The 576,716-nt window shown below is 36.6% G+C and overlaps 8 protein-coding genes and 6 non-coding genes across 18 annotated transcripts; 6 read left to right on the forward strand and 8 right to left on the reverse strand.

Moving 5' to 3' along the window:
• Positions 1-26,723: 26,723 nt before the first annotated feature.
• Positions 26,724-42,758, reverse strand: fam204a (family with sequence similarity 204 member A). Its single transcript, XM_042736730.1, is given in 10 exon segments — positions 26,724-26,996; positions 27,417-27,526; positions 36,999-37,062; positions 37,064-37,086; positions 39,399-39,501; positions 41,769-41,820; positions 42,093-42,110; positions 42,113-42,179; positions 42,398-42,561; positions 42,564-42,758. Coding segments are annotated over 10 exon segments (717 nt in total). The 5' UTR covers positions 42,628-42,758; the 3' UTR covers positions 26,724-26,944.
• Positions 42,759-68,844: 26,086 nt separating this feature from the next.
• Positions 68,845-73,651, forward strand: LOC109049802 (probable E3 ubiquitin-protein ligase TRIML1). The gene is made up of 5 exons (XM_042736732.1): positions 68,845-69,284; positions 69,385-69,479; positions 70,595-70,848; positions 71,732-71,865; positions 72,341-73,651. The coding sequence occupies exons 2-5, from the start codon at positions 69,387-69,389 to the stop codon at positions 72,883-72,885; spliced, it is 1,026 nt and encodes a 341-aa protein (XP_042592666.1). The 5' UTR covers positions 68,845-69,284; positions 69,385-69,386; the 3' UTR covers positions 72,886-73,651.
• An 83-nt stretch (positions 73,652-73,734) lies between these two features.
• Positions 73,735-80,611, reverse strand: LOC109049801 (hyaluronan-binding protein 2-like). Its single transcript, XM_042736731.1, has 14 exons — positions 80,434-80,611; positions 79,697-79,829; positions 79,518-79,604; positions 78,836-78,943; positions 78,635-78,751; positions 78,365-78,475; positions 77,124-77,295; positions 76,740-76,834; positions 75,997-76,059; positions 75,496-75,691; positions 75,082-75,224; positions 74,343-74,477; positions 74,117-74,262; positions 73,735-74,014 (listed from the first exon to the last, which is right to left on the reverse strand). The coding sequence occupies exons 1-14, from the start codon at positions 80,491-80,493 to the stop codon at positions 73,850-73,852; spliced, it is 1,731 nt and encodes a 576-aa protein (XP_042592665.1). The 5' UTR covers positions 80,494-80,611; the 3' UTR covers positions 73,735-73,849.
• A 4,174-nt stretch (positions 80,612-84,785) lies between these two features.
• On the forward strand, positions 84,786-318,548 carry atrnl1a (attractin-like 1a). 3 transcript variants are annotated; one of them, XR_006156248.1, is made up of 31 exons: positions 84,786-85,503; positions 102,949-103,032; positions 103,270-103,383; positions 104,369-104,497; positions 105,765-105,973; positions 108,543-108,717; positions 109,295-109,382; positions 122,151-122,406; positions 124,188-124,371; positions 128,783-128,937; positions 140,058-140,142; positions 140,333-140,544; positions 143,474-143,592; positions 143,683-143,799; positions 144,510-144,642; positions 146,670-146,857; positions 150,672-150,885; positions 152,040-152,228; positions 158,995-159,213; positions 159,307-159,444; positions 178,096-178,189; positions 187,787-187,839; positions 198,656-198,750; positions 200,240-200,318; positions 201,176-201,333; positions 216,239-216,300; positions 227,734-227,812; positions 270,129-270,236; positions 299,486-299,594; positions 317,480-318,186; positions 318,239-318,548. XR_006156248.1 is itself a non-coding variant. In XM_042736733.1 (30 exons), the coding sequence occupies exons 1-30, from the start codon at positions 85,250-85,252 to the stop codon at positions 317,602-317,604; spliced, it is 4,224 nt and encodes a 1,407-aa protein (XP_042592667.1). In that variant the 5' UTR covers positions 84,786-85,249; the 3' UTR covers positions 317,605-318,547. The 3 variants fall into 3 exon arrangements, 1 of the variants encoding a protein (XP_042592667.1); XM_042736733.1 differs by having other exon boundaries at positions 317,480-318,547; XR_006156249.1 differs by lacking the exons at positions 128,783-128,937; positions 143,474-143,592; positions 143,683-143,799; ... (15 more) ...; positions 317,480-318,186; positions 318,239-318,548 and having other exon boundaries at positions 140,333-140,397.
• On the reverse strand, positions 110,112-110,182 carry trnag-gcc. The gene has a single exon. It is a non-coding gene; the product is annotated as a tRNA-Gly (tRNA).
• Positions 110,373-110,443, forward strand: trnag-gcc. The gene has a single exon. It is a non-coding gene; the product is annotated as a tRNA-Gly (tRNA).
• Positions 112,977-113,047, reverse strand: trnag-gcc. The gene has a single exon. It is a non-coding gene; the product is annotated as a tRNA-Gly (tRNA).
• On the forward strand, positions 113,297-113,367 carry trnag-gcc. The gene has a single exon. It is a non-coding gene; the product is annotated as a tRNA-Gly (tRNA).
• Positions 119,324-119,394, forward strand: trnag-gcc. Its single transcript has one exon. It is a non-coding gene; the product is annotated as a tRNA-Gly (tRNA).
• trnag-gcc lies at positions 123,247-123,317 on the reverse strand. The gene has a single exon. It is a non-coding gene; the product is annotated as a tRNA-Gly (tRNA).
• A 14,051-nt stretch (positions 318,549-332,599) lies between the features above and the next one.
• apcs (amyloid P component, serum) lies at positions 332,600-334,256 on the reverse strand. Its single transcript, XM_019067216.2, has 2 exons — positions 334,102-334,256; positions 332,600-333,334 (listed from the first exon to the last, which is right to left on the reverse strand). Exons 1-2 carry the CDS (start codon positions 334,157-334,159, stop codon positions 332,664-332,666), a joined length of 729 nt encoding a protein of 242 aa, XP_018922761.1. The 5' UTR covers positions 334,160-334,256; the 3' UTR covers positions 332,600-332,663.
• Positions 334,257-334,719: 463 nt separating this feature from the next.
• gfra1a (gdnf family receptor alpha 1a) lies at positions 334,720-417,365 on the reverse strand. 2 transcript variants are annotated; one of them, XM_042736734.1, is made up of 10 exons: positions 416,838-417,365; positions 416,000-416,302; positions 415,397-415,480; positions 405,773-405,910; positions 348,487-348,838; positions 346,648-346,757; positions 345,774-345,908; positions 340,526-340,731; positions 337,733-337,776; positions 334,720-337,003 (listed from the first exon to the last, which is right to left on the reverse strand). In XM_042736734.1, the coding sequence occupies exons 1-10, from the start codon at positions 416,875-416,877 to the stop codon at positions 336,859-336,861; spliced, it is 1,557 nt and encodes a 518-aa protein (XP_042592668.1). In that variant the 5' UTR covers positions 416,878-417,365; the 3' UTR covers positions 334,720-336,858. The 2 variants fall into 2 exon arrangements, with proteins under 2 accessions (XP_042592668.1, XP_042592669.1); XM_042736735.1 differs by lacking the exon at positions 405,773-405,910 and having other exon boundaries at positions 416,838-417,357.
• Positions 417,366-419,927: 2,562 nt separating this feature from the next.
• ccdc172 (coiled-coil domain containing 172) lies at positions 419,928-426,874 on the forward strand. Of its 2 annotated transcripts, none has more exons than XM_019109599.2 (8): positions 419,928-420,248; positions 420,417-420,502; positions 421,650-421,766; positions 422,040-422,205; positions 423,219-423,320; positions 423,426-423,528; positions 425,382-425,469; positions 425,693-426,874. In XM_019109599.2, the coding sequence occupies exons 1-8, from the start codon at positions 420,170-420,172 to the stop codon at positions 425,720-425,722; spliced, it is 771 nt and encodes a 256-aa protein (XP_018965144.1). In that variant the 5' UTR covers positions 419,928-420,169; the 3' UTR covers positions 425,723-426,874. The 2 variants fall into 2 exon arrangements, with proteins under 2 accessions (XP_018965144.1, XP_042592670.1); XM_042736736.1 differs by having other exon boundaries at positions 426,361-426,874.
• si:ch1073-126c3.2 (uncharacterized protein LOC555816 homolog) lies at positions 426,719-429,305 on the reverse strand. The gene is made up of 6 exons (XM_019109601.2): positions 429,157-429,305; positions 428,959-429,047; positions 428,703-428,817; positions 428,274-428,386; positions 427,208-427,322; positions 426,719-427,034 (listed from the first exon to the last, which is right to left on the reverse strand). Exons 1-6 carry the CDS (start codon positions 429,206-429,208, stop codon positions 426,859-426,861), a joined length of 660 nt encoding a protein of 219 aa, XP_018965146.1. The 5' UTR covers positions 429,209-429,305; the 3' UTR covers positions 426,719-426,858.
• Between the last annotated feature and the right edge of the window lie 147,411 nt (positions 429,306-576,716).

Genomic DNA, 576,716 nt, shown 5'->3' on the forward strand with positions numbered 1-576,716 from the left:
TGTCTCTTGCTGGAGCGAAAACAATCCGCTGGCTGTTCCCTCTAGTCGGCATTGTGACCTTGCCCTTGGCCATGCTGGTGATGGCAGCTGGTGTCAAGGAGAACAGCGCCAGAGTTCCCGGGACCTCTGTCCTCCGCTTTACTCTGCGGGCTCCTCTCGCAGGTGCGTCGCGATCGGTGGGGAAGAGGGGGAGATTGGGTGGAGTGTTCCTTCAAGAGATGTGCCAACTTCTTCTACGCTTGTTTACCTCATAAACAAAACACTGAAGGCTAGAACTTATCTCTCCTTCAGTCTTCTCAATCTGATCTTGGCTCTTCAAATAACAGTCTGATCCTTTTACTAATAGCTAACTCTTCCCCGGAGGGTTCATCTTCAGGTCCCAATATAATAACATGGTGGAAGTGCATAACTCTGAGGGAGCTTACTGACCAGCTTTTAAGGGCATCAGCTTCAAAGCTGGAGTACCTGAACTAAAGTTTAAGTTAAATTAGACTTGCTTTTGCTGGAGGGCAGGATTATCCCAAAATTAAAATAACAAACGCTATTTTGCGCATCTCAGCGCCACGCAGTTGAAGTGAGAGTTCCAGAAGAGACAATGGGACATTCTCATCCTTGCTGTTTGAGAGCTGTTTCCTTACTTGCTTCATTCTGTTTGGGTAAACAATGCCAACCTGGTGTCCACCTGCTTTGGACCAGTTGAGAAATTGACATTTCCTGAAAAGCTCCATGAACTTTGACCTCTGAGGGGCCGGAAAAGGGGTGCGGTGTGGCGATGCCCTCCTGTGTGGCCAACTACCATTTAACCCCCTAATTGTTACAAGGCAGCTCCTGGCGCTCTAATACTTGGTTTCCGGAAATCACTCTTAAACAATCAAATAAACGCACATGCATGGAATTCGCCATGCCTTTGGGCCAGGGATAAACGGTGTAGCCTAAAACAGTCATCTGGTGGTGCTCAAAAAGGAGGAAAAGCTTCATCTAAACACTTTTCTAGAAGTGAGACATGTTATTAAGAATCTGATTAGTAAGTGAAATGGATCAAATAACTTAAAACCAAATAACTGAAATACAGTTGATTGCGGTTCTAAACAAGAACCCATATCGAATGATTTCAATGGTCACGCTACTCAGGAAGTCACAATAAACTTCTTAAAGCATGATACTCATTTAAAAAGGGAATTAATATGATAACATGGGATGCAGAAGCAGGTAGAAGTCAGAATGATGGATGAAGGTGAGGAAGAAGAAGACTATTTTTTCACAAGCAGCTGGAATTATATAATGTCCAGTGCTTTTTGCGAGGCTTTTGAACTTTATTTTGGCTTTGCTGTCACTGTAACCAAGCAAAAATGATTCCTGATATGATAATTGAGTCTTAAGTTCACACACTATGCATCTTCACACACAAGCTTTGAGAGTTTATTCATCAAAGTTCATCAAGTGTTTCAGCTTCACACATTGATTTTATCCACGTGATCACAGTTTAATTCATTCATACTCCCTGACCAGTGTCTGCTACGCAAATATCCAACACAACGCAAACAGCATTTCCAAGATGTGCTTTGTCAAAATCATAGATACTCCCATTCTGTGCCAGTAAGTAATTTAAACACAATAAACATTTGAGTTCGTGTAGAGACATCTAACTACTCTTCAAAATGTTTGACATGTCAACGAAGCAAAAGTGGATAAACATGTTAGGACTTTAATTAGTAAATGATGACTAATGTGTATTAGTCACCGTTTATTAGAAATGTAACCGGAATGTTAAATGGGCTGAAAGGAAGCAGTATATCAGGAGAGGGAGATGATCTGTCTGTCCGGATGATTTGCAGACGCTTTATTAGCATACAGTGCAAGTTCCTCTGGAGGACATAGCACTTGTTTTTCTTCATTCGCTGTGTTTTCTTTTTCTTTCTTTGCCCCTGTGTTAAGGTTTATCAAAGAGTTAGGTTTCCTGTGATATATCATTTTACCACCAAAGATTTCTGTACAAACAGAGAACGCAAACACATGCGAGAGACTAATGTCTTGAAATATGTTTCACATAAGCACTTGTGTTTATAATTTTAAAGTGCAGTTTCCGGCTTAGATGGGCTGTGAATATGCTGTAGCAAAATGTAAATGAACCAGCACTTCAGCAAAAATAGAGCAATGACCCTATGACAAACAACAAGGGAAACTCATAAATGCACACTTTTTTTAAATATAATTACATATATTTTTTTATCTTATACAAATACATATAAATCTATAGCAATTTTATTCCCAAGTATAAATATATATAGGGTAGTCGACAACTATATATTTATTAGTATTGTATAATTTTCACTTTTAGAGGAAAATAAATACATGCACATTCTTGTTATTGAAATTATTTTTGTAATTTATTGTTTGCACCAATACTACTACTACTACTGCTACTACTATTACTACTACTAATAAAGTTTTTATATTCATCATCATTGTGCATGCTATTGCTAAGTTTTGTAAATGTGGTAGTAGTTTTATTCATCATTATTATTATTGGTAGTAGTAGTAGTAATAGTAGTAGAGTTATTAATAAATATAAGACTTACAGTATGCTTTTTTTGCTTGAGTAAATGTTTATTTAATTCAGTTTCCCCTGCCACACTTCAGGTTTTCCACTGACTTTTAGCCGCAGCCTGGAGTACGCATGTGAGCTTAGAGTGTTCCTCAGCGCTTCTGAGATAGCGACCTCGGCCTGATTGCTTCTCAGGATCAGAGCGAAAAGCAGCAGCCAGTCGAGCTTCGCTCAGTCCCGCTAAGCTAACCACACAAACTGCCAGATCAGAGGTGTCTCCAGCAGCCCTGGATTACACAGGAGGCCAAATTATATTTCACTTCATCTACTTTGTTTATTTCTTCCTCTTCTCTTTATCTGCCCTCTCCAACCCGCCGCTTCCAATCCGATCCTCCTTTCCCGTGCCACTGCTGCCCTAAAACTCAGGTGTTATTTTTCAAAAGGGGATCTCGGGAGAGTCGGAGTTTAGTGATGTAATGAAACAACAGCCAGATTCCAGGCAAGCTTTTAGCACCAGCAGATTGGGTGGGGAGAAAGTTCTGAAGAGACTCCAAGGTCAATTGCTGTGGGAACCGACACTATTGCCAGAATGAAAAAGGAAACGGAGAACGTATCAAAGGCTGCTACCTCCACGGAGGCTGGATTCAAACTCTGTCTTTCACCTCTCTCAGCGGACACTATCATATGTCTGCTGCATGTTGATGGAGGCCTTGTAATGTATATGTGGCATAACTGGGAGCTTTAATGCATTTAAAAATAAGTTTGCATCTACCGCATTTAATTCAATGTGAAATTGGAAACTTGTTTCCAAATACAAAATTAAAATGTAATTGAAACTTATGTAACCACATAAGTTAATATAAACAGATGAATGTGGTATTCTTCACAATCCAAAAATAATTCTGAGCATGTGAATTCTTCCCCTAAAGGAATAAAAGAGAAAGAGATTAATGGAGGATAAAGAAGTTAGGCATATTTTGGTTGCTATTTGCAATTAATTGCAGTAATAAATCTAGTTATACATTACACTTATAACCAATATGGAAAATCTTGATAAATTGCTTTTTCTTGTTTTATTTTAGTTGCAACTGATTAAAATAAAATAAAATAAAATAAAATAAAATAAAATAAAATAAAATAAAATAAAATAAAATAAAATAAAATAAAATGACAATTGAGTATATTAGACAACCTGTCTCCATATGCTGCAAAATCTTTTTTTGTTTTACATTTTTAAACTTCCAAAACAATCCATTGATCTCAGCTATGGCAGAAGCAGAGACACAAGCATTTGGTGTGTGTGAAAGTGGTGTGTTAAAAATAAATAAATAAATAAAAACTCACTTTTTCTTGTTGTTTCTCGATTCAGACAAAGGCTTTAATAGATTACCATGTGCCATACCATGTTCTGTTTTATGTGCTTTTTCTGTATATTTTAAATTTAAATTATTTTATAGTATAAATATTAATTAATCAATATTAAATATTATAACATATTATGTAATTATAATAAAAAAATTATTGATTGCCAAATTTATAAAATTTACAAATATATACAAACTACATATATATATATATATATATATATATATATATATATATATATATATATATATATATATATATATATATATATATATATATATATATATATATATATATATATATATTACATACCTTAACAAATATTTACGCTTTTTACATTAGAAAGTGTGAAACTTTCAAAGCAATGATGCTGCTAATATCAAAAGGAGAATGCTAAATGTGAACTATACCCACGCTGCTCTGCACTAAATGTATGTCATGTAAAATGTGAGCCAGCACTCCATATCCCGCTTTCACCGGCCACTGTCTTCCACCGGTTCCTGCCACACTGGAGGTCAACGAGATTAGCCTGAGAACGTTAGAGGAAGCCCGGGATGGCCTGGTGTGGAGCCTCCCCTCGCTCTGCCTCCATCTCCTCCTCTCCCCTGTGATTTAAATTCAATCGCTGAGTGCATCGGCGCGACACAGCCGCCATTAAAGCAGCGTGCTATTTACACATCATAAGCCAGTCTATTACATTGACATCCCAAGGAGCGCACTCCAGCCCCGCGCGAACTCATCCTCGGCCCACAGCCGGGCCCCCTCTCTGTTTGCTCTGTGCTCCGGCATGCTGATTGGGCGATTTTGGAGTGATATGACATTCCACTACTGCAGGACGACGTGTTAGGTCATCTCTCTGAAGTAGTCAGGAGGCATTCATTATTTTGGGCGAGGGAAAAATTCAGAAGAAAGGTCAACTAAGAGATGAGGATGGTGTGGGTTGATTTTAATAGAGGTGCCGGTCGGGGAGTGTTACACTTGAGCAAGGAATATATTTTCCCCTTGATACTGTATATCCCACATTTACAATATATCCACACCATCTCATCCAAAAACAGTGTGTTTAAACTGTGGAAAGTGAGGGAAGCAAATGTTTGCTTTTATATATTTTATTCGATATAACAGCACGATCAGTGTGACCAACTGCGGTGAGAACCAGCACCAATTCAGACCTTGAAATGTTCCTCCACTCCTGTCCGCTCACTGCACCACTAAAGACATTAAAAATATTTGAGCACTTACAATCAGATGGCTTGAACTGTGTGTGAGTGTGAGTATATTTGTGTGTGACTGATGTTTATATACTGGGGTGCCCTGAGGAGAGTGAACTCAAAGCGGCTTAACGTTGTGGAGTGAACCCTTGCTGAACTCAGAGCAGGTGGGGAAATATTCTCTGTCTCAGTGTGTCTCTTGTACTCCAGGACCTGCTTTAAATTTTCTAGTGATCAGTAGAGCTTTATCACTTTTCTTACTCACAGGCTCTGTGGTTAAATCTGGCTATGAAAACACAATCATGGAAATGACATGTAGATGTAAAACATTCCTACTGTTGCACGAGCGCAGTAGGGAACAGTCTCAAAGTTAATATTGCATTTATTATATAACTATACATTAAATATAGTTTATTGAATTTTTTAATTCATATGTTTTTCAGCAAGGAATAGATCAAAAGTGAGTTAATATAATGTAACAAATTAGTTACAAATCAGACTCCGGAAAAAAGTATAATGGTTTAAAAAAAAAAAAATTAAGCAACAAAACAATCATTTCTTTTTTTTTACATATTTATTTTAACTTGATAACACTGATTATGATTTTTGAGCAGTAATTCAGCATATTAGAATGATTTCTGAAGGCTCATGTGATTTGAATTTGATGTGAATTTAGCATTGCCATCACAGGCATAAAATAAAAAATATTTAAATTATTATTATTTTTTTTAATAATTCAAATTAAAAATATATAAATTATTTTAAATTTGAACAATAATAATTCATTATTACTGTTTTTACTTTTTGATCAAATAAATGCAGCCTTAGTGAGCATAAGATACTTTTAAAACATTTAAAAATCTTACTGACATATATGTTGGGTTAGACAAATATTCTTTGGGACATTTTTCTTATTTGTCTAAAAATATCAATATATATTTTTACACTTTTTCAGTACAGATCATCATCACTTACACATGCCTACATCAAGTTACATGGATGAAGCCCAAAAGACCTATGATTAGTTTGGAAAGATTTTAATATTCATGAAGGATGGAATGTCCACCCATGGAGAGAGTGTTTTGCTTTGGTTACATACTGACATTTTGGCTAGCTTGTGAATTTATTAATTGAAACCAAAAACTTAATGTAAGTTAATTCCTGCACACCTGCGTTTGTATTTTTTGGGTCAGAAATTTGCTTAATTGGCAATTTTTAGTTTCAACTATTTTAATTGTTTTAAAAGAATATATAATAGGTTAAGAATCAAGCTTAAATATTTCTATCTACATTTTTTTTTACCTTATTTCAAATACAGATGACTGTGAATTTTGTGGCCCTAAAAACAATGTATATCGCATACAGCATTTATTGCTTTGATGATTCAATTCACTGAATTCATTGCAGCTTTGATTTTATAAATCTATCATCACAACTCAACAGTTATTAACACATGTTGAGATTTACATGTTATTGCAACTGCAAAACTGCACATCATGCACCTAAAGAAAAGATCCAGGCTGGCATCATGTCAAGCTGATGTGTCACCACATTTTAAGGACAGAAATACAGACCAGTTATCATGTTGTTAATGTAAATTACAATCGACTTTTATTGGTTTACCACTTACTATGAAATTTCCCGTCTTTAAAGACGGTCATAAAAATTATTATAGTGTACTGCAAGTGCAAAGTTTTTATTTGAGGAAAAGAAACCATAAATCACCAACAAGACCTCTTTCGTTCTTCTTTTATGGGTAAGAAAGATATATAGGTATGGGGGACAAATAATACATAATAAAAAAATGTTTACTGGTACAAAAATGCTACTAACTTATATAAATACAAAATAATGATAATAATAATACAAATAAAATAACTAGCAAAGAATTTAGGCTTATCTGTTTTTTAAAATTGAAAGAGAAAACAATGAAGAATATTTTGCTGCAAATTCACTTCTCACTAGATTTTAATTTAATATGTAACCAAGTGTTTGTTTCATTTGTTAGACTTTCTGCTGTTGCTTATGCATTTCCAAAATAATAAATTTCAGTCAGACATATTAAAAAAATGTCAATTGTACATTTCAATGTTCTTCACATTTATACACAAAATCATTTTGGATCTGCGTTGCCACATGATGTCCAATGTAAAGCATGGGTCCTCATGCAAAACTGATCTAAAGCTCTTTAAGTAGTTGAGAGTTTGCAGGGAATCTCTTCATGGTTATCATACCCCATCTAGTGGCTGGAGCTGGTTAGACTGATAAACTAAGACTACTGAAAGCCGCAAAGCTCTCTCTCCTCTCCACACTGCCTGCCCTATGTCCTTATGCAAGCATGCATGAGGAATAGAGCCAAAGATCAGTCAGCTGTCAGTCAAAAGCTATTATCACACATACAAGTCAAAATGACAGAATGAAAAAGAATACGGCAATACAAAAAAGGTTTTTACTTAAGAAGTATGAGAAAATGTAGAATATCTACAGCTTTTTGTATAATAAAGCAACAGCACACAGTGTATATATGTAATAGCTTGAGATAGACTGAATGAAGTGGAACCTGCTGTGTGTGCGGCTGCGATTCTGATCGTAAATATGGTTCATGTTATGCAGACAGAAAGATGTAAGAATGTGTGAAAGCGCTGCCCTATATTGCCCCCTTGTTTCACAATGCTATTATCCATCTGAAAACGGATCCCCGGCGAGCTTCTTTTGCGTTTTCCCTCTCAAAGAATAAGTGCACAAAATCGATCTCAGGTCTTGCGAGCAAAGCTGCGTCTTATAAGGTTACAGATGGGACCATTTAATTCACATCTAGGGGCAATTCACACACACATGCTAGTGAAAGAGAATATCCAGAAGTGCTCCACCTGTTCCTCGCTGCTCTCCCGTCATAGCGTTTTCTTGTCTTTCCCTGCTTGAGATAAACATCTGTGTGTGACATGGCCTTCAAATTGACCATGTTAACAATTCTCTTCCATACAGTAAGCACGTCATGTTGAAAGGGGGGATTTCCTCATCTGTTGTGACTTTGGCTGTCATCAAAGGGGAACCATGTTACAGTATCTGCTAAATTTTACCCTCTTCTACCATTTCAGTGTGTGTCTCCCAGAATAAGTATATCAAAACAAAACGAGGAGGTCGGGTTGCATTGGTGCCTATGGTACTGGAAGTTTTACTGTTCATTCGTGAAAGCAGAAACAGATGAGCTACAGGTAATATCACTGTCACTCACAGGTTAACACAGACCTTTACTGCAATGGAGAACAGATACAGAGAGATGCAGATGCTTGTATGCAGTGCAGAACTGTTTCTCAGGTCATTGTGTATTTGGTCATGTCATCAAGTAAAAAAAAATTATAATAACAATAATAATAATAATAATAAATATTTTTATATAGGAATTTGTAAATCTTAAATATAAAGTTAGAATTTTGAATATAGAAATGTAAATCAGAAAATGTATTTATACTTTTGAATATGTAGTTATATAAATATAAATCTGAATATATAGTTATTTCTAAATATACAGATACACATCTGAATATATACATTTAAAATCATTAACGAATAGATGTACATCTGAATATATACTGTTACATTGCTGAATATATAGATTTAAATAAGTCTGAACATATAATTATAATTCTGATTATACAGTATACAGCCGATGTAAATCCTAAATAATTATTATTACTGAATATAAATGCAAAAACGTATATTAATACACACACACACAGACGTGCATGTGAGTGTGTGTGTGTGTGTGTGTGTGTGTGTCTTAAATCTATCTATATATGTGTGTGTGTGTGTGTGTGTGTGTGTGTGTGTGTGTGTGTGTGTGTGTGTGTGTGTGTGTGTGTGCATAGGTTTTTGCATTAAAATATGAAGATTTCAGATGCAAAAACCTTGAAGTCCCATCTGAGATTTCTTTTAAATGAGCATTTTTATCATGTTCTTATGAAAATAACATTTTACATTTTTGAGAATAAGGCATTTAATAACTGACTAATAACCTTTTCAGTGCAATTATAGTGAAATTACTGAACCTAAACATAGGAGCCTGATAAAAATATTAATTTAAAAGAATAAAAATCTCAGAAAAACCTCAAATAGACTTTTTTATAGAGGTTTTACAGATTTACACACTCACACACACACACACACACACACACACACACACACACACACATATATAGAGAGAGAGATTTAAGAGACACACACACACTCACATGCACATATGTGACACTCACATGCACATATACTTATTCTCAAAAATGTAAAATGTTATTTTCATAAGAACATGATAAAAATGCTCATTTAAAAGAAATCTCAGATGGGACTTCAAGGTTTTTGCATCTGAAATCTTCATATAATATATATCCAGATTTACATATACTATATAAATATATATATTTATATTCTACACAATTTACTGGATTTTACTGTATTAATAGATAATTTAAAATATAATATATATAATATATATATATATATATATATGTGTGTGTGTGTGTGTGTGTGTGTGTGTGTGTGTGTGTGTGTGTATACATAAAATATATTGTGTGTGTGAGTGTGTAACAAATTATAACCATAAATCGAACTTTATTTGAAATTAAGTATACACCTCATTTGAAAGGAAGATCAATTTATGTTATCAATAATCATAAAGTTTCCCTCACAATGGCATCCACTGAGCAGATCACAACATACGACGAGCTACACAAAGAAATATGACGTTTAAGTCAGGTTATATGATGATGATGTTAACGTCTTATCTCTCTCTCACTAAGGCAAAAGGCCACACATAAATCACGAGTTCAATTGAAAAGCTCAGCGGCTCCATTAATTCCAAGGCCATATCCTCTCTCTCTTCTCTTGAATAATTGATCCTTTATAAAACCAGCTATTAAAAAGAGACTCGCCCATGAGAGGGCTTTGAGGGAGAGAGTTGTTTCAGGAAATCGAGGAGAAACGTCAGTGTAGGAACACCCCTTTCCTTCGGACTTGATTATGGATGGTTTTAATCTGACAGAAAGAGTTGACAAGCCTGGTGATGCAATCCCTGAAGAGAAAGCCACCATTCATTAGTCGGCCCTAATGTGATTGAAAGCACTTGTGCAAATAAACAGGCAGTTAGAACCGATAGAGAGGAATCTCAGAGCCCATGCCGGTACCAGACAGTGACTAATTCAGTTCGGCCCTTTTATCTTAGTAATCCCATGCAGCAACGTTTGCAGGTCCGAGAGAGGACTTATAAATTACATCTAATAGGCTTCAAATCAAGTACTAATTAAAACTGCATTAACCTTAATGAATCGGAAAAATGGAGACCCCAATTTATTGAAGTTGTGTTTATACAAGCGAGAGCTTCAATAATACATGACGCAATCTTGCTCTATGGGATGAACTCTTCTTCCTAATGCAAACCTCCTGTGTGTGTATGGAGCGCAGATGAGGACGTGTGTGTGTGTGTGTGTGACGGTAAGTTTGGGCACTTCTAATCATTACTGGCCTTGTTAGAGGTTAACTTAGCAACATTAAGGCATCTTTAGCATCAGGAAAACACAGATGGAGTGTGAGTGTGCCAATCAGCATCACAGGTGCTCATAATTGTCTCTCTAATTGCTTCATTATTTCTTGTGGGTCTCGGGCCCCTGTTTTTTTCCCTCCTCTTGTTGTGTGGCATCTGCGGTTCCATCACTTCAGCATTTGGCAGATCCCTCTCAAGTCTCAATGAGAAGCCTCTCTAGAGTTTCAACATGTATCTGCATGTTTCCTTGATTTCCCCCGAGAATGTCTTTTATTTATTCGCTGATTCTCCCCTCAACCCCCTTTAATAGAAATTCCCGTGGTAGAGGGTATGATTGTGGTGTTTATGACAAATTGTTAAATATGTCATTAGAAAAACAGAGAAAGAGAAAGGGATATACATGGAAAGGGAGAGAGAGAGAGCAATAATCAGGAAATTCCCACATCAATTATGTCAGTCAAAGCGCTGTTTTAGTGCATGGTTTAAAAAAGAAAACACAGCGTCTCGACTAGCAATGGTGTAATTATACAGGTGAAGAAGCTTCACTCCAATCAGGTCTGACTCTTAACAAGTCGATGAAAGAGTCAACTTTTCTTACTGAAACACAAATAGAAAGGTATAACATCTATATGATGGATGGAAGGATTTGTAAATAGATGGATGGATGCATGGATGAATAAAAAAAAACATGGAAACAAAAATGGATTGGTGGATGAACAGATGGATAAAAAGGTATTGAAATGATGGATGGATGAAAAATATAAAAAGTGGATAGCTGGATAAAGAAATTGAAGGATGGATATTAAAATATTTTTTAAATGATGGATGGATGGATGGATGGATAAAAGAATGGATGGTTTAATAAAAAGATGTTACAAAGGACTGATGGATGGATGAAAAATAAAAATGGATAGATGAATGAAAATATATAAAAAATGATTAAATGAAGGATGGTTAAAATATATATAAATGGATGGATAGATAAAAGATATAAAATGGATGGATGTATTAAAAACATAAAAATGGATGGATGGTGGATCAAAAATATAAAAAAAGATTGGTTGAATAAAAAGATAACAATAGATGGATGGATGGATGGATGGATGGATGGATGAATGGATGTATGAATGGATAAACATATATAAAATGAAAGATGGATAAAACAATATTAAAATTGATGGATGGATGAAAAAACAAAAAAATGGAGTGATAAATAGATGAAAATATAAAAAAATTGATGGATAAAAATAAAAGTGCACAGATGGATGAAATATATAAAAATGAAGAAATGGATAAAAATGGATGGATGGATGTAATAAAAATTAATTTATGGATATATGGATTAAAATATTTAAAAAAGGGTGGATATAAAAAAACTGGATAGATAGATAGATAGATAGATAGATAGATAGATAGATAGATAGATAGATAGATAGATAGATAGATAGATAGATAGATAGATAGATAGATAGATAGATAGATAGATAGATAGATAGATAGACACCTAACTGTCTGCTGGCTCACTCAAATGCAATTATAAAGCCACAGACTGAGTACGGCTCCACAGAGAATACTTTATACCTTCTCACAACAGACCTCAGTCTCCGGGGCCACACTGAAACTGACAGTATGGTCAAAACAGATCATGAGGAGCCCTCATCCCATTGGCTCTAGGAGAAGTGGCCCTGTGCCTGTGGAGTTCATCTCTGGGATACACTTTCTCCTCACTTTAGAAAAACTCCAGTCACATGACATGAGATCCCCCAGAAGGCCTAACCACCTTCTGCCCACCCACAGAGCCAATGAGGCAGTCATGTATGCACATTCATGCCTCTCAAGTCTGGACTTGTGTTGAGCGGGACTGGACCAATTATCTCCGCTCGACTGGGAATAACCACCGACTATGTCTGAGACCCATGAACCTGTGCAACCACTGGTCAAAAGCCTAAATGTAGATGATACAATACAAAACATCACTGTCATAAAGTTACAGCACTACTGTATTTGGTGTTTGGACTGGATTTCAGTGGATTATCAAAATATTACAAGATAAAATTATGAACTCAACACAAAATGTAGGCTCAGATTCCATGCCATTCCTGCTGTATTACTTTCTTTCTTCTTTGGGGAAGAACACACACACATATTATAAACATACCATATATAATTGTAAAAAAGTTTCTTTGATGAATAGAAAGTTCAGAAGAAAAGCATTTATCTGAAATAGAAATCTTTTGTAGCATTATAAATGTCTTCATCATCTTTTGCTTTTGAATGGTATAGTGTGCACCATATTTTGTATGTCACAAAAGCTTTTCTTTAAGATAAATGCTCAACTGTTTTAAATATTGCTAATAATAATAATAATACATGTTTCTCGAAAAGCAAATCAGGATATTAGAATGATTTCTGAAGGATCATGTGACTGAAGACTGGAGTAATGATCCTGAAAATTTTAGCTTTGATTGCAGGAATAAATTAGATTTTAAAATATAATCAAATAGAAAGCAGTTATTTTAAACAGTAAAAATATTTCACAATATTACTTTTATTACAATTATTCCAAGCAATAATAAAAGGGACACATTTAATTTATAATTTGTCTTCAATCTCATTTTGTTAAAAAAATCGTGAATCGAATCAAATCGTGACTTGAGTGAATCTTTACAGCCCTAATAAGTTCTATATATAAGGTATTTTATATGTTATAAATTGTCACTTTTAGTTTCTTTGTAATTATTTGTGAAATTTACTAGAGATTTCTGAGTGATTTTTTTAATGGGATTGTAGATTTGTAGAATAATAGTGAATAAATGATGAGAAAATTTACATTTTGGGGTTTCCAGTTCATTTAACATCGAGTATATAGTTTCACCAATTATTATTGCACTAATTTTAGTACACAAACAGAATTGCCAATAATTTCACATAAATGACCCTTTTTTAAAATATAAATTTTATCCATAGGGAAAAACACCAATTAAGATGACTGACATTCCACATTTTCCTCTTTCGCTTTGCAGAAAACGATTTTTTGAGCAGCCAGTGTTAAACTACCACAACGGCTGTTTTTGTTTTTCCTCCACAGTACTTTGACAGAGACGCACTGACTGCTAAAGCTAAGTTAACACATCTTTTCCGATCTCCCCCAGGAGGTTTGTGTCTCTCGATATCACCCGGGACTGACTAGTCATAATCGGCACTGCAACTTTCACACTGTCCAACCCTTGGCAACAACAGTAAGTCCTCTGCCCTCACCCTCACTTAGATCCATCTGTGCAGAGCAGCCTGTGGGGAGGAAAGAGTTAATTAAATTACCATCCATTTTTAAAAAGCGCAGTGTCTGCGTCTCCTGCCAGATGATGAGGGGCATGCCTGAGCCTGTCGCTCTCTCCGTCTGTCTCCCCGGAGCTCCTGCCTGTCACACACACTCAGGTGTGTTTCCAGAAATGCATCTTTCACATGCACTTAACGCAGCGACATCCGCACTTTCACAACAAGATGCAAGTCACCCAGATTAATGAGTACAGGAAGAGCGAGGAGAGAGTTCAGCAGGCCAAAAACGTCTGATAGTATGATTGATTTGATGTTGATTCTGTGTAAGTTCAATGCGACAGTTCAGCTCATCAGTGTTTTGAAGTATTTAAACGTTGCTCATTAAATTTTACCATTCCAGCTTTAACCCCGGAATGGATTAGGGTTGTGAGCGAGTTCTTCCGAGAGCCGAGATTTTCTGAGCTAATCAAAATAAGTGTCGTCAGGAGAGAATTCTGGGGGGCCTTTAACGAGCCCTTCATTATATTTGACCTGATTTTCTCCTTACAAGGACTTACAACAAACAAGTGGTGAGAAATTTCATGTTCCTGGCAGCAGACTTGGCAACAAAACAAGAGAAGGGTGGAAGCGATTCCTTTTCTTCTAGCAATTAAATGGCTTCTTGATCAGTTTTCTGGGGAAAAGGAGAGAAGGTGGTAAACAAATTAAAAGAGCCATCCATGACTAAACCTATCCCTAGGATTGGGAAGGGAAAAAAACCTGTGTGAGCTACATCCAGAATTTGGAAAATGCCAGTTGCATTTACATTGGAGGCCAATTATTAATTTTGATATGTGTTACCCCACTCACTCTCAGAGTTAAATTAATGAGGCTTGTTATCGTTCGCATTTAGACGTAATGGACAATAGATGAATTGTGAGTGTTTACTCTGCTGGAGCGGAATCCTATCTTAGGCCTTTTGTAATGCATTGCCAGTGAGCAAGAGATTAACTGTGTTTGTCATTCTTCCCACCGCTGTTTTATAATGCAAAACATGGAAAAAGAGGAAGGAGGGAGAGAAAGAGAGAATTAAAATGACCATTTGAAATAGCTACCATGGTCAGAGGAAACCAGCAAAAAACTTCTGAGAGCCAATTACTGAAATTCTTGATCTAATTAGCAAAGACTCTTACATGGTTTGAGTAACGACATCAGACAGAGAGAGAATTGTTCAGAGAATACTATTAAATACCAATCATATGAAAAACTGGAAAAAGGCTGCTTTAATGTTCCAAATATATGACATACACCCTAAATATCCTTGCTAAAATTGAACTCAATTCAATTTGAACTTAATTCAATTCAGAGCGCTGATCGTTTTTAAATGATTTGGAGGCCAATCAGCTGAGAATAGCTAACATAATTAGCATAATTTATACAAAGAGCTGTTAAAATAGAAGAGAGCATAACACACTTTAACAGCGCATGATCATATTTTGACCTACTTGAGTCTGTTTATTCAACACAAGGAGGCTATTAACTTCAAGGTTTTCATCAAGAAATGATGGTTTTGGACGACTGGACAGTTAGGAGATATGCTAATGAGCGCTTTTAATTCATGCCAAATGAGGACTCTTAATCTTAGACGTGTTTGTCATCTTTATCCAAGCATTTTATATCAGGTATCTCTTTAAAGGATATGCAAGATCATAGCCAGCCTTTTCTTACTGTAAATGAAAAGGCATACAACGGATATCCTCGGAAGATAAGCCAAATCCAACAACAGCGAGCTGTCGATTCTGAGTCCTTACATAAACAAAGACAATGCGATGATCTGATTTAGCATCCTCCTTTCCTATGACGAAACAAGCTCACTGGGCAATCAATTAAACACATTTGATTCTCTTTTAAACATGTAAAAGTGACTGTCAAATCAATTCTATATTCAAAAAGGATTTAAAGGATTTGCTAATATTGATTTCTTCCTTTCAAAACGCTAAATAACATGAAAGTGCGTGTCTAGTGAACTGTAAATAATATGGGAGAATGATATAGATGCTATTATAGCACCAGTATCAGAAAGGAAAGCTCTGGCTCCATTTGGTTTCCATTTGGTTTCACTTTCTATGGCTGACTCAAGTACGGACAACTAATCCTCTTTTTGTTAAGCATAAGGGTTGCCAACATGCCCAACTCAGGTACTCTAAAGCTTAGATGTTTTCAAGGGGTTTTCCACATTCTCAAGCGTAATGGTATTCAGTTTGAAGCTGGAAAATCAAACCACAATGAAGACTTGAACAAAAACGTCTGGGTTTGTGATCTTCACAGAGACACCAGCTTCATCTGGTAAGAACGCACATTTTCTTCTCAACATGTTCAAGCTGTCTGAAAAAGCCGCTGTCATCCATTTGTCCAGTAAAAAGCTCTTTCTTTTATATCTCTTTATACTTCTTTTTTAAAAAGTTTTTGATAGGAGTCTTGCTCACCAAGACTGGATCAATACAGTAAAACAGAAATATTTTGGATTTCTGAAGGATCATATGACATAAAAGACTGGAGTAATGATGCTGAAAATTCAGCTTTGCCATCACAGGAATTACATTTTTAAAATAGGAAAATAAATTGTAATCATATTTTAAAAGTATACAGTTTTACTGTATTTTTACTGTATCAGATAAATGCAGCCTGGGTGAACTTCAGAGATTTATTTCAAAAATATTTAAACAATCCTAATTATTTCAAATTTTGACAGGTCATGTATATTCTTCCATTCCATCCAAATGAAAGTGTGCTGTCAGTGTGTAACATTCAGAAAAGTGGTTTGTGTAATCAGACTATCCTGTCTGTTAAGGTCAAAGAAGCCCCAGTGAGCATAATAACAGATGCCAGACACAAAGGCATTGTTCCCCAACAAGGATAACAGCAGATATTAACCAAACACACTAGAGTTCCTATCAGGATAGAGCGCCTTGGATAACACAGAGTGGGCATCCATTTAGCCTACTTATCTAAAGTCTCTAATTACTTGGGTTTATTTGATAAACAGAAGAAGAGGAATGCATAAATGGTTCGACTACATCCAATGGGGATTAATCTGAACTCCTTGAAGAGAGAGAGACGGAGACAGAGAAAGAGAGAGAGGGAGAGAGAATACATCTTTTGTGGAATCCTTCATTTTGCTCTTTAATCATGCTCTAATTAGGAACAGTAGGGCACCCAGTTACACTTGGCATTTTAAGAGATTGGCTGCTTGAAGAAAAGACTGTGTTAGTCTGGTCTCCGGAGAAACGTGTTGGAAAAACACACTGACAATGGCATCTCACTCTGTTTGGAGGGTTTGGAACTTTGGAATATTGGAAGAGCATGCTGTAGTGTTTGTGTGTTTTTTAAAATAGTCGCAGTTTACAAAAAGAAACAAATGGTGCCAGGATGTATACCAATATTAAAGGAATAAATGAGTCACCCTAAAATTAAATTAGTGCCATTATTTATTTACTCACCTTCATGTCATTTAAAACCTTTCTTCTGTGAAACACACAAGGAGAAATTTAGAAGAATTTGCATCATGGAGATAAATAAAGGGTTAGTTCATTCAAAAAATAAAAATTCTGTCATTAATTACCCTCGTTGCATTCCAAACCCGGAAGAACTTCAATTCATTTTCGGGAACACAAAAGAAAATATTTTTCTTGAAATCCGAGAGCTTTCTGGCCCTGCATAGACAGCAATGGAACTGACACATTCAAGGCCCTGAAAGATAGTAAGGACATCGTTATAATAGTCCATGTGACATCTGGATTGGTTCAACCGTAACGTTATGAAGTTACAAGAATACTTTTTGTGCGCAAATTTTGGTAATAGTTGACGGTAGTCATTCACTTAGTATATGGGAAAATATACTATGGAAGTCAACGGCTACCGTCAACAGTTTGGTTACCAACATTCTTCAAAATAACTTATTTCGTGTTCAACAGAAGTAAGAAACTCATACAGGATCAGAAAAAGTGGAGGGGGAATAAATAATGACAATTTTTACTTTTGGGTGAACTATCCCTTTAACGAAATGCATTTGCAAATAAAAAAATCGACATCCTCTTGAAGAGGCAAACTTGTACTTCTGTTTTGAAGTCATTATGCAGCCCTTTTCCCTTCCTCCCCCCTTCTACCCGCTTCTTTCCTCACCAGCTAAAATAAAGAGGTGGCTTCACAGGCAATCTCAGCCTTGTTTGTGTAAGGTAATTACTACTCGTCCTCCCATCCCACCAGTTCTGATGATGCATGAAAAATAACCGTTCCCCTACTTCAATCACAGCCGAGGACAGAGACAAGAGAAAAGGGGAGCTGAGAAAAGTGGAGGAGGGGGGTTTGGACCAGGAGACAGAGAGAAAGGGGGAGTCTGGGAGCGATGCACACTGCTCCCTCCTCATTTCTGATTAATTAGTTGGAGTTGGTAATCAGTTTAATAAGGCTGGAGTTACTGGTGAGAGGTCCCCTTTGGCTGGGACTCGCTAAGCTGAACGGGGAGACCAGGGCCCTGCCATTCTTCCGTCAAGTAAACACATAGCCCCTATTTACATAAACAGTTGTTTCTTTTCTCTTTCTTACTTTGAATGTGCGTGCGTGCGTGTGCGAGCGTTCGCATGCATGACCCTGCTTTATTGGGATGACCTGCAAGCCTCGCACTACTGCCCGAGTCACTTGCAACGAGGGGGCAAGGCAAATTCATGAATTTTTCAGGGGATTTATGCACTAATTAAATCTGGGCTTTCCAAAAGAATGGCGGAGCAGAGCGCCGGTACTGGTTCCTGCATACACAACAGAGGCCTAATGCTGTTAAGCCTCATGACGTCAGATATTTAGCATTCAGCCTTCTAGTTTGTTTGTGAACAAGCTTAGTTTAGAGAACCGAGAACTTCATTTAGTCCACTTTTTCCTTTCAGACAAAAAGGATTAATGCAGGCATGCATTATATCAGTTATAGCAAAGCTAATGAAATAGGCCTGTTTCTGTGCCTGCGCATCTGTCATTGGACTTTTAATAAGTCCTAATCTGGAAATACTTAGTTGGTTTAAGGACACCAAGCCAAAACTTTGAATTTGTGCCTGTTGATTTTTAGCTACGCAGACTGTTAATATGTTCTTAAATGGTCAGATTTTGGGGAAATAAATTGGCTGCACCTGTAAATACAATAATTCTATACATATATTTATCTGAACTATACTGCCCTCAAAAGTTTAGGTTTGGCAAGATTTTTTGGTAACACTTTAGTATAGATACCAATTCTGACTATTAACTACTTGCTTAATATCATGCATATTATTAACATATTGGCTGTTTATTAGTACTTATAAAGCACATATTCTGCATGAACGTATTCTACATAGTTAATGGTTTGTTAATAGTGAGAATCTGACCTTAAAATAAAGTGTGACCGATTTTTTCATGTTTTAAAAATAAGTCTCTTATGCTCACCAAGCATGCATTTATTTCATAAAAATACAGCAAAAAGAAAAATATAGTGAGATATTATTAAAAGCTATCTATATTAATTTTTATGGTAAGCCTGAATTTTCAGCAACTATTACTCACATGATCCTTCAGAAATCATTCTAGTCTCGAGCACCTATTCTGAAAACTGCCTAATATTTTAGTGAAATTCTTCTTTTTTCTCTCTCTGTATTCTTTGATTAATAGAAAATTATACAATTTGTAACATTATAATTATATTTATTTTGATCAATTTAATGTGTCCCTGCTAAATACAGTTGAGGTCAAAAGAGCCAGGGGTGTAAACCTTTTGAACAGAATTAAGATGTATACATTTTTCTTATTTTGCCTAAACATCTTTTTTTTTTTTCATTTAGTACTGCCCTTCAGAATCTACAGAAGATACTTACATGTTTCCCAGAAGACAAAATAAGTTGAATTTAGCCCTGATCTTTAAATTTAAAAAAGTTTTCACCCCCTGCTCTTAATGCAATTTGTTTCCTTCTGGAGCATCAATGAGTGTTTGAACCTTCTGTAATAGTTGCATAGTTGATATAGTTGCATAGTCCCTCAGTTGTCCTTGGTGTCAAAAGATGGATCTCCAAATCATACAGTCATTGTTGGAAAGGGTTCAAATACACAAACATGCTGGAAAACCAAAGAATTTGTGGGACCTGAAGGATTTTTCTGAAGAACAGCAGGCAGTTTAACTGTTCAGGACAAACAAGGGACACATGAAAAACTATCACAAAAGAAAAAAACAGCCGTGGTTCATTCACATTAAGAATCAAGTGTATGTAACTTTTGAATTGGGTCATTTTTATAAATTCAGCTTATTTTCTCTTGTGGACTACTGTACATCTTTTATGTGAAATATCTTATTCAGGTCAGTACTAAAAAAAATTAAAAAATAACATGCATTTTATATAATCCCTCTTATTTTGGTTATATAATTAACATTTTGCAGATACAACAAGGTGTATGTAAACTGTTCACCTCAACTGTAAGTATGTCTTCAAATCATATTTTTCTTTCCAAAAAAAAAAACCTTTTTAAACTGTAATTATATATTTATCACAAAAAAGAAGGAATGATTTAATGAAATAGTTAAAGGACAATAAAAATCATCTCATGAAAGTTGATAGAAGTCAGGGAGAACCACGGACACCATGAACTTCAATTGCCTAGAAAAAATCGACTAGGACAGTAGGGAGCATTTCAGAAAAATTGATTGAAATTAGATGAATGAAGATGAATGAAAAATACTTTTGTCAAAAGACCAAAACAACTTAATACAAAAAAAAGTATAAAAATGGAAACGGTTCGACATGAGGGTGATTAAATGACAGAATTTTCATTTTCCGCTGAACTATCCTTTTAGAAATCACCAACCTTTCTATTGTAACGATCAGCTTGAATATTCACAGATACACCTCTGCAAGACTTTTAATTTAAAATAATGACTGCGACATATGAATTAAGCAATCCGAGTTACACAAATGATTGCAACTATTCAAAACAACTGAATTACGACCCATTCCCTCAGGACCAGCTCTTTCACACCATGAAATATGTGATTTGTGTTATTCAGTTTCTACCTCAGAGAGAAAACAGAAAGTTCAGCATAGTTCCTACCCAAACTTGTGGTGCAGAGCCTTTGATAAGGGACTACCTCATAAACTCTGCAGTTAATGATAGTGTGCAGTTACAAACACATATCCAGTCAAGTAGCTGATAGTGCAAAGAAATAATTTAAGCTGTGTTAAGTGGCCTATTGTCATTCAAATGATAAATTATGCTTGGCAGAGGTTTTAGAATGGCTTTTACAAAGCATTGCTATTGTTTGTGCTGGGACAAGGTTTTAGGCAGCCAGAAGTGAGGGAATTACTTTAGAGAGTTGTGCAAAGTTCCTAAGGGTTCGGAGACAAATTGGTTCAGCACTCATCAGGTCTACGCTGAAAGTAAGCTCAGCCCTCGACATGAAAATACTGATGCTGCCATAACTCGGAGGAGCGTGGCTACACAACACCGCCACAGACTTACAGCTACTCCAGCAAATTTAATGACCCAGTTGATTATAATACATGCACGTTAAATTGTTTCGCTTGCTGCCAAGTGTAATTTTCAAACATTCGTTAGAACTTGCTGATACACCGGCCTGCCTGAATTTGTTTTGCCAAGTATTTTTTTCCTTTTCTTTGTTTCTCGCGACTTGCTTTAAACCTGTTTGATGGCATCTTTTTCATCATCAAAGGCTATTTCAGTATGCGGCCCAGCCAAAACATGGTTCAAGTTGCTAGGACAACGTGGTCAGTTAATGGGTTATTTCTAATCAAGCTAACTTTTGTAATTATTAGCTTGGGAAAGGAATACCTTTTGTCTACAAGCAGACACTGAATCTCCAATGAAAAAGGCTAAAGGTTTCATTGGGCTTCCGCAGCAGCGTTCACTTCACTGTACACGGCTACAAAGACAAATCAAGCTAATGGTAATTACGTCACTTAAGATGATTTGGGCAGATCCCCAGAAGGCTTTTGCGAGCGCTTAGTGTCCATTTGTAAGACAGGGGCATTTCTCTAGTTTGGTCAGTGGTGTCAGAGCCCTGAGGGTGAAGGTGAATCATTACACAGGAACTGCAGCGGCTTGACCACTGAGCAACTCTATGGCCGTTCTCACAGGGTCACAATAAGTTTTTGTGGTTAAATGTAAAAAACCTTGAAGTTAAATTTTCCAAACTTAAAATGAAACCTTTGTCTTATTTCTTAATTAAATTATAGGTCAACTAGTGTTCCAAACGATACTGAAATGCAGTACTTTAGCTCTAGGTTCACAGATTATATTGCATTTGTGTGCATTGGCTATTTTCACTAAAAAGAGCTGTGTAATATTCATGAAGATTCCTTAATAATTAATTCTGATAACACGCAATATGTCATTATTTTTTAATGATGAGAGAGCATTATGTCTGCGCATTCAGCATATTTGTTCTAGGGAACATTTATTTCATTTAAAGATACCATAATTTTAATTGGAAGTTCATTTCCAGTTTGTTTCAAGAGTTATTTTTAGATGATAATAAGTACAATTAAAGTGCTTTCAAAGTAAAATACAATTTTCGGGTTTCACATGTTGGCATATCAATATTCAGCCAAAGCACAGCTTAGTTTTAATTATACAGAAATTGCATTTGTACTTTTTTTTTTAATCCGACTGATGTATATTGTCTACTTGTCCTCGTTACCAGTGCATAAAGTAATCTAGATAGCTAACAAAAACTTTCAAATATAATACAATCTCATTTTTGCCATCAAACAAATGTTCATAATTGGCCTCCACTGACATTGCAGTTCATTTTATATTAAATAAATGACAAACATTAAGTTTCAATAAAGGTCACTAGAGACATACAAATATATATGTAGATATTTATGCAAACTCTATAAATATATCCATCCAATTCTGTGAAATAAAACACTTCATCTGTACTACCTTTCTGAATATTTCTGTCCTCATCATCCAAAATGTGCAGATAATTTCAGAAAATATCCATCTAATGCTTTTGTAATACTGCCACTAATGTAACATAAACAGTCCAACTCATTTTCTTGAGCATGGAGGTTCATTTGACTCTGTAATGAGCCTATTTTTTCTTCTCCTGACTGATTAAGAATCTTTTGTCTTGACACATATAATTATTTAATGAACGCAGCGCCAGAATAAATGACATGTCTTTTGTGTTATTATTCTGAGCATCTTGACAAACAAGGCCCGCTGAGTGACCTCCTGGCCTCTTTCAAGAGTGATGATTACACTAATTAAAACTGCAAAACATCTGCGAGGGCCGCAGAATTAAGCAGGTCGTTAAATCAGCGGAGGAAAATATCAACATCCTCACAGACAGCTCCTCTTTTCCTGTCTTACAGTGAAACGAATGCTAGCAGTGGTCGCACACCAACACGACAAAACGTTTAATTGGTTCGAAGCTAAGTTCTATTCTTCTCCCAAATGGATTGGTGTTAATCACACTGTTCGACATGCTAAACCGCTTATCTAGGGAATCTCGGCTGCGATTTTGTCCTCAAGGTTCCACTTGTTGTATTTCTGTTTACATGTTCTTTTCCTCAAGTGAGGCCGAATGTCTCCTTCATGGCAAAAACCTGGATTTCAACGCACCGTAGCCACGTTCATGGATCTAACAGGATTGGTGTCACAGATTTTTTATGTTATTCTTTTCCTAACAATAACCATTTTCCCCCCTTAAGTGTTTCAACATGTGCATCAAGAGTTTTCCTCAGCGCTTCACAACAAATCAACACGGGTCAAGGTGCAAGCCTGGCCTGCAGTAAAGAAGTGCTGCACTAGCTGCAAAGCTACACAAAGATGTCGAAAAGCGGATTGTCCTGCTTTAAATGCAACAAACACACAGCTCAAGGCTTTGTGCCATGTTCAAAGAGATTAATAGACTGAGATGCTTTTGATAGGGAACCGAGCCGTCAAGCAACCCCTCTAAGCGTAAGGACAGTCATGTTCTCTGAAAACCGGTCTCTTGAACATTCCCTCATGGTGAAATGGTTTATGTATGCTGCTCGAGACTAGCTTCTCAGCAGATGCATGTTCCTTCCGGACTCCTGGAGGACATGGGATTACTGTAAATGATGTACAGGTTATTTTCAAAAGGCTGAGGAGATTGGTGCAGGTTCTGCTCACACAAATCATTGCTCAATTTTTACTGGAACAAATCATTCCACGTCCCAGGTTTCAATAATTTCGGCATTGGTTTTAAATGACCAAAAGGATGTGAGGTACTGTACCATGAGAATACTGAACCATTGCAGGACTAGATTTAAAATGAAAGAAAATTAAAGAAAAAGCTAGATGCACAGATTTAGGAAAAAAAAATATTAAAAGCAACATGTTAAAAATTACGTTAGTTTTATTCTACATAGGGCCACTTATTATATAGTATAATTTATATTTGCATTAACTTTAATCATCACTTACCACTTCAAGGCAAAAACTGTCTGACAGTGTGTTTGTCTCTGGCAAACACTGTTGGAAACATTCTTCAGGCTGTTGCGCAATGCAACAATAAAAATATTCTGCACAAGCTTTGCGTTGTAAATGTGTGTGAATTTCAGTCCAGTGATGTAAGGCCTGGGATTCTGAAATGGTGAAAAGATGTCATCTTTCAGCAGATGAGACATTCACTGTGAAGACTTCTGCAAGATGAGTGTAATTAGCATCTCACAGGTGATGACACGTGCCCTCCTTAAAGACAAAAGACCAAGATGACTAATGGTAGTCTGATGAGATGCGGTACAGCCCTGGACATGTTCTAAACACATTCGGAGATGTTTGTGATATGTGGAACCATGAGTTATTGAAGTATGCATAAATCAAAGGAAAGTTTCATAAAAATACTATAATGCTTTGCAGAACAACTGATTACAGAATCCCAATTTTAAATAAATAAATAACAGATGTAATTGATATGAAATGTTCATATACTGAAGACTAACACTACACTTTAATACAGTAAAACTGTAATATTATGAAATATTATTACAAATTATAATACCCATTTTCTATTGTAATATATAGTAGTCAACATTTGAAGTGGACCTAAACCTTTCAAAGTTGTTCTTAAACCTAAATGTGTTCTTGTTTTAGGACAACTTTGATTAACTTTTTTTTGATCCACTTCAAATGTTGACTACTGTATTTTGAAATATAAATATTCCTGTGAATGCAACACTGAATTTTCAGAAGCCATTACTAGAAGTCCATTTTAAGTCCTTAGTAACTAAGTAAACATCATTTTTGATCAATTTAACACATTCTTGCAGACTCTTTTGAAGCGTATTTCCCTTCAACAAATCAGTATGTATAATAAATATGTAATACTTATAATAAAGTAAGCAAACAATCCAGTGGGATTGTGAATTGTTTAGCAAGTGGACACTTTGCTATCCCATAACCATTGCAAATTCATTTGTCCCCCATGTCAGGCACTTTGAGTACGTCAGAAACAAAATGAGGCATCAGTTTAGTGTCAGAGATTTGTCACGTTGCATCGTATTATGCCTCACATGTACATCATGTACACAGAATCACTGATTATAGTGGGTTCTATTATCCTTTAGATCCTTGCATCCGGTGTAGACACAGTATAAGACCTCGTATACTAGTGATCTAACAACCACAGTTTGACTGATATATTAAAGAAGGCATTTACAACAGAGAGGTGCTTTACTTTCAGAGAGATGTCTCCGTGGTAACTGGCAGGGCTGAAACCACACCCCTTGCCTTAAGGCAGCACTGACAAGTTTGTGCTACAGTTGTCAGTTTGTCTTTTGTCAGGGTGGGTATGTCAAAGCCCTAAAATTACAGATGTCTCCGCCTCAGGCCAACACAGCATAAATCAAGGGAGTGAGTTTCCACATTCCCTCTAATGACCTCACAGACCGAGCCGTGGAGGTGGGAGGGATGTTTAAAAAGGAAGGTGCTTGGCATAAAGAATCATCCTGCTAAAAAATAATAAAAATTTTGTCATTATTCACTTACCATCATCATGGATTTTATTTGATGTTATTTTCAACACAATGAAAGCAAAAGGAGAGATTTTAGCTAATTAATAACTCATCACATATCCTCAGAAGTCTTAGGAGAATAGAAATATGAAAATAGAAAATAGGAATATGGATTACTTCTATTATGTTGCACTGATATTTTGTTGTGCATTTTTGGAGCTTGACAGCCCCTTGTGCTGATTCACTTTCATTTTATGTAAAAGAGCAGCATGAACATTTTTCAAAGCTTCTTCTTTTGAGTTCCTTTGAGAATAACATCTATACATTCTATCCAGAAAGAAATACATTTCATATTTGGAAAGTGCAGTCACCTGGATCTTATCTAAAAGACAGGCTTATAAAAATGTGCACTGCCCACAGGAATCTTCTGTGATGCATCATGGGTTGAGTGCGTTGTCATACACACCGTTCTCCATCTCGTTCTCTTTCTCCCTCGCACACAGTCATCTTACACTCGAACCCGACTAAACTCCTCGTTTATGACTGCTCAAACCTCCTTACAGCCGACAAATTTCATTTTGCCCGGGCAAATCCTATTGCATATTATCCTGTACATTGCATTAGGCCCCTAATCTCTCCTTTCTCTTCCCTCACTCCATACCTCCGTGGAAGAAAAAAAGCGGCTCCTGATTAACCCACTTACGGCAGTAAATAAATGGCGTGCGCGGCTGTACGTGCCAGATTTAATTATGAGAAAAGAAATGAAAATACATACAATAACCACCAATCTAACAATATTGGTGTGCTTATGGAATTTATTTAGCTACATAAAAAAATTACCCACAAATCTGAATGAATGACAAAAGAACTGGTTTAAAAAAGAAATAAAAATGTTAAATGACAAAAGGAAACTTGAATGCAATAATATTGTATTATAAAACGATTACCTCTATAAACAATTAATCAACATGCCAAATCTTTACTCATCTTTACAGAAACGTTTCAACTGCAGCGAATGTCACATGAATCCCATATTGCTTTTGGTTTCCCATCTTTTCTTTGCTTCAAACCTAAAATAAAAAAAAAATGCAGTGAAATCAGAGTCAAAATAATTAGGATTTTTAGAAAAAATAATAATAAAAGCAATATAAAGAAAAACAAATCAAAGCAGGAATACAGATTTGTTTGGATAAACATGGTTGCATATAATTGCAGTCAATGCACAAACTGAATCTGAAAAGTATAATCGTAGCTATAAGCTCACAATGGGCATTCAGAGACCCTCTAAAGGGACTGACTGACCAAAAAGATAAGCAGCATCCGCATACTCATTAGAAAGCTCTAGTGAATACACATGAGTTAACACACAGCAGCATGTCCAGGAAAGAGGGGACATCTAAAGTGTGAAATGCAGAGTGACTTAATGAAACTGCAGGGTATCAGCACCAGGGACGAACAGAAGAAAATAAAAAAAAAAGCAGACAACAAACCCCCAAGCGATTTGCTTCCTCCTTTTTCGGGCTGGCTGGGAAGCCTCTGCTTCCTGTTTGGTGCGGGCGAAGTCACGGCAATCGGCGGCTTGTGCGATTTTCACGGCCAGCTATTGAGAAGGAGACAGAGACAAGCTCCATTAGCTGGAGAAAATCAGTCTGCCTGGCAAACCTCACCAGTGCTGCCAGAGCGTCAAGGTGGTGCTCGATGAAGGCATATCTTGATCACTCCGAGGAAGGCAGCACGGACACACACATGCTCGAGTTTCGAAAATCAAAAAAGAATTTGCGGTTCATAGATAGAAGTAGGACACCCAACCCTCTGGTTCCACCACTCAGCATGGATGTGCATAATTAATGTTATTATCTCATACACTTAATCTGTTCATCTAAAGAGGACCTTTAATTCTGAAAATTGCAGTGCACGCACTTAGGACGGCAAAATGAATAGAGGAGGGGGAAAGGCGCATGTCGGCAGTATCAGTGAGGGGAAATGTGTGTGGTGTGGCTAGATTAATTCCTATAGCCAGAGTGACACAGAGGGCTCAGGAAACAAAAGGAGAGTCCGGGCCTCTTCCATCACTCCTGGGATGGGTTTATTATTGGACCGCAAGAAACTTTGATAAACACTTGGACAAATCGCAAACCCTTTTTCTTTTACCCACTGCTTTTCTCTTGCCTCCTTTTTTTTCAGGAGGGGATATGAGGGTAATTCTTTAGAACGGTGAAATAACACAATCAGAGGGAACACAAAAAAAACTCAGTTCGTAATGAGGAAATGTGCCACCATTTGTAGGCTCGAAAAAACCTGGAGAGAGCAAGAGAGTGGAAAAAAATGTTTCAATTATAATTAAGTGGGATAAACTTTATTAGAAAGACTGAAACTAAAATATCTCCTAATGCATGCTGGGATTAGGCAGGTCAGAGCGAGCAGGAAGGAGAAATTAAACTCTAAAGGCTTTTTATCGCCATATTTCAGGAACCAAGGGTGTAAAATGTTCTAATTTGGGATACATTAAAAGCCATAAAGGTCTTTCAAAAAGATTAATGGTACTTTGCTTGGATTTAAGATAAGGCCTTTAGCAGGCTGAGAGAGCGGGGTTCCGGCTGGGCCCTCGAGGCATTCATCTATACAGGCACTTGGAAGATTTGTAAAGGCGTCTGCATAACCTGAAGCTAACACACTATGACAGTTTTTTTAAATCCTTGCCATTTTTTTCCAGGTTTTAAGAGCCATAAATCATGTTTTCTAGCAAGACAGCGGAGAGAGGGAAGTTATAATGGGTGATCATGCCCATGTTTAGCGCAGATCCACTCGCAGATAATTCACACCAGGGTGTTGTTGGAGAGGAGCATTTAAGCAGAATAGATGAAAAAGCGATTGCGAGCAGAAAAGGAGCACAGATCGCAAATAAGCTTTATTAAAAAATATATATATATATGCACTCCACATGTACTCCAGCTTTAACCAAATTTTTCCCCACCACCAAAATAAAGCCCCCTTCGCTCTTCCAACCGGGACTCCCCGATTTTCACACACAGTACTATATTCAAAGCATTAAAAGTCTTTAATTTTTTTTTTTTTTTAATCAGTCCGGTTTGATTGTCTTTACCAGGGCTCAGCATTAATGTCAAGCAAGTTACCTAGGAGACAGAACAGATCAAAGAGACAAAAAGGGAAAAAAAAAAGCTCTCCAATGTCTGATTAATCAAGCCTTGCAAACAGCTTATTTCTTTTAGCCTGCATGCAAGTATGAAAATGAGATTGGGAGCGCAGTACATTGTGCAGATTTGTTCATTCTTATCAGAACAAAGCCGGCGGCAGCTTATTTCATGGATCACTGGCACTGTCATCAGTGTAGCGCAGAGCAGGTGACAGCACTTCTTTCTGTGGCAAGAACAAAATTAGCAAAAAGTCGGCACAAATTAGCCTCTCATATTTTCCGTAATATGACATTATTTTTCATTTACTTTTTTGATCCACTTTTCATGATTTTCCCTCCTTTTTCATCCTTATCCCCCCTCCTTTTCCCTCTCTTGTGACTTAGTGCCAAATCCTTTCACATCAAATGCGGGCACAGAGGAAAAATGCAGGGCAGGAAAAAAGGAATGAAAATCACAATCCAAAAAAGAAAAAAAAAAAAGAGTGGGCTGGGGGGTTTTGGGGGATAACATACACAACAAAAAGTGCTTGTGCTCTTTGTTCTAGGTAGTCACACTAAACCTTCCCATATTTTTGTAAGAATTACATTCAGTGCATTTCCATTGTCATTTACCTACCTACTCTCCTCTTTAAAGGTATTGTGTGCCATTTACGCCAGTCCTCAGCAAAACCTTATTCAGTGCTGGGTTTATTTAGCGTCATTAATGACGTGACCTTTGAAAGGTCTGTGAGGGATGAATTAATTCTGAACAGTCCTGTAACTGCAATGTTGGGCCACTAGGTGGGTTAAGTCAACAGTGGTGCAAAACACACTTGGTAATGTATAGTATATCATCGACTGCCACAGCAGACGCTGTAAAGAAGAAACAAAACAAACAAACAAACAAACATGTAATATATAACTTTACAATGCTAGTCTGTTATCTGATTTCAAAGCACTGTTCATTACTTATAGCGGTCTCATTTTTGAGCCTTCCACAAATATATGAAAACAACAGTTCCAAACTTAATGACAATACCAACTTGCAAACTCAGAGCAGACAAAGCTTTGAAATATACTATGATATTATTCTCTTCTCGTCTTCTACAATAGTTGTCAAACATAACATTCACTCTGTAAAATAATTAAAACAAAACACCTTATATAAGACTGGAATAGGTATCCAGTTGTGTGGTTTGTACTTACAGTACTTACTAAATGGTACTAGCTATTATTTAAATTTCCCTCCTTAGAAAATTCATAAGATGTGGATATGACTGATTGACTGACTAATTAAAGTTAGGTTTAACAGATTTTCAACCAGCTTTGTATTGTTACACTGTCGGTAGCATAAGTAAATGAACAATGTGTATTATTTCTCTGTCTTACCTGTGCAAAATGGTGAAAAATTGTCAGTAAATTTTGGAAAATTTACAGGATTTTTTGGAATCTTCCAGGGATTTTTGGAAAGTTACCGGAAATTTACCAGATATTTTCCACCACTTTGCAACCCTAACCAAGATGCACCTGTTTATTTGTCAGCAAAAGTCTGCAGGATGACATGAAATGCATCATCTGGTGGAGTTTTGACAGCCCCGAGATACTTGTGAAAACTACTTTTACATTTTTGCATCAAGTATAATCTGATCGAACCCCTTGCATTGTGGGTGCTGAAAAGGACATTTTTCCCCACAGCAATTTTTCTCAGTTTTCTCTAGCTATGTAGCACCAATTTACCATATAAATATAATAATAAATTCCACTTACATGAGAATATTGCAGAATTATGTCAATTTTGGTGCATTGGGAATACTTTTTACATTAGAGAACTAATTACATTTTCTCACATTGTTTGCCCCAATATTACCAATAAATCAACAACATTATTGTAATTTTGTTCTACCATGCCAAATGGGGTCAGTTTAAACAGATTGTAATAATCATGGCTTGCATTAAAACAATGGCAAGGGAAATCTCAAGAAAACCACTGCACTGCCTGAATGAAACAGGCCACGCTCCCATGACAATACCCTGTGTCATCTACACTAAAGCGGAGGAGACAAAATCCTCTCAACAAAAGTGACATATTGAGAGTCCTACATTTGATATCCTTGTATACAGTGAAAGATCCAGTTAACATAGCTTATCAGTCTCAAGGGGGTGGTGGGGGAAATAAGACAAGGAGTTCCTGTAATCTTGCCACCAACTTGACAAACAGCATTACAAGACATACAGAGAAGCAGCCTCTCTGAGGGGGATCTTGTTGGAAAAGCTCTCGGTATAATGCGCTTCTCTATGTTTCAGCCCCAATAATCTGATTCCAGATACATTAGACTGTCATCTTCAGGGAACAAGGGAGTGGAAAAAAAGTCTGAAAGTTCGCTGGCTTTGTGTGCATTTCATTATCTTCCCTCTTCTGAGCAGGCAAGGCTTATTAGCAAGCTTTGAACTCACACTTACAATAATGTGCCATCAACAGTTTTATAAGCTAATTAGAAAAACAGTTTAATTAATGACTGACTGGAAATAAAATGGCAATCAGGAGAAAAAAAAGGAAACGAGGGTGCTAAGCTTCCACTACCACCAATTAAGGGCTAATTACAAACAAATTATATATGTGTTTTGCTGTGGGCTTTAATTTGAAAAAAAAAAAAATGGTCTTTGGTTTTTAATTAAAATGGTTTTAATTATAATTGATTAAATGGTAATTAATTTCTACATTGAAAAGTATGCTTTGTCTATCAAGTAATTAATGAAATACAATAATCCAAATGAGATTCCCCAGCATTTGATAAAAGCTTAGGACCCATTTCAAAACCCATTTCAAAATTAATGGGCAAAAATTTAATGTGAGTCATCTGCAGATATAATAAAAGTTCATTCTGTGATAAATTGCTAATGCTGAAAGAAAATGGAACAAAGAGGAGAGTTTTTGCTTAGCAGTTTTCTTGTTGCCAGAGGGGCCCGCACAGGAGGAAGAGCCGTTCTTGTGTTTCGGTACAGATTGTGCGTTATAGACGGATGGAAAAGGCTAAAAATACCTAATCATAGGCTTTCAAAATCAGAAGAAAGACATTAAGATGATTAATAATTGGCTGAAAAAATAAATAAACAGACATGCATTATGTTTAAAGCAATGAGCATGTCTGTACATAAGCTGTCAATCTAGTGCATTTTAATTGGATTGAATGAGTTTGACCTAACTGCAATAATGGCACTTCAAACAGTATGACACTCCTGTAAAGAACACAAAAAGACAAACTTTCAGAGATCCTTGTCATTAGAGATCCGTATGTTTGTAGTTACTGAGACATGCTGTGTTTCAAAAGCATATTAGAACAAAACCCCAGCTGATTGGTCAGAGATGAAGGCTGATAAAGGAAATGACAATGCAACACATTTAATGGGTATACTAAGGCCAGTTCTAATGCATAATAATCTAAAAAGAAAAGTGAGCATCTAAGTCACATACTGAAAGGCGTATACGTGCCCGTGTTCATGAACTCCCGCTCACTCACCCGACTTTATCTTTTTCGCCCCTCCATCAACTCCTTTTCAGACTGTGTCTTCGTCTTTTAATCATTTTCATATAGTCTTACTCCTGGAGAACTTGAAATGGACACAGTACCCCCCACCGCTGCAGACTAGAAAGTCTGCGTTTTGAAGTGGTAATGCGGAGCTAATATTTGTGATCAGGGCAGAGAAAAACTGTAGGAAATAATAAAGTGTGACAGTCCTTTGTTTAGTCTTGCTCAGTTCGTCTTTACCACTGAGACTCAGACTGCAGCTCTTGTTTTTAAATGTGTTTAGAAGGCTAAATGAAACCCCTTAAAAATAAGTTGGCACAAGAAATGCATTCAGGCAAAAAAGCTGCTCAAAATCAAAACATCGGAAAAAAAAACACGAATCTAAAAGTCAGAATAAAAACAATGTTTCCAAACAAACAAAGCTTTGGCATAATCTTTGACATATAAACTAAACTATGTTAGAAATTTGAATTATTATTATTATATATATATCATTCATTAACTTAAACATCTGACTTATGGTTATTGCTTATTATTCTCCTGTATTAGGCTTTTTGTTGTCCCTAAATCTAAAAGTGCATTTAATATAAAGCTGATACATTTAATAAATACTCAAAAATGTTCAGTAACAGAATACAGATATCTGAACAAATATACATCTAAACACACACACACACACACACTCATAAAGCTGATACATTTACACACACACAAACACACTTTAGTATACACACACACACACACACACAGAGAGAGAGAGAGAGAGAGAGAGAGGGAGAGAGAGAGAGACAGACAGACAGACAATAGTGTATTTCATACTTTCATTAAGCTAAAATATTCCTAGTTTTAAAGGTCAGTTTGCTGAAGCATTTTGAACCGGTACCTGTATCTTATTATTGTTAGAGGATATGCAGGGAAGAATTTAATAATTCTGATCAATTGAAAAGCTTTTACCTTTTAGGCAAATGTATAAAACACTTTGTGAATCAAAAACAAAAAGACTTAAACCTTCTACAGAATATTTGAATACTCTTTTATGAAAGGAAAATCTCAAAGGAACCTTTACTATCCACGTTTGTGTTTAAACACCCAGACAAAGATGAAAGCCCACATATCACACACTTTTCAGGATAACTTGAAAGAAGGTTTTAACAAATTTGCTTTAATTTGCAGATTAAAGGAAATGGGCAAAATATTATCATATGATTAAAAAAAGCTAACTAATAATTCCTCTGCATTTAAATGTTTCCAAACAGGAGATTTTTTTATATAAAGCATACAAACATTTTTTTTAATTTTTTTTTATAATGAATGATAAATTTTTTTTGATCAATAAAAGACTTTTAGCCCAGGCATAATTTATAAAGATCATTCTGGAGGACAAATTAAGGGGTTTAAAAAATATCACAAGACCTTTAGTATATCACTGTCTCATTGATTTCTTAACACTTTAATTTAACGCTGTATTAGCATGTAAACACATTACAGAACATATGATATTTCACATATCAGTATAGACACAAATATTATTAGAACCTTGAAATTGAGGCTTGCCACAGTTGGGATTATTGACTGTTTAGTTCATTGCATTATTTCAAACAGCTGTGTCTGCAACAACATTTATCCTGGGCATAGTGTTCTGTGGCCGCACGGAGCGCTGTGATAATGAATACTAGCCGGATTAGAAATTAGGGCATAAAATTATTCTCTAATATCCGAATTGCCCCCAAGGACCCTTGAAACGGGTCAACATATTTCTGTTTATCTAGAGTTTGTGTTTCTGTTAAAAGAATTGTTGCATGATAGAAGGTTGTGTTGTGATTACATCAAGTCAATCAAGACAAAAAAGAGCACAAAAAAGAGCTGCAGCCTAATTGCTAGCACATTGAGCTCTGGTGCTCATATGGGTGATTCAAATTCAAATCTGGCTTGCCACATTTCCAGATACAACTCCGACCTTTCTCTTTCAATCATTTCCTGTCCTTTCATTACTCTCCTCTAAATAAAAGTGGTAAAAGTACACACCACTGTTCAAAAAAGATGGGGCTGGTATTTTATTTATTTTGGAAGATTATTACTTTCATTCAACAAGGATCCATTAAATTAATCAAAAGTGACATTAAAGATCATTTTTGTTCATTATTTGAATTTTGATCAAATAAATGCAGCCTTTGCAAGCATAAGAAACTTCTTTGAAAAACACCAAAAAATCTTAGACCACAAACGTTTAAATAATAGTGGTAGCCACAGTGACACATAAACATACAGCCATAATGTATGTCTACATAAACAAATATTGCAACTCATGCAACTAAATCTGAAACCCTACAAATTTCAGAAATGATCTTCCATATGTGCATCCTGTTCTATCATTGCACAATGCAGAATGATGTTAGCCAGAAACTTTGGATAAATAGAACATGCAAGTATCATCTCATCTTGGCATGTTCCCAGAAAATCTTTCATACCCACATCGCCCTGAGAGACGCTGAATCAATCTATAGAGCATTAGGGACATGTCCAGCAGATGACAAATGCACATTACCTGGTGAAAACTGTAATTTACAGTCTTTAGAGGAGAACAAATAAAGCAGCTAACAGTGGCATTACTGCGCAGCGACTGCCAGTGTTCTGTCAGAAGCAGACTTCAGCTGTCTGGCTGAGCGAGAGATTCGAGGCTGCTAAGTCTGCTCAAATCCACTGATGCTGTAAGAAGCTTTCTGTGACAGCATGGTCCTGGTAAGTCAATCAAAGACCAAAGCCATGCAGTTTGTATTTGTGTTTTTACCTGCAAGCCATGCCGAACTAATAATGCAGCCTGCTATAATTACTATAGCAGTGTTATTTGATAAGAGGCACTAACCTTAAACATTTCAGCACTGTCATTTGCAAGCATTTAGACAGCATGATGGCATCTTTGAAATTCTTTACCTGCTTTTGAAGTGTAGATAAACTCTCTGTGAAGGAATGCTTAAATCTGCCGTTCTCAACCAAACAAAAAAACAAAGGCTAGGGCTGATATAGCCGTGTGGCATCACAATGAAGCCCATGTACTGATGAAATGTCTCCAAGAATGGTTTCCAAAGAAACTGTAATTATGTCTCCGTCTACCTGGGAAAGAAAAAGATAAAACCACTGGTGTGGTGTCTCAATGAAGCAAAGACTCTCAGAGAAAACTTGCGTAAACCAAGTGGCATCTGAGCTATTTAATGGTTCCCAATGGCGCTACGCTTGTAGGAGCTGATTATCACCCTTGCTTTAAAGATCAACAATCAACAGCATCAAAATATGAAAGTGGCGGAGTAAATGGGTGTCAATTTTTTGCATTTACACCAAGAGAAACAGAAGCTGTAATTGATTACGTAGGAAACTAATATTTGAGGTTAACACGATTAATGCTGCTCCTCCCAATTAAATGGATGGAAGAACTTTATCGAAGCATGACCCTAGACACAATAAAACTGTAAAATCATCTTAATAGAAAATTAATTATTGTAGAAACTGAAAACACATTTAAGAACCTTGCACTAAACCAAGTTACTGTAGCGTAAATCAATCCGTTCTAAAAAGAAAATTATCACAAAAAAGATTTACAGAATGAGTCCTCACAATAGGCTTAACCTAAATATAAAGGTTTATAACAGAAGATTTAATTAGTTCCAATATATCACCGCCTAAATATAAAGTTTATAACAGAAGATTAATTAGTACTTTATGCAATATATCAATACGATGATGTGGATGCTGGACCACTTCTATACTTAAGAAATACTCTGTTTGAGGGTGGAGGGACACAAGAAATATAAATGATATTCGCAAAATAATTGTGTTTTCTTAGTATTCCCCAAATGCATAGGTAAGTGAATTGATAGGTAAGTGAAAATGGTTTTCACATTCCCAAACCTTTTTTTTTATTAAATTTTTAGGTTTGACAGTTGAAATTAATTTCATTGAGTTATTGTTGAATTAAAGGTTTGGGACATTTCAGATTCCATTGAATCAAAGTTGCGAAGCTTAAAAAATATGCCCGCTATGTAAAAAGGTTGCTTTTAAGCAATTACAGCTGTGCTGTTTTCGAAGCGCTTTGATCCTACTTACGTACACTCGCTAAAATGTGTCTTTTTAAAACTGTCGAATGCTCACTTTAAAACTGGCACCTTTGTTTTAGCGTCGGGTTTGAAAGCATGTGTGTGAAACCGGAACAAGTTCTATAGACTTTGCTGCACTTCAAAAATTCGGGGAGGGCTTGTAGTGTGCGTGCGACTTTTCTGCGCATGTGAATGAATGTGTGCTTTGTAGCTGTGTGCTGTTTGTAGCCTCTGTGTCTTTGCAGGCAAAATGGCCACAGACCCATTAGCTCAATTTGTCACAGTAGGAAGCGCCCCCCGAGATCGCTTATCTGGGCAACATACCTCTCGAGTAGCAAGTCTGTCACTCAGTTCTTCCGCCTTCCCATAGTCCCCTTCAGCGATGGCTCTCTATGCTCTTTTCCAGGCCTGACTGAAGATGAGAAGGAGGGAAATAAAATGAAGTGATTTTCAAACAGAAAGAGAAGGATGAGAAGAAAAAAAAAAATCAAAGAGTAACTTAAAAACTCCCCCAGGCATTCTTTTTAATATGATTGCCATTACAACAAATATGTAGATTTCCTCTCATAAATGAAAATCGTTGGTTGATTAAATATTAGGCAAAAAATCTCTCTAGCCACAGGAGGTTACCAAACATAAATGTTGGTCTTTAATTAGATATTTCCATCAAAGCAGCAGGACTGGTGAGCTCTCTGTCTGCTATTATGGATCTTCATGAGAGAAATCCCAAAACAAAGACACAACATTCTCATATTCTACAAATTTCACCATTTCTAGACAAAGACTGCTCTTTATAAATTCTAGACATGTCTGTTGCTCTTATAGTCCATACACAGGAATAAACCAAAAAATAACCTCCTGATGTAATTTATTCCTGAGCTGATGATTATTCCATACTGTGTTTTCAGAAATGGCCATATAATATTCATTCTGCTTAGGTAAACATTTCAGAGGGACTGTTCCAATCAGCTTCACTCACAACTCTATTAAAATGTATTTTCACAGCATATGCTCAGCCCTTTAATAATGTTTAATCCAAAATAGATATAGCCTTTGAAAGTGAGGGAAATTGGGGCAGCTGTCTAATTTAACGGGACAACTGGATATATATAATAAAAACAATATTTTAACTCAATAACCCAATATTTTAACTTGCTAATGCAAAATTATTTGAGCTCAACATTAAACGATATGGACAATTGAATTAGCAGCGTTTTCCTACTTAAAACAAATTACATTTGCCAACATTCTGCTTACATGACAATTTACAAATTAAAATAACGGCAAAAACTGTTTTGAGTTAATGCTACAGAATGATAAGTAATATGCATTAGTGCAAAATTGGCTTGAAGTTACAAATGAATTAGTTCTGTTTACAAAGCTTTGCACTTAAAGAGACTTATTTATAGAAAATTTAATCAGGAAATTCCTGCATGACAAAATTAAATTATGAGCCAATGTACAAAGTCAGCTTTCTCGAATCATTCCTCATTCTCTCACATATTCTGCTCTCATCTCACAAGGAATAAACTGAATTCATATACTGTAAAAAGACTTACTGCTTTAAATGAAACTGAGCTGTGCTATATCTAAATAATCTTTATTTATATTATTTTACAATCCTGTCAACAGTTATTGATCAGTGTTAATATCTATTGCTGATTTTTGTTGTATATTTGTGTTCTTTATTGTTGTTTTTGTTGATAAAAGTTTTCAGACTCAGCACAATACAGGTACAGTGTTGATTTTACCTTATTAATATAACTATATATAATTTATTATATATATATATAATATATATATATATCTATATTTATATTAATATATATATATAAACAGCTTTTTCTGTTTAATTTCTCTAATTTATTTATTTTTTGTAAAAAATATTTGAAAATTCTAGTGAAAAATTCTCAAAATATATATATATATATATATATATATATATAAATTTTTTTATATTTTTTTTAAAGTGGACAATTCTCATTACACTCATATGTCAATATCCAGAATTATCACATCTATCAAAGCTAACAATAGATTGGAAACATTTTTCAAGATTTTAAGTAGTCAAAATTTCTCTAACAGAGCAATCACTCATTAACATAAAGTTTATGTCTGTAATATATCCAATACGGAAGTGCTATGAAAAAAAATAAATAAATGTGAAACTCCTGGAGGCTGATATTGAATCACAATTTCAATGTGCAGGGTTCAAGAGTGGGTAGAGAATGTTTATTATATTGTTTATGCTGTTCTACAACATGTGATGGCCTTTCAGCATCTGAGTGGGAAAAAACTTGATGTCATATTTGTTACAGAAGCTGTCCAGTGTATTGGATTTGCAAACGTTCCTCTCCCTCTCACTGAATTACAGCATTACAGAGAGCTCTCGACTTCATTGTGCTGTGGCTTTCAACGGAGAAATCCACCTCATAAGAAATATTAAACACCAACCAGAACAGACAGTGCAGCTACATCCTCATGTCAAGATTAAGGTAATCTCATCATTAAATATAATATGATCTATTCTGTTATGCTCAGTGTCATGCAGAAGAAAAGACACCTCCTCACTCTGTCTTTCACATTTGATAGAGGAAACAATTACGAGTTACACATACAGTAGGCACTGAACAGAGAGGCAGTGGGATAAAAATGCTTTCAGCATCTGAGTGGAATTAGGACACCCACAGAGTGGTAGAGGAAGATGGCGGAAATCATTGTTACCGTGTGAGGAGGTCTCCTACAAGGAGGCGGCTTGAGTCTATCATTGATGCCAAAATACTGCATGAGCTCCTTCCAGTGCTCCTCCTGTTTCTCTTCAGGCTCGCTGGGCAAAGACACAGGATGACAAGTCTTTCTGTTTATTTTTATTATTATTATTGTTATTAGTATTATTCACTCCAGTACTAGGCATGTATACTTTGTGAGATTTCTGCACACATCACTTTTTGGTATAAACGGTGGATTATGGAGCCAGTCAGTATTTGGGAATATATACAGGTCCTTCTCAAAAAATTAGCATATTGTGAAAAAGTTCATTATTTTCCATAATGTAATGATTAAAAAATTAAACTTTCATATCATTTTAGATTCATTGCACACCAACTGAAATATCGTCAGGTCCTTTTATTGTTTTAATACTGATGATTTGGCATACAGCTCATGACAAACCCAAAATTCCTATCTCAAAAGATTAGCATATTTCATCCGACCAATAAAAGAAAAGTGTTTTTTTAATACAAAAAAAAAAAGTCAACCTTCAAATAATTATGTTCAGTTATGCACTCAATACTTGTGGTCGGGAATCCTTTTGCAGAAATGACTGCTTCAATGCTGTGGCATGGAGGCAATCAGCCCTGTGGCAATGCTGAGGTGTTATGGAGGTAGCGGCCTTAAGCTTCATCCAGAGTGGTGGGTCTTGCGTCTCTCAACTTTCTCTTCACAATATCCCACAGATTTCTTATGTTCAGGTCAGGAGAGTTGGCAGGCCAATTGAGCACAGTAATACCTTGGAGTTACCACTGATGAGCAGGTGCCAGGTCGTGCTGAAATCTCATCTCCATAAAGCTTTTCAGCAGAGGCATGAAGTGCTCCACCTAAAATCTCTGACTAGCTATGTGCATTGAACCTTCTTGATAAAAACACAGTGGACCAAACCAGCAGCTGACATGGCACCCCAGACCATCACTGACTGTGAGTACTTGACACTGGACTTCAGGCATTTTGGCATTTCCTTCTCCCCAGTCTTCCTCCAGACTCTGGCACCTTGATTTCCGAATGACATGCAAAATTTGCTTTCATCCGAAAAAAGTACTACACAATCTTCCTCAGGGTCCGGTCACCTCTTCTCGTTGTGCAGCGTTTATTTGCCACACTTTTTCCTTCCCACAGACTTCCCACTGAGGTGCCTTGATACAGCACTCTGGGAACAGCCTATTGTTCAGAAATTTCTTTCTGTGTGTTGAGGGTGTCAATGATATTGGACAGCAGTCATTACCCATGATTGCGGTTTTGAGTAATAGGAGGCTGGGAGTTTTTCATCCATCTTTTGCAGGTGTTTTAGAGTTACTAGTTGATTGATGATGAGGTTTAATAGCTAGCTTTATGAGAACCTTTTCATGATATGCTAATTTTTTGAGATAGGAATTTGGGTTTCATGAGCTGTAGCCAAAAATCATCAGTATTAAAAAATATAAAAGACCTGAAATATTTCAGTTGGTGTGCAAGAAAATCTAAAATATATGAAGTTTAATTTTTATCATTACATTATGGAAAATAATGAACTTTTTCACAATATGCTAATTTTTTGAGAAGGACCTGTATATGGGTGTTCATTGAAATAGGCAGGATGTTTTAAATATGAAGAATTTTTTTGTACTAAGATGAAACATTTTAAATTTGTTTCCCCTCCTTTTGCCTCGAGGCTGGAATGATTTGAACAGAGTTTAAAAACTGAGCATCACACAGCTGCTGATTTCATAAAGGGTTAGAAAAAAACCTGAACTTCATACACTAAACAACTATGGATCACACACACTACCAGACTTTTCAAGTGGTTCCAAACACAACAAACTCACGCAGAAACATGCGCCTTGTTGCTTGGAGATGTATAACATTATGAAAACAGTATGTGCTCTAAAATTGGCTCAAAATCCCAAAAATGTTTTATAATCTCCAATTGGATAGAATCAAAGTCTAAAGATTAAAAAAAAAAACTAGAGTCTGTGCCCATCATACGCTACGTGATTTTCAGCTAATTCTGTCAATTGCACATTAAAGATCACATTGCATTTACTTTAGATATGCGAATAGCAATATTTCTTACATCAGTCAATGAACAAATATATTATTTCAGAAGTAGATCTGAATTTAAAATCATCATATACAATACAGGCTACAATGTGAGATGAGGAATACGCCATGATATTATTTTGAAGTATTCAGTACATATTCACATGTGTGAAGAACATGTATTTAAGCTTGTTGTTTACACAACATCTCTCATAGTCTTTCTCATGACCTGCTGACTAATGCAGTGATGTTTTGATGGAATGGTCTATTATGGAAATCATCATTAACTGTCTCGAAGCAAACCATAATTGCCTATCATATCTTTTCTGCTCAGCGTCACAATTCTGTGTCCCACCTGTTTGAGGTGTAAAATATTATAATATATTGCACATAGGCATGTGCAAACATAACGCATATGAGAAAGATTTTTAAATTGTGCTATTCATCTCCACAAGCAATGACACCTGTTAGTTCTACTGCAGTAATACTTACCAGACACCCATGTTGTGGTACCTAGGCAGCAATGTAATTGCATGAGAAATTCCTTTCAAACACAAATCAGCACAGCTGTATGAAGAATTGTTATGTTTGCATTGAAAGGAATAAACAGTATACGGTTATAATGACCTTTCTTGTGGCGCCTTCCTTTTTCCGCTTTCTTTGTGTTTCCTTCATTCTCTGATCAACTTTTGCTCGCTGGAGCTCTTTGAACTTCTGCAACAAAAACAAAAACAATGCTTTTAAACAATGATACTTGCATAATGACATTACAATAAATTCTGAATGAACCAAATGCAACTTGCTTTGTTTATACTGTAGTGATTTTAACTGTCTACCGCCCAATTAGATACATAATAAATCATCTGATCACTGCATGATCTGCACTCTCTGACAATACTGCATCCATGCATAACTACAGCAGATCCACGTACTTGCCACTTATCCAAGGAAACTCCAGGAAGACAATCATTCCCAAATGCATCATTGAGCAAACCAGTTTTTGTGTCATTACATTCAACCTGTACACACGCTGAATGTGGCTCTGTGTCTGACTGAAGTGAGAGCTGCTCGCCTTGTGTGTTTTCTGCTGTTTCTCTTCATCAGCATCCTCAGAGCTCAGGTCAGCCTCACTGAGACCCGGCGGCAGATGTCCACTGTACATATTAAATCTGGCAAATCGTCAAAAACGTTATTATCTGCCACAAAACGTTTAAAGCAAATATATTATTAAATGCGAAGGGTGATTTAACAATATCATAATAAATCAGAGAAGTACACCAACAACTGCATGACGCTTACCGTTGCCTTCTGTATTTCCGCTTTTTGAACATAGAGCTTCATTATTGGATCGGCGGAGGAGCAACAGCTGTAACAAAAACGCTGATTGGTCACTTTGATCTCATTATGACATGCGATCCTCCCCTTTACAAAATAGTGGAGGCTGCCGGTCTGTGTTATGAATAATAATTCCCGGCTAATATTTCTGTTAAATCGTCAATTTGTCCAGCTCTATAATAATAATAATAATAATAAATAAATAAATAAATAAATAAACTGAGTTATTATTATTATTATTATTATTATTATTATTATTATTATTATTATTATTATTATATTTTAAACCTGATCTAAATAGACAAATAGAGGGTGGATAAGTGTGCTTTTTACCCATGGTCTTTTGTCAAATTATAATTTAGAAATCAAATAAATATGAAGATGATACATTATATCAAGTACTGGTCTATGTTAAACATTTATTCCTCTAAAACTTTGTAAGGTTTGTTGTTTCTGGCGATAAATTGGTAACAGCTTAACAACAAAAACAACTGTATGCCACACACTTTTTTCATTTGTGAAAAATAAATAAATATGTAATCTACTGGCCTCAATAAGGTAATTTAACCAAAAATAACCACAAATAAAAATATTTTGCATATTGCAGTAGCAGCACATTTTAATGTAGAAATGAGTAAACTTATTCAAACATAGTTCTGTGCCAGTTCAGTTATGATATATACTGTATGTGTGTGTGTGTGTGTGTGTGTGTGTGTGTGTGTGTGTATGTATATATATATATATATATATATATATATATTTTTTTTTTTTTTTTTACATAATTTATTTTTTTACAAAAACACAATTGCTCATGTTTTCCAGAGTGATAAGAATGCTTTTATATGAGCAATGTCTCCCAATTTATTCAGACAGCTGAGGGCATCACCACATTATCATTCAAATGATTAGCATGCTAATCTTGTTTAGCCTGTGGCATTGGCAGACGGAAAACACTGATGCTTAAATTGCTTATTTATATCAAATAACATCAGTTTTCTGTTTTGTTGCTAAATAGGGGTGGGCTTTGTGCCTAATTGCAAAACCACCTATTTACTTAAATGATTTATTTAGTGTGCACAGATTCTGAGGCAACAAGCTCATTTGTATTGTCATAATGTCAGAAATTTTCATCAATATAATTTCTGCTTGTTATGCCTCCAGCGGGGGTGCCACTAGTTTTGAATGTGCCCAGCAATTTATCTCTCTCGCTCTTTCTCATTTGCTCTCCCTCTCTCTCTCATTTGTCCCTTCCACATTCTCTCTATCTTTCTCTCTGCATGTGTAACCTGTAGTGAGTGAGCAATGCTCCTCGTTTCTGCTCACTGCCCCTTTAGTTGAGTGCATGTTCACCTTGACTTTCTTCAAGTATTTTTCACTTCTTTGTAAAACCTTAAAACATTTTAATTCAGTAAAGTGAAGTGACGTGACATACAGCCAAGTATGGTGACCCATACTCAGAATCTGTGCTCTGCTTTTAACCCATCCCATGCACACCAAAGTGCACACACACACGTGAACACACACACACGTGAACACACACACACACATACACACTCATGAACACACACACACGTGAACACACACCCGGAGCAGTGAACAGCCATTTATGCTGCGGCACCCGGGGAGCAGTTGGGGGTTTGGTGCCTTGCTCAAGGGCACCTCAGTCGTGGTATTGCCAGCCCGAGACTCGAACCCACAACCTTAGGGTTAGGAGTCAAACTCTCGAACCACTAGGCCACGACTTCCCCAGAATAAACTATAATTCAGTATAAACTATTATTCAGATGTCAGAAGACATGTAGATTGTGTATAAAAGTTTTTTCACCAAAGTTTTGATCATTTTGAGGCCTAAGGCATTCATGTATCTGATATGATACTGTAGGCTTTATAGGGTTAAGTATATGTTGGTTACTATGTCCCAAAAAACATCAATTTCATCCAACATCAAGAACTTTAAGTACATATGACATGATAGGGCTTAAGTCAGCAAGATATATTAAACGTCACTCTACACAGCCCATATCCATAACTGATACCACCCGCCCCACAGTTAATACCAATTTAATTATATATGTGACAACTCAATGTCAAAGGCAACTAGAACAAGACATTTTAATTACAATTTTTTTTTTATTTTATTTTATTCATTGTTTATTACAAGACATTTTTTTTTCACTATACAGTGGCATTTTGTTCAGTTTGGGCTCCAGATCATTATTTCTGTCATTTATTATTTATTTAGAGTTTGTTGTTTCAAACTTGGAAACCCTTATTAGTTTTGGTTAAAGAGGTGGTAAGTGTGGTGAGATAAACTAATCATCTCAAAGCTTTAATTATTAGTATCTTACTGTGACAGGCTGTTTTTTTTTTTTTTTAAGCCAGCCGAGTTGAACCACAAATGAGCAAGCACATGTCTGAGGAAAGAGTAATAATTTTAAGTCATCTGGATCTGGCTTGGGGTGGCAGAATTCATTAGAGCAGATTAGCTGAGTGTGTACAAAGTAAATGAGATATCTAATACTAGCCAACACGGAGGTCCAGGGATTCCTCATTTAGCTCTAAATATGAGAAACCATGTTAAGAGGCGATTATGTATAGCTTGACTTCTGGACTGGCTATATGCCTGTTTTCCTGTGCATTTGGCCCGATGGTGTGCACTCGTATTTAATGACCCTTGACTTTTAGCCTCCATGTGTACAGTGTACAAGCCGTTAAAAAATTACGGCCAACTCCGAAGCACGAGGGAGGAGGAAAAGAAGGATGACACCCAGATGAGATTATTCACTGTTAGCCTGACAGGGCAGCCAGCTGAATTGTTTTTGAGAGAGAAGCGGCGGAAGCTAATTATGAGTTTAAGAAGAAGGTTGAAGGAAAAAAAATAATAAGATTACAAAGAATAATTTGCAGATATAATTACACCAAAATTGGGTACACACAATCGTCAAATACATGTATTGCTTGACCTGGGTGAGCCAGTGAAATAAATCCTTCTTCTATAGCCTTTGTTAATTTGTTTTTATCATCTCCAAGTGGTGTTTGTGCAGGCAGTGCAATTTGCATGTGTAATTCCACTGTGCAAATTGACAACAAGTAGATAATTCTGGGAAATGGGCTAGTTGCAAGGCCCTAGCTATCTTCCTGTGCCGATTCATTTTGAGGAACTGCTGAGGCATGAAACTCATACATCAACTATTTCCTGACAATGCTCAGACTTATTGTCCCCTAAAATGTCATTACAGCCATTATTTATGGAGTTAATTCATTTATTAAACCATATTTACGCAGACAGAATGTCACATTGTGTCCATCGTCCAGAATGACGCCTTTAATGATGATTATAACACATTTTCTCTTTTAAATTCTACCTAGAAAGGGAAAGCACAAAGTGGTTTTGTTTTTAATGTCAAGGCTTTAAAACACAAATCTTACAATACCTGAACATAGCCAGACATTTAAAATAGCAATATAGCCTATATGTGATATAGAAATTAGTGTTTGAAGGATTACAAGATAGCATGGGGTTCTGTATTGAACTACAGTACAATATACAATGTATTTGGAAGTAATTTAGTGTTATATGTGACAGGTGCTTCTTATGTTTCTGTTAAGAATGCACATGCAGTGTCTTTTAAATATACGTATATACACAGCTCTCTGGAATGCTTGATTCTAATCGGTAGCATTGTCAGATATTTACTAATATTTGTTAACCACAGTAAGCCTACTCCCTGAGTATCAGCTCAAAAAAATGATTAATTCAAGAATTAGACATCTGGTAGCCTGTATAAGTCCACTTTTCTGAGCATGATTCTAAAATAATTTAAACTCAAATGAAAATTCATATATATATATATATATATATATATATATATATATATATATATATATATATATATATATATATATATATATATATCGCCCTTTTAAGAGAAATAGTGTTATAAATAATGTTTCAGCTGAAAAACATTTGTAGGCCTAATGCTCATCCACTGCTCATAGTTTAGATTAAAATATATCACATCAACTCGGGCAGCTGCATACATTGTAACTGCAGAAGTTATAATATTTCAGTGCAAAACGGTCCTGACAATTACATACAAACTCCTTGCACCTCTCAAACTACTCTCTTTTGGAAGTTAAAGTCTGCACAAAATCAAAATTGACACTATTTACTTTGTTAGTGCACATTGCTAGTCTTGACGTGAACAGTTAATCCCTTGCAAGTTAATCCACAAAAAAAAAAAAAAAATGTTTGTCTTGGTAATCTTTAATTAAAATCAGAAAATTTGCTTCTGCTGGGGATTCTTCTCTGATGACATCAGAGTATCCTTAACCACTTCCCGTCCAACCGTTAGCTTGCTGCTAGCAAGAGATGGTGAGTATGAGCGCTAAAATTAAATCAGACCATCTATTTAATATTCTGTTTCAGCTTGAAATACGTCACAATTCTTAAGTAAAGTCAGTAACAACTTCCTGTTGTTTGTTGTTTGTCAGAGGTAGTGGAACTAAAAGCAGCAACAGTGGAGTGAGGTATTGAACTTTAGTCGCTATATACCTCACTGGCGATATCAACCAGCTAGCATTAGCTCTTACTAATCACACCATTAACAGTTTGTGGAAAATAACCTTGTATCTCTACTATAAATCAGGTAACTAGGCCTAGTGGATCTTTACGGTTGTTCTATAGCCTAAATCTTGGAGAATGCTGAGTGGTTATACACTGTTTAAATTTTGCACTAAATATGACAGTGCTCCTAATGTGTAATTGTGGAGCAGCAGACATCTCCTGGTGCGTCATACATTTTAATGGTACATATCCGCACTGGATAATTCCACCATGCCATTCTCATTTATTTTATTTTCTAGTTTCACCTGTCACCTCGAACTACTTATAATGGCAGTAATAGTGAGATGTATTTGATCCATTAAGCTGTAATGATTCGCTTGCGTGACATTTTAATTCATATAAGGAGTTTGAAGAGGGTGGCAGTGTTACTGGGATTAGATGGTTAGTGCTAAAACAAACTAATTTGAATGGCAATATAATACTTAAAGGCTCTACAGGAGGTTCAAATATGATTAGTTGGCGAAAGAAAAAAGTCATATTTGTAAACATTATATTTCATTAATTCACAACCCTGCAGGTAGCTATATAGTAAAAACTGAAAGGAGAGAGAAAAAAAAAAAAACATTATCCAAAGGTGATCCAAAATGGAATTACACAGAGAATTGTTATATACATACAGTTTTGTCTCATCCTATGATAGTATAACAAGGTGAGTAACAGAATGTATGCCTAGAACTTTACTTCTTTCTTAAAAGGCAGGTTCAGCGCGGCTGCACTCAATGTGATTTTTGACTTGAAGGTTTGAATCAAAGAATCATGGTGATTAATATTCATGTTTTGCTAACTCTTGGAGTGTGCACGCTTTGGTATTTATACTAAAGATAAAGAAACAACTGGAGTATTCATCAGAGAGTCGAGCAAACAATGCTTAAAAGATGACTGAGAGATGGGTTGAGAGACAAAGACAGAGAAAGAAAGAGAGAGAGAGAGGTGAATTTGAAACACTCCACTGAACAGAAACAAGGTTTATGGGCTAAGCCAGCATAAACACATTAAGCAGATGAGATTCATCAGTGTTCCAGTGTCAAATCCACACTGCCCAAAGGTCATTTCTGAAAATCAGTAATGTACATGTCAAAAACCGAATCCACCCTCAAAGTGTTACACACTGGGAAAATATGCTTGATTAAATATGCTTATACCCAACAGGGAAGCTTCTCAGAACTTTGGCTAATGTTCTTGCAAGGTTCTCTCAATGTTATTAATAAATTTTAAGTAACATTAATAGATTGTTCATTCAAAATCTGGCTTTTAATAACATTCTTAAAACATTACACAAAAAAACTTAATACTTTTTCTAACATTCACATAACCAAGAAAGAAAGAAAAAACAACTTAAACATTAAAAACGGGATGTAGCCTAACTTAATAGGTACATTAACAAAACATTTTTGGAAAAAGCAAATAAACATTTATCTATTTTTATTTTATATAATTCTTCAATATGTGCACAGATTTTTGTAATAACGGCTCATGCAAATGTCAAACATCTTTAACTCCACAGTTAAAATATAGCGGTATCTATTAAAAAAGTACAGTAAAGTGAAATCAGTGCAGTACATTTTATGAATGCGATGCATTTCAAATGCATGCTGTGCCAAAAAGTCATGATTTTCAGACTGGCTGAGTTTGCCACCATTCATCTGTAATTAGTTTAAGCACAAAGTTGCAAAACCAGACCATTCCCAGATAAAATCGTACATTTAAATTGAATAATTTATTCCCTTTTTCATTGCAGGACTTCCAACACATTTATCTGTTGTCTGTTTCTCTATTTTAATCACACTTCCTTGCCTTTTGGACAGCTTCACTGGCTTATAGATTAGTGTGAAATGTACCCCCGTTAGAATCTCTTACACGCTCCAATCAGATGAGCGCAGATTTAATCAGAGTGAATCGTCCATCCCACCCGTGAGGGGCTGCCCAGATGAAACACACCTTATATTCATAACTTCACTTACATGCCTGATTATGAAGCGGGAGATAGCAAGGTAACTCTCATTCTCTGCTTTTTTTTTTCCCCAGCACAATTTTGCCTCCAAACTTGAATAGTTAATCATAGCCCCTTTCTTCATCAGTCGAGAATCAAAATCTGAACAGAAGAGGATATATATCATTAAAGATGAAAAAGAATCACAAATTGAATTGGCCTTCCGGTCCAGACATATTGTGTCAAATTTCACTTTCAATACCTTTAAAAGGATTTTTTTTCCTCTTTGCATTAATTTCCGGCTGCTCTAACTATCATTTTCTAAGAAAAAACGTTCACGTTCCACTGCTAATTTGTGTGCATGGCTCTGTAATCATGCCATTAGTTTCTTTGACATAAAATAATGCCTTTGAATAATGGGAAATATTACCTGATGATTTAATTTAAGAGATAAGATCGAGGGTAAGAAGCTTAAATGCCATCTTAAATTATATGCAGACCTTGGAAAACTTTCAACGAGTCTCATTTGCATTAGCTTAGTGTTGGGTTCACACTGTGCCTCACCATGAGAAGCCTGAACACACCTTTAAAATACTAACGGATGGAATAATAAGAACAGTACACTGGATATTAAGCAATTAGTAAAGTATTTACCCTCTTAAACAGCAGCAGTATCTCCTTACCAGTATGATAATATCTATCTACTCTTTTTAGTTATAAATAGGCCCTTTTTCAGTTTTATGAAAGCCCATTTGCCCTTTTCAGTGAGCTTACGGAAATAACATTTTAAAGCCTCATATACATACAGTATGTCTTGATTATGCTATCTTCCAAGGTACCTTGTTTTGACCAAATTCTAAGACAGAATCACATGTATCTGTGACAAAGAAGGCAATCCCACAATGCATTGCAACAAGTTCAGTGAAGAATTTAAAAGATGACAAGGTAAGAGAAATCTTGATTAGAAAGGGCAGTGTAATTAAAAATATATAGTAAAAAGTGTAATTATAATATATAGTATAATATATAAAGTATATAAGTAATAGAAGTAATAAAGTAATAAAATTACCCAACTAAATTGTTAAATTAATTAAGTATCAAAATCTGAAATCACTTACAGTGATTTTTAATTCCTATTACAAAGCTTTCCTATGTCATAATAAAATCCATAATTTATAATTCATTTCTGCTCATAACACAATTATTTCTTTTATTGCAGAATAAGGGCATCATTTTGTGCTCTTAGCTCAGGTGGAGAGAAAAAAGGACTCTCAAATTCTAGAAAATCTCATGCCTAAAGAGAGAGACTGACAGAGAGAAAGAGAGAGGGAAGGAAGGAAAGAGGGATGCCTTGCTCATTACACTGCTGTCATTTACTCTTCATCCTTCGTACTCTTTAGTGGCATTAAGACGGGATGTAAATTTGACAGTTAACGCTGTTAGAAAATGGCTAGTTCAAGAAGGGCAGGAATTAGAGATGGGCATTAGGCTCTGATAAGCTGCTTTCCTCCACTGCGGCAGCTGCTTAACATTCATGGGAAAGTCATCATCAAACAACGTTATCGCAGCTCTGTTGACGGCTGAGGAACATCATCACTATGATAATTTTTTTTATAGCTGTGAGCCAGAAAAGCCCCCTTTTATTTCAGCGGTGTGTTAATGAGATAGGGCCTTGTTGGTATGGGCAATGCAAACTTGCCACTCTCCACCGTTTGTTTGAGTCCCTCTGCCTCCAACGCTTCCCCTTTCCTCCCCCTCCTCTTGCTCTCTCTCTCGTTCTGCCCATCTCTCTCTCTTTCTCTCTTATGTGCACAATACAGGAGAGACTATTTTATAGTGTGTGTTCAATGAAAGGAGGACCTTTATGGCCACGTATACAATCACAGTTTGGTGCGTAAACAGAGATATCATCTCTCAAACTGGCTTTCAAAAGTACAAGAAGCCTTTTCTTATCAATATCCTTCCTTTTCTTTTCTTTTCTTTTCTTTCCTTTTTTTTGCTATACATGAGGGGCATAATGTATGAATGCCAGTTTTTCTGACACTTTAGTCACAATGCAATTGCCATATATTGCCTATTCTGTTTGGTATTATGAGCAAAAATGTTGGATAATCCTACAGTATACTTGGGCTGCATTATTGCCCTTTAGCATCTTGGAGATGGAAAATGTGCATTGTCTAATGTCAATACTGTCCAGTATGGATATAAAGTAGAAATACCTGCAGCATAAAAATCAAACCATTCTTTTGTTTTAATTTGCTAATGGTAGTATCAGACATAAGGGCAGTACAAATGGATTCTTGGTTTCTTAGATTCACACAGATCCTAGTACTCTGCAGAGAGAGACATGCACACACCCAGCACAATGAGTCTCTGTCTGTGTTGGGGATACATGGGCTGCCTACTGCAGATACCAAAATCAGATTTAGGATTTATTACTCAGCTTTTGTTTGTTGAGTGGTTTGGGGGAGATTTAGGCACTCTTGATCTTCCAGAGATCTCTGTCAAGGGGGAACACAATGCATGTAGAATCTGAGTGGATTTAATTAGTTTTTAAACTTTGAAAACTGCAGGGCTTTGTGGTTCTGACGGCAAACATTACTGATTCAGGAAGAGTTTTGTACTTCTTAAGTGGTCTTTAAGACACTGGGATCCAGTGTCATACTGTGTGGCTGCATTGTAGTTGCAAATAAGTACACTTAAAACTCCACCAGCCTATTTTCAACAGTGACACTTGTAATACCTACTGGTGAGACAGCTGTGAAGACTCTCAGGCCAAATTTGGATGTGTGTGGAAAGTAGATTTATCAGCTAGTTTAAAAACATGTTTGGTGATCCAGACTGAATGTGAACATGAATAATATTGTGAATGTGCTGATCTCATAGCCACAAAACACACATTTTGCGCTCATTGTGCAAAATGTAGATCAAGTGCAAAATGTGTGTACTTTCCCATGCTAAACTATTAATTTCAATGAGATTCAAAGTTGGAGCTTTATCAGAAATGAGATATAAAACCCATCTCACTATGTGGTGTAGTGTGTCTCACCAATTGTAGGCAAGTGTAGGCATTTTCTTATAAAGCAATCCTAATCATTTCCTTATATTCCCTAAAGAGTACTAGAACAATATCTTCACTAGTTCACTAGTGTATTTTGTGCATGGGAGTGATGATTCGATGCCTTTGTTCTCATATACCTTATAGTACAAAAGTTTGTTCCAGTTCATGAATTTGATTGGCCGAGTGGCGTTCTATGGTTAAGAATTTACATTGTTTGTATGACTCTGTTTACACATTCATTGAATTAGTGGTGACGATTTTTCAGCGACTCTTTCTGCAGGTTAAATAATTGATGCCAGTAGGTGCTGACAAGTCTTTATGAATGATTCACTGAATCATTAATTCAACTGATTAGTTCAAAATACACTGATTCATTCAGGAATGAAACAAGTTCAGATCAGGTGCATCCAAAATTACATACTGTCTGAATTTTATTAATGAAATCTGGATGTAGGCTTCTACATACGCCATATTGTAATTGCCATGTGACTTATGGGATGTTAAATTGTCCATCTGTTTTATGAAGACTAGGAATTCGGACATACTCTATACAGTATGGAAATAAGCATATAATATGTCTGTCAGTCATTGAATTATTCACTTAACCAATTTGTTCAAAACACTGATGCATTCAGAAAGGAAACGCCACTACTATTGCTTGGAGATGTGCAAAAATGAATTCTGCTGCAACTCCGATTTCCATTGGTGAAGCAAAACAGACCAACTAACTGGCAATATGAATTTTATGGTACTTTATTAATTTCCTTATTGAACTGTTTTATATTAGTAGTTCTATATTAGTTCTATATTAGTTCTATATTAGCATGGCTATGATTCAATTGTAGGAATAATGATGTAACCTACATTTTCAGAAAACAGCTTAATTGAAAACAGTATGGTAAGGGACGCTATTATTTGTTATTGTGCCATACATACTCTAATGTTCGTGATAATTTACCCGCTGGAAATTAGCCTAATTAGCATGTGTGGCATATATCCAGATTAAAGGAAATGCCATTGTGATTCGAAAACTCCAGAGATGCTGATTCACGATCGGCATGGAAACAGCTCCTCATTGTTCATTACTTGAATCACGCTACCCCATGAGTCCTGCATTTATCATAATGGTGAAGATCACATAGAACATATGCAAAGAATCATCAAGGCACAATGCTTTGACAGAAGAGGAGGAAAGCAAAGCAAACAATTGTAACAGCAGTTACTGGCTTTGATTTCTCTGGTGACTGAATAAATAATAGCCTGCTTAGAGCTGCTGTTTGTTTTCCGTCACTCCACGCGAGCACCTTATTTTTCTCATGGCACCATTTTTCTCTTTCAGGATTTGTTCTTTTCTTCAATTACAGCCAAGAACCCGGACCATTGAATGAGAGGCCTACAGCTCTTTGTATTGGTCTCAAGCTACTTAAGGGGTTTGAACATGAAACGCACACCGCTCAGCTTTATAAATGAATTTAACTTTATTCCTTGCAGTTCCAGAGTATATGAAAGCAACACCTGTAAGCCTGTAAGAAAACTGCAATAATGATTTTTTTTTCAACCAGCGTTCAAGTATTCTGGAAAGGAGTGGTGGATTTACATAAAAGTGAATAAACAATGGCATAATGCACTGGTTTTCAAATGGTTTTGCTTCAGGAACCAGATTTTACATTGGACATCAAGTGAGGATCCAACACATTGCAAAAATGATTTATGATACAAAACTGTATTTTATTGGTTTCATGCTCTTGGCAGCCAGTAATTCAGCTTAGAATACATTGGTGTCGGCACAAACCTTGCTATGAGTTAACCTGTTTTTAATATAGAGTTGTATTTTCTTTCAGTTTGCGTAGTTTTGTTTTTAAAAGGATGAGGACATGTCATACAGCCTAATTTGACTAGCTTCTTCTATAAAGTAACAAGAATTTGGATCAAAATACAGTTGGACAACAAAACATTTGAAGCATTTTTACCTCCACCTTGAATTTTTAGATTTTATTTCCATTTTATTTCCATTTTATTTTCAGCTTCTCTTCTCTTCTCTTCTCTTCTCTTCTCTTCTCTTCTCTTCTCTTCTCTTCTCTTCTCTTCTCTTCTCTTCTCTTCTCTAATTTAGTTGTAATATTTTATGGATATAGTATAATTTTAAAATGTGATGCTCTTAAATTTCTCTATACACAGTGTTATTGGTTTTTAGTAGCAATTTCATGTTTAATGCAGGCAAGTTGTAAAGGTTACAGTGTTTTATAATATACCATGCAGTTAAAACTAAAATTAATTTCTGGATGGTTTTCTTAACTTTTCTGTAATTGTAGTTATATACTTTACATTTTTAGATACTGACTGTAGTTTGCGACCTAAACCAACTTTAAGAACAACTCTTGTTGTCATAAAGAGTTTCATTCCAGCTACATTCATTCTAGTGCATCTGACTATCAACAGTAGAGATGATTTACACATCGAAAACAATGTTTCTGTGAGATTGAACTGAAGTCTCCTTCTCGGGACAGAAGAGGACTGTATTAGCACATGGGGCTTGATTTGTTTCAGTGCGTCTTTGTTAAGTTTCTTTAATAACCTTGTGTAAACCTAAACCCTCTGTACTCAGCGCTCATTAAGGCAAGCTGGGAGTAATGCCCTACTGATTGCTCTCCCTGCATCAGCGGCAAGGCGAGGAGGCTTTAACATGCGCGTGCCTCTCACATGGAAGGGAAACCAATAGGGGTCACTACTCCGCATTCCACAGAGCCATTACGGGGTGAAGCGGTTCCACCTGGGCCTTCGGAGGACTCCTGGAGTCAGTGTGTGTGCATGCGTAGTAAGTTATCGCAGACGAGGACAGAGGACTCATTGTTGACAAAGGTGGTGGGCACCAAATCAGGCCCTCATCCATTTCAGCGGTAGGCAAGCGCAGCTCATTCCGTAATGATTTTGATATCGGAAAACGAAGTCGAGCCATTGACCTTCAATAAGGGAAAAGCCTTAATGGAAATTCCCCATTTTTTCTGCACTGTTCCCATAAGCTGCGGGAGCATTATTTCAAGCCCATTACTTCCTAATCACATTGTAAAAATCCTTGCGCCTTTCATCTATCCCACCCCCTCCTGTATTTTCGATCCCTTCTTTTTTCCCCCTTCCCTCTCTCTTTTGCACTCGCTCTGCGTTGGTGTTCAGATTCTCAAGTATGAATGGATTACTCCAAAAAAGCTGCTACTCAAATTTGAGGTCAATTCAAAATCCAGTAGAGAGAGCGAGAGAAAATAGAGAGAGAGGAAACAAATAATGTTGCATTATTCCTCTATCCATAGTGACCTGCTTTTCAACAGTTCCTCATCTCCCTGTTCTGAGCTGAGGCTTAGTTCCCATTGATAGAAGGTAATCTGCAGCACAATTTCTCCTCTAATATATTTACATTATTGTGTGGGCCTAAAAACAGTCTTTCATGGCTCAGCGAGGCTCGGGTCGTCTGGAGAATTAGCCTACAGGATTGAATCCTAAACAGATGTCAAACAGAAGAGGGTTATAATGACACAAACAGCAATGCCGCACACTTGGTCTAATTACGACTTCTAATCAGACTGATTTTCGAACGTACCAGTGGTGAGTGAAGTCGTCGTCGAGTGCGCAACTCGTCTCTCAAAACCGCTTATTTAAACATGCAGGATTCGACCCAAACTCTGTGTACGCTCATTGTTCAGGAATGACAGTTAACGCAGACTGATTTAGTCAGAGACAGTGATAAAGCCAGGCTCAGTTTGCTCGCAGTCATGGAAACTAGTTATAATCTAGAGAGGGAGGCAAATAGAGAGGCAAGCTGACCTCCTCGGTATCAGCAGGTTATCCTGCCCCGCAAATATTAAAGTAAGTATGTCTGCTCTGCCAAGAGGCCTGCACAATAGGCACATTTGTACAGGGAAACTGGATCTGGTGGACGGGAAACCATAAACTGACTTGGCAGACTTACACAACAACTGGATGTCATTGAGTCGGAGAGACCTCTGCCCGATCTGGGGGGAACCGAGGGAACGCGTGAATGCTATCTTGGCTCTTAGCTGTTTTGTTTTCTATACGCCGAGTCTAATATTAAGGATTCCCGAGCTAATGATAAGTTAATGTGCGCAATTAGGAAGTCATACCAATAACACAGCTAAACGTGTGTATGAAAGTGTCCGTGTGTCGGAATGTAGACAACATAAACATAAACAACGTCGGAAGGCGAGTCATTTTCCGTAATGTATGTAATAAATAAGACTCAGATTGTTTATCCAGCTTTATTCAGCACGTGTGAAATTAGCACTTGAGGAGAAGCGGCGGATTCGTGAAATTTATTATATCTGTAAAACAATCCCTTTTTTTCTGAGAAAGACGCACCTGCACGCTGTTTAATTTCTTAAATCCCAATTAGTAAATGTTTCAGTTCAATTAAACGATTGTGTTTTATTAGTTATATAAATTTGACAGAAACAAATCGTCTTTTTGAACCAAATATGAAATGTTTGTAATAAGAAAAGGGCCCCCTCGGAGAAGGGCAAAGTGCATTAAAGCTAACGAAGTGCATTACACACATATTGTAACAGAATTGGCCCAAAAAAGAGAGAGGAAAAAAAATCACTTTTAACTTGTCATTGTACTTCAAGGTATATAGGTTTTTCACTCCTTAACTTTGAAGTAGGCTGCAAAATGTGCAGGTAGAGGGAGGATGACATCTAATCATCAGCAACTTCAAAAAGCATGCTGCCACGTAGCACTCCAAAAGCTAATGTCCCCGAGACATTCAGAATGTAAATTATTCAAACTCATTTAGCGTCGGCAAATTGGTCTAAGTTCAATCAGAAAACAGACTGACACTGAACAAGAGGAGCAGCCTAATTGTACTTGTTTGTCGAATGAAAATTTCATTTGGGTGGAAATGGAGGCTCCCAGCAAATTCTTTTAAGGTGAGCTCCTGGTTGTATTATCAGCTAAACACAGTAAAATCCATAATCATATGGCGATAATGAAAATGGTGCCAATGTTAACATTCAGGCTTTCTTTGCCCTGGGCGAGTGGTGATAAAAATTAAGTACCATAGTCCTCTGGCAGGCACATTGACACCCAGGCTGGTCTTTAGCCTCTGCCATGCATTTTTGCATTTTAAAAACTTTATCAAAGCGCTGTTGCAATGTGGAAAATGTCAACGCGAAATGCTCTGAAGGCAAATTGGAATTTCATTAATTGTAAAATTATTGCTTTTGACTGATGTATTACTATGCTTGTTAAGAGCTGGGAGTGGAACAGACCTGTCCCTGTCTCTGCGGCGCACTCCCATCCCTCTCAGACATGCTCAGAGACCAAACTTTTGAGATCCGCTTCCGCTCAGGATGACCAGTTTGGGAATGGTGTCAAGTCGAAGTGAATCAGTCTATCCAGGTGAATTTGCTTGTCAGCACAGGAATGATGTGTCTCTTGAACCCTTGTAAAATAACTAAAAGACATAATGTTTGCAAAGAGAAGCACATCACAATAGTCAAATCATTTCATATTTTCCATTTTGTTGCAGCTGATTAGTGAGATTCTAATTTCAGATTTTTTTTTCTTTAATATAAATATAGATTAAATAAATGCAAAAAATCAAAAATATAAACATGAATGTTTAAATTATTACAAATCTTTTTTGCTTATGCTTTTTTTAGGCTTAGAATAATGTGAAACCTACCTCAAAAGCATTTTCTGTTACTCTGCAGGAATAATTATTGATTTTTCATGTCTCAATTTATTTTCACAGAACTGTGATATTCCATTAAATGTAGAGTTTATGATACTTCTGTTATGTAAACCGCAGGAAAGTACTTACTGGCCAATATAAAATACTGCTCACTTGGTCGCAATCAATCATCATAAAATAAAAATAACATAAAATTACAGTTGTATTGTCACTGGACTAATTATCAATTAAATGTGTTTATTCTGGCAGAACTTATCACAGAGAAAGCTGATATAACTCGGCAACCTAGATAATTCATGTCTGATTTATTTAAAAATAATTTAAACCATTTGTCTAAATTAGAATTATGAAATTATTTCAATTAGGATTTGCTATTGCATTTCAAACTTATTTTACTGTAAATCTAATCCTGTCCCTTGACTTGGTGATAAGAAGACTATTCGAGGAATATTCTCAAATCCAGAAAATATGTGGAATTTTGCAGTCAGCTTCTGTCCTCTAGTGGCTGTGTGACAGAAGCACAAATTGTCAATGTCACTGAATTTAATTTCAAAAGTAGCATAATGTGCACATTAACATGATCATTTGTACACAAAATGTACAATATTGTTCATACCTAGAATAATTAATAGGCTAATATGCAGTCATTACAACTGATTCTCACTTCCTCAACTTGGATGCAAAGTCAAAATATCAATTAAAGTTATAAATTAAAAAGTAGTTTATCATTTAAAGGTGCTACATACACCATGTCAATTTGTTTAACATGCCTAATTCTTTTTTGTGATTTCCTTAATCTATCCACTCATCTAACGCTGTTTACAACATTAGAGCAGCATATCTCTCTGTGTGTTCTGCTCTCACTGTTCTCTTTCTGTAAGAATAACCTATGATAGGGTTAGACGGAGATCTGCAGTCCTTCCCATGGTTACTTTCTATCAGTACTCTCTTTGTGCAGCGGACAAGTTTTAAGCAGCGATCAGCCAGGCACGCGACCCCAGCTCTTGACCCGCTCTAATTAAATACTGGATTAAGCTGGAGGAAGAGGCCCGCGTATATTTCAGGTTAATGTCTGTCTGTTCAAAGCCTTTTAAAATGAGCTAAGTGATGCGTTTAACTTTAGGAAGCTTACCTCCTCCACATTGGGTGTCATGTTAGTCTCCACAAAGACTGTGTTTGTTAGGGATGTTGAGCAGTTGTACTGCACACAGGACTTCAAGTGAGGCCCGAGAACATGGAGCGAGATCTAGAACCCCACATGAGTCTATTATTTTCAACAAATCTGCTGAGTCATTGTCAGCAATGCTCATGTATAAAGGTATAAATTGCATAACTTCTAGGCTCACCTATAATGCAAGTGATTTAATTTGATCTTTTAGTGTAAATGTAACATTTATGCATGTGACAAAAGTCTGTGAGATCAGATTTTCATTTGTAAGTGTGTTTGTGTATAATTCTCTGTTCATCAGTTTGTTTATTCTGTCAAGATGCAACTAGGCCTGAAATATTGGACTGTTTTAATAGTGGTAAGTTTCACGAAGCTAAAGCAGGGCTGTTCAATGTGCAATTGAAGGTCTGGACAAAAAACTATATATATTTTAAAAAGCTGTAACACTTAGTAAATGTGCTGGTATAGTTATATAAAACATGCAAATGACCTCAGGAAATGTTTCATTTCTTTTGTAAAGCTCTTGTTCCAATATAAAGCCAACATAATGCAATAATACGCAAATAAATACATGCAAATTTTGAAATAATAAAATTGCTTCTGGACATTTGCAGTGTTTTGTCAACAGTGCGCACAATGCAACCATGGAATTGCCTCTGAGCCTTTTGTATTATTGTAAATTACTAATTAAATGGCAATGGATTTCTTTGAGAAATTTGACCTATTAGCTGAAATTGAAAGCTTTTTTATTTTAATGGGTGTAACATGAAAGGAATTTGAATATACCTGTAAATGTATTTAGTTTTATTTTTGTGTTGATGATAACATTTTAACATATACCTTTAGATTTTAGAATAGGTTTCATGATCAAAATATTGTAAAATGCTAATAAAATAATAATAATTTTAATAATAATTTAAAAGACAGGCATTTCTTGTGTATGCTGTTGAAAACATTAAGTTGATTCAATTTACAGATCTTGTAAAAAAAAATCAACATTGATTTATAAGTGTTTTTGCTAACCTTTTCAACCATTTAGCATTAAACATTATTTCAACGTTGAAACAACACTTTTCATTATTTTAAAAAAGAAAAATGCAAATATACTAAAAAGACTGATGAAAAGAGGAGAAAACCAGTACTAATATAGCCTATATTCAAATCTTTTTTAACTACTCAATACCACCTTTACTAGAATTATTCACGTTGGCTTATTTATTGTGTAAAACTTATTCTGACTTGTAGAATTTATATTAGATATTCTGTTAAGGGAATAGATTTTTCCCTATAGATTTTTATTATAACTGTGGCATGTTGTAGCTACTGGTTCTAAATGTGCAGGCGGGTGTTTCTTCATAACAAATGCTATATTGATTAAGTGACGTGACATACAGCCAAGTATGGTGACCCATACTCAGAATTCGTGCTCTGCATTTAACCCATCCAAGTGCACACACACAGCAGTGAACACGAACACACACACACCGTGAACACACACCTGGAGCAGTGGGCAGCCATTTATGCTGCAGAGCCCGGGGAGCAGTTGGGGGTTCGGTGCCTTGCTCAAGGGCACCTCGGTCGTGGTATTGCCAGCCCGAGACTCGAACCCACAACCTTAGTCAAACTCTCTAACCATTAGGCCACGACTTCCCTGTTAATTTAAAAAAAAAAAAGTCATTATTGGCCTGCATGATTAGGCTTATAACAAATACAGTTAAGAACTATGGTATATGGCCTTCAGATATTCCAAAACATGGCATAGATTAAATCATTAAGAGCCTTACGAACTGTTAAGGAGTAAGACATAAACATTATAAGAAAATGTTAAGTTAGATAGACTTCCCATGGCATGTTGAATTAGAACATTCTGTCAAACTATAAGTGCCTAAATAAAAGGCTATAAAATACATTACATATATACCATATGTAAACAAGTAATTGTTAACTATGATGTTACTTTATTGCACCAACTTTGCATGGATGACAGCACAAAAGACCATTTCACAAAAATAAATATCCTCCTGAGACCCAGCTATGGAGTTTTTGCCTCTGGAGTGGACATTATATTTTAGTGAATTTCTCTGAGACCTCACATGTCACAGTTTTAAGCACATTCAGGGCAAAATGGTATATCAAATAATTTTGTTATATATGTTATAACATAGTTAAGACCCATTCTTAAACAAAGTTTGGTATAGAAAAATCCTGAAACCTAAAAATGTATTGATTTAAAAATAAAAAATAAAAAAAACGTTGTTTTTGCCTTTTCATGTTTATTCTTGTCATTTTATTATTAGAAAAAGTGAGTCCTGGTGTCCTCTACAGAGGCCATAGCATAACATATGAATAAAATATAATTTTTCCAAAAAGTTATTTTACCTTTTTTTTTCTTATCCTCTAAAACAATGTAATGACATGAAAAAATACTAAATTCACAAAGCTTTTTATTTCTGGTTCTCATAAGCAAACAAACAAATAAATAAACCTTATGAGTGAGCATGACCCGGGACTCTACTAAAGCAGTTCACACTTTAAACCCCCAGTGTTTAAACCAAAACTACGCCCTTGCTGTGACCTTTGGATTATTAGAGCAGATCTTTAACCGCTGAGCCACCACCACCCTATAATCTCACTGTTATTTTAGCATTTTAAACAAGTTTTTAAAAGGTTGCAATCTCAGCTTTCACAGCTAATATTCTTACTCCACATACCATCACGGACACAAATTACCGCTGCATATTTTTGCCGAGCAAGATTGGCAGTGCTAGCAGTGTTCATGGGATTCAATCTGGCCTGAAAGAGGCATTTACTGTAGGTATGAATATGAGACCGCCATACCAACTTTCTATTCAGGATGAAACAATTACCTTGAGCCAGACCCACACACACTTCTCTACAGATAAATAGGACTGATTAATATCCACTTTGCGATTACTGTAGAGCCAAAGCTGCTATTCCAAATTAAATGCTTATCATATTTGAGGTTTTTCAGCAGAGCACAGACAGTGATGAAAGCAAAAAGAAAAATGATCTTTAAACAGTGGTTTAAGATTGTGCTTCCGATAAGTTGTTTCACAACAGTTTTGATCAATGAAGCGTGGATTCAATATATTGCCTATTTAGATTCTGGTGATTAGTTCAACTGGACCTTTAATGCCTCTTAAATTATGTGCACTGCAGTAATCTTTCCAGTACTTTAGTGTATTATTAATATTACTAGCAGAGTTACCTTGTAATACATGTTTATGGTGAGATAGAGAATAGGATAAATTAATAGCCTACTTTTTTTTCTTTTTATTTTGACAGGGAATGATTTGGACTAAAGAAGAAAAACTAAAAATGAAAAACTGAGAGGAGAGGAATCAATCCCTTTTATTTCATATATGATATTATAATTTATAAAATGTTCATCACACAGCATCTCATTTTTGACACAGTGGGATAGTAGTGTGAGAATCCTCTATCTATCGTGTGTTCCACAAAGCACTTGAGTGTGTTTGTAAAGCAAAAGGCAGAGTGTCACTCACACCTCTTGGTATTCCTGTCGACAAAGGATTTTTTTAAACAGAGGAAGTTTTAATTGTTATTTTTTTTTTTCAAGTGTGTGGCGTGTGTAAATATAGATTTTGATATTTTAACACTGTTTGCACACCATTTCATATGAGCATTTTTTTCTGGGCCTAAACTCCATTTAAGTTTTTAATAATACTTTAAAATGGTCCCCGTTCAGGTAAACACAATCTGATTACCGTGAATGATTGAAAATGTGCTCAGTGATTGGTTTGATTTATTCTTTTCCTTTTTTTTTTTAAGGTTGTGTGAGTAAAAATTCTGATAAAAGAAATCTGTAGATGTAAGCAACTTGATCTCATGGTAATTCGTATGTATTTTACATAAAAGCTGGTTCTAAAAACGTTTTTACAGGCACTAAACGTTCAATGCTGATGTATTTTCAGCATCTAAACGTACAAATACGTCCGTATTTTCAGCATTTAAACTGACTTACTGACAAAAGCTAAAAATAAATCCTTATGAACATTGAAATCGCGGCATTAATTGTAACGTCCACCTCACAGGTGTGGCATATCAAGATGCTGATTAGACAGCATGATTATTGCACAGGTGTGCCTTAGGCTGGCCACAATAAAAGGCCACTCTAAAATGTGCAGTTTTACTGTATTGGGGTCAGTATCTGGTGTGACCACCATTTGCCTCCTTCACATAGAGTTGATCAGGTTGTTGATTGTGGCCTGTGGAATGTTGGTCCACTCCTCTTCAATGGCTGTGCGAAGTTGCTGGATATCGGCAGGAACTGGAACACGCTGTCATTTACGACGATCCAGAGCATCCCAAACATGCTCAATGGGTGACATGTCTGGTGAGTATGCTGGCCATGCAAGAACTGGGATGTTTTCAGCTTCCAGGAATTGTGTACAGATCCTTGCAACATGGGGCCGTGCATTATCATGCTGCAACATGAGGTGATGGATCTTGGTCATTCAAAATGCCGTCAATAAAATGCACCTGTGTTCATTGTCCATAACATACGCCTGCCCATACCATAACCCCATCGCCACCATGGGCCACTCGATTCACAACAGTGACATCAGCAAACTGCTCACCCACACAATGCCATACACGCTGTCTGCCACCTGCCCTGTACAGTGAAAATTGGGATTCATCTTGAAGAGAACACCTCTCCAAAGTGGCAGACGCCATCGAATGTGAGCAACGTCGAACTGCAGTCAGGTCGAGACCCCGATGAGGATGACGAGCATGCAGATGAGCTTCCCTGAGACAGTTTCTGACAGTTTGTGCAGAAATTCTTTGGTTATGCAAACCGATTGTTGCAGCAGCTGTCCCAGTGGCTCAGATGTTCTTGGAGGTGAAGATGCTGGATGTGGAGGTCCTGGGCTGGGGTGGTTACACGTGGTCTGTGGTTGTGAGGCCAGTTGGATGTACTGCCAAATTCTCTGAAACGCCTTTGGAGACGGCTTATGGTAGAGACTTGAACATTCAATTCACGGGCAACAGCTCTGGTGGACATTCCTGCAGTCAGCATGCCAATTGCACGCTCCCTAAAAACTTGCGACATCTGTGGCATTGTGCTGTGTGATAAAACTGCACATTTTAGAGTGGCCTTTTATTGTGGCCAGCCTAAGGCACACCTGTGCAATAATCACGCTGTCTAATCAGCACCTTGATATGCCACACCTGTGAGGTGGATGGATTATCTCGGCAAAGGAGAAGCGCTCACTAACACAAATTTAGACAGATTTGTGAACAATATTTGAGAGAAATAGGCCTTTTGTGGACATAGAAAAAGTCTTAGATCTCAGCTCATGAAAAATGGGGGCAAAAACAAAAGTGTTGCGTTTATAATTTTGTTCAGTGTATGTGTTTAAGGGCTATATTTTCGCTGGAGGAAATGCTGTGGTGTGATGATGAGGGCGAACGGAGCGAAAACTTTACAGTACTAGATGGGGAACCGATTGCTCCCCTATGACATTCTGTAAACTGTATTTATGACAAAGAACTGCACAGATGGAGATATTATAACAATCTAAACACACACCTTGTCCTCTGTTTCTCGCTCTGCACCGCAGCAGTCTGCAGATTAAAGAACGTGCTGAAAGATGGGGAGGAGCCAAAGTCTGCCGCCGTTTTTATTCCAATAATCCCTAGCTATCTCATTTTTTATATGAAAATTAAAGGGGACTGAGGCGATCACGAATTTGTGTACAGTTTATGGAGCTAATCGCAATTTTTTTTAGGGGGGCTGAGTAGAAATTTAGGGAAGGCTAAAGCCCTCCTAAAAATGGCCTAGCGACACCCATAATACCTATGTATAAACAATGAGACCAAGCTGATATAAAATATTATTTTGTAATGGTAATATGATCGTGAGTGTACAAAAAATGTTCACGACAGATAGATAGATAGATAGATAGATAGATAGATAGATAGATAGATAGATAGATAGATAGATAGATAGATAGATAGATAGATAGATAGATAGATAGATAGATAGATAGGTAGGTAATGCAAACAACAGCTTGAATAACAGCTGAAACACTTAATTATAAACAAAGTGACGCACAAAGCACCAAATTCCCTTCTGTATTAGAAATTTAGGAAGTAAGGCCGCCTGAATAATTTCGAAGTCCTGAGCAGGTCTGTAGAGTTCAGGGCCTAAAACTATTCTTTGATCGTTTTAGATTTCTCTCCATAAGCAGTCCTTTGTGTCGAGTGTGCTACTTTGGACAAGTGCTGGCCCACAGCTGCCTAAATGAGGTTATTCTGTTTCTCCCACTCACTGTAAATTTCAATAATTTGTTTGAGAGGCCTCTCTCTCTGTCACTTTTTATCATATTATCAATGACCACTCAATTTTCCCCCCGGCTGCTCATATAGCGTGGCTCACCCTGGCCCTATTACTGTTCTGTAATGAAGTGCAATGGAGTAGTAATTGGTTCACATTATACCAGATCAGGTAACATTAGCCTTATTTCCTTATCGCAGTGAGCCCTGCTGCTGCCTCTCAATGAGAAACTCAACACAGCTTCCCCTTGCTTTAATGCACGGGTATCATCCAAATAACATTTCAGCCCATCCAGCAACCCCCTAGTCCTGCTCCAGTTTTCTGTTTCAAGATTGCTCTCCGCATTTAGCTAAGCGATTGCTGCTTGTCTGCCGGTTCCTTCTGCTTGAAAACTCCCCAAAAGGCAGCAGCCATTAGAGATGCAGATACAGCGGATAGCTTTTCCCGGCTCTGGGGGAAGTATACAGTAAGTGAGACGGTAATATAAGCGAGAGGCTGTAAGATGAGTGCGGATGCATACAGTGCCCGGCTGGCGCTGTTTTCATTCAGGCCTGTATGGGCATCCTTTGTTCTGTTATTTATGTTGCTGCCTAAACTAAACAGGAAGGGCTGCTGGATGATAAAACGTAAATCATTTAACACGGAAAGAGTTTCCTATCCGCGATTAGCACCGCGTTTCTCATATGTTGTCAGGTTGAGCTCTACTGCTCAACAACGACGACGTTGACCACAATAAATCTCATCTATGAATGTATGTTGGATTTCATGTCTAAAAAGACAAAAAAATTACAAACTTAACGATTATTAAATTACTTTAAGAGGGATTACTTTTTCGCTTAGTAATGTTTCGGTTGAGGTTCTATCTCATGGCTACAAGGGTCTATGTTAAAAAATGTCTTTAAAATGTTTTGTGTTGTATTTGTTAAGTAAAGTGAAATCTAACATAAGTATAGCATTACGTTTTGGTGAGCTACCATCGAGTTTTCAATGAAAGCGTTGTACTGTTCCCTTTTTGTCAAGTGCATTCAAAATTTAGATTACTGCTGTTAACTCTGTTAAACCACATTTTGTTGAAAAAGCAAAGACACCTGCTACATTTTAGAACCTCTTGTTTTGACTTTGCAGTCTAATTGTCCTAAACTTGATAGCAATTTTGTTTTAGCCAGGCTTAAAATGTTGATTTGACACTTTTAAATATGTGGTTGCAGCTGGTAAGGACCTTTTCTTTATTAAATCCTAAGAGGTTTACAAAGCACTTAACCTCACCCAGTACAACTACACACTCTGTACATATTTAATGAACCGTCCTCTGCCAAACATAAACAGGTGTCAAGTGCAACACACACACACTTGTGTTGATGTTTACAGGTACAGTTTACAGATAAACAAACATATAACATTTCATGTCTGGTCACCAAAACTGACTTAAATGCTCAAATTGTTAAAAATTAGAATAGTTCATACTTTTCAACATGATTTGTTGTAACTAGGCTACATCACAGGATGATAGTTTGAATGGAATGACTATGCAGAAATCACAATTCTTAATTCATTTATATGGATTTGTTTTTTATTGTCTAATTAATGACCCATTTATTTTTTAAATATAAAAAAAAAAAATTTAAAACCTGCTTTCTTCATGTGGGCCGCAAGTCAACCACCCTTTCTGTATTAAAGCAGCCTATAGCATGCACTCGGAGGAATATGGAACAGGATATTGGATAACAAGGTTAAAATACAGGAGCAAATATTCTCTTATTAAAGTCCAACAGCAGGGATTTAATTTGAGCTGCCTAATAGACAGTGGTTTAAAGAAGGACCAGAGTGGAGGTAACGGTGGGGTCAAGGTTTTGCTGTCTAATGGTGGAGATTGGAGAAATTAAGGGACTTTATTTCCACAGGAAATTCTGATGAAAGGTGGATTATGGATCACAGTGGTCTTCCCAATCCACCTCTGAGTCCAGTAATGTGCTCAGGCCTGCATTTATTAGAGCACACGTAAAGCTGGCTGTGCTTTATTGTTACACAAGGAGCAAGGCAAGGACAAAGGAAAACAAGTCAGATCATACTACATTTATGTGTTTTTAGACTGCCAGACATACTACAATGTTGTTGTTAAATGCCTGTCCACACTCTTTTAGACCAATGAAAACCCGAGTAGTGGGTAAAATTTATAGTGCATTAATATAAAATGAGATATAACTTTGGCTCAAGTTTCTAAAATGGTGCCAAAGAGCAATATATCCAAAAGGGAAAACATTTTTTAAATGTATTTACATTTACTAAAATTTTCAAACATCTCACATTTTATTTAAAATGTTATTTATTTAATCCATTTTTAAAAATTTATTTGTGCAAAATACTTTATAAACTAATGAACTTATTAATGAAATAATGCAAACTATTGCACAAACTTTTTTTATTTGATTGTTTGTTTATTCTTTTTTTTTTTTTTTTTTTTTACATTTAATCTAAATGTATACTGTTGTACAAACTGATGTTATTATTGCACAAACAGTTTATTTATTTATGTACAATATGCTATTGTACAAACTAATGGTACTACTAGAAGGGAAAGCAAACTGTACACATTATTTATTAATTTTCTTATTTTTTTTATATATTTACAAAATGTATTTACAATATATTATTGTACAATTCTATTTTAGTTATTCCGTACATATTTTCTATTTTCTAAATGTATTTATACAAAATATTATTTTACAAACTTATGATACAATTGAAAAATGAATGCAAACATTTATTTTATTTACTTATCTATTTTTACATCTTTTGTATTTGTGCAAAATACTAATGTATAAATTAAGGAATGCAAACTATTGTACAACACAAAATGTTACTGTTGCAGGGATGTTTTACGTTTCATGGATTGTGTCAGTATGAGATTATAATCTTCATTTTTATCAACATCAACTTTAGCATTATCTTCATCTGTCATAAATCATTTTCTGTCATAAATATTGTAAACTAATCGATTCTCCCAAGGTGTCCAGCCATGTGCAAGCTCTGCTGCCATCTGGTGGATTCATCTGTGAGCAGGAGCTTAAAGATGAAGATTTTTTTACTATTTGTGTTCAGTTTTACTTTTTTATTCTTCTGTTCACTCATTCTGTTCTCTTCTTCTCACTGTTCTGAATTGTAGGCCCTCCTGCGTGCTACTGCATGAAGGCTGTAACTGACCTTCTCATTCCTGCATTTCCCAGAATCCACTTGTACTTTGTTTCACTGTGAGTAACATTAATAGCCACACTGTAGAAAATATACACAGGCTGTATTACAGGGGCCTGATTGTTATGAATCCACATGGGACAATGTCTCACTATCCACTTCTTTAAATACCACCTCTAAAAATGGCCTGGAGAGGAAGTGGTATGTGAGTGTCCTGTCACAGGTGGCGAGCAGCATTGCAGTGACAGATGCGTCACAGCGACAAGTCAAGGTGAATGCCATTTATCTCTGGCAGGATCGTGACACTGTGACCCACCCATGTGATCTGCTTTCACTATTAGTGAAGCATGAGCTCCTTAAAATCTCGCTTGCTGGAACATCTACAGAGTTGCAAATAACCCCCTAAGGATTTGTGAAAGTAACATAAGGACTGTCTCTCAGTCTAACAACTCAGTCCAGCAGAGTGACATGAAAGCTCAGTGTCAGGTAAGTTTTGTTCACTGTTATTTTTAATCCTAAAAATGTCAAAGTTTGCCTAAATGCTCATGCATGTTTTTTTCTTCTTCTTCTTCATTTTCTCAACAAGACATGCAAAAAAATAACCAGGATCGTCTCATGAGGCAAAGGGAAGCGATCAGATGCAGACTGAAGAAACTGAATGGCAAGCAAAATCAAATCAAAGTGAGTCTAGTGTGTAAATTAAATCAAGTGGTTCTTCTTATATATATTACAAAAACATATTCCAATATTTTCTTGATCTTATGTAGCCTACACTGTAAATCTTATTTAAGATTATTGGAGTAGGGTTTTACAAGAAAATGCTATTTTAGTCTTTCTACATCAATATTTCAAATTTAATTTGATGTGTTCATTGTCGTTTATGTGTAATTATTTGTGAAATTTACTTGCAATTTCTAAATGAAAACGTCTTCAAAATAAGTATATAATTTACAAGTTTGTCTTAAGTTAATAAGTATATACAGTAAGTATATGGCTATTTTAAGTATTAAAATATATCTAAGTATGTACACTACTGTAGAAAAGTTTAGGGTCAGTAAGGAGTTTTATTTTTATTGAACTGTATCGTATTTAGGAAAGAAAAAAAGAAAGAAATTAGTTCTTTTATTCAGCAAGTATACATTATACTGATCAAAATTGACTGTAAATATATTTATAATGTTACAATTGTTTGTAATGTTATAAATTCTGTTTTAAATAAATGCTGTCCTTTGATTAAAGAATCTGAAATAAAATACCATGTTTGTTTTTTTTGTTTTTTTTTTTCAATTTTTTTTTTTTTTTTAATCTAATATTAAGATATTAATATTTTAAGTAAAGTGACGTGACATACAGCCAAGTATGGTAACCCATACTCAGAATTTGTGCTCTGCATTTAACCCATTCAAGTGCACACACACACACACACCGTGAACACACACCCGGAGCAGTGGGCAGCCATTTATGCTGCGGCCCCCAGGGAGCAGTTGGGGGTTTGGTGCCTTGCTCAAGGGTACCTCAGTCATGGTATTGCCAGCCCGAGACTCGAACCCACAACCTTAGGGTTAGGAGTCAAACTCTCTAACCATTAGGCCACGACTTCCCCATATATAATTATATTTTTAGTATATCAGTATACGTCAGTATACTTTTAGTATATTAAAATATAAAACTTAAAAGAGCATAAGAGACTTCTTTCAAAAGCGATAAAAAATTGACTTAAATAAAAATGAAATACAATTAATCTATATTTTACCGGATTACCCAATTGAGTCTAACCATTTCCCCATCTTTCTCAGTCAAAGTCCTCTGCAATGAGAGAAAGTATAGTGAAGAAGTATGAAGCAATGCGGAGAGTTCTGGAGGAGGACTGTAGGATCTCTCTGTCCCTGCTGGAGATGGAGGAGACGGCTGCAGTTCGAGCGCTGGAAAACCTCATTGAGGCAAACGGCGTCCTGCTCAGAGACATTGAGGTTCAGCTGAATGAAGGGATGATGGACAGTGACATACAACTTGGTGACAGGGTGAGCCTTTTATCAGCAGAACAATTGGACAATAGACAGACCAGTTGTCATATTTTTGTTTTACCTTAATCTACCTTGGATGGTATGTGCTGTCATGATACAGAAATATCATGAATAGACCAATAATTCAAATGACCAACAATAGCCTACATGGTGAAACCTACCATCCCTGCAACATAATGCATTCTCACTATATATTCCTGCCTCTCTCTCTCTCATAGGCCACAATGTATGAGGAAAGGTATGTATATTTATAACCACACTTAAGAGAGATTGTTTTGTCACTAGTCAGGCATTCTAGCCTTCACTGGCACATTGGAATCTGAATGACTCATCTGCAAAGGCATTTTGATTGTAGAGATCATGTCTGCCAGCATCCAGTTCATGTTTAGGTTTATTTAATGTGCCTTTATGAACACTGTTTAGCTTACTTGAACAAACATTCTTAAATTATTTCATTCATTCTATAGCTGAATGGGCTCATTGAGTTTACATGCACAAAAATATTCTGATTCCAGTTAATATTCTAGTTTTGAAAAATCTTAAGACATCTGCACTGCAGTATCCCTGTATTAATCTGAATTTTAGACCTTAATCTATAATTCAGTGAGGATTCATTAAATTACAAAAGTGGCAGTAAAGACATTTATAATGTTACAAAAGATTATTACACAATATTATTGTTTTTATGGTATTTTTGATCAAATAAATGCATTTTGGGGAGAATTTAACTTGTTTTTTTTAAAAGGTATGAATATTTTATGAATGGTATGTTTTGAATTATTTTAAATGGTAGTGTAACCAAACAAATAGTAATTCTAGTTACTAACCTTAAACTCAATATAACCCTCGACCTTTTATATAAAGGACAGGTGTTATCAGATCTCCTTTCTGTTGGTTTTTGTTGGTGGGGTTGCTGGAATCGACAGACCCAGGTCTCATTAAACTTGATGAGGCCAAATCAGATCAGCTACTGGGCCTCACCAACAATTTACTACTGTTTATCCGCTCACAGATCCCCATCGCTAAGAGGCTGCTGAAGAGCTGTGAGTAACTGTCAACAGCACATAAAATTGATGATCATTTGCATGAACAATTTGCAACAAATGAATGTTACTTTTTTAGTTCCCTGACAAAAAACTTTCAGTAGAGTTCCATATTCTTTCAAATATATAAACCACGAGGGGACATTCACACAGAAGGTGTTTTTGATTTGTTTAGTTTTTTTTTTTTTTTTTTTTTTTTTGCTTTGAAAAATCACAACCCATAGCCAGTACAATAAGGGAAATAACTCAAAGTCTCAAGACACTTTAAACTTATTTTAACTAGACTACCTTGTTTGTAGAACACCTTGTCATGCACAAGATACTGCAAAAGATGCGAGACACAACATCAAAGATGTCTGTCTAGCGTGTTCACGTTGAAAAACAATGGAAAAGGAGCACAGTGGAATGGAAAAAAACATTCTTTGTGAACAGTTAGGGTAGTTTTGAAGGTAGTAGACTGATCTTCATTTTGCAGATTCCTCAGAAGTGGTCCTGGACCCTTCCACTGCCCATCCCAAGCTGATTATTTCATCTGAAGGGAACTGTGCCACTTTCACAGATGTATGGCAAGATGTCCCTGAGCATGAGGGACGCTTTGATACCACCCTTAATGTCTTAAGCATCCAATGCTGGGACTCTGGTCACCATTACTGGGAAGTAGATGTGAGTGGAAAGATCTACTGGGAACTGGGTCTCACCTACCCATCCATCTCAAGAAAAGGCCAAAAGGAGGACTGCTGGTTGGGCCGACATGCTGAATCTTGGTGTTTGGAGTACTTTGACGGAGACTACAATGCTTGGCATGGAGGTACTGCTCATCCTTTACCCATTTCCACCTGCTTCCATCGGATAGGGATCTTCTGCAGTTTTCCTGGAGGTCTGGTGACATTTTTAGGGGTGGATAGCATGACTCCGCTCTACTCTTTCTGTGCAGGGACATTTACAGACTCTCTACATCTGGCTCTTTGTCCAGGTCATGATCTTCAGGGGACAAATTCAAAGCCTATTAGGATCTGTTGATCATGTTGTAGAATTTAGAAGATAAAGTAGGCCTTCCTAGCACAGGGTTGTTTGATTTCACTCTGCCTTTGTGTAGATTAGATTTGTTAGTTTGTATTTTCCAAAGCTAAAAATGAAACGTTATGAAATTTTGTAGAGTAACAGGTGATTCAGTTGCACTGCGAACCTTTAACAAATGTGATGGCATTCATAATCATTTGGAAGAATCAGCACTTCAAAATGGTATGGTAAAAGATATGCAAATACATTTACATGCCATATGTACACTACCTTTCAAAAGTATAGGGTTAGCAAAAAGAACAGCTCACCATGACTGCATTTCTTTGACAAAAATACAGTAAAAAAAGGCAATATTGTGAAATATTATTACAGTTTAAAATAACAGTTTTCTATTTTAATATATTTTCAAAATGGATTTTATCCCTGAAATGGCAAATTTGAATTCCAGCATCATTACTCCAGTCTTCAGTATCACATGATACTTTAAAAATCATTCTGATTTGCTCAAGAAACATTACTTATTATTATCAAAGTTGAAAACATTTGTGTTGCTTAATATTGTGTGGAAACTGAGATACATTTATTTCAAAAGTCTTTTAAAAGTTCAAAAGAACAGCATTTATTTGAATTAAAAAAAATATTGTTACATAATTAAGGCTGTTACTGTCCTTTTCAATCAATTTAATTCATCCTTGTTGAATAATAAAATGTATTCATTTCTGCTGTCTTCAAACTTTTGAACCTTTTAGTGTAAAGCTAACAAGAACTGTAACTGGAAGATATTTGTGTATTTTAAAATTATATAAAAGTATTTATCCCAATGTCACACACTGAAAAAAAAGAAGAGAATAACACAATGACACAAGATGTTTTAATTCATCAGAAGAATTATCTCAAACTTTCCTGGTAGATCAGAGTACACAACAGAAAACACTGTGGCCATGGCTAATATTTCATGGACATGCTACTGTGGGACACTTGTTTTTTTATTGATCCAATCCAAATATTTAAGGACTCTGGTATAGACACCAGGCTTGTTCTTCTCCCCACAATTGTCTCCCCAGCTCACTATACCGTAGATATAGTGTGTTTGATTTCTCTCACAGGTTAAAGGCCCACCAGAGTCACCCTGCCACAAAGAGAGTTGAATAGTAATGTCATTATTGTTACAGCAGTGCCATTTCCTTTTAATTATAGTAAACAACATTATACAGTTAAAATGATGACCCACCTGACAGGAGTCTACTCCTCCCTTGAGATAGCCAGCGCAAAACATGCCGTCATCCAGCAAAGATCCATATACTTTATTGCTGGAACAAGCCTCCTGAGAAATCAGCAAAACCTGTGCATCAAGCAAATGCACAGACCCATACTCTGCTACAGACAGGAAGGAAAAGAGAACAGATTCAGTCCTTTTATAGTTCAACACAAATTCAGAAACAGACATGGAAACATACACGACTCTGTGGCTCCCCATCCAGAAATTCTGCATTCTGTTCCATCTGCAAACGGTTCTTTGGGCAAGCAGGCGGCCTTCACAAACTGAGTTTCCTTAGCACATTCTCCATTAGTAGCTTTCAGTTTTAATAGAGCTGTAGAAAATACAAGAAAATAAAAAGTATAGACTTTAAGTAATTTGCTTGTAGATTAATTGCATGGAATCTAAAAAATAATGTGAACAAATTAACTTTTCTTCTGAAATTCTTATTCTTATCAGGCCTTTATTTTTAAATTCTCATTCCCTTGTCCTTGTCTGTGCTTTTTTGATATTTTTCTGATTTTATGCAGGGGGTTTTCCTGTCTTGTGTGTTTCTGGAAATTTTGCCTAAATAAAGAATCCTACAGCAGAGCTTTTAGATCAATTGTTTTCTTTGTATGAGACACCATCAATACATTATGGGTAGCCTATTCTCCAATACCCAGTTGTACACTACTTATTGCAGTGCATTATGGGTTTGAATAAGTACACTACATTATTTCAACTAAAAATGGCTGACACTCAAAACAGTGCACAATACTATAAGCTGATGGGGACCATTTTGGCCACAGCAAAGGAAACACAACCTTCAAAATAAAAGCCTGATGAGTTGAAGAACAGAAAGCACTAGAAAATCCAAATGAAAATAAAATGTAAAATCTATAACACTGATCATTATTAAAAATCCTGTGTGTGCAAATGAATGTCTACATACTCACCAATATCATTGTAGACAACATCAGGGGTTTCCTTGAACTTCTCATGGATGATAGTTTCTTCAACCAACACAGGCTGATCTGTTTGCTCCTTTTGTATCAAATTTAGTCCTCCCAATATAACTCTGTAATCATGCTTTTTATCACTGTACACACAACAAAAGAAAAAAAACTAATATGGTTCATTTTAGTTTTAATGTGAAACTAAATATATGTTAGGAGAAAATTTTCCAGTTTATTAACCACAAAGAAACATTTAAGGATACTGAAATAATGCAGATAAGAAGTCATATTTAATATTAAAAGCTCTTAAACTCATTTAATTAAATGCAGTGAAATATAAACTGAAGCGGTTAATGGTGATCATGGATTGAATTATGTACTTTAATACTGTAGCCTACTAAAGGCCATACTTACATACAGTGGGCAGCAGTCAGCACCCAACAAGGCTTGATGAGGGTGCCTCCACAGATGTGTCTGTACTCTTCAATGGATCCTTTAGGCCTAACCTGTACTGTTACTTGCCATGGATGGGCTCCAGGAATAGCTTTAAGACCCCCGTAAATCCGGTTTAGTTGTTTTTTCGGCTGAGGTTTACCACAGGTAAGAAAATTATTTGTTAAAGTATAGTTCTTTGGTAATGTGGTTGGTGGGACAGGGGTAGGGATTTTGTGGGCTGAACTGGTGCTCTCTGGGGTTATGCTGCCATCTGGTAGGTGACATTTGTGGAAAGTGCAAAGTATGAGGATTTGTATAGATTAGAGTTTTTGTTTGAAGTGGAAATTATTTGGATTATTTTACAATTTGGTAGGTGATTATTATTAGCTGATGTTCACTAAACAAGTTCATGTTAAGTAACTTAAGTTTTAGATGAATTGATGATGAGGAGGAATGGTATGGTTGGTTGGAGAGTAGTTACTTTTGATGGAATACTGTCTGTGAATGCAGCTGTGGTGGGTCGAGCTTCAGCAGTGGTGGACACTGTATTTATGGTAGTTGTTGTTGTGGAAAAAGTGCAGCATGTGAGTAACAGCTAAAAATTGAATGTTAGATCATGTAATTTAATACATCTACTGGGTCAGAGAGGGTTCAAAGATATTTTGATTTTTTTATGGTGTTTTTTAATACATCTACTGGGTCAGAGAGGGTTCAAAGATATTTATTAATTCAAATGACTTTAAAGGCCAAACTATATATCGTTGGAAAGGTCTAAGACTCCTAAATAGATATTTAACCAATGTTTGTTTTTGTTTTTTTTTTTTGTTAAAAATTATGTAGGAAAAGTAATACATTAATTTATGACAAGAGTGCACCCTCAAAAATCTACATCATAACAGGAGTTCTGACCTTGTCAAAAAAAAAGTCTTCTTCGTTGCCTTTTTTCTCTGTCACACTTTAGAAATAATCAGAAATGATATATCAACTGAAAACTTAAAATCTCAAAATTCATCCTTTAAAACCCATTTTAAAATCAGACATTGCATTACCACGAAAATGGTACATCAATATCATGTTATAAAATGTTTTTGTTCATGAATTATGAAAAATTTAGTTTGGAAAGTGCACTTTCAAGTCTATGTTCAAAAATGTGAGTGAGAGAGAGTTCATTATGTAATAGTATTAGATTAGAAACCGCACTGTGTGTTTATCATCAGTCTTACCAATTGTGGGACATTTTCTGACATCACAGTGATCCCATCGAAGTCTCTTGTCCTTCTTTATAAAGCACCATGGCTTCTTATCTCCATCAGGGTTTCTGTAATGATTTGCAGTTGAGTTGAGGGTTATGATTACAAGTCCGCTGCTACTCAAGCCCAGCTGTGTAAGAGTGTTTTTGTGCATATTCAGTGTGTGTATATTTAGTGCAGTCCAAAAGTCTGAGACCAGATTGAAAATCTTGCATTAAAATAAACTTAAACATGTTAGTTAAAGTTTTAGGATTCAAAAAAAAAAAATGCTAAATGTTTTCACATACAATGAATGCATTACTTCTAGGTCAATAATTAATGTGAGTCCTAGGCTTTTAGTCCCCACATGTTTGTAACCTGCAGAAGTTATGCGGTCCCAAGCCTTCAGTAGATGCAAATGCCACTGAAGGAAAAACTCCTTTATCCAGAATGAACTCAGAGTTCCAGTCGAGACACTCATCCCCATTTTCTGTCTCAGACACCTTCCCTCTGTATGACTGTCCATCCCCCTCATAGCAGTCATCAGGGCCTGAGGATACAGTCACAGCATAGTATGATTGTGTCTTCATGTTGTCATGTTGTGAGAAAACCATAAAACAAAAAAATATCACAGAAAAGAACCTTTGAGACAATGTGTCAAATAAAAGTTCAGATTCATGCATCAACTGTTATGGCCCACAGAAAACCACATGGTATTAATGAGTAAAAATAAAAAAACTTGAAATATATGACAATAATAATTGTGTAAATTCAAATTTAATCACAAAAAAATTATATTAACTCGACAATTTTTATGTAAGTTGTTGCTGTGGAAAAAGTGCAGCATGTGAACTAACAATTAAAAGTCAATGCAGGTTTAGCAATGTTAGTTCATGTGATTTAATACATCTACTGGGTCAGAGAGGGTTCAGAGATATGATTCTTGATTTATTCATTTAAATGAGTGTTTGACATTTTTAAAGTCATTAATCAATTTTACAGCTATTTTTGTTTTAAGGATATACACTCCCTGACAAAAATCTTGTCGCCTATCCAAGTTATAGGAACAACAAATAATAACTTGACTTCTAGTTGATCATTTGGAATCAGAAGTGGCTTATATGAAATGCAAAGGCATCTATAGTACACTTATTTTACCAAAATAAAATCTTATCATGCCTTGACAGAAAGGTCAGACTTTGCTTTTGCCTTTCATATAAGCCACTTCTGATTCCAAATGATCAACTAGAAGTCAAGTTATTATTTGTTGTTCCTACAACTTGGATAGGTGTCAAGGTGTACACTTTTTAAACATGCAATTTGTTTCTTAAATATTTTTCTTTCTCTGTAATGTGAACTGAAAAAAAAAGAAAAAGTATTAAGAAATATGAAAAAAACAAAGTAATAAAAAACAGAACACTTTTTCTCAGTAACAGACAACATTTGACATTTTATAGTTGTTATTTATGTATAAAGTGCCAAAAGAATATAAAATGTTTATATATTTTTCCTCTAACGTGCTTTACATTTCTAAAATATGTTTTTATTTTCATTTTTCTTTTTAATTAAGTTTTTAATATAAGGAGAGAAATACAGTGGCTCTGTAATTATACACTCACCTACTTGACAGTATTGTCCACTGTAACCATCAGGACAGATGCAATCAAAATCACCCTCGTCTACAACACATCTGCCGTTATTCTGACAAGGGTTTGGATTACATGGGGCAGCTAAACAAAAAGACAAAAATCATAAACAGAACATATACAACCCACATATCTTCATTTCACCAGTTTTACTCTTTGGTCTGAGCATTCTATAACCAAATCAGTTTGTTTGTTCAGAAACAGTGGCTTGGTGCAGCATGAGTTCAGTGCTGTATGTCTTACTTGATCTGCAGTTTGGTGGTGCAAATGGTGGAATACACTTGCACTTGTAGTAGGGAGGAGTAGGGGTCAGAAGACACAGTCCTGTCCCACAGGTTCCCATGTTACAAACCCTTTTCCCTAAAAGAAACATCAAATGTTTCTCAAACCTCAAACCTTCTGTGGTCTATATAAATGAGCAGGTGGTGTGAAGTGAACTCTTACCTCTATGGCATCTTCTACCTACAAACTGCTTTGGGCATTTGCATATGAATTTATCTCTCTTTTCTTCACACTCCCCACCGTTCAGGCATGGATTTGGACTGCATTTTCCTGAATAACCAAAGGGGGAAATGTTTATTTGCCTTTATTTTAGCTGATTTCAGTTTGATAGAATGTTTGTAATTTTTTGACAATACAATACAATAAAAACAGTAATATTGTGAATACTGTAAAATTTTTATTATTGGAAGATATTTTAAAACGTCATTTATTCCATTAATTACAAAGTTGAATTTTCAGTAGCTATTACTCCAGTCTTCAGTGTCACTGGATCCTTCAGAAATAATTCTGATATGCTGATTTGGTGCTCAAGAAACATTTCTTATTATTCTTCTTATTATTATTATTATTATCAATGCTGAAAAAACATCAGTGCTGCTTAATATTTTTGTGGAAACCATGCTATTCTTTTCTTCAGGATCCTTTGATGAATAGAACAGCATTTATTTGAAATCAAAGATCTTTCGTAACATTAGAAATGCCTTTACGGTTACTTTTGATTAATTTAATGTGTCCTTACTGAATAAAAGTATCAATTTCTTCTAAAAAAAAAAAAAAATGCTAACCCCAAAAATATACAGTAGTATACACAATATGAGGAAGAAATCTGTTTAATGAATCATACCTCTTACACCTTGAAGCTCAAACAGCCAATCGTTTGCATCGTCGTCATCATCAGAGTAATCTGAGCTTTCAAACTCAGCCTTCAGGCCTGATATCATAAGTTGTTTATTGGACATTTGGACGCAAAGACATATAAATATGGATATGTATTATATTTCAACCCAAAATGTGACCACTTACGCGCCAATCTTTGTTTGCCTCTCCTTACATTATGTTTATCATCAGGCCTCCTTTCTTTATCTCGTGGTTGGTGTTTATCATGTTTTCCACGTTCCTCATGTTTCTCTTTCTTCAACTGTTGAGAGGTAAGAAACTGCTCAGAAAATGCATTATTTTATCGAGATCAGTTAAATGTGATTAAAATCTTATATTCCAACATTAGACAGTATTAATACATATTTCATACTGTAATTTGACCTCGACCATGACTTGACCAATTAAGGTCAAAGGGTCATTTTTTTTTAATTGAGATTGATACAACATCTGAAAGCTGAATACATTGTGAGTTGTTAGGATAGGACAATATTTGGCCGAGATACAACTATTTGAATATCTGGAATCTGAGGGTGCAAAAAAATCAAAATACTGAGAAAATCACATTTAAAGTTGTCCAGATTAAGTCCTTAGCAATGCATGTTACTAAGTTTTGATATATTTACGGTAGGAAATTTACTAAATATCTTCACGGAACATGATCTTTAATATCCTAATGATTTTTGACAGAAAAATCTATCATTTTGACCAGTACAATGTATTGTTATTGCTACAAATATAGCCGTGCGACTTAAGATTGGTTTTGTGGTCCAGGGTCACATATAACATCACTTAATTTTCATCCAGATTAAAAATCTGTTATGTACAAGAATGTATTTTAAAAATAACATGGGGTATATCAGCATATAACTGTTCATACACACCTGTGCAGGAATAATGACAGCACAGAGAAAGAGGAGCAGCAGACACAGCTTGAGATTCATGCTGACCGTTGGTCTCTGAAGGAGTGACTGCAGATCTGCTCTAAATCTTACTTCGCATCGGTGTCCTTTGAGTGTGTGGGTGTTTGTGAGTTTATGTCTATACAAGTGTGTGTGAATGGTTAACAGGCATACAGGTTTATGTGGGTCTGTGGGTCTGTGTAACGGACAAAAATCAAACCACTTATTTATTGATTTCAAAAGTCTTATCTTTAGTTTATCTATACTTAGGTGCAGTCTGCTACAATTTATTTTGGTCATTACATGACTTATACTTTCTATACTTTCAAAATACATTAAAATGTGACTGTTGCATTATTAAGAGATGCTAAATAATTAAATAAGCAGTAATCATATCAGCAAAAAGTCCTGAAGAGAATGTTTCTGGATTATTTGATATGCTGGCAGGTCATAGATCATATTGACAAAGTGGGATACTGTTTGTTTCATTGCAGACTTTGTCCGAAGTGTGGATTGTGAGAGGTCATGCTTTCAGAAGAGGTTTTCAAAAGTAAAAGGCAAAAAGTTTAATATAAATATATTACCACATGATAAGTACAGTTTCTTTTTTTCTTCTTCTTTTTTTCTCCATGTCTTTGAAAGTTGACAAAAACTATATACATTTTTTATGATGAAACAGTTGTGGAAGATATATTGCTTGCAATAAATAAATAAATACAAGTATTTTGTCAGTTAATCATGTCAATTAATCATCAATGAAAACAGATGGTCAACAATAAGCAGGCGTAATTAGCTATGCTAACTATTGCAAGACTTTGTCCTCGTTTGCTTCTGACCAACATAAGCAAGCAGAAAAAAAGAAAAGTCACCCGCATGTCGTTCCAAACCTCTAAGACCTTTGTTCATCTTCGGAACACAAATTAAGATATTTTTGTTGAATTCTGAGAGCTTTCTGACCTTGCATAGACAGCAATGCAACTGACATGTTCAAGGACCAATAAGGTAGTAAGGACATCATTAAAAAAGTAGTCCTTATTTTTGTTTTCTTTACACACAGAAACTATTATCGTAGCTTCATAACGTTATGGTTAAACCACTGATGTCACATGGACTATTAACAATGTCATTTCTGGGCCTTGAACATGGTAGTTGCTTCGCTGTCTATGCAGAGTCAGAAAGCTGTTGGATTTCATTAAAAAATATCTTAATTTGTGTTCTGAAGACAAATGAAGGTCTTAGGGGCTGTGGATTTGCACGTGCTCTCTCTCCTTAGGAGTTTGGAACGACACAAGGGTGAGTAATTAATGACAGAATTTTCATTTTTGTGTGAACCATCCCTTTAAGAGTAACACAAAACTCCTCATTGCTTTCTTTTACATCTGGACAATCTTAATTAAACAAATCATCAATGTACCAAATATATTCTTATCTAAATATATTGCCATATTCTCAAACGTCCAATATATTCTCTGTCGTCTGTCTCTACTTTCATTCTACTAGTCTCATGCATGTTAAAAGTATAGTGTCCCTACAGCACCTTCATTATCTCACCACACGAGGGCGCTAGAATATCTCTTAATATAATAGCTATGATTCATATGAAAGCACTATAAAAAGTCACCACTAAATAACAGCTTATGAGGATGAAGAGGATGTAACATAACACCTAAAATTTTAAATTCATTTTTTATGTTAGCCATTAGAATGCAAACATCACTCTAACATATATTTATAGGGTACTTAACATGTAATTCTAAATAAATAAATGATATAGCACCTACACATCTTTATTATCTCCTGGTGAAATACTTCATAGACAGCCTAGACACATAAACATACACACTGCCAATTTTCAGTGTTGTTTTCATCTCCAGCTGCACATAATTTCTGCATCAGTAACATGATAAAGACTATGATGAAACAGTGCAACCTAAAATAGTTTCTCTTATTGTGCAATAGATGATTGTTTAGATCTATTGACAGTGATGTATGTGTGTTTATTCTGGGTTGCTGTTTTCTAAATGTAAGTTTAATAACTAAATAAGATCAAGTAAATCCATGAAGCTAGAAAGGATAACTTTATAGTGATTTCATGAACAGAGAGACACTGAATGTGAGTGAGAAAGTAGAAAGATAAAAAAGGAGCTTAGGAACATTCTTGACTAAAGAGCAGGTCAGATGTTTGAGCCCCCATTACACAGGCAGGCGGAGGATTCTGCCCCTCACAAGCTCACACGAGTGTGTTCTGCAGTCAGAACAGATGGTAGGCTCTATTGCATAATCGGTTTCTGCTATAAATCGTTTACAGAATGTGCTATCACATGTTTATCCTCCTAGTCAGTGTTCCACAACCACTTCCATTGCAGGTGCTTTGGCTGATGTATTCACTATGACCTACTTAAAGTTATCCAAGAGGGAAAATGTAAAACAGGGCAAAATAAACCAAAACTGTCTCATGGGCCTTGTATTTTAAATTAAGCACATTTAATACTTGTGAGACTGACAAGCCATTTCAGTTTCTTTTTATTAGCTATTATGTATTACATTGCCGTTTACGGGAGGACTGAGACTTGTGTTTGCTGTCATTCTTCAATATGTTTCGCATGTGCTCATGACGTACTTTAACATCTAAACTGACATGAAATTTGCTTAATTTTCAACTGGCAAACCTTCAAACGGCAGTGATGTTGTAACAGCCCATAAAGTCTGGTTTTGCTTCCCATGCCCTGAAATCAACCTCAATTATTTTCCATATCCAGTGGGACAGTCAGGTTACATAAAATGGTACAAATATGGCTAATATCAAAGTTTTTTCCCTTATGAACACAAAGGATGCCACATCTCTCTGTTTTCCTTGGTTTCTATCAACAGAGCCAATTTAATTTTCCTGAGAGAGAAAGAGCAATTCTCCTGAGATAATTTTATTTCTCTCCCATTGTGAGATTGCAGAGGAGAGTATGACCTTCTGAGAATGTTGTTGACGTCAATAATACATCTTTATTTGTCTATACCTGGCATAGAGTCATTTTCTGTTGTCCTATGATCACTGCAAATGATTCCCCGCGAAAGCACAATGAAACTCACTTCAACGTCAACAAAGTAAAGGAACAGAAATAATATTTTATAACACTGTATGTTTGCTGCAAAAAGATGAACTTCAGCAATTAAGTTTTAAATAATTTCATTATCTATTTATATGTAGGCCTACTTTATTTTGTGAACAGATGTATAGAATTCGTCCAGAAGAGATGATGACATTACCTCCCTGCATACAGGAAGTCCAAAAACTTGGACAATATCTTCAGTACTCCAGAATTCTCTGCATCTTAATTTGGATACGCCTGTTTACATGACAACTTCTAGTTCACGTAATTGTTTCATCATCATCTTTAAAAAACAGTATCACTCATGCTTCTAGGCCTATGTTTTGAGGTAACTTAAAAGGTATTTAACTCAGATAAGTGAACAATAGGTCATTTTGCAGATTAACAGTTACACAATTTCAAAATAAATTTTCTGGAGGCTTATCCAGAAATATGACTCATGTTTCTCAGGAGATGTTAATGTTTGTTTGAAACATAACATTCCATTTAGACTAATGGTTTACTGGCAGTATTAGTAGTAATGTATCTGCTAGCCTTTTACTTATTAAATGTCATGAACACTATTAAATTGTTTTTATTAATTGAAATAAAAATTCAAAATATCAATTAATGCTTGCTCAAATAATAATAAATATCACTGCTACACTACTCTAGATCATGTTGCCTTAAGAAGGGAGAGGAGAGATTGCTATACCTAAATTTTTTTTCAGATTAAGAGAGAGGAGAGAGAGAGAGAGAGAGAACAACGTTTATAGTATATTTGAGAAAATATTGACAAAATCTTAAATTTGTCTAATCCGTAGAATGAATAAAGCACACAGGTTTGGAACAACATGGGATGAGGAAATTATGACAGAATTTTATTTCTTTCTTTTTTTTTTTGTGTGGAATATACCTTTAAGTTGTGACCTTAACAAAACAAGCCAACAACAATGCATGGTCTTTTAAAGCTTCAGTAACCCCGCCCCCCCGTTTCAGTAAGCCCCCCCCCCCCAAAAAAAATATTGTATTGCACAAAACCAAACTTTCATGATGACTCGAATGACGCGACGTTCTGCACAAAATAAATGGCGTGTTATCGCTTTAAATGTAAGACGACTAGTATCCTATCCTACTATGGTAAAGGATCGGCTCTTGAATATTAATTGCATCACGTGACCGACTGGAAGCGCTTGAGGAAGGTTACCAAGCAACATCAGCGTAATCTACTTAATATTCATAAGCTAAACCTTTTCCGTAGTGAGTTTCGTCGCTGGCTCTGAGCTCAGCAGGAGCAGCAGCAGCAGCGGGGACCTGCACATTGTTTTGGATGCGAGTTGCGCTGTCATTCTCCTCCGAGTGCGTCTGGGAAACAAAGGCGAAACGGCAACAGCAGCACGGCTTTTTGTTTCTGCTGAAAATGATGCTGTTATTTTTGCGACTACGGAGGCACAGTTTAACATAACTGCACATCTGTATCTCTAATGTCGCTATTTCTAAAATGACACGACAAGGCTTTTTTATTTATTTATTTTTAAATAACGCGCTAAAGTAGCTGCTTTACCTCGAGAACTGCCTGGAGAAAGTTACGTTGCATATCAGATATAATAAATTCATGCATTGTGACAATAACAACAAAATACAAATGGTAACAAAAACACGAGGAGTGGAGAATTCTCAGTTTAAAAGCTAATGAAGACTGTTACCTCATCTCAATGCTTAGATCAAAAGAGAACAGGGGGATGGATTTTGGCAGAAGAAGAATGTCTCCACGCTTCTCCACGAGGACTCACGAGCTCAGGACGTACCTGTTCGTGTTTATGGTGTTTTACCTTTTAGTATGCACTGAAGGATCCTATTCTAAAACCTGTGATAAAAACTGCGTCTTTGGAAGATGTCTCAATGGAACTTGCGTCTGTGAACGAGGATGGGCTGGGGATCAATGTCAATACTGCCAAGGGAGATTCAAGTAAGTAACCTTTCCTCTCCGTGTAACAGGTTCATTGTTTGCAAACATCGTTTAGGCTATATGTGGCGTTAGCCGCACCTTAACACGGATTGCAAGGCGTTGGAAGAGCAATCCTTCTTGTTTAAAATGTTTGCTTTACTGTTATTAAGTGCTTAAAAGCCCGAGATATAGGGGGTTGGGTTTCTTTTCTAGTCTGCAACTTCGTGCATCTTAAGTAGGGTATCTTGTAACCTAGATATGTGCAAATTTTAATTTGGTACACATGCATTACAAATATTGCTTATTACATGCTTATTACATAATGCCATTATTGCCAGATACTGATTCTTGAAAGGTTATAACAGTTGGTTTATAGTTAAGTCAGAAGACGATATGCAGATCTTTTCAGCATGTCATAACTAACAAAATTGACACATTTGTATCTAGCAAACCATCAAACACAATAGAATTGATTGTATGTATATTAAGATATTTCTTTCATGATTCTCATCAGGTCTAACTTGAAGTTTTCTTCTGGTGTGCATTCAGAAATTTGTGTGGGAAAACTCTTTAGACTGTCCCATATTAATCTTCACTCAAGGTGCAGACCTTGAGTAACGATTAATATAAGAATAGGTCTTTGTACCTACAAAAGCTGGGAGAGCGCGGTGAATGTTGAGACTGACCCATCTTAATGAAAGATCTCTTTAATATCTCATTTGTTTCTCTAAAGCATCAAGGAGATCATATGGAGAGCAAATGAAGACTCCTGCGAAACCGACCAGAGTAATCTCATATCTCCTGTTTGCAGAAGAGATCTCAGTAATGTTATAAACTACTCAGATTTTTTTCAAACAGGCAATATCTGGAATAAATAACTTTTTTCTCAACACAGGATTGTCTGTTCAGCTTTCCACACATTCACTTTATGGCGCTATACTCTTAACATTTGTCCACAGTTGTTCCATTTGTGTTTATTTCATTTCTCCCATGGGATTTTAGAAGAAAGAGCTGAAACAAAGTTGATATTTAAATGAAATATAATTGAGAATGAATGAGCACCTCTGAGTATTCTTATTCTCAGCGGCTGAAACTAAAGGTTTAGAATACATAAATGCACATTTAGTGGTTAAGTAGTTGAATTCAGAGGTATAATTACATTGGTGTTTGAAAACGGTTTCCTCCTTGAGTTCAAATACATTGAGTTCTAAGGGATAATGATGTGGTGTGTTTAGAGTGTTTGAACTGGCCCTGTGCTCTCTCTCTGAAGAATCAGCCATGCTGATTATATTCATTCATGTGTAAGTAAGTGGCATGTTATCTTCTGCAATCATAACTTCTGGGTTCAGGCGAAGTGTGAAAGTAGGTGCAGACAGAGTCTATATCTCCTTTGTGTAGTTTTCAGCAGCACTTTCAACAAAATTTGGTTACTCTAATGCTCTATATCTAAAAATAGTCCCTGGAACATTATGGGCAGTGTCATTTAGAGTGCCTTCTGGGAAGGTGAGGAGCTTATAAAAGAGCTTAACTGAAGAATCTGACCTTGTATTTCCATTATCTTTGACAATCTCCACAGATGTCTGTTTCATTTCAAAATGCCATGTAATCTGTCAGAGAAGTGCTTTTCAGTAAGAGATTTAAGGAAAAGTGCACCAAAAAATGAAAGTTCTGTCATTTACGTGCTCTCATGTCATTCCAAAGCCATATGAATTTTTATTTCACTGTGAAACACAAAAGGAACTTAAAAAAGAATTGTATCCTTTTTTGCAGCTACAAAGAGTGGGGATTCTTTCAAGCTTTATAAAAGGATTTGTGTGTAATATCTAAAGTGTTTTCAAATTCCTTAATAACATCCTGTGAGAAAAAGTCCAAAATTTAACTTCTTTACCATGCCAGCGCATATCATTGTGCGTGGTTATAGGCCTTGAAGATACAGTATGTTTGTTTTTTAATGAAAAGTGCAATGTAAATATGAACAGGACTTTTCTGCATAGAGATTTCATGGCTTCATGCCTGATATGGATTTAGAAACATGTTATGTTTGTTTCTCTGTTTTAGAAGGAAAAATGAACAAGCTGCTCTCCATTTATAACTTATTTACTCCATCAACATACTTGCTTGTCCCGAGGGAGTCAAAAATAGCTTCATACAGATATTTCAGAATGATTCTCTTGTTGATGGTCTTTACTGTGGGCACAGTATGCCAGGGGACATCATGCATTGCCTTACCTTAGGCCTTATTTTAAAAGAAAATATGTGAAATGAATCCTTGGACCTTCAGGGGTCATAGCGGATGGTAAAATTTTGCAAACCAAATGCAATTTTCTCTCATTTAGGCTACTAATATTATTATTATGAAGGTAAATTTGTGTCAGTATCATTGTGAGCAAAACAATAGCCTAAATTCCCAAAGATAATTATCCTTATGATTTCTTTGCTTGTTAAACGCATGTTGTTGCAGTAACACTTGAGGTCTGTCAGTTATCGTCAGAGTTCTGCTCAAGTGTAATTAATATTTTTTTTAAGTATACATGAGGAGTCATGGTTTGTTGTTATGTTGTGTCTCTTTCCACAAGTCATTATTGTAATTCACAGCCCTGTAAAGTAACCTCAGATGTATTTTTGAGGGTTTGTGAATGTGTGGATGGATAGTTTACATGTCATTTTGCGAGTGGTTGAAGACTAGTCAGATGTCACTCACAGACCTTTCATGTGAAACTGTCCTTTAGTGACAGTGTCCTTCTGCTGATCTCTCAGAGTGTGTGTTGTTTATATGACCATCTGTCCATCACAGGATAAACTAATCCATCTGAAAAAAAAAGCCTGGAAAGGACATTCTCTAGCCTCACCTCAAACTTTCCCATACGCACACTTTGACTTGGATACCTTTTGCATAGCGGTTTGCATTTGCAGTAGCCATTGAAAAACCTATATCGATCAAGTAACAGAAAATATCACATTGAATTAAATGTGAAAAGTGAAGCATATTACATATTGCCTTGAATTTAGTGTTTTGATTGCAGACTGACTGAAGACCTGTGTCTTTTTGCTCTCTGTCTTTGTACCTCTGTATGTCAGTCACTGCTGATTCTTTGATATCGTTCGCTCAGTTTGTCTCACTGTGTCACATAAGCAGTTTTTTTTTATTTTAGCAGGTGCTTGTGGTCTCCTCTGTTAGGTAGTGCACACTTGTACTCTTGTGCATTTGAGTGTATCTAGAATCAGGTTTGTGGAGTTGTGTGTTTATAGCCACATTATATAAACAAAGAACCATTTGGTTGTGCTTTCAGAATTGAATTGTGAAAATCTGTTTAATTCCTACATTTCAAATTGAGGTAGCAAACAGAATGCATAATTGCAATATTTTAAATTAACGGTGAATATACAGAAAAATTAATTGACTGTTTAATATTTTCAAATGAAAAAGTAGTCTGTCAACTCAAATAATTATTGTACATTGTCAGAAAAGTAACAAGAAAAACAGTAAATAAATTACAATGGAGAATGAATCTGTTTTTTTTTTTGTCATGGTATAGAATATAGGTTATGAAACACCTGCTGAAAATGCTATTTTTAGTCTTGTATAGTGAATAGTGTGTCTGCAGCCTATCTGTCAGCAAATAACATGCACACAATTTTTCAAGTGCCCACAAAATGCTGCCATTTATTGGTGAATCCAATATTACAGAACTGATATCTGAATAGATAAAACTGCTTAAATGTCAGAAATATATATCTATAAAATAATTAGAACTCAATCTTGTCATAAGATTCTACCATGTGTGAGATAATTTTCTTTGTGTGTAAAACTCTGTAAAGTTTATGTGTGTGTTATACTGCACTACAAGAAAACAGGATTTCTGTGCCTGAGACATGCTGTTTCAGCAGTCCAGCAATCAATAATCATTTCAACTGGTCAGGTAACCTCAATTTGACAAGGAATTGCCAATCTTACCAGTTAATCGGGCCAGACAGTAATGATTATGTCAGTGCTGATTTAAACAAGGGTTGATTTCAGTCAATCTAATGAATGTTCTGTTTAGCTACAGCATCTGTGGAATGTTGCTGATTACCACAGAAAGTCATTTTAAGCTTTTCCCTTCATTTAAAAAAGCAACGAAAAATTTCAGTAGTGCACCTGAAACCAGACAAACAACAGTGAGATGCCTTTTTATAAACTGAGACATTATCTTTCTTGTTAGAAAACCACATGGCTACTTGTGTTGCATCACATCGCATTAGAGTAAAATGCTACAGTACTGCCAGAAAGGTACTTATATCCCATTCTCATGGTTAAATAATATCTGACTGTAATGGGATGAAGGATTAAGAGGTATTAAGTGCAGGGTGAGGTCACTACTGAAGGCCTTTGACCTGTACTGTGTTTGCTTTACTGAGTCTCTGGTGTGTCTTCCAGTGCTCCTGCTGGGCTTGTTTTGAACGTCTATGCTGGAACACATCCTCTGCTCCATTCCTCCCATCCTCCCTATCCTCTTTCTATCGCTCTCATCTTCTCTCCTCAGCCTCGCTCTTTCTCCTACACTGCAGGGGTGACATTTTAAGAGGGTAGAGAGAGATGGTTCACATGAAGTTCAGCAAAAAACTGCATGTGAATTCTGCATGTAATTATCCTTTATCTAGTTTTTCACTTGCTCTCTTCTCTTTAATAGTGCTCTCTTTCTTTAACATATCAATTTCTGTCATTCACCCAGATGGCTGGAAGCTATATGGAATACAGATTCTGTTCGCAAGGGTTTTGTTAGCAATATAAGATAAAGCAACAATGTTAATATGGGTGGACAATATACTGGTAGACATGATTAACTGGTAGGAATTTTTCAGCTGGTTAAGATTTTAGATTATCGTCTCTATCGTGGTTACACGCTCACGTGACATTGGTGTGCGATGGTGTCACGAAAACTTATTGATTGCATGCGTTTTTAAACATTGCAGTTTAAGAACAAGTGATTTTAAGCTACTGAAATGCAATCAGCAGTGAAAGAGAACTTATTTCGCTATAAGCGTGAAGACGTTGCTCATAGAGCATGGCAGTATTGAACAGAGTTATTTTTTGCTTTTTTATTTGTTTTATTTGGTTGGTTAAGCACACACTTTTGTGTGTGTAAATGTGCGTGTTTTTGAGTTTTTTATTGTTTTTTGTGTTTTGTGTGAAAAAAAAGATGTGACAAAAAGAACAGATGTGTAACATTATATTGGATCCAGGCAGCTCTTAAAGTGACAGCAGTCTAATATTCCTGCTGTCTGTCATACATGTTAATCAAACAACAAAAGAGAGAAAATCTCTCACTGCTTTTGACTAAATCACTTTAATAAAAAGAAATATGTAGCCTATTTAATTAACACAGTGAAGAATATGCAATGTTTTTATACATTTGATTATTTTATACAATGTATGTAGCATTTCTTTATTATTTTTTTGCTACTGTAGTTTTCTGTCCTGTTCCTTGTCATTACTTTCTTTTTATATTTAATCGCTGACTGTCTAATTGTCTTCAGTGAGCTTGAGTTTTTTTTAGGCTACCATTAGTTTTTTGTGATATTGACACTGGTGACAAGAACTATGAATTTTCTATGGAATCACAAATTTTGATATCGACCTTATTTAAAGCAAATTAACTGTGTTGTGATTTATATCATGACCGTGAAATAAATTATAACTAATATTGTGATATAAGATTTTGGTCATATTGCCCACCACTAAATGAGAATATTTTAGCAATAAGGTCCTAAAGACTTTGCGATCCTTATATCTATCTACATGGTACTGTTCACTGAAATGTATACTTTTATTCAGCACATAGATGCATTTAATTGATCAAAAGTGACAGTAAAGACATTTAAAATGTTACAAAGCATTTCTATTTCAAATAAAGGCTGTTCTTCAGAACTTTATATTCATCAAAGAAAAGCAATTGTGTAATGTATAATTTTCATCCCTATTCACCCATCATCTTTGTTGTCTTCACCCTTTGGCCTTGTGTTTTGTCTTTTTTCACTTTCTCACTGTTTTTCTGCTTCATACTCCAACTTCTTGTAAGTGGTGGAAATGACCGCAATCTGACACAGAGAGCATATCAGTCAGCCAGTCAGGATCCATGTGGGATTGTCCTCTGCTCTATGATATCACCTCGCAGGCATGATTCCGAAGGCTCTGTGCAGGGTGTGGTGTTCTGGACGCCACAGCGTGCTTTGATTATTTGAGTTGAACTCTGGGTCTGCTCTTGGCAGACTGCAGAGAAGCATCAGTGCACATGAGCTCTAGTGTACACAAGCTGTGTCCGATTCCTCACAGCAGGCCCAGATGAGCAGGGCTGAGAGGCCAGATCTGTTGTCTATAGGGACGCAGCCCCTCATCCTCCATGGCAGTTGTACAGTTCTGGAGGCGCCCAGTGTTTAGCGACTCCCTAGTACATTCATATAAGAAAAACATGAGAGTAAACACAAATCCCCAGGCAAGGGTGTGTTGGGAAGACTTTGTGTGTTTGTGTGGAGAAGAAAAAGTAAGTTTTTGCATGTCTGAGTAAGTTTAGGGTTTGTTTGTGGGGTTTTTTTGCGGTTGAGACTGTCAGGTATGCTTGGTTGTAGGAAATTATTTTGGTGGGTTTATCACACCCTTTGCTTCCTGTGTTTGTCATCTCAGATGTATACTCATGTTCTTTATTATCTAGAGAAAATTATTGCATGATAACTCTATGTTGTATTTACTGCATAATTTCATATTATTTTTATGTAGATTTTAAATTAGAGAGTACTAATACAAAATACCAGTGTATCGAATTTGGCATAATATCTATTTATTTTCATGCAGATAATAAGTAAACTTTTATTGATTGATTGTTATTTTAAAGCCTTATTGGCCATGCCTGTTGTGCTGACAGTGGTGGAGTACTGTAACATTTGTGGTTTAAGGTATAATCAACCAACCATCAACCCTTGATTCTCTAGATTCTCTTAAATTCTTTGGCATTAGAGAGCCATGACCAGTGACAGTGAAGTCAAAATAAAGATTGAATCTAATATTTCTGGGTAACTACAAACAATACAACACACAAGTATATAAAATTAGTTATCAATTTACAATATGTTTGTTTACATTAACATAGTTAGCATGAACTAATAATAAACGATACTTTTATAGCCTTTTGGTAACTACTAATAACATATTAGTAAATGTTGGAATAAACATGAACTTAGATTAATAAATGCTATTATAGCCTTTTGGTAACTAACAAACACTGAATTTTAACAAAACTAAAAATTGTAAGTAGAAACAAAAACAGAGATTGAAATAGTATTTTCTTTTAAAATGTACTCCAATCTTTAATAATAGATAAATAAATTAATTAATTTAAATTAAAAATCACAGTATATTATTTATAAATTAACATTAAATAAAAAATGCTGCTCTCTCTTTTAGTTCATGGTAACTCATGTCATTCCAAATTTGCATAACTGTATTTTTTTCTGTGGTACATCAAAGTAGGGATGCAGCGATTAACCGGTTTTTAACTTGCGCAAAACAAATGCAAAGTTAAAATTGCGGTGGATGTTCTTAAGATTAAAGTGATGTGTTTATCAGAATGAAAACAAAATTACACCAGCTGTTTATGACACAGGAACCAAACAGCGATTCTTTATTTCCATCAGAGAAATGACTGAAGTTGATAAAGTGGGGTTATTTTGGGTACACAATGAATGACATTTAAATATTGCCGTAAAAATTGCTACTAAAGAGCGAATACACGGCTTTAAACTATTTTAATGCACGACGTGAAGGCAAGACTGACTCAAAGCTATGGAGCATTCTGCCTGCTTCAGATCAGACAGTCATGAAACAGTCCGGTAAGATCACATTTATTTGAATTAATTAATTTCAACATTTAGCTACTTATTTTATTTGATCGGGAGAGAGAGAGAGCGAGTGTGTGTGTGTGTGTGTGTGTGTGTGTGTGAACCTGCATCAGTGCGTCTCTCTACAAGCGTGCGTTTAGTTACTTAAACAGTGATTTTACCCCCTTGTTGCTGATGAATATAATGTAACAATTCAGTATCTAAGCTATTTTATTAATAAAAGTCGAGGGGAAGCGTTCACAACAAGTTGGTGTCCTCCTGAATGCATGTATGTGTGCGCAGCTAGATCTCCGATCTTACAAACCAAAATAATAGACTGTCTTAGGCCACATGTAAAATCCTATGAATTATTTTAAAAATTATTAAAAATAATACGTATGGATTACAGTTGATTACAATAATAGTTCAGCTTATTCCCCTCATTATTAATAGCTATAAAATAAACTTAATAGTCTTATATTAATAATACTTCATCAACATTGTTATTTATTACCCCTTTTACAGTATTATTCATGAGTCAAAAACCAACAAGATTGTTTTTTTCCACCATGTTTCCAGTTCTCTGCCTCAGGTCCAAAAGAAATGTAAAGAATGTACAAACTGAAAACACTAAATGCTTTTGTGATCTTCTTTCATTAGTTATTTTCAAAAGGGAAATACTGTTTACAGAGCAGAGGTCACCTTTTTAATTCCAATTGAAGAGATGGACTTTTGTTTGTCTTTATTATTACTATTTTGTCCTGTATTATTGGTTACTGTGTTATTTCTGTTTCAAAAGGCAGCAATAAATAACACTTTAATATCTAAAGAGTTTCCATGTGACTTTAAACATTAATCATTTTGTGAAATGAGTAAATGCATAATAATCGTCATAATCGTAAAACCGTGATTATTTCTCAGACAATAATCATACCAACAAAATCTATAATCGTTGCATCCCTACACCAAAGATGTAACAGCGTTTACTTTATATGGGAAAAGATGCTGTGAAAGTGAAAAGTGATTAAGGCTGTCAATCAGTAACATTCTCCTTAATGTCTGCTGGTGTATTTGTTTTGTCTTTGAGAACAAGAACGTGAGTAAATGATGACACATTTTCAATTTTTTGGTTGAACTATTATTTAACTAATGATTGAGTTCCCTGTGGCCTCTTTTATTATTTATATTAGGCCACATTGGTCACAGAACAATCTCACATGCTGCCTCATAAAGCAGTTTTAATCCTGTAATCCCACACAGTACAATCACAGTGGCAGGTCCTCTCATTAGGGAGATGGAATGGCAGACTTCAGCACTAATCGCTGTGATCTGTGTTTGTGATCCAATGCCCAGCAGTGCTCAGTTTTTTTAAAATGCCACAGTGTCTGTTCTGTGTGATCCTGTTGGTTGAGTTACTCCTGACTGTTGTCTGAAGATGACATAAATGGCAGAGCAATATACTGTATGTTCACAAATCTATAAATAACCCCAAATCATGCAGCTGAAACATTCTGATGTCACTTTTGGGCTTGCTGATGTTTTGTACACACTGGAGCGTCAAGCTCTGTTTTAGCTCTTAATATATAATTAATGTCTGTTCACCACAAACTAAGGCTTCACAGGAAAACATAGTAAATGTTCATTTACACTTAGACATAGTCTCCTTCTAAACCGCTCCAGACCTCACCCACTAATTACCACTTTTACAGTCTCTCTGTGTCCGCGTCAGAACACTTCTACTCCAGTCTGGTTTTTATTTATAAGATATGTATGCTTGGATAATTTTAACAGCCTGTTTGTCTTTGTTGGACTAAGATTCAGTTGGACACAAGTGCTCTCAGACCTACTATAAAGTTTATACTTTAAGTAGGCTACTATACTTTATACAATAAATATTGTTTTAAAATCAGTGTGATGACATTATTGCTGCTGAGCCTTCTGTGTTGAATGAGTAAGTTGGTCTTCTTTTGATTTCAATTTAAATCAGTTTAGTTCTTTCTTGGGGGGAGGGGAATTACCTCTTGTTTTTGGCTACAGTTGGAGTTCCTCTGAGAAATCTCTTCCTATCCTATACATACATGCATACATATATAGGCCTATATCAGTGTTATTTTAGAATTATTTATATATAATTCAATTTTTTTTATTAAAGGGCACCTATTATGCCCCTTTTTCAAGATGTAATATAGGTCTTGGGTGTCCCTAGAATGTGTCTGTGAAGTTTCATCTTAAAATAACACAACAGATCATTTATAATAACATCTGGAAAATTAGATTTTTCGGGTGTGTCTAAAAAAGAGCTGTTTTGGTGTGTATCACTTTAAATGTAAATGAGCTGCATATTCCCTCCCTGTCTCCAGAAGAGGGCGTCGCGTATTCGTCTTTTTGCATTGCATATCTACAGCAATAAATAGCCAGTAGACGCAACATAACTGAAAGAGAGAGAACCAGTGTTCAGCCGTATATATGGGAAGCCAAATGCACTGAAAGTGGGCCGAAATAGCGCAATATTACAGAGCTTGCGCCGTGCTGACCTGTCATCGGTGCGGCTCAATGGATGGAGCCGCGCGACTGCGCTACTTACAAACATGGAAACTAATCTCACAAGTGTGGCGCTGACCAATTCAAATACTTCATTAATGTACGCACACAAATACGCCATAAACACTAAGCACTATAACGACATGACATTCACAAAGGAGTCTGAAGTGATACACGTATTTAGGTAGATTTTGAGGCACATTACCTTGAAAAATGAAAGTGACCCACAGTGTCCTCAGCAGCTCAGATGTTGGGAGAAAATGCAGACTCTTATGTTCAGTCTTATATCCAAACACAGAGCACCGGGATTGCTTGAGAGACATTGTTGACGTTACAGCTGCTCAAGCGCAGAGAAAATGGAGGACAGCGTACAACCGCTGAGGGCGGAAACTATAGCAATGCAGGGCTGTCAATCAACCCCCATGGCCTGGCCCTACTCAGTGTGACATCACACTGCATGAGAATCAAAACGGCAGGCCTAGTGAGACTGACTTGGTTTAAAGGGGATTAAAAAATGAGGAGTGGATGGATTTTTATTATTGTAGGGTGGTTGTGTTCAAACACAGCCAACACACATTTATGTCCAAACACTATGTAAAAGTGTATTTTGCATAATAGGTGCCCTTTAATGTTTAGAATTAATAATTTGGAATTATTAAAATAAATATTAAATATATTTTCAGTTTTCATTTCTAACAATGTTTTGTGTTTTTTTCAGTTTTTTTTTTTAAAATATTACTATTTAGGTTTAATTTATTTTTATTTAATTTGTAGTTTTCTAGTTCTATTCAGGGCTTCAACTTAAACTTATTTGAGTTAGTTTCTAATTTTCATTTAATTACAAATTTTCAACTAACATTTATATTTTATATTCCATGTATTTAAATAAATGTTTTAATAGTTGTAGTTTTAAATGGAATTCTGAATAAAATATTACTATTCCCACAAAAATACTAAGCAGCACAATTGTTTTCAACATTGATAATAATAAGAAATGTTTCTTGATCACCAAATCAGCATATTAGAATGATTTCTGAAGGACTGTGCTACACTGAAGACTGGAGTAATGATGCTGAAAATTCAGCTTTTAAATCGTAATAATAGTTTGCAATATTACTGTTTGCACTGTATTTTTGAATAGATAAATGTAACCTTGGTGAGCATAAATGATTCTTTCAAAAACTTATTTAAAAAAACTTACTGTCCCCAAACTTTTAAACAGTATTATACAAGTCTTGATGATACATAGAACTAAAACACTTGACCTTCCTTAGTGGCCACACTCCATCTGAATCAGTTCATGAAATCACAAACATCTCAATAATATCTGCTACTCAAACTTCTTACAAAAACTACTACTACTACAAAAAAAAAAAAAAAAAAAACGAATCCTGTCCGGACAGTGGAAAGAGAAATGTGAGTGTATAACCTGTGGGAATGTTTTAGTTTTATCCTGCCCTGTTGAAAGGAAATCCATTCTGTCTTTGAAGTGGTTTGATGGGATAAATTTGGATTAGTGTAGTGCTGAGGAGGCACTGATATTCAGTCGTTGATTCGAGCTGAGAGGGCTCTGCTGTCAGCAGAACTTTATTGATATCAACTGAACAGTCTGTGCTAGTTCAAAGCATCATGTAGCAGGTGCTCTGCTCTGTGTAATCTGTGTTTGTAAGTGCTGGCACAACCACTGAGACCTTTTGTGGGCCGTGTTAGTATGTGTTTAACTGCCCTTAATACAAATAACATTACAATTCACTGCTCTCTTGTTTTCCCACGCCTCAGGGAGTGGTTGTTTCACTATTACAGCAGTATTTTTTGGCTGACGGGAACTGCTTTTCCCAGCAGAAGATAAAATAATGGAACCCCAGTCACTGGGAAGTGAACTCGCAGCAAAAGTGTTGCAAAATTGCTGGATTACTTTTTCCAGTAAATGTAGCACGTCTACTATTCGTACAAACAATGTCTTTCTCTCTTTTATCTGTATTGCTACTATTCACACATTCATCTTATGGCTTTGTTCACAGCATCAGTGCAGAGCTTCTCTGGCCATGTTAACATCTTAAACACACCCAAAAATTAATGAATTTTGTCATTATTAATTCACACTGGCTTCATCCGAATATGCATACTTCCCTACTATATAGTAAGTAAAAAACTAAATAGAAAAAGAGTAGCATGTCGGAATTCACGGTACCCAGATGACTTATTGTTTTCCGTGATATTCTATAGAGCACATCCAGTGGATACTTTACCATCACATGAGCGTATGGGAGAGGATTTTTCGTGTGTGACAGTAAAACAACGCAACAGATGCCATAGGTCACATGACAGTGACAACATGACTCAAGTACATCTGATTACATTTATACTTATCACATTCATACCATATAGATTATTTTTTTCTTTTGCAATATAAGCAATAAGCACTTAATCAAAATAATTTGTGCTTTTGGATGCAGCAATTCATGCAGTTGTTCCAAACCTGTGTTTTTTCTTTCTTCTGTAGTACTTCTGTCTGTGAAATTTTGAGAAACGTGTCAGTGTTTTTGTTTTTTTTTGTTGTTGAAGTGGGTGTTAGTGGTAACAGGTTGAGTTTGTATTTTTTATATTTTTTTTTTTTTTTTCCACAGAAGAAAGAAAGTCATGCAATTTTGGAACGACATGTGGGACAGTAAAGATAGAATTTACATTTTTGGGTGAACACTTTCTGTAAGCTAGCAAATTGCTATATTTTCCCATAGAGGAAACAGTTGCCAACTATAAAATGTTATTTATAAAATGTACACTAGTTGATTCATACCAGTAATGAGTTGATGAATGAGTAGCACAAATGGAAGATCAGGCAGAGAATATAAATATAATTTCACAAGTTTCCTCAGGAAGCAGAGGTTGGGTGTGTTTCTTCTCCAAACTCAAATGCCAGTACCATTTAAAAAAAAAAATCCAGGTTGAACTGTCAAACCTGACCATCAAAAGCATAGCTCTTTATTGGGGATAAGAATGTGATTCATTCAGTCTGCAATGTGCAATAGCTCTTCCCTGATATGAATCCTTTAGCAAGCAAGTTGCTGTCAAATGCACTGCAGTATTAAAAGAGCCCCTAAAACAACTCTCTGTGGGTTTCTGAAAGATTAACTTTTTCACGCTTTGGTCTATATTTAAATGTGTGTTCAGTCATGAGACCCTCACGCTCTGATCTTTCACATCAAGCTCTGAGGCATTGTAGACGAGCAGTGAAGGACCATTTAAGGCTTGGCCATTGTGAAGTTCTATTAACTTTCTCTTGACCTTATTGTGGTTGTAATGTAAAAGCCAGTGGGGTTTTCATCCCTGGCTCAGTAGATGAATGAGTGGATGGTGGGAAATCGACGAGCCGTGACTACACGTCAGAGACCTACAAATATCAATCTCTGCCCTTGCTGCCCCCATTGTCTCTAAGCATGAGTGATTTTTCATTTTTAATGAAGGACAGTGCCAGCAGGTCAAGGTTATTAAAGAAAAATGACCAGTCCTTTCATTGTTAGGTCTCCATAGTGCCTCTGTTGTATGTGCAAAACACACACAGTTAATATATTTAATCTAAATGCAGGATTTATTAAATCTTGTAGAAAGGGTGGTTGCATTTCACACTTTCAGATCTGTCTGCAATCCAAGTCTTGTAGTGTGAAATTTGTTTTGACTGGAAGTGACAATGGCGATGACAGACAGTTGGGTAGTATGCCTTTGATCTTGCCTTTGATAATTCACACGTAACAATCATCACTCACATGATTGAGAACTGATTTGCGTGAAACGATTGACATGAATGAGAACCGATTGAGAACCCCAAACCACCAGAGGGCACCCTTGCTCTCAGTGATGATTCAATGACAGGGCTGTGCGATATACACACTAAAGTATGTCAAAATGTAAGTCTTGGCAAGTTTTTACTTAAACTCAGTCTGTTGTGTCTTGTTAATGAACATAAACAGTATAGGGAAAGTAATGGAATGCTTGTCAGTATGCTTGTCAGGTCTTAAAGTGGCAGCAGCCTAAAAAACCTCTTGCACTCTCTGTAATTTAATGGCAATTAAACAACAAAAGAAAATGAGAGAATCATTCCCTTTACTTAATAACTTTAGTAAATAAAAAAAGAGAAAGAGTAGATTAAGGGGTTGGGGTAATTTTTATGAACACACTGACAGTCTATGACCAACACTAATAACCTGTCAGTGACCAGGATTTAAAATCATGTGGTGTGTGGGCAGCATAAAATGTCACAGTGTTGTGAATCTGACCAATAAAATAAGACACATGAAATATTTTGTGACTGTATAATGTATACTATAACTGGAATGGAACAACCAAACCTAGAGAAAACATTTTCAGAAAACCCCCACCCACAGTAAAAACTGAAGTATTTGTGAAGAAAGGAGTGAGTGTTTTTAGCATACATCTTTGTCTCTCTTAACATAAATGCTAAAAAGGATTTACTGTTGCTAGAGCTGTCAAGAGTGTCTCTAATAAAAACATTTACGATGTAGTACAGGGCATATCAGACACTTGTTAACCACAAAAATGAAAATGTTGTGTCTCCAAGTGCTCATTTAATTCAGCAGTTCCCATCCTACAATAAACACATTCTAAGAATAGTCCTGTCACCTCTTGTAAGAGTGACACAGTCTCCATTTAGAATGGCAGTGCTGTTGTAGTGTAACAGTAGTGCTTTTATAGCTCACATTTGGACTCTGCATTGTCTTGAAGATGAGATCATCCCCTGCTGACGGACATTCACTAGCCCTTTTGTCTTAATCATAATTCAATAATGCATACACATTTGTTGCATAGTTTGTGTGCATTTATGTATATGCATTTTTTTGTATGTATGCATATATCAAAGGTCTCGTTGTTAGGTGTAACCCTGCACTAATATTTCATTAGTATTACAGGATTTTGATCATGCTAATTCTTTATTGTCTGAGACAAGACAATTGCAAAATATTTACTAGTATATCAAATTCCATGTCATGATTAAAGCTACAGTCCTTCGTTTAGAAATTACTAGCCCTTAATTCACCACATAGTGTATAAGAAGTGTAGTTGTAAATGAGGTTTTTGCAACTAATAAAGAAAGATTGTAGTGCCCTTCTTTATTAGAATCAAGTATAGTTGAAGGTAGATATACATTCTTACAAAAGTAAATTCTGTTTCTTTTTATGTTCATTCCAAACTGTTTCAACAAACACATCACAGTTGACTTCTTTACATTGCTGGCTTAGCGGTGAAATAACTTCAGTTGATTTTGTCTGTTTTTGCCAGATGTGGTTTGCGTTTGGGGCACACTGTGTTTTTAAGTGGTTTTGCAAATGTTTGTGGGTTAACTGGGAGAAAAAGAATGGGATATAAAGCACTGTTTTCTGATAAGCATGGGTTTGTGGCTTACTTGGCTCATTCTTGGGCAGTTCAAGACATTCACAGACATTAATGTTATGGTTATTAAAGCTATTTCAACTATTGTGAGGAGACTCCAAGCAGATTTAAAACTATCCCAGAGATACTGAAGTTTGATCTCATCCATTTTGTTGTCAGAGGGTGTCTCTTTGGGTTGCTACATATTTCTTCCTTGTATGGTTTAAAGGCCTTGTTGTTTTAATAATGACTTCTGTTTGAAAGCGGCCTACACTTGCTTGTTGCTCTCGTTACACTTGCTTGGGGTAAAATACTGTGCATAATAGGTTTTAATTTATTATATGGAAGTAAGTCACATTGGACAATAGGAAATATTTCAGGAGAACCCAGGTATTCCATCCTGTCCCAGACAGCAGTGAAAGTAGGTTACATTTTATGACACGAGTGAGTGGAGGAGAGGAGATCAATAAGACACAATGCTTCAGGAAAAAATAAAATAAAAATCTAAAAGTTCTGAAACCTCAGTATTAAAATCATATTTTTCATTTTTATAGTATATAAACAGTAATCAAGCTGTGGCTAAATGGACTCGGCAACATAATATAGGCTATGTATTATGACACATCTTTATTTTTGAATGGGGAGTCATTTTTTTGTCTACATTGAGGTTGAGAGTGTTTAAAACAATTTAAAACAAATAAAATAAAAAATGTCATATTTTCCTAAAAGTTTTTTTCCCTGAAGTTTCAGTGTTTCATGGGTGGTGGTTATGAAATAGCCACTGTACTGCAAAACAAGGGTTATGGGTGATTCACTTCTGTAGAATTCTCAAAACAGAAGTCATAATGTTTGTATTGAATTTTGTGGTCATCACTGAAGAAAACACTGTGTCCACTGCATTTAGGATTGAGTGATTTGTTGTGCCAGTTGTTCATTACGTTATGCTCTGACTCAGTGTGGCTGGTGCTGCTGGTGATCTTCACCTCTTGCGCTGTTTGTGTGATAAACATGGGTTTTGGGGGATAAGCTGATCTCTTGATTGATGTGCAGTTGCTGTGACTGGCTCTGTAACATTCTGGTCTTGGCCCTCCTCCACTGTCAGACAAATGAGTATATTTTGCTTCAATCCATGGGGATTATGAGCCTTGTTTCTGTGCTGGAGGAGGAGGGATGGAAAATGAGAGGAAAGAGGATGAATCAGGAGCAGGTGGTTGTGCCAGTGTCACATGGCCAGTTTGTTGGCGCACGTGGATGGCGTTTCATGATGTGACATTGGACACTGTAGAGGATTTTAAATTGGGCAGGCTGTGTAGTCAAGATGTCAAATGTCAGTCATAATTATTGCCAATGTTTTCTCAAGTCCTAATATCACACACTTCAAACAGGAAACAGGAGTTTCCAAAGCATTTTTAAGCATTCAGCGACCTTTTTTTCAAATGTTTGTATAACAATCTGATTTTATAGTTTGATTTTACATATTCTATGATTGCATATTTTGAAGACTTTACAATTTTTATGTTATTATTCTTCTATAGTTTTATTATTTTTTTAATATGTAGATGTTTATCTTAGAGAATAAAAAAATATATATATGCACATGTGCACAACTGTCTGAATTCACATATATACTGTACAATATTCTCTCTAAAATTTGTTATGTCAACTGATCTGTGTTTTTTTCTTTGTCAGGTTGACAGAGTCATCAGGATCGCTCACTGATGGACCAGTTAACTACAAGTACAAGACTAAATGCACTTGGCTGATTGAAGGATAGTGAGTACCACTATGTCAAGCTAATCTCTCAGTCTTTGTTATTTATATTTATTAATTACCAAGTGTTTTTGTTCAAAGCAACTTATAGAATATAATTTAGAAATCAAATTAAAAAAAAGGTTGGAGCTAAATTTTAATTTATTTATGTGACACATTTGTGCAACAAATGTTTAGGTTCAAATACATTTGTAATATTATTAATTATTAAAAAATAACATATTTTCTGCTTTATTTTAGCACAAATGCTGTGCTCAGGTTGAGGTTCAACCATTTTGCCACAGAGTGCAGTTGGGATCACATGTATGTCTTTGATGGAGACTCGATTTATGCACCTTTGGTAGCTGTGTTTAGGTGAGTGATACTGGAATCAAAGTCAGTAATACACACAAACTGATATAAACGTCAGTTCATTTCAAACATAAATGCATTTTGTTGGCCTGAGACAATGCATATAATCTCATAATCAAATCAGACTACGTCACCCATGAAGTTTGCTTAAAAAATGTTTGCTAATCTTTCATTTGTGTGCCTTTTTAACCTTAGCAATACAAACATTTTTTAATTGAAAGAATAGCGAGGGTGTTAACCTCTGTTCACCCACTAAATTTTGTTTATTCCCTGGTTCATCATTTAGCCTCATCTGCAATCATTAAGGAAACAAATGATGAATGCTTTAATTAAAATGACTAGAATGTAGAGTAATAAATGGCAGGCAATCTAAATAGCAGGATAAATGTGCATTTCTCAAAAATTTACTGCTGATTTTTTGGAATTGCTGGTGACAAACTAAATTACACTTGATTCTACAAAAAAACCTCCAGTGATTACAAAAAATGGAATGTGCAAATCACCCCAAAAGAACTCTTTAGTGACTCTAAAAGTGAGTTAGTGAGATGAGATCTAACTACCTAAGTTGGGTAGCACATTAAAAATGAAAGCAGTCTGTTTGCTTCACTCTATTTTCTCTGTCCTTTCTCTGTCTCTTTTTCTTTTCTTCTTCCTCTCAGATGTTATCTCTTATGCCTTTTTAATGGGATAGACCTTGTTTTCAGATGACCTGCTGTGTACTTTAGTGTGTGTGTTTGTGTTGGTGTGCAGTGTCTGGTCCATTGCATCTCTGTGGTTGTCCACTTTGTTGTGCTGAAGCACTGAATGTGAGCTTATCCTCTTCCTTATTAGTAGAATATTGCACAGTCAAGAGCATGCAGTGGAGGTTTATCCTGCTCCCGATGCTGTTTGCTTAGCAACAGCTGTCCTCATGCTGTGTGGAATATGTGAACACAAAGGAAGGAAGTCTTTCCTGTCTCATTTGTGTGTCATGCTCTTACATGTCCAGTGGCCTGGTTGTCCCAGAGACTAAAGGAAATGAAACCGTTCCTGAGGTGGTGACCACATCTGGATACGCATTGTTACACTTCTTCAGTGATGCTGCCTACAATCTTACAGGATTCAACATCTTTTATTCGTGAGTATGGTTATACAGTCACAATGCTTTAATTTTATATATATATATTGATGCTGCCTACAATCTTACAGGATTCAACATCTTTTATTCGTGAGTATGGTTATACAGTCACAATGCTTTAATTTTATATATATATATACACACACAGTGCCCTCCACTAATATTGGCACCCTTGGTAAATATGATTTTGATCTTTCATTCAAAATTTCACAAAATTCTAACCTTTCATCGAAGTAAAACAGTTGAAAATGGGGAGAGATAAAAGTTTTTCTCCAATGCGTGTTGGCCACAATTATTGGCAACCCCTAGAAATTCTTATGGGTAAAATATGTCTGAAGTATATTCCATTGTCCATTCATTGTGAATATGAGGAACACAAAGGCCAAATTCCCTTAATCATCCATCACAAGGAGTAAAACCAAAGAATATAGTGAGGAGGAGAGTTTGAGTGGCCAAAGACTCTCCAAGGATCACAGCTGGAGAACTGCAGAGATTAGCTGAGTCTTGGGGTGAGAAACCTATAAAAAATATCAAACAGCCCTTATATCACGCTTATATCAGCTGTCAGACATGACTGGAACTTCAAATGGCACTGGCTTCTATGGTCAGCTGAAACTAAAAATAGAGCTTTTTGGCAGTAAACCCACCAGATGGGTTTGGTACAAGGAGGGATAAAAAGTACCCCATGTCCAGTGTTAAATATACTGCTGGATCTTTAATGATTTTTCTGCCGGAGGTCCTGGACATCTTGTTCAGATGCATGGCATCATGAATTCTATCAAATACCAACAGATAAAAAATCAAAACCCAAAGCCTCAGTTAGAAATCTTATAATGGGCCGTGGTTGGATCTTCCATCAGGACAATAATCCAAAACAAACATCAAAATCAACACAAAAATGGGTCACTAAGCACAAAATGAAGCTTCTGCCATGGCCGTCCCAGTCCTCTGACCTGAACCCTGTAGAAAATGAGTGAGGTCAGCTGAAGAGAAGAAGCACCAACATGGAGCTGTGGATCTGAAGGATCTGGAGAGATTCTGGATGAAGGAATGGTCTCTGATCTCTTGTCAGGTGTTCTCTAACCTCATCAGGAATTATAGGAGAAAACTTGGAGCTGTTATCTTGGGAACAGGACGTTGCAATAATCGGGTGCCAATAATTGTGGCCAACATGAACTACAGTAGAGAAAGCATTTATTTCACAATGTGATCCCCCCCCCACTTTCACTTGTTTATATGATCACTCTCCCCCTGCTGTGTTTTTCAGGATCAACTCCTGTCCTAATAACTGTTCAGGTCATGGAAGGTGTACAACGGGTAACTCCATCTCCAGCAGTGTTTACTGTGAGTGTGAGCGATACTGGAAAGGTGAGGCCTGTGATATTCCCTACTGTTGGGATGACTGTGGCAGTCCTGACCGCGGATACTGTGACCTCACCGGAGAAAAGCTCTGTGTCTGCAATGATAGCTGGCAAGGTGAGGGGCATGTAATTGTTTAGATGTCTTTTATGTCTTTATGTCTCCAAAACTGACATTTTTTTTTGGATCATGTTAATGTTCTCATACACTACTGTTCAGTTACTGGCCAGTAAGATTTTTTTTTGGAAGAATTGAATACTTTTATTCAGCAAGGATGCATTAAATTGATCACAAGTGAAATTAAAGACATATGTAATGTTGTAAAATAGATCTATTTCAAATAAAAGTTGTTCTTTATATTCATCAATGTATTCTACAAATGTATCACAGTTTATTTTATTTTTTTTATTTACAAAACAATTAAGCAGCACTACTGTTTTAAAAAAAATATTAATAATAAATGTTTCTTGGGCACTAAATAAGCATATTAGAATATTTTCTGAAGAATCATGTGACACTAAGACTGGAGTAATGATGCTGGCAATTCAGCTTTGCCATCTCAGAAATAAATTATATTTTAAAGTAAAAAAATAAAAAAAAAATAAGAAGTCCAGGTAATTTAGATTGTAATATTTAATTTTGTAATTGTTGCTTCTTTCAAAAACATAAACCTTTTTATAAGGGTAGTACATTTTTGCATTTTCCTTGTATTAAGTTTCCAAACTCCATGTGACTGCAAACACGAAATATTCTTTAAGAAGCCTCCTAAATAAACACACTAGTGACAAAATCAGAATGAGTCTTATGTTTTATGTCAGTAGTGCCACCTGCTGGTTATCAGTGATATGTTGGTTAATTTTTTGATGCACGTTCAACATCTGGTGAAAGTAATAAAAAAATAGCTATGGATATTAGTAATTACACATGTATATAATTGGAAATATAGATTTTATTTGAGCACAGTTTCAATTGTATTTGGTTACTGGACATAATGTTTCGATATTTAAAGACCTCCTGTTGTGAAAATCAAGTTTTTAACGTTGTTTACAATGTCTGTCTGGTGTTTTAACACGCTTAAAGAAAACCATTTGCAAACGTCGATCGTTTCCTATCGTTAACAAATCCCAAAAACCTGCTGGGCGGGGCTTTTCAACGTGGTTTTGCAGCGTTGCGCATTGTAGCCAATCACAGACATACCTGATGATTTTATGAACGCAACGGCCAATCAGAATTTTGTTTAAGTAAGTCAGAATCCGCTCACCGCTGAAAAGGCCAGAGATTTGTCCAAGCATGAATTCTAAACGGTCGCGAATCCTCTCTCGTTATAACAAACAAGGTGCAAATAAGATGTAAGTAGGATGATGTGAATAAGAGAGTAATTGGTCAGTTTAGAGATTCAGAAGTGACAGATTTTCATTCATATAGCTAAGGGGTGCGTTCGTTGCGCACTTTTTTGGCTATAATCCATTCAGAATATATTTACTCAGGGGTTCACTCTCAGATAACTGTTTATCTAGTATTGCCACTTGACACTGTGTAGTGTTTAACCTTAGTGCTTAAGTTAAATGAGTGGAACAGTGGAGAAAGTTCGAGCTGGTGTGATTGAGTGTTGGCGGGAACTAGTTAACATATTCATGCCTCACGTATGCTAAGTGAGGTAAGGATCGATGTAGTTAATGTCATGGCATAAAAACGTTATTTGCATGGGGAAAGCGTTTAAACGTAATTTTGATGAACAAAGATGAGTTTTAAGATAAAGATAAAACTGGTGACTGCAGGGGATTGTAAAGTACTTGAATAATTTTTGAGGTATTTTATTCAGATGCTAAGATGATTCGCAGTTGTGTAATATTGGGAAAAGGCTGCCCTCTCTGGAGTGATGTGAAGCTGCAACCTTATTCTTCGTTTTAGAGAGGGGCTTTTACTAACCCCTAGATGGCAGTGCTGGATCATTTTTAAATCAGTCATTCAAAAGTGTAGCTGCTTATTTGTAGTGATTCATCGTATATGTAACAACAACGAACAATTGTATTATTATTATTTTTTTTGTTTACTGCTCCTTTTATTATTACCATCTTTATCACCATTTATTCAGCGATTTTTAACCACACGCACTTGTGATTAGGTTTCTGGTGTTTGATTTATAAGAGCATTTGTAATTCAAGGAAATAAAGAGCATGTTTGGCTGAGGTATTTGACTTGTTAACCATGTTATTGAAAATACATATCAAGTTGACAGTTCTGGTCCATATCCCTCAGTGTTTGTTCAGAGTCTTTTAGTTATTTTCAACTGCTTAGTGCTTATACACATTTTCAAAACTTTTTTTTGCATTGCATTGCATTCAAAATATCACAAACATATCTCAGAAGCAAATTTCAAACACCTTTGGCATTATATTAATTCCTGTTAGATTGTTTTGTGTTACATAGAGAATTGTGTGTTGTGTTTTATGAGAACTGAGTCAAAGGCTGAGAATTGGTGTATTTTTGTGAATTAGTGTGGTTTTGCAGAGTTGGTTCTGGTGTTTGAGTGTCAGGTTTCAGAAACTGTGTGAAAAGTAAAGATTTTGTGTCTAAGCAGTTGAAAAAAACTGTAAACTAGACACACACAGCTTCTGTGAACACACACTTATCTGTAGTTTAATCTGCCCGTCTAGTTTCTTATCTGACTTCTTTCTCATCTCAGGTCCAGATTGCTCTTTAAAAGTTCCTTCGGCTGAGCCGTACTGGTTTCTGCCTAACGTGAAGCCTGATGGACAGTCACTAGGTCGGGCTTCCCATAAAGCAGTGGTTCATGGGAAGCTAATGTGGGTGATTGGAGGGTTCACCTTTAACTACAGCTCCTTTCAGATGGTTATAAAGTAAGTTCTGCCGCCTGGCGACATAATAAGCCAATATCTTGTACTTGTTTTCATGCATCTGCATGCATCACGTCACTTGTGTATATAAGAATAGTTCATGCACACTTATGTTTAATTATGTGATGTGATCTTTAAAAGCAATTTTTGACATTCAGGTTTTGATGTTGTATCACTAAAAAAATAATTCTAAAAATATGTATCACAGTTTTTACAAAATTATTAAGTTGCACAACTGTTTTTACCATTAATAATAATAAATGTACCAAATCAGCATATTAGAATGATTTTTGAAGGATCACGTGACACTGAAGACTGGACTAATTGCTGATGAAAATTCAGCCTGGTTAGCACAGAAATAATTATATTTCAAAATATACTGAAATAGCAAAAAAAGGTTTATGATATTTAATATGAATTGTAATATTTTTACAGTATTACTGTTTTGATTTTGATAAACCTCTTTCACAATCTGTACTGTATACATTACGTTCCCCTTGTTTATCAACTTGCAATGAATGTGCAGCACTTTCTCTTTCTTTCTTTCTTCCTTTCTTTCTTATGTTCTTCTGTTTTGCAGCTATAATCTAGAAAGTAGCACATGGGATGTAATACCAATCAATGGTGGCCCTCTGCAGCGCTATGGACACTCTCTGGCTCTTTACAAGGTAAACACACTGCTAATCACGTTGCATAACAATGCCTCGGTGATTTACATTTGAGAAGATGTGACCTCAGTCAATGTTGTCCATAATGTTACAGGCCAGGGTCAGATAGTGTTTAGATACATGTTGCATCGAGTTGCATGTTCTTTCTTTATTTTGTAGCAACAGTGCCATCTACTGTTAATGTAGAGTATTTTTTATCAGGTAATGTAGTAATAATTCCATTATAAAACCCTGACAGTTTATGCTATAGTGCTATTTAAAAGAGGGTGTTAACTGATATATAGTGATTTCTTACGTGCTCTCTTTTTCCTGGATGTTATGCTTTCCTCTGTAGGAGAGGTCAGCACTTAATAGTATCCCAGGGTAAGCTTCAGAGTGATTTGATGTTAGAGAGTGTTAGACCGATGATTTAGCATTATAGCTTTTAGCTTAGCAATGTAGCGCTTAGCATAGCTGTTCATTATTTACTGATAAGCAGTATTTTTTGTGTGTATTAAACATGGGCACTTGATCAAATGCATTCTTTGTGTTAAATTTCGTTTTAAGTTGTGTTAAAAATATGACTTCCTCTTTCCAAATCTGACTGCACTCAGTTCTCTTTGTTTATTTTACTTGTTAAATGAACAGGCTGTCATAAAAACAGTTAAAGATAGCTAAGTATGAATTTGGTACAGTAAAGTGGTAAGTTTTGTTTTGTCTGGACTGACAAAAAAAAAAAAAAAGCTGTGCTGCATTGGCCGGGAATCGAACCCGGGCCTCCCGCGTGGCAGGCGAGAATTCTACCACTGAACCACCAATGCTTGCATGGAAGAACTTGCTGCGCTCACGTGGTCATGTGGGACTGAGGCACACATGGTGTTTAAAACCAATGCGATGAAAGCAGGAGCGCTAAAAGAAGAGTGCACACTGTGGAATGTGTAGTGTGTAACTGAGCATGCGGTGAATGCAGTGCGTCATGGCCACGAGAACTCCCACTGCTTTTTCATGTGAGCATTGGTGGTTCAGTGGTAGAATTCTCGCCTGCCACGCGGGAGGCCCGGGTTCGATTCCCGGCCAATGCAGCGCATCTTTTCTTTTGTCTGTCTAGAAAAATTTTATAACTTTTCTGGAACTTTAAAATAAGTACTTAGCTAAGCCTGTGTGTTTAACAAGAAGAATGGAGAAAGTAAAGAAAAAATGGCAGGATAAAGGAAGATAAAAACATAATGCATTTGATCCCCATATATCCCCCAATTACCCATGGTTTTCATCCTAAAAACAGAAAAAAATGTCTATTATTGTGACAGTTTATTAAAAAAAAAATACATGTTGAATGAGAGGGTTCACATACTTTTTATTTTTTTTCTTTGGACAAAAAAATTAATAAATGTAGTGTAAATCAAGTCTGGGTGTGTGACCTGAGATATTAAATCAAAGTCAAATCAGAGTCGTTTATTGTCAAATGTACAAGTACCATATATGAAGTACAATGAAAATCTTACTTGAATGCTTTCCCACAGACTATAAACAAGATAGAATACAATAGACATTATTGCTTCCATATGTACAAAAATATGCACCAGAATAGACTGGACTCATTTACACATATAAAGCCACTGTCATACCTCTAGGGAAGGTTTTTTGTTTGGATGAGCTTCATTTCTTTTAGATAATGAACTATAACACTTAATAGTATCCCAGGGTAAGCTTCAGAGTGATTTGATATTAGAGATTGCTACACCGGTGATTTAGCATTATAGCTTTGAGCTTAGCAATGTAGCGCTTAGCATAACTCTTACAATTTTTATTATTTACTGATAAGCAGTATTTTTTTGTGTGTATTAAACATGGGCACTTGATCAAATGCATTCTTTGTGTTAAATTTTGTTTTTAGTTGTGTTAAAAAAATGACTTCCTCTTTCCAAATCTGACTGCACTTAGTTCTCTTTGTTTATTTTACTTGTTAAAGTGATAGTTCACCCAAAAATCAAAATTATGTCATTAATGACTCACCCTCATGTTGTTCCAAACCCGTGAGACCTCCGTTCATCTTCGGAACACAGTTTAAGATATTTTAGATTTAGTCCGAGAGCTTTCTGTCCCTCCATTGAGAATGTATGTACGGTATACTGTCCACGTCCAAAAGGGTAATAAATACATCTTCAAAGTAGTCCATGTGACATCAGAGGGTCCGTTAGAATTTTTTGAAGCATCGAAAATACATTTTGGTCCAAAAAATATCAAAAACTACGACTTTATTCAGCATTGACTTCTCTCCCGGGTCTGTTATGAGCGCGTTCACCTCACATCCAGTTCGCGAACGAATCACTCGATGTAACCGGATCTTCTTGAACCAGTTCACCAAATCGAACTGAATCGTTTGAAACGGTTCGCGTCAACAATAAGCATTAATCCACCAATGACTTAAGCTGTTAACTTTTTTAACATGGCTGACACTCCCTCTGAGTTCAAATAAACCAATATCCCGGAGTAATTCATTTACTCAAACAGTACACTGACTGAACCGAGCCAGATAACGAACGAAACATTGACTCGTTCTCGAGTCAAGAACCGGTTGCATCGGTTTTCGGATCACCGGTAGTGATGGGAAGTTCTGTTCTTCTCCGCGAACCGGTTCTTTCGGACAGTTTGATTCAATAAACCGGTTGCCGAAGACGGTTCACCAGTTCTTTTGCGCTCGACGTAATGACTTCATTGGCGATGATTGCCCTTGATTGAAGCCTTCGGTTTACCCGCGCTCATAACATTAGCACAGAATCGGTTCAGAATCAATCACCAAAAGAACCAGTTCAGTTCAGACGCGCTGTGTGTCAGTCTGAATCACGCCATGCGCAGTATCATCAGCTCCTCGGTTCTCGAATCGGACGCGTCTGACAGAAACGGTTCTTGACTCGAGAACGAGTCAATGTTTCGTTCGTTATCTGGCTCGGTTCAGTCAGTGTACTGTTTGAGTAAATGAATTACTCCGGGATATTGGTTTATTTGAAAATCAGAGGGAGTGTCAGCCATGTTAAAAAAGTTAACAGCTTAAGTCATTTGTGGATTAATGCTTATTGTTGACGCGAACCGTTTCAAACGATTCAGTTCGATTTGGTGAACTGGTTCAAGAAGATCCGGTTACATCGAGTGATTCGTTCGCGAACCGGATGTGAGGTGAACGCGCTCATAACAGACCCGGGAGAGAAGTCAATGCTGAATAAAGTCGTAGTTTTTGATATTCTTGGACCAAAATGTATTTTCGATGCTTCAAAAAATTCTAACGGACCCTCTGATGTCACATGGACTACTTTGAAGAGTTTTTATTACCTTTCTGGACGTGGACAGTATACCGTACATACATTCTCAATGGAGGGACAGAAAGCTCTCGGACTAAATCTAAAATATCTTATACTGTGTTCCGAAGATGAACGGAGGTCTCACGGGTTTGGAACGACATGAGGGTGAGTCATTAATGACATAATTTTGATTTTTGGGTGAACTATCCCTTTAAATGATCAGGCTATCATAAAAACAGTTAAAGTTATCTAAGTATTAATTTGTTACAGTAAAGTGATGAGTTTTGTTTTGTCTGGAATGACAAAAGAAAAGCTGTGCTGCATTGGCCGGGAATCGAACCCGGGCCTCCCGCGTGGCAGGCGAGAATTCTACCACTGAACCACCAATGCTTGCGTGGAAGAAGTTGCTGCGCTCACGTGGTCATGTGGGACTGAGGCACACATGGTGTCTAAAACCAATGCAATGAAAGCAGGCGCGCCAGCATAGAGAGAAGAGAAACCAGAAGTGTAAATCAGAAAAGGGAAGAACTGGAGAAATGAAAAGAAGAGTGCACACTGTGGAATGTGTAGTGTGTAACTGAGCATGCGGTGAATGCAGTACGTCATGGCCACGAGAACTCCCACTGCTTCTTCATGTGAGCATTGGTGGTTCAGTGGTAGAATTCTCGCCTGCCACGCGGGAGGCCCGGGTTCGATTCCCGGCCAATGCAGCGCATTTTTTCTTTTGTCTGTCTAGAAAAAAGTGACGACTTTATTGGAACATTGACATAAGTACTTAGCTAAGCCTGTGTGTTTAACAAGAAGAATGGCAGGATAAAGGAAGATAAAAACATAATGCATTTGATCCCCATGTATCCCCCAATTACCCATGGTTTTCATCCTAAAAACAGAAAAAAAAGGTCTATTATTGTGACAGTTTATTTAAAAAATACATGTCGAATGAGAGGGTTAACAATTTTTTTCTATTTTTTCTTTGGACAAAAAAAATAAATAAATAAATGTAGTGTAAATCAAGTCTGGGTGTGTGACCTGAGATATTAAATCAAAGTCAAATCAGAGTCGTTTATTGTCAAATGTACAAGTACAATGTATAAAGTACAATGAAAATCTTACTTGAATGCTTTTCCACAGACTATAAACAAGATAGAATACAATAGGCATTATTGCTTCAGTATCTACAAAAATATGCACCAGAATAGACTGGACTCATTTACACCTAAGCTGCGTTTCCACTGCTGGAACTTTACCCAGGAACCAGGGACTTTGGGCTGGTACTCGGTGTGTTTCCACTGCAGGAACCTGGATCTAAATAAAGTTCCGGGTAAAATAAAAGCCCCTTTAGAAAGTCCCTGCTGGCGAGGTATTACTTTTTCAAAGGTCCAGAACTTTCGGGGGTGGGACTTGGGTGCTGAGCATGCTGATTGGTTGAGTTCACGCAGCATTGTGATTTCAACCACCATTTATTCACATAATTTTCAAAATATTACTGTTATCGTGTCATGAAATGTAGTTTTAAAAGTATTTCAGGTGAGAATGTAGTTGTGTAAAACTCAAATCCGCGGTTTATTTATAAAGACAGTGCCTCAGATCACAGATCACACTCTCAAGTCGAACTCGCAAAGTCCGAACTACCGAGGATACAGGTCCGAAATTTGCATACTTTGTATTGAGAAACACGCGCAGACCTACGTCACCAGACTATTTGCCTAATCTACACGGTACTTTAGACCGCGGTGGAAACGCAGTGGGTATGGGGGGAAAGTGGTTACTGGTAAAGTTGTTGTTGTTAGTTTAGGTTGGTTCGCGGCACTAGAAAGCCACTGTCATACCTCTAGGGAAGGTTTTTTGTTTGGATGAGCTTCATTTTGTTTAGATAATGAACTATAACACTTAATAGTATCCCAGGGTAAGCTTCAGAATGATTCGATATTAGAGATTGTTACACCGGTGATTTAGCATTATAGCTTTTAGCTTAGCAATGTAGCGCTTAGCATAACTCTTACGATTTTTATTATTTACTGATAAGCAGTATTTTTTGTGTGTATTAAACATGGGCACTTGATCAAATGCATTCTTTGTGTTAAATTTTGTTTTTAGTTGTGTTAAAAAAATGACTTCCTCTTTCCAAATCTGACTGCACTTAGTTCTCTTTGTTTATTTTACTTGTTAAATGATCAGGCTATCATAAAAACAGTTAAAGTTAGCTAAGTATTCATTTGTTACAGTAAAGTGGTGAGTTTTGTTTTGTCTGAGCTGACAAAAGAAAAACTGTGCTGTATCATCTGGCAATCGAACCCGGGCCTCCCGTGGAGCAGTCGGGGATTATTTAGCGAAACAACCCTAAACCGTTTCTTGTTCATTCTCAATGGTAGTGCTAAACCACTACAGATGCAATATATTTTTGGCCACTAGCGCTCTTGTGGCGGTCTTCTGTGTTTCGGCACCCCGGGAAGTTTGAATTCACCATTTTTCTCCCGACACAAAGCAGTGAAATTCAACGCATTCCCAGCACATCTATCAAAGGTAAGATACTTTGTGACATCAGTTTACGTTTTATTACTGTTAATGCTGAAATCACATTAAGTAAACTTGGTTCGTTTCAACACTTTAATTTTAATAATTTTATTTATTATAGTTCATCGTAGGTTGATTTGTTTGCACGTCAAATTATGAATGAACATAGCTGTAATTTACGTTTCTATGTATTGTTTGTCATCATTAACACGTCATCTGTTGATTACAAGCTAAATTATAAATGGGCGTAAGCATTATTTTAATTTTTGTTATGAAATTACACATATTCCACAGTTCAAAATTTTTTTTCTGATAACCATAATTTAGCCATGGTGTTTTAGTAGTAGAATATAAAACGTGTGTGCGTAATAGAATTATTGCTTTTTGTAATATTTCCAGAGTATTTGCTTTTGAAATATTGCTATTTTGTTGTTCTTGTAGAGACCACTGTCTCTACACTGCTTGTGCCTTTGCTGTCATCTTTTTATGGTACCTATGCAGGTCATCAGTCAGATACAGGTAAATATTTGACACATGAACAACACAAAAGTGGTTTCTGTGGGTCTTAAAATATCTTCATTCACCTTTACACAAATTAAATCTTAAATTCATAAAATGATGGCATTAATTGTTGGATGCATAGCAAAAAGTGATATAGTTTCTTCCTCTATATTTTTTCTTGATTTCCAATACAAATATCAAAGCATCTTTTAATCAAGATATGTTTATTTTATTTGCAATATGTAAAATGAAGTCTTGAAAAATATTATAAAATTTATTCTTAACTCATTCACATATATTTGCTTTTGTTTTATCAGAACTTCCCTTTTAAGGTGATTTTTACTGAGGAAAATTGCAGATATTAGTTTTTGTGGTTACACTTTATTTTACAGTACATGTACTTACATGTACTTACAGTGTATTTATCTAAGAAAGTTCTGGTAATACAAGGTAACTGCATGGGGTAGGGTTAGGTTTAGGGGTAGCTTCAGGGTTAGTACCTAGTTATTACATAGTTATTGTAATTACTATAATAAGTACGTAGTATGTACATGAGGAACAGGACTGTAAAATAAAGTGCTACCATTTTTGTTTTAATCATAAACTCACTTCAAACAAGACTTTGTATTTCATGTGTTTTTGTATCTCCAGAAAATGTATCTTGACTTAGAAATCTTTATGCATTTGCACTGGAAAACAAGACAAAAATAGTGAGGAAGAGCATCAGTTTTTGCAGTATGATCTTAAGGTACAGTAAAAGAAATTTCCATGATCTAGTGTTTGGGAGCAGAGTGTTTCATGCGTTTTAGTAAAATTAATTAAATATCTGTTGGAAGTTGTATTTTCAAACTAATTTTGTTTTTCCCCAGACATTTACATTTACAGAACATATTTGCGTATTGTTTCTCCTCATTTGTTCTTCAAATTGGTTTTACTTGGTCTTGAAATGGTTTTAACTTTACCTTCATAAAACCTGCAGAAACTCAAACTAAATATTCAACTTGTTGCAGACACCACCGGTACACTGCCTGTGCCCTCACTATCCTCATCTCACAATGAAGGAGGCCATTGACAACTTGCTTAATAAACACCATGGGAAGAAGGACATCCTCATTAATATGCAGCAATGGTCCACAATTCCTCTAATGATCCAAACAACAGGCTCCTTCCGACCACAAAACTGCACATTTCACAGTATGTCAGGCACCTGGCCCAACTGCTGAACACTAGTTCAGCTTTTAACTCCAGAGAAACTTCTTGGGAGACAGCAACTTTGGTTCTCACTGACAAAGGTAGTGGAACAACAGGTGTACCAGTGGAAACAATGAAGCCTGCAGATGAACCAGCACCTGCTCTGACCTCACTCCTAACTCATGAGACTATTGAGAGAATTGTGGAGTGTATTATGGAGAAGCAGCTGCAACCTGAGCAGAAGAAGCAGCAAACAAAGACTTGCATGTGGACATCCAAAATCTTGCTATGACAGCGGTTGTTCCTCTAGGCCCTGTCAGATACTTCTACTGTTCCACAAAGGTTTTTAATGCTTCCAGTGGTGAAGGACTAGCAAACCCCAGAATGCCATTCCAAAATTTTATGGAAATGGAGTTCTTTAAGAGTGAACTCGAGGACACAAAGAACGGTTGGAGGAGAGAAGACATAAAAACGCAAGAGACCTGAAACTGAACACGTCAGTCGCTTGTGCAGATTGTGTAAAATGGAACTGAAGCAGGGTCCAAACAGTCCTCACATACACACAGGCTTTCCTGGGGCAGCAGGGTAATATGTTTATTGCCCTGCTAAAGTCTTTTCCATTTACCAACCTCAGGGCATGCAGAAAGAGATGACCTGGAACGAGTTTAAAGAGTCTGCATTTTACAAGATGGAAAGACAGAGATGGGTAGCAAAAATTTTTTATAAATAAATGATATTTCTTAATCTTTTGTCCCTTAGTAATATTTAAATCATGTATTTACTGTATATTTTGATTTGTTTATTTTTCTGTGAGATTGTAATATCTATATGTTGTCAGAATTAAATTTTTCTTTCTACTGTATTATTGATATTTACTTATCTTATAAAGTGCTTAAAGCATTTAATAAAAATATAATTGAAAATTACAAATTGCTTCATGAGTGCTGTGTTCCACTTCGTACAACTAATATTTTACCGTTTCTATGGTTTTGGAAACATTTAATTGATCATTTAACTTAAGGGTGTATTCACACCAGGAAAGTCCACTAGTTCACTTGCTTTGGTCCATGTATCCATGTAATGTTATACTATTATTTTACTGTATTTATTTTAATATTAATAATTAATTAATAAACAGGCGAGAATTCTACCACTGAACCACCATTGCTCGCATGGAAGGAGCTAGGGCTGCTCGATTATGGTAAAAATCATAATCACAGTTATTTTGGTCAATATTGTAATCACATTTATTTAACACGATTATGAGGGGACCATATGACCAAAACTTTATATGAGTGATTTATTTTAAGAAAGTTATGCATATCAAATATATATTTCTTTTTTGTAAATAAAGTTGCTGTGACATCTAAATTGTAGAGACCAACGGAATTTCAAATAAACAAACAAACAAACAAACAAACAAACAAACAAAAAGACCTCAAAATTATTGAAAATTATTGAAAATTATTGAAAATAATTAAACTGTCAGAAATAAAAAAGCAAAGGACAAATACAAGAGAATAAAAAGATACAAATGAAACAAACTGCTTTAATGTTTTTTTTTAATGCAAGTCTCAAGCAGTTTAAAGCTTACTACAGAAATGAATAATCAAATGTAAAATAAAACAGCAGTCTTCAATGTAAGAATTTAACTTTTTTTGTTTCTTAAAGCTACAAAAATCCTTCACTCCAGAGCAGTGTGTGAATTTGAATTTGTCTTTTGTTGTTTGATTAATAAGCACACAGTCGCAGCAGGAAAGTAGCCCGCTGTCTCTTTAAGAGTCGCACAGATCCAATTTACCGTTACCGTTAAGGTATACATGAATAATCACTAAGCGCAGCATTTTAACACATTTTTGCATGCGTTTTACCATTTAGGCGCTCACCTTGAGCTAAAAGATGACTTTACATGTCCGTGTTCTGTTCCGTCTCTGAGCGCATAAATCTTCCTGAGGAGCAGCGCAAGTTCTCTTTCACGCTTTTAAAAACATGAATAAATATACTTCGATAAATCAAGCACGTCCCATTTTGGAATTGTCCTGTTACATGATTTTACTGATTTGCACGGGAAATTTGACTTTTATGGAGGAAGGAAAGCGCAGCGCTGCAAAAGGAGGTGGAATGGGGCACAATAGTCATTTTATCTTGATTATTGTATTTTCATCATCTATGGAGGCCAAAATTGAAATCAAAACCATTTTTTCGATTAATTGCACAGCCCTAGAAGGAGCTGTTGTGCTCACGTGGTCATGTGGGGCTGAGGGACACATGGTGTCTAAAACCAATGCGATGAAAGCAGGAGCGCCAACACAGAGAGAAAAGAAACCAGAAGTGTAAATCAGAAAAGGGAAGAACTGGAGAAACGAAGAGTGCACACTGTGGAATGTGTAGTGTGTGATTGAGTATGCAGTGAATGCAGTACCTCATGGCCACGAGAACTCCCACTGCTTCTTCATGTGAGCATTGGTGGTTCAGTGGTAGAATTCTCGCCTGCCACGCGGGAGGCCCGGGTTCGATTCCCGGCCAATGCAGCGCACCTTTTCTTTTGTCAGTCCAGAAAAAATTGACGACTTTTTTGGAACGTTAACTTAAGTACTTAGCTAAGCCTGTGTGTTTAACAAGAAGAATGGAGAAAGTAAAGGAATAATGGCAGGATAAAGGAAGATGAAAACATAATGCATTTGATCAAGTACCCATGGTTTTCATCCTAAAAACAGAACTTTAAAATAAATTTAAAAAAAGGTCTATTATTGTGACAGTTTATTAAAAAAATACATGTCGAATGAGAGGGTTCACATACTAATTTTTTTCTTTGGACAAAAAAGAAATAAATGTAGTGTAAATCAAGTCTTGGGTGTGTGAACTGAGATATTAAATCAAAGTCAAATCAGAGTCGTTTATTGTCAAATGTACAAGTACCATGTATGAAGTACAATGAAAATCTTACTTGAATGTTTTTCCACAGACTATAAACAAGATAGAATACAATAGGCAAAATAGCTTCAGTATGTACAAAAATATGCACCAGAATAGACTGGACTCATTTATACCTAGATAGCTACTGTCATCCTAGGTAAGGTTTTTTGTTTGGATGAGCTTCATTTTGTTTAGATAACGGACTATAACTGGATTTAATTTTGGCTGAGATGCATGCTGTCATGCACAACTGAGATGTATGTTTAATTTAAGAAATGGGGTGAAGTTATTCCATACACAACTGTGAATCACATTCTTTCCGATGAATTTTCCACCACAGGGTGTTCGTTTTCACCGCCAGAGCCTGTGATAATGTCTGCAGATTCATAAGAATATTTATACTGCTAATGGTTTGTAAGATACGCTCACTGAGTCTGAAGGAAATAAGCAGGAACTTTCTCTCAGTCCACAGTGTAAACTGGTTTCACTGGTCTGCTTTTAAGATAGTATAATACAGCAGTGGATATACCTTTACAGCAGTTTAGTGGCCACCAATACATCATACTTGTTTATTGTGCATATGTAGGCTACATCTTTCTCTCTCATGCGCAGTGCACATTATGTTTTAAATTGGCTGTTTTCATTGTGGCAAAAGGTCCCTGGCAAATGGACAAATTAAAATCATTGTTTTGTCCAAAATACACATGACTGTGTTTCTCTAAGCTGCCATCTGGCAGATGTCTTTATTGTCGAATGCACTTTGATGATAGGAATGCAGTAGAAGGCTAGTGAATGTGCATTTGCAGAGTATTAGAGGTTGTGCATGCTTTTGTGTGTGTGTGTGTGTGTGTGTGTGTGTGTGTGTACATGCATATGCGTTCAGTCAGCAGAATATGAGATGGCCTTTTGCTTACTGTTTCATGAATCATATAGCGGCTGTCTGCACATTTATCTGAACTAAAAAATGTGCAGATATCCTCAAATTCTTCTTTTCCATTCTAATAGTCTTTAGGCTAACTGTTGGCTTCGAGTATCAACAAAGAACAAAACACAGGGTTGCATTTATACATACTGTATGGCATGTGTGTATACACTGCTGTTCAAAAGATTGTGATCAGTAATCAGAAATATATATTGTGAAATATCACTGCAATTTAAAATAAAGGTCTTTTTTAATGCAATTTAAAATATAATTTATTCCTGTGATGCAAAGCTGAATTTTCATCAGCCATTACTTCAGTCTTCAGTGTCACACGGTTCTTCAGAAATCATTCTAATATGCTTATTTATTATCAATGTTGGAAACAGTTGTTCTGCCAATTTCTTTTTTTTTTTTTTTGGAACCTGTGATTCTTTTTTCAGGATTTTTTGATTAATAAAAAGATCTTATTTTAAAAAGAAATCTTTTTTTCTTTTTGTTTCATCAAAGAATTAAAAACAACAACAACAAAAAACTGTTTCCAACATTGATAATAAATCAGCATATTAGGATGATTTCTGAAAGATCATGTCACACTGAAGACTGGGGTTTAATGATGATGAATATTCAGCTTTGCATCACAGAAGTAAATAATAGTTTAAAGTATATTAAAAATAGAAAACTTTTTCAGAATATTAATAATTTTTTTCTGTATTTTTGAGCTATTAAATGCAGCATTGACAACCATAAGAGACTTAATTGTTAAAATAATTGTTTTATATTTGAATATATATTTAAATGTAATTTATTATTGTGATACAAAACTGAATTTTCAGTTGCAATTTCTCCATGTATCGTGTCACATTCAAAATTCTTATTATCAACAGTTGTGCTGCTTAGTATTTTTGTGGAATATTTTGTCTTTGATAAAATGTGAAAAAACCCCCAGCATTTATTTAAAATAGGAATATTTTGTCACATTTAATAAAAGTAATAAATTCTTAAATCTTACTGACCCCAAACTTTTGAATGATAGTATATGCAATTAATAAAAAGTACAAAAAAGATCTTTTGTATTTTTCATGTAATGATTACAGGACAACTGTAGTTTAATTGGAGTTCAGGAGATTGCTCTATTTGGCCTGGGATCAGCTCATAACCTTTATAAACTTTGTGAACACCACATTGGGATAATAAAGTGACTACTTTTCCGTAGTTATACGCTGAAGTTTGAGTCTTGTTTTTGTTAGTTAAAGAGATGCAGCAGTGTCACAAGGCTTGAGTTTGTTTTCCATGGAGTGTATTGATTGGCTGTTTACACAGGAGAATATGTGCTACTGCAAAGCGTGTAAATTGGTCTCAAACTTTTGCTCAGCCTGTGGTGATGTAATACCTCATGCTTGCATAAGAACTCATCCTATCATCTTAATGTCTCTGCTCTGTCCTTTACAGGATGATATCTACATGTTTGGTGGGAAGCTGGAAGCAGGCTCCGGGAATGTAACAGATGAACTGTGGCTGTTTGATACACGTAGCCGGTCTTGGTCCCTTAGAACACCCAGCCCTGGGCTGCAGGTCCAACCCTTCGCTGTGGAGGGACATACTGCTCACATAGTTGAAAACAGGAATGGAGAACCCATCATGGTGGTGCTTTTTGGCTATTCACCCATTTACAGCTACCTCAGCCTTGTCCAGGAGTACAACATTCGTAAGTACCGATATGTGCCTTAAAATAGATTCAGAATTGCATTATTGAGAAAAATATGTGTAGTTTCACAACTGGCTTTCGCATTGATGGCAGTCCGATGCAGACAATTTCTCTGGCTTCCAGCAGATGGCAGTGTATTATAACATTTAATTAGTGCTGTGCTTTTGTGATGACATGGCGAGTTGACATGGCCAGTCTCATTAAAGTGAAGATTTTCCACTTTCTTTTCTTGCAGTGGTATTTTCTACTTGACTCGACACAAACACACACCCACTCAAACGCACACTCATGCTTTAGGTCATTAAGAAGTGGTGGTACATACCTGAAGTGCACTGTCTGGGATTGAACAATGATTAATGTGTCTGAGCTCTGTTGAGACTCTACTTAAATCTCTCTTTCTTATGCTTTGGCTTTCCCCCTCTTACTCTGTCTCTGGTCATACTCTCTAAATGAGTACATGAGCTGATTAGAGCTAGTGAAAATGATGGCAATCGCACCCAGCTACACATCTGTTAAAATTGATGACATAAAGAACTTGGTGAAAATAGAGTGATGCAATATTTGAAGAGAAGTTTTCTTAAACTTTAGATATAGGTATAAATACAGTGATGTAACAAGTCTGGAAATCAATGAAAGGCAGAGACTGCTTAACCCTGGGATCCTCTGTCTCTGTAACACTTGTGTAATTCACACGTTCTACCAGCGAGCAGCTAACCACAGTCTTGAAATCAGACTAGAATGCTAAATGTTACAATGTTAACTTATGTTCAAAGTTAGTTTTAATGTATGAATGCGTTTTTTATTTTCTTAATTTGAAAGTAGCATGTTAAAATACATTGTTGCATTGGCCGGGAATCGAACCCGGGCCTCCCGCGTGGCAGGCGAGAATTCTACCACTGAACCACCAATGCTCACATGACTTATTTGTTTGCTGACACGTGGTCTTTCGTTGCTACTGCCATAATATTTTCTCTTTTTTTTTTCTTGTCATTTTACATCCATCATACCCCTCACTAAATTTTAGACATAGATTTCTTAGATTAGACAGATTAACTATAGAGATTTTAATTTTCTTCCATGTATGGTCAATGAATAGAACATTAAAATTCGGTGTTTTATACTGCATTTGGGCATGTAATGTTACTGTCAGGAACTGTGCCGGAGGAACGGATGCAGAGACGTGGATCAAGGTGACAAGCATTAATGCAAACTAGAACAAGGGGTGATCCACACTAGGAACGGCTGAAGACACACATACATAACATTATAGACCTGACAAAGACAGAACACACAGACTGGGACTTAAATACATGGGGTAACGAGGGTGATAACAAGACACAGCGGAATGACATGAACACAATCAAGCACGGGAGAAACTGGGTCACGGAGCACATGGGGAGGGAAAACACAACAAAACAGGTCCATGATCCTGACAGTTACTATAGTAAAACTTTTTTTCTGGACCTGGAGAATGGTATTATTATTATTATATTCTTTAAAGCACCTTGTAAATGCCACGGCTCAAAAATATGCAAATCATTGAGTGCTGTGATATATGGTATTACCATCTGTCACTATGTACTGTGTTACTACTGCTGTATATTTTTGAAAGCTTTTTACACTGACTTTTATGCTAATAACTATGATTTAAAGAAAGATTGTTTTCTTTCTTTCTGTTGCTTTCTCAAAAGAAAGTTTGCTTTCTCATGTTATGCTGCGTTGTACTGTTAGCATATATTGCACATATGAGTTGCTTAGAGTAAAGTCTAACTCTTTATCAGGCACTAACTCCTGGTCGGCGGCAGAGACGAATGGGGCACTGGTGCAAGGAGGAAATGGCCACAGCAGCGTTTATGACAGCTCTTCGCATTCCATATATGTCCACGGAGGATACAAAGCCCTCCCTGCCAACAAATATGGCCTAGTGGATCATTTGTACCGCTATCAGGTCCACACACACACCTGGTGAGTATCCACACTGTATACATGTAATACTATGAAAAGTCTGTATGCCTGTGTATCGTTGCATGACTGACTAATCATTTCAGCCACTGCCCCCTCAAAAAAAATAAAAACAGATACACGTAAATCAGACCTTAGCACATATGTAAGCAGGAATCACATCTTCGCTAAGCCGATGAGTGTGCTGACCAAGACTTTCCAACATGTGTGAAATATGACAGCATTTACAAATAAGCTAGTAGTGACACTATAAATGATGCCAGGTTGCTGTTGCCAGGCTGAGTTCTTTGGAGGTTTAGTCCAAGAGGAACGATTCCAACATGCCAAACAGGTGTTCTATCTTTGTTTAATAACCCCGCTAAAAAACAGCCAAAAATGGGATAGTTTAGCCAAAAATTAAGGAATGAATGAAAATTTTTGTCATCATTTACACACCGTCTCATTGACTTTCTTTCTTCTGCTGATACAAAAGAAAACATTTTGATGAATGTTGGTAACCAAATAATTTTGGCTACTATTGGCTTAGGTTGTATTGACAAAAAAACAGTGACATTTCATAAAATGTCTTCCTTTATGTTCCACAAAAGAAATAGTCATACAGGTTTGATAAATCATACAGGTCAGGAATAAAATGAGGGTGAGTAAATGATGACAGATTTTAATTTTTGGATAAACTATCCCTTTAAATCGCTGGTGTGCTGGTTTTAAAGGCAGGGTAGGTGATTTAGTTCAAAACCATTTTTTTTGTTATGTTGGTTGAAAGTCTCTTCACATCCCAATAGCAGTCACTAAATTAACTGATCTAAATGTGTTTATATGTATTTATATTGTCTGTGGAATGCGTAGTATCATAAAATGTTCTTCCAATCATATCCCTCAGTACGAGGGCTATGATAGGCTGTCCTACATGCCTGTCAACATATGTATTTGCATACCTCCGTGCACACATGATACGTCATCAGTGTGTTTCAATATGCCATTGCAGACCAAGTGAGAATGGAAGGCGTTATTATTGTAATACTATGCACTTTGTACTGTATGTTTTCTCAACGGTTAATGAGACATGAAGTAATCTGACAGCATTGCATTGAACCCTTCATCAGCGCTGCCTCTCATGTTGCTGGTCAGCCTCTGGCCTGCTTGTGTGTATTCATGTGTTTTGAAGTAGGTGTGGCTTTGGAGAGGGATTTGCAGGGAGGGTGGGATCTTATGCTTACAAAGCTTGATATTGCTAGCCTGTCCGAAATCACCTACCCTACCTTTAACTGGTCAGCCATACTAGGTTGGCTGGTTTTAGAGTCGGTTTGGGTATTTTTGCAACTTGCCAAACAGCAAAACACCAGATTGACAAGGCTTGGAGACCTGCTTAAACTAAGTACAAGTGACTTCAACTATCTAAGACCTTTAAATCAAGTTTAATCCAAGTAAGATTAGCTAAGAACCAGTTTAGGCTGGTTTAAGAGTTAGGAAGTGTGTAATTTGTACACCAAATGGAATTACTGTTTTTGGTTACACCATTTCAAGCTGTCCTTGTTATAGTGTAATTATATATTTAAGTAATATTTTGGAAGGGTGTTAAATGGATGGTAGAGAAGTTCTTTGGTGTTAACATTCAGCTGTCACCTTTACTCTCTTTTTATTTGAATTATCAAGGAGATCAATTTGAAAAAAAAGGAATATAGGCCTATATATTTGTAAATATATGTATTTTTCAAGCGAGATGGCTTATTTCTTTAAATTGGAAAAGTGCACCAAATATAGGTGGTTGGAATTTAAAAAAGTACAGAGTTATATTGACATGTTACATGTAATTACATGCAATGTGTAACAAGGGCACTGTAAAATAAGAAACCTTACCCTTTTTTTTACCCTTGTTTTCTTCCCAATTTCCAGCAATGTTCTTAAATCTGGTCCTGTCTGGCCAGTCAAACAAATGGATTGTAGCCACTTTTGGTGCTGCTAATGGTGCAGATATTACACTCTTTCCCTTTAAACTCCAAAACTAACTTGGAAATGTTATGACATTTGTTATTACTAATGTAGTGTTTGGACTACAGTTGAACCCAGTGGTACCACCAATGACTTTATGAATGCTATGGAACACTTCTTGAAGCTTAGACAAAGCACAAAGTAGTGGTAGAAGTTAATTTGAGGTTTCTTTCTCATGTTCATTCCTTTTCACATTCAAATACGGTTCTCTTAAAAGTTGTCGGCTGCACAAAGAAAGCTTTTGTATCCATTTCTCCTAGAACGTCTTCTGAGCTTGCAGATGGAAGACATTAAAAAAAGAGACACATGCCCAGTTTTCTTTTTCCTTTGCCTTTATATTTACCGTCTCTTTGCTTGGCCTAACAGTGAAACCTGTCTCTTAAAGCTCTCTTACCCTTAACCGCATGGATCTCTCACTTGCACACACACACACAGAAGTCTGACTGTGCGTTCCTCACTCTGGCTTTTGATTGGCAAAGTAAGTGAAAGGAGCTGCACAATGCATCAAACAACGCTTCGCTTACAGGGCTCGGGGTGTTTGACAGAGTGTAGAGAGGAGTGCTGAGTGGATGCAGAGTGACACAGAGTGCTTATTCTCACACATAAAAAAAAAAAAATGAGGTTGAAGAAGATATGACACATGAGATGGAAAGAGAGTGGTGAAAGAATTTAGGAACCCATTGTGCCTTTTTGAAGTTAAAACTTTAGTGAAGATTTTAAGATAGTATATTGTATATTTTTGTACATTTTTGTAAACTAAAAAAAAAAAAAAGGTTATACATGATTGACGCTTAAGGCAGGCGTACACGGTGCGATACTTGCTGTCGTACAAGCTTGCAGGAAATTTTTTCTCTCGTGAGAAAATCACAGATGCTCGCATGATTGCTGCTCGTACAGTGTGAGAATAATTACGGGCCGATCCGAAAATGATATGAGCATTTTCAAACAAGTAAAAAAAAAAAATCGGATGCTGTCTGTTTAAATTCGTGGCATATGTGCGGTTGAATGAGCCGATTTGGCGATCCATCTGAAGTTGACCAATCAGAAGATGAAAAAAAAACAAATTATGTATATAAATAGTCTATATAGTAATTTTAGTTTAATTATACAGCTATATTTTTTATTTGTTATTCTGAATTGTGCCAAATTTGCCATTCAACTTTATGAATGAATATACCTGTTGTACTTCCGGCAAAACGAGCAGAAATTCAGAAATGGCTTTCTCACCTTGTTTATGAAGAACAGAAAGTCTATGCTTTTCAGCCAATCTCTTTGCCATGTCTTCGTTTCTTTTTTTGGACATCACAATAGCTGCCACAAAGAAAACTATTTCGTTCACAGAATCAATATTTTTATGACTGCCACGAAACGTAATGCTTACGTCAGTAAAATCGTAGTAAATTCGTGGCGTGTTTGACTGCCTCCGTACGATTTTCGGATAAACTCAATCGTGACATGTGCGAGGGCTCACAATGTTCCGACCTTCAGAATCGCACCATGTGCGCCCACTTTTAGGAGCTGGTTCATTTTCATGAATCAAAACCATACAGCAAGGCCTGTGTAGTCTGATTCATAAGTGAACAACTTATTTAGCGTGATCTGTGTAGTCTGATTCAAAAACATACAAATACAACCTTGTACAGTCTGATTCATAAACAAATGACTCTTAAGAGCTGGTTCTTTTTAGTAAATCAAAATCTTACAGCAAGGCCTGTTTAGTCTGAATAGTGAGTGAACAACACTTGTGAGTGGGTTGTTTTTAGAGAATTAAAACTATCAGTGTGACAAGTGTAGTCTGATTATTGGACAAATTTTCATTTTTTAGATGATTCAAAAACATATAGTATGACCTGTGTAGTCTGATTTGAGAAGGGATTTTTCGTAGGAGCCAGTTCTTTCTAGTAAATCAAAACCATACAGTGCAGCCCATTTAGTCTGATTCATGAATAAACAACTTTTATGAGCTGGTTCTTTTTAGAGGATCAAAAACATTTAGCTTGACCAGTGTAGTCTGATTCCTAACTGAATTTTTAGTGAATAAAAAACAGTTACCAAAATAATCTGAATTTCTTACTGTTCAGTTTTTATTACTGACTTGAAACAAACCAATAATTGTTGCTATATTATGCTGAAAGTAAAGCCTGTGAGACTTTAATCAATGTAAAAACTGTCTGGTTCTTCATGTGACACAATGTGAGTTTTGTGAGTTTGTGACTGTGTGTGTACAAGTGCTCATGCATACGTGTGTGTTTCTGTGTGTGGGTAGATGTCTCTGTGGTGCCATATTACTGATGGCGTCCGTCTGCGTATCTGACCTAGCCTGTGGAGAGCGACCTTCAGACCAACTGTTCCATCCCATAAGCTAAACACTCACCCACACACTGCATTACAATAGCCAATGAGATGTGTGTTTGCCTCTCCCCAGGTTTATTCTGAAGGAAAGCGGTCTGGCAAGATACCTCCACTCCACTGTGCTGATCAGTGGAGTTCTGCTGGTGTTCGGGGGAAACACTCATAATGACACCTCACTCAGTAATGGGGCCAAATGCTTCTCCTCTGACTTCCTGTCCTATGACATCGGTATGAACCACCTGTGACCTCCTTTCTCTGATTACACTAGTACTTCCTTAAAGGTAAAGTGTGGAATTGCAATAATAGTGATTCTTCCCAAATTCCCAGTTGTGATCTTTGTAAAAAATAATAATAGTGCCATTGTTTGGAATTTTTTGCACTTCATATTTAATTAAGCTTTATAGCATACAAAACTACCACACTTTGTATTCATTTACCATACACTTTATGATTTATGACTCTTCAGAATGAATGGATCCAGGGGTTTTCCTGTCTCAAAATGAGGCGGAGGTGGTAGGCCTACCATTCTGATCATGTGCACACAATGATCAGAAACCAACACTTTTTACACGCAAAATATTTTAGGTGTTAAAAAAAAGACAATTATAAAGTTACGTTTTACAAAAACAAACCTGTTGAACATTTAATTAAATACAACATACCAGCTAAAGCCCTTTTGTAGTATAGGTGAACATAGACATAACATAAGGTTGTTACACACTTCATGAAATTGAAAATCTTTATCCACTCCTTATAGTCTACTGGTCCACAGCTCCACATCGCTTGGATCCAATATACATTTATCCACGTAAAGTGTCTTTCTAGAAAACAAAACATTTTCTTACAACCTTACGTGAATTCTCTGGGAGACTACATCATGAAAGGCGATCGCAGCAGGGTAACAGGTGCATTAGAGCTAACATTAGCATGAAGCTAGGACATAACTCTTATTGTTATGAAAATACCCCAAATCTAATGAAAATAACATTCAAACCATATACTATCATAAGTTTTAATAAAGTTTTAATAATTTTATTTGTAGCCTAGTAGTAGCAGTATGTACATTTTGCTGAACAATAGTAATATATTTATGCCGCAGTGTCTTCAAGTTAAACCGAACTTTTATTTTGACGAGTTGCTGTGAATACCTTTACAGTTCTGTGTGTATATGATAAGGCGCCAGTTTTACTCAAATGAAAAGGTAAAATACTCATGAAGTGACTCTCAAAGCAGTTCTGGAGATATTGTTCATGTATTTATGTGTTACGATTATGAGACGACAGACTCTGAAATCACAGCGAGTGTCACACGCGGTTCAGTATGTGTGTAGTAACCAAAACCATGCATCTCCGCCATTCATTCCTTCATTCATTCATACAGAGATGATCTCATAATTTGAGTTAATGCTCATCAGATCTCGTAAATCAGTTGAAGATTAATAGAAATGATGATTCTGTGTAAAGAAATATCAAGTAAACTTGTATAAAAATATCAGTATTTTCCCAAATATGAACTAGAAGCTCTAATGGACGTGACTGCCTGCCTGAATATTGTCGATAACCAGAGGTGGCACAAAATTTGGCGGAGGCGGCCTCCTCATACTTCTCTATGCAGGAAAAACCCTGGGATCCAGTGACGTGTTATGAGAAACAGAATGCATGCACACTCAGTGGTACAGTTACCGTAAATTGTTATGTTCAAGCTGCTGCAGTGTGATATTACTGACAGTTCATTACAGAAAGCTGATAAGCCAGTGGAGATCTACTGGAATGCACAGTTGAGTCATAATGGAATTTCCCAGAATATTGCTGACAAATGCAAGTGAGACTCATATAGGAAGCAGTGGCTGCATGTGTGGTGTCTGTAATCAGATCTTTGGTGGTACCCTCATGGCAGACCTCCCAGTGCAGAACCTTTAAATAGTGCACATACCACCTCATCAGTGCTCTCACTTTTCACTTTTTGGCTCTGTTCCAAAACTTAGTGAACTGCCTATGTAGACATGATTTTAAGGCATTATATGCTAAAGACATGAAGCCAGTTTGAATGGTATAATTATAAAAGAACTGTTCTTCCTGGTGAATAAAGTGTCATAAATGAATGTCTCGTCATTATAAAACTCCCCTTTCACTCAGTGTCTGTGAAGTGGAGCAGCACAAAGTCCCACCAGTACTTGTTTAAGACTATCATCCACAGACGACACATGGTTTTGGGTGCGGAAAGGGGCACTTTTACTGCTTTATAAAAGAAAGCAGCACAGCACAACAGTTCATGTGCTGGTCCTCGCCTAATTAGGACCCGAAGTAGATAAATATCAAGTGTGCTTTTTAAAACAGTATGCGACAACAGCGGGAAACTTTGTATATTCATGCAGTGTGAGCATGTCAAAAGAGTAAATCCGATCAGAAGCTTGTGACATATATACACATATCAACCCGATCACTTTATTTAGCGTTCGTGTAAACACTATGTTCGGATTTGTCAATCAGAATTAATTCATTCCGATGGAAGCAAAAAGTGTCCATGTAAACGTACCTAATGTAACCAAACTCTGTTGAAATCATTTGCACATACTTTGCTGATGCATAAAAACAATGTATACTTTAGGCCTTAGAAGGCAGCTGTTTATGTAGGCTGCATATAGTACAGCAAGTCGGCTTGCTAGGTTTTGGAACAGAGTGTGTTGCTGCAGTCATGCAGATCATTTGTAAATCTGTAAGCACACACGCAGCTGAGGGGCTGTTAATGTAGGTTTACAAATATCCTCAGTATGACCTTTCTCAAGGCAAGACCTCTGTGATGGATTGCTTCTGAAACCTTTGACCTCTGTGGTATAATGTCTGGCCATAGGCATCTGTCTGAAGGTATCTGGTGGTACACATTCATTTCTTCACTCACAGGGTGGTGCTGTGCCACAGAGCTTTAAAAAAATGTATGAAATGATTTTTGCTTGTAGACTTCAGGTTCACAAATCTTTCTTCTGCAGAGTCAGGCACTGTAAATGTTGACGACACTTTAAATAATAATTTATAATGGGCTGATTTGGAGAACAAAGTGTGCACAAAAATGTTTTACATTGCACTTACCTTCTTAAAATATTAAACATCAATTAACATACACAATTTTTCTCCTGCAAGCCAACAATGAATTTTACGACTGTTGTTTGATATTCTCTATGGCTTACGTTGCCCCAGTAGAGCATGATCCACACACTATAGGTTTACTATGGCCTTTGGCAACTTTGGCTAATGTGGGTTTTTGAATAGTACTTTTACGAGGAATATCAGTGAATGATTTAAAGTGTTCCTTTTAGTGCTGACAGTAATATTTAGCCATCATTAAATCCTCATAAAAAGCAGCGAATGCCAGCAGGCCAGATGGTGTCTGTTATTTTATGAATATCTTTTACAGTACCTTAGACCAGGGGTTCTCAACCTGTGGGGCAACCAGCACCTGTCAAGGGGTGCGCGGGACGTTCGCTTGAGGATTTATAAATATGACTTAGCAAATTTTTAGCCATCCGCTAGGGGGCAATCTGACTCTCACTACTAGTTGACAGTTAGAGCAGAGTTGGCTTGAGTATGAGTTACGCTTATTGACAGTGTAAGATGATTTACGGTTAGCCATGTCGGAAATCCAACCACGGATTGGCATGTTGTTATCTCAGAAACATGCTCAGCCATCACATTAAATCAGGTAAACTGGTTATATATTTAAGTTTCAGTATAATTATGCGCGCTATACCAGGGGCTGTTCTAATCCCTTTTTAGGTAAATTTCAGCCCCCCATCTGTCAACTTAGACCCCCAAAACTATCTGAACGATCAGGCCAGTGCTGCTTCCTCAAGAAAGTATTTCATTCTCGCGTATTTTAAGTCTTGTCAGTTTAAACATTAAAGTAATTTTAAGCCATTTAAGCAGAGTGAACTCACATTTATTGTGAGTGAAATTAGACAAACTTGGGGGGGTGCATGTCCTAAAAGGTTGAAGACCCCTGCCTTAGACAAGGAGGTTGTGGTGACAGGGGAGGGCAAGAGAAAGGATGCAAGAAAGTAAGAGATTGTGCTCGTTCTTAGCGAATTCCTCCCACAGTGTCATCACTTCCACCTGGTGCTGCTCTACTGCAGTATGTTTGCACATAATTTTGCAGCTCAAGTAGTAGCAACAGCTTGTGGACTCATTGGACCTTGCTGGTCCTGTTCTGGTCTTAGGGAGTGGTCATTTTTGGCTTGAGTCTGGGTTGGCTCTGTGCGCTCAAGCCACTTTGTCTGATTGCACAAGTTCGCTTGGACAGCCTTGACTGGCTTTACGCATACTGGTCTGCCCACATATCTATCACTACCACTAAAGCACTGGCCTAAAATCTGCTCCACTCACTTTATTCATTAAAGTAGCAAATTAGGTCATTTTCTAATCACCAGCAGGCTTTCTGGAAATGCTCCTGGAATTGCTCATAACTGTTGGTCTTCTGTTCTTCCCGTTGAGGATACAGAGGGCAGCCCTTCCAACCTGCTGCAGTGTTATGAAACACACTGAAGTGATGAACAAACTCTTTTCGTGACTTTATACCTTGTAAAATGCAATTTGTATTTAAATGACTGTTTATTGGACTGATTATGTTTGCATTGAGTGCAGTGATTGTGCTCTTTTAGAATTGCACTACTTTGCAAACCTGCTTTTTACTGCAGCTGGTACTCTTCTAAATTCTTTATTTATTTAAGTTTGAAATGACTTGGAAAACCTGCAGAAACTAATTACTTAACTTTGCAAGCAAAGTAGTTCATTATCACATTTGTGTTGTAGTTTACTTATGTGTTTTAGTTGACCATAAAACATGAAGGAATAATTCACCCCAAAATGATACATCCTCAGGCCATCCCAAATGTAGATGAGTTTCCTTATCGGTACAGAATTGGATATATTTAGCATCACTTGCTCACCAGCTGATGCATCTTGAATGGATATTTTCATTTTTGTGTGAGCTATTCCTTTAGGCATTGTTAACTCAATTTAATTAATTGAGATAAGATTAATGTTAAGATTTAAGAACTCAACAGAGACACAGAACTCAACAAAAAAGTTTTCTTCAGAAGTCTACTTGTTCATATATTATATATATATATAAAAAGAAATACAAGGAAACCAATTTCCTCTTTTTTTGTGTCAGTGTAAAAACTGTAACAGACAACGTATTGCTGGGGCAACACTAAGCCATTTATTTGTTGCATAAAATTCCATAAAAAAACCATAAGAACTTTTTGGAATTGTGTTGTCAAGACAAAAACTTTTAAAAGAGTAAAACTATAATAAAATAGTGGATATGATGCCAACCCAGGAAATCAAATTCAAAGTCTTCTGTTCCTAAGGCTGTATAGAAGCACTTTTCCCATCTTCAAATTTAAGATTTGGCTGGCCAGAACAAAAATATTTCACTGGCTACATTTGCACCTGACACTTTCTACCGTTTTTACTGATCAGATAGATTTCTGATTTATTAAAACAGTCCCACATAAATGTGTCTCTACAAAAGGTAAGTGTGCAAGTGCGATTTTTTTAGTTCCCGTGCTATATGCAAATTTAACAAAGTTCATGTCAATGAAAGCACCAGATATGTGCTGCATTTTATTCATCATCAGCTAATTTCAAGATCAAAAACCCAAACAGGCAGCATCATCACTGGAAAGATAAGTTAGTGTTACTACTATGAAGATGATTGTATGTTGAGTGTTTGCGACTTGCTTTCAGTTTCATTTGTGGCAGTTATCTGGCTATGATTTCTCATAACACTCTCTCACATGTTATTTTAACATTTTGGGAGGAGTAAAATTTACATATGTGGTTTCAACAACCAAATGCGTTTACAATTATACAGTTTCACCTGGAATTGAAATCCGCCTCAAAAGTGTTTTGGAAGGCATTTTCACCTGGTCTTCTCACAATCATATAGCTGTCCAATCAGAGAAAACACATAAAGTGACCAGAGGTAAACAGGTGATCAAGTAAAAAGGCATACATTAAAGAGCTACATATAAGTTTGTTCTAGCTAACTTCTTTGAAAACAAAAAAAGTCAAAACGTCATCTCTTCTGTTTTTTTGTCTTTACTATTGTTTCTATTGCTGTGAACCCAGTGGTGTCTTGGGTGAAAGCCGTACCGTCTTAGGACTTTGGTCACTCATAACTGTTCAGTATTCAGTTTTTCAGCATTAATCAAGTCATATTCTGACATCCTCATTAACAAACAAGAATTAAATTTTGTTGTGAAATCCCTTGTGCTAATGTCTGAAATGTTGTCTATGTCAGTTTTCAGACTGACATTGTCACATATCCAAAATAACTTTCCATTTTGGTTACTACTCAATTTGCATATTTTACTAAACAGTATTAACTCTTTCCCCACCATTGACGAGTTATCTTGTCATTCAGAAGATAGCGATTCCCTGACATTGACTAATCTCTCATGTAAACAGATGCATAATATAAATAATGCGATCATCAGCAATAGCATATAAATGAACACTGCATAATGTTATGACTAAAATGATGATCCAGGAAGTGGTATAATGCTGTGCAAGCTTTGGAGGTGTTGATGGAAGCGATTTACTGGATTTATGCTTTGATAATCATACTGAATATTATCCAGATGTAGTTTTTGATAAAAATTAGATTTTTCCTCACCTTTTTGCTCAAAATTATAAATTTTTATGAAACCTACATGTATTCAAGTGTTGATTAAAAAAAAGAATACTTTAAGCTAGAATAAAACTGATTTTTTTGTTTAAGTAGAGGCTTTGATCTATATTTTGATGTATTGCATATTCAAATATTTATACACCAAAATATACTGTAGGCCATCAATTGTAGTGAAAATCATCAAAGAGTTAAGTGAAGATTAATGTTTGCCAAATCATAGTATGTGGGACATAGTACAAGATTTTTACTGTTTTTCCTTTTCATTTTTCATAATTTAGCTATATGCATGACATGTAAACAAAAACAGTATATGATATGATGGTCTGTACCAAGTTGTGGCATACTGTCTAACTAGAGCGCATACAGTACCCACTATAAAGTATGCAGTATGTACTTTCCCAGTATGTGAATTGGGCCTTAATTTACTCTTCTTTTGTTTGCATTAATGAGCTTTTTAATGTTATTTAATTCCCAACTGTGGCAAGTTCCCTGTCCTGTCCTCAACCCTCACCTCTTTTTGCTCAAGAGCACACTCCATTTCTCCATTAATTTATCTTTCTTTCTTTTTATTTTTACTCTTGACTCAACTTTTGAGGAGAGAGAAGGGGCATTATTAGCTCTTTTTATACAGTTTTTCTTGCAGTGAGGGACTGGAATTCAGGATGACACAGAAAGCAGTTTTCATTTGCGTACCCTCTTGCCATGTCTTCCCCCACTCTCGTACTTCTAATTAGATTCAGGGAAAATGAACCCTAATTAAAATTGTAGCGCTCTGGCTGAGAGGCGTTGTGAAGCTGTTTTTTTCTGCACAGACCTTTTGTTTTAATACAACCAGCAGACTAGGCAGCAGATTGCCTCTGCACAAAAACATATTTTATTAAGCTTGCAATTAAAACAGGTTTGATTTCCATCCTACTGCATCTCCTGTTCTCTACCTCTGCTCTATCTGTTCCTGTTATCCAGTGTTTCTTCGCTCTGTTTCTTTGTCTCCTGTACATTAGCAATGGGATTTGAGCCAATATCCTGTGAGGAAATGAAATCTAGGCAGAGCCAACGATGACTATCAGGAGCGGTTTTACCATTTGAGAGTATATGAGTGTCACCTTTAGATCTGTAGAAATTTGGACCTGATTTATTGAAGTAATGAATTATTCCAGCCAGAAGACTGTGGGGTAGTGTACAATGTTTGAACGAACTGTGATGGACGAAGACAGTGGCTGTGTCTGAAAGCATTTATGCATGAAGGTAGTACCTCCCTAAACTGATTTCGGACAAACCTCTGAAGCAGTATAATAATTCAGTGATCTGCAACGATTTCTTTTAGCTAGAAATGACTGCAAAAATAGAAAAAGTTGGTCAAATCATACATTTACACTCAAATTGACCACCAACCAAAACTTTCAAAAGCCATCTTTATTTCTTAGCTCTGCTGTCACAGAATTGAATGTTCAGTGCAATATCATAGGCAGTGACGTATACAGTACATCTATGCTGCATTCAAAAATCAATCAGATGAATGCATCCCAGGAGACAGGATGTGACATGATCTTTGGATTCAGAATGTGTTGCAGTTCATACATTCCCCGGGGATGTTCGGAAACATAAGTTTTGCTTTTGGTGAACACAAATTAAGATATTTTTGATGAAATCTGAGAGATTTCTGATCTTCCACAGACAGAAATGGAACTACCACATTCAAGATCCAGAAAAGTAGTAAGGACATTGTTAAAATCAGTGGTTCAACCTTGATTTTGAAGCTACGGCCTTGTCCTTTGAAGCTTTTGGCCTTGAACGTGGTAGCTACGAGGGTATCTATGCAGGGTCAGAAAGCTCTCGGATTTCATCAAAAATATCTTAATTTGTGTATCTGAAGATGAACCAAGGTCTTACGAGGGTGACGAATTTAATTACAGAATATTCATTTTTTTGGGTGAACTATCACAGTTGATGGAAATAGAGTGGTATTTCAGTTCACTTTGCACTCTAACTGATTGCTTCCACAGCAGTTTATAAGACTGCATTGACATCAACATGTCAAGGTGTATGATCCGGTTAAATGCCAGATTGTTCCCATCATATTACTACTGATTAATCCACATATAGCAAACAATGAGAAAGAAAGCCCAGGTATAATGAACAAAGTCTTCCTGACATTCTAGGACAATGTGTTCTTTATCAAATCATGTCCGTTCATGTCACATCCAGTGTCCATTAACTTCAGCTGTAAAACCACCATGTCACAGAGTGTCCCAGAAGGTCAGAGATTAGCTAAATCCTCTTTGTGTGGCCATTTGGTCTAGTTTCTGAGGTGAAATTTTGTGTGTATTCTTGTGTGATCTTAGTTAAACAGCAGCTCGATCAGTACTGCACTCAAGAGAGCGGTTTGCAACATACTGGCCATACTGCTCCCTGTTTGCCTGAGAACTCTGAGGGGTAAATGCCAAATTTACATAGTAATGCTGTGAAAGTCTGAAAGTCTCCCTATATCTGACAAACCCACTTCAGGTCTTGCAGTCTCCACTAATGAGCTGATGAGTTGAATCAGGTGTGATAGAAGAGGGAGACATACAAAATGTGCAGGGCAGGGGGTACTCCAGGACAGGTTTGAGAACCATTGCTCTATAGCATTAAATTACATTTAAAATGTTACAAAAGATTTCTGAAAAGACCTGAAAAAATGTATCATGGTTTCCAAATAAATAATGAGCAGCACAACTACAAACACAGTACATATAACATGATTTTAAATTGTAATATTTTGCATCAATATTATTTTTACAGTAATTTTGATCAAATAAATGGTGCTTTGGTGAGACTTCTTTCAAAAAAATTAAAAAAAATTACAGACACCATATTTTTGGACAGTAGTTTTGTGTATTTATATTTATTTTTTATTGTAGTGACAGAGTAAAATTGGGGTGAAAAGTGAGTGCTTTATAATGTTCTTTTGACATCAGCAGCTCTGAATATCTAAGACAAGGTCTTCAGTATTTAGTGGTTTATTTTTCTTGTTTGCAGCCATAAAGGCATCTTTGTTCACTATCACTAGACAGAACTGCAGTATGTTGTTGTGTTGGGGCATCTCTGTGATGCAGTGCTGTGCTTGAGAGCATGTAATGCGTGGTGTTAATCTCTGATGCTGTCATTAGTGGTGCTATAGGGAGGCTGTGAGATGTTAGATGTGACAGTTGTTTCTCTCTCTGTTTCTCGCTCTTTCCTGTGATCTGTATATTGCTGTTTTCTTATATAAGAATCACATGCTACACAACATGTGCACAAGGTGTTAACAGTGTGTATATATACTGTATGTTTTCTTGGCACATCTGTCTGCATATGTATTTTGTGCATGCACGTTAATGCGTTTACAAGCAGGAAAGCCTGTAGAATGTAAAGAGAGTCTTTGGTTTCCTCTTCTTGTTGATTGTTGATCTCCTTGTGTCCTCTTTTGGAAGACCAAACAAAGTAGCTTTGCTTTCACAACGAAACACAGTGTCTCCACAACATGGCGCCGGCAGCAACATCGAGAATAAAAGTTACATCTTCTTTCTTAGAGTGAACATTTGGGCGGCGTTATGCAAATCTTCCCACATTATGACATAGACATGTGGGGGCTTGTTTGAATGAGCCATTTTAGGTAGGAGTGGTTGACTCTTAACTTTTATAAAGAATATCTCTTTGGATTTGAGACTTTAGTCTTTGCAACTTTACAGATCTTCTTTATGAACCAAGAGCTTGTAATACTCCAAAGAGAAAGGAAAAATTTAAATTGCATCATATGACCCCTTTAACTGACCATGAGCACAGCTAATTTATGAATTAAAGAGCTTGTAACGAGCTGAGAGTGTGTCCGATCTGGCAGCCTGGAAATAACATATGCCAGAGAGCTCAAGTAACCTGGACAGACATGTACATCTCAAAACAAATAGAAGTCTCTGTCAGTAATAAGGTTTAGTTTACATAGAGTATGGAGTACACTGCTGCTTTCACTCCTGATGAGTAAAATATCTCTGCACTGATATTAATATTCTGGCTGATATAGATAATCTACACTGTTAAAAACAGTTATTTAAATTCTACAAGTGAGTTTAGGCATCACAACATTATAATGGACAGTATAAAATGTTATGTTGTTATTAATTTCTCTGTGTTTTGAGAGATTGTGTTTTGTAAGATGACGGCAAGGCAAAGGTAATCTGTTCAAAAAAATTTTTAAATGTAAATATATAAAATATAAATACTTTTATTCAGCAAGGATGCATTAAATTGAAAAAAGTGACAGTAAATCATTTACAATGTTACAAATGTTTTTAAAATATATAATTTGAACTTTCTATTCATCAAAGAATCCTGAAAAAATATTTCACGGTTTCCATATATATATATATATATATATAGATTTAGAGACCAATTAAATTTCCAATATAAATATATATTGTAACAGTTTATATCCAGTAACTGTTTTGGTACTGACATATCATGCATCTTTACATCAGATATTACTAGGTATATCTATATCGAATTACTAATAAGGTAAAGAGGTAATGGTTTAGACATGTAATATAATGTTCTCCGTTTATCTAATAGAATGTGATATTATTTTCAACTTTAATTTTTATTTCATTTATTTATTTTTTACTTTGTTTGTGTGTGCTTTGTAGCATGTGATGAGTGGACAGTTCTTCCAAACCCCAATCTTCATCGTGACGTCAATCGTTTTGGACACACAGCAGTTGTCAGTAATGGGTAAGTTCTTGATGTGGTCTCTTTCCATTTGTAGATACCATCGGTATATGCACTCTTCCTGTACCCTGGTTATTTTTTCCACTGAAGTTTATTTAGTTAACAACTCATTTTGCCTCGTTTCCTTTGGAAAGATGTTTTGGCAAGACAAACAGTACTAACAGAAAAGGTGTGTGTTTTCTCTCCCCCTCAGCTCAATGTATGTTTTTGGTGGTTTCTCTGGTGTGATCCTGAACGATGTACTGGTGTATAAACCTGCCAACTGTGAGGCCTTCCTCGAGGTGGATCTTTGTCAGAGCTCTGGTCCTGGTGTTCGCTGTGTCTGGATAGAAGAACGCTGTGTACCCTGGGACTCCAGCCATGCTAATGACACTTTGCCTGCTTCCTTCTGCCCCGCACGCACCAGTAAGAACCTATCATCGTAAAAGCTTATGTTAAAACACTGTCTACAGAGAATTACTTTTATGGTCAATTATGGATGTATTGTGCCCTGTTTTAGAGGCATGTTTCATCATACATTCACACTGAATTTATTTCTAATTCGAAGGAGTCTGTGAAAGTGGGCCTTGTTTTACCCTGAAGGGGTTTATTTTGTGGTTGACTAAATTATTCCGCCTACTACAAGGCTATTTAACAAAAATAAATGAATAAATAGATATGAAATATTGACCTAAGGTTCTGGAAGATACGCTACCACTTAATGTTTTTGAAAGAAATTAATATTTTTACTTGCAAAGGCTGGATTGAATTGATCAAAAGTGACAGTAGACATTTTTAATGTTACAAAATATTTATATTTTAAATAAATGCTGTCTTTCTATTCATTAAAATACTGTGTATACTTCCCCCAAAAATATTTAGCAGCACAACTATTCATAACATTGATGATGATAATAATAAGAAAATTTTCTTGAGCAACTATTTAGCAAATGAGGATCATGTGACACTGAAGACTAGAATAATGTCTGCTGAAAATTCAGAAATAGCTGAAATACATTTTTTTAATATGTTAAAATTAGAAAACAGTTGTTTTAAATTGTAAGAATATTTCAAAACATTACTGCTTTAAATGTTTAAATGTATTTTTGATTAAATAAATGCAGCCTCTGTGAGCATAAAAGACTTAAAAACATTTTCAAAATCTTACCAACGCCAAACTTTTGAACAGTAGTGTGTAATTTATGAAAAATCTGTGACCATTACAAACGTTTACACATCCTTTCAACTTGTGGGAATATCTATAGACCTGGTTTACTATCCCACATCACCATCCCAGTGGGGTGAATTTTATTGTACATCTCATTCATTTGTGTTAGACTTTTAGCTCTCTATGTCAAATGCACACCTGGAAAGTATTTTTCCTTCCCATAAATCCTCTGTCAGGAGATTATTGTTAAGACACATATAATCCTATTTACACTTGATACATTGGGAGGCTTATATGCAGAGCCACTCACATGTTCTGTTTTACCTTGATGGCGTACAGCCTGTTTTCCACTGGGTAAATCCTGCCTGACTGTGGAAATGCCTGTTGATAATTGACTGAACAAAAGGTCAGTCAGCGCATAATAATCTCATAGCGATGTAATTATGATAGCGCTGAAACCAAACTCCAGCGATTGTGGATACAGATGTTTTTGTCTGTGGGCAAAACTGGACCTGAGAGGATTACTGCAATTACCGCGTGGAGTTTGGAGTGCTATCAGAGGTGGATTGGACTTTAATTAAGTAATGGAATGACAAACAAGTTCATGATGGATTATTCTGTATTGTGTGTATCTCAGAGACCTGTTATCGTGCCGTTTATCATTGTACACAGGCACTGTTTGGGTGGTTGCTCTCTTTATTTACTGTACATTATTATGCACTATGTCCTTATATTTTTATGTATTGTGTATACACACACACACACACACAAACACGCACGCATGCTACCATTCAAAGGTTTTGAGGTTTTTGGGACTTTTTCATGTTTTTGAAAGAAATATCTCATAGGGATGACTTTTGCACAGTAGTGTATGTCTGAGGGAAACTTACTGTCTTTAGAAAATTTTAGATGGTATTTTTTCTTTTCATCTTGCCTCTTTATAATGCATATTAAAGTTCATAAGTGCAGCGCTGCTTTGTTTACAGTGGAAACCAAGGAAATGCTTTAAGCTCCACCTGCTGGCAGAGAGTGAATCTGCATCTCATTCAGCTCGTCCACTGTTTCATGCAGATATTTTTATGTATAGTTTCATAAAACTGAAGTCAGAACATTGTTTTTGCTTCAAATTTCGAAATTATACAATTTAATTTAGATTAAAAACTGCTCGTGTTGCATGTATGCAGCATCTTTGTTTGAATCATGATTAAAATGCAGTGGCTGCCTCTAATTTTAAATGAAAAGAGCACAGACAAAGCCTTTTTTTGTTTATATGGAGAGACTTATTTTATTTGTGTTATTTATTTTATTTGGGGCTTGTTTTAAAATTTAATTTAGTTTTATTTACATTTACATTATATTTACATTTTGCGATTTAGCAGACACTTTTATCCAAAGCGACTTACAAATGAGGACAACAGAAGCAATCAAAACCAACAAAAGAGTAATAATATGCAAGTGCTATATTAGTATATTATAGTGTTATATTTCCATTTCACAAAGAAATGTGCAGCATTTTGTCTAAGCAATAATAAAAGGACACATTTTATTTATAATTTCTTAAATCTCATCTCATCTATCTATCCATCTAATAAAAATATTCACATCTAAATAAATGTTTATAAATGTTGAGTTGAGTTGAGTAAACAGTTAAAAGAGTGTGAAGAATCTTTGTTACTTCTATTTCTTTTCTCCCATCCTTCGTGTTCATTTTTGTCCTGGATTTTCTCATTGTTTATCCTTTGAAACTGTTCCAGACAAAAGCCAGTTCCTGTGTGACCTCTCTTTCCCAGAAATAATGATGAAAACAAACCATCAAACAGAAAACATCCTCCCCAAAAAGAAAAGAACAGGAACAACCGTACTTATGTGTATGATGGTTATTCATGGTCTGAAATAAACAAATTCACAGTCAGTACAAAAGTTTCTTCTCTGTCCTTGGCTCTTCCCCTCGATTCTGCGGTTTTAATTTTGCTGTGCCCTGTCCATGTCCACCTCCGCTGTTCAACTTTAGCCCTTACCCATGTGTCATTGCACACACTCATTTTTCACCTCAGTTGTGAAGTGTTTCACCTTGAGAGCTCTGAGCTCCGAGTTAGAACCTTGTTACCTACAAACCTCCAATTTTGTTTTATGCTAATAAGTAGATATTTTTCTTGTTTCTGATGATTCTTGTTTTTGTGACCATAGATTCAGCTGGTAAACAGTGTCAGCAGTTTTCAGACTGTGCTTCCTGTACGGCCAACACCAATGACTGCCAATGGTGCGAAGACAAGAAATGCATCTCTTCTTCAAGCAACTGCACCGTGGTATGTCCAAACTGAGACTCTGCTGTTTTAAAGATTTAAAACCATTTATAACAATTAAAATATGCTGTGCCATGTTTTGTCTGCATTCAGCTTACAATTGAGCTTGCCCGCCACCCTCGAGGTCCCCTGTACCTCAACCCTCCCCCTGCAATGCTTTCTGAGCATCAGCTTTCTATTTGGAGACCCGGGGTGCGCAAAAATGGCCAGGTACGCAGTAACAGAGCTTATAACATTATTGATTGTTTTAGGCTATGTTTACAAGACAATGGTATAGTCAAAAACAGAAAAGTTTTTCCCTTGCGTTTTTAAAAGTTTCACATATACACGACAACGTTTTCAAAACGATTCACGTTTACACATATCTGGGAAAGTGGACAAAAATGCTGTATTACGTATGCCAGGCCAGTAGGTGGTGCTGTCAGTTGTTAGTAAACATATGATGTAAATATATGATGTATATGATGAATCTCCACTGTTGGTTGTAATATTGGTGAAGTAAATCCACACTTTGCTGAAGAAGTGTTAGCAAACTCTTGAGCAGCAACAACAGTACCATATACTCCGCCACTGTTGTGTATATGTTCAGACTTGCCTTTAAAATTGACACGTACTGCGCATGTCTAAATACCTAACACGTACTGCGCACGCGCAAAAAAAACAAAACAAAAAAAACAAACACTGTTGATATGTAAACTAACAGACAAAAGGCATAAAAAGGTTCCAGTTTTTGGCTTAAAATGTTGATGTGTAAACGGCCCCTTAGAGAATTAGCATCTTTAATCTCTTGATTTCTCTTGTTTCTTCCTCATACGAATGCTCTAGAGGATTTCCATGGATTTCTTGCTTAAAGGCAACACAATGTTGTACAGTAAAATTTCTTGGCAATGTCGCATCTTATTTCGTCCTCTTGTTTTCAGTCTGTGAGGAACTTTACCAAATGCAGTGTTCGAAGTGAGCAGGTTTGCAGCAAACTGGTGAACTGCAGGAGTTGCTCACTGAACATCAACTGTCAGTGGGAACCACAACAGCAGGAGTGTCATGCTTTGCCTGGTGAGTTGAAGGATGGATGGTTGGATGAATAGACGGACTGACAAAGAAATTACATGTCTATATAAAAAGTGATTAAAGTAGACATTTCTGAAAATTCAGCTTTGTTATCACAGGAATAAGTTACTTTTTAACTTTATATATAAAAAAGCAACAGCTCTTTTTTAAAATTGTAATAATATTTTATAATAATGGTCCACATGTTTAAGATAATCAGAACACCAGCCAGTCACAAGTGCTCTCTTCCTGTGATCCTGGGAAAGTTAGAAAAATGTCTGAAATTGTTTTAAGCAATTTCAATTTTATATGGGTTTGTGCACCTCAGATGCAAAAACAAAGGAAACAGGTTTCCACACTCTGAGGGCATCTCTACCTGATTTATTTGATCTGATCTAGTTTGAGAGCAGGAAGTGATGCAGTTGTTTGATGTATTATTAACATTCTTGTGTCTCCCTTGGGAAGAAATGTTTTCTACCTACACTTTGTACCTATTCTCGGTTTTTTCCAGACTGCCTGTAAAGATGCACGCACACACACACACACACACACACACACACACACACACACACACACACACACACACACACACACACACACACACACACTGGTTAATTTTTTGACACTTTCTTGACCAAGATTTGTTGTTATGCATTTTATGCATATCACAGTATTACTTATATAAAACTTTCAAAATCATGAAAGTTTTTGTTTTTAGGTTTAAATTAAAATTTTAGTGTGAACTCAATGTATATGTACTGCATATTGTAATTTTCCTAAACGTAAACACTTAGTGATTTTGAATTTACAAAAGTGTGTTTACTTAGTGAGTAAATAATCATAATTCATGTACATTCAGGGTTTAAGCTGGTCATTGTCCTGCAGTCTCTCTGTGTCTGATATCATGATCTTCTCAAGGACATGAGCCAGACAGACTCACTTCTCAGCGGTCATATTTCTAACTGATAGCTCAGTTTGGAAGCATACATACACACACAAATTAAAACGTTATCTGCAAAGGACATAAACTCTGTAGTAAAGATGTGTATATCCAAGCATGGAAAAAGCGTGACCTTTGCAGGTGGATAGTACATCACATATGTGACCCTGGACCACAAAACCAGCCATAAGGGTAAATTTCTCGAAATTGAGATTTATACATCATCTGAAAGCTGAATAAATAAGTTTACCTTTGATGTATGGTTTGTTAGGATAGGACAATATTTGTCCGAGATACAACTATTTTAATATCTGAAATCTGAGGGTGCAAAACAATCTAAATAGAAAATCGCCTTTAAAATTGTCCGAATGAAGTTCTTAGCAATGTATATTACTAATCTAATCTGATATATTTACGGTAGGAAATTTACAAAATATATTCATGGAACATGATCTTTACTTAATATCCTAATGATTTTTGGCATAAAATAAAAATCGATAATTTTGACCCATACAATGTTTTTTTGGCTATTGCTAAAAATATACCCCAGAGACTTAAGACTTAAGTTTTGTGGTCCAGGGTCACATATGAGTTCTGACATGGACCAGAAGGCCAGTTCCATCTGCAGTAATTATTCAAGTTTGCTGAGCTATTTATCCGTTCATGGCTGAGCAGCTTGTCAAGAAACCCAGGGTTCATTGTTCTTTTTCTTTGCTCTGTTATTTCTTTTTTTATCACATTACAGCCTTTATCTTAGAGTATAATCAACCACATTTTATAAAATATACAGTTGAAATGAAAGGGCTTATTTTTATGCTATTTTTAGTGCTGCTTGGTTTTGTAATTGGCTATGACCATGTGCTTTTCTTTTTGTTTTGCTTTTCTGGAATTTGAGGGGTGGGTGTTTGTGGTTAACCATTGCCACGGTTAATTATTCAGTGCTGCTCAGTTTAATAAGTTTAAACCCCAGAGTGTGGCATGGTCCTGAATTTTAATATCTCGATCAGAATGATTTGTTAGCATTGTTCAGAGGTCTTGTGTGAGTGAGGCCTAGTTTGGACAGTGAATCCTGGATTTCTCTGCTTTTTTACAGCACATTTGTGCGGAGAGGGTTGGAGTCAGGTTGGAGATGCATGTCTGAGGCTGAACGCAAGCAAAGAGAGTTATGATAATGCCCAACACTACTGTAAGAACCTGGATGGCAACATCGTCTCTCTGACCTCCGCCAGGCAAGTGGACTTCATACTAGATGAGCTGCAGAAGTATCAGCTGCAGGAGAAGGTGAGTCAAGCTCAGTCGCTTGTGTGCTAGTTTACATTGATTTATCTTGGTAATGGTTGGGTATTGATCTAGAACACAGGCAACACTTTCCTGTTTTTCAGTATGTTGCATACAGATTAGTTATGTCACCATGTCAGAAATTCAGTAGTCAGTGCCCTGCCAATACCAATGAAAGTTCATGGTACTAGATACCTAGTTTTGCAACCAATAGGCTATTGAACACACTCCTTTGCTTATTACAGTTAAATATTAATGCATACAATTTGTAATATTAATATACAATTTCAGTCATAAACAAACAAATAAATAAATGATTAAGTGACTGATTTTGCTCGTTTCTTTGACTTTAGTCATTATTTTTTTCATGAATGAAAACATGGCCTTTTTTAGTCTTTTACATTTAATTCAATTCAATTCAATTCAAGTTTATTTGTATAGCGCTTTTTACGATACAAATCATTACAAAGCAACTTTACAGAAAAATTAAGTTTCTACAATATTTAGTAGTAGCTTATCAGTGATGACTGTCAGTTCATGTGCATATGGAAGAAATGTTCAGAAAAATCAATAAAAAGACGTAAACAAACAGACGATTAACACTATTAACAGCAATTATGCAATCAAACTTATAGCAAAATGTGGTAGTTCTGTATGTTGTCTCTGGGTTAGCATCATCTGAGGTCCTCTGAGGGGCTGGCATCATCTCTTCTCAGGTGTTCTGGATCCAGACTGGAGCTTGTGTAAATCCTAGTTACCGCGGGATGTAAATCCCGTGGCAAAGCAGAGAAACAAATAGAGACATAATTAGCGTAGCTGCTGTTCCAGCCAAGTAAAATTAATTTGTTTAACCCAAGCTAAAGAATAATAATGCACATTTGATCAGATATAAGTGCAGTCCAAAAATTATGAGATGCATTATTTGAATGCTTGGCCAAAGAGGTGTGTGTTTTAATCTAGATTTAAACAGAGAGAGTGTGTCTGAGCCCCGAACATTATCAGGAAGGCTATTCCAGAGTTTGGGAGCCAAATGCAAAAAGCTCTACTCCTCCTTTAGTGGACTTTGCTATCCTAGGTACTATCAAAAGTCCAGCGTTTTGTGACCTTAGGGAGCGTGATGGGTTGTAGCGTGGTAGAAGACTAGTTAGGTACGCAGGAGCTAAGCCATTAAGGGCCTTATAAGTAAGTAATAATATTTTGTAACTGATACGGAACTTAATAGGTAGCCAGTGCAGAGACTGTTGTAATGGGGTAATATGATCATATTTTCTTGACCTGGTAAGGACTCTAGCCGCTGCATTTTGGACTACCAGTAGCTTGTTTATTGAGGATGCAGGACAAACCACTAGCAGTGCATTACAATAGTCCAGTCTAGAGGTCATGAATGCATGAACTAGCTTTTCTGCATCAGGATCAGGTAACATGTTTCGTAGCTTGGCAATGTTTCTAAGATGGAAAGAATGCTGTTTTTGTAACATGGGAAATATGATTTTCAAAAGACAAGTTACTGTCGAATATAACACCCAGATTTTTTACAGTAGAGGAAGTAACAGTTCATCCGTCTAGTTGCAAATTGTAATCTACGAGATTCTGTGTAATGTTTTCTGGTCCATAAAGTAATATCTCTGTCTTATCTGAATTTAATAGGAGACAATTATTGGTCATCCAATCTTTTACATTTTTAACACACTCTGTTAGCTTAGATAATTTAGAAGTTTCACCTGGTCTTGTTGAGATATATAGTTGAGTATCATCAGCATAACAGTGGAAACTAATCCCGTATTTTCTAATGATATTACCAAGGGGCAACATGTATATTGAAAATAGCAGAGGACCTAGGACAGATCCTTGTGGCACTCCATATTTTACTGGTGATAAATGAGATGACTCCCCCATTTAGATAAACAAAGTGGTAGCAATCGGACAGGTAGGATCTAAACCATCTTAAAGCCTGCCCTTGGATACCTGTATAGTTTTGTAATCTATCTATGAGTATGTCGTGATCTATGGTGTCGAACGCAGCACTAAGATCAAGTAAAACTAGCAATGAGATGCAGCCTTGGTCTGATGCAAGAAGCAAGTCATTTGTAATTTTAAGTAGATGCTATTTTCCAAAACAACTTAAACATGAGGAACATCGCAAGCAATTTATCATACAAGGATGAGCTACAGTAATAAAGCCTGTTTACATTCACTTAATACTTTGCCAAGACAGGAATTACAGCATGTAGAAAGACATATATTGCTACTTTTTTGAAACATTGGCTTGATATTGAAATACCAGTATTTTTAACATTTGTAAAGGCCCTTTCACACCAGTTGCAGTGTGAAACAGTAAAGGAATAAAGCTTTTTTTTTGACTGACACAAGCTCTTCTTTCTGGGCACCTGATTTGTTTACCTAAATTAGTTTTTGATTTTAAGTATATTTGCCTTGCTCTGCTCTGACTCCCATTTTTAAAGTGATTATTTAAACACCCTTAAATGTCCTGGCAGATATTTCTGTCCAAGTAAACAAACATTAGCATTGACAATTTACTTGGTAAGTTTCTTTGTGTCAAGTCCAGATGTAGTGCCAGTTGTTTCGGGTGTAGGTTTGTTTCAAAATGTCAGTAAAGCTTAAACTAATACTTTACACGTCAAAAAACCTTACTCATGCCTTCAGTAAAGAGCCATTCTGCACAAAATCTGTGGAGTCCCCTCGATGCTGTGGTGTAAATATTTGTCATGTGTTAATCAAAAGGAAAGGAGTGACTCTCTGCGTAATCCGCTCCCTCGCTGATTGCGGCGTGAGCCTCAGTGTTTAAGCAGCTTTTGTCCTTTGAAGATTAACACAGTTTTCTAAAGGACCCACCTTTGATGTGAAAAAAGATTCACATGCGCCGGTTTCTCAGTTGCCACTATTTTTTCTATTTGCTGTCACTCACACAGACAGTCACACTCACTCCCTGTGGCTGCACAAACTCACAGGAGATCTTAAACCTTTTAAACCTTTTAATCAAAGCACGCAAGACCTTTTCATACAGGGAGGTTGTTAATTTGAATAGAAAATCTGAGAGGTTGGGGTATGTCAAATTCAGTTTGTTTTGCTTTGAATTGATAATTAAATTGTGCGTTGGCCTTTTGCCATTCCTTAAAGAAGACAGAAAGAAAGAAAAGTGTATTTATAACACCATAACATGTCTAATTCTCAGAAGACAGGCTTATTAGCCATCAAAACGTCAAGGTGCACTGAATGAATGTCCAGATGGAAGTCTGTAATGTGGCAAATTCGAGTTCAAATTGAGTTCAAATAGCAGTTTATGAAGATGAACTCTTCTTTTTTATTTCACTGAATTTATCGGATCTGCAAATATGTCAGTCTGTTTGTCGTTTTAACTTCAGATGTCTTTCTGTTCTTTACACTAATGTTCATAATCAGAGTATTTATGGACACAGGGCGATAGCAGCTTATTGAACCTGTGTTCAAAGTGGTTTTAATGCATTTATACCAGCTTTATGTTAGATATGTGGCACAGTCGCATTTTAGCATCACATTTAAGTGGAAACAGGTGTATTTATTAATTCGTAATAACATATTCCTGCATTTGGTTGCAGCACATTTTTTGTACAACAGTTTCTCAAATAGTAATAGCTGTAAGAAATTTTAAAATCAATCCAGAAATAAAAAAAATGCTATTGATAGAAAAGGTCTATTTAAGTCATTGTATTGCATTTTTATGCATTCTATGTGGAATTTTACTAGATGTTTCACTGGATTGTTTTGTGCATGTATGTGTGTAAAGAAGACATGAACAAAGCCATTTTCTCTCTTGCAGAAACTAACTCCCTGGGTGGGTCTAAGGAAGATAAATGTTTCATACTGGGGGTGGGAGGACATGTCTCCCTTTACTGCCAGCACGCTGCAGTGGTTACCAGGGGAGCCAAGTGACTCAGGCTTTTGTGCGTACCTGGAAAGAGCTGAGGTAGCCGGACTCAAAGCCAAACCCTGCACTGCCAACACCGAGGGGCTGATCTGTGAGAAGCCAGTTGGTGAGAAAAGTTTTCATTGTTTTTTTCACCTTTCCTTTGTAAAATGAACCTGGAGGTGATTCAGCGCCTGTTCTGTGGTGGATGTTGTTCTTACACATCAAACCCAAACTGAATCCGCTCCCACAGAAAACTCCACAGAGTTCTAAAGAAATGGGAAGTCTGGCATTCACACAGTTCTACACATCCCTACTCTTTAAGTAGACTTTTATTAAATATATTTGGTCTTAATTTGATATTGCTTTCAGTTAGCAATTTGGGTGTTGTACTCTCAGCTCCACTTACATAAACTGTGTTTAATACCAATTCCAGAGAGTTCTAGAGATTTTCCCTTGAATTGTATGCAGATCAAGTCTCAGCCTCCTCTTGGCATTATATATGACACATATGTGAATGTGATTTGGTGTGTGCAACAGCCATAATGTTCTTTTCCATATATGATGTATTAAACAAATGACTAGGTTTTATACAATAATATCCAGTTAAAACAAGGGGCTATAGTTTCTTGCTTTTTTATAGACTTTTTATTTAAATTTTGTGAGTACACTCACATATCTTCTGCTGCCTTGGCTGCAGTATGTCTGTTGGACCTGTTTGAAAACACTCTGGAATAGAGACTCAGGGGAAGCACAAATTAGGCCTTGAACGAGAGTTGGACACTCCCCCCTACAGACAGCAAAGAGCATAAAGAATGAATGTCAACTGGTCCTCCCCTCATCTGTGTGTCTTCTGCTCGTTTTATGTCTTATTCACGTTATTCTGCTCACTGTGCTCATTTCAGTTGTTTCTTTTACTCTACAGGAGGTAACAAACAGACAATAAGAATAGACATTGCCATTATCATGATTCTAATAAACATTGTCATCTTTAAGTGTTGATAAAAATGCAGAATATATTATTATAGCTACAGAGTTTTACAATGGAGTGCAAAAGTCTGGGACCACACTGAAATCTAGGATTTCGAATATAATTTTAACCTTGAAATAAACAGTTTTAGGATTAACTTTGATCAAATAAAAATTTGAGAGAAATGTTATTATAAAAAATATTTAAGATTGCTGATTCTCAGTTTCTAATCAAAGAAATTTGCTCAGTATTTCAAATGATGTAATTCACAAGGTCATTGCAATACTTACTACTGCATTTTCCTCCCTCAGTGAGCCCAAACCTTAGCGTGCGTCCATGTAAGATTCCCTGCGCCCTGCGAACCAGCTGTGCCAACTGCACCAGCCAGGCCATGGAGTGCATGTGGTGCGGCAGTACCAAGCGCTGTGTGGATTCCAATGCATATGTCATCTCCTTCCCCTACGGCCAGTGCCTGGAGTGGCAAACTGGAGACTGTGGCGGTGAGTGCATGCTCATACCATCAAGGACACTCACGCATTAAGATACACGGCAGACTAGAAGCTGGAGTTATAGGTACACACTATTCTGGTGAACACACACAGCTTCTAACTCGTTTGTTTTCTGACTTCACATTTTTCCCTTCTATTGTGAGCCTAAGGGAGATTGAGTTCTGAGAGTGCAGATGCTGTGAACACTCAGCCCTGCTCCACCGGAAAATCTATAAATTATCGATGTCTGTCCGGCCTTGCACATGAGACGGAGACCCTGAACAAAGAGAAAAAAGTCTTTCTGATCTTAGTCTCAGACATTTCATCTTATTCAGACTTAACTTATGGCATGAAGTCTTGTCCTCATTGCAGGTTTTCTGACAAAGAACAACCCACTTAGACAGCAAGCTTAGATTGTCATGTAAAGTGACTAAACACTCTTTGTTTTGTGTTTAGTGCCATTTAGTGTTTTTTCTAAAATAAATTAGGTCTTCACTGACAAAAAATGACTTTAAGGGATATTTCACCCATAAATGAAAAATGTCATCAGATGCACACCCTCTTGTCAAATTTCTTTTTTCTTTTAAACGCAAAAGAAGATATGTTGAAGAATGTTGGTAACAAAATAGTTAGCAACATTTTAGTATAGGGACCAATTCTCACTATTAAAGGCAAAATATGTAAGATATTCATAATAAAATATCCAAATACCATATGCACAGTGTGATATATTTCATGCATTTGTGTACTTGCATTATCCCAAAAGTTCCCAAGGATTTGTAAATCCAGAAAAATTCCAGTTTTAAATAATGGCTCATCCCTGGTCATTGTCGCCTATCAATGACCTAATATCTGCACTACCCTCAGTTCCCAATACGGCTGTTGGGAAAAGTGTTGACTGTAGCATTAAATCTAGATCTGCTCTTTGTTATTGTTTCGAAAATTCGACCTCTAGCAGCGAAAACTTACATATGTGCCTTTAACTAGTTACTTATTAGCATGCCTGTTATTAACATATTGGCTGTTTATTACTACTTACTAAGCACATATTCTGAATGACAATAATCTACATCCCTAATCCTACCCAATACAAAAACTACCTTACTAACTATTAATAAGCAGCACATTAGGAGTTTATTGAGACAAAGGTCATGGTTAATGGTTTATCAATAGCAATTACTGGACCTTAAAACACAGAGTGACCAAATAGTTTTAATGACCTTTTACTTACATGTAATGGAATATAAAGAGAAATTTCTCGAAATATGTTTCGCTGTGGATTTTCACCATTTTTTTCATTGTAGCGCCACCTATGGGTAAAATTTGATGCAACTTGGCATGCAATTTAGCAAGCAACTTGTCCGGTTGCCTGTGTTTGTAAAGTTTTGTAAAGTATGGACTTTGCATTCTGTAGATATAGGTGCAATGCCAGACAGATTAATTCAGATCTTTGCAATGCTTTGATGTATCAAAGTGTCGAGGGTTGGTTTGTGCAAAATTTAGTAATGATTGAACGAATGGTTTTGAATGATTAGAAGGAATTTGTGAAGATTGTGGAAAAAACCTCAAAGAATTAAAATTTTACAGTTCTAAAAAATATAAACAGAAATGCAAATGTATTTATTAATTCCACCTAATGTCAGTTGTGAACAAGGCTTACAGTAGTGGTGGGATTTATCCCTATGCCACAGAATTTGGTGTCTCTACAACTTACGTCTCTGCACCTCTGGGGCTTGGACCCCTAATGCCGAGTTCACACTGCATGATTTTCAAAGTCATCGGATCACCGTTGTTTTTACAGTGCACGAATATCCATGGGCACAGCGTCTGAGTCTGAGGCCGAGGCTGTTCAGATCTCTGCTCAGTCACTTTATGATTCAACAGCTCCTTTAGTTCCTTCTAAGTAGATTTGCAGAAATATCCCTATACACGAGCGATATCGTCTGGTCCAAAACAACACAGAATCATGCCAAAGTATCTGAAATGACTGATGGTTATCGTCTCAGAAAAGCCTTAGGAGTAGCTGACGCTGACCTACCTTGTATAGTCATCAGCAAGTTTGTAGACGCATAGAATCATTCTTTCCTTCTGCATTAAGAGGCACTGGAGCTGGCATCGTAATGCAGCGTAAATGAGCAGCTGCAATGGGGACGAGAATGAAAAATAGATATGCAGTCCAACTGAGAGGCATAATGCTTAATAACCAACATATTTCTTCAGAAAAAAATACTACTACAAAAACCTGACAGGTGAAATTGCCTGTCTGTAGTGTCTCAGGAAGCCGAAAGTCTTTCATGGCCTTGAGACCCTGAGACCACGACCTCCCCTTCCATTTGCCATTATAGAGTTACACAGATATTACTGTTCTTTCTCTGTGGATGTGCTGGTCATTGATTTTATCTGCACTGCAGAGACTAAAGGCCTCCAGTGCATTGTTAACTTGGATGTTGATGGTTGTATTTCATAGAAGCGATCTGTCAGACAATAAACATCATTAAGGTCAGCTCTCTGATGGAAGTGAATTGCTAGAGGATATCTTTTCTTCCTCCAAGGAGTCAGTTCATGGGAAAAGCAAATATTTTGCTGCGTGATTCTATGATTTGAAAGGCCCCGAAGATGTAGCTGTTGTGACGGAGGATGATTTAATTAGAGAAAGTGCAGTTTTCATATTTAAACAAAGCTCCAGACAGAGATAAAGAAACAGTGTGACAGCATGATAATATGCACCTAATCAAAATGGAAATGAACTTCTTCACTGGCTCAATATGCTCAGCAAATATAGCCTTTTGAATTTAGAAGTTGAGATAATAGAAATACCGTATTGTACAGTGCGCCAGCGTGTTGCACGTCGGCCACGTCCATTGTCTTGTATTGTTATGGTACGAATGAGTTTGAAGTCTTTTTGTTTTTTGTTTTCAAAAACGTTTTAAAGTCTTTGTAATTATTCAGTCTAAAAAGACACAGACAAAAAACCTTCTTCAGTCAAAAAGTAAACCTGTGTGGTGAGCATACTTTTGTCATAACTTTCCTTTATGTTCAAAAATATCTTTTTTTTGGAAGTCATTGTGGATAAGAGCTTCCATATCAGAAAAGTTTCACAAAAATGTTTTAAATTATGTACAAATTGTCAAAATGTTTAGGGTCAGTCTCATATGCTCACCATGGAATTTATTTTAATAAAATACAGTAAAAGCAGTAATATTGTGAAATATTATTACAGTTTAAAATCCAGTCTTCAGTGTCACATGATCCTTCAGAAATCATGCTCAAGAAAAATTTGTCAATGTTGAAAATTGTTATGCTGCTAAACATTTTTGTTGATCCTTTGCTGATTTTTTTGTCAAATTACAAATGTCTTTATTGTCACTTTCAACCAATTTAATACAGTTGTTGAATAAAAGTATTAATTTCTTTAAAAAAAACACACACACATACACAAGATGAGGACTTCAGTTTTATTTTATGTGGCCATTTCAAGATCACATACCCAAAGACTTGCGATCAGCAGTCTATGCAAAACCCATTATTTTACATATTGAGGGGGATGTTCGTCCCTTGGTATCTATGTAGTTATGTATGTGATTTCCTCTCTCAGAACATCACAGACCAGCAGTATTTCCAGTCCTAACTGTAGACAGAGTTTCCATGTTGACATTTGGCCATACATGCCTCGAACAGATTTTTATTTAGAGTTAAATTTATATTTATTTTAATATTTGTGTTAAAGGTTTCATTTGAAGTTATATTGATTTTTGATAATCTATGGTATTAATAATGTCCCCGCATATAGTTGTGAAAAACATAGGTAAATCAGTTCTGTCTTTCTGATTTACCTATGTTTCTGACGAAATGTCTTATTTTTAAAGTCTAATAGCTGAACGAGTGCCACTAGCAACTTTCTATGTTATAATAAGGGCTTATTTCTAGATTTAATTTGGAATTTTTAATGACCTTTTGCGAAACTTCATACCGAATCTGTGTAAAGACCTATCAGTGTGCTTATTAAGTTAAGGCAAATGGTACTTTTTCGAAGAAAAAAAAACCCCACAATATTGAGAATGTTGTATAGATTTGCATATGCAATGAATGTGTAGGTGTCCTTGGCTAAAGATAATCCTCCTATCTTTTGCTAAAACACAAAAAGGGAAAGGAGGGAGCAAGAGAAAGTGAGAGAGGAAGAGATGAGAATTGTGTTTGTAATTATGAAACAGCTCTGTGATTGTGCCGAATACATGGCATAGCAAAATGAATCATTGTACTGGGCGTGAATAATGCAGGAGGAGTGAGGAGCTTCTGGGTAGAGAGTTCACCTAACACATCTGTGCTCTGTGGAAATCTAGATCAAGAACGCAAAAGAACATGCAAATATGCTCAGAACTTCTACAGAATATGTCAGAAAACTTTTCAAATTTCTTTTTTCTATGTGATGCATTATTCATTTATATAAGATGTTTGTATACATCCTGCAGTAATCAGAACAGCTTCAATTCACCATGTCAGTGCTTTGGTGTTCTTTCTGGTTCTTATTATAATTATTTTTAAATACTAATTTTAATATCAGTATATTTTAATATTAAATATTAGTTTATTTTATGTTTTATTTTACTCATATGAACAATATTTTAAACCTGCAGTTGATAATGGCCAGAAAGACTCCTTGTAGATGATAAAACTTTGCCTTTAAAATTTCTTTATGTCTTCAAACAGCACATTTATGAATATTATAAGGTAGGTCAAACACTGTGGCACTTCAGAGAGTCTTATTTTCACTTCTGAGTATCACACTGACTGTGGCAGCGTTCTCTCAGGGTGCCTTTCTGCCTGGTTTTTAATGACACTCTCCACATCTTCTAGAATCTGCCCTCGCCATTAACCCTGAGACACTTTTTGACCCTCGCACTGTCTGAGGACCCATTAGACGGGGTCTGGTTGAGGGGTACATTGATGGACGCATCTTCTGTCCCTATTGCCTGCATACATTTTCTGCTCCCACACACACACAAAAATGTCTAAAAATGAAAGGAGGTCATTACTGAGGGGCTCAGGAAACTTTGTTATAGAAAACCCCTACTGGCAGAGAAAATGTAAATCATTTGACACTCTCCCATGTGTCTCAAATGTCCAGCACTCTGAATGTCAGACACATTGTATGAATACACATTCATAAATGTAATGGCACGAAACTCGATTTATTTTGAAATTAAAAGGTCAGATACTAACACAGAGTTGGAGAGCATTTCATTGCTTGCAATAAAACTGATACAGAATAATTCTGAATATAAAATAAGAGTTGCTGCAACTTCTAGGAGCTGCTAACACTTTGCTTTTTGTTTTTCCCCCCTTTGTGAATGTCTCACGTATAGATCTGGCAGTCTTGCGAGTTTCACCGACAGACTGTGAAAATGCATTTGCATTCTCTTATTTTTTTCCGTCTTGGGTCATTTAAATAAATTAAGCTGATGTTTGGGGTCTCTAGGCCTTTATTATTCCTCTTGTATGTCTCTCTCACTTGTTCTCTGTCAGCTCCAGTGACTGTCACTGGACTTTTTATATGTACCTTCTGGAGATCAATAAGACAGCTCCTGTGGTGGTCTTTTCTGTTGGGCCAAACAAATAATTGTTTGCTTTACTATAAAAAAAGATCACTTTAAATGCCATATTTCATCCACACTTCAGTGGTAAGCATTAAAGCTGGTTGTATGCACTGAAGAAGACAGACCCTTGTTAATAGGTCCATGTGTGTGGGCTGCCTCTACTCAGAGGTGGAGTTTGTGGGTAAGCAGCAAAGCCGAAACATTGTGTGACAAGTATGTAATGTATCTGATCTTAATTACATAACCAAGATGTTTTGCTACTAGCCTGCAGCAGATGTTCTCTGATGGCCTGATGGCTTTTCGCAGAGTAATGTTACTTGATATTTTATTGCTTAGTTAAAAGGTTACCAAGTTATTTTAGTATTATTTATTTACTACTATAGTATTTATTAAATATACACTATGTAACTTTTGGCTCACTAGCTGTTATAAAGTACAACTGCATGTGAAATATATGAAAATATAAATAACTATTATAAGTTTATAAGTGTATTTTGATAAAATAAAAGCATGGTTTGGAAGATGGATTAATTATAATTTTTTTGTCATGATTTTATATAATAATAATAAAAGTAAAATAGTGTAACTTTAATATTAGCTTTTTTATATTTTCAATTTTCAATTTAATTTTAGATTGTAATTTTAATTTACTTTTTGCAATGTTCATGATTAGTAGCATTATTACTGTTATGTATTAAATAATTACACTGGTGGCCAAAAGTTTGAAATTATTAAGATTTGATGTTTTTGAAAGTTTCTTTTTTTCCAAGGCGGTGTCTATTTGATCAGAAATGAAGTATAAACAGTATATTGTGTCATATTACAATTCATAATAACTGTTTTCTATTTATTCCGTTGATCCTTAAAAAAATTCTAATATTTATTTTTATTTATTTTATTATTTTTTAATTTCACCGTTACTGTTAGTAATTTTAGTATTTCCATTTATTTTTTTCATTTCTAATTATCAAAATCAAAAATTTTTCATTTTATATATTTATATTTAATTTCAGCTCTATTTCAGTTAACAAAAATATTTGTAATAGTTTTATTTTAGTTAACAATAACAACACTGAATGCTACTGATGTGGTGGTGGAGGTACATGAGGATAAAAGGGTTGGTAAATACTCAGTTATCTTGAACTAATTTATCTAAAATTGATCTATGTCTTCTCTCTCTTTAGCTCAGAACTGCTCAGGTCATCGTACATGTGGTCAATGCCTGGAACATCCTGACTGTGGTTGGTGCGGAGACCCTACAGACACAGGTCAGGGCCATTGTATTGAGGGATCATACCGTGGACCAATGAGGAGCCTGAGCAGACAGAGCCGAGAGAGGGTATTGGACACCAGTGTCTGTTCAAGAGAAAAGGGCTATAACTGGGCCTACATAACCTGCCCAGGTAAACATATATGCACTGATCAACAGTCACTGATGCTGTGTGTGAATACAGTCTAATCAAATGAACACACACTCCTCTCACTGTATGTTTCAGCATGTCAATGTAACGGCCACAGTACGTGTGTTAACGGCAGTGTGTGTGAGCAGTGCAAGAATCTCACAACTGGGCCGCAGTGCCAAATCTGTCTACCTGGTTACTATGGAGACCCCACAAATGGAGGGAAATGCCAAGGTGAGATATTTATTTTTATGTGCACGTGTACAAGTATTTGTCTGTCTGTTTGTGTGCTTGTATGGATCTGCGTCTGAAAATCAGAGTTTCTCTTAAAACCTTGCATGATTTTGTCTCTGTGGAACAAGATATATTTAGCAGAATATCCAGATGTTGTTTTCCATAGAATGAAAATTAATAATAAATATGGCTATCAAGCTACAAAGAACACAAGTACCACAAAAGTAGTCCATTTGATCGTGCCATACATTCCAAATATTCAAAGCAAAACTTAAAGGGATAGTTCACCCAAATATGAAAATTGTGTAATTAATTACTGACCCTCATGTCGTTCCAAACCCGTGAGACCTTATTTCATCTTCAGAACACAAATTAAGATATTTTTGTTGAAATCCGAGAGCTTTCTGACCCTGCAAAGACAACAAGGAAACTGACACATTCAAGATACAGAAAGGTAGTAAGGACATCCTTAAAATAGTCCATGTGACATCACTGGTACAACCGTAATTTGAAGCTGCGAGAATACTTTTTATGAGCAAAGAAAACAAAATGAACAACTTTATTCAACATACATCATGAAACTCTTGTGAATGGCAGCTGAGACTGACCCAGAAAAGAAGAAATTGTTGAATAAAGTTGTTATTTTTGTTTTCTTTGCACACAAAAAAGTATTCTCTCAGCTTTATAAAATTATTTTTGATCCACTGATGTCACATGGATTATTTTAATAATGTCCTTACTACCTTTCTGGGCCTTGAAAATGGTAGTTCTGTTGCTATCTATGCAGGGTCAGAAAACTCTTGGATTTCATCAAAAATATCTTAATGTGTGTTCCGAAGATGAACGAAGATCTTACAGGCATGGAATGACTAATTAATGTCATTAAAGATAAATATACTGTGCCTGTTACATATATGGATATGTGTGTGTGTGTGTGTTTGTGTATATACATATATATGTTTGTGATTTCACTACAAAGGACAGTAAATGTGCCTCTGCCAGACTGACTAGAGGGAAGCATAATATTTATTAAATTTTTTTATATGAATGTGTGCATACATGGATGGACTCAACTGACCAAAAACTTGCCACTCTATTTTTTGTTTTAAATGCCATTCCATATTATTTCAGATCAGTTATGGTCTGAATGATTGTTAAATATATCGCCATTGCAGGTAGATTGTGCAGAGTGAGAATTCAGTGGAAATTTGAGATTCTGCAGGGCAAGATAATGAGTGAGGCTGCCCAATTTCAGCCTTGACAACCTGCTAAATAACATCATTTTCATGGAAGAAAAAAATCATTGGTTTGAAAAGGTATGACACATGAGTAGAGGATGCGAGAACTTTCATTATTTGTTAAACGACCCCTTTAAAGGTGTGCATGTGGCCACACACTATTTCAACTGAAATCGATGCAGTAGTTAATTCATAAACAGTCTTCAAGCATCCAGATGTACTAGAGGATATCCCAGTGTCCCTCATCTAATTTTTTTGTAATGGTTAGTGTGGCCATATTTCATTACGAGTGCAGTATTCAACCTGACGCAAATTGTATTGATTTGAAGTGGGCTCCTCGTGTTAGTTCTTCACTGTGGCTTTCCTCCCGGTTTCCAATCACTGAGTTTATATACAAGCTTCATCGCTCTTAGAGATGAAACTGCAGCGAGAGCGAGAGAGAGGCAGCAGAGAGGCGAAGAGGTGCAAGGAAGGTGGTGTAATAACATCATTCTCTGTCGGACAGATGTGCGTTTTCTCCACATTCTGTGACGTTAAATCACTCTTAATCATTTTCTTATTTCCTGGAGTTGACTGCTACCCCACCTCCATGCCTATACGAGCAGTCCAGCACTCACAGCAGAGATTTGATAGATGTGCAGCCCTCCACATCTCTCAAGGATATGCGCTCTCCTCCCTGTTGAATTCCTCTGTGATTAAGAGTGCTTTATTGACTGCGTCTTGGTGTAAATGTGCACGTGTGTTTAATGCTCTGATTGTGGCCGCCGCTAATCCAGCAGTGTCATTTTTCAGAGTTAGTGAATGGAGGAGATTTACCTCACCTCATACACTAATATGTTTAAGCCACTGATCTGTGTTAGATTAAATGAGGAGAGATGGAGAGCAGCCCACTGTGTGGAGAACAGGGAAGGCTGGATGGATATCTCTCACCGAGTGAGTGCGTGTGTGTTGTCTGAAGGAGAAAAGAGACAGGCCATCAAAGTAAGATCAGGGTAAAATATGACACGTGGCCGGCTGCCCTTGACGAGACAGAAAAAACAATCTGTGGAAGATGTAAGGACATGTGTCCTTTTGAAATGGCCTGCTTAGTTAGAGGACAACAGAGGGCAGACAGAGTCCTGGGATTTTGTGTTTTTTGTGTGTTTGAATATTTAGTTTGGAATTCATGCTTTTCAAATGAGAGCCGTGATGTCTGTCCTGTGTGCATGTACATACATTAGGAATTTTTTCCTATAGTAATGGTATGTAGCACAATAAAATGGTTTATATATATATATATATATATATATATATATATATATATATATATATATATATATATATATATATACACACACATATACAGGGCTCGACATTAACGCTTGTCCGGGACAAAGTGGATTTTGTGCAGGGGCAAGTGAAAGAATTTTACTTGCCCGACCGGACAAGTAACCTGATTAAAATTTTAACAACAAACAATAACTAGGGCAGCACGGAAACTTTGGCGAGAATGATTCTGATTTTATTACTTTAAGTGTAAACGGTGACTAATAACGGATAATGTATTGAAAGTATCAAGGTTGTGTCAGCTGAGGCTTGTGCAGCTGACTAGCGGTAAAATCAAAACTATAAGCGCAACAGCACACACAAAGAAACAAATGTGAATAAACATACTGCGGTAGAAAAAATATTCTATATAAAACATGTAACATCACACGACCAAGAGTCATGTTTTCATGACTTTCAGCATGATTGCAAATGTGATATTGATTTTATACATCTTTAAACAAAGAATATTAACTGACTTACATTTTAGAAACATTATTGATCGTTTTTGCTCCATTTCGTTAACGAAAATAGTTCTAAGCAAAGCCACAGCAGAGCAGTCGCACATCTATGAGCAACACACAACAGTCTTTCGTTACTGAATGATTCAGCATTTTTGAACGACTCAATGATTCAGTGAGCCATTCATAAAGCGAGTCACTTGCTTCATTTATTGAATGAATCAGCCGTTTGAACGAATCGGTCGAATCAATGATTCACTCATTAAGACAGTGAATTTATGTAACCTCATATCTTCATTAAACAGTCTAAGTAAATACATATGGCACTTTCAATGCAGCTTCTGTGTTTCCTCTGCGGTGGAAAGATGGAGTATGTCGATACTGATTTCATTTGAATAGTAACAATCATATACTGTCTTATTATTCTAACTTAATGTATTGATCAAATTCAAGAATTTGACGTAAATTCGTAAATAATCAGGTTAGGGAAATATTGTCCTTCATAAAGTTAAAAAGTGTAACAGCAATCAATTTAAGGCAAATATCACAAAATATGCTGATTAAAGTAATACCCGATAGAGCACTAATGAGACTATATTGCTTCAGAATAAATTAAATTTGCGGCAAAAAAAAAAAACACACCTCTTTTTCCCCCGGACAAGTAACCTTTTTACTTGGACAAATGAATGACTGATTTACTTGTCCGAAGGTAGGCTGTCGCACTACTTTGTGTTTATTTTATTATTAAAGTTTTTGTTTGAATGTTCGCTGGTTCCCGCCTCCTTCATCCCGACTTACAAACGTTGTTACAATAACTTTAACTTTAAACTATTTAATTCTATTAAAAAAAGCATAAATAAAATGTTAAAGACAAAAATCTTTTTGGAAGATGTACAGAATCTGGTCTGGAATCAGAAAATGAATGAAATGATATTAAAGGTGCAGTAAAAATGCTAACTTCAGCCTGATAGCACTGAAAGCGAATGTCCCACCCTCACTGCAAATTGCAGTCCAAAGCCTCGCCCCCTGAACGCATATACGCACATAGACCAGACGACCAGAGACAACATTACTACAATACATCATGTGTCATTCACTGGTGAGAAAACTTTATAGTACAGTTATTAAAAGTACTACAATACCTGGAAAGAAGGTCAGGTTGTTGATGTTTGCCTGTCATTCTCGCTGCCTGCATAGTGAACGCGCTGATGACGTATCCTGTTTGCGCAAACCAGGTATATTTGATTCATTCAGATATTCAGATAATCAGATAGATTCGCAAACAGTGCACACAAATAACTCTGAACTGACTCTTTTAAACAAAACTTAAACTTTTATGCTTGAAGTTATCTGTTTGAGTTGGCCTTACATTTGATCCACTCTTACATTCACAAAATGGTACCAGAGCATAAGGTGATAATTGAGTAATTTGATTATTAAAGTAATTAGGCTTTTATTTATTTATTTATTTTCACCACATGTATAAGCAATTGCAAAAGTGATCTTTGCATTAGGACTCATTTTGCCTGATCAAATAACAATATTGTGATTATTGTCATATATTGTGACTTAAATATTTAGTGTACATTGTATTGTGAGGCTATTAGCGATATCCATACCTAGTGCTCATTGAATGTAACAACTTTAAGTATGTGTCTGTATAATGGACATGTAGAATGTATTGTTGTGTGTATTTAGCATGGAAACAGTTTCCCCTTCCAGCTCAAAAAACTGCATTTTCCATACCTCATTGTGGATTTAAATGAAAGTGGCTTTGTGTAAATGGTCATACTTGGTTACCATACTCGGTAGTGTTTATCTGTGTACTTGTTTGTAGACATTTACTGTTTTTTTTGTGTTTGTGTGTGTACCTGACAGAGTCATATTGACCCTACAGCGGTGCTATTCCTGGCCTGGACAAACACATGCACACAACACCCTTATTTTCCCTCTCTTTATTTGACCTGTATAAGTCATTCTCTGCTTGAGGTCTAAAACACACACCTGTTCAGTCACCCGACATGACAGCCAGAGCTGGACCTGGAACATGAAAATGTGAAAGTTTTGGAATAACATGTTTTATTTCCATGCAAACTTCATAATTTTCACAATTATTGGCATAGTTCATCCTCATGTCGTTCCAAACCTGTATGACTCTCTTTCTTCTGTGAAACATAAAGACATTTTGAGAAACATCTGTTTTTAGTCATACAATGAAAGTCTTCAGTGATCCCCAAAACTGTTCATTCTTTAAAATATTTAAATTTGTGTTCTGCTGAAGAAAGAAAGTGATAAAGGTTTGAAAAGATTTTAGATTTAAATTTTTACATGTCCATCAGGTGAATTTCAAGCCCCTTAATCACAGACAAAGCTGAATCAATCTCTCATAGATAAACATAAACCTGTAACAATGGCTTTGAAATCCATTTAAATCTGTTTTAGCTTTGTAAACTTTGTTGCCTCGGTAACAAGATAATCTAATTATAGTGTCTGATGAAGGTTCCCTAATGATTGTGAAGCTGGTGGAAGGAGTATGACAGTATATAATGAGATTATAATGAACATTTGGGAGGTACATGTTCAAATAGTCTCGCTAATTGCAGTGCTACAGGTAAATAAGCAGTTGTTTCTCCTCTCTTATTCCTGGATAGTTTGTGGTATCGCCTGATCCTGAATCCCAATTTGAGCCTTTCGGATAGAACCAAAGAGGGATTTAGTGAAGCACTTACTATCTCACTTTTATGTCCTCATTGTCTCTTCCTGTTTCTGACTGCATGAATTCTCATTAGAAGCATGCTAGAAGTCAGTCATTCATTTCCAAGAAACCCCGCTCACTGAAGATGATTCACTTCAATCATTTGATGCCACACATGAACTCATGTTCATATTTAATAGGAACTGTGGATGTGTACAAGAAGACCAGTATATCTGTGTATGTATAGTATGCGTATTTCTGTCCTATAGTGTCAAGTATAATTTTTGTTAATCATTCACTAATTGTGTCAGCGCTGCTAGCATCACTCTCAGTGAGTGTGAGCACATGGTGGCAGTCATATAAAGCAGACAGGAGGGGAAACTCTAACATTAGGCACAGATGGAGTAGAGCTCCTCTCCGAACATTTCCCTCCTCCTAATCTCTTTAAGGATCTGTGTGAGATGGCAGTTTGCTTTTGCACACAGCGAGGTTTCAGCAGCGCCTGTCCCCTCCATGCTCCTCATCCCCAACAAAACAACTGTGGCATCTAATCATGTTTTGCCACATCCAGTTTGTGTTGAACAAGCTTCTGTTGGGTTTTAGGTGAATGGTGTTTGGGTTTGGGGTGAAACAGAAGGTCATACTTGACATTCCTTATAAATGCCTGTAAAAATGCTTCATTGGAACATGTGCATCATGTTGGATGGATCCTGTATATATTTGTTTCATTATTGGTTATATAATATTAAATACAATTTAATTTAAAATCATGTTTCAAAATTTCTAAATTATTTATTAATAGTAATATTGTTATTAAAATATAATAATGTAATATTATTAGTAAGAAAAAAATAATTATAAAGATTATTACAATAATAATAATCATAATAAAATAATTAATAATAGAAAAATGGATACTAGTAAAATGAAAAGTTATAACATTTCTATAATAAATTACCTAAAGCATTACAATATTGAAATCTTAAACTTACATTAAAATGACAAAATTATATTCTTGTTTATCACAAAATAGAAATTACATAGCATTTATGTCAAATATTATTATCGTTATAATTATTACTATTATTTATATATTATATTTATTCTACTATGAATTTAATTTATATATATATAATGTATTTGTCTATGTATGTTATAATAACAATAGTTATGTTTTGTTGAGCACAAAAGACTTGCATGTGTATATACAGTGGTATGAAAAAGTGTTGGCCCTCTTCCTGATTTCTTATTTTTTTGCACTTTAATGTTTCAGATCATCAAACAAATTTAAATATTAGTCAAAGATAACACAAGTAAACACAACATGCAGTTTTTAAATGGAGGTTTTTATTATTAAGGTAAAAACAAAATCCAAAACTACATGGCCCCGTGTGAAGAAGTCTTTGCCCCCCCCGTTGTGAAAAAGTGTTTGCCTCCTTAAAAAAAAATTCTCTAGCCACACCCAGGCCTGATTACTGCCACACCTGTTTGCAATCAAGAAATCTCTTAAATAGGACCTGCCTGACAAAGTGAAGTAGACCAAAAGATCCTCAAAAGCTAGACATCATGCCGAGATCCAAAGAAATTCAGAAACAAATGAGAAAGAAAGTAAATGAGATCTATCAGTCTGGAAAAGGTTTTAACGCCATTTCTAAAGCTTTGGGACTCCAGCGAACCACAGTGAGAGCCATTATTCACAAATGGCAAAAACAAGGAACAGTGGAGAACCTTCCCAGGAGTGGCCGGCTGACCAAAATTCCCCCAAGAGCACAGCGAAGACTCATCCAAGAGGTCACAAAAGACCCCACAACAACATCCAAAGAACTGCAGGCCTCACTTGCCTCAGTTTAGGTCAGTGTTCATGACTCCACCATAAGAAAGAGACTGGGCAAAAATGGTCTGCATGGCAGAGTTACAAGACGAAAACCACTGCTGAGCAAAAAGAACATAAAGGCTCGAACCAGTTTTGCCAGAAAACATCTTGATGATCCCCAAGACTTTTGGGAAAATATTCTGTAGACTGACGAGACAAAAGTTGAACTTTTTGGAAGGTGTGTGTCCCATTAAGTCTGGCATAAAAGTAACACCGCATTTCAAAAAAAGAACATCATACCAGCAGAAAAATATGGAGGTGGTAGTGTGATGGTCTGGGGCTGTTTTGTTGCTTCAGGACCTGGAAGACTTGCTGTGATAAATGGAACCATGAATTCTGCTGTTTACCAAAAAATCCTGGAGGAGAATGTCCGGCCATCTGTTCGTGACCTCAAGCTGAAGCGAACTTGGGTTCTGCAGCAGGACAATGATCCAAAACACACCAGCAAGTACACCTATGAATGGCTGAAGAAAAACAAAATGAAGACTTTGGAGTGGCCAAGTCAAAGTCCTGACCTGAATCCTATTGAGATGCTGTGGCATGACCTTAAAAAGGCGGTTCATGCTCGAAAACCCTTCAATGTGGCTGAATTACAACAATTCTGCATAGATGAGTGGGCCAAGATTCCTCCACAGCGCTGTAACAGACTCATTTCAAGTTATCGCAAACGCTTGAGTGCAGTTGTTGTTGCTTCTAAGGGTGGCCCAACCAGTTATTAGGTTTAGGGGGCAAACACTTTTTCACACAGGGCCATGTAGTTTTGGATTTTGTTTTCCCTTAATAATAAAAACCTTCATTTAAAAACTGCATGTTGTGTTTACTTGTGTTATCTTTGACTAATATTTAAATTAGTTTGCTGATCTGAAACATTAAAGTGTGACAAACATGCAAAAAAAAAGAAAAAAAAAGAAAAAGAAATCAGGAAGGGGGCCAACACTTTTTCACACCACTGTATATAAAAATATGTGCATATGTCTTTTTACTTGTATTTGGTGATCTCAAAACAATAACAATAGAAGTAATAATAATAACAATAACCATAAATATTGTTGTTAAAATATAATGTGTTATTATTATTAAAAATTAATTATATAGATTATAACATTGTTATAATATTAATAATAGAAAATAGATACTAGTGAAAAGACGAGTGTATATGTAAATTATATATAAAACATTTCTATAATAAAATACATAAAAGTACTACAATATTGAAATAATAAAATTACATTAAAATGACAAAATTATCGTCTTGTTTATCACAAAACATTACATAACATTTATATAAATAATAATAATAATAATTATTATGTTTATATATATTTATTCTATATTTACATATTGTATAATTTTTTTTTTTACTGTTTTTTTTGTTTGTTTTTTTTGTTTTTATATTTATAATAATGATATCATTTGAAGCTGCTATAAAATATAAAACAAATTCATTTTATTTTGTTATTATTTTATTTTATTATTAGATGTTACATGTATATTATGTATCTGTGTATATGTTTGAACAGTGTTTCCCTGGCAGATCAGTAGTGTTGTATAGTACACTAGGACTGTATGTGTCCTTTAGCTCCTGATGTCCCTGTACAGTGGCTCAGTCTTTGTGATGTCTCCATGGAGTCGGCTGGCAGCATCTGCTGTATTTGGCTCAGGGTAGTAGCACATCACTGTGAGCTGACAACGGAGGTCATGAGGGCCACAGCACCAGGCTCACCTTCCTATCCATTAATTAAAACCTTCTGCCCCATAGAGGTGAGTGAAGAAACACTTACCTGGAACCAGTTTACTCAGAATGGCTGTGGCTTCTGCCATTACAACTGTATGTGTGCTTTATATAAAAGTGACTCAACCCCTATTGTCATGTTTGCGTCAGGAATATTACATTTAGAGTTAAATTATAGTTCTTAGAAATCATGTACATGCAGTGTGTAGGCTAGAAATATGGATAAGAGGAAGGTAATGAAGCACTGCTTTGCCCTATAACAATCCAGGAAGGAGGATTTAGGGTTCAGTTCATTTAAATTAAGAAAGAGAGCAAACAAGAAGTAAGAAAGTAAACTGCTTGGTTGTTAGTTTTATGAAGCTAACATGTACTTTTTATAGTGATAATTATTAATAATCTTGAATGATTAATGATGAAACATGGTATTGTGTTTCCTTTCCCATTATTAGATTTAAACTGATGACATACTTTCTATCAGACTTTATATCTTTCATTCTTTCTTCTAGTTTGAAAAATGTATTTAGAAACATTTTTGATAAATAATGATGTATGATATATTGAAGGTGTATGAAATACTTTTTACTACTGTTTACACCATGACGTTTTAGAGTCATTAATTGAAACGTTTCTTGACATCTGAAACCAACATGAATACATAAGAACTTGCATAATTTCTAACTTACATGCATACACTTGCACAAAAAGAGCAAATGAGATTTGAGAACATATGCATCTCCAATGAGTTTGCATGCAGATAGATGATATAAAGATGTTTGGCACGCTGAACAGTTTTCACTTTTTAAACAATGCACAACATTAAACAATAGGAGTAAAACCCAAATACTCTCTTTGCATTACCAGATTTGACTTTCAGCCAGTCGTAAACTCAGAATGAATTGCATCTGAGCCGTGTTCCTTTCAAGACTGGTTTAACTTCCATCAGCTTTAATGTCTTCTGTGTGTGTGTGTGTTTGCGCGCGCACATCTGTTTGTTAGGATTTATGAAAGCCTTCGCTCTGGTTTTGTCACTTATGTTCCACGGTCTGTTTGCATACAAATATCAGTTTATCTCTTCTGTCTCCCTTTATTTTCATATTTATTTCCTTTCTTTCATTAAGTTTTATTGTGGATCTAAATGAAGCATGTCAGATATATGCTAATGTTTGTGTGCGTTATGAAAAAGTTTTGTTAGACATGGTTAGGTGACTACTCTCATTGTAAGCGTGTTTGTGTGTTTTGTCATTTCCAGGGCCTAAATGGCTTTTGGCAGAAATATTTATGAGAGAGTGTACGTGTACGTGTGCGCATTTGCCTACGTGTGTGAGTGAGTGTGTGTTTGCAGTCCATCGCTTTCAGAGTAAGTGCTGAAACAGCAGCTCCAGGCAGTGCTGTTCCTCTGCTATAATGTGAGTACATTTTACACATCATAATTTAGCTATAAATCTTTCTGCAGCATGCACAGTGGAGCCGCCGACACTCTACGGCAGCCCGTCCCCACAGTCCTGTCAAATTGACACGCATACTGATGCACATCATGTGTATGAACATGCATGTACACGTATGAGCTCATTGTGAAAATCATGTGTATGCCACTTTTTGTTGTACTGACATGATTCGAAGCCTTTTATGTTACTGCACTCTTTAATGCACTGTTCGAAATTAATATGTGCTAATATTTTGTTCTGCATCCAACTGTACTGTACTCTATACAGTTAGGAACTACATTAGGTCAGTTTTCTGTGGAAAAGAGTGGATCTCATCTTTACCTGGGTTAATACATAATATAATATAATATAATATAATATAATATAATATAATATAATATAATATAATATAATATAATACTAATTATATTTAGTTTGTAACAGAACTGAAAAAAAAATGTATCATTTTTTTTCATGTTTTCAACTTTGCCATCTCAAGAATGAATTAACTTTTGAAATATAGTCAAAAAGAAAACAGCTATTTTAAATTGTAATAATATTTCACAGTATTGCTTTATTTTGATCAAATAAATGCAGCTTTGTTGAACGCAAGAGACTTCCTTCAAAAACATTACAAAAAATCTTACTGACTAGTGAATAATAATAATAATAATGTGTGTGCATATCAAATAGTGTAATTGATTGGCAGACAAAAATCGTAAGTCTGAACGCTTAAAAAATTATGAGCACATCTCTCTCATTATTTCATGTACATAGCACAAACTGTGAAACAACACTTTAACACAAAGTATGAGCACTCATAATAGTGATTCGCTTAGCAGACAACAGCAATAAAATATTTTGAGTGGTAAGAAATTAATGTTTTCCATTGTCAGTTGTCTCTTGTTGGCTGAAATAAAAGAGCGATTGCAATGCATGCTGGGGGAATTTGAACATAGAGTTGTCTAAAGAACAGACCTGCAGATAAAAAGCCAACAAGCTGTAAAGCCTCTTGATAAAAAGTCTGTGCTCTTTTCTTCTCTCTCTCTCTCTCTCTCTCTCTCTCTTTGTTGCTCTTTATTTATTTAGTTTAGAAATGTGACCGCCCTTTTTATGGCTGTATCTAGATCCAAATAAAATCTCTGACTGGGAGAGCCATACCATGCTATTTAAACAAGTCAGTGGAAAACATTTTTTTATGCAGGGTCGCTTTGGAAAGGCAGCTAGTTCATTTTATAGTCTAATGGCATTGTATAATATGACACTCTGGGCGGAGGGGGAGTTTAAGGCATGTGGAATCTGCTGACATCAGTTGTACCGGAGAAGGCTTGGTGTGTAGTGTTACAAATACAGCCATACTCTACAAATTACACAGTGATTAAACCAGCTCATTAATAGGTTACTCGACCACAAAAATAAAATTTTGTCATTAATCACTTACCCCATGTCGTTCCATGTACGTATTCTTGTCGCTTCATAACGTTACGGTTGAATCACTGATGGCAGATGGACTATTCTGACGATGCTTTTCATACTTTCCTGGACCTTGACACTGTTATTTATTTGGCCGTCTATGGGACAGTCTCAAGCCTACCAGTTTTTATCCAAAATATCTTATATTGTTTTCCGAACAACGAACAAATCTTTTATGAGTTTGGAACGACATGGGGGTAAGTGAATAATGACAAAATTTTCATTTTGCGATGGAGTATCCCTTTAATGTGTACAGCATAAAGACATGTGACTAGATCAACAACATAAACACTCTCACCTCATAATAGTGTGCAATCATTGTTCTGTGAACGTGAAGAATGTTCTGACAAACACCTGGATCTTTGGCTGTAAAAACCTCAGATACCTGTTAGGAAGAAAATGCAGTTCTTTAGAAGTGTGGATTTATTGTTACTGGTGCGTTTTTAGTTTTTTGTGCTATTAATTTTTAGAGTTTTTAACTTTTAGATTTTTAATTAGGTAAGAAAATCCCTTAATTTGAATCATGTATACATTACATGATTCAAAATGGAAGTGATTCAAAATTACATGATTCGGGGGAAGTCATGGCCTAGTGGTTAGAGAGTTTGACTCCTAACCCTAAGATTGTGGGTTTGAGTCTCGGGCTGGCAATGCCATGACTGAGGTGCTCTTGAGCAAGGCATCGAACCCCCAACTGCTCCTCGGGCGCCGCAGCATAAATGGCTGCCCACTGCTCCGGGTGTGTGTTCACGGTGTGTGTGTGTGTTCACTGCTGTGTGTGTGCACTTTGGATGGGTTAAATGCAGAGCACGAATTCTGAGTATGGGTAACCATACTTGGCTGTATGTCACTTTCACTTCACTTTTTTATATTTATTGCATTTCTGTCAGGTAATGCAGTACTTCTCCAAGAATATTGTTGCCATTACAAATGCTTTGGTATTCTCCTGTTTATGTTTATGTTTGTTTTTCTCTTATTTCAAGCATATGGTGGTCCTTTAATTTGTAATTAAACTCACCTGGAGCAATTCACATGTGTTGGCAATATAGAAATCACACTTGCTACTAGTTAAAGTGGAGAAAAGTTGACTCATCCTTTGTGTTGTGTGTCTGTGTGTACCACACAGAGCATGGAGAAGAGAAAGAAGAGTGTAGAGTTGTCTGAGGATTTGAGAACCAAAATTGTGGAAAAGCACTGACAATCTTAAGGGTACAAATCTATTTTCAGAGATCTTAATGTTCCTGTGTCCAGTGTGCGCAAAATTGTCAAGAAGTTGCCCATGGCACTAAAGCGGATCTCCCTGGATGTGGACAAAAGAGAAAAAACAATGAAAGTTTGCAGTGAAGGATTGTTCAAATAGTAGATAAAGAACCTTGATCAACATCCAAACAAATTCAAGCTGACTTGCAGGCTCAGAGTACAACATTGTTAACTTGCACTATCCATCGCCATCTGAATGAAAAGTGACGCTATGGTAGGAGACCTAGGAGGAGCCTGCTGCTGACACAAACACACAAAAAAGCCTGACTAGAGTTGACTAGAGACTAAAATACAGCTTTTTGGTAAAGCACATCAGTCTACTGTTTTCAGAAAATGAAATTAGGTCTTCAAAGAAAAGAACACAGTCCTTACAGTCAAACAAGGTGGAGGTCCACTGATGGTTTTAGGTTTCTTTGATGCTTCAGACACTGGATGTCTGTGTGCATGGCATTATGAAATCTGAAGACAACCAAAGAATTCTGGGGCACAGTGTAGGGCCCAGTGTCAGAAAGCTGATCTCAGTCAGAGGTCATGGGTCTGACCCAAAGCATACTTCAAAAAGCACTCAGAATGGTTTAAGACCAGGTACAGGAGAGTTCTGAAGTGGCCAGCAATGAGTCCAGATCTAAATCCCATAGAACGTCAACAAATCTTTATCCAGGTATTATGAATGACATGAAAAGTCAGAAGTAAAAAGAACCCTGGCAGTCATATCTACAGCAAATAGAGGTTGCGTAGAACTGTCTCTCTTGTGAGTAGAAATTGCAAGCAAACAATTACCCAATTACCAAGAAATTATAATTAATCTAAAAATTAGTAGTGATTTTGCAAACACTTTATCCAAAATGGCATGGCTATTCCCCTCAGGATAATCTCAGGGTGCTTTAGCCACTATACCACACACTAGGGGTGGGCGATATGACCAAAATCTTATTTCACGATATAACGGTATACATCACGATATAGTTGTTTTTTTCTTTTAAAAAGGTTTTTATGATATTAAAATCTTTGATACCATATTTCAACCACATTTTCATAATCCTCATCACCAATGTCAATATCAAACTAATACAAGCCTAAAAAGAGAAACACAAAAAAACAACAACCTCAAGCTCACTGAAGATAAATAAACAATCTAAATAAACAATCAGTGATGAAAAAAGAATAAGAAACTAATTGCAAGCAGTAGGACAAAAACTACAATAAATAAGAATCTATAGATAGATAGATAGATAGATAGATAGATAGATAGATAGAATTAACACATGTATTCAATACATATAACTATATAAATATATCATTATTATTATTTTTTAATTTCTTCTTATTAAAGTTACAAAAGTGATTTAGTGAAGAGCAGTGAGAGATTTTCTCTCACTATTGTTTGATTAATATAAATGGCAGACAGGACAGACATTGGACAGCTTCCCCTTTAAGCCCCAAGTCCGGATCCAGTATACTGTTACATATACATTTTTACTCTTACTCTCTTTTAACCTGTTAACCCGCATCTGTACGCCGACGCACTGAAGTGTCTTTGTTTGCATACGTCAATGTTTACGAATAGATTAAATGAAATGGGACAAAATTAATCTTGACAAACTATATATCATTGTAACGCTGTTCTTAAATTGGGAAGAATCTTGTTAGAATTTTTTTATATATTTTTGTTTTTTTTTTGTGTGTTTTGTGGGTGTTTTGGCTTGTTTACGATTTGTTTGAGTGTGCTTTATTTTTTTTATATTTGATATAGAGACATGTGACTTTCAACCCATTACTTTTCTAGATTGTTAAGAAAAAAAATGAAGTGTGGTACAGTTTTTTTCAAGGCACTTCAGTGTCTATAACTTTTAATCTTTTTGAGCATTATTAACTCTGGATGATGAAAAGTAAAGCCCAAAGGGTCTTCTAAAATTGTGTGTGTAGCACACTGAAGTAAGGAACTGTTGCAATTTTAAGTTAGGTAGGGCATTTTCAGCTGTGGGTCCCATAATGGGGTGTTCTGGATAACAGGTTAAGACCTAAATCACTATGTTTATAAAGATACTTGCAAAGACGGGGATTCTGACGAACATAAGTGTGTTTATGTAATCGTTCAAAGCCAATAAAGCGGCAAAAAAATGTGCACTCCTCTCACACAGAAACAGAGACGGTGTACCCATATAGCTCTGTTGTTTGTGTTTCAACGGCTTAAAAATCGGTTGTTTTAAAACTGCAGTGCTTAAAAACGCATGTCCATGTTACAGATGTACAGTAGTCCCCTCGTTTAGGAATGAGCTCCTCATTTGGTGCTGGCTGGTCGTTCTCCACCTGGTTCTGTCTCCCCTTCACAATCCGTGGTGTGTGTAAAGATCGCAGTCATCCAAATGATGAAAAAGTATTACCATAAACAATGATAGACTTTTTATTTGTCCGTCTATACATATCGTTATATCGCACAGCCCTACCACACACCAAATTGTTCATTTTGGCCATTTGGTTTTTGGATCTCACAGGAGATATTTATTTTAAAGATGTACTGTTCTTGTCAATGGGTTGTAAAATATGCAGTGTTGGGCAGGTTACTCTGAAAATCTAATCAAATGACAGATTACTGATTACTCCTTTTAAAAGTAATCACGTTACTGTTCTGATTACTTTATTTCAAAAGTAATTAGTAGACTAATTGGTTACATTAATAGTTGCGTTACTTTTTTCTCCATGAAATTTATGAAATCCCAGCACACACATTACCAATAAATATTTCTTATTAAAGCATCCACATTCCCAGAACACTGTTATTTTAACTAAAGCAAGCAGCTGCTGTGTGCATGGTTTGGTGTGGCAGAATACCAGCAAAGAGCGCTGCATTTATAATCTCTAAAAGACATCTCAGTTCATCGCAATCTCACAAATCTGTTATAACACAATAAATATGTATAATGAATATTTCATAATGTCTACAATTCATATGTTATAATGAGAGGATTCGTGAGCACCCAAATTTCAGCACTGCATTGCTTAACACAGCGAACACATGTTATAGCCTAAATAGAAACTCTGCATATGCTTGTTAATCGTTTATACTTTATATTAGTTCATATTGCTTTTGTGCAATAGATGAATAACAATTTATTTGCTTTAGATATTTTTTGTTTAGATATTTCAATTTTGCGGGAGTGCCATGAATCATTTTAATCTCCCACATCTCGCACACACACGAGTGTCTACAAGCAGCAGCAAACGCCCATCTTGTCCCACGCTGCACTCTGTTGCGTCGGATCTCGTGGGAGCAGGTCTCTAATCCACTGGCACTTGACTCGGCAGTGCATGTACTACATACTTTTTACAGTCTCAAGATTAACATATAGAGTCCTCGGCTTGTAACTATACTCTAATTACTATTTTGAAAATTATAACATTTTAAATTACTCCGTTACTAAAAAATTAATCAAATTACTGTACATGCTTTTCCACAGTGTGGTATGACTCGACTTGGCACGGCTCAGTACGCTACGGCACGGCTCGGCATGGTTTGCGTTTGCACTGCAGTTTAGTATCGCTTTAGAGTGGGTGGGATTATTCACATGTCATTATATTTGCACCGCCTCTACTGCCACGACTCCTAAAAAAACTTTTTCATTCCGCACCGCCCCATCAAGTTCTTGCTGGATCCGCTCCCCTGCTATCAAAGTGAGGAACATCTGTACTTCCTCAACAGACAATGAAACTTTTTGGTTGTTAAAAAAAGTTGCGCTCGTTCGTTCCTTCACTGGCTGTGCTGATTTAAATCTAGTGGTTCTGTTGTGTTTGTGTCGCAAGTTCAGTGACGCAGGTAGTGACCATTCTCTCTGGCCAGTCCGTGATCAGGAGAATTTATAACGGTACGGTAAACTTGGAACCTCAGCGAGGTGGTACTAAAAAAAGTACCAGGTTCTGCACCCAGTGGAAAACCCCCCAAAAGTGAACCGTACTGAGCCGTACCATGCAGTGAAAAAGCGCCATAAGTAATGTGTTACTGCCCAACACTGTAAATATGGAGTAGTCTTGCTTGTTCAGGAGCCTCACCTCTGTGATGCTAATCTGCTTAATGAACTCTCTATTGAATAATAGTCTCTGCACTGGGTTGTGTATGTGGTTTCATTCTGATATTTCTCTCTGATAACTTTTAATGAGAATTGCATCTGTAATGAGAAAATTGGAACACTAGCCCCAGAGATGTAGACTCAGATTTGTTAAAATTGTCACATTTATTGTCTGTTTAAATGCAAACTGAGCCTGTTTATTATTGACTGTTGTAGTTCCTCTTAAGGGCAGAATTCATCCTAAAATCGAGAATTTATTAGAATTTATGAGAAAAGTGATGATGTCCCATTTACGAACGAATCTTTCTTTTGAATCAGATTTTCTCTATGAATCATATGATCTAGTTCAAATAGCCAGTCCAAATAAATTCATATATATTAGATGTTTGTTTTATAGCAAAAGCAGATAAGTCCAACAATCGTTTTTTTTTGGCAAAAGCAGATAACTCCACATCAAGTTTGCAAAACAAGAAACAACAAAACAAAAAACGCTAGTTTTATCATTGTAATCTCATCAGCTGACAATGTAGATGCCTGACAAGCTTTGTTGTTGTGATCATAGACTGTATGGTTGTGATTACATGCAATACAGCTTTTCCCTCACCATTGTAACATGCTACTTTTGCAAGGTTGAAAAAGTTTCAGCTTTTATTTTCCTTTTATCACAGGTTCATCAAGTTCGTCGAAATTATCCATCCTCGATCACTTTAGTTCAGCCTTTTTTTTTTTAAAGTGGCATTTATCGTTTTTTGCAAATAAACTCTTCATATAGTCTTTGATAACAGCACATTGAAAGAGAGGATAATCAGTCAATAATGAATTTTGGTCTGTTCCTCAAACGCTAATTTTTGAAGACTTGGATGGACTACTTTTACGGTGCATTTGGATCTCTTGTGAAGTGTGAAAGGTTTTTTTATTCATTGGTGCTTTCATTGTAATTACATAGGGAAAAAAGTATCCAATTTTTAATATTTTGTTCCACAAAAGAAATAAAGTCATACGGGTTTGAAGCAATATGAGAGTGAGTAATTACATTACGGATATGTCATTTTTGGATGAACTATCCTTTTAAAAAATATTCCTCTTCCCATTTTTTGTCTGTCTATGCTTTCTATCTTCTCTCCAGCCTGCAGATGTAACAACCACGCCAACGTGTGCCACTCCAGCTCAGGGAAATGCTACTGTACCACTAAAGGGGTCAAAGGGGACCAATGCCAGCTGTGAGTATGACTGCATTTCCCATCACCAGCAATCCTCCCAGTGGCCTGTCAGTCAAAGAGTGATTGACAGGAGACCTTCAACAAGTTTTCTCACATCATGCTCTCATTAGCATCATAGCACATTTTATTCACACGTTTTACCCTCTTGTAAGTTCTCTGTTATTAATTCCCACCTAAGTGTCTTTCTAATCCCAGGACATTAATTTTAATGGCAACCTCTACTGTGCTGTGTCAGCGAGCCCCTGTTCTCAGTGGCAAAGAGAACTTATCAGTGGCTTAAATATCACTTTTGGGGTTGACACTGTACCCTGTGTTTGTGAATGTACTGAGGTCCGTAAAGACAGAATGCTGTGTGGATGTATTTGTAACGCCATTGGCACTGATAATGTATTAAGCAGTAATGAGTTCCCTAGGACTTAAGCATAGTTCTCAAAAGTTTCTCTTTTCCACACACCCTCTATCCTTTTTTTAAAATATCACTCATGTGACCCGTGGGTAGAGAGATAGATGGCACACAAGCAATAGAACTTCAAACGTATGCCTGAACCGCATGGATGGATTTGCTTTGTTTGTTGGTACTGGTCGGGGTTGATGTTTCATCACATGGCAGTGGAACTGATGTACATGTAGGTGTATTTACTCTGTTACAGTGCACTGATATGACTCATAGGCCCCAGTTAGAAAAAAGTATTTTTAAATGCTGGTACCCGGTTAATAGTGTTATTTCGTTCCAATAATTTGTCATGAAACTAAATAATTTTTCTCTGTAAACTGTAAGAATTTCATAATTTCCTGTTGCTTGACTTTTGGTTTATTGCCCATGAACTCTTATAAGGAGAAGTGTTCAGTTGTTCAGGGCTGACTAAGACCATGTCAGATTCCCTACCAAGAAGGCTGTGCATGTTATCTAACATCATTCATCTTTGTTCTTGACATTTTGTCAAATTAATTTTGCAAAATAAAGCTAATTTTCTCATTGAGGAATGCAATTTTTTGAAAGTGAATGCAAAGTTTCTCTGGGAAATGGAAAACCTTTGCATAAACAATTTTTTAACAGGGTAAAATGCAATGTTTGTCTAGGAAATGCAAAAGATTTTGTCAGAGAAATGAAAACTTTGCAAAAGAACGTAAAGTTTCTTGAGGGAACACAACAGTACTGTGAATACATTAAAGGCATTGAAATATAATTTTTCCTTATTTTATTTTTTTCCATCTACATTCCATGGGACTTTGTAAAAAAAAAAAAAAAAAAAACTTTTTTCATACGGATGCCGGAAGTCATTTTCAAGTAAAGTTAGTTTCTTTGGTGGCTATATTTGCACATGCCTCCAATGAGTTATTTGGAGACTTTTTGGAGACTATATTTCTAGACTTTTTGTATTCTATCTATTTTCTTTTCATTTATTATACAATTATAAAAAAAGACCTCTAACACTAGCTTGCTCTATTCTTTTTCTATTCTATCTGTTTTCTTTTTATGTATTATATTATTTAAAAAGCCCTTGCTACTTGTACTGCGTTTAAGCTAACTGAGACTTGTTATAGCACTTATGTATCATTGCTCTTTTGTTGATTTTGATTGCTTCCATTGTCCTCATTTGTAAGTAGCTTTGGATAAAAGCCTCTTCTAAATGACTAAATGTAAATGTAAGTGTTATAAAAAGTGCCGTACTACACTCTTGTCACTATGTAAAACCAATAGGCATTATCAAATTGACCTCCTAGGTTGAGTGACTTCACCAGCTATACCATCTCCAAACCATCATAAACCAAAATAATAGATATACATGTTAGTATGTATTTTCAGCAGGTCACTCATGGACAGGCTTGTTATATGCAAACTCCAAAATCTACTTTAAACCACATTTATTATAAACCAGGGCTGCATTTCCCAAAAGCTTCGTAAGCCTAAGAAGTTTGTAAAAACGATCGTACGACTGAACTTAATATTACGGTCTGTTTCCCAAAAGCATCGTAACTTAAGTAGCACTTGAAAATCATCGTAGATCCACGAGTGCTCTGGAGTAATCGTAAAGCCCTAAGTGCATCGTGAGACCGATTTATGCGGTCACCTGCAGGACAATCATCAGATTACACCTTTAACTTTATTCAAGTGCAATGTAATTATAATATAGGATTTAGTATAATAAAGGATTTGATTGTACTTTATTGTACATTTTATTACTCGTTTTTTTGTTGTTGTTTTAAATGAATTTATAGATGGAAAAATAATTAAAAAGGGCAGAAAAATATAGAAATACACAATATCAAAATATTATATTATATTATATTATATTTATTATATTATATTATATTATATTATATTATATTATATTATATTATATTATATTATATTGTATTGTATTATATCTGAGTTGTCTGGAACACAGCATTAGGTTAACATTTTAATAACCGAGCATGTACTACAATTACGAACCATTCTAAGGTGACATTTCAGCACTTGACAAATGGATAGCGACTCCTAAGTAGCACTTAAAGCACGGCCACGTTTTGGGAGATGCACGTGAAACAATAACAAACGGTCGCAAAATGACTCGTAGAAAATGCTCTTAAGCTCTAATATCAATCGTTATCAGGAAACCCGGCCCTGAATGTTTCTTTTATACATAAAATCAATGGTGAACTTGAAATAATTTCAAAATTAGCCAAAAAAAGGTCAGCCTGGTAGCCATGATTTGCTGTCCACATGTTGTTGCGTACAGTCACAAATAAGTTTACCTGCACATAGTGGCTAGCACTTACGTGTACTTTCAAGTCACCATGGGAACCACTGAAGTGATTAAAGATAGTGACTCACTCAACCTGAGTGATGACAGATGAGCATTTGAGACGCAGCCAGAGTGCTGAAATCACATGTCTTTAAGCACGTAACAATGCATCAACCTTCCTTCTGTGATGAAGGCATGAACTCCAGATGCTTCATAACCTTCCTCTCAATATGAATTACATTTTTAATCATATTGCATGTAATGAAACTTGCAGTTTTTGTTGGACACAGGTGGGTCCATTTTGTTGGTGTAGCCCCTACTGTCTACATGCAGATTTGTAAATGATATGAAAATGTATCTGCTCTGATTTTGTTTTGGGTCTGGATGTTTACATCTGGAGTTCTGGGTCTGAATGTTTATCTGTGCCCCATTTTATCTTCAGATGTGCCTGTTTGTGTGTTCAGTGAAATGAGCCAGGTAAGCTGCTGGCCAAACAGCTGTGAATATGTGTTTTGAGGGACAATTTCTCCTTTTTGCTTTTGTCTCTGTTGATAACATGCTTTTAGCAGTTAGATTACAGAGTACTGCAGTGTACCACACAACCACAAAAACAGTGAACATGCATAATGTCTGTTCTATGTACTACATATCTATGGTCCCATGAAGGATCTTTAACACCATTGCTCTAAACTCTTACTACATTTTAAGAATTTTAAGAGATATGGCAGATGTAAAATTTATATTTATTTGAAATCAAATACTCTAGTTGGTATATTACATGACTAAATGTTTTAAAAACCAAAACACACTCAAATTTGCTTTAGTCCTTCTTTTGCTGCTTTTCTAAAATGGTTTTCTACTAGATCGTTTAGATGTAGATAGTCAGACAAAAGTGTTAATGTCTTCTTAAAATGTCATGTAAACACTTTCTGACAGAAATTGTTAAAGCTACTCCAATGTTGTCATAGTTCAGTGTTACATTTATTAAACACTAATAATCCCTATATATATATATATATATATATATAGATATATCTATATATCTATATATATAGACATAGATATAGATATATAGATTTATCTATCTATATATATATATATATATATATATATATATATATATATATATATATAATATATATATATATATATATAAAGGTTCCAAAAGGCGCTTTCTTCTGCCATAAAAGAACCATTTTGGGTTCCCCAAACAACTTTTTAGTGAACTGTTCTTAAAATAACCTTTTTTTTTTCTAAATGTGGAGAACATTTTAATAATCTAAAGAACCTTTTTCCACTATAAATAATATTTTGTGCAATAGAAAGGTTTTACAGATGTTGTTGTGAAAAGCATAGGTAATTCTTGGTAGAATTTAGAATGATAGAATTTGTTCTCTGAAATCTGAAGCAAGGAAACAAGTGTCCATTTGCTCTCATTGCACTGCCATTTAGGAGAAACAACTGATTTCCAAATATATTAATCTTATTTATTTATTTATTTTTTCATATGGCTCTGTAGGGTCACTACATTTTTTTCAGTGCTATTTGGAAAGCAGACATGACAAGGAATTCAACTAGTGTTATATATAGAGAGATTGACAGAAAGTAAGTCTCTAAAATCTGTGAGACAGTGAACACCAAGGTCTCTTTCAAGGTTCTTCACTTTGTTGCTTTGTGTTTGAAAGCGCAAGGAAGGGCGAGAGTCAGAGTGAGAGAGTGTGAGAAAATAAAATGAGAGAAACACGGATCAAGAAAAAGACAGACTGAAGGGAGAAAGAGAGGGAGCTAGCAGGTGGCCCATGGCCTGTTTTAGCTGTTTCCTGTAATGAGCTGAGCTGTCTGTTGAGCACGGCGGGAGAGACGAAGATGTGGTTCTCGTTTAGAGGACGGAAAAGGTAGTGATGTTGGAACAGTTCATAAAGACAGACTTCCTCTCGCCTGGATCCTCCTAATATGGATGTTGCATTAGGCTGCTAACATTAGTGTGTTCCATATGTATGTGATACAAGACAATAGATTTAAGGCTAGACAGTTAAATGCACCATAACATTTTTGTAAACCCTTGATATTTTCCAATACAGGACAACCTGCATAATAAAAAAATATGAAATACACAAATGTTAAAAAAAACAAAATCTTTAAGTGCCATCCTTTCTCTAGAAGATATAGTCCTTGATATGTATGCTGTTATTATTAACATAAATTTTATTAATTTAAGACAGTACACAGTATTAATTGTACACAGAAGAAATCATTATTAGGAGGATAATAAAAAAATATTCAATATTCAGTATTCATTCTAATATGTTTATGTCGCAATGGTATTCTAAAAGGTCTATTATCCTATTGTTATCTTATCTGAGTGCAAAATGATGCTTTTAAAGCAGAGTTTCAAGATACTTAAACATTATGCATTTTGAAGTATTGCATCAGAAATGTGTGATGGAAACGCCAAATTTCAGAAAAAACAAATTCATAAAAACGTTTTTATGCTCGCTTGAGGTGGTTTTTGAAAAAATAATTCATTCGTATAATGGGAGATGGAATAAATTCCTCCATACGCATCAAAAAAAGTAATGTGACTGCGCTATGGGACGGCATAACCTGACTAGCCAGACCAGTCTTGTTGCACAACATCTAAAATGTTGTTATGGTCATTCTTAAATGCTAGAGAAAAGTCTGTCATTAAAGTATTTCTCTATTATTGCCTCCTGAACAGCAGGCATCCACCTCCAAAAGCAATGGCTGCATTTATTGTGTTTCCCCTGCTCGCTCTGAGGCACAAGCAATGTATTATATACAAAAATTATTATTTTTATTGGCTTGTTTTTCATTTATTTGTTATTTTTATTTAGTGTTTGTTTAATTTTTTTCTTTTTTTTTAGTTGGATGGAAACGTTACTTATTGGCAAATGTTTTATGTGACATTCTAATTTTACACATAAGATAAAATTCACATCTTTGGATGAAAACCCAGTAATAGAGACAGTGGTGAAGATTTTTTAGTCATTCTTTCTGTAGGTTACGTTTTCACCAGTAGGTGATGACAAGTGACTGTTTTTATGAGGGAGTCATTTGAATCAAACATCCAACCTATCTATCTATCTATCTATCTATCTATCTATCTATCTATCTATCTATCTATCTATCTATCTATCTATCTATCTATCTATCTATCTATCTATCTATCTATCTATCTAATCTGACCATTTCTATCTATCATCTCTTTATGTATGCTATCAGACTAGTTTTTCTCAAGGCCACATCAAAGATCGTTTACAAACTTTACTCATCTAGTTATTATTGCTAGTGTTATGTTTAATAAAATGCCATTTTTGGGATTTTATACAGTAGCCTAGCAGCAGCATAGTTTTCCATTCACCACCCCTAAACTCATCTTGTTAATGTTTGTTTCATTTCAACGTAATATCCCTTTTTGTAATGTCTCGAATTGTGTATGTTTATGCGCTTTTGATCCACGAGGAAGCAGCAATTTAATTAGACAGGCCCTCCTGAGGAGTACTCAAGCGAGAACGCTTAAACCCTGTGAGCAACAATTGCGTATGCTTTTGAGAGACACGCACACACAGAGCTGTCTCAGTGTGAAATGTGGCACTCGGAGGATTTATTTGCTAATTCAGTCTCCTGCGCGCAGGTGCCACACACATTCTGATTATTTAGTCAGGATGAGGGCCTGTTACTTTGTGGCTAGAAGGATCAACACAGGACAGTTAGCGTACCACTCTCTCCCTCACCTGCTTGTCTTCTTTCTTTCCTTCAAACTAAGAGAGCAGTAGGACTAGACAGATGACTAGAGGGCATGCCCACTGTCTGACACCTGCTGTTTTCATTTTCCATCCCCTTATTTGTTCTTTCAGTCCCTGTCTTGTTATGTCTTTCTTTCACACTTTTTCTGGACCTCATGTTGTGCTGCACTGGGTGCACTTGCTTTAATCTGTTTGCCGACTGACTGATGCCATTCAACAGCAAGGAGGTCAGTAATACCTGGAGAAAGCTTAGCAATGTGTTAGCATTTCCATTCATCTCAATGGCAGTTGCTTGACTAGCTGGTGCAGGACACCTGCTGTTCTTTTGACTTCAATTATATGGACAAAAAAGTATTCCGGAAGTCAGTGAGAACCCCAAATGTTTGATTTCCAGAATGCGTTCTTTTCTGTTGCGCAGAAGAAAGAGAGTCATACTGGTTTGGAATGGCATGAGGGTCAGTAAGGGATGAGAGAATTTTTATTTTTGGGTGTACTGTCCCTTGAATGAAATAAAAATACAGGAAAACTGCCTTAACAGTAGGGTACTGTTTGGCACAGTGCAGTGTAAAGCCAAGAAGGAGAAACATGAGTTTTAAAAGCAGGCAGAAGTTGAAGAGAATTAGAAATATTTGAACAATAATGAAGTGTTTTGTTAATCAGAGCACAATGTGAATGGTTGTCCCACTGTGCATGTTGAACACTCAGCATAAAAAATGTTCCTCTGGAATAATATAATTTTATTGGAGCCCTGTAGGGGTCTGCCTTTCTTTTTATGCCCTCTTTTTATGCCTGTTTTTGTCCTGAGGTGGTGTCATGCTCAATTTTACCCTCCCGCAGAATCCTTTTCCCCTCAGAGCCCAAAACAATTCTATTGGCTAAAAGATGTTTTAATGGTTACTTTTTCTAGTACCTGATTTGAAATCCTGCAAAATTGCTTTATGGTGTAAGTTTTCTGAACTATACTGTAATTTGGCAATCAATGTCTTTTAAGTTATATGTCACATATTACAGTGTGATGTATGTACAGTGCATGTAACCAAATCTATAAATAGTTACTTTTAAACATTTCTTGTTATGTTTTTTTTTCCTTTGTTATCTTTGTAGATGACTAAATGACTAACCTACCCATAGATATTAATTCATAACTACACTATTGTTCAAAAGTTTGGTTTGGACAGTAAAGTTGTTTAGGTTTTTTTTAAATAAATTAATACTTCTATTCAGCGAGGAGGCTTTGATTTGATCAAAGTTGACAGTAGACAGTAAGAAAATGACATTTATACAGAAGAAATCTGTTTCAAACAAGTGTTGTTTTTTTTAACTTTCTATTCGTGAAAAATAAACATGTATCACTGTTTCCACAAAAAATATTAAGTAATAATAATAAGTGTTTCTTTATCCCAAATTCAGAATATTAGAATGATTTCTGAAGAATCATGTGATACTGAAGTAATGGCTGCTGAAAATTCAGCGTTGCCATCACAGAAATAAATTGCATTTTAAAATACATGAAAATAGGAAACAGTTATTTAAAATTGTAATAATATTTTACATTATTATTGTTTTTGCTGTATTTTTGATAAAATAAAAGCAGCCTTTTTTTCCTTTCTACTATGATTTCAATGCAGTGCTCTTTCTCAGGCCCTCGGCCACTTCTCCACTTCAAAAGGCAATTTAGTGATTAATCATGCGTGTTTGCCCTGCTGGTCCGTCCATCCATCTGTGTGTTTATTGAGCTCTGAATCCACACACATGAACACACTGCTTCTGTAGCAGGAGGTAAATAATAAGCACTCAGTGTTTACATGTCAGTAATGAGTGTTTGCTTTAAACTGAACCAGACATGGCACTGTGTTCTTCACTCCGTCAGGCTCTCTCTCCACGTCTGTCATCCTCACAATCTCTAACAATCCTGACAGAACATATGGATATCAAAAATGTTTATTCAAAATAAATGTGCTCCACAAAAACTTATCAGCACCTTTGCCCTTGATACAAGAACATCCCGATAGTTTTTCTTTTCTACTATGAAAGCTTAAGCATTACTCTAACCCACTGTTTAAACTGTTTCTCATATGCATAAAAAAGGTGTGTTTATGCTGTATATTCCACTCAGGGTTTTTTGCTCATCTTTCTGATCCTGAGAGAGTTGGTGAAAGTTTTTTGCTTTTGGCACAGCATGAAGGGTTTTGTTTGGTTTGTCAGTCTGAATTGATCAGAAGTGTGGTCTCATCTTCCACTTCAGGCCTCAGAGGAGCGGGGCACCTGACGACCCGTCCACTATAATCATCTCAAGCCCAGCTAAGAATATACTACCTGCAGCATAGGGAGAGATCACCATAAAAAATACAACCACGCAGCCCTTTATGGTCCCAAAAACAAGAAACACTCACACTCATGGTTCTGAGACAAAGCAGCAGAATAGTTTTGTGTTTGTTATCAACAAGTTTAGGTTCTTTGATATGGTATGTACACTACTATTAAAAAGTTTGGTTGGTAACATTTTAAAAATAGTCTCTTATGCTCACCAAGACTGTATTTGTTTGATAAAAAAATACAGTCAAGGCAGTAATAGTGTAAACTGTTATTGCAGTTTAAAAAACTGTTTTCTATTTGAATAAAATTTAAAATATAATTTATTCCTGTGATGACAAAGATGAATTTTCAGCAGCCATTACTCCAGTCTTTCATTCTCACATGATGCTTCAGAAATCATTCTAATATGCTGATTTGATGTTAAAGAAACATGCGGTACATTTTTTTTTCTTGGATGAATAGAAAGTTCAAAAGAACAGCATTTCTTGAAATAGAAATCTTTTTTTGTAACGTCTTTACTATCACGTTTGGGTCATGTAATGTGTCAATCAATCAATCAATCAAAAAAAAAATATATATATATGGGCACAGCATATTTTAAAGCATATAGTTTAAACATTCATAACTGTTGTCTTGTTGTATAGCTATAGTAAATAATCACTGAATTATATTTTTTAATGAACTATTTCTCTGTTGATGGGTCAAAACTAGCTCCCAAATCTATTTTGTTTGTGTACATGCATCATATTTTTAAACTATTTGTTCTTTCTTTTAATTTACTGCAGATGTGATTCTGAAAATCGCTACCTTGGCAACCCACTTAGAGGAACATGTTACTGTAAGTAACCCTCACTGGTACTCTCTGCCTCTCTCACACACAGACACACACACATAGTCATAGGTCTGGTGATATTGCTAACTATTATATCTCGCCATTTTATAATGTTAATGTATTCTGTCTATTTTCATGGATTTTCTCCAAAATTGCATAATTTTAGCAATCATCTTTTAATCAAGTCTGTTCAAAATGTTTGATGTAAGAACCGTACAGCAACAGAGCAACAACACTAATCTAATGACACAGCCCTTAGGAAACTTAATGGCCAAATAAACAGCACATTAAAGTCATTGTAATAGTCACAATGTTGCTTAATTTTATGTAGCCAAAAAACAAAGAACATCACACTCATATTGTGAGTATTCAGTATATCATCCAGCACTACACATTCACACTCATTACCTGTGTCAAACACTTTCGAACTCTTTATCCAGTGTTCACAAATAAACATAAACAGCACCTTCTGGAAGCACAGCAGATGGAAGTGTTTCTTCCTAACCCCTCATCAGGACTCCATCACTTCTGTTCTCAGTGGTATAACGCCACTTGTGTTCTTCTTGGCTTCTGTCTGCTGTATTTTTATGTGTATATGTGTGCATTGTGTGTGAGGGAATCTTATTTGTCGACCTTGTCGCTAAATGCCAAGAGCATAGCCTAAAGCGAAACATGTGTTTTGTGAGATGTGTAGTTCACATGTTGCTTATTTGGAGAGATTAAAAGAGGTTTAGATCTCAGTGCAGTTGTTTGTGGTGGATTTTACCTGGACTGGAAAATGATTAGGACAAACTCTTTGAGGAGAATAATCATATATGCCCTTGAGTGAGGACATGAGGTTTTTTGGGAGTGTGACTTCCAGTTACCGCTTCATTCTGCACATTTATTGATTTAGTTTATATGGATTAATCTCAGAAAAATCAAATGTTTTACCAAAATGCAGATTAAACTTCAAGAAAAGGTGATTTTCATTATAGAATCACAGTAGTGAGCATGATATATGTCTTGCATTACATTAAAAGGAGTATGTGGAGAAATTTTGTTTAATTGTTGGCAGTACTAAAAAATAGGACACTGAATCTTATTCAGAATTATTTTCAGCAGCAATGTCATGGACATTCGCTCATGTAACCTGTTATCCCACCTTAAGTAGGGGCTTCTGTTCCTTTTTCAAAGAAGTGGAAGCGGCCAGCATGTCCTCAAGCCCCAAACACTGATTTTGACTTAAAGTGCCTCAGATAGAATTTGAAGATCAGAAACTGCAGTGGGCAAGCAGTCACGTTGGATTCACCCCCCATACATCAGCTGCCATAAAATACAGTACAAAAATATGTGGAAAGATACAGCATTTAAGCTGTATAAATTGAAGCTAGGAGAGCAAATGTGGTGTTCTCCCTAAAATAAGTTTTTTTTATTTTAAACAAAAGTCTTTTTTTTTTTTTTTTTTTTTTTGTGGGGGGGTTGGGGGTGGACGGACATAAGCAAAGCCTTTCATGTTCTTGAGTAACAGTAATGTTCTCATGTCTAAAGAGCTTAAGCATTTAAATCCCTGATGCGAATACACCAAGTCACTTTGGATGTAATGTATTAAAAGTTTTCATTGTGGTTTATAGGGTAAACAATTTTTTTTGTTTTCTTATATATTATATTGTTTATTTTCGTATTTTACTTTACTTTTATTTTATTTTGTAATGAAAGTAACTGATATTTTTAGAATGTTTTTACAGGTGCTACTAATGCATGTTCAGAATGTGCATCATTTACATGGTACATTTAGCCCTCAATATTCGCATTATTTGTTTATTATTAAATTAGGAATAGGAATTCAATCCCAAGTCCCTAGAGCAATGTTACTCTTACATGTTGTAAGCATGTGCCCTGTCCACTGTGCAACAACGTACATGGGTTATTGTAGGATTACAAACTAAATTTTAGCAGTAGTCCATGATATTTATGTCAAAGCTGACTGTGCTTTCTATCTCTGGCTCACCCTGTTTAGCATTTTCTGTCTATCATAGAAAATCTCTGTCTCACACACACACAGTATAGATTTGGTTTACGTTCAGAGCACTAGATGGCAGCCTAACAGCTCTAGTACTAGTCCAGTTGTCATGATTGACAGTTTAAAGCAGTCATAACTTCCTCATCTGTCCACAAAATAAAGGAAAATATATACAGGAAATGACACGGCTACAGAACAGAAGCATCATCTTCAGGAGCAGCAGACATGGGCTCTCTTAATGACTGGGAGCTCATCCACACAAACTTTGAGACAGCATCTACTCAGTACTCAAAGAAAATAAAAAAGTCTGTTGTAAATCATTACTCTTGTCACTACAAGTCCCAGAAATTTCATCCCAGACCAGATCTGACTAACCAAACCAGGCTTAAGTAAACAGCCCTCTAATGCCACCAATGAATGTTTTTAAAACTAAGCTCCATTTGATTACAGAGTCTCAGATAAGCAGAGCACATTCAGACAGCCAATTTATTTTAATGGACGCGGAATCATCAGTAGGTGATCCATTCTGTTCTTAGCAATTTGTGTGACTCTTGCATCTAATTTATTTTTATTTTTTGCTACCTTTTGGACATCTGAGGTTTATGTTGCTTACCAGACATTTGTGTTATCTGCTGCACTACAAAGGCAAAAGGTGCCTTATGGTGGAAAGGTTCTTAGTATTATGATTAATCAGCACACATAAAAGATGACTGTGTGTCAGAAGCACGTGTGAGGGGTTTGCAAGGCTTTTATGAGCAGATCAGACTTGCATTCCCTGTATATAGGAGGATTTATTACCAATGCATTATTTATAATTGACCTCCCCTCCAGTCTCTGCAGCACAATACTGTTATATCACTTCATGATTGATAGTGTAGTGCATCATATCCTCCTGTGGTCAACAAATCCATTCCAGCATCCCCCCCTTCTAGCTGAAATGCAACACGCATTACTTTCTTCTTCTGAATACAAAAGATGATAATTTGGAAAAAATTTTTAAATCATTTTTGTACATACAGTGATAGTCAATGGGGTCCAAAACAAGATTAAACCCTATTGATTTAAATGGTATGGAAACAAACAAACTACTGTACGTTAACCTTTTTTGCACATAGCACTGGTGCTACAAAAGTTGAACATTTTGTAGCACAGGCCAACAAGTTGTAGCACAAGTATAAACGTCTGTTATCATCTCTGAAAAAAAAGTAATGGAGTTCATCACTTGAACAAACATTGATGTTCCAAAGAGCATAAAAAATACAAACCATCACAAAAATAGTTTGAAACAAAACAGTCTGTTATGTACAAGCTACATTTTCCTTAAATTGCTAAAAATAGAAGAGTGCAGAAACATAACACCTCCTATACCATAACAAAATATAAAATAAAAAAGAATGGCAGACATTTAGGCCAAAGTGGGCGAAGATGTCATTATTTTATCTTTGTTATGGACCCTTTTCACAAGAGTATGAAAAGCATCATAAATCATCCAAAGTTTTTCAAATGTAATAAAAATAAAATAAAATTATGTACATTTATAACACTGTATTTTGTATTATATTACCTTAGCATCAAATTACAAAAAACATTTAACGCTAATGCGAGGGTGTTTCTAATACTGCGTCTATGGGAGTGACGGTAAATTTGACATCGTTCTCTTTTCTGACTGTCATTATCTCTCTTTTTTCCCTTTTTTTAAGTCATGAAAACATTTTCGTGGAGTTTTTCTTTTCCTTTTTGAGCAAATGGAAATGCAAAAAATATATATTTAAGGTAGTCTCCCATTCACCACTATAGATTTACCCATCTATGAAGAATTCCGCTGCTGAGAAACCTGGGAATGTGAAAATGGTCTATTTAAAAAAAAATAATACCGTTTTGTAACCCATTTTCTTCAAAATATCTTATTTTGTGTTCATTACATTTAGACATTCATTCTTGTTCAGCACAAGAAAGAAATTAATACAGGTTTGGGACAATGTGAGTGAGCAAATAATGACAGAAATGATATTTTTGGGTGAACTATTCCTTTAATGACAAGCGGCAGCATGTTTAGTACTATCGCTTTAAGAGCTTCATGCATCCGTTTCTTTCTCAGCTGTTTACTTTCATTTTAGACATAACCAACTGTTTAAATGTAAACCTTGTGTGTTTTTGACAGTATTAGATGCAAAATCAAGCAGACGCGAAAGACAACTTAGTCTAGTAATTAGGCGCTGTTTTAGTGTGCGCGCTTCATGTGTATATCTGCTCAGAACAGCACGTGAATTAAATGTTTAAGCAGATGCAAATAATGTACTTTTGTGATTGCGCATAAGTGCAGTGTCCCAGGAGTGTAACTATACTGCTGAGTTAACATTTGTTGTGAATGTATGTCGCATTATATTGAGGTGGATGTGCCAGAACTGCAACTGATAGAATGTGCGCTGTAGCACAATACTACGATATTTCTTCAAAAGCAGATCGTGGAGACATTTTATTCATCCAGGATCAAAGATTGTCATATCGCACACCCATAACTACCAAGTAGAATCAATCTCACACACACACAAACAAGCACAACGAAATCACGTCACACTATTAAGCAGCTGTGTTATGAACATGCAAAACTGTATTGCATGTGTGCTACAGTGGTAAATTTATTCATCGCACGGACCAGTTTTTCTGTAGTACGTGCGACATATATGCCACACTGTACAGCCCTGCCAAAAACAAAAATTGTTAATATTTTTAATTTGCATTTTTATTTTTATTTATTTATTTGCAAACATTAAGACATGGGCTCACAAATATTTTTGTCAGCTGAACCACTTTGATGTAAAATATTTCCTTGAAGTACCACCTGAGATTTTAATTATATTTTAACAATAATAGTATTATTATTATTATTATTGAGTTTTAACTTAACAAAAAACATCAATATATTACTGTTATACAATACTGTTACATATTACTGGAAAACAGAATATTTGATGATAAATAATAGTAATTTAATTTTACACTACACATTACAGTAGTAATACTTATCTTACATGCTTCACTTTCAAATGTACAAACCCTCAAGCTTTTATTTGACCAGAATATTGGTGAAATGCTGTAAACTTCTGTCCACAATAATGTTAGAAATACGCAAATGTAAAAATAAAGTGAACCTGGGGCACACTGCGTTCTCAAATGCATGTTAAACTCACAGCACATGCTGTAAGGCATCTGATGTCAGTCATGGTTAGTTAAAATAACCTCTGTGGTATCTATGATTATATTACACTGGAGTTTAGATTAAAGCAACTGTTATTCTTCATTTCATACGCCTTGTATGGTGTAAACTCTGAAGTGTACAGTGCAGCTGGCCTGCAATCTCTCTCACACACACACACACACACACACACACACACACACTCGTCCCAGCAAGCACAAGCAGCACCTCACACTCCCAGCATCCAGCTGTTATCTCTTACTAGCACTGTTTCCATCACTCTGTCACTATGGATTTCATCACACGTGTGCACTGCAGTGATTCAGTTGTCCGGCTTTGAATATGTGGGGCGGACACACTCGCTAATTTGACCAATTAAAGTCATGAAGAGAGGCTAGTCGGAGCGAGACAAGTCTAACTCCCCAAGGGAACGTCAGTGACATTTACCCACTGAGTGGGATTGATGTTTACGCTTCGTCTTTGTAACAGGCTAATTCAACCAGCCTTGAACACACTAATGTCTGTTATCACAAGGAGAAAAATCAAGGACCATCAAATATGATAATAGTAATGATGACGATAAATGCAGCTCACTTATAACGGTAATTGAATGTGTCCTTCACTTACGCAACGTATAGCTGTATATTACAGTTTGTCCTCCAGTGTCATTAGGTCATATTGCAATTGCCATATACATGAGGATGAATGTGGAGCAGTCAAAACTCTCATCAAATCATTGTCTTTATTTGACTAGAGGTCATATTTACCATGTTATTAGATTAGATTCAACTTTATTGTCACTGCACATGTAAGGTACAAGGCAACGAAATGCAGTTAGCATCTAACCAGAAGTGCAATAAGCAGTAAGTACAGAATATACAAGGTCTACAATATGTACAATAACTATACAGATAAGTATTATGGACAAAATTTACAGATTTTAAATACTATCAGCATGATATACAGATAGGTGTACTATGAACATATTATACAGATGAAATATGTGAAGTGTATGTACACTATAGGCAGAACTATGAACATATGAACAATTTACACTATTGCAATGGAAAGTAAAGTGCATAGAAAATATTTCAGTGTGCAAATGGGTTATTCAGTGTTCCTGGATGAACAGACAGTAGTGCAAGTAATAGCAGGTTTTCTGTTTTTGCTTGTTGTAAATAAATAAATAAATAAATCAGTCAGATGTAGTGATGAAGTGGGGGGAGGAGTCTGTGTGTATGTGTGGGGGGGTGTCAGAGGGCAGAGTTCAGCAAGGAGACAGCTGTAGGCGAAAAAGCTGTTCCTGGATCTGCTGGTCCTTGTCCGGAGGCTCCTGAAGCGCCTCCCGGAAGGCAGGAGGTTAAACAGTCTATGGTCAGGGTGAGAGGAGTCCTTAAGAATGCTGCGAGCTCGACGTAGACAGCGTTTCCTCTGGATGTCCTCAATAGCAGGAAGTGGTGTTCCTGTGATGCGTTGGGCAGTTTTCACCACCCTCTGCAGTGCTTTGCGGTCAGCCACCGTGCAGTTCCCATACCAGACTGTGATGCAGCTGGTCAGGATGCTCTCGATCGCACACCGGTAAAAGTTCACCACTATGGCTGAAGACAGCTGGTTCTTCTTCAGTGTTCTGAGGAAGAAGAGGCGTTGGTGAGCCTTCTTGACCAGGCTGGAGGTGTTTGTGGTCCAGGACAGGTCCTCCGTGATGGTGGTTCCCAGGAACTTGAAGCTGGAGACACGTTCAACAACCAACCCGTTAATGTGAATGGGGTCATGATCATATTCTAATAGTACAGAGTAGTGCTGGATTGCAATAAAGTATTTTTTTTTTACTTCCTTACTGTAATTTTTTAGCACCATTAGAGTATTTTCCTTTCCTTTTCTTTTCTTAATTTATTTTACAACATTCTAAAGCATAAGTCATTTTTGCTCCATTAAATTTCAGAACAAAACAAAACATAAAACATCATATAAATCTTTGTAATTGAGCAAACCAAGACCTGCTTGAATGTGCTTTCCAATTTGTGAACAAATCATTTTTTGAGCCAGTTCTTTTTGAAAAGGTTCACAAATCACATTGAACGATTCTTTGTCTGAATATACAAATCGCCATCATTTACCATAAATTTAATACTAACTACACCATGATATTGTGGCAGAAATGTGGGATAGTCATATTGAATTTTATTATAGAAATTATTTATACGTGTATTAAATGTATTAAAGGAGTAATGGTATGTAACTACAGTTTTTTTTTTTTTTTTTTTTGTGATTAAGCTATAATGTCTGTGCATTAATACTAAATACATTTAGACTACTGTTTTTTTAGAAACCAATAGGTACATAGTTATATTTTTACCATGGTATTGAGGTGCTATGGTTTTAACTGTAGTTATCGTGATCTAAAAGTATACTGCTGTGGAAGACCTGTGGTTAATTGTAATAAATCTCAAACAGTCAAAATTAAAATTAAATTTCACCATTTAAAAATTAGGTTGTTACTATTTTTTACAGATGTTACTGTTTTTGATATTAAACAAATTAACATCTGCATCAAAACTCAAGCTACTACTACTGTCAACTCAAGCTACTGTCAATTATCCATTTCTAAGGTGTAATGTAATATTATTGTAAATGTAATATTAGTATTATTGCAGCTTGCAATGCAAAGTGTGCTGAAGATATGTGTCATCAAAATCAGGAATGTGCAGAAAATAAGGAATACATTTTTCTATTAAGATATTTATTTTGTTAAGGAAAAATGACTGGAAAAGAGTAAAGAATTCAAAAACGTGAAATGTTCTGACCATAAAGAATAGTTTAAAACCACAATTAATGGTCTGGTTTCTACAGCTTTCACAATAATTTGTCCAGCTCTATTTATGCCTGATACACTAATCGACGGCTAACTTCCCTCAGCCTGAATAAAAGCCATAACTACTGTTTTAAACACATAACCATTGAGCATCCCACCAGCCAGACAGACACTACTGGACACCCCCAGGCCCCTCATCAAAAACTAATCAGGCATTCTGCCTAGACTGCTAAATACTTTCAGTCAGGCTGTTTTGTGCTTGTGCACAAAGGCACTTTTATTTGGACATCTAAGGGCCTATCTTACGTTCTTAAGATAATTGTATTGGCTTTAAGCCTTAGATGTAGATTTCTTCTCCAATCAAGACAATGTTACAGTGCATGAGGATGAAATTAGGGTTTTCATTTCTTCATTGTATTTTGGTCACGCTGATGATATGGAGAGAAAATTGATGTGGAGATACATCCATGATGTAATCAATCCAGAACCTCTAATGTCAATTGATTCTTTCTATTTATGCCTCTTTAAAATATAATAAGTGCTTTCAAATAAAGTCACAGCAGATATTCAGTGACAATGGAGATATTGGTTGATTGTTCATGTATTCATGATGTTTTGATACACATGAGCAAAAACATATACAGCATAACTGTTAAATAATGTGTAAACAAGAACATCTGACCTTGTATTATCAGGTATGGTTAGCTAAATCATGTGCTTTTGTTATGCATACCTGGTTGTCTACAGTGTAAAAAACTCGGTGTAAAAATTCATTTCAGCTCACTGCATTCACAAGGACCATGTGAACCAGTGTATATTTAGCTTCAACTTATTATTTAAGGGCAGTGTGCCGTTTTCTTTCCTGATTCTAAAAAAGATGACTCCAGATGTCCCTAACTCTCTGCTGTTCTCATTACCGCCAGCAAGGTGTTCCAAAATTGAGGATGATAACGTTTATGGAGGAAGACATTAAATAAAATACCTAGATCCCATTTGCCAGGGATGGCTTTCTGTTATTGCTTCATTTCAGACCTCTGAACCTGGAAATGAAATGTGTTCTGCAGGATGTTTAGAGGAAAATATACTTTGGCTTGATGAGACTGTTATTTGAGATTCCTGTAATAGCTTTATTGAATTATGTATTGTAAATAAATGTGTGTATTTCATAACCAGAGCATGTCACAAGACAACAATTGGTTGTAATCAGAACGTCCTCTTTTGGCTTCTTATGTATGTTTTGTTTTATTAGATGATGGTGAAAATATTCCAGCGTTCAAGAAAGGTTAATAACCTCATATGTTAATAATTTCATTCCTCTGAAATAGAATAGCAGCACATGTTTTCATGCAATTTCCACAAAATAACCACATTATTTAGTGCTCCCTGATTTCTCTCAAGGGGAAATTTGATTTACTGGCAAAATTTGTGCAATTATTTGGCTTGAATGATGCGGAAATGTTGGAAGCGGTGAAAATATTTAATAGTATCGTTATTTATGTTCATTTAATATTTGCATTGTACTTGCTTAACTCTTGACACACATTCACTCATACACACATACACATGCAGTCATGCAAGCGAACACAGATGCACGCTCAAAAGTATTAAAATCGTAACAGCAGGAGGTCTAAGAGAGTGGGCAATAAGTAGCTCTAAGTATCCTCTCAAGCACATAGACATAATGTTTATCCCACAACCCAAAACAGCCTGTTGATCTCCCTTTTAGATTTTCCACTCTTATGTTCCCTTCATGGGATGGAAAAACTCTCTGAAGTTTACCAAAGACCCTTATGGGATAAACATAGCTTTGCTGTGTACCTGGGGCAAGAATAAGGAGAGAAAGAGAGCGAGAACCCACAATTTATTTGTGTGACATTGGAGGGTATGGAGTGGTCAGAGGAAGAGATAAGCTCAAGACAGCCGCTTTGATCTGATCTGCAGTAATTCTCCGTCTCTCTGTGGCTGCGGAATGAACACGGCTATTTGTTGAAGCTAATATCCTTTAGTTTCGGTCGCTTTTTGTGAACATCTCCCAATCTGCTATGGTTTAGTATGAATTTGTTACGTCATGCACGGATATGTTGAGATAAACATCTCGTGAACAAGGCCTGGAAGTTTTTCTTGGGTTAGTGTGGAGTCAGAAACGTTTTGATTTGTTTTGTTAGTTTGCAACTGCTCATTTAAGGTCTAAAGTTTGAAGGGTTGATGATGTGTTCCTGAAAGACATGATGAGTAAGATTAGCAATAAATTGAACTATAATCACAAAAACACCACTATTTTTTAATGAAAAAACCCTAAATTACTCATTGCTGAGTGTTCCTAATCTATAAAAGGTTCTGTCAATTTCAGAATGGTCATAAAGGATAACTAGATAACTTTTTCATCTTTTTGTGCAATAATGTCAATGACAGTTCAGTGTTTTCTTCGCTTGGCAGAGTTGATATTAATTTTGACCCACTGGACAATCAAATCAATCCTCAGCCTTCCTCTGTCTGTTGCTATTTAATCATATGCTGTCTTCACAATTGAATCGGACAAGGTGACCTTTAGTTGCTCGTGCAGATGTGAGCTGTCAAAAAGTCCTTCATATCACAACTGCTTCTCTCTCCCAACGAGAGTTTGTGTTTTACTTTGAAGAATAGCTGTGATTGCCATGATGTTGTGATTTCAACATGATGGGAACATGAAGGATTTTTGCCAAAAAATCACTTTCATAATGTTAACAAATCTCATGATTTTTATGCTGAAACAATTTGACATTTAAATGCCTAATACAATTTATGTTTTTTTTTTTTTTCTCTACCTCACTAGACAATCTTCTGATAGACTACCAGTTCACTTTTAGTCTGCTTCAAGAGGACGATCAGCACTACACGGCCATTAACTTCATGGCGACTCCAGAAGAGGTTAGTGAATGTACATCGAGTTCACAAACAAAATGGTTTAATTTGTATTTGACTTTGAACTTGGTGTATTCCTAAAAAAAACATTTTTGCAGCACTCAAATTTGTGTGCTATACAGTAGGGCTGTAAAAAAAAAAAAAAAAAAAAAAAACAATTTTGAATATTAATCGAATTTAAAATAAAAATCCACGTTCGAATGCAAAAACATTGCATTCAAATTTTTGGTGTGCATCAGGCAGCGTTATCAGTGGCACACAAGATGCGATGACAATGCAGTATTTGCATTTTAATTGATTTTTAATCGTTGTACATTCAAAATATTGCGGAAAAAGAGAACATCAATGCGGAGCAGATGTTTACATCAAAACTGAAACCAAGCCGAAAACACAGAATGCATATTTATCGCATTCTCTATTGGGACATTTATCATCATTGCGCTCGCATCTCGCACAAGAGAGAAAGCCATGTCTAGAAAGCCATGTAAAATTAATTTAAGTTCAACTTATAAAAAACATGTCTCGTTTTTCCACATCCCACTACAGCTCATATTTTTAAGAGTAAAAAGTACTCTTTGAGATTAGTTTTCATTCCTTTGTATTAAACAATACATACATGCATTATGCGATTTTGTTTCTAATTATTTAAGCAATTTAATTAATTATACATAGTTTATAAACATTATTTTAAACATTATGCACTTTTTTCAAAGATAGTCCTGTTATTTTATTGGTTTGAATAAACGTGCATTAGTAATATTTTGGTCGATGCGCCAGGAGAGAAGCCAAAAGCTTAGAATATTGATAATATTTAAGTACAAACTTCGAAATTAGTTTTTCAGGCATTTTGACATCCCTACTATACAGGTGTAATTTGAGATTTTCCTGCGACAAACTTTTTTTTTGTGCACACTTTTGTGCACAAAATTGTTACGTGGCATAACACAATCACAGGAGTTGATGGTTACAACACTTTTATGTGAAACAGGATTTTGAAACGATCAGATTTCATTTAATAAATGATTATGAAAATTAAATTATATTTTAAAGGCATTAGAATGTGATATTATAACCCATTGTTCTAAATGTAACCCATGTGCTGTGCTGTAAATCCTTTACCTAATTTGGTGTGACTGTCTTTTTAGAATGTGCTTTTTTTTTTTTTTAAAGCAACTAGTTGACAAAAAATTTTAATCCAATATTTGGGAATAAAGTAGCTTCGCACATTTTTAAACATGTTTTGCAAACGGACATTTTTGACTGGGAGCATCACAGGTGAACAATTTGTGAAAATAATCCCCCAAAAGGACAAAAATAATAATTTTTAAGCTAATTTTAAGTCTAATTTGATAATATTAACAAAAATTTTTTGTGAAAAGATGACTGGAGCACAACATGATGGTTAAAAAGAAGTCCACATTTAATAAAGTAAAAAATACTTTATAACAGCTATTTAAATACTTTTTTTGTTGTTGTCATGTTGTTTGTTTTCCAGACCAATAAGAACCTCGATATGTCAATTAATGCATCCAACAATTTCAACCTCAACATAACATGGTCTATTGGCTCAACAGGTAAAGTATTCATGCTTTTGGATTTCATGTATATTAGAATAAAATGAAATCCCAAGAGAAAGAGTTACTTTGTAAAATAGATCTGACTGAACAAGTATATGTAAGTATACGATGAATCCGTTTGTCAGGGTATTCATAAAGTGCTTTTTGATTTCAATTAAGATTTACAGAGTGCTCTTGCACAGGCAAATGCCTATGCGAAATAGTTTTTTCATTTTGTTGCTGTTTGAATAAACCTCCGTGACAAGCAGATATGTAGAGAAATGTTATATAGATTGCGCTATAGACAGAGATAAAGCACACTCCCAATGGTCACTAGAATAGTGTTTGAGTGTAAGAGTCATAGTCATATGACAAGTCTGAGAGCATATTTATAGCAGTATTTAAGACTGAGCTCATAAGAGTGGTTAATGGAAGAGCACATTTTTGAATAGTGATGAATCACTAATAAGTAAAATAAATCAGTCGTACTTAATGGAACAGCCTCTGAATGGGTCATCTGGGAATCATCAGTATAGACTGACTGATGTTCATGTTCATTTGCGGTTTGAGATTTACTGTATTGTGATAGATCGTGTATTCACAATTAACCATTTAATCTGTTCAAATGTTTTCAGAAGCAGCAAGAAGCTTGACGGTTTTAGGCCTTTTTTTCATGATACTTTCTCTATCGATCCTGTTGGTATTCAAGTACAGCTCCTTACAATGGCTTTATTCAGATGCATTATTCAGATGTTTTATAGTTGAAGGGTTGATCAGAATGGTATACCATATTTAATCTTGCAGAGGGTTTTGTATGCAGGCGTCGTTGTTGGCTGATGTGCACTTTGCTGATGCTGTGTTTTGTGTCCCTGCAGCGGGTACGATCTCCGGGGAGGAATTCCCCATAGTGTCCAAGACTAGCATCAAAGAGTACAGAGACAGCTTCTCCTGTGAGACATTCTCCTTCCTTGCAAATCCCAACATCACTTTCCATGTTTATGTCAGCAACTTTTCATGGCCAGTCAAAATACAGGTAAGATCAGCTGCCAGGTGTACATTTAATGTAGTCCAGTCCAAAACAGACTTTTCTTATTTAAAATGTACAGGGGTTGAACAAAATAATACAGACACCTGAGAAATAGGCAATACTTCATTATTAAGGTGTTTTACAACCGTTTGCCTTTAATGCAGCTTCCACCCTTTGTAGAATTGATTCATACAACTTTTAAATAGTCTGTTATAATAGGTGTTGACATTATTTTGACTAACCCCCAAAAAGGATGAAAATTGATTTATATGCATACAGTTCATATAAAAATGTTACTATTTTATGCAAAATAGCTTAGTAGAAATACATGCATAAAAGGATTTTGTTTTTAAATAGTTAAAAAAGTTTCAGCTCTTTCAACCCTTTTTTTGAAACTAATATGACATCTTGTTACATGCCCAACTGTTGACGGATGAGCTTTTTATTTTGATATATTATATGGTAAATGATAAAGTTGTAAAATGATTACATTTTTGTTTAGATTTTCTGACTTTGATCAAAACAGCTTCATGATCATCAATACCTTCATCATAATGGACCACAACAACAAATTACTGTAAATATCATCCATGAAATTTGTTTTTGATTTCAAGTCAGGCTCTCTAAGCCCTCGTGTCTAAATAGGGCATCAAGCATAAACCATTATGAAGTGTGTTATGCAAAAATAATATGTTTAATGATCCATGAGTCCGCTTTGTGCTCATACAATTTTTTTTATTTATTTTTTTTGAGTGCTTTAGAAAGCACTGACAAACTGTAGAGAATATCTTCATTCTCGTAGTATTGCCATTTATGAACTGAAGAAGACTGTTTTTAAATACTTGTGCTTTTTAATGTCCATTGCATTCTGAGTTTGGATCATTCTGAGAAATCTGGTTTAACACATACAACCTCATATCATATCTTTGAGGTCATGTTTGTTATTATCTGTGTGTAAGAGAAAAAGGAGGTTGTGTCAATGAACTGATGTGCCTTTTCACAGCCTGAAAATATCAGGGAATTTTAGGTCTAAAAAAGACACTGGTGAATTCTTGAAAGGTCATGGCAATGTGCGTGTTGAATATACATATTTCTAGTTTTGAAATATTCCATTGCATTAGATTTCAGCATTAAAGACATAGAATGGAAATACATTACAGATCAAAAGTTTGGGGTCTGTAATTTTTTATTTTTTTTTTATGCTCACCAAGGCTTCATTAATTTGATTAAAAATGCATAAAAACAGTAATATTGTGAAATATTATTATTATTATTATTTTATCTATTTTAAAAATCATTTTATTCCTGTGATGGCAAAGCTGAGTATTCAGCATCATTACTCCAGTTTTCACATCGTCATTGTTGAAAACAGCTGTTAATATTTTTGTGGAAATCATAATACTTTTCCTGTGATGTTTTTGTGGAAACTACGATACATTTTTCCCATTTATTTTAAACCTCTTTCATAAATCTAATGCTTTTTTGCTGAATAAAATAATTAATTTATTTAAATAGGTATTCTTACTGACCCCAAACATTTAAATGGTATGTCCGTCATAAAGTTTACCCTACTTTTCCATTCCTACTCTACTTCAGATATTTAATGTAAAGGTTTTGGTCAGAACAGGTGGTGCTGCATCTAATCGGGCCGCTGAGTAAGCCAACAAAGTCATCAGTCTTCCCAGCAACCCTCAGTCAGATCCTGCTGTGCCCTGTGTGAGAGTGCAACTGCACTGTGGCCTGTTAGTGTCAGCCGTGTATTGATTGTGGCTGTAAATCATTCCCATTAATGCAGTTTTATCTTAGCCACATATAGATGAGATAGTAACACGAGCCCTTAATTGTTCTCATCAGGAGCCCAGTAACACAGTCATCTATAGACTGATCTAAGTAACCTGAGAAGAACCGCTTCTCCGCGCTGACCTTCATCACATCTGATGGACATCCAGTCAAACTGCTTTCAAAATAAAATCATCCATCCCTCCGATTTATTGGCCTATTTGGTGCATAAAGAGAAAATAATATTTCCCCCTGCCAGTCGCAGTGAGAGATGTTGCATCTTCCTTTTAAATGACTCTTTTATCGACTAGAGAAAGAGATGAAACTGCTGCCGCTCTTAGCTAGAGCACAGTGTCTTTCAGTATTTGCTTATGAAAAGCTCATTTTGTTCATACAAAGTGATACTGAAAGATTGACACAGTGCCTAATGCTCTGAATGTGCTTTCTATTACTCTCTCTGTCTCGTGGTCCAAGTGCACTCAGCCTGTCAGTGAAGGTTACGCGTGGTCGCGGAGTGTCTAATACAACAGAGTATTTTATGTAGTCTCATACTTCATGTGGGTTAATCGTGTAGGTCAAGGCTGTAGTGACCCGTCCACAGGCTATGTGCAGAGACACACACACGCAGGCTGAAGCAAATGTGAGAGATGTGTCGCTGTCGGCCCTGTGGCTGAAGAGAACTGCTGACATACGAGTGATTGCTATCACAGTTGGAGTTGTGCGCTGCATTCATCTCCCTCAGTCTTCACTTTTCTGCTGCCTGCAGTCACTGTCTTCAGTCACTCACTCCTCTTCTACTCTCTTTATCTCTTTTATGTCAGACTCTGGCAGAGATTCTCCATTTATGACAGATTTCACCCCATGCACAGTCTGAAAGAGTTGATCACACTAGTTGAATCAAATAAGCAGATGCATAAATGCTTAGTCTCAGTTCTTTTTTTAAATATATATTAAAAAAGTAAAAGTAATAAGAAATTTCTGAATGTTTTATTCAGCAAGGGTGTATTAAATTAAAAATGACAGTAAAAACATTTTAGTTACAAAAGATTTTTATCTCAAGTAAATGCTGTTTTTGTTTTTATTATTTATTAAAGATTCCTGAAAAATACAATGGTTCCCACAAAAATATGAAGCAGCACAACTGTTTTCTATGGAAGTCTGTTTTCGCTACAGAATAAAAAAATAAAAAAGGTTATTGCGAATTTTTATAAACATGCTTTCATATTTATTAACATTGATAATAAGAAATATTTCTTAAGCATTAAATGATCATATTGGAATGATTTGGGATGTGTGTTTTTATATTATAGTGTGGAATTGAGGAGTGGATGATTGAATTTCAGCTTTGCCATCTTAGGAATAACTTTGAAATATATGCAAATAGAAAACATTTTTTTTTTTTTTTTAATTTTAATAAAAAAACATAAGAGAATTCCTTCAATCTTACAGACTCCAAACACTCCATTATATTATATTATATTATATTATATTTAAATTATATTATATTATATTATATTATATTATATTATATTATATTATATTATATTATATTATACTTTTTTTGCATTTAATGTTTGAATTATAAAAAGTAGGGTAAAAGTAAAATTCTGTGTATATTATAATATTCACACACATTTCACGTGATATCCTCCCTCACACATTTCTGAACCTGATAATTACAGACATTTTTTTAAATAAAAAATGCAGCAATGTAATAACTACAGAAAAAAAGAGATTAATCACATATTCCCAGCAGTGTTTGCACACGTGTTTCTGGCCTAATGCTTGCCATTATTTGTATCTCTTCCTATTAATCATGATTCTGTGCTCATGGTTTAACATTACCTGGTTATCAGGTTTAATTCAGATCAAATAAGCCCAGTCTTTCAGACTCATTAATGAGTAACAGTAGGAGAATCAGGATAGTCATGTGCAAAGGAGTCTGCTTGGCTTGGGAAAGGCTACCCCAGTGATGAAAGCATTTCCTGCCTTCGCTCTGCTCCCCAGGGTTACCGCCCCAGTCTCAAGATGACATCAGCCTAGAGCTGAGGGCTGGTTAGGGGGCAGAGCATGGGGGTAATTGCCCATCCTACTGGAATAGACATATATTTAGTTTGTCACTGTGGTCCTGTACCTCACCCCTCCGGTATTTTTCAGTCCACATTCACAATATATATACACAATATATAGACTGTTTAATCATTTAGCCTAATTTAAAATCAAAAAGTGTTTATAATACTCTAAAAGTGAGCCACAATACTTATTCTGAATTATATCTGACTGGATAGCTTTCCGTGTTGGATGGCCATTTTGTCGCAGCCATTCTGGGCCGAGGAATGGAGTGTGATTTGATTTTCTCTACACACACAACGCTTATTTTCTCCAGTCCAGTGGATATCATTAAATAGCCTTTGGTAATCTCATTTCTGACAGACAGTTTGCGGTCTACCTCAGCCTCTGTCCATCTCGGACATCTGAGCGAATCTCTTTGGATAAAGGGAAAATTGAAACGGTTAGCCAGAAACACAGTGGTGCCATATCTGTTGATAGCTTTATCACAGCAGATTGGCTTTCATGGGGTTGAAAGAGGAGAGGTAAAGCTAAGTGCTCAGTGCTCTTGAATACGAGAAGGCTATGACAGCAGAGATTACTTCATATGCTGCGTCTGTTCTCACTCACTCTCTCATTCATATCACCTATGAAGTGAATGCTCCGTAGTTCCTTTTGTGTAGAAGGAATGGGAAGAAAAAGAACAAAACTTGCACTGATGTGAATCCTGTTACATATTTCCTTAATTTTACTTGTACATTAGTTTGCTAATAATAATAAAAATAATAGATTTAATTTAAAATACTGATATTACCTATTTGTTATTATAATATTAATTTTAAAAACTACCACACATAACAAAACTAAAATTAAATGATTTTATTTTGTAGCCTAGTTATTGGCTAATCTATATAATTTTGCGTCACACATTTGATTTAGAGACAGATTTATTAAAACTTTGAACTTTTTATCTTCAGCAGTAGTGTCAATACAATATAAACCACAGAAGCAAGGCCTTAGATCACCAAAACCTGACATTGTGGCTTGATTTGATGCCAAATGTATATTGAGTGTGTATGATTTAGCATCATGTCATACAGGGATGCGATTAGTTTGTTCCACCTCAAATGATATAGGTGAGCCACTTCTCTGCATGTGACTGATTATAAATATGAAGCTCATTTGAATATTGTATGTATGCATAATATTCAACTAATATCTTACTGCAGTCATTAGGTTCTGTCATGAATATGTTAATGTACCATCTGCAGATCTTCATGCTCTCTCTCTCTCTCTCTCTCTCTCTCTCTCTCTCTCTCTCTCTCTCTCTCTCTCTCTCTCTCACTCTGCTATATCTTTGTGCCACACGTCCAGTTCAAGAAGTCAGATATCATACTCATAAAACTTTTATAATTCTTTTAATATTTCTGGGAAAGGTAAAGGAGCATCTATTTTTACCCTTTCCCGTGCACTCAACCAATAACAAACCTGTTTTTTTCCTCAGTTGAAAGAGCATGTTGTTCACTGACCAGTGCTGAGGTTTGCAGTGTCCTCTCCTCATCCCAGCTTTTGATATTCTCCTCAGAGAATTGTTGTATTTGCCTTTAACAGCTCCCTGTGCTTTTACGTGCAGGCCTCACAGAGCCTCTGAATCACGCTGATTCTGTTTTGCCTCAGAGTTCTTGGTCCTCAAAGGTGGTATTGAACTTTAAAAAGCACATGCACTCAATAATCACTTAGCCTCTGATCTTTGTACAATTATGGTGTAGTGGTGGACACTTTTACACTAACAGTAAAATGCTTCTCATGAGCTCTACCATCAGATGGCTCCAGATGCTCTCTGAACTACAGTTTCAACATATTTCTAATGTCCTCTGTTATATTTTACACGAGTACTTACAATATATAAGATGAAACAGGTGTCTGTAGAATTTGACATTTGTAAGGTTTCATCCTTCTTTCTAAAGAAGATTAAGTACAAGATTAATTTGATAAATTTTAATCTGTTGACAGCCATAATCTAGTTTTTCTTCGGTTTATACATCTAACAGTGGTGGGTAGAGCCAAATACAGTAATAGTTTAAAAGAATTTTTTGAAGATTTTTTGGAAAGGGGTCCCTTGGTCTTTGGCATCAGAAAGTTTGAAAAACCCTTGCTTAGTAATTGAGTAGTAGAATGTTTTATAAATCAACCATAGTTTCATCTGTATTTCCATATGTTTGGTCTCTATTTTTTTTTTTTTTTTTTTTTTTCAATTAAATTTTTGAAGTTTGTGCAATTTGAGATCATTCTGTAGCTACAGTCGAGGAGGAAAAATGACCTTCTGAATGACATCCATAGTCTGCAACTGGTCATGTAAATTATTTGCCATTAAGTCAACAACATGACAAAAAAAACAAGAAACTTAATTGCTTAATTTGCTGTTAGCTCCTTTCTTGTAATGTGCACAAGGCATTTGCAAGATCAGCTGCATTCTAATGCATTAGCAAACATTTTCTGACAGATTTAAAGTTTCATGAAAGTGGGTCTGCCTTCAGGAAACTTTTCTAGAGTGTTTTTCCTGCCAAACTGTTCCTCTGCATTGCACTGGGCAGCAGCTAAATGTAAATGAGATGTATAAGAAAGCATTTTAGGATAACTGGATGCTAATGCAAAATTAAATCAATACATTTAGCATTGAGAGGTTTGGTCTTGGATATTATCACACTTTTTTTCTAGTAAAAAGAGAAATTATGGTAATGCAATCTGCTTCCGTGATCCCTGACGTCTGGCACAGTGTTCCACAAATTTCCACATTTTTTTTTTTTTGGTATTTTTGGTACACCTCATTATTTTTTTTATTTATTATTTTTTTGCCTTCATGTCAAGTTCGAAGTTCGTTGTGATTGGAGAATGTGTGTTTCCACTCTGTGTGGTAAATTAACTTGAGCAATATACATAAATTATAAAAAAAGACAGTATGATACAGTACATCTCTTCACCCATCTGCAATAAAGCATGATGTGTAGCCACACGACCCTACGGGCCAGAGGTCTGGCATTAACAGAGATGTGTGCTCATTCATAGACCAACGTGCTTTTGCTTTAGTGGACTTTGGGCCCAAACTCCTGAGCCATCAATCACCATTTTCAGGTCATTAAATCTCTTCTGTAGATTTCTAAAATCTACAAGGTCAGGAAAAAGGTGAAAGCTTGGAATCTGCTAGCTAGCATACCCATAATGTTCTTTTATATCCTCAAAGAGCTCTTTAATAGAGGTGGCAAAGTCAGGGTTATTAGCTAGAAGCTGGACTGAGATGCAGAGAAATATGCTGACGGTAGGTAAAGACATCATGAGAAACTCAGTGCTTATCAGGGTTTTTATTATTTTAATTGACAAGACAACAAACCATCAAAAAGAATGTGTCTGTGTCTGCCAAGCTGCTAGGACTGCATAACCAATGATCAACTGTCCTTGGGCCTCTTCCAGTTTTAGTTCTTTAGGAAATTTGAGTTGTTTTATTATTTTTTTTTATTTTTTTCGATCCAAACCCGTAAGGCTCAAAAATATTTTTGAAATCGGAGAACTTTCTGACCCTCCACAGACAGCAAGGGAACTACCACGGTCAAGGCACAGAAACGTAGTGAAGGCATGATTAAAATAGTCCGTAGGGGTGGGCGATATGAGCTTAAATTCATAGCATGATATTTTACAATGTCCAGGCGATATCGATATTATATTGTGATAAAAGGGGAAAAAAATTACAGGCAAAATATTTTAACCTTATATAACTAGAAAAAGTGAGGGATTGGACATAAACCTGAAAAGGTTTTTTTTGTGCCATTGTTTTTTCACTGTTTCTGTGTTTGAGTAGGCCAGTGGTTCCCAAACGTTTTCTGCCGGGCCCCCATTTTGTAGAGAAAAATATTTCCAAGGCCCCCCCCCCCCCCTCCTTTTTTGGAAAGTCTCTTATGCTCACCAAGGCTCCCTGACATGGCTGCATAAACACTAACTGCGGTTACTGAAACCACGCCTTCTTTCTTTGTGTGAACATTTGGGCGGCATTATGCAAATATTTCCACATAGTGACGTAGATATGTGGGGGCGTGTTTGAATGACCCATTTTAGGGGGGCGTGGCAGAGTCTTAAAGGGTTAGTTCACCCAAATATTAAAATTATTCAATTCAATTCAAGTTTATTTGTATAGCGCTTTTTACGATACAGATCATTGCAAAGCAACTTTACAGAAAATTAAGTTTCTACAATATTTAGTAGTAGCTTATCAGTGGTGACTGTCAGTTTATGTGTATACGTCAGAAATGTTCAGAAAAATCAATAAAAGACGTAAACAAACAGACGGTTAACACTATTAACAGCAATTATGCAATCAAACTTAGAGCAAAATGTGGTAGTTCTGTATGTTGTCTCTGGGTTAGCATCATCTGAGGTCCTCTGAGGGGTTGGCATCATCTCTTCTTAGGTGTTCTGGATCCAGACTGGAGCTTGTGTAAATCCTAGTTGGGTTGGGATGTAAATCCCGTGGCAAAACAGAGAAACAAATAGAGAAGTAATTAGCGTAGCTGCTGTTCCAGCCAAGTAAAATTAATTAGTTTAACCCAAGTTAAAGAATAATAATGCGCATTTGATCAGATATAACTGCAGTCCAAAATTATGAGATGCATTATTTGAATGCTTGGCCAAAGAGGTGTGTTTTTAATCTTGATTTAAACAGAGGAAGTGTGTTTGAACCCCTGACATTATCAGGAAGGCTATTCCAGAGTTTGGGAGCCAAATGCGAAAAAGCTCTACCTCCTTTAGTGGACTTTGCTATCCTAGGTACTATCATTATCGCTAAATTATGTCATTTATGACTCACCCTCATGCTGTTCCAAACCCGTAAGACCTCCGTTCATCTTCGGAACACAGCTTTCTGTCCCTCTGTTTACTGTCCACGTCCAGAAAGGTAATAAAAACATTATCAAAGTAGTCCATGTGACATCAGAGGGTCCGTTAGAATTTGTTGAAGCATCGAAAATACATTTTGGTCCAAAAATAAAAAAAATTACGACTTTATTCAGGATTGTCTTCTCTTCCGGGTATGTTGTGAACGCAACTGCTGTGACTGTTGATGTACGATGCTGCTGACGTGTTTTCTGGTGCACCCAATAACAAAGATAACACGTCAGCAGCGTCGTACGTCAGCGGCGTCACTGCAGTGTTGTGAACGCACTCACAACAGACCCGGAAGAGAAGAAAATGCTGAATAAAGTCGTAATTTTTGTTTTTTTTGGACCATGATATATTTTCGATGCTTCAACAAATTCTAACGGACCCTCTGATGTCACATGGACTACTTTGAAGATGTTTTTATTACCTTTCTGGACGTGGACAGTATACCATACATACATTTTCAATGGAGGGACAGAAAGCTCTCAGACTAAATCTAAAATATCTTAAACTGTGTTCCGAAGACGAACGGAGGTCTCACGGGTTTGGAACGGCATGAGGGTGAGTCATTAATGACATAATTTTAATATTTGGATGAACTAACCCTTTAACTTTGATAAAAAATATCTCTTTGGATTTGAGACTTTAGTCTTTGAAACTTTGCAGATCTTCTTGATGCACCAAGACCTTGTAACACTCCAAAGAGAAAGGAAAAATTGAAATCACATCATATGACCCCTTTAATGTCATGGATTTGTTGTCGCATCGCACCGCATCCACAGCAAAGAACATCACTGGGTTCTATTTGCTTTTGTCAAATCGCGCCACTCGCGTCTGGTTTAGACATGTTGTTTTGGTATTTGTGAATCTTAAGTATATTCATAATCTGCTTTACGTTTACCTGGCATTGGAAGTTCTTTCACAAACTTGTAACTGTCATGCTTAGAGCAGAATGTTGTGCATTGTTCATTTATATTTCTACATGGCTCCCTGCAATACAACTCTGATTCTTCAATCGCGCCATGTAGTGGTCTGTTATTGATACAACCACAACTTCTACAACTGATAACGGAGTGCTCAAGCAGATACTGCGACTCATGTTGAGGTTAATAAAATATGTCAAAAAAATATTTTGCTCTAAATTATTTACTTGTCAGGCAAGTGGCTGCATGATAACTGGGAAAATTACGCTGTTTAGTCTTTATCACTCTGCAGAGGTTTCTTTTGCAAAATAATCTGCTGACTGTACACTACACTATCCCTCAGCCTTGCTGCACCCCTCAGTTTGGGAACCACTGGAGTAGGATTTGTGCTCTATTAATTTGGTCTGTTACGATGCTGTATGTGTTTGATTGCTTATGTCTGTGTAGTACTGCGTTGCACACAGAGGACAAAAACGTTCAGCCTTGACTCCGTATCAACATTTGTGTTAACATTTGCAAAGCGTACCAAATTGAACAAAACAATATAAATGCAAATGTTGAATTCATGAATATATAACGGTATCCACTGTATAGCAAAATCCATATAATGGAACAACATAATACCAGTTGTAACGTTCATACCGGTATAGCGCCCACCCCTAGTGACATCAGTGATTTAATCGTAACTTTATGAAGCTACGAGAAAACATTTTGTTAATTAAAATAAAATTACATTTAAACCACTGATGTCACAAGGACTATTTTAACGATGTCTTTACTACATTCCTGTGCCCTGAACATGGTAGTTTCCTTGCTGTCTGTGGAGGGTCAGAAATCTCTCTCACACACACACACACACATATATATATATATTAGGTCTGGACAAGTTAATGCGTTATTATTGCTTTAATGCATTAACTGATTGGCGATGGGTGTCATCACGCTTCTCAACCAATGAGAGCATTTGGGGTGGGCCTAACCACACAGCAGCGCTCACATGAACGCTCTCAATAAAATTATTTAGGCTATGCATCAACATTCACAAACCACTGTTCACTGTTATTTTTAACAGAAAATAATGCAACGTGCTCGTAATCACGACTTCATAAGTGGGAAATAGGAAGTTTCCGATAGCATGTGAAGGCAGCAGAGAAGCGCTTTCGCTCAGCAAAGTGGAGAGCATCATTTTGTTAACTTTGTGATTTATTATTTTGAGTCATTTGGTAAGCGGTAACACACGGCCCTCTCACAATATATTGCTTTACAGATCTATCCCTCTTGCCGCTCAGAAATGTTCACGCAATCATGCTGCAGGTATAATTTGTTCTGTGCTCCAGCGCAGTTAACAATCAGACTCACTGATCTATATAAAACTGAACTGCGCTCTGGCCCACCTCTTCCAACCGAGCTAGGGATGGCTAAAAGAACCGCGCCCGAGTGCGGCACGGAGTGATCACACAAGTGAACCGGTCTTTGGGGGTCGGGCACAGTTAAGATTGCCTAGTGTGAGTACTAGGTCTGCACGATATTGGAAAAAACTCAATTGTTATATTTTGTTTTTATTTTGTTTTTATTTGGTTATGATATGAAAAATATGATTAATTGAGTTGATCTATTTTTGAATAGATATTTTTTGATTGGGGTTGATTGGGGTGATTTTGTAGGTGAGTAAATCAGCATAGAAATTAAACAAATTACAAACATAGATAAAAAGGACAAAGATACAAATGAACATTGCTTTACATTTTTTCAGGTAAGTCTAACAGTATTCAGGTACAGAAATTTAAAAATCAAATGTAAAATAACACGGCAAAGTCTTCACTGTATAAATTAAATATAAAGCTAAAAAATTTTCTCACACATCCATTTTCTTTCACAATTGCTTACCTTCACCTAAGCCATAAACAACTGTGTTTACAAGGATACTTGCAGAGACATGCATTTTGACGTAATTTCACGCATATGTCATTAATAGAGACGGAAGTGAACGGAATTCATAGTTCACGTGCATCTGCAGGGCTCTTACCGTGTCTACACTGGACATGAGCGGTGCAGCCATTATAATCAGTGATGATGTTTTCTATGGTTGTGGCGTGGAGCGTGGCAAAATATACCAGACAGTAAACTGATGCCACGTTCTATTTATGACATACTGACACACAGTTCAGATGATTTGCAAAGGTCGTGTCCAGTGTAGACAGACTTTAGCTGCGGTGTGGGTTGGCGAAGTGTGTGAGCAAAGATAACTATCAGTATAAATATAACGGTCAGTATAGTAAACATCACACATCCTGTGATGTGACTATCGCGGATACGCACATCGCGATATCGATGCTGAAACCATATATCGTGCAACCCTGGTGAGTACACCCTTATTCTCCCGTATCCCGCACACACAAGTCTCTACCCGCGTGCACCCGCACTCGCCCATCATGTACTGGATTTTTATTTATTTATTTTTTGCTGTTTGGCTTAAATGATGTGTTATGACAATACATAACTTTAAAGACTTTCTTTCCTTCAGTAGCCCTTGCATACACCAAGCTTTACAATTTTACTCCTTTCAGTAGTTTGATGGTTTTTATAGAGGGGTTTGTTTATATGTAATTTGCCTGATTTATAAAACTATATAGTATAATGCGTCAACAAAACGAAACTAAACATTTTGAACCTGATTTCATCCGATGTTCAGTTCATTTTTTTTACCCTACTCACCCTGTGGTGTCTTGCCTTAAGGACTGGAAAGCATTTACTAATAGTTATTTTCACAATTCGCGTGTTACCACTCTCAACCGAGCATGGTGTTTACAGTAAAAGGCTGAATTTAGGAGCGGGGAGGAGTCAAGAGCACTTCAGTAAGGTACCAGCTCCAGCCACCAGCTCGGCTTGCTTAATGGCCAGTCCCTCTGGCAAGAAAAATCAGCTTTTCTCAACACTTTCTTTCTTTCAGTTTTTGATTGTCATGCACTTTCACTGCAAAAAGCAAATGCCAGTAAATCACTTAAGGGCTGACCAACCCCCTCACTTCCACCTGCGCACACACACCTCCCCATCCGCTCTTCTCCATCTAGCCTAATGCCTGTTTCTTCCATCCAGAAATAAAAGCACATTTACGACGGTCGGAAATGTCTCATGGATGTATTAGTCACCTTTCATGATCATCGGCTGCGCACCCCGGCACAAATGAACACAGCTGTGTAGCCTGACAGAGAAGGTCCACGTGTAATGTCTGTATGTGTGTGCGTAATTGCCTCGCTATATACCTGCCTCTGTTTTTGCAGTCGATAATAGTGTGTCCTCCAAGAAAAAGAAAAGTGCAAGTCCAAAACTCATTCGAAATAAGTAAACACATTTTGTCGCCTGAACTTTTAAAGCACGCCACTTCTTGAAAAATAAATCACTGTGATAACATCTGACATTTACAAATCAATCATAAAATGACATTTTCTTTTATCAGATGGTCGATTTTTAGATGGAGATGGAGTGCGGATTAAGATTTAGATTTGTATTATGGTTTGGATTTTTTTTTGGATTCTCATAAGCAATCGATGTGAGTGGCCTCAGATATTGAAAAGGCAAATAATTCGGTCATGTAGCTGAAGCAATCAGCGAATGGACAGGAACACAGGATCTTATTTGTGGGGTTGACTGCAACAGCTGAGAAATCAAATGCATTTTATATAACACACTGTGGTTATTGTACAGTTTACAGAAGGGAGGACTGGGAGAAATGTTAATCTACCGAAACCCAGTGATTTCAGACATTATCTTGTTATGTATTGGCACATTACTTAATGTAATGAATTAGCCATCACAGACTTTTACTCCCAGTAGCTTTTGGGGTCTTTCATCCTTATGTGAGTGAGAAAATTTTTGGTCTAACCTTGGGACCCATATGACATACATGCACCACGTAGAAAAAAAAAAAAATTGTTTGTAAAACCTAAAAAATGAAGCCAACGGTTGGCATGACTTAATTTGAGTTAATTTACATGAATCTTTTTAATATACATTTTAAGTAAATATCTTGACTGAACTTAAGTGTCAAGTTGTTATAACTAAATTAAAATATAATTAAACTAAATAATTATAATTTTATAGTTATAATTAAAAACTATTTGGATTACGTAACTTTACAATTTTTACTTATTTACTTAATTTGCATAGTTTTAAATTGTTCAATATAAGTTATTAGAACTTACAGAGTAAATTGTAGGTTTTTTTTTCAGCATTTATTTAATTGATTTAAGATGGGTTTTTTTTATATAAATTTTTGTGCACTTCAGACTTTTATATTTGAGATGTGTTAGTTTTAATAAGGGATATATTTTAAGTATGATAACAGTTTCAATATTGTACTAACACTGCTAGTTCTAATTGCTTAGTGTTTTAATAGTGATATGAGTAAATGTTTCACTGCATAATTAGTTTACTTTTAATTGCTTTCCATTATGTGGATTATAATATTCCATAATGCAGATAGTAGCAAGCTGTTATCATTGCAAAAGTACTTGTGTTTTTGAGCCTTAGAGTCTTTTAGAATATTTGAGATATTATGCGTAATGGTGGCAAAATAAATAAATAAAATCCATAAATAAATAAAATTCCACATTGACAAAGTCAAATGAGGCACCATAGATGCACATAATTAAAGTCCCTATTCGGCAGTTGGGGAAAATTCATGCTGCTTGTTTTCTAAGGAACCTTGCCAAAGTGTAGAAAATTAATATGCCATGTATATGTAATAAAACTACTTGCATGTCAAGTAAAAATAATTTTGATTAGAAGCGTTTATTATTCTACAGAAAGTTTGCAGTGTAAGGAGCACAACAAATTCAAGTTAGATTAGATCAACAACATAAACACTTGATTAAATTATATGTCAAGTTTATTACCGGCCATCTGTTTTTTCAGAAAGCTTTTAAACATGGTTCAACAGTAGTTTATTTTTTTTGTCACCTAGCCCAGCGTGTTGCTTTTTTCCCTTCAAATTTGAAGCCATTGGTGATTAAGATGTTTATTGAAATAAGACTTTTAAACTGCACTGTGAACTGATGCATGTTTAATATGGCAAAAACTGTTTCAGGAGACAGAAATCTATGTAATTATGATTCACAGTACTATATGCTCAATTATAAAAATATTGGGGTATCTTTCAACAATAGTTTTGCTTGATATTTTACAGGGGTAATAATAATCCAATCTTTAACACCTTTTTTCTTCTTTTCTCACAGATATCCTTCTCTCAACACAGCAGCATCATGGACCTGGTGCAGTTCTTTGTCACATTTTTCAGGTATGCACACTTCATTAAATTAAATGAAATGTTTTGTGTGATTAAACAGAATAAAATTTGTGAATAAATTAAAAATGGACTTCCTTTCTCCATAATATGCATTGAATTCTAGTTTTTGGAATTTAGTGAGATAAGTTTGCTGAGGATGCAAGGATGCATTAACCTCACCATCCAAAGCCATTAATGAAGGCTGGCTGATGAATAAGCACAATAGGTATAATTGTGTTGGCTGTGATGAAGCCAAACACTGCCAGTCTTGCTGTCTCTGCAAATAAGCACATTCTATGAAAAAATATATATAATCTTAATTATTAAAGATTATAAAAGGAAAATGGACATGTACTTAAGACACTACTCTTTTAATTTTATTCTTGAGCAGCAGCCAGAACCATATGCACATTTTGGCCAGTGATGGAAATCATCAATTTCTGTGACAGCACATGATGTTTGCAATTGCATGGTTTCATATTCAGTTTTCACTAGTCATATGTGTTCAGAAATGTCATACTTGTTATAGTTCTGGACAGTCAAATTACAGAGCTCAGTGACCGCAGTTGTGTTTAAAATGCTTCAAAGTGCAGCAAAATAATTTCATGCCACCTACTCTGTATAAATAATAACATGCCACCTGCTATGTGTAAATATTGAAGCTCACATTAGACTGTCAGCCGCCTCTGTATTGTGTTCTGTGGCGTTTTTAACTATCAGGTCAAAACAGATGTCATGTAACGTCATTCCAACCTTATCAACTTGTTTATCACAGAAAAAACTCAATGTTGCTATACATTAAGGTAATCTGCTATGGTTTAGTTATGCAATTTTTTATTATATGAGTATTTCATAATTTGACTCTATTTGATACACAGATATATAGTTTTTATTAATAGGTTTTGCTGGAAAATGCACCGTAACACTGTGACTTTGACATTGGCCATTTATCTTGTATGTATCCATATTTGTGTGCGCATCCGAGCATTTACAAAGGTTAAGGTCATGGCAACAAGGATTCCATGTGTGCTATACAGTTTCTTGCACTTATTATCCAGTATGAATTGCAAGAGCTTTTTGTTGTTGTTGTTTTGCAATTGTGGGCATGGGAATGTGTTGATTAATATCAAAGTTGAAGATAGAGGCTGTAGGGCTTTGTTGTTTGGTGTGCATTTAGTCCTCTGCAGGCGAGGGACACGTCTGATGTAATTCATCATGGCATTTGAGGGAGATTGGTGCGTATACTTTGTATCCCTCCCATTTTATATCCCTTTCTCTCTTTTCCTCACTCCTTTCATATCTTCTGGCTGTAGATTCACAGTTCTGGTTCTTTGTCGAGAGTATACTTGAAGTTCAAGCCAAGTCTTTCAAAGCCAAAGTTCAGACAAATGCCCGACTGTTTTACAATGCCAAAACAGACATCAAGCTCTATGGAAAATATTGTGTTGAGGTAAATTGAGTGTGCTGCATTGGCAAACTTAAGTTATTTAAATTACTCGGATGAATAATGGTGTTTGTTTGTGAAACAGCATTTAGGAGCATTGAGTATTGATTTGGAGCTCTGTCACTTTGTGTCCGTGGCTTGGCTGACAGATTGTTTATGAATTTGTAGTTTTTCCGGGAAAACAAATGAGAACGTTCTTTTTAACCTTTTCAGTGGTGAGTTTAAAATATTCTAGCAGTCCCCCCAGAGTGAGTTTTTTTCAGGCGACCGTTATTTTAGAACGTTACTGTTTCCATGGCGACGCGTCAGGCTTGTCACATGACACACCACGTCCACAGTAACACTGTATGTCATGTGGATCGTTTTTATTTTGTTTTTCCTTTTTTATTTAAAATATTCACAAACTTGCATACCATGTCATAAACACAGTCTAATATTCCGATTCATAAATATGTGTAAATGATGTGTTTTGTCGTTTAAAAACCTTTCTAAATGATCTTGATCGTCATCTGTAATGTGAGATGGGCGCCGCCATGTTTGTTCGCGCTGCAGTTCAGGGAGTCCTGTCAGTCAGATTTACAGCACGTGAATTCATCGATTTCTCCCGAAATACAAGTAATAAGTGGCTGGTGAACTGGGTGAAGAATAGAGTGAACTTTACAGTTACTTACACTATGTGTATCTGATATGAATAAAACACATTAAATTTAATTTGAACGGATTGTTATTGTTGCTTCCATAGACATATGTGTGTATTTTTCAAACTCTAAATATATTGTTTTAATAGTACTTATGTGTATTTAAATGTCTCAAACCTAAAATATGCATTAAGTAGTTAAGAACACTGCATAGTTGTGATAATATGACAAGCACAGTGCACTTATCTCTGAGTCAGCGCCAGCCAACGCGCGAAACCACAGTTTGAATTTGGCAGTTATGCAACGTCACTGAACATTCTAAATTCCATATGTGGGACCGTACTCCCAGGGACATGGAAATAAAAATCCTATATGTGGGACCGTACTGCTCAAAGGGTTAATAGAACTGTCCTGGCCCTTCCAAGCTTTATAATGGCAGTGAATGGCTGTTGAGATTTTGAAGTCCAATAAAGTGCATCCATCCAACATAAAAAGTACTCTACACAGCTCTGGGGAGTTGATAACGTTTTTGTTAGAATAATATCCATATTTAACACTTTATAAGCCATAATCTCTAGCTTCCACTTACTGTCGTACACGCGTTCACAATAGGGTGGCGCAGATGACGTTGGAAGTAGGCGAATGCAGAAGCACATAGGAGGGAGCAAAACAAAACACTGGTTCTGAATTAGAAGTTCAAAACGAGGATTTGTAAAGAAACATGTCAGAGGATTTCAATACAAGCCAAGAGGAGACTGGTTTTCCTTTGCTGTGTTCTTACAAGACTAGCATATTCTCACTGGAGCTTACGCTATCCCTACATCATCTGCTGGAACGCCACTTTCTTAAGTATGTGCATATGACAGCAGAAGATTATGGTTTAAAATTAAAGTTTTAAATATGGATTTTTTCTTACACAAATGCTTCGATTCACCTCAGAAGGCGAATCCCCTGGAGCCACGTGGAGTACTTTTATGATGCATTTTATTGGACTTCAAAATCTCGATCCCTATTCACTGCCATTATAAATGTCCGGGACATTTTTTAAAAGGGTGCTATTACGCTTTTTCACTATTTCAACTCTAGTTAGTCTGTGATGTTGCTGTTTGAGCATAAAAAAAAGAAATCTGCAAAGTTACAAAGCTCAAAGTCCAATTCAAAAGGAGATATTTTATTTCAAAATCACTTTTTAAAAACTACAACGAATGACTCGTTTGGACTACAACGCATATTTTCCAGGATTTGTGATATCACAAATATCGACGTACCTGTATGGGACGAGACCTGGTTGAGCTGCACTAGAGAAGGCAATGAGTGTTATCACTATGTCGGAGACACGCTGGCTTTCCCAAGACAGACAAACTTAGAGTGGTTACAATCATCTGGGTTTAAATCGCGCTCAAATTTATTTGATTTTGACGCAATATTTACACTGAATCTCACAGCAGGCGTCTATGGTTAGGGGCATCACAGTTCCCATCCAGGCGCAGAGTGGAGCCAATCACAACACACACTGGCCCAGCTAACCAATCACAACACACACTGGCCCAGCTAGCCAATCACAGCGCATTTCGTATTTCAGAAGGCGGGCCTTCATTTGATACAGGAACTATTCGAGCCATTTATGCCAGACAGGTGTTGTAATAATGTAAAATATGAGAAAAATAATGTGTTTTTCGAACAACCTTGTATGAGAGCCTGTTCTAGTACACAACCAAAACAAAATCAAGACCTTGTAAAAGAGCATAATAGGACCCCTTTAATATAACTGATTGTATTTGTCTTAAAGAAGAAAGTCAAATACACCTAGGATGGCTTGAGGGTGAGTAAATCATGGGAGAATTTTAATTTTTGGGTGAATTATCCCTATAACTGAATATTCATATATTAAAGAACAGTTTTAAAACACTGGTCAGCCTCAAATAATGCTGAAAAAGTAAGTGAGGTTACCCCAATAACATACCTTTGAGATTGTTTGTTCATTTTTCTTAAACCTTTGTATTCCCTTTAGTTTTTTTTTAGTTTTTTCCTTTTAAACATATTCTATGTCTGGATGTCACAGTAACCGTGTAACTCTGACTCCCTAACCTGATTGGCTGTCAGGATGATGGATATACTGCCGTATACCAGACACACTAAAGAGGTAAACAAACACTTCTCTAGCAGAACACAAGTGGGCCTGGTAAGCTTCTTACAGAGATTAGAGCCAATTATATTTCATATCAACTTCATTCTGCATTCACAATTTGTTCCATTCAAAGTTGGATCTGGGATAGTCCCGCTTGATATTGCTTATCTTTATCTATAAAGGCATTTCATTGCTCGCCGAGTGGTTTCTGTTTGTCAACAGAGGAGTCTCCTAGCAAGCACATTTTAGAAGATAAACAAGGATGTTCTGCAAGTTTTTAAGAGATCGTTTACAGTGTTTTACATATAAGTCTCCACAAACATTTGCTAAACAAATCTGATTAGCATTTGATGTTGCATAGTAATGTAATCTTGACTGATTGATGCATTTTATTTGCTTAAATATGAATGTTTATCCTTGAGTGCTGCCATGCTTGTGTTGCTTCAAACTAGTTTTGTTAGATGTTAGTCAGAGTTAAAATGACTTTTTTTAGAGTGCTGCAAGAAGGAGTCCTAAAACCAGGAAATGGGGTTTCTCTTTTAGTGTCATTGTCCCAAAGTCAAAAGTTTTTTGACTGTGTTTTTGTTACATTCCTGAATTAAGAAATGTGGTTAGCACAACCTCAGGATATTTTCACATTTTATTCTAGTGTGTAAAATACATCAGACTTTATGGGTCTTAAAAAAGGCAGTTGCTAACAAGTGACTAAATGGGACTACAGAGATGGTCACATACATTATCAGCATCATCACACAGAGTGGGAGGACTCACTAGTCCCAGTGTTTCCCACAGACCTGCACTCTATTTGTTGCAGCATATATTAACAAATTCATTCTCTACCAGCGCGAGGTGCTGTTGGAGTGGTAGAGATCGAGGTTTCCCTGGTAACCCTGTACACAAAGCAGCGCAAAGCTCTCAAACGCTGCTTTATCAGACATTACAGGTATGATGAAATCAAAATGACATCCCAAGTTTTCTGAATACAGTCGATTTCCTTCAGAAATACAGTGATATAAAAACACCCGCGCCAGGTTTCGATTTTGAAACGTCTAGTGCTTATGTTTATTCAACAAAGTCGAAGCCTTTAGGAAAATCTATTTGTGGCGGTCAGTTTTGATATTGTGGCGGGCATCACAAATAAATCAATATATGGAAAACACTGAGTCCGCTTTTACAGACTGATTACGTAGTTTGTTTATAGCCTTCATAACGTTAGCTTTTATCTTTTTTAATTCTGCCAATTGTATTTAGGCTTCAAAATGTATAAAAGTTAGTGTTTATTTGTGATGCTTATACTGTTGATAAACTGTTTCCCACAATAATCCAAAAGCCAGTGGCATAATTTTATTGGTTTTTAGCCCAGGTGGGAACCTGGGTGTTGCTAACTTCCCTTTTTGCCAACAAAAATACACCATCACTGCAGCAGTTAAATGGAAGGCAGCATTACAGTATAACTTAGTGAAAGAATAAAATTATTAAATTGAAGTTAGCTAGGGAAACAATTTTTTTTTTCACCGTCTGATTCATGCATTTGATTAGCATATTACCTCCAGCTCTTAACGTAATCTTAATTAGAAGTGCGTTTCTCAAAATCTTCCTAAAATTTCAAAACACCCTCATGAGAGACTGTGAGCTTCCAGCCTCAAGCAAGTAGATGGATATTCATCTCTTTCAGATTCATCTGGCTTTGATAAATTTGATGAGCTTTTTAATCAGTCTGTAAATTGTGCTGTCTGTCACACACACCCCAGAGGTTTTTAAATGTATTTCCATCCATTCAAATATCTGTGTCTTTCTAAACAAAGAGACCATTACGCAGATTAGGTAGAAAATGTATTCAAAAAATATAAAGCCCATTAAAATAATAAATGGGACAGTGGGAATAAAATGATAATATTATATGTATATTTGGAAGAACTCCTTTAAGTTGTACAAAAACTGTTGTGCATTTAGAGAAAAGTCTGTACTTTTGAACCGATAGGTGGTTCAGTGTAGTCCCTCATTAGCTTCAAAAAGTCCTTTGAATATGTTTTCTTTGAAGAGTGACTTTTTTGCCGTCTCTGCTTTCTTGGAGCTCCACTAAATGAGCAAGAAAAACAGTAACAATTAAAGAGTGCTTAAGCCTTTACCCACTCCTCCAGCTAATTGGTGACACCGCAATTCGGTTTAGCCCAATTACACACACTCTCTCTCTTTATGTTGATTAACATTCATCCACCTCTCTTTTTTTCTCCTCCTTTCTTCCATCGGGACAGAAGTCGTCCACAGGGCTGAAGTGTTGATTGAGTGCGCTCATATCAACGATGATGTTATTAATGTCCTGAATGCCTGTGCTTTACTGGATGGCGACTGGAGGCAATTCATTTGACTTGTGTAACTGACTAAAGCTCATTCTCTCCCACTCGTGATTTGAGCGTAATGGGGCTTTTGTCCTTTGTACCTACTAGAGCGAGTGAATACGAGATTATGCATTATTGTGAGTCATAAACATAAGCAGGACCGGGTGGGATGACAAATAGATACAGGAAGTGACTGTGATGGTGTGCATGTTTATATCCTCAGCTCAGGTTGTCTGGTTGTCTGTATTGATTGTGTAATCCTTGTAGGCTTTCTTTGCTCTCTCAGGCGGCTTTGGTAGATTGGCTCTTCTCATTCATCCTTCAGACTGTTGTTGCTACAAAGTCAATACTACAAACAGATCACGCTACAAAAAGTGACTACACACACGATGTACACAAATTATTATTTTTTAATATATATATATATAAATATTATTGTTATTATTTAATTTGCAATATATATGTGTGTGTGTGTGTGTGTGTGTGTGTGTGTGTGTGATTAAAATATTTGATGTACAATTAAAATATTTGATGTATATTTGACAGCACAAAGAAAATTCAACAAGTTCAGCTAAATGAAATGTTTGCTTTTTTTTCTACTTATTTTTAAGTATTAGCTAAATTGATAAATAATAATAATAAAAAAATAATAAGTTAAAGCAGCACATTACCAAAAATGCCTCTGTATAAAATCTGCAAAACATTTTTGACAATTGGAAATCATTACTAACTACTGAGGGCCAGATTTACTAAACAGGGCAAAATAGCGCAAATCCAAAACATCTGAGGGTGATTTACTGACAATGCGCAAATGAAAGAACACAGACACAACATCTCATTTCCATAATGACCAGCGCAATCTACCAAGAGCAGCGCAAATTACCGCCTGCTTTAAGACATGCTTTTTTGGGGGCGTTAAATAGTGGCACAAATACTAGTGATTTGATGAGCACAAACATTAGTAAATCACATTGCGTGATTCGTTTTAATACTCTCCTCCCATAAATTTTGTGTCTGAAAGGGAAACTCTTATAAATGCATATTCAGTAAGGTCAGGCATAAAAATAACTGTCCACGCCTTTTCAATGCTAATTCTTCACTGCACGACTTTAGTAAATCCTGACAGTAGTATTTTACAGCCAAAAGGTGGTTTGTGCTGGCGCAAGCTGTTAATAAATCTGGCCCTAAGTTACTAACTATATTAGTATTAATACTAATATTAGTATTAGTATATATTATTAGTTTAAAAAAAATACAAAAATAAATAAACTTTGCACCTTATTTACAAGGTTCGTTGTAGTACCTTAAGGGTACATATTACTACTCTAAGGTAGTAATGTACATTTTATTGGGGTAGATAAAGTACAGAGTTGTCACTTTAAAGGCCAATACACACGGGACCGACAGACACCAACAAACGGCAACAAGTTTGTCTGGTTTTGTCTGATCAGTGTGTTACCCCGTCAGCATCTGCTGCCGTTTGTTGGTACAAATGGACCAACGGCAGCACAAATTTGTAGGTACAAATCGCTTCTGTTCCCAGGTGAAATGTCCACTGAATGGCCACAACGCAGAAAGACATTGCGACCCATTGAACAAACTGTCTATCTCTCACAGCCTCAATTTCAATATGGCAGCAATCATGACGTTTGTCATAACACTTAAAAGAATGTGCTTTTATAACTTCTTAGTGAAAGCGCTCCAGCATTATTGGACCTCATTCTCCGCCCATTAGAACCATTATCCAGCTTGTTAAGAATTAATTGCCCTCATCATTAATAGATTTAATAAGGGACCTCTGACTTGTGCTGATTGGGTTTTGAAATATGGTAGATGAAATGGTTGAAAAGGCAGTTTCAGGCTCTTGCATTACCTCAGCTACACTCTGATTAGTCCAGTACTAATTTTAGCGTTTGAACAGCTTCAGATGTAATGAGCTCTGCCCCTTAATATATGATGCTTAAGCAAAGAGAATAGAAGAAGAATATTTGAGCCCAAGATGCCCCCAAGCTGTGCAATTGCAACTCTTCCCATGGTGCAAATTCAAATTTCGTGATCGTATAACACTTCACATACTTATATTATACACCACATATTTTTGCAGAGCCTCACAAAGCCTCAGATTGTTTAATTTGAAATTGAACATTCTTCCTCTAAGCAATGTGTCTGTGGAGTTGATGGTATGTATTTGTAATAATGCCGGGTGAATGAAGGCTCTGTTTGAATGTGAATGATGGGTAGATGACATTGTCCCCACATACCCCCTGTTGCGCTGATGTTCATGTCAGTATACTGAGCCTTATTTAAACTCTTTGCCCATTGGTTACTGTTACTCACTCATACAAGGTTTACAAAATTTAACATAGGAATGAATTGGCTTGATTTTCAGTAAAATGTGCTTAAAAAGTGGTCAAAATTTAATGGATGTTCTAATTCTTATTTGCAGCTTGAATGAAGTGTATCATTACAGAAAAATAGTAGATGAAAATGTGTTACAAAGAAATTATTTGAATTTAATGATTGAAGGATTTTAATATAATTTTTCGATCAGAATTGAGGCAGTTTGAAAGTGATAACGTCTAGGTTACGTATGTAACCCTTATTCCCTGATGGAGGAAATGGAGACATTATGTTGTGACGACTTTAGGAGTCTTTAGAGCCCAAATCCTCTCTGATTAAGAGAAAATGCCAATGAAATTTGGCTAGTGGAGTTTGCATGCTGAGCTACTCCCCGTGCATATTGTTATAAATAGGTGACAGGTGCATCCACTCATCAGGTTTTATGTTGAGAAGCCGAGAACTTGTCCCTGGTAACCAGTGATGGTTTGCAAAAGGAGCACATGATTTCCTCATTATCTTTAGCTGTAATGTTCCCGTGACAACGCAGCACGTTTCTGACAGCAGATGTCGCTGTTTTACTGTCATAAATGTATTTTTATTGTTGTAAGCATAACTGTTGCAAATAAACATAAATTTTATATTTTAAAAAGTTTTAAAATGTCGGTGTCCATCAGCGTATCTCCCCACTCCAAGGGGATAACAATGATCACTTCCATTTGGAATTTGCCCGGGAACCGTTCGGTACCGATACTAGTACCGGCACACCCCTAATGTGGAGACACTTATATGGACTGACCCCGGCCTGGGGCAGTACTACATATGAAATGGGACTCTGAGGCTGGTCCTACCTGAGAGTAGGGAGGAACCACTGCCAGCAGAGCCTGACAGAATGGTCTGTCAAAGGAAAGACACAGGTTCACAGAGAGGGAAACCTTATCGGGGAAGCATACACATATGGGATCGCCCGCAGGGAATCAAGCCATATGGACACCTAGCCCAGTACAGGGGCTGACAGAAGACCCAGGCAAGCTAACACCGCAAGCTCCGCAGAGTCTGCCCAACACACGGGAAGAACCCGGCTTGATGCAGAGGCTGTAGAATCTCGCGAAGGTGTTCAGTGTTGCCCAGCCCGCAGCTCTACAGATGTCTGCCAGAGAGGCGCCGTGCGCCAATGCATAGGAGTAAGCAACACTATGGGTGGAGTGAGCCCTCACCCCTAGAGGGCACGGCTCTCTTAGGACTGGTATCCATGTATCCATGCCGGGGTCTCAGGACAACATGAGAGTAGGCCGGTCTGAACACAAGGCACTCTTCACTCACCGAAAACCGAAAGTTGCTTAGCAGCCCTATACACTTTCAAGGTGGAGGGTGACAGCCTACGCTCCAACCTTTCTTGCAGGAAAGAAAGCACTACTCCAGTCGTGCACCTTCGGGGGTCTTCTCGGCGAGAAAAACACCAGATCACGAACAGACTCTATTTCCTTCAATAGCCTTGTGGGCAGTGTGCCGATATATAGTGCCATTGTGCTTCAGGCATCTCGAGTTCAAGTCCCGGGTTACAGACTTTTCCCGATCCTGTCCCCTTGTCTCTCTCTCCCACTTCCCTTCCTGTCTGAGTAATGGCCTATCATAATAAAGGCAAATATGGCAAAAGAAACATCCTATCTGCGTTTTCTTAACATAACCAGGGTTGTTTCTTTTGATGAAGAAAAAAAAAGTTACAAATTAAGTCCCAGCAGCAGTTTAATAATAGGCAACGTGAAATGATTTCTTTTATTTTTTACATTACTATAATTTTTTTTGTCATAATGAATAGTTACAGCTATACCAACAAACTAGTGTTGCTCACAGTCCACAGAACATTACAGTACATAAACACAATTTAGAATCAAGCACTCATGTGTAATTGTGATTGTTCCTTTTTTTTGTGACAGTTTGTCTCTGAGTAGTGACACTCAGTCCTCCCACATTGGAGACAAGCATTCTGACACTTGTTCACCAGTGTTTTATCATATACTGCAGCAGCAGGTGCAGGCCGGGAACTTACGATGGAAAAAAAAACAACTACAAAATGGATTGTGTACGACCACCAAATGTTTTTTCCCTTTATTTTAGCTCCATGCATTTGTCACCTTGTCAAGTGAATTCTGTCAATTGTGGATAAAACACAAAGAGGGATTTCTGATTTTATATGTGCTTTTACAGCATCTAGTCCTACTCAATTCCAACTTTCTCTAACATCACACATCTTTTAGATGGCTTAAAATAGCCATTGAGCAGTCTGTGTATGTGTGAGAAAGGACCTGTTGGAGTGCAGATGTGCTTGTTTGGTATTGCGTAAATGATTGATGTAACAGTCGGTTCCATACGGCATTGATTCTTTCATGCTGGATGAACTTGTTTATCATTGATTGTATGTTTGAAATACAAATATGTAACAACTGTCCTTAGTCCAGCCTCAAAGGTTAGAGGAATGTTATTCACAATTGCAATTACAAACTCATGAATCTTATTTGATTGACTGATCCATTGATTTTCCATGTGTCTTGTCTCCAGCTGTTTCCTGTCCCTGCTACTGGTTGCTGCTGTGGTTTGGAAAGTCAAACAGACGTGCTGGGCATCACGCAGGAGAGAGGTAACATCTGCACAATAGCACTTCCTGTGTTCATTGACGTGTCCATACTTTTATTGGCCATTGCCTGCGGTTTCTTTATGTTGCCCATGATTTCATGTTTGAAGCTGATGTTTAATTCTTCGGCTTAACCAGTTGCATGAGTTTGGGGCGGGACTTTCAGTTTGTGCGACCACTGGAAGACTTTAGCTTTAATGTGTTATGCATTTGCATTTACAGGTTTGTGTTAGTTGGGATGTTATTGCTTTTACCATCTGTGACCTCCCATGATGCTCCTGGGTATGGTTGATCTTTGTAAACAGTCTTATGACTTTAACCTTATTATAGTTTATGAAACTCACTGTCATGCGGCATTACTGTGCTCAGATCAGAGAACACTGGATAAAGCTGATCATTTTATAACGTGTTCCTCCCAGTGTCTGTTGGGTGCGTAAATGTCATCCGCATGCCAGCGGAACTGCCTTCTTTTAATGAGAGAAGCGCTACAATAAACACCGCCATTTCCCTTCATTACCCATCTTCACAAACCAATTAACCCTGACAGGGGCTCATGTAAAAGGAATGGATTAGTGTGATATATCCATCTAAAAGCCCCAACAGATGCCACCTTCTCTCACGTCTCTCACTTTCCCTCTCTCTTTTTATTCCTTATTCTGTGTGTCATTTTAGTGGCTACATAAATGCAAATGGGAATTTGCAAACGAGTTGTCATCGAGCATTTTATAATCAATACAATAATCGAGGCCTCTGTAATTGAAAGCATGTCGAGAGCCGTAAGTGTGGGTTTATCGGAGTAAAATGTGAGCTGTTTTCAACGATGGCTGCTACAGTTGCTGTTTTTCTTTTCATCAAATATGTACTTGTAGAACAAGCATTTAGATAATGGAATAGTTTAAGTCAAATAAAAGACAAGCTTTGCACTTCATTCAACACCCCAAAAGCCATTTTGATCAGAGAAATAAAAGCACAGAGTGATTTGATAGGAAAGCTAAAGTAAATAATGAATCTATTCAGAGTGTAGTATACTTCATTGTAGTGAATGGCAGTGACATCTTCAACTTTAAAAGATTTTACACAAGCTGAACTCAAGTAATCGCTATATGTACATGTCAGCAGGACCTCATTTTTACTTTTGTGATGAGTTATGCTATGTTTTTCAGTGATACCTTGCAGACCGATTCTTCAGACAGCAATTTGTGTCAGAACTGTTCATGGTGACTTTCAGTCCAGGTCAGCACTCAGTGGGCTGAGCTGGATTGCAGGACGTTCATGCAGGGCACATTCTTCCTTTTAGACAGCTAGATGGAGCACATCTGAATGGAACAAAACACATTGGTTTTAGATGTCCTTTTTAGAGAGAGAGAGGGAGAAAAACTTTTTAAAGTGCTTATTTTAACTTGACAGCACTTTAAAAATGCAGCGAGTATGGCACAATGTGCTGAATAAAAACAGGGGAATGTGATGCAAGAGCCAAACGTGGACATCTGTCATAAAATTGCAATAAGTGTTTGTTTTTTTTTAAGGCAAGGCAAGTTTGTTTATATAGCACATTTCGTACATAATGGTAATTCAAAGTGCTTTACATAAAAGAAAGTAAAATAATCATGAAAAAAAAAAAATAATCGTAAAAATAAAACAAGGAATTTAAAAACTTTGAAAATGATTTAAAAATGTATTTAAAATGAATTTAAGACAGTTTAAAAATAGAAAATAAAATACATTGTCTACATAAAATACAGTGCAATCAGTTCGTACATCGCACAGTGCTCATTCAATAAATGCACAGCTAAACAGATGAGTTTTGAGTCTAGATTTAAAAGTGGCTAATGTTTTAGCACATCTGATCTCTTCTGGAAGCTGATTCCAACTGCGGGCTGCATAATAGCTAAAAGCGGACTCCCCTTGTTTTGTGTGAACCCTTGGTATTTCTAACTGACTCGATCCTAATGATCTGAGTGGTCTGTTAGGTTTATATTCAGTGAGCATATCTGCAATGTATTTAGGTCCTAGGCCACTGAGTGATTTATAAACGAGTGAAAGTACTTTAAAATCAATCTTAAATGTAACTGGAAGCCAAGACCTGAGGACTGGTGTTTTAAGTAGAAAAGTTTGAATGTTTTCTTGACCAAGTGTGTAAAAGTAAAATGTTTTAAAATTTGAAGGTTTTATAGGCTTGCCAGACAGAAAATATCACCTATATAGGTTTGTACTATTTTATAACAAATTTATCAGCTTAGAAAGACTCATTATTTCCCAGAATGCCTGATTCACTTTGAATTGTAATTTAGTCAATTCCAGTTCAGCTTCCTGTGGGTGTGGCCAATAAAATTAAAATTACAGCTCATGAATTGAAAGGGGGGTCATGAACTGCCTCTGTTTATTTTTTATTTTGTACTGTTATCTAAGGTCCACTTACACTCACACTTGAGTGTTGCCACATTACTGTCAGATCCAATATAGCCTGCACAGCAGCGTCTTTTAGTTTCAATCTTTTTGAAAATCCAGCATCAAATTGTGCCTTGTTTGTAAACAAATCCATGGTAAAATGAAGTCAACAAAGGACCAAGTTCGCAACACTGGAACGTCATTAAAAATAAAGTTCATTCACTCTTTCCTAACATTGGGATCAGAAGGAAGGCAGTAGTATTTTAGTCAATTCCAGTTTTGGTTCTTATGGGCGTCTTGTTGTCTTCGGAGCCATCTTTATTGTTTGGTTTTTGCATAGACCTTCATTCACCTCTCTTGTTAACATTACATATGTGAATTGGTGGGCGGGGCTAAACAGGCAGCGATGTAGAAACAGGTGTTGATCTTCTGCGGAGGTGGTGTTTAGTCACACTATAATCATATTGCATCACAGCCCTTGTCTGTACTCCAAAAATTGGCAAAATACCCATCCCTGCACTGATATTAAAGCAACTGTAATGTTAAGTATTTGAAAATGGAAGCTGTACGTGTTTGTTTATGTGCACATTGTGTATTGTTCCTTGTGATACTAGACCTTGTTGCATCCCTAGTTAACAAACACCACCATATTGAGACACACACACACACACGGATCTTAGTTAGCTGATGTGTCTACTTTATTTATGATGTCTGTCCCATATCGGCCAGGCCCTGCTGTTGTTGGTGTAGTTCCACTGAACCTCTTTATTCTTTACACAGTCGTTTTTCACATTCCGCCCGACACAACAGAGCTCAGGTGTCAGTCAGTGATGATGTCAGATCCAGCAGGATCTATCCCACACCGCACCAGTCACATCCATAAACAGCCAAGTTGCTTTTAGCTGGCTGTGGCATCTGATAAAGATCTCGTAGCGAGGGCTTTATCTCTGCTGTGCTTTTATGGCTATGTGGAGGCTGATAAGTTGTGATCTCTCAGAAGTTTTATGGAGAGCTGCATCACTTCGCTCCACACTGCTGCTTAATTGTGTTGCCTCATTGTCAAGCCTCATTGCTGACACCGGCTATCTTGTGATTTGCCGTGTTGGATACTTTAAACCCGCCATAGCAGCCCCTTCATCACACTCTCTCTCTGAAGCCATCAAGTGGGAAATTAACAATGCAAATCAATGGAGCTGAATGGTGTATTTTTTATGATCCCCTCTTTCTGATGTATTTAGAGCATGAATGATTATTTCTGAGATAGATTACGGACGGACGGCGCCGTGAGCACTCAGGGAATCAGTCAATATCCTCAAATGGGCCTAATTCATTATTTCATCCCTTCTTCTTTCTAAAGTGCAGAACACTGAGGGGGAAGGGGGGGCTATTTTCATTTCATTCCACCAAATGTAATATATTTTCTTTGCAGCTGCGATCAGGGGGATCGGTCTCAGTCGGTCGGCACACGGATGAAAGTAATATGTGAAATATGTTGTGTCTAGCGAATCCTAAAAACAGCCACTCAGCCTAAAAAAAACTTTTTTGTGTTGACATTAGAAATCCATAAAATTCCCAGTGGGAGAAATTCCATGTGGATTCCTCATTCAAAAAGGGAAAAATAATGTAATCTCGCCAGTATAGTTAATTATGGATCATAACCGAGAGTGTGGAAAACAAATTTAGAACTGGGTTTATGATAATGACTCTCCCAACAATAATTTCTGGATATGAGATCAAACAATCAAAACCACTTTGAAATTCTAATGATGATGCACAAGACGTCTTGTACAGATGTCTATGAATCTCCTAATAGGGTCTCCCCCCAGCAGACAGGGATTTAGCCATATTTTGACAACTAACCTCATTAAGTTTTGCTGTTGTCTTGCCATAAATGTATAAATAAACAAAAAAAGGCCTCTGCGTATTTCACTTTTTCATGTTTTTGTACTCTGTAATTCATGCATTGGTTAATACAAGCTGTCAATGGCCTTGACAAACATGGAAATACTGAACACCAAGTGATGTGATTGTTAAATATACTTAGCCTGGTCATATTAAAATGTATTTTCTAGATGAATCTGGAGCGCTACAAAGGCAGCCCCACTTCTACCACCACCACCACCACCAAATGAGGATAATTCCCAACTGCCTTCTTGTCGCCTGTTCAGTCGTAAACACACTGCGTCCCCTGTCAGCCAGATGTTGGCTAATTTTATCATTCGACAGGGGCTTATTCCATGCCGATCGGCCAAACCCCTATCCGCTTGCATAGAGTACAATGAATTGATACTAATTTATGAAATACCAGGTTGTTTTGAGAGTTGAAGTGGGTGTGTTTATTTGACCTTTCTGGCACATTATGGTAATTAGTATAATTCCCTGTTACAGGAATTAATTATTTTGAACAAGATAGTCCCATTTGTTTCAGACAGTGATTAGCATATATTTAGGGGTTTTATTTGCTTATTTATTTTAATTATTTTCAATGTTAAATAATTAGAGGTTGTGATAAATGTATGATGATTCATTTTATTTAAGGTTTTTTTTTTTTCACAATAGCAAACAGCGAGATGATCTTTGACACTGTTTATCTTTGAGGCCAGGCTTTATCTGGCCTGTTACACAGTGGAAATATCATTTCATATCGCATGAATTCGCTTATAGCCTAACATCATGACATTAAATTTCATTATTATTCAGTTAAAGTTCAGTTTCATGATGAAAATTTCATGAAAATGCAAATCTCTCTGCAATGTTTCTATCATAAAAAGACATATAAGCCAACACAAATATTAACCCTTTAATATTTCTATTCAACATCTGTAGGAACTTGTAAAAGCTCTGATTGAGCTTAACTGTAAACATTTGGCGAAAACTTTGACTCAAGGTTATATAAGGTTGTAAAAGATGAGATGGTCTTCTGGGAGCTGAAATGAGGATGTTGAAATCTCAGTATTGCTACATACAGAGGTGGCTGCTCTTTACAGTGTTGGCTAGCAGTGCCATGCTATCAGCTCCGAGCAGGTGAGCGTCTTTATCATCTAAGGCTAGATTAGCCCGACGGTCTTGTCTGCTTTTCAGAGGCGTCTTAAACACCAACATCAATCTTCAAAGCAGCAAAATCAGTCTCTCCCTCTGCTTTTTGCTCCCAGGGACAAGACAAGGACTCTCCTGAGAATGCCTCAAAATGGTGTCAGAGATCTTTTAAGCACAGGTGTAGGAGCCTGTGTTGAATTTCATGTGGCTTTTATTGGATTTATTTTTACTGTTGGCACACTCTGTCTCTGGAAGTGTATAATTTTATATAGGGGAATAAAGATGAGATCTGCTGTGTCACAGTGATTGATTGCTCAGACTCGCGACTGACTGATGCTTTTGTGATCAAATAAACCAATGATATCTGTAACCACCTCTGACAAACCTGGCCAAACAGTATCTGTTTATTAATTTGGAATATGTAATTCATCTTTAAATCACTTACCCTAGATTAGTATTATATATAATATTTTAGAATCTATTTATACTTTAAATTAGTTGTGATTTTCATTATGTTCATCATAAGTTTTAGTATTTTTGTTCTGTGTTTTGTAAAAGTTGATCACTTTCAACTTCAACTGTATTTGCTAATGAAACATTTCTAATTTTTGCATAGGTTTAAGTTTTTCATCTAATATTTATATTTTACTTTTTATTTTTAGTTAACAATAACAGCACTAGCTTAATGTAATAATATAATATAATATACTTTTTAAGAAACCTGCAAATCCATTTAGATACATTTTCTTACCTCTCTTATGCATTGTCATATGATTTTGTCGCACTTCTTTTTGGGCATAATGAGCACATCCTATTTCGTTAATATAAATGTATTTCTTCTCAGCCTCCTTAACCTGGCATAGGAGATTTTCAGATGACAGAGAGAATACTTAGACAGAAGAGGGGAACGGGGCTGTCTGCTCAATTACACGTTTGCTTAGTGAGCAGTATGAACGTTAGTCTGCTCTCAGTCAGCATGAAGAATGGCGGATTCAAAGAAACAAAAGAGTTGTCGATAAAAAATTTAAATGCTGCATTTGCCCCAATTGAATAATTTTACAACTAAAAAACATCACACTGCACTGTTTGTGGTTTAGAAACATCTATAATTGATAAACTGCTTCATACAAAGCATAGCAGTCACCGTCAGAGCAGATGGATGCACTTTTCAAAAGACTCACACCAAAGCCATAATTTTTTTACCTTTTTAAACAAGTTTTACCATTTGCAGTAATTACTGGCAGTAACATATAAAGTACTTTTTAAAAGTTTGTAGTTGGTAAGATTTTTTTTAATGTTTCTAAAAGACATGTTTATCAAGGCTGCATTTATTTGATACATCTTATTATCCTTATTATTTTATTCTTATTATTTAAAGCAATTATGCTGCTAAATGTTTTGTTTTCAGGATTCTTTGATGCATAGAAAGTTCAAAAGTACTTTGAAGTAGAATTTTTTGTAACATTATAAATGTCTTTACTGTCACGTTTGAGTGTTATTTATTAATTATTATCAGTTGTTGTACTGCATGTACTGTATTGTGGAAGCCAAATTTAACTGCTTTGCAAAGCATCAACCAGGGAGAAGCCAGAAATGCTTTCCATTTTCTCCACTTTTGACTTATCAGAAAGTGATAGTGATCAGAACCGTGTGATCCTGCTCATAGAGAATAAATGGCAGAGCTCAGGTTGGCCTAATTCAGGAAATGAAAGCTGTGGTTTATATTATTAAAGTGTTCATGGAGGGAATTGGCTCTCTTAGAGGGTATTGTTTCCTCAGTTTCAGCCCTGCTCTGAAGAGCATTCAACCAGATGAAGAAAACCCTTTTTCAATAGCACCTTGTCGTGTTGATGCATAAACAAAAGATGATTTGATCAGGGCCCCTGGTCTTGGATTATGCTTTGTTATGTGTGTATGAAAGCTTTGGCTGTCCCTTGTGCCCTGGCCTCGCAGAGATTTAGAGAGGAACGCTGCAGTGAGTGGATATCAGAGAGGAGCTTATGCTTTATGCATAAGACAACCCGCGTTATTCCCTCCGCACATCCTGTATGTAATATAACAGGTGCCTGTTCCCAGTAAAAGATTGACTTTTGAGGTAGTGTCAGGGTTGTGTGCATGTTAGTCGCCTCAGGTGTACATGTGGGCAAAGGTAGAGAAGCAGAGTGCGTAAAAGGAGCAGTGATCTGCGGTTAGATAGCGCTTGTCACTACAGCATGATCGCTTGAGTTCACACTGGCTTCTGTCCAAACTCTGCTCTCACAGTGCTGCAGTATCATCACAGAAACCTCTCCAAAAGGGTGACAAAGCTGTGCAGCTGCATCTCCTTCACATTTTGTAATGTTTGTAAACGCTCCTACCACCTTTCACACCGTCATACAAACACAACTGCACAGATTTAGGTTAAAATAGGTCAGGCAAAAACAATTGTACCAAGATTTTCAAGGATCTACAACAAGTCAAAAATCAGCCTACATTTAGATGCTCTTAAGAGTGCCTGATAAAAGTAGCAAGAAACACTCAAGATGCCAGATGTTGATTTTAGGAAGGAATTCACCATGAATTATTTGCACAAGCTGATAGATATTCAGAAGTGTTTGTGTGTGTGTGTGTGTGTGTGTGTGTGTGTGTGTGTGTGTGTGTGTGTGTGTGTGTGTGTGTGTGTGTGTGTGTGTGTAATAGTGGTCAATCGATAAAAAACAAAAAAAACGAATTAAAATATTTTTTTCTGAAATATATATACACTTTAAGTTTGATGTTGTTTAATGTTTTAAAAGATGATTCTAATGCACAGTAATATATATGAAACAATATAAAGTAACAGTTTTTTATTTGAATATATTTTATATAGTAGTTTATTTCTATAATGGCAAAGCTGAATTTTCAGCAGTCATTACTCCAAGCGTCAGTGTCACATGATCCTTCAGAAATCAGTTTAATATGCTGATTTGCTGCTTCTTTTTATTATTAATGTTGAAAACAGTTGTTAGTAACAGTTAGTATTGTGGATACTTTAGTAGCGCAAAAGTAAAAAGAAAAAAAAGAAAATGCATTGAATATTCAGTCTGTTTAGTGTAAAACACTCACAACGCATCATTTACTGTATTCACTATTTGAATTTATGTATATTTATCAGCTGTAATTGTGATGATTTTTTTGTAGGAAACTACAAATGTCAAACTCTATTAGGAAACAGTGTTTGTGCATGTTTATATATCTCTCTGTGTGTACAGTGAGCATATTATGCTCGGTATTCATCCATTATATAAGAAATACAAGGTGTTTTTGTTTTTATGTTCTTCTACACTCAAGTTAAATTTCAGATGTGTTGTGTGTGTGTGTGTGTGTGTGTGTGTGTGTGTGTGTGTGTGTGTGTGTGTGTGTGTGTGTGTGTGTGTGTGTGTGTGTGTGTGTGTATGTGTATGTGTGTGTGTGTGTGTGTGCGCGTGCATGTATGTGTGCATCAGTGCTCTGATTGTTCTGTGAAGGTTACATGGAGGACACACTGGGTTGTTATGAAGCAGAAATGATTTCACATTATATTACGATTGGAATGCCTGGGGCGTGATAATGTTGCTCAGGTGGATGTGAGATAACAGTTGTATTAACATGACCACAACAAAAACATCTACGTTTTTTAAAAGCACTCCTCTTCATGTACTGTAGTTTATTTTAAAAATGTTAAAGGTGCTGTAAGTTTTTGACTCTACTAAAGCAATAAATACCATAATATGTTTGCAGATATTTAAGAAACATGCTAAGTTAACATTTGTTTATCTGAAAAACAATGCTACTGTCAGTTATTCTCCCTTGAAAATGTGTGTTCCGGGCCGGAATGTCTCTGTTTTGGTTTGTGAAACCCACCCACTGCCAGTTTACCCAATTGTATTTCGGCACCCCGGGTTGCCAGTTGGTGGGAAACACAGCATATTTCATTTCATTCATGGAAGCTGGCAAACGAAAGGGTCAGAGCAGGAAATAGAACTTTCTGCCCATCCTAAAAAGCCTCAACATCCATCCAAAAAACTTTATGATCAACAACGGTATAATAAAAGCAGAATAAATATTGGAGATGCATTTGAGAGATGGAGACAGCTTAAAATAGACAAAGGTTTAAAAACGAATGCTGAGTTGGCTAATTTTCTTCTTGACAGGTAAGTAATTAGCTAAAGTTGCTTAACTGATGTATCCTGGCTACTAGTAGGAATATTTTAATTTAATGCGACATTCAGACAGTACTCACGTTTACACTGTGTTTCGTGATACCTGGTTGGTAAGACAGCGTTTATTTGAGACAAGTGTGGCCGACTAGTGCGGAGGTGCGGACGGGTCATGGCTGTTTATCATATCGGTAACAACCATGACAGAAAATGTATGCATAATTCATTGAAGCAGTCTCGTTTGAGAAAATGAACCATTCGATTTCAAAGTAAGAAATAAATCATAGTATTTTACACCTCATAATGAATAACAGTCTACTTGATTACGTTTACAACTGGGCCGCGCCTCAATGTATGCGGCCGACAAATGCGACCTCGGGAGGATGCAGAAGCAGCCTCCAAAATCAGACGCAGATTCAGATTTATAAAAATACACGAGGTGGTTTATAATTTGCAAACAATACAAATATTGCAAATGTACACATTAGCTGATCAACTCACAGTGTAAGGCTCAATGCTTTCCATCGTCAGGTGCGCTTGTTCTTGTTGGTGTTGTCAATCTGGCAACCTGCATGTGCGTCAAGTCTGAGGAGGAGGGACCAGACGAAAAATCCCTCTCCAATATTTTGAATTTGGACTGCAATACTTAGTTCAACCACTCGGTGTCATTCCTACATACAGCACCTTTAATAAAAGTAATTGTGAAAAACATAAATTATAGGGCATAGAAAACTTTGATGTACTGTACATGTGAATTGTTGTTGCAACCCATTTTACTACTGTAATTGCATTTCTGACTAAACTAGATATTCAACGAGTAAGGGAAGTCATGTTAGTGGAAGAGCAAGTTATTACTTTTTTGATAAAAGATTCCGAAGTTATCTATCTGTAATTTTTTTTTTTCTTTGTAATAACATGCACCAATGACTTGCTCACAATAAAACCAAGGATGTGGTTTAAAAAAGTGAAAAGTCAATTTTGGCTTCATGTTGATTTTAGAATAAATGGTCACAGATTAAGAAGTGGAACGTGGAAATTGTAACATGCAAATACACAAGCTCTGTCGTGACTCTCAAAGTGACATATATTGCACGCTCTCACACACACACACACACACACACACACACACTCGCTCACACACAGAGACATGCACATGTACTCTGCCTTCAGGAACAGCTTGAGGGCCAAATTACAATTCCAAAGATTTGACTGTTAAATGACTTCAAATTGAGCAGTGCTACAGGCGTGGATATTAATGCTTCCTTGCGATATGGAGCGCTGAAACTAATTGCACATGAATGCAGGCCTTAACCAGATTAACCACGGCTTGTTCAAGCATGTGAATTGTCGTTTTGTTCGTTTTGTTCCCCCGTGTTTCAGCACTGAGATACATCAAAGTCTTACTGAGGTTATCAGAGGATCCATCTTGCTCTTTTACCCAGCTTGGTGACATTTCTACCCCAGTGGATACTCCTACTGTCATCTGCTTTTTGGAAAGCATTCATGTGAAAACATTTGCTGAATGCTCGACAGTAAACATTGCTTCTGTAATCTCTGCATGTTTGAGTTCATTGTGTGTGCAACAAAGACTTTTAAACAAATGTCACTTGTTTGATGTGAGCATTGTTGCTAGACAATATTCATATTAAGTTATTCATATTAAGAATATTGGACATCCTAATAATAATGATAATAATAATAGTAATCAAAATAATAATAGTTATTTTTGTTGTTAAATGTTGTTGTTGTGTGTTATTTTTAATAGTATTTGTAGTAGTAATAAGTATTGTTGTCATCAGTTTTTCCTACTATTTAATTATGTGTAATAATTTATAATAAAAATAATCATCATCATCAAGTAGAAAATAATAACAATAATAATTCTCATTTATTATTTTTTCTTATTTTTATTGGAATTATTATTATCATTAGAATTAGAATGTGTATTATTGTTAATAATAATAGATTTTGTTGTGTTAATAACAATTATAGATTATTATTATTATTATAGTCAGTTCTTCCTGTTTCATTATATTTTTATTATTAATTATTTCAATTAATAATACAATCAATCAATCAATCAATCAAGATGTAAGACAGCAATTTATTGTTGTACACGTGCATGCATTATCCATAAATCCTAAGCTAACTGCATGGTGTGTGATAATTCTACCTCTGAAGCAGCCCCACGCTCTATAATAATAATGTTAAAAATGATGGAGGCAGACAGAGAGGGAGGAACTAAGCACAAAACGTTTTAGTCTTTCACTCATTCACTTTTTCCTGGTCTTATCCTGTCACTCTCATGCAGTGCCCTGTGGCTCTAAGCCTCCCTCTGTTTCCCTCTTTGAGTTTTCTTCTTTCTCTCACACTATGTTTCCACTTATTCTCCCGCCAAGTGGTGACAGCTGCTGTGGAAATGGCTGCCGTGGTAACCTCCCCCATGCCAGGAAGAGACAATTAGGAGAGCTAATGACTGAGCCCCTGTGATCAGAGACACTTCCGCTCTCCTGTGCAGCACTTCTCCCTTCATTCACCCACTACCACAACAGAGAGAGAGAGAGAGAGAGCGAGAGCGGACAAATAGGAAAAGAGAACGTATGAGAGAAGAGTGTTTTTAGAATTTGTAGGTAGGTCTCTTGAAGAATCTTGGAGACATTGCCACAGTTCTTCTGGATTGAGTCTGTCTCAGTTTGTTCTGTTTCTTCATGTTATCTCAGACAGACTGGATGATGATGATGAGATCAGATCTCTGTGTGGAGCACTGGCTGTTGTCCTTGTGCAAACACAAATCTCACTGGATTATTACAATTAATGGCAAAATGAATATTTGGAAATGTAAACTGATATTTCCTACTGACATACTACAGTAAAATATAGAAATAACTGACTTAAAACCATTTTTCAGCTGGTGAAAATACTAGTGTATTCTAATAATTAAGGCCTTTTTTGTTTGTTTGTTGTTGTTGTTTTTTGCATGCATTGCTATAGCTATTTAAAAACACAAACAAGCTTGAGAAATCAATATGCTCATTATGTCACCTCTTCTTTATGACAGTAATCTGACCCTTGGTACAGTGAAAAATATCAAATGTTTTGGTTTATGCAATTACACACCCTTTTGACCCCTATGATGTTGAAGGAGGGAAGAGAAGAATGAGCCATTGTTACTGTAAGTTCAGAGCAGAGGTCATGTTTCATGAAAATTTTGATTCTCTAAATTAGTTTCCTCAATCCAAATTCAGACTCTCAAAATTATACATTTATCTATACAATTAGATCATTTTTGCAGTTTCTCTACAAAATTGATCACCTTGGAGTTTTTAAATAATATAGAATTATAGAAAATGCATAATTGCAATGGGACAACATATATATTTAAATTTTAAGGAGAATTCCTCCTCATTTAACCCTCAAAGACCGAGACAGACCGAGACGCGGCTAAAAATAACTGTTGTTCTTAAATGTTTAATAACTTTTGAACTGCTAATCCTATCTGAATGCTTTAAAAAGTGCCATAATGTGGATATTCTCTGCGTATACTATTTCTCTCATTTGGATATTCAGAGCTCCGTAGTGTACGTGATTATGTTATCACATTTTGACAACATTGATTCGTCAGAAGAAACCAATATATTTTGTTCCTCTGAGCCAAACAGAAACGATTGTTGACACTTAGTCCCACCCCCGTGTCCAGACTGGTTCAAACTGTCCCGTATTCAAACAATAAACATAGGTTTTGGTCTTTTGAACCACTGTTTAAAATATTTCTTTGGAAATATGAACGAACGCAAAGTGAAAGTAAAGTCTGTCGTGTGTGTATAAAAAACAAACACAGAATAATGCATTTGCATTAGGAAACTCTGAAAAAGCACAGAAAAACACATGACAGAGTACTTTGACATAAAACAAACCAAAAACAAGGATGAAACAGCGGTACATATCTGATAAAGCACTGGAATTTATTTCTTCACGTCGCTAGGCGATGTCCTGGTAAAATCGATTCTGACGCAGATTACAGCTAGCGGATCGATCATTTATATTATGTATAGTTTGTATATTAAGTAAATAATTTTTATATAGATCATAAAGATAATTTGCACTATTTTTTTCTGTTGCACTCTGAATATTTCTCACTCATTTTAGTTTGTGAATCATTTGCACTGTTTGTATTGTTGCAAAACAATTTGTGCAGTTGTTTTTATTACTTGCTGCATGGTTTGTGTTTATTGTTCATACTCAAATTGAAAATATATGTCTCTTAAAAAAATGTTTTGTTTTGTTATTATTTAACACTCTTTCCAATTTCTTTACTCCCTAAACGTTTTTGGACACATCTCTATTGTTAGTAAACGAAAGGCCTGTTTTTCTCTTAAAAGCGCAGATAACAATATTGTAATAAATGGCTATAACTTGCTTGGGGAATGTTATGTGTAAACAAAATTTTATTTGAAAGTTTAAAACACAGAGATACAACTTTCTAAAGAAAAATATCCAAACTTTAGGAGTTTCTGTTTGAGTACACAGTAAAAAACACCCAATTGTTGCCTGCGTTTTTCTTAAAATTCTGAAATTTCATTCAATCTTAGAGAAAAGAAAAGGAAAATAGGGACTTTAAATTAGTTAGACTTAAACTTCAAGTTCTCCTGTTTATAATGATATATGGCACTTGATGCTGACTGCTAGAATAGGTCTGAAAAACAAAGAAAAGAGCAGGTGTGTCAGACGCCCCTAAAATGTTCTAGGTCTTTAAGGGATAATTGATTGGTCGTTTTATTGATTGGTAATTGGCTTTGGTATGCAGTATAGCGTCAAGAAGTTAAAAAATATTAAGTATTTTTGTACAATATGTGTCTAGTCTGTACAAATAAAAATGCTGTACTTGATTTCAAATTAGCAAGTTAAGCTTGTATAACACTTGTATATGAGTGCCCTTATTATGGATTTTGAAAATTACCTTTCAGGCAGTGTGTAACAGCTCTAAGTGCATGAAAACATCCTGCACATTTTAAATCTGAAAGTAAACAAAGCACTCCGCTCACAAACACTGCTTTATCAGGCATTACAGGCAAGATGAAATGAAAATGAGACCAGTCAGACCAAACACTGCGTCACTAGCGTCATTAGCGTCATTAGCATCACGCAAAGGAGGGGTTTGGAAAAATGAATCGTTGAGCAAATCGTTTGGGAGTCGTTGAGCAAGTAAGGTAAAAATAAATACATATTATAAGACAATAAAAGTGTTTTTTGACCTTGCATGCATGCCAACCTGTTGTTGGGGACTCCCAAAACCAAAATATGAACCTTTCATTACCCATAATAGGGGCACTTTAATAATTTTTGACCTTGCATGGATGTAATATTGTTTTTATCTCACAGTAATTGAGTTAACCATAATTCTTGCCATATTACAAAGCATATGATTGTGGGCATATCAGAATTAACACTGAAACACTTCTAAACATAGGCACGTCACATAAAGCCTTAATATTCAGCAACAATTGCTATATGTTAAATGTAAACATGATCACCATAATCTGAACTTCATAAACTTTGTCAGAGCACAATTATTCAGATATAGCCAGAAGTGTACACATGTAATGCATTTACTTTGAGAACATGCATAACTTCAAACACATACTCATACTGTGAATAACTGTATTGTGAGTTTTATCAGCAGGAAATTATGTAATTGCATGTTTACACATACAGTATATTAATTATAAACTTCACGCCCACACAGAACTTGCTAACATTTTGTACATTTATACCTTCAGTCGATTACGTTAATCCAACATTTATCTAGTGCATTGTCATTGCAGATATGGCTCTAAATCGCCTAATATGGAATAGAGATTATTCTGATTATTCTATATGGTAAAGAGAGAAACACTATATATATATATATATATATATATATATATATATATATATATATATATATATATATATATATATATATATATATATATATATATATATATTTATATTATATTTTTTTTTTTTTTTTTTTTTCCTATTTAGCTATTTTATGCAGACCCCAGTTTGTGAAATGCTAGTTTATAAGGACCTGGGTTCATTGTTCGTGCAGACCTCAGTGATGTGACCTGCAGAGTGTTTGGGAAGGACAGAGAAAAATCTGATTCAGAAAGTCAAAGCTGAGTTCAGAGAGTGTTTGTGTGTGCAACTATGAGTAGATGAAAAAGGAAAGAGGAAAAGAAAGAGGCCGGTGGTGCATGTGTACTGTATGTATTGATTAGGAGAAGCAGGCAGTAAATATACAGAGCTAATGAATGCAGTTATTGGCCACAAACTTACTTCATCCATCATCTTCTGACGCCAGCCGGATGTTCGATGACCCTTCTCGTATTTACACATCTCTGGTTTACGCCTTTTCCTGCTTTGTGAGACAGTCTAATTAGCTCTGCTCCTTTCTGACCCGGTGGGATTCAGGTCTTGTGCTGTTAAGAATCTATTACTTTATTCACTTATATGCTTCTGTATTTTCCTGTGGTAGGTTATAATGCAGAGGTAGTTCTCTGTTCTTTCATGTGACAGTTTAACTTTTATCTGCACCTTCAGGTGGTATAAATCATTTTCGCCGTAATGAATAAGTGATGCATTTTTACATTTGAAAAGGAAACATTTCAAACCTGTCCTGTCCCCAGCTTCCAACTACACTGGTTATGGACACAATGAATCAGTTCCAATGGCCCCATTTTGTCATAACGGCGCACTGTTAAATTAACCAGTCTTTCAGGGTATGGAAGGCAAGAGATTGGACAAATTATTATCACACACTTTTGAGAGTTCACAGAGTTAAGATGCAAAGCTGCTTTTCATTAGTCACACCACAGAGTTTCTTACAAGACAGATTGAGCAGTTAATCAGAGCAACATTCTGCAGCCAAAAGTGCAATTGTCCATGATTTAAAAGGTTTGATTGCTTCAAAAGGAAGCTACTGGCAAGTAGTTTGACAAGCCTCCTAAACTTTCGGTAGTTTGCTAATTCATTAAAGGTGCTCTCTGTGAATTTTATTTTTTACTGTTATTTTTACTAATTCAAAGTTCAGGGTCAGTAAGATTTTTTTTAAAAATAAATTATATATGTTTAAATAGATATATAAAGATAAATATATATATTTCTCAAAAATGCATTGAAAATTCAGCTTTGTCATTACAGGAATGAATTACATTTAAAAAAAAAAAAAATTATTAATCTAATTGTACAAACATGTTTACATCCATATAATAATTAATTTGGATTCAGTCAGATTTACTGAATAGAAAAAAAAATTGTGCACACATTTAACCCCCATTAAGCTTGCCAGACTTTTGCTATGCTGCTTACGTGGGCAGCGTGAATGCTGTAAGCTGTTAATATGGGCAGCAAAATAAATATGCACCACTTAAGTGCTATGTACATCAAACAAGCATTGCATTTGCTTACAAACATCATTCTATCAGTATAAAGGGCAGTAAATGTTGAATCACAGCTTAGATCGACACAGCTTGACTGGTTGGTTTATGTCTATGTCTGTAATGGAAACTACGTTCTTTTTCCTATTAGTGTGTGTGTGTGAATTACACACAGCTCTTTCTGCTAATAGAAATGTATATTTACCCCTTCTGTAAGTCATCCACTTAATGAAATAATCCTGCTGTGTAAACCATTTAGGTCTGCTTCTCATTTTTTCCTTTTTGCTTAGCATGTTTTTAAATGATCGTTTATGAAAGCTGTCCTGTGGTGGTGTCTTGTTCACTCATGAATTCTGCCCATCCCTTCCAACAGTGGACCCTCACCATCAAGTCCAGAACACTATAAGGGCAACACACAAAATAATCAATCTCTGCCAATAGTCTGTCTGGAGAAGACACCACACAACAATCTCTAGTCCTCAGTGACAATGGAGTGCTTGTCTTAATGACCCTGAGTTACGCAGAGTGACTTTCTTGCCTCGTAAACATGTTGTTAAACATGCTGTTTTCCCGATTCATGGGTGAGAACTCTCCCACAAATGGGAATAGGTGAACTGAAGAATATTAACTTGAGTAGTATGTGTGCGTGTGTTTAACACTTCTTGATTGAATAGCCTCTCATTCCTTTGTTATATGAATGCTGTTTGTTAAATTAGCTCTGTGACTATTGAGAAAACAATAAAACACACTGCTTTCTGTTGTTTTTAATTACGTCAGGACTAATGAAGCAAATAGATTAGCTTTTCTATTTCTTTATTAGGAGCTAGACTGTCTTTTAGAGACTTGTTGTTTGGATACTTTTATTTTTCTCCTGTATTAATTTTCTTGTAGCTTGATGAATGAAAGAATTGTGCTTTTTAAGGCAAGGTATAGCAACAAAACTTGTATATACACACATATACACACAAATGGACAGCTTAGAGACTTTTGTCAAAGAACATAACAGTATAAAGTTATAATGGCTAAGGCTAGTGTTATTTGTGTGACGTAAATGTTGCCCTCCACTAGCATTTCTCTAGGCTTTTGTATTACAAGCCACTGTTGCCAAATATTATTATTGACCTTTTCTTTCATATACGTGCACAGTTATTTACAGTGATTTTACACAGAATGGTTTCACACCAGTCTTATATTATCAAGCTGTAGTCAAACTCTGTGCTGTAGTACAAGAGTAAACAGTGTTCCTGGAATCAAGAGATGTGTTAAGTTCACACTAGGTCAGAAGAGAATTATTTTTGTACATTGGGTCTTTTAATCTCTGAGAGCCATGTTCCATAAATAATTAATTTTAGAAATAGGTTTTGGCTGTGGACTGTAGGGGAAATATCACAGATTTTTACTTAAAAATCTAGAGACCTTTTTATACAATAGTTTATACAACATTTTTTTTTTGTTATGTATGTGGAGTATTTTTTATTTTTTATTTTATATATAGGGAGTTTTTTTTGTACAACTAACATGCCTATATTTTCATGATATATTTTAATTGTTATATAATGTTATAAATGGTGTTCCTGAATGAATCAGTGTTTTTTAAAATTGATATAATGATATATCATTTGGTGTAATCTACGACTCGCTCATAAAAGTTAGTTTTTTTCCTGAATTAATCATTGTTTTTCAATGAATTAGTTGAATCCATGATTCATTAAAGGGATAGTTCACACAAAAATGAAAATTACCCCATGAATTACTCACCCTCAAGCCATCCTAGCCTAGGTGTAGATGACTTTCTTCTTTCAGACAAATACAATCAGAGTTATATTAAAAAATGTCCTGGCTCTTCCAAGCTTTATAATGGCAGTGTGAATGGCTGTCGAGATAGTAGTTCAATAGAAGTCTAATAAAGTGCATCCATCCATCATAAAAAGTACTCCACACAGTTCTGGAGGGTTAATAAAGGCTTCTTGAAGCAAATCGATGAGTTTGTGTAAGAGAAATTTCCATATTTAAAACTTAATAAATCATAATCTCTAGCTTCCGTTAACTGTTGTACATGCTTTCACGATAGGGCTGCACGATATATAGTTTCAGCATCGATATCGTGATGTGCGCATCAACGATAGCCACATCGCAGGATGTGCAATGTTTACTATACTGAGCTTTATTTTTATACTAATCGTTTTCTCACATCGCAGGATGTGCAATGTTTAATTTACTTGGTTTTATTTTTTTACCATTGCAAATTATTTTTGTAATTTGTAATATCAATAGCGCTCGGCGCGTGGGCGTGGTCGCATTACATATAATGAAGGGAGACGTGAAAGACTGGACATCGCGTTGTTTTTATATGGATTATTTTATCATAAAATATTTGTTTTTGATAAGACTTGCTCAGTTTAAAAGTAGACATGTCAAGCTTTTTATAGATCTATCTCTCATGTATCTGTGTTGAGTATTTGCTGAGTTACAGTTCATTTTAATGACGCGTTTCTAAATGAAGATTACGCAGAACCAAGGTGGCAGACAGCGCACTCTGTTTGTTTTCTGTTTTGTTTTATAAATGCACAAAGTTTTGTTGATATTATGTGTGTATACAAATAAAAGTAGACCCTTTACAGATTCGATTGATGTATTGCTCTTATCTGTACGATCAGAACTGAAAGTCTAATTTCAGTTCTTTTCGGTCTTATCAGGAGAATATGCCACAAAAGGCATATTCACGTTAGTCGACTCCAGAGGGTTAACACAGATTTATTAGATTTAATTTATACAGTGAAGACTATGCAGTGTTATTTTACATTTGATTATTCAATTTATTTAATTTATGTAGTGAAGTGTTTGCTTTGTTTGTATCTTTGCTCTATTATATTTATCTATGCTTTTAATTTGTTTATTGTCTATGCTAATTTCTACAAAATCACCCCAATCATTGATTTTTATTTTAATTTTTCCAAATAGAGCAATTCAAGTCATCTGGTGATTTTTTTTTTGTTTCATATCGCAGTATATATCAGCCCAGTTCAAGAGAAAGTGACGTTCCAAAGGATGACGTAGGCCACCTATTTTTGTTGCTTAATGTATCAGTGAGTTTGAATGAATATTTGAGTGACAATTCAGTTGACCACTCATTTGTGTTAAGTTTCATAATGAATCAGTGTTTTAGACCAAATCGGTTTAATAAAATATACAGTCACTTGATGCCACCTACCGGTGTAATAATGTAACCTGCAGAAAAGATCACTTAAAAAATCTGAAAGTTGCAAGTTGCTATTCTCATTGTAATAGCACAAGTGCACAGAGCAGAAGCACAGTTTTTCAAAGCACAAGAAGCAGCACATGCACACCCCCATGACTCTTTCTTTCTAATTATGCTTTTAAGTGCTGAATGAGCCCCAAGAGACCTTCCACCCCACCAAGCTCATGAGTCTCCACCTCCTTCGTTTTACAGATCAATCAGTGTGTCATTGGTGCAGTGTATGCCGTGATGAGATGGCCTTTCTCTGCCATCCCCATGATGAGCTCACATAGATCTCCCACTCACAAGCTCCCTATAGTTCACTTACAACAATGACCTTGTGAAAATAAAACAAGCAATCAGCAGATTTTAATTTGAGGAAGGGCCTGATGAACCCATCGGGGTCAATAGTCTAACTAACACGGAATGGGTAAGTTTCTCTTCTCTGATGGTTGTTTGGATATTGGTTATGATAATTATGGCCCATAATGCCTCTAGTCTACGGTGACATTTGGCGCTGGGAGATGGTGGGTGGTGACGGGGGCCTGGTTGGTGGCTATTTCAGGGTGGTTTTTGACCTCCGAGAAGATCAAAAGGTGATTTAATGAGGCAGGAGTCAGACTGGCTGTTCAAAAGCTCATCAACAGAGAAATAAAAGTAAAGCAGGGCTCAAAAATAAGGATGCCCTGGAGCCAGTGTGAAGGAGTTTCCTGATAGTTGATGGAATTTTTTGTTGTTTGAACTTAAAAAAACATTCATACTTAAACTTAGTAGACTATAAACCAATAAAACAAATCAGCCTTGTAAGCCATTTTTTCATAATCAAATGGGTGTTTATAGTCATACAATGCAATGTAGTTATTCAAAAAAATAAATAAATAAATAAATGTACAGTAGAATTACAGACTTAAAAGTTATAAAAGTAGTCATACAATGCAATGTAGTTATTCAAAAAAAAAATGGCAGGAAGAACTGGCTTGCAAAAAAATAAAAAAATAAAGAATGTACAGTAGAATTACAGACTTAAAAGTTATAGTAGTATTTGCTTATGCTTTCTTACAAGTAAACTTGGCTGTTCCATCAAATTGCACGTGGAAATAACATTCTGTACTTTTCAAAAAATAAAATCATTTCTTCCACATCTGTGTGCCAGCAAAATGTTGGCAAGATTTTCAGTATAATTAAGGTTATGCTCACCTGGAAAAATGGCTGTAGCTAAGATATATAGATAACTTGAACAACATGAACGGGTTTTACTGGAGATTTTCCGTTTTCTTTATCAGTCATAAATAAATACAGATAATTCACTCCATGTTAAAACAATTTAACATTGCAAAATTCAGTAATAAGCGCATAAAGATATTATCTGCGCTAATGCACTGACAGTCTACGTTGATGCGTTGTTAACATGAGACATGTCAATCTGCAGACGCAGACCTGCTCAAACCGCCATGCTTGCTTTGTGAGAAATGTAATGCAGCTCTGCTCTTTACAAATAAATTACATGGATTATCCACTGTTTAGTGAGTGTGAGTTATATACATGTTCCCACGTTGTTGCTAATGAAAAAAAGGATGTAGAAAGCATCTGTGAAAGAGAGAGAGTCTGTCCGTTTCTTATGAAGAGCTGGAAGAACAAACAGCTGTGATCTCAAGCAGCAAGAACTCATCGTCCCAAAAGACTTATCCTAGCACAACCATCTGCCACACACACATACACTGGATGGGCAGTTTCCAAAATGTTACGGGGAAAGAAAAGTGTTTTTAATTAGAATTAGGAACTGGGCCAGATATACTGTCGTGGATGAGGGGGTGATATGAAGGTAGATGATACCGTCCGGTAAAACAGACTTATGGGAAATTTTAGCACTTACAGTATAGACAAAGGCATGTCAGAGATTTGTTCAATAAAGAGACGAACTGTATCTACAGCAGAGGCTTTATTGGGCAAGTTATTAAAAGGAAGGGCAGTAGTGCAGTGGGATTTGTTTTTGTTGGATCCACATACTTGCTCTGAAGGAGACCTTTATTGATCCGTTTCTTTATAGTTTGCTCTTCAATGTCAATAGGGCTGTCTAAACAGTAGCTTTGAAATACAGTGAGTCTGAATGTCTGTTTGTCACCCATGAATGCAGGAGAGAATGAGAGCATGTGCATGGTTCACTTGTCATTGTTCGTTTTTGTGTTTAATTCACTGATTCTATGTAGATTCTGTTGAGTGAATCATGCCTTGAATGCAAATTTGTCTATGATAGTCATGATAATGCAATAAATTCCATTTCCATTTACAATAAGATGTCATTGTCACATTGTGTTAATGGATGACATAAAGGTCAGTCATTGTTCCTTTTGTTCAGTTATTTGTAAGGCTTTACATTTAATTTCAGTTTCAAATGAAAACCACGGATTACATATGGCAGGAAAGTTTTCTATTACTAAACTGCCAGTCTTCTGGGTGTTATATTAAGTTATGACATAAAGTTTTCTATTACTAAACTGCCAGTCTTCTGGGTGTTATATTAAGACATCATTTCCCAGTTCATTTTACCGCGGTTTCAAAACCACTTATATTTTCCATTATACTGTTCCTGCGGTATGTGCTGTTTTCCATGTCTCCTCAAAGACTGAAAGAGTAGGATCCCTCAGGTGGAGTGCAGTGTAGAGAGTAACACTGACCCCTCCTCCTCATGTTGGTGCGAACGAGCGGTCAGGAAAAGGCCCGGGTACACTTCACAGTCAGCGTTCATTTCCATCTCATGCACAGCCGCGTCTGCACAGCTTTCAAAAGTTACTCATCCGCAGATGAGCGTGGGACGGATGAGCTCACATGTGCAGTACCACGTGGTGCACGGCTGTCCGCGAGCCCTCTTGATGACGAAAAAATAACGTAATGCCGACTGTTCATGGACAGCCGAAATATACTTTACGCCCGACCGGCGTTTGAAAATTCTCTGTACTGGATTTGCATAAAACTGCGTTTGCAATGCAATCATTTTTCAAATGGTAATTTAATTGAAATTGTTAGTGCCTGTTTACAGGTTCAGGCCAGAGACGCTGAAACTGCCAGTCTTCTGGGTGTTATATTAAGACATCATTTCCCAGTTCATTTTTAAATTGAAATTGCTATTGGAAGAAAATCGACAGTATTGGTTTGGGGGTTTATATGAATGTGTTTCTGAGGGGAACTGACTGTCTTCTGAAAAGTTTACGTGGTGTAATTTCACAAAGCTTGTGGCTATTGTTTTATTTTTATTTTTTTATTTTTTTATTATTGCATGCAATCACATACAGACTGCTAAATCTTCTGCTATTTTTTTTTTTTAACGCACAATTCTTTTTTCTTAAATTATAATAAATAATAAATTATTTACAAATATTATACAAATTATTACAATGTATTATTAAAATTATTGCAACTTATTAAAAATTATTATTGTTATTATTATTAAAATTATTATTTCAAATCAACACACAAAAATATGCTGCAAATACCACAGCTAATTTTAGAAAACCTCAGCAAATTTTGGATCACAAAGACAAGAACAGCAGCAGAGTGAGTAAACAAGTGAAAGAAAGCATGAAACATGGCATTCTCTCTTCCTTTCCCTTCAGCCCATCCCCAGAGAGTAGTAATCCCACATGGGAAGGTCTTGGTCTTCTTGATCATTAATTAACCCTTGCTCAACCCAGACCTTTGTGTCTTCCCAGACAGGCAGATGATTGGAGCATTGTCTAATAAACCCTCTCCACCTTCCGGCCATGCATTTCACTCAACAGTCCTTCCTCTGTTCCTTTATTAAGTTAGCACTAACTGACCCAATACTCCACAGCCAGGTGGACCATAGCAGGGAGTAGATAAGTTTGTGAGAGGGTGCTTATAGTCCCCTCCACATGGACAAACTGAGCTCACGAAACAGAGTAGAGTGGGTCCTCAAAGCCGATTGAGCGGGACAGATGTCCTCACAACAGCACATCCCTGATCGCTGGAGCAAATCGCATCTCTCAGCCAGACTGCACTCCAGCCTTGCATACTGATGGTGGAGATGAGATGTGTCTGTGTGTGTAATCACATCGGGAGACTGGTGTTGGGTGTCTCGCCGGCTGGTTCAAGGAGAAGATGAGAGTCGAGGACAGAGCAGCGAGGTTGTCTGGCCTCCAATCTTTTGTCTTTTGTCCTGGATGTCTGGGCTGTGGTTTATTCCCACCCACTCTCTCTCACACAGTCGGCTGAGAGAGCCAGGCAGTGACCAAGACAAGCAATTGGCACATACAAGTCCTGAGAGAGACAAAACAGCAGGAGAGAGTGACAGAGACAAACATTTAGCAAGCTAAATGATGGTTCATTGCATAAAACACAATAAAAGCCTGTCTTGTTTTGTCTGTGTACGCCTCTCACTTTATTTATTTTGTCTAGCTGTGCATTTTAAGCAGAACATATGAATTAGGGATGTGCTTATGCAATCATATATTGTAAACATCCACTTTTCAGTGTTTGTTTCGAGCAGACTATCAATCTGTGCATTAGTGGATGAGTTTTTTTTTTTTTTTAGTGAGCCTCTGTGCAGGTTACATCAGGTTAGGTGGCAACAAGTAACTTTATGAGTGAGTCAGTGAAGAATTTGTTCAACCAATTCTTTCAAAAACTCTGATTCATTAAGGAAAAAAACATGAAGGAGTTTAACACTTACATCACCATCATTTATTCAGTAAAAAACAAGTGGCTGACTGTGAGTGAGGGAATGATTCAAACACACTGATAATTTCAGTAAAAGAACACACGATTATATGAGTTAGTCAGTGAATCATTCATTAAACCCATTTGGTTTAATAAGAGCAGTGATTCACAATACTAATTGATGAAAGAAGTAACAGACTTTGAGTGAGTCATTCAAATCATTCCCTCAAACAATTCAACAGAACAAGCAACTGTATAAGTCAATGAATTAATGCATTGAAAACCCCTAGTTCATTAAGGAGAAACAAAAAGGATTTGTTTATATTCATTCAATGATTCATTCACAACACTTATTCAATTAGTAATGAAACAAGTGGCTGACTTTGTGGCTGATTCATTGAATCATTTACTCAAACATTAATTTAAATATACTTATTCATTGAGCAAAAAAAAAAAATGACTCAAATTAAATGATTTATACAGTACTCAACATTAACTTCTTGTTTCCTGAACTATTCTTGTTTTAGTTCTCTAACTCTGAAACTCTGGTACTGATAATATTGTAGAGTGCTGAAATCTGATTATACATTTACTGTATAGATCTGATGGCCTGTTTTTTCCTGTGATTTATTGTAAGGTCATGTGTTTCTTGGGAATCAAACCCATGATTGAACCCTGTGGCCTTTTATCATTTATTTGGCATTTTATTATTTATTTATTATGATGTATCCGGCACTTTTTATAGCCACAAGTCGGAATGATTCTAATGATTAGCAGTTGGGGTGATCTTATTAACCCTGCAGTATTCAGTGCAGCGATGTATGATCTGATGATGCTGGTCACTGCAGAAAGAAAGAGACAGAGCGGATGAGAAGGAGTCAGACAGAGCTAGCGCTGGGCACTAATTACCTCTAGCCTGCCACCACTCAAGTGCCAACATCTGCTGCAATCAGGCCAGTTCTGCTCTCAGCCGAGGAGCTATTGAAGAGAAAGCCTCTCTCAAGAGTCAACAAGCAGTGAAACGGCACCGGCTATACACTTATCTCTTTTTCTCTTTACTTTAAAGACTGCACTGCAAGGACGGCTAGTTTAAAAGCAAGAAGGGTTGTAAAAAGTGTGAGCTGTATGCATTTATAAGTGTGTGAGAGTGGGAATTGTGTGCATATGTGCCTTTCAATGTGTTGTAATTGCCTCGAGTCTTGTAGATACAGCTCATGTTACATTTGCATATGCCTTTACCAGCCTATTTATACTCGTTAGCAGTTCCTGCTAATGGCAAGTAAATCAGTTAGTCAGCCATATGCTCTGTTCACTTGCTTAATAAATGTTTGTGGATCCAAACCTGTGTGACTTTCTTTTTTTCTTCAGCGAAAGATATTCTAAAGAATGTTGGGAAAGAAACAATATTAGATCCCATTTACTTCCATTATATGAAAAAAAAATATTCTCAAAATATCCTGAAAATGATCCCTTTAATGCACTATGGTGCACTTTACAGGATCCATATGAGGTGGCAGTTTGAAACACAGTCCATATTCATATTTAGATCTGAATCTTTCTTTGTTTAGCACATATGTAAAGAAATAAACCAGCTCAGCACTTGGGTGGTTATTTTTGTTTTTTCCTGTGCCTTTGTTTGCTTCATTGTGCACGATGTCTCACAGTAGGTCTGACCTACATTGGCTTATACCCACCTTTATACTTTATTTAGCATCTTGACTTCCAGGTATTAACATTTATTTCTCAGGATTCTGGGACTTTCGGGAAGTTTTTTTCTTGGGGTTTGAGACAGCTCTCAGATAGAAAATGATTTCCTCCTGTTCTCGTAGACTCAGGCTAAGCTCTGGTATATAGAGATGCTGTGATGTTGTGAGAATCTCGCCTCGTTTCCAGACGCCTGTGGAGACATCCCCTGCTGTCGACCTTACACGCCTCACTTTGGTCTGCTCAGACAAAACATTAGCTTATTAGTGTGCAATATTTTGCATACTGATGCAACAGAAGTTTTGGGGTGTTTGGGTTGTTTATGCCTTTTCTGCTTTCTGTAATAAGGATCTATGCCTGAAGGTTGTGCTTACGACTTTTATTCTTTGTTGCTGGCCTGTCTTGCTTCTAGAACATCGTGTTAGATGCCATTGGTACTTACTGGCCTCTAACAAGATGGTTAAAACAGACCTGCTCACTTAGCCCAGGGAAGAGTGAAATAAAAGCTTAGCCTTTGGATAAGACTGACCTACAAAACAGTGCTTGTTGTGTTACTGTACCAGAGGTTTTGATGGCATAGAGTGGCTTTGTTATTTGGTGAAGTAGAGAACACATACTCACAACTTCACTTTACCAATTTACCTTTACTTCTATCCAACTTGAAATATTTGAAATATTGAAAATTTGATTTGGGTTAAAAAAAATAATCACAAATATAAAGTGACGTGACATACAACCAAGTATGGGGACCCATACTCAGAATTCGTGCTCTGCTTTTAACCCATCCAAAGTGCACACACAGCAGTGAACACACACACACTGTGAACACACATGCACCCGGAGCAGTGGGCAGCCATTTATGCCTGCAGGCGCCCAGCCGTGGGAGCAGTTGGGGGTGTCGGTGCACTTGCTCAAGGGCCACCTCAGTCGTGGATTGCGAGTCCGACTCTCTAACCATTAGGCCACGACTTCCCGTGGCCTAATATATGATGAAGACTAGAATATGATATAACTTGACAATTTGTACTATATTGTACAGTTTGACAATATATATTGACAATTTGTACTATAGTGTAATATTCACAAAATAAGACATTACACTATGAATAATCAGTCTGAATAATGTATTTTGGATAAGAAATTAATGTGCATTTATTATTGATTCAGTAAAAAAGGTAAAGAAATGAAAAAGACTGTTGCATAAACATTGATAATTATATATATATATATATATATATTTTATTACAGTTAAATTTACATACCCCTTGCAGAATGTGCAAAATGTTAATAACTGAAACAAAATAAGAGGGATCATGAAAATTGCATGTTTTTTTATGTTTTTTTATTTAGTACTATCCTGAGTAAGATATTTCACGAACAGATGTTTTACATATGTTTTCCATTTAGTACAAATCCTCAAAATAAAGAACTGAATTTATAAAAAATGAAAAGTTTACACACCCTTGAATCTTAATACTATGTGTCAGTTCCTGGATGATCCATGACTGTTTTTATATTTTGTGACAGTGGCGTTCCGTCTATATAAGCTGTGAATGCTCTGCATACCCAGGCCATTTGAGAGAATAAGTTCACGAGATAATAAATATAAACATGATTATAAGTTGATCCCTTGTCATTTGAAATGGCAATGCCAAACGGCAGTAATTTTCTGTAAATCTACATCAGTTATGGTTGCTTCCGGGTGAGTTGATTCTCCGCAGCTTTCTCGCCTCCACTCTGTTGCTATGACTCGTCAGGTTTGTAACGCATTCTCAGTGTTTTGCTGGTATGTGGCTGTTTTCATGCGCGAGGTAAGCTGTACATGAAGCGCTCCCCCAAGCGAAAAAATGCACTGTTGCTGTCAGATCTCGATTGCCGAAAATCACATTGTGTGTGATGCAAAACCAACTTGACTAAATCAAAAGAAAAACATGCTGTAAGTGTATTTTTATGTTTTCTCAAGCAAAGCAAATTTTAAAAGTCCACTGAAAACATATCTTCTTACATTTATGGTTATAGACAACATATGCATGTTGAAGATATAGCCTATGTTATTGTCAACATGCGTAATTGGTAAATAAAATGTTTATAAAAATGTGAGCTGTATAAAATGTAAATAATAAAAAAAAACATCAAGAAAAGAAAGAAATAGCATTTTAACTGCCTGTTGTTCTTCAGAAAAATCCTCCAGCTCCTGCACATTCTTTGGTTTTCCAGCGTCTTCTGCATATTTGAACCCTTTCTAACATTGACTGTATGATTTTTAAATCCATCTTTTAACACTGAAGTCAAATGAGGGACTCATGCATAATTATTACAAAAGGTGAAAACGTACTGATGTTCTAGAAAGCCACACAATGCGTTAAGAGATGGGGGTGTATACTTTTTAAATTGGATGATCAGGGTAAATTGTACTTATTTTGTCTTCTGGAGAACATGTAAGTATTTATGTAGCTTCTGAAGTCCAGTAGTAAATGAAAAAAATATGATTGTTAAACAAAATGAGAAGAATTTACACATCATCAGCCTGTTCAAAAGTTTACACCCCCAGGCTCTTAATGCATTGTGTGGCATCAGTAAATGCTTCCACCTTTTGTAATTGTTGTGTATGAGTCTGGATCTGGACCAGTAAATGTAAATGGAGTGCGTGACTTTAATGTGTACATGTGAACTTATTTAACAAAATTCACTTTCCTTCTTCAACAATATAATGACATTCTGTAATTTCCAGTAAATTAAATTTGAACTGTAATTTCCTCTAAATTAAATGTGGGCATGGTTTGTGGAAAAGCTGATGGTTGCTCATAAACTCGATTGGGCGTCCTTCTCAAAGCGTAATTTCAGCACCAGAATCCATCCAAAATTCGGAAGGATTTACACCGGTTGATAATGCCATAATGCCCATCCGTATTACCATCTCATGTGAAGGGCATAAGACTGCACTATCCCATCCTCTCTCTCTCTGTTTGTATGCTTTTATTATCGAGAAGGAAAGCTCCATGGGGATGCTGGTGGATTCTGCCTTACGGCCCTTGCTGGAGATTGGTATTGATCAGAGATTGATTGGGCGAACTCCTCGTTAAGGGGATGTCGAGATGAAGCTGTAAATCTGCTGAATCATATTTTAGGGGCCGACTCACATTGATGTGGCTCACCGGAGGCCTCTTTTTAATTGGTGGGGACTTTCACCTTCTTTCCTGCCTTGCATTGTTGGGATAGACAGGATTAGCTGGTCCGGGGAAATCAGAGGGAAACAATAGACCTTGATTAAGACATCACACTGGAGATATTACAGTTAAGAAAAGCTTCTTTTTTTTTCTTCATAACAAGTTGATTCTAACCAGACTGAAGTTGAAAAAAAAGATGACCCTTTAGAGAAAGCGCAAAGACTGTTTGCCTTCACTTTTAAAAAGAGTATATCCGAAAATCTAATTAAATTCACAATTTAGAATCAGAAGTCATATCAAAACATACTCTATTTAAAGTCAGAGGTTTAGATTTCCTGCAAACTTTCCTCTGACTCTTCTCTTTAAGAGTTTTTTGTGACGGACGTTAGATGAAGGGTATTGGGGTCACTGTTGTCACAAGAAGCGGATATGTCTGTGCTTGTGTCCTCTACTCTGTTAGCTGTGACTTACTCAACCTTGAAGTCAGGAGGCAACTGCTCGACAAACACTAATAGAATAAAGACGTGCTGTCGGTGGACTGTGATTGCAGTGACTGAGAAGTTGAGCTAAAGGTGAGGTCACACTAGTTTGTGCTTTATTCTCTTGCATTCATACGCATGCAAGCATAGGATAATTGAAATCAAAGTACATGTGAAATCTTTTGCTGCTTTCTAAAGATCATATTTGCTCAACCCTGACCTTGAAATATGTGTAGTGAAAAGATGTATGACCAGTAGAGGATGTAAACATCAAAGATTCAACACAAAGCATTATAGTTCCTGGAAAACCTGGAAATGTAAGAGAATTTCAAAAGTTACAGGAATGGAAGAGTCATGGGAATCTTAAAAGGGCATGCAAAAGTCATAGGAAAAAATAGAGTCGTAAAAGGTCATGGACATTACTATAGTGAACATAAATGTATTTAGTTTTTCTTCGGCTCAAAATTATTCTCTGTGCGTGGCATAAAGAAATGCTTCTTTATAATCCTTTTCCAGTCATCACAAATTACTGGAAAAGCCATGAAAAAATCTATTCAATGCTAAACACAAACAGTTTACATATATAATGAGTCATCCAGATAACGAACATACTGGTACAAAGGGGTTGCAAAACAGAATTATTATATGAATGAACAAACAAACAAGACAGCAGCTCGGAGTTTTTCTTTGCAATTATCTTTATTGCAAATAAAATTATATATCTAGATTTTATTTGTTATCCATACACATAAGACTCAGAAAACATAAGAAATTAGACTATAAAGACCTTAAAGAATGTTTTAGAATTACTCCTTTTACTTTTGTGTTTATGAAATTTACCATTACCATAAATGTATATATTTTTTTAAAACATATTATAACAGCATCATTGCAAGTTCATTCAAAATGATGTCTAGATATCTGTTGAAATCGGCAAAAAAGAAATGTAAAGTACCTTTTCCAGGATACTGTATTTTAGAGATAATTTTGTAAAATACAAATAACCTTTATAGATCTTTATTGTAAAGCGTTATTGCACATAAACCTGTAGAACAGCCCTTAAAGGGATAGTTCACCCAAAAATGAAAATTTTGTCATCATTTATTCACCTTCATGTAGTTTCAAACCTGTATGAATTTCTTTCTTATGTGGAACATAAAAGAAGATATTTTGAACAATGCTGGTAATCAAACAGTTGATGTCCCCCATCAACTTCCACAGTATTCCTTTCCTCGTATGAAAGTCAGTGGGGACCTGTTTGGTTCTTCAAAATGCTTCAAAATATCTTCTTTTGTGTTCAACATAAGAAAGAAACTAATACAGGGTTGGAACGACATGAGGGTGAGTAAATGACAAAATTTTCATTTTTGGGTGAACTATTCCTTTAAGACACTTGCTGTTTACAGGTGGTACACAATTATGATCACAGTTATGATTTAGGACAGTAAAGAGACTTTTCTACTAACCAGGGTCTTTGATCACCTGTATGAACATGCCATTGTCTTGCTGCAGGAGGCATGAGGACTACAAATTAAGCCAGGGCAATAAACTTCAATGTCCATTTTGTAAGATGCCTAAGACAATGCTACAGGGAAATAGAAAGGACAGCTGATTGTCCTTGCAGTGTCATTATTATTATTGGTTTTTTGATTATTGCAATAAGATGAGGCAATTTTGCATGTTCAGAGCATGCAATGTGAGTTTACTTTTAGCTGTTTTGACCACCCTATAGTGTAATTGGCCATCATGGCCAGATTGTGAGTTGCCATCTAATCAGCATGAAACCACTGCTTGATGACTAGCTCACCATTTACACCAGAGTAAATCATCAGCCTCCCTCTTCTGCTACTTACACACAGTCTTTAAATCCTCATCACCAATACACAGTACTATAATGAAGAGGAATATATGAGATGAGGGGAAGAAATGCATGAAGCTGTGTTTGCTTTCCAAGAGTGGAGCATTTACTAATGTATATAGGAATAGCACCTAGATTTAATGTCACTCGAGTGTGTGTGTATGTGTGGTCCCTTGAAATGTGAGGTGATAAATTAAGCACTATAGATGTATTTAACAGTGTGACTGTATCTCTCTCTTTCTCTCTCTTTCACACCTACACGCTCACACAGGGGAGCTTGTGAGTCCCTTAAGACTAAAATGGTACCAGTTTGTGCACAACACATTGTAGAGAGAAGTGCCAGTGGCTCGGAGGTAAGATTTAGCACTTTGTGAAATCAGAGGTTGGTCTTTTGAGGAGTAATTGCACTCAGAGCTGTTTTGCCTCTGCAGTTTAGAGGGAGGAGGTGATAAAAGGAGGGATGACAAGTAATGGAAGGAAGGATAATACACACCATGGCTGAGAGCTATTCAGAACTGATTTGAGAATTACTTTCAAATGCCAGTAGCTTTAAAATTACATTGCCAAGTTTGAATTGAGTTAACAAACAGGATTGTAATTTAGATTTTAAGTTTGATACATAGATGGAATTAAAATGGAATGAACTGAATTTCTGAATTTCAATATTTATGATAATATTGCAGGTTTATTATTTTGCTTAATTTTTATATTACTACTTGAAATGATTATATAATTATATTACTGTATTGTATTATTTATCTACTTTATTTAATATTATTATATTTCCACTTTTATATATTTGTTGTTTTTTTATATCATCATGTGAAAATTTCTTATTTTTCAAATAAAATGTTGCTTTTCTAGTTTGAGTAAATGTATTTTGCTTTTTATTTAATATTACCATATTACTTATCACAGTTTTGCATCATTAATATTTTATATTATTAAATGCAATTATTTCATATATATATATATATATATATATATATATATATATATATATATATATATATATATATATATATATATATATATATATATCTATATAATTTTTTTTATTTCATTATATTATCATATTTTCTTTCAAATATTTGTTTGTTTATTTGATTGTTATACATTTATATTTCTGTTTTTATTTCTTTATTTTTAATAATTATTCTGGCTATTTTATTTCAGCACTCAAGAACCAGTGGAATGGCAGTTTCATTTCGGTCCCATCGAGTTAAAAACACAAATAAATGCACAGCCAATTTGCACTCTGTATTGAAAACATATATATGAACGCGCTGTCGCACCTCTGAGAACTTCTAAGGCTTATTCTGTGGCGTTTATATAAGCCTTTTGACGGGTTGTGTCACAGAGCTGTAAAAACGCTCACCAGGTGAATGAATCGCGTTTGTGCCGTACTCTTATTACAAAGCAAAGACAAACACTCTTCATTGATCCATGAGCGTTTCTCTCAGTTAATGTGCACGATGTCATCTCACAGTCTGAAACCTCTGTCATAGCAAAGCGAAGTGTCTTCTCATAGGATAAGAACAAGTAGTCTCATGAATAATTGAATAGACACCGACGCGTCATCGATGTACTATAGTCCATTGCCAAGTCACAAATTGTGACGTCAACACAATATAGATTTTAAACCCAGAAGATGACAATAGCGCAAAAAAGCATAAAATTAACAAGTTTTCTCCAACAGTTAAAATTATGGAATGCTAACATTGTCTTCTATGATGTGCGACACAAACACCCCTGGTAAAATCTCAGAAAAAGTAGTCTGGGGTTTCATGACCCTTTAAATTCTGAATTTTGTTCATCATTGACACACACACATACACATTGAGCTGTGAACAGCAGTGGATGAGAGGTGTCAGAGAGCACTGGTGATGAGGGCTAATGTGAAGTGAGGATGTGATGATGACCGCTAAATTGTCACACTTCTCCTCCTCTCACCGCAGTGTGAGATATCAACAGAGTGTGATTTACTCTTGTATCTACACTTTGCTTGGCACCCTGTCCATCCTTTTCACACACTATCTAGAAGAGTAAGTGAAGGGAAGAAGAGAGAATGCCATTGCTCTTAGCTCCTTCATTTCTTCTTCTCGTCTGTCACTCCCCACCCCTCCCTTTCAAATCGGTTTCCCTTTTTCCCTTGCCTCATTTTCTCTGTCAACTGTAGACTTGGTCACGATCCTGGACTGAAAGTATTTGGCCCATTTATAAAGCAGTTGTATGAGTGCAGAGATGTATCTGACAATTACTTATATTCTGCTCTGCTCAGCAGAGTTATATAACATCCATTGATCTACTGTATTCACAATACCTTGCACATAAAGGGAGTTTTTATGAGCTTTAATGTACCTCGAAGAATCATTTGCACTCATAGTACTTTGCTAGACCTTCATCTACTCCACCCATCCCAACTGAGTGTCTAGAGGGTCTTGGATTTGCTTACGTTCCACTTTGATTGACTAAGATCATGATCATTCTGATCAATCAAAGTGAGTTTATCATAGATCTCCACACTGATGTTGGTCTCTCCTTCACTTTTGATGACAATGTCACACGGAGCTATTTAGCACTCAGCTGCTCAGTCTGAGATGACATGCCTAGATTACAAACAGTCTTTTGTCTGGTCCTAATGTTGTCGCTGATCCTGAGACGTGACTTTGTTACGACAAATTGATGCTCTGCAATGATATTTGTGCACCACAAAAGTGTTGCTTTGGGTTTCTTTTGGAGGATTCACTATAGCCCATCTTTGACATTGGTTCTTTTTGATGGCTGTGGCTTTTCACTGAGTTTGTATGAAACATTTGAAGTATTAAATTATAGTGACCAGACTTTTTTTGCCATCCAGTCACCCTTCACATATATTACTTTGTATATAAAATTAATGACATATTAAAAATGTTCTTAAAGCTAACGCACTGTATGTTATGAATTATCTTTTTTGTCATGCTGTATGCTATGCTATCACACAGACTTGGGTAATTACACAGTACAGTTAATCTGGTAACACATTAACCAACTTATACAAACTTTTATATTTAAAAAAATATTAGCATACACTACCATTCAAAAGTTTGGGGTCAGTACTTACTGTTTCTTTTTTTAAAGAAATTTATACTTTTCTCAGCACGGATGCATGCAGTTGATCAAGGTAACAAGAAACATATTTTAATGTTACAAATGCTGTTATTCTGAACTTTCTATTCATCAAAAAATCATCAAAAAAAAAAAGTTAGAAAAGTATCTTTTAAAATAATAATTAGGAAATTTTCTTGAGCACCAAATCAGCACCTTAGAATGATATCTAAAGGATCTTGTGACACTAAATAATGCTGTAATGGCTTCTAAAAATTCAGCTTTGCCACTGTATTAATTACATTTTGAAATATATTAAAATTAGAAATATTAGAAAAAAAGTTATTTTAAATTAGAATGATATTTTACAATATTATGCGTTCTTCCTCTCATAAATCGACTTTTTTAAGAACATTTTAAAAAATTTACCGACCTTAAACTTTTGAACTTTGGTAAGTTTGCTGAAGTGCAGGACTGTGTAATCCAGCATAGTCATTTAGCAGTTGACAATAGGATAGAAATGATATATTGTGAAGCTATTATGCAATTAGTCCGTCATATGGAGTAAATGTTCTGTATGAGCTTTTAGACTGTGATCTCCCAGTTTAAAAAAAGGCTTGAGGAAACAGACCACAATTATGCTGCTTTAGGAGCAAAGCAACTTGGTCCTTCAGATGTTATTAAATAAAAACAGAGTGTGTCCTGTTTTTGTGAGACACCTTGTTTTTATGGTGACAAAAGAGCTTCATTTTCTGTCTGTGCTTGGAAAGTATACAGGGTTTTCTGTTAAAACTGTGCTGGAATGAGTCGGAAATTACACTGTCTTATCGGCCAGAGTTATTGTTCACCATTCTGAAGAAAGCTTCATGGATGTTTACAACAGCCCACTATAGACCTATGCCTGGGTGCTTTTGTCACCTAAGCTAGAAGGGTCACTGTGGTACCCATTCTATCAATTTGTGTTCAGAGAGGGCCTTTTCATAGGTGTATGCTTTTGTTTTGTCTTGTACGCTTACAGTCAATGGATAACGGATGCCTTGGCTACGCACAAAATTAATTATTATAAAATAATTATATTGCAGTCTACAAAGAGATGTTACAGTGCCAAGTGTGTTTTTTTCAGAATCAGGAAGTGAACTTAAGTTAAAATCCCATTGTTGAAATAAAGATTAACTTACTGAATTAATAAGCAAATTTCATGACTTTGGCTTTTATGCACTTTTGTGTTCTTGAAATTAAAATGGTAGAGCACAACAGAGAATCATTATGTAAAAATGTGGTTTTCTGGAAAGGTTAGTTTTATTGAAACTAAAAAAAAAAAAAAAAAAAACATTTTATTGCTGAATGAATCAGGGTATTTGAAAGAATCAGTTGAATGAAAGATTTAAAGTCTCATAAAAACGTATAAAATATATAAATGATTGGGTTGTAGTTTTTTTTTTTTTTTTTTGTTTTTTTATCTAGCTGCTTTGAATGCAGTGAGACTGCATGTGTGTATTATTGGGTAATTGGTTGATTAAAGCTTTGAGTTATTACATCAGCCTCAGAAAACATTAATCAGGATGAACCCAGGAGAAATGTCATTGATTAATAAACCAGCCTCGAGGCTGTGAAGTTCAACCATTACCAAACATCCTTGTGTGATATTCATGTAAAAGTATGCTAAAAGTCAACTATCATTAATTACTCCTAAAAGTGGATTGTATTTAATCTAATATGCTGTATTCTTTACTTCTGCATATTTGTATTTTTCTTCAGAAAGATAAATCAGCTGATATGCAGGCATTTATACTGTCAGTTGCTAAAAAATTGTGATCTTTTGTTTAAGTGTAATGAGTTTTTGAGGAATGGGAAACACATTTGTGTGCCCACTCAGTTGTGTTTGAACAATACTGCCCTACAAAGGCAAAAGACCTTAACTCGCTAGAGTGTGAAACTGAGAAAAATACTTTAAAGTTCTTTACTTGTCCAGCCAAATTAATTATAGGTAGGACACTGGAAATTTAACAATTAGATGTTTTAGTCATGAAAATTATCTACATCAATATTTTGAAGTTAATGTACTCTGCCTTTGCATTGTCTGCAATACATGAGAAGTCACACCAAGGCAAAAGGCAGTTACTTCCACATTATCAATATTTGGTTGCTGATCACAATTTATAAAATCGTTATAGTAACACCTGTATAAAATCTAGTGATCATGGGCTATCTCATATAGGCTATTGCATATAGTAATGTGACTGTATTAATTTTTGTATTTTTTTTTTTTTTTACAGTAACAAGCAGACTAAAAGTTAAACATGCGAGTGGATACCTTGGATACCAATTTGTTTGCTATGCTCATTAACATAAAATAATGCTAGACATAGCATATTGCTTTTATATTGACTTGTATTAAATATAGCCTAAATTAAAAGAACGATTTGTGGATTGATGAGAATGCCAACAAGCAGGAATAATGCTCAGAATGATTGTGGATTAAACACCTCCAGTGATGTTCATCGCCATGGATTGATTTTATCAGGTTACAAGAAAAGATAGGATATGGATTTAATTTGTGAACTGTTAGTAGGCTATACTGATTTTATGATTGATCATGCTAGCTACGGCATTCAAGTCCACACACGTCCAACTAAGTGACAGCCTGGTGAATAATCTGCATTAAAAAAAAAAAGAAAAAATCTTTAAAGGTTATTCACTTTTGCATATTGCTGCCAAGATATCTAGTCTTTACAGTGCTTTATTATATGGAGCTGTTTGGTAGATTGTGATCTATCTAAATCGTTTTTCTACACCGTAATTAAAATGCGGCAGACTTTAATGGACAGTAAAAAAAAAAAAAAAAAAAAAATGCAGAACACCGTATAACTCCAAACCGGCACCGTAATTTCATTTTGACTCACAGCTAAACAAAGACAGAACGCTGTAACTCAATTTGAGCATTCCAAACAAAGTGAAAGAGCCATTACTGGTGTTATACGGTGTTTTGCCTTGGCTTCTCCGGGGCTTTTCGAAGTTACGGTTGAGACGACCCATTATTTTCTCTGAAAAACAACAAAATTGTGCACATGATAAAGGATGTCATGAATGTCCAAAAAAAAATCAATAACTAATTTTCGACAAAAATCTAAGTTACAGTCTTTTGCCTTTGCACGGCAGAATAGCATAATGTATTACCTGGCTCCCTAATACTTGATTTTGATTGGTCAGTTCTGCATATTTTTTTGAACAATAATGGACAAACTGTATTTTACTTGTTTATATCTTTCATATCATTCCACAGTCTCTTTCATCTCACATAATGGAATCATTTCAGACTAAATCAATATTTCATGTCCATTTATTTATTTGCTAAGTAGCTGTGTAATTAGCTGGATAATATACAGTGAGCCAGTTATTATCGCAGAATAATATTCTTAAGGATGATAAAAACCCTTTTATCGGGGGGTTTATTCTGTGACAATGACCAAACTGACTGTACATTAAGTCTAAGTATCTATCAAACAATTTTCTAGATGAAAATTTAGTTCCTTGCATTTATTCTTACAATTAAAAATCTCTTATTTATTTTACGTTGTTGTCAGGAAGGAATCAGTGCACAGCCAGCAAGAATTATTCCATAAAATTACGTTGCTGTTCTGATGGTGGTACTACAGTAATCATTATTTTCATCTTTGTGTGTGTGTTTTTTAAGAACTGTATATGAAATATAACTGTCTCCTACTTAGACACAGAATTGGTTGAATATCTGTGTTTGCATGTGCATTCATATTGTTTTGTATATAGAACTGCTGTATATACCTATATATGGATTTGTGTGATACACCTTCTGTGTACACAGCATGAAGAGTGTGAGGTCATGTGATAAAAAAGCAATTGTAAGTGTATTCTCTCTGAAATACAAGTTTTCATTTGCTCTGTTCTGTGACATAAAAGCTACCGCAGACATTCCATAGTTTCCAGACTTGTGATTTCTGATGTGATCTTTATTGTTGACTGTTGTCTTTCAATTCATAGCATTCTAAACCCACCGCAACCCGCCAAAATAAAAGCTTGCTGATTTTAGGTTTAAAATTGATGATAATCCATAAAAAAAAGTTAAAAGCTATATAAAAAAAAGATTGAAAATGTGAATATTAGCATTATATTTTAAGTGTACTATAAAATAATTGTATTTTATTTAGTACTGTTTATTTTAAAATATAAGAGTATTGCCACATTTTATTTATTATATTATTTATTATAAAAAAAATAAAATAAACAAAGTGCAATAATACTATTATTATTACTATTACTATTATTTTTTAAAATAGTTATAATGGGCCACACTACATGCATCCCTGGTGTAGGGATGCCCAACAATTGTGTAGGGATGCCCAACAATAAAATTATTTTTTATTATTATTATATATTACGTCATTATATATTATGTTTATTTTGAATTAACTAAGCCTATCTGTCTCGTACACATGGAGAGACAAACATACAACGTCATGTGTCCCAGATGAGCATTGTTTACAGGATGTGGAGGTTAATTATGCATTTTATGGACCGTTTACAAGCTCAGGCAAGAAATACCACAATGTCCTTCTCACCTCAGAAGATTTGTCAGGGAACATAAACCATTCATGCTCTACTAGTGAGTTTCTTTGTCTCTGGACCATGACACACTCACGGCCATAGCCAGCTTTAACAGTCATCGCCGTGACTGTCCTATGAATCAACACACAGCACCCTGCCACCCTTCACCTTGACTTTCTCTCATACTCTCATGTCTGTCCTCCTGAGAAGTAATAATGCATACCACTGTTTGGAACAAGAACATCCAGACTCTCACTGATGTGAGTGATGACTTAAATCAAATTCAAAAAGACTGAGAAAACATCTGTTGTGACACATTTCTCTTCTAACTTTTACCTCAGTAAATAATTAATCATAAAATGTTTGTCTAAGCCAGTGTTTACACCTGGTATTTAGATCCGGTTTTGTCAGTCCACTCCCAACTGGATAGCACTAAATACCAGTTCGTAGTGTAAGCACTCATTTGGTCAAATGCATTAAAACAGCCACAATAGACAGTCTACAGACCTAATCCTTAAACATTTCGTAACATGTTGTTGAAGCATGCTAGCCAGATGGGATTTAAACTTTGCAGGATGAAATCGTAAGTTTGGTTTGAAGGCAAAAAAAGTAAAGTTTGCAATGTTCTCTTACCAGTCCTGATTTGTTGATATCATGAGTTCGCCTACCAGTGGTATGAGAGGAGGACAGCTTTCACTCTCAACCAAACTAACATTACTAGCCAATCAGAATCTTTCGCTCTTATAAACACGAGACACCCATAATAGTATCTAATTGACCTATTGGTAAGCCCTGTCCCCCTTAATAAATTCCAATGCCCATCCTCTCAGGATACCTGGAATCAGTGTTACAAGTACCATAGGCACATTGTTTTTCCATTTTTGAAGCATAAACCACATAAAAATGATGCAAGCTTCGGATCTTCTAATGTTTCTCTATGGTGCTGAAAATCAAAGATGTCAGAGTTTTGCTTCCCGTGCAACTGCTACTCGACTGCCATTGGCTCATCTGTGTTTGAGGGGAGGGGCTTACCGAGAGGTCAATTGCAGAGTCGCAGCCCTGATGAATGGAGAATAGTGATGGGAAGTTCAGATAATTTTACCGACTCAGATCTTTGAGTCTCATTCAGCAAAATGAACAAATCTTTTTTCGAGTCATTTGGTTCATTTCATTTATTTTAGCATGTTACTTCCCTAAAACATCTACTACTACGTTGATCACACTACAAACAAGACACAACTATAATGCTATAAGAAACAGAAAATATTAATTCATTGTTTACTTGGATCTTTAGTCTATGCTAGCTCACCTCACCTCTTATCTGACAAGTCTTCGGGTTTGAGTCGTTCATTCATTACGTGACAGCCCCATAAGCTTAACCGATGCAGTCTGAGCCGGAAAGAGAATTCATTCGTTCATCTTTTGAGTCTTTGGGTTTGAGTCGTTGGTAATTTACCACTAACTTAAAGACTGTATTTTTGAAAGGGGCTAAACTCTTCCTCTGCATATGTTGTGAATTTTAATTGCTTAACGTTCCTCTGGGAAAACAGTGTGCATTATCTCACTAGATTTGTAACATAAATCATTTATAAACCTTTGCCAACACAGGAAAATTCTCATTCTAAATATGCCATTTATTGTACATTGCGATTTCAAAATAAAAGTTTCTGAGTTTGCATGTTGCCAAATATTAAAATTAAATGGATTTAAACGTTGTTAAGTCAGGCTGTAAAGTGAAACGTCACCAGGCCATTGGCGCCCTCTGCAGGTATTTGTTATAATACATAATGAACTTAAGTTGGTTATGTTCACATTATGAATAGGCATATTACGTTATATATTTTAACAGTGTTGTTGGAATTACTTGGTTTTGATGTTTTATTTGAGCCAATTATTATGGCCTTATCGTTGGTTTAATTCAGAAATAGTCATACTAAAGCCTGGTTTCCACTTAGGTCTATTTGTTTTACTAAAAATGTCAGATTACTCAATTGTCAAAATAATCAGTAGATTACTTGATTACCAAAATAATCATTAGTTACAGCCCTAGATTAGTTAAAATATTTCAAAATACAACTGCATTGTTTTACTTTTTGTGATTAAAAGACAAATATTTTGTCATTGAAAATTTCTTTAAAATAGTGTTAAAATATTGTCTCGTTCTAGTGAATCAAGTATATGTGTTTTGTCTCATCTCGTGAACTATGTGTATTGTCACACCCCTAGTTTCGATAAGTGGTGATATAGCTTTCATTCTTCAGGTAAACCATATATTCATGAAAGCGATAACTTTGCCACTGTATCCTTTCAATTGTTAAAGTTGCTTCAGTCATTGCATGCTTTGCAATGTGCTGCCTCGCCTCGCCCACCGGAAAAGGGTTCAGGCTCAGATTTTTATTTTTTTTGCTTTAACCCATGTATATTCCTTCGATTAATCCAGCACAAGGAATATACTCTTTATTATGTCTATTAAACAAATTTATGTAACTTATTATGGTTTTTTTTCCTTATTTTTCTTTTCCTTTCTTTCTACAGCAACTAATGCGAGAGCGCCAACAGATGGCCAGCCGTCCATTTGCATCTGTTACAGTGGCACTTGAGGCTCCAGAGGAAGAGGAGGAGCTTCTGCAGGGCCAGGTGGAGGTGGGTACCTTCAATCATAGGCTTCTAGATATTCAATAGTTATTTACCTACTGTATTTAAACTGAAGCAATTCAAATAAGCATAAATGAGAACACCACCTCTGAAGCTTAAATTCAGCAATTAATCTTTTCTTATTTCTGTTTTAAGTATGAACATGTAGCAAAAGTAACACAGAAAGTTGTGACAAAAGGCTGGCAAAAGAAGTGCCAGGTTCCCACAGTGAAGTTCTCAAATAGGGATATTTGACTACTGAAGGTGTGAAGGAGTTGTGCTTTATTAATGCTGTAATGAATTGAAACACCGTTGAGTGATGTAATACAAAATCTTGAAACAGAAGAAGCTACCCCCTTCTCATTCCCTGCAATGTTAAGTATTTTTCAACATGACAATGACTATATACATTCCCCCAAGGTGAAAACCTCCCCATTAAAGATCAGCACATTTAAAGAGATCATCTCCAGTTGAATAGTATAGATGGGGTGATTTGTCACAAAATTGTACACCTGATGCCAAGAAGGGTCGGTAGTACACTTAAAAGACATATTAAGTATTTAATCAAGGGTGTATTAATTTATGCAACCCTTCATTTAAACAAAAGTGGCTAATTTACTTATTTTACAGATGTATTTTAAATTGTTTCCTGTCACTACTTCCTCTTACTTCCAAATATGTTTCCCTCAGTACTTGCTGATTGTTATGTCTCATCACTTAAGTTTATTCCACAATACTTTCTTCAGCCTTTTTTTTTAAATAGAAAGCAGTTTAAAAATCATGCATTTAAAGCTATTTCCTCATTCAGAGGTTGATTAAACAACATCTGGTGTCACAGTGTAGACTTCATTTAGCGTAATTGCATAATATACGGGTGAATTTTGGCTCGTTAAGCAGCAAGGCCAGAGAGCAGGGCCATCATCACATTTCATGCCTAAGTTGATTGGTAAGCACAGGCTGCGGATGGATGCCTTCACTGGCCCTGAGCGGTTCTCTCACATTGACCATTGCAATTAGAGTGGAAATGTTTGTAGTCCAAGTATCTTCCACAGAAATAAAGACAACATCTGACTATTTTACACTACTTTACTTTTCACAGTGTTTAATTTCATTGGTACATGTTATAACAATTAGAAGTGATATAAAAAGATCACACACATTCAAACTGGTATTACTTGACATCAGCTTTACGTTGTCATTTTTCCTCATTTAACCAGACTGTGATTGAAGCTAATAGCATGCCAGTTGAATTGATTTAATATGTTTTGATGATATAGTGAGATTTCTTCTTCAAATTAGCCCTGTTAGAGCATCTTTCACTTGTTTTCAAAGAGGCAGACTCTTTCAAGATCTTTTTTAAATGCCATCTGCAATCATTGACCTCTTATAAAAGTCAAGCAAATATTTGGCGGTCTGTTATTTATTGGACGGTTCCTTTATCTTGCACCGCATACATCTGCATGGTGCGGCTGTGTAGGAAGAGTGTGTTGGAAAACAGCTCTGGGAACATATGCATGGAAATCTGGATGTGCTTTCAAAATACGCCCAAGACTGTTAGACTTTTTTAAATAGCTGCAATATAATTTGAATAAAATGCTAATTGCTGGAATAACATACTGAGTGCTAAGAGTGTGCTAGACCTGCTGTGCTCAATATCTAGACTGAAGTGTGTGAGAAACTTTCATTGACTGAGCTGTCCTCACTGTTACCTCCAGAACTCTTCAGGTGCAAACAACATCTGCTGCACCAGAGCAACTGTTGATTGAATCTGATGAATTTTTTTTTTAATAAATTAAATAGGAAAAAATATAGAAAAGGATTATTTTTATTATTTTATTTTTAATTAATAAATGAAATAAATTGTATAAATATAATTATTTATATTTATATTTATTTTATTATTTAAGACCATGATTATCCTAAATGGGAACATTGTATTCACAAATAAGCCCCTTAGCACTCAGTTGTTGATAACTGTTTGACTGAGTTTTAAATCAAGAGTGTTAAATTATTTATAGATTTTATGAAAGTGTTCCACAATAGGATCTAACGACAAGCGTGACATATCAAGCAAGTAAATCACTGGCTGCCATTTGCTATATATGCTATTGTGCCACATCTGATTGCAGCAGCCTCTATGACCTTGTAGCATTATAAAACAAGAGGTGTGGCATTAGCATAAATCTTCACATCAGCGTCCATATAACATCCATACAATGTAATAAAACTAATGAAGCCACAGCCCAGAGCACCTGCATTACGCCAAAACATATCTAATTTTTTTGAGGACTGATCAATCGCAGTCCGGTGTTTTTGTAATGCTGGGAGAAATGAATCAATTTCAGATGTAATGTTTTAATGTGCCGTATTTACCTCCAGTGGGTGGTGTGAAGATAAAGACTATTTATGACACTTATTAGCTGTCTGACTGGGGAACGGCAACTATTATTCACACACATGCAAAAAAGCACGTACACATTCACAGACTTTAAAACATTAAAGGTGCAGCCTACATCTTTTTTAAACACACAGTGCCATTTGGAATTTCGTATGATTTGTTTATGTTTTTGAAAGAAGTGTCTAATACTCACAAAGGCTGCCTTTATTTATTCATTTTATTTTAAAATAAGTAAAATAATGTTTATACTTTAATATTTTAAATGTAATTTATTGCTTTGATGGCAGAGTTGAATTTTTAACATCTGTTACACCAGGCTTCATTGTCACCCTATGTTTTAATTATTTTTTTTATTTTATTATTTTTTTAAATGTTGTTTATTTTTTTGATTCTTGATTTTTGTGTTAAGAATTTGATGTGAATTTAGGAATGATTAGTAAAAAAACTAAACAAAAAAGAAATATAAATATGTTGTAACATTATAAATATATTAACTCTAACTTTTACTAAAAGTAATAATTTCTTTACGAAATCTAAAACAGGAATATACATAAATAGCACTTAAAATGCACTGCAAACACTGAAAAAATAATGCAAGATGGCAGGTAAAATGAAAGAATTGGTGATTCTAAATATATTTAATTAAACTATAGCAACAAATCAACAAAGTCAACAAATTAACTTTGTTACCCAATATTATGTGTGTTATGTCAGTTCTTATAAGAGGTTCATGCCAAGACTGATGCCTTGGTTCCTGACAGGTTAACACCAAACTCTATTGAAATCAGTAAATCTTCCAGTCATTTATGAGGTTGCATCTCTGTTAGGATGCAGCCATAGAAGACAGTTAATGTAGACAGTTCATAAAGTCCATGCCAATAGGTGTCAGTATACAGACCATGAGCACTGGGACAAATAAGAGCCAGCCAGAACTGAAGTGCACCTGCAATTTCCTTCAAAGCATCTAAAGCAAGGAGCAGGGCTGTACAGTGCGACATATGCTACGAAAAAAACTGGTCCGTGCGATGAATAAATTCCACTGTAGCACGCGTGCAATACAGTTTTGCATGTTCATAACACAGCCACTTAACAGGGTGAAGTGATTTTGTTGTGCTTGTTTGTGTGTGTGAGATTGATTACAGCCTACTTATGGGTTATGGGTGTGTGAAATGATTATTTTTGATTGTGGACGATTAAAATGTCTCCACAATCTATTTTTGAAGAAATGTCATAGTATCGTGCTACAGCGCACATTCTTTCAGATGCAGTTCTGGAGCCTCGGTTTCAATGTACTGTAGCCTTGTACAAGGCGACATACATCCATTACTTTTGAGTTAACATTAGATGAGTTACACTCATAGGACACTGCACTTATTCACAGTCACAAAAGTACATTATTTGCAACTGCTTCAAAGGTTAAACATTTCATTCACGGGCTGTTCAGATGTGCTTATTTTCTCAGCGCGTACACCTGAAGTGCGCGCAAACTACGAGCCTGTTAATTAGTGCCTGATTACTAAACTAAGTTGTCTTTCGCATCTGACTGATTTCGCATATATTACTGTCAAAGCACAAGGTTTACATATAAACACAGTTAGTAATGTCTAAAATAAAAGTGAACAATTGAGAGAGAAACCGATGCATGCAGCTCTTAAGGTATTTTGGCATTTTTGGATTAGTTGAAGAAGTTTTTTTATTTATTTAATTTTTTTCTTTATTTCATGTTGTCCGAAACCTGTATTAATTTCTTTCTTGTGCTGAACACAAAGAATTTGGGTAACCAAACAGTAGCTGGTTCCCACTGACTTAGACTGTAGGGGGAAAAATGGAAGTCACATAGGAACCAGAAAAAGTTTGTTTACATCTTTAAAATAACTTTTACATTCCACAGAAGAAAGAAACTAATTCAGGTTTAAAACAACTTCAGACTGAGTAAATGATGGTATAAAAATAAAACTGAAAAAATAAAACATTTTGGGTGAACGATCCCTTCAATATAAATAAGACAACAAAACACAGAGAAAAATCACTCACTGCTCTTGACTGATGTACTTTAATACAGTTGCTTTAAAACAAAAAATAAATACTGATATATATAGTGATTTCGGTCCAGAGTGGAAAAAGGATTTCATTTTCGATGCCGACCAACAGCTCTTGTTTAGAGGAATTCAGTCCAAATAGTGTATAGCAGCTAAACAGATGACCTCTTCTAAAAGGGCCAGGAGACCAAATACAAAAGAGTGGCCAGCAGAGATGCTAGATCTGTGACAAACACACTATGCACTTAAGTAAAAAAAAAAAAAGATGCAACTGTTGAAAGCAGTCTCATAGAGGAGTGTCATGGTATAGGTTAGCTTGCTAGTTTGCAAATTTAGTGTTTTATTTAGAGTTTTTATTTAGTGATGTGTGCCCACAGATCTTATCTACTTTGATGTGTAATGTTGAGGTGTAAGAGGTGTTATGTTTCTGCACTTTTCCATTTTTAGCAAATAAAGAAAAACTTTGTCTAAAACAATTTTTGTGATGGTTTGTATTTTTTTGTGCTATGAAACATCAATGCTTGTTTAAGTGATGAACTCCATTACTTGTTTTCAGTACTTGTTTGTTTTCAGACATGATAACAGACGTTTTTTACTTGTGCTACAATTGTTTCACCAGTGCTACAAAACTTTCAAACTCTGTAGCACCAGTGCTATGTGCAAAATAAGTTAACGTACAGCCCTGTTTAGTATTCTTTTGTGTAAGTGATATTTGTGTATATAGTTTATGAGATTTTAAAATGATGCTCTATTAAGTTTAGGTGTTGTTAGATTTTGTTTGGATTCTTAAATTTTCAGATGGAAAGATGGCTAATGATTACTCTCAAATTGGTAGTTTTCACTGTTTTTTGCCTATATACATTAAAAAATAATAATAATAAAAAAAACCTTTCTGAAGTTTTATTAATATTAGTCCATTTCTTCAGATAGCACCTCTCTTTCTCTCTGCTAGGCATCAGTTACTCGCTGTACTCTGGCCAAATGTGCTGTTGATATTAGGAAGCTGAGAGTGGTGGGAGCGATCAGGGAGATGACAACAGCAGTCCACAGAGCAGGCACACAAACATCTGTTCTGTGAGCTGTCTGTCTCTGGACTGCTCTTATCAAAACAATCTCAGCTGCTCAAATACACAGCGGCATCAGTGCCAACTCTCATGAGCCAAAAAAAAAAAATACAAGATCCACTTGTCCCCGTTCTCCTCTCTATTTCTGTCTGTCATGTCTTGCTCATCAGCAGACAGCGGTGGATGACATTAAAGGACACTGTCATTCTCTACACACTTTCTCTCTTTCTCCCTGTAGGCAGATCTTCAGTCTTTAATTAATTCAGAATTCTGAGAAATCTTATACCACCTAAAATTTCAGGAATGACAACAGCATTTAAATATAGGAGTAAATCCCCTATTTTATTGCTTTATCGTATATATGGAACAGAACTCACTCTGAATTTTTGGGTGTTAATTCAGTAGTTGAATGCAGTTGTCACTCTCATAAATTAATTAAAAAAAAAAAGATATTTTCTTATGTGTGATGGGGGGGACTGATGGGCTTTATTTTCTTTTAAATTGGTGTGTTTTTTGTTTATTTTGGTGGTGTTGTTTTCATTTTGTTTTCTTTTGGTTTGTTCTTTTTTTATTGTTTTTGTTTGTTTTTCCCTCTGTTAGTTTGATTCGTTGTTTTTGGTTTGGTTCGTTGATTTTTGTTTCTGTTTTAATAAGGTTTGTGATTTTTTTTTCTTTATCTTTTTGTTTAGTTTCGTTTTGTTGTTATTTTTACATCTGCCAGGAACATGGCCATTAACACTGACTATGTTGCATTTTCAAAACATTGTTTGTTTGAGAGGTTTGACAATAGGCGGTTAGTCAATAGGCACAAAGAAGTGGCACGTTTCACCTTGAAACAGGTATGATATCAGCAGACAAGGGGAGGTTCCTCTGTTTGGTTTTTCCATCTCATATTTCACAGTTTTTGGACACTTTAATCAAAGCTAGTCCTATGCAGTGCTTTGAGCAAGTTCAACATAACACTTAGCTCTGCGTTTCTAATGTGCATTTTGTCTGGGTGCTGATTTCTGTCACCTCTCATCTCTGTGCAAAACACCTTCTAGATCAATGATCCGTGAATGGTTTTTATGAGCCGTCCATAAATCCTACAGCCGCCCCAGAGCGCAACCACGCTCGAGAGCAACACTGAGTACAAGTAGTAATTTCACTGTTCTGGAATCAGTGGGAATTGGGCATTGTCATATTTAACAGTGTACTTGTATTTTCCTTGGAATGACCCACAGTGAAACACACATTTGATTTACTTAATCAAATCTGGCATCAGTCTTGTAAACTAAATTACAGGCTGAACAACTCAGTGTGCCATTTGACCTATAGTTAATCCTTGACTACATCACTTGACCCTTATTTCTAGGTTAGCGAATGTCAATTTCTTAATAGACTTAACCAAAACTTAAACCCCTATTTAACTGATCCTTAACCTGAACCTTGACCCTACTCATTCATGGTCCCTTGAGGTCAATGTGCCCTTGGAGAACATTTCACCTCCATCTGGATTCTTCTCAATCAAACCCAGTATTGGTGTCAAAAGGCAAGGCTCAGAAAAGTGCAGACACAGATCACAGTCTATTATCCATATTAGCAGTTTTTTGTCTGCATTCTCTTCCCTGTTTCCACTCAGCAGTTTTGCTGCTCTGAGAGATATTTGACTTTGCCCGTCTCATGTTCAGCTGATCCTGCATGTTACTGTAAAACAGACATTGCTCTGCTGCACAAGCCAGATAGATCCAAACCAGATGTTCTCTTGGGCTACAACAGACTGACAGGTGAAACTAAATAGCCTCTCAGTCTGTTGTCCCTCCGGCACAGCAGGTTAACAAGTCAACATTTGCTTGTACAGTACAAGGTGACAGATGATTTTATTACACGTTAATGACAAGGAAAAGAGGATGTTGATAGAAAGTTTGCGAACATAATCAAATATTTACAGATATCCTCTACCTGCTTTTTATGAAAGGAAGATGGGAAAACTGTTTTTGTCATTCATATACAGTTTGGTCCATATATATTTGGACTCTGACACAATTTTCATAATTTTGTCTCTGAATGCCAATAGAATAGAATTAAAAATCAAGATGAAATTGAAGTGCAGACTAAACTTCAAGGTATTGAACAACAATATAACATAAAAAGCATAGGAATTACAACCATTTTTATACACAGCCCCCACCCCCATTTTAAGGGACTCAAATGTAATTGGACAAATAAATATTATAAAAAAAAAATTAAAAAAAATCTTTTTTAATATTTTATTGAGAATCCTTTGCAGGCAATCACTGCCTTAAGTCTGGAGCTCATGTACATCACCAGAGACTGGGTTCCCTCTTTTGTGATGCTTTGCCAGACCTTTACTGCAGCTGACTTCAGTTGTTGTTTGTTTGTGGGTCTTTCTGCCTTTAGTTTTGTCTTCAGTTAGGGAAATGCATGCTCAATCGGGTTGAGATTAAGAGACTGATTTGGCCATTGCAGAATAATCCACTTTTTACCTTCAAAAACACCTGGGTTGCTTTTGCTGTATGATTTGGGTCATTGTCCATTTGTAGTATGAAGCACCGTCCAATCGACTTTGCTGCATTTGTTTGAAACTGGGCTGACAGTGTATTCCTATACACTTCAGAATTCTTCCAGCTGCTTCTGTTTTCTGGAAGCCATGCATGCTCATGCCATCAACTGCTCCACCATGTTTCACAGATGATGTTGTATGCTTTGGATCATGAGCTGTTCCAGGCCTTCTTCACTTGGCTGGATTTTGTGAAAGGGTTTTTCTTTACCATGGAGAGGATTCTCCGATCATTCACCACTGTTGTCCTCTGTGAACTTCCAGGCCTTTTTATGTTGCACTGCTCACCAGTGCATCCTTCTTTTTTTTTTCTCAGAATGTACCAAACTACTAATTTGGCCACTCCGAATGTTCCTGCTATCTCTCTGATGGATTTGTTATGTTTTGAAGCATAACAATTGTCAGTTTCACTTGTGTGGAGAGCTCCTTTGACTGCATGATGTGAGTTCACAGCAACAGCTTCCAAATGCAAATGGCACACTTAGAATCAACTCCAGACCTTTTACCTGCTTAACTGATGTAGAAATAACAAAGTAATAGCCCATATCTGTCCATGAAATGGCTTTTGTGTCAACTGTCTAATTACTTCTGGTCCCTTGAAGAAGGGGGGAGGTACATATTAAAGATCCTTAACCATTCCTCCAATTGTGATGAGACTACCCTCAAATTAAAGCTCACTTTAAGCCCATATTCATTGTATAACTGTAACTTGAATATGTTTTGGTCAACAGCTAAAATAATAAAAAGTGTGCCTGTGTCCAAATATATAATGACTTAACTGTAGTTTTGCAAAGCTGTAGGGTGCCAGTAATATTTTTTCCCCTTATTTAAAAATTGTAAATATATTTAATAAAATACAATGTTATCTGAATTAATTACATGATATCCCATATATATCAGTATTTGTATGTAATTTGTAAGCAATATTAATAACTTTTTATATATATTTATATAATGAATTATATAAATAATTTTGTAGGTATGTATGTATATAATTATTATCAAATTAATTTTAAAATAATAATTATTATTATTATATTTCATTGACACTAAATTTAACATTAAATTTGATGGCCAAATATGAATTGAATTGGAATTAAATTATATTTTTCCTGCAGGCAAGAATTCCTATCAGTGTTTGATTTTAGTTACTGATAAGCAAGCTTTCTCTATCAGTACTGTACATTGCAGTCAAAGTTTTATTGGCTGTTCAGCCAATATTAGTTAAAGAGAGTCTGGGAAAGAGCCATTAGCCGATGGGGCTGGTTCAATAGTGTTGTAGTCCAAGGGTCATAAACCTTTCATCAATCAATCCATTAGCAGTCTAATATCACTCTGTGTTTTGATTCTACCTGAGCTCTCTCAGCCCAGAAAAGATAAGAGTGAATCTCATGTAGTCCTGATTGGTCAGTGTGTGTAATTACTATGTGTACACACACTATTGACGGATGTGATATACAGTACATTATGTTTATTTAGCACAGATAAGGGAAAAAAGTAAATGATATTCAGGTGAAACTGTACTTAAAATGTTTTTGGGTCATTAAGTTTGATTGATTGGTGACTGATAAGGAATGTCTATTTTTAAATAAAACAACTGGAACATTGTGTTTGAAATATTTAGTTAGTATATTCAAACAACTTTAGTTGACAGATACATGCTGTACTCACTTTATTTCGCCTGTCTGACTGAAATAAATTTTATTCAAAAATGTATACATTTTATTAATTATTAAATTGATAGCTATGCAATCAGTTTATTAACTACTTGTTTTATTGTTTAATGATAATGTTGAATTAAAGCCGGTTTGTTTCTGATTTATGGAGCCAAAACAATATTTATTTATTTGTTTGTTTGTTAATTGATTGATTGATGGTCATAACTGTTCACCTAGCTGCCGATGAAGAACAGTACCTGGGTAGTAATATAGACTAATAAACTGAATTTATATTAATGTCATTATAAGATACCTTATCTCTGAGTAAATGTACTATTAATGCATTTCACACGCGTTTTCTTTTCACTGAACTGAAATGACACCTTCGTCATTTTTCAGTGAAGTACTGCTGTTGGAAAAAAGGCTGTGATTCCTGTCTGCCCTAGAGATTAGTAATGCTTAAGAGTTAAACCCTCGTTTGTCAAGGCGATTCAGAGTCTTAGGTCAAAACCCCTGAAGGGGCATGTCAGGAAAAATGCTTTCATCCAAAATGCTACTGCTCATCAAGAACGTCTTTGCAAATCCTGATTGCTTCTTTCTTAGCTTCTAAAGATCAAAAGGTCTCCAAAACAGAACGAAAAATCTTTGATTCTTAAGAATATTCTTACATTTTTTTAAAGGTGTTAAAGTTCTCCAGGAATGCTGTTACAACGCATTTAAGTCTATGGATTTGACAGATGCTTTCATCCAAAGTGACTTGCTTTGCATTCAGAATATTTATTAATAAAAAATGATAAATGTATTATAAATGTTTTTATATGGTATACAAATTAAATGGACATTTCTTGGTTTAACATTATATTTAACATGATTTTTTTTTTCATTTGCCTCATTTTTAATATTCATGCATCCCAAATATTTATTATACATTAATATTTATACATTATACAAATGTATGTTGTTTACACTAACACAGAAGTATGAAACAGATAAAGATCTTTTGAATTGACACAGAATTAAAAGAGAGATATTGATTGAAGTAAATGAAGAGTAGAGAAGTTTAGGTTTGATTTGTATTTTAGGGAAATAGGGAGTTTAGACATGACTGTGTTATGTGCTCCTTGACAAGCTTTAATCTGTGCTCAAATATGTTGTTTTGCAAAGCTTTATTTTTGCCTAGACTGTAAGTAATTATGTTGTTCATCAACAACAGATGCCTTCATGGCAGACGCCATGGCCCTGGGTTGAATTTGCATCATCTTCCATAACTGGCACAGGGCATTCATATGTCGAAGCAGGTTTAGACGGCAGTTGGTTTCGCACCCGTAACTTTCTGCATGGGTGAATTTAATTTCTTTCAGTACTTCCTTAAACTGCCTCTGCCTCTCCATTAAGAGTTTCTCTTATTTCCTAATGACAGCTGTGTTCCTTCTCTCCCTGCGTGTTTTTAATCAATAGCTTCATTCTCACAGAGAACCGAAAAAATCAATATTGGATTTGGAGCAAACAGTTTCTGAAATGATGGGCCGTGTAATGTTTCATGCTTGTTTTTCTTCCGCACTTGTGAGCCGCCCATGTCTGAGATTCTGAAAATACATTCATCTTCACTCATAATAGCGGGAGAGGGAGTGAAGGACACACTCCACCTTTTGTTTTGGAGGGTAGAAGTCGTGGCTTTTGCAGAGCATTAGGGAGATGATTAATTTGTTGTTCGTGTAGATCGTAGGCCGGCCTCTCTACCCCAGAGCAGTAATAGGATCATACACTTACTCTCCTTCCGTCTCTCTGTTTCCCTCTCTGCAATTAAAATGGAAATTTGGCAAAGGGCCTCGGTGGCAGGATGGTCCTTTTTTATCCCCAGGAACAGGCTAATGAATCTGTCTGTGGAGCTCCACATAACCAACACAATGAGCTCCCCAAAGACCTTGAGCTGTGCAGTACTGGAGGCCTGGAGCATGCTGGGAGGAATGTTGGAGGCCGAATGTGACTGAAGTGGAGAGGCAAACTCCCTACAGTTATATATGTTTTTCAAGCAGTAATTCAAGTGTGGTCACTCTCTGTCTTTTGTGTTCTCTCTCTGGGAACGTTCACACAGCGGCAGAATACTGTTGTCAGTTCTGGTTTGGAGTGCTGAATATGGTTATATTCACATACAGTTTGGTTATGCACAACATTACAGCAGTGTTTTATAATAGTGATGAGTGGCTATGGTCGAATAGTCATCCTGCAATTGATTTCCTATAGTTTTTTTTTTTTTTTTTGAGGCAGTGCTTTATGCTGTTAGATACGGTATAAACATTATCCAGGGATTCGGTGAAGAGATGGTTCCCTTTCAAGGGAACTTCGAACTGCGTCCTCTAGGGGTCGCTATGGGGAACACCTCGTTGTGACCTGTGTCTGAAGCATACATTGAAAAAACACCAACGAGTTGGCCGGCGGCAGCCTCTGACGTGACTACCGGCGTGACTATAAACAGGCACCGGGAGAACACGTCATTCTCTTCTTTGTCTTCACTGACTGTTTTGTTTGAAGCGTGCATCTGAAAGAACCGGTAAGAGCGCTCTTTCTCTGTCTATCATGGGGACTACTAGCAAGCGTTTAGACAATGTGTGCATCCATGTTGGCGTTATTTGACACCCGATGACACACACGATCTTTGCATCATTTGTTTGGGTAAAGAGCACGCACGCGATGTCTTTGGCTGCATTTACACTGCTGGTCATGATGCCCAAATCCGATTTTCTGACTATATCCAATTTTTTTCACGACCCGCTTACATCATCTTTTAAAAGTGACCCGTATCCGATTTTTGCATTTACACTGTACACTGCTGAAACTACCAAACGTAGATGTTCTGACCCGGAAAAGGAAGTAAAACAGCACGAAATACAATGGATGCAGATGCAAATAAAATTATACAGTGTTTTGCTTTCCACAATATTTTGAAAAGTCAACAAAAAAATCAGCAAAACATTGGTTTTGTACGGCGGAGAAAAAAGCGCTTAAACCGTGCCTCCCCATATCTCGTGAAATGTCTTCAAACACGGATTTATTTCTGTAACAACCCTGCATTTTTCACTTTTTTTAATGACGTACGACTCGCATTTACTGGAGAATATCCGATTTGTCTGCTTACATGGCACACGCAAATGCACGTATCCGATTCATATCCGATTTATTACCACATATGAATGAGGCCTGAATCCGATCTGAGAAAATCGGAATCCATGCGTTTTTTTCCTGCTTACACGTTCACCGGTGATATACGATCTGTGCCACATGAGAGGAAAAAATCGGAGTTGGGTCACTTGAACCATGCAGTGTAAATGGGGCCTTTGAGGAGGCAATCTGTGTGCATTGTGAGCGTTTTTTCAATGAAAAAGCTCCGTTTTCGTTCGTCTCTCTTTCCGAGAAAAAAAAAGGAAAAAAAGGCAGCCATCTGCTTCCCGCGGTTCAGGACCCACCACTGCTGAGGCACGGAGGGGAATGAGTTCGTGAGAATTTCAGGTGGATCTGTCTGAATGATTTAGAGAGGGACTTTCCCTTTCGTGCTCATCGGCACCGGTCGAGAGAGAGCCTCAGGAGGATGATGTTATATCTTTAACACTTTCTGATACTGAGGTTAGTGCTCTGCTGGGTTTTTACCCAGGAAAAGCAGGAGATATTTGAGGATGGTGAAGAAGCTGAGGCTGAGCCTTCTCAATTCTCCTGCCCTGCGTATGTAGAGCTATTGGAGGTTATAGATCGCGGCGCGGCAAGGTTGGACTTGTCATGAAAGTACAATAAAGGTGACGCCGTGAGGCCGCCTCGATGAGCGTTATCTTTCCGACCATAGCCCTCCAGCTCAGGTGAGGCTTCCATTTCTGCCTGATCGCCATACAGAGATCGAAAGGAAATGAAAGAGGCCGTATTCTTCTCGCATCCATCGGTTTCGGCATAAGAGTTTTGCAGACATTGAGGCGATGTTAGAAAACGGCTATAAGAGAATGCCCCCTGTAGAAAGAGCTTTATTTCTGCGGGGGAGACATCCTCTCTTAATCTCCCTCCTTGCCATCTACACCCCTTCAAGAAATACATCTCGCTTAAATGGCAAGGCATATACAGCAGCAGGTCAGGCTGTGGCTTTATTACACCCGATGGTGGTGTTTCAAGCATATCAGACTGATCTGCTAAGAGACCTGGATAGAGGCGAGGGCCTTTTTCCTGATTATGTAGCCGAGCTGCGCCACACCACAGATCTCTCTCCATGCTACCAAGCAGGCCGCCTCTGCCATGGGCAGGACTATGGCGGCCATGGTGGTAGCGGAGAGACTTCTGTGGATGAACCTGGCAGACATATCGGGAAGAAAGAAAAGGCTTTCTTCTCAATGCTCAGATTTCGCCTTCTGAACTTTTTGGTATTTCCGTTGAGACGGTGATCGAGAAGTTCGGGGAGACGAAGGCGCACTCCGCTGCTTTCAGATCCTTCGTTCAACGAAGGTCCAGGTCTGAGCCCGAACAACATAGGGGTCCTGGCCTGTCTCGATCTGAGGATCAAAGACGGGCACAGAAGTATAGTGTCGCGACTTGCGCTCCTACCCCACCTGCGGGCAGGGGTAAGAGGAATCGTGGGTCACAAGGAGGGAAACAGAACCTAAGGGATGTGATCCAGACGAGGCAGCGTTCTCGTCTGAATCAGAGCGATACCGAGGTATCTACTCGTTACCTTTAGGGATTTTTAACTTCTGCTTTTATCCTCCCCTTCCTAATTCCCCTGTAACCACCAGCTCTTCATCTGACCGAGGTTAGGTGGATACTTCTTGCATAACAGTCTCCTATGCTGGACCTATAATGTTTTTTGCTGGTTCTATGTTCATAGCAACCACCTTACTGATGGTCCGGACTAAAAGGAGGCGCCCCTTGAGCGGGGCTCCAGCGCAGGAGGGTGGGAGTATAAAAATAACCCTTTCTGTGTATACTTATGTGTATTAAATTGCTGGTGGTTATGTGTCTACTAATAAACTCCTTTGCAGTGCTCAGTTACAGTGTTTACTAAACACTCGTCAGCACCAGCCATCCGGCTTCATGTTCCGGTATTAGGCGGCTGAGATCACAGGTTTCTGCGGGAGCCTTCTTGATCATCAGGCCTGGCAGAGCACTGCAGGGAATTTCATGGATGTCCGGCCAGGTCACCCTGAGGGGTCTCCTGGCCGCTTAGTTGTGCTGTCACATCCAGCGGGAAGTGAAGGTGGCAGTTACAGAAGTCTTCTTGTATATACTGCCTCAGGTGATGCTCCCCTCGCTAGAGGTTTGTAAAATTTGAGCTTGCCTCTCCCGTGCGGGTCAGAGCCTCTGCGATGCTTAGGAACCTTTAGGTACACACGCTAAGCTCTGTGTACTTTCTGAAAACCACATGGTGGTCATTGTGCACGTGAACACTTTGCGCACTTTCTAAAAATCCACGTAAGTGGCAAGTGTGCACGCAAGACTCAGCGCACTTTCTGAAATATTGTACAGTAAGGGTTATGCACTCCGCCTCGTTCCCTTTCTTGAGATGATTAGACCTTGGTTCCTTGGGTTCAATTCAGCCAGTGTGTATTTGTTTATACACTTCAAGCATCGCTTCCCTCATCATGAGGGGCTATTTGGGCGATTCTCTTGGTAGTTTAGCAGCACTCCCCTTTTCCAAGAGGGGTCGGAGTTCTCCTCTCATATGAGACTGAGTTCGCTGTTTTTCCCCAGAGCGCTCCAGCATTATTTCCACGGATCGAGCTGATGACTCTCAAACATACTCTTTTGAGATGCACCATTCCATCTATGAGCTGCTCTATCAGAGTGCCACGAGAGCCCCTCCTTAGAACAGTATTTGAAAATCCATGCTATATAAGTGTGCACGTGAGGTCTTTGCACACTTTCTGAAATCCACACTCTGGTAAGTTCGCACGCTAGTATTCTGCGTTCTTTCTAATATCCTATATGGTGAGGGCTTCGCGCGGTTGCTTCGTGCCCTTTCTTGAGTTGGTAAAAGCCCCATTCATCTTGGGCGCCACTCCACCTATGTATCCTCGGATACCTATCTAAACAGGGTGTTGCTACTGGAGATCTGTTGAAACAGCTCCTTCAGCAAGCTTTTGCGAGAGCAAGCGGTAGCCCCTGTGTGACAGGTAAGACTTAGTATAAAATGCTACGTTCTTAGCCGTATCCCTTTAAAGGAATCTTTCCTGATTCCAAGCCTTCAGCTCTACCCCGGGCCAAGGCCCTAACAATTAAGTTGGGTATGTAGCTTAGGCCTTTGGCTGTAAGGGGTACTGTCACAGACAGCCGTCTAAACGTCCCAGGGGCAACTCCCATGGAAATGGTAGAGTTGGTACTTAGTGTTCGCCATGATTCTGGCCTGCACTCCCCTCAGCATGGCGGCATGGGTATACTGTTCCCCATAGCGACCCCTAGAGGATGCAGTTCGAAGTTCCCTTGAAAGGGAATGTCTCAGGTTACAAATGTAACCATGGTTCCCTGAGTAGGGAACGAAACACTGCGTCCTCTAGCTCCCTGCCATGCTTTGGACGAAAGCTTCAGACGAAGAAGTGAATGACGTGTTCTCCCGGTGCCTGTTTTTAGTCGCACCGGTAGTGACGTCAGAGGCTGTCGCCGGCCAACTCGTTGGTGTTTTTCAATGTATGCTTCAGACACGGGTCACGACGAGGTGTTCCCCATAGCGACCCCTAGAGGACGCAGTGTCTCGTTCCTTACTCAGTGAACCATGGTTACATTCATAACCTGAGACATTTGCCCAGAATGTCTTTCTCCCTCATATCACCGCAAACCTTTATGACTTTCTCTTTTACATGGAACACAAAAGAACAGTGTTTTTTTCCTCTCCATACAGTGTAAGTTAATGGGGTCCAGTCTTGTTTTGGACACCAGTGACGTTCATTCAATAGACAAAAATACTGTAGTTGAAGCATTCTGTTGTGTTCCACAGAAGAAAGTCATATGATATGAGTAGAATGAGAAGATGATGACAGAGCTTCTATTTTTGGGTGTACTATCCCTTTAAGACTGATTAGTTGATTGATTCAGGCAACCCAATGACTAGGTGATTTTGAAAATGTAGTATTGCATTTTTTAAGTGACCCCTTTTTGAGTGTCTAAACTCAGTCAGTTTCTCTTTCATCGTGAAACTATTTTTGGAAAATCTTTTCAGTTTGTGAACTGGCTCTGCATTGTTACTCAGTATACTAGAGCCAAAACTTGATTGCAGTTATTTTTAATGTTTGGCAAATCTGATTCAAAGTTTACTAACTCCATATTTCCTTTGAAACTAAATTAACAGTGTTCCTAGTAACGCTTCACTGGAGAAACAGGAAATCGAGGCTGATTTCGAGCTCAACAAAAACGAACAGCTCTATCTATTGCAAGGTAAATGCAGTGGATCTGGCTTTATTTCAGGATGGTCAATGTGTATGTGCATTTGTTTTGAAGGCAATATTGCAAATTTTATCATAGTATTTTTTATTATTATTTTATTATATATATATTTTATTATACATAATTATATATTTTATTATATATAATAATATATATTATTAACTAACTAACATGCTGAAAGGTCAGATTTTTTTTTATTTCAAAGGTGATAAGTTAAAAAATAATAATACTGAAAAGTAAACAGGAGTTTTTTTCTGCATATTGTTTGACAGTTTTGTCATCGACTTGTTTTTATGTTTTTACATTTGCTATGTTAACAGACCATTAAATTGCTTCAAGAAAAATGAACAAAATAAACAAACAAATAAATACTTGCAGGATTTGCCAGAGTTACTCAAGTTTATGGCATCGTATCTTAATTAAAAAGTTTTGCAAAATCTGGAAGTGATCAAAGTTGTTTCTTAAAGTTGGCAACATATTTCTGTAAATATTCAGTGCTTATTGCATCTTGACCAAGCAGTCAACAAACAGGATCCTCTAATTTATCTCATGGTTGTCGAAAGCTGTTTTTTTTGTAATTTATTAAAGTTTTTTTTTATTTTTTGAATAATATGCTGAATGTATCAGATTTTATGTGCAATGCTACACATCTGATTTGCAGGAAAACATAGTGAGATATCAAGGTAATAAAACATTCAAGGCTTAAGCCAAAGAAACCTATAGTGCTTATCGAGAAGAATGGTGATTCCAAACAGGTAGATGTCTCCACCTTGATAATAACAGGTTGCGGCCCATTTTGAAATGGTGACCCACCAGTTGAAAAGCACTAATCTCAACCAGTCAGTGCAGAAAAGCACAGCCACTAGGCAACTAGAAGCACAACAGCTAGCCTGACTGCAGCTCGCAGGCTGAAAATGAAAGACACCCGGCGAGAGTGTTTCTGACACGCTTCAGATAACCTGCCAGCCACCCCGCATTCCTCTGTTTTATTTAATCTCTTTTTCTCTCCCCTCTCTCTCACGTTCACTGTCTCTCCCCATCTTTCTCTCTTAGCATCTCTTTCTCACACTCTCTTCATCTCTCTCTTGACCAGCAGATGGCCTGTTTGCCTTTTTGTCTTCCTCTCAACTCCAATCATTTCATGCATTTTTGCTCTCTGTCAGGCCAACTCAGCACAAACAGGCACACACACACTCATGCTAATGTGTTTCCCATGGTACTGACAGGTGTATGAGTAAGTGTGCCTGGCGCCGTAAGGCAAACATGACGGGCTGGCGTGGATTCTGCTCAGTTTTATAACATTCCTGATGCGCAGACTGAAACATAACACAGACCTGAACTCAGGAGCTGTTAACTTTCTCACGCGCTGCCCAGACATCTTTTAAGTCTATAGTTCCAGACTTAACCTATGCCTGATAGATTTTAAAAATATAGTATTTGTATGTGTGCATCTGGTGAAGGCATGTTTCAACAATTAAAAGGAGAATTACCACACATGCTGCCTCGATTTACTGTATATATATATATAGTAATTATGTTGATGTCAGCCCCACCTCTGGGTTCTAATGATCTTTTAAATAATGTAATGCTTTTATAGTTATTTTAAGTTCATTTTAAAGTTACTAAAGTTCAGAGTAATACTTAAAAATATACACAGGTTATTTTGATTATCAAAGCTTTAATCAATATATGATTAATCATTCTATAATATAATTCTTGCATCGAAAGCCAAATATAATCATAATATAACACACATTAGTCCACAAACTTTATTTTAAAATAAAAAATTGTCTCTGACAACTAACATGAACATGAACGTGTTTATTAAGTAACATTAAGAGGTTAATAAAGGCTGTAAAATATGGTAATTGTTAGTTCATGCTAGTTAATGCATTAATGAGTTTTACAAATAGGAATAGGAAAGTATTACCATAACATTTGTTTGATTTTGCGGCCTTTTTTTTTTTTTTTTTTATGTACAATCTTACATTCAACATAAATGTAAAATCATATTTTATCAATATTGTAAGGTTGTTTTTCACATATCATTCCACAACCAGGCAGTAGATGCTGCAGTAGTGTTGAGACTGGGTCCCACTCATCTGGTTATATATGCTGTGGTGGTTTTATTCATGAGCTAATGAGCTGATGGAAATCTAAAGAAGCCTAAACCTCCTGAGTGTTTGCTAGTAAACAGTAATTCATCTAGATTTGACAAACATGTTCTCCTGTTACTGAAAATATGCGCAGTATGTAGATGAGGAGTGTGTAGGGATCTTTTCTAAAGGGCAGAGAGACTCTAACATTTAACCAGAAAACACTGAGTCTGATCTGGAAAGGGCATCAGTCCACTCTGTCTGAACTGATAAAGAAATATGAAGTGTGCTGGATGCTACATGCCTGTCAGGTACTTAGAGGATTCAGCCCACCAGTAAACGCAAACTGAATGTGAATGTTTACCGAAGCAACAGCCTTCTCTGTTTACCTCCAAGTATTTGTAATCTATTATTTGTACAATACAGTTCAAAAGTTTGGGGTCAGTACAATGCTTTAATTCTTTACTCATCAGTGATGCATTCAATTGATTAAAAGACATTTTAGAGACATTTAGAATGTTACAAAAGTTTTTTAATCTAAATAAATTCTGTTCTTTTGAACATTCTACTTATCCAATATCTAAAAATATTAAGCAGAACAACTGAAATCTTAAGCACCAAATCAGATATATGAACAGTTATTTTAATTATAATAATATTTAATCACTGTATTCAGTAATTATAGTTGTTTTTACTGTATTTTGATTAAACTTTATGAACCCAAACTTTTGAACGTTAGTGTGCGTTATTGGTTTAATATTAGGTTTTATAATATTTTCAATATGTTGCTAAAGCTCAGAGCTTTCATGTGGTTTTTAGTAAATTCTGAACTTATGAAATGAATATGAATTTCTGAATTTTAATCACATTGTAAATATGAAGTTTCAAATGGAATGCTCATTCATGAAACAAAGGCAGAACACAATAATTCATAAATCCATTATTGCTGGACTGCACTGAATTAAGCAATTTAAGTAAAAGTGTTTTTAAAACTGGGTGCTTAACAGCCCCTCATTTTTGGTTCAGCGCCCTAAATCTGGCACTAAGACGCTGTCATTAGTTTGGTATATCTTTGATGGGCTATTTTAAGTTGAGTGAGAATTTTACTATCAAACCTCCATCACCGTGGAAGAGATGCAGTGAACTTTGAGTTCTCACATAGTACAGGCAGAGTCTTCATGACTTCCTCAGAGGTTGAGAAAGAGACTGAGAGCTTCAGAGTAAACAGTCATAACTACAGTATGGTCTGAGGCCACCCTTTTAAATGCGGCTCTTTAAATGGCCTTTTTCTTACTGCTTGTCTAATTGTTTGTCATTTAGCAGGCAGTTACATGTCATTTAGCAGGAGTTAATTATCCAGAACAACGTACAGTACACTAATTACAGAGTCTCAATAGTACAGCAAGGGGTTAAGTGCCTTGCTCAAGGGCATAATGTTCACAGAACTGGATGTTGGGATCAATGTTATGATTTCAGTAACTCTACATCACATGAGCCTGTACATTTTTATTTTTTTCTAGAAGACACCTTTACAGTGAAGGGTCTCACACAAAAGTTCAGTCATTGTGTTTTTGATGATTACTTAGATTATATTGCTGCCAGTAGAAGCAGCTGCTGTAATAATTCAGCAGAATAGCTTATCAGTGTCATTTTTTAAGTTTGGCTTCTAAAATATTTTTACAGCATTGATTGTTTGCTTCGAAATTGACTTCCTGAAAACTATTAGTGCTGGGCAACGATAATTATTATTATTTTTTTTTTATTATTTTTTGTTATCGCGATTAATCACACTTTTTTTTGCGATTAATCGCATCGTTATGCACTAAATTCAATAATGAATTTAAAAGTAGTGTATTGCACACTTTTATTGTAAAAGTACTGCTGTATGTACAAAAGTGCAATAATATTTGGTTTGCAAACACTTTAAACAGATAAAGTGTTTTTTTTTTTCTTAGCAACATTCCCATTATATAGTAGCAGTTAAAATATTTCTTGTAAATCTCAACTTAAACATTAATGTAATCAAATTAAAATCTCCTTTTCATACAGCTCGTGTACTCTTCTTGTGATGGTGCGTCTTGAGGGAGGCTCATCCTAAGAACGTGCGCCTGTTTTTGATGGACGCTGCATCCAAGCCGCATAGTACATACAAAATAAAAGTAAAAAAATCCTGTCAGTTTAAAAAAAAACACTGTATTTCACATCGCTATATCCTTGCCACAAGGCCAGAAATGGTATATGAAATATAGACACAAGAAAATTGAGGATGTGTTTTAGATGACTATACACAGCTACAAATCTTTTATCCTTGTTGTCCTTGTTGTTTATCCTTGTTGTAGTCTACAGTACAACAAAGTAGAACATAGCAATAAATACAACTATAAACAGAACTAAACTGGACAAAACATAAATATTTAGCCAACTTAGCCATGTTAAAAGACAAATAATCAAGACAAGCAAATCAGCCGGACAGGCAAATCAGCTGAAGTCTGTCTAAGCTGGACACAACAAAGCAATCATTGCAAATAATTAGAATTTTGTGTCAGTACATCATAGATAGAACGAGGCAGTAGTTTACTGTCTGGGATTTGTCGTGTCACATCACATTTACATTTATGCATTTATCAGATGCTTTTACCCAAAGCGAATTGCAGTGCATTCAGGGTTTACATTTCTTTTTACCAGTATGTGTGTTCCCTGAGAATTGAACCCACAACCTTTTGCTCTGCTAAAGCAATCCAGAACTGATCAACATCCCATCACTCCTGTGACCCATGGTTTGCCTGTATGTGTATTAAGAGCCAGTGAGCAACAGACTTTCAAAATAATAATAATAATAATAATAATAAAACTGTGTTAATGCGCAATTAAATAATTGTCGTCATTAATTAATTTATGTGTTAATGCGATAATAATGCGTTAACTTGCACAGTCCTACTAAAAACACATTTTACATTAACACATCTATTTTCCAAGAATCAGTTTAACATTGCATTCTGATAAGAAATAAACTCCTGAAACAAGTTCATTGTGTTAGATTATAGCATCATTGGATTATTATTGTAACATTATCTCATATTTAATATTTCTTCAAAATATTGACTCAGCAATGCAGTTGGCCCCATCAAAACTGGTATCAATAATGTTAAAATATGAAAAAATACCAGATTCTGCTCTATGTTGTGCCAGAATGTTTTTTCAGCTCTGCTGATCATGCTTTGCATTCCATACAGTATATACATCCCAGTTCCCGAAGGGTAGACATCTGTGTTGGTTGACAGAAAATATGGCAAAGAGACATGGAACATATTTACATACTCTGAATAGTTTTGTATTTGATTCTACTTGATCAGCACTCCCTCTTCCCCTATTCACTTTCCTTTAATTCATCAAATGAATATTTATTCATTTGGCAGACATGAATTTCCAAAACAACTGAAGTTCAAGGTGTATATTTTGCATTATTATTCCTTGGACTTGAAACCATGACCTCGGTGTTGCTAGTACCATGTTCTTACAGTCGAGCTACTCCATTCTCCTCATCTTTCAGTGTTTCGTACCAATCATTTATGACAAAGCCTTTGCACTTTATCCCTCCATGATTCACAGACCTAATGGCCACTCAACTAACGTTCCCCCTGTTTTGCAGCCCATCTTTGAGAACGGAGCAGGGGCTTCACATTTAGGGATATGACATAAGACCAATGTGGGTGCATAATGTTTGGAGGCAGCAAATTCAGAATTCAGGACACCACCTACCTCAAAATCCCATAGAGCAGTCAGAGCCCCTTAGGGCTGCTCAAGCACTTTGGAGTGGGAAGACAAAGAGTGAAATGCAGAAAGTTTGCTTAAAACGCAAAGCTCTACCACATAAGGCACATAATGCCTCAGGTGAAAGATGTTAACACAAATGCAAGTTTTTAACAAGCCTTTTGTTTTCTAAATGTCAGATATTTCAATATCAAAACATAAAGTCAGAACGCTATTGATTCAAAGGGAGATTTTAATGGTAGTCTTTAGTGAGCATACCATTTAAAATTCCTTTGAGAGTATGTGTTGACTTTGTTTGGATATTTTTGACATATTTTTCATGCACCTGTATCAGTTGTTTTTGAGTGTAAATGTCAAATATTGAAATTACTTTCCATCGGTCATGAAATGTTCTATACTATAAATGTCACATATGAATATCCACACATATATTTTAGTAGTCATTTCTTTAAAGGAACAGCCACTATGGGATCTCAGTGAATCTCACCCGAGACCTGAAGTCCTCCTCTGAGGGCACCTAGTGCCCCCTTCCTGATTTATATGCTGTATTACTTAGCTTGATTAATTTGGATCACCTCACCACCCATTCTGAACAGTCAATCTCTCCTTTCACACCCTGGATCAATCTGTCATGAAGAGTCCATCACTTCACTGTTATTGCCCTTCTTCTTGAAGGTGTCATTTTAATAAAATAGCTATTAACAATGATTAAAATTAAATGTACAAATATCCTGCCCAGCTCTGTTGGATGAACAGGCTGCTTCAGTTAGTGGGGGATGGATAAATCTAAGCTAATGAAGGCTTTTAAAGAGATTAATGCTTCACCCAAGAGAAGCCAAGTCCTGCTTGGATGCACACTTTCTCTCTCCCGCTCACTCCATCTTTCTTCCCATTTCCTGGTGTCCGGGGCCACTGCAACAGGTGCAACTGGGAATATATTTCCACAGCCACCTCAAAATATATTTGGTGGACAAATTCACGTTGAAAATGTATTCTTGTTGTTGTATTAAATAATAAATATTGATAACAATATTGAGGTTTAATTTGTTAATATCGTTTAACTACATTAGTTAACAAACTAAAAATGAACAGCACTTCTGTAAAATTTATTAATATTGGTCAGTCTTAATTTCAACTTTTACTAACACATTTTTAAAATCAAAAGTTATATTTGTTCACATTACTTAATGTACTGTGAACTAACATGAACAAACAAGGTACAGTTATGTTTTTATGCTGATGATGCACTACAATAATACACGGTGTCATCTGCATAAAGATGATACCTCACATTAGTATTATCACAGATGTTATTTAAATAAAAATAAAATAAAATGGGTCCTAGAACTGACCCTTAAGGAACTCCTTTACAAACAGGCATGATAGATGAAGTACAACCCTCTAACTGCACAAACTGAGTTTGAGATGAAAAGTAGTTGGCAAACCATGTAATAGCATTTTCTTGTCTGAAAATCCAAGTGTACAACTTCTTTAAAAGGATCATCCTTGCCAAAAGCCTTAGCTGCTGAAGTATGGAAATATGGAGTATAATTAATTGTTATATTATTATTATAATATTATGTTTCCTAGAACTCATACAGTATGTTTGTATGCGGCCCAATACTTTAGATAACTGTCGAAGTCAACTCTTTGTAGTTTCAGCCATTTGCATAGAGGACATTACTGTATGTCATAATTATGAATGTAATAATGAATGAATACATTATGTCAAACTTTTTTTTCCTTTTTTTTCTTCATAAAAAGGAACATATTGCTGTGTGCAATGTTAATGGCCATTGTATTTCAACATGTGTTCCCAAGGAGCTGCTCTTTGGCAGGTTCATTTGGAAACTGATGTATGAAGGATTATTTGAGGATTAAATTGAACCTATTTCCTCATGTTGATGAATTCATCATCTCTGAAACCTAACACAAACATAGGTAGCACAACGTATAATTAGTCTGTACGCTTCAGCACTTAAACCTATTAGCCATATCTGTCAGAGGAAAAGGAGAAAAGGGACAAGGGAATTTGTGCTTAGTCAAACTATAAGAGTTTTTGAGAGGGAGAAATAGCAAAGAGGATGATGGTGATAAAGAGTTAAATAGAGAAGTAATAAAAAGAAAAGGAAAAAGAGAAGATACTCTGCTGTGCACTACTTCTCTGTCCATCCACACAGCAGTCATTGATTAGAGATCAAAGGTTAAAAGCTTTGGCTGGCAACTGCTGAAGTGAAGCATCTCTATCATTGAGTACCTCAGACCAGATGTAAGTAAACATTGTACTCCTCTTTGACCCCTGCGGTCACTGTACACCTCCCTATAGTCAGACGGTCTGAGGCCACAGCGGAGGCTGTGCAGTCACAGGCGTTCAATACAACAGCTCGCCTTAAGCTTTGACCTTCAGACCCATTACACCAATAGTTGTAAAGCTCTCACAGTAAATGTACTTCCTTTTATCTTCAATTCATTTACATGCAAGCACAGTCCAAAATCAACATTTTTCTCTTTGTACTGATGGTGAGTGATTAACTTAAGGTGAGTGAATACTTATATGCCCATGAAACAGAATTTTGCATTACTTTTATAAAAAAAAAAGAAAAAAAAAAATGTTCCCCCAGATCCCTATCTTTGTCACTTTCTTTACCCCTAATGAGTTTGCATCCCTGATATTTATCCCACATGGAGGCTTGGAAAAATTGAAGGGATTAAAGGGGGCGTTTACGTTTTTGACACTTAACTCTCTGTCTAAAGTACAAAAACACAAATTCAAATTCAGTGATGTCATGCGCAAGTGTATTACATGTTCACATAGTGTTTTGCCAACTATTGGATAAGGTTGTGACGGTGAGGAAATTTTCCCACCGGTTAATTGACGTGTGACAACACCGGTAATACCAGTATTACCATTTGGGGGGTTTAGTTCATTTGAGTTTTCCCTTTTTTCCTCTCTTTCCTTCACTTTTAAATGGCTTGAAAAAGCACTGTGTGCATTTTACTTTCACTTTCAAATTAGCGGCAATTTGGCATTGATTCAATTCAAGCAACAACAAAATACAACGTCAAACTCATAGAACTTTTATTAACAAAACAAATAAAAATGCACCATGCTATATGCCTAATATAAAATATAAAATTACTTAGGCTACACAAAGTTTAAACAGGTATATAAAACTGAAAATCAGCAAACACTGTGGAAGCAAATAAATAAGAAACATATAAAGTTTATTAGCAAAACATAAGAAAAGCTTGGGGGCACAGCATATACACGTTGATGCAAAGTAAAAAATAAATAAAATAGACAAAATCAGCAAACACTGTGGAACCAAATAAATAAGAAACAAATGTTTTAACAAAAATCTTCCAAAACAGGTGCTTTTGCATTTTGTTTCTAAACTAAATCTTCTGCCATTGTCTTGTCTTTTACCTCACTCTTTTTTTATGGGCATGGAAACACATGGGAAGCAAAACACACCAAACATGGAACAGAGTCTGACAACTACTGGACTGGCGTGCATAATACATCATTTTAATTTGTTTCCGCGCATCCTTGTGGATGGAAAAACTTGCTTTAAGATGCTGTAAGTGGCAAAAATGTATTGCACTTACAAAATTTAAGCTAATAGATGTGATCTCTTTACCAAAGCCAATATTTACTTACTATTGGCATTTACCAATTGCTAATTTTGTACCCTGTTTAGAAATATATAAAACACAGAAAGCTGCAATTGTCTAAATAGGAAAACATACAGAATTAATGTGATTTGGGAGACAGTGACAAATATCCCACATGTACTACTTATGTTTACACTAAACTCTTTATTTGCAAATATTATTTAAGGTGGTGTTAAGTAACATTTTCAACCCATAATGATAATAACAGACAATTTAAGGATTTTAAGAATTTTGTCCTATGTTCAGGTTCCTGTCATTGCTTCTATAATAAACAAACACCCAGCAGTGGGCCAGCTGTATGCATTAATTTTTAAAGCTCTGCCCATTTTGTTTATGTACTATAAACAGCCCTTAAAATGCAAATGAAGGAGAAATACACTTTCACCACCTGCTGGTGCTTCTCTGTGTAGTTTAAGGATTGGACTGCACTCATTTACACTCAATCAATCATAAGCCCTTATTTAACTATTGAATTTATGTCACCTAAACAGATGATGGGATCCTAACATGGTTTTGTTGCAGGCTTAAACAGAAATGAATTAGGCCCTTAGCCATGTCGCATAGTGAAAAAAAAGGCTAGTTTTAAATTGTCAAATAATCCAGAGTGACAACTGAAGGAGATTGGACTACAATATTTGTATGTGAGCATTAGCAACTACGCTAAAACATGGTATTTATTTTCTGTGACAGAAGTGAATTTTGTGAAAGAAAACAGATTGTTTTTGGTGGCAGGTGAGCTGTGTGTTGGGAAAATATAGAGGTGTCTATGTATTACCCACATACTGCTTAGAATCAGCAATTATTGTTCATTGACCATCACAAGGCCACCATCTAATAGAGGATCATCATTTTGGGGATGATGGGAAATAAGAGGGACTTCTCAATCTGTTGGACTTTTGGCATAACAAATCGATTAACCTTATGTCTCATGAATTTAGACAATGATGCCGAGATGCTCATTCTGAGTTCATTTCCATATAAGGTTTGTGAAGATGTCTTGTTATAAATATTCAGCAGTCATATTTAATAAATGAATAGTTCTAGCCATCAAGTCCAGGGCAACTGCCTCTCCACATGCATTCTAAACACTTTTTGGTTTGATATATTAGTTTTAAAACATTTGAGTAAGTGAAGAGAGCAAAATATTGCACTTTAGAGGTGCTACAGCAATTTCAGATCACGTTTTGGCCACCAAGTTTTGCATCAGACAATTACTGATGGCAGTTTCATTCAGGCATTCAGTGGCATTTTGTTGTTGTGAAGTACAGTTCACGGCCCGTTCTTTCAGGTATCTATATAGAAAGAGTGTGAAATGGTGAAAAGAGCAAGGCTGCCATTTACAGATACTCTTTCACTTGTTTAAACATTAAGCTGTTAAGGGGAACCTGCGGTGCATCTTTGACGTGACGTGACATACAGCCAAGTATGGCGACCCATACTCAGAATTTGTGCTCTGCATTTAACCCACAGCAGTGAACACACACACCGTGAACACACACCCGGAGCAGTGGGCAGCCATTTATGGTGCGGTGCCCGGGGAGCAGTTGGGGGTTCGGTGCCTTGCTCAAGGGCACCTCAGTCATGGTATTGCCGGCCCGAGACTCGATCCCACAACCTTAGGGTTAGGAGTGAAACTCTCTAACCACTAGGCCATGACTTTCCCATAACAAGGCACTTGAACGAGGTACTTTTGCCATTTTGTAGAAAATACTGGAAAGGCTAGACTGAAGCTTAAATGGTCTTAAATGCAGGCTTTTTAACGTGTGAATTTTCCTTAATGGAGGCAGGAAAAAAATTCAAACACAAGCTTATTGTGTCTCTTATTGTGTGTCTTATGGTCAGTCTCATATTTTGCAGTAGATGCTCTCATCAGTTTTATATATTATTATACACACTACTGTTCTCAACAAGGCTGCATTTATTTGATCAAAAATACAATAAAACAGTAATGCTATGAAATAATGTTACAAGTTAATTATTTAAAATGCAATTCATTCCTGTGATGACAAACCTGAATTTTCAGCATTCATTACTGCAGTGTTACGTGATGCTTCATAAATCAGTATGCATAATCTAATATTCTGATTGATACAATCTTTCTAAATAAAGGTGTTTGTTTCATTAAAAAAAAAAAAAAAGATAATATAATATACTGTTGTATATGGTCAGAGTATATACAAAATAGTGGAGTCACTGAAATGTTGGCATCTGAAAATAAATGTAGATCCTAACAGTATAAGTCTGCCAAGTAAATCTCTATGGTATAAAAGTGTTGTTAGAGCCGTGGCTGGTAGAAGCCCAATACAGTTTATTAACTCATGGTTTACTAGTACTGATTTCTTGTGGGTAATTTATTTGATTTACATTAATTTGAAGTAAACAATTTTATGTCTGGGAATTTACTAGTATGACATAAGTAACTTTTTAACAATTTCCCAAATGTATTTATTTATTTATTTATCTATCTATCTGCAATGAATGGCTCTGTGTTTGACATCATGAATTCTTGGAGCTTGTGCCACTGTACTGTTGTTGCAGGAAAAGTCCATATGTGTCTTGCAGTGAAATAATCACTCTTCTTTTCTCTCAGGCTGGTCCCATAGCGGTGGAGCCATGTTCTGGGAATTGTGCTGCTGTGCAAACATTGTTGATGAGTCTTCCACGGGCATCTTCTGGAGTGCCTCCCCCCGGCCAGTGTGGTGAGAACTCACAATTCAACATTTACTTCACATTTTAGCTCTACATGCAATTTTAACATACAGTTCTGTAATTGTTTTATTTATTTATATATTTACATATTCTTCACTAGCAAAAATCTCTGAAGCATAGTTTTTAAAAAAGCATTGGCTGGGAATCAAATTTGGGGAGGGAGGTTAGGAGGAGGTAGCAACACTGACTCTCTCTCTCTATCTTTCTCTCTCTCTCTCTCTCTCTCTGTCTCTTTCTCCCCACTTTTTTATTTTTGCTATTTGTATTTTTAATATTAATTACTAATTAATATATTTTCTGATTAACTGAGTTCTTTATTATTATTATTATTATTATTATTGCTACTACTATTATTACTTATCACCTTCCTCATCCTCCATCCTCTGTTATTAATGCTATAATTATCATCATCATTATTATTGTCATCATTATTACTATTATTGTTTTGTACTTTTCTACATGTTCCTTTGTTTATATACTTCCACCCTTCACACCCAGTTAAGTGACCCATACTTAGAATTCGTGCTCTGCATTTAACCCATCCAAAGTGCACACACACACAGCAGTAAACACACACACACACCATGAACACACACCCGGAGCAGTGGGCAGCCATTTATGCTGCCCAGGGAGCAGTTGTGGGTTCGGTGCCTTGCTCAAGGGCACCTCAGTCGTGGTATTGCTGGCCTGAGACTCGAACCCACAACCTTAGGGTCAAACTCTCGAACCATTAGGTCACGACTTCACTCACTCTCTCACACACACAGACACAGTAACACACAGAATGTTTTGTTGACCTTGGTTATTTTGTATTTGATTTGTCACCTGCAAATAGTATATCTATTTGCATTATAATAATAAAAATAATAATAATAAAAATAGCCTTTTACTTTTTTAATACCTTCAAAGTCAGCATATCCTGGCAGATACAACTCATGAAATGTAAAATATATCAAATATATCAAACATTATTTTGGATATGTTTTACTTAAGTCCAGATGATATAAAAAGTGACATAAAATGATTTTAACCAGTTTTCCATTTTTGGCAATTTAAAGGTATAATTCACCCAAAAATGTAAAATTCATAATTTACTCACCCTTAAATTGTGCCAAACATGCATGAGTTTCTTTCTTCTGTTGAAAACAAAATAAGATCCTTTGAAGAATGTTGGTAACCAAACAGTTGCTGGTAGCCATTGACTTCCATAGTATGGGGGAAAATATGTTTAGTTACCAACATTCTTCAAAATATCTTTTTGTTTTGTGAAACAATCTCAAAAATCTCTTTTTATAATATTTTATAATTGTTATTTTTAAGTTTAGATTAAATATTTTTATTGGTTTTATTTGATCAGAGAGATACAAAAACAATTACAACAACTGTTTCGACTTATAATTATTATTATTATGTTTTAATTCAATTTAAAAAGTAAATAAATTAAAATAATAAGTAATAGTGAGCATTAATTACAGGATGCTCTGTGCAACCAGATGGTGTAGTTATGACATCTACCAGTAGGGACTAATTAGGCTAACCAGCCAAACACTGACCCTTTGGTCTCTGGCTGTCTACATCTCATATTGTTCTCATCCTGTCTCACATGCATACCCTTCCTCATCCTTTCTCTTTTTCATTCTCTGATTTAATTGACATTTTTTTCTGTCCTCATACCCAGTTTCTTTGTCTCTGTGGTGTGGCTGTGTTCATCATGTAACTGTGATGAATGAGCTGAAAAATGAGCTGCTGTAAATGGTACTGCAGCAGGAAGTAGCGGTTCAGAGATGCAACACTTGCGGCACTCTGCAAGCCAGAAACATCTTTTGACTGCAATATGACACTGACACCACTGCACCTCACTGAAAGACAGAAAGATAAAGAATGGGAGGGGTGGGAAAAAAGGAGAGAGAGGAATAAAGGATTAAAGATGAGGTGAAAACAAGAGATAAAATGCATGTTGGGAGTCCAATAGTGCTGACTGATCAGAGGAATAAATCTGACAGGGATAATGTTATCCCCGAGGAAAATCAAATCCAAATACTCCAAAACCCTCAGTAAATTTACGCCTTTATCTCTTAAGCCAGCCCCTTATTCTAGCTCACTAACTGTGCGGTCTGTGAGGGCCTAATACCTGCTCTTTGATTTAATGAACACTGGCACATGTGAATCTGTAGGCTCCTGTGCCGCTGCTGCTCTTGATAAAGACTGAAAAGGCGTATTTGGCCTGATACTCTGACGCTGAAGGCATATGACAGATTTTTGGAGATGGTTTGGTTGAGAAGCAGGATGCCTTTGTGTTTTAAAGACACATATAGCAAGGGTGAATCATAAAATATGCAACAATATTTCACCTTGAATTAAACTAAAATTTAAAGCGATTCGGCCTCCAGCATGTGGTAATGCCACACATAGATAATGGAGAACATGTAAACAAGCCTTAAATCAAAAGAATGTTTATGTTCAATATTTTATCAGTGTTAAGGCAGAATTGTGGTTGCCTGAAGGTCTACTGAAGCGTTATTTTCTTAAAGAGGAAGTGTGTCTTTGCTGCACCATTAGCGACGCCAAACAGAATTAAAAAAAAAAAAAAAATTATGAAAACAATATTTTAAAAAGTTCTCCAAGTTTTAAACAGTCCCATCTGTGCAGACTGTCTGCATATAGCCCAAACTTAGTAACCACACACGTCATCTGTGCCTGAATTTGCTGCACTAATTTATGGGTCTTCAAAGCTGGACCGTTGCATTCAGGAACTACTCAGAGAAGATTGAAAATGCCAATAAAAACATCAGAGATAAAATGACAACAGTGTTTGAGTTTGGACGGTAGGTGGAGAAAAAAAGCATAGGCTTCAGATAGCAATTCCATTTGTTGCTGCTAGTGGTGCAGAAATTATGTACTTCACCTTTCACATAAAGAAGGGCTGTCAAGAAGTTAGGTGATTGCTTATGCACTAGATCCTGTTGTAGGTCACTAGATACTTTAATAGTGGTTCAATTTAAAATCAATGTTTGGATATTTAACATCAGTTATATATTATAGATGTGTATAATCCAGCTTACTGGCAATTCAGTGCCTCTCAAGGGTGATATTTTTTAAAAGTTGTGGTGAAGGGTAAAGTAAGGAGAGATGTCAATATAAAAGACATTTGGTGTGAATGGTTGTCTTAGCTTATTCTTTTGCTTTCATCTGAAAAGCACTCAAGGAGAGGACAGGGAAGGGTCATGCTAGATCAAATCTGAACTGTGGAGTACAAACAATTTCTCTGAAGAACAATCCATATACAAAAAGCTAGCTACATATATATTTGCTCTTGAAAGTTGACACTGTGTGAATGTAAATTACAGGCTGTATTTTTATATTTTAAGGTATTTAGATCAATAAATTATGCTTTACAATGAATTAAAGTCTTTTTATGCATAGTTCTTTAGCTGGGTAACAACATTACATGCAGGGTAGGGATTGGCAAAATGTATTCATTTGTTCCTCAAGATTCTGTCTTACTCTTTTATTTCCCCAGAACAGTCCAGCAGTAGTGTGGCATCTTGAGTTTGTCCTTTGGTGTTTCTGTTCCTCTGTATGTTGTTTAGAGAACATGCTTTTGGTTGCTTCTCTTGCTTAAAAATGAATCTGATGGCAATATTCAGGCTTTTTAGTAATCTAAAAAAGTAGACGTTCTAGTGAAGTTTGAGAAGCTATAAAGAGAAAAGAGACTATAAAAAGATTTCTTCATTTTTTCTCATTCATCTCAGTCTTTTTTTCTCAACAATGGCAATATTTCAGACAGCAGGTCTGCAAAAAGCATCAAAGAGAATAGCTGAAGACTTCTCAATGTACTTGTGCGGTTTATAAAATAGACGGTCGTGTGTAGGTCATATTGTTCTTGAGCCATGAGTGATATCACTTCCTGTCTTTTCATTCTTTGCACTGTCAGCGTCTTCTCACAATTCGCTTTGGGTCTTTAATTCACCTTTTAATGCAACCTCAATTCAAAATTATGGATTGCAGTCAAAATGAAAGCCTATTCGCAACCCATTTTATGTCTGTTATGAGACATATTTTTAAAGTGATACTTGATGTTATCTTGCAGAAATTGATTTTACTGTACCAGAATGGAGCCTGATAGTGTGAGTTTGCAGAAACAATACTTAAACCAAACTGTTTGGATGCTGCTTAAAATTAGCTACAGGATTCAAACATTTGGGGTCAGAGAAAGATTTTTTAAATAAATAATATTTTTATTCTAAAGAGCGCATTAAATTGGTTTTCATTATTAAAAAAAAATTATTACATATGATTTCTATTTAAATAAACACTGCTCTTTTGAATTTTTTATTCATCAAAGAATTCTTAAAAAAAGTATGTTAATATTAAGAAACATTTTAAAGGGTTGCTCCACACCAAAATGAAAATACTACTAAATACGACGAGAATACTTTTTGCACATGAAGAAAACAAAAATAACCACTTTATTCAACAATTTGTCTCCATTGTGTCTCTACACATCACCGTAGTGCCATTTTGGAGAATATATCAAAAATATCTTAAATTGTGTATCGAAGATGAATGAAGCTTTGACAGGTTTGGAACAATATGGGGGTAAGTGATTAAAGGGGGGGTGAAATGCTCATTCTCACTCAATCTCCTGTTAATCTTGAGTACCTATAGAGTAGTACTGCATCCTTCAGATCTCCAAAAAGTCTTTAGTTTTATTATATTTATAAGAGAAAGATAGTCTGTACCGATTTTTTTTTTTTTTTTCGGAAAAACACGAGCGGCTGGAGGCGTGACGTGTGGGCGGAGCTAAAGAATCACATGCGCTACTTTTGCAACATTTGTGTGTGTTTACACTTGGTTTATGAGGACATGAATTGATTTATGGATTATTGTATGTGACATATCAGTACACAAGCGGAACCGTTTTGCACATCAGACTAATATTTTCATAGAAAAACTATGGAATAGTAGCGCATTTCAATGAAGAAGCGCGCTTTGTGATTTTATTATTAAATAATTCATTTATTTTTCATTGACATTTTTTTCACACGCATTGTGTATTGTTGTTTGGAGTGGTTTAACAATAAACAAACAGAAACCTACAGTGGCCAGCTAAACAAATGTATTTAAATATAAACACACACCATACATCGCATGTTGTTTACTTGATGTGCTTACGCGCCGATAGCTAAGTTAACAACACAGAGATATTTGAAGCAGTTTTACTCAACGCCTGCGGTTCCAACACACGATCGTGACCCTTTTTCGTTGGGACTGCATCATCCTTAAGAAATAAACGCTTTGCAAATCCGGCGTCAAACTGGGACTTGTTTGTAAAACAAGCATCTTCGAAATGCAGGGAACAAACAAAAACACTTGCACAACTCCGTTGATGCTCTGTAAAATAAACTCCATCCACTGGTCCCTTAATGTTATTTTTTTTTGGTAATCTGTGCAGGGTTGTCTTGCCCTGGCAACCAAAAACACACTTCATTGGTGACATTTCGCTCTCTCGCTCTGGTGAGTGAATGTATCTGCTCTGGTCTACGGGCGCGCGCGCGCTCTTCCGGGAGAAGTGCCCTTAGGACCCATATGAGGAAATTCCGCACCATCTAACGTCACACAGACCCATACTCGAAAAAAACTTTCTGAAACTTGTGACAAACCGGAAGGAGTATCTAACGTAACGTAGGTAAATAATATACTCCTTCAAACGTACAACTTAATTTTTGAAACTTTGTCCAACTCTTTAACAGTGTAAAAAACTCAGTATCCATGAAATAGCATTTCACCCCCCCTTTAATGACAAAATTTTCATTTTGGGGTGGAGTATCCCTTTAAGCAGCACAACTGTTGTCAGCATTGATAATAAGAAATGTTTCTTGGCCAGAAAATCAGCATATTAGTAACTGCTGAAAATTCAGCTTTGCCATCACAGAAAAAAATTAATACATTTGTAAAAATACATTAAAAAGCAAAACAGTCTTTTTTTTAATTTAAGTAATATTTCACATAATATCACTTTTTTAATGCATTTTGATCAAATAAATGCAACTTTGGTAATCATAAGAGACATCTTTCCAAACCATTAAAAAATTCTAAAAAAAAAAAAAAAAAAAAAAAAAGTTACATCAGCACAAAAAGAAAGATGTTTCAGAAGAGTAGCTGTTATATTTGGATTTAATATTTCAAAGATGATTTTTTACTGTATAAAACTGAACCTTCACAAGCACACATACTTCCACACTTACACAGGTGAACGTAGCAAGTCTCACACTCAGGTGGAAACAGCAGAACAGAACATCTGTTTGTAAGATAACAGATTGATTCTCCTGCCAGTACAACCACAGCTCTCAGACAACATATCAACAGAGTACTTGCAAAACACAATCCCACTTTTCATCCCTCTCATCTGCTTATTCGGATGAAGAGATACACCGTCAGTGACTGGGACAGTAAAGGAGGGTGTAAAGTGAACAGGTAGCAGTGATAAACAAGAAAAGTCATTCCAATCACTCCACAATTCATTTTTACAGCTAGCATTTCTGTCAAATATAGATCTTCTGTGCAAGTAAGGAACATTAGAGTAAAAGAAGTACGGGAAAATACAGAGTCATCTGTTCATTATTGCAAAATAAGCCTTGACAGGGTGATCAAGTCCCTGATGATAAACCCACTGAAAGGGTTTATTTTGTGGTAATGACCAGCTGACTGTACATTATTGCATTTCAACAGCTACTTGTCAAATAAATGCATGTACATAAACAAGGCTTTACTTCGCTTAGTTCTGGTTGACAAAAATTATATTAGTTAATATTTTTCAAATAATTTCACAACCTTTAAGGTCCTTGCAAACTGAGTCTGAAATGTTCGTCTGCATTTTACATTTTTTTCATATTCGTCATCCTTTCCTATCAAAATGCTTACTAAGGATGTGAAAACGCATAAAATTTAACCTAATCTGTATTTATTTTTCAACATGCGAAAATTTCGAACGAAAATTCGGGCATTGGCTGTTGGTGTTATAGAGTATCCTCCCAGTATGTTTTTTCCAGGTTTTTTTTTTTTAATGAGAAAGCCTGCATTGTCTCTATATTGCCTGTTTACCCTTTTAAAATGTACATTTAGTCCATTTAAAGCACAGTCAGCACCGTAGGGAAGTCGCATAGGGAGTGAATGAGAGTGCAGTCTTTTGATAGTTTTATAAGTGAGCAACAAAGCCAAATTGATTTTATTCTGACCTGCTTTATCTGCAACTACAATCTGTCGTGGCAGACTGACTTATTTATAACCCTTTCAAGCAAATGCCTTTCAGGGTACTTTAAAAATATTCCACTTGGTGGAATCATAATGCTTATCATTTTGTAATATTACAGGTTGTCTTGGCTTCTGTATAGCACGTTCCATAAATATTGCCAGATTGAGATATTATCATTTAAAATAGTACCTGTTTCTTGGTATATAGGTTGTCACTGACCAGCACATAGTTGATATGCTGAATTTGTATGACAAGATTTCAGTTAATTTTCTAAAAACGTAGAGGATGTTATTAGCAAGTAGACACAGGTTACTTTAAATTTAAATTATTTTAAAAGGAAGCATTAAATTGACTAAAAGGGACTGAAAAAAAATGTATAATGTCATAAACCATTTCAAATAAATGCTGTTCTTTTGAACTTTCTATACACCAAAGAATCAGAGTTCCAACAAAAATACTATATAGCACAACTGCTGTCAACATTGATAATTATAAGAATTATTTCTTAAGCAGCAAATCAGCATATCACAGTGATCTTTGAAGGATCATGTGACACTCAAGACTGAAGTAATGACTGCTGAAAATTCAGATATGACATCACAGACTTTTTAAACTCAACCCTCTACATTGTGAGTAAATCGCTCGAATATGCGACTAAATCTTCACTATTGGTGACTAAAGGATGTCTAATATTAGCCAGTGGCTAAAAAATTCTCAGATTTTACTCGCCAGTGTGTGAGTTGGAGGCAAATACAAACCCGATTCCAAAAAAGTTGGGAAACTGTACGAATTGTGAATAAAAACAGAATGCAATGATGTGAAATTTTCAAATTTTAATATTTTATTCAGAATACAACATAGATGACATATCAAATGTTTAAACTGAGAAAATGTATTATTTTAAGGGAAAAATAAGTTGATTTTAAATTTCATGGCATCAACACATCTCAAAAAAGTTGGAACAAGGCCATGTTTACCACTGTGTGGCATCCCCTCTTCTTTTTATAACAGTCTGCAAACGTCTAGGAACTGAGGAGACAAGTTGCTCAAGTTTAGGAATAGGAATGTTGTCTCATTCTTGTCTAATACAGGCTTCTAGTTGCTCAACTGTCTTAGGTCTTCTTTGTCGCATCTTCCTCTTTATGATGTGCCAGATGTTTTCTATGGGTGAAAGATCTGGACTGAAGGCTGGCCATTTCAGTACCCGGATCCTTCTTCTCCACAGCCATGATGTTGTAATTGATGCAGTATGTGGTCTGGCATTGTCATGTTGGAAAATGCAAGGTCTTCCCTGAAAGAGAAGACGTCTGGATTGGAGCATATGTTGTTCTAGAACTTGGATATACCTTTCAGCATTGATGGTGCCTTTCCAGATGTGTAAGCTGCCCATGCCACACGCACTCATGCACTCATGCAACCCCATACCATCAGAGATGCCAGGCTCCTGAACTGAGCGCTGATAACAACTTGGGTTGTCCTTGTCCTTGTCCTTGTCCTTGTCCTTTGGGTTGTCCTTTACTCTTTAGATGACATGGCGTCCCAGGTTTCCAAAAATAACTTCAAATTTTGATTCGTCTGACCACAGAACAGTTTTCCACTTTGCCACAGTCCATTTTAAATGAGCCTTGGCCCAGAGAAAACGCCTGAGCTTCTGGATCATGTTTAGATATGGCTTCTTTTTTGACCTATAGAGTTTTAGCCGTCAACGGCGAATGGCACGGTGGATTGTGTTCACCGACAATGTTTTCTGGAAGTATTTTTGAGCCCATGTTGTGATTTCCATTACAGTAACATTCCTGTATGTGATGCAGTGCCGTCTAAGGGCCCAAAGATCACGGGCATCCAGTATGGTTTTCCGGCCTTGACCCTTACGCACAGAGATTGTTCCAGATTCTCTAAATCTTTGGATGATATTATGCACTGTAGATGATGATAACTTCAAACTCTTGGCAATTTTTCTCTGAGAAACTCCTTTCTGATATTGTTCCACTATTTTTCGCCGCAGCATTGGGGGAATTGGTATTCCTCTGCCCATCTTGACTTCTGAGAGACACCGCCACTCTGAGAGGCTCTTTTTATTTTCCCAATCATGTTGCCAATTGACCTAATAAGTTGCAAATTGGTCCTCCAGCTGTTCCTTATATGTACATTTAACTTTTCCAGCCTCTTATTGCTACCTGTCCCAACTTTTTTGGAATGTGTGGCTCTCATGAAATCCAAAATGAGCCAATATTTGGCATGACATTTCAAAATGTCTCACTTTCAACATTTGATATGTTATCTACATTCTATTGTGAATAAAAGTATATGTATAAATAAAGTTTATGATATTTGTAAATTATTCCATTCCTTTTTTCTCACAATTTGTACAGTGTCCCAGCTTTTTTGGAATAGGGTTTGTATAAGTTTAGCACAAATATATTTTCACTCGCTGAACACTCTCTGACTGAGCGCTTAAGAGTTTCACTCTCTGTCAAGTCTTCTGTGCTATTTTTCAGAACTTTAGTGTGAAGGCACACTACTCGCCTCACTTTGTCTTACACACACGCAGAGAGAGAGAGAGAATTGACACGCAACTGTACATGTAAACGATATTCTTTGTTGTATTTTCCTGTCAAAATAACTGCATTCCTTTGGAATTCTTCAGCTTTTAAGAACTGTTGCTTTCTCCGGTAGTGGGCGGGACCAATGTGCAAACAGCAGTCTCATTGGCTGGCGCTCACCTATTATCATCCCTGATTGGATTTCAGCAAATCAGTTCGAGCAAACGCACACAACCTGATTAATATTCAAGAATCCAGGAGCTTATTAATCCTTAGTGCGTTTTATATAGTTCTTATTAGTAGAATTTGTTTCGTTATTATTTTCCCATGTTCTTTTTTTTTTTACAGAAAAACTGACTGGACAAAAAAGCACCACCACCAGCCCTAAGTTCAGTTAAAATGACTAATATGCATTCATACATGGTTATCAAGTTTTAATTCTAATTTCTAAGTCTAAGTCTGGTGAGTAAACTAAAATATTTACTAGCCAATGGTGATTCAATTGCCAAGGTGTCCTTAGAGGGTTGAAACGGTAATAAAATTTCACAATATTACTGTTTTTGCTGTATTTTTGATCAAATAAATGCAGCCTTGGTAAGCAGCATAGAGATATAGTTTTGAAACAACTTTTAAGCAGTAGTGTATAACAGTGAAAAAAGACAAAAAAAAAAAAGCTTTTTTAAATAATATCAAAAGTTGAAAGCTGTTTTTAAAGTAAACTAATGCTTCTTTTTTTCTGTTTAGTACAATAAATAACAATCACAGAGCATTCTGTTACATGATCTATATAGATTTATGATCTTTTGCTTGTTAACAGAGAGCAAAACAAACAAGCTTTTGTGTTGGGAAGAACACATTTGACCTTATCATGTCTGGTAACTCAGCTGTGGTCAATGTGGCCAGTGTGTGACCAATGGAGTGAACAGATCAAGAGGCATGCGGATCCATTTGCAAAGCTTTATTTAAAGACATGGTCAAAACAGGCTAGGGTCAGACAATGGCACACATGTATATCAAGGGCAAGACAAAAGAGTAGTCCAGTAAACAAGCATGGGTCAATCGACAGCGAACGTAATTCAAAAGGACAAGACAGAGAGATAATCCAGGTACATAGCAATACTCCAGGCAGGGGCAAACAGAGTTCGAATGGCAGGGCGAAAGGGTAATCCAAAATACACAGGCAAGAATCTGAACATGGGAAAGCAGGCAAGGCAAGATTATGACTAGACTAAGAAAACTAGAGCAGGCTCTTTAAAGTAGCTATTAGTGATGTTCCGTTCTTGAATGAATCGTTCTTTTGAGCAGGTTCTTAGGAAGTAACCAGTCGAGCCAGTTCACAAATCGAACTGAATTGAACTTTATTTCTGGGATGATGATGCAGGATGCATAGTCTCAACCTCAGATGTCACGCCCACGGATCGTTGGCTAAACGTCTGATGCATATAGGACACAAAAGTGGAAACACTTCAGGAGTGTCGAAGTCGTCATCGGATTGGTTGAATTCTACAGGATTTCTGCGAGACGTGTGTGTCGCGTTCTTTAACGTTCTGCCTGGAAACAAAGAGACCATGGCACCAAACCCCCTCACAAAAGAAGAAAGCCACCGTGTTTACGAGTGCTTAACAGGATCAACTTAATGCTGAATTTTCAAAAGTATTTGAAATATTTAAAGTTTGCGGCATAGAATCTTTAAAATATGTCTAAGAGTTTTACACACCAGTCTGTTATTGTGGCGACATTTCCACGCCTCAAACTGTGACGCTGAACGAAATGAATTGTGATTGGTTGTTTGACATGTCGGTCAAACGGCCTCATGGGCGGGCCTTGGCCAAAGAAAGCTGCCATGAAGGTCTGGCAATGCAAGACTACAGGGTGCACAGGCGAAGTAGCACTGTAACATGGAGTCAGAGATGTTCGGATCCATATGCAGTAGTTTATTATCGAGAATGGTCAAACATAGGGCTGGGCGATATCTAAAGATATGATCATGCGCATCTAGTCAGTAAATCTGGTTCCGTGATTAGCGCTAAATTGCCATCACCTGCTTTCAAATGGAGCGGGATTTAATAGACAGAGCCGTAGATCACTGACAAGCTACACAATATCGCGTTCATTATCGAAGGCGATTCATCTGCGATAAAGAATACGATATTGCGTAGCTTGTCTGCTAAGCACGGGATTCTGGGAAATGGAGTTGGAAATGGGAATGGACACAAAATGCCAGAGTCCTGAGTGGAGTGCCCTCTACTGGAGTTCATGAGCACTCCAGCTGACGATCGTGACAAGCATGTCCAACTCAAAAAGAACCGATTGAGCCGTGGCAAAGTTTGATGAGGATTACCGAAGATTCTGATGAGTGAGTCGACGATACTGTGCAAGCCTAAGGCGCATATTGGAAATATGCTTATTATAACTTATTAATTTACATTTTATTAAAACCTGCAAAAACCTTTGTGTCGAGTGATGTAATAAAATTTTAGAAAAGTTAATTTGCATTGATATTATATTTAAAGTTGCTTAAGTGAAATCAAGAAGTTTATAAGACTGGTTTATTCATTCTTTATACTGTAGACATGTAGAACATATCCACGTTTATGCATCAATGTCTGTAATGTGTGCTGTAGGTGTGAATCTTTTAGGAATCTTATCCAACTTGTAAGCTAGTCAATATTGGTCAGTCAGACGTATCAGACATAAAGGATCCGCAAATAAAACTGTGACCACAAACACCATTAACTTGAGTGAATTATATGTTAATAATCAGCCATATGCTTTCACACAAATATCTTTCTTTTTTGAATGTTTCAGTATGTGTTGACACAAATGACTTGTTTGAATTTTTCATTGATATAACATTGCACTGAGCTAGAAAAGAAATGCGTAGAGACGTTATTGCTTGATGACGTCAGGAACCGATGAATCAGCTTTTTGAACTGGTTCAATGAGCTGATCTGTCCAAAAAGAACCAGTTCACGGAAATGAATCGGAATTTGCATCACTTGTAGCTATCAGCTAGGATAGCTATATGTGCTTACAATGCTCGGCCCTGAACTGTGGTAAGAGCCTCGTATTTATTGTGTGTGTGATAGGCTACAGGTGAGAGTGTGATTAGTGAAATGGAACATGGGAAATGTAGTCCAGTCTGTGTAGTGTGAGAGTCAATAAATTCAGAAGGCGACCTCTAGTGATGAACGGACAGAAGACCACGGACAGGATTCGTGACAGAGAGCATATACATAGCATGCATTTAATTTTATTTATTTTTACTTTTACCTTTTAATTTGTTTACAATGTATTGATGTCTATTTCTGGTTCTTCTTGGTTGTAGCCTTAGGCTACTTAAAATAATTGAAGTATTAATGTGTTGAAGTGATATGGAAATGTAATGTGGTCAAGACCTGGAACTAGTTTATAGCCATTATAAAACATAACCAATGCCTTAATATGTCTATCAGCCAATCATAATCAAGTATTAATCAGTGATACAATATAAACGCATGTAAACATTTTTCAGAACTAACCAATACAAAAGACAAAATTGATTTTCCATGAAGCCTCTTTCTGAGAAAAGTTATAAGCACAAGTGTTCTGCTGGCTGCTGCTGTAAACATGTTATTAGCAATTATGTATTGTAATTAGTGGCATGACAGGTGTTCAGCTGTGCAGTTTGAGTACTCAAAAATTGCTCTCAAGGTTACAGTGCATACAAGTACACACTACCATTTTCTCTCTTGCCTTTTTCCAGCATGTTGTTTATGAGATGTAAAGTAGCTAATTGTGCAGCTTGTTAGCAAGGGCATGTAGGCGCAGACCTGTCTAATCTATTTGTTGGTGATGTTCTGTGTTTTCTCTCTCTCTCCTCACTCAAGCTTTTGTGTTGGGAAGAACACATTTGACCTTATCATGTCAGGTAACTCAGCTGTGGTCAGTGTGGCCAGTCTGTGACCGACAGTGATAGCAGCACAAAGAGGAGGTTGGCAATTATTGACCCTGAGGAGTGCACTGGCACTCTAGCCTTCATGGACAGGGCTGAATTAGCTCTGCAAAACCACCAGCTCTGATAAGGCTTTTTTCACACTTTTTTTATTAATGGCCACTGTCCTTTGTAGGGGATAACAGATTGTAGAGCAGTTCTAGGGGAAACTACTTTGAAATTAGCTTGACATTTTAGAAGCTACTCATCGTTTAAAAGTTAAACTACAGTAAAGACTCTTTTTAATGAAGTAGTTAAGGCTGGGACTACACTACACAGTTTTTTATCATTTGCAGTCTGGACAAGTCAACATCAAACATGTTTGATATTATGAGCTAATTTTAGAACACATATATTTTATGATGTGCTGTTTTCTTATTTATTGATTTTCTTTTATATATATATATATATATATATATATATATATATATATATATATATATATATATATATATATATATAGTAGTGGCCAGAATTATTACAACACTTGACAGATCTGAAAATATTGATATTTTTTTTGCCTCCAAAACATGATTTCATTTCATAATGTTCATGAAACATGCAGATGGTTGCTCTGAGCACAACAAATATCAGATGAAGTGAGTCGTACTGTTTTTATCCATTTTTAACTTTAATATTTAGTATGTCCACTTTTTGCAGCAATTACAGCAGCACATTGCTCTGGCATAGTGTCAATATACTAATGTTATCCCATGTCTTCTGCAACTCAGGCCAAAGGCTTTCCTTTGACTGTATAATAGATCTGTCCAGTTTATTTTCCAACTCGCCCCAAATTTGCTCAATGGAGTTGAGGTCCGGACTTTTGAGGAGGCCAGTCCTTCATTTCCAATGTTCCAGTAGATTCCTTCTGTCGCAGGTAGCTCCGGCAATAGTTTGTTATATGCGTATTGTAATTAGGGCTGAATGATTTTGGAAAATAATTTAATTGGATTTTTTTTTTACTAATATTGTGATTTAGTATGCAATAATGTTTTTAAAGCTCTTTATGTTCTGTATTATTCAACAAAGACAAGCAATAAATCACTGTATAGTATGACCAACACAATATTAGATTAAACATAAATGTTGTTTTCTATAGGACAGGGCTATATGTTACGATGAAAATAGGTGATGCATGAATTGATATGAATGACATTTTTGTTTAATAAATACAATTCACACTAGTATATTGACTGATTTTTTGAACTTCCAGCCTTGTAATCATGTAGGCTAATAATCAGCTTGTTAAGTCTGACGTCACGTGTCACCGCTTCTGTGTTCAAGCGCTCTATCAGATACCACGAGAAAACGACTCCATACCGAAATCCCAGATAGCCAGACAATGAAAATATAAATATAAATAAATAAATAAATATAAAAATTATTTGTGTTTGGGATGCTGTGAGCATGGACACTTTAGTGTACACCGTAAGTTTGAAAACGTTTAGCTTAAATGTTCAATATGAATAAACAGTGCTAATAAACGGCTGCTGAGGTAGTATTCTCAAGTGAAGCGAGTTGAGGCTTGGACCCGGAGTGCGTGATCTCAAAATTAAAGATGAAAGATGCAACAAAAAAGACCAGCAATAGTCACTCATACTTCATTAAATAAATAGCAAACAGTTAATAATGCTGAAATACATAATACACTGAATAATTTTAACGCTATATTATTGATTGTTTATGTTGTTAAGGGTGGTTGCTAAGGGTGTTGCTCAGTGATACACATAACTGTTGGGTAAAGCCGTCATAGTCGTGCTGTATCGTGAATAAAACACAGCTGCTGACCAATCAGAGTTGAGGACTGGAACTCACTGTTTTATAAAAATATATCACTATGATTTGTCATATGGCAATAGCTACTTAAATAGCTACAGAAAAAAAGTATGAAACAACATAAGGGTGAATAAATAATGACATAATAGTCATTTTTGAGTGAACTATCCATTTAAATGCTGTGGGCCTCCGAGCGGATGGTTTAAAACCTCTTTGGTCAGCAGAAAACTGAAAGGCGAGATCTGAAGGTCTGCTAATGTGGAAAGTGATATCAACTGTATGCAAGATTTATCATAGAATTGAGCAGTGAATATAATTATAAAATATGCCACTTATAGCGCAGTCATTTCAGCTGAAGTAAAAGAAAAACTTTATCTCTTTTCTTCACTTAGTATTCGTTACAGCACTGTTTGCATGCTAGCGCTGTTAGCCATTGTCACCTATGCTGTCAGGCCTGTGTTCTACAATAAACACCAAGTGAGTTCATTACCCTAACCTTAATCACACGAGTAACATTGAAGTTAAATGATGTTGTTGACCCCCACCACACCAGATCTCACGTCCCACCAATGGCTTGTGAATGACGGGTGAAGTCATTATGACTCAAGGAAATAGAAAGTCAGGTTGAGAGTGTATTCCCTCTCAGGATAACCTTGGCGTCACACTGAGGCTGGAGTGTGGCTGATTGCTTGCGGAAAACACTCATCAGTTGAAAGAGTGACCTTGGTGTGGCATAATGACACTTTGTGAAGAGGCAGGTGGTGTGAAGAGACAGCTGCTCGTTCGGCTCCCGCAGAGACATTCTTCCGATTATCTCTGGAACTTGTCTCACACGCATCGCTCACGGCAAACGTGGGCCATGGCGGGAAGGCATTTACGCTTCATGTGGACAAGACAACGGCCATTTCCAATAATGGAGGAGCTATAAAGGGTTCATTTACACTGATGCATGCCTCAGGTCAACAAAGTCTTTCTGATTACCTTTAATGGAGTTCTCGGATTCGCACATCCTGTCTCAAAGTGCAGGATTCATCAGGGTTAATCATGCAAGCAGTTCACCTGCCAAAGATCACAATAATGAGTTTGATTTTCCATTAGCTGAGAGCACTTTAGCCTTCTCCTCATGCGCACCTGATTTGATTCACCCTCGCAATTAATTCACTTGAGACGGACAGCTCTCCTTGGCGGAAAACATTTTGTTCCTTAGATGATGTTGTCCTATTGTTATGTACAGTGTGTGCTGTAAATAAATGCAGCTTATTCAAATACTGGGTCAAGAAGGCGAATTTGAACTTTATTGTTTTGAAAAGGTAATTGAAAGAAATTACACCAACAATCATGCTTTGGTGGAATAATGTCAAAAATATTAGGTCCATCCATGCAAAATTGTATATTTATATGTTGTTGGTTTGTTTCATTCATTCTTGTATATATATTGTTTATATATTTATATATTATTTATTAAATATTTTTATTTATTAATTGAATTTTAATTTAGTTATTTTTTTTATTTTTTTTTTTACTTTTTTTCCAATGCAATCTTTATTCAGTCACAACTCTATTTCTTACCACAGATCACATCTGAAAGTTATTAGCTCTCATGTATGCTTTGTAAACACATTCAGGAATTAAGCTTTAAACTCATCAGGGTGGCCAGTGTTCAATAATAGACTTGCAAGGAATCTCTGATGTGTAAAACATCAACACATGCTGTCCAAATTACACACGAGCTCAAAGAACCTTCACTCCTTCTCAGAGCTTCCGTTCTGAATACATATCGAATGATGAATGTAGCATTATGAGTCTGATTAAACTATATCAGATACATCACGTTGTTCATCTCATTTCAAGATTACAAAGGTAAACAATGAGCTTTCAGAGACTTTGCTCTTAGATCTGACATGTACAGACAGAAAAACATCCCTGCTGCAAAACTGCTAATCTTATCATCTTATCCCAGTAATAAACATAGGCACTTTCGTCTTTAAAACATTTATTTTTGCTAGTTTTCAGATGTATTTTAGCATAGATTTATATGATTTGTATGATTTCCAACCAAGCTGTAATGCTGAATGCAATGTTTTCTAAGATTCCCTGTGGCTAAAAGTACATACAGTTGTAAAAAAAAAATGACAAATAGCAATGTGAACTGCACTGATGGTTGTAAGATGAGCTTGAACTGCTGTGATATTGACAGACACAGAGGTTTGTTTGTTAAGTGTCGGCGTGCTCCTATCAGGATGCTGCGCCTCACCTGCTGCACTTCTGAGTCCTCTTCTTTGAAGCTCACTTCTTTCCCTTTCTCTCATCTCTTCCTTCTCCCCACAGGCATTACCATAGCCAGTGCTCTTATTGATACGTATCAGCAGAGGGCGGGCGACTTCAAAGACAAGGGTTTGAGTCTAAAGAGCCGTAAACAGCAGCACACGGTGCACCAGGGGACCTGTGTTTGAACCAGTCGACTGACCTCACTGGACACACTGATTCTCAGCTTTTTTCTCCTTCTGTCTCGTTCTCTACCACTACAAGGAGATGGTGCTGATGAGCGGGGAGCTCTTGAAGTGTAAATGACAAAGGAGGGTCGAGACATTAGTAGTCCATGTGTGGCTCCTCCTGAATTGCACGCTCCATAGTGGAGCTCGTATTCCCTCAGTATTGCTTGAACCTCTGTGGAGGACATCTGCATTTTGATTGCACCCACTGGGTTTCTGTTTTCAACAGCTGGTTCTCTAAAAGGGAGGGAGTGTGTAGAACAAGTTTCAGGCCAGAATTAATCATCTGATCACGCATGTAGAGGCATTCAGAATAAACCTGCCTCTACTTTCAGGGTTTTGTCTTGTTATTTAGTGAAGTGTCTGTTGATGACTCTTTAATAAACTAATTATCGTTAGCCGAGGACTGTGTTTGGTACATACTGTATGGTGTTTTGTAATGGTCTTGGTCTGTGGAAAGTTTAATTTTAGAGATAAGATTGGATTTGTCTTGCAAAACTGACATTTGTGTCTCCTAGTGGCCATACACAAACTCACACACTTGTCCAAATGGAAATAAAACTGGGGTTTTGGGCTTTTTGTCCATATATTTTAGATTTGAGGTTGTCTAGATGCTACACTGAAAGGATTTTGGTACAGGATTAAATTTCACACATAATTACAAAGAGCAACAAATAACAAATTGAATTAAAGGTTTTTTTTTTTTTTTTTTTTTTTTTTTTAAGTAGAAAGACTGTAAATATATATTCCAGTAATCTTTATTTAATTTATAGCTTTGAAAAATCTTTTCTTTTTTTTCTTCTTTTTATGCTAGCTAAAATTAACTTTTTTAGCAGATATATTCTACCATTCTAGTTTGGAGTAAGTAAGTTTTTTTTTTTTTATATATATATATAAATGTTTTCTTCATCAAGGATGCATTAAATTAATCAAAGGTGACAAAACATTGTAATTTAATTCCACCGTATTTCAAATACATGCTTTTATTTTAAACTTTCTATTCAATTATCTTTGAAAAAAAAAAGTTATCAGAGTTTCTACAAAAATATAAAACAGTACAACTGTTTCAACATCGATAATAAGCACCAAATATTAGAATGATTTCTGAAGGATCATGTGAAACTGAAGACTGGAGTAATGGCTGCTGAAAATTCAGCTTTGACATCACAGGATTGAAATACATCAAATGCAGCCTAAGTGAGCATAACAAACTTTTTTTAAAAAACTTTTGAATGGTAGTGTACATATTTAAATTGCCTCCTTCATCCCGAGAACACAAAGCATTGGTTGTTGTTTTGTTTTTTGGTCTAATCAAAGCATTCCTCATGCTCAAGCACAGTGTGTTTTGGTAGTGATAGAGAGCATTTACAGTCTTACTACAAATGTCTTACGTGTGTGCATGACATAAAAGAAAGTAATTAATCAAATCAACAGGGTTTTTCAGCATCATATGATTGGCTACAGATTTACCTTATGGAACTTTAGCTGCCATAAAACTAGTGCTGCATTTATCAGACAGAGTGGTTGTGATCAGCAGATGTGTGTCAGCAGAGAGTTAGCCAAGTTAACCACAGCTGAAATGGACCTAAAATATTAAGGTTCTGTGGGCAAAATCATTGGTTTGTATTTTCAATGTCTAGTGTTCACAAAACTGTCACACTAAAATTGCCATTAGTACGTACAGTGTCATATCTTAACTCGGTTTTGTTTAACATGTTAATAAAGCCAAGAAACATTTGCCTGTATTTGTATATCTAAATGTGTATTTTCATAATGTATTGGTTTGTTTGCTTCAGATAGTCAAGACATGTAAAAACTATAATTTCATGTCTTATTATGAAAATACATCAAGTTTATTAAACTAAAGTAGGCTCAATAAGTTTTGTTATTGTACTTCTCTATCATGTTTTCACAACCAAAATGTGTTGCATTTAAGCCCTTTGTTATATTGTCTGTTCATGTTTGTCTAAAATGACTTTTACTACATCAGCCTAAACTTAGTTCACCCCAAAATTATATTTATGTCATGTCATTCCAAACCTATATGACTTTCTTCTGTGGAACATTTAATAATAATATACTGGTTTTTGTTTTTTGTTTTGTTTTTTGTTTTTTTCCATTGCAGTGTTGATTCAAATTTGAAAATTGAACGTGTGTGTAATCTCTTGAATGTGTATATAAATGACTCCCGCTCGACTTAAATCTAACAAATGTATCACTGACTGGGTTGTTGGTTCATTTGCACTGTTACACAGGCTATACAGGTACAGTGTTATACTGCAATGCAGAAACAATATCATTGTGTTATCTCTTATGTCTCAAAGGCATTTGTTTTTGTTTATTTATTCTCATTTGCATAGTTGAGTCATAACCTTTGAAAATTGTATAAATGTTGATGAGTTTTCTGGTTTTGCAGCATTATGTAATAATTTACATTATACAAAAATCAACTTTAAAGGTGCTGTATGTAGGATTGACACCGAATGGTTGAACTAGGTATTGCAGTCCAAATTCAAAATATTGGAGAGGGTTTTTTTACCCCGTCCCTCCTCCTCAGACTTGACGCACATGCAGGTTGCCAGATTGACGCTTTAACCCCTTTAGTTCACCAGCTTCCATGACTGAAATTAAATACGCAGTGTTTCCCGCCAACTGGCAACCCGGGGTGCCGAAATACAATTGGGTAAATTGGCAGTGGGGGGGGCGGGTTTCACAAACCAAAACAGAGCCCGACATTCCGGCCCGGAACGCACATTTTCAAAGGAGAATAACTGACTGTAGCATTGTTTTTCAGATAAACAAGTATGTTAACTTAGCATGTTTCTTAAATATCTGCAAACATATTATGGTATTTTTATGCTTTAGTGGAGTCAAAAACATACATACATACAGCACCTTTAAACAAATGAAGAGCAGCCAAAGAAAGTTTGTTCATGTTTATGCAGAAATAAACATTTTGATTTATCTGTTGTGTGCTTTATTTTCACGCAAGTTTTGTGTAGCGTCAAAAGTGAAGATCCGTATCATGAGATGCAGTGACTGGGTCTTACAGGGCAAATCATGTGGGATGAATGACATTTTCCAAGAACAAGAAACAAAATAAGGCCTGGGAAAAAAAGAAAATATACATTTAGTTGTGTTTAAAACTAGCTACTTTCATGCTCAATTTACTGATGAATCATCTATTAAATCTGTCCATACCATCTATTTATTTGACTCACCAAGTCATTTAAAATATGCTACTAAAACCCACATGGATTTGGAAAGCTGTTCAAATATTATCTGCACAAGCATGCAGTGGTTTAATGCACTTAATAAAAAAACAAGGAATTCACATATGTTCGTAATTAAGTGCTGTTGCCATAGGTGTTAAACAGAACAGAGTATGTAGATTCATACATGACAGATTTAAATGATTTTTTTTCAGTGAGTTTGCAGTATGATTGTAGACAGCTGTTGAAATGTTATACTTGCTAAAGCTGTTACTGGATCATTTGTCACTCTGGATCAAACCCAGCAAGTTAAACATCAAAGAAAACCTCCCATTTGACCTCATTGGCAGCCCTCTGCTGTGCTTTGCTGTGTTGTTGTTTTGTAGGAAGAGGAGTAGTCATTATTATCTTTTAAAAATCATTTTTTTTATTAGAGTGAGTAAATGTGTTTTGTTGTTTTTTTTATTACATTATTGAAATTCCAGTGGTCCAAGCATATGTAGAAATGCACATATGTGTTATGTGTTTGTAAAATTATATTTCTGTTGTGACATCTTTCTGAGTGATTCGCATGGTAATGTACATGACAGTGTTGATGTGTTTTGTCTTGGTGGAACAGATCTGCTACGCTGCTGTGGCAGAGGAAATACCTAGACTTGCTACTGCCAGTACATCCACAACATGCTGTTGTGAGCATCCAAGAAATACTACTGCTGCACAAATAAATAACCCCATTGTAGCATACATGAATCACCGTGAAGCAGATCTATACAGGTGGAGCTGGGGGAGGTGGAGGGTTTCTGATGCGCACTGCAACTGCTACAGCAAGCACTAGCCAAGTATTTGAATGTTAAAGGGGAGGTGAAGCAGTCAGACAAGTTTAAATTATTTAGTAAAGTGACTTCCACTTTAATTAAAAAATATATAACAAACACAATGAATATAACTGTTTTAAAGAAAAAAGGATGTTTTGCTATAGCTGTTGGAGCAAGGGCACCGCCATGTTGCAATTCCACAGCGTGCGACGTCACGGGGTTGATTCGCTCAGTTGGCCAGTGTAGTAATATAAGCATTTCTTTACTTTTTGAACGCATGCTTGTTTTGAAATTGAGAAATACGAACTTGAAAGGACTGTTGAGCCCATAATAAGTCTCACTGCTTATGCATCTCAGCCGATGCGGAGTGGGGATTGAGCAGTACTACCGTTAGGGCCGTGTGATTAATAGAATCGCAATCAGGATCTAGAGACGTTGCGGTTTGCTAATCGCAAAGCCTGTGATGTGGACATATTACTCTGTTCCAGAGCAAACGCAAATGCATGACTACCAGCCTTGAGAGGCAGCCTTACTTTTAAATGGGAGAAAATACAACGCTCAATATGGCCGCTCAATCGCAGGAAGCCCCGCCTTCTAAATGAAGGAGCCAATCGCTAATAGATAAAGTCAGTGTCACTGCAGCTGTCGTTAGAAGCGTCCCGGTTACTATAGAAACAGTCAGCATTCTGAGATGTGCGCTCAGGACTGGCATGCGCACTGCATGGTCTAGCCTAAATAATAAGCTTTTTAAAAGCTATTTGAGCAAAATAACATTTATGATACAGTTGTTATCAGATTTCTTTGGTGATTTCAAATATTAAATTTAATCTCAACCCTAGTGAACAGTTTTGTAGAATTTGATGTTTCCCCATTCAAAGAGATAGAAGTTGCACTTGGATGCCCGAGAGGCGTTTCAAAGATGGCTACCAAGTGACATCACTTGTCTTAAAGGGGCTTTGGCACCTTTATTCTCCCCAATCAGCACTGCTCAAGCCAACTGCTTAAACACCTACCATTAAAAAATAAAAAACAATCAGAAAGCGGGAGAGAGAGAGTGTGTGATTATGGCGTCTACAGGGTCAGATCGATAGTTAGGCAAATTAATCCTAAAGAAAAATTTATGTAGCTAATATGAGATTACTTCGGCTTCAAAATGACAGACACCAAACAAGAAAGGTAACATTACTTTGCAAGACCTTTGTCACAACACATCAAGAGCTTCCATATAGGTTCTGCTTTCAGTACTGGAGAATAAAAAAATATATTCTTAGATGTTTTTATAAGTATATGAACGTTATCTTGCACATTTTATCTCTCCAACAGATTCTAATTTGAAAGAAGTTTATAATGCATGTTCGCTATCCCCAATTCAGAAGACCGCACACAGACGGTGTCTCTGAATGCTTCTCATACTCGCTCCTTTCTGCCGCGTCTCACGGAGGAGCCGTTTATACTTGCCGCACACATGCAGCCTTGTGCACAGCTCCAAGAGCGCATCTGGCATTATGGGTCTTGACGCACACTCGCAACCTGTGTCAACTCGCGCCTGGCTCCGCATATAAAACAAGTGTGAATACAGTCTAACTGCTCAGTTTAATTCACTTGAATGAAATGAAACATTCAGCACATTTTCCACTTCTTCCTAAAATTATTAATTAAAAGTGGAGCCTCCTGTTAACAGCAGGTGAACTAATTGTATTCGCAGGTGAACATAAAGTATCTTACACACCATTAATGGTGAAAGATCCAGTGTAATGCAAATATTTCTGAAAGGTCTGACATAACAATAAAGATGCCACATGAACGATAATGTATGAAGCATTATTTGTTTACATCATATTGCGCCTCACCTTATGAAAACAATGTTTGGGATACCACACTCAAAACTTTATGATTTAAATAGTTTGGTGTTGGATATTCATAAAATTATGGTGAAAACCAAGCACATTGGTGCGTTCAAAAAAATAAAGAAATGCTTATATTACTGCACTGGTCAACGGAGCGAACAAACCCTGTGACGTCAGACGCTGTGGAACTGCAAGATGGCAGCACCCTTGCTCCAAAAGCTATAGCAAAACATCCTTTTTTCTTTAAAAGGGTTACATTTCTTTAAAATGGTTACAGCCAATCATCATAATTGTGTTTGTTATATATTTTTTAATTAGAGTGGAAAACACGTTACTTAATAATGTAAACTTGTTTGACTCCTTCACTTCCCCTTTAAGCAGCAAGCTCATTGGCTGTTGATACAAAAAGAACCAAACAGCTGTGCCATGTAATAATGATGTCATAATGTCAGATTGAGTTTGACCTATTGGACTGCACCATCTAGAGTTTCATGCCAGAAATTTGGATTTTTATGACTGCTGTGGTTGTTCTACAAAATTGATGGTATGGTGATTTTAAAAGAACATTTCTTACGTTTTTAAACATTACATCAGTAGAAAATGTGTTTACGCATTAATAGGCTACAAATAGGCCATTTTAAAATGAGTACATATTAAAATGTGTTGGGATATAATTATAGGTTTAGGAACATAACATGATTGACAGTTTAAGCCTTGAGTCATAAAACTACAGTACACAGTGGTTCCTAGAGAGAATATTGCTGATATGTATTCAAACATCTGTTTTGTATTGATCAACTGTGTTCTATACAGGATTAAAGCAACAGGGTTAAACATTTTAAGATCGCCCCTACTGACTAACATAAAGTGCAAAGATAAACTGGGGGGGAAAGAGTAGACCTTGTATTTCACAGAAGTATAATGATGATTATGATGATTTATGGATTATAGTCCGTTACTTAAAAAAAAAAAAAAAAGTTATGTTACAGGGTTTAAACTACTTGGGCACAACTTCAAGTATATGAAATGTCAACTCAAATATATAGGAAAAAAATAAAAACTTAATACTTTATTTTACTTCATTTTGTTTTCATTAAAATGTGCATATTGCAAGATGAATATAAAAGGTTGACTATTTTAAAATAAATAATTGCACAAAACTAAAATAAAGTTACTGAATTTGTAAAATTCCCCACCGTGAGTCATGCTTGGTTTCATCTCACATGATCGTGGCATCATGAACTTGTCATTATCAACCCTCCTCTGCCTATTTGAATAGCAGTGGTCAAGACGCCTCTCATCTAAAGATTGATGTGTAGGCCGGACTTGATCTTTACACCATTATGCTCCATTTACGTCTGGTAATTGTTGTCGTCTGATGGTGAATGATCAATCGCGGTGCAGTCAGACTACAAAGCCTGCAGTTGTTTTAGGGTCACTTGTACCCACATAGTGAGAAGAATGATTCTCCTGTTGGGCGTTCTGTTCACAGCAGCCCACATCAGTGCTAACAAAGACACTGCTCTCTGTTCACCAACCAGGACACAATGACAATGTGCCATTATGGTAAATGGATTATTGTGTCCGGGATGAAGTCACATCAGTCAGAGTCATCAGGTTTCTAATGTGAGTCATGATGATCTGTTTGGTTTTTTAGTGTTGAGATGATTATACAGAGTGAGTAAAAGAATGACAAAGCTACTCAGGATGATTATCACGCATCCTCATTGCAAATGAAGTCAGAATAGCAAGCTACTTTCCCATAACCGTTCTGCCATTCGGTTAATTGGTCTTTATGCCTGTGTGTATATACTGCTCACAACTGCTCTGAGCAAGAAAAAAATACTTTGCAGTCAACTCACTTCCAGATGTGTATCAGTGAGTCAAATCCATTGCAGAAATTTCAGTTCCCATGAATGGCTTTTTCATTTGAACATGGCAGGTGGTGATAATGTTTGTCTTGTCATTCAAACTAGGCAAAGAGAAGACACACAGCTGCAGTGGTGGACGTAAAGGTGCTGTAAATGATTTCTTTATGGAATGGTATGCAAAAAATGATTGCACTTCATGAAATATATCACTGAAATAGCTGTCCTGAGATAACACACAATCTCCGTGACAGCCCTACTGTCTGTAAACGGTGGCCATGAAACAGGATCAGATTCTTTGTTTAACCAATTAGAATGCTTTTGGGGCACTTTCTGTCCGTCAATCATTGTTCTCGTCCACAAACAGCAGTCCATATGGGAAACCAGAAGCCATAAGCATAATAGAGTGCATTACTATCCATCCAGTTTTAGCTGCCTAGATACCAGAAGTATTTTTCGCATTGGAATCTTAAAGAAAGAGTTACAAGCCATGAACCAAACCAACCAGCTACACCACAACATTACAAACTTTGAAAAATATTTGAAAATCGGGGCAAAAAGACAGGTACAAAAAACAATCTATCTCTTTATGGAAAAAATGAATGGGATTTTTACTTCCAGAATTTCATCAAAGATTTTAGACACACAAATACATTGCACTCTATTACTTTTGAATGGGAGAAAGCATAAAATGTAGTACTCCCGCCTTCTAATAAAAGAGCCAATCACTAATTGGTAAAGGCATTGCATCACTGCAGCTGAAGCTCAGATTGCGATCCACAGTCATGAAGTGAAGTCATGATGTAAGCAATGCTGCTTCCGGGTCAAAGCCTTCCCTACTAAAACTTTATTTGCACAATGCACATTTCTTAATATTATGCCTAAAATGTGTTTTAATATCACTATTAATCTGGATTGTATGATCTCTATAATATAATGTCTTTAAATACAAGACATTTAAATTGTATCTAAAGTATACTTGTAATAGTTCCACTTAATCACAATCAAATATAGCCTTCTTAAATATATCTTTGGTTTAGGTTTAGACATCAGCACTGCTTCTGCACAGTTAAATTGCATTAAGCACAAAATTAGTTGTTCCAGTTTAGCAGACTTTAAGTATACCAGTTTAGTATAGTAAAAGTACAAATGCAGGGTATCTTTATTAATCACATAAATATGTAAATGTATTTGTAGTATACTTAGCACAAAACAAATGTATTTCACATACATTATAGTATATGTTTTGTTCACTAGTCTACTTGTTTTATTTGTCTCAACAGCCATCTCCATGCTCACGGCATCCCAGACACAAATATTTTTACAATTTATAAAAAATGTATTACTGTCCGGGATTCACATGCGCATTATCTGATCCAGACTTTGGTTCAAGTCCAGAGACGTGATCGCATGGAGTGGATCTTATGCGTGAGTCTGCATGAGTTGAACATATTTTTAAAATTTTTAAAATAAGAATGATTATGATTGATTTTTTTTTTTGTTTTGTTTTTGTTATTGAATCTAGGGGGTAATCTTTTGTACTGTGGCTGTCAAATGCGGCTTTACCAAGCTCAACGGCTCTGACCCATGCAGATATAAACAAAAAGCTAAAAAGGGGGCGGGGCTGCTCGATATGTCCCGGCCAGTCTTCCTGTTTCAGTTGAAATTATGTCACCAAAGCCTTGTGTACAAAAGGATGATTATTGCGCACACTTATTTCGAGATCTTTTTTGACACGTCTTTGTGTTCATATTCAAGCAATTTTCAACGGCGATGAGCCGAGTAAACATGCAAATTCACTATGATATTAGATGGTGCTTAATGAAAACCAGAAATACCCTGGTACACATCAAATCCTATTTGATCTGCAGTTCCTCTCCATAACAACTCCCTCTTATCGAGATTTTTGTAGTCGCTGTCGTGTTTGTCATAAAGCTCTTTGTATTTAGACACCACTGAGACCAGCAGCTCTACATTCATTTTGCCTCGATGCTTCTTCTTCATCTACTTACTTCCTCTTCGTTGTTAGGTATCAATGTGTGCTCGGCAAGACTGTTTTGTGCTTGAGTGCCACAAAGTCATGTTTTACTGTAACTTCAGCAGCTCCAGGCATGTGAACAAAAGCACCAATCTCATTGGTCGGCCAGTTTTTAACGCGGGGTGCCAAACCAAAAAACCTAGCCCGAGGCATTTTTGAAAAAATGACGCTTTTACACCTGCTGTTTTGCACGTCACCTCTGTTTAGTCACGAGGCGTTAAACATTGGCGATAATCACGCACGATAATTGTCCCAGTGTGCACAAGCCTTAACACTGTGTTACTTCAGGGGTACTTCAGGGGACCTTTAAATCTGAAAGTGCACCGTGTTTAAAGTTATTGTCTCTCAAATGAAAGAGTCGACTCTGAATAATTTAAACGAGTTGTTTTTAAAAAGAATTCCAAGCCGTTTCATATTGACATCAACATGAAACATTAGCATATTGCACGTCCACTTATTGCGTGCTCAGACCTGGGAAAACTTGATTTTTGCATTGGTCTGTATGAAAATGTCTACTCATTCTTTGCCACTAGGTGTCTGGAGCAGTAAAAATAGCTGTTTCCTTGGTAATGGCTGTACACAAAACAGCACTGCACTCACAAACGCTGCTTTATCAGGCATGAAATGGAAATGCTATCAACCAATCGGACCAATCACCACATATTAGCTTCACGCAAAGGAGGGGTTTGGAAAAATTAATCGTTAAGCAAATCATTTGGGGGTCGCTGAGCAAATAAGCTAAAAATAAATGCATATTATAAGTTGTTTGGGGACTCCCAAAACCAAAATAGGATCATTACCCATAATAGGGACACTTTAATCGTAAGCTTTGTTAACAGCTTTGGAGAATTTGAAGATTCCCCATTCAATGAGACAGGAGCTGAACTTGCATGACTGAAACAGCTGTCCAAGAGAAATTACTTGCCTTAAAGGGACATCAGTTGCACTCTATGAACTTAAAGTGGTTTTCATGTGTGCTAAATAAAATAGGAAGACAGAGGGAAATGAAGAGGCCAAAAGTGATGAGATAAAGAAAATATGTGAACATCAGCAAATCTCTGAAGGAAGCAGAGCGGTTCAAAGAGGTAAAAAACTGGTGTCAAGCTTTTGATAGACAGGTAAAAAAAAAACACATTCCATGCCAAAGCAGCAGAGCTGTTGAAAAGGGGGCATGTTTAAATCAGTGGTTTAATTTGGCGCAAATTTTAGAATGGATTCCATCTTTTACAGACCTTTTAAAGTGAAAGTTTATCAAAAGTTTCACTTTATTCTTTTAGGATCTTCAGCAAAATATTCCCAAACTCTTCTGGTAGATTGCTGAGACCTGCACACTTAAATACACTCTCAACCATATCAGTCCACTCTAAACAAACAACACAGCGCATATCAAAGTAAAGCTGCAATCTTCTGCATACATATTGTCCCTCGCATTTCGAGACACCAAATTTGCCTCAAGACACTGATCAGACTTGCATGAGGTAGGTGTTCATTATTGGACTGTTATGGATGTGGTGTTGGGGGCTGCCATGTTAAAGATAGCTGTTCTCCCCTGCCGATGTGTGTTAGGGCCCCAAATGCCTGAGGCTCCTGAGCCTGGCCCCTGACACCACTCTACATGAGCCAATATGAGCAATGCTGCCAGCTCTCTGCATGCTAATGTAATAGTATTATTCCATACTTATTACAGCCCCTAAAGCTGTGCACACACAAAGTCTTTGTAAATATTATCTGTTTTGTGCATGTCTGTGAGGGATCACATTCATTCATTAGATGAATATTTCAGGATCTTAATTTTTTATATCATCTGATACAATAGAAAAATCAGCTGAAATTTCTTTTAAGATTCAGGATAAAATGTCTTTGAGAAAGGATCTCAAGGATAGCATTAATTTATAATTAATGCTAATTAAACAAACAATGTCCAATTATAGTGCAATTATAGTGGAAGATGTCATTCTGTTTGCTAAAGATGTGTAACTTCATGTAAATAAAGGGTGATTAATGCTTTATGCTGAATTTGTTTCAAATATTGCACAACTATAATTATAAAACAGTATTTATATATGTTGTTATACAAAAACGTACTTTGTTTGGTTTTAGTAATTTATTTATTATACATAATTATTGACATTGTAACGTGAAATATGATGGCTAATGCATTTCTTAACAGTAACCTGGAGGGCTTTACATCGTCATATTCCACACATTTCATAATGTGTTCTGAAGTCAGTTTAAAGGTAATTAAGAGCACAATGGGTAATTGTATGATTGCTAGGAAAAAAAGTGCACAAGCCTTTTTTTCAGTTTAGAGCTAATTTAAAAAGTATTGCATAATAAATATGTTTTTGAATGGTGCACACTCACATGAGATGAAGACTACTAATACTAATAATAACAGTTTTCAATAAAAGTGTTTTACAGTAATTGTACACGCGGTTGCATGTGTGGATTGCCCCCTTGCTGTATTTCGCATGTTACAATAATAATGCAATGTTTTAGTAAACGTCACTGAAGAACTGCGAACTCATTGGCTGCCGCCTCTGTTGATACGCTAGTTGTGTAATTTTGTGATGAGAAGAGTGAAGAAAGTTAGACAGCAAAATGGGCTTTAGTATTTCTAACATATTCAACATAAAGCATTACCATCCTCTACTTACACAAAGAAACGTGAGAATCAGTATGTGTACAGCCAAAGAAAAGGTCTGAAACTGGAAGACACAAAGACAAAAAGTGAGTGTAAACATGGTAGCACACACAATAAAGAAAACCCTGAACTGTGATGCCCAAGTTGCTTCTTTTTTCTTGAACAGGTAAGGGGAGATCTCTCTAAAACCCACTAGTAGGCTATTAGTGATTCTTTACATAAATCTCTTAATTAAATAATTAATATTTATGCAATAATTATGAACGATTTTTCCCATTGCAAATAGTACTTTTTTTCTAATTTTTCAAAATTATTTTTCAATTAATGCAGTATTTCAGATTAAAATAGAGACTAGGCCCTTTTAAATACAGATTAGTGCCACCTGGTGAGAGCAAAGAAAGAAAAACGTAATTTCATGGTGTAACCACTAAATTCCTGTATAGAACTCTATAGCGCGCCTTGTGAATTCCCTAGTTGTCTCTATATACTGTAACATAACATAATTGCTTATATTAAGTTATGGACTTGAATGTACTGTATATTAAGACATTCTCAAAGGCTACTTTTTGTCAAGGTTTATATATATATATATATATATATATATATATATATATATATATATATATATATATATATATATATATATATGTATGTATGTATTTTTTGTTTGAAATGTTGATTTGAAATATCATTTTTTGCATTATTACTACTACAGTCAAACCTTAACAGAAAGCATTTTTTTACACAAAGCATTAAAATTCTATAAAAATGTAACAAAAATGAGCAGGAATGTTTTATCAGAGTTTAATCCTTCTGGGTCTGATCTGATTTCAACCTCTTATTTCAGACTTTTGACTCATTTTGGATATATGGTTATTCCATTTGAGTGTGTATAATTGTGCATGTGTGTGTTTGTGTGTCTGTGAGTGTGTGTGAGTGGATGTGTCTGTTTTTGTGGTCCACTTTTTTACTGCATTGTGATTGAATTTATGATTTTATTTTACATATTTTTTACTTATTTTTTGTCGTTTTTGTTGGTGTTTTTTTTTGTTGTTTTTTTTTTTTGTTGTTTGTGTTGAGTGGGTGTGTCTGTTTAGCACTCTTGATGTTTTAGGGTTTCACCCCTTCATTGCAGAGTACTTTTTCTGCATCGTGGCTGACTTGTAGATTGTGCACACAAAAATTCTCTACATTGTTGTGTTTTTCTCCATTTCCCATTCATTTCCTATGGTCGGTCATTTTTGACCAAAGACCAAGAGTGTGATTATTTATTTATTTTTTACAACCACTTAATCTGTTCGAATCATGGCCTCAATTTTTTTTTCTGTGTTCACATTCCAAGTGCCATAAAAGTCACCAAGTTTTGCACCATTCCAATAAAGCTGTGATTTTTAAAAATTCAAAACATAAACCGCAGAAGGGTTAAAGTACAGAAATTACACTAATACAAATAATAGAATAGAATAACTGAATACACCTTTTAATTTTACCAAAATGTAATTAATTTCTAGAATATTTCAGCTTTATTTCAGTTACTGAAGACATTTATTCATTCATTCATTCATTTAGTATTGTATTGTATTGTATTGTATTGTATTGTAACAGTTTTAGTTAACCAACACAACCCGTCCGTACTTCATACGTCGCTAACTTAGTTAGCTGGATTTGATTGTTGATGATTTGGCATGATTTTGTTTTGTTGGTTCTTCAAAGCCATAGTCCTTAACCTTAAGCTTAAACCTGCTCGGAACCAGGCTTATTTCATGTAAACAGGATTAGATTTATCTTTTTTAAGCAGAATTGATACTGAATTGATCTGTCCCAGCCACTGCTACTTTATTAGAAGAGTACCCTACTGATCCAGGGACAATAATTTAAAATAATTTAAAAATTAATTTAAAAATAATATAATAATGTTGTGTATATAATACTATAGACACAGCCAGTCTGAAAATTTGTCAAGTTTTTTGTCAGGTGTCTTTTTTTAATTATATGATGTTATTACATTCCTGTCTAGCCTCAAGCCAGTCGCTGCATTGCTGATCGTGGTTTCGAATATCGATACATCTGCCCTTTTCGGGGAACAAGAGAACGTGCGGTAATCTTAGACAACTTAATCCAGAAATTTTAAATCAAATCCGCTAATTCATTTGAAGAACCAGATTAGCCAGTGATCAGTTATCACGATTAGAAGATCTAGCATCTTGCAAATCATCTGGGCCCCTGGTGAAGAACGGGCCCCTGGTGTCAAGAGGTTTGCTCCTATAATGTTAGTTGTTTGTTTTGTCGTTTTAGGTTTTATAGTATAGTGCAGGTAAAAATGATGTTGGTTTTTTGTTTTTTTGTTTTGTGTTTTTTGTTGTTTTTTTTGTTGTTTTATACTTTCCTGATATATGTGGTTATTGAGGAAGTGAGCATGCAAGCTTGAGGCCACTGTGTCAACTTTGATCATTAAACTGCACCAAAATCCAACTCTAATTCAAGTAAGTTAGGTTTCTGTTGTTTGGTCAGTATTGAAAACTTAGCACAAAGTTCACTGTCAAGATGTTTATTCATTTCTCATGACATTACAACAACAGTTCAGTACAACAGAGCACTATTGCTGCTCTTCTTTGCTATTGAATGTTACTTGATGCTTTCCTTCCACTTGTACAGACCCAGCAATGGTGTACATCAGATTGTGCCAGTTAATGTAATCACCATGTTTGTATTTGGTCTTTGCCTCCATGTAAGTCTTAATCTGACGGATGGTCAGGATTTGTCCATGTACATGCACATCTGCTATGAAACCTGTGAAGCCATTGTGTTCGTTGAACCCTCCATCATATTGGGTCTGACACTGGCCGAGTGTTATGACAGGATTTCCTTTGAAAGATACTTTAGGGCCCACTGCCTTTTTAATGCTGGCTACTTTATTCACAAACATCTGTGCAAGACCACTGTTGGCATCCCAGGTTGCACACAGTGAGATCCACTGATTATTGTTAAACACCAACCCATCCATCTGAACCTTGAAGCTATGAATAGTCATCTCGTACTGTTTGCTGGTACTTAACCAACGTAAAGAAAAGTCTTGAGGGTACGATGGTGTAGCCAGAGAAAACAGACATGGATCAAGACTCATTCGTTCAGTGTAGAATCGCAAACACACGGTGGCTGCAGACATGTCCATGGATTCATTCGGGTGGAGCTTCACCCAGTTGTCGGTGGTCAGGTCTGGGAACGTGATGACCTTCTCCCTCAAACATTTTCTCTCTTTTATCGGCACTGTTGTTGACATAAGTAAATGTTTTCAACACTTAAGGCATTAAAAGCTCTTTAATGTGAAGTGACACTGGTTGACCCACATATTGTATACAGCAGTATTGCTTAATGAACAAATATGCAAAGGCACAAACAAAATGAACTGACAAAAGCTGTCTAAATTCATTTTTTATCTTTATCTTTATCTAGTGGTATTAATTAACTAAATTCAACTTTGTTATAACCATGTTAATAAGGTGACCTCTGTATTTTAAAAACTGTAGTAGTCAGCATTTGAAGTGGATCAAAAAAGTTAAACAAAGTTGTCATAGGACAAGAATGCATTTTGGTTTTAGGTTTTAGGACAACTCTGATGAAAGGTTTTGATCCACTTCAAATGGGGAAGTCGTGGCCTAATGGTTAGAGAGTCGGACTCCCAATCGAAGGGTTGTGAGTTCGAGTCTCGGGCCGGCAGGAATTGTGGGTGGGGGGAGTGAATGTACAGCGCTCTCTCCACCCTCAATACCACGACTTAGGTGCCTTGAGCGAGGTACTGAACCCCAACTGCTCCCCGGGCGCCGCAGCATAAATGGCTGCCCACTGCTCCGGGTGTGTGTTCACAGTGTGTGTGTGTTCACTGCTCTGTGTGTGTGCACTTCGGATGGGTTAAATGCAGAGCACAAATTCTGAGTATGGGTCACCATACTTGGCTGAATGTCACGTCACTTTCACTTTCACTTTCACTTTCGTCACTTACTGTATATTGTTAGTATTACATAGATAGTACTTACGGGACAATGCCAAACCACAAAGGACAATAAAGAAAACGTATGAAGCAAGTCTCTTCATTTTCCTTTTGGGTCGAGTCAGGCATGAGAGAGTCACCTGAGCGCTTCACGCTTACTCTTTTATACTGCACCACTGTAGTGAGGACACAGCATGTTAGTGCTGATTCAGCAGTTTGGTTACATGTGTAGATAATCAGCAAGGCTGCACAATTTGGCCAAAAAGTTATCTTGTAATAACGATTTCACCTGAAATTATGAACTTTTATTCTCATATGAAAAGGTATAATATAATTGCTGCTGAGACATCCAAGCAAAAATAGCAAAGAGACCTAATTTTGCTGTCAATGGAATAGTTGCTTTTTATAAGTGTTCACACTTGGGTTCAATCTTTATGAGAACCAGCTAAAGCCACTTTCTGTGGGACTTTGGTTATATTTAGTTACATCTTTTTAAGTTATTATAGTGCCTTAGTCCATATTGCCATTTTATTTAGAATTATTGTGCAGCCCTCACTGACCTGTTGCTATCTCCTTTTGTAAACAAAATTATTGTTATGGTTAAATTGCTAAATTCCTCTTATACTGTACATCCTCCGTGAGAAAACAAAACACAACAAAGGTGAATGAGTCAACATTTTAATCATTTTCATAGAATACTTTTTACATTTTCACAAGCTAAGAAGAAATGTGACAGATTGTGGAAGAGTCTTGTGTTTTATTTTTCTTATTTTTATCAATTCTCTGGAGCAATAAGATGTGGATGTAGAGAAATATAGTTTTTACAATGTAGGATTCTTACTGTCCTGCTCCCATCTTCACAGCAACTTTATGTTGCGGCCAAAGCCAAATGCAGCAGACCACCACAAAATGCCTGCGTAGAATCCATAACAAACCGCATCCAATAGCCTTTATTGCATTTCCATCACTCATGCTTGGTTTTTTAATGTTCATACTTTTAAAGTTCCCATACTGCTTACCAGCAGAAAAAGACAACATTACAATAAATAAACTCATAATGCAAAAGGATACAAAAATAAGATTTTTTTTTTGGCTTACCATAAAACAATAACATAGTGGTATAGTAAATAAATGGCTGTTGTACATCTCCTTCATTTGGGATATAGGAAAGGACAGCAATAATTACAGATGCAAGTCTTCAATTTGTACTGTAATATCTAAACAAAAATATATACTGTGTATATAGTTACTAAGAAAAGCGATAAATCCTTATCCAATATGATAATACATTGTACAACCAAATCCCAATTCAAATATAGCAGGCTCTATAAACATAGTTCATGTAGAAGTATATATATGTTTGTGTGTTTATTATTATTTATTTTTATCTAGCACTTAAAATGTCTTGTAAATAACATGGAGTACAACAATACATTATCTTTTGTTTAAAATGCCACATGAACCAAAGCAGCATGTCATAGACTCTTTTAACGTGTACCGCTGAGGTGGTTAAACTGCACATGCCTCATACTGACATATATAAGACTTCTGGGTATTTATTTTTTATTTTTTGAAATAATTCTCACTGGTTTTAAGTAATTGTGATGCAGGATCACAATACTGACTCTTTCAGTAACTTTTGTATAGACATACAGTACAAAAAACTGGCTACAGTATATAATACGTACATGACTAGATTGCATGTTTTGTTGGGGCCAAAGTATGAAAATCCCTGTCAAAGCAACATCAGAAAGGCAATATACACTTGATAGATACGCGGATGCCGGTAGGTTTAGACTTGTGAGTGGTGATGCAATTTACAGATACTTATATATGCAGTTTGTAACACAGAACCTTGACACATCATCTGATTACACAAGAATCAATGCTGTCGCCTAGCCTCAGTCCATGTTTTCTCCCGTAAACTGTGACAGAGGAGTTATGAAACCCCAGTTCTATTGACATACCCATCCAGTCAACCCATGATCTCATCCTCAACCTTCAAACAAACACATACAAACAGCATTACGCATCCACACGCAAACACACCATGACAAACCAGAGCAAAGTTATCAAATAGTCTCCTTATGTCTTATCTCTTATGTCTTTTCTGACAAAGCTTCTGTCCTGTTGGTCATCCAGTAAACTCCCCTCGAAACCCTCTTTTCACTTTCTGTGACTAGATGTTTTGTAAATGTCTTTTGATATGTTTGAACTACAGATGGGCCAGTGATGCTATAGAAAAACTACGGAGAAGCACAATTAGTGAGAATCTAATTTTCACCATAATGTTAAATAAAAGACAATTTGTAGAAATAAACAGTTGCCACATCTGAAAAATTAATAGCGTTTTAATAGTATCTTGGTTTTACTTTTGCTGTGTCTTTGTGTACCAGTGAGCAATGGATAGTGCACACTGTATTGTTAAGTGCACAGATAAGATTAATCTCTACTGCTGTGACAGGAGTCCTTATGATTTCTGGCCCTCAAACACGTAAACGGCACAAAATCACATGGGAATGCTGCAATAATTTCAGGGTTCTCTCGCATTTCTTTCACGTTTCATCTTCCGCAAAATCAGGAGGGAAGAGAGACAGAAACTTGAGTACACCAAGACCACTTTGTTTTGTTGCATCAACAACATCAACAAAAGCTCTTAAAAAACAAAACAGCAAGAGAGAGGAAGGGAGGGACTAAGAGAGAGAAAGAGAGAGAGAGAGAGTACTGAGTACAACAGATTGACCAGGAACAGCGATCGACTTTGTACAAATTGTGACTGTCCGTGTTTTATGTTCTTAGGTGGCTACAACATTGCTATGGTGAAGATGCAGTGCAGGGAGATAGCCAGCGGGAGCAGCAGAGAGCTAAGGCCTGATAGAGATGCCTGCCGAGTGGACGAATTCCTGGAGATGGTGTTGGAGGAGCTGGGGTCATCGATCTGTGGGTCCGGAGAAACACAACAGGGAACAGGCAAGAAAGAGTATGAGCATTTAGTCTTACCAGCCTAAAGGTGGTTAGACATGACAGAGAGTTCAGCTAATTGATTTTGACGTATTTTTCCATTATGATGTTTTACCTTGAACTTTTCAAAAAGGAATTGGATGTGTTTGTGATTGGCTTTTCAAGGATTTTAGTACACCATAATGCATAAAAAAAACCTGGACTTTCGCCTTGCAAAAAAAAAAACTCATTCATTTAAAAATAAAAATGGCATTCTGTCTGAGTTATGCCTAACATGGGTTCAAATGTCTGTGAGATTAGAAAAGCTCTTTGATTCAGCAATGAAATTTGTTCTCTGAAAAGAGGTCCTCATTTTTAAGGCTGTTTGGGCCTGCCGCTGCAACACTAAATGTCATTCTAGCATATAATGTTGCTTTTATTATGTACAATGACATTTAGTGAACTTTAAAAGGCAGAAGATAAACAATGTTCACATTTTGCCATCGCCCAACGCAAAGATCATGTGCATACCAGGCAGAAAGAGCCCTCTAGTGCCAGGTCAAAGTTCAGCCAAAAATGGCCAATGTGACGTGAGATAATCACTGCTTTGTCTCTCTTTTCTTTCATTATGACTAATCATTTCAATAGCACTTGGCATATATCAGAGATATGCCTAGTTTGGGATGTGCTATCAGTTTTTATTCTGGCATGAAAAGAAGTATGTTAGCATACTTACCACACATAACACATCTATTGTGTTGTTTGTATTCAGCTTCTGAGCCTAGAAAAGAAAAAAAAAAAAAAACTCTATTAAAGTAACTGGATAAAAATTGATAACATTTCGGACCAAGAAAACCCTTACTAGACTACATATTACAACAGTCCTGCAGGAGGATCCACACTGGATAATCAATAACAAAATAGCCAGAATAGTGTTTATAGCTGCGATTTTATATCCATTAATTGCATTAGTATTGTGCTTTATAATGATATTGACAAGTTTAAAATCTATTGTAATTCTCTTTTTAGATAGTCTCAATATAACTAAAAAGAGAATTAAATGTGCACAAGCTGATATTAATATTAATCATATTAATCATAGCAGGTTGGTTTCTGGAGGATTCTCAGTTTGAGGACACATTATATTTCTCAGATTTTATCATTCCAAATGTAACCCTTTAGTAGCAAACAATCCAGTATGGATTTTACTTCCTTATGTGTGTGTACTTGTTGTATAGGTATGTGTGTCCTAGAAAGTGAGAAGCAGTGGTGATATAGGAGACCTGGTGACAGTATAATAAATGGATTCCTGTGTGTTGTTGGTTCGGTATCCTCCTGAAACTAGCCGACTTGAATCTTAGCCAGAGCCCAGCATGATAAAGCAATGCCTTTATAAACAACATTATAAACAACCGCATCTACACACCGGCAAAAAGAGGATTTGAGGTTTAATATCAATGATTCATTTCTCCCAGAGCGGTCCTATGGCCCTTAAAACATTTTTTAAAATTGAAGAAATAAACCAACAAAAGTCTAGAAAGTGTGATGTTCAGGCAAAAAATAAAAAAAAAAATAAAGTTGGATAATTGTTCTCTGTACAAATCAAGAGATGTTTTAATTATATTGAAGCAAAATGCTCCCAAAGTGCAATATATGGCATTTTAATAGTGCAAAAAAAGAAAAAGAAATGGAAAAAGAAACCAAACTCATGAAATTGGCCCTTAATCTTACTGAATCACTTGACAGCATACTAAGCAGAAAGTTTCACACTTTTATTATATATTTAGAACATGAGTTCACACTGAACGCAGAGATCTCGCTCATGCTGCTAAAGCAGAGCGTTCAATAATTTTGCAAATATGCCCAATACTTGCATTCGGACATGCTTTTAGATGAGATATTACCATATGTCTCTTTGTTTTGAGGGTGTTAATGCACATCTGGCTCTGTCATTTTATTAAAAAAGGCAAAAAGGGATGCAAACATTATGGCTGGCTGTAAACATCTCAGTTCTAAAAAAGAGAGAGAAAAGCAGTTCGATATGCATTAACATGCTGTTCGTATGCAGGATTCGTCTCGCTAGTTTTCCTAGAGGTCAGCTGCGTGTGCTGTGATCATTTGTAACCGATGAAGAAAGACTGACAGACATATCCCATGAGCCTGCACTCTCTGTCTCTGTTCTTCTCCTCATTTTCACACTGACAGCTGCTCCCCCTCAGAGGACTACGTTTAGCAGTGAGGCTAATACAAAAACATGTAAACTCATTAACGCCACTTTCTCCTGCTGCTGCGCATTCCTCTTTTGGAGTGTTTGGGTCTGGATACATGCGCTTATGCGTGCCCTAATGTCTGTGATTATATATTAGCCTTGTTTCTAGTTAAAAGATGTGTGTGGGTCTTGTTGTTGGATTGAACTGTTGTTTCAAGGGCTGTATCTTAATACATTTATGCATTTGGCAGACACTGACATCCAAAGTGAGTAGGATTGCATTCAAGGTATACATGTTATCGGTTCACAAATTTCTTGAGATTCGAATCCATGACCTTGGCATAGCTAACGCCTTGCTCTACTGTTTGAGTTACAGGAATGCTGTTTAGTCAAATGTCTAATTACATACAAAAGTTAATTTCAGGCCAGAGAAGAACTGCCCTTCCCCTGACACTATCGGATGAGAACAAAACTTGAACTGAATTGAGCTGGATAATGACACTATTGTCTCCTGTAGAGCTGCTTTATAGCTGAATCGACTTATTTATATAGTTGATGCATTTTATAACATCAACACTGTTTTTAAGCTGTATTGAATCAACACTGATCTGACCTGAGCTGAATAGCCACTCTATTGTCTTCCGCAGTTGATAAACTGTTCTAAACTGAAATATTGAACTGACTCGAGCTGAATAAGGATATTATTGTCTTTTTTTAAGAGCTGCTTTGCAGCAGAATTTGAATTTATTTCCTATTTGAAGAAGTTTGCATTATACTGTGAAGCAACTTTAAAATAATCTATATAGTATAAAGCGCTATAGATATAAAGGTGATTTAGCAGATGATGTTCAAAACTTAAATAAGGACGTTTTTGTGATGATTATGTGGATTGTAAATATATTTCTATTATAGTTCTTACAGATAGAATATAACTTAATGGTATTAATTATATTAATTAATTAATTAATTAATTTACTCAATTAATTTGACTAAAATGTGTTATTTTTTTGTAATGTTGAGCCTAAATGGTTAGATAGTTCAGTAATTGCAAGTTTACCTACCCATGAGAAATATTTAGCAGAGTCCCCTATAATGTAGTATAGCTCTCTTATGTAAATTAGTCATATGCGCTGAACCATTCACTTCCTAAAACATAATTTTCAAGATCAACAGAGGTATTTATTAACTCCTAACATATAAGGACCACAAACACATCATCTGTTTTAAAACCCTGCATTCCCTGAGGCACATATGCACATACACCCAACCCACAATGAATACATGAAACTTGAAGATCTATGTCTGCAATAGTTCCACTGACCTGGAGGCTTCCGCAGAACTGGTAGAGGGAGTTATCAGCTGGATTGAGATGGTTGATGTGTGTCCCTGGCTCTATGGCATTGGGTGATCTGTTTCGATCTCTGTTCCTCTGGGATGGTGTTGTCATAGTGGTGGTTGTTTGCACTGGCGGCATTGGCTGCCAAACGCTCACATCCGTCCCATTTCCAAATGCCTGGATTGCATTACCTACATAAAAAAGAGCAAAGATGGTTTCTACCTCATATTAAAAGAGGGATACGATGAAATATTTAAGAATAAATTGGAGGGCCAATACAGCACAGATAAACACTAGTTTTGCCTTAATAGTCTGAGGGTACCCAGAGATGTATGATGTAGATATGTGTTTGACTGTAAATCAAGACCTACTCCTGGATTTTATGTGCATACTGGATGTGCATTGCATGCGGCTCAGAATTCCCTAAATATATCAAATTCAAACTAACCGATATGTTGAACTGACGAATGCTCGATAATGAAACTAGAAGGCATGCAAAACTTGCCTCATATACTGTAAATTACAAGTGGTTTAATTCTTTTCAGAATACAGGAGGTCAGGTTGCTGTACATGATGACTATCAGCTTAGTCTCTCTTTCTCTGTGATTTATAATCATTGATTTAAAAGAAGGACCAGCAGTGTGTACTGTACGGTAGTGATTGCAAGCATAGTTATCACTAACATATTAAACCTGACCTATCAAAATAGTCAATAGATAATGTGCTGTTTGCTTTGACTGACTGTGTGATAGACTAGAAATGATGCATATTTGCTTTTCCACATATGAAAGATTGGAAATGACTAGTTTTAGTTCTCTCAGTCAGGCCTTCCCCAGTTTTTCTTAGAAGTAGGACCTACTGCCTCATTATATGGACCTCTGACAGGCTCTTGCTCTCTCTGCCATCTCCACTGAAACAATACAGACAGCACACTGTTTAGCACAAATACTGCAGTTTGTGTCTGTGAAGATACCAAATCCAAGAGAGTGTGGTACAGTATGTGTAGTTTGTTTTACTTTGTGAAGTTGTTCTGTTGTATCAGAAACGTCCAACCTCTCTCATAGTGCTTAGTTCTGTTTGTCGCTGCACTGCATCTTAAATCTGCTTCTCTAATTTTATCATACTCACATGTAAATCATTTGAACAAACACATGATGAATGTGTTGTTTGCTATTTTAAGAAGCTTTCTCTCCATCTCTCTAGGAAATACTGGAAAAGACCCGCAGGCTCTGAGCGCTTTGATCGTTGTTTTGAGTCTATGAGCCCTGACACATTTTCTTCAGCAGATGAATCGTGTAGTTTCCTCTCATGTGCATGTCTCTCAATGAGTCATGTTCTCTGAATCCACACTACAATCCACCAGCTGATGTCTGGAGACCTTCATATCCACAAGGTTTAAGGTTTCAAAGAAAAGAAAATGAACTACAATATCAGGCTGCTGTTTTTGTGATTTTTTTCTGATGAAATGTAGACCAGCTTAAAATAAGCAGGCTTTTCTGATGTAAATAGCATTTGCATTTAGACGGTTTTCAGCAGTGCACAATTAGCAGCACCTTTTTTTTTTTTAACTGAATGCATTTTTTTTGTCTTTTTTTAAGTTTGGGGTCAATAGGATTGTTATTATTATTATCATTTTTCTTTTTTTTTTTTTTTTTTTTTTTTTTTTACATTTGTACCTTTTCAGTGTTACAGAAGACTGGAGTAATGGCTTCTGAAAATTCTAGAGTTATTACAGTTTTGATCACAATAAATGCAGGCTTGGTGAACATAAGACTATTAACTTACTTAAATAACAACTACACTCCCCAAACTTATGTATCTATAGCATAATTTATTTGTTTCATCAAATTTCTTTGTTTTCTAAAATAAAAGTTTATTTCCAGCTTTAAATTAGATTTAAATCCCAGATTTTTAAACCCCATTATATTTTTAAATAAAGTCAGTATGTTTTTAAGAAACACTCTTATTATTGTGACAGTACTGTCCGCCAGTTTGAAGTTTGAGTAATGCCACAATACTCCAGAAGCAAGGGTATAAATGTGAAGGTGAGTATTTAAAAAAACAAATTAAAAATCCAATTTAAGATTTTTAATACTGTTTGAACAATGTCACTGTTTCACTCAGTGCTATCTGTTCTGCTGAAACACTAGCTTGTGTTGAGGACGCCGTGTTCCAAGGGCAGACAGACGCATAACGCTCAGGGGCTAGTGTAGGGTGTGAGGCCAAAGCGCTTCTTCATAGCCTCCTAAACACCCAGATACTGACGGCGCTGGGAACAAACCCCCAGAACTGTCAGGATGCCTTAACAATGAAATCGCGTAATAAGACACGAGAGAATGAGTTAATGAGACGGAGAGAGAGAGCGAGAAAGAAAGATAGAACAATAAAGAAGCAGTTTAACCCAGTTTAACCTCCTGAAGAGTCTCCTTCAACATCCACTCAAAGCCCTCGGCAGTAAAAGAAACAAATCAAATTAAGCTCAGACTGTTCACAGATATACTCTTCCTACGGTGAATCCACCCAGCCCATTCTTGTGAAGATCTGAACATTGAAAACTACTATATCTCTGTTTTTCCTGCAGTGGTTTAGAGAAAGATTTTGACAGGTCACTATTCTCTTACGTTTAGCATAATTTTTTATCACCTTTTTGCCTTCACTACTTAACTGTAAATGGTCTTGACGTGAAATAGTTTGTGTTCTGCATAAAAGTCCAAATATTCCATCTGAATGCAGAATTTTACCAGCCTCACAATTTTAAGTAACAACTGCTGCACAACCACAACAGCAAATACTATTGTCATAAAAGCTGCAGATAGCAACAGTAGTAACAGAGATAGGAAAATATTATGTAGTTTCAGATAAGTTTTAGAGTTTTTTTTGCCATGGCTTAGTGCAATTATCAAATCACAAAAGCCATGATTTAATTAAATATATATATATATTTTAATTGCATTTTTTTTCCTTCTCCGTCATCATATCCATATTGATATATAATTACAAAATTTTCCCAAAATTATGCAGCCCTTACAATCAAGCACAACAAACCTGTTTTTATTTATTTATTTATTTATTTTTTATTATTATTATTGCATTACAAAACGCAATTCCTGTTAGAAGAATCATAATCAGATTTTTTTTCTCCAAATTGTGCATTCCTGTTGACTCTTAGCATTGAACTGAGGACTGAGGCTGTTGCAAAACTAGTTCACCACAAGAAACTTAGTTCAAGTGCTGTGTATTGAGATTTGAGTAGTGGCATTCACCTGACCCTGCTTTCTAAACTGACCCCTGCATGGATCTCTATCAGTTCTATACATTTTTCGTAGCACTTCCAAGACTTTCACAAGCCCCCCTTGAAAGCTCGCTTTTTGCTATTACCACTTAGTGTGTTTTCACGCCATTCTATGAACAAAACAAAATACTTGGTGCAGTCAAGGAAGTGTGGCGAGCAAAAGATATACGGGGGAAAGTGTAAGAGAAAGAAGTGTACATAATAGGAAGATGGAAGAGGCTTTTTAGAGGCAGAGGTAAAAACGGGCTGACAGGTGGACAGCTAAAAGCATCAGAAAACAACTTGCTGGAGTCTGAAGAGATGGACAGAGCAAACCAGATCAGAGGGAGAATGAGACAAATGGACAGTTAGGAAGGAAATGGCACGGATGGAGGCACAAAGGTTAAAGGAAGAGAAAACAAGACAGAAGATATGAGGAGCGATTGACATTGCTCACATCTTTACGTCCATTTTTATGTCATTTACTAGAGGAGGATAAAATGAAACTGACTCTTTTTATATAACCATAAGTTTCCCAAAGAATCTGTCATTAGATTACAGCACTTGCACAACTCAAGTATGAAACCATTAAGTCAGCAAAGCTTAAATACTGTCTCATTTAAAATTCAGTTGGAAAATGGGCATTAGAGTTGATAAGTTCATAATCATAATTTTATGAAAACTACCTTATGTGCAGTTGTGTAGTATACAACTTTATTTGAGTGTGATTATTATTATACCTGAAAATAAACAGCTTTTAATATAAGAGCTCATCCCACTATCTGATGTGAGCATAAGTATTGGAACAATTGCCTCACAGGTGTTTCTGAGTGATCAGCTGTATCCTGTTGCATTAATTGTCCAGATATTAAAAGCAGGGAATGTGTCGTATCAATTATATCTATTGCTCCTGCATTCTGAGTCTTGCATTCAATGATGACACACAAACCAGGATAAAGACGAGGGAGCTGACTCTGAGAGAAAAGCAAGCAATTTTGGATGCCAAAAGAAAAGAGGAAGTCAATTAGAGCTATAGCAAAAACAAAGGGCATGGAGAAATCAAGAGTTTGGAAACGATGGGCAACATCAGCGGCCAACAATGACCTGATTGGTTGAGAAAACAACAGCCGTTAATGACAGACAAATCATAAAAGCTGTGAAAATGAAACCTAAAATACATGTCTGTAAAATCACCAACAACCTCCAGAAAGCTGGGGTGATGCTCTGTCAATCTACAGTCCGCAGGAGACTTTGACGCAGAGTTACAGATGCTACACAGCAAGATACAAACCTGACCAGCACCAAAAATACAAAGGCAAGATTAGAGTTTGCAAAATCAGTAGAGTTTTGGAACAGAGTTTTATGGACAGAATAGACAAAGATTAACCTTTATCTAAGTGATGGGAAAGCAAAAGTGTGGAGAGAAAAAATGGGACTGCAAATGATCCTAATCATACAGCCTCATCTGTAAAGCATGGTGGAGTCATGTCAAGTCAATCTCCAGATTTAAAATCCGATTGAACATGAATTTCACCAGCTGAAGAGGAGACTAAAGGCAGAAACTCAACAAACTTGTTGGTATAGGCTGCATTAAAGGCTGGAAAAAGCATTTCAAAGGATGAGACCAAGAGTCTGGTGATGTCTATGGGTCACAGACTCACTGCTCTGATTGCACGCAAGGGATCTGCAACTAAATAATAGCTTTTAATCTTTTACATTTGCCTTAAGTTCATCTGTCCCAAAACTTGTGCTCACATCAAATAGTGGGATGAACTCTAAAAGTGCTGTCCTTTTTATTTGGTAAAACATTTATGTGCTGAAACAGCTTATAATAAATTGTGACATATATATTGTGATATATATTTTATATTATTTAGCCCTGCTCTAACACAAACTACACATGCAAATCAGAGGGTCTCTTTGCAAAGAGACAGGATAAGTTGGGCCAAAGCAGTAACTCACGCAGGCAGGCGTTGTCAGTGAAGAACTCTGTGAATCTGTCGCATTCCTCTTTGCTGTTGCCGCTGCTGCTGCAGTCACAGAATGGAGACACGCTGATCTTGGGTGAGCGTAGATAATTTGGGGTCATCACCGTGCCTGGAAAACAAAAGGCCATGTTGCATTTTAAAAATTAAAGTATCAATTTCATATTTAATTGGAATTTGATTATATGTGTGTTTTTAAAAGCCTGATTGTGTACACAACAAAACCTAAACCCTTGTCATTTTTAGATTAGCCATTATCTTGTTCTTACTGAGCTTTCTTAAAAATAATAATTTTGGTGCAGTGTGCCTCATAAAAGCTGTACTGTGGGGGTGTGACAGTGTTAGCCCACAGAGACACAGTCTCCCACTGGTAGAACAACAACAGGAGCTAATCACAGACTAATAGCTGCACTGCTGTATTCCCGTGTGTCCAGCTGCTGTTTCTGTGTGCTGCACACACGACTTTGGGAAGACATCCAGCACAAGCAAAACGCAAAGAAAGAACTAAAGAACAAACATGTGTTCACAAAGGTTTTCTCTATACAGATCTCAGTGGATTGTATGGAGAGTAGTAGAAGTCACCCAGTGCTAGTTAATGAGACACTAAATTGTATCACTGAATCATCAGTATATAACAGTTTGATGTGTGTGTTTGTGTATTCCCCATGACTCTGAATTAATATAAAATATACTATATTAATAATTCAAAAATAAATTTTTGTGTTTATAGGTATATGTGATACATTGATTTTTAAAAGTGCAACTATTCCCCAAGACCCTAATATTAAATTTACCATATTAATAATAATAATAATAAAAATAAATAAATATATGATACAGGGCAAACTCACCAATGAGGCCAGAGTATGAAAGCAAGCAGTCAGCATAATTCTCCTTCAGACAGCCAGAGAGAGAGCGGGGCTCAGGTTGACAGTTAGTGAAGAAATCAGCCAGACGAGACCTAAAGTACCACACACACACACACACACACACACACACACACACACACACACACACTTCATATTACATAATTCTCACCTCTTCCTGACATCTATTCTAGTACAATGAGTACTAATGACACCAATTTATAATTAAATACAGTTCATTATGAATGAAAGAAAACATGTTGCCAAATCAGTTTGAAAAGCCAACTTGCACACAGTTCTTGGCTGTTAAAAGTGTTGGAAGACTCTCAGTAGCAGTCTGTGGCAGTGTTAAGAATGGAGAAGGAATTTGTAAATGAATGTGCTGTGCTGTGTCTCCTAAGACAACATGGTGTGGGACTAGTGTGGAATCTCTGCACAACTCCACCGAACACCTTGCTACAGTTAGGGGCTACACCTGGCTTCAAAATAATCATGGGTACAAGAGCAGGATGGATGCAGCAAGAAAGACATATAATGAGGAAAAAATGACCAGAATGGAGCATGTGAATTGTACAGACCTGGAGCGCAAGTGCAAATATATTCCATTTATTTGTATGAGTGTCTGAGTGTGCCCAAAGAATGCCGAGCGGCGGCTCTTCTGATTGAGCAGGGTCATTAGCTGTCGCACTCTCTGTGCCTAAAGACGTTTACTTGGCAAAACTACATTCACATTGTGCTAACAAATCCTTAACAAGCCACTTAGTGGACTCTGGGGTTGCCTCCTTCCTGCACAAACCAGATTTAAGGCTGCAGTTTTTATTGCTAGACTTCAATAATCAACACGATCGTCCTCGCGATGTGTTCTCCTGCCTTACCTTAATAAATGCTTTATTTCCCAATAGATGCAGTTTAGCTGCTCATGGCCATGTCTGTCCCTATTGGTGAATTTGTGTTATTACAGATGGCATGTTGTGATGTTGCCTCTCAGATTCAGTGAGGCATTTTTTAGCACCTCTAAAAAGCTCATTTTGCACTGCCATGTGTTAATGCACACAAGATAAGTGTTGCCATGAAGTGTGGATGCATTTGCATGTTAGTGTGTGTGTGTGTGTGTGTGTGTGTGTGTAAGAGGGCGAAAGAGAAGGATAGACAACTGTTCTTAACTTTGTATGTATACTTTATTTACTCGCTTTACAACTATAAAGTTTGAGACTGATAGTGAAATGGTTCTAGATCTTTTTGTATTTTTATTTTATGTTTCAGTTTGTTTTTTGTTCTATTCATTTTGTTTTGTTTTATGTTTTATTTTTTTTTTTTGTTTTATATTATATTATCCAGTTCCATAAAATAATGTTAAAGATACAACTTTTAATTTAAATAATGTATTAGTAAGTGTTGAAGTTATCATTATAACACTTTATTTTAAGGTGTCCATGTTACACCTTATATGTACTTACTATTAAAATAACAATAAATTAACAATAAATTATGCATAATTACATGCAAGTAACCCTAGCCCTAACCCTAACCATATCGTGAGTACATGTAGTTAATTAATATTACTCAGTACTTAAAAGTATAATTACACTGTAACATCAAGGACACCTTAAAATAAATTGTAACCTAAATGCCTTAGTGGATTTTTTTAATTGTTAGTTCATGCTAACTAATGTTGTAAACTAATATTGATTAATAGAAACGTATTGTAAATTGCTATTGATTTATTCCTTTAACGTCATTACTTTTACAATGTTAAGAACATATTATTTCATAAGAATAATATTTGAAGTTGCCTGTTATAAATGAGTTGTTTGTGGCTCAGACCTGCAGATGTAGTTGGTCTTGCAGGACGCTTGCAGTGCCAGGCAGTTGGGCTTCTCCTTGTCCTCATATGAACAGGCTGGTACGATGGTCTGGCGTCTGCGCTCAGAACAGGCCAGCTGATCCCCTAGAGGACAGGCGCAGAAGAGCATACCATAGCTGTGCTTGGGTGGCACCTTGTCAAAGAACTGCCGCAGGGCCTTGTGGCACTTCCGTTTGTTGCAGACTTCAGCCGTCGAGACTCGGCTGGTGCAGGGGCTTATGTAAGCCGAACGGTATTTCTTACAGGTGTCGTTTAGGTTGCAGGCTTTTGCTGCATTCAGACAATTGTTCTCCTTTGCTAGCGCTGGCTCACCTGCAAAGACAAAGATACATGGTATAAAAGACAATATAACTAATATAAACACTGATACAGTCTGTCCGTCAATCATTTTTGGAGGGAGGGTGTGTGGTTGAAATGCAGCTAAACCAGCTAAAATTGCTTTAAAATTGCTATATAAGAAAAAAAAAGAATAAATTGACAAAAAAAGTAAATAAAAAAAAGTACATAAAAATTTAATAAATTAAAAAGAATGGCAAAAAACAAAGACAAAGAAAAAGAGTCTGATATCATCCACAGATCTGAAACCCTTGCGCCACAGAAAAAATTTTATTTGAATACCCTACGGCACTGACAGACGTGAATTAATCATCCCAGTTTCTGCAGGTCTGCCAAAACACAAAGGCTGTTTATAAGGAACCTGTTTTTTGTTTTGGGTTGTTCTTTTTATGTTAAACGGAACAGTGCTCATCCCTCTGGATCCCTGCAGCCTAAACAAACAGTCATCTTGGCCGAACAGGGGAGTCATCAAAGCGGCCGGCATGGCTCTGCTCTCGCCTGTCAGCTGCGGCTAATTGCAGGCTTTCTAACACATTCCACAATTAACTAACATTTCTGGAAACTTGCTAAGCTACAGCAGCAGCAGATGAAAATCACACAGTGTATGGCCAGCTTTACATGGAAGTTTCAATGCAGCTGTTTTTTTTTCCACTTGGTTAAATGACAGAATAATCAATTTATGAATATATCCCCTCAAGATGACTGCTATTATGTCTGAAAGAAAAGCATAGTAGGTTTTCTAGTGCTAATGAATGTAAATTATTAAATAATTATAATATATTGATGTCAGACATGTCATGTTGCATACAGTCTAGTTTACGGGCAAAAATTTGAATATTCCCCACCCAAACCTCAAATCAATTTTGAAAATTCAGCATACGCATATGACTGAAACTCTATGCTGCTCCTGCAGTGCTCTCTATTAGAAATGAATCACTTCTGGTCTGTCATTTGTCATACATTGTGAAAAGGAGCTTTGAAATGGACATCCTTTGAATCCTTCCTCTTCAACAGCCTTGTTGTGGTACATAGCTTTTCATTGTGGTATATTACTGATAATGCTGCACAATGATATGTAGAAAAACTGAAATCAGTGCTCTGGAGTCGGGTTTCCATCCAAAGCTGCAAATTTAACTTGTGCGCAAAATTAGGATGTTGCATGAAACATTTGCGAATAAGCACCATTTCCATCTGACAGGTCAAAGAGATTAAAATCGTCACTTCCTGATAAACTGGCACTAAATATAACAAAGAAAAATGGAAGAAGTCACTGAATATAATACTTTTCATATATAATAAATGAATGTGGTAATTGCTTTCGTGAATGTCTGCTGTTCGGGAACAGTTGTGTAACAGTTCTGCCGGGCAATAATACTGAAATACTTTGACAACAGACTTTGCTCGGCCATTTCAGAATGACCATTGCAACATTTCAGGTGCTGTGCAACAAGATCCGTCCGCTGGTCAGGTTATGCCATTGCACAAAGTCACATGATTTTTTTGATGCACATGGAGGAATTTATTTGGCAAATGTGTTACAATCTCCCATTATTCGCATTAACCCTTTTTCGCACAAGACAAATAACACCTCAAGTGAGTGTAAAAACTTTTTTGCAAATGTATTTTTTATTTTAAATTGGGTGTTTCCATCACTCGTTTCTAATGCGATACTTCAAATGTGCGCTAAAACAGGGTCATGGAAACATAATGTAGCTAGTGATGACTATCTCTAATCTGTTTGTGCTGAAGACAGTAGCAGATACACTACCATTCAAATGTTTGAAGTCATTAAATTTTATAAGAACAAAGGTAATTAATATTTTACTCAGCAAACAGTACATTCATCAATAAAGAACATGACATTTAGGTAAGGTTTATATTTGAAATAAATGTTCTGTTCTGTTCTTATGAAATTTACATTCACCAAAGAATCCTGAAAAAAGTATCAAGATTTACAAAAAAATATTAGACAGCTGGACTGTTTTCAGCACAAATAGTAATAAGAAATATTTCTTGTCCACCAAATAAGCTTAGTATGATTCAGCTTTTCCATCACAGGAATTAATTACATTTTAAAATAGATTAAAGTGGTGGTGAACAAAGTCCTCCTGTAGCAAATCGATGCATTTTTGTCAGAAAATATCCATATTCAAAACGTAATAATCACTTAAATGTAGCTTGCACCAACAGTTGTACATGGGAACAGTGTCGGGCTGATGACAAATGGGGTCAGCACTGCGCATGCGCCAGTGAGTCTCATGAAAACCAATGTTTGTTAACAGCAGCAAAGGAAGCAAAGTTCCCTAACTTAGGAAAGGAAAACCAGTCTCCTCTTGGCTTATATCGAATCCTTACATTGAATTACAAATCCTCGTTTTGTACTTCTAATTCGTGACCGTTGTTTTGTTTTGATCTCACTTCTGAGCGACACATGCGCAAAGCCGACCTCATACGTCATCCACCCGGAGCTGCTTCCGTGTACAACAGTGAGCGCAAGCTAGATTAAATGGATTATTATGTTTTAAATATGGTTATTTTTCTTACAAAAACGCATTGATTCGCAACAGGAGGCCTTTGCTCACCCCCCGGAGCTGTGTGAGACTTTTTATTAAGGATGGGCAATTTTTATTTAACTTCTTTTGGACTGATGCACTGCAACACCAAACTTTTGAACAGAAGTGTGTCTTCCAGAGATGCACTATGACCCCTTGACCTTCTATAGAACAATGTAAAACAACACCGCTCCACTCCATCTGTTAGCCGTCTGGACTGTAATTCAACACACACACACACACACACACACACACACACACACACACACACACACACACACACACACACACACACACACACACACACACACACACACACACACACACACATACAGAAGCATACGCACATTGAAAGTCCATCTGCCCAGACAACATCTGCCCATTCAAGCCCTTCAGCACAGAAAAGTCTCTGTCTGTCTCTCTTTCTCTCTCTCTCTCTCTCTCTCTCTCTCTCTCTCTCTCTCGAATAGGGGTGGTTATCTATGTGTGGAAGAAAAAGTGGAATGCAATCTTGCCTATTCATAAACAGTGTGATGTTCTCAGTCAGAGCATCAGACATGCACACACACATTCACACAGGCACTCAAAGCAAGAAAAAAAGCCCTCTCTGCTGAGTTCCACAACTGTCAGATGACATCATCAAAAAAAGACAGTCTGTGTGTGTGCGTGTATGCGATGTGCCCCTCTGATCTGATGCCCTGAGGCTGACAAGAATAAAATACCTACTCTGTGGCTTGGCACAAAGGGCGTCAGGTTGAAACGATCCTCTACAGCTGTCTGGATCCTTCACCTGTCGTATAAACCCTTAGTACCAGATGTCACACTGAAGAGACTGACCTTATATAAAAAAATTAATTATAATATATATATATAACATATGTAAAATATGAATAACAAAAACAAACAATCCATATAACATTCACTGAGCCCCCCAAAAAAGTAAAAAGTTGCTATGGTGAGTAAATAAAACAGATTTCCTTGTAGTTGACTGGTAATTTCATAAAAAAAATAACATAATACAGGGTTTAAATCAAACTGTAGAAGCAAATAGTCCAACTCCCACTGATGAGAGATACAAATCAAATTGTCTACCAAGTAAAATATCTGCCTTGACCTGTGTCTTTTTCAACAATTTTTTTATTTTTGTTTTTTGCATTCTCTGCATGTGTAATGAATAAGCTATAAGTAATCTAATATAAAGCTGAAAGTAGATTTTTTTTTTTTTTTTTTTTTTTGGAAAACATTAAAGCGCACAATCAAAGAGTATGATGTAAATGAATTAAAATTAAATAATTTATAATCTTATATCATTTAAAAGTCTCTCATTCAAAAGGCTCATCAAGGCTGCATTTAATTAAGCAATACAGTAAAAAGTTTAGTATTGTGAAATATTACTTTTAAACAGCTAAATCTTCAGCTTCCAATATTATTTTTTTCCATGTCACATGTATTCACAGTTATCCTTTTAGAAATCATTCTATGCTGGATTTGCTAGAAACAACTTTTTGATGAATAGAAAGTTCAAAAGAACAACATTTGAAATAATAATTGTTCATAGCAATGAATAAAATCTGTAACTTTGATCAATTTAATGCACCCTTGCTGAAAAATTACTTTGTGTAATAACAAAGAATAATAATAATACTCAATAGAGTAAGAAAGGACACATTGCCTTGTTTCATTTAGCATTAATAGGAACTTTTGAACCATAATGCAGAAATATGTTTCACATTAGCAAACACTAACATCACACATACATGCTGCAGCTCCTTCACCACACACCTCACACACAGTGGCCATCTGGCCTGGAAGGTAGAGCAGGAACCCCCTCCCCTACTGTGTCTCGTCTCTGATACAGCCTCAAATTGATTAGTGTCTCCTGTTTCCTTCCCCTTTTGGCTCTAATTTTCAATTAGCAGGAGAATCAGTCTGAATAATGACCTTGAATGCTATTGGAACAAACCTAGGGTGTGCTTACAGATCTGCTTCTCATGTTTTATTTGGACCTTTGTTATCCATCTGTTCTTTCCTCGAGCCACTATGGCAATGATCCAACTGTGGGCAAGTGAAGACTTTCCTTTTATTTTAAAGGAAGTTGTCATGAATATAAATAAACTCTTAGAATGCAGCAGTTAATATCTATGAGAAACTAATTTCTGCCTTGATTAAAAATAAATAAATAAATAAATAAACAAACAAACAGTCCAGTTAGGGCCAAGGTGTAGTGGTTAAAATGTCCATTCTAAACAAGTTGGAGCTCACATAATCACTTGGGTTTGTGTTCCTGTAGATCAACATGCAAAGGCACTAACAACAGTTAAATTCTCAGCCATATTTTGATAAAATGTCCAAATCCTACCTCTTTCCCATACTGTTATATCTAATAAAAAGGCAAAAAGCTCTAAAATATAACTATTAACTATTAGTATCAGTTTTAGAAATGCAAAGAATATAGATGTTCCAATTAAAAAAAAAAAAATGAGAGCAAAGGCACCTCTCATCTGTGCTGTTTTAACATACTTTCTCTCCGGGATCAGACAACTGAGGCCTGATTAAATCCTAATAAAAGCCTCACCTGAGGGTTAATGGGAAATGTACAGTGAAACGAGGAGGGTAGGCCAGCCCACTCCTATCATACTTTATCTGGAACTGTAACGTCACCACCGATTAGCAGAGAGGTCGAGGATTTGATTAAAACACCACCTTGATTAGAACCTAATGTCCTCTTGAGTGCATGCATGTGTGTTAGTCTCTCTCTATAACTGTCTATCTGTCTTCAGGTGATTGTCAGTCACTGGACTGATGAGAAAGTAAATGAAGAGACAATTATAGAAAAAAGATTGTAATGAGACTAAAAGGATGGAAAACATTAGCAAATTCTTCGACTGAGACTGCTGGTGTGTGTCCAGGTTTATTTTTCCCTAGGTCCCACAGATGTAGTGTTTGATAATACAAGGTAAGGATTGTGTTTGATAATGGGCTTTAATTAGTCTGCTCTATAGGTGCTTTGACAAAGCCCTCTGCAGTCCTTATGGACAGAGTATCTGCCTGTTTATCTGATATAAAATAAATACACAAGCATAATGACAAATACAACTGAAGCATCATGCACTAAAAGTGACAAATAACAGGACATAATAGCCCCGCCCACAGAGAAAAATCTCATTGGTCCAAAATCTTTCTCTAGACATTAAACATCAAAACTCTTCTGTTATGCTGAGACTGTGTCATGTCACACAATAAATATTGCCCAGCCCTAGTTTAAAAGCCCTCAATTTTGTAATTCAGAAAGTGCTAACTATCTCTTCTTACAGTATATGTACAGTATGTAGGTATATTACTCCTAATATTGTGGACCATAACTCCCCATTTCTATCATGACAACTCTCTGAAGATTTTAGCATGGTAATGGATATGACAATGTTAATGTATTTGGTCTTGGTCAGAATAGATCAGCTATACTGTTGAATTGTTGCTGCTGTTGGTTATTGCTGGTGTTGTAGATTTTTTCTGCTGCTGCAAGCAAGTACAGAAACTTGCTACTGCCAATACATATGCTGATACAGTGCTGTGAGTATTTAGGATATACTGCTGCTGCACAAATAGCATATATAATAACCCATAGCAGATCTATACAGGTGGAGCTGGGGAAGTGGAGGTTTTCAGAGGAACTCTGAAAGTGTGCTGCTGCGAACTGCTCTAGTGAATGATATCTAGCCATTCAAATGTAAAGCAGTAAGCTCATTGGCTGCATATGCAACATAAACCAATCAGCTTGTGCCAAGTAGTATAACGCTGTGAATATCGTCAGTTTACTTAACAACACATCAGACTGCGCCATCTAGAGTTTCATGACAGAACTTGCCATTTGTACAAGTGGAATCATGGAGAGACATCTTTCCTTGTTGACTGAGTGAACCAGAGAATCCAAATGGTTGAAAAGAAGACCCTGTCTTTTTTTGTATTTTAGCTCTTTGTAGCGCTTAATAAACTCTCTCTTTCCACAAACAATCCTCTGGTGTAATAACGGCAAATGAAACTATAACTCAAGACCTCTGTAATTTATCCCTGAAGCTCTCTCTATCTCTCTTCACTCTTTCAATCAAGGTGGCATGCTCTCTGAGGAGGACATTCCTCTAAGAGATTTCATAAGGATGCATTGGGTTTCAGAAGTGACTGGTTAAATCCTGGGTTAATGGAGAGTTTAGTAAGGAAGCCAGTCTTTCCAAGGAGATTTTGGCTCAGAAAATATGATGCTTTCTATTAGTAACAGTTCGAGTAATTTTGCATAAACTAGCATTTGATGCTTTGGCTATGTGATTAGCCTGAAGGACTTAGAAGCAGTGGACATTTTATTTTGGGCCTGTCAGATACTGTTTCTCCACTCTCACCAAAATGGAAGTTTGTTTGAGAAGTTAACATCCCTCACACACATACGCGCTCCCTCCAGCATTAGCATCACCATCCTGCCAGAACCCTCGACTGATGAGGATTCATGGCCCAGACTGCCTGCTCGATCCCGGCCCTGTACACAAACATGATCTGTGAGGCATTAATATGCACAACACCCTCCTTCCCCCCAATCCTGTCACAGAGATATACTGTCCTAGCCCCAGAGTACCAGCGCACTGAGAGACATCCGCTTCAGGGAAAGTTATACTAGTGAGAATCATTAGACCTGCTGCTGTATTTGCATGAATGCAAGAGATAGGATAGCTGTGATCTATTTCCCATGATTGGAAGTGATGAAATAGAGCATGCAAACAGAATGTTGCTGAATCATTGTTCAAACAAGCACTGTTTAACCATGTTCAAATAATACATTGAAAGAATATAGAGAAAGTAATGATTTTTATTCATTGTTTAAGAAGGAAAATGTTTTGTTACAATTTAAAATGAGTGTTTTCTATTTTAATATATTTTAAAATGCAGTTTATTCCAGTGAATGCTGAATTTTCAGAAATCATTCTAATATTAAATCATTCTTATATATCATTCCAAACTCATCCTTTCTAATCATCCTACTACTTGTCCGCTTGATCCTATTCCATCTCATCTCCTTCAAGCCATTTCTCCTGCAGTTGTGCCTGCACTCACTCACATCATTGACATATCCATTCACACTGGTCTTTTCCCCTCAACATTTAGACAGGCTCTTATAACCCCACTACTTAAGAAACCCACCCTCAACCCATCTCTTTTAGAGAACTACAGACCAGTTTCCCTTCTTCCTTTTATTGTAAAAACACTTGAACAAGCTGTGTTCAACCAAGTGTCTGCCTTTCTCGCACAGAACAACATCCTTGACAGCAACCAATCTGGCTTAAGAAGTGGACATTCAACCGAGACTCCCTTGCTCTCTGTTGTTGAAGCCCTAAGACTGGCAAGAGCGGATTCCGAATCATCAATTCTTATCTTGCTTGATCTATCCACTGCTTTTGACACGGTTAACCACCAGATCCTCCTGTCAAACATATTGGCAAAGGGCATCTCAGGAACCGCACTCCAGTGGTTTGAGTCTTACCTATCAGATAGGTCCTTCAAAGTGTCTTGGAGAGGTGAGGTGTCCAAGTCGCAACATCTAACTACTGGGGTGCCTCAGGGCTCAGTTCTTGGACCACATCTCTTCTCTGTCTACATGGCATCATTAGGTTCTGTCCTTCAGAAACATGGCTTTTCATACCACTGCAATGCTGATAACATTCAGCTCTATCTCACATTCCATACTGATGATCCAACGATAGCTGTTCGGATCTCAGCTTGTCTTACAGACATTTCTTGCTGGATGAAGGACCATCACCTTCAACTCAACCTTGCCAAGACAGAACTACTTTTGTTTCCATCTAACCCATTGTTTCATCACAATTTTACCATCCAGTTAGGCACATCAACCATAACTTCTTCAAAAACATCCAGAAACCTTGGGGTTATGATTGATGATCAGCTGACTTTCTTAGACCACATTGCTAAAACTATCCGGTCCTGCAGATTTGCTTTATTCCACATTAAGAAGATCAGACCCTTTCTTTCGGAACATGCTTCACAACTCCTTGTTCAAGCTCTTGTTCTGTCCAGGCTGGACTATTGCAATGCTCTCTTGGCAGGTCTTCCAACCAGTTCTATCAAACCTTTACAATTAATCCAGAAAGCGTCGGCAAGATTAATTTTTAATGAGATGAAAAGAATGCATGTCACACCTGTTTATCAATTTGCACTGGCTACCAATAGCTGCTCGCAAAAAATTCAAGGCATTGATGTTTGCCTACAAAACCACCACTGGCTCTGCACCCCTTTACCTAAATTCATTACTTCAGACTTATATGCCCTCTAGAAGCTTACGTTCTACAAGTGAACATCGCTTGATTGTGCCATCCCATAGAAGCACAAAGTCACTTTTACGGACTTTAAATTAAATTTTCCCTCCTGGTGGAATGACCTGCCCAACTTAGCCATCTTCAAGAATCAGCTAAAAACACATCATCTTTGCTGCTTGTTTTCTTAAAAAAAAAAAAAACTAGCTTTCTAATCTTTTTGTATTCTATCTTGATTTCTTTTCATTTATTATACAATTAACAAAAGCAAAAAAGACCTCTAACACTAGCTTGCTCTATCCTTTTTCTGTTCTATCTGTTTTCTTTCTTTTTATTTATTATATTATTTAAAAAGCCTTTGCTATGTGTACTGCGTTAAGCTAACTGAGACTTGTTATAGCACTTGTATATCATTTCTCTTTTGTTGATTTTGATTGCTTCCATTGTCCTCATTTGTAAGTCGCTTTGGATAAAAGCGTCTGCTAATGACTAAATGTAAATGTAATATGCTGATTTGGTGTGCAAGAAACATTTCATATTATCAATGTTGAAAACAGTTGTACTGTATAATATTTTACGGAAACTGATACGTTATTTGAGGATTATTTGATAAATAGAAAGTTCTAAACAACTACATTTATTTGAAATGGAAATCTTTTGTAACAAAAGACTTTTCTGTCACCTTTGATCAGTTTTAATGCATGATTGATGACTGAAAGTATAAATTTATTAAAAATATATTTGTGACCCCAAACTTTTGAACAGTAAAGTTTATTTATTTAAAAAATGTAAAAGAAAAAAAAATTGTTAAAAGATTAATATGAATAATACATGTTAAATGAGTAATCTTTCCCCCTTGGTTTCATAAATTAAATGTAAAAAATGCATACTACTGTACATGTTTCAGTAATATTGATATTTTCTGTCTGTTTGATTGACCTCAACTTAAAAAGTACCCACAGTGTCGACAGAAAGAGTCTGAGGACCATCTCAGAAACTTAAAAGCTGCAGGTCTTGATAAACATGGCTGAAAACAACATCATTACTGAGTTAGATTAGGCAGCTTGTGATAAAACAGTTTTTCAGGTCCAGCCCTGCTGCTTTCATGACTTAGAATAATTTTTCATTTCATTTGGAATCGATCAACTTTCCAAAATGAGACAGAATGACCCCGGGTGGTAAAAAATTTGGTGAAAGTGCATCTATTGCCAGAGGCTTAAAGTGCAGTTTAAACCTCTACAGTGCAATCAGGCTAAAGCAGCAGTGCTTGGCTCTGATTGGGCCGTACACGTTACATCAAAACTGGCAGCACTGATAGAGGCCATCTGCTCTGGAGCTCAGAGAGCTGCATGGCTTACCAAGCGCCCTTAAAATGACAGCTAAAACTACTATTGAGACTTGTGAGGCATCAGACAGCTCCAGTCATATGACATGTGACATACAGTATATCACAGCCATCGCTGCAGTCTTTATCACACCACCGTCTGACTATACAAGTCAAAGGTCACGCTGAAGTGAAGAGACATCGCATCCAAATTTTTTCAGGCAGTGCTACTCATGTGTGAATCCAGAGAGTGGGAACCATGTGGGAGGGAAAATACTTTAACAGCAGTCACGTTCAAAAGGCGCCCACTGACTGAACTGCTCATAAAGGACCGGAAGAGTGAGAAATCGCTCTGAGCTAATGCGGAAACCCAGTGGGAGTGGAATATCAGTGTGGCTATCTAAACTGGCAGTCATCTGCGTCTGCCGCACTTCTAAATCATACAAGTACTGTGATATTTCTCTCTGCTCGCATTCAGTAACAAAAATACAGAGAGTAGAGCCAGGGGCTTTTTTGGTGTGGCACGAATGCAAATCAGATGAATCCAATTCAAACAACTTTTCAAAAGTAATCTGCTTTCTATTAGCGATTGGTCAGGATGGCTGATGCACCAACTGAATATTTTGACTAGTTTGTCTACAAGTTTATTTTTAGAGTCAGTGTTTTCTTAACATGCTGTGAGACTGCGAGCTTGTGAGAGACTTGGCCATTGCATTGTTTTAATCTGTTTTTTTGTTTTTTCAACACTTTACACCATGAATTTTGTGTCAAGATGCTGTGTCAAGTTAAAAATAGCTGCAATGAATAGAAGTAGTGACAGAACTTCCAGATTGTGATGTACATCTGAGTGAAACATATTATCCAAAAAAAAAAAAAAAAACTTGGGTGAGTACTTGGTTCAGACCATTGAATACTGTCAATGATTTGATTTAAAAATTCTGAAATATGTTTGGTTTAAAAGCACATGCATGGATGAATCGTTCACAGTAAAACCAAAAATATGCATTTAAAAAAGCACATCTCTGGACCTCAAGCATTTGGTTACATTCGTATGCGTATTTAGCTGTTCATTAACACATGAATGTGCTTTGTGTGGTGAACCCTAAATCAGCCCAATTATCCAGGGCTAGACAGTCTAGTCAACTAGTTTTTCACACAACCCACTGACTAGTTGATCCCTACTTTCTTTGCCAAAATCTTGTTTGCAAATGAAACCTTATAAAAAAGATACTGTCTCTTGTATTATTGCACTAAAATGATGAATGCCTATTTTATATGAGATGATAACTATACATACTATGTATAAATCAGTGCCCCACCACTTTAAATAACTATATAAGGCACTAGTAGTTGGGGGTGCTCTGTGTTTAGCGGTACAAAAGTCATCAGAGAATATAATCTCGCTTGTTCTCTCCACAGCTTTAAGAGTCTGTGGTCTATTATTATCTCAGTGATATGATATTTCTCTCTGCCATCCTTGTCATCACTCAGAATGTCAGCTGCCAATCAGAGGAAGCATGCAGAGGAAATGAACAGTCTGTTATAAATGCTGAAAACTACAGCTTTCATTAAGTTTGAGAGGTTACGACAGGGATTTATACATCTAAAGGGATTTTCAGACACCCAAAATAAAGAACTCTCAAAGCAGAAAACATCTGATATATAAACTCACAAGAGATGGTTGCATATAACAACTACAAACAACATAAATATAATAGCTAGAATGTATTTTAATGAGAAAGACAAGAATAGTATTTCAGCTGAACTGTCCCAGAAAACAGGTAAATGACAGCTAAAGGACTACACTCATCTACACAAACTGATTAAGTGATTAATGTAATGTGACTTAATAGCAGACGTTAAATCTACACTGGTTAAGTTTAAAAATGTACATTTTGCTGAAAAACAAACATTGTCTCCAGTCTATCAACCTTTATAATTGGGCTGTAGAGATGCTGAATTCACAGAGCATTGCAGTGATTGATGATGCTAATTTTCTAAGCGCTGTCTTCACCACTTAAAGTGCATATGACCCAGTTCTCTTAGATGTTTTTAATTTAACATCCACTGTGCCAAAGTATGCGCTGAAGATGGATGACTACTGCTCTCCCAATTCTGGCAGGTAAAGTTGAGGATCGAACAGCAAAAACCATTGGGCTTGTCAGGGACATGGGGAAAAAGAAACAGTGAGTGACAGAAAGACTGGTAGAGAATGAAGATACACAATCATAGTATATAAATGCATGATATTTTGGTACAATATCATTAGCTTTTGGTCATAGTTTTTTTATTAATTTTTTTTAAAGGGGTCATCGGATGTTACATGCAAGTTTACAAGTTGTTTGAACTGTACACAACCACCCTATAATGATAAAAATCCACCCAGTGTTTTTTTTTTTTTTAATCTCGTTAAATAATTTACCCTTTCTCAAATCGAGCCAATCTCAGATGCCTGTCTGTGTGATGTCGCACAGTTAGTTTGTGACATTTATCTATCTATCTCATCTATCCACGATAGTTTGGTTGGCAGTGGCATTTCAGCACAGACTGGACTGATGTCTTACCTTAGACCCGCCCTGAGTGAGCTGTCATCAGTCCATTGTTTCACCGCCGGAGCAGATGTAGACAAGAATGACTCCTAAGTGACTGAGGTGTTTTGTTGTTGGATGTAATAATGAACATAGCAGTCATAATTTACTCCTGATATTTGAGCCACTGAAAAAGACACAGTGGATTACGTTTGTTTCTGAAGGAAATGCACCCCCGATCTACCTAAACGCATCTATGTTCGCGTGAATCATTTGTGATCCAGCCTCACCAACAGAAGAAGTGAGTATGAGGTTTTTTAATAGATCTTTGCAAATCGCCTTACTAATAATGTGCTAATTAGCAAGTTTCATGATTAATGCGGCTAAAATAAACAGCACTTCAGACAGCGGCTTGGAAAAGAGAGGCGGGGTCAGCAGAGCTCATTTGCATTAAAAGGAAAATGCTACAAAAATGCTACGGTTACAGCCTCGTTATTAAAGGGTTATTGATTTGTGAAGTTTTATTTTTTTATTTAGTCAATTTGTAGCATGTTGTTTGATGTTAGTAAAAGTTTGTGATTTTCATATAGACTGCCAAGTAAGTAACAGGTCCAGGAAAGTACATGCTACAAAAATGCTACGGTTACAGCCTTGTTATCAAACCCGATTCCAAAAAAGTTGGGACGCTGTACAAATCGTGAGTATTATATTTTATTCACAATAGAATATAGATAACATATCAAATGTTGAAAGTGAGACATTTTAAAATGTCATGCCAAATATTGGCTCATTTTGGATTTCATGAGAGCTACACATTCCAAAACAGTTGGGACAGGTAGCAATAAGAGGCCGGAAAAGTTAAATGTACATATAAGGAACAGCTGGAGGACCAATTTGCAACTTATTAGGTCAATTGGCAACATGATTGGGAATAAAAAGAGCCTCTCAGAGTGGCGGTGTCTCTCAGAAGTCAAGATGGGCAGAGCATCACCAATTCCCCCAATGCTGTGGCGAAAAATAGGAACAATACCAGAAAGGAGTTTCTCAGAGAAAAATTGCAAAGAGTTTGAAGTTATCATCATCTTCAGTGCATAATATCATCCAAAGATTTAGAGAATCTGGAACAATCTCTGTGCGTAAGGGTCAAGGCCGGAAAACCATACTGGATGCCCGTGATCTTCGGGCCCTTAGATGGCAATGCATCACATACAGGAATGCTACTGTAATGGAAATCACAACATGAGCTCAGGAATACTTCCAGAAAACATTGTCGGTGAACACAATCCACCGTGCCATTCGCCGTTGCCGGCTAAAACTCTATAGGTCAAAAAAGAAGCCATATCTAAACATCATCCAGAAGCTCAGGCGTTTTCTCTGGGTCGAGGATCATTTAAAATGGACTGTGGCAAAGTGGAAAACTGTTCTGTGGTCAGATGAATCAAAATTTTAAGTTCTTTTTGGAAAACTGGGACGCCATGTCATCCGGACTAAGAGGACAAGGACAACCCAAGTTGTTATCAGCGCTCAGTTCAGAAGCCTGCATCTCTGATGGTATGGGGTTGCATGAGTGCGTGTGGTATGGGCAGCTTACACATCTGGAAAGGCACCATCAATGCTGAAAGGTATATCCAAGTTCTAGAACAACATATGCTCCCATCCAGACGTCGTCTCTTTCAGGAAAGACCTTGCATTTTCCAACATGATAATGCCAGACCACATACTGCATCAATTACAACATCATGGCTGCGTAGAAGAAGGATCCGGGTACTGAAATGGCCAGCCTGCAGTCCAGATCTTTCACCCATAGAAAACATTTGACGCATCATAAAGAGGAAGATGCGACAAAGAAGACCAAAGGCAGTTGAGCAACTAGAAGCCTGTATTAGACAAGAATGGGACAACATTGCTATTCCTAAACTTGAGCAACTTGTCTCCTCGGTTCCCAGATGTTTGCAGACTGTTATAAAAAGAAGAGGGGATGCCACACAGTGGTAAAAATGGCCTTGTCCCAACTTTTTTGAGATGTGTTGATGCCATGAAATTTAAAATCAACTTATTTTTCCCTTAAAATTATAAATGTTCTCAGTTTAAACATTTGATATGTCATCTATGTTGTATTCTGAATAAAATATTGAAATTTGAAACTTTCACATCATTGCATTCTGTTTTTATTCACAATTTGTACAATGTCCCAACTTTTCTGGAATTGGGTTTGTATGAAAAGCATCGTCAGAATAGTCCATCTGCCATCAGTGATTCAGCCGTAACGTTATGAAGTGACGAGAATCCTTTTTGTACACGAAGAAAGCAAAAATAATGACTTTATTCAACAATTCCTCTCCTCTGTGTCTCTACAAATCAGCGTAGCACCATTTTGGCAATTTGAGCTGATGGCGTATGCTCTTCTGTATCAGCCGTGCCACAATGATACGTTTTTTACGTGTATTTACGCTTTGGTTTAAAAGCAAACAATGCATCGGCGCAGCGTGGCTGACACAGAAGAGTGTACGCCATCTGTGTACAGCTCAGAATTGCCAAAATGGCACTACGCTGATTTGGAATGACATGGGGGTAAGTGAATAATGACAAAATTTTCATTTTGGGATGGAGTATCCCTTTAAGACCCTAAAGAATCATATCAACTTGTGGAAAATGGACATCTGACGACCCCTTTAATGATCAGTATTTGTTAATATATAATATTGGCTATTAAATAGTTTTGTCTATTTTATGATTTAGATTATTTTTGCCATCATTCTACACTTAAAGTGCAGAAATTAAAGTGATAATGCGTGATTATCACCTTAAAGTGATAATGGGCGATTTAACTCTTTAGGGGTTCCATTCTCTAATATCTATCTAGTATCCCTGCAACCCATATGTACCTCCTCTATTATTATAACTATAAGCACTGATTTTCTTAAACATTTTATTTGAGTACTGATTTTTTTATTTCATTTTAAAATTAATATTTATTGTGTTATTTATGTTTATTTTAATTTTATTCAGTTATTTATGTTTATTATGGTTTTGTTATGTAATAGTTGTTTGAGAGTTTGACTCCTAACCCTAGGTTGTGGGTTCGAGTCTCGGGCCGGCAATACCATGACTGAGCACCGAATCCCCAAAATGCTCCCCGGGGGTGTGTGCCCACTGCTCCGGGTGTGTGTTCACGCAATACCATGACTGAGGTGGGTGTGTGTGTGTTCACTGCTGTGTGTGTGCACTTTGGATGGGTTAAATGCAGAGCACAAATTCACTTTTTTTTGAGTTTTTACATTGTAATTTATTACTGTTTCAAATAACTGCAGTTCTTTTGAACTTTCTATTCATCAAATGATCTTAAGGTGAAAAATTATCATGGTTTCCACAAAAATTTTAAGCAGCATAACTATTTTTCACATATTTCTTGAGCAGCAAAACAGCATATAAGAATGATTTTTGAGGGATCATGTGACACTGATGACTGGAATAATAGCTGCTGAAAATTCAGCTTTGCCATGACAGAATTATTGGCTAATCATATTTTCCCTATAGAAAGGAAAGAAAGAAAGAAAGAAAGAAAGAAAGAAAGAAAGAAAGAAAGAAAAAGAAAAAGAAAGAGAAAGAAAGAAGCGCTTCACTGCTCTCATATCTAATTGGCGGAGATGTGGGGTCTCTGGAGAGTCTCTCTGCCCTCAAAGAAACAGCAATGCTGCAAAGATATTTTTCACATCAAACACACCAACATGTTCCTCTCTCCTGCATTTTGTTGCTTCTTTGAATGCTAAAAACTGCTGGTGTTTCATTCAATGTCACAGTTGCAGGAGTTTGAATATTTTGTATCTGACTTAAAAAAAACAAAAAAACTAAGTATAACAGAAATGGATGGGGGGAGGAAACTGAAAACAATGCAGATACGCACAACATCCTGGTTTTGATTATTCCCAAACTGCTCGCTTACACTAGTTGGGAGGTATAGGAACCAGCCAATGAGGTCATTATTACCTAATGAGATTACCTAATGACTTCACAGGGGTTCCAGAGCCAATAACTGCCAGATAACTTCCCCTGTAATTATTTGGAAACACCAGTGTGTGCTTCCTCAACATTAAGCCAACATTTTAATCACATTGTCTGAGGGCTTCATAGAGCACAGCAAGGCTGGTTTGTTGAAAATGCTCTTTTATTAGCTGGATTAGCGATGGTCATGATTTAAGCCACAAAACCATTACCATGCACCAGTACCATAATGTTTTTTGCCTTATAATACTAGAAACGCAAGTCTAGGGCGCATATAACCATTCATATGTATTACCCAAGGATAAGATGATATTATTTTAGATTGTGATTGGATGATGAAAGTTTGTAGAAGCAACAAGAGACTAGCAATTGCATTTTAATTAGACTGTGCACACAAAACATTCACCTTGATTTCCATTTTTGTTTTCTAAGCTTGTATAGTGACACAAGGGATTGTACGAGATAACTTCACGCTCATGCTTTCCATGAAAATAACCGCTGTGCACTTCTCCATTGCATTCCTTCCATCATCTCCACGAACGCATGGCACATAATTAATGGGGCTGCATGAAAAGTGAGAGGATGTAACTCTGAAACAGTTGCCTGTCTGGGTTTGTCAGGCCTCTGGCGGCATACTTTACTGTGGTCAGGCCCGATATGCTTTATGACCTCTCATTAATACCCATTACTATGAAGGTCAGTCAGGACACGCTGGTGGGTTATCTACAGGACTATAAACCACAGCACAATGAGAATGACTACATCCATCACTCATACAGCTAGGACTTTGACAGAGAGAGATGAAGAGATGGTGAAGGGACAAAGCAGGAAAAAAAAAGAAACACAAGACGTTCATTATAAACGAAGAGGAGAATCAATAGCCGGGGAAGATGTGATGATGAAATTTTTCAGTGCGAGTGTTAGTGATGAAACCCAGACAGCCATAAATAAAGAATTAACAGTCTTGAGGAAAAACTGAATCGCAGTAGTTCCTATAGCCATGCATTAATAGATGAGGAAATGAACAATTTTACAATATTAAGTGCTGTAAAATACCAAACAAGGTTCTAACACTTTATGACCAATAAAATTGCATGACTTTTCCATGACCTTCTCAATCATTCAGTAATTCTAATTAAAACATGATAAATGTTTTTGAATAGAATTGCTGTGGCAGAAATCTGCTTGTAATTAATAGATTTAAATGATCATATTTATTAGTGTGCAAATGTACCCAAAGGGCAAAAACATTTATTTAATTTAATTTAATTAATTTATTTATTTTAATAGATGATTTGGCTTTTTGAGCCTCCATGCACACTTTGCCATCCGTAATTATCATCTATTAGCTAGTAACATTTGCTGTCCAAAGAATCACACAGGAAAGTCATCAAATTAATGAAATATGACCTTTCATTGTTATTAATTTCCATGATTTAAAACATTTTTAAATTCCATTGTATACATTACCATTTAAAAGTATTTAGTTTATCAAAAATACAGCAAAAACAGTACAATTGTGAAATAATATTACAATTTAAAGATAACTGAATATTGAGCAGCCATTATTCTAGACTTTACATTTCACATAATGCATTAGAAATCATACTTATATGCTGATCTGGTGCTTAAGAAACATTTATTTTCAATGTTGAAATCAGCTGTGCTGCTTGAAATTTTTGTAGAAAGTCATACTATTTTCAAGATTCTCTAATGTATAGAAAGTTCAAAAATTGAAATAGAAATCTCTTGTAACATTACAAATGCATTTTCTGACACATTTGATCAATTTAATGCATCCTTGCTAAATAAAGTTAAAAAAAAAAATTTTGGCAAGGGGGAAAAAATAGTACTGACACCAAATTTTTGAACAGTAGTGTATCCAGCATACTAACTAATAATACATAAAGAAGGGCCTTTTTTCTGGCCACATAAATCTCTTATGAGAGACCATGCATAGAGAATCAAAACAGCAATAAAAGACTATGAGATCCAACTATCCAGCTCAAGACTGACTGCACAGCTCTGGTTATGGATGAAAGGAAGTAGTTGTTCTCAAAGGTGAAAACATACACCAGGGATCACTGCTCATAGCTCAGATTGAGTCAGGGTGCCCTTTGCGTTTGCCTGCTACTTCAAGAACCAGCTAAATGGAACCTTAAGGAGTTAGAAAATGAAATAAACACAATGTCCTGCAAAGTTCTGTTGAAGAGCCGATGGCTATTGCATTACTTATCAGCTAGCCCAGACGGAATATAGAGACTTTTTTCAAGTTTTTTCTCTGCTGAATATTTGGATTTAAACACGGTAAAATGTGTTAAATGAAACTGAGATTACTGCGCTCTTGTTAAGCATAACCAAATAAACCAAAATTTCTCAAACACACACACACATACACAAACACACACACACACACACACACACACAGTGGAACTCTGGCAATAAAGGTCATTTCAGTTCATATGGAAAAATGCAAATGCAAATTCTGTGTGCTGCTGCTCATCAAGTCACTCTTTCCTATCAATTTAGACTGTATATCAGCAAGGTAGCGAGTTTTTAGTGTGGCTCCATTATAATCAAAAGAAACCAGTATTTTCCCTCAGAAAAAAAGAACTGTCATTTGTCCTTTGATAGTGAAGAGGGAGGAGATCAGACATTTTAATACGAGTTTTAAGTTTAGTATGAGCTTGTCTGACAGGACAAACTTCAGTCTAAAGGAAACTGGATGACAGGAGATTAAAGTCACAGTCTGGACTCTGCAGCATTACAAGACAAGTGCCAGGACTTTGATTTGTACTTAGAGTTAAGTGCCTGAACCCTGTGATGTATATTTAAAGACCAGCATAGTGCTTAGCAGTTGAAAGGGGAAATTTTATAAAGGGGGAAGTTTATAAAGAGTGAATTCTGGGGGCTTGAGTCTTGTTATGTGTCAAGTGTGACTGTATGCTGGTGATTTTGCATTAGTGCTGAGCCCTGACCTGCTGTAATGGACTGCATGATGGAAGAAACGTCTAGTTCAGCAATCGCTTTGAGCCAGAACGCGAGAAATTGACTCATATGCTGATCAATAGCCTGGTAGTGCACTGCTAAATGAACATACCACAGTACACATTTAAAGATTTGTGTTCATCAAAGAACAAGTCGATTTCTGTGCTTCATGTAATAACTCCACTCTGGATAGAGAGCAGAATTATTAGGCACAACTTAACGTGCCACCCAACTCCCTTTCCATCCGACTGAAAAAGGCCAGTGCAGTGCCATATGAGCCATTCGCAAGAGCTTCCAGCAATAATTGATTCCAGAGCGCCATTGATGACTTGGAACATGGGCGCTCATATCATCTCCTCAGGGGTTTGGCGTCCTATGGGTTTTTGTTCCAGCTGTGTTCTACAACACCTCATTTGACTAATTAGCAAATTTTTCAACTACTGGGGATGGTTTATTAATAATGACAGCGAGGGCTTGGAAAATCATAACTTGAGCACAAACTGTACATCGGATGTGCAGTAACTTTCACAATTCAAATTGTTCCCCCCAGTGGGGCCACAAAGGTAGTCTACAGGCTTAAACTGGGGTCAAACTGGGATCTGGGGATTTAAAAGGGGGCCACAAGGGGGTGCTAGCGAAAAATTTAAGTGGAAAAAATAGATTTTTACAAAAATCTCTGTGTGTATCAGAGTACACATGTTTAGCAATATATCCTACTATATATTCTAACTTGGGGTGGGGGGGGGGGGGTGTATTAAAATTAGTGCTGTATACTTAATATATACTTAATATGTATATACTTACTATATACCTACTATACACTTTCTGTATATACTTAAATTTATGTTTGTATTTATATATAGATATAAATATACACAGAACACACAAACTTTTATTTTGGATGTGATTAATTGTGACTAATTGATTTGACAGCACTAATTAAACTTGTTTAAATTTTTACAGTAAGCACATTTACTTTAGTATAAAAGTATTTCAAATAAATGCTCTTTTAAACTTTCTATCAACAAATTCTGAAGAGACAAAAAAACAAAAAAAAAACAAACTGTTTTTCAATGATAATCAGAAATTTTTCTTGAGCACCAAATCAGCATATTAGAATGATTTTTGAAGGGTGAAGACTGGAGTAATGGCTGATGAAAATTTAGCTTCGTCCTTACAGGAATTTTTAACATGTAAGTGTACAGTATATTGTAATACAGTAATAAATTGTGACTACAATAAACTTTGGCTAACATTATAAGTGGACCTCAGGGAAAGAAAAATAAAACATAAATAACTTGTGACATGATTTAATAATGTGCTGGATGATGCTCAGTGAATTATTGGGAGAAAAGTGAGTGCCAGGCTGATGATGGAGCTGCCTTCTCAACAGGTGTTTAAGCATTGCTCTCAGTGTGTTTGTATGTGTTTGTCTAGAATCCTACCCAGGTCTGTGCTAAGCAGTGCCAGGCTATAATTTTTTTTTTTGTCCCTGCGGCTGTAATTAATGGCTCTATTCTGGTGTGTGGAATGATGAGGATACACCCTGGTAAGCATCAGTGTGATGTACTGAGTTTAAATTTGCTCATGAATGATGCACTCTGCCATTACTCGAGGTCAAAGATCATACAAACTCTCTCTTAATGCTTCACATCTCTGTCTCTCAGTCGTGATGTAAGCTGTGTCAAAGAAAATCTCAGTTTTTCATTGTGCTCTTAATTAGGGGAATTAACACTTGAAATCTTCTGGTGCACTTGCAAAATCCATTTGGCAGGCTGCAGCTCTGCCGTGGTTATTTTAAAACCCATAATTTATCTTAAGCTTAATCAATCCTCTCTACTTGTTAAAAACAATTTAGTTTTGCATGAATCTGGATTTGTTTTTAAAGGTTCGATTATGAAATAGATGACTGGGGAGAAATAGTCTCTGTTGATTAGTGCTTATAGGCAGGTGTGTGAGGAAATATGCACATACCCCGCAGAAAAACAGCGACCAACTGCTTCCGTTTACATCCCATGAGCCCAATCTGTGCCTGTGTGACATTTTAAAAAAATACTGAATTGAACAGCCCCCTTCTGATCTCTCTTTCGAGTTGCTATGGAATTCAATACATTAGTAATATATATCAGGAATTACTATATACAACATTTGTGGTTTGATGACAAAATTTGGGTAATTTACTATAGACTTTTTTTTTGTAATGTCTTTTCCCCCTCTCTGGGGTTTTGAAGATTGGAGTCGTACAAGGGCGCGCCTGCAGTGCATCAGACGGTGCTTTTGTTGAAAGCTTTTTTGTTAGCTTATGCAGTGTTCTGAGCTATGGCTGCTGACACTGTGCAGATGAGTAAAGTGTTTGAAATGTGCAGTATGGTGATGGAGCGTTTACAGGCCTGGGAAGAAATGTGTCTTTCAGCACAACACTACTCCTGACATGGTGTTTGGAAAGTAGAGCAAACCTGCAAGTTTCAACAGGTCAAACACCCAAGGAAGCAATCGTCCATTGACACTAGTACTGACCTGTGAATGATGGAAAGGGAGGCCAGACGCAGGGAAATGAAGTGTTATCTAAATGTTGTACATTCCTTAGACTGATAAGGTGGAGTTGTTTTAGTCATGGATTTCCCCTCCAGTTGTAGATTAGATGACAACATTGTCAAACATGTTCGTTAGTTAAAAAGTGTAAAAGTTAATGCATATGCATCCATCCATCCATTCATCCATCCAGATAGACAGATAGTAATGTAAATTAAAATCGCATAATATTTCTGTTTTTACTGTATTTTTGATCAAATAAATGCAGCCTTGGTGAGCATAAGAGACTTCTTTTAAAAATATATGAAAAATCTTACTGGCCCCAAACATTTGAATAGTAGTGTCTGTCATGCAAATTAACTGTCAACCCTATACCTACACTTTCTTTTCTTTAAAAGGTACCAAGTTTGTTAATGTGTGTGAGCAACATTATTTGCAAAAAAATTAATTATTTAAAATAGTGGTTCGACAGATCTATTTCTTTCATTTGGTCACTGATGATGTTTAGCAGGTATTTATTGCCTAAAACATTGATTTATCATCAATTTTGAGGTTTAAGATGCTATTTATCATAAAAAAAATAGAATTAGTCTGACCCTAATGTGGTAATGTGGGTCCTAAAAAACTAGTTAGAGAAAAAGAGCAGCCTTTTTAAAATGCCTTCACCATCAGTTAATTTGCTCTCACAGTGAAGCCAATTTGATGTTATGAGAGTTCCCTACAGAGGGACTGGACACACATGACCTGCACATGGCATTGTGGGATATCTGTTCTGAGTAATCAGGATAAGCTCACAGCAATGAGCTTTAATGAGGCAAAAATGGAAACAAATGGAGTGTGTGTTCCCATTACTCTTCTGTGTGTCCAGGGAGACATAGGAAAAAAAGAACAGAGGAGGTGCACAGGAGAGGTAAAGAGAGCAAGAGAGACTGTACTCAAGTGAATTAAATGTCTCTTAATCTGTTTGTGTTCCACCTGAGCTCAGACACATCAGCTTTAACTTCAAAAAGAAAGGAAAAAAAATATTTTAAAGGAGAAAGAATAATGGGAAACAAACAAGCAGAGAGTGCATGATTACATGGATCACGTGGATACTAAACGTAAGGGTAGATTAGATGAAATGTGTTCATGTAGAATACTTGATATGCCATATCAAGTGAGATTTCTCAAATGTAAACACATCTAGATTGCAGAGCATCAAAGCAGGGTTTGTAGTCAGAACCCAGTGTTTAAAATACCATGAACACCTACAAAGAAAACCAGACCTAAAAGAGCACAAAAGAGTACAAGTATGTTAGTCACACCTCATCTTCTCTGACAAAACTGTGAATTCAGACTTTCTTTAGAGCCTGATAACACAAAAGTGTCTTTATTGTTTTCACAACATTGATTAACAGAGGATGTTATGTCTGTAAATGTCTTTGCAATTGGATTTGTGTTGATATTGCTTCTATATAAGTGACTAAATGCATGTTAAAAACTGAGGTTTTAAAATTTTGTAAAATTGTAAAGTTTTATTGTTCATATGCCTACCTTGTTTGTAAAGCAGTTCATTTCACTACAGTTCACTATAAGTGGCAATTCCAAGGAATAGTTCACCCAAAAATGAACATTCTGTCACCATCATTTTGTTCCAAACCTGCCTGACTTTCTAATGCAGAACACAAAAAGAGATTTTTGATGAAAATCCTGGCCACAGGATAAAAATTAATAAGGACTGGGGCTATTCAGGCTCCAAAATACAAACAAACAAACAAAGCGTGGTCCATATGATTTGTGTACTACTGTATAGACCTAAGTCCCACAAAGGGTTCCCAACTTTTTGATCAGAAAACTTTCATGTCTTTTCCATGTGAATTGTTTATAAATACTGAATAATATCACTTTCATTCATAGAAATTAAGCAATTAATAATCACTGATTTGTGAAACAGTTTAACCAATCCATTGAAAATAACCCAAGCTATTAATCATAACGATTTTCATTGAATAATTGATTAAAATGTCAGTCTGTTCCTCACAAAACACTACCACGCGACTTGAAATTAAGCATACTGATCAAATGGCTGATGTTTATGACACTTTATAGTGCTTTTGCATGTAACTGCATGAAAAAAGGAGCAATCGGTACATTATCAAAATTCCTATTCCCAAAATAAAAAGAAAAGGTTTGGAACCTGTGAGAGTAAATGATGACAGAATTTACATTTTGGGTGAACTATTCCTTTAAGGTTAGGAGTTCTGTTATCCACTGGCAGCTACTGTTGTGAGTTACTTAAATTTGAAAAATCTGGAAGTGGAGCCATGACCTAACTTAATTGGTATTAGCTACAATGGGCTACAGCTCAAGATTTATTGCGCTTGGATTACTTTGTTTTTGCTTTGTGGAATAAATGTTCAACTTTGTTTACGGATTTGCTGACTCATGCATTTGGATGACAACAAGCTGGAACTCTGCCGCTGCTGTTAATGCATCTGTGAGAACATTTATGTCCTGTTAGCAGGGACTTAGAAAAGTGGATTGTGCCACTACATATCTATGCTGGAGTAACTGTAGCAAGCAAAAGCCAGGAGATTTCTCTCTTCTAAGTCACAAACAGATATACAGTACGCGTGTGCACAGACCAAAATGATTCACCCCATAAACACAGAGATGAGGGTTTGGGGGAGAGTTGCATAATGTCTAAGGATTTATGAGGATGTGCAGCATTTTGTTGCCATAGTAACTTGCAATAAAAGGTATTCTGAAATGCTCTATTCATTTTGAAAATTCACCAAACATCTCCAAGGCAAGTGATTATAATACATTATAAATCTAATCTCCTTTTTCCCCCTCATAAAACCATATTTGAAAATGCATTACATGAGTCAACCTGCACATTATTAAAATATCTCACAGCAAAACCTTTGCTGGGAAAACTACGATGCATCAGTGTGGTATCTTTTGGAAAGAGGTCATAGACAATCAACAGTGAGTCCCTATAGGAAATCTATAAGTTACATGCAGTGTCAAATTGCAGTTTTTTTCTACATATAATCTTTGATGATTTATAATCTCATTCGGCTTGCACATTTGAAACTGTGTGTCAACTTTTAGCTGTAAATCCTTTCCAGCTGTCTGTCCAGTCCTGTTTATTAGTGTAAATACACGGATAGACACACATTATTATTCAAATCCCTACCCCACTATTCACACATTTTACTACTCACTAAAACCTGCACATGCTATTAAACTGATTCGTGAACAGTGGAGAGAATGAGAAAATGTATTCTTCATTATCTATCAAAGTACTCTATATAGTGTATTTAAAACCCTAGACTAACTTTCCCCACTGTTCATTATATATTTAAATAATCAGTATTCTCCTCACTACATAAATGAATGCAGACTAAAACATCTTTTTTTTTTTTTGCATGTGAATCCATGTAATTATCATAATAAAATGCCTATCTGAATAATTCCGTTTCATGATTTAAAATAGCAAATATCCCAGAACCTGTATTTCATTATCATTCTCAGTCCAGCCAAAGCTGTAACAATGGCACTGTTTAAGCAAAGTGCTCATTGTCATTTTTATTTGTTAAATATGATAGACAGAGAGAGAGCAACAATAAATGGATTTGCTTTTAACTGTTCCTGATGTGCACAATGACTTCATGTGCATAAACATTAAAAGGAGGCACACATTAATTAAGCACGCAAAATCCACAGAGAATGGGAGGCTTTCATTGGCCTACAAAACTAACGAAGAGTTGGTGCAGTGCTGTTTGAACCTGATGTCAGATTTTCTTTCATTTATTCATCCTCTGTTGTTTTAACTTGCTGTTTTTCTAGGAAAACAGACTTCATTATTTACCAGCGCTGATACTGTTCAGTCACTGAAGGACCGACACTCATACAGAGTTCAAGTACAAGATAATGCACAGCCAGACAGTCATTAAAACCAACCCAGACAAGGTGACCAGGACAATGACATGTGCAATGTGTCTACCAAATAAATAAACACATGGATATAAAATAATGGATTAAGCTGAAATGTTGAGTTTTCACATTTTGCTTGTAGGTTCAATCTTACCAACTTCTTACGTCCTTTACATAATTATTATTTATATATATATATATATATATATATATATATATATATATATATATATATTATATATATATATATATATATATATATATATATATATATATACTAAATGTTTCAAGCACATTTTTAGAGAGAGAGAGAGAGAGAAAGTAAGGTTTTGTCTGGTTATAAAGATTTGGGTTAAGGATGAGTGGGTCTGGGAACACATAATTAATCCCGTATGCACCCCCCTCTCCGTTTTACCCCCACAAAGTACCATCAGTCCAAAGTCCCCAACGTTTTTCTAATAACATTCTGTTTCCTCTACAAGAGATACCATTATTCCCTTAATTGTGTTAACTATATTTATGTTCACTGGGATTCAAATAATAAAGAATGGCTCACCTAAAAATAGTTCACTCTCATGATGTTCCAAACCTGTATGGTTTTATTTTTTCCATGGAGCTAAAAAGAAGTCATACACTATATTCCAAGTGTTCCAGTGGTTTGTGTATGAATCGTTCAGGCCATTTTCTGGACAAAATAAAGTGGTTTATTAAAAACAACTGATCCAAAAGAATGATACATTAACTGATCCAGTTTTATATTTCAACTCAGTGACTTGGTTACAATTTTGCAACAGTTAACAGCTCACTGGAAGAGAAGATTATCAGTAAATAAATTAATTTCAGTCTGTTCCTCACTCAAAGTTATTTTATGGCTTTAGAGGTCCTGGAATATAGTTCGCAAATCAACTGGACTTACTGAAAGTATGTATGTTTAATGTATGTCAATGTATGTTTAAAAAAATGTGTATGTATTTGTTCCATAGGGGAAAAAAATCATATCAGGTTTGAAACAACATGACAGTGAGTAAATTATGACAGGATTTAAAGTTTTAGGTGAACTATCCTGTTAACAGATAAAACAAAAGCACTTAATACCTGCACATCTTAGCAGGGGTTGTTTGTTCCTGCCTTCATAGTAGACACTGCATGCTGTAGTTCTATGGCCTGTTTCTCTAGGCAAAACAATGCCCTCATATGACGCTAAAGCTTTACAATACATGTCATTCAACAAGAATGATTCAGAACATTTGTGGATTATTTACCAAATACCCTTGTGTACCACAAGTATAAACAAGCCCTGGCTCACAGCACCTGAGCGAAATTCGAAATTAAAATTGGTTGATGCCACTGTGAATTGTATATAGAACAATACAGATTGTTTGATTTAACAGACGAAAACAACAGTCGATTGACCTTGACGTGCCAGTCTAGTCTCATTCTGTCATTCACATTGTAGAATGCCCTTCAATGAAGCATTCAGCCACATTTGCCAATATTAACAACAACAACAACAAAAGTGTGTGCTGGATAAAGACAATTGCCTTTGGGGTGTTTGCAGTTTATCCTCAGAGCCTGGGATAATAGAGAGGCTAATTGGGGGAGAAGTTCATCTTCAGACTGCTAAAATATTCACACGGGGAAGGCGAGAGGAGAAAAATATGGAAACAATGAGAAAATGAAAAGTAAACACCACAGAACAAGGGAAGAGACAGTAAAAATGAAAAGGACTAGATGTGCACAGAGGGGGTTAAATGAGAACATATGAGAAAAGTGAATAAAAAAAAGAATGTAAAAAAGAATAGAAGATAAATTTGCACATGCGAGTGTGTACGTATGCTTCTCAGTCTTTCTGTTAAGCTGATAACAGCATTGCTGCGTGCATTTTAAATTCATAGTGCTTAATGTTACGAGACATCTTAATCCGCAGAAAATCAATGCCTAATAACCTATGAAAATGTACATTTGCTCTTTTACTATCGCCAGAGGCCCAGTCATGCACCCCGGGGGCCCTTCTTTCAATTCCCCCGCATTAGCAGTAAAAACCATAAACCACCATTAACGACGGAGGATTTGTGTGAGGCAGTGAGGCGGCTGGTCTGCGCTCATGCCATTTGGGACAGAGATCATCTCCAGGAATGATGGTTGTATGATAGAGACAGACAGGGAGGGTCTTGAATAGGTCTCATTTTTAAAATCAAGATGAGAGGAGCTAGAAGAAAGTGGAATAACCGAAGTGAAATAACTGAAAGGAGACAAATAATTTGATTTTTTTTTATGTCATCAAAACTATATATTGTGCTATATGAAGTTAGTAATATATCTGTGGCATGGTAAATTCTGTCTCTCTCTCTCAAAAAAAAAAAAAAAGGTAAAAAAACAAGGTGGTACCATTTCTAATAAATACAGTTTAGGATATTTTAGGTACTAATATATAAGTATTAATATGTAACATTTAAGTATAATTATATTTAAAGTAAAATAAAATAAAATAAAAAAGTTGTACAAACACTGAACACTGGCATGAAATGACAAATGTTTAATAAACTGATTTTTTTTTTTTTTCAGATACAGAACATGTTCATAGTTAATGTAAAGAATCATGATTAAATCAATGATTAAATGAACTAAGTGAATTTAATTCTTGTAGATGACACCTTGATATTTTGCTATCTAATGTAAGGACATTTAGTTCATCCAAAAAAATTTGATAACATTTACTCGCCCTCATGTTGTTCCAAACCTGTATAAACATATTTCTTCTGTTGAACACAAAATAATAGATTTTAAAGGTGTCATCGGGTGCCCATTTTCCACAAGTTGATATGATTCTTTAGGGTCTTAATGAAAAGTCTGTAACATAGTTTGATGCTGACCCTGTCCCTCTCTTCCAAGCAGCTCTCTGAGAGATGGTAAACTTTAGCCGCATTCATCGTGAAAGTCGCTAACTAGCACATTATAAGAAAAGGCGATTTGCAAAGATTCATTAAAAAACCTTACACTCTTCTTCTGGGGGTGAAGCTGGCTCACGAATGATTCACGCGAACATAGACATATTTAGGTAGATCGGGAGCGCATTCCCTTCAGAAACAAATGTAATCCACTGCGTCTTCAGCAGCTCAGATGTCAGGAGTAAATGACGACTGCTATGTTCATTATTACATCCAACAACAGAACACCTCAATCACTTAGGAGTCATTCTTGTCTAAATCTGGTCCGGCGGTGAACCAATGGCGGACTGATGACAGCTCACTCAGGGCGGGTCTAAGATAATACACCAGTCCAGTATGTGCTAAAACGCCACTGTCAATTAAACTATCTTGGGAGGGGCCTGTCTGTGTGACATCACACAGACAGGCATCTGAGATCAGCTCAATATGAGAAGGGAAATAATTTAATGAGATAAAAAAAAAAAAACACTGGCAGTTGATTGTACGAAAGGAGTGGGGTTTAAAATAACCCAATAATTGGAGATGTCTGGGATAAGTCACTAGTTTTCAGTTAGTTACCTCACGTCACTTACTACCTCCTATGTTTTGATAAAAAATTAGGAGGTCAAAAAACATCTAAAAAAGATCTGAAATATACATTTACGAAATAGATAATGTGAATTTTCATTTTATGCCTTTAAGTGACATTTTAGGAGTACTAATGTGTTTTGGGATCACTGTATATTGAAGTACTATGGCATTGCCACCACAGCACGTTGTCTGCATGTGTCTGTAGAGGGTGTTTTTAATCAAATTTTGAGTGTGGGCTTGTTTGTTGGTGTGCTTGCGTGACGGTAAATGTGTTTTTGGCTAAGCCTTTGTATGAGCTTGTGTAATTGTGTTGTCTCCAACTGTCAGCTCCACTAAGCCCCAAACCCCCCATACCCACCCCCCAGCACACGGCTGACCTGTTTCCATATAAACACAGGACGCTGGAGGCAGAATGCTGAACGGCGGGCTAAAGCTTAGGCATCCTGAGGATGGACGCCTCCGAGGCTTAGGGTCCCTCATCTCTCAGCGACAGAGCTACCAGACCCAGCCGGCCGTCCTCCCTGCCACCCAACTATAATTACCCAACAGAAATGCATGTACGTGCTTACCGCCTGCAGGGCTGATCTCCAGCTGCCGTGATATTAACTCCATCAGGTCTTGTGCTGAAAAGAGCTTTATCCCTCAGCTCTCAGGAGAAGCTTGGCACAGCCATCCCCTTAATAACATACATAACTTCTCTCAAGCACAACTTCTTCTCCATGTCCCCCACAACTGAAATACTGCTCATAGGGGGAGAAAAAATCAATGTCCCTATCTTTTTCTGCCTGTGTATAAAGCATGGAGAAGTTATTAAGAATGCGTGGAAGAAGAATATAGGAAGGAAAGAGACTCCTTCACTGCAAATAAATTAGATTTTTAATCAGTATTTTTGTCTTAGCTTTCAAGAATGTCTAATTATCCTTTAAACAAGATTAATTTGCTTGGGAAACAAACTGTTTAATATTAAGAGTTGTATATTCTGAATTAAGTTTATTGTTCTCAGTATATTAACATTTTTCTGTTTTGAGCTCATAAACTTTTTTTGTTTGTTTGTTAGATTTTTGCTCAAAACAAGGAAAAAGTATTTGCCAACAAACTTAATTCACAACATATTTGTAGACAACAAGTCTTAATATCTTATGCAATTTTGTAGAAACGTGTCTTGTTTCAAGGATATTTAGATATTCTTATTGGAGATAGATAGATAGATAGATAGATAGATAGATAGATAGATAGATAGATAGATAGATAGATAGATAGATAGATAGATAGATAGATAGATAGACATATAGACAGACATATAGACAGACATATAGACAGACAGATAGATAGATAGATAGATAGATAGATAGATAGATAGATAGATAGATAGACAGACATATAGACAGACATATAGACAGACATATAGACAGACAGATAGATAGATAGATAGATAGATAGATAGATAGATAGATAGATAGATAGATAGATAGATAGATAGATAGATAGATAGATTATAATTTAAAAGTAGTGAGACGGTTATAAAAAAGATGTTTTCATGCTTTTCTATTCTCTTGCAAAACGTTTGCGTTCCCCTGAGAAACCTTAAGTTTGGTCAGAAGACATTTGCTTAGTCTCTTGCAAAATGATTGTGTAACTCAGAAATCTATATTTCAGTGTTCTTGCGAGTGAGCACAAACTTTCTTAGTGGAAGAGAAGACAAAAGCATTGAAATATAATTTTTCCTCCCATCTCATTTTATGTAACAACACCATGTCCTTTTAGGCGCACCGTAAAAATAACATTTAAATGTAAAATAATTTGTTTCTTTTTTCTTGTGTTTATTTACAAAGATTTCATTTAAAATACTGTTGCAACTGTGTAAATATATCCAGGTACATTTAAAAAAAAAAGCCTTAATGTGACCTACAAACATAACATCTTTAAATGATTGATGAGGGAGCCGTCATATAATGATGTGGCTATGAAGATTTCTGTTTCTGGTTAATGACCTGTTATTAATCTTTCCCCTGCTGGGCAGATACCACAAGGTTATTAGCAGAGTGCCCTTTCATGGACAACCCCCAAAAGCCTGTTGTAGATGCACATGAACAGTTATGATAGTTTAAAGTCAGTTTAGTTTGGTTCATTCAACATCACTTGAACATATCAAGACAATCTACAAAAGGCATTTTATCAAATAATGTAGGCAAATAATATGGAAATCAACTCGTAACTCCACCAATGCCGGTGTATAAAAATTAACTCACTGATTAAGCCTAATATATATATATATATATATATTTATCTGGGAACATACAGTACCACAATATCCACATATGCAATTGCTCTTTTTTATGTTTGTGTGTGTGTGTGTGTTTTTGAGCCACACTGGGCATCAAAAGTCCATAATTCTGCATGTGTTGCTTGTGTAAAGCTCTCATTAAAGCCATACCTGCTGGGAGATCACTCTTTTTCACCCTATTCAATGGCATCTAGATGCAAGACAGCTGAAAGGCAGTGAGGTATTTCTTTGACTTACAAACCTTATGATCTGCAAAGTGTAAGTGAGTGCATGTTTGTAAAAGAGAGTCGAAAAAACAAAACTGCAAGGCAGAATGCAAACTGATTGGTTGAAACGTTCCCCTGAACAGATTACACACCAGCGGACTGATTTGACTGGCTAAACACCCACAGTTCATGTCATTCTCTCAACAACTCGTCTCTTTCTAATTTCAAAAAACAAACCTCTCAGCAGACTGATGCTTATCAGTCCCTGCAGACTTAATGATTTCTCACCATTCACAGTCTCCCAGCTGTAAAGTAAAGTAAATACTGAAGTGTGTTCAAGTACAGCAAAATACAGTAATATTGTGAAATATTATTGCATTTATTTATTACTTTTTAGATTTTTTCCTGTGATGGCAAAGCTGAATTTTCAGTGCAATTCTTCAGTCTTCAGTGTCACATGATCCTTCAGAGATCATTCTAATATGCTAATTTGATGCTTAATAAACATTTCTTATCATCAGTATTGAAAATTCTTCTGCTGCTTAATATTTTTTTAAAAACCAAGATACTTTTTGTCAGGATTTGTTGATGAATAGAAAGTTGAAAAGAACCTTATAAATGTCTTTACTATCACTTTAGATCAGTTTAATTCGTCCTTGCTGAACAAAAGTTAGAATTTCTTTTGAAGAAAAAAAATATTACTGACCCCAGACTTTTGAACGGTAATGTGTATTAATGCTGTTGAATAATAATGTCAATTTCATGAATAATTCTATTCATTTAGCCTGACATACAAAGCCATCAATATAAAGCCATTTTCCAGCTCATTCTGGCCACCCACTCAGGGAAAGATCTGATGTGGTTTGGAGGCAGGTATATAAGTAATAGTTGATACTGCAACAACATAGGCTAGGATACGCAACATATCAATTATTAATATACAGTATATTGGTTTAGGCTGATATTGAATATTAATTATTCATGATCCTTTCAACCATTTTTACATTTATCTTTGCCTTTATTACATGCTCACTTAAAATTAATCCTTAAAAACGTTACCAAAAGAACACTGCTAATGTATGCAGTATGAATCAGACAGGCAGTGAACTGTGGCTGGTATGTGGGCACACTGTCTAAGGCTGAGATTAAGATTAAATGCAGTCACAATTAAATCTGAGACATGAAACTGATTTGAATATTTGTAGAAAGCATTTCATTATACTATTTTGTAGTCCCGGCACAGCATTTGTAATGGTACAGTGAGTGTTGTGCACCAGCCTGAGAGTGTTTTTGTGAGTTAAGCCAACAGCAGATGGTGTATGGACACATGACCCGCCCTCCTCATTCAACCAGCACTGGTTCAGAGGGGAGAACAGGTGCATCGTCTGATACAGTCCCCCCTGAAACTTGAACTCGTACTTTCATTCCCCTTCTCACATTCACATGGCCTGTCTGCTGCTATGCTTCACGGCAGACTTTTCCAATTAGTCTCACCCGTCTAACCCCGCTGGTGTCACATGAGACGGCATATGTGCTATTGTACTTATAAAACTCAATCTGACATGAGTCACTGCTTTCAATCAAATCTGACTTGTAGCAAAATTATTTAAGCCCTGAATATTTTGACATAGTAATGTGCCAATTAGTGACCAATTCACCCTCAACACACACACACACACACACACACACACACACACACACGCACAGTACAAGTTTAGGGTCATTTAGGGTCCCAAACATTTAGGGTCAGTAAGATTGTGTGTACGTTAGAGACTGACACATTTATTGAGAAAAAATGCATTACATTGATCAAATGTATAACATTAAGTATATTTATAATGTTACAAAACATTTCTATTTCAAATAAATGCTGTTCTTTTGAACTTCCTATTCTTGAAAAAGAATCCTAAAAAAGAGTATCACAGTTTCCACAAAAAAAAAAAAAAAAATTATTGAAAATTGAACATTTTTAGGAACATTGAAAATAATTAGATTTCTGATAATAATATAATAATATTATGTCATGTGATACTGATGACTAGAGTAATGACAGCTGAATTTTTTTTTTTTTTACATTACAGGAATAAATTATATAATAAAGATACATTAAAATATAAATATAATAAAATATATTAAAATTAATATAGTAAAATAAATTTCAGTTATTTTCAATTGTAATAATATACCACAATATTACTTTTTAAATATATTTTTGATCAAATAAATACATCATTGGAGAGCATAAAATACTTCTTTTAAAAACATGAAATTGTATAACCCCAAACATTTTTAGTTACAGTCTGAATTTTATAATTTCTAGTGAGTGATCTGTAGTTTTTGTGGAGTGTTTTTGTAACCTGTAGTGTAACCTGTAAGCCTTAGGCAGCTGTTTGGGCATTTGAAGTGTGTAACTTGTGTGCTACTAGTATTGTTTTATAGTGCCACAGAACCTATTTTTGATTGTCTAGATGCATGCAAATGAAGTAGTTTGAAGTTGGGTAATAATATTATAAAACTTTTAAATAATATAAGCTAAGGCATCTAACCTGTTACACACACATACTTCCAGTTTCCAAAAACTTTCAAAGAAATTACAATGCAAAATACAACAGAACATCCACAGAGATGTTCTCATAAAAAGGAAGCGAGGGGTAAAATCAGTAACAACAGAGTTATTAAGCCACCAGGCTGGCATTTCCCATTATGAATATTAAACTGTGCCTCTGTTGCACTTAACCTGCTGGGGCATTTCTAAGTCATCACTACTATTTCAGACCCGCTGTTTCCCGTGCACTCCATTCTTTGTATGTAAATCTGAAACTCAAGCACAGAGTCTGCGTCTCTCTTATAAGCAGCCCAGTAAATCCCTCCTCATCACACTGTGGGGATTTGGTCTGTAATACTGCTGCCGTGACTCACCTATCGCTAGGAGGGAAGGAGAATTAAAGGAGGAACCCAAGCAAAACCAGGCTTTCAAGTTTCTTCTTTCCTTCACTTTCTGCTCCAGCCCTGTTGATGGGTCAACAGCGAGTTTTCAGGTGGTCTAAAGAGGTGGATGCAGGTGTGGGGCAGTTGTGTCAGTACTACAGTACTGGGTTTACGACTACAAGCCAAAAGGCCTCTGCCTAGGGCAATCACTGCCCACAGGGATCCGTTTGAAGAAAATTGCTTTGCCTGTCATTTAGTCAGCAGAGAGGCAAGCACACAGTCTATTCAAGACTGGCGTATGTGTGTGGCCATGAATGATTGAAATGAAGAGACTCTTATGTTACAGGCAGCTTAAGGACCCAAAACATACAACTGGAGCACCAAGTCCGACATCCCAGTGTGTACAGAATCCATCCTAATTAGTTTGTGAGATTAGAATAAATGTCCCAAAGTATAAAATGCTGAAAAGATTATGCCAGAAGTCACCAGAAGGTCAACTGTTTCCATAAGATTTCCAAAGTTCTGCATGTGAACCTCTTTCATGTGGACTGTTATAAAGATATAAATAGTACAATAGCAACAAAGATATATTTGTCCATTAAGTAACTGCAAAAATGCACGAAAGGCATTAAGTTATTAGTTTATTAACAACTTAAGTTATTTATTCATTTAGTTAGTTAAATTAAAATGACAAAAAAAAAAAAAAAAAAATCAATAAAATTAATACAAATGACAAAATCTTATAACAAATTTACTAAAACTAAATTAAAATGAAATTATAAAAATATATATATAAAAAAAATAGATATTAAATGCTACAATTGTATTTAAATATCAGACTTTCTTTCCAATGAGGTAGGGTGAAGTGTTGAGTAGTGTAACTGGTTGACTGACAGGCTGAGTTGTAGTGACAGGATGCATGTAACTATATGACAAATATGGCACATGGTTTTAAGAAACAATTGTATGAGGTGGTAGGTCGTATGTGCCAAAGCTTGCCTACTCTTCTGCTACACACTCAAAAGTACTTTACAAAAAAAAAAAAAAAAAAACAGTACATAGTATAAGTATGTGAAATGGGGCACAGCAAGAGATTATTAAAGGGACAGTTAACACAAACATTATGAGTCATACTGTATAAGGTGCTATATTGGTGCTCCTGTAGCTCAAGTGGTAGAGCATTGCGTTACCAAGCGCAAGGTTAGGGGTTCGATTCCCCGGGAACACATGATAGGTAAAAATTGATAGCCTGAATGCACTGTAAGTTGCTTTGGATAAAAGCGTCTGCTAAATGCATAAATCTAATTTAATTTAATAAGGAAATATAGTGGGGTCCAGTGTGGTTTTGGACCACATTGAATGGAAAAATACATTTGGAATGTTCTTTAAAACATCATCTTTTGTGTTCCACAATAGAAAGTCATACAAATTTGGAATGACATGAGGCTGAGTAAATGATGACAGAATCTTTTTATTTGATGGAAAGCTATCCCTTTAAACATTCAGTCAACGAGTGTCGGGTTTGTTGATAATAAAAAGGATATGCACATATTGCACTAACACATACTGTACATGTTCTGTTCAGTCTCAGATATACTTCCCTCACATAAATTCAAACACCACAGGCTTTCTATATGCATGCTTAAGGTGAAGAAACACACACACACAAACACATGTATAAATGTACCCCAGACAGGTCCTATTACCGCCCACTTCCTCTATACACTCTCTATTACTTTCCCTTGTTCTTTCGCTACCTCTCTCATGCGCCTGACTTCTCAGGTTTCGGTGAATCAGACCTGGTGAATAATGTATAAGGTACAAGCTGTGAAAACCTGGACAGCACTGTAGGCAGCAGGCAGCAACTAAATGAAAGTTTAGAGCATTCAGACAGACGGCATTCACTAGTGCTGTGCCGTATCCACCCACAGACAGCGGTATCTTCATCAGCTCTGCTTTGTTTAAGGGGGCCTGTCAAAAAAACAACATTTAAATAGTGAAACGGATTGCTCAGTGCCTGTTTGGAGAAATGATGCCATTAAAGGCAACAGAACGCCACTGAAGGAAACTGCTAGGGGGAAAATGGTGTTTTACAAATTGGCAAACATTTTCTTATGCTGAAAGTCAAGTAGATTGCCAAATGACTAGTTAACAGGCTGAGAGAACAACAACAACAACAACAACAAAACAAAACAGGTAAAATATTGTGATTTATTTCACATTAGGACAATGCAGGGATTGACATGAGCACTTCACCGCTAAAAGCTCTCCTAGAGGTCTGCCACAAAACCAGTATTAGTGGTTTAGTGGTTTTTAGATTTGATTCATCCCAGTGAGTTGAATGTTTTAAATCTGTTTACTAAAAAGAATAACTGAAAATGCATTCAGTGTAGGTAACATTATTATGCCAGTATGCGGCGACAGATTTTCGTGAGTAAATCAGTAACTTTGTTAAAATAAAAATTGAGTGGACCATCTTAATAATTTTTTATAATTTTTTTTTTTTAGAGGATTTTTTATAATTATTTATTTTTTTCACCCTCTTTCGTTCATTATTGTGAACAAGATTGACTCACATGGCGAAATGAATGAAGTGCATGCAGGAGACGCTCATAATAAGATTCAGTTTGCTCACGAATGAGATTCATGCAGTTTGTTCAGACTCAAAGTATCAACTGTGTCTGAAATTGCACCTATTTGTAGAGGTGCCTGAAACCGTAGACGATATTATTGAGTATGCTCATTCAATCCCATAATGCACCGCAATAACACGTGTACAACCGATGTACACTTAGCAACTAGTCCCAAGAGAATATGATGCACTTCGAGTATCACGCCAAATGAATTTCTGCATCTCGCCAAAAGATTGTTCACAGTGCACTCGGCCTCCAAATTTGCTCAAATTTTCAAAATTACTGTGGTCTGTATTAGTGGAGTAACATAGAGAATAGTGAATGAGAGTATAAGAGCCAGTTTCAGATACAGCCATTGACTTGTTACATGTACTTTAAGGGTATTGGTTTGTGCTATGGTCTTTGAGGGCAGGAGAGCAGTCGAGTGATTCAAAAGGAAGATACCTCAGTGAACGAACTTATATGAGTCAGTGCATGCAAGAGAATGAAAATCAAAAACAGCACTAGATAAAATCATAGCTGCTTCCCCCCACACAACAATTTATGAAAATCAGTATCTGTATAGTAGAATCATAAATCAAAATTTTACAATTTTTCCAGTAAACACCTCCCTATGAACTTTATCCAGAAATCACTTAAAGATCATTTAAAGATTAATGGTTTTTATTTAGCTCCACAGTCCTGCTGGGCAGAAACAGTCATTTCATTTAAAAGATAAGTCATTATCAATTTTATCTCTGACTGTTGTGATAACTGACAACTGATGCTCTAGAAAAAAGAAAAGAACATTATAGTAAGCTGGTATTTTCTTAGCTGAAAAACTGGCATTTCGGAATGGGTGGCAGTGAAACGGCTCTCCAAAGCGCACGCCATACTTTCATTACCCCTCGTCTATTCCCCTGTAGGCCAGCTGCCATGCCAGCTTGGATCCTGTTAATGCTCTAAAACTGGAACATAATTTCAAGGTCTCCGGGAATAGCCTGCTCTTTCCGGTCTTTTTATATTTATTTATTTTATCCAGAGTCACCTGTCGAGTGGCTGTGATGATGCATGCATGACTGGGCCTGGGCCATGCAAATCCTCCGGGCTCTTTCGCAGAGGGCTCTCTGACCTGCTTCCTGCTTTCATCCCGCCTCTAAGTACTGATCACAAACGGCCAGGAACTAAATCAACAGCACATGAAAGGAGCCGAGCATGGAGGAGAGGGGCCACATGGCTAAACAATCCCTTCCCTATCCTGTCGTAAACAGCTTGGAATGTTCACGCAGAGCTGAGCACATTCACCAGTGCCTCAACAGCACTGTCTGTTATGCAAATGAGCTGGATTTCATTTCTATTCCACTGTTCTCAATAAAAATATTAATATTACCCGGCCTGGTCTGTGTGTTTACTTGGCCCTTGTCTGGAGGCTCTGAATGCTTATATATTTATCTAAAATTTAAATAGTGATATACACTGTAGCGCACTTCAAAAGAAAAAGAAATAATAATAAAAAAAGAAATAAAAAGAAAAAATAACAACTACAGTGACGATCATACGAACAGCTGTCTGAGGAAATATACTTTAAAAGCAGATGGGAAAGGACAAGTAATATTGGATGAGCAAAACTAACTACTTAAACTACTAACTGATGAATTGGTCTTAAAAGGGCACTCAGTATTTTTTTGTTCCTCATTTAAAAAAAAAAGCTTAATATATATATATATATATATATTATATATATATATATATATATATATATATATATATATAAATTATATATTATATTTTAAGTAATTTAATTATATTTTAAAGTGAAAATGTTACATTAAATATATTTTATATTATATATATTTTACTTTTGCCTTAATAAACTCCTAATTTGCTGCTTATTAATAGTTCGTAAGGTATTTGTTAAGTTTGGGTATTGGGTAGAATTAGGGATTTATGATATGGTTTTGATTTTTGGGTGATTTGTAAGTTTTTGTTTATGTATTGTATGTTAGTAATAGGCATGCTAATTAGCAAATATTTAATAGTAAGAATCAAAGTGTTGTCGATATTTATTACTAAAACTTTTAAATAGTTACTAGTTACTACTACTTTCAACTTGACACTGGACACATACAAAACGATTTATGATGCAATGGCCAGTGACATTTGTTGATGTATATGGCTGTATTTGTGGTTCTTTGAAGAGGATTTAAAGGCACACTGATTCTGAGAGGGCTTTATAATGCAAACAACTGAAGCACATTACATCAGGCACTAAATTATCATACATTTTTATCCAATAATAAAAACAAAAACACTAGATGACCTCTCTAATTGCTGTTGAATGACTTGTGGGCTAGTCGACCACCGTGATCCATGTTAAATATGAAATGGTTAGATTGTCTGACCTATTTCTGTGTCTGTGCCCTGACAATTACAATCTGAGAGAAGTTGATATATGTGTGTATTCCTGTATGCATCCATGTTTCCCTGAGGCGTTCCCTGCCACATACAGCATACTAATTCAAGTCTTCCATTCATATCATTGTACAGAAAAATGCTACTCCATACATAATCTGAATAATGCTTCCATATTCAAGCTCTCTTTTCACTGTTCTGCTGGTTTAATATTAAACTTATGACTTTACATTTCCATATATTCTTTTTCAAAACTTTTAAATTCACAGTGTGCCAATAACACACCCACCTTTCTAGCTTTTGAAAAAAGATCATACAATTTAAATCAGGGTTTAAGTTTTCTATTTGTTTTGAGTCAACAGGTAAAAGGCAGTCAAAGCTTCTTTTTTTGTTAAAATGACAATAGTGAGGATCCAAAGCAGTCCGCTGTGGCACTCAGAAAACAGCATCTGAGGCCAAGGGAATGAGCGCCACTTGTTCAGTAGTACAAGAGGGAAAATTGCCCCCCTCTGCAGCACACACAATATTGCAGGTGCTTAAATTATTCATTCTGTAGGAACGCTGGGGTCTCACTCAGAGCCAAAACTCCAGCCTCTTAATCTCCACTTTATATTCCATTTTATATTTTACAGTTTTGTTTACTCCGAAAGGGAGATAAAGAGCTCTTTTTTTCCAAAGGCATAGAGGTCTAGTTTTGTTCCTACTATTGAGAACAAAGAAAACATTTGTGTGTAATTTTCATATATCACTATGCAACATTTTCTGTCAGTTGGCTTCGTCTCTCTGGCAAACAGGCATAAGAATTGCATGCATTTGGTTCTTGAGTAATTGTGACCCAAAGAATGCCAAATGAATGAATTACCCAGGGCTTTCACCACTACTGATTTTTAATACTCAACTAGTCGTCCAGAAAAGTAATTGACGAGCTGTTGTTGGTCATTGTTTACCTTGTGTAAATGATTCACCATATGCCATTTAGCTTTCTTTGCTGTTTCTGGCAAGTTGTGCTGATGGATGGAAAGGGTGTGAGCGGAGATGGAGAATGTCTGAGCAAGCACTCATATCTCCATCGCCAGATCCATGCTGCTTGCATTGAAAATAAAATGGCATGCAGGTTGTAGTGTTAGTTTTTTGGTTCTTTTATTTAGATTTGGATAGCTTTTGTGCTTGCATTGAAAATAAAAACCGCTGGGTTATTTTCTGGGTCGTTTTCACTAAGAGCTGAATCAATGCACCCCTTCCCCCACTCGGACGCATCAACCCAGCTCATTGGGTCAAATCAACTCAGCGCAGGTTCAGCGCCAGCGCGGGCTGACTGAATTCGAGGTGGAGGTGGATGCCACACACACACTGTAATATTTGGAGAAATAAGGTTCGTATCAATATATTTATACATTTAACATGTATTTTTTAACATATTTATACACATAACATAATACTGAGGGCTATAAAAAGGCAAAAATGTGCGACAACAGTCAAGTTTACATGGCATTAAATGCACCGCCAGCTTCGTTCGTTTTGGTCTGCTGGTTTGTAATCCCCGCTGGATAGTAAATACGTTTTCTACTGTTGTTTTTATGTTTTAAACACCCCTTTTGTCAAAGTCTTACGTTTCTTCTTAACTAACTGTTATATGACGTAATTTACTTCAAAGTCCATTAAGTCAATTAAGTTGAAGGTGTTTCAATGCCACGAGATTAATGTGATGTAAACGCGCATTCCTTGCCTTTTTAGATTATTAAAATTAGATTTGTGTCCATTACAGCCTTTAAGCAAATCTCTGGTAATAAATTTCAGAAAACCACCTTTTGTACACGTACGGTCAAAGCTGCCCATCCCCCATCCTACTGCATGCAGTGCTGAGTCAAAACAACCCAATTACTGGGTCATCTGTCGCGGGCATTTTGGATCGTTAGCAGGAGGAATTCTACGGTGCACTTTTCAAGCAGACTGACTTCAGCGTTTTTTATTCTGGTGAAATAAAGGTTTGTATTGGTCTTTGTATCATTTAATCGTTACCGATTGTTAAAATGTACCGTTCTGATTTTAAAATATCACTTATATGATGGAGCATAAAGCATCGTGCATTTGCGAGCATCAGAGATACAAGGTTTAACGTATTTTTTCTGTCTGATGTGAGTTTCGTTTTTTTTTTTTTTCACAATAAAAATACATTTCTAATCATTTATTTATTATTATTATTATTTGAAATCCAGGTAAGTGTCAATTAATCTTGGACTAAAATATATTGCTTTTTTCCCTCAGACCTGCTCTCGACTGTCCGTGGTGGCAAACCCACAGCCTTTCGCTCGAGGTGACACTTTTATCTCATCTAATTTGAATTATTGCCATACATAGATAATAAAATTGCCATAAACCATTAAAAATCAGCTGTTACTATTATTAAAAAGATCCGGTACTGTGGCTATACCCTTTAGGGTGCTTTCACATCTCTAGTTCGGTTCATTTGGTCCGAACCAAGGGCAAACAATTATACATTGTAGCATTTTTCAGCTATTTTGGTTCCTTTTCACACCACACTGATTGCTTTGGTCCGAACCAGTTGAAACGAACCAAAATGCAGTCACATGACAACATCCACATCACTCATTTGTCATGACGTATTTCCTAAACCTGCTTTTCGATTGGTCAGAATTTACGTGCGGGAAAATTCCAACATAAGAGGAAAAGCCAGCCAGCAAACAACACAGAGACAACACAACTATGGAGAGACGACTGCGCGGGCTGGTTTTGTCCCTGGCCATAATCTATTACATTGTTTGTATACACCAGAATATGCAAACAATACAGTTTTTATAATGAAGTGCGGATGCGGCTTGAAAACAACGTTCTGATGCACTGCAAACGACGAGCGGGCATCGCTCGTAACTTCAAGCGGAGGCGTGCATTAATCCACGAGCTGCCATGCTAAAGTACAAACTGTCAACAAACACTTCCTCATCCCATAATACACAGCGCAGCTGACTACGGCAGCTGGTTTAGTCCAAAAATGATCAGTACTTTTTGCAGTTGGGTCTGTTCGAGGTCGGATCACGTTCTCACCACAAACGAACCGCTCCAGAGTTCGTTTGAAAGCGTACCGAGACCACCTCTTCAAGCAGGTCTCGGTACGCTTGTTTGGTCCGCCTTTGGTGCGCACCCGAGTACGATTGCTGCTTTCACACCTGCCCAAACGAACCGCACCAGAGGGGGGAAACGAACTCTGGTACGATTCAACCGAACTAAATGAGGCAGGTGTAAAAGCACCCTTAGTTAAGACCGACCAGTTGCGAACCATGACTCTTGAGGTTTGGCCCTCTCCCGCTAACTTACCCTCATTGCGGGAAAAACAAACTAAAGTTACTAGCCTAGCTTACAGGGTCCTCTTCTAAAACAATTCTATCTTTGAAATAAGATGCTACTCCAGGCTTAAGGCGGTCGCACACTGACGACGACAAGTGCAGCGCTGCACGGCGCCGCACCTCATCTGTAAAATTTGCACAAATAGTTTTTTATGAGTGAATTGCACACCGGCGACTGTCCGCGGATCCCAGCTGCGACTTTGGGCGCTGTTAAAAATCCTGCCGCGCAGAGCGCCTCAGCGCCACTCACATAATTTTACATTACATTACATTACATTTGTCCCAAATTATTGTTAATGAACGTAATGACTTCATCCTAGATTGGAATATTATGTATTGTGCGTTTTTCAGCAAAACGTTTCTCTTTTTGTGACTCTAAATTTCGTGCTTCATATAGAGAGCTAATAGATGGCAATCTCGCACCCTACGTCATAATTTCGATTTGTCGACTCATAAATACTAACTTCCCAGGAGGGCTTGAATGCACCATAAAAAACCACTGGTCTAAGAACATTATTTGACAAATTATTAATTATTAGTCATAAATTATTATTTGACATAACGATTTATAAATTGTTAAAATATTGGTATCCGGAACGCTGCGATCTCGAAGACTACAGTGTACACCGTGAGTTTTTAAAAGCTTATTTTCATACGAATAAATAGTACTCATAAATGTCTGTTGAGACTTGAAACAAGTGGATGCTTGGACCCAGAAACAGCATTCCTGATGTCATGACAGCATTTGTCATCACCAGCTGTCACTAGGTAAACCTTCAGTAATTCACTAATATCAAAGTCACTTTCAGGCATATATATCTAAAGTCTTTGCTACTATGCCTTCAATGTTCACATGAAAATGGAAATTTTGTCATCAGTTACTCACCCTCTTGTATGTACACCATTTAATTGAATGATTTTAAAAAATGATTTTAAATCTGATTATGGGGTTTAAACTAAAGCTATTCAGTTTTTTGAAAATCAAATACCCGTGATTTAAATATTTCTTTGACTATGAGGGATAGTTTACCTCAAAATAAGTTTCAACTAACTAAAATGTATGTCACTCAAAATTGCTTGACTTTCTTTTGTGGGACACTGAATGGAGAAATGATGGTTGAATAATGCATCAGAAATAAAACTGTCTGCTGTAAGTGAAGGTCTGTGTTTTTGTGTTTTTAGGTGGTCTGATTATGCATGGATGGATTGCTTTGTTCAGGAGAAGTTAACTGAATGGCAGCTTCCAGAACTTGTTAATAGTTTTGAAGGTAAGTTTTTCCCTGTTATTTCCTGTTATGTCCTATATGTCCTGTCCTTTCACCATCCAATAAAGCCATACAGGCCATACACTATTCTTAAATTATACCATACTCTGTCTGAAATACTTAATTCTGATTAGCTGCAAGTTGTGGCATAAATCTGTTTAATGCACAGGTAGTTCAATCTCAGTTTATTCACAGTTGTATATAAATAATGTTTCACTGAAACACGCATACGTCATTTGCACATAGAGATCTGAGATCACCCTGTACACACACATACAATCATTCAGTACAGAAACTTATCAGCACTGCCCCAGGACTTGTGTTAGTAAAATCACTATACTACTGTAAGTAAGTTGAAGTAATTAAATGCACAGCTTTTTTTTTTTTAAAGACAGTAATGCTGCACACAGATGCAAGTTATTTATAGATACAGGTATCTGTGCATTAAACAATTCAAATGCAAACTACTTTGCGTGGGTGTTTCTTTGCCTCCACATCCTGCAAAAAAAAAATTGGATTAGTTCACTTCCAGAATGAAAATTTCCCAATAATTTACTCACCCCCATGTCATACAAGATGTTCATGTCTTTCTTTCTTCAGTCAAAAAGAAATTAAGTTTTTTGAGGAAAATATTCCAGGATTTTTCTACATACATACAGACTTCAGCACAACGGATTGCAGGTTCAAAATGCAGCTTCAAAGGGCACTACATGATCCCAGCAAAAAAATAAGAGTCTTATCTAGTGAAATGATCTGTCATTTTCTAAATAGATTAACATTTAAATATATTTTTAATATATTTTTTATATATTTAAAATATATTTTTTAATTTATTATCTTTTTAATAGCATTTGCGGTTAAAAAGTATATAAATTTAATATTTTTTTTTAGAGCTGGGATCATGTAGAGCCCTTATGCTGTGTTCACACCAAACGCGAATAGAGCGTCAAATTCGCGTCTACCGCGTCTAGTTTGCCGCTTGAACATTTTGAGATCATTCGCTTTATTCGCGCATGAAATTCGCTTCATTCGCGCGTGAAATTAACTTCACAACAGATGCGAATTTGCGTCATGAGGGGGCTTCCAGCTGAGTTGAAGCAGCATTTTTCAACCACCATTTTTATTCTGATAATTTTCTAAACATTACTGTTATCGTGTCATGAAATGTAGTTTTAAAAGTGTTTCAGGCGAGAATGTAGTTGTTTTTAAACTCAAATATGCGGTTTATTTATAAAGACAGCGTCTATTTAAAAATGTGTTTCGCCGATTTCGGAGATGAGCTCCACACAATCAGCAGGAGCTCAGTGATCATGTATCCGCCGAGAGCGGTCTCACCTCGGCTAGACCTTCTGACATTTGCCGCTGGCTCTGATGTCTCTTCAGTGGTTCAAGATAAAATATAATTCGTTTGGGGTAAATCTTATCTTTGGCCTTTATTCAATTAATCTATTAATATGTTTATATGTTTATATATATATATATATAGGTCCTTTTTATTCCTGTCTCTATAGAAATATGAACTTTTGTCATATATCTCTGGTTGACTGCTCACTGACAATATCAGTCGTTCCTCCATATTGAATGAGTGACTCCTGAGCAGGCTCCTGATTGGTTAACGCGGCGCGAATTGACGGCAAAGTGCAAATTTTTCAACTCGGGCGGCAGACGCGAATTCGCGTCAAACACATAAATGCACAAAAGCACCATTCGCGCGTAACGCGCGTAACGCGCCAGACGCTCAAGTTCGCGCGAATGAGGCGGATTCGCGTCTACCGCGCCGCGCTAAACGCCTCATTCGCGCCGCGAGACCTCCAGACGCGCGTAAATGCGTCTTTACATTGACTTAACATTGAAATCATTTGCGCCAGATGCTCTATTCGCGTTTGGTGTGAACGCAGCATTAGAAGGTGCATTTAAACTGCAATTTGAACCTTCAGCCCGTTGGCCACCATTAAAGTCCACTATATGGAGAAAAATCCTGGAATGTTTTCCTCAAAAACATTAATTTCTTTTTGACTGAACATGAATTTTGAATAACATGTGGGTGAGTAAATTATCAGGATTTTTTTTATGCTGGAAGTGAACTAATTTACATTTATGCAAAAATGTTGTCATTTACTCTCACTTATGTTGTTCCAAACCACCATGACTTTCTTCTGTTGAACACAAAAGAAGATATTTTGAAGAATGAGGGTGACCCAACAGTTGAGGGTAGCCACTGGCTTCCATAGTAGGAAAAAAATTACTATGAAAATGAATGGATACTGTCAAACTGTCTGGTTACCAATATTCTTTAAAATAACTTATTTTGTGTTCAACAGAGAAAGAAAATAAAGGAAGTGAACTATGCCTTTAATGCACAGCTATCCGTGGATCACCCAAAAATTATTAGAAAGATAAGTTAACATTTTTAGAATTGATCTCCCACCAATGCCTTATATCTGTTATCTGCTGATCTGCTTGTAAAGTTGTTGTCAGTTTTTTAACATCCAAATATGGATAAATGTTTTACATTTGCAGAATATCAAAATTTTTCATTTTAATTTGACCGTCCTAGTTTGCGTTATGTACACTGGGCTCTATAATATAATCTCCTTTTGGGTGTTATAGTTTTTGGTAAACTGTTGAAGAGTCATAGGTTGAGTAAATTTAAATTTTTTTGTTTCTTTTGTTTGTCTTTTTCAGAACAGGCAATTGATGAGGAGAGTTTTTTGCTTTTAGATGAGGGGACCATTAACTGCCTAATTCCAAAGATCGGTCTTAGGCTGAAGTTCCTGAAATACTACAAAGAATTTGTGAGTTGCTAGAACTGGGTCGGATACTTAATTATTAGACACTATTCACGCAAAACTCACTGCAGTTTTGCCTTGTTGAACAGATGCCATTTATATGCTTTAGATGTAAAAGGCAGATTCCTGGTGACACAAAGTGTCTTTTTACACATTTACGTGCAGTGCACAATGTAAACAGTTCCACAACATACTTTCAATGTAGTGAAAATGGTTGTGGCAGAACATTTTCATACATAAGGTCTTACAGAAGGCACCTACTGCAGCATAGAGACCAGGTTGAAGAGCCTCTTTGTGGGGCCAGTGGTGGTCCAGACCAGTCCTTTGAGCTCCTATATAGCACAGAGGAACCAGTACAGGATGTTGAAAATGAATGGGATGATTTGGAGCAGGACAGCATTACCAAACGGGTAGCTCTTTTTCTAGCTAACCTGAGATCTAAACCTTCTCAGACATTTTCCACCATAAACTTGGTAGTCCGACAGACCTCCAGTTTAATTAGTGACATTGTCGGGAGACTACAATCAAAGACCATGTCAGTATTTCGGACATTTGGCCATGAACATACTCCAGAGGTAGAGGAACTCAGACAGGAGTTCACAAATGCTGCAGAGCCCTTCAGAGGCCTGGAGTCAGATTATAAACAGATGCAGTATTTTGCAAAATCAGGTACCTTCATTCAGCCCATTGAGGAAGTGTTGCCTGGAGTTTCTTATGTACAGCAAACAGACTCTGCCACAGGCGTTGTCAAACAAGTAGCTGTCACTGATACGTTTCAGCGTAATCCACTGAAGCAAATTTTAGCCCAGGTACTTAACATTCCTGGCATGTTGGAAACCATGCTTTCATGGCAGCAGAGAAACAGAGAAGCACTTCAGGATGTCTTTGATGGGGAGTTTTGTAAAACACACCCACTTTTCTTGAAAGAGATTTCAATTCCTCTTCTGCTCTATAATGATGACTGTGAAACTGTCAATCCTCTGGGATCGAAGACTTTGACTCATAAGTTAGGCTTTTTATATTTCATCATAAAGAGCCTGCCACCAGAGTTGTTGTCAAGTTTACGGTCACATTTCCTTTTAGCAGTGTACAAAACTGACGGTGCAAAGACCTATGGCCTTGATGCACTGTTAAAACCGATTGTTGCAGAACTCAGGTCTCTTGAGACTGATGGCATCATTCTAAACACTCCAAACTTCCAAGGTACTGTTAAGTTTGCGGTTGTCCAAGTCTTGGGGGATAATTTGGGTGTAAATGCCATCCTTGGCTATTCTGAAAGCTTCTCTGGAAATTATGTCTGCAGATGGTGCAAAGCACATAGAGATGTCTTGCGGGTTCAGACATCAGAAGATGTAATGCTATTGCGTGACATCTACAGTCATGAAGCAGATTTGCTCATAGGAAACCCCACTGAGACAGGGTTAAAAAGAGACAGCGTGCTGAACAACTTGCTGTCTTATCACGTAACTCAAAATGTGGCTCCAGACATCATGCATGACATCCTTGAAGGTGTGGGGCCATATGAAGTGAAACTTGTCTTGAATTCATTAGTTGAACAAAAACATCTTACGCTTGACAAGCTGAACAACAGAATCACAAGCTTTGATTATGGGTTTTGTGATAAAGGCAACAAACCTTCTCTAATAAGCAAAACTGACCTCAGAAACCTGGACAAGTCTATGAACCAATCTGCAGCTCAGATGTGGTGCTTACTTAGGTTACTGCCTACAATGATTGGTGACCTGATACCAGTGGGAAACAAAGAGTGGCAACTTCTGTTGCTCCTGCTCCAGTGTATGGAGTTTATTTTTTTTCCTCCTTCTCTCACTGTTCCAGCAACAGAGTTCTTGAGAAAGATCATTGAGGAGCATCACTGCCTTTTTCTGGAGCTCTTTCCCCACCTACATTTGCGGCCAAAACACCACTTCATGCTGCATTACCCAACAGCAATTCAGAAGCTAGGCCCCCTGATGCAGTTTTGGTCAATGCGCTTTGAGGCCAAACATGGTTTCTTTAAACGGATTAGTCACATCACATGCAACTTCCGCAACATCTGCAAGACGATGGCGTTTCGGCATCAGATGATGCAGTGTTATGATTTTCTTTCTGGCACCATTTTGAGCCACAATGTGGAAGTTGGCCCAGGGCAGAGTTCCTTTCTGGCCACTTTAAAAGAATTTAAAAACATCCAAAGTGGTTTGACAGGATTCCCTCTGTTCAGTGAAGTGTTTGTGCCTGAATGGGTTTAGGTAAACGGTACAGGAGACCGACCAGGCATGACGGTGTTCCTTGCCTATGACACAGATGGAGAACCCCAGTTTGGGCTCTTACAAACCATCCTTTTGATGGAGCAAACATCAAAAACACCATCAGTAAAGCTTGTTGTTCAGAAATGGGAAACAATAGGCTTTGAGAGGCATTTTTTTTTTTGCATACTGTGTGACACCCACTCACATTTTGATTGCTTGTTGATGTGAAAGAACTGATTGATCATCATCCACTACACGCTGTCAGGTCATACAAAGAGGATGATCATTGTTTATACATCCCCTTGCGCTATAGAATCTTTTAGGTCATACAGACCTAGAATCAGTAAGACTCACGTATCCTGTACATATGATCTTTGCAACACTACAACCTGTGTGTGTGTATATATGTATAATGCATATGTTAAGTTGTATTAGATGATTAAGTTTTCTGGAAGTGTGTGTGTGTGTGTGTGTGTGTGTGTGTGTCTAATATCTTCTTGCTTAGAAAGAAAATGTTGTGCCCTCCACTGCCCCAATTACAAGCCCAAATGAGCCCCCAACTCCCACACCTCCTTGCCAAAGAGAAGTTGATGCAACAATGCTGGATCCGGATACACCTATTGTTTTGCATGTCATCCCATTTTTTGTAAGTCCCACATTTCAAAATAAGAAATTAACATATTTTTTATTGCTAAAGAACATTGCAACTTTTAACATAATTATTCTGGGCATTTGAATTTAGGATGTCCGCACAATCCTCACCAACTCATATGAAGGCAGGCTGATTGTTGAGAGTCTTGATAAGGACAGTTTTGTCACCATAAAACAGAGACGTTGCATGATCAGAATTTTAGTGTCATACCTAATTGAGAAATTTGGAGAAACGTAAGTAGTATTAATTAAGATCTTCTGGTTGGACAATTGTTTGTTCTGATTATTCACTATTTTTGTCTTTTCTTGTTCATAGACCAAGCTCGGACACAAAAAAAAGGGTCTAGCATCTGCCTTGGTACAAGCATTCCCCTGTCTGCACGATAAAAACTGCTGGTGGTTATGTGAGTAGTAAGATTGTTTTGCTATGTAAATACTACATGTTTCTGTGTATGTGTGTCAGAGAGAGCATGGGTACAGAATTGTTTAAACTGCTGGAATGTTTAAAACGTAAGTGACAATTTTGTCTACTGCCCGAAATGTGTGCTAAAGTCTTGTACTGCAGTGTGCAGCTCGCTTGTAGTGCAAACGTAATGTAGATATGGATGTGATTGTGAAGCCATCTGGACATTTTGAGGGAGTGAGAGAGAGAAGCAGCATTACCACTGAATCAGTCACACTGTGATATTAAATCCCACAGGAAGTTTTAAAATTACCGAACTGCTCTGATAATCTGTTTCAATTCAACCTACATGCTACAGTGCATACATTTTTGCTGCGATATCCTGCTTTATAATTTCAAAACCTGCGGAAATGTTTAGAATTATTCACAATATCCACAATCCCGCGCTGAAATTCAGGCCCTGTGTTCATGTGTATTGTATGTTCATACATTTTTTTTTTTTTTTTTTTTTGTCTTTCCAGGAAACATGGTATGCCCAATGCCGAAATAATAGACCAGCCACTGGGTTCATTGAAGAGAGACTGAGGAATATACGAAAGCGACTGAGGCGCTTGAGACGACCACAAGGAGAGAAAGAAGATGCACCATGCAGGACAGTCATGCCAGGTAATGGGTAGACTCAATTCTTAAAGGAGCAGTTCATGCAAAAAATAATCCCTGCAAACTCAAACTCCCATGACTTTAAGATGTCAAGACAAAAGGACTTATTTTGTTTATAATTCAGAAAAAAAGAAGCATCCTCTCATTTTCAACTGCATTTTTTTGCAGCAAATTTCTTAACATGTAAATATTTGTATAAATATAAAACGATTCAACAACTGAGACAAAAACCTGACAACATTTTGCAGAAATTTAATGAACAGAAATTAAAAAAGAGGGTGCAGTCAGTATGTGGTGTACCCAGCTAATGTGCTACAGTGTATCTCTTTTTCTTGGAATACAGCAGATTTGCCATTTCTTTTTATGAGATGTTACTGGGGGTACAGTGCAAGGATAAATAAAGAACTGATCTTTCAATAAGTTTGCTGGTGAAAAAAAACTCTTGCTTGATTTTGGCAAAATGTTAATATGACAGATGCAGGTGTCTGAGATGTATAAAGCCAATACTAACTGTAGCAACATGGCGTTTTTTTAATTATTGTTTATTATGATTTTTTTTTTTTTTTTTGATTGTATATTTCATAGAAACATTGTGTTAAATGTAACAATTGGAGTGAAGAGATCAATATAATATGAGTGTGCAGTGCACGATGTTAAAGCTGTTATGTAATTTTTTTTACATGCAGCATTTATCCAAACAATGACACTGACACATCAAATATGCAAATAAGAACATTAACTCGTGGTTTAGAAATGTACAGTGTAAAATGCCAGTTTATGAATACCCAGTATTATTTGTTGACCCTGAATAAATTATGAGTAATGTGAAATGTTAAGCAGTGTAATTCGGGAATCAGTTTGCATGGAGTTTAGAAACATCCAGGATTAACTAGTTAAAGTGTTGAAAAGCTCTGAAGAGTATTTCTGTTTTATGGAAACTAATCCTTTTATATGTTTAATTTTTTCGTAAGCCTCTATTTGATTAACAGCATTGTTATTTCTTTGTCCAGTAGAATCAACGATATCTGAAGAGAGAGCTGAGGAAATTAAACAATGGCTGAGAAACAACACTCAGCCCATCAGCCAAGTGGAACAGTACATGCGAGAAACTGCCTTGTACAGGGCGCAGTGGATGAGGGCAAACAACTCAAAAAATATGTTTGAGGTCCTCCATGAGTTTCCTCGGCTAACTACCCCAGGCATGGTATGTTAACATATTGTCTTTATCATATGGTAACATGAGTTATATTTAGTCTTTTTTGAGAAAAGTTTTTTTTGTTATTTTTGCTTTTAGATTGCACAGGACTTTCACATTTTACATCAAGATGCATCTCCAAAACTGTTTGAAAAATGGCTCCCTTGGTATACTGACAGGATCTTGCTTTTTGCGAAGCGAGAAGCAAAGCTTCCATGTACAGCTGAAGAAATGACAGAAGGTTAAAATGTTTCTACACCATTTTGATATTATGGGCCAGATTTACTAATAGCTTGCAGCATAGTACTGTCAGGATTACTAAAGAAATGCAGTGAAGAAAAATTGGGGACATTATTTTTGCAACTAACATTACTGCATATTTGTGGTAGTTTATATTTTTTAACCCATTTTTGTGCTTGGCAATAATTGCTGCTAGGAGATGCAGCATTTCCTCCACTCATCTCATTTATTTAGAATGCCAGACAAAGACATTATAACATTGCTTTTAATTTTTGCTGCTCTTGGTAGGATATGTTGGTCATTATGTGTCTGTGTTCTTAAATTTGCACATTGTCAGTGGATCAACAGCAGAACTTTACACTTCAGTCTACACTTTTATGGGATTTTAGACTCTAGTAAATCTGGCCCTATATTCTACATTAGTTTTTACTAAATGACAGCTCGCTGCTGTTTTTAGTAGTGTTGATGAATGTAATATTATTTTCCTACAGATGCAAAGGGAAATCTTGCACTAAAGCTGTTACCTGTTTTGCTTCCACCTCCACCCTACAAAATTGGCAGAAAAACAGTCCGGCCCAGCATTGATGAAAGCAAAAAAGCTTTCATTGACATTCAACCTGTAAGTACGACTCAAGAAATTTACTTCAATCATTTAATGACTTTACCAGGTTGAATACACTACCATTCAAAAGTTTGGGATCGGCATGATTTTTTATGTTTTTAAATTAAGTAATTTATTTGATCCAAATACAGCAAAAAGAGTAATGTTGTGAAATATTGTTACAATAAATTAATATTTGCTATTTGAATATATTAAAAACATTTTTTTTTTTTCTGTGATCAAAGCTGAATTTCCAACATCGTTATTCCAGTCTTATATATAATAACATGTTAACTAGATATGCTCCATAAGAACTTTGTAATTTAATTTATAATGTATCTTGGATAAATTATGAATAGATAGTTATTAAATAATAGTAATTATAATAGGATAGAGTTCCTCTAACTCTAGCACTCTCTATTCTAATTATATTCTTTAAAAAAAAAAGACTTGCTGTGTGTACTTCGTTAAGCTGCACTCTTAAAAATAAAGTTGCTTCATGATGCCATAGAAGAACCTTTGTTATCTAAATGGTTCCATAAAGAACCTTTAACATCTGAGAAACCTTTCTGTTTCACAAAAGGTTCTTTGTGGCGAAAGAAAGTTCTTTAGATTATAAAAAGGTAAGAAAGAGATGGTTCTTTATAGAACCTTTTACTGAATGGTTCTTTGTGGAACCAAAAGTGGTTCATCACTGTGAAGAACCTTTTAAGCACTTTTATTTTTAACTGTGTAACTGAGACTTGTTATAGCACTTGTATATCATTGCTCTTTTGTTGTACAATACAGTACAGTAACTTCAAAATAGGGGTAAAAATCAAGTCTGAGCTCACAATTTTTTTTTAATGTAGATAATTTTCATTACTAAAACATCTAATTGACAAATTTCTAGTGTCCTAACTATAATTCATTTGGCTAGACAAATAAAAAATCGTTTAGTCATTTTTCTCAGTTTCACACTCTAGCGAGTTTAGGTCTTTTGCTTTTGTAGGGCAGAATATTAAATGTAGAAATTAACATTATTAATAAATGTTGTAGAAGTATTGTTTATGTTTAGTTCATGTTAACTAATGAAACCTTATTGTAAAGTGTTATCAAAACTCTTTTGACTTGCTTTGCATCCCTGTCAGTGGCTCTGTCAAAGTGGGCCAGATCAAGCTGTAATAATTTTCAGGTATTTTGCCTCATCCAAAGCTCTGGCTATACAAGACCTATTGTTTCTAAAGACTGCTTGATTGAATAAACAGTTTGGATTGACTCCCCAACCCACCACCCATACCCACAACCCCAAGACTCCCATTCTGTTGCACCTTTATTCATTTGCATTATCTGTCCTTTAGGTTGGAACAAATATGGTGGAGTACCTCCAGCAGGCTGAAGCATCAAGACCTTACCCTTATGTCCTGTCCCTTGAAAATGGACACATTGACTCGCAGGCATTTGTCATCCTCGCAGGAGAAGCTTTGGAGCAAAGCACTCTCATTGGGGCAGTAGATGTATGCTTCAAATCGTTTTATGTTTTTGATGTAAACTACCCAAAACAGTGTTTCTATAGTTGGGAGTTTATTCAAAATATTTATGAGTTGGAGGGAAGTGAATCCCCAACAGTGAAATTTTTACACTCTGCACTACATTCTTGCAAGTAGATAAGAGGTTCTTTGAACAAACAGTGGTTCAAGTACACAAGGTAGCATTTTAGTTTTAATTTTATTTGCACATGAGATTTTTTGTTGTTTTGTTTTTTGTATAAACAACTGTTTTATTGCTTGAGGAAGAGTATTACTTTATGTGCACATACTGATGATTATCAATTACATTTTTATGTAGAAATGTTTTACTGCCAATACGTTGTATTTCATAGTTTTATTTTTGTTCATTTTGTAGACTAAAAACAACAGGTTCATAATGTAGACTAAAAACAAATATGCTTTGTAACAAACAGTTGTTCTTGAGGTACAGTATTTTAGAGTTTTAATTTCATGTGCATATGGATTAAAAATAATGCAATTTATTTGTAAAAAAAAAAAAAAAAAAAAAAAAAAAAACTTTTCGTAAACCTTGAGGTTTTTTGGAGTTCATGAATTTTTAAAAATGTTAAAACATTTGCCGTTTTAATTTCATGTGCATATGGATTAAAAATAATATGAATTATTTGTTAAACAATGTATTACTAAACCTTGAGGTTCTTTTGGAGTTCATGATTTTTAAAAAATGTTTAAAACATTTACAGTTTTTCAACTACAGAGGCAAACCATAAAAATGAAAGAAATTGTTTTGAATGCTGTTTATAAATGGAATTTTATTGTTTTAGTTTTGTATGATCTCTTGAATTTTTGGTTGAGGTAAAGTGTAATTACAAAGTGTAATATGCTGTAAAAATAAAGCTAATACAATGTTGACCTGTTTGTTTATCATGTGGTATATTTAATTTTAAAAGGAATAAAAATAAAAATTACCTTTGAAAATATAACCCATTTATGAAATCAAATTAACCCATTATTTTTGTAAAAATAACCAATTTTTGGGTAGAAAAAACAACCCATTTGCTGGGTTAAAATTAATAACCCAACTTCTTGGGTTAGTTTAACCCCATATGGGTTCTGTCCTATATTTACCCAGCAGTTGGGTTAAAAACAACCCAATTTGGGTTGTTTTTAACCCAGTGTTTTTTAGAGTGTACTGTACTGTATTTGAATTCATATTTACATTTAAGGCAATAAGCAGACATTATCCAGAGTGACTTACAAAAGTGGTTAAGCGTCAAATATGAAAAAATTGTGACCAAACAGATGGTGGGTAGGCAGCGCTACCTGTTTAGCTGAATGAGTTCATGGATACCCCATTGTGCCTTTTATCGGTACATGTTTATTTTCAGTGATCAGTAATGGTGTTCATTGCAAAATATATGTTTAGGTTGCAGTTACAAATAACTAATGGAACTGAAATCTGTTACAAATAGTTGCATTAGTAGTATTCCGTTTTAGTATTTAAGAAAATGTAAAAATGATGCCCTCAAAGTCAGTGAAACTAAATGTTTTCATAGTATAAAAAAGCAAAAGAGTCTGCTCATCTTATTTGCAAGACCATGCAAAATTTAAACAGTGTCTTTGCCATTATGCATTGGTTCATATTCATAATTCTTGTCTCAGTTCAACAGAATTCACTGTATCACATTTTTTTTAATCCGTTCACCTTTTTTTTCTATTCCCTCAGCCTCCTACAGCAAAGTAAGAACACAACCCCTTCTGACTGCAAATCCCAGACATTACAAACCTCAAAATCATGGCACACAGTGGAGAATGCTTCACTTTGTTATTAGCATGCACAGTCATCCACGCACTCTGGTCGTTTTCAGTGTGTATTAGTGACGTATTTACCCAGAATAGCCCAGTTTGGGTGAGCCCTTCTGTTTCTACTGGGGTCTTGAGGTTCAAGTGGTCTTGACCTGCCCTGGGACCCTCTCCTTGGGGCCACGGTGATGGGACCGCTCCAGGGACCGCCATTAGTCCCTCCCTCTGCAAAGAGACTCACTGTACTCAGTAACTTCCACTTAGTCAAGTGAAAGTTATTTTAAAGGATGGCAACTGAGATTAGGAAGAACATACGGTGGGCTATATTAATTGGTTCTGTTAAATGGATTTAGCAAAGGAAGAATAATCTAGCTGTTTTTCCAGATCTTCAGATGCTACTGTGATACATATGATCTTGTTAATGGAATGTTTCTGCTGTCGTAGTAATGAAAGTCATTTTTGCATTTAAAGTCAATCAATCACATTGCAGAGCAATTAACAGCACATCTGAAACAGACAATGCTCAGCTAAACACAAAGACGAAGAGCTGTACGTTGGGGAGGCGAAGACAAAAAAACAAGATTAAAGCCATATAATACAAAGCTGGAAAAAGCACAAAAGGATTTGACAACCTGGAACACCCAACAAAAAGAATAAGGAAGCTAGTCAGACCAAAGGACCCAAAGACTGTGTACAACAACGAGAAGAAGATCCATTCACAGGCAAAGAAAAGGAGATGGCAAGGTTAAAACGGGGGAATCAACATAAAGCAGAGGTGAGACAAAAGAGAATTATGGGAGTATAGTTCTAAACAAAACTAAAGCAAGCACAGGAAGTCCAAACCCAGCATCTGAATATATGTACTTCCTTAATAAAATATTATATAGGATGTCAAAAGCAGTGTGTCCAAATCTGCAGTGCTTCTGAAACCGAATGTGAAAAAAAAAAACAAAAAAAAAAAACAAGGATACTTTGCTATCCCATGAGGCCATGGAAAAGGAGTAAGAGAAGTCAAATAGTGCAGAACAGTGATTTGGCTGACTTTGTAAGTCACATGACAATGCCAACATGGCGAATGTATTACACTTGGAGGGATAAAATAAAATAAAATAGTAAAAAATATGTTACTTAAATGGTGAGGTAATTTTATTCAGGTCAAAACTACAATTTAAAACCACTAAATCAACATGAATACATTAGGTTATACAAACAGAAATAAATGTAAAGGGATAAACTGCTCAGTCAGTATGATTTTTGATTTTTGAAAGAAGACTCACCAAGGCTGCGTTTATTTGATCAAAGTACAGTAAAAACAGCAATATTGTGAAATATTATTACAATTTAAAATATATATTATATATTTTAAGTCAGGGTTAAATACTTTGTTGGAATATATGATTTTTTTTTAACCATTACCCCAGTCTTCAGTGATCAGTGTCACATAAGGTAACAACTGAAGGATTTTACAATGTATGTCCGGATTGTTGGATGAGGTGCAATACAGACAACAACAGAAAGTCCAAGATACTGCTGCTGAGATACTCGCTCCCATAAAGACCCATAGCAATCAGTTACATGAGAACTGCAGAAATGAAATAAACCATATTAACAAAAACTATTACTGTATTTGTAAAAACTATCAATTAAAAAAATATATATATATAAACATTAAAAATAGCAAATTGATAGCAACAATGAGAATATATTTACTCTGCAGTCTATGAACTATTGTGACTAGGATTGATGGTAAATTAATGATGTTGCTGTGATCGTGGGAGGCCTTTATACTTGACTTTATATTTGTAGCATAAAAAGGAGTGAAATGAGAGCACAACAGAGGATTTGAGTGAGGGGGGTTGATAATTTGTAGGACTGGGACACAGCCAGGAACAGCTGGATACCAGGGCAGCTGTTTTTTCTTTAATTATTTTTTATTTTTTTGTAGATCCTGAATGTTTGTGAAGAGCAGCTGTGATTAGACGAACAGAGAGAATAAAACAGAGAGATGCTCTGAGAGGAAGTGCTGTGCGTCTAGTCTGGTCCAATTGTAGGTCATGAAGCAAAGCCATGATTAGAAGAGTCGGAGGCATGCTGAGATGAAAATCATGTATTAATGTTTCTTTTCCCTCATGGCTTTCAACTTTCATTCATTTGCAACTTTTCTTATCCTTTCTATCACTTTCATGCCCTGCCAGCCTCTCATTTCCTTTCCCACCAAGCGCTTGCCAAATCCTCGGTGAACCAGAGGTCTTGGTGAGATCGTGCTAGCCGATTCCTCATTATATTGAAAGGCTTTAAACTCTGAGCGACAGTTAAAATTTTCAAGAGATTTCCAGACAAAGCCAACATTTCTCAACTGTCTGGACAACACTACCAACATTGGGGTCCAAAAGTCAGAGACCACTAATAAAGTGCTTCTAATTTGCATTTTTTTTTTAAACATTTAATATAGTTTATTTATTAGAACTTGCATTGTCAGGATAACAGTTTGAGTTAAGTTGAGTTGATTAGTGGCCCATTTTTTTATTCATTCATTTATTAGTAGCATTATTCATTCATTTATTGGTATTTTTTTTAACACAGAAGTCTAAAATGGAGATTATGTTTTTAGTTTAAGTGTTGGTGTAGTTGTATAGCAGCTGTTTATAAATCCTTGCAGAGTGATTTACAGGATTACTACTTCCTAAAAGTCCATTTATTACTGTCTCCTGTGTGCATCCCTCCCACCTGTTTAAAAACAGAGTAATTATGTGGTTGCCCCATCTACCTGCTCCCTTACTGGCACTTTTTGCTGTGGTAATTGTGTAAATTTTGCATGCATCTGTGGTGGCTGGCACAGACATTGCCCCTACTGATTCCAGCTGTCAGCAGTGTCTATTAACAATGATGAATCACTCCCCCACTTCTCAATTCAATCATAGAGACCACAGCAGGCCTTAGATCTGGTCACCTCTGACTAAATGATTTTTGGAAAGCATGGGGTGGCACGCCAGAGCACCCGGTCAACACTTTGTGTTAGATTACGCTATTAGCCTGCAGGCTTCTGAGCTTTACATCTTCCAGCCTGCCCTTGTAACTGTAGTACGTTACTCAAATGACAAAGCAAGACACACAACCACCACAACATATAGAGCTCTCTGTTTTTTGCAGCTCTTTGTATTCATACTGGCATGCAAAGACAAGCACAGTGACTTTACATGTTGCCATATCTGAATAATGATTAAACTGGGTCTCTCAGAGTCTGATCTATAACAGATGAGTTAAAGGTTATACTGTAGCTATGCTCAAATTAATAGAAACAACCTATCAGAATTTAATCAATTATTTTTTAATTTATTTTTTTCAGTGTTGTTGTAGTTGCTGCATTTCATCTTTGTAGGACAGTAGACATTTATGTCATTGCACCCATATACACACATCAATGCTGTTAGTATTAACTAAACACTAAAAATAAAAATAATTTAAAAATTGTAATTGAAATTAAAGTGCAATAAAAATGTAAATACTATTTATAAAAATATAATTATTTTAATTATTGTTTTATTTATCAATGTATTATAAAAACATGGAAAAACATGAAATAATAATAATAATGTTGCTTTGGCAACTAACTGAAATAAAATAAGTTTAAATTTAAGTACTTAAATTACTAAACCTAAAACTGAAATAAAAATAATTTTTTTAGGTGTTTTTTTTTTTTTTATTTTAAAAAGTGTATATGATATAATATAAAATTTTATTATTTTTATATATCATAATATAATAGAAATAATTCTAAAATAACACTGGCACACATGTACAGACATGCACAAACATATTTAACTTAAAATAACATTAGAAGAAAAACAATTTACAATTAAGTGAAATTAGTTTTTCATGCTGTTATCAGTGAGAGTGTTTGATTTCCCAATGCTGTGCCTCAGAGGAGAACAAAACAACAACATGAATAAATTATGAAAGTGAACAGGGGCTGCCATAACACTAAAAACTTCAACAAACTGCAAATCTGCAAAAACCTTTTCACTGCAAGAGTCTTTGGTAGCACAGCTGAATATGCTGCCACAGCTATTACAGTTGCTAAAACACAGACATATTCAGTATCAGATATTGGTGATGTACAACTTTTGAAAGTCTAAAATAAACATACAAAGCATTTAATTGCATAGGCAGAGTTGTTACATCAGCATTCTGCATCATAAAGTAGATGCTATCATCTTTTTCATCTCTCTTTTCATCGGTGTGGCTCTGCAGGTTAGAAGTCAAGGTCAGTGGGTATCAATCACTTTTCTTAGGTTTACACTTTTCTCTCACCATCTCCCTCACCGTCAGGAGAATGTTTGACCTCCAGAAAGCATGAAAGACAGATGGTGGACTGGATGTGATGGGGTTATGTGATGAGCTCTATGCCACATAAAATCTAGTTGACATCATGCTGTACAGTCAGTCTGTTAACATTTCCCTCAAGAGCTCCTCAGTCCTCTATCAAAGCCCTAAATGTTCTCTGCACGTCTCTACACTTCATCAATGGCATGTAGCCAATAACAAGCTTAGTGTTGACAGGGGCGAGCTGATCTCTTAATGGGGAACGCTGTTAATCGAGATCAATGGCTTTCTATTAATTTTGTAACCCAGATCGTACGCTAGACATCATCTTGTGACCCAAAACAGTAAAAAATAGTTTATTGTATAAAGTATGTCACAAAATATGTAACATAAATGACTTTTAAAAATGGCATTGTATATTAATATTACCAAAAATATTCCAAAAAAGCCAAGCTATTAACAAATTTTTAATCAAATGAATATTTTCCAATTGATGTAGATTCATTTCTAAACCGCAAAATAAATAAATAAATAAAATGTTGTTAAGAATAGATTAAAACGTATGTATGTAATGTAATTCCCTGAAACCATGAAAAACTGATTTCACTGATGCCATTTGAGATTTTGTCAGACTACTTGTATGTAATTGCTTTGCATTTCACTTGAGTTTTAACATGTCCTATACTGTACTGCAACTGTATACCTGAGCATTAGCAACAGACAGATACTCCTCTGATCCATCTAAACGGAAGAGCTAAGGCGACAGGAAAAAGAGAGAAACAAAAAAATCGATGGTTTCTTGTACTCACAGCTTCAAGTTTCTATTTTAACATGACTCGCTATTGATTAGCTTTCATAGCTGAAGTCTCCCTGAGCAGCAGCTCGCTCCAGGAGGATAGAAGAGAGTTTAGCAGAACAAAACCCACAAAATAGAGAGAGGGAAGCTGGGAAATGATAGCCTGATGCTTCCTTGGCCTGCTTGATCCGCACTAACAGTCCCTGCTTAAACACGGTCAACGTACAGTTGCCAACATGAAAGGCTTTTTTTGTGATGGAATTGTGTGATGGACTTTCCCAGAACAGCACGCGGTGCATAGAGCTTTTATAGTGGGGAATGGAGACTGACTTCGAAGGGTGAATCGTTTAAGGAGAGCTTGCCAAGTGCTGTGCTCCCACTCCCGCTGAAATGAAAAGAGTTCCGGTGCTTTGTGTCAAGAGAGGTATCAAACACCTGTGCAACGGAGAGCAATGCTGGGTTGGCAGTGTGTGGAAACAGCAGAACTGCACAGAAGTGCCATGTCTTTGTCGACATTAAATACTTGCTAATTAAAAACCCACGCTACATAATTCTTGTATTATAATCTTACATAAATTATGTCCATGTTCTGCTGTCATGGTGAGTTTATAGTGACCAGTGTGCTCTGTGAAACAGTGTGTTCTTGGTCTGGAACTGATTAACCCGAGCGCTTCTCCGGCACTAGCTAGGTGTTGACAACTTCACAGCGTCATGTCAGTATAGGGATTTTCTGAAGTGCTGCGCAGCAAGTTTGGAAGGTCATACCACTCACACTGCCTAAAGTTGATACCAAAGGGAAAGGGAATGCTAGAATGCAAAGTAAACATGCTAAATGTTGATAAATAAACAGACAGCTAGATAGAGGAGTGATACAGAGATGGAAAGATAGATAGATTTCATTCTGATTGCTAGATGTCTTTCATATCTCCATAATAATAGCAGCCAAACAGTTGTTACAACAAAAAGCACTCCAGAGAGGCCACGAAACAACAGATTTATACAGCATCTCATCCTTATTCATAGCCATGCTTTCTGAAATAGTTTGATGTCCTGTTCTTTTTCTCATGGCTACCCCATCATTTAGGCAATTTCAGCCCAGCCAACTCAAGCAGCATAGCAGACTGGCTATTACACTTTGTGTCACATCCCCCACCCCCCCTCACCCCGGCCCCATTTATTTCACAGGGCCACTGAATGCTAAATGACAACTGGCTGATATTGCCAAGGACTTTATCAACAAACTCCCAATTTTAAACCATGCATCTCCATGACAATAATGGCTTTTGTTTTTAAACTTGTGCATTTGTATTTCCCCTTGCAACAAGATTAAATTACTACTGCCGAGTTCAGATATTCTGCAACAGAACATGGTAGAAACAGATACTGCTGAGATACAAAAAGAAAGTGTTTCAGCATAGGAGAGTAAAGGGTGCTCCGAGTGTTCAGGCGCTTAGTTTCTCTCGGTTCTCCTCCTGCATAAAGCCTAATGATGTGGAGGTAATGCAAAGTCAACTCAGATCATAGGACAAGAGAGTGCCAAATAAGTGTGAATAAACTAGCTGTGAAACGTGGTGCTTTCCTCACTACTTTCAGCATACTATCTCCTACTTACCAATTCCCTCTATTTACAACCTTTCCTTGCAGTTTTGTATTATAGTGAGAAATCCCTTTTCTAAGGTTTTGTATAATCACACCTAAAACCTGCTACCACTATTGAAAAGACCAGCATAAGTTGCATTTTGAAAGCCAGTGTTCTGGCTAGACTTCTTAAAGGGATAGTTCACCCAAAAGAAAATTCAGTCATCATTTACTCAGCCTTGTTGTTCCAAACCTGTATGATTTTATTTCTGTAGTACATAGAAGAAAATATTTTGAAGAATGTTGTTAACCAAACCAGTTCCTAATAAATTCCATTTTACTTTTTGTCCGTACAATGGAAATCAATGGGAACCGAAACTGTTTGGTTACCAACATTTTTCAACATATGTTCTTTGTGTTCCACAAACAGATTTGGAACAACACCAGAGTGAGTAAATGATGACAGAATTTTAATTTTTGGGTGGACTATCCCTTTAAATAGTCTAACCGCCAAAACTTGGAAAACGAAAAATGTAAAAACACCCAAAAACTTCATTCAGGCCAGGTGAACGGGATCTCAGTCAACTCCCCATCTAAACATTTTAAATTTCCCTGTCCTCACCTATTTGTTGACATTTCAGGCCATTTCGAAGCAAGACATCTGCATTTATGAGCAGAGGGAGACACATCTGCAAACCCAATCCATCTGTAGCAGCTCTACTATAGAAACTAGAAACTTTGACCCCTGCGTCACCCCATCTTTGGATTTGTTTTATTGGCATTCAGGCATATGAGGGCACTTCAGGCAAATAAGGGGCAATAGTCCCAAGGGAGAGGAAGCCCTGCAGCATTCAATAAGCCATTTAATCGAGTGGAGAGCAGACATCAATACAGGTAAAACCCAGCAGGATACTCGGCAGGAAAACAGACAGGGGGAGAGGTAGTTTTCATGAGGACTCAGTATGTTTCTCACAGGCAACACACAACTGGGCTCAACACCGCAATAGAGCACAGCTGTGTTTTATAAAGGGAGACCATAAGATTAACATAACATTTTGTGTCTGGCTATTTTAGATTTATTTTAAAATATGCTGTCAGTGATGTTATGAACAACATATAATTTTACTTCTTTAAAGTGTGGGATTTCAAAAACAAATGGCTGTTTAAAAATGCAATGATGGTAAAAAGTGCAGACATGTTCTGAGATTTATAGCTGTAAAAATGATTATCTAAGGTGACATAAATTAATTATGTAACACTCAGCTAACAAATTCAAACTCACTCCTTCTAAACTACAGTATCAATGTAAACTATTATATAGGGAATTAGGTATTGAAATTTATATTCAAAGGTCCTCTAAGTTCAGTTACTGGCCAGACAAATAAAGATGCAGTTCTGTAAGTGCCCAAAATTATCATAAGCATAACTATATTGCTGAGACATTCAGACTCCCTTATTGTTACCACATCTCCACCACATTAAAACAAACACATAATGTAACTAAATCAGCCCAAATAAATGAAACATGTAAATTAAATTAAAACAAAAGTTCATCTTTAATCTTCTAACTGTTAAGAAGGGAGTGATAATAACTCTGTGACCTACTACTCCCAGACACCAAGGCTATAGTCTGCTTTGTCTCAGTGTCTGTGTCATAAATCCCCATGTAGGTGGGGAACTGATTCTCCGCTTGGCCTGTTCTTAGCCGTGGAACTCAGCCGTCAATCAACATAAAAAGCTTTCCAACTGGGAATAAGTAGCACCCTCAGATTTAGAGCACTCTTCCGTAACTTTCTGCACTCGCAGCCACAAAGAGAGAGAGAGAGAGAGCGTGAGGAAAAAGTAGCAAGGTACATGTTATTTTAATTACTGTGGTGTTTACCACCTTATTCCGGTTCCCTAAGGGAAGCTCTACCCAGGCTTTGTGGTTCTTCGCTTTCATTATTTTGATTGACATGACTTACCAGTGACATTGCATTTGGAAGGTTTAAGTTTCCTCTCAAGTTTAAGGTTTTTTTTTTTTTTTTTTTACTACAAATCTGTAACAGCTGGGAGTCAGTCATTAACACCCTTTCACACAGTAACCATTATCTATAGGTAAATGTTACCAAAATATTAATTTATTATTTTAAACATTATTTATTAATAAAAAAAATTATTAGAACATATTTATTCATATAAAATATTTAATTATACATATTTTTTTATTTGATCTCTTTCAAAAATCACTCATAAATCATGCATTTCAAGAAGCATTTAAAAAAATATTTTAATGCAAGTTGTTAATTAAATTAAGTGTTGTTCTTCTTCCTTTACCCTTTCTGTCTAATGTTAAGAAAATAAGTTGTTGCAGAAAATAAAAACTTTCAATCTGACTTCGTCTGGTGCTGTTAAACCTTTGCTGTCACCATCTGTTGTGCACACCTTTGACAGCGCTCTTTTTTTTTTATTAGGGTCCTCTCCATGCTGAAGTAGGGAACAACATTGCCACCTAGAGGATGATCCAAGCCAGCATCCAGCATCTCAGGCCAGATTAACACAAACCCCTGCAACCCTTACGAAACACATGCCTCAGTATCCCGAGCCACATTTAAAAAGTAACTTCATTGTAGCCCCTCCCCCAAATAAAACACATTCAAATGCTACTGTCACATCAGCAACACTTTGCATCGGCTGCATCTCCGGACCAAACTATTGCATTTCCCCTACAGTTGGCAGAAGTGGACAGCATTTATAATGGTTCATTGAGCACTAACCATGAACATTCAGAACTATATCTCCCCATGCAAGATCCAGAGGATCAGAGACCAGAAGATAGCATGCATCCACAAGGGCATATAGAGGAAAGAGAGGGAGGAAAACAAGTAGGACATCGGAGAAAATACCATTGCCACTGGTTAAACTACACCAAATCAAAGTCTTTTTCCACATACCGGTTTTAAACAAACCAACAGTCTTTATTTGATCCACTTGTTGTTAAAACAAATTAAGTAGATTGAAAAAGCACATCCTACCTGAATAGATGGGAGCAAGTCGAAATATATCAGAAAGCCGGCTGTTCACAGGCTCATATGGAGAATCCTCAAGTAAATCATTCCCTGTAATATTAACAAATAACATGTGACTAAATACCAATAATTAAATTCTACATCAATTATGAAATCGTAAGTGCATTATAAATGTCATTATTAAATGTGAGGGTTAGACTATAAAGCTGTAAACTCTACTTTATGTTAGTTGGTATTTGGGTCATTGATTCATGAGACGGATTTACATTTCCGGAGCCAGTTTCTGGTTGATTAGCTATACTGGTCAGTTGAGCCCCCCTCCAGCACACACACATATACATTAACATAAAGCATCAGATGACCTCACACTCCATAAACTTTAATGGACACACTTCAGAAAGGCATTTGAAGACTTTACAGTGACCCTATCTGATAACAGAACCCAGAAAAGCAACTTCCCTGGCTTGGTATTATTGGTTGCCAAGTATTAAAAATAAACAATGTCAGAAAAAAAAATACCATTAGAACTTTATACTGCAATTTGAAGCTAAATATCATCACAGCTTCATATGTTTACAGTGCACTATAGAAGAAGGCAAGTCCGCGCACCCTGTAAATGCTGATAGATCCCCCAGTAGATGCGCAGGCAGTTCTTTTCTTTCTTCATGCCTCTTTTACAGCGGCAATTATACAAAGGGCTCTGCTTTAAAGCGTCCAACGCAAGCCGGCATTCATCCTTCGCCTCCACTCCAGTCACCATACTGAAGTTGCTCTCCCTCCCCGCCACGCACTGCCTCATAGTTCGATACTTTGTGCTGCATCCCGGCTCCTTCAAACACAGCTCGTTCGCCTTCACACAGTCCAGCCGGCTTGAACTAGTAAAGTAAGACTCCTCGGCAGATAACAGCACATCTGTGGAGGACGACAACAGAAATAATCAAATCACGGATAGGATCGAGTTTTACTGAAATGCCTCAACAACTGGCTACTCGAGACTGTTACAAAAGACATAAAAAAATTATAATAAATTAATAAATTAATTAAAATTTCATTCGTTGAAATAGTTATCTTTGTTTTTGTAGGCTACATGAAACATTTCTCGAGTTGATATTGTTCAAGATTATAAGGATTTAATAAACTTAAGGTGCTTTTGAGATTAAAATATTAACACAAGAAGATTTAAGCTGACTTAAGTGGAAAGTAAAACAGCTGATCCTCAAAAGCTAAAATATGCTCTAGTTATGAGACAGTTGTAACACAGAATATATTTATATAGGCTATTTGACAGAATCAAAAAGACTACAATATGAGAAACTCTTTTTCTGATGGTCTCGTGATGACATCTGAGTTTTAATCTTAAATACAATAATGCGTGTCTGAGTACTAATCGATTGCTGTATGATTTACCAATCAATCACTGAATATGTAAAATCGCATTCAAACTCACCCAACAGTGGTAAAACGATGTAAATCGCGGCGAAAATCATTGCGCTTTTTATCCGTGGGTAAATTCTTTCAAACACGCAATTTATTGTTTTGACGATGAAAATAATAATCCTTTCTCATTCAGGTCCATTGAAACATCGTTGGTCACAATGTACATCCAGAGTAGGCTATATAAGAAAAAAAAACGTTCCGTGACCTGGTTCAAAACTGTCACTAACCGATATGGAATGGTTTCTTGGATTAAGACTCATAGACAACGTAACAAAAAGAAAATGAGTCGCGAGGCAGCAGAATAAAACTCCAGCTCTCAAGATATGCTCGTGCGACTGAGCGCGCGACAGCACTGTGGCATTCAGTTGCGCTGTAACCCAAACCAAAGCCCACACGCGACTCAGTGCACGCTCAGCGCTTCTGCGTGCAGGACGGCAACAGGACAAAGACGTCCAGTTTTGCCACTCCAAAACTTATAGTGTTTACTGCTCTCTTTTATTGTGTAACTATAAATGGGGGTTATGCAAGCTGCTTGCTTTCTATTTCTCGTCAGCTGGTGAGTGTGTTTAAGAAATTGCACTGCTGACGCTGAAAGCGCATTTGTTTTCCTGACCTGTAGATGGTGGTTGGACAGTCTGGTCTGATACCAGAGTAGATTACTCTGTTAACCAGTGAAATCAAGTAGGGTAAATAATTTACACGTATATTGTTCCGCGTATCAAAGTCTAAATATCCAGATGCGTGTAAATACTTATTCAATAAAATACTACGAAACTACGAAGACATAGGTGATATCAGTCAGAACATAGTTTTGCTTCATGCATGAATGATGATCACATATAGGTGACATCATCATGAAGACCGTCTCTTGACAGTAGTAATTTATCAAACATCCAAAGACATTTTCTCATTAAATGAAAATAAGGTAAATCGCCTATACAAATGAATAATGCAGTTTTATTTAAGAAAGTTATAATTGGATAGGCTACTTATTTTGCAAAGAGAAACATTTAAAAGGACTTATTTTTCTCTTTAACGTAATGACAATATTTGAATAGTTACTATGTTATGTCTTTCATTCTTAAAGTTTTGGTGCGATCTCTTTCACAGTAGTTTATTGCTTATTGGAAGACTGGTGGAGGTCGCCATCTGTTGGTACGAATGTGCATCTTACTAATGAAATGACTCGACCAGTGGTTCTCAACCTTAGCAACTATATAAGGCTAGGATTTTTATCCTCTTCTCTCCTGAAAAGGTGCCTGTTTTTGTACCTTTTAATAAACACAAATCAGGGTCATTAGCTGTAGCTAGCCTAACTAAAGATTTTTTTTTAAATAAATAAATAAAACATTCAGATAATAAATAGTAAAAAAAAATGCTCTAAATGTGGAATTTGACACTGTGGAAATTGTAAAACACTACTACTCTGCTCTAGCCTATAGCTGAACAAGAGTGACTGTCTCTGAAGAGTGAAAAAGCACACAGATGTTGATATAAATTTTAGATCCAACAATTGATACAGGGAAAACTGAAAGTTTGTTTGCCAAGGTTAAACACTGAATTGAAAAATTGTTTGGGTTATCAGAGGTGAGTGTAAAGTTCCTGATTTTTATCCAAATTAAGAGACATGTTGAGTCCTGTTCACAGTGACAGTGTTCCTACTAGCCAAAGTGTTTAGTATTTTAATTATTATTTAAATATAATTTGTTAAAAGATCACTTTTCAGCTGAGAACCACTGGAATATCCTTGTGTTGAGGACACAGGCTGGTGGATTACATTCTACTTATTCTCCCCTATTAATGCCTTTTACATTTGAATTGGCTATATAGTTAACTACAGTTAAACAGAAATCTATTTCTACCTATCAATGAGATAAACTTTTACATGAGGGGGAAAAAAATCAAAACCTTTTGACGTTTATTCTTATATCCATAGTTAATTAAGGATCAATTACTCCGACCAAATCTATTGACATCTGTTCATCTGTTCAGAGTCATGCTTCTCGTCTGGTTTAAATGCAATTCTCAATTAACTTGAGTTCATTTCATTCTAATAACCGTAAGTGGAGAACTGGGTTTCTACAGACCATCGGTGACAAGCAGGGTTCAAGATCATTTGAAATATTCCCCTCACCTCATCGCTCTTTCTCTCTCTCTCTCTCAATGGGAATTATCTGAATTGTAATAACTAAATCGATTTGTACCAGGCCTGGCTCCAGCTCTAAGATTTAAGGTGGGCCGGACAGTTGGGGTGGTGGGTGTTGGATGATTTCTTGGTTGGGCCAAGGCCTGATTTGCACTGTATCATACAATAAATGAAACTGTTTTAATTTAAGAGTTTGATTGTTGAAGAAAACTCATTTTGCAAATGAATATCAAAATGATATAGTCACCGTCATATAAACTAGAACACTTTAATGTGCTGCATGGCACCAAATCAAGACCATTCTTTCCAGCAGTGTTTGGGGAAACTGGAGAAAGTAAAGAATGACGTGACAAATACTGCTGGACCAAATGGTACCAAATTAAAGTTATTGATTGCTGACTGTGCTTACAAACGCCAAACAATAGGGAGACTGACAGTTTAAATTGCACTTCAAAGTAGGCTGTTGATGAATGAAACCGTTAGTTTAGGAGGCCAAATGACTGAGCTATCTCATGGGCTTTCACATTTCTCACAGGTGGTGTGTCTAGGTACACCTCATCCAGTGGATCATCCGTGGATATAGGCTACTGCATGGCTATTTATCAGAGTCAGCCACTGCCTGGAAGTAAATGCCATTTTCAGTATCCACTCTACATGCTCTCAATGGTGTAACACCAGTGCAACTTCTGAAGAATTTGATCTGAAGTAATAATGAAAGTAAAATCACCTGACTCCAGGTACCAGGAACAGATTCCTCTTCTTTTGCCATCTTTACACTGCTAAGGAGGCAGATAAACTGCATCTGATGTGGTATATATACAATGAAACAGTCCATTTAAACACACTGTTTAATGTATAAGTTACAAATAAATAATATTATGCTAGAAATATAAAATTATAAATAAAGAAAAACATAAGTAGATATAGATACATATACTAGTTCTGGCCTACCAAGAAGTTAATCGTAGTTTTGCGTTAATCAACATGAATTAAACTGTGTAATGCGGACCGGAGAAAATCATTGTTGCTGCGCATGCTTTTGCGCACAGTAAACAGGTGGCAAGACTGCGCATGCGCATCGCGTGAGTAGCGTAGCCCACTCATCTACTACGTTTATTTTGAAACGCTTTCCCCGCGAAACACCAACTACATACTAACCTTTCCTCCCTCCCATTATTATTGTTATAATAATAAAAATGAGTCTAGACACTCTATTTGAGCAAATTTTATTGACAGAGCAGCAGGTGTCAGAAAATATCAAGCAGCTTCATGAAGGTAAGGGCAGATTAGTTAATGGTCAATTTGAGATGAGCTCGCGAGAGTTTTTAAACGTGAAGAAACAGCAATATAATTATTTCACATTAAATATTTCAATATTTTTTTTAAGTTTGTACAAAAGTAAGCTTGTAGAGTTAGAAAATGTTCGTTATTTTGCTCATTCAGTTAAAGCTGCCATCAAGAGTGTACAGGACAAAATAAACTCCTCCCGTGAAAAACTGGAGGAAGCACATCGTGAACTGGATGAGAAGGTAAGGTCGGTTACCCAGTGCTTAAAAAGAGACACACAATGACAGATCAGAAAAGATTAATTTCCCTTTTCATTTTTCTTAAGTGTTATGTGAATGCATAGGCTTAACGTTACCTCAGAAATATTGCCACACAGCAAAGGATGTGCACTGTCACTCATCTTAAAGTTTATCTGTGCAAAAAGCTGATGTTCAGTATTAATATACTTTGGCGCTGTGAAAAGGCATTCTGTTTCATGATTAAAACACTTCATCTAATGGACAGGATACATTAAAATGGAGTGGATCAATTCAAAGCGGCACTGCAAAATCAATCTCGTTTCTTTCAGATTACATTAGTATTATTGTTAAAAAACCTTTAAAAATACAATTAACCTTGCAAACATATGGTATACAGTTTGTTTGTTACCAATGTCAGACATAGTAAGTCAATGAGCAATATTGAATCATTTGATTAAAGAGGTCATTGCATGAATACTGAGGTCAATACAGAGACGGACTTTAGGATTCTGAATGCAAAACCTTCCAGATGTGTCCTATTCACATACAGTACACTGATAACCATGCAGTGAAGATATTTGTATATAAATATAAATATAAATATTTGTATAAAATGTATGCTTAGCCTTTCACAATTCATCCGTTATGCTTCGTGGCAAGTTTAAAACATTTAGTACAGACTCCTTGAATGACCTCAGTGATCCACCTGAGATAGTAAATGTCACAAAAGACGTGTCTAATTTTCTGCGTAATATGTTTGGTCAGACCAATGCGTCCCGTGTAATTATGAGATGTAATTTGCTTGCATTCTTTGAAGCCAGGTAGAGAATAATTACCTGAAGGATCCTTGATGTCTTTCACACTTGACTGAGCTGGTAAAAGGAGAGAAGCAGAGACTTGAATTCAAAAGGCAATGCTATGCCAATTACAGAATGACCTACAAACAAAATGACATAAGCTTACCTAAAACCACAGCACTGAAGCCACTGATCCAGCAGATGAGCGACATGCTGTGCTGCCGCAATGTCTTTGTGCAGCTAGTTAGAAAACGTCACTGCTGTGAATGCAACGTTTATTTTGTGGGATGCTTCATTTGGGGACCATCTGACACAAGACACTGATCAAATTCATGATTAATTTGTGATCGTAGGCTCAGCTCCTGGCTGAAACCAAACTGCAGTTTGTATTGATGACAAAGCGACAAGATCAGCTGGAAAGGCAGAAAGAGGAACTCCTTGGACTGCAGAGAGATCTCAAAGAAAACCTGGTACATACAACCTTCCACATTGGAGTTATATTCCTTATCTTTGGAAAGACCATTGTCTCTTCATTACACACTACATTAAAACAAAACAAAGTTAATTCTGAAACAATATTATTATAATTATGAAAATAGTCACCATCATGAGGACTGATAAAGAAAGTTTTCAGACCTAGCATTATCCATCATCCACTACAATGCACATGCTGAAGTGTTAAAATAATGCTTTTGTACTATTTGTAATCTGCATAATAGCCTCTCCATTATTTTAAAATTCAGGACAGACTGAAAAGAGAATCCTGTGAAGAAAGAGAGAAATTCTTGAAGGACATGATAACTTTCAACAATGAATTCAACCTAATCAGCAACAGAAATGCTGTTTTTCATATCCAAACTCGATCTAAAATCCAGAGCTTGGAGCTGGAAGCTGAAACTCTTCACAAAGGTGAAAGTTTTTTATTTTTAAGTATTTAATGCACTGCACATCAATGTAGTACAAACAAACCACTGTACATAAGACAGATCTGATCTAAATAAATCCAGTAGTTGCTGGGAATGGATAGTTGACAGTCACTGCTGAATAAGATAATACAGGCTTGCTCACAAGTTTTAATATCAGGCAATTATCCATCATTACGTACAGTACTGTTCAAAAATGTATGGTTGGTAAGATTTTTCTCAGCACGTCAAGACTTTTTTTTTGGGGATCAAAAGATACAGTAAAACAGTAATACTGCATTTTTTTAGACAATTTTAGGAATTGTTTTCTATTTTGATAAATTTTTTAATACGTGATGTAAAATGTAATTTTTTTTTAGCAGCCATTACCCCAGTTTTCAGTGTCACATGATCCTTTAGAAATCATTATAATATGCTGAATTGGTGCTAAAGAAACAGTGTTGGAATGTTGAAAACAGTTCTGCTGCTTAATATTTCTGTGAAAATTGCAATGCATTTTCTTTCAGAATTCGTTGATTAATAAAAAGTTCAAAAGAACAGTATAATTTTGAAATAGAAATTCTTTGTAACATTGTTTTTACTTTCATGTTCAATCAATTAAATGCATTCTCATTGCTGAATAAAGTCAATGTTTCAGTAAAATGTAACTAAATATTTTATTGTATTTTTGGCTCAGCTATGGAAGCTATCATAACGTAAATCATTCACCCATGAGATTTAGCAAACTATCTGAGCCAAGATTAACAAGCACTGGATGACTACCTAGCCTTTGTTGACCTGCTAAAATTCGTCATTCAGCTTGCAGAAAATGCACGGTTGTTTTTCAGGTTTAGATAAAAACATATCTGAATGTATGACAAGGGGAAAACCAAGCTTTGCATTCAGAAGGCATCCACAAAGTTATCATTGAAGTGGTGCTTGTTCTTCAAAGACCTGTTTGTTGTAGCTTTAACCACCTGCCAGCAGGTTACTTAAGTTGTCACCTTTGCTGTTCCTTAGAGATGGACTTGCTGAAGCAAAAGAACACTTTGCTAAGCTCCATGAAAGCAGAGAAGAGATCACTAGAAGCTGAGCTCCAGGATATACAATCACAGCTTACAGGTAAAACAGGGCTCTGCTCACTTAAGAACTTCCTCTGACAAAATTTAGAAATATCAATGTGTCAAAATAGGCCTCTCATCCCTTTATTTTTCTGTTCGTCTGCAGATACAGAGAGAGATCTGATGGAAGCAGTGGCTCTGACAGAGAGTTTGAAGACAGAGAGGCTCATGGTCCGTCAGAAACCCTTGACAGACAGCACCTGTATTAGGCAAGAAATTTCTCACTTATCGTAATGTTATTGTGATAGCATGATCCATGAGGAGCGTGAGTAAAAATTGCTGAATTTCCCTTCATCCATCTTTCCATCTTCCTCCTCCTGTCACGTCACCATGTGTAAATAATGCAGCATTAGGTCCATTCTATTAATTAGGTCTTTGATATGTTGCTTGCTATGTCCGGTCCAGAGCTGGTAAACACAACTCCTTCAGATCAGTGCCCCACTAGGAAGTGATGATGGAAAGGGGATCGATAGCTAGCCTGTCTCAGGAAGAAAGTTCGTCCACTGGGGTGCGTAAATCATACGTGGGGGTAGTGTGTGGAGCGTAGCACAAATCTTCCTCATTAATAGGACAGGCTGTATAAGCTCACAGGATGTGCTGAGGATGAGGCTTTTGGGACAGCACTGCTAAGCTCAGGATGTGTTCATTCCTCTCCTATGTAGTCATGAATCACACTTAAACACATGCCCCCATCGTGCATAGGGCAGTTTTTCCCCTCTATCGATCATCTGTCATTGAACACGCCAGTTGAAATTAACAGTGTCTATGTAAGTGGAAGTTATGAGAGCGACTCAGCATCCCAAACTTTACTACATGGTAAGGTTTTAGTGATTTATTTTCCTAATGTGAAGATGTTTCTAGTTTTAAATGTTTTATGACTCTGAATAAGATTTTCTTTAACTTAAACAGACCTCCAAGTTGATTTCCAGTAGTATTTTGTGAGCTTATTCCCATTCCTTATTTGCAGGTCATACCAAATAGATAAAAACATTTTTGTTGTAGTTGTTTTGTGTGATTGCAAATTGTAATCCACGTAATTGTTCCAAACTTTATTAGTAAATGCTAAAATCACTTTAAAAATATGCATTCAAACAAAACATTAATTTATGTTGATTTGATACCCTGGAAACCCATTAAGCTGGAACAAGAAACATCTAATTTCTAAGAGATTTGCTTACTCTTGTTCTAATGACAGTACTCTGTGCTTTGAAAATGTATTTCTTTTTCAAAGCAATATTTCAATCTAAAGTAGTTCATTTAATTATGTCTTTATATGAAAAGATAAGCATCGGCACAGTATATATTCAGTTTTAATTAACCCTGTAAGTCATTTCTTTACTATACAGACAAAATTGTAGATTTCCAAGACTGTGGTGTGTATCACATACATTGTAGCCATATTTTAGCCTTAAGGCTGGTTTTTCTCTTAAAGTTGTAGCTGTAACCTGATAAAGGAAGATTATATGCCATTTATGTCATTTTTGTGATTATATTCTGTACTCAGTAAATATGTGCTCATTCAAGGTTGGCTTTTCTTGTGGTATGCTAAGGATTTCACTGTGCTCACTTTAGCAGAGACACCCCTCAGGCTGTGCTGAAAATACGTGCAAATTTCCTGCAATCATTTCCCTGAATATGAATTGATATATGAATATATGAATAATATCTATCTATCTATCTATAAACAACCAGTATTTAGGCTGATATTACCTTACAAATCAGCATTTAGAGAATCATTTCTAACAAATACATATTAACTAGCTTTCAGAAAGTACACATATTACAGTAATACCTGTAGTTCTCTGCTCGACACAAAGACATGAACAAAAAACAATGATTGAGTGATTTTGTTTTTATTATTTCAATTTTACACAATAAGTATATCTTTATCTTTTAGTTCTCTTAATAATATGAAGTGTAAATTTAATGATTTGAACAAGATTTATTTATTTATTTGGCGATTTGAAAAGAAGAGGTCATGTGTCATTTTAGGCTTGTATCATTTTGCTTTGAGCCTTATGATTGGTTAACCATTGCCAGTTCATCTATGTGTGCCATTCAGACTCAAGAAAGAGCTGGAGTTATATAAAGAAGAAGAGCTTGAGCTTCTGCGAGAGACCCTCAGCTCTGAGATTCACTCCCTGCAACTGGTAACTATGGTTTTTCAAACACAATGAAACTAAAAATGGTCTTTCTCATTGACACTACTACTACTACAATCTACTTATACCTAAAGCTAAGGCACTGAGGAAGTATTTTAAGCAGTTTAGTCTGAAAAAATAGATGAACACTGCTACTGAGCTTTCTAGGCACATGCTAATAGAAATGTGTTTTGTATCATATACACAATGAAGAAAACTTTTTTCTTTGCAGAAGTTATCACAGAAGGGCATATTTTGTTAAGAGTGCTTCAGTGAGACTTCAGTGTGTGCTTCAAAAACAGTGTTTTGTAGACTTATATTACTGTCACTTTATTTTGCCTTTAAATTATTTAATTTAGTTGGTCACAGACTTCATGTACAGTTTAAACAATATTGTAACAACTATAGTTTAGATATTGCTTATTTGTACTGTTAAAAAAGTTTATCTAAACTAGCTCTTTCTAGAGTAGAAATGTTCTTGTTAGTAGATGCCCGTCTTCATCTCACAAGGCACTGATTCTGTGTTATGCATTCACGTTGCAGTTTTATCTAAAATGCTGGTAACACTGGCATCTAGTGGTTCTGTTGCAACAATACAACCCAAAAACAACATTTTAATTATTTTTATATATGCTTGCAAATAGACTAAATTGCATTCATGTAATTTCCAAAAGCAGGCTGCTGCTTTGTTATTAAATATGTCATTAAACATTTTGGAATGGACTACTTTGGCTGTCTAAACTAAATCACACATGGTTTCTCAGCATGGTGGAAATGTTTCACATCCAGCAATCATGTTTAAAATGAACAGGGACAGATTAATTGACCTCAGGCTATGATTGGTAACATTGGATGACTGGTGCACATCTGCCATTAAGCTGATTTTTGTCTCCTCCTTAGACCCCAATGGGAAGATTAGTCCAGCCATGGAAATTAAATTCTCTGAAGCCCTCTTAGTAATAGGCTGCTTTATATTCCCATTGTCTGAGCATATTTAATTGTATACTGTAAAATCGCTTAGAGAAACATGACTATTGATGTTGTAAATCTCCCCCCAGCAATTAGAACTGCTAATACTCAAAATAAAAAAATAAAAATAAAGATGCCTAAATAAATAAACTATTCTTTGTAAATGATGCTGCCTCTGCTAGTTTGCCCTTTGTTTTACCCTTGTCATCTACTAGGGTATTTCTGTACTGGGCCTTGTCATTATGAAGATTCATTAGTTGTTACATCATGTACAGTAATTCCTTAAGTGTGACATTTTCCATAGTTTCCATTTTATTAACATTTTTGCACTTATATGACTCAAGTCCAAAAACTTTAGTAAAATTAACTTTGCACAGAATATCCACTATGTCAGTTCTGAACAATTTTTAGATCCCCTTAATTCTTGTTTTAGCCACAGAGAAGGCTGAAAAAACGTAATGATTGTGTAATGCCTGCCTTAACCAACTCTGATTGAAAGATTTTTGTGATGTTCCCCATTAGTTCTTCATCGCTCTTTATTTTCTGACAGTCCTGGCCCTCAGGGAAGTAGGCAGAAGGGGCTCCCGACACTGCAATGTCAGACTCTGCAGAGAAAAGTTAATGGGAGATGTAAGAGCACCTCATTCAGAACACCTTAGCATGCAGTACTATAGTATTCAGAATTTACATTAGAGAATGGTACCAGCAAACCTGAGGAATTCTCCATGATATAGTCAAATTTAAACAAACGTGCATGTGTATTTTTTTCAGAACTTACTGTCGCATATAGCCAGCCTGCTGCCACCAATGAACTGTGTTGTCCACTTGTCTTGTGTGGCAGAACTGCATTCCTCAAACAGCCTTGATCTTCTTAGAAAATTGAAATCATAACCCTGTTTGCATGGAAAGATTAAATACAGAATAATAAATGTTTTGTTTTTAGGATAGTGGTGTGTACCCTATAGGAATGGCATGAATTCTGTTGTTAAGCTTGTTGTCGATATCTTGGGTTGTCCACTGGGAGGTGCTGATGAATCAGTGGGCTCTGTCTGTTGAAGTGGAACTTGCACACTTGCAAAGTACAACCTGTCACAGTAGCCACACTTTCAGTGTTTGCACTTCATTGCTTGAGTATTGGTTAGGTTTTGGTTAGGTTTATTTATACATTTTACAAAAGTGCACATACTCTTTGCAGGTTCTTAAATCAAGATACATTTTCTAGAGACGCAAAATGAAATAAGAAAATAAGAAAAGATAAGTCTTGTTTTCTGAGAAATTTATCAAAATGACTTTGTGATTATAACAAGAACAAATTTCTACCATGTAGTCAGAAAAATTTAATTCATTAAAAGGGAAAATTATATAATTTTTTACTCCATTGGCAGATATTTATTCTTTTTTCAAGCGTAAATATTTTTGTTCAGTTTCATAAGACTTCTTCATTTTCAGTCTCCAGTAAATGTATTTTAACTTAAGGATGTTTAGATATTTGTTTTAGAAAAACAAGACAAAAGTACTGAGGAAGATCTTCTTTTTTTTTTTTTTTTTTGCAGTGCATGCAAAATTTAGTGTCATGACTTTATGAATTTAAGAATTCCTGCTTTGATTTAAGACTTTTTAATACCTGTAGGAACCCTAAATTCAGAAATGTAATTTATACTTTATAGTGGAAAGTTTATGCAAGTTATGCTTAAACTACAAAACATTATTTTAATTTTAATTTTAATCCAGATTGTATGTTTAAATCTCAGTACACTATTTGTTTTGTTGTTACATAAATTAAAAAAAAAAAATAGCAAAGATAAAATGTGTTATTATAGCAATGAGAATAATGTACAATATACCGCATTGCACATAGGTTTACAGTAGGCCTCCTTCCTTGCAGATAAACACAGCAGGCCTCCATTCTCTGTCACATCTGGAACTGGACATTTTTTTGGCAGTGACGTTTGAAACTCTGTGAAGAGAAGATCTGTTCATTACTTTATAGTCATAAATCTGAGCTGTTTAACTTGCTGTCTTTCAACTATATTTAAATGTAATTGCATATGGTACACATCTGATATCTGGGTGCTGTGCTACAGTATGTTTGCAACTCAAAACGTCTTATGAGATGATATTGCAATGTATTCAAGTTTTCGAAAAACAGCCTATATGCTATTGAGTAAAACGTTAAGTAAATAACATTAAGTATATGCTAGTAAGTAAAACATGGTAGGATAATCTCATGGTATGTTGTTTAGAACCTTTTTCGGAGGGGGTTATTGAATTACCTTTATTTTGTTGCTTCTGGATGATATCAGTCAGTGTTTGTAGTTGAATAAAAATGTTTGCCTTTTGATATTCTGTCCATGTTCTACTTTTGTTTTCAAGACAGATTTTCATATCCTAAATAAAGAGAGTTTAATATAAAAATCTCATTTTATTTTTATACGTACTTGCAAAAGTCAACAGTGATTTTATTAAAATTACATTTTGTATGTAAATAGATAGTTTGACTCTGCATTGTAGCTGTAGATAATTCTATACCTGAAGCTGTTTGTCAGTCTGGTTATAAGTACATTCAGAGGAAGAACAGGAAGAATTATTATTTCCATGAGCTGTAGTCAATAGAAATGCTGTAGAAAATCACAAAGACATCTCCAGTAAAAATCTTTATAGAGATATAATAATCAAATCGTTCAAGATTTAGCATGTCTGATGTGAAGGAATCTAATCAATGCTTACCAAAGAGTAAGCAAAGCTGCTTCCATGTTCTGCTCATTGTGCTAAATTTCATGTTAGTTCTGTTGCAAAAGACTCTGTGCTATGCTTACCTCTAAATAGTTCTTTTTGGGAAAATTTATTGCATCATAGGTTAATGTGCACTCATCTTGTTGACCGAATTACAACACACCTGCTGTGAAAATGCAGAATTTCTAATGTTTTGAAAGAGTCTGTATATCATTAATTTTATTTTCTGTCATGACAGTCAGAAATGGACAAAGTGCTAAAAGTGTTCACTGCTCAAACAGAACAGACTAATTGCCAGAACACAACAAGTCTGTTATGCTTCATCACTCTTTTGTTGTGTTTTTCAACTTGTTGTGTTTTGCACCCCTGCATCTCTGTAGGATATTTACTTGCTCACTGTTGGTCAGAGTGGTTCTGGACTGAACAGCTTTATCCTAACATAGACTTTGGCACCTTGTTGCCCCCGTTGCACAACTAGGATGCCTTGACAGTAACCAACTGTCAATATTTATGCCATTCACTCAAAGGGATAGTTCACCCAGACTGACACCAAACCTGTATAATTTTTCTTCTGCTAAACACAAAAGAAGATATTTTAAAGAATGTATAACCAAACAGTTGTTAGACCCCATTGACTTCCTATGTCAATGAAAAGAAAATACTATTCGAGTAAATGGGGGCCAGAAACATCAGTAATGCTGTCCTTTTGAATAAAGAATCCAACTGTATCTAATTACAACAGTAATTCACAGCATTACTGTTTTTTGATCACATAAATGAAGCCTGGGCAAGCATTAATCTTCTTTCAGAAACTTAAAAAAAAAAAAAAAAGTACAAACCCCAAACTTTTGAACATAGTGTAAATTTCATACAAAAAAATCTGTGTAAATCCCAGAAGTGTTTATTTAAATGTGTTAAATCATAATTTAATTCGGATTTTTTTTATTAACTGCGAGTTCACCTTAAAATTTCTTAGTGTGTTTCAGGCAGTAAAAGCATGTAAGACCATTGTCAAACAATTCACTAGAGGGAGCACTACTTTTGGCCTAATGAATATTCACTCTGCAGGAATACCTAGACATTAAATCATGCCTCAGAGGACTGCTCGCTCGAACAAATTAAATCATATTAATTACTTTCTTCTCTAATTGCTCATTTGTTTAATTTGAGGATTAATTACTGCGGTACACAGCGATGACAAAGGCTTTAAGTAAACTAATTTTTCTCGATTGTAGAGTCTTTAGTTCATGTCTTTGAGGGCGAATACTGTTTTAATGAGAGCTCTCCTGTTATGGCTTAAGAGGTTTGGAAGTGATGATTGTATGGCCGTGAGGTCCTAACCTTTTCTTTAAGTATCTCCACAAAAAAGCAGCTCAAACACAGCTTTACATTATTTAACATTTAGTGCCTAGCCAGTGGACTGCCAGACAAAAGCAGAGTGGCTCTTTTCTGTTGTTTGTGGGATATGCACATCCCATTGATCATACATTTGTTGAGTAGTTAATGCTGCTTATTGCAGTGTAATTCTTAATCAGCCAAATAACTGAAGTTGTTCATTTTGCATTTTTGTAATGACTTTCAAACTAAAGGATTTATGTCTAACAGTAAAAGAGAAAATTAAAACGTAGCTGCTTAAACTTAAGAACTTGGCAAAATGCTAAATTTTTCAGATTTTAATTACTGAGCATAAATCATAGTTTTTTATTTATTTTCAGTCTAAGGCAATTAACTGCGTAAGCCTGGCAGAGGGACAAATGCGAATGCTTTTCATCTGTTGTGTTAGGACAACCGCAGCCTAAACTGCTTTATAAACAAATTAGCAGATAATGTTTCTGAAACAATGTTATATCAGTGTGCTTGGATGGTTTTGTTGGACTCTCATTTCAGTGACATCTTTAGATTAAATGGAAGTTGGTAATATAAAGAAATCACTGTGAGAAAGACAAGGAGAGATTTGAGGTGTTGGTTGTGCTCAGGTGCTTTAGGAATCATAAACCATGTTCTCTCCGAGCATCTGGACCTTTGCCAACACACTGTCACATCTGAAACCATGGAGGTTTACTCACTAAAAGAGACTGCTGATGCTAATAGGTGTCCAAGGGGTATTTACAGATTAATATTTAAAAATATATGTATTTTTTTTCTTGTACAGATTCCATCAGCCCCTCAACGTCTTGCATGAAGACAGAATGAGGAAGTAAAAATCTGTTTTGTAACACAAATGGGCTCTTATGGTTACCTTTTAAATATTTTGAATAAAATATAGTGGAACAGTAGACACATCTTGTCAGGTATACACATTATTTTCCTTTGCTGTTTTTGCAGTAGTATACAAGTAATTTAATATTTTCTAAGTTTTAGAAGTAAAGACAAAACATACAGTACATCAGAGGAGCTTTGCTGTTGCACGTGTAGGCCAACATCTATAGTAATATCATCCGCATGACATTCTGCCCTTGAGTTATAGTTTTAATTTCACTCTTTACACAGCTGTAAATAGGACAATTTGAATAAACTAAAACAGCTCATAAAAGTGTCAGAATGGAGGGAGATGCCTATTAGATTGTCTCTTCTTCTTATGCTGTAAGTAAGCACTTGATTGACCTGTTGTGACAGAGCATTAAAAAAGGTACTGCTCTGATCTTTTCTCACTTTATTTTGTGAAAAGTAAATTCTAGACAGATGCATTCACAGCTAATGCCTGTTTTTTTCCCCATTCTTTGTCAACCCATTTTTCATCACTCATGTAAGTATGTGTGTGTGTATATATTGATTTTCAGAATTTGATTTGCTTATCTGTAGTTAGCTAACCTAGCTACCCTAAAATTTGCAATTTTAATATCAGTATACTGAAAATATATGAATACTGAAATTGACACTTATGTAAATGGAGGGTTTGGTGGGTTTATCTACCCTGACTAATTGTGATGTTCAACACATGTAAAGGAACAGGTTAGATTTTGCATGTGGGATTGAGAGTTAGAAGGGTTCTAGTCTCGCATAGCCAGACCTTCAGACTGATGGTCTGGAATTCATGGCAGCTTTCATTGACCAAGGCCCGCCCATGAGGCCGTTTGACCGAATTTTTATTTTGAATTTAGGCTTTCATCTCGTTAAGCATCACATTTCGGGGTGCGGAAATGTCGCCACAATAAAAGACCGGTGTGTAAAACTCCCGAACATTTTTTAAAGATTATATGCCGCAAACTTTAAATATTTAACATACTTTTGAAAATCCAGCATTTAGCTGATCCTGATAAGCCCTCGTCGTCACAGTTGTAAACACGGCGGCTTTCTTCTTTCGTGAGGGGATTTGGCGCCACGGTATCTTTGTTTCCAGGTGGAACGTTAAAGAACGCGACACACGTCTCGTGGAAATCCTGTAGAATTCAACCAATCCGATGATGACTTCAACATTCCTGAAGTGTTCCCACTTTTGTATCCCATATGCATGAGACGTTTAGCCAACGGTCCATGGGCGTGACGTCTGAGGCTGAGACTAGAAGGGTTCAGGCATTAAAGATGTACTGTAGATTGAAGTGAGGATGTAAAATGGATGAGAAAGTGTAAACTCAGTTGAAGTGTACCTTCAACAGAGGGTTCACATGGCATTAAAGATGGATTGGCAGCAAGAAGACATGGCTTTGGAGTAATGAAGAAGTATAGAAAGAATGTGCACCTATCTTATTGCATTTTCTATAAGAGAAGATACAAAACAGTGGGAGCTATCATGGTAATATGTTTAATGTTTTATGTTCACTTATGCATGTAGAGAAAAGTAGCAAAGAGGTTAAAGTTGACACTTAAAAGGGAGTATAAGGAACGAGGGATTGGTTAATAGCATGCCTTAAGCAGTATACTCAGAGGAGAACTTTGTGTAGCTGGGATTTGGCATGGACTGAGTGTTGGCCAATCCTTGTTATAGAGGGTCCCAGGCAGTAATCTATCCAATACACCCCACAGCTGGAAACCTTCTCTGATGTATGCTTGGATAGAGGAGCTCAAGGGCAAATGCTGATGCAAGGCCTCCACAAGGGCCATGGTATTTATAGATTTGGCATAGAACAGAAGGAATGAGGGTTCGTGATGCCTCAACACAGACTAACTTACTCATGGGAAGGGATAGAGAAATACAGTGAGGAGTTTTCTTTCTTTTCGCTCTTCTCACCCTTCAGTCAAAGAGCAGCTCCGTCTTTTCAGACCTTGAGCTTACTCTTTAAATATTTGAAATGAAATGGGAATTGCTGTTCTGTGTTGAGCTTCCAGAAATCAGGTATGAATTACTTGTTGAAAAATAACAATATATTTTCAATTTGTTGCACATAGAAGCAGAAGAATTTGAATGTGCCAGGAAAATTTTCTGTTGTTTGATCAGAACAATAAATATTACTTTAACTTTTCCTTCATCTAAATGCCACAGGATAGCTTTGCAGCACAGTTTGGTAAGATGCTAGAAACTTTGAGTTTATCAAGTAGTCTACCTAATGTTTACACTGGTCGCAATGGCAATTGCAGAAGAAGTTGTAAATATGACAACATATTAAATTTTCTGTCATTCTTTGATTCATGTTGGAATTTAAAATCAAAGAAGAGGGCAAGGACAATTTTTCAACTGTTCCAGTTAAGATTCAGTCACCTTTGGGATTAACATATGAGTCAAATCCACCCTTGGGTGTTCTAAGCATCTCGTATTTTCTGCTTACTGAGTGGTGCAAAGCTGCAAAAAAATAAATAAAAAAAAAAAACCGGAAAATGGCTATGTCACAGCTGCTTTGGCTCAAAGTGAGGAACATAGAGGAAAAGAGAGAAAAAATACACTGCTGGCATTTCAACACCAGAACACCTTAGCCAATGGCTGGTTAAGCATCCTCCCCTAGTGCTTTCCTAATTCTAAATGTCACTGGTGTCCTTGATGCTTTTGCACCCTTTTCATCAGAAATGCCATTGCTTTGGGTTATGGCTTCATTGGCTGCTCATTTCATGTCACATCATAATTTTTTTGTCCAGCTAACTCTTTTTAGCCTTGAGTTTTTAGTTTGGTATACTGTAGAACATAATTGACAGAATCAATATTCATTACTACCATTGAAAAGTTCAGGGTCAGCAAGATTTTTTTAAATGTTTTTAAAAGTAATCTCTTATGCTCACTAAGGGTGCATTTACTTGATAAAAAAGTACAAAATAGTAATGTAATGTTTTGAAATGTTTTTACATTTTAGAATTATGTTAATATATTGATATATATTTTAAAATGTAATTTATTTATGTGTTGGCATTTGGCAGTGCTGAATTTTCAGCAGTCATTACTCCAGTCTTCAGTGTCGCATGGGCTCTTATGGTTGAAATATTTAGTATAAAATGTACAGTAGATGTGACGAGTGGGGCAGAGCTGAGAGCCGTGGGAATGGAGCGAGGCCGGTGGAGTTAATGATGATGAGTGACGCCTGTGCCACTCACTGGTCTCGAGTCCCATGGAGGAGCTCTGGAAGGATGAAAGGAGGAGTGACGACAGTGCAAGATGAGAGAGGACCAGGCCTGGATTTTGTTGTTTTGTTTGTGCATGGCAGTCATCCGTGAGGGGCTGTCGCACTATTTTAAGTTTTGTATTTATTTTATTATTAAAGTTATGCTTGAATGTTCTCCGGTTACTGCCTCCTCCTTCCCGTGACTACGAACTTTGTTACAGTAGACACATCACATTTTGTCACATATATCTACATTTTATCCTCATTGCTATTTTTGCCGTTTTGTGCTAGTATACAATTAATTTAATATTTCTTAAGTTTCCTAAGACAAAAAAAAAAAAAAAATTATGTATTTCCGTTTGCTAATTTTAAATTATTTTAAATGCAACATATCACAAACCATAACCCTCTGAACTGTCAGATAACGTGCCGTATGCCTTGTGTTAGTGTTAAATTAGATTATAGTTCATTCAATCACTGGATTGACTTTTTGATTAAAATACACAGCTACTGTAAATCACAGACTAAATCAGGAAATTATCAGTTTTAAAGCCAAGTCTGTGTTAAATGTAAATGTGGCTTGAGAGCCAGACTCTGAGTTAATACATGCACTTTGTAGCATGTAATCCCTTATGCTGGCATAGCATCATCCATATAGTGCAGCAAGTGTGCAAGACATCTGCAGAACTCGCTACACCACCTAAAGAGCACTGTGTAATGGAGCTTGCTTAGTGACCCATTTCAATATACCCAAAGACTATATTTTCATCTAGTTCGTCATTTTTTATTTTTTTTATAAGCTCTGACATTATTTATGTGAATTGAAAAGGCTGGAGTTTTCTCTCCAGTGGTGCAAGCAAGTTGAACGAACACTATTATTTTGAAGTCAGAGTAATTCATTGTATAATGCAATTCCTTATTCGTCACAAATATAAGTTTAGCTTAGTCTTATTCTCTAAATTTGAGATTTGCAAAACAACATACATTTCTATCCACTTGGAACTGAGCTAGTAACGCCACATGGCTTAAAACTCTGATTTGCTGATGGCACCAAAACAATGTACTCAATCAAGAATGTCGGAAGCCAGAGCGTTTTAGTGCCCATTGACTTGCACTGTATGGACAAAAAACCCTACCAAACAATCATACTGTAAAAGTCATACAGTTTTGTAACAACATGAGGGTGAGTAAATGACAACAGAATTGTCATTTTTGGGTGAACTATCTCAGTAATATGCACAAAACTCTCGTAGAGACCTTCAGATTGTGTATAATAACGGGAACATTGCTCACAGCAGGTGATTTGAGGTCTCTCACTGCTAATTTGATTGGATTTGTTTGTTTAGCACCATATTTTCTGTTACAGACATGCCCTTTGTTATTATCATTGTGGGGAATTGCTTTTGTGTTCTTATTAGAAGCACAGCGGGTCAGTTGAGATGCACCTCCATCACTTACATCTGTCAGTCTGGTGTGCTGGGGATGACTGTCAGAGTAAACCGCTTATGTGAAATCTGGACATGTATGAGGTCAAGTTTTTATTTTAACCCAGGGCAAACTTTTAACATCATTTGTGCTACAATACAGGTGTGCCATGTGAATGTTGTGGTTCATAGACCAAACTATGCAGAAAGATACCATTCTGAGAACCCTTCTGTTCCCATTAAACTATAGTAGTATCTGGCTTGTGGCTTGGCTTTTGTAAGAAAATTTGTCTGATAGAGGAATCTATGTTTCCTTAAATTGGTAGGGCCAGACAGTTTCCCTTGCTCCCACACTGCATAGTTTCATTGCAATTGCATGTTATACTGAAAGTTTGTTTTAACATTTTTAATTTCTAAAAGAGAATCTCTCCTCTGTGAGGTTTGCTTTGGATGTGATTTGAATGCGAACACATTCATTGGCTTGTGGCACGCTTCACTATTTTCTTTAATTGGATTCTTCATTAGAGCGCAGAGCAAAAAGGAAATGCAAGCATGATGGGACATTTGACAGCCATGAGATGTGCATTGTCCTTAACATCACTGTAAGCCTAACTCAGGTATTATAGCTCACAAATCACAAATAATCACAAATGTTTAAGAAAAAAGTATTTTTATAACGGCTCTATTCCAAAAAAGTACATAAAATTCACTGCAGTTTCCAGCTAAAATGAAGGCAGTCAATTGGTAACAACTTTACCTTTTGTTCTGTGATCTAAATTGTGACTATAGGGGGAGATTATTGATTAATAAAGACATATTTTTGTGTGTTTACTTGCACAATACTATTTTATGAACTTAAAACACAGTTACCATAGTGCATGCTTTGTATGCTGATACATTTTGATGTTTGCATCACATAACCAGCTCCATATGTCTGGCTTTTTTGTAGTAAACTTAATTCGTAGCTCACCTGGTATGGCATTGCTCTTGCAGAGCTATCGAGTTATGTGAAAAGTGTCACGATAAAAGACCTCAAAAGCTAGATGGCATGGTTGTTTCACAGAATGCATTTAATCTTACATTTGCTTTTGTTAAAGGGGTCATGACATGGATTTTTTTGTTATTTGAATATGTTCCTTGAGGTTTACTTATAATTTTAAAAAAGTATTTTGCACAAAAAACAAAAACAAATACATATGTGGAAAAATTATTATTTGCAACCCTCATTCGGAACTTTTCTCAGAAACAGGCTGTTTTTAAGGGGCAGGTCCTTTAAGGCTTCTCAGGAATCAGCCACTGTTATGATTGGCTAACGTCATTGCATAGGAAACTGTATCAATGCCCTCTCGCTATTGCATGTTTTGAGTGTTTTAGCAACATAATCAAAATAAAATGATAATTTTCAGACAAATTTTTATGAAATCATTTACTTATGGTTTGAAGCAGCTGCAGTCAAATCTAGTACTGATTCATCTTGACACTCTCCATGACACTGTGCCTCATTTACAAAATAAAATATTCTGAACAATCCTTTGACATGATCCAGGATGCCATTAAAAATAACTTTTCCAATTGTTCCTTACACTGGGATCCTTCTGATATCCGTACAAAGATGTGAACAAGCTGTTTAAACCAAATGTGACATAGCAAACATTCTTTTACTCCATTTGTCCTGACGACAAACTCAAGCATGTGGACAGTGTCAGAAAGTGAACACCCATCTGTATACTGTACCCAGTGTAGACAAGATAGTTGCAGTGATTGTAATTTCTATTTGCTTTTGACGCGATGCGACACTCACATTCAGCGTGCTTAAGTATCGACCATTAGCAGCTGCATGCCAGTGGACGGGGCCTATGTCAATGCGTCGCTCTGAGGGTGGTGTTTATGCAAATGACTGGGCCTACATGATGTCAGCTTGTCCCATAGGATCTAGAAAGAGCTGTTTTCTGAGCGTTATTGCATAAATGCTTTTTTATTGATAATGAGGACATTTTAAAGTGCCCCTATTATGGAATTTTGAAAATTACCTTTCATGCAGTGTATAACACAGCTCTAAGTGAATGAAAACATCCTGCAAAGTTTTAAATCTGAAAATCTGTAAGTGCATAAAGTTATTGTCTTTCAAAAGAAAGAGTCGACTCTGAATCATTGAAACGAATCGTTTTTAAAACAAATCCCAAGCCGTTTCATGTTGACCTCAACATGAAACATTTGCACATTGCCCACCCACTTGTTGGTCTTTTTGAGTTGGTCTGAATGAAAATGCAAATCATTCTTTGCCACTAGGTGAGCTTTTGGAGCGGTAAAAATAGCTGTTTCCCTGGTAACGCTGTACACAAAGGAGCACTGCGCTCACAAATGCTGCTTTATCAGGCATTACAGGCAAGATGAAATGAAAATGAGACCAATGAGACCAGTCACCGCAGATTAGCATCACGCAAAGGAGGGGTTTGTAAAAATGAATCATCGAGCGAATCGTTTGGGAGTCGTTGAGCAAGTAAGGGAAAAATAAATACATATTATAAGACATGCATGCATGTCAACCTGTTGTTGAAGACTCCTAAAACCAAAATATCAACCTTTCATTACCCATAATAGGGGCACTTTAAGTTATGAAACTTGCAGGATGTATTATAAAGACCTCTTCTGTATCAAAAGATCAAGGGAAATTTGGTTTTGTCATGTCATGACCCCTTTAACACTATTGGTTAGGTTAAGAGTAGGTGGTGCTTTTTCAAATGCAATATAGCATTAACCTTTTAGTGCCACTTGTTATGTCATGAAACAAGTTATTGTTGTGTCATGAATATCTAGATGGCGCATTCCGATTCTAACTCAATCTGATATAATCACATGTGGTGCAGGACTTGTCACTTGGGGGGAGTAAATAACCAGTGCTCTCTCCACCTTCAATACCACAACTGAGGTGAGAGCCTTGAGTAAGGCACCGAACCCCCGACTGTTCCACCGGGCGCCACAGCATTGGCTGCCCACTGCTCAGGGTGTGTGTTCATGGTGTGTGTGTGTGCACTTTGATGGGTTAAATGCAGAGCACAGTTTCCGAGTATGGGTCACCATACATGGTCACACGCCACTTCACTTTCACATTTCACTTTGGAAGTGTCACAAAACATGCAAGAAGCAATGTGATATTTTGCAGAAATGTCCCTACATGCTTGACTGGGTTGTCTTTTTGAGACATGTTCAGTCTTGAACCATTTTAGCTCAAAAGAGTGGAAAAAACAAAGTCTTCCTAGTGTTTTGCCTTCTAACCCTTTTTGCTTTACCATCTTTACCCTTGTTAAATGAAGGTATCTATCAGGAACATATGAACATGATGAGCATAGATGGCATTACTTTTCTTTACCTGCAGGCTCACAATCTGTCTTAGCTCAAAATGTGAATGGCTCCTCAGGGATTCCTCCTGTTTTAAGACACACTGGAGTTGTTCTTATCATGAAAAGCCTCTTATATCCATACTTATCCTTTAATATTAAATCTAATTTCCACTATTCAAAATGTTGCATTGCATATAGTAGAGAATTTCCCAATATTGATTTACCATACAGCTCTTATCAGGATGTGGGTGTGTATTTATGCATGTAATTCATTCATGCTTACCAAATGAGCATGTCATGTTCAGCGTCAGAGAGATAAGGAGGAAAACAGGCAAGAAATGGCATACTGTGTGGGAACAGAGAATACGTCCTATGAATGGAGAAATATATGGTGGTTAAAGACCCAGCAGGGGTCTGTGAATGTAACATTCTAATGATCATCTGAGATAAAAGCAGCTTTTCTCACAGAGTACCTAATAGTTTATAGCAAGGGGTCATTGATTGCATTTTTCTTTGATATTGGAAATTGTATACCATTATGGAGAGGTAATTGTGAGTGGGATTATTATGCTTTAAAACACAATTGCATCGTTTAAAATATGACTCTGTTGGTGATTGAGCATGTAAGTGCAGTGAAAATACCAGAGGGGATTGGCTTACATACGGACATCTGATTTTGACCACAAAATGGTCTGCTTGATATTTTTAGCCGTTCAAATGGAATTGAAATATAAGCTGGTGGCAGTGTGATTATTAAAGGGATAGTTCACCGAAATATGATGACTCTGCCATCATTTACTCACCCTCATTTTGTTCCAAATCTGTGTGACTTACTTTGTACTGTAGGACTAATAAAGTCTTTCAGAGGTTTCTAAGTTGCAAGACTGGGATTTGTGGTTGCAAGTCTTTATGAGAACAAATGAATGAAGACACTGTGGGTCAGTGGTTCGAAGCTTTTGAAAGAGCACCAATTGTGATGATACACTGGGGCTTTAATTAAAACTAAAGGTTTCTCTTCTACACTATGCATAGCAATTCTGCCCTTGAGCATCAAAAATTGTGCAAGTTGCTCCAGGGTTGCTACAATACAACGTTTTGTTCTCTCTAAAAGAACAGAATGAGCTGATGTAAGTAGCATGTATTTATTTCACTGCCCATATTGGCATTTTCTGTTCAGTAAATCTGACTGAATCCAGACAATTGATCAAATATATATATTTTTTTTCACTATAGTTTAAGGCTATAATAAGATTTTTAGTTCACTGCCATTTGGATGAGAATGTGTTTCCCCTCCTTACGCAGATTAGTTTTAATGATTATCAAGTTTGTAATAGTTTTCAGTATCTCACTTGCAAGAACTGTGATAATCTATGGCTGTTATTTAAAAAATATTCCCAGAAATCACTTTTTTTTTTCATTTCTATTACGCAACAATGTTATTGTAAAAGCACAGCATGAGCCTTCTGTTGTAGTTACACTGCTGCTTTGCTCAAGTGTTGCTCATGTCTACATTGTGAAACTAACAGCCCTTTTACTACTATCCTGGACTATATTGTCCTTGAACAAAATGGCAAAAGGCACATTTTATTACAGTTTATAATGTTTGAATGTCAATGTTATGTTTCATCTTGCTTTACTGAGCAATTTATGCCTATCCAGAACCTCACGTTTCAATACCATTCACCTTCACTCCCAGCATTCCATCCCTCTTTAAGCTATTTTGATGACACTGTAATTACAAAAATCTTTTAGACTTTCTCTGTCATTTGCTTTGATTAAATGATGTGTGATTTATTGCACAACAGCTTTTTAAAATGCTGTTCAGGTTTGATAAATTGGCTAAAGGCATATATATTTTTATTGATCGTTTTAACAGCCACCTCCACTTTTTTGAAAAGGAGAAATCTTATTTCTTAGAAAATGATAAATAAATTTTTCATGCCATTTTCAACACGAAATGTCAAGTGGTGTAAGCTTCAAGTTAAAATTATTAAAATATTTTATTTGCTGGTTAAATGCACATATTAAAAAAAGATAGGATATTACTATAATTCTATATCAAGAATATTATTTTATGATGTAAAATAAATACTTTATGGATATTAAGAAAGTATCTTAGGGATTGATCATTCTTTTTTTTCATACAAAGGTCAAATATTTATTTGTATTATTATTATTATTAATATTATACAAAATCATGAGGGACTAAAGGGATATTGTGTAGTTTTTTTTCTGTTAGTTTTTTTGCCACATTGATATTTTTTAATTATTATTATTAAATATAGAAGAGATGTATTCAAGATTTTTTTTTGAGTACACTAAATCTCACATTAGGTTATCAGGTGTAAGAACATTAATGTTTTGATTATTTCTAGTTAAATCACTTTGCAAAAAAGTAGCATCACAAATTAATAGTAGTCTGTAGTGAGTGACTTTGATCCTTGGCACGATTGAAATGTGTATTGATTTAGACCATGAAAAACTAAATAATACATCATCACAAGTGTAGAATTCACATCTCTACAAACATAGTATCTTGCCAGGTCAAAAGAAGTACCAGTACTTGTGAAAATTCAATATAGAAACTTTGTTTACCTTCTTGCTTCTCCTTTCTTTTCTATTTGTGATTTTTGAAGCTTCAAATCACTCTAATCAATAAATCAACGGGCTGAAAACCATTACTTCGAATTATAGGCAACCTACCATCACTGGGAATAAGCTGACACAATCATGAAAGCAGCCTTCATTACAGCCTATTGACTAAACTGCCAAGGAGTTAAGCTGGTGAAAAACGCACTAGACAAACGTAGCATAAACACACTGCACTGAAAGAGAAAGACAGAGCAAAAGCAATAAAAAGTTTGTGATTTAAAGCAAAATATATATCCTCAGCTAATTGGATTAGAACAACAACAGGATGTTATTAAAAACTGGACACTGTAAGAGACACTAAAAAAAGGGGTGAAGTGATGTGATTTCTCTGTCTTTTTTAAAAGTACTAAGTAGTTTTTTAAGAGCATTTTCGGGTGTTTTGTGGAAATCTCAAGGTTTGCAAGGTGAAAGGAAAGGAGACTGACACATACAGCACTTCTCGGATTAGAACAACAACAGGATGTTATTAAAAACTGGACACTGTAAGAGACACTAAAAGAAGGGGTGAAGTGATGTGATTTCTCTGTCTTTTTTTAAAAGTACTAAGTAGTTTTTTAAGAGCATGTTCGGGTGTTTTGTGGAAATCTCAAGGTTTCCAGGTGAAAGGAAAGGATACTGACACATGCAGCACTTCTCAGACTGTCCTCTTGGTGGCAGTGTGGTACAGCACTTCACATGAGGTTTCAATCGTGTGGCTCTGGCATCTGTGATGCTGCCATTACCGCTTTCCCCAAATACACAACCCCTTTCTCCGCCACATCACAAATCTTGGAGAAATTAATCATTGAAATGCATTGTAAAATCTATGATTGGATTTCCCATCGACCCAATATTATTGTTGTCCTATCACGTGTTAGCCTATTTCCTGCCAGTACAACACTCCCTGAAGCGACGATCCAAGGATCCTCTCGAGTCCCGGCTATAATACAATGCAGCGTCTGTAGTCCGAATGAGCCTTTTGGAAAGAGCAGGGGCCAGGAACTGCTAGAAACAAGCACGTTCTCTCTTTCTCTCCGTGCCTTTCTCACTTCCTCTCTCCATCCATTTCTCCCACTCACACACACACACACACACACTCATTCACCCACACACATGTAAAGCAGGTCATTAGTATGCTTGTTGGTCACCTCTCTTCATCAGAAGTGTAACCAAGCTTTATTGAAAAACAAGCCAATCAGCAAGGATGTTGTCATTTGGAATTAGATATTTTTGGACATGCATGTCAGCTCACATTCTCATTTTCTTGCATAATATCTCTTATGAATGCACTAGCTCAGTAGCTCAGTACCCTCTTTATGTGGATGGTAGAGAAGAGAATCTGAATGTCAGTAGCACGCATCTGCAGTGTGCATTATATAGAAGGCACAAGTAACAAAATGTGTCCTGCATTATTTCTTTGTTTATGTTTGTATTCGGTGGTGGCTGACCGACATGGTCATCCACACACAGCAAAGAGTACCCTAGTACCCACATGATCCGCAAGCCCAAAATTGACAATAAATGTTAAATTTAAAATAAATACAAAGAAACAGTTTGTGATTTTTTTTTTTCTTATCATATTTATTCATGAAAAAACACTCACTGTTAGGCTAGATAGTAAAAGAAAGCGATTACAACTTATTTTACATGTAAACATCATCGATACCAAAGTATATTTGAAATGTCAAAGGTATCACAATTTATCTATTTACAAATTATGCAATTATCAGGCACAGATATTACCTGTCACTCTCACCTGTCATCCTTTCTTGCCCTCTTTGCAAAAAAAGCTGTGATTTTTCCACGACTTGCTTTCATAGTTTTGAAAGATAAAATCCTTTTTTGATAGACCTGATAATTATTTTAGTGTAATCATATCAATTAAAAAGTAGCATTAAAAACGTAGCGTTAAAAGGTGTAATAGTGTAATTTTTTTACCATATAAAATTTAATAAAATTAGCAGCTAGCTAGCAACAGCTTGCTTTGTGCTTTGATCTAGTTTCATCTCACTCCAGTCTAACTTTAAACTAAATGATTTTATAGGTAATTTACTACACATTGTCATTGGCCTATACATACTGTGGATTATTAAGGCTAAATTTTACTAAACACTCTTGCTAAATGGGGTAAGCACACTTACTTTCTCATTTCAGATGTGTATATTCTTTTAAGAAGTAATGATTTGTTATACACCGATTCAGACACTGACGGGCAGAACAACTGCTTTAACCATTCATTATAATGAATCGAACTTTAGGGGACGTGTTGTGTCGGAATCCTGGCTGTAAGGACATCGCGAAAGATTTGTCCACACACACACACACACTTCATAACTGGATAGATTTTTTTTTTCGCGTTTATTTAAAGTTATGTCCGCTGCATGTGCGGAATGCTTGTCACAAGTTGTAAGAGAAGATAAGGCAACTTTTTTTTGACTGCAATTCACACCCAGCGGTAATTCAGGAAAAATATTCTCCGAATGCAGCACGTGAAACATGGATTCGGTCTCCCGACCTTTAGGATCAGTTGATTTTGATGCGAGGGAGAGAGCAAAGACAGAACTGAAGACGGAGAGTGCGCGCGCGGGGGAGGGGCGCTGTGCTCGTTCTCTCCGTCACTTCGTCTGTAGCCTGCTTCACTCACAAAACCCAATTACACATCAAATATGGCTTTGGCGGGACAAAAAATCGCTTTGGCGGCCGCCAAAAAATTTTCAATGTAGGAAAAACCCTGGTGTCATGTCTGACAGCGAATCATAAACATCGCTGCCTGATGTTGCTCATACTTGTAGCTAACCCAAACCCCAAGTATTAAACTTCAGTCCGTAGTTGTTTCTGCACCTGCACTGTCTCTACAGTCCAAATGCTTACATTTTTCCTTTAACCAGTCCATTGATTGGTGAATTTTCACTATATTCATTTCAGTAGAATCCATGTGATCTGGAATTTTGCCAAAGTTTTCCTTACTTAGATTTCACATTTGAAATTTTGAAGAAATTTCTCTAATTTGACCTTAAGAACTACTTAGAACATCTGAGCAACTGCTGTACATAGCAGCACCATTGCAACCACCCATGACACTCTTTATTACCACTCAAATGATCTTAAAATGTAAGCCAACTTGCCCTTTCTGAGATGCTTACATTGATCTTTTAGCATTAAATTATGAATTATGTAAATAGTAGATATAGATTTTATGATAGACCAAGACCACTCTGGGCTGCGTTTCTCAATAACGATTGATCTTAGAGCTTAAGAGCGTTTTCTACGAGTCATATTACAAGCGTTCGTTATTGTTTCACATGCGTTTCCCAAAAAAGCACTTAACACAATCGCACATAGCTGTGCTTTAAGTGCTACTTAGAAGTGCTGAAATATCACCTTATAGAATGGCTCGTAATTGTTGTACACACTCGTTTATTGAAATGTTAATTTAATGCTGCGTTCCAGACAACTCGGATATAATAACTATAATACAATATTATTATATTATATTATATTATATTATATTATATTATATTATATTATATTATATTATATTGTATTATAGGCCTATAATATTATACTTTACATAATAATATATAATATACTTTATAAAGAGAGAGAGAGAGAGAGAGATGTTATTTCCGGGTCCAATACATGGCTGATTTTCGTGCACGTCAGCAAGTCATTGACAGATTTTTTTTCCCAGTCGTTGAAGTACATTTCCTACATTACTTTTTTTATTCATTTTTTTTTTAGTCATTTAATTTAGATGTGTATTTCTATTTTTTCTGCCCTTTTTAATTATTTCATTTATAAATTAATAAAAAATAAAAAAAGAGTAATAAAGTATATAATAAAGTACAATCAAATCCTTATATCATAATCACATAGCACTTGAATAAACTTAAAGGTCCAATTTTGCCGATTGTCCTGCAGGTGACCGTATTAATCTGTTTTCTTACGATGCACTTAGGGCTTTAACGATTACTCCAGAGCACTCTTAGATCTACGATGATTGTCAAGTGCTACTTAAGTTACGATACTTTTGGGAAACAGACTGTAATATTAAGATCAGTCGTACGATTGTTTTTACAAACTTCTTAGGCTTACGAAGCTTTTGGGAAATGCAGCCCTGGACAGTAATGTGCTCTGTGAATTATTTACCAATCGATATATTTCTTTAAGCTTGTCTGTCATGATTGTATTGCATTTGGTATTTAGTATTAATAGTTTTAGGTATTTATTGAACTCAAACTTCAACTCAAAATTCTTTAATTTACTCACCAAACCTGATTTTTTTTTTTTTTTTTTTGTCTACTTTTGAATTCCACAGGAAAAAAGGGTGTTAATAAAGTGGATGATAACATTTCAAGAGCAGCATGGTGATGTACTTCCATCACTTGACACACACAGTATATAAACAACTGCTCTGTTCCTGTGAAAAAAGTCATAACGAAGAAAGAACAAAAAGCTGCATTAGATACTTGTGTGTCACGATTCGCCGCCGGAAGGAATGCAGGAGATTCGGAAAAGCATTAAACAGTCTTTTAATGAACTAACACAGGGGAAAATCAGCAACAGGAATGAGGAATGACACACGTACATAACTGGTAGACCCGACAGAGAGAGACTGCACAGACTAGGACTTAAATACTGGAGCAAATGAAGATAATTAATGACACACACCTGGACCAAATAATACAATCAGACATGAAGGAAAACACACACAACAGAGTCCATGGGCATGACATTGTGCGCCTAAAACCCTCTTAGTAAAAACACTAGCACATGGCTTAAAGTTCCTTATTGCTTTTATGAACAACAATAACATAATATTATCTATACTGTAAACAACATTATTAACAAATGGCAGCTAAACTATAACTAGCCACCTGAATTTCTCTGCTTCACTTTGGTGTCTATATGTGACAACTTATCATATATTATGCCTTACTTAAAGGGACAGTTCAACCACAAATGTAAATTCTGTCATTAATTATTCACCCTCATGTTGTTCCAAACCCGTAAGACATACGTTCATCTTCAGAACAAAAATTAAGATATTTTAGATGAAATCCGAGAGCTTTCTGACCCTCCTGAAATGTTCCCATGCCCAGAAACATAGTAAGGACATTGTTAAAATAGTCCATGTGACATCAGTGGTTCAACCAAAGATGAACGAAAGTCATACAGGTTTGGAACGACATGAGGGTGAGTAATTAATGACAGAATTTTCATTTTTGGGGGAACTATCCCTTTAACCCAGTGATCCTCAAATCTGGCTCGCAAGATCCACTTTCCTGTATAGTTTAGCTCTAACCCTAATCAAACACACCTGAGTTTGCTAATCAGTGTCTTCAGGATCATTAGAAAATCACAGATAGGTTTGTTTGATTGGGGTTGGAGCTAAACTCTGCAGGAAAGTGGATCTCGCGAGCCAGATTTGAGGATCACTGCTTTAACCTAACTACAGTATATGTTTATACATCTATATCTGTTAATAACTGCCAAGAATTAATATTGAATTTACCGGATGTGCTGGTCACAGGTAGTGAAGGGTTAAGGAAGCTGACTATTCAAATGTCAATCATAAAATTAATTTAAATGGGATGAATTCAATGAAGCAGATTCTGCAGCAGGGCTTTTAGCTTGCTGAGAGTGTGTTTTACTTTAACATGCTGTTAGACTGTCAGCGAAGTTTCATCTCTAAATTCATCCCCTTTAAAGCGCCGCCACAACAGCCATCAAAACACCACTTGTGTAACAAATTCACCGCACTCAGTAATAAATTTCAAGACGGTTACTGTCTGTCTCTCAGATCACATGCTGTGAGCAATGTTCCCGTTTTCATGCATAATACATTGATCTCCATTTTTGTGAGAACTGTGATAGTTTTGTGCAATAAAGGTTATAGACATTTATCTGGTTTATTTGTTGAATACCTGCCAGTTGAAGGGCCATGCAATGTGCCCTATATCTTTAAATGCTGGTCGACTTACACTTTCAGACAGACATTTTTGGCTTTTGCATTATGTATCTCCTTCTGAGCATTGCGTATTTAAGACAGTTCAACTTTTTAAAAAATGCATCTTGAGACCACTGTGTTGTGTTTTATTCAGTAATAGAAGGGCATGTTTTATGTGAATGCCCCTTGTTTATTACAAATTCATCAAGATATTTTTAACTTAACAGATTGCATGGATGCATGAATTACGCATGGTTTACAAGAGAAAACAGTTCTAAACAAACATGTCATAGAGTTCTGACATGAGACATAGGATAGTGTTTTTCACAGGAGGAAGTGTTATTATGGGTTGTGGACTGGTATTTTGGCCAGTAGCAATGGTTAAAATGTTGTAATGATGGATTTGTTTATTATAAACACATAGCTTTTCACTTCACAATTTGTTTGATGGACTGTAGTCATATTGATTGTGGATTATTGTGATTCTTTAATCGGTTGGTGAGCTTTTTTTTATTTTATTTTTATGAGACACTTCTCTCGTCTTCTTGGAGAAAGCACCCATGCATTACAGCAATCAAAATCACCACAGTATAGTAATGTACATTATTCTAAAATCGAAGAATTTTCTTTTGTCTGTCTTGTTTGTTTCCTGTATTTGATGCTAATCTTTGAAAAAATCATTGTTTTAATATACTAATATAATATACATTTGTTTTAGTTTAAGGGAAAACATCCACAAACATTTTGGTCCCAGGCCCTGTTTCAAACATGGTTGATCCAGTCAGATTTTAGAGACAGAACTACATAAGTGTTTTATAATTAATTTTCAAATTGATATTTCTCAGCATTTACGTAATTGTTCTTTTCATCAAATCTCTGCTGAAGGTGAGAAACTCCCTTACACTCATTATTATTGATAGAAGTAATGATGATAGATCCATCACCATCCACACAAAGGGAGAACATCGTCTGTGTGTCTACAGCTTCTCTGTCATAAAGCTTCAAATGGAAGTCATGTTTTTGTGAGAGTGGGCGGTATTGTGTGTGTTGCATTGTTTTCATCTCTCACGCACACATAGAACTGACTCCATACGGTTACACACGATGGCTTCCCAGAATGACAGAACCCATTCTACCATCTATTCCCTTTCATTAGGTACCATAACGAGATACACCCTTTGAGATTAAAAGGGTGTGTTACAAGACTCCTCCACCTCACATCGTCTCTTCTGTTTTCCCCTCCCTCTTCATTCAAGTCACGTATTCAATTACTCAAGACTTTATTACATACTTATATGTGGTTTTAAAGGGCAAACAGACACTTATTACAAAAAGGAAATTTATTTTTAACTCATCTTGCGGTGGGTGTCCTGGCTTGCTTTGTTTATTCATTTGAGTGACTCTGTCTCATGCTCTGGCTGTCAGTGCTTTGCAATGTCCCAACATGACCAGTTACAGGACACACAATTGGGGCTTGACTTCATCATGCCTGATCCTCAATGATTCACTCAGGGAAATACTCATTATGAGGATGTATTCAAAGAGACAGAGGGAGAGACCCATTAAAAGACCTTAAAAGCGACCTGCCAGATTACATAATGACATGCTGGATATCAACATGGTAAACAGTCAATTAGTGATGAGAGTGAGGTAGTAGGAACATATTAACAGTATATGCGATTATATTATTGATTTAGTTTCATATACAGTACATCATTTCATGTATATATATGTGTGTGTGTGTGTGTGTGTGTGTGTGTGTGTGTGTGTGTGTGTGTGTGTGTGTTTCTGCGTGTTTTTGTGACATATCAGGACACAACTTTGTATAATGACATGGGTATGACACAGGTATTACAAGGAGAGGGTGACTTATGAGGACATAACCCATGTCCCCATTTTTCAAAACGCTTATAAACCATACAGAATGAGTTTTTTTTTAAGAAAGTAAAAATGCACAAAGTTTCCTGTAAGGGGTAGGGTTAGGTGTAGTGTTGGTGTAGGGCGATAGAATATACAGTTTGTACAGTATAAAAACCATTACGCCTATGGGATGTCCCCACTTTTCACAAAAACAAACATGTGTGCGTGTGTGCATGCTCTTTTTTCATTTTTGAGGAAACATTTTTCTATTTCTCTTGTTTCTGAGAGAAAAAACAGAAAGACAACTGTGCTTACTATTTTTTCTTTCTGTTTAGTCTGTTTCTTGTATTTGTTACTAATCTTTAAATGAAAAATGTCCCTAGTAAAAAAAAAAAAAAAAAAAAAATTAATAATAAAGCCACTCTGACTTGTGCACAATGCACATTTCTTAATATTAAGCCTAAAATGTGTAAAAATGTCACTATTGATGAGGCTTGGATAATCTTTGAATAATATTGGTCTTTAAATGCAAGCTATTTAAAGTGTACCTGAAGTATACTTGCAATAGTTTCACTTTAGCACATTCAAATATACTTCAGTATATCTTTAGTTGGACTTCAGCACTACTTCTGCATGATTAAAATGCATTACAAAATTAGTTGTTCCAATTTAGTATACTAAAAGTACAATTGCAGGGTAATTTTAGTAAGTGCATAAATATGTAAATGTATTTGTAGTATACTTAGCATAAACTAAATTTATTTTCAATACATTTTAGCATATTTTTCACTAGGGGTTTCATAATGATAAGTCTAACATGCATGACACATTATTTGTAATTTAATTTTAATTATTCATAAAATTTGTAAAGAATTTGTTGTGTTTCCTGTTTTTTAATTTACTTCCACTGTTTTGAGGGTGCCTACACTGTGCATCAGGTAACACTGTGAATCTGTTGATTCTGAGGGATTGCAGAAGTAAGGCATAGTTGATGCTCTGTCACACACACACACAAAAAAAATAAGTTGTATGACATTCCTGCTGTATTCTTGCTTGATTCCAACTCTTTCCACAGCCTGCGCTTTTGTGTCCGTCAAACGCTCCATCAGAGTTATCGCTAATGTGCAAGCACACTTAATGTTGTCATTTTAATGTGTTCACATCCAGCTAGTGTCTACTATGGTGTCACAGTGTCCATCATTAAAGGTATTGCATTTCTGGTGAATTCATCAGAATGAGATGGGAATGAATAGTGACTAAGTGCGGCATGACTCTCCTCCTCTTCATCAATTGAAGAGGCAGAGCTGTTGTGCGTTGGTGGTAGGGTACGAGAGAAAGTTGGCCACACAGGGATCGCTGTAATGCACTCTATCGTGTGCTCATAGTGCAAAATCACACCGGCTGGCTGAGTCACATCGTCTCTGAAATACACTTCATCTGCCTCATTATAGATTATCTTAATGCTCATGATCGCTCTCTCACATTAGATGTGACTTCCCGAGGCTCTGGAACTGTAATAATACCTGCTTTTTTTTATAGGTGTTACCGGTCGTAGATTGAGTCTTTCAGCCCATTCTCAATTTGTTTAGTTTATTCCTGCACTATATTTGCAATTTATTTCACAGAAAAACAGTCTGTGCTGAACTGATCTCCTTTTTTGAATAATAAACCTCTTTGCAGGTTTATTACACTGATGGCCTCGGTGGACTTTATGAAAGTTTATCATTTTTGTTCTGGAAGGATAGTCAGCCTGTTTTCATTGCAAACATGCAAGTGTAAGCTAAAAAAGAGGAACTCAAGCTGTGAGTCTTATCTGAATATATCAGCACGGTAATAGATGTCAAAAAGCACTAATGTGTAGGAACCTGGGTTGTCGCATGATCGCACTGTTTTTGCACATGGAGATTGCATCTGCATCGTAATTAGGACTGCTATATAGCGGTTATTGGCGATACTGAGGCAAAATCTCCAGCGTATCGTGAAGGCCGTTGGTGAATTGCAGATTTGAAATCATCATCAAGACAAGAATTATAGCATCCTGCAGCTTTTCTGAAGCTCAGTCCCAGAGAGGGACGTAATTACTGCATGCTCTCCCTCTTCTCTTCTCTTCTTCCTTTCTCCTCCTCCTCTCCTCTGCTCCTCTTTTGTTTTCTTCACTTTGTTCATTCTCTATCACAATGCCCACACATCTGTTTTTCACAAGCACAGTGCTCTCCTTATCGGGCTGTTATGCTTTCAGTTGAGAAATTAGTTCAATTATTTTGTTATTTAAGCTTCTAATTTCTATTATAATTGTCTGTTTTTTCTCTTCTAATTCTGCATTGTATCTGCAAACCATGATTCTCAATTCTCTTATTCCTTAACATTTTGACTCCGCTTGATTAAGCTGTGCCCAGAGCTGCTCCAGCATCCTGCAGAGGTTAGCTTTAACTTGCTTCAACATAACCTGCTGGACATTTCTAATAATACTTGATTAGCTGATTCACATGTGATTAATTAGGGTATGAGCTTAAAGGTGCAGTCACACCAAGCCGGAATTACTGCAATTAAGAGACTGCGATTTGTAAAAAGTGTTCACATCCTAGTAGAACTCATGATAACAAGACACAATGGCTTTCCAGAATGATAGAACCCATTCTAAAGTCTATTCCCATTCATTAGGTACCAAAACGAGATATACCCTTTGAGATGCATTAAAAGTCTCCTCCACCTTACATCGTCTAACAGGAAAATAAACAAAAGACAGTTTAATGAAATAGCTAGCTTTGAGTTGGATACTTAATGTCTAATATTTTGCTTATATAAACATTAAAAGTTTATTAAAAAGGCTTTTGTATAACTACTGATGTTTTATTGTGGTTTTGGCAGATTAATTTGATGTTATAATATTGTGTATGTTATTCTATGCATACAGAAATACATAATTTCGAGGGTTGTCTTCTCGTAACACCAAACACACCAAAACTAGACAGTAGCCTTTTTGAGGAACAGGTTTGGGCACCCTTGTCTTAGATTAAAGATCAAATGTGACTGGAGATTAAATTCTCTTTTCTCTGGAAAAAAGTGGGGTGCCTTGTTTGTTGCTTAATTAAATTTGATAGGTGTATCTCATAACCTTTATTGGGTCACCAAAATATTTTTGGGGTGCTTTTTCCTCTTGACCTCTTTTCCTCTTGTACAGTTTTTTATTTGTATTTTATTTTATAGTTTTATTTTATTCAGGAAGGACACAATTTGATCACAAGTGACATCAAATACTTTTTCATTGTTACGAATTGTCTTTTTCAAGTAAAGGCGTTTTTTTTTTTGTTTTTTTTTTCAAAGCATCCTGAATGTTTCCACACAAATAAAAAGCAGCACAACTGTTTTCAACATTGATAATAATAAGAAATTTTTCTTGAGCACCAAATCAGCATATAAATATATATATATATATATATATATATATATATATATATAGTGGAGAAGTTATTTTAAATTGTAGTAATGTTCCACAATATTACAATTTTTACTGATTAAATAAACGCATCATTGGTGAGCATAAGATAATTCTTTGGAAAACATTTCTAAAATGTTATAGACCCTAAACTTTTAACAAGTAGTGTAAATAAATGGTATACTACTCACATACATCACATCAGCTGCGTTTGACCTCTCAAAGCTGCTATTAAGCAATCATAATCAAACATTCCAGAGTGTATGTATATTGTGTAAATGTAAACAACAAAATAATTCCATTACCATAGGGACAAAAAATATGTTTATAAAAATAATGGATAAAATACTTATGACAGTGGTAAAAAAAAAAAGGTACTAAAAAAAAGTTATTTCTGAACCCTGCTGTACATCTCACACAGAACATGATTGGCACTCTGAGAAATTGTATCCGTATGTCCTGTCTCCATCAACATGCCAGGGTGCCATTTCAATGACAGCTGGCTGGAAGAGGTGAAATATAAAATATCTACTGTGAGGCCCAAGAAGAACTCCATAATGATCAATGTGTCTAAAAAAATAAATATTTGTGTTAAAAGTTAGTATGCAATTACTTTTTCATATGTATAGTCATGAATATACATATAGCAATGATGATAAACAGCTACGTTTTAATACATGACTTGTAATCTTGTCGCATGTAATCGGGTCATCAATGTTGTTTACTTGATCAAGTGCTAATTTGCATCATCATGAGACACGACTTTAGATAGATAATAGCTGCCCAGAGCTTGCTAAGTTGGCTAGTAAGTGAACTGCCAGACTTTGACTTTAGCATCAGATAAGTCTTGTGCAGTTCAGTATACTGCATGGCACACGTGAAATGCCTGCTAATGAAGCTGAGCTCTTTCTACGAAGAATGTCTTAAATGAGACACTTATGACATTATGTTTTAATTAAAATGCTGTTTATGTAGACAACAGGCTATTTAATTTAGAGAGTGAGTCAGCTCATTAGGTTTTGAGACACAGCCAATATAAGATACTTTTGTGGAGCTTTGGCAATGGAATTTCCTGTTCTACTGTAAATTATTTCTTTCACTTAGCAGTGGAAAGATTTATTAGGTTCATGTAGGCCTATATATGTTTATATTGTGTTCATGCGTGCGTCTTTGCTACCGATTAAAAGTTTGAGGTCGGTAAGATCTTTTGTTTGTTTCTTGAGCTCCAGATAAGCATATTAGAATGATTTCTGAAGGATCATGTGACACTGAAGACTGGAGTAATGATGCTGAAAATATAGCTTTGCCAACACAGAAATAAATTAAATTTAAAAATGTATTAAAATAGAAAAGAATACTTTTAAATTCTAGTCATGTTTCACAATATTACTGTTTTTACTGTATTTTTAAGCACATATTTGCAGCCTTTCTGGGCTTAAGACTTTCAAAAACTTTTGGAAAAAAAAATAAAAAATCCGGCAGTGGATTTGTGTGCGAGTGAGAGAACACAAGTGTGTACTATGTGTCAATGTTCCTGCAGCTTGGCAGTAAGCCAGTCAAACCATTGAACATCAAGTTCTGTGGCTGTGAGCAGACATAGCCAGGCCTCACTTACACAGATCAGACCCAATATTATTATATTATGAAATTGTGTGAAATGTGGAGGGAGATCACAGGGGAGAAGGAATTGAACGTAAATTAAATATCCATTGACTTACCTCCCTCAGACTTCTGTTTTGATCTGCAGTATTCTCTGTATCTGATCTCCAAGTGCGCACATGAAAGGATTCTCAAGCAAAATGCATGCATATTACACATATCCTGAATCAGTATATACTGTAAATACACTGACAATGCACACAGAAAGGTCTTTGTCTATGAAAGGATAAATCACTAACCCTCACTTTGACATGGTTGATACGGGCATCATAGTAGAATAGAAAGAGTTTTAAAGACAGTGATAAAGGAAACCCTCACCCTCTTCATTACAGTTCTTATGGCACTCGACAGCTTTCTCTTCATCTCTTGCTCTGTCTTTTCCCTCTTTAGTTCAATCAGACTGCTGTTTCTCTGACTGACCCCAGCTGCCTTTGCTCGCAGTGGGATGTCATTTGCTGGGCACGAGAGGTGCTGTATAAAAGAAGCTGATGCCATTTTTCTTTTGACCTCTAATTTAGAGGATGTTTGGGGTCTCGTCTCAGAGGAGAGGCTTGGTCGACCTCAAAGCTTTGGCACTCTGTGAAACGTACGTGCGCAGATTTAAAACAATCAGCCCCGCCAGCAAGGTTTGCTCTAACTTTTAGAAGCGCCAAACCTTCTCTTTTTTTGTGCGTAACGAAACTGAAGACAGACTTTCACGATTTGTCCCTAAATGATCCCTTCTGCTTTCTGTAATTGCAGCCTCTTATCTTCAAAGCAGACTTTTGACTGCCCTTCAGTTTGGGTGGATTCCAATAGTCCACTTATGACAAACCTGAGTCCTTTCTCTTGCTTCAGAAAGGTTTGGCTTTGAACCTGGAGAGTCACGACTCGGCGTTTAGAAAACATTTATATCCACTTCTAGTTGACTGATATCAGTGTGTCAAGAAATCTAAAATAAATCTACATTTATTTGAATTTTAATTAATTTTAATTTACCTGAACAAGGAGCAGTTAAGATGAGAGTGGAAAAATTGGCCCAGCGGTCTTTTAGATGTGGAGCTCATTAAGAACCCTTTCTGTGATCATTTTACAAAAAGATTTGAGTTTTTTTGAGTCTGTGTATTAACACAATGGTGTCCCTACCAATGGAAAAGCAGACAAATAGTTAACATGACCTATGAAGTGTTTGATTTTAATTTGACTAAAGCAATAATTTTTATTTTTTATTTCTCAAGAGTATACACAATATTAAGTGCTGTCTAGATAAGGTGTTCACTATGGTTTGGAAATGTTGTTTCTTATAGGAGTCCACTGTCGAAACATAGACAAGTTGTTTTCTATTGAGTCATGATTACCGTTTTCTACTGCTTCAGCTTTGAGGTCCCTCAGCGCTCTGGGCCACGTCTTGCGCTCGTCCAAAAAGTTTGTAGGTTTATGGCACCCCATCTTGCAAGATGGTCCTAACTGTCAAATCATAGATTTTGAAACCATTAGACACATGATTAATGGCGGAATGCAATGTAATTAGGTGGAAAGATTCAGATTTCAACCACTTGCCAAAAATTCAGAGAAAGGAATGGGTGATAGAAGGAAATGAACAGAAAACACATTTAGGGAGAATTTCTCCCCTCTCTGAGTCGATCAGGGCAAACTACAGTCACGAAAAGGTCAAAATAGAGATTCTGATATCTGTTTTAATTGCCAGCACCTATGGTTTACTCCCACTCTTTTTCCTTCCTGCAGTAAATACAGTTTTTAGTTTATTTAATCTCTGGTCTCTGAGAGACTAATTCATGTTTTCAGCAGTGCAGCAGAGAATACCATGAATTAAACCCCGGAATGAACTTAAAGAGGTGGAGTGTTGATGCGAAAATCACCACCCAGACAGCAACCGGGCAGCAGAGAAGTGTGCAGCGAATATTGAAACCAGATTAAAGCGTTTTCCCTCAATTTTCCTGATTATTTTTCAGTCCTGCCACTCTAAGAGCCATTCTGCACCCATTTCTGATCAGCCTTACTGGTTTACTCGGTAATGTCGTTTTTTTATGGCTATTTACGCAATCCATCATTATGTAAGATAGAGAGCAATGATTGGGAATGATTGTGATTAAATGCTTCAGTCCTGCACTTAGCACAGATTGATCAAGGCATGAATTATGCCTTTAGAACTCAGAGCAGAAAACAAGGTCAGAGACAGGGCAGGATATTCACTGGTGTGCTAGTTTCAGTGGAGTTACACCTGGTCTCATTTAAGAGCAAATAATTTTGTGTTCCTGTTGGAATTGCGTTTAAATGCTCATATGAATACATCTGCCTTCACAGGGCAAGCATCTTTGCGGGTTGCCTGAAGAGTTTTCAGTTCACAGTTGATTAAATACAGTATGAAGCATATGGTGGTGTATATTCGTGTTCTAATGTATCATATGTGTTTATGTTTTAAATTAAATAAGTTAAAGCTGCTCTAAATAACATAAAAGCATATCTTGATGGCAGCTCTGACCCACCTCACCCACTTGTATCGAAGGCAGTTTTGAGGCAGCTTTGATTCAATGTAAAGGAAATAAAATGTCATTGTTGTGATATAGATTTTCATATCCTGATAACTGTTGAAGCTGTGATTAACAATATAGTTTTTCTATTGTATTACAAAACATTTTGAAGTAATTTTATTGTTGGTCTTATTTAGTTGTTTAATCATTGGTACATTGGCATTGTAAATTAAAACAATATGTAATTAATTTCCCTAACCCTAATTTAAGAAACAAAATGTACATTTAAGTTATAGAGACCACTCTACTGGTTATTCTTATAGTCATTAATTATCCAAAGCCATAATCGATGCATTGTTGTTGTTGTTGTTGTTGTTGTTGTTGTTGTTGTTTTTTTAAATTAAGACATTCTTTATTATTTATTTATTTTAGAATCTTCATTATTAGATTGATGCATCACAAGTGCGGTCTCATTGGACGTTGGACTAAAATTAAAAAAAATCTGGATTTTGTTTTGTTTGTTAATATTGAGGTGTACCATATTAAGTACTAATATTATTAATATTAGTATTAAGAAGTTACAAGTATTTTTTAATTTAAACTATTTTATAAACTATTTTTCCCCATTCTTTTCATGTTTCTTTATCCATAATTTTGTATTTAAAACTACATTAATTCCAAAGTTCTACAGCATTAAACACAGTAAGCATTTTACAGTATTTTTTCTTGGTATAAGTGCCTCTTTAGATTCAGCTTTATAGGGTGATGGCAGCTTCAGAATGTGGGATGACTTTTCATTGTTTGAATCACTCTGCTTTGTAACAGATTGTAAGTAAAAAAAAAATTATAATATATAAAAGCAATCTAACACTGCCCACACCTATTAAAACACAATGCCTACAGTGTAGTATTCTGGTAGTATCTCCATGCTGTGAGGCTGTGTTTCATTATCAGGATCTAGGTATCTTGTTAATGTAGAAGGAGGAATAGATGGTGAAAAGGAAATACTGCAAGATTACCTATTTCATTCTGAAGCCTCAAGCCTGGGAGAAAGTTAATTTTTCAGGAAGATAAAATTCCCAAACACAAAGCCAAATTAAAATTTAAGTATCTCAACAGCAATAAATTGAATGCCCTGCAATGATTTTAGCCAACGCACACCTGTCATTGCTGAAATAGATGCTTCTATCTTTTTCACTCTGCTCCTTTTATGAGTGTTTGTACAGTTGCCAGAAAAGGATGTGAACCCTTGGTTTTGCCATGGAAAAATGGATTGAGATACTTTGGACTGACCTCAGCTGAGCGATTTTGACCAGGCACCCAGGGAACACTGCTGAAATGAAATAGTTTTGTAAAAAGAAAAAATTCTATCTGACTGCTGTACAGGTTTGAGCCACAATTACAGGAAATGTTGGAGGGTATTGCTGCCAAAGCAGGGTCAACATGTTATTAAAGCCAAGGGTTCACATACATTTTCCCACCCTGTACTGTGAGTATTTACTCGTTATTTGTTCAATAATATAGGTGTATTGTTTGTGCTCTTTAAGTAGACTGTGTTGGTCTGTTGTTGTGACTTTTTGTTGGCATTCATGAACAATTTATGCAAAAATCAAATAAATGCATTTTTTTTATAGTTTTTGAAAGAAGTCTCTTATGTTTACAAAGGCTGCATTTATTTGATCAAAATACAGTAAAAATAATATAGATAAATATTATTACAATGTAAAATAATTTCTTAATTTGGTCAGTTTTATTAATGTAATTATGCTGATTAATGCAATTATTCCGAATAAAAATATTATTGCCTAACCCTGACCCCAAAGGTTTGAACATTAAGTGTATGCAAGCCTGTTTTCATCTCAGAATGAAAAATATAAATATTCATTTTGAGATAATGCACCAGTTACAAGAAATATGAAATCAGAAAACACAGAAATAAAGTTGTATACACAAAATTTTGAGTCTCATAATGTGGAAATATGAAGTTGCAATTATCAAAATGGTCAAAACTGTAAAAAAAATAAACAGTGACAGAAACAAACTCGCATAGGAATCCTTGGTAAATCCACAAATTCATATAGTTTTTCTTGCAAATGTATACTGTTCTCCTTGGCCACATAAACACTGGGTTTTGGGAGTTACAAGTGCATTTAAATGCGGGAGTTAATATCCTCCATTATCATTTGGTGTGCGTATGGAATACAGGACCTGTTTGGTTTAGTGATATTAGCGACCAGAGACATATTATCGTCCGACAATTTTTGTAAGAAATCACCATCGATTAAGGCACCATATTTTGTTTATGCTCATTAAGCTGCTGCTTCTAAACAGCAAGCTCTCTGTGGATTGTAACATATGAGTTGGATAGTGGTAGAAACAATGGCCAGAAGAGAGTCATAGTTGGGTTCTCTACACAACCTGAATTTCAAGTGAAATTGCTTGCAGAGTGCAGTTGCGCTCCCGTAAATAATACAACTTTGTACGTACAGAACAGGATTAAGAGATCCGTAGAGGAGTGACAACCATATTTAGCTGCAGTGTGTCCATTGTGTCGTCGTTGGCCTGTAGTGATGCGTCCCACTCTGGCCTGGCAGTGCCGGCGCCCACTTCGACTCCCGAATCGCAAAGTAATGACGAATGAATGAGCAATCGTTCTTTTCACACCTCCATCTCCTCTCCCTTATTTCTCTCCTCTCACGTCTGCCAGGCACAACCCAGCCCTGCAATAATCCCTCAACTATCTGTGCACACTACCAAAAATAACCCGCTTCTGCAGAAAGAGATAGAAGCAGGAGGAGGATGCACAAAGCAACAGAGACATAAAGTTTCAAATTGTGAAGGGAGTGCGTGAACGCAGGGGTCAGAACGCTCCAGACTGTCTTTCTGTATGTGGGTGTCTGTTTGAGAGAGTTTGTGATACGTTCACTTCCTCTTTGCTTTGTCATGATTATCACCACCCCTGCAGCTTGTCAGAGCAGCGGTCCTCCTGTGTGCCATTAGTAAGATTAAACTGTACCGCTTTTTACATAATCACTACTTAAACGCTGTCAGCTCTCCCAACGTACAGTGCTCTCCACGCTGTCCAGTGTGTCTCTGACAGTAAAGATCTGTTGTCACGAACCAGACTCGATCATAGAGTTGTCATGTCTGCCATTTTCATTCACTGCTCCTCTGTCCGACCCATTAGACTCCTCACTGCTCACATGGGCCCTTGGTCACCTTTGCCTCTTCAGTCAGTTGTAAACATCGATCTACATCAGTGAACAGAATCCACATTGCGGTTTTATCAGGTGTGTGGGACAGCTGACCACACTCTTTTTTGCCCTCTTTAAAAAAAAAAAAAAAGTAAACAAATACTGTTTAGTTTCTTGCACAGACCGTCACGAACCTCAGGGTTTAATTTGGTTTTGTTTTTGTATGTTTTTTTGACTCTCAGATCGGTGATTCCCATTAACTTACATTATATGACTGACAGACAGCTAAGTTAGGAATTAAAAATATTTGTTTGTGTTCTACTGGAGAAACTAAGTCACCTACATCTTGGATCCCTGGGGATAAGCAGATAAATATCAAATTTTCATTTTTGGGTGAACTATCCCTTTAAGTAGTAAATATGAAAAAATGATCGATTCACATGCTGCTTGAACTGAGGCACTACAGTGATCTGTCACGACACATTAAAGAGCCACAAAACAGAATTTATTGCTTGAATTTCTTAATAAAATAAAACTAAATTTGAAAGCTTAGACTTTGTTTCATACCAAAAGTAACCTGCTCTCTCTTGTCCGTCGGCATGTTGCCAGTGTCCTCTTTGCTCCGCAATGTATTTTTCACTTTGTGAGAACATGATGTGTGGCGTAAGAGTGCCATGGCTTGTCAGACATAGCAACAGTAACTAAGGGGGGCAGCTCTTTGTGAAGGGTCAATTGATTTTTAATTAAATCTAAATGACCCTTTTTAGTCATGGATGCCATATTCTATCTAGGCTGCATATAAAAAGAAGCTTGGAACTGTGTTTGGATTTGTTTACTGTAGTCACTAACTTATTAAAATAAATAAATAATATTAATACATAGTTAATCGTGATCAGAATATTTGTTTACTTTTTTGATTGACTATTTGGAACAATAGTGCAGCCCTTACCACTGCCATAAACCCACAAGGAAAATTGTTTGTCTGAGATTATTACTTTTCAAAGCTTTATGTAAAACTGTGCCATTTTGAAATTGTTGGGTATGCTGAGATATTTTAAGGGGGCACTGGAGACTAGTTCTGAAATCTCATCACTTCATCACATTCAAAACTACCACTTTTACACACACGAACCAATTATGTTTGTGCAATTTATGTTCTTTGCATCCTTCTCCTTCTGTGGTGTAGCACACACTGCTTATATCAACAAAGACATTCTCTCATGTATCATTAATGTGGCAGATGTGAATGACTGAGGAGAAGGTTTCCCATGAATAATGGTCTATTTGTCACCCAAAGCTATTGTTCAGCTTCAGAAGACTTGGAATATGGCACACAAGCCTCTTGGACTACTTTTATGTGCTTTTTGGAGCTTGACAGTTACAATCACAATCCTCTCATCCCTCTTCCATCTCCTGTATTCCACGGATGAAAAAATACAGATTTGGAACGACGTGAGGAAGAGTAAGTGATGACAGAAAGTTAATTTTTGGGTGATCTATCTCCTTAATATTGCTCCTGCAAAGCAGAATAGCTTTATTTAATAAGTTATTTTTTTTTTTTTCAATGAAGAATGTATTTCATTCAATAAAACAGTGAAAAAAGTCTTCTTAATATATCTTATTACTCAAATAATCTTAATACTGAAATGGGAAAGAAATTAAATTAATCAATTTGTTTATTTATACTTTTAACTTCTGCTAATATTGCTAGGTACCTTGTTCAGTTTTCTGTGTTTTCTTTTTTTTTTATCTGTTTGGATAAAATGTAGGGGTTCTTTTTTGTCACTATTTAAAATTGTGCTAACATTTGGAAACCATATGGATATATTAATTATAGTGATTTCAAAATCTTAAAGGGGTTTAAAACTGTTCAGTTTCGTCAAAGTAAAGACCAACCCAGAATTCTCTCTAGAACTTTAGAATTACAGTTTTTGGTTTATGAGTAAAATTTTTAAATATATACTGTAAGTTGCTACAACTACCATTATGATGTAAATTTATGTAGTAGAAGAAGAATTGGACAACTGTTGTAGCAACTTGTTTATTTAAAATAAAAGCTTTAAAAGCTCTCGTGTTGTGATTTATGTTGTAGAACAGATTCTGTTTTATTCATGAATCAAAAACCACTACTCTAAAACCCCTTAACTAATTCCTTTAGGAACATGGGGCTCGAAAATGTTATTATTTTGACATGAGCCTTCTAGTGGCCTATTAATAATCCTACAGATAAAGCTTCATCCTCGGTGGCCATTTTTGGGAAAAGCTTTCTGGTTTATCATTTGCAGCTGGTGGTTTCCAAAGGTTCAGCTCGACAGACAGTGGAGTTCTTCCCCCAAGAACCAAAGACGCTTCCCTGGGGAGAAGAGAGGAGTGAACAGGTGTTTCTGTCTACTGATGTTCTTCCCCAGAGATGAAAAAGGTACTGGCACTCCAGCTCACAGCCTGTCAGTACAGATCTGTGTCCAGTGGCGGCAGGAAAGCCGACTGGGTCGCAGATGGTGCTGTTGGCTTTAGTGTAAGGGACCTAAAGAGGTGACAAACACAACACTGCCTAAGTATCACCTGGGTCTGTGGAGACCAGAAATTCTTCAATGCTGGGTCCTGGGACCTAGACAGAAATCTGACAATCATAAGCAACAGTTTTGCATGGTTATTTAGGTTTTTACATGTGCATGTTACATGATAGAAAGTAGGGCTTTCAGATGTCTCGATTCGATTCTCGATTTTTATTTTTTTTATTACATTCAGTGAATATAGTTTTAATACAAATGCTATTGATATTTCTAAAAAGTGAACAGTAAACATCATTTTACCAATGGTGAATTTATAAAAAGAAATTAAGAGCCACAGGCCTGTTAATTTTTTATTTATTTATAGTGCTTTCTTTTTTTTTTTTTTTTTTTTAATATAGGGTCCTTTTTTTAAACAATAAATAGGGCCATATAAAATGTTCTTCTTAATTTTTCTGGTAATCAGATGAAGGCATAAAACAATTTAATTTATCCTAATCAAATGAAAAACCCTTTTATTTTTTGGCAAACAAAGTGCTGCACAAAAGAGATTTACTGTTAAAATTAAAAAGAAAACAAACGTGATTATTCCTATTATTATTATTATTAGTAGTAGTAGTAGTAGTAGTAGTAGCATTGTTGTTACACTGAGTCTTAAGACTGCTAAATAGTAATATGTTTTTGACAGTTTCTTCACGTGAAACTAAACTTTTATTTTGACGGGTTGCCGTGAGGAACTTGCAGTTGCTGTGTATTTGATATGGAAGTTTTGTCAGATTAAATGGTAAAATGCTAATGAAGTGACTCCCAGAGCAGCTGGGGATGAAATTCGTGTATGCATTTCATCATAGTGAGATGACAGAGGCTGAAAACACAGCGAGCGTCGTCCGCGCTTGTGTAAACAAAACAGTGTGTTGCACCATCCGCCATTCATTTATTCATTGCGGAAATTATGGCGCCTTTACGCGTGATATCAAATGCTTCCGCAGATTTTTAGTATTGCTATATAATTTTACTTGAGCATTGCAAATCGCGCATATTGCTTTGTTCTTGGTTCTTGCCAACAGTATCTCCGCCATGATAAACACTGAACAAGTGACAGGCTTTCTGTTGTAACATTGCGCAAGATAAATAAGAAGGTGACATCTAGTGGAGAAGACTATTGAAAAGATTCACATTAATCAGATCTTCTTTTAAATGTTTGCTGAAATAAATACCGGAAAATATCTAATCGACGTCATTAAAAAAAATAAAATAAATAAAAAACAATTCATTGAAAAATTTATTTTTTTGCCCAGCCCTAATAGAAAGAAAGGGGGACTTTTCCCTTTTAAAAGAAGATGTAGATTTCTAAGATAAAATTCCTGTCCTTGTTTTTTGAAAAGAATTGCTTGGATACATGCTACACACCAGCAGTCACATGTTGCTGTAGGCGAATCAGTCATCAGGCATCCCATTCTACCTTTCTATAAAAGAGAATGAAACGATCAACTATGAATCATTGGTACTGACAAATGATTCAAACTGCTGATGCAAAACAGTATGGTGACATCACACAACTTGTTGTCACGACTTGTCAAGTCACATTTATTTATATAGCGCTTCATACAATACAGATTGTCAAAGCAGCTTCACAGTAATAAAGAGCAAAATAACTATTAATGCTGTGGAATTCATCAATCATGAACAAATTCAGCAGCTCAACAGAAGACAATAGTGTGATTGTTCAGCCCAAGTAAGTTTAGCGATGATTCACTTCCATCAATATCAGTGTGGTGTTCATCAATTATGAAACAATATAAAAGATATAGTACAAATAAAGTACTGTTCAGGGTAAGTTAATTTTTTTATGAATATAATAAATTAATACTTTTGTACAAATAAAGTACTGTTCAGGGTAAGTTATTTTTTTATGAATATAAAAACAAATATTCAACTCTTACAAAAAAGTCATTTTCAAATAAATGCTGTTCTTATAAATGTTACATTCATCAAAGAATCCTGAAACAAATCTATCACAGTTTCCAAAGAAATATTAAGCAGAACAACTGTTTTGATAATACTAATAATAAATATGGTTTTGAGCAGCAAATCGGCATATGAGAATGATTTCTGAAGGGTGGTGTGACACTGAAGACTACAGTAATGGCTGCTGAAAATTCGGCCATCACAGGAATAAATTAGGCAACATCTTAAAATATATTAAAGAAAGAAAGAAATGCAACTTTGCTGAGCTTAAGAGACATCTTTCAAACATTAAAATTCATACCGACCTCAAACATTAGTGTACATAATATTTATTGTCTGTAATTTATTATCACATTTTGGTGTTTCCATAATAATGTGAACAATGACAGTGAATCCAATTCTGTGTAGTAGTAATGTCAGCATGTTTTTAATACATTTACATATATTCATTTAGCAGATGCTTTTCAAGGTGACTTGGAAATTATGACACGAGTGATAAATCATACGCAGTCAACAACATTAGTGCCACAATTTGTGTTCACAGAGGAGCTGTGTCTTCAGTGGTCAATAGACAGGTAAACCCTAATAAACAGTAAAAGCTAAGAGCTAGCATATGCTAACACAAGTTTCCTTGGTGCTGCAGTCAATCATTCCACTCTATTCAAGAGAGTCCACAGGATATGACCAGCGACTGATTCATCATCCTTCTGGCAGCTTGTTTTACTCCTGCTTTGACCTTTCTTGTCTGCTGAAATCTCCATAATTGATTGTGTGTGTCTTGTTTGTTTTTCTGCCATTGGTAGGTGGTGTTTTTTTTTTCTCCATTTCCCACATGGCTTTGCCTTAATGAGTGCATTCTTTGTCATATTTGCGTGGGCTGTCACCATTGTCAAAGAGTCCTCGAGGTGAGATCAAACTGAGTAGAAAAACACAGTGGCCTTCAAATGTTAATGGTTGGCAATTTATTCAACTATGAAAGATGAGCATAAGGGTTGTTATATGCCTGTGGTTCTTAGTCTCACTCACTTTTATGACTCTGCCTATCTCTCTTATATTTCCTGCTCACTTTTTCCCTCTTACTGTCTGTCCCCTTTCTGTGAACTCTTACAGGCTTTGTTCTCTTTCTCTCTACGTCTTCATCTTCCCATCTCAGTGTCCATATGAGTTCTTTTTCTTTTCTGTACGTAGCATTTTTATGCACAGGCACCACTCCAGGAAGCCATTTTTTAGAAAATCTGGAAAGGGGAACGTCTGCAGCAGTAATATAACTTTTAAAGTTTCCCTGTCGATTCAAAGACAGCACTAATAATTCTGAAAAAGCATCCCTGCAGTGGCATATGGCCACCCCAGCAGGATGCATATGGGCGGGTATGTTAAGACATTACGCTCTCTATTCATCAACACCTGATGAATCTGCCAGTAAAAACACTCCACCAACAATACACTTCCACTTACTATTCCGCTATCCTGCTTTTTCTGAATGGAGAATTGGTGGAAATATGCCAGCAATTAATGACACCAACACAAAGACACGGCAACTTTCACATAGAAAACCAAACAAACATGTCTTGCCAGGGTTATCCATTAAGAGGCCCACACAGATGCATGTTTCAGGCAGATAAATAGAGGCCGCTTTCAATTCTGTAATGCTTGTTCAAAGTAGGCTGCACATCATTTACAGGGCCAATATACAACATTTTTATACCTCAGTCTGGCAGCATGTTTTGTAAAAAGATTAGTGTTTTTATTACTGTGGATGATTATAGCTTTCCAAACAGTTATGAAATTACTAATTAGCATGGTTTATCCAGTATCTAAATTGTTTGTGTTTAATGGAGGTAGCATTCTTAGTGTGATCATAATTGGAGTTTTGTGAGTTTTGGTTGATTACAGTGTGTGCTAGTGTACCTCTAAATATGCAGTACATATTTAATATTTGAATAAATGTATGTAAGCTTACATAGTAGTATATAATTTGGAGATTGTAGTACTGATCTTGTACAGTATGGTATACAGTAAACTTTGTGTTGGTTTTGTTAGTTGTATATAATTTGGAGATTGTAGTACATATACTGGCATTGGTATAGGATAATCTAATTTAAACCTATAAACCTATTAAATGTTTTAAAATTTTAATGTTTTAAAAAGCACATGGCTCCAAAGCGCCATCACCTTATAGTGTCGCAATGACCATTATTTGTCAGTACCTTGTTGATGAGTGTTTGTTGATTATGTTGGTTACATTAAGTTGAGATGGGCACTATTTGAATGGGTTCCTATGGAGACCGGAACAGAAGAGCATCCTATCGGAAGTTAGAATTCGTAATGGCAGCGCTCATCGTTTATTCAGGAAAAAGGTCTGTTACCTCAGAATTGTGAGATATTTATCCCATTGCAGGATACCTAAATACTTATAATATTTAAATACTTAATAAAAATATATATAGTTCTTAAAACATAATATAATAATTTAATATAATACTTTAATTAAATTAAATGTATTTAAATACTAATAAAAAAGTCAAAATTGAGAAATGTTAACAAAATTATGGCGGAAAAAATCTGAATTGTGAGAAAAAAAAATTGCTAATTACCTTAAAAAAGAAAGATTTGCAAGATTACATACTAAAATAGAAAACAGTTATTGTAAATTGTAATAATATTTCACAATATTACTATTTTTGCTGTATTTTTGATCAAATAAATGTAGCCTTGCTGGGCATAACAGAAAAATCTTACCGACCCAAACTCTTGAGCGGCTGTGTTTGACTACACACCAGTACAGACCAGTTAATTATACAAAAAGTGTAGCTGAGAGCACAGCATACTGCAGCCATTTTGCTATTAGACAGCAGGGACACATTATGTTCTTATCTGTCACTGAGCTGGGCCACTGCAGGATAAACCGATAAAGGTATGAGCAGTTAATTTGCTCCTTCTTTTTAAATATTGAGTGGAGGAGCCTGAGCATGCACAGTACGACCCCTCAGCTCATCCACCTTTAATTCATACACAAATCCATTCCGCTGGGACCCCGCAGTCCTCTGCTCCACCTGAACTCATAAAGGGCTTAATTGAATCCATCATTGGCTTAATTGCTTTATCAGACTCCGACCTTTGATGAGTTTCTTTGCCACAGACCTGTCGGCTTGGAAGGTAAATACACAAGCTTGGACACAATCTCACTCATGTTATTATGGCTGTTAGGTTATGCAGAGTGCAGAAATCACGTTGCTGCCAGAGGCCCAATGACACTGAAGCCCATACTGTGAGAATGGCACCCAAGTGACTGGCTGCCATTAAAAATGCATTGCTGCCATTTTGGTGCCACTTAGGTTACACGTGCAAAGCTGATCTGCTCATCACTAACAGATGCTGAGGACGTCAAACCTGCTTTGAGATTTCATACATATATAGTTTATTAGCAGCACTAAATGTATTTCACTTAAACCTATTACCACCCTAAAACACTTATGTAAAGCAAGTTAATTTGTTTAGCAAATCATTTGACTTTTTCATAATGTAAGCACAAACACTTTGGGTTTTTGTTATTATTTTACAAGTTATAAATAGAAGTGTAATCGCAAATGTGTTTGTACCAGGTGCAAAGTAATTATCTCCTGCATGGTTTAGGATATTGAAATGAAACGCTATCCAGACATTCTGTCTTACTTTAAAGTCACCGAATTGCCAGGATCTTCAATGGCTCGTCTCACAGGTGTTTCCGTTGGAAAGAACAGGTTTATTTCTCTCTCTTTTTCCCCTTCCCCCTACTGTCCCTTCTCTTTCGTCTGCTATTCACTTTGAGTGAAATAGCATTTGTTACACAGATGTGACCAATATGGAAATTCAGCATCAATTAGAGTCGCAGGCCAGCGTGCCAAATTGACTGACAACACTGCTGAAGCAATTTGCAGGCCAACTGAATGCATCTATGAGTCCTCAAAGGCAGTTTGCTTTGGCGGGTGTTCATTCTGGGCCCAAGATAGATTCTGACATTATTAGACCTGCCTCTTGATTTCCAGCAGCTTGTGCTAGGTAGAATAAATATTACCATTTGGCTTCCACAGCTGAGAAGTGTGGGTTGGGCTAGATTGATGGCAGGTATAAATGAAATCCTAATTTAGATTGATCGGTTTTTCCTGAATTGTGTTGTTCAATGGCCTCTTACAATATCTCAATAAAGCAGCACTAGACAATAAACACTATCAAAAAAGTTAAATTAACAATACGTGCATAGTTTTTTATGCAGAGGTATCAAATATACAGTATAAACTTGCAGCACTGTTAATAGAAAATTATTTAACATTAGGTAGCATAAACTTGCATCACAGTTAATAGAAAATTATTAAATATTAGGTACATTATTTTATTTTATTATTATTTTAATACATTATTTTATAGTCCTGTTGTGCATGTACAGAATAATTACAATAACTAGGTTATAATAACTAGGTACTAACCCTGCACTTACCCCTAAGTCAGTGCACATACTGTAAAAATAAAGTGCAACCAAATATTGTTATATCAATATGATTATTATAAAATAATGTTATACTTTATTTATAAACAATAACAACATATTGGCTATTATTTAAATATGAATTATATTAATATTCAAAAGTTTGGATATTCAAGGAAGTTTCCTATTTTCCTAAGGTTGCATTAATTGTATTAAAAATAAATTAAAAGAACTAAAAAGTAAATCAAAATGTATTAAAATGAAAGATAAATAAAAATCTAAAACGGTGTCTATTTTAATATATTTTAAAACCTGATTTATTCCTTTAATCCTATATTCTATGATGAATTTTATGATTAATTATTAATTTTTTGAGTGTTACATGATCCTTCAGAAATCATTCTAGGAAATTTATTTGTTTATTATTGTTTTAATTTTTTGCTGCTTAATACCTTTGTGGAAACCTTAATACAGGATTCTTTGATGAATAGAGTATTTAAATGATTACAGCATTTAAAATAGAATTTCAAATGTAAAAAAAATAAATAAATAAAAAATAAAGTAAAACAGTTTTTATAACATAAAGGTCTTTACTTTTGATTTATTGGTTCCTTGCTGAATAAGTATTATTTTCTTTAAAAAAATATATGTTCAAATTATTTATTTATGATTATGTACAATATTCATGAACATAATCAGCACCCGTGACTTTATACCCACCGCTGCTCTTGTGCACATTCATCCACAATTTACTACATGTAAGTGTTGACTGTCTTTTGACTATCTTTTAAGTCAACATATATTTTAGTTCAGCTCTACAGGTGTTCCATGTGTTCCATTCCATCTGAAGCTTCCCACCTACTGTAACTTCTATTTACCTCTGGAAGCTCTCAGTGGAATATCCCTATTGCTCTGAAGGGCAGTTCTGTGTCAAGGATCTCTCCAGGGGGTCATGACGACACTGTCATCCCTTGCAAGATGGATAGCATGCTTAATTCAGCATTCTACGTCTCTGTCAGAGCTTCAGCATCCATCATCTCAGCACTGGCACTTTAAATCGGTTACATCAAATTAACCTCATGACTTGCGGCGAGATTTTACGTGATCAAATTGGTTTTGTCTATGTGACATATGTGACAGTACCCGTCAAGCCACGGACTGCCGGCGCTTCAGAATAGCTTTTGGTTTCATAAAGCAGGTGATCAAATGAAAAGGTTTCATTACTTTCACAATATCTGTAATGCAATCTGTATCGGGTGTCAAACAATAAAGTGTGTAGTGTTCAAATAAAGTGATATGTGGAAAACACACTTTTCATACAACTGAATGACTGCAGTGTCAGTATCTCTGATGCAGAAGGCAGATAAATTGCTCTGGCCGCTTGGTGTTTCGCTTGCGGGGATGATGTGTGACAGCTTGGGGAAGGTTTTTGTTCAGGAGTAATTGCTCTCAGGCCTCTGTGCTGAGGTATAGAAGATCCATATTCAAATAAATCATGCCGGGATTAAGCAGCTCCTTCTCAGCTCACTGAGAGAGAGAAAAACGAGGGGAGGAGGCTTATATATTAGGCGACATGTACTTGGTACGTACACATGTACAGTACACATATTTGGGTTGATGGTGTGAGTTGGACTTGTGGTGGTTTTGTGTGTGGATTTGTGCGTGTCATTCACATGGGCTCCTCTGTGGTTTTGCAGTAAGCTGCACACTAATTGTGACCTGTCATTGTTGAGAGGTGTGAGTGACAAGCTTTCATCTCTAGACTGGCTGTTAGTGGCCCGCCTGCAGGGGCCACTCAATCACAAAGGGATGGATATCGTTAAGGTTTTAACGGTATTACTACTCTTATCGATAATGCTTATTGATTCGGTACTTTAACAGTATTCTTATCTGTACTTTTTGTATATATATATATATATATATATATATGATAATGCTTATTGATTCGGTACTTTAACAGTATTCTATATATACAGTACAGGTCAAAAGTTTGGAAACATTACTATTTTTAATGTTTTTGAAAGAAGTCTCTTCTGCTCATCAAGCCTGCATTTATTTGATCAAAAATACAGAAAAAAAACTGTAATATTGTAAAATATTATTACAACTTAAAATAATAGTTTTCTATTTGAATATACTTTAAAAAAATAATTTATTCCTGTGATGCAAAGCTGAATTTTCAGCATCATTACTCCAGCCTTCAGTGTCACATGTAACATCCAGTCTATCACATGATCATTTAGAAATCATTCTAATATTCTGATTTATTATTATGAGTGTTGGAAACAGTTCTGCTGTCTAATATATTTGATGAATAAAAGGTTAAAAAGAACTGCATTTATTCAAAAAAAAAAAAAAAAAATTCTAATAATATATATTCTAATAATATATTTTCTTTACTATCACTTTTTATCAATTTAACACATCCTTGCTGAATAAAAGTATTGATTTTATTTTTAAAAAAAAGAAAGAAAGAAAAATTACTGACCCCAAATTACTGACCAGTAGTGTATATTGTTATTACAAAATATTTATATTTTAAAAACATAGCTTTTTTTTTTTTTTTTTTTTTACTTTTTATTCATCAAAGTATCCTAAAAAAGTATCACATGTTCTGAAAAAATATTAAGCAGCAGAACTGTTTCCAACTTTGATAATGAATCATCATATTAGAATGATTTCTAAAGGATCATGTGATAATGATCCTAAAAATTCAGCAATGCATCACAGAAATAAATGATAATTTAAAGTATAATAAATTTAAAAACAATTATTTTAAATTGTAATAATATATCACAATATTACATTTTTTTCTTGTATTTTTGAGCAAATAAATGCAGGCTTGATGAGCAGAAGAAACTTCTTTCAAAAACATTAAAAATAGTAATATTTCCAAACTTTTGGACCTGTACTGTATATATATATATATATATGTATATATATATATATATATATATATATATATATATATATATATATATATATATATACAGTACAGATATATATATATATATCCCTTGTGCATTGTTCAAATTCACTACCCTTTCGTTATGTTCGGGATGAAAACATCCACTCAATTAAACTGCTGTAGATAAAAAATTTATCAGATAATATATAATTTTTTTTTTTTTTTTTTTATATATTAATCAACCTCAGTCCTGATCAAAACTACCAAATGTTTTAAAAAAATCCAAGATTTTAACTCTTTAATTGCCAAGTTCATAAATGATGTCACTGATTTGGGAGAAAAAAAAAACAAACAAAATGACTTATTTTCAATATAAAAGTAATTGTGGCTGGATTTTTATTTATTTTTTTACTTTTTATCACATTCTTGGACATGTCAAAGATTAGTAACAACATTGGCTTTGATGCATTTTTAGTTTTTGTGCAGCATTAGATTTTATTTTTTTTCTCCCTTATTTATTGTTCGTGGCTGTTTTTGCCCCATTGACTTCCATTATAACGACATTTTTTGATTGCAAAGAGTATAACAGCATATTATATTGTGTGTGTGTGTGTGTTTGAGAGAGAGAGAGAGAGTGTGTGTGTGAGAGAGACCTGTGCGCACTTACCTTCAAAATCAAAATGTACACCTCAGCTCTCAGAACTACATGGAGTAAACAAAAGTGTATTTATGCACCTGCTGCCTTTTAATGGTGGTGATAAGTACAGACTAAACAAAAGCAAAGTACGTGGATTTAAACACTTGCATGCCATCCTGCTGGCCATTGGATGGTGAGAAGAGCAGCAAGCAACACGAGAAAGGGCTTGACTTGTACCAAAGTTTTAGAAATGATTATGCAGCTTGACACCTCCAGCGAGCTTCAGTTTATTGGAAGTTGGTATTGCATTTTGGTTCATAATAAATTATGTTCATAAATCTGATTTTAAGGATTGTAAGGTTTTAAACTGGCTTTACCATCAAGAAAAGACAAGCATTTCACACATAGGCCATCCGTACTTTTCACCATCAAAAGGCAGCAGGTGCATAAACACACTTCTTTTTTTATTGTTTACTCCATGTAGTTCTGTGAGCTGAGGTGCATATTTGGATTTTTTTCAGATACATCAAGGTAAGTGCACAAAGGTCTCTCTCACACTCTCTCTTTCTCTCTCTCTCTCTCTCTCTCACACACACACACACACACACACACACACACTATAATTTGCTGTTATACTCCATATAACTCCATATACAAGCCAGAAACTAAGCCTTCTTTTGCACAGGCCTATCTAAAGGGATAATGGTCCCACCTAGTGATCAACTGTAAAAAATAACAAATTTTACCTCTTCCCAACAGGGAAAACCACCAACAATCAAGAATCTCACACACATACAAACACTATAATTTGCTGTTATACTCCATATAACTCCATATACAAGCCATAAACTAAGCTATTTTTTTTTTTTTTTTGCACAGGCCTATCTAAAGGGTTAATGGTCCCACCTAGTGATCAACTGTAAAAATAATTTTTTTTACCTCTTCCCAAAAGGGAAAATCACAAACAATCAAGAATGCATGATTTTATGGTGTCATGGCTTTGCAATCAAAAAATGTCATTATAATGGAAGTCAATGGGGCAAAAACAGCCACAAACCACAAATGAGGGAGAAAAAAATTAAATCTAATGCTGCACATAAACTAACAATGCATCAAAGCCAATGTTGTTACTAATCTTTGACATGCCCATGACTGTGATAAAAGGTAAAAAAATATCCAGTCCACAATCACTTTTTATATTGAAAATATGTCATTTTGTGTGTGTTTTTCCCCCAAATCAGTGACATCATTTATGAACTTGGTAATTAAAGAGTTAAAATCTTGGATTTTTTTTAAACATTTGGTAGTTTTGATCAGGACTGAGGTTGATTAATAGATTTATGCAAAAAAAAAATAGAAAAAATATTTATCTGATACATTTTTACAACAGTTTAATTTGGTGGATGTTTTCATCCACGAACATAACGTAAGGGTAGTGAATTTGCCCACAGTGTATTGTTAAGTTTTTGAAAATTTTCAAAGCATTTTCCCAAAATATGTGTCCAAATGAGATTTGTCACCAAAAATCATTCCATTTGTTGAAACACAGAGAAAGTTGTGGCAAAAATAAGAATCAACTTTACCCCCTAGTGGACGAAAACGTCCCCAACAACGCATAAGGGATATATATATATATATACATATATATATATATATATATATATATATATTTTAGAATTGTGCTTTTATTTTCAAGCATTTTCAAGGATTTCTTTGTGCTGTTATTAGTGTATGTTATCGTGGGCACTTCTAAATACCGTGAATAATTATATATTACAAATTATTCAGAATTTGGAATGCATTTTAAGAATATTTTTCCCATTAACTGCTCAAAATGTACAACACCGCTGTATGCTGCTTGAAAGATGCGCTCTGATGTAAACAAGCACGTAAGAGAAGCACATGGGGGAACACGTGAGAGACACGCTGAATGAAAGCACATTCACTCTCTGACAGCAGATGGCGCTAAAATGCAGCCCTTACCCTGTAAACCCTATAAATAAAGCAGCTGTACTTTCTAAACCAGATTTAAATAATTTTAAATAGCCATTTAGATTTGTGGATTTGCTATGGTGTTCATCACAGAGCCAAATACTTAAAATTTCGACTCAATAGGCTATTTATTTTCAAACTTTTTTTTTTTTAATCTGGCCCAACATGCCCTAGCAAAGTGTTTTGATTCTTTATTGTTCATTCACCTTTCCATTAGGGCTTCTTTAGTTAAACAATGAAACATTTTTTCTGCATTAATCTTAGGTATTCCAATATTTAAAAACACATTGTTAAAATTGTTAAAATTTACTAACAATTGTTAAAGTTGCAACTTTTATTAATGAGCTAACATGTAAGACTTGTTTTGTTTTTTTTTTTAACAAAGATTAATAATTTCTATAGCAAATGTAGATTGCTCATTGTTTAGCTGTGCAATTGAATGAGGCACTATGCGATGTCCAAACTGATTATACTATATTTTTATGTTTTGCACTGTATTTTATGTAAAATCATTTTCTATTTTTTAAACTGGGTCTTAAAAAATTTTAATCAATTTTTAAATCAAAATGCTTAAATTGCTTGTTTTTTATTTGCACCTTAATGAATTTTTTTTTTACTTTCTTTTATGTAAAAAGCACTTTGAATTACATTGTGTACAAAAATGTGCTATATAAATAAACTTGCCTTGGCCTTGCTGTTAATGTTAAAAAATGATTTACCTATTGGTCTTTATACATTTGCACTTTAATGTGTAAAACTTTTTAACTTTATATATTTTTTTTCTGTAATGCTTTATTGTAAGTCAGTATTTTTTGTTCTAAGAAAAAGTTATTTAACCTGTTAAACCTGTATTATGACCACTGAAACGAAATTTCAATAACCATACCGTTAATACCATGACAAAGCATTATCAATTAATCGCAACGATACCGGCATATCCCTTAGCTATATATATTATACATATCTAGGAACTTAAAGTATTACAAGTAATTAATAATTACAGTGTAATAAAATTAATGCTTATTAAAGCTATAATGTAATTCAGATAAGAGCTTTGAGTGATTTTGTCTTTGCATTTGGCAAGTGCCAGTCTGTCACTCTGAGACAATTATATTGACACACATCAGATTTTCTCCCCAACTGTGCTCGTCCAACTTAACACATAAAATGTTTAAAAACTCTGCATATTTTGTGTGTATTTGATCATTCGGATGCATTGCACACATTTCATCTCTTGTGCGGATTAAAATAGCGACAGTAATAAGGACGGCCTTTTTCACTGATTGTCCTGATTCTGACTTTAAGTTTGGGTTTTTAGGGAGGGTGCATACGCGCAATAATCCGTTGAAAGCCAAAAAATTGAAAATAAAAAGACTAAAGCGAGCCAAATTAGCTTAATAAAATAGCCACAGACCTAAAGTGTAAGCAGATGTTTGAATGTTTAGTTCTCTCTTCTATCATAATTAAACAGAGCTTTCATGTTGCACATGCTGAAGCTCCTCCGCATGAGCGTGATCTCGCTTCTGAACTGTGAATAGCAAAAATGCATCATAGACAAATATTTGAATATTATTGCATATAAAAACAGCTGGCAATTCTGATGAGATAGAATTTAATTAATCTAAATGTCCATATAAAATGTCAGTTATAAAATGAGATGTATGTATGTACTGTATGCATGTATGTATGTATTTATATACTTACCTACCTACCTACCCCCCAGAAAACATAATTTGGATTAGATTTTTTTATTCCATTTCCAATTGGTAAATTGGTGGATCATTTATAAATCTGTTTTCTGTGGTTTTCCACCAAAAACTCTATGGTTTAACATTTGAAAACTAAAAAATAAAGACATAAATATTATTATTGTAATTTTGATATTGTTGTGAAAAATTAATAATAATAACTGCTTCTGATTAAAAATTAATAATAAAATTAATAATAATAACTGTTGGCGCAAGCTAGATTCAATTGATTATTACGTTTTGAATATTGATATTTTTCTTACAAAAACGCATCGATTCGCTACAGGAGGCCTTTGTTCACCCCTCATAGACACTTTTTTATAGATGGGCACTTTTTATTTAAAATCTTTTGGACTGAAGCAATGCAACACCTGCTGACTGCAATGATAGAGCTTGAAAGATCAAAGACAATTTTTTTATATAACTCCAAAAGGATTCGTCTGAAAGATGAAAGTCATATAAACCTTGGATGCCTCGGGGTGAGTAAAATGCAGCCTAATTTTCATTTTTGGGTAAACTAACCCTTCAAGGCAACCTAATATAAAGACCCAATATTATTTTTATTTTATTTATATTATACAAATTAAATAAATAGAGAAACATTACATTTTTAATAATACTATTGTACTGTATGGTTTAACTTATGAAAGCAAAAAAAAAAAAGAAAAGACATTTATTATTTATTTTTATTTATAAATGTTATTATTGTAATTTTGATACTGTTCTCTAAAATATATTATTATTATTATTGCAGAAGATTAATAACTATTGTCTATGACAGCACTATTGTAAAAAATGCTGTCAATTCTTAGGGTTTCGCTGAGTTTAATGTTAATTATCTTTTGTCAAAATATAAAATATTAATTACCCCATTTGTATCTGCGAGGCATCCGTTACACATTTCCTCTGTATGTTAACATCAGTGATTATGACTGTCGAATGTCACATTTCAATCACATTTAATTGTTCTTAATATGGTGTATCAGTGACTGTCTGTAGCCTTCTGTGAATACCCAAGCTCTTGTAATGTATCTGTTTTCCCAGCATGCCCTACACATTTGAGGTCTTCCCCACAGTGGCTCAGTGATGTCGAGATTCACCTTTGGCACTCGGCGCAGTTGAGTACTAAAAACTGTAAACAGTCTGCTTGAATGATGCTTGAGGAGGCAGCAAACTATATTAAGAACCAAGAGTATGTAAACATGTATACAGCATAAACAGTAATTATCTACAGCATGTAAACTTACACGCACAACTGCACATGTGCACATTGCATTTTACATGTAAAAAGAAGATGAGAGGACAAGTTAATGTAACAGCAACCACATTTTTTTCTGATGTAAAATCAGACTGTCTGGAAAACTTACACCTACACTATTCCAAGGTCATTATCTTCAGCTGAAGCACAGTAAAAGCTCTCAAAACCTACTCAAAGATAACCTTGACAGACAGAAACAAATGCTCGAGCCTCACAGAACTACCAACATGACTGATAAAAGACCAGCACGACCACAGGCCATGTGATGTTGACCCACGCAGCAAGACAGACAGCATGTCGGAGAAGAACAAGAGCTAGTCGTGCTGTTCTTAAGGGAACTTTCTGCACAGAACCTTCATTTCTCACTGGTTGCCAATGGCAATATACTGTAACCGTTCCAAATTTTGATCCCTCGTGAACCGACAATATGCACTGGTTGACTGATCTTGGTGTTACATCACACGAAAGGAGAACTTGAGGTCTTTAGGGAAGGATATGCATTTTTGAATATATCTGAATATCTGAATGTCCCAAGTTACCAGTTTATGAAGAGGAAAAAAGGGATCCTCATTCGCAATCATAATATCTCAACGTAGTTGGTTACAAGACAAGTTTTTACTTTTTACATCATCTCATTGTGGCCCTTATTTTGCCTGCTTACTGAAGAATAGCCACTTTTCAAACAGCAGGCGCCACACTTAGGCAGCCTAGAACTGTCTTTCATATTCTTGATACAGCTGAGATGTAGTTTTCCCATGAATAATGCAACAACATTCTTCTTCTGTGAACAGTTATAAAAAAAATGCATGAGGCATCTCTGCGGATGAGTTGAAAAGCTTTTGTTTAAATCTCATTTTTTGGAGGTTAAATCTCCTTCATCTCTCAGCCCAAATGGAGAGCAGCATGATCGGTTCAGAGTCTGCTCTCATTACTGTTCATACGCTATCTCACACAGACACACGCAGAGGAGACCCCCACTTCCCAGTCCCCTACAGTGAGCTGCACGATCGGGACCAGCGCATATTCAATTACTATGAAGATCTTTGATTTGCGATGTAACATGCAAGAAAATTGCTTCTCCTTGGTCTCACGAAGGAGAGCCCGTCTGTCTGACACTGATGCATGCAGATAAGCACAATGACACACACACACACCCTCTAAGGAACCAGATAATGTCAGGCCTACATGAAAAAGTACATGGTACAGATGTATTTTGTTTTAGATGAAGTGCAGATCTGGCACAGGAAGTCTCACATATAAAACTGCAAAATATCATTAAAAAAAAAAAAAAAAAAATAATATATATATATATATATATATATAATATATTATATTTATATATATAGGGTTATACTAGGGTGACTTATTATTATTACTGTTATTGTAGTAGTACACCTTAATTAAAATCCTGTAAAATACATACATTGATTGGTCAATATGTATATGTAATATGCAATCAGTATTCTCCACCAATATGTAGCTACAGATGATCATAAAGTTATTGAAACTTCTGGAACCACAAAATGAATTGTGAATTTAAAATGAATTTATTTATATTGACACCTCCAGTTATTAGATTCCCATATATGTTATAATTATAGTTGTGTTAATATAGTGGCCTTTAAATATTGTTTTGCACAGGCAAAAACTCAAAAATGTTTTATTTGGGAAATTGTTTAATCTTGTTTTTATTCATTAAAGGGAATAGTTCAGCCAAAAATAATTCTGCCATTTTATTCATCATCATGTTATTTCAAACCAATAGGACTTCTGTTCATCTTTGAAACACAAATTAATAAACAATATATTTTCTATTTGTCTTCCAACAAGATAAATTTGCCTGAAATAAAGAAAAATATATTTGGGTAATATTTTCTCAGAAATATTCTGAATTAATCTGATTTGAAAAAGTTTGAGAAAGCTTGATGTTTTGAACACAATACATTTACTGAAGAAGTAGTTATTATTATATTACATAAGGATATGTTTTTAGGGAATATATCTTGAATTAATTATTTTCCTACACCACTAGCAAATTGTTCTTTTTGTTATTAATTATTACAAGAAAATATAATTATCACAGTTTTAAAGCAAGAAAAAAACTATTCAATTCAAATTTAATTATCTTGTTTTAAAGGGGTGGTTCATTGCAATTTCACTTTTTTATGTTAGTTTGTAATGTTGCTGTTTGAGCATAAACAATATCTGCAAAGTTACGAAGCTGAAAGTTCAATGCAAATGGAGATATTGTCTTTTAAAATTCTGGCAGTTTAATGCCTACAAAAATGGCTGGTAGGGACTACAATGAGTTAATTCCTGGGTTTGTGACGTCACAAACCCTGATAACCCCCCCCCCCCCTTGGGAAAAGGCAGCAAAGGAGGCGAGGCCATGCTGTGATGCTTTAGAGAAGAGGAAGAGAAAACTAGAGGTGCACGTAAAAATCTATTCATATATGAATCGCGATTCTGTCTTCTAACGATTCTAATGGATTCACAAGTTTCAAAATCAATGTTCTAATGCAGCAGTTCTTAATACTGTTCCACATGTCCCCCTGCTCTGCACATGATCTCTCTCTCTCTCACTCTCTCAGCTCAGCTGTATTAAAGCTTTAATCAGGATAAAACCGTATATTAAAAGTCAACATAAGCAATAGCATTTACAAGTAACAACATATATAAAAGTATGAGACAACAACAAACAAAAAAACATAAGCCCGAGGGTGAGTAAATGATGACAGAATTTTCATTTTTGGATGAACTATCCCTTTAACACACATTAGACTGCAGCCCATAAACACAATCAAGCCTAGAAAAAACCTAGTAAACCACCCATTTAAAGACATTTAGATATTTTACACTGGAAAACTAGACAATAATTTCCTTAATCATTGCATATGCACAACTCCTACAGAAGCAGGCCTTGTCATCTACAATCCTTAAGGCAGAGAACATGATAATGAATCTGTTTCCATCCCAACCTGGGTGTTCATTATTGTTTACATTTGTTTAGCATGTCATTTGCATTCAGACACTTGTGCTCTTATGTAATCTGCCTCATTAGTGGGGTTTGAGGATGAGTGGAAAGGTGATACAGACAAAAGGGACTCTGCATTAAAAACTAACCTGGACTGACACGAGAGAAACAACACTGCTTATAGCAGTAGAGGTAAAACTATATCCAGGACACTCAGATTGTTTCCCACAATGCACTGCTACTTTTTCTCAGTCCATGCCACTGTTTCTTTGTCCTGGTCCAAGGTGTCCCCTAAGACTGCTCATGTTAGATGTGCCCTTTATTTGACACCCAGATGAGATCAAGAGTTAAGCTAATGAGATGATGAGTTGAATTGGGTGTTTAGAAAGTAATTTGAGTCAAACTACTCAAAGTACAACTCAGTAATCAGAATTAGAATTGGAACTATTTGTTTCAAAGGGCCATTCACACTGACATGAAGTGACTCATTTGTCATATGAAGTAATTTATTTTCATTTAAATTTGGTGTTTTTCTTCGCTATGAGCGACCATGGCTTATGTAATGATGAGAAAAGATTAACTTGATTAACTATGCAAATGAGCAGTGATGCGATTTTGGCGATTACCAATAGGAGTGAAGATACTAGAGCTCACATGATCTGTCTCCTGTCAGATGTTGTAGTCAAGTATCAGAAAGATGGAGGACATGTTATTAGTGTGAATTATTTCACAGTTCTATATGATTTGTATCTGACTGTATGAAGAAATGGTGTGTGTATAACCATGTCAGAAATTCTGAGTGAGTTTGAGTAATGTATTGATAATAGTTTGTCTTGTTATGATATGATGCATTGCACACTGCTGCAGTTTATATTCAAATGCTTTTGCCTGCCGAATGTTTGTTTTTAGTGCAAGAAAAACTGATTGCTTGTCAGATTAGAATGGAATACATTCGACCAGTATTTGTGATTTTGACTATGGCCATATGTGTAGCCCTCCAATAAAGTCAGGACTTGCAGCAGCATGAATGCCCACTAGCAACAAACTTTACAGCAACCTGGTGATTTCCAGTAATAAAATCTGTCAGTGTGAATGGGGTGAATGGATCAAATATTTACAATGTGTAGCGTTGGGGGACGTCAAAGACCAGGTTTTAAAAACAATTGTTTGTCACACTGTCCAAATAGTTTTCAGCAGAGATTTTCACCACACTGTTAGATACAGGATACATGATACAGAGTGCACAGATGGAAAGATCCTCAACATTTAGAGTCCGGTGTCAGGCCAAACGAATTGGGTTTGAACTTGTGCCCACCACCCAGGCTAAGTGTCTCTGGAGAACATGGACTATTTGCTGTGCCCAAACATACACAAACAAAATGTTTGAATAAAGCAGAACATTGTCTACAGAGCAGGGATGTTGAAAAGTAACAGTACTTTGGTCAATGCTAAATACTAAAACGGAAATAGATTATTACAACACTTGAGTTACTTAATTGAGAAATACTTGTTGTCACTTCAAATAAAATGTATGTGTAAGTGCGTGTGTGTGTGCGTGTGTGTGTGTGTGTATATATATATATATATATATATATATATATATATATATATATACACACACATATGAACTACTGTATATATATTATATTTATACAGTAAATTTATGTTTACATATATATATCTATATATATATATATATATATTATATATATATATATATATATATATATATATATATAATGTAAACAAACTTTTATTTTTGGATGCAATTAATCATGATTAAAGGTGGGGTTTTGATAGCACTGCCCCACACATACGTACGCAACCAAGGCAACGATTAGTTTGGAATCTGCTGTATTATAATCTACTGTATAAAACATTTTATCTAACTTTTAGGATACACTTTGGGAGCTGAAGCTTGAAACAGACAGTGGAGGAGGTTTAGACGCTCCAGGCTTATAGGGAGTGGAAATGAATGTGTCTTTATAGCTGAAGGGAATGACAATACGAACATGACACATGAACATATTCAAGCAAAGGCCAGCATATATTAGTTCTGTGAAACAAAGCAAAACCAATGTTACTCACATATCGAGAAAAAAAAAAACAACCTCTGCGTCCGATCGTAGGCCTTCCCGCTCCTTGAGTTCTCTCCAGTGCTGGAAAGCTGATCCGAAATTTCCACAGGTCCTACTTCTTGTCTTATCGTAAGCCTTCTTTTGTTCCGCTGATGTTTTCCACTTTTGTTTTTTTATCTGCAATCTCTATCTTTCTGATGTTGCTCCGCTCAGCTAATGTCCATCCTGTGCACTGAGCGCTCTCTCCTCCACATCATGAGTAGACACGGCCCTTACTGCTGATTGGCTACAAGTTTGTTTTGGTACTCACCCCGACTCAGTTTTCTAAAGTGTTTTTGAAAAAATACATACCCCACCTTTAATTGTTTTGACAGCACTCATGTATGTATGTATGTAGATAGATAGATAGATAGATAGATAGATAGATAGATAGATAGATAGTAGGGCTGCATGATAAATCGAAATGAAATCGAAAATCGCGATTAGACAGAAACTGCGATTGTCATGCGTATCTTTCAGTGAAGCACAGTTCTGTGATCAGCAGTAAATCTCCATCTGAAGGCCAGAGGGAACTCTCGCGTGGAAACTCCAAATACGCCCCACAGAAGAAACCTACACGACTACTGCAATATATGGTTTATCTGATATCTTTAATATTATTATATCTTTCAATTGTAATAATGCAATGCTAATCGACATAGCCTTTATCACTGCTTAGAATACTATGAAATATGTTGCGTGCCTTATTCTGTTTAAGAAGCCACATCATCTCACAGAAGGATTTATTTCAAACACTCGGCTGATGTTATGAAGTGAGTTCGGAGTAAAAACGTGTTATTAAATGTGGTATTTTCACATGCTTTCAGAAGGAGCAGCATTTACTACACAGTCGTAGTTCACTGAGAAGCTACGCAAACAGCTTTCATTATCAAAAATGATTTCTTAGATTTCATAATTGTATGATTATATCATCTGCTCTGTGTAGTAAAAACTGCTTCATCTGAAAGCAGGTGATGGAGATTTACTACTAATCACAGAACCGGCTTTACTGACAAGATCATTTGATTAATTGTGCAGCCTTAATAGATAGACAGACAGATGGATATATGTTTAGATAAAGCAAATAGATCAGTAGCATGAAATCTTGGTACTGTGAGAGACAACAGATATTAGTATAATAATAAGTGTGCTTCAGCATTATATCAGTGTTCAGTTTGATGTAGAATGTATTGTACTGAATGCATTAAACTTCACTAAGTCAGCGAGGGCTGGTCCTGACCTTGCTCTTAGCTGTCCAGAATGTCTGGCAGTAAAAAGTGTGCCCCAGTTACATTTTTTTCCATCAAAAAATGTGTGAAAGAGATTGTGGAGAAGGGAGCTCTGTGTTCCATGCTGTGATCAGTGAGGGAAGAACATGTCTTCGCATTACCAAGACCTCTGTCACCTGCAGCAAGTGCCAAGTGAATAAAAAAGCCTCTTCTTGGCTCTGCATTAGGACTCTGGCCTCTTACCAAGAAGATGAAAAATGTTTTATTGAAACTACATATGCATCCTCACATGCAGATATTTCCACACACGCAAATCCACCCACCCACCCACATGCATATCCTTCACAGATCCATGAGATCTGCTCTTGAGGGGTTTCCGATAGAGGTGAGTATAATGACAGATAATAGTTTCCTTGTTACTGGATTGAACTCAGATCCATACCTGTTCCCTCTCTGGTTGTGACCTCTTACTTCACTTGCAATGTGTGGGGCCCTTGATGGCTCTGGGAGTTATCCATCTTCCCTTATTGAGTTTATTCACAGTCTGAGCTTTGCTGGTGTTTTTGAAAGACTCTGTTTCTCCTCTCTGACCTGAGGGAGACAGTCTGTCTGTGTCTGTCTTCACAATGTTTCACCTGCCTTCACACTTTCATCTGCTCAACACCTCAACACACACCACACCTGCTTAGAGAGAAAGAAATGTTATTTTAGCTTGTTACTCTGCATTTGTAGAACTGTTTTACCTGATATATCAAATTCACATTCATTACGTATGTGTAAAGGTACATAAGAATATATTTACACATGTAATAGAACATGAACAGTCAGACAGTTAATGCAATCTTACTGACTCCAAACCTGTGAACATTAGAGTGTATGTGATTCTTATCTAAATTATGCAGTGCCTCATAAAATCAGAAATTTAGTCATAATTCAATTTGATTCAACTTGATTTTATTTTAATAATTATGAATTTTTGGATTCATAATTATTTTGAAATAAAATGCTGGACACAGATGTAGGGACAATCAGTGTCTTTGTGTTTGGAGATGTAGGTTTGATGAATTGAAACTAGGTCAAGAACTGCATATTACATGAGAAATTAATAAATAATTTTTTTTTATTTAGTAACTTAGTTATCTAATTCAATCAATTCAGCCAATTGTTACATTTGGTAATCACTGCATTGAAAATTTATTCTCAGAACAATGCATTGTGATGCACCGATTCATATTAGCAAACCTCAAACTGTGTCTCCTATGGTGTGGGTACTGATGCATTACTGTTGAAGCATGGATGATATCAGTGGTTCCTGAGCTAACTGCTTATAGTTAGGTCTATTTATAGGCATTGTCTAGCAATAAAGAATTGGCTCCTGCTGTGGAGATTGCAAAGACCCTGAGTTTAGGCACAGCTGCACAAATAGCAGCAGTGATCAATAAAGTCCTCAGGTCCAGCTTACCAACATTTTATTACTGATAATATCAATGAAATGAAAAAATTGTTATGGGATTCTCAGTCACAAGGTTGGTTTTATAGAAAACAACAGCAACTTCATAATATGATCTTCTCACATGATGTGCACATATTTAGTTGTTTTGGTTAATTTATGTATTTTTTTTTTCTTTTTTCTTAAAGACGACCTTTACTCTCATAGTCAGCCAATAAAATAATAATTGGTAATTGTCATTCAGTCGTCATTGACATTCATTAATTGATAACTTCATTTGCAAGACCTTTGAATACATCAATACCTTTAACTTTAATAACATTGATTGCCCTGTGGATGAGCTCATTAAATCATCTGTAATCTTAATAACATTGGATTTGGTGTGTTGGGAACAGTGTAACCATTTACACTGCCATGTCAATGGTTGTACTTGTGAGCTGTGACCATGTACAGCAGAGAGAAAACAATACTAAATAAAAATAAAGAAAAGGTTGGTGCTGCAAGACCGTGTTGACCCATGTTAAATCTGGCTGCTGAAGCAAAACCAGTTTAGATTGAGTCTTTCAGTTTGTAGTGAAACCCTTATGCGATTTGTCTAGACTGGTATATACTAGACTGGAATTTGCTCCTCTTCATTTCAATGACTTAGCATATTCTAAACCCTGAAAAAAACCAGCAAAGAGTTAATGTCTTCAGATCTTTGCAGGAATAACATTCTATGGATCAGCGCCTCACAGTATGAGCCCTTTTTGCTTCTGCTCTGTCTGGATTTCTTATCAAATTTGCCCAGTTAATCAATTCCCACAACAAAAATAGTCCTCAGGCAGGAAATGAGTGATAGTGCAGAACGATCCTTTCGGCATGATGTAACTATGAACCTCTCGGTGCTCCCTTGGGACAGAATTGACCTTGAGAGTCCTTCCTACATAAATCAAAGTGCCATGGAGAGTTGGGTGAAGGGAGACAAAAAGAGACAGGGGAAGAGAGTGAGACAGAGAAAGTGCACCAATTCCCCACTAGCAAAGTGGACAGAAGCCTATTGTTCTGACATTTGGGCTTAATTAGTGTAACGTTAAAATAAACCCTGAAAAAGGCTGAAAATTGGAGTTGTGTTCTAGACGCCAGAAGGTATAATAATGACACTGTTTACAAAAAGTTGTTTGTGGCAAGATTGAAAAAAGTATTTAACAGTGTTCAGACTTTAAAAGTGCAAATCATTTAGTAATCAGTTCATAAAGAGAGTCATATGCTTCGTTTTTTAATTAATCATCCATTTGAACAAATTGGTTGAATTATCGAATGACTCACCTACTAAGACAGTGACTTGCCGCTACCTACTGGTGATTTAAAATCAAAATCTTCTGATTTCAATATCCATTTTTTTTTTCTATATTTTGGGATGTAATTTCTCAGCCCAAATTGATATTTGATTAGTTGTAATTAATTACATTAAAAATTTATTTACTTGTCTGCCCTAATAGGTAAGAAATTAATATTTTTATTTAGCAAGGATGCACTGAATTGACTATTTGAATTGCTATTTTGAACTTTTTATTCATCAAAGAATCCTGAAAAAAAAAAAAAAATCACAGCTTCCACAAATACATTAAGCGGTACAACTGTTTTTAGCATTGATAATAATGTTTCTTGAGCATCAAATCAGCACATTAGAATGATTTCTGAAGGATCATTTGACACTGAAAATTCAGCTTTGCCTGGACACAGGAATAAACTACATTTTAAAATATATTAAAATAGAAAACAGTTATTTTAAATTGTAATAATATTTCATAATATTATTGATTTTACTGTGATTTTACTGAGCAAAAGAGACATACACATATAAACATATGTATGTATATATATAAAAACTTAAAAAATAAATAGATTGTGTCACATCATTGACCCAGTCATTAAATCAGAGACCCACTTCTTCACAAATTTGAGACAAAGTATTGAGCTTATTGCAGCCATTGCTGTCCATTGCTATAGCAGTGGTCAAAGTAATCACTTCACTTCACTTTGTGTGTAATAAAGTCCGAGTTGTGTAGCATCAAGATCTATTGATCATAACAGCTGTAGATCATTGTTGAAGCAACATTCTGTGGAACACTATACTCATGAAGAATGAGGATTTCTTGCTTCTGCTGTCAGATTTTCTTATAAAAAAAAAAATAGATGCAGGCAGGAATAAAGTGATAGTGTAGAATGATGCTGCAGAGCTGATGTAACTGTGAACCAGAGTTCCCCTGGAGCAGCATTGACCTTGAGAGTCCCCTCTTTCTCTATATTCATCCGTGTTCCAGAGCTGGAAGGAGGGAGAGTTACAGACAAAGAGAGAGAGAGAGAGAGATGTGAAGACAGAGCAGTGCAGTGTGAAGCCTGTTGTTTTAACATTTAGGCGTAATTTGCATAACTTGTGACTGTTCTACGGATATAAAATGTGGGATTCAAAATATAATTTAATCCCAAATTAATAAAGTTTTAAGATTTTGAAAACTAAGATACAGTAAATAAATGTTACGAGATGCTGTATGTCAGATTCTGAACTATTTCTAGGTCACTAATCAAATGAGTAAATATGTAACATTGACCATGTGACACTTTGTACAGATGGTTGGATGTTCTTGCTTCTACTGAAGCACGAGATGCTCTTTGGATTGTCTCAAACCTCAAATTCACATTCCAGCTATTTAATCAAATTGTCAGACTAATATAATTTTGTAATGAAAAAAAAAATATATAAAAAATAGAAGAATGCAAATATATCACTAGTGGACTATAGTAGAGTTTTTGCAGGGCAAACAGGAAATTTAATTAGGAAACCACTAATTTGATTGATCAAGCATGTATTCCAATGGAGCTGATATATTGTTGCTAAATGAATTAATCCAGATGATTTATTTGCAGTGTGAATATAATGCATAATATGCTGAGAAAATAAATTAAATGAATGCAAAATAGAAATATTTTTCACTAGTGGTCCCAGACATTTGGAACCCTCTTTATGAGTGTAGGCAGGGCAAGCAGCGTATCTGACTTTAGTTAAGCTATATAATTTAGGCTATAGGCTATAGCTTCCCAAGGGTATTAATATTAAGTCGCACTACTGTACACTTTTCACTGTTTGTGTCACTTCGCTTTTTTTTTTTTTTTTTGCAGGACTGCTGTATACACTATTACCTAATATTATTTATTCCTCTAGAGAGGAATCTTTCTATATAGAGAGGTATCTTTGGATGAACAGCAGTGTCTGTCCTAGCAAACAACAGATACACTTTTTAGCATCACTACGATATATATCACCCATCGATATATTAGTGTTGGATGATATATATATATATATATTGCAGTGGTGATAAAGTACATGCTTGATAAAAAAAAGCCCTGTCTGACACACACTGCAGCTTTGTTTTAATATGTTTGTTATTATTTGATCAATATATCCTTTCAATAATAAATATAACACAAACACACACACATACCCTTAATGGAATGCTTGTTTACATACTATTCACAAATTGTTTTAAGTAAAATATTTACTTAAGTTTTTTAATTAACATTTCAATTTCAATAGTTTAACAACACTGATGTCCGTTAATGGTCACACTGACATGACAAAACAAATCAAATATTTCTATTGTTCGTGTTCAGGTATTGTTTTTATTTTAAAAGTATTTATTTTCCTTTAAGATTTACTTTTTTATGTTAACTAATAATCAAAATTCATCGATGAAAAAAAAAGAACATTCTTTCTCTTTGGATTTTAACTCTTTCCCCTCCAGTGTTATTGAAAAAAGTTGCTAGCCACCGCCAGCGTTTTTGCTGATTTTCACTAAAATTTTAATGGCACCCAGAATATTTTATTGTATGAATATCTGAACATTCAATACATCAAAATAAAGATCAGATCCTCTACTTTCAAACCTAAAATCTGTTTTATATTTGTTTTATTCTTTTTTTTTTTTTTTTTTTTTTTTATCAACACTTGAATGAAGGCCTTTACCAATTTCTGGATTGACATTTCACTCTGTAACATCAGGCAGTTTTCATTTATGTGCAGTTAGTGTTGATGATCTTATAATTTTTCATATGCATATGCTTACATATGAGATCGCTCGTTTCTGCATCTTCCTGGTCTGTGTTTTCGATTGGCACTTTGTAGACTCATTCAAGAGATGCGTAATAATGCCCTCTAGCATGTAACTTCATTTTTTAAGCATACTTAATTCAGTATTTGGCAGGGAAGCGTCTCATGAATAAAGGAAAATTCAGTGTTTGGCGGGGAAAGAGTTAATAGCAATTATTATGGTACATTGGTATAATCCTATTCAACTGTATGTGATAGATGCGTTAGATGTAAAGTAATCTAAAAGTAATCAAAAATTAGTGAGATTATAATTTTTGTCGTAAATTTTCATTGTATATATCAGGGATTATATTAAGCATCAGGGATTATATAAAGATTTTACTTTATTTGTGTTTGCTGTCTTCACGGTAATCAGTGTAGACTCTGTTGCTTTAAGTGGTTTTTCTCACAAACACACATTAAATGTTGTTCTGTTTGATGAGGCCTTGAGGAGGGGAGATTTCAGTAGAATTCAGGAAATAGACATGCATGTCTCATGGTGCTGTTTACACTGGAGTCAAACATTTAAATACACAACCACATGCTCTTTTCTCAATATATACACATTCAATGACTTTGAGTGCCAAGTGCTTTTCTAGCAATCATTCTGTAATCCTTCTTTTGGTGTATTTCCGTCTGAGAGGAGAAACATAGGAAGTTAAGCACAGCTCAGACATCTTAATGTCTAAGACACTTCAAGCTCTCTATCGCTGTTTTCCTGTCCTTCTTTTTTGAATGTTTCTCTCTCTCTCTCTCTCTCTCTCTCTCTCTGGCTCACCCTCTCTCTTCTTCTTATTCTTTGTGGTCGTGTATTACATAAATACATCTCTTCTACTGACAATATACCTCCATGGTAACAGAAACGGTTTTCTTATTTTTGTCTCTTTATGTCTATTTAATTCGCTGTGTGGAGTTTGCTGCAGGCAGGGTCATTGTAGCATGTTAAATATAATCGCAGAGCTGTACAGATGCAACCTCATATCAACAGTGATCTGCCTTTCCCTACATCATCCCGCCTGTAGAATCTGTCCTGATAAGAGTCACCATTTCCTCTAGAGAGGTATCTTTGGATGAACAGCAGTGTCGCAGTGTCTGTCCTAGCAAACAACAAATACACTTTCACACAACAGTGAACCCATGTTTTCACTAGCCTGGCTTTCAGAAGTACAGCCAGTCCCATGATGAATAAAACATTGAATTTTAAAGAAACAATAAATAAATAAATAAATAACGTGTGAAGTAAAAATGACTCAAATCTCTGTTTAAAGAGCTTTCTTATCAGAAAACCAATAGCTTGCCTCTGTTAGCCTGCAAAACTACACTATTGTGGATATTGCAATTGTTTCCATGGTAACACAAGTTCTCTGATAGGAGAATGTTGCTTCAGGCTTATGGGTAGTGTAGTACTGTACTGGGACTTTTAACTTTGGTGTATTTGCAATCATTAGGCCTTGCATACAATGTTTATTTTCTGTTTAATTGTGTCATTAATAGTAATATAATACATTTTATTTGAGAAACTGATAATGCGTTTAATAAGCATGGTATTGGCATCTGTACAGGCAGTGTGTGCATATTTACCGTAGTATAAAGCTGTGTTGCTTGTTCACAGGAGCTAACAGATTTTTCCACCTTTGAGCACGTGATAACACCCGTGCTTCTTGTGTTTATTTTCAGCCGTGTCATTTTTCACAGGTCGCTCCTCGACAACTGTTTTTTTTTTTTTCTTTTTCCAACACTTACTAAGACATACATTGTGCTGAGAAGTATTAGCATGAGAGGAGGAGCTCTGTAGACCTTAATTTAGTTGCCAGGTAATATTTACAGAGCAAGTCTTATAGAGTTGCTATTTTGATCCAGTAATTAGAACACAAAGCAGTTGGAACATATTTTCTCATGAATACTGTGAGGGAAGACGTAGGATGTAATCAAATGCTAAATATGGCATCGCTAAGCTGTGACCAGCAGCCTAACAGACCAATTTGCAATATCACAATAACCTTTAATGTGAAGGATGTAATTTCTACACCATTAGCATCACAAAAAAACAGAATTACAAAAATTGTTCTCTTGATGTTTCCCCCACACACTAACAACAACACCAAAAACATATAGTCCAGTTTTTCAATGGCTTTAGTTCCAGAAGTATTTTGCCCATTCATAAAAAAAGAAGAAGTTATAAGTTATAAATGAACTCCTGAAAGATTATGTGTCTCCGTCATGTCTTTGTAACAATATATGCACAATGTTTAAAGTGAAAATTGATCTACAGTTTTTTAGCAGACACTTGACAGGGCTATGTTGCCGTAGAGGTTGTGTAAACCCTGTAATATGCAAGGTTTCCACTTTTTTCCCCTACCAGCATTGTTTAGTCATCAAACATAACTTTAACATTGCGGAAATCAAAGCAGTAGGCGAATCAAAGAAAAAATAAATGAAATAAAGCATAGACATCTTGGATATTGCTCACACAGAAAGAGACATATGAGGATACTGGCAGATGTTTTTTTGGTTTTTGCTCACACAGAAAGAGACATATGAGGATACTGGCAGATGATTAGGCTTGCCATATTTCTGTCTAAATTGTTAGCCATAAAAGAAACAAAACATGTCAGATGAATTTATTGTAATATACCATATATGTTACAATAGACTTTATGGGCCTCATTTACGAAATAAACGTACAATAGAAAATTGGGCATATGGTCGTTTCAACGCTAAACTTGGAATTTATCAATATGGACGTGAGCGGTGGCTACGATCAAATCTCACATATGGTCTCAACGCAAGTTTTTGAGTTACCTGAACTTGCGTGCAGCATAGTAAATATGGTGGAGAATTGTAGAATGACAGCATTTTGTTCATTTTTATGAAGTATAGGCTACGCTCGTCTTTGTGATACTCTTAATTTATTTTACTTCTTTTCTTTATATCTTTATTTGATTTAATCCATCTGATCGCACAGGCACATCACGCACACACAGACAACATTAGTTCTACCATTGACTGATATTTCAGCCATTTATCATCAAACTAAAATACAGTCAACCAAACATAAAAGTTACATTGTTTATTTTTAAGGTACACTGTAAAATCAGCGTGCATCACCCACACCAACATTTTTGTGCATGTGAAGGATTTTACACAGATATTAGAACATGAGTGAAGTATAAAGCCATGTTTAGACTACGCAATGAAAAATAGTTATGCAAACAAATGTTACAAATATGGCAAAAATGGAAACATTTGGATTCTTGTGGTATGAGACAGGCTTGTTAGCCCAGTGCCATTTCAGTTTTGCTTGACATTTGTATGCTGTTTATAATGAATGCCACTATAGCCTAATTTGTGTTTTATTTTATTTGTGTTTGTTTCTCAGTGTCGTAAACTCTAGGGGCGAGGCTTCTAAACCAGGGTGTTTTTAGGGGTGTAATATTCAAATGATGATTGTTTTCTGCCGCCACAATTATCAATGTGCGATCATTCGTACAATGAAATTGGCGGCATACAAATGTTTCATGAATCACAAGTAAACTCTGTTGTAAATTGATTTGTGCGCACAGATTAGCACTTGTTTCTACGTTATATTGATAAATGAGGGTCCTGAGGGTCCAAATCATATTTTCATGAACAGATAGAACAGATAGTGACATTTTTATAAAAGATGTAGCTTCTACATCCATGTGTTGCATTATTATTTTTATTTTTTAATCTAGTGTTTTCTGATCTTTATCTTGTCAGGCTTTTATTTTGTTTTTCTTGTTTGTGCACCTTGATCCTTCCTTGATTGTTTTCCAGTGTTTCATGTGTGTTAATTAGTTCTCTGATTATGTATAACCCTCATGTTGTTATTTGTGTTACATTGTTTGATGTAACCTGGGTTTCATTTCATAAGGTTTAACTCTGATTTGTATGTGTTTGATGTGTCTTGTTCCCCCCCTTGCCTATTAAACAGATGAATTATATATGGGTGCCATATCAGTTATCTACCTTTTTTAATTAATATTTTTTTCTTTCTTTTTTCTTTAAAGCTAGAGGTCAGTCTGTGATGTTTACATCTACTGTTCACTAATCTTTGTGTGATTTTCACATGAACTTGTGTTTCTGATCTCCTTCATTCATATAGAATAGATCTGAAAAGTTGCATTTGGTCCTGTACTCTATCACAAACGCTTGTTTTGTTTACTCAGTTGAGACGTGCTGAAGTCGCGTTTGGTCTCATACGCTATCGTATACCTTGTTTTTGTTTTGAGCTTGTTTTTACTTTTTTTTTGATTTGAAGTAATTTTTGTTCTTGTGAATTCAATTTCCATTTTGTCAAACGGGTATAAAAAAGGTTAGTATACCGCAGCAGCCCTCGTGTGAAGACCGAACATGCGATTCCACCGTGCAGGGACACCTGCAAGGGAGATAAATATTGATTTTGATTCATTCTCTTTTCTACATCTTGGTTCAATTCTGTTTCAGTTTTTATGACCAACCCACTTACTATGTGTTTCCATATCCCTACTATTACTACCACTCGCAAAACACGCATCACACACTATAGGTAGCGCAATCCTAACAACATGTGCACTTTGCGTATGTCTGCTAATACACTACTTTCTTTTTCTGTTGGTCTCTGGATTTTTCAGTCTGCATTAAACAAAGCAGATTTCATTACATCTATTTCTAGTCATTTAAGACTAAACCTCATGGCCCTGACAGAGATGTGGATAAAACCAGAGGACACTGCTACTCCTGCAGCACTCTCCAATAATTTCTAATTTTCCCACACTCCCCGTCTGACTGGAAGAGGTGGAGGTACTGGTCTGCTTATCTCTAATAGATTGGAAATGTATTCCTTTACCTTCTCTGGGTATTAACAGCTCCTTTGAATCACATTCAGTCACTATTTCCCACCCTTTTAAAATCCATTTTGTAGTTGTTTATCGACCCCCTGGACCACAAGGTAACTTCTTGGATGAATTAGATGTGCTGCTCTCAACATTTCCTGAGGATGGTTATGCTTGGAGACTTCAGTATCCACTTACATAAACCTCAGACTTCCACACTTTGCTTGCCTCTTTTGATCTCAAGAGAGTGTTAACTACAGCTGCTCACAAATCAGGCAACCAACTATACCTTATTTACACATGACACTGCTCCACTGATCATGTACTGTTTACTCCACTGCACACCTCGGATCGCTTCCTCCTCACTCTTATCCTCGACATGGTTCCTGACACAACACATACCCCTCCACGTCATCTTTTGACGTAACCTACGCTCAGGCTCATCCTCCCGTCTATCTGTTATGGTTTCATCTTCGCGCTCTCCCCTAGTGCTACTGATGCTTTCTACTCCTTTCTTACATCTTGTTTAGACACTGCCTGCCCCTTGTCTTCCAGGCCAGGCCGTACCAACCCTTCTGCCCCTTGGCTGTCTGATGTTCTTCGTGAGCATTATTCTAAGCTCAGGGCTGCTGAAAGGGATTGGTGCAAATCAAAAAATACTACTGACCTTAATGTGTATCAGTCACTCTTCTCTTCATTCTCTGCTAATGTCTCCACTGCTAAAAAGGTCATACTATCATAACAAAATTAACAATTCGTCTAACTCTTGCATGCTATTTAAATCATTTTCCTCGCTCCTTTGTCCTCCTTCTTTCCCTCCTTCATCAACTCTAACAGCTGACGACTTTGCCACGTTCTTCATTAATAAAATTAAAACCATTAGTGCACAAATTTACGCACCTCAATCTGTCAAACATATCTTACCAGGAAACATACACTCATTCACATCCTTTTCTTCACTTTCTGAGGCAGAAGTCTCAAAACTCATCCTTTCTAATCATCCTACTACTTGTCCGCTTGATCCTATCCCATCTCATCTCCTTCAAGTCATTTCTCCTGCAGTTATACATTCACTCACTCATTCACATCTCCACATGTTTCACACTGGTGTTTTTTCCCTCAGCATTTAGACTAACCCCTCGTATAAACCCCACTACTTAAGTGGTGAGGTGTCCCACCCTCAAACCATCTCTTTTAGAGAACTACAGACTGGTTTCCTTTCTTCCTTTCTTTGCAAAAACACTTGAACGAGATGTGTTCAACCAAGTCTCTGCCTTTCTCACACAGAACAACCTCCTCGACAGCAACCAGTCTGGTTTCAGAAGTGGACATGCCTTGCTCTCAGTTGTTGAAGCCCTAAGAGTGGTAAGAGCAGATTCCAGATCCTCAATACTTATCTTGCTGAATCTGTCCGCTGCTTTTGACATGGTTAACCACAGTCCAGTGGTTTGAGTCTTACCTCTCAGATAGGTCCTTCAAGGTATCTTGAAGTGGTGAGGTGTCCAAGTCACAACATCTAACTACTGGGGTACCTCAGGGCTCAGTTCTTGGACCATTTCTCTTCCCTGTCTACATGGTATCTCTAGGTTCTGTCATTCATAAACATGCCTTTTCATATCACTGCTATGCTGATAACATTCAGCTCTATCTCTCATTCCATCCTGATTATCCGACGATAGCTGCTCGCATCTCAGCTTGTCTAACAGACATTTCTTGCTGGATGAAGGACCATCACCAACTACTTGTGTTTTCATCAAACCCATTGTTTCATGACAATTTCACCATCCAAAAAAAACTTGTCCCTGTTAGACTTGCACTCTATTCATTTACTGCTTCTTTTCTTAAAATAATAATAATATATAATCGATAATCTAATAATATAATCTTTTTATTTATTATACAATTAACAAAAGCAAAAAAAGGCCTCTAACACTAGCTTGCTCTATTCTTTTTCTATTCTATCTGTTTTCTTTTTATTTATTATATAATAAGAAAACTTGCTACGAGTACTGCATTAAGCTAACTGAGACTTGTTATACTGTAGCACTTGTATATCATGTTGATTTTGATTGGTTCCATTGTCCTCATTTGTAAGTTGCTTTGGATAAAAGTGTCTGTTTAATGACTAAATGTAATGTAAATGTTATGTGAATGGAGCTTGTTGAGTCTATGATTTCTTTCATCTATGCATTTCTTAAAATACACATTATACTTTCATCAAGATCCATATTCTTATTAAACCTTAATTCCAAAAGTTTTTCATGTTTCATGCACATTAATTGGAATATTCCAGTACAGGTATAAATATATGAACAATCTTTTCTGGTTATTCTGTTCTGCTCTTTCCATTTATTTTGCTGTGTTTTAGAAATTTAGTCAATTCATATTTTTTCTGATATCCTCTGCAAAGCAGTCCAGAAGCAGAAATATTAATTATTAAAAAGTTAGACCAGTAACTCTTTTAAATACTAGTCTGTTATGCTGCTTTCGCTGGTCTGTATTATTTGATCCATTCATTTATTTGAACAGTCATAAACTACTACTGCCTGCTATCTTAGGACAGTAATTCAGTTTGTTTGTCACCTTTAACATTTAAATGAATTCATGGTTCAAATCTGGGCATACATGCATCTTATAAATATCCCCCAGGACCAGTTATTCAAATATTCAGTTTGACCTTTGAATCACATCACACTTCTGATGATATATGTGCTGTATTGTACTTTCTGGTAAAACAGGAACAAACTGCATCACCAAGTGCTTTTTCAAAAAATTTACAGTAAAGTAGAGGCCATTGATTTTATACCTAAGGAGACATTTAATACTGTAAAAGTAAGTAGTATGTTTATCCAGGTCTCCAAGTACTCATCCAAGTTGTTTATGCCAACTTTAAGCTGCTGTAAATGGGTATTAAGAAGTGCAAATACACACTGCATAATAGACATCAAATAGAGGGAAATATGTTATCTGCCAATTTGCACTGTCAAACTACTGCATATATCACAGGGTTTCACTTATAAAAAAATGAAATCAGGTTATTTGTGAACTCATAAATGTGTATAACAGAGCATAGCTGGTCCATTTTCTTCTATATGTATGGCTGAATGAGTTCCCATTTTTGTGGTAGTATTGATTTGACAAAAAAGCACAATTCACAATACTGCCATTTAGTAAATGTGGTTGAAATCAAGGTCTAGCTGTTTGCTTTTCAGTGAATACTGTGTCTTAGTTTTGTAACTGGGACTTAGTGGATATGATTGTAGTAATTAGCTAAACATCTAAACACAGTATACACATCTAGTCACAGTTTCATTTCAGCTGAAAGCTCACAGGAGTACAAATGCTCTGTTTCCTCTGAGATCTCTGTTGTTGCCTTCTAGAAGCTCTTTGACAGCTATTTGTTTAATAACTGACACAGAATGGAGACATCAAATATCTGCTTAGGGAAAATACCAGGACAGGCACTGAGTCATAAATCAATAGTGCAAAATACACCATATCATACATGTGTCAGTTTCAGAAACTGATTAGCTAGTCAAAAACTGTGTGAAGCCACAAACCCAGCCGGATAGCTTAAAGAAAAATGAATTGACATAGAATTACAATTATCCTATCTTGTTCAAAATCACAGATCAGGCCTTGGTGCTTGTCTTTCTGTCTCCTTGCAGGGGAGATGTAGAGGAAATGGTTGATTCCTCGGAACATCTGCCTTCTGGCCCAGTTGAGTCTCAGAGCAGCTTCTGCTCATCTGCATGCTGCCGATGCTAATCAGTCATTCATTTAATGCATGCTAGCATGCCTCATAGCTGTGGGAGGTGGAGTTATCCCTAGAGCAAAAAAACGAATGATACGAGTAATATGTCAAAAAATATGTTTTTCCCCACCTTACTGCAATTGCATATAGTTGAAGTGTTGACAAGTTTAATGTGAGATTTGCCCCTCTGAGAATTGAAAAGGTGTGTTTTTGGATCTATATATGAAGATTAGTTTATCTTGTCACTCAAAAGTTTCTGTTGACCTTGTGTCCTCTTCTGCCCCACTCCACCTCAAAGTTGTTTATGAGGGAATATAGATTTCATCTGGAGAGTTTTTGCACATGCACAAGTGTGTGTTTATGGCTGCTGTAACATGTTCTGTTTGAATTGAAAAAGGCCTCTTGTGTAAAAATACATTACTTTTCTTCCCTCACACTACAAAATGGTATGTTTAAACATTTAAATGAATAATTCATGAAATGTTCATATGGATCTTGAAGGCTGTTTAGGAATTATAGATTACTCAGAAACTGTCTATTATCAGGCTGAAAATGAAAGCTGCTATTTTCCTTTTTCATGAACAAAGATGTTATGTGTTTGATTCTGAAGAAACACTACTTTGCTGTTTATCATGAGAGTGAATATAAAGCAACTGTTAAATTTTGTTCTGAAATTATTATTATTATTTTTTAACGTATTCCTTATATAATTTGTTAAAATATCTGCCAAGCTGAAAATGTGGAATTCCTCAGTCTTGGTTCCTCCCTTTACAAGATAAACTTTATGTGAGATAAACTCTTTTATCATTAATATTAATTATTAGTATTATAGGTATATACATAAATATTATTACTACTACTAGTAGTGTTCATAATTATTATGCACAATGCATATGTTTTTAATTAGTCTAAACATCCTGTAGTTATATATGGGGAAAACAATAATTAAATCTGCATGGTTATCAGACACTTAAAAATAAAAGGCTGTCTCTAACTTAAACATCTTAGGAATTTTTGTTACCACTTTTGCCTTTGCTTTCTCAGTGGGGAGTTTGTAAGGCACTGTTAGAATGATGTGTTGTGAAAAGTGCTATAAAAATGATCTGAATTAGAATAGCTGAATATGAACTTTTCATACATGAATTTCATGCATGAAGTCCAAAAGGAAGTTGCATTAGCTATCGTGTTGCTGAGCTAGTTAATACTGTTATGACACAAATGCTAAATGCAATTTAGTTTTTACATTGTTCAGTTACTCACAATTCCCACCAAGATGTTAAAGGGATGATGAATAGATAAAAGAGATTAAAATATACAACAGATGGAAATACAATAGAGAAACAGCAACAGAGAGAACAGCATTAGGCTCTTTCTGCATCTCATTTCACATTTATTGCATTGCCCTCATTTTAGTTTCAGATGAAAGAGCCTGCTGAATTTCCTATAGTGCAGGTCATATATCTTACTGTTTAAACCATTCAAATCTCAATCTCTTCCCTCCGGTCACCAGTAAGACCCCCATCGCCAAGAGTGTTCGACTCAATTTTCATCTGCCCAACTAAACTTAAGCATCAGAGTGACTCTGCCATTTCATCAGCAGACGTTAACACGGCTCTTCAGATTTTGTCTTGAAATGCATAAATAAATAAAGCACATTTATTTCCTCTGAGTGCTTGGAAAATCATACCAGATTGAGCAACTGAAACCATTCCGGAGGCAGTGCAGTTCAGGAAAATGAAATGCAAGGACATTGGCTTTCTCTTGTCACTGGTCTCTTAAGTGACTCTTCAACAATGTCAAAAGAGGAGAAAAAGTAGGGGCAAATCAGGCTACATAGTTTTAATCTTTTCAGCTAAGAGCACCCTTTTAACGCTCCCTATTTATTCTCACTCTTTTTTCCTACATGAAAAATGGGGGTAGATTTAATGAAATTCTGCTTTCATTACTTTCCTTTATCGTGTTTTTATCACAAAACGTTATGCTGTCCTTGACGGTAGCACTCGAAAGCAAATACCTGCTTTATGTGACCAGTTGTAAAATACAAATAAAAAGCTAATTTATCTGTTTGAAAGAGTGCATCAGCCAGAGAAAAATCTGTTCCGCCTTCAAAAATCTGTTGAAGTAGACAGAAGGTAAGCATGTTAATACGCTGTTTCACGTCTGTTGATCAGCTCTGTGTTAAGTGTTAGTTTGTGTGTAGGATGTGTTTGAATGCTTTACTGTCTGGGGGCTGAAGCTTGTGTTGCGTTCGATTTGGGTTTCTGTTTGGCTGCTTTCATACATCAGTGTATTTCATTTTGTACAGTCTGGCAGACTGCAGCAGTAACCGTTGATATTTACCGGTCAACAAAACAGATGAACAGATTTATTTGAAGAAGAAATTCTGTCTTAGAAGCTGAAGAACTTATTAGAACCTAGAGCTTAGAAGCTGCTCATTATCAACTCATGTAATCACATGATCAGTTAGACAACATGCCTGTTCATGCATGCCATTCTTTTATATAATTTTATATATTTCACTTAACTACATAAAATCTACACTCTTGCACAAGTACACAAACAGTAGATACATTAGCTAGCTGAATAAAACTGACAGTAACTCTATTGCCCACCTACAGTAGTGCGAACATAATAGCACTAGCATGTCGGACAGCGTATGTGTTAGTCAAGCATTCACGCTTGCATACATATGCTAAGTACAGTATTTGTTTTTGGCCTAAATTTTAACACTTAATCCTTGTTTACCCTCAAAGAGACAGCCCGATCTCACGGCAATTCGTACATATTTTACGAGGTGGCTAATTCGTACGAATTCGTACGACCACACTCGTACAAATTCTACGATTTTTTGCCAAATCGTACGTATTTTACGAGTTGCACATTCGTATGAATTTGTACGAATTACCTACACCAAACCCCGCCCCTAAACCTACCCGTCACTGGGGTCTAGGCAAATCGTATGAAATCGTACGAGTGAGGTCGTACAAATTCGTACGAATTAGCCACCTCGTAAAATACGTACGAATTGGTCGTGAGATAGCGTTGAAAGAGACTATTTGAACTTATGTTTGATCTAATGGCTCTCTATCATTAGTTTGGATTCATTTTATTTCTAGAGTGAGTGCTTTCCCAAAGAGGATTAATACTGTATGTTGCCTTTGCTCATATGCATTATGTCTAGTTTTATGATCAGTACTTTAGATCTCTCTGTTGCTTCTATTGTGATGGAAGTCAGCTGAACTAGATGGGCCAGCATGGACTTCACTACCCATCTTAGAAGCTCTTACCAGGGAGAAGTAGAACAAGTTGAGCAACTCCTCATATACTGAATGATTAAAGGGGTCATACTGAATGATGCGATTTCAGTTTTACCTAAAGTTGCAAAGACTAAAGTCTCAAACCCAAAGAGATATTCTTTATAAAAGTTAAGACTCGTCCAAGCCCTCCTAAATAGCCTCGTTTAAATGCCCCCACATGTCTACGTTACAATGTGGGAAAATTTGCATAACACCGCCCAAATGTGCAAAGAAAGAAGGCGTAACTTTTATTCTCGCTGTTGCCGTCGGTGCCATGTAATCGAAATGCTGTGTTTCATTGTGAAAGTGAAGCTACTTTGTTTGGCCTTCCAAAAGAGGACACAACTAGAAATCAGTGGTTAAGTTTTATTTACAACCCTGTTCCAGAACAGCTCAACCCAAATATTCAGTTTTTGTGGAGGACAAGGACTGATTCTTGTGAGAGTAGCTTACGATGCCAGTGTCTGTTTCTATAAAGTGGGGCAATTCCAACTTTGCAAGGACAGTCTGGCACTTCTGACTCACAGTCTGTAAGTACGTTTTCATATGTAAAGGATTTGTCACTGATGATTCACTTTTGAGCAGTGTAGAGTAGCGCTTGTTGTTTGTCATTTCTCCAATCAAGTTAATAATAAGTATTATAAGTAATTATAAGTAATTATAATCAGTAATTATGTCCCCACTGGATGCAACAAATGCCTCGTTTGTAATGGGTTTTATTGGTTTTGTCTCGTCGTGCCGGGACAGACGGCATCACAGTTTGGTTATTAGCGTAACATTTCCGTCACACGCTTGAGGCATTCAGCCAATCACAACGCACTGGATAGCTGGCCAATCAGCCTACACCTCGCTTTTCAGAACGATGAGCTTTGTAAAAATCGATGTGTTTCAGAAAGGTGGGGCATAGAGGAGAAACAATAATGTACAGTATGCATTACACCAAATACACAAAATAATGTTCTTTTTAGCAACGTTATATGACCCCTTTAATAGATTTACAACTGAAAACAATGATATAGGCAAAATGAGTTAGGCCCTGTTTACCCCTGGGGCCATTTTACAAAACAGGGCAAATTAGCGTGAACAGCACCGTTGGGCATGGAAATTTCTGAGGGTGATTTACTAACAACGTCCAAATTAAAGAACACAGAAGCAACATCTCATCTCACGACTTTCGTGGGCAAGTTGTGGCCTAGTGGTTAGAGAGTTTGACTCCTAACCCTAGGGTTGTGGGTTCAAGTCTCGGCCCGGCAATACCACGACTGAGGTTCCCTTGAGCAAGGCACCGAACCCCCAACTGCTCCCCGGGCGCTGCAGCATAAATGGCTGCCCACGGTGTGTGTGTTCACTGCTGTGTGTGTGTTCACTGCTGTACCACAGTATGTTGAAAAGAACCGGAAGCCAAAATATGAAAGGTTGCAAGAAGTTTTGTTAGACCTGGTATTGCGTGACTTCCTGAAGCAAATTAAAAATAACATGGCTTGGCAAGCGATATGTTCGTATAATGTGTTCTTCTGGCATTCCAAATAAATTAATATGTGTGGGAAAAAATCCTCTCCCTTTTACCACGCACTCTCTGTTCTCTGCGTTGCCTCTCCTAGCAACAACAATTGCTGCCATTTCAAGCGCAAAATAGTTTAAGACATGCTTTTTTGGGTGTTAAATAATGGCGCAAATACCAGTAATTTGACGAGCGCAAACGTTAGTAAATCACATTGCTTGATCCATTTGAATACTTTCCTCCCATAAATTTTGTGTCTTGAAAGAAAACTCCTACAAATGCATATTCAATAAGATCAGGCAGAAATATAACTCTGTTGATGCCTTTTCATTGTTAATTAATCACTGCAAGTCTTTAGTACATCCTGGCAGTACTATTTTAAGCCCAAAAGACGATTTGCGCTGGCACAAGCTGTTAGTAAAACTGGCCCCTGTTTTTAACGTGTTTTAATGGGGTCTCCTGTGACAGCTACATTAATTTCATGGAAACATTGAGTATGACGCACAAAAATGACTGAATGAATCAAGATATTGATTACACAGATTATGAGCAATAAATGGTAACAACGTTTTCAGTAGAAATCTGTGTGTTTTGGCACAACATAGTAAAGTTGGAATTTATTGTTTTTTTGGTACCCTTTCTTAAAACATGTCCAATAAAGCTCATATGTTAGGTCAGTAGGCGGTATTTTTGGCTGTTTGATTGCTTTCAACCCCATGATCATTTACACTACAAAAGCATCTGTTTTTGATTACCTCTGGAAGTTAATAAAACTGGACAAGCTCAAAACGTTTTAATCCCCATTACACCTGTATTTAATGTTGTCTGCTTTTGATCAGATCAAAGAAAATGCATCTTAGTACAAGGTGTAAACACATCCTTAGTTAACACATACGACTAGTTTATTCAGTAGGACAAACAATCCTTTATCATCAAGAGCTAGAGTTCTTGAGTTAAGTTGCTATGGGTAAATGCCGTGAAATATTTTCATAAATGTCCCAAAAATTATAAGACAGAAACAAGGCAATATATTCTAACTGAAAATAAAGTATAAAAACAAAACAAAGGAAATAATGGTAACACTTTATAACAACTTTCATTAATAAATCATTAACAAACATTATGAAATGTTTAACTAATCATTACTTAATATATATTTAAGTGACTAGAAATATGAGATAATTTGCTTGTTAATGTTAAATGATTAACTTATTAAACATTACCAAATGATTAACATATAATTTATTAACCATTTGTTCATGTTTTTGCAGTACCCAATCTAAAGTTGAAACTATTCACCATTCAAAACAAATTTTTGAGTATCTTTATTGACAATAGACTTTATCTACTGTAACAACATTTGTGTAAAGGGTGGTTAATTAAGTTTAGCTTAAAGGGCACCTTTTATGCAAAATCCAATTTTACATAGTGTTTGGATATAAATGTGTGTTGGCAGTGTGTGTACACAACCACCCTACAATGATAAAAATTCAACCTCTCCTCATTTTTTAATCCCCTTTAAAGCAAGTCAGTCTCACTAGGCCTGCCGTTATGATTCTCATGCAGTGTGACGTCACATTGCATAGGGTCGGGCCTTCAGCGGAGACTATGCTGTCCTCCATTTTCTCTGCGCTCAAGCAGCTGTAACGTCAAGAATGTCTTGCAAGCAGTCCCGGTGCTCTGTGTTTGGATGTAAGACTAAACATAAGAGTCTTCATTTTTTCATTTACACATAAAAGCAGCTCTTTTTTAGACACACCCCAAAATGTTATAATAAATGATCTATTGGGTATGTTGGGCTGAAACTTTACAGACGCATTCTGGGGACACCCAAGACTAATATTATATCTTGTAAAAAGGGGCATAATAGGTGCCCTTTAATGCTGGGCTAAGATATAATACACATTGTAATTTGGGTGATTCCTTGAATCATACATCAACAGGAGGTGATGGGGGGGGTGGTTGGGGGGTGAAAGAAAATACATAATTTTTCATTTATCAAAACAATGCAATAAATAGATTGAATCATTTTGCCTTATAGTAATCAAATTGACCCCTGTACGCTGCTGACCCCTTACCCAACCCTTAAACCTACCAATACCACCAAACCTTAGCCTAGCCTTACCCAATCACACCTCAATAGCAGCAAAAGTGTTGTGCATTAACAAAAGCTTTTAATCATTGTATTACATCTGTTAAAATCATTTGTAGATTTTCAAAATGTGCATGATCATATGAATTAGATATTCTTATTTGGTGAATGTCAGAAATAAATTGTTAATTTTTTTGTTTTTTTTGTTTTTTGGTGTTTCATTTTCCACATAATGTACATTGTTGTTTCTCCTCTATGCCCCGCCTTTCTGAAACACGTCAATTTTTACAAAGTTCTTCGGTCTGAAAAGCGAGGGGTGCTCTGATTGGCCAGCTACCCAGTGCATTATGATTGGCCGAATGCCTCAAGCGTGTGACGGAAATGTTACGCCTCTTGCCATACTGTGATGCGTGTCCCTGTCAGAATACTGGTGCGACAATACAATAACAATAAAACCCATTACAAACCAGGCATTTGTTGCATCCAGTGAGGACATAATTACAGATTACCGTGTAAACATAAAATCATGTCTGCATTTGTGATTGGAGAAATGACAAACAACAAGCGCTACTCTACACCAGCGGTTCTCAGTTCCATCCCTTGCATCCCCCAGCTCTGCATATTTTGCATGTTACTTTGTTAACACACCTGATTCAGATAATCAGCTCATTAGAAGTGAGCTCCGTCCATGAACCGTGCATTGACATGGTCCCTACACAGTGTTCATTGCTCCCTACTCCCTGAGCAGGGGAAATCTGTTGACGTTTACCTCACTTCAGAACATTCATTCACGGATTTGCACTGTGCAACGTCTTCACACACAAACAAGTGTGACATAATATAGGCTACCTCTGTAAATAAATACAATTTAAATTCACGTCTCGCACACTTCAGTGCACATATACATTCGCTTCGAACTGGAATCATGGCGGAATATCCTGTGATGTCCACTTCGCAGGGCACTTACAGTATATTCTAATAGAACAAATGTCTGATGCCATAAGAAAAACATACATAATGTGCAGAGCAGGATGGCGCGAGGACTGGAATTGAGAACCGCTGCGCTACACTGCTTAAAACTCGTGTTTGAATCATCAGTCCTTTACATATGTAAATCCTTTACATATGTAAAAGTACTTACAGACTGTAAGTCAGAACAGCCGGCATTATGGTCTACTCTCATAGGATCAGGAAACAGTCCTCCTTAAAATGTACTGCACACATCTGAATATCTGGGTTAAAAATACAGCTTAACCACTGATTACTAGTTGTGTCATCTTTTGGAAGGCCAAACTAAGTATTTTCGCTTTCACAATGAAACAGCGTTTCCACTACATGGCGCCGGTGGCAACAGCGAGAAATAGGGTTATACCTCCTTTTACCGTCTTCACTTACCAATTCTGCCATCTCTCTTTTCTGTCTGTGGTTATGGCTGCAGAGAGGCCGTCTGGCCCCCATACTGAATGAGCATAATTAAATTACATGCTCCTGGTGTGAACTCCATTATCAATATGCTTCCAGATACATCTGACTGATTGTATCTGCAAAACCCCAACAGACATCTTAACTTTTTAAATCAATAACTTTAGAATTTAATGTACTGATTGTAAGATATGTGGCTTTGATTATATTATGTGCCACTGGGCGATACAGAGCTTAAGAAAATTGCTGGGTAAAGAGCTTTTCCCTGTTACACATTTAGTGTGAGTGTATGTACTGTAAGTGTGAGGAACTGAACATAGGTGTGGGAGCTCTGCAGGAGCATGTAGTAGCTGCTTGCCAGATGAACATGCAGTATAGGTCACATTTACATGAAGTAACAAATCATAAATCCACAAATCTCTACATGAGATGCATTGACACACTTGGACATTTCTTGTCAGGACATATTTCAGAATAAAGAAGAGATTGTTATATGGAACCAGAGAGCGCTAGACTGTTATATTCATTAAGGTATAAAATGTAATGTATACTCTTGTGATGCCAATGCTGAATTTTGAGCATCGCAGTAATTATCTGGAATTACTGGAAGAAAATATGCCTTGTTGTTATGTGATTTTGCTTTGGAATCTTCATAAAACTTTAACTCGATTTTTCTCAAAATCCACTCTGCTGACTCTGCTTTCAAACGGATGTATCTCAGTCATTATTATTTTTTTTTTTGTCTGATTCCAACAAATCCTATATCATTTGGAGGGTATTTTAATGGAGAATGTGAAAATAAAAGAACTCATTTTTGAAAATTGGCTCATTCCGACACATTTTGCCAGCACTAGTCACAATTTGCATATTATGTAATTCAGTTTGAGTCGATTGACAGCACTAACTGTTATGTCACTAAAGCACACCGAATCCAAGGTCCTCTTTTGTTCCTGTGAAAGCAGAGACCAGATTGTCTGGATTTAGATTGTGCAGTGAAGAGAAATGAAAGAAAACTGGCATTATAAATATCAAGGGAAATAACAACAGCTATTGTCTTATTTCTCTTTAGGGGTAGTTCTTTCATTTTTTTCTTTCTTAGAAAGAAACCAAGAAAGAAAGACCCAGTCACGTAACATTTGTATTTTGTTAGTTGTAAATCTATATAGTCTACTTACAGTGGAAACACAAAGTGTGAAAGAACACAGGAAGGTGTTTGGAAATAAACTCTCGTCACAATCAGGGAACCAGTCATATTTCATGGAGAGATGAAAACAGCACTGGCAGTTTGGACGTGTTAAACATTTGAAGCATACAGAATATCTGATCTGGCGTTTTTCCAATCTGCATTATCATTTATTGGACCATAAATACAGTGAGAATGTGTGTGTTAATGTATTTGAGTCAACAGGAGATCTATGGTTACTAATAGGCAGTGACTCTTGCGTGAGAGGTCTCTTCCCATACTGCCACTAGCCTTGATTTAATTATCAAAAAACTCATCGCTTTAAATATGCTTTGGTGTCTGAGGTCTCCCGCTCCTTACACTTCCACTTTTCTACTGTTTACTCGGAAATAAATAACCTGTGCACAGAAACGCACGCATACAAATACACACCGTTATCGATCTGCGAGCAAATGATGATGTTGTGGAGAGGAAAGGTAACTCTTGTTGTCAGTCAACACCTCCATCCTCTTTCTTCCATTACTGATCTTAAATAGCAGCGTGATCTGTCTAATCTTGTCAGCGCTGAGATCCTGTCTATATAAATCATACTGCTACATGTGAAAAGTACATTCATTTTATTAACTCTTCACCTGAGCCTAAAGGAAAGCATTATGTTTAACTTACTATGGTCAGATGGGCCTTTAGTATTAAGAGAAATGTCATTAATGTGCCAGTTGTGCAAACCTAAATGAAAGGTCTCACCTCTTTGGAAATTGCATGAGTTAAGTCTGTTATGCATTTATTGGCATTAAACTGATCAAACTGTTCCCTCAACATCTCAAACTTAGGTCCTAAGTCTTTCATCCACACATATAATACTCTTTTCTCATGGCTTACCATCTCGTCTTTATTCCTTTGCCCATTCTACCCTTATTTGTGAGTATCAGATGTTGTCTTTTCTTTGAAAGTCTGCCTAAAAGCACAGTCTGTTTCTAAAACTAGAGACTCTGATGTACTTGTGTAGTTGTTGTGCATCTGGGCCGTCCAGTTCTCTTTCTGTCCTGCTTAGATCCAGTTGTCTTTATTCTTTCAAACAGAAATGTATGGAATAGCCTTCATCTCTCAAAAGAACAAAAGATGGGTTAGTTTCAAGAGAACTTGTTTCTTTTTGGTCATTTTTGAAACCCAAATTTGAAAGTGCAACAACTGAAAGAACAGTAGTGTAACACATTGGGGTAAACATACATTACCAATATTCACCCACCTTCTCTCAGGCTGTGGCATGTCAACACATATCTCACAGCTAGTGTTGCTGTCTGTCCCTCTTCCAGGATTATTTTTATTTAGTCATGCTTTGTCATGGCTGTGAAGTTATTTATGTGATTTGTGAATTGGTCCATGTATATGTCTCTTGTTGTTTAGAGTTTGTGCCAGTGAAGGAAGAAGTGCACCCCTGTCTCGACCTCATCTGTCTTACAGTGAGCACACAATCTTTCCTCTCTGGGAAACAATGTCTTCCTGTGTCTGCATCTCTCAATGGCAAGACTGTGCACACTGAGCCTGTATTTAATCGCTTTGCATCTCTGACAGTCAGTAGATACCCTTCCAATTCATAATTAGGTAGCATGGTAGAATTGTCTGTCTGTCCATATTTCTGTCTAGCTGTTCCTTTTTAATTCTACTTCCATACCTTCTTAAATTGCATCCTATTTTCTATATAAATTCAAATTCAGTAAGTTGATTGAAATTTAAAAGTCATTCTCAATTCAATCCTGAATCAGAAATGGTTGCATAGGCAGTGTCTGGTTTGAACTGGCCATTACTGTGAGCGTGCATGGAAGGGCAGTCTGGTTTAAATGCATTCTGATCATAGACGCTTAGTTCTTTTATATGGGCAACATCAAAATTCAGGACACATGCTTGAAGGTGTAGACAGGACCGTTGAATGTTGGGTTTGTACTTTATGATTAAAGTCATTGCAGTCATTTCTGTTTTAGTAGCTTTTGTCTGTGTTTATGTGATTATTCATTCTTGATTAAACACATAATAGTAACAAATGATGAATGACACTGTGTGGCTGCAAGAGTCAAATTATTATTTTATTTTTTTAATGTCATCATATCGACTGCATTTGACAGTACATGCTCAAACTACAGAAGACGCAGGAAGGAAGTATAAAGCTTGCCACACAGAGCATGATATATGGATTAGATTTAACCATGTTTAGTCACAGTTGAATACATCTCCAGCTAATAAAAAAATGACATTTTAATAATAATGCAGCACCAAACCTATGCCTTTTTGAGTATGACGTCAATAAGACAATCCTGCTGCAAATGAAAGTATTGATGCTCTAAATGTAAATGGTTAGTCACTGCAATGCTACAAAATGGACATTTAAGAGGTTTTTAGTTTGCACATTCGTGTCTTCCCAAATGAAACATGTATATAAAGTAATATCTGGAGCAAGTCTCTCATTGCCCATTCAGAGGAAAGTAAGCACATAATTATGCAAACACATGCAATAAAAACCGAGGTATGCAGAGGTCACAGACATTTCTTTGTGCCAAGCAATACAATGTGTGCATACACCACCAAAATTAGTGCAAAAGGACCCAGCTTTGCTTCCATTTTAGTTCTCTATAAAGTATAACAGGCAATGAACAACTTTGCATTTGAATACAGATTGTTTGTAGGAGAACACAATGCATTTGGAATTTGTGTTCCAGCCGTCTTTTGACAAAAGCTGGGCTTTGGGTACATTTTAAATGAGGGCTTTGGTAGTCACATGTATTGGATGCAAATCTTCCCCATTAGTTTTCAGCTGAAGAACAAGTTAATTACATTTAAGGTGCACTGTCAAGTGTCTGGTATTCACAAGATGAAACTTTTTTTTTTCTCTCGGTTGTGTAGCTAAAAAAACCTTGCTGGAAAACAAAGACATCTCTGAGAAATTCTAAATCAATTTGTCAGCTTGTCTGTCTTTTGTTATGGTTGTTATTTGAGAATATTTCTAAAAAGTGGACAGTAAACTAGATTATTATATCTAGAAGTCTTAGAAGTAGTATATATAGTGGTTTTATTAGTTGGCATTGATGTGTGGTTCTTCCATTGTGGAGCATCTTTGTTTTTAAGATTTTGATATAATTTGTTTTTAAGAGTGTATTATAATGTGATCATTAAATTTATTGCTATGTTCTGTTTCTCGCATCCCCACTTTAATCTTCTTAACTTAATAAGGAATTTCCATTACATTTCCATAAATTAGCATTATAGTTTTCTCTGGTTAGTGTGTATATTTCGTCCACATGCCATCATCAATCGACCGTGAGCAAACTATAAATCAGAAGTCTGTAGTCAAACAGCCTTCAGTCTTCTTTAGGTGAGTCATTACTCACTCTATCATGGGCGGATCCATGCTGCCGCTAGGACTACAGAGTGTAGCTCTCATTTGTGAATCATTTAAGGGTCACCGGAGGACCACTGACAACTGTTTATGAGTAGTTGCATTATTGTAGCGACAGTTAGTAGACAGCATGAGTGAGTGAACTCATAGTGATGTACTGTAGATCATTTGGTTTGAACTCTGTCATATTTCTAGAAAACTGATGAATGAGAATGCTAACGGTTAGCTTTCCCAGGTATAATAGATCGCCTTGGTAGTGGTATTAGTTTGTGGCTTGGATATCGTAGTAGTACCATAGGGCCACCGTGCAACATTAACAGGGATATAGAAACACAGAAAAAAAGAAAAAGTGATGAGCAATGGCGAGTCTGAGTGTCTGTCTGCAACCAGTTTTGGCACCTGAAAGAGCTACTGATTATTTTGCAATTACTCCTCACTTTGAGCCAAGAAATGTACTGCGTCGCAAGGGATCGGTCCTTCTATGACATCCAATCACCCTTTTTTGTCTTCTCTGCTTTTGCCTGCAGTGTCTGTTTATGAGTTCCTGCCTGCTCCTCCTGCCTGTCCTCAAACGCTCTCTGCCAATTAGAGCAGACTTACAAATACAGCTGTATTTTATACAGCTCAAACGTACTTGATAAGAATAAGAATGGTATACCTGATATAGTAAATTTTTTTAAAAGATATCTTAAATGTTTTGTTTGGGAAAATGAGGTCGCTGTAAACACATTTTCCAGCATTTCAGCCTTTTCTTGCATACTATTCTTGTTCTTTGCAGTATGAATTAAGTGTTTCATCAGCCTGCAGTGCACATAAAGAAAAAATGGCATGAAGAACATGATACTAACAATATGTTACCTCAACAGCTTCTAGGGTTTGAACATACTGTAGATGTAACATCTGCTGCAGGCACAGAGAAGCAGAACATTTAGAGAGCAAGTATACTACAGTTTTATAAAAAACTGCTCTCATTCCTATCAGATATACTTATTAATTCTGATACACTGTATTAGGTGAAAACTCTTTTTAGAGTAAAGGTTTAGTTTTGTATTAAAGGCCTTAGAGTGATTTTAAGAATTTTGGTTTATATTTAAAGCTTTCCAATAAACTTTAAAGCAAACTGAGATCGTCTTGTCTGAGCATGATTTACTCTAAGTTTGCCTATAACTTGCATTTCGAACTCAAAAGTTCACCAGGTTCACTTTAATTCCTTATTCGCATAATGCCAAATATTTTTAGCCATTATTGTAAAAATGTTATGATGACACACAGATGAGAAGTTGAGCCACTTATTTTATTTTTATGGAGACGACAGAATGAGGAGCATATTAAAAGGTATTGTAAAGTACACACAGACTCTCAAAGTTGTTCTTTCAGTATTCTGCACAAATGAAGTCCAGACTGCCTTGCAATGCCACAAGAAAGTTGTCAGAAATATAATATAATTGTATTTCAATTAGAAATAATAATAAATAATAAATAGCAATAATAAATAATAATAATAATAATTTTGATAATAATAATTTAAATGAACAGGGATGCCTGCAACAGTGCTTCTTTTCCCACTGTTATACAGTATGTGTTAAACATGATAATATAATATAATATAATATAATATAATATAATATAATATAATATAATATAATATAATATAATATAATATAATATATATTTTCAGTGTGTGTTTTTCTGTCTACAGCTCATGCATGAAAACATCTGAAAAGGGAGGGAAAAAACTGAAAGCATCAGTTATGAATTGCACCTTTCAGAAAGGCTATACATTATAGACTACACAGCTTGTAAAAAAATTCTCAGTAAGATCAATGAAAGCAAGATCATGTATTGTAAAGAATGAGATTAGGCCTGGATCTAGTTTTCCACAGAGAGCTGTATCAAACAATGAATGTTGTCGCTGCACCGTCTCAAGATTTCAGTAAAGATGGCTGCCCGGTGGGGAGCAGCAGCTATATGTGAGGGTTCAGATTAATTTTAATGATCGTGCGAGTGAATAATGCATGACAAAGGGAGCCTGCAGTTTGTGCCAGGCTCATGGAAAGCTGGTTAATTGTGTTGATGTGACACTCCCACATAAACATGCGTGCAGGAATGTGATACTCTTTAAACCAGACTTCCATTCTTCTCACCCTTGGGTTTTAGTCACACTCTGTCTTTCTGCTGTGCTGTGGTGAATGATCGTAGATCAGATTGCACATACCCGCTTGAAGCTTTTCTGAGTATATTACTTTCATTCTTTTTGGGACTTCATCCTCTCTGGGCTGTCCATAGGCATGTCCATTAAAAGAGTATTGGTGACAGCTTTTAGCGGTGAGGTTCATTTAACACTGGAGGATTTTAAATCATGCCACAGAGTTTATGCAGTCTCAGTTCCAGCCATTGGACACATTTTTTCCCCGTTTTCTTTTCTCCCTCATTTCTCATCTGTCCTGTGTCTCGTTCACTGTTCCCTGAGGTTTTCCAAACGTTATGATCCATTTCCTCCCAGTCCTCCTCCAGTGTGTCTCTGGCTCTCATAAGCTGGCTGTAGACCACCCTAAGGACTAGTTAGGCTGAGAGACATCTTGATAGACAAGCTTACATATCATTGTCATAACAGCGCTTCCTGTCTCAATGGACTACTTAATGGAGTGTTCTAGACAGGGTCGGGCAAAATTTAAAAATATATTTTTTTTGAAATCTTCGGGAGAAGCGATCAGTCAGCAGAGCAGGTGGGAGCGCATGAGTGTTTGCTTAATACTTTGTTTCTGTATCTGTTGTTTAAATTGTTACTTGCTGCTAAGAAGGTTTTTTTTTGTTCTCTAGCTATTTCTACTGCTATTTTTTGTTGTAATTTGTATGTTTGATTGCACTTTATTTGTAATTAGAGTAAAAGCCATCGGCTAAGAAGGAGCTTTTGTTATTTATATTGCTCCATTCCTGCACTTAAGTGCAAACTTTAGTTTCGATTTGAACAATTGCCCTGGTATAGGCTTTTGGGTGTGCTAATTTAACAAGGCGGCCACAGCTGTTTTCTCTGAAATGTTGGGAGGCTGTGTATTTGTTTGATGTCTGTCAGCTGAGGCGGAAGCGTCAGAGGAAGCGTTCAGCCCTCGTGTTCAGTCTCCTCATGTGAAGACCTACGAGTGTAAAGATCTGCGACTTTACCTGCGTGACTTCATTGAGCAACGAAACTGGCCAACGCACTTAAGTACTCTCTTTCTTCCCTTTGCACATTCCTTTCTGTCCTTTCCCTTCCGAAGGCTTTCTATCATGTGTTTTCAATACATTCCGGTTGTCTCGCAACAACTCTCTAACACCACTCGCAGACGGCAATGTAATCTTGCTAACCTGCGTCCTATCTGTACATCTTCTACTTCATCTCTTTCTTTTTCTGTAGGTCTCAGCTGCATTCTTCCATTCACTCCTAGCTACATTTGACTTCAAACACCTTACCACTTCATTTACACACACTATTGTACTGCAGACAACATTTTGGTAAAACCCCTACACATTTCTGACCATTTCTTCATTACATTTAACTTTCATCTTCCTACCTGTGTGCCACCGACCCCTCTACTGGTTACTTTTAGATGAAACCTGCGCTCCCTTTCACCCTCCTATCTTTCCTCTGTAATGTCTTCCTCTATTCTCTCACCTACCCATTTCTCATCCCTGGACGTTAATGCAGCAACTGACACTTTATGCTCTACTTTAACTTCTTGTCTAGACAATATATGTCCTCTCTCCTCAAGGCCAGCATGGGCTACCACTTCTAACCCCTGGTTGTCCGATGTTCTTCGTGAGCATGGGTCCAAACTCAGGGAAGCAGGGAGAAAATGGTGCAAATCAAAAGATCTGTCTGACCTGAGTATGTATCAGTCTTTGCTTTCATCTTTCTCTGCTCAAGTCCATACTGCCAAATCTTCCCAACAAGATCAACAGTGCTACAGATACACGTAACCTCTTCAAAACATTAAATTGTTGGAGTCCCTTCACATTTGGCTCTCTAATCCTTCTCAATAAAATGTAGTGTCTGCTGTCTATCCTCGCCTTCTTGAAGCAAACGCAATTGCCACTGTACTTGATCTGTGTAAGAGAGCTATCTGTGGACCAGACTGATTGGGAGACGGTATGGAAAAATATATTCTGTGCATCAAAAAACCAAACCACTAATTAATTCATTTCAAATTTTGTCATAGATTGTACTGGACACCAAAGAAACGTTTCCTCATTAAATCATTTCCTAGTCCCAACTGTAGCTTTTGTCCCTACCAACAAGTAGGAACATTCATGCATATGGTGTGGGAATTTGAAAACGTTTTTAAGTTTTGGGAAAAAAATCTCATCAATGCTGTCTGAAATGATAGGAAAAGATATACCAGTGCAAACAGTTGTGCTTCTTCTAAATGATGATTCCAGGTTAGGTTTCACAGAGTTACAAAGAAAGATCTGGCTTGCAGGACTAACATCTGCCAAAAAGATAATTGCACAAAGATGGCTCCCTCCCCATACTTTATCTGTGCAACAATGGCTACTTCAGTTTCATAATATAGTAATGTTAGAACTCTCAACAGCCAGAATAAACAAAGCTAGAGCCTCAACCCTTGATGCATGGAAAGCTGTTGCAGATAGATTGACAGAAATGGTACAAGATGGTAGAATTCAATCTGGGGTATAATTTGGTTTTTAAAACTTCTGATGATCTAGGTGCTACTCTACTTATCCTGAGTTTATGTTGCAGACTGTATCTGTATTTATTTATTTATTTATTTATTTTATTATTTATGTTATTTTTATTTATTTTATTTATTGTATTGTGATTATTTATGTAATTTGATTGCAGTGTATTGTAATGTGGCTTGGACAGCTGGGGGACCGCTGGGGGCGGGGGTGTTCAGAGGGTCAGTTTGTTATGTTTATTGTGAAAAGGATTTTGAATAATTGTATGTGACCCTATATAAATATAGGGTAAATAAAAGAGTATATAAAAAATGTATCCCCCCCCCCAAAAAAAAACAAACAAACAAAAAAAAAAAACATTAAATTGTCTACTCTGTCCCCCTCCACCACCTCCCACCACTTCTATAACAGCTGATGATTTTGACACATTTTTCACAGTCAATACTAGAACGATCAGTAGTCAGTTCTCAGCTCCACACACACACAAACTCAAAACAACCACATCCACGCCTAAAACTTCCCTGTTCTCCTGCTGTCCCCTCACAGAGGTACAAGTATCCAAACTTCTCCTCTCCAGCCATCTTACAACATGCCCACTAGACGCTAGATGCCCAGTCCCCTCACACCTTCTCCAAGCAATCTCCACTACACTTTTACCACCACTCACACACATCATCAACACATCTCTTCTCACAGGCACTTTTCCCACTGCATTCAAGCAGGCTCGGGTAACCTCCCTGCTCAAAAAAACCTACATTAAACACTTCACTTACAGATAGCTACAGACCTGTCTGTTTCCTTCCTTTCATCGCAAAAATGATTTGTTTTTAACCAGGTATCATTATTTCTTACACAGAGCAACCAACTGGATCCTAACCAGTCAGGCTTCAGGAGTGGCCATTCAACTGAGACTGCGCTACTGTCAGTCACTGAAGCCCTGCAGATTGCAAAAGCTGATTCCAAATGATCAGTTCTTATTTTGCTGGCTCTATCTGATGCTTTTGACACGGTGAATCATCAGAACCTCCTGTCCACCCTCTCATCACTGGGCATCACAGGGATTCCACTTCACTGGTTTGAATCCTATCTCACTGGTAGGTCTTTCAGGGTGGCCTAGTGTGGAGAGGTATCCAAAGCACATCAACTGGTCACTGGGGTTCCTCAGGGATCAGTTCTTGGACCCCTCCTCTTCTCCATATACACTACGTAACAGGGACCCATCATACAGGTACATGGTTTCTCCTACCATTGCTATGTTGATGACACAGCTCTATCTCTCATTTCAACCAGATGATCCAACGGTAGCTGCATGGATCTCAGGCTGACCTGTCCACCTTTGTCCATAAATGAAAGTTAATTTAAATGAAAAATAAACTGCAGTAATATATATATAACTGTCTTAGGTCTTCTTTGTCGCATCTTCCTCTTTATGATGCGCCAAATGTTTTCTATATGGTGAAAGATCTGGACTGCAGGCTGGCCATTTCAGTACCCGGATCCTTCTTCTACGCAGCCATGATGTTGTAATTGATTCAGTATGTGGTCTGGCATTGTCATGTTAGAAAATGCAAGGTCTTTCCTGAACGAAACGACGTCTGGATGGGAGCATATGTTGTTCTAGAACTTGGATTTATCTTTCAGCATTGATGGTGCCTTTCCAGATGTGTAAGCTGCCCATGCCACACGCACTCATGCAACCCCATACCATCAGAGATGCAGGCTTCTGAACTGAGCGCTGATAACAACTTGGGTTGTCCTTGTCCTCTATAGTCCGGATGACATGGCGTCCCAGTTTTCCAAAAAGAACTTCAAATTTTGATTCGTCTGACCACAGAACAGTTTTCCACTTTGCCACAGTCCATTTTAAATGACCTTGGCCCAGAGAAAACGCCTGCGCTTCTGGATCATGTTTAGATATGGCTTCTTTTTTGACCTATAGAGTTTTAGCTGGCAACGGCAAATGGCATGGTGGATTGTGTTCACTGACAATGTTGTGCATTGGGGGAATTGGTGATCCTCTGCCCATCTTGACTTCTGAGAGACACTGCCACTCTGGGAGGCTCTTTTTATACCCAATCATGTTGCCAACTGACCTAATAAGTTGAAAATTGGTCCTCCAGCTGTTCCTTATATGTACATTTAACTTTTCTGGCCTCTTATTGCTACCTGTCCCAACTTTTTTGGAATGTGTAGCTCTCATGAAATCCAAAATAAGCCAATATTTAGCATGACATTTCAAAATGTATCATTTTCAACATTTGATATGTTATCTATATTCTATTGTGAATAAAATATAAGTTTATGAGATTTGTAAATGATTCCATTCCTTTTTTACTCACAATTTGTACAGTGTCCCAACTTTTTGGGAATCTGGTTTGTATATATACTGTATATTATGTGCCACTTAGTGCCACTTTGTTGTTTTTATTCATTGAGTAAATTTATTCATTCTAAAAACACAAGGTGACCATGAACTTACAATAGTAAAAGTATACTAAAAGTATGCTTACAATGCTAAAATATATTGTTTTAAATCACATGATTTTAAATTTAAAGGGATAGTTCACCCAAAACTGTAAATTCTGTCATCATTTACTCAAGTTGTTTCAAACTTGTATGAGTTTTTTTCTTCTGCTGAACACAAAATAAGATCATTTGAAGAATGTTGAAACCAAACAGTTGCTGGTCTCCATTGACTTCCAGAGTATTTTTAATAAATATAATCATACATTCTTAATTTCTGACGACAAAAACCAGCACAAAACCATCTGCTACACATTTACCTTGCAACAGGTACGTGATCCTGCCACAAACAAAACAAAACAAAACAAAACCAAAAAAAAAAAAAAAACTGATTATTTGAGGGTCAAATAATACATGTTTTAGAGCAAAATTAATGCAAGGGCTTAAGTGTATGAGCTTTGCATTTTGGCCTTTAAAACCCTCCGGACGCTGCCACTGTTTACTTCTATTGTAAGGGCATTGCTTTAACCATGAATTTATTTTACTTGGTAATTGACATTATGCAACAAACGTGTTGTTTGAGCTTAACGTGAATTGATCTTGAAACATTCCCTTATATTGCAAAGGCCTTAGTCCCACCTGCAGGGGATGTGATGATTTGCGATGTACTGTAGCAAAAGTTCACATCACAACAGATTCAGTTTGGTCTGAGGCCATTTAAATGTAATAAAACTTGAGGATGTAGCCTGAGAAAATCAAGGATTTCTGAGAACTTCAGCCTAAAAATATAAATAAATAAAATGAATGTTAAGTTTTTTGACTGTGATGAAATAGAAGGGAGGAGAGAGAAATTGGGTTGGGGGGAAGGGAGAATCAGACAGCCTTAAATTGTTTTTTACAAGCCTTTACATTTTTATGTGAGTGTTTATGAGGCAGATTTTTCTGACTGTGATGCAGTGCCTGTAATGAAAAGGAGAGAGAGGGAGAGAGAGAGAGAGTTTTTTGTTGTCTCCCAGTTATTTGTCTAAGGTTTGTTCTCTGTGTGAGTGTGTGTGTGTGTGTGTATATGTGTGTTTTCACTCTTGTTCAGGTCTTGTATGTACTGACGGCTTTGTGACCTTGGGAAATTTGAGCATCTCTTGGTGCTGCGTAGAGAGAATTGAAAATGTCAGAGTCATTCTCTCTCTACCTTGATAAGCCTCTATTAAAGATTGTTCCTGGAATCATCAGCAAGCAGAAAAAGCCAACCTACAGATTGAAAGAGACTGCACAAGTGAAGGCCCTGAGAGTGTAAGTAGCAATTTCCCAGTCAGTGTTGGGTGAGAGTTATTTGATTTTGAGGCCAACAATAAAGGATTCATGTATACAGATTGAGTCGATGTTCTTGAGCTGAGCTGAAGGTTACCTGCGGAGCGTTTGTCTGATTTACACTGCCGTTTGGCAGAAGCGTTGGTCTCCCGGCCACAGTCCGGGACCCTCCCTTCCATATGTCTGGATGGAGAGAGAAATATGAAGACACAGAGAGAGAAATCGGTTCATTAGCATTGCTCTCCGGGCCAGCAGGTGTTCAGTGCAGATGGGCCTGTGAACAGAGTCTTCCACCTCCATGGCCAGCCACTCCTGACTAAATGTGTCCAGAGGCCTTCTGACCTCTGACAGCATCCTGTGAGTCCCTCTTTTCATTTGAATGTACAGGGGTCTTTGTGTTTGCTCTCCACGTCAGGCCAGGTGTGAGCTTGAATGGGATGATAATCTGTGATAAATGGTAGATGGGCTGATTGACATTTCTGGTGTTTGCCTTCTCCATTTTCCATTTTTTAATTAAGGTTTGCTGTTAGCATGTTGATAAGCAGTGCTACATGACATTGATAAAACAGTCAAATAACACAGTTTTAATATTCTGAAAAAAAGAGAAAGTTTTATTTACACTGTACTTTTAAAAAAATGTCTTGTCATTTTTAATTGGGAATGAAGTTATTCAAATTTTTTCTTTTTTTTCTGTTCATAATTTTATATGCCTTATAAAAAAGAGCTGTACAGTACATGCATATAATATAGAACTATGATTACCATATTCTTATTCCGAGGCACTATTGTTGTTGTTGTTGTTGTTTTCCACCCCAAATGACTAAATACTAAAACTAATTACTAAATGGGGTGACTGTCAAGTACTCTTTTATGCTCACCAAGGCTGCATGTATTCATTTGGAAACACTAATATTTTGAAATACTAATATTTTAAGTGTAATATTTTCATCATCCATTACTCCAGTCTTCAGTGTCACATGATCCTTCAGAAATCATTTTTATTATCAGTGTTTATCAAAACAGTTGTGTTGCTTAATTTTGTTTAAAGGATGATACTTTTTTTTATTTGAAAGAAAAAGATTGTAATTTAATGCATATCTTTACTGCCACTTTTGATCAATTGAATTTGAAAATATTAGATTATTTCAGAGGAAAAAAAAAATCTTACTGACCCTAATCTTTTTAATGATAGTGTATGTCATGTAGAAAATTATATGGAATTTACTTGTATAAAAAATGTATAAAAATGTATAAAAAAGTTAACAAAATTAAGGCTCTTTCTACAGCAGTAGAGAAGTTGTGTCAAATGTGATGAAGAAAATTTTTCTTGTATGTCAAATTCCATTACTTCTATAGATTATATGAACCTGTGAAATCCTTTTACTGTATATTGACTCCGCCCATATGTTTCTAAAACTAAGCTGGTCTCTGTAGTGGAAGTGACATTTTCCAGCATTACAGATTGTGTCGTCAACAAGTAAACATTTGCTCTTCTGGTTTCATGCGTAGTTTTTGACGATTAATATCCGCGACTGACTGACTCCACTACAGAATGGTGTTTATTTCCTGTTATGTCCTCGCTGACATTGCTCAGCCTGATGAAGATGTTTTCCACTAATCTGCTTCTCTTCCAATATGGACTGTTCACAGAGATGAGGCTAAATGCCAGCCAGGCCCTAAAGGGTATTCTCTGTCTAACAGAGGCAGTCTGGACCGCAGAATAAATCATGGCCATAATTATCACATCAGCATACTGCAAATTAGCAGCTGTCATTTGTTAACTGTCCCGCCAACAATGAAACCCCAGCACTCATGTCAACGTTTCGCCTTTCTGGTTTGCTCCAGGGCCTTAGGAAGTTACTTCCACAGGCTAAATGGAGGCCATTCCAGCACAGGACAACAATGACAACAACAGAATATGTCAATGTAAAGAGGAGCAACAGTTTAAAAAGAAAAATGTAGCATTTGTATTGAGGCCATGGGGTCTGGTTCACAGTTGGGTTCCAATTTATGCCAAAGGTGTTTACTGGGGTTCAGGTCTGGGCTTTGTGTAGGACAGTCAAGTTTTTGCACATCAGACTCGGTAAATCATTACTGTATGGACCTTGTTTGTGCACAGGGACATTGTGGTGCTGAAAAAGAAAAAGTAAGGTCCATTCTGTTGAAAAAGACTGTCTCTATATTTAGATTTATAGACCTGCTAGTTTAAATAGCCGAATCTGTTATTTAGAAGGGGGTGTCCAAGTGCTTTTTATTTATTATTTTATTTTGTTTTGATACTATTCCACCAGTTCTGTAGTTCATGACCAAGTACCATTCTCTGAGATTTTTTATCATAGCTGTAATGTATAGGTTTGCTTTTTCGCTTGCATGTCTCTCAAACCTCACTAATGTTCCTACTATGACTCAATCGGGGAGGAAGCTTGTTTCATTCTTTTTTCAGAAATGGCAAGTCTGTCTTGGTTCATTACTTCATTTTGATATGAAGATAAACACTGTGTGAGAAAAAAGATGAAGATGGGATAAACAAATCATTAAGATTAATGCATGAAATAAAAATAATTCAGTAGTAAAATTAATGTACACAGTAAACAAATAAACAAACTAAGTAAAAGAAAAAAAAGTGTTAAAAATGTTTACATGGATCATGGAAAATGGATCACTTTCTTTTTTTTTTTTTTTTTGGTCATTTCAGATAACCAAGCTTACTGTACTATAAGAACTTAAAGCAACCACTTCAGTCCAAAAGTTGCATGTGTTAAAAACAAGCTCGTGGCATCACTCAGATGAAGACATTAGCACATGGCTACATGTTCAAGTCTCTAATACCCTGGAGAATGCTAGGATTCAATATGATTTTGTGAACCTGATTCAGATTCAAAAGAAAATTTTGCACACAAATTAAGTATAGTACTTCGCTAACTAACTGTTGTGAAGATACTAAGGAGAGCTTGGAGTGTTTCTTTTAATTTGTTTCTTACACAAATGACTTCAGAAGACTTGCATGTGTCAAATGGACATTTATGATGCTTTTATTGTGGATTTGCCTCCTTTTTTGCAGCTTGGATGTTTCAAAATCAAATTCATTGTTATAACATCTAGTACATCTTTCAGAATTCTGGAATGACTTGAAGATGAGTAAATGACGACAAATTTAATTTTGAGTTTAATTCACTGGTCCATGATATAAAAAGCTGTAACAATCTCCAAAAAAGAGATACTTTGGGAACACACATGACATATTGAGTGCCTCTGACACCACATTAGAGAAATTAACAAATTTCTTGTGTCGTGATGTCTAATAAACAAACCAATTTAGGGCATTGCCAGAGACAAACTTCTGCGTTTCGTTTGAAGAGATGGATTAGAAGCGTTCTTTGGTGCCAGCTGCACTATTTAGATCTAAGAGAGTGAAATGACAGATTGTTGACATCAGCCTTACATCTTTAATCAATCAGCAAAAACAGCAAGATGAAGTGTTGTAGACTCTCAGCCTGCCTTGAATGGTGCTAGAGGCAAACAGGAACAGACCCAGTCACAGCTGCAGAGATTAGGGCTTAATTAATGCTTTATATCCATTTTAAAATGGGGTCTTAGCACCGCACAGGCGTCAGGAACCATGTTGGGTGATCTCTGCCGAATGGGGCGCAGCTAAAAACAAATAAACAAATCTGCGGCATAGCTTCGCACTTACAGTGTACTGAAAAACAACAGATGCACGTGCGCTTGTACGCATGAACTACTCGATGCTTGAAGCAACAAGAAACCTTTTTTTTTTTTTTTTTTTTCGCATCAAAGCTTAAAGGGTTCCCAAGGCGTAATCAGTCTGTGGTTGGATGGAGTGTGTTTTGAGACCAGCAGCAGTTCGCAGAAATATTGACTCTAGAAGAGCAAGACTCAAATTAAGTACATCATTTGCATTAAGTCAGGCTAAATGCTACATAAAGTACAGACCATAGGCTATAGTGGTGTGTGTGGTAGCGTCAGTGTACTAGAGCAGTATGTGAGTTTAGAGTAATTGAGTGATCCTCTCTCTAATATTTTCCTGTTGCTGCATACCATCGTATTATTGTCCGGGAACATGCATAAAAGCTCATGAGAATTCTCCGGCAGCCCAGCGCTATATTACTTTGAGAAATGATACAATTCTTTGAGTTCAGTGGTAATTGTGAAGATAAGTTTAATACTTCTCTCCCCAGATACAGGGTTCAGCCAAGAGATGAAAAGGCTGAAAATATTAATGAGGGAAGAGGGAGTGAGCCTTGGCTCACCGGTGCTTTAATGTCCTTATCTGTTTAGCACAGGGGCCGCTCTTTGCAAACCAGACCTTCCCGAATATGCAAATATCTCTGCGATTGGACAGGCTGTGAATTGGGCTAACGCTAATTTCATCCCTCAATGTGCGCTGCTTAATGTATATTATTAGTGTGTCTGCTAGGAAGTCAGGACAGAACGCTTTTCTAATTGATGACATGGCAGATGGAGACTTTATTTGAGTGCCAACGTGTTGCTTCGTAAATGTGCTTTTCGTCTGAAGGTGTTTACTCAGAGTGTGAGAGAGGCTGATATCTCCTCCACTCCTTCCTGCCCACATCCCTTCTCGTTCGTCTGTGAGAAATGGCAGTCAAAACGGAGGAACAACATGCATATATATTATTATGATTATTCATTTTTAAGCATCAATGGCTCTGGCTCAGAAGGACAGAAAGAAGCTACTTAGAACTTAGTAGTTCTTACAATTTAATTAAAGTATACAATTATACAATTAAGTAAAGATGAAATAAAATGATCAAAAGTGACAGTAAAGAAATTTTTACATTGTTAAAATAAATTATTTTTCAAGAAAAATGTCAAGTTCTATTGAACTTTTTAATCATCAGTAAATCCTGGGGAAGAAAATGTATTATGGTTTCCACAAAATATAACAGCACAACCATTTTAAACATTAATAATGAAAACATTATAATATTACTGAGCACCAAATATACAGTATAATATTACAAAACTGAACACATTAGAAGGCTGAAGTAAGGGCCGAAAATACATCTTTCTTATCACAGGAATAAACTACATTTTAGAATATATTAAAATAGAAACAGTTATTTTAAATTGCAATAATATTTCGATAATATTTTAATGTTAAACTGTTTACACAACATTGGTGAGCATTAGAAACATGTAACAATTAAAACATTTTACAACATTATTTTAAATATTTCATAGTTTTTGCTAGGTACTGTGTGTTGCAGTTTCTTTTAAATTACAATATGTAGTTTTATTTATATTTTTAAATTATATTTATTTTGATTTTTTTTTTAAATGTCAGACATTTTTGTTTGTATATATGTAATAGAAACAGCTCTACTTTTGTTCCATGGTGGAGGAAAAAAAAAAGAATTTTTTTTTAACCCACAATCTTACAACATAATTTTTATAGGTACAATCCAAAAATATGCTTTAATGGACAGGACACATCTGGTGTGTTTATGCTTGTATTTGTATAGCTAAAATTTGTGAAGGAATTTGTTGTTTCACACACAGTGTTCCTGCATTCTCTGGCTGACCTGTGATGAGATAAATCAAATCAAATTGTGCCTTTTGAGAAACAGAACTTCCTGTTCCTGTTCCTGCATTGTTACCTAGCCCTGCCTGCCACAGCCAGATCCAAGTGAGAAACCACCAATAGTCTTTTTAACAAAGACATTTTTCAAGGCGAGACGATCAGCTGTGGTCTGTGGTTTAAGTTCACGATATGTGTCAGACACCGTGTGTGTGTATGAGTTGTATGTCTCTGGAGGATTGGCATGCAGAGAAAGAGCCAGAGGACACTTGGACACCATGAGACAGACACAGAGGTGTGAAATGAGAGAGACAGAGCTGGAGTGAACGTGTGCATGTCTTTGTCGGAGAATAGGAAGAGGTTGCCCTAGTGCAATCACCCTTATCATGCTCTGTAGACTAATCCTTTTGTCTGGGGGAAACTGGGGGAAATGAGGTGTGTTTGTTCATGTGTGTGTGTGTGTCTGAGGTAACAAAAGGGCTTTATACCACCTTTGCTGTGTGCTTGATTCAAATATGATTATTTCATGGAAAGCTTACACTAATGAATGATACATTCGCAGGAGGGAAGTGAGGAAATGTGTGTTATAATGTGACCTATTCGTTACACATGAATACAAAGAAGTTGCAGAATTGAAAAGGAAATGTTTACTATTGATTTAAATCTCTGTACGTGCTCTGCTTTCCTCTGTAAGGGGTCCTGGTGTGTCAGTCTTTATACCTCAGGCTGTGAGAGACAGTGTGTTTGAGACCCCCTTCAGAGGACATGGTTTTCTCATCCCACTGTGCTCGTAGTTCTATGGGGAGTGTGGGAGAGGAGTGTGACTGCGCTTGTCTCAGAGCTGATTGCCGGTAACAACCAGAGATGAGTTGTTCCTTCTACCTCCAAATCACTGCACCCTGACTGTGGGCTTGCACTTGGAAAGTGATTCATTGGTGCACACGTTTGCACACATAGAGAGACACACAACTGTATGCACAAGCACACACAAAGTCTCATATAAGTCTGGCAGATGAATTGTTTGGTGCATTTTGGTCACCATATCACCTCTCACATCATATTCTGCTCATCAGGGTTTGCTGTGAAATTAAAGGGCTCATATTTATTTTATGATGGCTATATTATTGTTAACTTGCCTCACCCTCATGCCTCATCACATAAATATTTTGTGGTGCTGAAATGTGCCTTTAATGTAAAAAAACCTTAGCAACTCATTCTTGACATCTGGATGCTTCAGAAGATTTTGCAGAGCAGAAGGTGCTACACACAACCACGAACAGCACAATGCTTGGCAGAATTTCCCCCATCTTGCTTTTTTCATTAGTTCTTATAGTGTGGAGGAGCAATCAACCGAGGCTCATTGTAAAACCATGCCTGTGGAAACATTTCTCTGATAATATCACATTGGTTCTTGCATGTTTCCCATCATATTCAACAGTAAGTATGCCAGCTTTATAAAATACGTTAACATATTTTAGAAATGAAATGCCTGGCAAATGGCACTAAAAGGTTTATGCTCTTTGGACGTAACGTACCATCTTACCCTAAATCTAACTGATATTGTTAAGAAAAGCAATCATGATATAAAAACGAATTTGCTGAAGCAACCATGCCATTTTTACTTGCTCAAGTGTTTGAGGTCTTTTATTGTGACTAGTTTTTCATATAACTCATGTAGCTGCTCCGTATAGCAAGCGCAATGTTGTACCAGGTGAGCTAATGAGCAAGTTTACTACAGTATGTTACATATGGAGATGTTTATGTGACGCAAACATCAAAATGTATTCGTTTACAAATCATAAACTATTGTAAAAGCTTTTGAGGTCATAGCATACAGTAGTATTGTACAGGGAACAGCTCAAAAATAAGTCTTTATTAATTGATAATCATTCATAATTTGTTTGAAAACAAATAAAACTTGTTTGTGTTTTACTGCCATAGTGTTAATTTCAACCGGAAACCACAATGAATACAATGTATACTCTAGGTATGTTTTTGGACTTTTGCTAAAATGTAGGTAAGATGCATGTTTTTAGCCTTTGATAATATCGATCATGCTTTCTTCATGTTCTGGAAAGATCTAGTTTATGAACACTGAATAGGCATTGTTGTTGCTGTAGATGTGGATGCTCATATTCATGTATTTAAAATGTATTTTCAGAAAGTTACAGGAGTATAGAAGAAACCATTTTAGCAGTTAAAGCAGTTTCAGTAAATGCTCTTTTTGGAGTTTGGAGAAGTTTTGTACTTTTAAAGTTACAGTATGTTTTCATCAAACAATAATGTCTGTTATCTCAAAAGATCAAGGTGAATTTGATTCCTCATGATGTGACCTCTTTAAGGACAGCTGCCCAGAGATACAACCCTAGTTCCCTATCTGTCGGTCACTACGACTTATGTCGAACGACATATGGGGTCTCACTTGGGAGGCCAATCATCTCTGAGTTTAAGAGAAAACGCCAATGAAAATTGGCTAGTGGATTTAACATACCTGAGCCACTCCCCGTGCCTACGGGTATAAATAGGTGACAGGTGCATCCACTCACTAGATTTTTGCTTCAGAGCCGAGTGGTTGTATGTAAAGCTGTTATACTCCACAAAGCCATTCATCTGCTGTGTGTCGGGAAGCTGTTCTGGTTGGCAGTATGGCGCGAACAGCGGTGTACCTTTAAGAGATTCCCCTGGGCGCTTCAACTAAAAGAGCAGATTTCCTAAAAGAGCAAATCATGGACGATTCGCGTCTTTTTAAAAACACCGTTTCGTCCGTGTCCTTCTGGATGCGGTCGTTTCCTGTCCTCTGACAACGGCCACGAGCGTTGTCTTCCGTGTCTGGGCGTTCAGCACGCTGAAGACGCGTTCGTGGATGGTTCATGCCCGCACTGCGTGTGTGACCATGGCAACGCTGCGATCGCGTCTCTCCTTTCTTAAAGGGAAAGGGGCAGACCTCTCTGTCACTATCCGTCCTGGTTTCTCTGCCACGAGCAGAGGACTGCCGGCTAGTGTCCTGGGAGATTTGAGGGTGACAGTGAGTGCTTCTCCGCTGGCCAAGCCTGGCCACGCCCCACGGACCTCTCACCCCTTCCGCAGTGCTTGTCCTGTGCGGCTGCTGGGTGATTTTGCTGGGCTGTCTTATGGCGGTCCCAGCTTGTCATTTGGTTTGCCGCTGGGGGATCAGATGTCGATTGCAGCATCTGGGGATGGGCTGTTGACCTCTGTGGATGAAGATTCGGTGGGGCTGGCCCCCTCGGGTGTTGTCGCCACTGCCGAATCGGACCCAAAGTTGACAGCCGTGCTTGCCCGGGCAGCTGTGAGCATCAGGATGGAGGTGAATACACCGCCCAGCCCTGAGTGCTCACAGCTGTTCGATTGGTTCTCGGTGTAGAGCGCGGCTCACAACCGCGTTTTGCTCTGGTTCCTTTCTTCCTGGATGTGCATGGGGAAGTGACGTAGTCGTGGATGGCCCCTTTTTACGGCCAGAAGCCGCTCGTTTCCTTCCTCCGTCCTCACTACCCTCGATGGTGGGGCAGCTAGGGGGTGCGTCGACATTCCCCAGCAGGAGAGTGCGATTGCGGTGCACTTGTGTCCGCAAAACGCCACCACTGGAGGAATAGTCTGCATCTCCCGTCCAAGGCCTGTACGCTGTCGGCCGCTCTCGCTGCCAAGGCTTACGGTGCTGCGGGCCAAGCTGCCTCTGCCCTGCATGACATGGCAATCCTGCAAAATTCACCAGCCAAGGCTTTAACAAATGCACGAGGGTAGAACCAACCCGAGGTTGATGCAGGAGCTGCGCACGTTGACTGACCTCACCCTTCTGGGTGACGGGAGTCACAACGCAGTCCCTCGGGAAGGCGATGTCCACTCTGGTGGTCCAGTAGGTCCATCTCTGGTTCAGCCTGGTCGAGATGAGAGACGTTGACAAAGTGCACTTTCTTGACTCTCCCATCTCCCAGGCTGGCCTGGGCGGCAACGCTGTCGAGGGCTGTGCCCAGCAGTTCCCGGCAGTACAACAGCAGACTGAGGCCATACAGCACATCTTGCCCCGATGTGATCCTCTGGCTGCCACCGTTCCGTCGTGGGCCGTGCCTCAGCCTGCTCGTCGCCGTGGGCTCCCTCCTGCGTCCTCCACATTGGCTCCGCCTCATGCTGAGAGTTCTTCGAGGCCGGCGCGTCGAGCCCCACGCAGGAGAGCGGCGCCCCGCGTGTCACATCCAGCCGCGAAATCATCCAAGAAGACGACGAAGAGGCCCTGACACAGGCAACTCGGAGATGTGGGAGACTGCTCTTCAGGAGATGGCGGAGACAGTGCCACTCCTTCCCCCGGAGGAGGGCCTGGTGGAGAATTATTTTTGCTCCACCGCTGGTCCGACGGCCAGCGGTACCCACAGTTTCAATAAAAGAGCAATTTCCCTTTCCTCTGAGTTGCAAGGCTCGTGGGTTGACAATGAGCGACGCACTGCCTCCTTATTCTCACCCACGACGCCCCCTTTCGCCAGTGGCCAAGAGGTTGCGGTTCGGAGACGCAACGCCTCTCCACGCATCTCTGTCGGGAACACGGGGAGTTTTGCTGTGATGACTCAGAACGCGATGCTTTCTGGGCCATCCGACACAACTCCCCATCGCTGCACCACTGCGGGTATGTCGACTTTCCCTTTGGTGCCACTTGTAGGGAGTTTGGGGGCGTGGCTTGCGCTGCCCAACCCGTCATGCTGGCTCATTTGGATGGTTCGACTCGGTTATGCGGTTCAGTTCGCCCGGCGACTTCCCAAGTTCGAATGGCGTTCTCGAGGCTCCGGTGGCAGTCCGGGACGCCTCTGTCCTGCGCGAGGAGATTGCTGTCCTGCTGGCGAAGGATGCAATCAAGCCGGTCCCTCCAGCCGAGATGAGGAGCGGGTTTTACAACCCTTACTTCATCGTACCCAAGAAAAGCTGTGGCCTTCGACCTATCCTGGGTCTGCGAGTCTTGAATCGGGTCCTGCACAAGCTCCCGCTCAAGATGATGACGCAGAAACTTATTATCAAATGCGTCCAAACCCAGGATTGGTTTGCAGCGATCGACCTGAAGGATGCGTTCCTTCATGTCTCGATCCTCCCTTACCACAGACGAGTTCTGCGGTTTGCGTTCAAGGGTCGGGCATGGCAGTACAAGGTCCTCCCCCTCGGGCTCTCCCTGTCTCCCGTGTCTTCACGAAGGTCGCGGTGGGTGCCCTTGCCCCACTCTGGGAAGTGGGCATCAGGATCCTCAACTATCTCGACCCGAGAGGAGTTGTGCGTTCACAGGGACCTGGTGCTTCGGCACCTCAGTCAGTTGGGGCTTCAGGTCAACCGAGGAAAGAGCAAGCTCTCCTCTGCGCAGAGAATCTCTTATCTCAGTATGGAGTTAGACTCGGTGAGTATGACGGCACGTCTCTCCAGCGAGCATGCCCAGTCAGTGCTGAACTGCCTGAGTTCCTTCAGAGGCAGGACAGTGGTACCACTGAAACACTTTCAGAGGCTCCTGGGGCATATGGCATCCGCAGCCGCAGTCACGCCGCTCGGGTTGCTTCATATGAGGCCACTTCAGCACTGGTTGCACTCCTGAGTCCCGAGATAAGCATGGCGCCGCGGTACACATCGTGTCACCATCACACCGATGTGTCGCCGCCTATTCAGCCCCTGGTCGGACCTTGCCTTTCTACGGGCCGGCATGCCCTTAGAACAAGTGTCCCGGCATGTTGTTGTCACAACAGATGCCTCCAACACGGGCTGGGGCGCGACATGCAACGGGCAGGCAGCTTCAGGGTCCTAGACAGGACCTCGACTGCTTTGGCACATCAACTGTCTGGAGTTGCTGGCAGTGCATCTAGCTTACAGCGGTTTCGGCCGCTGTTGCTAGACAAGCACGTGTTGGTCCGCACGGACAACACTGCGGCTGTTTCGTACATCAACCGACAGGGCGGTCTACGATCACGTCGCATGTCTCAACTCGCCCGCCATCTCCTCCTCTGGAGTCAGACGCGGCTCAAGTCGCTGCGCGCTATCCACATCCCGGGGGAGTTCAATCGTGCAGCCGATGTGCTTTCACGACAGCTCACTTTCCCCGGGGAATGGCGACTCCATCCCCAGACGGTCCAGCTGATTTGGAGTCGATTCGGGGAAGCCCAGGTAGACCTGTTTGCTTCCCACGAGTCCTCCCACTGCCAGCTGTACTATTCCCTGTCCCAGGCCCCCCTGGGCATGGATGCACTGGCACACAGCTGGCCTCAGGCTCTACGCAATTATGCGTTTCCCCCAGTGAGCTTGCTCGCACAGACACTGTGCAAGGTCAGGGAGGACGAGGAACAGGTCCTGTTGGTTGCGCCTTACTGGCCCACCCGGACCTGGTTTATGGAACTCATGCTCCTCGTGACAGCCCCTCCCTGGTGCATCCCCCTGAGGAGGGACCTACTCTCTCAGGGACTGGGCACCATTTGGCACCCGCGTCCAGATCTCTGGAACCTCCACGTGTGGCTTCTGGACGGGACGCGGCAGACCTAAGTGGTCTGCCACCTGCAGTGGTAGACACTATCTGTTAATGAATTTAATTTGTATGTTTGGTGTGTTGTTGCGGTTAGAAGTCTTTAATGAATAAAGTAAATTTGTCTTCACTGAGTAATTAGAACACAAAAATCACAGGCATTAATCAGAGCCAGAACAGAAACTTCCAGACGACTGGATCAAAGAAAATCTGTATCAACTTCCACGAGGACAGAGGCAGGGACCCCGAGATGCATTCAGCCAGTCAGAAAATAGTGAAGACAGCGGGCAGGGTGAACAGCCAAGGGCGAGCGCTGAACAGGTACTCTGCAAACAGGCACAGCTGGATAATACACAGTCCAATAGCAGTATAACTCACAGCAGAAATTATGATTTCACTTTCCACAGACAGGACAGGACAGGACTGGACGAGAGAATAGACGTTTCTCACGAAAAGTCATTGAATAATCCGACAACAAGACAGGGCTAGGAATAGGGAATAAGAAGCAGAGACAATCAAGAGGAAAAAGGGGACAGGTGAGGGGAAGGGAACGAAAGGGGAACCAGCTGAAAGAGATAATGAGCGGAGGAGTGGAAGTGTGTGCGTGATTGTGTGAGTGAGTGTGTGACCACAAGAGGGAGACAGAGAAAGAGAAGAAGCCAGGATCATGACAGTACCCCTCTCTCAACGAGCGCCCCCTGGCGCTCCTGAGGCCAACTGGCGAGACCGGAGGAAATCGTCGATGAGTGAAGGATCCAGGACGTCCCGGGAGGGAACCCAGCTTCTCTCTCCTCAGGACCATAACCCTCCCAGTCGACAAGATACTGATGGCCGCGTCCCCGACGGCGCATGTCAAGAATCCGGCGAACCCTATAGATAGGGGTATCATCGACAAGACTAGGGACGCGGACCGGGCGAGAAGGGGGACGGATGACTGGTTTGATGCAAGAGACATGAAACACGGGATGAACCCGGCGTAAATTAGGCGGAAGGTGAAGCTTTACTGCGACAGGATTTATGACCCTTACGATGCGGAATGGTCCAACAAAGCGGGGAGACAGTTTACGTGATTCGGACTGGAGGGGTAAATTTGAAGTGGATAACCACACTCTTTGACCGCAAACGTAGCGAGGACTTCTAATTCTGCGCCTATTGGCCGTAACTGTCATGCGTCTTCTAGCTCGACAGAGAGCAGATCGCACTCTCCTCCAGGTGCGTTTGCAACGGCTAATAAAAGCTTGCACTGACGGAACATTAGATTCAGAGTCTTGGGACTCAAATAACGGAGGTTGATAGCCGAGACAGCAATGGAAGGGCGAAAGACCGGTAGCAGAGGAGGGAAGCGAATTATGGGCATATTCGGCCCAGGATAGTTGCTGTGACCAGGACGCGGGATTCTGATGGGTAAGACTGCGAAGCATACGGGCGACAATCTGATTTGTCCGTTCTGCTTGACCGTTCGTTTGGGGATGAAACCCGGACGAAAGGCTAACGGATGCCCCAATCAGGCGACTTTAAAAAAAAACTCCTTGAAGGGGACCGCTCTACGTGCGGATACAAAACGGTGTTTAGCCCCTTCCAGAATTGAGAAGAAAATTGAGGGCTTAGTCTCTATCAGGAGGCAAAAACCGTCGCACGTCTCGTTCAAAGAAGACCACCAAAAGCGCTGACACGGATAAACGCGAGGGTGCCCCGAACGCCGGGATGGGCAGTCAATTTAGAGGGTGTGTCCCCATGAATGGGACAGCTCGGAAGTGCCGGATACAGGAACAAAAAGGAAAACAGTTGCGCGGATCACTCAGAAGATGAAGAGATCAAAAAGACGAGATAGCGAGTCAGGCTTGACGTTCCTTGGTACCTGGGCGATACGAGGGGAAAAATCGAACGGGTAAAGAATAGAGCCAGCGGGCTTGACGAGAAAAGTCTCTCTGGCCTTGCGGATAGAATCTAGGTTTCGGTGATACCCTCAGACAATAAAAGGAACGGGAGCTCAGTCGTTCACTTATGCCAAGGTCGATCGAAGGTGGCTTATGTGATTTCTCTTCCAATGGACGTGTCGAGAGTGGGCGGCAGCGAACTGGGAGGCAGAAGGTAGACTGTCACTTTTTAAGGAGGAGATGACGACTCTTTGACCGGTCTGCACAACGGTGGTGACGAAGCTCCCGATCCTTATTTGCGCCAGGGGAAGAGGTGTCACTGATTTTTTTCTATTGAGTCCGTACCCTGGCCACAACAGTAAACGGTCGGCCATCGCCCGCTTTCTCGAGGGCCCTGAACTCTGAGATTAAAGATAGGGCGAGAGGTTCCTAACAGTTTCGATTCCCTCGAGCTGGCGCCTCCGCGAGCGCTTTGAGATGCGACGAGGGCTCGCAGAATGGATGCTTCGGTTTACTTCCCGCTTCCAGAGAGGACTGTCCAGTGCTGATCCCACAATGCAGTAGGGGGGCTTCCTATCCACACGCCGGATACGCCAACGCAGGATTATGAATCGCTTTGCAGTGTACTGTGGCCGCTGATCATTTGTCTCTAGGTGTCCCAGTAAAAGCCAGCGCTTTCCGGAGGGTCGCTGGCGAGCGATGAACTCAGGGGCTATATCAATATTAAGTCCTGCACTTCCCTTCCAGTTGCTCGTGATTCTTGATTCCGGGGGCGGAGGGGAAACTTCGTTGACGAGACTTGGGCTTTGGAACAAGGTATTCCCCTCTTAGGAATTACAAGACTCCACCCCCCTGTTCGCCCTAGATGGCAGTTCCCTTCCCAGGGTACAGAGAACCTTCTCCATTGACGCTCACTGTGTTGCAGGAAATCGACTTAGAGAGACTATTTCGTTTTTTATTTTTTTTCCCCTTTTACCTCCAGTGGTTTTTAGGCAACCGTGGTTAGTTCTCCACAACCCCCAGATTAACTGGGCGGAAGGCCGTGGCATTTTATCTTGGAAAATTGTCTTGAAAAAAATGTTGAGTGTCTGTCTTCTGCTGTGCCCCCTGTCTCGTCCGTAACTGTTTTTCAGGAAGAGCCAGGTGATTTGTCTGGAGTTCCGGAGGAGTATCACGATTTGCGGGAGGTCTTCAGCCGTTCCCAGGCCACTTCTCTCCCCCCTCACCGCCCGTATGACTGCAGTATAGATCTTCTCCCAGGTACAACGCCCCCCCGGGGAGAATCGGGCAAAGACTATACTCGTTATCCCGCTCCCGAACGAGAGGCGCTCGAGAAATACCTTTCTGACTCGCTCAACGCCGGTACCGATCGTTCCTTCCTCGTCTCCAGCAAATGTCATCGGGGAGCCGTTTTTTTCTTTGTTAAAAAGAAAGACGGCTCCCTGCATGCCTGCATAGACTATCAGGGTTTAAATGATATCACTGTCAAGAATCGTTATCCATTACCACTGATGTCATCTGCCTTCGAAGTCTTGCAGGGAGCTAAGATTTTCACAAAGCTCGATTTAAACGCAACGCCTATCACCTAGTGCGCATAAAAGAGGGGGATGAATGGAAGAGGAAGGCGATTTTAACACGCCCCTAGGGCACTTTGAATACCGGGTTCTTCCTTTCGGATTGGTAAACGCCCCCGAGGTTTTTCAAACCTTAGTCAATGACGTCCTACTGGGACATGCTCAACGTCTTTGTGTTCGTCTACCTCGATGACATTTTGATCTTTTCGCCATCACTCCAGGTGACAATCACGTCCAACATTTTCGTCGTGTCCTCCAGCGTCTACTGGAGAACCGACTTTATGTAAAGGCCGAGAAATGTTCTTTCCACGCCCCCTCAGTGAACGTTTCTAGGTTCAGTCATCTCGGCAGAGGGGGATCAGTATGGACCCAGCCAAGGTCCAGGGGCGGTCACTGATTGGCCCGTGCCCGATTCTCGCCTCGCGCCACAACGTTTTCTGGGGTTTGCAAATTTTTATCGTCGTTTTATACGAAATTTCAGTCAAGTAGCCGCTCCTCTTACAGCTCTGACCTCAGTCAAGTCCCAGTTTAGGTGGGTCAGAATCTGCGCAGACTGCGTTTGACGTTCTGAGGTCTCTTTTTACTACCGCGCCTATCCTTCTTACTCCTGACTTCACTAAACAATTTATAGTCGAGGTCGATGCCTCTGAAGTGGGGGTCGGGGCTGTACTTTCCCAGCGGTCCGCCGCTGACAGACAGATACACCCCTGCGCTTTTTTTTCTCACCGTCTTTCTCCTGCTGAGCGCAATTACGACGTGGGCAACCGCGAACTGCTCGCCATCCGTCTAGCGTTAGGCGAAATGGCGACAGTGGCGATCCTTGGCATAAGTGAATCCTTTTATTGTCTGGACAGATCACCGAAACCTAGAATATATCCGCAAGGCCAAGAGACTAAACGCTCGTCAAGCCCGCTGGGCTCTATTCTTTACCCGTTTCGATTTTTCCATCTCGTATCGCCCAGGTACCAAGAACGTCAAGCCTGACTCGCTATCTCGTCTTTTTGACTCCTCTTCATCTTCTGAGCCCGAGGAGATTATTCCCCCGGGTCATGTTGTTGGCACGACCGTCTGGGGAATAGAGAAGCTGGTTAAGCGTTCTCTTTCTCGAGTCATAGTACCGCGCAACTGTCCTAAGGGGCTCCTTTTTGTTCCTGTATCCGCACGTCGAGCTGTCCTTCAATGGGGACACACCTCTAAATTGACTGCCCATCCCGGCGTTCGGGGCACCCTCGCTTTTATCCGTCAGCGCTTTTGGTGGTCTTCTTTGGAACGAGACGTGCGACGGTTTATTGCCTCCTGCGATACGTGCGCGCAGACTAAGGCTGGCAATTCCCCTCCGGCCGGTCTACTTCGTCCGTTACCGGTTCCTACACGACCGTGGTCTCACTTAGCTCTTGACTTTATCACCGGACTTCCTCTCTCGGAGGGTAACACCGTTATTCTGACCGTGGTAGATCGTTTTTCTAAGTCGGCCCATTTTATTCCTCTCGCTAAACTCCCCTCTGCCAAGGAGACCGCCCAGATCATGGTTGATCATGTTTTTAAGCTACATGGTTTACCAACTGAGATTGTGTCTGATAGAGGCCCTCAATTTTCTTCTCAATTCTGGAAGGAGTTTTTGTCGCCTGATTGGGGCATCCGTTAGCCTTTCGTCCGGGTTTCATCCCCAAACGAACGGTCAAGCAGAACGGACAAATCAGATTGTCGCCCGTATGCTTCGCAGTCTTACCCATCAGAATCCCGCGTCCTGGTCACAGCAACTATCCTGGGCCGAATATGCCCATAATTCGCTTCCCTCCTCTGCTACCGGTCTTTCGCCCTTCCATTGCTGTCTCGGCTATCAACCTCCGTTATTTGAGTCCCATGACTCTGAATCTAATGTTCCGTCAGTGCAGGCTTTTATTAGCCGTTGCAAACGCACCTGGAGGAGAGTGCGATCTGCTGTCTGTCGTGCTAGAAGACGCATGACAGTTACGGCCAATAAGCGCAGAATTAGAAGTCCTCGCTACATTTGCGGTCAAAGAGTGTGGTTATCCACTTCAAATTTACCTCTCCAGTCTGAATCACGTAAATTGTCCCCCCGCTTTGTTGGATCATTCCGCATCGTAAGGGTCATAAATCCTGTCGCAGTAAAGCTTCACCTTCCGCCTAATTTACGCCTGTTTCATCCCGTGTTTCATGTCTCTTGCATCAAACCAGTCATCCGTCCCCCTTCTCGCCCGGTCCGCGTCCCTAGTCTTGTCGATGATACCCCTATCTATAGGGTTCGCCGGATTCTTGACATGCGCCGTCGGGGACGCGGCCATCAGTATCTTGTCGACTGGGAGGGGTATGGTCCTGAGGAGAGAAGCTGGGTTCCCTCCCGGGACGTCCTGGATCCTTCACTCATCGATGATTTCCTCCGGTCTCGCCAGTTGGCCTCAGGAGCGCCAGGGGGCGCTCGTTGAGAGAGGGGTACTGTCATGATCCTGGCTTCTTCTCATTTTCTGTCTCCCTCTTGTGGTAACATACTCACACTATCACGCACACACATCCACTCCTCTGCTCATTATCTCTTTCAGCTGGTTACCCTTTCGTTCCCCTCTCCTCACCTGTCCCCTTTTTCCTCTTGATTGTCTCTGCTTCTTATTCCCTGTTCCTAGCCCTGTCTTGTTGTCGGATTATTCAATGACTTTTCGTGAGAAACGTCTGTTCTCTCGTCCAGTCCTGTCCTGTCCTGTCTGTGGAGAGTGAAATTATAATTGAATAATCCGACAACAAGACAGGGCTAGGAACAGGGAATAAGAAGCAGAGACAATCAAGAGGAAAAAGGGGACAGGTGAGGAGAAGGGAACGAAAGGGGAACCAGCTGAAAGAGATAATGAGCGGAGGAGTGGAAGTGTGTGCGTGATTGTGTGAGTGAGTGTGTGACCACAAGAGGGAGATAGAGAAAGAGAAGAAGCCAGGATCATGACACTATCTCTCAGGCTAGAGCCCCTATGTTCTGAGGTGGAGTCTGTTCACGAATTGGTGTTCTTCTCATCAAGAAGACCCCCGGAGATGCTCGGTCAGAGTCGTGCTTCTTTCCTGCAAGAAAGGTTGGAGTGTAGGCTGTCACCCTCCACCCTGAAAGTGTATGTGGCTGCCATTGCAGCCCATCACGATGCAGTGGACGGCCGGTCCCTGGGGAGGCATGACCTGATCGTTAGGTTCCTGAGGGGTGCCAGAAGGTTAAATCCTCCTAGGACACCCCTGATTCCCTCCTGGGACCTCTCTATTGTTCTGGCTGGACTTCAGAGGAGTCCCTTTGAGCTGCTGAATTCAGTCGAGCTTAAGTTCCTGTCTCTCGAGACATCGCTCCTGGTTGCGCTCACTTCCATCAAGAGGGTCGGGGACCTCCTAGCATTTTCGGTAAGTGAAGAGTGCCTTGTGTTTGGGCCGGCCTACTCTCACGTTGTCCTGAGACCCCGGCCTGGATACATGCCCAAGGTTTCCACCACTCCCTTCCGAGACCAGGTGGTGAACCTGCAAGCGCTGCCCTGGAGGAGGCAGATCCAGCCTTGGCGTTGCTGTGTCCCGTAAGAGCGCTTCGCATATACGTGGACCGCACCCAGAGCTTCAGAAGCTCTGAGCAGATCCTGGTCTGCTTTGGAGGTCAGCAGAAGGGGAAGGCTGTCTCCAAGCAGAGGTTGGCCCACTGGATAGTGGATGCCATCGCCTTGGCGTACCGTTCCCAAGGCGAGCCGTGCCCCCTGGGGGTGAGGGCCCACTCCACACGGAGTGTGGCCTCCTCCTATGCGCTGGCGCACGGCGCCTCTTTGGCAGACTTCTGTCGAGCTGCGGGCTGGGCGACACCTAACACCTTCGCGAGGTTTTACATCCTTCGTGTAGAGCCAGTTTCTTCCCGTGTGTTGGGTAACAGGTAATTGGCGGGAAGGGCTGGCTGGGTGTCATGCTTGCTGCGCCTTTCCCCCTAACACGGGGATGCGAGCGCCTTCTTCTCCCAGTAGGGTTCCCCGGTTGGCGTACCCTGGTCGAGCATCCTCCAGCACCCTCGGCGGTCAGACTTGGCGGAGCAGTCTGCCACCAGGCCCAGCACTGGTGTTAGCATGCCCGGAGTCCCGGTCAGCCCCTGTACTGGGCTAGGTGTCCATATGACATGATTCACTACGGGTAATCTCATATGTGTATTCTCCACGGTAAGGTTTCCCTCTTGGCAAACCCGTGTCTTCCCTTGACAGACCCGCTCTATCAGTCTCTTCTGGCAGCTGTTCCAGCTGTTCAGAGACCCATTCCATATGTAGTACTGCCCCCTGGGTCAGTCCTTATCAGTATCTCCACATGTCACCTCCCTATGGGTAGGATGTGGTCTCCGTAGCGACCTGTTTTCTAGGCTCGCTTCCCCATCGTCTTGCCAAGCTGTAAGAACAAATAGGGAAGATTTGAAGCAATCTTTCACCGAAGGTTGAAATCCCTTCCAAAAATTTTTTGTGGACGGAACAGCAGCATGGCCTTCTCCAGCAGTGATGTACTCACCCTATTGGTCCCCTTCGGTACCAAGGTCAGTGAATTTGCGCTGGGGCTTTGGGAAGGTTACGACCTTAAGCGTAGCTTTTGTGACACGCCGCAGCTTGTCAACAATTGCAGCGCCACAGGGTTGTGATGGTGTTCGGGTTGTGGCGTTTTCCATAGGACCCCATATGTCGTTCGACATAACTCGTAGTGACCGACAGATAGGGAACGTCTCGGTTACGTATGTAACCCTCGTTCCCTGATGGAGGGAACAGAGACGTTATGTCCCCATGCCACAACCTTGAACCATTCGCTGTTGCCGGGACACGTTCTCGGCTCCTCGGCGTAAAAACCTAGTGAGTGGATGCACCTGTCGCCTACTTATACCCGTAGGCACGGGGAGTGGCTCAGGTATGTTAAATCCACTAGCCAATTTTCATTGGCGTTTTCTCTTAAACTCAAAGATGATTGGCCTCCCAAGTGAGACCCCATATGTCGTTCGACATAACGTCTCCGTTCCCTCCATCAGGGAACGAGGGTTACGTACGTAACCGAGACGTTTCGCTGATAAAAGACACATTTCCTATGATGCCTTTAGGTGAGAACATATCTCTACATTATTATCAGAGCTAGGCTCTGGTGCACTGGGTCGAAATACAGTTAAGATGCACTTAGGATTTAAGTAATTACTCTTTTTGTTTTCTGACTTTTTAGTATTTATGTGCTCAGTAATAACTTAAAATGAATGTGTATAATGGACTAAATATGTTTCCTGCTGCTTTGTTCCATTCATATAATTAACAGATTGCATTTTGGTCTTGTCGTACACACAGTACTTTGTACTTTTTCATTGATGGATGGATGGATATATATTTCTTATGATGCTGCATATCTCAAAATATAGGTATACAGCATTTATAGACTATATACAATGATAGAGATATTTTAGTTGCACTAGGATCATTTTGTACAGTCTGACAAGCGACAACTGTAAAGGACAGGAAAAATTGTTTTAAAGCAACTTAAGGACAAAACAGAGCCCAGACTGGACCATAGCTTCTGTTATTATGAGGAAAAGCAACAACTCTGCATTTATCTCTGCAGCCGTTACTCAGTTTGTCTCCAGGCTGCAGTAATAGTGCAGGATTGATATGGCGAGATTTGAGTAGAAACAGTTGAGTCATGTTGTTGTGTTTTATATGTACCTGAGTGGGAAAACATCGCTTGTGTGGTGGCAACTCTGAGATCAATGTAGTTTGTGTGTTAGGCCTCAAATCAAAATAAAGGGGCTTTTTGTGGAAAGACTGGGTATCATGTTGTGTTTGCGTTCGACTCTTCCAGAAGGACATCTGTTTGAATTTGTGTGTAATGGAAAATATGTTCTTCTGGATCCTTCAGAGGGGTCTTTTATTTACCCATTTTTGAGCTTGTGTTTGTGCAGATATACAAATGAGGAAGAAGAAATAGCCCACCTTCTGCTACGATTTTACAGATCTAACACTGCCAGTGCTTGGCTGCAGAATACTGCACAGTGTATTACATCACCTGAAGGTGAAATCATTTGCATGTATTTGGGTTTCATGGAATCAATCTTTTGTTTCGTGTTTTTGTAAGATTAATTTGTTTTCTGCCTGCATAGTTACTGCGTATTTCATAAAACTACATGAAGAACATAAGCAGCTCTTTGGTTTTTTGTCTGATCAGATGTGCCCTCAGTTGCTCTTTATATCATTACTGTTTTTGTTGTCATGAACACAACAAGATGAATATTGCAATGTGATCAGGCATAGCGATATTACATAACCAGCCTGGATTTAGCCTTCATGTTTGGTCAATAGATGTATTTGAGGCAGATGCTTTAGTGTATTAGATGTATTAGATTTTTTATTTTATTTTTTATTTTTAAATGTGGATTTGACTGGTGAAAAGGGCAGAAATTATTATCCTTTTCTGTTAGAATCACCATGTGCAGTAACTGCAACACTGCCTCTCATTGCTAACAGGGACCATCTGAAGTGAGATGCAAGTCAGAGACTATCTGTACTGTTTTTCTTCTAAGGACATTTCTGTAAATTTCCACAGAGAATTTAAAATGTGTAGGAGAGCATAACTATGAATGTAGATGTTCATAAAATAAAACAAACCTGTAAGTCAGGGATCTCCAACCCTGCTCCTGGAGAGCTACCATCCTGCAGACTTCAGTTCCAACCCTGTTCCAACACACCTGTCTGTAATTATCAAGTATCTCTGAACATCTTGATTAGCTGGTTCAGGTGTGTTTGATTGGGGTTGGAGCTGAAATCTGCAGGACAGTAGCTCTCCAGGAGCAGGGTTGGAGACCCCTGTTGTAAATAGTGCATTTAATATAGATTGAGAATATTTCGATCACTGCATTTGCCATTGACACAGATACATCTAACCTTGTAATTCATTCATAGATGGCCTGGTGCATTCTAATGTCAGCAAGTGTCACACTATATAACAAATTTTCATCTGGCTTTATTTGTCGCAGTAGTGTCAGTGTTCTTTATACTGACTCCTATTGGTGTGGATGTATGAAGTTTATTCACTAACTCAGGGTTCCTCAGATCTTGTCCTGGAGGGCCAATGTGCTGCAGAGTTTAGCTCCAACCTTGATTAAACTCACCTACCTGTGATTTTCTAATGATCCTGAAGACATTGATTAGTATGCTCAGGTGTGTTTGATTAGGGTTAGAGCTAAACTCTGCAGGAAAGTGGATCTCGTGGGCCAGATTTGAGGATCCCTGCACTAACTGCTTCCACTTCACCACAGAAATGTTAAGGCTTTTTTTGTTTTGTTTTTTGCCCATTTTCTCATAAAATAGATTATTCTAAAAGAATTATATGACTAGAGGCCTTATCAAATGTCATGTATGTTATATTAATGATATTTCTCAATAAGATTGCTCATCCTTCATGCACAAATGTTTTTTATAAGCAAAATATGCTCCTCCTCAGTTGTATGAAATGAATATCCCTGACTTAACGCCACTGTGTATTATGCCTATAATGCCCTTTAGTGATAACTATATTTATGATATAGCATAGCCTATCATACCTTATAGCTTAATTAACTGTTGTCAAAATAGTAACTGCAACAGAAACAACAACAACAACTATAATAATAATAATACAAATAATGGGATACACTTTATCTGTGTCCTTGTTACAGTGTAATTATACATTTAAGTACTGAGTTATATTAATTAATTACTTTATGGTCAATTAAGATTAGGGTTTGGCTTAGAGTTACTTGCATGTAATTGTTCATAATTTATTGTTATTATAATAGGAAGTATATGTAACATGTAACAAGGACACCATAAAATAAAATGTTACCAAATAATGCAATTAAAGCAATCTGATTCCTGGATACTTTTTAGCATACTTTAGCAATTTTAAAATGCACAGCATGTTTCAGAAGCTGTTAGTTAATTTTGATACATTTAAAGCATTTGGATATACATGATCACTTTCTTAATAGCTAGCTGTGTTAAAGTGCTTTGATTTTGGTTATGCAGATCAGAACCCTCTGGCCTGTTGCAGAAAAGTATTGACTTTGTGTTCTTGCTGACATAGTTACTTATGTTTGCTGTAGTTAAGCTCCTTGGCCAGTTTCATTAGAAGTTTGAAAAGAGAGCTGTGTCCCCTGAGTGGACATGCTGATGTGTTTAATATCTCACTTGGCAGTGAACCAAACAGCTTTTTGGAAAATCAAACACTAGTCTTTGAAAGAACACTAATTACCTGACATTTTCAGTCAATCAGATGGGTTTTAATTCTAGCTACTTTGATATTTTAATTGTGTTTAATTGTGATTAGATTGCCATTTAATCCAATCACCCCAAAATAAAATAAAAGGAGGATGTGAGAGGAACATTTAAGTGAAAGAAGATTTTAAAAAGCATGAATACATTGGTTGGAACTTTTGCACTTGAGACAGTTTTGCTTTTGGGTATATCAGGATGCTGGTTTTCTTAAAAGTACAAGCTTATTTGACAGCATTTGTGGCTTAATATTTATTTTTTATCAATTTTGATTTATTTCTCCTTTAAAAAAAAAAGTGTTGAGGCAATTATGGCCAGTCCTTAAACGTTAAAATACTGATTGTTTCAATCATCCATAAGACGTAAACAATATGCACATTTAAAATAAATAAATACATAGATAAATAAAAATAATCAAATATATCACATACTAATCTTTTTCTGTGGATATTATTTCTAATTTTACAATTTTATTGCCATGACAACACAATGGCTAAGATCCTAAATAACTTTTAAATTATGAAATTATGAAAAATGACAGCTGTAAAGCACTTTTAACAGAAGTATTAATGTAAGTGTTTTTATAAATTTTAAAGCATCACTTTTCAGCTTTTAAATCCTCCAAATATTGGCCTCATTACTTTGTACTTTGTAAGCGTACCGTTGTACATTTCAGCTGAGCTTAACTTGTAATAGCCTATTCCTTTAACATTTTCATGAACAATTTACCATATTTTCACCTCTTGTGTGGGGGAAAACACACTGAGCTTCTGTTGTTCCTGTCATTATCGAAGTTCAGTTTTATTTGGGTCAGTGTGTTATGTAACGTGATTTGTCTAACTTCCCAAAATGCCTCATTTTAATTGTAAAAAGCATCCTTTTATGTGTCAGTGTATGTAGAGCGCTGTAAATCTAGTTATTTAATGTGTTGTGAGCTATTGAAATTTTATAAAGTAATCTAAAATTACAATGTTTATTATGACACTTTGCATTAAGAAGCTTTGTATAATCATTTGTCGTCAAATAGAAACATGCCTCCCACTGGGCCTTTTTCTGGAGAATGAAAATAGTAGTTAACCAGAGCATCACACGCAGCATGATACCAAAGGTTATAGATTATTATAGTTGTGCATTAGTGCACGCTGCCTTATTTAAGCGTGAATCTCCTCTGATGTGAGACCTTCTGATCTGATCCATATATTGATATAAGTTTGATCCACAATGATGGTATTAAGGGAGGGAGTTTGCTGCTGAACTCATTAATATATGCTATGGAAACAAAGGTGGTGGAAAGTTTGTTCTCCTCAGCGCGCTGCAGGGAGGCAGTATGGGTGCACAGGGCCAATCTGAGCCTCAGACAGGATGAGTAATGAAGCGACATCTTCTGTTCATGTGCTCCACATGCTTTGGAATATTCCTCACTTGTGTGTGAGTGCAAAAGTTTGTGCAAAGCACAATGTGTCTGTATGTGATTGATCATGGCAGAAGGTGGGAACTACGTCTTGTATGTGTTTCTCTGATCTTTTTGTAGTTTGTAGTATATCTTTTCAGAAAGCACTGTGTGTGTGTGTGTGTGTGTGTGTGTGTGTGTGTGTGTGTGTGTGTGTGTGTGTGTGTGTGTGTGTGTGTGTGTGTGTGTGTGTGTGTGTGTGTGTGTGTGTGTGTGCGCGTACAGTAATTAATTTCTCTCAAACTTCAAAGCACTACATATGGGCTTGCTTGTCCATGGAGATTCAGGAAGTGTTGTCGGAGGAGGGTCAGAGTAGCACACAAACACAACAACTGCAAGTACACACTCAGACATCGGCAATTCTATATTTAAACATCAGCACTGGGTTTATGTAACCACTTCCCATGATCGTGCATTGCAGTAAAGACCTGTGTTTTTTGCAAGGTTTTAGAAGCAGTGAGTGCTGCCATAATGAACATGAAAATCCATTGAAATCTGTTTATTCTTCCTTCACAGCCCTCTTGTGTTTAAGGGCAGAAAGCGTGTTGAGTTCTTAAGCAGTGCAGATTTCTGTCCTGTCTCGTTTGGTCTGAGCACATAATTCAATATCCTGGTGTCTCTATCACATCTCAGTTTAGGCTGCAATTGAACATAGTAGATCATAACTGCACTCAGTTGAATGAACTTATGGAATTCTGTTAATACTAGGGCTGTCAGTTGTTGTGTTGTGTTAATATTGTTGTGTTGTGCTACTTTCATTATGTTGCAGCTTCCATTGTGTTGTGCTAATTTTGCTGTGCTGTGGTTTGTTTCTGTTGTGTTGTGTTCATTTCATTATGTCACAGCTTGTCTCCATTGTGTTGTGCTCATTTTGTTGTGTTGCAGCTTGTTTCCATTGTGTTGTGTTGTGTGCTGTGGCTTGTTTCCATTGAGCTATTTTCATTATACCCTAGCTTGTTTCTATTGTTTTGTGCTAATTTTGTTGTGTTGCGGCTTGTTTCCATTATGTTGTGTTGTGTGCTGTGGCTTGTTTCCATTGAGTTGTGGCTTGTTTCTGTTGTGTTGTGCTAATTTTGCTATGTCACAGCTTGTTTCTGTTGTGTTGTGCTAATTTTGCTATGTCACAGCTTGTTTCTGTTGTGTTGGGCTAATTTCATTGTTGCAACTTGTTTCCATTGTGTTTTGGCAATTTCTCTGTGTTGTGCACAACTGGGACACTATAGTTTGAATTTTGAATCAGATAAATTAGAAGATATGGTGATTTATTCAATTGCAATTAATCACATTTATCTATATTTCCTGAGAAAAGCTGCCTCACAAAGATATTTCAGAAACCTTAGCCTACATTATAGTAAGATGACAGCATTGAAAAGACAAGGAAAAAAGGTAAACATAATATTGCTCATTGTAATATTGTAAATTAATATTGCTCAATGTTTACTGAACAATGAAAAATATAGTGAAAAGTTAATATGACATAATTCACTAAATTCCACTAAAATATACACTGCCATTCAAAAGTTTGTTTAAAACAGCTTTTGAGCTTTTTTCTCTCAAATAAATTAATACTTTTCTAAAATATCAACCAGCACAACTCTTTTCAACATAACAAATGTTACTTGTAAACAGATATTGTTATTCTAAAGTTTAATAATATGTCACAGCATTACTGTTTTTACTGTATATTTTATCAAATAAATGCAGCTTCAGTGAGCTTTAAGCAGAAGTGTAAGAGAAAGCAAATCAAGCTTAAATTAGCACCCTAGTTTATGCATATAATCAGTTTTGATTCTAACTGCATTACGTAGCTTATTTTGTATTCTGTAATTCTGCAATATATAACATATGCTTGTCCTCCTTTAGATATAAATTGATTCTGTGTGGTTAACAACAGAAGTTTTCTATGGTAATATGTATTAATGAAGTCTCAGTCTTCAAAGACATGTGCATAGTGAAATTTTGCTCACATCTTTGCTGTAATGAGTAACATGAAGTAGCAGAATCTATTCATTAGAGTCCAACAAAGAGAAAAGTCAGTGAAACTGCAGTAAAACAGTGGTACTGTTTAATGAAGCTTCATCTGTGTAAAAAAAAATGTCTATATTAGTGTGTAATCCAAAATGCCTGTGGCGGGAGATGTTTGTCATTCATGTCAAGTTCAGTCATCATAAAACTAGAGCACAAGGGTCAGGTGGGTATAAATGGGTAAAACTGCATGTCAAATGAACATTGTACATTCCTGAGAGATTATTTCCGACTACTGTTAGCGAATCATGGAATGGGTAAGGAAAAGGTGGAATTTTGTCTACATCCCCATATAAAGTCATTGGAGATGGATGATGTCAAGTATATTTACATATGGACAGGGGTATTGAGTGTTTATATTAGTGTCAGTGTGTGGAGATTAATATGCCAATAAATGTGCCTTCTGTTCAGTTCTGTTGTGCTACGTCTAGCTGTTTTAAAACACAAGGAGGCAGTCTGTGCTAAGGTCCCTGGAGAAATCAGTGCCCAGGGCATGATGCGTCATAATCTGTTCCAGAGTATGAGTTCCTATAGTTTTGAGAATTAGATGTGTAGTAAAGTTGAAATCTATTTTTTGTTACTATTTTAAATGGGTCATATGATGCAATTTAAATTTTTCCTTTCTCTTTGGATTGTTACAAGCTCTTGGTGCATAAAGAAGATCTGTGAAGTTGCAGAGATATTCTTTATAAAAGTTTAGAGTCAACCACACCCTCCTAAAACAGCTCATTCTAACACCCCCCCACATGTCTACGTCACATCATCACGATGTGGGAAGATTTGCATAATGACGCCCAAATATTCTTGCTGTTGCCACCGCCGCAATGTTGTGGAGATGTTCCAGAACAGTTCAACCCAAATATTCAGATGTGTGCAGTGCATTTTATTGAGGACGAGGACTGTTTCCTGTGGGAGTAGCCTACAATGCTGGTGTCTGTTTCTATAAAGTGGGACAATTCCAACTTTTCAAGGACAGTTTGACACTTCTGACTCACAGTCTGTACGTTTTCATATTTAAAGAATTTTCCAATGATGATTCAAACTCGAGTTTTGAGCAGTATAGAGTAGGCTTGTTGTTTGTCGTTTCTCCGATCACAAATGCAGACATGGTTTGATGTTTACGTAGCTCGATATGCAACGCGTAAAAAGACAGTATAAGTCATTATAATCAGTAATTATGTCCCCACTGGATGCAACAAATGCCTTGTTTATAATGTGTTTTAATGTTTTTGTCTTGTCACACAAGGGGCGTAACATTTCCGTCACACGCTTGAGGAATTCGGCCAATCACAATGCACTGAATACCTGGCCAATCAGCGTACACCACGCTTTTCAGAACAATGAGCTTTGTAAAAATCAACACATTTCAGGAAGCCGGGGCATAGAGGAGCAACAATAATGTACATTATGTGGAAAATAAGTTTTTTTGTTTTGTTTTGTTTTTACCTTAAACCGCATTAACACATTGCATTACACCAAATACACAAAATAATGTTCTTTTTAGCAACATCATATGACCCCTTTAAGAATCAGTTCTCACTATTAACTAGTTGTTTATTAACATCCACATTACTAGCATATTGGCTGTTTATTAGTACTAATAATCACCTTTTCTATAGGATGCAATGTGTTAAAATAATATTTTTGAAGTATGAAGGGGTGATGTAGTGAACTTTTATAGTTATTGCCCCAAACTTCTTTACAATAAGTTAAGTAGGGCAAAACTAATGAACAATACAATATATATAATGTATTATATTCCAACAACTTTATTAATTACAGAGATACTTTTGGATACTTTACCTTGTATGTTTCTGATGTGTGGTTTCCAGCTTAATTTACTGTCAATAGTGATTCCTAAGAATTTAATTTCTGACACTTTTTCTATTACAATACCATCTATACTTATTAATACTTCTGAGGTGGGGTATAAGCTCATACTGTACATCCTGTTCATAAATTCACCCATTATTTTATGTTTATTTGGATTTATCAGATCTATATTTTAATCTCCACAGATGAAAAGTATTTTGTTACTTGTTATAGAAAACATTTTTTCCATCCAGTCAATAAATGACTCCATACTTGAACCCGGTGACCTATATATACAACTTAAAATAATATTTTTTTTCTTTTCATTGTGAATTTCAATCAATATACATTCTAGTATATCATTTATTGTTAGTGTCATCTTTTCAATTACGTTAAACTTAATTTTTTTATGGACATATATAGCAACTCCCCTACCTGATTTGTTTACTCTGTTCATATAATTGAGGTCATAACCTTCTAATTCAAAATCAATTTCTTTATCCTCATTGAACCATGTTTCAGATATTGCTATAATGCTGAATGGATGCATAAACTGTTGTAAATAATCTTTGATAGTACTGAAGTTTGTATACATGCTTCTGCTGTTGAAGTGTATGATTGACAGTTTCCCTTCTGAGTTGATACTGTTGTTAAAATCATCTTCAGTAAAGTAGTTACAACTAATATTGATAGAAGAGAAAAACATCTTATCAGGGTCTATTTCATCTTCCAGGTCTTGTGCATTTTGCTCAGAATAGTCAAATGATTTCAGTTCCAAGTGTTCATGGTCCAGAATCCTTTGTTGTAGTTCTATGTCATTAATGTCTCTTGAAGTAAATGAAATGTGATTCTGTTAGTGTACACAGTTTTTTTGTTGTTGTTGGTTTTTTTTTTTTTTTTTTTTTTTTTTTACCTCATTGATCCAGTAGCATTCTCAGTTATATTTATCCAGCTCCTCCATGCTTCTAATGACCAAGACCTTGGCCTCCTCTGACGTTCCATTAAGTCTGACAAATATCTTGCAGTAAGTAACCCAAGTGTTTTGAATTTTGTTTTGCTTCCTCAGGTACCTGGCCTCTCTGGCTATATCCGCATTCCTCTTAGTTAGATGATCATTCATGAATACATTAGTGCCCTTCAATTTCCTTCCTTGTTTAAGCAGTGTGATCTTACTTTTTCTGTTCACAAACCTCAATATCACTGCTGGCATGTCGTTGTTCTTCCTCCTGGGGAGAGGGTGGCATGCCTCGATGTTGTCCGCATCCAGTGTTATCCCTCAGGACTTGAGAAAGGCCATCACCTGTTGTTCTGCGGAGCTCAACTCCAGCTCGCAGATCTCACCCCCGTTGTCAGCGGCCACTGCTCGTGCATGCGACCGGGGTTTGATCTTGAGCCCGGTAACGACCACATTGTTAATTCTGGAGTATTTCTCGAAATCCTCCACTCTCCGCTCCAGATCCGCTATCCTTTTATCCTTTTCTGCATTTTGAATACGCAGTATCTTGACTTCCTCCAGCAGTTCAAGAAGTTGTTTCTGTTGAGTCTTTATTTCCGTTACATCCTCCGCAAGAAAGTCTAGTGATTTTCTAATTTCGTCCACCCCACCGGGTTTTTCTTCAGAGGCATGATGATGAAAAAGCGGCACACTCAGTGAGAATGATACAATTTTTCGTCAATGAGAAACCTCACTGTCACTGTCAGGCCATGTGTACCTCTCAGGATGAAAGATGAAATCCAGGTATGGTTTTTGATACCTTGTCTGCCAAAATATTCTTTGCGTGAATGATCATTCTCCCCAGTCTCATTATGTGTGTACAGATGTGCATGTAAAGGTGCCCTCATATGCTTAGATATTTTGTCAGATTTGCCAGTATGTTCTCCTACAGAACTCTGACACCAGCATATTTGCAAAATATGCTACAGTGTCTCTGGAACGTATCGATCATCTAGTTACATCCTTCACATGTTCCTTAAACAAATTGTATTTGGCTGCTCTGCCTGCAGATTTGCTCCTAATGATTGGAATCAGTCATGGAAAATGACTCAAGTCTCAAGTGAATGGTTTTGAAACTGTTTCTTCTATGTTTGTATTATGTTTGGTTTATTTCTCCTTTTTTAGTTTGTGATGAAGTTTTGATAAATAATTGAATTATATAAAATTGTATTACTGATTATCTTCTTCAGTAGAACAATAGTCTAGTAAATAATATTTTTTTGTAGCACTATAAAAAGTACACTATAAAATAAACATTTTTATTGTTATTTATTAATACTTTGTTTAATTAAATGATATGACTGGTTATATGATCTCAACATTAACACATCTGACGAGGAGATGACCTGTTCCAGAAACAGCAAGGTCTGTGTGTGCACACATACTGTGAATGTAATCATATTTCTCAAAAAAGTTTAAAAGTACCCCTTTTTATGTCTAAAACTTAAATGGCAAAAATTACTGTAGTCTAACTGGAAAAACTGCATCCTTTTCAGTCACTCTATGCTTTTGGTATTGATGGAGAGTGGAGATGTTTTACGCACCTACTGTACGAGATATACAAGAGTTTTTTTTTATGGACGTGATTAAATTCCGTGACCATTAGTGGAGCAGAATTTTTGTCTGTGACTCTGCTGTGGTTCCTATTGAAATTCCAAGTGTGTGTGTGTTTGCTGCAGGTTGTCTTCATCCCTTGAGGCCTCTGTTTGAAATGGAAATTTTCTTGGGAAATCAAAATATGCCACACATACACAGACAGTGGACCTCTCTGCTCCATTTCTAAGCTGTGCTTGTCATGGCTCTGTGGCAGCCCTGTGTGCTCATATGGCTGCTGACACCTGCATTAGAAATAGAACAGATGCAGCTCGCAGGGATCCTGTAGATAATTAAACTTTCTCCTTCCTTTTACCAAAAGTATGTTAACTTCATTATGCTTATTTACAATTTTTTTTTCTTTTTTTGGCGATATTGATGATGATGATGATGATGATGATGATGATGATGATGATAACCCTGTAATATTCTCTGGTTTTCACATAATTTCACAATGCCATGTCATTGCATACATATTCTGGGGAAGATTGATTGATTGATTGATTGATTGATTGATTGATTGATTGATTTTGTTTGTTCATTTCTGTTTTGTTAAGATCATTTTACAAATTCAGAACATGTATATAAACGTATATATTTATATGTATATCACCAAAGTAACCATGCAAAATTATATTACCATATAATAATAATAATAACAATAATAAAAATTCCTGCTTTTTATAACATTATATTTAGTATGATTTTGTATGCATGTTCTGGATTTATGTTATTTGATGATTTATTTAATTAATTCCTTTTATAATACATTTCTGCTTAGTGAAGATCATTTTTCAAATCCAGAACATGTATACAATAACATAGTTAACATAATATTGTGAAAAAACTAAAATATTACCATATAAGAAAAAGAGGAAGAAGACATAAATAAGAAATAATAATAATAGGCAGAAGAAATAAAAATTATCATCATCTCTGCTTCTCATAACAATATGTTTATTATAATATTGTATGCATGTCCTGGAATTTATTTATTTATTTTTATGTTTATATATTTATTGCATTTCTGCTTAGTCAAGATCATTTTGCGTTTAATCCAGAACATGTATACAATATGTATAATAGTGTACTATAATATATATATATATATATATATATATATATATATATATATATATATATAATATATATATATATATATATTTATTGCATTTCTGCTTAGTCAAGATCAACTCTTTAGTAAACACAACATTGAAAAAAACAGAGATGATGATGATGATGATTATTATTATTATTATTACAGGCAATACTACAGTAACAAAACAAGTAACAGTGAAGTCTCGAGTGACATACAACGGATCTCACATAACTGGACGTAACAGCTTAACATACTGTAAATACATAGCTGTGTTAAACGTTTTAAATCTCTTTGATTGTTTGAAATTCACACTAGATTTAGTGACTCACTCAAATAATGTCTCCATTTTTTATTAGCTTTGTTACTTAGCAATGAATTTCACCAGGCATACTCTATATTGATAACAATAACCATAAGCATTATAGCCAGAATAATAAAAATGATCATTCTGAATCACCATGAATGTGGAGGTGTAAATAAATCCTTCCTTGCTTCAAAACCTCAAACCTGCCAAATGTCCCTTAAATGTCTGCCAACACCACCCTCCTGCTTTGCTGAGATAGGATTTAACAGTGCTGTGTTCTCCCAAAGCTGATATTAACTGAGCACCGTCCTATATCCACATGCTGGTCTTGAGGGGGTGTTCTTCCACTTGGATGTAGTGGGCACTTTACAGTCTCCAAAAGGAGTTTAACCCCCCAGCTGACCCTGTTGGCTCAGTATGGGGTGGGATCTGGTGGAGGGGGACAGGCTCTGGGCCAAGCCCTTGTCCCCAGAGGTACCATACAGAGGCAGTTGCTGGTCCTAACCACCTTCAGTGCGCTGTTCAGCCCGAGTCAGCATGTCACTGTAAAGGCCATGCTAGTTTTGACAGAACTCAAATGCTCTTCATGCCTCATTATTCAGCACTTCTTTAAAGCCATTGCTTCTGGCCAAGTGATTTTTCTGCTATCCATTTGGAGATTGTATCGGTGTGTGGGGGCAGTTCTGTGCGTGGACGCTTCTGTCTGCGTCATCTGTACATGTATGTGTCAGTGTGTGTGTCTTTTTTATGAAACAATGATCTACACTGTGCAATGAATGTGTCACTTTTAAGGGCTGACAGTAATAAAGGTGGATTGTCCTGCTGTTTTATAGCTGTAACTGGCGAGAGACAGATTTTTCGGTATTCCGCCCCTCTGAAAGAGAGAAAATGTGAAATGCATAAACACACATTAATAAAACATGAGATCTGATGTCATTTGCCTCCCTCTCGACTGTGATTTGGAGCTCGTTATTGGCTGTTTTCCTGCGCTGACAGCATGTTTTGGTTGACCTGCCATTCAGGTGACATCATCTGCGAGAGGCGCAGTATTCTAATGGGACATACACTAATAGTGTGTTAATTTATTTATACCACACCCAACCTAATTGCAGCATGCTGAGAATAACCAAATGAATTGTGAGCTGAGGCATAATATCTCTGCATGCACAATGAACTGTCTCTCATTTTGTTTTGCTTGGACTTGCTTCTATTCTTTTGAAGTCTTTTGAGTTTGCATCTGCTTGTACAGTATATGTTTTAGGCAAGGATAGATCATAAAAGTCCATGTAAAATATTTTACAAAAAATAATTCTTACTTCATTACTGCATTGACACAAGTATTATTGTTTACTAACACACAATTACCTGCACTAAACACAAAAATAAACAAAAAAGTGTTATAAATGCACCTGTAAAATGCCTTTTTACATGCCTGCATTGCTTGTCTGAAACTAAATACAGTGACAAATACTTAAGAGAAAATAATATAATTCGAGTGTTAGGGGACGCCATTTTAAAAGTTGGCAAGGTCTGTTCTCATTTAACATTTTTTTTTTTATGCATGACAAAATTATTCAAGAATAATCCTCCCTGTTATTTAGATCAGACAGTAAAACCCCAGCATAGTTACTAAATAATAATAAGTTGAAACAGCTTTAAATTTTTAACAGTGTATGAGATTCTATGTTTGAGGAATTCAGTGTTGCCGTACAAACTCTGCAAAGACATCCAACTTAAGTCATCTGCTATAGTTACAAATATTGTCATGTTATTCCATAATCTACTGCTATTTTCATAGAGGGTGGGAAAAATATTTTTTTTTTGTCCAGTATTTTGGACAAATAAAACACTTTGTTTGTCGGTTTTTAGCTGTCCTTTCCATATCTTAGTCTAAGCACCAGAGCAAACAGGGCAGTTTAGAGGTAAACAAAAGGAGAGGAAGTACCAGGGCTGCTGTTTCTTCAGCCCAGCGGAATAATCGGCCTCACGCAGACTCGCCTTATCACAGCTGCTTTAAAACAGCCTGAATCTGAGAACAGCCTGGCTGCCATTCTAACAGCTCTCTGTTTGTTTGAGATGATGGCCTACAGCTGGTGTACAGTTGTGACATACATCATGTGTCTTTTTTCTCATTCATTCATTTTTGAGTTGCAGTAAAACATTTTTCTTTTTTTCCTTTCTGCATCTTATTGCATTCCTGTCGGATTTGACTTAAAAATATATCTCAGATCTCATTTTAAACACATTAATCTGGAAATGTGAGTGTGTGAATGTGAGATGAGGGTGATGGAGAGAGTGTCTGTGATCTATGAGGAAGCGCTCTGTGAATCTCGGTCTCTCTGCTCCTCCTCACCAGATCGATCTGCCCAAACATCTCTCCTCAATCTGCATGCGAGTGTGAGCATGTGCTCCTGCATGTATGTGCCGATTGACGCGTGTGGGTGTGTGCTTGAAATTTTCCCTCCACCCTAACCAAGACGCCTGCTAACTAGAATGTCACTGAATGTGTGTGAGTTGTGTGTGTGTGTGTGTTTGTGAGTTTGTTAGTTAGTGGTGTTGGGTGTTGCTTGTTGATTTTTTATCTGCTACTGGAGGTTAACAGTGAGCAGATTGGTGATGTCATACTTGCCTGCCTCCATTCCGTCCTCTCTCAAAGAGTCAACAGAGCTGTACAGTATTTACAAAACTGTCAAAATGTACACAGTACTTATATTGCAGAAATAGAAAATACATAAGCTGAAGTAAATGAATAGATGAAGGAAATGGAGGAGAAAATAAATGAAAGTTAATAATGAAAAATAAATAAGAAAAAGAATGCAATTTAAGGACAAAATATTATGCTGAAAGTAGAAATCACTCATCGGAGTAATAAATGTTTGCGGTCTAATAGTTCTTATTGACATGCTGCCACATAGATAGAAACTTCCTAAGGGGGAATGTGATTCTCTCACGCTCATTTTGTTCTGTCATCTCTTTCATTCTTTCATTTTTCAGGATTCTGTGTCTTCGGTTGCTCGGATGAAAGCAAAAAGGAATAGAAAGACCTGAGGCGAAGTATAGATACAAACACATTTGAAGGTGGTATCGCTCGTTCAAAGCAACACCCACAGTATTGTCAGGTACATCACATCTCTGGATCTTTGCTATCTTTTGTAATGATCAACGGTTCATGCTATTTGCTTATGTCAAATAAAAAAATGAATGTTGTAAAAAGGACAAATTAATCAGAAAATGGTAATAAACACAGCTGTTTTTCACCATGTTTGAAATCTGGGTTTGAAAGCGAGTCAGGCTTTTAGTGAGACTTCAGATGTCTTTACTCTCACTTTCAGTTTTGGGGTGTGGAAATGCTGACGCTGGGAAATCAGGGCGGCCCCTGTGATCATTATTGCTGGAAAATATTCCATCTGTCTGCCATCTGCCTTTGAACTGCAGATGATTTTCTTGGTGGACAGACTAATACAAATGCTCCATTTGAGACCAGCAGTAAGAGTGTCACAACATGAAGGAGGGACAGAGGTCCCTCAAAAGAAAACATTTCCAAGTAAACAATTAATTATTTTGCATATAGTTCATGAACAATGAAGCACACTTGTTAAAATTTTAAAGTAGGCTTGGCAGCCTTGACATTTTTTAAAAGTATTACAAATTGAAAGTTTAAGGTTTGAAGGTTAATCAGGTGGGATATGAATGGGCTTACGGACAGATGGACAGAAGAATAAATCATTTTATTAGAGTAAGTTTATTTGGAAGGCCTTACAGGTTGAGTATATATATATAGGCCTGTGTATTTATAAATTTATAAAAACAGGCCAGACCGGCTTTCTTACCTTCATCACCCTCATTTCTCCTGTGATGGACGCTGAGGTAGATTTGTCTTCTGCTCTGCATTACTAATGCCACAGGGTGTATGCTTTAAACATTACAAACTAAATAATATATAAATCATGTTGAGGAAGCAGTAGGGCTCGTGAAGAACCTACTGTGTGATGTTTCTGATGGGGGGAGAACTGAGAAGAAAAGTGTAGAAGTGATGTTTTATCGTCATCACTGTGCCATCCTCATTCATTCGACAAGGGACAGAGGGGTGACTGGCCCTGGAAATGTCTGCGGAGTGAAAGAGAGAGAGCGCCAAAGGCTCCCCTGTGTGTCAGCGCTAAAGGCAAGTCTTTGAGGGGTTTTGACACAAATGGTCTTTTAAAACTGCCTTGAAAACACTTCTGCAGATATTGCCATAAAAAACTGAGGTTTTGGTGAAGGACATTTGTCTTGGACAACAACAACAGATTCTAGACACACACACACACACACACACACACACACACACACACACACACACACACACACACACACATTTATATTCTTATATTTTATATTATATATAAATATATTTTATTTATAAAGTAACATATTGTCTTAAATATATACATGCATGTGTTTGAATTTATATATACATAATAAATATACACTTTATACAGGCATATTATGTAAACAAAAACTTTTATTTTGGATGTGATTAATAATGTGACAGCACTAATACATACATATATATATATATATATATATATATATATATATATATATATATATATATATATATATATATATATATATATATATAATATTAGTAATTGTGAAAATTAAATACTTTTAACAAAAAATATATAAATACATAATTATAAAAGTATAATTATAATATATAAACAATGTTTTAAAAAGAATGAAAATATTAACTACAGAAAATTAATAAAATACAAAGTTCTACAACATTATACTCATTATCTGCCATTATTATGATCTTAGGGTGTCATTTGTTATATTTTTTTGTTATTATTTATTTTTTTTTTTTGAATTTTTTTCATTAGTTTTTTTATATTTTTTTGTTTTTTATGTTGTTGTTTTTTGATTGTTGTTTTTTAATTAGTAATAATTTAATTATTATTTTTAGATGAAATGTATGTGTGCATATTAACAGTGATGTCTCATAGTGCATGTACAATAGATCTGCCTCCCCTCAAACCATTAAGATATTGACCTTTCTGAGCAAGTCTAAAAAAGAGCTTACAGTCAGCAATGTGTGGATGTACTGTTATTATACTGAGCATATTTAATTAGAAAAAAGTGAGGGAGTGAGTGTAGTCAACAGCTTTCCATAAGAAAATGCAATTAGAGATACATGTTTGACATGATGTCATTGTCTTTGTCTGGTGTGCCACTGAACAATGCCTGTTCAACCTCATCTAAATATTTTATCATATTAGTGAAAGTGGCCAGCAGCTATCCTCAGGCTTTTTTTTAAATGTGTTGTTATGTGCATAATGTATTCCTCTCTTATTTTAACAGTTGATTCAATGCCAAATAGTCTAGAAGGTACAGCTGAGGGATATCAACATTTCCCTCTATGTTTTTATGCCCATGATAGGCATTTCAGTTTAGTTGACAGGCAGCGAGCTCTCCTGCAGGGACTGTCCCTCTGATGTCCTTGTCCTCAAGTAGCTGGACACAGAAAATGGCAAATGAGAGTTTGGTGTGGGGAGTTTGCTATAAATAATTTAAAGTGGTGTACCGTCATCAGGGGAGATTACGGTTCAATTCCAGCTCCCCGAGTCAGAACCAGTGTTTGGTTGGGGGACATGCACACACACACACATACACACAACAAGAGACAGACAGAGACAGACTGTTGGAACAGTTGAAAGAGAAATGTTAACTCCCTGAGGAGCAGTGCTAGTTTGGATCAGAAGAGAAGAACTCTCTCTCTCACAGCTCCATTGGTAGATTCAGATTCAAACCGTGTCTTCTGTCTGCAAATCAATAGTAGAGGAACAACTGCTGTTAAGTCAAACACCCAAAGAACTCTGGTGAGATCAGATCAGTCTACAGTGATTCTGAACCATCTCTCAAGCATCCAAAATTAGACAGATGTGACAGTTTTGGTTCAACCATTATTATCAAAATATGTCACCACTTCCGTTTCCACCTCGAAATTATACTTGTGTTGCCTGACCTCTCTGGATAGTGAAGTTTATAGCAGGAATATTTCACCCAAAAAAGGCAATTCTGACATCATTTACACATTTTTTGTTGCTTCAAACTCACATGACTTTCTTCTTTCTCTTTTGATATTTTGCAGGCAGTCTAAGCAGCTTTATCCTGTTCAATGGAAACATTTGGTGACCAAGTTCAGTGGGGACCAACAAATCTTTGGTTCTTCAAAATTCTTCAAAATACCTTCTTTTATAATATTTTGTATTCACAAAAACAAATGTCTTAAGAATAGTCATAAGAAATGTTTTAATACAAAACTTGCTTGGCTTTTTGGATGCTTGTGCTTTTCCTGTGGGTTGTCAATATGGAGAGAGTGCCAGAAAGTGCTCATGTTCTGCTTAGGCAATACTGGCTTCCCAGAAACTCAATAATGTATCTGATAGATTTTGAGCTATAATTTGCAGTGAAAGACAAAAAGGTCCTTAACCCTTCAATGATACAGCCAAAGTCTGCAGTGATACTGCAAATACTGTTTCTGAATGAATGAACATGTCATTAAGATTAGGGTACCATCAGAATGAGAGTCTAAACAGTTGATAAAAAGATCACAATTATCCACAAGTAATCAACGCAACTCCAGTCCATCAGTTAACTTCGTGTGAACCAAAAACATATGAGTTTGTAAGAAATAAATCCATAAAGACTTTTTAACTATGTTGATTCAGGCTAAAATACCTCTATTCATGATATTGCTTTCTCCAGTGAAAAAGTTGTCTTGTCTGAATCAAAAACAGCACTAAACAAATATGAATTTTAATGTAAAAGGATAACTGTGGGATGGACTTTTTAATTGGAGGAAATGTTATTATGGATTATGGACTTGTTTAAATTTAAAATGTGTTAAGAATTAATTTGTTTCTGGCAAACACATGATTCGCATGGATTATTATAATGTTTTTATCAGCTGTTTGGACTCATTCTGAGGCACCCATTCACTGCAGAAGATCCATTGGTGAGCAAGTGATGAAATGCTACATCTGTTCTGATGAAGAAACAAGCTCATCTACACCTTAGATGGCCTGAGAGTAAGTACATTTTAATTTCTGAGTTAGCTATTCCTTTAAGAAACAATATGTTCTTAAGAAAATATCAGAGAATTTTTCTATTACACTTGCTTTAGGAACATTCTTATGAACCTCTGTAGAAATTATATTAAATGAATTATAGTAATTATCTTAAACTGTCTTAAATCCACCCATAATTTTCTCACTCTCATGTCGTTCCAAAGCTGTATGACTGACCTTCTACAGTGGAACGCAAGAAGATTTTCATTATTTAAAATGTCTTTTTTTATCCATTCACTGTAAGTCAGTGGGGCCCGTGTTATTTGGACTCTTCAAAATATTTTGTTTTGCATTCCACAGAAGAAAGTAATGGGGTTTAGGAACATTTTTAGTCCATAAAACGTATGCACTATTTTGTATGTATATTGGAATATTCCTATCACATCTCATTCTCATTCCGTTAAGCATGCTGTGGTGGTGGCAAACACATGGAAGAAAATCTGGTCTGTTCATTTAAAGGTTATAAGTTGTGGTTCATCCAGAATTAAAGAGCTTCTGAAATCACAGTCTTATTTTGTCACTCTAGTGACAGTTGTATCTTAGAGCTGGACACTTAAAGGCAGATTGCTTTGGGTAATTGACCTTCTAATTAGTATATTGTATTTTGCTAAAAATGACTAGCATCTGCAAGCATACCATACAGATAAATAAAATTGTTTGAAATTATTGATTGTTTATTCAGTCTTCCATGACCTTGCTGAATGATTTATATAGCCAAAAGCATGTGGCCGTGGTTAACATACTATTTAGCTCTTGGCTAACAAGAATCTGTTCTGAATAACAGAAATTACACTATACTGAGATCTTTGAATCAAATATATTCATAACCAAGGACTTTGTTCCTTTCTCATCTACATTATGTCCTTAATGTTTGTTATACTTCTTGGATATTGTGTATACATGTATGTGCATTCTGTGAGAGACTGTGCAGTTTTACACACTGTGCGTGTTGTATCTAGCTAATAGGCAGATCTGCAGGTGACTCTGCCTTGTAGCCTCAGCACACTCCTTAGCAGGGGACACCAGCAGTGAGGAGATTCTCATTATTTTCAGCAGAGTGAGTGAATGAAAGAGCAAGTCAGTAAGCCAACGAGAGAGCAAGCTAGTGACTGAAAGAGTCACAAGAGTGACTGAATAAGTAAGCTGAAGAGAAAATGGAATGATGTTTGATGGCAAAAACCCAGATTTGGAATAGAAATATTTAAAAGCTCATTCATATTTGAACAGCTTCTCTGAGGGAAGTAAACTTTTGCTCAGTCCTTAATTTTACTCCAAACCTATTCTCCTCCATTGCCAAAACAACCCAGCAAACATCTATCTATCTATCTATCTATCTATCTATCTATCTATCTATCTATCTATCTATCTATCTATCTATCTATCTATCTATCTATCTATCAGTTCAACAACATCGTCCCAGTTTAAATCTTTCTAAAAAAACGGTGTCAAGTTGTGCCTTGTTTAAAAGTCAAGTCAAGTCAAGTCACCTTTATTTACATAGTGCTTTAAACAAAAAAGATTGCGTCAAAGCAACTGAACAACATTCATTAGGAAAACAGTGTGTCAATAATGCAAAATGACAGTTAAAGGCAGTTCATCATTGAATTCAGTGATGTCCTCATGCAGCTCAGTTCAGTTTAAATAGTATCTGTGCAATAATTTGCAATCAACGATATTGCTGCAAATGAAGTGTCCCCAACTAAGCAAGCCAGAGGCAACAGCGGCAAGGAACCATAACTCCATCGGTGACAGAATTTAGAAAAAACCTTGGGAGAAACCAGGCTCAGTCGGGGGGCCAGTTCTCCTCTGACCGGACGAAACCAGCAGTTCAATTCCAGGCTGCAGCAAAGTCAGATTGTGCAGAAGAATCATCTGTTTCCTGTGGTCTTGTCCCGAATATATATATACTATATATTCTAGTATATATACTATACATACTATATATTGCTATAACCGAATCCACAGTAAAATGTGGATCTGGAACTTCATTAAAAATAAAGTTCATCCACTCTTTTCTAATGTTGGGATCAGAGGAAGGCAATGGAAAGACTGTTTTTTCACACTGGCACTGCACATCATCTTGTTTTCTTCAGAGCCGTCTTTATCGTTTGGTTTCTGCATAGACCTGCGTTCACCTCTCTTGCTAATTACACTACATGCACAAAGCGGTGGACGGAACTATACAGGCAGTAATGTAGAAGGAGGCATTGATCTTCTTCTGCAGAGGCAGCGTTTAGCCGCACTAGTATGCCATAAAGTGGCACATTCCACAACTTGTCGTTTTGGCAGATTGGCTTCAATATGCAGTAAGTGGGTTTTAGACTACCAAGAAAAATTTGAGTTCTGAAACTTACAATGTTTTTATCGCACAATGACCTCTTTTATGTCAAAAGATCAAGGGAATTTTGATTTCTCATGACCCTTTTAAGTCTCATATAGGGACATTCACATATCAACTTTTTTGACACAAAAAAGCCATTTGGAAGCGTATTCCAAATACCGATTAATCTGATTTATGCCTTGCCAACCTTGAGACATTCAGGCATTCATTCTATTTATCCTCTTTATGTGTGAAACACATCATTCACTTTGTGCACATCTGAGGCTTGTATTCTCCCAGTTGGCAAGAACATTCTGTACTGAAGCCTTACAGTTCACAGCTGAAGAGAAGTTTTGGAGGTGAACGAGAGACAGAAAGAAAGAAGACTGAGGGACTGGAAATATCTTCCACAAATGAGTAAGTTTTATAAGTAAATTTCTGTTGATTTGGAAGAATAAAACAACCATTTCTCTCAAGTTTTTTTTTTTTTTTTTTACACAGAATGATGAGACTAAAAAAAAAACAAGGCATATAATTGCTTCATGTTGTAAAACCAGATCATTTATGTGCCACTTTAGAGTCCTTTCTAAGAAATAACAGATGACTGAGAAAAAAGAAAGAATAAGATAATTGTTACATTAAGTAGAACCTATCAATATATAATGAGGAGACATTAGCACTGTTGGCATTAGCACTGTGGCACACTGATATGCATCTCCCTACATTGGCACAAATGTCAGTTTATTTGTGTTTGTCCAGTGTACAAGGGAAAATAGGGATGAGAGCACTCATGGATGTGTCTGACATGATAAAAGCTTATGAATTTGGTCACAGGCAGTGAAGAATGGACTGAATCATAATAATAATAATAACAATAATCATAATCAGCCCATGATAGTGAGTAATTTTGGTTTGATGAATATATGTAAAATATTCCAATATCTCTTGTCATTTACATAAGCAGAGTTGCCATTCCATTCCAAAACCATTCGGCGACCTACTTGAGCGCCATCTCTTGGCTAATTAAGTGTGTCTTCAACAAACATTGCATTGTTTGGTCCAACTGCAAGTAAATTACTGACTAAATATTTGATGAGGGTTACAGGTTATAGACGTTTATGTCGCATACCATTTTCTGTTGGCTGTTTAGAATCACAATGCCGATTCTCAAATGAATGAATCTTTTAACTCGGTTCTTTCCAATAAATCAGTCAAATGAGTTAGCAAAGCGGTTTGAATCGATTCGTGATTCAGTCTGATTCATTGTGCAGCTCATTCACGCACAGAAACGTTTGGATCATCGAAATCAGAAGTGGTAGTCGTCGTGTGGCGTTTTGACGTTTGAACGTGTTTGACTGACTGACTTCTTGCGCGGCGCGCAAACACCATATCCAGTTAAAAGGCGTTCAAAAATGTATTTATTTATTTATTTTTAAACCATCTGGAGACTCCACGGTTTTCCATTCGGCAGGCCTGTTCCTCTTGTTTGCCAGAGAAGAAAACGTTTTTTATTAACGTTACGTGAATGGCTCCCAACATGAGTGAGGTAAAGAGGTTTTTGTACATTTCCATGTTTGTTTGTTTTTTTGGTCCCTCCATTCAGTTCAGTTTATTTGTATAACGTGCGTTTCAAAATATATAGCTTCAAAGCAGCTTTACAGAAAACTCTTGGTTCAATGTTAAACCTGGATGTAGGCCTAATTTATTGTTATCAGACAGAGATGAGTGTATACTTCAAAGTACCAACATGGCAGTAAAGTAAACTATTACAGCATGTTTAATGTCATATATTCAGTTAAGCAGACACAACGAACGAGTTAGACTGCAGACAACTTTCTACTGAACTGAGCTCTCTAATTGAACTTGGACTTGTAGGCGTGAATAGTTTAATGAAGCGTCCGCTTGTTGTTTAATTTAATAGTGCCAACGAGGACATCCAAATTTGGATATCATGTCGCGCCATTTTCCAGTTTGTTTATTTATTTTGCATCTTTAGCTTATGGAATGTTATTGTTGCCTGATTTTTCACACGTCCTTCAGATTGACAGCATGAATAATGTACATGATTTTCAGCCATAAACCTGTTAGGGCAATGATTTGTTTTCATACAAAGGCAGACAACATAGTACGTTTGTATATTATCATATACAAACTCACACGGATGTACTGCGAGATTCAGTGTTTGAATGGAAGAATATAAATGCTTGCTTCAATGAAAAATAATTGTAGAAATATATGGAAATAAGTAAACTGGTAAATGGACTGAATACAGGCCGAACATACTTTGGCACTACACTTCATTGCATTTAAAAATATCTGCACTGATATAGTAGCGTACCGTGGGGTTTCAGTCAGGGCCTTCAGTAAGCAACTGTAAACTACATACCCTTACACATCTATCTTACACACATCTCTGTAACAGCAAACGCAGCCATATACATATAATTTGCATATTATGCCGAACACAGGCTCTCAACGACAATGACAGCTGATCAACAATTTCAACAGTAGACTAGATGGGGGTGGCTTAAATTCAGAGTAAATTTCCCTACATGGATCAGTAAAAGTAATCCACCAATAGATGGGTAACTATGAACATTCACGTCACTCTAAAATGACGACACGCCCACAGCACCAAAACTGTACAAACGCTGGGCATCCACAAACTACGCCACAGCATTATCAACCATTACATACACCTCCATAACAATGTGCATGATTCAATACTCGTCAAATCAAAAGCACTCACCTGTCACTTGTAAATAAAGTCTGTGTGTCTGTCATTCCATGTCCCTTTACTCATATTAAAAAAATTAACATGGCCAAATAATTTGTTGTGCTCAGTTTTTAGTTGTTAGCCACTCATAGTTGCAATCTTTGAAATGGTGCACAAAACCGTTGTTAGTGAATTAAGTTTGAGTAGTTTATCCTTTCTCAGTTATTCCTCTTTTGTCTGCAAATGAGCGCCTTGAAAAAGGCAGATCGGCAACAAGGTCTGGTGTAGGCGCCGGTGACAGCGGCTTGGAAATTCCCAACTAAACGCCAACTAAACGCCAAATGGGGCTACTTAAACAATGTTGCTGCGAGTTGTTTTTCATGTCTGCTGGTTGAAGCGACCTCATTGACGTGACATTTAGCCCTTGGAATGTGAATTTTACCTGGGGAACCCCGCCAAAAATGTGTATTTTTACTCCTGGAACATGATTTTTAACAGAGAACACCTGGAAACTGCGATTGGATGGGTTTTATCGAGAAAACCTGGCAACCCTGGCTGTGGGAAGCACTGGGCACGTCGCTGGACCCAGGGGGCGTGCTGTCATGGTACGTCAAAATTTGATTGGCTGATGATTCTGTTGCTAATGCTCGTTACATATCAGATGCGACGTCTTTGAACAAAAGGGAAGCACTATCTGTAGTGCTGGCCCTGTTTTTATGTACTGGCCGCAGACTCTTTTTCATGTAGGGTATTCCAGTTCAACCTCAACGAAACTAATCATAGGCCATTTTGTGGACATTGCACAAATGAAAATGATACCTAAATAATAATAAAACTTTTTTTTACACAATTTTATTTTTTATAAATCAAGCAGAGAAGGCCCTGCTGACCTTGACGGCCCACCACTGTGTGTGTGTGTGTGTGTGTGTGTGTGTGTGTGTATATATATATATATAATTTTATTTATTTATATATTTATTAATTTTTTTGAAACCAAAAGGAAACAATGGGACCAAGAAGTGTGCTGAGACTTTAGGGTTTGTAGAGGTAGGTGAGGATTGATTATCCTTGAAATTCATTGATTTTATTTTGACCAGTAGTATGCAGTAAGTGTAATATGAACAGCACCTAATTTGTAAATTAAACAAGCTTCTGCAATAACTCTTTAGTATCCTTATTGGATGTAAACTTAGCCTAGACGGTTTACACAAAGCTTGAATGTTGCATTCATTGGATTTAACTACATGAGCAGATGGGAGATGTTTATTAAAATAGATTCATGCAACCTGCATTAATTTTTTATATTTTTTATTATTCTTTTTTAATAATCCACTTTGCTGGTGGGAATTTGCCATTTCTGGTTTCTTTCAGTTGATTGAGATCAAATCTATTGTTGCCACAGCACTTAGGGCTGAGAATTTTACTCTGATGCAACAAAGATTTTATGTCTGAGAGCATATTTGACCAAACAGATAGATCTGTTTAGCACATCAGCCACCATAAATTTACTTGAATTTAACAGCTTATTTTGGAGAGGTTCAGTCCCATCCTAGTTTGTTTTTGGTCCTGAATAGCACCAAGTAAAAGTTTTATCTCAAAATATTATCAAAGATATCTTTCAAGATGCCTTCATCTGAATTTGTGGAGAAATAAATTCAGAATTTATCTCTTTGACATATCAAAACATGCATTATCAATAACTAATATTTTTTCTGTAATGTGATTAGTTATCTTAGTAATTTTACTCAAAACCAAGGGACAAGTCAGAGTCCTATATATAACTAATGTTACCGTTATGCACTTATTGCACCATCTGCTTTCAATTCACCTGCATCACAGGAGAATTCAGTATGTGTGTGTGCTAATATGCTGGTATAAAAACTGCTTATTCTTCATAGTGTTGTCTGTCTCAGCGGGAGTGAAAGAACACTGAGTTATCTCCTCTGTGATCATGTGAAGCCTCGTGCTTTGGACAACATGTCCTTGAAGATTGATGCAAGATTGAAGAAATTTTGAGACTTTGGGCTGTACTGTTTATGCTATCACAAACCTAAGGTAAAAGCACACACACATTCTTAAAGTCTCCATGAAGCATCTTAAAAGGTTAGTTCCCCCAAAAATGAAAATTATCTTGTGTTTTACTCACCCTCGAGGCATCCCAGGTGTTATGACTTTCTTCTTTCAGACGAATCCAGTCGGAGTTACATTAAAATTTGTCCTGGCTATTCCAGGCTCTATCATTGCAGTCAGCGGGTGTTAAACGCAATAAACACTTTTCTCTCACTTCTGGTACCTGTCATACGCAGAAGCCATTCTGGCGGATATAGTAATACGTCGGAGTCGTGTGATTAGTGACGAATGCGGAGAGAGAACAAAACAAAATGCCGGTCATGAATTAGAAGTACAAACCGAGGATTTGCAAAGAAAAATGTCGGAGGATTTCAATATAAACCAAGAGGAGACCTTTTTTCTTTGCTAAAGTAAGGAAACTTTGCTTCCTTTGCTCATATAAACAAACTCGCGAGACTAGCATATCTCAGAGTTGCGCATGCTGCGCATATGTGCTGCGTCATCCTTCGGAACGGCTTCCGCATGTGACAAATACCGGAAGTGAGAGAAAAGTGTTGATTACGTTTAAAAATATGAATATTTTTCTTACAAAACCGCATGCATTCACTACAGAAGGCCTTTATTCACCCACCGGAGCCATGTGAGACACATGTTATTATGAATGCGCTCGCTTTATTTGATGACTTGTGAACTGTTCGACTGCAACACCCGCTGACTGCAATGATAGAGCTTGGAATAGCCAGGACAATTTTTAATGTAACTCCCACTGGATTCTGAAAGAAGAAAGTTATATACACCTAGGATGACTCGAGGATGAGTAAAACACAGGGTGAACTAACCCTTTAATGGGTGAACTAACCCTTTAATGAGCACAGTTTTCCTCTGTGTTGACTATTTCCGATTGAAACATGAAGTCAGTGCAGGTTTGGTTGAGTTGTATATGTAAGCCATATCGCTTTGGTTTCCACTTTTTTGACACTGCAAAGTTTGTGTTTTGTCAATGTTTAGAAGTACAATAGCAGTAGATCCTATGAAAACCAACAAAAATTATAATAATCAAAATAATCATATATCCTTTGCTCTATATATATATATATATATATATACAGTGCCACTTAAAAGTTTGTGAACCCCTTGCAGAATCTGTGAAAATGTGAGTAATTTTAACAAAATAAGAGAGATCATACAAAATGCATGTTTTTTATTTAGTACTGTCCTGAGTAAGATATTTTACATAAAAGATGATTACATTTAGTCCACAAAAAAAAAAGTGAAATATTAAAAAATTTTAATATTAAAATAACCCCATTCAAAAGTGGTTCTCAATACTGAGTGTGGTAAACTGGATATAACTGTAAGTGTAATATAACTTTGTTTGTTTGCTGGCTTTTATTGTATTTGTTATACTTGTATTTTGAAAAAAGTCAAAGATGCTGACATGGCATTAAATAAAAATATACTACTGCTACACATTCTTAAGAAGAAGAAAAAAGAAAAAAAAAGCAGCACCTTACAAGTTTGCAGGTGTTTTCTGATCATCATTGTATTGTAGTATTATATTGATTAGTAAAAACCCAACAAATGCATTCCTAGCCAACAACAGTCCATCTTACATGCCATCATTCATCTATTCTAGTCGCTGTGGGAGTTCTCCTATCATTAGGGTCCTGTCCCCTCGGGGCCAATGTTTTGAAAAAACCCTGATGAAAAGACTTTGCTCATTTACAGCCTGTCGATTTCTGTCACCTCTCTGGATGGAGAAGTGTGTTTGGTTGTCTGTTTGTGTGAACCTGAAGGCTAGTCTTTGCTTGATGCACAGTTCCTGACCTTTAGTTGACTGGTTTCATTCTCTCTGACTCTGTATGCATTTATCAGTCACAGCATTGTGTTAACCTTCTGACCTGCTTTACTTGCGTCATGTTTTTTTTTTTTTTTTTTTTTTCTTTATTAATTTCCATGATCAGTCCCGGTTCCTGTCTCTGTCTCAACCACCTTTATAATGTTTTGTCATTCTGTAGCAGAAAATGTCACAACATTGGATGAATGACCTTTTTAAAGCTCTGTCGACTCGCTCTAATCCTTCATTTTCACTGTGTGATCTTCCATCTGTGACCCCTTCACATTCATTCTCAGCCTAATCACCTCCACCATAACACAGACCCTCACTCATCTGGACAGCTGAGTGTCTGGTAATCTCCCATGTATGGATATCACTAGGGATCTCACTTGGCCCCAATACATATGGATTTGTGATTTCTATGTCAGAGATATCTGCTTATTCTTTTGTTTATGTATTCTATCTCTAAAGAGATGATTGCAGTGATGTGTAATGAGCTTTTAGTCCCATCATCACGGCATAGCATGAATAATATTGATCAGATCTGCTTCAGTGTGGTTAAAGGAAAATATTGGGATCGTATATATATATGAGCAGCAAGGCATAATATTACAATGATTTACGAACAATCATGTGACAATGAAAATTCAGCTTTATTACATGAATAAATGACTTTGGGTGCCCTGTATTAAGTGAGACTCATGTCACCAAAAACGTGATTTTTGGGTCACACGTCACTCGAGGTGCGTATAGCAGTATAGCAGATGACCAATTCCTACCTTGCTTAGTTCAGAGTGCTAGTCGAGAACTGTTATTTTGGCAATATGGGAGTGGTTCCCACAAGCTGTTCAACAATTCGAGTTTCACAAACTGTAGGGAGTTGATAAACTGATTTATCTGAAAGATTGGTGGTTCAGATACTGTGGCTAGTAGAGCCTTGGATCATCAACACAAAGAAGACACAATTGTAATAAGATTAATGAAATGTATTAACAATAGATATGCTAGAGTAAATGCAACAACTAGTGATGATACCAATAAATGAATATGCACTGCTAATAGATAATAATAGACAACTAAATATGAATGAAGATACCAAATAAATTGTAGAAACAAATAAATGGAGTGAACACAGAATGGCAAAATGCAATGCTGTTGAGCTGAATGTCGCAATGGAAGAGATTTCTATGGTAATGTTGCTTATGGGAACCACTTAATTGCTCTGGTGGAATTAATGATGAATCTCTGAACAAATAAATATAACCATAACTATTATTTGTAATGCTGACCCCAAGTAAATGTTATCTTAACAGGTTAGAAAAACATAGGCTGCAGGTATAAACTAAGCCAAGGTCTTTAGGAAAGAGTTTTGGTAAGTTTATAATTATGTTCCACAGGCGGGTGATCAGTCCGGCGGTAGAGGCTTCTTCCACTGGTGATGCAGACCGCGTGTAGTGGGGAGGGCACAGAGATGAGTTCCGGTAGCTGTCGATGCGCTGACCTGGAGGATGCTGAACTTCTGTTGTGCCACAAATGGGGCCTTAGAGCATGGACCAGGCAGCTGGGTCAGATGGTTCTTCACGGGATCCTTTGCAGCCTGGCTGCATCGTTAAGTAGCCGTATGTTTCAGGCAGTGTCTGCCACTGCAGAGGTCCTTTGCAGACTGGGCTGTGCTGCTTTTGGAGTGGCAAGAGTCAGACGGGATCTGTCACTGCTGGGTCCTTTGCAACTGAAAGGCAGCCAAATGCGATAAAGAAGGTTTACTCAGGAGCTGAGTTGAACCTGAGCTGTCTTGAAGTCTCTTTACTCGTTAGGCCAGAAACTTAGAACGCTGTATCTGCTACTGTCTCTCTGGATGTACCGGAGCCTCTTTGGTGTTTCTGTTAGTGTCTCTATGGACAATAGACTCTCAACAGTGTATCTGTTATTGCCTCCTTCCACACAGGTTGGAAACACAGAACGGGTATGTGTTACAGTCTCTCTGGACAAAAGACTCAGAACGGGGAGTGTCTGTTGGAGGGTTACTCACTTGCATACAGTGGAGTACAACGTTAAACAGTGTCTTTAACATTTCATCCATGCAATATTTCTTTACCGAACCTCTTTCAAACTGTTGTGCGCATCATGAGGAGCAAAAAGAGTCCAAACATGATAGAAAACTTTTGAACTATCACTTATTCACACCATAATATGTTATTAGGCCTGCTTCTGTGAACTTTTGTGTTAACAGTCAATGTCCATCAACACAAGCTGTACTTCATCTGAGCATGAAGTGAATCCCTTGAAGTTTGCATCCATTTAAGATCTCCAAACATGGGTATGAATGGATTTGAATAGATCTTTGTGGCCTTTCTTTGTTTCAGCCACTGCAGTTGCATCCAGAGATCTGGAGGAATTTTTATGGCAGTCATTTCCTAAACCTTAGGATTGGGTGTGATGGTGAGGGTCAACCTTTAGTCCAGTGAGAAGTACTGTCTTAGGTGGTCGTGGCTGCAGAAGGTCTCCCTTCCTGTCCTGCTAGAGGTGTCTGGCAGTTGTCTCGGCATCTTATCTGATGGTTCTGAACATTTGTTTATGTTCCTCCACCAAGATCCTGTCACAGTGGTGCACATCTCCCTCCACACTGGCAGTTAGAGAGGGGCCCTGCCATAAACTTGTCCTTGGAATTCCAGTTTGACTGTTGTTCACTACAGCCCTATCCCTTTAAAATTGAGACGTGGTTTTGATATGACAAAAACTGACCTTTGTTTTGTGGAGGGAATTTACCCGTCATCTTAATTTTGGTGCTTTTCACTCGGATGGCACACAGATGTGTTTTTGTGTTTCTTCATTTCCTTTGGACAGGGAGGCTTTGGCTTTTATAGGCTCTCAGGAGTGCCTGACAGACAAAGTGCTTTCTCTTCAGTCTTAGGAACAGGACTGTGTGGGCGTAAGGCTTTGGGGTTTAAAACATGGAACAAGAAAGGATGGCAATGGGGTTTAGTGGAAGGATGACGTGTAGATGTGTGACATAAGAGAGAGAGATGTAGAGTGTGAGTGTGCGCACATACTCATATGCGTGGGGATGCATGTGGCCCTCGGCAGGAGTGGTCTAATCATTGAGCTGATGTGAACTGGCAGGTTGATGCATCCTAAATCAGACAGGTAGGAACACACACACACAGCTCTGTCAGTCATTTAATGAGTAGCATTAGCTTCGATACATGCTGGTTGAGAAAACATTCACTCGGAGCTGCACTCACCAATCAAGCTTGCACTACCAAATAAAGCGTCTTTGCTGAGCAAAGGCAAAGCCTTTAGCAGGATAATCTTAAGGGAATATAGTATGTTAGAGCAAGGATGGATAAATAAAATTAGTAAGCTGCTGTCCTGCTTTGATGTTGTGTGAAAACATAGTACTGCACACAGAGTCCAAAATGAACACCCGCTAAGTTCCAAATGTGTGGAAAATATGGCTTTGGTGCACAGGCAAAATTAGTTCTTTGTTAGTTAGGTGGTACCTTTATAAGTAGTCATGCTGGTGATGCTTTTATACAAACAAAAAGTAATGAGTAACTTGGATTCTAAACTAAATCTGAGTTTCTGATGCTTTTATGACAGATGCAGTTATGATGAAAAGAGACTATTTATTTATATCATGCTGTGAGTGACGATCAGTTTGTCAGAAAACATTCATAGGAGAGTTCTGTTTTCACAGGGATGATGGTATTTTTTTAGGGATGCAACAATACCATTTATTCAGAACCGATCCGATAACAAAAATTCTGAGTATCGGCCGATTACGATCTGATCCGATACCAGTTTTTTTTTTTTTTTTCATCAATGTAGATTTTCTATAATTCTGTGTGTTGACCTGATCATCACTTTTAAACACATTCTGCTAATTTTAGACAACTTTATTTTAATGTAAAATAACAAATGAAAATTTATATAATCATAATCTATGACAAAAAATACTATTATAAACTAGGTTAGTGGATAATTCAGCAGCAAAATTAATTCTAGAAATATCATGGGTGCACAGTAATTTTACAAAAACATTAAACTAAACATTAAGTGAAACGCCATTATTTAGTGGGGAACAAATAAAAGTTAATAAGTGTGGGACTTAAGGCCTTTCCACACTGAGTGCGAAAAAGCTAAACAAATACCGGACGCAATGATGCGCTGGAATAAAATAATAGATTTCTATGGATGCTTCAACATGGACCGTGAACATTCGCGCAACGAAAATGTGAATGTTTTTTTTCCAACCAGTTGGTCAAATCTTTTCAGTTTCGCAAAGCGAAAGCATGGGCCATATAATAAGATTTGAGCATTACATCACGTGACCGGAGCAGCTGCTGTTGCACAAATGGTGAGAATGATGGCGCTGTTTTGAAAACCAGTGCAAACAAACACCGAAGAACAGTATGAGAGTGGATGCTGAGTCCTTGTTATTGTTGTTATCTGAGAACAGATTTATTCTCACATGTTCTTTATACAAAATAATGAATCATGTGATCTGAATAGCACCGTCTGTTTTCTCCCACGTTCACTCTAGTCTAGATCTTCCGTATTAAAAAAATAGAGTGAAACCTTTTTCTACACATGAAACATGAAAGCAAATAGACATGATTATGACGATATATTTTCTGTATGTGTTTTGTATGCAGCTCGTATTTTTTTATAGCAATAAAGGATGTTTATCACAAATATTAGCAGTGTAGCATTATTAATCATACAAAGAGTGCTTGTGACTGCTTATTATAGAATTAAAATCAACTATAGATCACAATCAGAAGTTATTACAGGCACTCGATGATGGTTTAAAGTGGAAAACCAAATACATTAATAATTACATTTTCAAGTGTAGCTTGGTGCTAATTGTACTTCTGATTATATTTTAGGATGTTGCCTATTCTTGTATGCATTATAGATAGTTTGTGTTTCTGGTGTAGAACCAAACTTTATCTTAATTTAGATGTTAGATCCATATACGAGATATATACTGTATCTGAGGAAAAATGCATTGTTGGTCGGCGCCACCTAGCGTGCGTGTTTCTGTTTTAGAACCAAACTTTATCTTAATTGTCGGAAAGGTGGAAAGACCTTAAATCTGGTAAAATGTTACACTTTGCCCTTTATATTGTAAAATACATTCATGAAAAACTAGCCTATACTATAAAATTAAAATACATTTCTTTTAAATGCATAGCACAGTAATGAAGGCAGCAACATATGATCGATAGAACAGAACGGAACAGAACAGAACAGAACAAAAAAGACTATTATTAATCTTTCATTGCACAAAAGTATAATACAAAAGGGTATAGCTCCAATACAAAGCACTCATGCGCACCCTGTGCACAGAATGATGTGCTTGAAGCAACTCTGAGTCACATTGCACAGTGCTCTGCATAAAAAGGGAAGAGAGATTAATGCATATCTGTGCAATATTTTATTGAGGCCTTTCTTTTAACAGTTTCAAATCTCAATTATTGTGCGCTCTAGAAGAGAGTTTCATCGTTTTGACTATAGTAACCAAATGCGACACGCAGTTTGAATGCTGAATGGAGGATGACAGACAGACAGTGGAGAGAAGAGTTTACGTTAACTTGACTTAAATACTCATCTAGCTATACTTCACATTAAACTATGGAACGGCTTCAGAACACTTCAAATATAGTGCATGAAAACTTTATGGTGCTTTATAATGTTTCTGTGCCTTTCGTGGGGCTTAACAATAACACAGAATACGCTCAATATCGGATTTGGATCTGACCGATACCCGATCCTGCAGAAAATGGCAGTATCGGAGCCGATACTGATACTTAGTATCAGATCGATGCATCAGTAGTATTTTCTATATAAAAATAATTCAAAATTCAGTTTCATTGCGAGTATGAGATATTTATCTCAATCCAGCTGCCGTGGCAATGTGTTAGAATGAACCCTGACTGCCCAACTCATACCATCCAGGTTGATTGGCGCCCCAAGAAATTGTTTCTGCATCGACTTGTCTCCATCAACTTGCCAGGTTACCGTTTCATTGACAGCTGGATGGAATATGAGAAATATAACAACAAGCACTATGCAATGCCCAGTGTGCAAATAACACAAATTTTGTGCTAATCAGCCCTCACCAGCCATTCTAAAGGTGACCTGGGCCAAATATTTTGTTAAAACTTGAAATTAGTTTTGAATGTCCCTTTATTTAGATTTGATTTTCACAGTCATTATTTAAAGTGGCAGTTTTCTCACAGAAAGTAAAACACAAGTAGCTAGAAAAGGAACAAGCTAACAGAAAGGGGTGATGTTTCATTCTGGGGGGTTTTGAAAGGCAGTCTGTCATGTTGTACCTGGACCTAGAGTAACTGATTCATGGGCAGAGATCTCTCTGAAGTAGCTACTGATACTATGGATTTATGGCAGTGGTGAAAAAAGCAAAAAATCAAGGGCACATCATTTCACACTACAAGAAAAAGTCATTTAAATATAGTTACATGTGTAAATGTATAGTTCGGCTGACACAAAATGGACAAAGGGTATTTTTATGTTCTATCTTTCTGTATGTCATTTACTCAGAACCATGTTGTTTTAGTTGTTCTGCATTATTAAACAAAAATGCAGAAACACTTTTTAAGCCAGGACATTCTATTGTGATTTATACGGTTTATGTGATTTATAAAGGCAAACAGCCACCATAAAATTAATAGAAAATTAATCTTTTGCTATGCATCTTATTTTGAATGCAAGAGCATGTGTGGTCATTTGTAACTTAAATGTGCAAGGCTTCTAGTGCTTCTAGTCATTTTAGCTGTACAAAAACAGCCCATTATGGTCCTAGATGCTGCACACTTGTGTTTCTTTCCATATTATTCCAATTTATTATCCTAATTTTAATTTATTTGTTATTATTATAGGTATTTACCTTTTGTAGCTAATCATTCATATGTCTCACTTGTTCACAGAAAATAGCTTACTCCTGCCTTGCAAAGTAAGGTGGTTATTCCAAGATTTCTGAAGATTGTGTATAATCAAAAATGATGTGACTGTTTTTTTGACAGTTTGTATGACTATATTATTTTTGTGTTTTTGATTTTATTGAAAACAATATGACTTTAACTTGTAATGCATTTTTGGGATTACCTGCTGAATTACTTTTTTCTGTCTCAAATGGATTGGATTTACTCCTGTTATTCTGTAATACAGAATACTAGATTTAGGTAATCTGTGTTGGAACAGTTGATTCATATGCTCTTTTAAGGTGCCCTCAGTGATTTATGCTTATTAAAAACGGATTCTCCATGGATCCTTAAAAATGTTATTTAATTTTAAGGTAATAAAAATTCTTAAATATCTCAAATAAAAAAAAGTCTTAACTATCATTTCAAGAGGTCTTAAATATGGTAGCAAAAAACAGGAATTGCGATATGGCTTAATGTGATTACTTTAAGCAGTGATTTAAATAAATGTGAGTACTTCATGTTTCAAACTAAAAATGGGCCACTGTTGGATGTTCTACATGCTCATGCTTTCAGTGCAGTTGATGCTCAATCAATGAATAGGCCACATACATGTATATGTCAAGCGATTGCTTTTGATCTACCATTAATGAATTATGAAGATGTTTACATTGCAGTGTTTATATCATAAACTCCTAATAAAATAGTGCTTGCTTTTAGCTTTTTTTTTCACAGGATACACACAATGTTGTAAATGTTA

Source organism: Cyprinus carpio, chromosome B13, assembly GCF_018340385.1.
Source record: "Cyprinus carpio isolate SPL01 chromosome B13, ASM1834038v1, whole genome shotgun sequence".
Classification (NCBI taxonomy): Eukaryota; Metazoa; Chordata; class Actinopteri; order Cypriniformes; family Cyprinidae; genus Cyprinus; species Cyprinus carpio.

What these genes read in the sequence shown, in the direction of transcription:
- ccdc172 (XM_042736736.1), top strand. Translation starts at nt 420,170, where the DNA reads ATGAGTCTAGACACTCTATTTGAGCAAATTTTATTGACAGAGCAGCAG. An exon ending in ATCGTGAACTGGATGAGAAG is followed by an intron (nt 420,503 to 421,649) that starts GTAAGGTCGGTT and finishes TTGTGATCGTAG; the next exon opens with GCTCAGCTCCTGGCTGAAAC. An exon ending in AGCTGAAACTCTTCACAAAG is followed by an intron (nt 422,206 to 423,218) that starts GTGAAAGTTTTT and finishes GCTGTTCCTTAG; the next exon opens with AGATGGACTTGCTGAAGCAA.
- LOC109049802 (XM_042736732.1), top strand. Translation starts at nt 69,387, where the DNA reads ATGCAAAAAAATAACCAGGATCGTCTCATGAGGCAAAGGGAAGCGATC. An exon ending in GCAAGCAAAATCAAATCAAA is followed by an intron (nt 69,480 to 70,594) that starts GTGAGTCTAGTG and finishes CATCTTTCTCAG; the next exon opens with TCAAAGTCCTCTGCAATGAG. An exon ending in TAAGAGGCTGCTGAAGAGCT is followed by an intron (nt 71,866 to 72,340) that starts GTGAGTAACTGT and finishes TTCATTTTGCAG; the next exon opens with ATTCCTCAGAAGTGGTCCTG.
- atrnl1a (XM_042736733.1), top strand. Translation starts at nt 85,250, where the DNA reads ATGCTTAGATCAAAAGAGAACAGGGGGATGGATTTTGGCAGAAGAAGA. An exon ending in CTGCAATGATAGCTGGCAAG is followed by an intron (nt 105,974 to 108,542) that starts GTGAGGGGCATG and finishes TTCTCATCTCAG; the next exon opens with GTCCAGATTGCTCTTTAAAA. An exon ending in GGGTGCGCAAAAATGGCCAG is followed by an intron (nt 143,800 to 144,509) that starts GTACGCAGTAAC and finishes TCTTGTTTTCAG; the next exon opens with TCTGTGAGGAACTTTACCAA.
- LOC109049801 (XM_042736731.1), bottom strand. Translation starts at nt 80,493, where the DNA reads ATGAATCTCAAGCTGTGTCTGCTGCTCCTCTTTCTCTGTGCTGTCATT. An exon ending in AGACAGTATTCCATCAAAAG is followed by an intron (nt 75,692 to 75,996) that starts TAACTACTCTCC and finishes CTTTAACAAATA; the next exon opens with ATTTTCTTACCTGTGGTAAA. An exon ending in CTGACTGCTGCCCACTGTAT is followed by an intron (nt 75,225 to 75,495) that starts GTAAGTATGGCC and finishes TTGTGTGTACAG; the next exon opens with TGATAAAAAGCATGATTACA.
- si:ch1073-126c3.2 (XM_019109601.2), bottom strand. Translation starts at nt 429,208, where the DNA reads ATGAAATTTAGCACAATGAGCAGAACATGGAAGCAGCTTTGCTTACTC. An exon ending in CCAGAAGCAACAAAATAAAG is followed by an intron (nt 428,387 to 428,702) that starts GTAATTCAATAA and finishes TTCTCTTCACAG; the next exon opens with AGTTTCAAACGTCACTGCCA. An exon ending in CAGGCTGGCTATATGCGACA is followed by an intron (nt 427,035 to 427,207) that starts GTAAGTTCTGAA and finishes TTTTCTCTGCAG; the next exon opens with AGTCTGACATTGCAGTGTCG.
- apcs (XM_019067216.2), bottom strand. Translation starts at nt 334,159, where the DNA reads ATGAAGAGACTTGCTTCATACGTTTTCTTTATTGTCCTTTGTGGTTTG. An exon ending in TTGTGGTTTGGCATTGTCCC is followed by an intron (nt 333,335 to 334,101) that starts GTAAGTACTATC and finishes TGTCAACAACAG; the next exon opens with TGCCGATAAAAGAGAGAAAA.
- gfra1a (XM_042736734.1), bottom strand. Translation starts at nt 416,877, where the DNA reads ATGATTTTCGCCGCGATTTACATCGTTTTACCACTGTTGG. An exon ending in CATCGTTTTACCACTGTTGG is followed by an intron (nt 416,303 to 416,837) that starts GTGAGTTTGAAT and finishes CGTCCTCCACAG; the next exon opens with ATGTGCTGTTATCTGCCGAG. An exon ending in AGTTCTGCGGAAGCCTCCAG is followed by an intron (nt 337,777 to 340,525) that starts GTCAGTGGAACT and finishes TTTCTTTTCTAG; the next exon opens with GCTCAGAAGCTGAATACAAA.